This window comes from Myotis nattereri (assembly GCF_964212035.1).
Source record: "Myotis nattereri genome assembly, chromosome: 16".
NCBI classification, from domain to species: Eukaryota; Metazoa; Chordata; class Mammalia; order Chiroptera; family Vespertilionidae; genus Myotis; species Myotis nattereri.
Window position 1 is genome coordinate 51,942,934 of NC_138091.1, and position 565,619 is coordinate 52,508,552.

Consider the following 565,619-nt stretch of genomic DNA (forward strand, 5'->3'; position numbering starts at 1 on the left):
CCCAGTCACTCACAATGATGATGGCACCACATTCATATGCTGCATCCGGATGATGGCGTGGTGACCGTCAGACCTGGGAGAGAGCCAGACCGGCTGTGCTGGTCAGCTGTGGCTGCCGTGAGAAAGTTCTGTTGTGTATAGGCTACCCAGTCTGCAGATTTTGGTACTGCCGGCCCCGGGAGGGACACAGCAGACACCTGCTGGGGGAGCCTACGATTTGGGAAGGAGGAATCCCAATTCCTAGTGGGAAGGGGCGACTAGGCATGAAGAAAGCAGGGCCCCCTCAGGAATCAGAAACCAGCCGGCCAGTACCTGAGGTTTCCGGTTTTCCAGGGGGCCTACGAAATTGATTAAAACAATAAAAAATATTGTATCTTGGACTAAAAAAAAAAGCTGTAGCAATTTAAATTAATAAATGTTTAACTCAATGCCTATTAAACCTTGTTAATTGTTGACTTTGGTATTCATAAAAATTTAATTATGTTCGGAAAACAATCTGAGGCTTAGCTTTTCTCACTTCCAGAGAACTCCTTACTATGCATAATAATGGCCAGGAAACCCAGCCAATCTTAAATTAAACAAGCTTAGAGCCAAATCATTTCAAAAGCGAAATTATTAAAATCTGATTATTTTTATGGGAGGAGGGAAGGACTGGATGTGGTACCAGAGAGTGTTTTAACATGCTCGGTGCACTCTGGGGTGAGATCTCCAAAAAGCACGGGTTCTTTAGGGGCCTTCAACGATCCTAAGAGGCCCCAGGGAACACGGAAGGAGGCAGGCTTCCTCTCACCGGGAACCCACGGAGGGCAGGATGGTGGGGAGGGGCGCCCCCTCAGGCACAGAAGAGAAGGCAGGGAGGTGGTCCCTCAACTGTCTATGGTCAAAAAGAGGAGTAGACCTCAAGGCTCTCCAGACCCCCCTCAGACCGAGCTGGGTGACAAGACCAGGACTGGGAATGTGGCTGCTGTAATGAGGTCATCTGAGAAGCCCTGTGTAGTGGACTGAATGGTGGCCCCAAAAAAGATCCCAACCCCTGACACCTATGGATGTGTCCTTACTTGGGGAAAGGGTCTTTACGGTGTAATTAAAGATCTCGAAATGAGATCATCCTGGATTAACCGCTGCGTCCCTCCCTGGGCTGGCAGTACCTAAGTCCTATGGCACATGGACCTTGTTAAAAACAGAAGGGGAGAAGGCAGGACACAGCACAGGAGGCCATGTGAAGACAGAGGCAGAGATGGAAGTGATGGGGCCACAAGGCAAGGAATGATTGGAGCTGGAAAGACAGGGAAGGATTCTCCCTTAGAGGAGAGAGAGAGCGAGAGCAAGAGAGAGAGAGAAAGAGAGAGAGAGAGAAGGAAGGCAAGAGGGAGGGAGGAAGCCATCTCTCTGTGCTAACGGGAACTATCTCAACCTAACAGGCAATTCAGCTCATGAAACCCGACAACCATGGGTCCGTGCTGCCTGTCACTACTTGAGCCAACTAAGCAGAGACAAGGTTGAATCCTATATGAGCATTTATTCCAGTCCTGCCGGCAGTATGGGAGAGCGGCAGGTCACCCACAGAAATCTTCTCCCCTCCCCATAATCCAGCTGCTTACATTGGGTAGAAGGACACAGATTACATGGGAAAGTAAGAATTACAGGCACGGAGAAGTACGCCAGGTATAATGATTACGGGTTACAGGCAATGTCGGCTTGGGGTGGGCGGGGGCAGGGGTTTGCAAAGGGTGGGCGCCTCCAGGACCAGACTGTTTCAGCAACAAGGTTGCTAATCTTTCATGATGATAGGCAGTTCTCAGAAAAGGAGAAAGGAGGATGGACTGACCGTGTCCCGAGGTTAACTCCTGTGTCCTGGGGCGCACAGCTCTCAGCCAGCTTAGAATGTGCTATCTCTAATCAGAACAGAACAGTCACGGTTCTGGGCTCATGATTCATATTTCTTATAATTATAGCTAGTCCCCTATTCTATTTCTGCCCCTAATACTTCCATAGGTTGAACTGTGTCCCCCACGAAATTCACATGCTAGAGTGTCCTAACCCCCAGTACCGCAGTGTGACCTGCTTGGAGAGGGGTCTTTACAGAGGTGAACAAGTTACAGTGAGGTTATTAGGGTGGTCCCTAATCCAGCACAACCGTTGTCCTTATAAAGGGGAGAGGTGGACAGAGACATGCATAGACAGAAAGTGATAAGAAGGGGCACAGGGAGAAGACAGCCGCCTCCAAGCCAAGGAGCGGGGCCTGGACAGATCACAGCCTCAGGAGGAACCCACCCTGCCGGTACCTGGAATTCGAGCTTCCTGCCTCCGGGACTGTGAGCTGGTAAATTTCTGTTGCTGAAGCCACTCAGTCTGTGGTATTTTGTTCGGCAACCCTAACAACGCAATAGAGAGCCGAAGGTCACTGTGGCTTACATATAAAATGTGGTGCTGGGAACAACCTCCAAACCCTTCCGGTCCAAGGAACTCACTTCACGGGTGATGCAGAGCTTGGCTGGTGCCCGAGTGGGACTGGAACCCACACCTCCCACTGGCCCCACTGCTCCCACATGTCACACATTAGTGAGTCCCTAATCATCCCAAACTGTCGGACGAAGGGCATAGTTTTCCATCTCAACCGTGAAAATGATTGCTGTAAGCAAGGCTATCGGGAATGGGTCAGAGCACCAACGCTTGCATAAATGTTTTAAGTGCTTTCTAGGCACACCCATAACAGACAACCAAGGTTCCCATTCCACGTCTTAACACATCTTTTTTTTTTAATATGTATATTTTTATTGATTTCAGAGAGGAAGGGAGAGAAAGAGAGATGGAAACATCAGTGATGAGAGAGACTCACTGATCGGCTGCCTCCTGCACGCCCCACACTGGGGATCGAGCCTGCAACCTGGGCATGTGCCCTTGACCGAAAATCAGACTGGTTCATAGGTCAACACTTAACCACTGAGCCACGCTAGCCAGGCAACATCTTGAATACAAGAAGCAGGAATTCCACAGTGATTTTCATGATGAATCTACAACTCCTGTAAAATAATTTGTCATTGAGACTTGGCACAGGTTCACACTGACCTTTCACCTAACGTCATCGTAATTGGCAAGTGTTCATAGTCTTTCCACGTGACCAGGAAGCCTCAATGGGGGACCTGCAAGAGAGAATAATACGGAAAGCCTCACACGCAAATAATCATTTATCTAATTTAATATAATGATGGAGTCTCCAAATCGCACAGTGTTCTCTGAGCTTGCTGATGGGGTTGGCCCGTCAGGGTGATTTCCCAGGGACATGCCTAATACAACGACTTAAAAGATGGGGGGGAAAATATTGATCACTCTAACCCTGCACAAAAGGATAATTCAACAAATTACAGAACATAAATGCAGTGGGCTTCACGCAGGGCATCAAAATGATAAATACCCTCACAGCATAGGAAATACCAGTATTAATGATACCGTATTTTGTGGAAAAAGCAATAAACAAAATGTCGTTTGTTATTACAATGGTAAAAAATGTATGTTATAGAAGATTGAAAGGGAATTCTAGAAGTTAAAGCAGTTGAGACATGGGGTGATAAGAGTGTAGAGGTTTTCCCCTTTCTATAATATTATGTCCCTTTCATAATTTTTAAGTATGCTAATGAGGTGTAAAAGAAGGTGAATATAGAAAACAAGGCTCATTGGGCTGAAGTAAAAAGACCTCCAGTCAGTATTGGAACTCCTGACTCTCAGCCCAAGACTCTCAGTTAATAAAAGAAATGCCCACCCTCGCCAGTTTGGCTCAGTGAATAGAGCATCAGCCTGCAAACCAAAGGTCCCAGATTCAATTCCGGTCAGGGGCATGTACCTTGGTTGTAGGCTCATGCCTGGCCTAGGCCCTGGTTAGGTCTTGTGCAGGAGGCAACCAATCAATGTGTTTCTCTCATATTGATATTTCTCTGTCTTTCCCTCTCTCTTCCACTCTCCCTAAAAATCAATGGGAAAATATCCTAGGATGAGGATTAACAAAAAAAAGTAAAAAATAAAAATAAAAGAGATGCTGTGCTTATATCCAGAGCCACTTGGATGTTTCAAACCCCCGGCTCTTTAGAAAGCCAGGTTCCCTTAAAAATTTCCACGATTTGTTTTAATCAATCACTTCCCCAGCATTTGCTTCACCTCATTAGCTCTTCCACAGACCAGCTGCAGAATGAGGTACACAGTCTCCATATCACAGGAACCAAAGCCCTAAGGAAGGGCCCTGGCGCCCCCACCCCCTACCCCCGCCCTCAGGAGCCGCAGGGCCTGCCTGTCACGTCGCTTGCCTCCCAGTTTCATAGACAGATGGTTGGCGGGGCTTTGGTTCAGACAGAACATCTGAGCCCTGAGATGCTCACAGATGTGTAGGCCCCCATCACCTACCAGAGCGTCTCAAATGCTCCCCAGATACGGCCCGGGAACCACAGGTCCTCCTCGTCCTGTCAGCCCCAGGAAAATACAAAATACAGGGCCCTGGACACCGACCCAGCTGCCGTCACAGGGACACCTGACAGGTGGACTTCGGAATGTTGTCTCCCGAGGTGCCTGCTGGGGTTGAGAGGACTGTGCCTCATTCTTCCAGAACCTTCTATAGCTGTGGGGAAGCACTATGACTTGTTAATACTAAAATCTGCTTTATATTCATTTTAACAAGCATCAGTTATCTAATAAGTAATCATCTCTCTGCTCACTATAAGTCACCTATTATTATTTCTCTAATAATGATAATATTTCTCCAAAAAAATCATTTGCGTGTTTTCAAATAAACTATGTTAAGTGTGAATTAATTCTTGGCCCTGGTCAGGTAGCCCAGTTGGTTAGAGCGTCGTCCCCCTATGTCAAGGTTGTGGGTTCGATCCCCAGTCAGGGCGCACACAAGAATCAACCAATGAATGAATAAATAAGTGAAACAACAGATCAGCGTTTCTCTCTCTCCCCCTTTACTCTCCCTCTCCCTCCCTCTCTCTCTCTCTCTCAAAACCAATCAATAAATAAAAGAATTAATTGTTTTCCCCATTTTTAATCATCAAAGACACACGCATGTAAGTGCCAACCAGAGCTCCCGATCAACACGAGCCGCCAGCCACCGACCCAAGAGGCTGGCGCTCCCACTCCGGCCCAGAGCGAAGACGCTGGACTGAATCTGCCTTTGCCTCGTTTGTTCTTGGGAACATTAGGAAATGATGAACACAATACCAGGCAGACCCTCCAGCTTGGGAACCCCAAGCTGGGACTCCGGCTACAGGGGGTGGAGCATCAGAGACACACACAGTCCTTGGCTCGGAGAAACCAGGAAAGCAATAATGTCAATACGTCACGCAAACCAGGCAGCTGTGTGAGTAGCTCCCAACCCTGCCCGACGCTGTTCTCACAGGGACGCACATCAGGTTTTCCAACCTAAAGGGAATTGTAACAAATGTGTGCGCTCACTCTGGTGAGTAGAAGAGACAAATATTTGTCAAACAAATGAGCGGTGACCTAGGTGTTTTTGAGACTTACTTTTTGCAGGGCGCATTCCCAGACGACTTCTGGCACCGTAATCTCACAAAAACCCCTAAACGCAGAAGTGACCGATGAAGTACGTGCAGCTGCTGCCCCGGGAGGCTGCTGAGCCTGGGGTGACAGGGCTGGAGGGGGATCTGGGGAGGAGCTCGCTCCAAGATGGTCTCCCTTCTAAAGTGCTTATTCATTCTCTTCTCTGCAAGTGGCTTCCCCGTGTTTGAGCCTTTGTCGGGCCAGATGGGTGACTACACAATTGGAAACCAGGGCCACTCGGATTCAATGCAGAAGTCCGAGAGCGGAGAGCGTTGAGGGCTGGAGGAGTGGAGGGGTTGGGAAGGCAGGGAGGAAAGGAGAGGGCTTTCTTGATCGAGAGACCGTTCAAGCAAAGGCCCAGGGGCAGAAATTAACCAGGAGTGTTCAGCCAAGCACAGGGGACCGGGCCAAGCCATGTTGGGGAAGGTTAGACAGCGAGCTCTACCCTGACTCCCAGAGAACCCCATCTACACAGACCTTCCGTCTAGCACGCGGTCCTTTACTGTATAAAATCTGGGGCCTTTTAAAGAAAAGATCCGTGTATATTCGTCACCCACTGAGAATACAAGCTCCTTAGGAGGGGTCAATGGGGGCAAATGGAGACATATGTAATACTTGCAACAATAAAGAATTTTTTTGAAAATGAGTGTAGAAATACCTCAGGCTTTTTGTCTATCAATTACAAAACGTATCTCCTCGAGGGCAAAAACCTGGAGAACTCTACCAGCCAGGAGTCCCTGAAAGCTGCAGAGCGCAGGGCCTGCTCAGAGGAGGGGTGCCCCTGGGGCCGGTGGCTACAGGGAGGGGAGGAGGAAAGTGGGGAGGTGGAGGGACCTCTGGCAGGGATATAGGTCCCAGCCAAGGATGAGACACACACACAATGTGCCCCGCTATCAGGCCGCGAGGTTTCCTGGCTTCATATCTGCCTCTCTCCCCAGAACAGGAGAGAAACAAAAGCACGAAATAAAAAGTCTTCTTTCAGTCCTCCCCTCCCCCTGGGTGACCAACCATCCTGGTTTCAAAAGCCCCCGAGGGGTTCCCTGAGGTGGAGAGGGCTATGCCTGGTTCTTCTAGAACCTTCCACAGCCATGGGGGGGAGCACCACGTGGGGAGGCATGAGACCAGAGCAGGGCTGTTTTGGGATTTCACTGGAACAGTCTGGACAAACCAGAATGAGTTGGTCGCTCTCCATCCCATGACACGTGGGAAGGAGAGCTGACCATGCCTGCCCAGAGCTTTGCAAAGGGTTCTCCCATCATCCAAGTGTAAAAGAATCGAAGGAGCCATAATCCCAGTCCCTCCACAGGCTCAGGAACCCCCCGGCCGGGGCAGCACCTTGCGACCCGCTCTGCGACCTATGCACTCACAGCACACGCATTCCCAGGAACTCCCAGGTGCTGAGTCTGGTAGAGAAGCAAAATCTCCCCCCGACCTGATGTACCAGAGCCTGCACTGTACCCACATCCCCGGGCTAGTCCTACCTACAGTCGAGCGAGTGAGCATGTGCTGTTTCTTGTATTGTTTCAAGATCAGGGAAACCACCCAGAAGTGCCCAGTGGGTGACAGCTTTTCATTAGCAAGGACAGCATGGCACTGCAGGAAGGCTGGGGTGGGCGCTGCCGAGACTGTATTGGATTTCCTCTCTTCCTTCTCATCTCCAGACCGCCAAATGTTTTAAGTGCTTTCCAGGAACACTCACTAACAGACAACCCAGGTTCCCATTCCACGTCTTAACACATCTTTTTTAAACATATTTTTATTGATTTCAGAGAGGAAGGGAGAGAAAGAGAGATGGAAACATCAGTGATGAGAGAGACTCACTGATCGGCTGCCTCCTGCACGCCCCACACTGGGGATCAAGCCCGCAACCTGGGCATGTGCCCTGACCGGGAATCTAACCAGGGCCTCCTGGTTCCGAGGTCAACACTCAACCACTGAGCCACGCCAGCCAGGCAACATCTTGAAAACAAGAAGCAGGAATCCCACAGTGATTCTCATGATGAATCTACAACTCCTGTAAATTAATTTGTCATTGAGACTTTGCACAGGTTCACACTGACCTTTCACCCAACGTCGTCGTAATCAACAAGTGTTCATAGTCTTTCCAGGAAGCCTCAATGGGGGACCTGCAAGAGAGGATAATATGGAAAGCCTCACACGCAAACAATCATTTACCTAATTTAACGGGACGATGGAGTCTCCAAATCGCACGGTGCCCTCTGAGCTTGCTGATGGGGTTGGCCCATCAGGGTGATTTCCCAGGGACATGCCTAATACAACGACTTAAAAGATGGGGGGGGGCGGTGAGGGGGGCTGTCCTTGCTGACAGGACACCTAGTTAGCAGCACCCGGCGTCCTCCCACCTCCCCCTGTGGTGACAACCATCAGCGTCTCCAGACGCTGCCCAGGGTCTCCCAAGGGGCAAACAGCCCCCAGTTGAGAACCACCATCTCAGCCGAAGAAGAGATGCTCTTAAGGCAACAGGGACCGAGGGAGGCATGCAGGCGCTGCTTCCGCCAGGGCAGGGCGCACATTAAAGTTTCGAAAACTAGGCCAAGCTGATGCCTGCAGGCTCCTGGAGAGAACCATCCGGTGACCTCGGGCCCACCCGGATGAGGGGACGCTTTCTGTGGGTGACATTCATGAGGACAAACAGCCCTCGGCCTCCAGCTCCACCGCCTGTCCCTCTGCGTTCAGCCGCTCGGTATCATTAACCCACAGCGCCCAGGGAAGACCTAGTCCCTTTGTATCAGAGAGCCAGGCTGAAGGGAGCCGCGGGCTTCTAGCAGCATTAAGGGGGGGGGGGAAGACGCCCTGACCGGTTTGGCTCAGTGGCTAGAGTGTCGGCCTGTGGACTAAAGGGTCCCAGGTTCGATTCCGGTCAAGGGCATGTACCTTGGTTGCGGGCACATCCCCAGTAGAAGGTGTGCAGGAGGCAGCTGATTGATGTTTCTCTCTCATCGATGTTTCTAACTCTCTATCCCTCTCCCTTCCTCACTGTAAAAAAAACAATAAAATATATTTTTTTTAAAAAACTGGGTCATTTCTGTAAGAACCACAGAAAGAAACCGTCTGGCTCACTCCTGAGTCTGGGTAACATGAGACATAAGACCAAAGCAGCCGGGGCTGTGGCTGCTCCGTCCCCTACTGTCCCCATAGCCCCAGAAGGCTTGGGGACTGGGGGGGAGGGGGCCCCACTCTTTCCCCCCACCCCCACCCCCCGCCCAGGCATGTAGAGAAGATGAACTACTGTATTTTGTCGGTGCGAAGATGCAGGAGCCCGCCCCCAACCCCACATCGGCATCTCGGGAGTCTGATGCATCTTGCAAGGTTACAGTTGCCACCAGCGAGGTGGCGGGTGGGAAGCAGCCATCGCACGAGGCGGGACCATGCTCCCCCGTGAGAAAAGCAGGGGCATGAAACTCACAGCGGGCCCTGGGAGGTGGGGAAGGCGCAGAGAGTCACGGAGACATGACAGTATAAGCCATAGAGCTTGGGGCGGTCTGTCTTTTTTTCATTCTTGAAAGTTTCCAGAATAATGGTGCATCCTCCCTCGGGTTGATGGAGTCAATGGAAGGCCGCCGGCTGCTGTCCAGCGTGGCTTGGCTCACCGATCTCTCTCGTGACACAGTGTAAACCCTCTCTTCAGCGGCGAGGAGAGACCACAGTTAGTCACTCTCTTCCACGCAGCACTGCCAACGATGATTAATGGGCCTTCTCTCAGCTGTTTTCCTCCTCCAGGCTCTTCCTCACAACCCACCAGCAGCTCCATTCCCCAGGCCTCTCAATGTCCCTGTGGCTTTCTCCACATTCCCTCCAACCAGCTGGGGCTTTTCCTGAATGAAAGAGCATCCATGATAGGAATGGGATGAGATGCCAGGCCAAGGCGGGCACCTGGAGCCCAGCCGCACGCTGCGGGCAGAGGCTGGCTCTGGGCCCTGAAAACGAGCTGAATCAGGGAGGGCCTGCGAACCCCGGTGGCAGCCGGGACCCCAGAGTTCTCCAGGGAACCCTGAAACCAGAGAGGGCAGTCAGAAGATCAGCATGCCCCGCCTCCCACGGTGATATCTGTGCTGCCAGCCACCAGCCCTCAGACCTTTCACCCAGATTTCTCCTTCAGGGCCTGAGCGCCGAGGTCCCTGGCGATCCAGCAGGAATTGACTGGATGCTAAAATAATCGCTTTATAGCCAGATAAAGACAACCTGGAGGGCTCGGCCAGCGTGGCTCAGTGGTTGAGCATTGACCTATGAACCAGGAGGTCAAGGTTCGATTCCCCATCAGGGCACATGTCTGGGACGCGGGCTCAATCGCCCGTGTGGGGTGTGCAGGAGGCACCAATCAATGACTCTCTCTCATCATTGATGTTTTTATCTCTCTTTCTCCCTCTCCCTTCCTCTCTCAATACATAGTTTAAAAAAAAAAACATACACACAAAGGTGGACACCCCTGGTCTGTTGCCATAATCTCCCTTCTGTATGTTCTTCCAAAATCCTGCTCAGCAAATGCACACTTTCATCAACACGTCCAGGCATCCGGTTCACCTGGGCCGGAAGCACCGACGTCCAGCGGTGTGGCCGGAACTTGTACTGCTCCCCGATGACCTCTGGAGGTGACTGCAACCCCATCTCCTGCCCCACCCCCACCCCCACCTTAGCCTGCACTTCCATAGGTAAGGACTGGCAATGAGAGTCTCACCTGTTGTCACCCAACTGCTACCCCCACCCCCAAATCCAGAGCCGAGAAGCAAAAGGCTGCGCAGTTAGCCCCCCAAAGAGCAGGCTCCGCCGGGGAGGAGGCTGGTGCTGGAATGGACAGCACCAACGGGCTTCAGGATGATTTTCCCACTGGGCGTGGCGACCTTTCGTGCCGCGTTTATTTGGTAATGACCTTTAGAGAGCAACCAACAAAAAACGAAATGCTTCAAAGGAATAAATTAGATCATGCAGATGTTCCCCAGTGGGAAGGGACACCCAAGGAATACGGGGGACCCATAAAAGCAGCCTGGTCCCGGGAAGCCACCGTCGAGTGTGCTCATTAGACTGATACTATGTGGATGCGGAGTTCTCGAAAGCCTTTTCAATCCAACCGCTGAGGACCCGGAGCCAGGCCGACCTGGGCAGAACAGATGATTATTTCTGAAATTGAACCCAAATTACCAGTTGACATTTCATTTTGGTTCCCATTAGAGCAGAGTAACTTGCATTAGTTGGATGCCCAACAAGTGATTTACAGTTTGGGGGAAGGGGAGGTCCCAAAGGTTTGGGTCAAGAGGCAGCTTGGTGAGATCAGCATTCCAATGAAAGACACATACATGCAAATCTGCCATTTTCAACACGTGTGCCCCAAGGATTGCTAAAACATGCAACACCTCCATCTCCAGCCTCACCCCCCACCCCCATCTCTGAAGAAGGGGCAGGGGGAGTGAAATTCCAAGCTTCCAATTAGGGCTTGGTCTTTCTGGAGACCACCCCTGCCCAGGAGTCACCCAGAGTCATCCCATTAGAACAAGAGATGTGCTTGTCACACAAGTCACAAGGTAAGAGCTCTGTGCCAGGAATTGGGGTGGGGGTCGGGGTGGGGGCAGAAGCCAATCTGGGTATTTTCTATTACCCCGCAGATGGTAAGTTGGTAAATTTTGCGTTATACTTTTTACCACGATTTTTAAACCACGCGCAGATGAATGTGTAATTACGTGTCTGTAATTTTTCTTCATTAATGGCTCTGGGCGAGGGCGGCCGCACCCACGGGAGCCCTGCTGCCCGGTTTTGAGTGGGGGCCGCCCTGCTGGGCGAGGCCTTGGGCGGCACTGCCCCTGAGGAGCCGTCCGGGGCTCCATCTCCTGTCCCCAGGAACCCATCGACACAGATTGGAAAGCGTTACAAAGCTGGGTGGAGATGCAGGGGGACCATCCACAGTGGCTTATGAAACAGGAGTCGTTAACAAGACAAGTCAACTGAAGCGCTCTTTGCCAAGAACTGGGCTGCACAAAACGTGGCCAAGAAACTATCCAGATGGATGACAATCAAGGTGGGTCTCTCCTGGAAGGCCCGGGGCCCCCGGGGGACTGTGTGGGGCACGGGGCTGGCTCCCCTGCACAGTGAAACTTTCAGAGGAAGGGAGGAAGCAGGAGAGCGCTGGGCTCCTGAACTGTAATCCAAGGGGGACACACCAGAGCTCATGGGCCGAACCTGTTCACCGCCTGCTCTCTGGAAATAAAGTATTTTTGGAACACAGCCGCAGACACTCTCTTATGAGCTGCCTGTGGCCACTTCGCTACAATGGGAGAGGCGAGTGGTTACAACGAGGCCCACAAGCCGAAAACGTTTTCTCTCCGGCCACGGACAGAGGAAGTTGCCGAAGTCCAAGTGGCTGTAGAGAAAGGAAAGGGCGTCCGACTGCAGGGGAGGGCAGAGGGCTTTGCTCCCTCCTCCAGGGCCCAGCCCCCTGCTTCCTTCGTGTTCTTTCTGCTTTTCTACCTCCTGGTGCAGCCAGCTCCCGGCTGTGCGTGCCGGGGCACAGAAATCCCAAGCTGCGGATAACGAGAAAGCTCTTCTAATTGGTTTTCGGTGCTAACAGGAGGCATCCCTCTCCCTCTGCCTCCCCGAGCAGATTTCCCTTCCTAGTCATGCGTGACTCAGGCTGACGCTAGGATGCACCCACACTCCCGGAGCACCCCCACCGCCCACGGCGTGCATGGTGGCCAGGCCAAGGGGAACGCGGAAACGATCTAAAGCAGGGGCTCCCAACCTTTTTTGGCCGTGCCCCACCTAATCATCTCTAAAATCCTGACGCGCCAGCCCCCCCCTCCCCCACCCTGCCATGACATATAATTCTTATTATTCAAACAGGGAACTCCTAGCCACGTGGAGGAAGCCTAAAAGGCCACTAGCTTGGTCTAAACAAGCTTCCGAAGAACATGGCATCCATGAAAGAGAAAAATAAAAGAATGACAGGACAGCTGAAGTCCTGAGGGAGAAATCACTAAGAAATTGTTAACATATACTAATATGAAGTGATACGAAAAATTAGCAAATAAACATATAGTAGAGAACTGAAATGCATAAATATGTCACAATATACATTTATATACATTTATATACTGTATGTGAGGCCCCTAGAGCCATAAGAAATGCAAAATATTCACTGTTAATAACTCATTCTCAAATTGCCCCCCTTAAAAATCAAATTGCACCCCTGGAGGTTGTGTGCCCCACGTTGGGAACCACTGATCTAAAGGGAGCTGAACTCCAAGAAGACAGGGGTGGTCTCCACTGTGAGGGGACAGAGGGCGTCACTAGCATCCAAAGGCAGGTAAGAGAGAGGAGTTGTCCCTGGAATAACACTTGTCAATTTACTTAGTTAGAGACTCCTTTGAAAGCTGACAAAAATTATGGAGGAGTTCCCTCCAGAAAAATGCAAGCACATATACATATCCCAACTTTGCATATAAATTCATGGGGTTTGCAATGCCTTGAAACATGGATAGACACCACGTTGTTAACCCTACATCTAAACCAGAGGCTTTAACTGTTCTTTTTTTTTTTTTTAATATATATTCTTTTTATTTCAGAGAGGAAGGGAGAGGGAGAGAGAGATAGAAACATCAGTGATGAGAGAGAATCATTGATCTACTGTCTCCTGTACGCCCCCCAATGGGGATTGAACCCGAAACCCGAGCATTGAACCGTGGAATTGAACCGTGGCCTCCTGGTTCCTAGGTCGACGCTCGACCACTGAGCCAAACCGGTCAGGGCTAACTATTCTTTTGATGCAGTCAAATAAGATCTCACAGAGAGGCCCAATATCAAAGTATCTTAAAGGAGGGCTGCTGTCGCTGGCACCCCTCCCTCTGTCACCGGCGCAGCTCCGAGGGCCATCCTTGCAGAGCCCTGCAGTGGCTGCTTTGTGGCTGGTGGTCTGACTCTACACCAGGTTCGATGGGCCTTTGCCTCCCAATAGCCCTCTGACTATGTCACTAGCAACGCATTTAATACACTGCCTGCTATTTAACAGCCATGCATGTTGACTTCCTCCCTCAGAAAATAAACTCATCCTATTCCTCGTAACTACTTGGGTTGACACAGCTAGTTGTCTTCAGGAATTCTTTCTCCTCTTCATCCCCAATTAAAGAAACCCCATTCTTAGCTGGAAACAAGGCCACCTGGGATAAAGACTACATTTCCCAGGCTCCCTTGCAGCTATGTAAGGTCATGTGACTATGCTCTAACTAACCTGAAAGTGTCCTAAAAGGAGAAAGCAGGCCCTTCTTCTCTGCTTCCTCTCCTTCTGGCAAGAATGCTATGCAATGGCTGTCCCTGTAGCAACCCTCTTGGACCACAAGGGGCCTCGGGGATGAAAGCAACAAGACAAGGGACCTCGGAGCTGAAGAGCAACAAGACAGGAGGAACCTGGGTCACTAACACTATGGAACACAATACCAGATCTGGACTTCTTATAGGCTTTTTCGACCTAATTTAAGCCACTGTTCTTTTGGGTTTTCTGTTGGAGTTTAAATTAATTGTAAGTAATTCATGGCCTCAGCACCTAGAGCAGCGAGGCTGCACTTCACAAGGATTCGGGGAAAGTTTGCTGAAAGAATCCTTGCTGCATAGGTGAACAAGTCCCTGCATTCTAGATTATAACCTCTAACCTCCCTCACTAACCTCATGCAAAACCCCAATAACATACATGGCCAAAAAAAATCACAAAATCTTTGACCTAAGTGCATCTATATGTCATTTGATACTTTTGTGGCAAAGGGAAAGATGGCTGGAAAAAGAGTATTTTCTTTTTCTTTGGATAGTCCCCAAACACTGAGATTTCAATAGTGTGCAAGGATAAGTTATTAATAAAGTAATATTGGACTAAATGGGTTAGAATTGCAGCGACATAGAAAATCAAAAGACTTCAGCACAAAACTCCTACAATTATGTAAATGAGCCACCACTTGGGAAAATGACTAAGTATGAAATTCATTATAAGTAATGTTTTCATCCCAACCTTCAAGGCCCTTGAAAACTTTAGATATATGACCCAATTTATTAGCTCAAAAAGTAAAAAAATAAAAAAGATCCCTCTAGAATATTGTTCAGTGAGTTCCATAAAATTTAATCTTAAATCACTCATAAATTATAAATCATGCAAATATCTTGTATTAATTTTTAAAGCCCCGAAACTCTGAAAATCTCTTTTGATCTTTAATGCATTTCCTGGCCTTGTTATCCTCTTATTGTTTAAAGAAATTATTGGGTTAAAGATATACACGGTAAATATATGGAAATAAATGGTACCGCATGTGCATCCATCAGGTTTTAGTTGCATGTAATAGAAGCTAACTCTGATTTATTTAAATAGAAATACAATTTCTTAAACGGTTATTGAGTCACTCGCAGAACACTCAGGAGGCACAGAGGGAAAACAGCCAGGTACCACCCTATCATTACACCACAGAACCAGCCCAGTGAGGACAGGGGTGCTGCCGTAAGCTGCCTCACCAGCACCCCAGGCTCCTGGACTTCATTTCCATAACCACAGCCACAGAACCTTCTGGAGCCTGGACCTAATCATCGCTGTAGCTGTCACCCTCATAAGAATGGACTCAGCATGCTCCCTGCTTCTGTCTGTCACTGGCTTCTCACCCAAAGCCATGTGTGGGCGCAGAGTAGGAGTATGGCTCCCACGCCCAGTTTTAATGGAGGCTAGGAAGCCCCATACCTGGTTATTCCAGTCATGAGCTTTGTCTCATAAGGGGAAATCCCCCGCACAGAAGCTGGTTCCCAGGTGGGCAACCACAGCGAGGAGCATCCAACGCAGGGCGATTTGTTTGAATATCATTCTCTCGGGATGACAATCTGATCCCGACGACTGTCCCAGCGCTTTCCCCGGGCATTAGTCGTTCTGGAACAACCTGGGTGGTTGTATAACACTTGATTCTGTCTATTGATTTCATTCTGTTCTAATTTGTGGTTTTTACTTCTGATTTTTGTCAATCAACTATTTCCAGCTCTGTGCAAGTTAGAAGCAGCCGTGAGGTCCATCGACTCATTAAAATGAAGTAGGGCGCATTACAGAGTAACAGATACCAACATAAGACATGAATACATACTTGGCGATGGTAACGACTTGGCAAATGTTTTACATTGGCAAAGCACGGCCCAACTGTGAAGCAGGAATAATGAGATGAAAGTGGGTTGGAAATTTTTAAAACTCTCTGCATTCTAAAAAAAAACTTCAGACTTTGATCTGATTTTTTTTCTCTATCTTTATATAGTTTGGGGTGTCCCCCACCCCATTGCAAAAGCATTGTGTACATGTTAAAAGTAAGAAAATACAGACAATAAGATGAATATAAAAACACAGGCAACCTCACTGTTAGTGCCAGACCAGGACAGTGGCTGTAAGCTCCGACTCTGGGTTTAAACTGTCCGAGCTCCAACCCCCAGGACCCTCCTCAAAGTCCTTGGCCTCTCTAGCCTCCGCTCTCGCATTTATAAAGAGAGGATGTTAAGGTCCTTTCCCTCCTAGGGCTATGCATGGGTTACATGAAACAAGCCTTGAGCAGGCGCCTGGTATAACTGAGTGCTGAAACACTGGCTGTTATTTAGATTTTTGTCCGTGCATGGGTCTAGTTATTTTTAGAAAAATGGTACATCAAACCCAGGGGGTCTCCAAGTGTAACGACTGCCAGGAGTACACAGCGGGAATTATTTGAAAAACAAACAAACAAACAAAAAAAAACACAGAAATTTTTAAATAGGGAGGAAGTCATCAAAAGAAAAAAAAAACTGAAAAACAAAAATCCTTTTTCAAAATGTTTGTAAAATATTGTGAAACTAGAGGCCCGATGCACAAAATTCGGGCAAGAGTAGGCCTTCCTTCCCCCGGCTGCCGGCACCAGCCTCCCTCTGGCACCCAGGACTCAGGCTTCCCTCCGGCTACCGGCACTCAGGACTGGGACTTCCCTTGCAGGCTTGGCTTCATCCGGAAGGCCGTCCAGAAGGACATCCGGTCTAATTAGCATATTATGCCTTTATTATTATAGATGGTCCATAAGAACTTTCAATTCAAACAGGTACCATGTATATCACAAACACAATGGTTGGACCAGCTGGTATGGCTCAGTGGTTGAGTATTGACCTATGAACCAGGAGGTTAGGGTTCGATTCCCTGTCAGGGCACATTCCCCAGTTGCAGGCTCGAGCCCCAGTAGGGGGCATGCCGGAGGCAGCCAATCAATGATTCTTTCTCATCATTGATGTTTCTATCTCTCCCTCTCCCTTCCCCTCTGAAATCAATAAAAATATATATTTTTTAAAACCACAAAAATAACTGTCCTCTACACCCAAGGGTTTTGACCGTCTCTCCCGCTCAAATTGTGGAGGTCCTGACATTGACCTGACATAGAAAATGCTCAAAGCGCGCTGGGCACAGCCTGGCTGTGCGAGGAGCTTAAGGCTGACATCAGATCTGTGGGAAACTCCTCCAGCATTGCCCAGCAATGCGGCCATCAAGCAGGCTGCCCCAGTGGGTCCTGCCAGCTGGCCACCTGCCCAGCAGGAGCTCTGCAAACACGGGCCTGGCACAGATGGATGGGGATGACCGATGGGTGGGGCAGCGATGATGCAGACGAATCACCTACGGGAGATGCGCACCCCAGAGCCCAGCGAGCTGACACATGGGTGGCTTGGAAGGCTCTTTGCTGTCTGTGCTCCAGGAAGACCACCCTTGTCTGGAAATGGGGGGGCGGGGGGGAGAAGGGGGGAAGAAGAATGAAAACTTAAACAAAACTCTGGCCCCAGCCGGGTGGCTCAGTTGGTTGGAGCGCCATCCCATACACCAAAAAGGCTGCAGGTTCGATCCCCAGTCAGGGCACATACCTAGGATAAGGGTTTGATCCCTGGTTGGGGTGCATTGGGGAGGCTAATCAATGTTCCTGTCTCGCATTAATGTTTCTCTCCATCCCTCTCTCTCTAAAATCAATACATATCCTCAAGTAGGATTTAAAAAATACTAATAAAAATAAATTCAAAGCTCTGGATGCCTGATTTTTCTCCCCTCCGTTCTTTGGCTCCTTTCCAGCCTGGGGCACATGTTCCTGGTGACAGCTGGGCAGGAAGACTGAAATGGCTCCTGGACCATCTGTTACAGCCACCCCCCCTCCCCCAGAGCACCGCCCTCCTCTTCCCGGGACCCCTCCTCCAAACCACCTCTGGACTGTCCGAGGCCCTGGGGGTGGCGCCGGCGGGGAGGTCAGGTCCTCTTTGTCTGCTTCCAGGCCCTATGTCTGTCTGGGGGTCTGTCCATTAGCTTCGCGACAACCACCATCGCCCTGGGCTTCTGGGAGAACCAGAGTCTCTCCACGTGGGCTCCCTCCGCGACTGGGGAAAGGGATGCGGCTGGAGCCCAGAACCAGACTCGGGTCTCCGAGTCCAAGTGGCTCCAGCGCCGCGTTAACTCGCTGAGAGGCCTGAAGGAAGCCACCGGCCGCTGAGTGGGGCTGGGGGTTGTTTCCCGGGAAGGTCACTGCGTCCTGGGCTGTTGAGGGCCGGGCGGGATGCTGCAGGGAAAGCAGCATCGCTGGGCGAGGTGCAGAGAGACCACAGAGCACGCATTTGTGTCCTTGCCGCACCCACCTGCCGGCTCTGGCAGGACTCTGAAACGTGGGACTTCAAAATGCGGCTTTGCCCACTACGTGGAGAAAGCAAGGAGGCTGTAATCCTGCCTCGCATTCTGTATGTAAGCCACGCTGCCCAGCTTCCTGGGCCCCTGTCACTCCTTTTTTAAATTATTTAAAGTTCCCTTTTAGAGAGAGTGGGAGGGAGAGGGATAGAGAAATCTTCCCATCCTTTCAGACTCGCTCAGGTGGGTGCCAGGCCCCCAGTAAAGGCCCCTGACCAGCCACTCCGGCGAAGGCAGAATCCCGATAACATTTCACACGTTTGCCTATGACTGTCTGGCTGCCCCACTGGAGAGGGAGCTGGCAAAGGCCCGGTGTGTTTTTCATCTCCTTGTCCCCGGCCAGAAATCTGGTGTCTAGAACTGAGTCAATAGTCAAAAGTGTTGGTTATATGGATGACTTTTGGACCAAAAAAATTCTCTGAAATTCCTGCTTCTTCCATATGCACCCACACCCGCACCCGCACCCGCGCTAAAGGCTGCCATGACTTCCAACCTAAAAGCCTCTCCACCCACCATGCGAATGAAGCCCTAACGCGTCCCAGTCCATCTTCCTTCCCATCTCTTCCATCTCCTGCTCCCTCTCTCTCCTGTTACATGTATGTGACGTGTACCAGCGTTTTAGAGAAACCTCTTTGCAGCCACCTGCTTTCCTCTTACCCACGGCTTCCTCCTCTCCTCACTCGGCTGCTGGAAGAGCTGCCTGCCCTTGCCACCTCCACCCCCTCTCCCTCCTCACTGCCTCCCTCCAACGCCCTGCCTTCTGCCCACACCACATCCTGTCCCGTCCCGGGCACCATGACTTCCTGGATGTGAAATCCAACACTCACCTTCCAGTCCCCTCTTCCCTGACCCTCCTTCCCAGCCCTCCCTCCCGGGGAGACTAGCTCTAGCCACCCAAGACAGCAATCAGCCACAATCCCCGCGGGTTCTTACAGCCCGAGGTTATGGGGACTTCTCTCCCCGGCACTGGAACCCTGGGCTGGGGGCCTGGTGTGGGGCTGGGACCCCTTCTCCTCTCGGGAGGCCTCCTCAGCCAAGATATCCTCCCGGTTAAAACCCCCCCTCGCCTCCGCCCCTGCGCCCAGTCTCAGCGTGCTTTCTTCTTTCTCCTTTAGTCCTCTAGCTGTAGGACTTCCGTCCAGGCGGCTCTGAATGATGTTGTTCTACTGTTGTTGTTTCTTTTTATTATTTTTTTGTTCTGTATTTTAGTTGTAACGTTGATGTGCTTGTGGGAGGATGTGAGTACCGCATTTTCCTATGCCCCAACCTTGGTTCCTCCCCTAGAGATCTTCAACTCCATCAGAATTTGGGAATGGATTTTTGATAGTCACATAGAAAAGTAAGCAAGTTAGTGTTTTTTTAAGACATAATCCTTGACCTTCGTCAGGTAGCTCAGTTGGTTAGAGTGTTGTCCAGATAGGCCAAGGTTTTGGGGTTTTTTTGTTTGTTCTGTTTTTTAAATATTTGTATTGATTTAAGAGAGGAAGGGAGAGGGAGAGACAGAAACATCAATGATGAGAAAGAATCATTGATCGGCTGCCTCCTGCATGCCCCACACTGGGATTGAGCCCGCAACCTGGGCATATATATGCCCTGACCGGAAATTGAACCATAACCTCCAGGTTCATAGGTCGATGCTCAACCACTGAGCCACGCCAGCCAAGGCAAGGTTTCGGGTTTGATCCCCAGTCAGGGCACATACAAGAATCAAGCCATGAATGCATAAATAAGTAGAATAACAAATCAATGTCCCTCTCACCCTCTCTCTCAAATCATTTTTTTAAAAAAGAGGTAATCATTAACTCCAGTGAAAACAAAAGGCTCTACCAGAAGAAGAGGCCAGCAGAGAATAGTGCTGGGCTCAGCTCTACGTGCTATTTACACAGTTATAATGATGCAGCACTGGCCACCGACCTGACCAAAGAGGATGGTAACTACATGGAGAGGGAACGGGGCAGGGAGGGTCACTGTGCAAATGGTGAGTTGGGAATTTGTTCTAGTAGGAAGTACAAAGAACCTAAACAGAAAAATCAAGAACTAGAATAAGTGTGTCATTATAAACATGGGAGGTTAAATAAGTAGAAAAAACGGCAACAGGAACGGGAGTGTTTGCCCTTAGGGAATGTACCAGAAATGGAGAAGGGTGCGCCCTCGCTGGTTTGGCTCAGTGGATAGAGCATCAGCCCACGGACTGATGGGCCACAGGTTCGATTCCGGTCAAGAGCACTTATCTCCATTGCAGGTTCAATCCCCCAGCCCTGGTTGGGGCGCATGCCGAAGGCAACCAATAGATGTGTTTCTCTCACATCGATGTTTCTCTCCTTCTGTCATTCCACTTCCCTTCCACTAGCTCTAAAAATCAACAGAAAAATATCCTTGAGGCTAACAAAAAAAAAAAAAGAAAGAAAGAAAGAAAGAAATGGAGAAGGGTGTATTTTGCTATTTTTCATTAGAAGTTTAGTCCTACTATTTGGCTATATATATATATATATATATATATATATATATATATATATATCACAGGACAAAAATTAAATTAAAAATGAAAAGATTTCACTGGCCAAACATCCTCCTAGCAGCTTGTACTAAATAAAGATCAGCATGTATTATCGGCACCTAGTTTACTATCTGAACTTCAAATGACAGAGAATAGTACCAAGTTGGAGGGCATTTACCAGGCTGAGTGACTGGAGCCCACCAGGCAGCTTCTGTCTGCCCAGGGCTGCCCCCTTTCCCACTAAAGAAACGCACCAAGTGCCTGGAAAGTCAGGCACCACTCATTGCTTTTTGATGGGGCGCCAGCTTTGTGGCAAGACACCAAAAACAGGGACACAGACCGTTTTAAAGCTGACAACCCTTCGGAGCCTCTTTGCTGTGTGGGACATGAGAGGCTATGAAAGAAACATCTGACATCCGCCAGGTCCACAGAGGCAATGGGTGCAAGTCCTGCCCTGCACGCTTTCGGAGCCCTTGCTAAGGATTTAGGACCGGAGGTGGGCAATCTGAGGTCCCGCCCCCTGAGAGGACACGGTCAGAAGTTTTCTCTGACACCTTCTTTTTGTTTACTGGATGGCTGGGTGGATGGACGGACGGATGAATGAATGAAGGTTGTATCAGGTACACACAAAATCTTCAGAAGCACGGGCCCATTGCCAGGTGCCTGTTGTCCATTTCTGGCTTGTTTCTTTGTGCCAATAACATCAGAACTTTACATCAAAGTGAGTTTGGGCTGTTTCTAAATAGCCTCACAGATTTCTCACAGCGCTCGAACGTGCTCATCTTGGAAGCCTAAATATGCTCTCCATATCGCCGGTGCCAGCTCATTTTTAGAACGCCTCTTTGAAAATTTCACTTTGGAGTCCAAAGCAGAATGTTTAGAATAGACTCGTCGGTGCCAAATCATCGTTTTTCAGGGATGAGTCTGTTTTTCAGAACAAGCCATATTCTAGTGAGTAGTTTAAAATGTGTATATGCATGAAAAGTTGCATGAAAAAAAAATTAAGTTCTGCTTAAATGAGTTTATCCTTAAAAGAACCTAAAGTGAGTTTTCCTGCAATGTCCAGACCCACCTCCCATCCCGGCTCCGTCTGGTCTTCCCCAGTTCTACTAGGAGCAAACATACCTCCTAAGCCCCGAGTCCAATTATTCAAAAGGGTTCTACGTTCCAGCAGGCTGGAAACCAAGCCCAGGGTCGTGCCAGGGAGAGAGACTGGATGATCTGAAGTGGCAGAGAGAACAGCCGTGGGGCCAATGTGTCAGAGAAGAGGTCAGGCTGCAGGAGAGAGGGGTGGGCGGGAGGGAGGAGGAGGAGGAGGAGGAGGAGGAGGAGGAGGAGGAGGAGGAGGAGGAGGAGCAGCAGCAGCACTGGGGGCTGTGAGAACAAGGGGAGACACATGAATGTCTGTGGGACCTGGAGGCCTCCGCTCCCCCTCCCCCGTCCAGCCGCCTGCTCTGGGGCAGGTGGGCAGGCATTGCGAAACTTGGGGACTGGCAGCCGAACCAGCAAACAAAGCCAACAGGCTGGCTCCCCCACAAGAGAGAAGGCAGAAGGCCCCCCTCTGCTCCCAGGGTTGGAAAGTGGCCATTCTCATCGCTGGGGCCTCGCCTGGCTCCATGAAGCCCCTCCTGGCGCTGCGGTGAAACCTGTATCAACGGCCACGGGTCTCCTCTGACAGGAAAGAGAACTCTGTCCTCTTTTCCTTCCAGACACTCTGTCCTGCTCAGCGACAGCCTCGCTAGGACCCAGCACGCAGCCCAAGACCAGGCACAAGCTCCCTGAGACAGCTCTTCAAGGCCCCCAAACAGCAATATTAGTAATAATAACGGGACGCGCGGCAAAGGTTGAGAGGACTCAATGAGATAAGGGATGCGGAACAACCAGCTCTCCACGCACAGACGGATACTGAACACTTTCACAGTCCATCTGGCTGAAAAAACCCTTTGCAGAATTCGCATCTGCCCTCAGCGCCCCCTTCATCTCAGCCCAGGAAAGGCTGCGGGAAGCTGCTGCTGCCTCGTTCCCAGTAAGACCACCCTGATCTCCCCGAGGGCCCCAGGAAAAAGTGATGCCAGAAGGGACACACCTACGGAAGGGAGGACAGGCTGACTGCCTCTTCCTGAAGACTTCTGAGTCAGCTGCAAATGACAGGGTCCCAGGCGCTGTGATCAAGTTGATTCTATCGGGGCTGCATCCCACCCCCAGATTGGCGGGAGGATGGGGAGGGAAGAAAAAGGAGAAAAGAAAGGCCCAACCATGGGCTGCTGGGCCCCGTCCTGCTAGGCCTGGTGCCCCAGGCGGCAGAGGCCTGACTGGGTGGTGAGTTCTGTGCGCTCACCCCACCCTGGGGCCAGCAAAGGAACTGCAGCCTCTTTGGAACCCTGAAAATCAGCTGGAGCTTCTGGATGAACCCCGGCTTTAGTTTCTTGGGGGACAGAGGCCCTTGAGCAGCGGAAATTCCTGACCCTCTGTGCCAACATCAGGCCGGCATCGCCACTAGAGATCCTCTCCTACGGCGCATGCCTCCCCAGGTCCTTTCACAATGTAACTATTCTATGTCTGGTTAAAGATGAGCCATCGCTGCGGCCACTAGGGCGGGAAGAGGCCGAGGAGGATGTCCTGAGCCAGGAGGAGTTGTCGGTAGAGAAAGGACGGGTGGGACTCCTCACCAAGGTCCCAGGCGGCTGGGATACACTGGAAAGAGATCGAGGAAAGAGCTTAAAACAATTAAAAGGCTGTTCATGGGGAAGAGTCCAGATAAATCAGTTTCTTCACTGTAAGGCTTCCCAAAATAACAATATTAGTAATAATAACGGTATGCATGGCAAAGGCTGAGAGGACTCCGCAAGGTAAGGGATGTACAAAACAACCAGCGCCCCGCGCCCAGAGCGGATACGTACATGCCACCTGCCAGTGTTATTAGTAAGCCTGGGGGACCTCCAGGGGCAGGAGGGAGCGGGCCAAGTCCCCACACTCCTCTACAGAGCGGCTGTGGTCAGTGCTCCAGGAAGCACACCCTGGAAAAAATCGAGGGGTGGCCACGAGTTTTCCGATTCCTTGTCAAGGGCTGAGAAACAGGACGAAGGCCAGGATGAGAGCCATTGGCCACCAGGCTTCGCACTCCCGGGGGGCTGTCCCTGCGAAGGGGCAGGTGTCTGCGGCCCAGGAGAGCTGATTCAGCCTCGAGGCTTTCCCTCCCTCCAGCGGGGTGACCCTGGGCAGCTTACCAGGCCTCTCTGCGTCTGGTGTCTTTGCCTGTAAACTGATGGGATGGGGCCACCAACCTGAGAATTCCCGGCTCCCGGATTCCTTGTTTATGGGCATTTCTGCAAAAATGGGGAAGGGAAGAGAAAAGGGAATAACATCTAAGCCCTGGTGTCTTCTGACCATGAGACCTGATGCTAGACTTGTTTGGGGCGGTTTCCGGAGAGAGTCTAAGGCTGCTCACTCTCTTAGCCAGTGTGTTCCCCGGGACCAAGGATGCTAACAGGAAAATGGTGAAGTGTTCAGCCAGACTCCTACCTGCCGGGGCGGGGGAGAGAGAAGCAAAGGAAGGTCCCACATTAACCCCTTCTGCCTCTGAAGAGACCATCAAATTCACTACGCCTAATGGCCAAATTTTTTTAAAAATGTCAAATGACCACATTCCATATTTTCCAAACTCAACACCAGGACCCACGATGACAGAAAGGATTCTGCATGCCACCAGCTTCTAGACCCAGTCTCGGAGACAGCACGTGGGAGCTGACCTCTCCGTGTTGGTAAAATGCAGGTGGTTTGTGGGTGGGCACAGGAGTGTCCCAGGAAGGCCAGGGGACGTATCCGTGATGCCAGGGACCTTATCTTCCTCTGCACATCTGTACACTCTTCCCACTGCAATGGCCAACGCCATCCCTGGCATCCCCCAGGAGACGACGTGCCAGCAAGCCACACTGGCTGCTGGGATTGGTGCTCGCAGTCCCAGCCCGGTCCAACCCACGCCTGGCTCTCCGGTTTCCTCCAGGCGTCATGGCCAGGCTCACTCCCAGAAAACTGATGGCAGCGTCACTTCCCCCATCTACCCGATTACCCACTGACCCACTGGGACTGGGCACCGCCTCGGCGCTCCCTGGCCGTGAACTCCTCACCCCGACGACCTGGGAGCAGCGTCTCCCACGCTCTGGGCTGAGCACCAGCCTGGCCCTTTGTCCTGCTCCTGTTCTTAATTTCCTGCTGTCTATTGCCTCTCTGATAACCGCTGGAAGAGGGAAGGGTGCTATTTAATTGCTTCAAAGATAGCGAACAAGCCAGTGCGGAGGTTATCTGCTCCGCAACCCCTCCATTTTTCTGGCTCAAGGTTTGGTTACTTAGTTACTAGCTGAGCGGAAGGGAAGGAGAGGCCGTGGCCGTGCTGGTGTGACCGCGCAGACTTCATTCAGCAGGTGGAGGGCAAGCCACAAGAAGAGCCATTCAGAGTCGAATGGGAACTGGACCGAGGGTGGCTGCTGGGTGCAGGGGGTGGCAAAGTCGGGCCTTTAAGGCATTCGGGGGAAGGGGAGGCCTATATTATCTGTACAAAATCAACAGTTGTTCTCATTACCCCCTTTCTGCCATCAAGGTCAAGGCTGTTCAGACCCCATTCATCCAGCCCTGCAGCAGGGATGGTGAGTGTGAGGTGGCTCGGGCCAGCACTTTTTCCAGGGTGGGCCACTCACCCTGACTCCTGGGGGCAGGGGGTAAAGGGACGACATCGCAGAGAAAGGCTTCGAAGGGGGCTTCACTGTATGGGTTCATCCAAGGTAAAGAGCTTTGCTGGTCACTGAGAAGACGTGACCACCTGGTGACCTGAGAGCTGCACCCAGAGGTCAGAGCCCCCCCCCACCCCCCGCTCTCTTGTCCTCGGAATGTACGTTCCACACACTGTTCCCACACTCGCAGCTGCTTCAAGGACTCAGCCTCGAGAGAGCATATCCTTCCCCCTCACCCTGGATGGTCTACATCACAGGGCCCCGTGAAGGACTCTATATAAAGTTTTAAGATGCCGACCGGTAGGGGTAGAGATCTACTGGTCTTCTGGCCGCCCAGCACAAGCTTCCTGTGAAGGCTCCCCTGCTCATGGGAACTGCCACCCACCAATCAGAGCCGTCTGCCCTTCCTTCGGTCTCTCCTTGTCCTTCAAGTATGGTGGGCGGGGGTTGGGGGAGGGGTTTCCAATTTCACCAGGGGACTCCTGAGGTTGCAAACCAACACCTCAGAGATTCCGCCCATGAAAACCCCTGATGTCCACCCTCGCATGGGGACCCCAGGACGCAGTCTGGCCCAGCTGACTGCTCCCTTCCCCAGAGGTCCCCTCCCTCAGTCTCTTGCCCATCTGTAGGGCTCACCCGACCTGCTGAAAAGCCTGGGACCGGGACTTTTCACTGGCGAATTGGAAATCAGGGAATAGGATGGGCAGGCAAAGGCCACTCAGCCCACAGAGAAAACTAGCTGGTGTTTGCTTTCTCTCCAAGTGTGTGTGTGTGTGTGTGTGTGTGTGTGTGTGTGTGTCCGTGGAGGACGGTGAGAACGGAGAGGCTGCGGGATTGATTATGACTTATTAAACTATTGGAACAGAGGCTGAATCATCACAGTCAAAAAAATAAACAGCTGCAATTGGATGCGCCATAACTCCCACTTCTTGCTGGTTTCCCTTTGCTCCCTCGCAGCGGGAAGGAGCAGGGGCCTTGCTGGCTGGGACCAGCCGGTGCCTGCTGAGGGGACTCGCCGCGCAGCCACCGCCTCCAGGCTGTGTGAAGCCTGAAGCCGGGACAGTCTGTGCGAAGGCGGGACAGTCGGATGAGCCTAAGCCTCTGCCTGCAACTTGGGAGCCCGAGGGCCTCGCACACCGCCCGCCCGCCCGTTGCAGGGAGAAGAGCTTCCCCCTGGACCCATCGCCTCGCTGCCCTTCCCGGGCCTGGCGCCCAGGGCCCAGGGATGGCCCACAGTAGACACAGCTCTGCAAACTTGTCCCACTGAGAGGTGCCCAGGCGCCCCTGGGTTACCCAGGCGCCACCCCAGCTGCCTGGAACACGTTGGGTGACACAGCACAGATTCCGTGAAATCGGAGGGTAGGCAGTGCGTGTCCTGAGCCGTGGGGAGGCAGACTGAAGTCGCTTGACCTTCCCCTCTCACCTGCATGAAGCCCACCCTGCCCCCCTCCCCAGCCCGTGCCCCACGCCTATGAGCTGTGCCCGCCGCCACCGCCACCGGCAGGATCCTCCACTCGGCTCACCCCCGTCCTCCCACAGGACCCGGGCGGAGCGAAGCTGCCATGACGTCAGGAGGGGGGCGTGGGGAAATGTGCCGAGGGGCTCGGGCTCCGCAGGGCCAGTCCCGGCGACACAGCCACCAGCGCCCAGAGCGGATCGGCTCGCGGATCAGCACTCCCGCCTGCGCCCGCCAGCTCTCCGCGGAGCCAGGCGGAGCGAGGCGGGAGCTGGAGCCCAGCGCGGGGCGCCGGGGCCGAGCTGGGGACAGCCGCTAGGTGCCAGCAAGCCGAGCTGGCGGATTGCAGGATTGCAGCGGGAAAGCAAAGGTGAGGTGTTTTCCTGTGTGTGTGTGTGTGTGTGTGTGTGTGTGTGTGTGTGTGTGTGAGAGAGAGAGAGAGAGAGAGAGAGAGAGAGAGAGAGAGAGACGCTAGCACTGGGGCAGCAGGGCGCATCTGCGCTGCACGGTAGTGCGCACCTGGATGGGCTGGAGTGCGGGTCCCAGGGCATAGCTCCCCGTCCTGGTGCCACTTCGGGGCGGTCGGGTGGGAGTGAGCGACTGCGAGTGTCCCCGGCATGAGTGCGGGACTGTGGACCGAGTGCTGGGACCGACGTGCTGCACAGCGCATGCCGTGAGGGTGGCGTGCGCCCTTGTCCAGTCTCCGTCCCCCAGCCGAGCGTCCAGGTGGTGGGTGCGACCGGGACAACTTCCCTACCGGCCGCCTTTAAAAGGGTCGGAAGGGAGGCGGGCAAGCTAGCGGCGGGGGTGGGGGCACTGCCGGGGCTCCTGTGGGCGTGCACCCAAGATCTGAGCCCGTGAGGACAGTAGCAGAGCAAAGAGGGGCTTCTCTCTGTGGCTCCTCTCCCGGCCTGGCCGACGCGTCCCTGATGGTCGAGGGCCCCTTCCCTGGCGCTCAGGCCGACAGGGCAGCCTTCTCGCCGCCTCTTCGCAGACAGACCCTGGGGGCTCTAGCATGACCGTCTTCGGTCTCCCCCCTCCCTCCCTCCTTGTCCCCCTGGAAACAGCAGGGGGTCCTTTAGGAACCCCGTGGGTCCGAGGGTCAGCGCGGGGAGGGGGGGAGGGATGGGTAGGCGGATGATTTTCTGAGCGCCGGAACCAACCGGGCTGTCCCTAGACGCGCCTCTCCCCCAGCCCTTCGGCCAGCGCCGCCCGCTCTTCCTGGGCGCCCTAGCGGCAGGGCAGCACGCACTTGGCACTTGGTGAGTCCCTCCTCCTGTGAGGCTCAGGCCCCAGCCGACCGGGGATCCACTGGGTTTAACAGGCCCGAGGGAACTGGGGTGGGGCTGAGTGAAGAAACGATATTGGTGAGAAAGGAAAAACTGAAGCACAGTAGAATTGGGGGTCTCTCTCTCTCTCTCTCTCTCTCTCACACACACACACACACACACACACACACACACACACACACACACACACGCTGGGCTCCCTCCCACTGGCCAGTTCCTAGGCTGGTAACCACAGCCCCCCCCTGGGAAGGGGAGGAGAGGCCGGAGGCCAATCTAACCTCCTCCCCAGGAGAGCCAGGACTCGTGTGAGAGGAAACCAACAGCCAGCCATTTCCAGTGCCTCACGACTCAGGCTGGAGACATCCAAAAGCACAAAATCAAACTTCCTGTGCATTTCAGTGAAGCACAGTGCCCGCACGGCCTGCCTGGCCCTGGACTCCACCTTCAGTGACGCAGACGCCACTCGGAGGCCGCAGGCAGTGCCTTTACTGTCGGTGAAGTGAGAGTCACTGTGATTTAAACCCATGTCTTCTTTGAAGGAGCCCTCCCGCTCCGGGCTGGCTCCCAGCTCACCATCTCTGCCACCTCTCCAAGCTCTGAACCCTGCCCATTGCGCTCTCTCACAGGTGGAGAAAGGCTACTTCTCAGCCTATTTCAGAAAAAACAAAAACAAAAAAACTTCCCCATACTGAGTGAGACTCCACCAAAAAGGCAGCCAAGGCTGGAGAGCAGCACCCCCCTCCCTCGCATGTCTGCACCATCAGCACCCCTGTCCCAAAGCACCAGGCAGTTTCTGCAACCCAGAGGCCTTCAGTGTGACCCAGACATCCAAGTGTGACCTGGCACATTACACAGACGGGACCCTGGAATGCTAGTGATTAATTACGCTCCAATGCCGGCAGCATACGCAGGTGTTTGGGTCTGTAGAATTAAAATACCTGACAAGTAGAAATGACAGTGGAAATAACCCACGTTTATCTAGGGATAGAAAAATGGGTTCTTCACAGCTTCTGTTTTTAATAGCTGCCAACTGATGCTTTGGACCCAATGCAGACACTAAATCCAAGGTTGTCCCCCCAAGTACTTTGCAGAACGGTCAGCCACGAAGCCCAGACCACAGTGTACAGAGAGCTGGGTGGTAGGGAAGTCAGCACAGAACAGAGAAGCAAGGCGCCTGGATTGCACAGCGAGTCAGAGGCGGAAGTGGACAAGGGCCCCCAACTACTTGTGGCTGGCTAAGCCCCCTTTAACTCATCAGGAGTCTCTCCAAGCATAAAGGAGTAAGCTTTTTCTTAAGTATATATTTTTTTTATTTCAGCGAGGAAGGGAGAGGAGAGATAGAAACATCAATGATGAGAGAGAATCACTGATCAGCTGCCTCCTGCACGTCCCACAACCCAGGCATGTGTCCTGACCAGGAATGGCACAGTAACCTCCTGGTTCATAGGTCAACGCTCAGCCACTGAGTCACGCCAGCAGGGCAAAGGAGAAATCTTCAATCTTCACTCAGGCAGGAAATTGCCCTGCTCAGTGGAAATGTGTCCACCAAGTGAACTATTCCCCTTAGTTGCTAAACAATACCATCCTTTTACCACCTCCCCTCCCTCTTCATATACTCAAGACCCAAATCAAGCATTCCCCTTACAAAGCCCCCTCGGAACCCCCAAGGAGCAGAAGGCATTCTTCAATCCCCTGTTCCTATCTCAATTCAGGTCTCAGCCTGTATGAGTTGGCTTCTTTCCCTGTCTCCCCTCCTAAATTATCACCTCCTATCTAGAGGCACCAGCCATGTCTTGTTCAACCCTGGTGTCCAGAATAAAGAAGCCCCCAGTGATGGTTTTTGAATGCCTGCGGGTAGATCGTTTAATTATGTGATGAGCTATTGTTTTATACCTTAGGCCAAGCCAATGGTTACATTTTCTCAGCTTGGAGAGGGAAAAGAGGAGTAAAAGTGCAGAAGATGTGGGTATCCTGTGTTCAAATCCCAGCCCCAACCGATTATGGGAGCAAGTCACTTACACTCTCTAAGTCTCAGTTTCCTCATCTGTAAAATGGAACAAACAGCCCCACCTCCAAGGGTGGCTGGGAAGATCAAGAGGGTGTGAACGAGCTACATCAGTGTTTGGAACCTTCTCTTCAAGTCTGAGAATGAACCTGGCTCCTGTTTTTTGGCAAATTCTCTGGGGTAAGAGAAGACAAGCATTCTGGAACATTCCATGGAGGGATTTTAGAAAAGAGTTCTCCTAGGCATACGGAGCTCAAGTATAGGATATTGGAGAAACAAAAATAAACTAAAGCATACATTCTTAAAATAAAAGCAAGCCAGATATTTATTTTAACACTTAAGACTATACATCGGTTCATGATGGAGGCAGATTTCAATACATTAGAGATAAATGAGATGATAGAGGGAAAATGGGGGGGGGGGGGAGATAACAGTTACAGAGCTCTGATTATAAGCCCAGCACAATGCTAGGCGTTTTCACATACATTTCATCATTTAACCTTCATGGCACCCCCATTTTAACAAATGAGAGTCCGAGCAGTAAAGTGCAGGGCAGGGGTCATGTGGGCTCCGTGGTGGAACCCTGGTTTGTTTCACCTCCAAAGTCTGGGATTTTTCCACCCTGGGTTTTCAGAATGGAAAAACTCCAAATAAGTCGGCAGGTCCGTGTAGATTTCCTCGTAGGAAAAGGCCAAGAGCTCCAGTGTCTGACCTCTCTGCCTTCTCCCACTTTGGACCAGTTAACTTTTCTTAGGGATCAAAGTACATTTTTTTGCAGCCACAGCCATCCCCCACATGTGCGTCACCAAAGATGACAAGATAAACTATGATGGCTCAACTCGAACTCTTCGTCACTATTGGAAAAACTCAAACATTCTGCACATCGATGAGACTGCGCTGGTAGCTCTGCGTTGATGTGGAAAGATAATGCGCCGTGCAGCTGAAGGGTGTGTCTGCGAGGGTAACCCAGAACTTGGGAAGCTGGTGAGAGTTTATGTGGCCTCTGACTGATGAGCCCATCTTCCTTTCTCCCCTGCAGATGTCACAGTGGACCCTTTGCCTCCGGGACCCATTAAGGTGAGAATAAGATCTCTGGCTGGTTGGGACGAGCCAAAGACTGCAAGGCAGCCATGGATGTGGCCTATGACCTACTCAACGGCAGCCAACCACTGCTTTCCTCTCAATTCGACCTCAACGGCTCCGTGGCGGCAGCCAACAGCTCGAACCAGACAGAGCCGTACTACGACCTGACCAGCAATGCAGTCCTCACGTTCATCTATTTCGTGGTCTGCATCGTTGGCTTGTGTGGCAACACGCTGGTCATTTATGTCATCCTCCGCTATGCCAAGATGAAGACCATCACCAACATTTACATCCTCAACCTGGCCATCGCAGATGAGCTCTTCATGCTGGGTCTGCCCTTCCTGGCCATGCAGGTGGCTCTGGTCCACTGGCCCTTTGGCAAGGCCATCTGCCGGGTGGTCATGACTGTGGATGGCATCAATCAGTTCACCAGCATCTTCTGCTTGACGGTCATGAGCATCGACCGGTACCTGGCTGTCGTCCACCCCATCAAGTCGGCCAAGTGGAGGAGACCCCGGACGGCCAAGATGATCAATGTGGCCGTCTGGGGGCTCTCTTTGCTGGTCATCTTGCCCATCATGATCTATGCGGGGCTTCGGAGCAACCAGTGGGGAAAGAGCAGCTGCACCATTAACTGGCCGGGTGAATCTGGGGCGTGGTACACAGGGTTCATTATCTACGCCTTCATCCTGGGGTTCCTGGTGCCCCTCACCATCATTTGTCTTTGCTACCTGTTCATCATCATCAAGGTGAAGTCCTCGGGAATCCGCGTGGGCTCCTCCAAGAGGAAAAAGTCGGAGAAGAAGGTCACCCGGATGGTGTCCATCGTGGTGGCCGTCTTCATTTTCTGCTGGCTCCCTTTCTACATATTCAACGTCTCCTCCGTCTCCGTGGCCATCGATCCCACGCCGGCCCTCAAAGGCATGTTTGACTTCGTTGTGATCCTCACCTATGCCAACAGCTGTGCCAATCCCATCCTGTACGCCTTCCTGTCTGACAACTTCAAGAAGAGCTTCCAGAATGTCCTCTGCTTGGTCAAGGTGAGCGGCACAGACGATGGGGAACGGAGTGACAGTAAGCAGGACAAATCCCGACTGAATGAGACCACGGAGACCCAGAGAACCCTCCTCAATGGAGACCTCCAGACCAGTATCTGAACCGCCAGAAAAATAAATGTATGGCCAAGCTCTGCCCACTGGTGCTGGGCTCCCTCCCCTCACCCACTTCCTTTCTGCCGCCCATCACACCTGGCTTCTAGAATAGGGAATTGTTCAGCATGAGTCCAATTCAGAGAGCAGTGCTTGAGTCAGCTTGTCTGAATGAATGATTTGTATTAAATTGATTGACTCCCTCTTAAAGGGAACATTTCAATGCAAACAGACAATTCAAAGTCTAGAAAAGATACGAGCAGGCCTTTGAGATGTGGAAGCTCAAAAAAGATAGAAAACTGTATCTGTGTGTTTGTGTGTTTGAGACCCAAAATGTAATCGTGTGTTCTCACATTTATACCTGTATATTCCCATCTGGTTCCTGTACAATCGTGACCTGTATTTCCTGTGTTCATATACGCGAGTAGCAAATCCACACGTATACAGTACAGATGGACACTTACTACAACCTGGAACCCGCAGCCATGGACTATCTATGAAGCCAATAAAGTTTAAGCGTCAGGGATCTCGCTGGCTTGGGTGGTATGTTCACATGACCATATGTTTTTATTAAAAGTTATAAAGGAAGATATTTTTGTATTCTTGTTCTTTTTTTTTTTTTTGTATTCTTGTTCTTAAATGGCTCCTTAAGCCTCCAGCCTCACAAAACTTGCCCTGCCCGTGGGCAATTGCTTCATTAATTTCCTCTGTATTAGATCCAAGTAAGAAGGGAAAGGGAGAAGGTATCTGAGGACCCAAAACATAAAGTCAAATGTTTCTTCCTCTTAAATATAATCAAAGAATTATTCATTGACCCAAAAGGACTTCAGTGATTATGGTCATCAGGCACTGCATTTATAGACAAGGCCTGCTTTGTTATAAGATTGCATTTTTTTCTTGTCAAATCGCTTATAGTTTTCCTTTTTTTAAAAAATATGCTTTTATTGCTTTTTAGAGAGGAAGGAAAGGGATAGAGAGATAGAAACATGGATAAGAGAGGAACATCATTAACCGGCTGCCTCCTGCACGCCCTCTTCTGGTGATCAAGCTGCAATTCAGGCATGTGCTCTGACAGGGAACTGAACCCGCAACCTCTTGGTTCCTGGGTCAATGCTCAACCACTGAGCCGCATTGGCTGGCGCTGACGTTCTTCTTAGGGAGCCAAGGAAAAGGAGGGGTGGGGATCACTAACATGAAAGGCAACAAATAGACTATAATTCTTATGAGAAAATGAAAATGATTTTAGTCTCTCCACCATGAAAACAAATGAGTAAGAATGAAACAAGACCACATCTTTATGAGAAACCAAGAAATTGTGGGGTTTGTTTGTTGCTGTTTTTATGCCTGACGTGGCTTCCTAATAAAAGAAAATAGAAATGCAATTCACCATCTCCGCCAAGCAGTTTTTTTAGGAACGCGATACGAAGCTGGGCACAGGAAATCCCAGTGCCGGCGAAAGGCCTGAGGACACTGTTTCCCAGACAGGAACCCAGGCGCCAGCCAACTAACAGGCAGCATTGCAGGTGTGAGGGCTGGAGGGAGCCCATCCTCACAGTATGGCCATGCCCCCTCCTCACCCACTGCCCCCACAAAAAGCACCTGGCCTTCACTGTCACAGACTCAGCTAGTCCTCAAAGCACTGCATAGGCACTTCGCACCATCAGTGGCTTTTTGGGGGGGGTGGGGAGGGGAGGTTGAAATTGTCGCTGGGCTCATGTACCAGTGACAAGAAATGAAACAATGCCCACTTCATGGGCTGGTCCCAATTGCCAGGGTGTGAAGAAACATACAGTTGGGTGTTTGTCACGACTCCATCATCTCGGGGCTTCTATGAACCCCTCCCTCGTGGAGCCGCACGCCCAGATGGCACCCCAGGTAAAAAGGAGCCGTCCTCTCCCCGCCAGGGCTGCTTGGCTGTGAGGGTGACGGAGAACCCCTCTGTGGCCACAGCTGCTCACGCGCTGCCTCCGTTCCAGCTTCCACATTACTCACACCACCTCCTTCCCAGAAGTGCTCGCTGTGGCCTGGAAAAACATGTTCACTAAGACTGATGAGAGATAAATCCATGTAAAAATAAAAAGAGATCATTATGAGATGAGACTACAGGGGGAACTTGTTACATAAATTTCATGCAGTAAAATCCCACACCGTTGCTGAAGGAAAGCCAGCGACAAGTTCAGCTCAGGATCCCCAGTCCGAAGCCTGTTCCAGGGCGGGGGCGGGAGAGCTGCGCTGCTTAAAGATCGAGTGCCCTGTCCTTCGAGAAAAGCCTGTTGAGTGAGCATCAGGCCCACTTAGAAGAAATCTGCAATGGCTTCCCACCCTGGCCACTCCCGTTACTCGATGCCCGGGGCCTCCAGTGGCTAAGCAGTGAGAAGGTCTCTGTGCAGTGACGGTCCCTGCACAGAGAAAGGGGGCGCACTATGGACCCCCGGGTAAGACTGGGTCAGACCTGGAACAGAAGGAGACACAGGTGCCCCAGGTCCTGACAAAGAAGAGATTACAAAGTGGCCAGTAGGGGGCGGCCTGAGGGGAAACTGCCCGTCTCAAAAGGGGAAGACCAGTGCTCAGCTCCACAGGACTCCCTGTGACGTCACCAGGTACCGCCTCGGAGCAGCGGGCCACTCCTGGGCCATGCCCCCTGCCTGGCAGGTGGTGGCCGGACCTGGGAGGGTTCCTGTCCCCAGGCGAGGGCATATGGTCAGTACTGACTGAGCTGGCATTTTTTCTCATGGGTATTATTTTCTAACAAGAAACCCAAATGGTTCTCGTAGGACATAACACAGGCCTGGTTGCTTTTTTAACATTAATCAGCATCCCATTCAGGAGAATGGGCGGGATGTCTGAATCTCTCTAGTTATCCTTCATCTGCACCGCAGCTGGTGCCCTCAAACACACGCACACATGATCCAAGGCACACGTGTGAGGCAACAGAGCCCATGTTTGATTTCAGAGAAGGGAGAGGGAAGGAGGGAGGGAGGGAGGGAGAGGGAAGGAGGGAGGGAGGGAGGGAGGGGGAGAGAGAGGGAGAGAGAGGGAGAGAGGGGGAGAGAGAGAGAGAGAGAGAGAGAAATATCAATGATGAGAGAGCATCATTGATTGGCTGCCTCTTGCACGCCCCACACCGGGAATGGAGCCTGAAACCGGGCATGTGCCCTGACCGGGAATGGAGCCGTGACCTCCTGGTTCATAGGTTGATGCTCAACCACTGAGCCTTGCTAGCTGGATTCGATCTATCTTTCAAAACAGGTTCTCTCATATCTACAGTTAACATCTGCAATTTAAAACAATGCCTTCCCTTTGTGAGAAGTCCACCATGAAAAGGACACGTGGTTTTCGTAAAGTCTGGATGGGAACTGATGGTGAAGGACACGGCCGGCCAGCAGAGGCCCGGGGTCCTGTGGGGGTGACCCCGAGCCAGGCCTCCCTCTCTCCCTCCGCCCCTCCCCCCTGGGGGTCCCTGCTTGGCTCCGGGAGAGGCTCCCAGCTGGAACAGGCCGCTCAGGAAGCCTGGCTCCCGGGGCTGCAGGAGGAAATCAGCGGCCAGCCACACAGAGAGGCGCCCCAGAGCCGCCCCGCTCGCCTGCTCCTGGTGAACCAGGTGCCAGCGGACAAGTCACCCCCAGAGGCGTTCAGAAGCCTCTTCCCCAGGAAAGTCTCCAGCGAGTGTCCAGGGATCTGAGACCTGGCCCGGCTGGAAAGGTCAGATGCGCGTGTGCACAGGTGTCTTTTGGAACCCTGTTTAGAGACAGTTTAATGTGCACGGTGCATTTTTGCTAAAGAACACTCACTCCTGATTTCATAGCCTCCCCATCACTCTCCGGCTGTCAGTCACCAATAAACAACAGCGGGTTTTTACAAACAGTACATCAATCATTATCCAAGGAGACTGGAAACTCCCTTCTCCCTCCCATGGCATTTCACCCGACCCCCCACGCCCACCCCCGCCCCTTTCTGAAGGTGGTGGGGGTCACGGTATGGGCACCTTAGAGCGCTCTGCGCCCCCCCCCCCCCCCGAAGGCTTGGCCGAGTCGTCTTTCTCCTCCCACCCCCCGTGGACACCAGGACGCCTGGGACATCCAGTAAAAGCCGTCAGCAGCCACAGCTGCAAAAACAGTGTCAATGACGTGACGTGATGGATGGCTTTGATATGTCAGGAATAGGTGTGCACATAACTCGATGTTCCTGTTACCCTCACGGTACTTGTTAACACGGCATTCCTGCGTGTCCCGCGCTTAGGGAACAATCGCTAAAACTGCCTTTGCTTTCAAATAAGCTGCAACTGACTTCTCTGTCAGCCATTGTACCTTTGCTGTTCTGACTGTATGTACTTGGAAGCAAAAAGCAAACATTTCTTTTCAGCGACTTTTTCCTTGTTTTATAAGCCACCTTCACACGAAACCCTACACGCCACGGGAGGGACTCCGACTACGGCCTGCTCCTTAGGCCCGCCCCGCGAACTCACCTGTGAAAAGACCCCTCGTGTTCGGGAAAATGGGAGAGTCTGAGGTGACATAGCCCACCCTTTCCAGGTTTCCTCAAACACTGGCCTGGAAACTTAAGAATTTTACAATTTGTTTTAAAATCTAAGCCCTAGGAAATGTCTTCTAGATGTCTTAGCAATCACTGGTTTGGTAGCAAAAATAATAATAATAATAAGCTTAAGAACTGACAACCACTGGTGAGCTCCATTTTGTCCACAGACCGATTTTTTAAAATTTATCTCCTTATTAAAAATATTTTTTTTATTGAGTTCAGAGAAAAAGAGACAGGGAGAGAGAGAGAGAAACATCAATGATGAGAGTCATTGATCGGCCGTCTCCTGCACACCCCCTACTGGGGACTGAGCCCACACATGCCCTGACCTGGAATCAAACCGTGACCTTCTGGTTCCTAGGTCAACACTCAACCATGACCAAACCGGCTAGGGTCGCAGCCCAATTTTTAACGGCCCTGTCTGATTTCTTCCCGCTTTTGTAACCTTGAACAAATAGCACGGCTAAGTCACTGTAAAGCAGACAACGAAACAGGTGCTCTGAAAATGCCACAGAGACCTGCCAGGTCTGGCTGACAGCAAAACCGGTCGGAGAAAAATGTCAAGAGTTTTAAAATTAGGTCAAAGAAAACAGCTATTTTTTAAAAATCATCTTCTCATTTTCCTTTCACTCAAAATCAAAACATAACAGAAATGTCCAACTGCTTAAAATGGAATCTTAACCACAAACTCGACTGCTAAAATCCAAAAAGAGAATTAGCACACTGTTTGAGTGCTCAGGGTGTACCAAGCTGCTGGAAGCACTTTATACACGCATCCTCTCATTTCAATTCCCACAGGGCCTCTATGAAGGAGGTACCGTTGTGATTCCCATTCTACAGGTGAGGAAACTGCGGCTGATGGATCATATGTGTGTCTCTTGCCAAGAACCCACACCTTTGCTACATAGCACTTCTTTTTTTTTTAAAAAAAAAATGTTTTTATTGATTTTAGAGAGAGAAAGGGAAAGGGTTAGAGAGATAGAAACATTGATGAGAGAGAAACATCATCCATCAGTTGCCTCCAGCACACGCCCCACAGGGGATCGAGCCCGCAACCCGGGCATGTGCCCTGACCTGTAAATGAACTGGCAGCCTTTTGGTTCCTGGGTTGATGCTCAACCGCTGAGCTACACTGGCTGGGCCAGAACCATTGGCTTTCAATCGAATGTCTTTCGTATCCTCCTGAGCATCCAACACAGGACTGGTTAACATATTAAGGACTTAGTCACATGCCAGTCAAGGACATGAAGTTTGGAGTGTGAGCTTCGTGATCGCCTCTGTCAGTCAAGGTGTTGACTGACGCCCAGGTCCCCTCCATCAGCTGGGATGCCTGCCTGGCTATTTGTTGAAGGCAGAGGCTCAGGGTATCTGCAAACAGGTAAGTAAAATAGCCACCACCTCTTTCTGCAAATGTCACCTCCAGTGGACACAGGCTGATAAACACGGCCATAAAGATAAGCAGTCAAGACGACTGCGTCAGCCTCTCTATCCCATCGGCATCTCGGCCAAGAGCAAACACCCAATGTCTGAATCCCACCAGGCAGCAATGTGGCATTCAACCTTCTGTCCAGCCCCTCTGTCCACTCCTTTAGGGACACAGCCTGCCCTTTGCCAGATCGAATCTCCCTTCCTTTTCTTCACTCTCTGTTCACTTGCTGTCTGATTCCTCTCCTTTTCTTGTTTTCTTCCTTTCTGCTTTCTCCCTTGCCATTTCTCCAGCTCAGGAGAGTTCCATTTCCTCTTTCCCTGTCCCTGGGTCATTCTGCCTTTCCCCGTGTTAGCGATGCCCCATCCTCATTCCATCCTCACACTATGAGAACACAGGCCTCCCTCCGGCATCATCGGGGCACAGGGATAAGATTCAGCAGGTTCACGGTGCAGCGTGAACAGTGAGGCGCCGTGAGCGCAGCCACCTGATCGGAAACCAGGCATTGCAACGAGTGTGGTGGGACAGGGAACCGTCCTCCTGCGGTCAGTATTTCAACGGTTAGGCAACTGCTGGCCAAAGACCCCTTGGCCCTTCCTGTACGCATGACACCATTCACTCACTTTGCAAATATTTGTGGAATCACGGAGTTTGGGAACCAAGGTCTGTGGGGCTCTTTCCCAGATGCTAGACTGCATTTCGCATAAAGGAAAGAGAGCAGGTGGTGTCTGCAAAAAAAAAAAATCTGTGAAAAATCCTTCTAATTTCAGGCATCATGCTGGTGTGGTTTTTCTATTTCTATTAAAAAGTAAGAAGCCCAGCCCCTCAACGTTCAGAATGAGAGAAGAGTTCCAATGGGCCCAGAAAAAAAATAGTAAGAATGTCAGAATATATCCCCCTGTTTGAAAGACAGCCCTCCAATATGCAGACACTCACCTACCAGGCATGGCCACCCCATGTGCCCTCCACCCCCAAGCCCCTGGAGAGCCACGCCAGCTTGAGTCCCTAAATTGCCAGACCTTTATTTTTAAATATATTTTTATTTATTTCAGAGAGGGAAAGATAGAAACATCAATGATGACAATCACTGATCAGCTGCTTCCTGCATACCCCCTACTGGGGATCAAGCCCACAACCCGGGCATGTGCTCTGACCGGGAATCGAACCATAACCTCCTGGTTCATAGGTCGATGCTCAACTACTGAGCCACGCCAGCTGGGCAGCAGAGACCCACCTTCAGGCAAAGGGTAGGAAGCAGTGTGGGAACCATCTCAATGTTGCTCAGAATTGTTTGGCCCATACGATGGTTTTCTTCAAAGCTAAGAAGGTGACAAGGCAGAAAGATCAAGGACTTTAGAGTCAGACTGACCAGGGCCTAAGGACAGACTCAGCCGTGACTACCTGCATAATCTCAGACAGGTTCCTTGGTCCTCCTGAACCTGTTTTACTGATCAAGTGAGTGTAAGACCACCTCGGCTGCAGGATTATTGTGAGAATTAAAGATGATATATGCAAAGTGCCTAGATGGAGCCCCAAATTACAGTTGTTATAATTGGTGGAATGACTAGGTTGGATTTCAGGGGCCCAGAAGGATCTAAATATAATCTCTTGAATTCATACATTGGATGTTTAAAATTCTGCCCTTAAAGATTTAAGGTGAAAAGAAGAAAACATGATATTAAGAGTCACTGCACAATACACACACACACACACACACACACACACACTCATCCTTAAAGCAAAACAATCGATGGCAATAAAATAGGGGGGGGGGGGGAGCTTTACTCATATATCTCCAAGAGGGAAAAAAAGACTTTAGTTCTCATCTCTGCCTGCCTGTCCCTAGCACAGCACCCATTCCGGCCGCTGAAGCTGAGCTCTCTGCCCAATCCTGGCTCTGACAGGGCGAGAAGGCAGAAGGCAGAGGACAGGGAGTATAAAGTCAAAGCCCGTTCCTTCGAGGCTGTTAGATGCTGGGTCCTGCAGGCAGAAGAGCAACAGTGGCATCTACAGGGCAGCAGATGCACTTGGCTGGGGAAGCAGAGAGGAAGGTTAGGGAAAGCACTGCCTTCAGAACACGCCCCCACAGCGGAGGCATCAGCTGCCGAGCTTGCCTCTTCTCTATACACCTGTAAAGACAGGTGTGTGCACAAGTGCAAGCCACCGTAAACAAGCCCGTAGGTCCCCACGCCCTAGCTGATATGTTGACATTCCTTGCTCTGGCTGTTAGAAACACATCAGGCAGCCCGGCCAGTGTGGCTCAGTGGTTGAGCATCAACCTATGAACCAAGAGGTCACTGGTTCCATTCCCAGTCTCTCATCAATATTTCTATTTCTCTATCCCTCTCCCTTCCTCTGTCTCTAAAAAACAAAACATCAAAACATTTTTTTTAAAAAAGACATCAGACAAACACATGGAGCTGGAAACTTGGGGAGCGTGTCAGCATAGTCTCTAGGGCTGGCAACCAAAACTGATTTTTCAAAGAAATGAAATCTGTCATTAAAATATTAGACAACTCATAGAATCTCTGGGGAAGGTAGGGAACTGGGCTCAGGGAGCAGAGAGGAACAAAGGGAGCTAAACATTCAGAACCCAGGAGGATATCACTGCGGTCACCCACCGCTGCCACCGGCACTGGGGGCTGGGCCCTGCAGCTGGATGTCTCAGAGAATGGCTGCTACCAGTGCTTCCTCTGCCAACAATGAGATCTCCATTGTCCCTGCTTCGTGGCACCACTAGCTCTCCATTTAAAGTCCTAGGGCAGTGATGGCGAAACTTTTGAGCTCGGCGTGTCAGCATTTTGAAAAACCCTAACTTAACTCTGGTGCCGTGTCACATATAGAAATTTTTTGACATTTGCAACCATAGTAAAACAAAGACTTATATTTTTGATATTTATTTTATATATTTAAATGCCATTTAACAAAGAAAAATCAACCAAAAAAATGAGTTCGCATGTCACCTCTGACACGTGTGTCATAGGTTCGCCATCTCTGTCCTAGGTGGTTGTGTCTGATTGGCCGATAACAGAGTAGCTCTAAGGGGAAAAGATCTTGCCATAGAGAAACGACTTCCCCAGACACAGAAGAGATTTTCTGCAGATGCTGGGCAGCCAAGCACAGACAAGGGTCCCTACAGAATGGGATGCAGTGACAGCAAATTGCAGATCCATCACCGGGGAGTGCTTTTTGAGTTTGTGAGAAGTTGTGTGACAAAGTGGGAAAGGAAGGAGCCAGGAATTCAAAAGCCTAGGTCCAAGGGCTGATTCTGTCACTTATTAGCTACGTAACCTGGGCAGGTATAAATGAGCTTTCTGGGTTTTTGTCATGCATAGAATAATTATTCCTACTAACCTGGTACATCAGATCATTTTGTTGAACAGGCTTTGAAAATTATACTATTACTGAGTAAATCCATTTGCCTCTGAGGGTCCCAGGTTATCCATTTGTAACATGAGAATGTTCCCTACATTGTAGGGCTACTGTGAGCTAAAGTTGAATATTATAAATGAACTAGGGGCCCGGTGCACAAAATTCGTGCACATTAAAAGGGAATTAATTAGAGGAAATATTTTAATATTGCTATTTGCCCTTTCTCTATAATAGAAGTGTCAGAGATGAAAGAAAATTAGTAAAATGTATATGAAAATCTTCCTCCTGTCAGAGTCTGGGGCACTCTGTGGGACCCAGAGTCAAGTCCCTGCCCACCTGCGTGCACCTTGAAATCGTGCAAGATCCAGACCTGGCCAGCCCCACCCCCATTGGATGAGATCCAGACCCAGCCGGCCCCACCCCTCTCAAGCCCCGAGGGGTGCGGGGGCGCAGCCTCAGGTCCCCCATCAAGCCCTGCTGGGCCAGGGGTGCGGCCTGAGGTCCCTCATCAAGCCCCACCAGGCGGGGAGCACAGCCTCAGGTCCCCAGATCCGGCCTAGTGTCATGCAGCCTCAGGTCCCTGATCGCTCATTATGGGAACCCCGCCTCTGCTGTGGGCACAGCCATCTTGTGACAGTGTAAGGGTTAATTTGCATGTTACCTCTTTATTATATAGGATGGCTTGTTTACAGATTGAAATTATTTTATGTTTGGGGTTTGCATCAAGATAATGGAGGTGGTGGGTGAGAGAGGAAGTGGGCAGCAAAATAAGACTGACCTTGAGTTATTCCTAAGTAGACCTAGCTGGTAGGCACATTATAGCATTCTCTATATGTGTGTGTGTGTGTTTTTAATGAAGTGCCACAGAAATACCTAGAAGAAACAGGCCACACTCTCCAAATTTTATTATTGAGTTGGTGTCAGGTGACGCCTCCACCATCACCACCCTCCTGGGCACTGTTTTCTCAGGACTGTGGCCTTCCCTCTCTCCCAGCCCCTCCTCCCGGACTGGCGGTGCCAAGGGAAGCCTGTATCAGGGAAACACCTTCAGTGGCAAAACACTAGTTTGAAACGAAAACCCCCAAAGAACTAACCAACGTATTCATCAACAATAGAAAAACAAGCAAAACCAGTGCGCACACAGCCCCTGGAGGAGGGCAGCCGGTCCCTGCGCTCCGTCCCGGTTCAGAGCACCCGTGAGGTCACTCTTTCCAAAGAACAAACGCGGACTCACACGTCTCTTCCTACCACCCATTAGGCCCAGGACCGCGGGAAATGAGCCGCAAAGACGCCGCAGCAGGGAGCAGTGTTCGAGCTGCACGCCAGCCGCAGTCCAGCACCAGCGGCCGGCTCTGGGCGTCCGCCCGGCTCCGGATGGCCCAGGACGCCGGGAGCCTGTGGGGTTCCGAGGGAAAAGGACCGACCGAGAGCGCCAGCCCCTCGCCCCCGGGGAACGACCACTGACCGGGGTCCTGACAGGCCCGGGGAGGGACGGGAGCATCCTGAGACTTCACAACCGGACGCCGGGTGTTTGATTACGATCATGAACTCCGACGAGGAAAGGCTCCCCCTTGCGCTGGGAAGGGCTTCAGATCCCCGTGAGGCTGGGCCCACACACAGCCTGTCAGCCTTGGCGATCTAACCTAACCACGTGGTCTCCATTTTTAAAAACGCCGCGCAGGGCCTGCGCCGTTCAGCGCCCGCCGGAAACAGACCTTGCTGCCTGCGGGGCGGAAGTACTTCCGCCCCCAACCAAGATGGCGACCGCGGCGGGGCCGCCGGACGGAAGTGACCTGCGGGGCGGCTGACGGGTCCATCATGGCGGCCACGGCCACCTCCGCCGCGTTCAAGCGGCTGGATCTGCGTGACCCCGCGGCGCTTTTCGAGACCCACGGAGCGGAGGAGATCCGAGGGCTGGAGCGCCAGGTTCGGGCCGAGATCGAGCACAAGAAAGAGGAGCTACGGCAGATGGTGGGCGAGCGGTACCGCGACCTGATCGAGGCGGCCGACACCATCGGCCAGATGCGCCGCTGCGCCGAGGGGCTGGTGGACGCCGTGAAGGCCACCGACCAGTACTGCGCGCGTCTCCGCCAGGCGGGCTCGGCCGCGCCCCGGCCGCCGCGGGACCCGCAGGTCAGTCCCGAGCCCCGCCACCCCCGCGCGCGGACTCCCGCGGACCCGCCCGCGCGCAGCCTCACCTGCTCTCGCGGGGAACGTGCGCCACTTCGGGGGGGCTCCTCTGCTGGGGGCGCGGCCGGCAGGCCTCCCACTGGCTGCTGACCCACCCGCCAGGCCATGTGGCTCCTGCGGGAGCCTCCCCGACTTCCGACCGGGAAGCCCTCGCCCCCTCGTGGGTTCCACGGGCTCCCAGCCCGACGTTAGCGGGAAACGCCAGGGGTCTCCCTCGCCTGACAGCGCGGGTTTCTCCCTGACGTTTCCTGACGTTCTTCTTAGCACAGGTTTCTCACGTTGACATCGTCCCGCCGGCCGTTCATTGCTGTTCATTGCTCATACCTGCCTTCCCCACCCCGTCCCCAAGTAGCGAGGCCACCCGCTGCTGGAGGGCCGCCCCGGACTCCAGCATCAGGCCCCCCCTGTAACGGCGGCGGCACACTCCCGTCGGTGCGCTCGGGTCATTCCCACCCGCTGAGCCCCAGCGCTCCTTCCTCCGACCGCCAGTTAGACCCGCGGTGGAAGGACCAGCCCGAGCACACCCTCCGGCTGGAGCAGCGTGTTGTGGTCTGTGTTCGGAGGACAGTGCGGACTTAGGGACAGCGACAGCTGGAAAAGAATAGGGCGCGAGGGCGAGAAAGGTAAACGAGGAATTTGCCCTTAAAAACCCGGGAGGAGAACCTTACAGCGACATGCAAGGAGAAACTGCCAAAGTACCATGGAGCTCCATGTTGGAAGTTTTTAATATAACCGGGGTTTTAGAGGAAGTCAGGTCAGTAGGCTGGGCTCGCACAACAGAAGGCTGGGGCGGGCCGGTGTAGCTCAGTGGTTGAGCGCCGGCCCGTGAACCAGGAGGTCACCATTGGATTCTGTTTAATTCTGGGTCAGGGCACATGCCTGGGTTGCAGGCTCAACCCGCAGTAGAGGCGTGCAGGAGGCTGCTGATCAATGATTCTTTCTCATCATTGATGTTTCTATCCCTCTCTCCCTTCCTCTCTCTGAAATCAATAATAATAAAAAAATGTTAAGAAAATAGCTGATTTTTGAAATGAGTGACCTCATTCCTCTGTAAGCTGTACACGGAGTACATGTCCCTCCCTATGTGGCCAGCCTTTGTTACCACTGAGTCATGCTTCAAGGTTTATTAGTAAATTAATGTACTCTTGCTTGCTTTTAGAAATGTATTTATTTTTATAGTTGCTATATCTGACTTAAACCCACCAAACGTTGCCTTTCTTTAAGGCACAAAGAAATGGAAGTCCCCCAGTTCCTGCTCTGACAGAGCTTACAATCTATAAGAAAAATGTAAACAATGTACAGTCGCAATGTACAGAAAACATTTCAGCATTATGGTGATCTGTCCCCAAAATAATGGTGCACATTTACCTTAAGACTTCCGAAGAAAGTCGTTTCAAACTCGGTCCTTCCTCCTCAGCAAAGAGGGGCCTTAAGGACAGAGGAGGCTTGGACTGTGGGTCTGAAATGTATCAAGACAATCAAAGCTGCTAATGAATTGAGTGAAAGCAGGGTTCCTCCCCTTGGTGCTGTGGACATTTGGGGCCGGGTCATTCTTTGTGGGAGTGGCTGTCCTGTGGATGTGTGGAAGCATTCCTGGCCTCCATCTGTTCGATGCCGGTAGCACCCTCCCTCTCCCCCACTGTGATCATCACAGATGTCTCCAGATACTGCCAGATGTTCCCTGGGAGATGAAATCGCCCCTCTGCCCCACACGTGCAAACCAACGGACTCCAGGGCCCCTGGAAGAAAGTAGTGGAGAATGGGAACCCTTGACCACCAGGCTGATACGAAGCAGTGAGGAGCCTTTAGAACAAAGCAAAGATAATATCTAAGTAGCTGCTGAAGAAGGTAAACTTGACAGCAAAGGAAAAAGGTAGATTGGAGGAGTAGTGAATGAACACAGCACAGGCTAAATGTTTTGGGGTTAATCTGCGTGTGAGGTGACACGATGATGACCTGCATTAGAGTCGTGGAAGTGTAACAGAAACTTCCATGGTCAAGATATCAAGAGAGCCCATCAGAAGGACATGAACTTCCTGGGAAGTTAGCAGTAGAGTGTGATGTGTGCTAAGATAGATAAGGAGGAGATGGCCAAGATGGTTGTTAGGGAGATGAATTTAGTTTTAAGGATACTGGTAATGGAAGGGTGGTGACACCTACCAGGCAGCAGCACAAAAGGCTGGACTGGGCTTCAGAGGAGTGAGAGGACTAAAGATAAAGATGTGGCAGTCGTGGTCTGCTTAGAGGTGATGCTTGAGGGAAGAGTCTGCTGAAGGAAAAGGACAGGACTGACAGGAGGGGAGGCATGAGGACCGAGACAAGTGAAGATTTGGTGGAGGGCTGGTGCATAGAACAGCCAGCAAGGAAGTCCATGATGCACTTGAAGCAGCAGGAGGTGTAGGAAGGCTGAACACCTGAAAAGGGAAGGAGAAGTGCACTCCAGAGGGGTCCATAGGGCTCCGTGCTATTGAGACATCACGGGAGCAGTGGTAACCAGACTGTGAGATGACCAGTCAGTGTGCCTCTCCCTGGGCCTGAGCAAAGTGGCACGCCACAGGCAGGAGAAACCGGTGGGGTTGCATAGCACTCCCCACTCCAGGATTCCTCTGCACTGCGCTTTGATGCCTTGCTGAAGGGCGCTGCATCAGGCTCATTGAAAGCTGTGAACCCTAAAGTGTCCCCACACTGCAGCCTGCCGAACACCGCCCTGCTTTCATTTGTTCCTCTGACCCTGTGCCTTTCCCTGTAGCCACAGCCGGCCCGGGAGAAGTTCTACAGCATGGCTGCCCAGATCAAGCTCCTCTTAGAAATCCCTGAGAAGATCTGGAGCTCAATGGAAGCCTCCCAGTACCTCCACGCCACACAGCTGTACCTGCTCTGCTGCCACCTGCACAGCCTGCTCCAGCTGGATTCTTCCGGCTCCCGATACAGCCCTGTCCTCTCCCGCTTCCCCATACTCATCCGGCAGGTGGCAGCGGCCAGCCACTTCCGGTAGGTGGGTCCAGCATGAAGCTCTCTGGTGAGGGCTGCGCTTCACCGCCACAGCTTTGTGGAGGACGTCTTCTTTCCTGGGGCACCGAGGCTCTTGTCTCAAGATGTGAAAAGTCCGCTGGTGACCTTTGCCATCTTTCTAGGTCAACCATTCTGCATGAAAGCAAGATGCTGCTCAAATGCCAGGCTGGGTCGGACCAAGCAGTGGCAGAGGCCCTGTGCTCTATAATGCTCCTAGAAGAGAGTTCTCCTCGCCAAGCCCTGGCCGACTTCCTGTTGGCCAGAAAGGCAGCTATTCAGAAACTTCTCAACCAGCCGCACCACGGTGGGTACCACGGGAATGGGGAAGGATGAGCTGAGGGAGACTGAAGCATCCAGAGCATTTTCTGTTACTCAACTAAAGGAGAGTGTTGAGGATGGTTTCTTCTCATAGGTGCTGGTGTCAAGGCTCAGATTTGCTCGTTAGTGGAGTTGCTGGCCACCACTTTGAACCAAGCGCATGCTCTTTTCTACACTTTACCGGAAGGGCTGCTGCCAGACCCATCCCTGCCATGTGGCTTGCTCTTCTCAACTCTGGAGACCATCACAGGCCAGCATCCTACTGGTAAGCTCGAAGCCAACCTTTTTTTATCTTCTGGTTCATTCAAATGATGTTTATTGAGCATCTGCCATCTACTATGCTAGGCTCTGGGGATACAGCAGTGAACTGGACAAATATGGAACCCACCTTTGTAGAGGTAACAGTCTAGTGGTAGAGGCAGAGTTTGAACCCAAATACACACATACCTGTTTCATATCAGTATTGGTCTTTGCTCTGAAGGTGAAGGTGAAGTACAAGTTAGCTTGGGAGCACTGACATGAGGGACCTCACCAATGTTACTTGCACTGGAGAAGTGATATTTAAACTGAAACCTAAAAGCTGAGTAAGACATAGTCAGGTGAAGAAGGCAAGGAAAAGAGTGCCAGGCAAAGGGAAGAGGATGTGCAAAGGCCCTGAGGCATGAGTGGGCCTCTGCCCTGCTGGAGGGAGCGGTCACCTCTGAAGAGCTGCAACTCACTGATCAGGATGAGTGGCCATCAGTTCTTCCCTCAGATCTTCAAGGGAGGTTGGAGGACGGTGAGAAAGAGGAAACATACCTTTCTGACAACTTAAGTTCTACTTTGCAAATGTCGAGGGCTGCACAGCACCCAGTACTTCTCTCTTCCCCATTCCATTCCTCGCTTTCCTTGCCTTCTCAGCCAATAGGATGACCGGAGTTGGAGGGAAGCTGCCAGCTCCCTGATGACGGAAGCCCTGGACATATTCTGTACTTCCCTTTCCCCGCCTTTTCCAGGGCTCCAGTCTGCCCTGCCCAGAGGAAGACTAGATGGTCTGTGGAAATTCCTTCTAGGTCCATTTTTTAATATGCTGTTCAGAGGATGGCCCGGTTCCTTCTCACTTGGGTTTCTCTTTAGAAAAGGGCATCGGCGTTCTCCAAGAAGAAATGAAGCTCTGCAGCTGGTTCAAGCACCTGCCAGCATCCATTGTCGAGTTCCGGCCGGCTCTGCGGACCCTCGCACATCCCATCAGCCAGGAGTACCTAACTGACACGCTGCAGAAATGGATCCACATGTGAGTAGCCAGAGCTTTCCCGAGGCCGGCAGGCACCACCCTGGCAGCCTCGTGTGTGGCCATAGGGCCAGTGATGAGTGAGGGACAAGCCTGACCTGGATGATGCTCTGCACACCGCTCACTAGGTCATGTCGGCGCCTCACTCAGCCACCTGTCGCCAGCTTCATGGAAGGATACCCCCTACTGTGGGGAACCAAGAAGGAATCTGTCTTTTAAAATACTACGTAGGGGATTTTAAATTCTCTTTATGTAAGAGTCCTGTCACCCTAAACTTCTATTTAGTTTTTGAAGACACTCTGTAGGGCTCTGGACTTCCTTCCAGATGCCTCAGAGAAGCAAGGGTAGGCCTGGTGAAAGGGCCACAGGCTCTCCCCCCCATCCAGCCCGAAACGCTGTGTTCATGTGTATTTGTAACTGCTCTGAGAGAAGTACATTTATGTAATTGGAGGTTTTCAAATGGAGGCCTGCTCTTGCTCTTAATAAAGGTGTGGAATCACGAATCCAATGAGGCCTAAGGAAAATGATTGTGTTGCAGGTGCAAGGAAGACATTAAAAACGGGATCACCAGCCTGCTCATGTTCGTGAAGAGCATGAAAGGCCTGGCGGGGATCCGGGATGCCGTGTGGGAACTACTGACCAACGAGTCCACCAGTCGCAGCTGGGACGTGGTGTGCCGGCGGCTTCTGGAGAAGCCCCTCTCGTTGTGGGAGGATTTGATGCAGCAGCTGTTCCTTGACCGATTACAGGTACCGTGGGCAGTCCTGTGGCAGTCCCGTGGGCAGTCGGTTTTCAGCCAGTCCTAGTGTGATCTGTGCCTGTCTGGGTTGAGTCCTGACGTGTCCTCAGTGTGTTCTTTCCCTGCGGACTTACTCCAGGGAGTCCCAGCATGCCTTCCGGGGTGGGGAGGGGGTTCTCTTCCGGATCTGCACAGAGATCCCACCTCGGTGCTGGAAGAGCCCAGGCCTCTGTCAGGCGGTCGGGAACGTGTCTGTGTCCATCAGCGATGACTTTGTCCTCTGCCAGTGTCATGTCATCTGAGCCTGGTGGAGAACATTCGGAATGCTGGATGGACTGCCACGTGGTCCTCTTGTTTTGAGATTTCTGAAAGGAATTGCTTTTCTCATTCTGTTTTAGACGCTGACAAAAGAGGGCTTTGACTCCATCTCCATGAGCTCCAGGCAGCTCCTCACCTCCGCCTTGCAGGAGCTCGAGAGCAGCACCAACAAGTCCGCTTCCAACAAGCACATCCACTTTGAGCACAACATGTCTCTCTTCCTGTGGTCCGAGAGTCCCAGTGACCTGCCTCCCGATGCCGCCTGGGTCAGCGTGGCGAGCCGGGGCCCGTTTGGCAGCAGTGGGCTCTCCATGAAAGCTCAAGCTGTCAGCCCTTGTGTACAAAACTTCTGCGCTGCTCTAGATGCTAAACTGAAGGTGAAACTGGATGACCTCCTGGCTTACCTTCCCTCTGACGACTCGTCACTGCCCAAGGAGGTCACCCCCGTGCCAGCCAAGAACTGTGCCTTTGACAGGTACGCAGACGCCGGGACTGTGCAGGAGATGCTGCGGACGCACTCGGTGGCCTGCATCAAGCACATCACGGACTGCGTCCGGGCCGAGCTGCGGAGCATCGAGGAAGCTGTGCACGGCCCGCAGAAGGCCCTGGGCCGTGACAAGCTGCATGCGGTCCTTTTCATGGCCAGGCTTTGCCAGTCCCTGGGAGAACTGTGTCCTCACCTGAAGCAGTGCATCCTGGGAAAGTCTGGGAGCTCTGAGAAACCAGCAAGGGATTCCAGGGCTCTGAAAAAACAAGGAAAGGGGAAAACGGAGAAAGTCCTACCTACGCAGGCCCAGTGGCAGGAAGTTAAGGAGCTCCTCCTGCAGCAGAGTGTGATGAGCTACCGGGTCTGGAGCTCGGCGGTGGTGCAAGTGAGTAGCGCGGCCACGTACTTGTCTCACTCCCCACTCATCCTCATCGTCTCCCTTTCACTATAGTCCAGTCTTGCCAACCTTGATCTTTTAACAGAAAGGGAATAACAATTCGTATTCCATACAGTTACTTACTTTCACTTTTCTCTGCCACACAGAGCAAATGTCAAACCTCTTCCATTCATTTTTAATCTGGACTTAGAAACCCTGGTGATTTTCCCTTCCATCTAATGAGAAAGACCCTCTCTCTGGATATGGATCAGTACTTCCTGCTCTGCACCCTAAATATGTTCCCTATAGTCTCTGCTGCTGTCTTAAGAGCTGACACTCTCAGAGTAGTTAGCAACAACATTCCCTTTGCCGATACCAGTAATTAGCCAAGAGAAGAGTGACGTTTGCCACTTGCCACCCCACGTGACCTAAGCAGCAGAAGCTCTAGAATCTGAAACAAACTCTGCAGGATCTGAGTGGCCTCTCTGGGCATCTGCCTTTTATTACCAGGTTTTAGCTCATGGATTTGCCCAGTCATTACTTTTAGATGATGCTGGCTCAGTCCTGGCCACGGCCACCAGCTGGGATGAACTAGAAATTCAGGAGGAAGCGGAGTCTGGCAGCAGCATCACATCCAAGATCCGACTCCCTATCCAGGTAAGCCAGGGCCCCTGTCAGAGCCGGACTGAGACCTGCTCTGAGGAAAGGAAAGAGCTTAGAAAGTCACTAATGGTCAGCTGCTGAGGGTGAGCTGCAAGTAATAGTTACAACTTTCTGCTGGGGGTGGGGGAGGCCAAGGGGCCATGGGGCCAAGTAGACAGACTGCTCCAGAGTCCGTTACGATTCTTCCCTTTTGTAGCACAGGCCCTGCTAATTAGAGAACCACTTACCCTTTAGTGGAAACAGCAGCGTAAAAAGGTGCCACCGAGGGAATGACAGCCAGTGTCGCTCGGATCTGTTAGCTGGGCTGTGAGAGGGGCTGATTGGAGAGGTCAAGGTCTTGGTGTGAAGCCAGGGTAGACGGACCCGTGTTTACTGCGTCCCATTTAGTCGGCGCCGGTTGGCGACTCGGTGCTCCGTTCTTTCAGCCGTCCTGGTATGTGCAGTCCTTCCTGTTCAGCTTGTGCCAGGAAATTCATCGGGTTGGAGGCCATGCCTTGCCCAAGGTGACGCTGCAGGAGATGCTGAAAAGCTGTGTGGCTCAAGTAGTAGCTGCCTATGAGAGACTCCCAGAAGGAAAAGAGATGAAGGTAGGTGTTTGAAGTTTTCTTCATTAAACACTGAAATAAACCTGAGCTTTCTCTGGGCTCTAGGCAGCGCACAGCAAGGACTCTGGGTGCTGAGGGTCGCTGAGCCCAGGCTGTCGAGTTCGTAGTGGCTGCGAGTTTAATTACACCGTCCTCAGGGGTCAGGCAGGTCTTCCTAAAAAGGCAGTCAGTACAGTGGGAGGAGGAAGGCCTCAGAGTAACAAAGACCCCTCCTGACCAGGCACAGTCACACACCGGGGTTTGGGGCGAATCATTTACATCTCGGGATCAAATGTGGCCTCTTAAACTAAACTTCTCTGGGGCTGGGAGGAAGTTGGAAGGATTACAAAGCACAGCCTTGGCACACGAGGTGTTTGAGTCCCTGCCCCCCCCTCCCCTCTCACCCATGGTCTGGGAAGCATTCTGCCCTCGTGGCGTATGCCCACTTCTGTAGTAACACTTTTAAGACAGGCCCACCTCCCAATTTGGGAAGAATTCAGGTAAGCCTTCTCTCCTGGGCTTGCTCACAAGGCCTCTCCTTCATGCAAGGGGCGTTTTCCCTTTAAAATGACCATCTCCAGCACCTGAGACCTTTCTTAAGGGCTGGGTCCTCCCTGCGGTTGGGTTTTAAGACCAAGTTTCTAACCTGTTTTGTTGTGAGATTAAAGTGGTATGAATGGAAAAAACATCTGCTTCTGAAATAAGCTGGGACTCAACCAACCCATGATGCTGTTTATTATGTGCATAGAAGTCATCTCCTTTAATGGGCGGGGCATTCGTTTGCAGAGAGAAGGTGCATTTCCAATGACCCAGAACCGGGCGCTGCAGCTGCTTTACGACCTGCGGTACCTCAGCACTGTGCTCACAGCCAAGGGTGAAGAGGTGAAAAGTGGCCGCAGCAAACATGACTCCAGGTAGCCTCACCCCAGCTCTCACAATACAGCCTCTGCCCAGTGCAAGAAGCCCCTTTCCCAGGGAGCCACCAGCCAGCCGCGCTGCACAGGAGCTGTGCTTGTTTTAGACAGGAAGCTCCTGTTGCCAGCAAGATAAATACTGACCAGCTGCTGGATACATTCCACGGCCAGGCGGAGTAAGTGGGATCTCATTCCTCTTCTCCAGACAGCCTACCAACTGCTGGGTATAATTGGAGCCTCCAGTGCCCTCCCTAAACACAGCATGGGAAAAATGGACTTGACTTAGACATCCCATCAGCTCAAAACTCTTGAGGATTATTAAGCACAACAATTAGTAACAAGTGGTGCTGAGCCAGCAATTAAGAATAAATCCAGCTCCAGGATTTCCATAGCATTCAAGTACCAGAAAATGGGTTTTTGTCCTAAAAACTGGGGACTCATCATCCTAATCCTTATCCTTCTTTTCAGAATTGAGAAAGTGACTGACTACTTGGAAGCACTCATTGATCCCTTTGACCTGGATGTGTTCACACCACACCTCAACAGTAACCTCACACGCCTGGTGCAGCGAACTTCTGTAAGCCAGTCCCTGTGAAAGATAAACCCGCTCTAGTGCTATCGCTCCTGGAGGCAGTGCTGGGGAGGAGGGGGTGGGGGGCGGGGCAGGACGCAAGCTGAGGTTAGTTATAAAGACTGAAAAGAGGATTAGGTAAGATCTCACTGCTGAGATCTGACCCCATTCATGGTAGATAAGGATTATTCAGGTTTTATCCAGGCCTCAGAAAGGAATAAAAGAGCCATGTGACTGAGATTCTGACAGGTGGTAATTTTTAAGCATTCACACACTGAAAAGAACGTTCCCCAAAATGATGGTGATCACAAAGTGACTGACTACTGACAGCAGCAGCAGCTTAAACTGGCCAGTAAACCCACCGTGTTTTTGTACCCCCTTCTTGTCTGTCAGGTTCTATTTGGACTGGTTACTGGTACAGAGAATCAGTTCGCCCCCAGGAGCAGCACATTCAACTCGCAAGAAGCCCATAACATACTGCCGCTGGCATCGAGTCAGATCAGGTAACGATCCCACCAGGCTTCTGCTGGCCCCCAGCTTCCTGTTCATGCCACTGAAATGCCTTCATCTTGTCTTGGAGGTTTGGACTTCTTCCACTCAGCATGACAAGCACTCGAAAGGCCAAATCAACCAGCAGAAGCATCGAATCCAAAGCCCAGGTTAGTGCAGAAATCAAAAGCTTCATCCCTATGGATCCTGTCCCATTTCCCACCAACCACCCAATCGGCTCCCCTTAAAGAATCGATAAAGAACTGGATGACAAAATGCACTAATGCTGCTTTTAATGGCGGCGCAGTATAGAAGTACAGGCTTTACTAGCTTGAGCTGCGAGGTTTAAAAGGTGCTCATTTACACTATCAAGTAGCATCATAGAAACAGACCTCAGGCTGCCGAGGCTGGAGATCTGCAGGACAGGAAGGAGGTTGTTCTTGGGTTTTGTAGGATATGAGAGTGAACTGCTAACCCAGCACTATCGTTATACTTGTTTGGGAAAAAAAGGTTGGTTTTGGTGATGGTTTCATCTTCCATTTCTTTTACTTGGGTGGTAAATAAAAGGAAATTTGCCTTCTTGAGTTTTACATTTTCTTGTTAATACACGTTTTGTTTCAGGAGGTTGCCATCCATTAGCCTGCAGGAGGAGTCCTGGGTATTTCTGCATTGTGTTGTATACATGTGTGTTTGAGAGCTCAAATGCTGGCTTCTTATAGCATTTAGTTGTTTACTTTATTGCTAGACAAAACAATAGCAATGAATCCTTTCCACATTCCCTGCCACAAATCCATTAAGATCCAAAATCCTTGTCAAACATCTGGTTGTAAAACTTGAGAGATGGTAGTAAAAAAAAATTCTTGCACAAACCATTTACTCCTTAAGCAGTGGCCTGTACAGTAACTTCCCTCCCCAATTCTAAATTCCTGCTTCAAGTAACTGACCTTTACATTCTGTCCATAGTAGAGGAACCACCACGGAAAGGCGTAGATTTACCCTTTCCTACAGTAGTTCCATCTGCAAACTTTAGTCGTCCCCATGTCCTCTTCAATCCCCTGAACTAGAGCTGCCCGTGCTTCTCAGGTCTGTGTGCTGTGTGCACTCGGAGTGGGGTGGGGGCGTGGCGGAGGGTGAGCAGGCAGGAGGATCTGGGTGGACTCTAAGGCACTTCCTCTCCATGCCATGGCAGGTTGTCCCCCCGGCACTCTCCCGAGCAGATGACCCGACGCATCCCGGCTCCTTATTCAGACAGTTTGTCAGTGAGGACGAAGACTCTACACCTTCCTTATTCAAACTTGGTTGGCTCTCTAGTATGACTAAGTAACATGGGACATGGCCATCACTCTCTAAATAAATACTACTGCATCATTTCTACTAACGGTGCCTCTGCTCATCTGTTTCTAAGCCACACTAGTCTGTCCAGTCTCAGTGGTGGAATGCGGCCCCTAGCTACTGTTAACGGGGTCACTTCAATTCTAAAGGGAATCCTTGGCCAACAGTCTCACAGCACTGTGACTTCAGACATCAGTTCCGATAGCTTACACTGTCAGCATTCAACAACGCTGCCATTCTCGACGCTACAGGGTAGAATTATCAGTGAGATCACATAAGCTGCCGAGAGAACAAGTATGTAAGACAAAAAATCATTACATATTTCTTGACTGTCGGAGCTGCAATGTTTTCTACCCAATCGGAGATGTAGGCTTTGAGCAATAAGGTGACAATTATCTGCATATACAAGAACCTGAAAGCCATTCTCTTGGAAACACAAATACACAACAGAGAGGAGACAGTCACTGGGGAGGGTGCTTCGCATACACAGCTCCACCTGGACCTGACTCTCTGTTACAAAGGAGAGCATTTCCAACCGCACAGCTACATACTAAGAGGTAGTATGGCAATTTCAGTGCAAGACTGAATCAAGGTCTATATTTTGGAAAAAATGTATGTTTCTTCATGGAAACTACATACTCTTTACTAGTTTATTGAATTTAAAAAATTGAAGATCCCGCATTTTTAAAAGGCCTTTTTACATAAAGTAGAATTTCTAATTGACAGATTTGGAAATCAATCTGAATTGGACAAACTATGGACTCAACACGCAGATGAGATTTCCTCATACCATTACCTTGACATGGATCTGATACCCACCCTCAAAAGAATCCTATAAAAAATTGCTTCAAAGCCCCTTTAAAATTGCAATAGTGCAGCAAAACCACAAGTAAACAACTGCCTGTTAACCTGTTATTTCAAATATAGAGTGGAAAGCCAACAGGCATTTTTTTGTGCAATTTTTTAAAACATCGTAAGATGAAATATCAAATCTGCACAGCGCTGTCCCTTCACAGAAGGCAAGAAACCACCAGCCCATCATGTCGGAGGCCGGCCTCGGTGCTGTAGGCTATGAAAGTGGGCCTCCTTCAGGGTCTGGTTGATGTGGAAGTAAAGGCCTTGGCATAGTGCAGACGGCTCAGGTGCGGGCTGAGGGGTGTTGGGGCTGGACCCGGTGACGATGTGGTTCAAGCTACTTTCTGGCCCACTGGCCCTGTCCGGGCTGTTGATGCTGCTGCTGCTGCTGCTGCTGCTGCTCCCGCCACTGTCACTGCTTGAAGACTGGAAAGAAAAAGGAACAGTTTCACAACTAGGCTACTTGTTTCTTAAGACCTTTACTGTGGTTTAACTTAAGAATATTCTTCCTACCTCGTCTGAGAAGTACTAGCATCAAAACATATACTGAGGGGGGGGGGGGGAGGTTGGGGTTATTGCGGGGGATGAGGACACATTTGTAATACCTTAATAATAAAATTTTTTAAAAAAACCAAACAAACAAAAAAAACAAACATATACTGAGCTAGCCTGGTTGGTGTGGCTCAGTAGTTGAGTGTCAACCTATGGACCAGGAGGTCACAGTTCGATTCCCAGTCAGAGCACGTGCCTGGGTCGCAGGCTCAATCCCCAGTAGGGTGCATGCAGGAGGCAAATAACCATGATTCATCATTGATGTTTCTCACTCTCCCTCTCTCTTTCCCTCTGAAATCAATAAAAATATATTTTAAAATAAATATTTTAAAAAAATATATACTGGGCTTGCCCTAGCCAGTTTGGCTGTGGTCAGAGCATTGGCCCACAGACTGAAAGGTCACAGGTTTGATTCTGTTCAAGGACACATACCTTGGTTGCAGGCTTGCACCCAGGCCCCAGTCGGGGTGCATAGGGGAGACAACCAATCAATGTGTGTGTGTCAATGTGTGTGTGTGTGTGTGTGTGTCTCTCTGTCTCTCCCTCCCTTCCACTCTCTCTAAAAAAATTAATAGAAAAAAATATCCTTGGGTGAGGATTAATCGTAACAATAACATATACTGGGCTTTACAGTTTAGAAGTTACATTCACCTAAGACAGTGGTCGGCAAACTCATTAGTCAACAGAGCCAAATATCAACAGTACAATTGGAATTTCTTTTGAGAGCCAAATTTTTTAAAGTTAAACTATATAGGCAGGTACATTATTATTAACTTAATTAGGGTACTCCTCAGGCTTAGGAAGAGCCATACTCAAGGGGCCAAAAAGCCACATGTGGCTCACGAGCTGCAGTTTGCCAACCACAGACCTAAGATATTTCATTCTATCCTCACAGCTACCCTGTAATGTCAAGTGGGATTACTGTCCCCATTACACATCCCTAAGTGGCAGGGTCCAGACTGAAGCACAGGCCTTCTACCACAAATCCCTTCAACTACATCTTAACTCCTTTACGTGTCTTCTCTATCTTGTCATTCATCCCAATAATTTCTAATAGTCAAGGGAACAAGGTCTCAGCCTGTAAGGCAGGGGTGGGGAATGCCCAGCCCGGAGGCCAAATAAGGCCTGGGAAGTCATTCGGTCTTGGCCCTGCCATGGCATTAGAGGTGAGTTAATTAAATGTTTGAACAAATGTAGCAGGCGAATTCTGTATGGCCCTCAAATGATGTTATAAAAATCCAAACGTCAGTTGGCAGAAAAAAGGTTCCCCACCCCTACTCTAAGGGTAAGTATCACTCATTGGTACAGAGTGTAAAAAAGGTATCCTCATAACAGATAAAATGGCTTCTGGGAACAAGAATAAAAAATAAAAACCTGTGACAATCTGTGGTTATCTCAAGGACACGAATGGTGTTCTCTGAATGCAGAACACACCCTGAGATTTTAATATACTTCTTGTAAAGTGACATTAGCATTTTTGCAGTTCGATGTGTGTATATGTGCATGTGCACAAACCTGTCTAATATTTTAATGTAACTAACATGACTGGGTGTCTTAGTCATCCTGAAGAAGCTACTCAGAGATCCCTAACAAAAGTCACTCAGAAATCTCCTTTCTTCCACTAGTAGGGGTCTCAAAAGAGAAGGCAATGGTAAGGATCCTTCAGAACTACGGTATTACACAATTTAAATACTGCATTTCTAATAAATGACAACGGCAATCATTTAATTAGCAATCTCCTCTATTTACAACTCAATACAATATTGTAATAGAAGGAATAATACATGAAAAAGTTAGAATTTTAGTAATTAATGATTTGGTATACAATTTTTTCTCATTAGCTTTTTGATACATCTAAATTTATATTCCCTTAAAGATATTGGTTTTGAAATGTCTGCTTACAACAATGTAAAATCTACACACAAGAAAAAAGCCTGGAAAGAAATAGTCCATAGTACTAAATTAGAGGGGTTACAGATCTTATTTTTTCAACCCTTTACTATGAATTTTTTGCAATGTGGTAATTACATATTTTACATTACCAAAATAAATGTATAAATAAAATGTTGTTTCAAGATAGATACTTTAAAAGTGATTTTTAAAATACCAGAAGTTACACCTAACAATACATCTATAATAATAAAAGTGTAATATGCTAATTAGACTGGACGTCCTTCCGGACATCATTCGGAGGATCTTCTGGATGAAGCTGAGGCTGCGAGGAAAGCCCGGGTCCCAGATGCCTGCCTGTGACCGGAGGGAAGCCCAGCTCCTGGGTGCCAGAGGGAAGCTGGTGCTGGCAGCCAGGAAAAGGAAGGCCTACTGTTGCACGAATTTCGTGCATAGGGCCTCTAGTATATTATAATCCACATGGGTATATAGGAATCACATGTGTCCTTTTAGAGAAATTATAACTGATGAAGGGACATTGGGTTGAGGTCTAAGTAACTTTGATTCTATTACAGTGGGGCCTTGACTTACGAGTTTAATTTGTTCTGAGACCAAGCTCATTAAGGAGCTCATTAACTCAAATTAGTCTGTCAACTCAAAGCAAAAAATCGGCTGAGAGACAGCTGGTATCTCAAAAAACTCGTTAGTCGAGACACTCGTAAGTCAAGGCCCCACTGTACTTAAAAATATACCCATATAAAAACATGCCTGAAACAGCAAAGAAAGCATGTTCACCAAATGCACCCATCATTAATAAGGCTTAAACCAAGAGCTGTCATGGTCCATGGGTCACCTGGAGCTACTGAGCATTGGTCACATATCCTATTGCCTACAGGTAGTAGGAGACAACCTAGCTTTCTTTCCACAATTAAAAAAAATTCATGAAAACATAAATGTGCTTTCCATAGCAGCCTCTCCTGACCTAGAGTGTAACAACCTAGAATTGGCGCTGGTACGCCTCACAAGGCATGAATATTTAACAAGCAGGTAAGGTACTACACTAGTAAGAAACCCACCGCGCAGAAAACTTTGTTTCCTCTTAGTCTGTTTTCTTTGTTTTTCGTTACAGGTAGTGTCTGAAAATTAAGGCAAGAACTAGAATCAGTTTCTAGTAAGTCAAGTTTCTGTTTCAAATTATATTTATTTCACAACTTAACAGCAAAGGTGACACTATTCTGAGAAAAGGTAAAAGTTCTTTAAACAGGTTAGAAATGACCATTAAAAGGGGGGAGGGGGACACAAATACACCAGCAATTCCTAGTCCATTTAAAAATTTTTGTAACGTAACTTTATAAAGGCACATATAAAAATGTCTTTAGTGTGCCTGGCCTGCATGGCTCAGTGGTTGAGCATCGACCCATGAACCAGGAGGTCACAGCTCAATTCCAGGTCAGAGCACATGCCCAGATTGCGGGTTCGATCCCCGGTGTAAGGCATGCAGGCGGCAGCCAATCAATAATTCTCTCTCATCATTGATGTTTCTATCAGTCTCTCCCTCTCCCTTCCTCTCTGAAATTAATAAAAATATATTTTTTTAAAAATGTTTAGTGTGGCCTTGTTTAAACAGCTAAAGTCTACAAACAACCAAAATGGATAATAGAGAAATTGATTAATTTATAATATCCTATATAATAAAAGCCTAATATGCTAAGTGTCCGACTGTTAGTTTGACCGTTTGACCAGTCACTATGACGTGCACTGACCACCAGGGGGCAGACACTCCGACCGGTAGGTTAGCTTGCTGCTGGGGTCCAGCTGATCAGGACTGGGCAAGATGGGCCGGACATGCCTTGGAGCCCTCCCACGGCCCCTCCCTGGCCCCACCAATCAGGACTGAGACGGGCCGGACACGTCCTGAACGGATCCATTCACTGGGCCTCTGGTATGTATATAAAGTACAATACATGAATTATAATTCATAACAATGAAATTGTATTCAGCTATTAAAAATTACACACACAAACACACCAAGATAGAAACCTTCAACATCTTTTTTACAGGTTACAAAACAGTATATATAGTATGTCAGCTGGTTTTAAAATGATTTTCTTTAATGTAAATATACATATATCCTAAAAATAGTCTGAAAGGATATATATGCCAAAATATTTAGAATCTGGACCTTCTATTTTTTTTTTTTTTTTACTATATATTCTATAGCTTCTACAAAAAGAGATTTCTTTTGTGGGAAAAATGATCATGAGTGAGAATATTGCTACAAAATAGAGGTCTTTAGTTAATTCTAAGACTTAAATATATAGATCAGTAGTTCCCAACCTTTTTTTGGCCATGCCCCACCTGAACATCTCTAAAATCCTGATGGCGCCCCCCTGCCCGTGACACATAATTCTTATTCAAAAAGTGAACTCCTGGTCATGTGGAGGAAACCTAAAAGATTATTAGCTTGGTCTAAACAAGCTTCCAAAGAACATGGCATCCATGAAAGAGAAAAATAAAACAACGAAAGGACAGCTGAAGTACTGAGGAAGAAATTACTAAGAAATTGTTAAAAAATAATAATATGAAATGATACAAAAAATTAGCAAATAAAGTTTCAAAACATATAATAGAGAACTGTAATGCATAAATGTCACTATATATTTATATACTGTATATGAAGTCCCTAAAACCATAAGAAATGCAAAAACCATAAGAAATGCAAAAAATTCACTAATAACTCATCTCAAATTGCCCCCTGTGGGGCACCTGCCCCACGCTGGGAACCACTGAGATTGATGGATAGATGGATAGATAGATTCTGTTCATAGGATTTCAGAAAGACTGCTGGCCTCCCTGAGCTACTTAAGAACCTTGACAAAAGCCTCATTTGTACTCACTAGCATTGAGGAGGGCAATGATACCTTCAAACTAATAAGAGATGGCCCACACAGAACCAGGATGGAGTCCTGAAGTATCAGATACAGACTCCTGTCATCCAAGGTAAAAATAATGCGTCTCTTTCAAGATCCTTTGGCTCTACTGTCTGCCAATTCAAGTCTTCTCGCTCTCCAAGAGGCTCTCACGAGTACCTCACAGACTGACGAGTGTTTTTCAAATGGATGGTGAAACCCATTGGTGGGGAGCAAGCAGCACAGAAAAGAAAACAGTGCAACAGGGTGAGGGCAGCTGTGACACTTTTTTCAATTATTCACAAATATATGTGGTATGTACTGGGCCATAAAATAAAACATTCCTATGGGACAGGGTCAAAAATGTTTGAAAGTCATTGTAAGCGGTCTTATTAACACTCAGCCAGCAAAGTGTTCTACTTGATGGGATCAAGACCATTTACTTTTAACCCTAAAGGCATAACATCAAATTTTAACTCTATCAGTGTTTTAAGATATACAGAGATAAATCGGCTTATAAAAAAACCCACGCCTTAACCCGTTTGGCTCAGTGGATAGAGAGCATCGGCCTGCGGACTGAAGGGTCCCAGGTTCGATTCTGGTCAAGGGCATGTACCTTGGTTGCGGGCACATCCCCAGTAGGGGGTGTGCAGGAGGCAGCTGATCAATGTTTCTCTCTCATCCATGTTTCTAGCTCTATCCTTCTCCCTTTCTCTCTGTAAAAAATCAATAAAATATATTAAAAAAACAAAAAGATACACACACACTTGAAATAGGAAAAAAAAAATTGTATTTCCCCCACCGAGTGGCACCTTTTCATATCAAATCCTTGGGGTAGGAGGGCGGGGGGCACTACTCAAGACCTGGTCCAGTCTTTACCTGGTTACTATTCCTGCTCTGAAAGACTTGAACACGCTCTGTACTGAGAGTCCAGAAACTCTGGGACTGAGAAAGATTCATCAACTAGGATCCCTGTCCCCAGGCTCCCGACTCCTTACAAACCGTTTATCCAAATCCGAGGTTACAAAGCGCATTTCTTTCCTCTGACTTTTCAATTTGGGCTGAGTGCTGACTCTGACCAGGTTATTTTCAATGACAACTTTGTATTACAAATCAAAAGAGAGTAAGGTCATGATCTGTGAAATAAAAACCCTTGCAAATCCAGGTATACAAGCACAAAGTTAAGTTTATGAAGATTCTGATCGAGAGCCTCTTTCTAAATACACAAAGGCAGCTCACAAGAACCCTGTGGCGAAGCACTGTGTGAAAGGGAGGATTCTGTTAGCGCAGGCAGTAATGAAACCTACTTGTGCACCCTGGTAACTGCAGATAAGGCCCGGAAGAATGCAGTCCACTTTAGAATCACCTGTAGGCTTTTGAAAACATGCCAGGGCCCCAGCTCGGGAAGCAGTGCACTGGGCTCCCTGGTCATTTATTTACTGAACTTCATCAACAATGTGGTGACAATACAGCCACTGATAAGGACAGTACACAGCCACTGAGGTGACAGGAATCTAGCATAGGTGTGGACGAGGGAGCGAGGAGAGAGGCTCCTTAAAATGGATGGTGTCTGAATGGGCCTAGAGGAGGAGGAAGAATCTTTTTACAAGGAGGGTGTGACAAAATGGGAGAATAAGCAAAATCGGGAGTGTTCTGGGGAGGAAAGGCTAAAGATGGTGTTGGCTGCACCACTCCAGGAAGCGTTAGTGAGACAAAATATACATGAAAGGTCATGGCTAGGTTATAGGTGCCCCAAGTCTGCAGGAACAGTTTCCAAGCATGTAAGATGTTTTCAGATCTGCACTTAGGAGTGAGGAAGCTAGGGACCAATTAAGACGAACGAGGTCATGGAGATCGAGCAGGGGCCAACTGGGAAGTTTTCTAGAACATCAAGCAGGAGAGCAGGCCAGCATGAGGACCGTGGCAATGTCAATGAAGGGATGTGTGTCGTACCCCAGAGGGAGATGGGACACAGGAAGGAAATGGAGACATCCAAGTTGACACCAACTACTCGGGACAATGCTTGCCAAATACAGTTGATCCTTGAACATGAGGGTTAGGGGTGCTGACCCCCTGAACAGTTAAAAATCTGCATATAAATTCTGACTCCCCCAAAACTACTTAACCATTAATAGCCCACTGTTTACCTGAAGACAAATAACATAAATAGCCAATTAACATATATATTGTATATTAAATTATACTAGAGGCCTCGTGCATGAAATTAGTGCACTGGGGGGGGGGGGCGCCCATCCCTCAGGCTGGCCTGTGCCCTCTCGTATTCCGGGAGCCCTCAGGGGATGTCCGACTGACAGCTAAGCCAGCCATGAGCCCAGCTTCTGGCTGAGCTGCGCGCCTCCTGTGGGAGCGCATTGACCACCAGGGGGCAGCTCCTGCATTGAGCGTCTGCCCCTGGTGGTCAGTGCGCATTATAGTGACTGGTCGTTCCACCTTTTGATCAATTTGCATATTAGCCTTTTATTATATAGGATTATTTTATATTATACAGGCAGTCCTCGGGTTACATCGGACTCAGGTTACGTCAGACTCGACATGCGTCATTTCGTGGTTACATTGCCATCTCCCATTTACAGTATTTATTTTTAAAAAGTGCCATCATTTCGACGTATGTACATGTGCTTTATGTTTTTTATTATTTATTTACCACAAGTAAAGGTTAGAAATTGTTATCTTTCTTTTAAACTTTTTTTTACTGTTTCACTTCATTACTGCTGTGTATGTGCTCCATGTGAGTGACGTAGGTGCTTATGTAGGTGGGTTCCGACTTATAGTGAAAATCGCGTTACATCGCGCCGTAGGAACGGATTTCCGACGTAAGCCAAGGACCTACTGTATTATATTCTGTAATCCTATAGGGGAAGCTAAAGAAAGGATATTTAAAAAATTATAAGGAAAACACATTTACAGTACTGTACATATTTACTTTAAAAAAAGAACGCATAAATGGACCCATATATTTCAAACCCGTGTTGTTCAAGGGAATGTTGCTACCATTGTATAGGACTCAAGAGGAAGACACAAAGTGATAAATATTTCACTTCTTGCTCATCAAGAAAAAACAAGCCTAACTTAGCCACTGCTAACATGATTCATACATGATGGCTTTAAAGAAAAATGTTTATTCCCATAGTAATAATATATATCTCAATTTTACAAAGAGCATCCTAAGGCTCACATGTCATTAAATCTAAGTCACTGGAGTTCAAATTCAAGGTCTTCAACACCAATTACATTTTGAAAAAACAAACAACAACTACAAAAAAATACTAGACCCCAAAGTCTTCTTTGTATTTATTCTACATAGATAGAAATCAAAAGTGGTTTCTTGCTAATACCATGTTATAGCATTGACTTGGGGACACTTTCCAGCTATTCTTCTGTTTCTATGATGTCTGCCAAGTCAAGGACCTTGCTGCCCCTGGATAGTTAGCACAGCTTCCCAGAACCCCACTGGCTCTTCCAGGAGATGGCACACGCCATGGCGAGGAGCAAGCTGCTCAACAGTCAAGCCCTGAGGCTCACTGATCCTGCCTCTTGCTAGCTGTGTATCTCTGGGCAAGTGACTTTACATTTTTCTGTGCCCCAACATTTCCATCCGACAAGTAGAAATGATAATACCTGCCGGAATGGCAGGAAGAAATGCACAAGCAGAGTGGAAGTTTCTTTCTACTTCACTCATCTGGCGAGTCAGTGCACATTCCTTAGCTCCATGGTGTGTAGGAAGAAAGAGGCCCGAACTGGCTCCAATTTCCAGGCAATTACCATTTACTTGTGGCATAGTTTAATAGTTTAACAGAAATCAAACACCTCAAAAACAAAAAAAACAAAAACGACCTCACATCTTACTTCACAGTGCTTGCCAATATTATTACATTTAGGAGAAAAAGATAACTTTTGGGAATTTTAAATCTTAGAATTAAATTTTCCTTCCAAATGAAAGTTCTTCAAGTCACGAAAAAAGGAATTCTAGCCCTAACCGGTTTGGCTCAGTGGATAGAGCGTTGGCCTGCAGACTTGAAGGGTCCCAGGTTCGATTCCGGTCAAGGGCATGTACCTTGGTTGCAGGCAGGTCCCCAGTAGGGGGTGGGCAGGAGGCAGCTGATCGATATTTCTCTCTCAGCAATGTTTCTAACTCTCTATCCCTCTCCCTTCCTCTCTGTAAAAAATCAATAAAACGTATTTTTTAAAAGGAATCCTAAAATTATTTAAGTATTTCAGGAACAACAAAGGAAACGGTTTCTCTTAACTGAGTTAGTCTTAAGGAAACTTACCTCTGCCCTACCTTAGAGTTAAAAAGTAACATTTTCATCAATAAGATAACTTGTCATGTAAATTAATTAAAAAAATCCATTTATAAGGAATCCTTTTACTGCTTTCCCTTTTATATATGTCAAAAAGCAGCCAAATAACCCCAAACTTGCTATTTATGGCTAAAAGCATAATGATCTATTCCAGGGGTGACGATTCAATTATTCAGGGCTTAACTTTCCACTTTGAAGACTTTCCCCTGCCTTTTGCTTCTCTAGCTCTCCCTGGGTTCGCAGGCCTCATTACTTGTTAATGCCACCGCTGGAGAAGCACAGCACCACAGGCCACTCGCTCAGACAGCTGGTAGATGTCCAGCCAGCACAACTGAGACAGAGGGTCCAAGTTACCACTGCCCGAGAGGGCTACTGGTGAGTGCAGATACCATGACAGATAAGAAGTACCTGCTCTGACTGTAAATTATAACAAAGACAACATAGTCCGTCCCCAGCCAAATCATTTACATAGCTGCTTAGCCACTGAATTTCTTTGGACAAGTAAGAACAAGACATAGTAACCTACAGGTTGAGTAACAACACACTGTTTTCTTCTGTCACACCAATACACGGGTTTTAGAAAGGGGGTGCAGGTCATTTTCTACCAACAGCAATGAAAACGAATCCTAAGGAGTGTGTCTAAAAATAAGAGATCAGAAATGTTTAATTTTTTTTAAACCTGACAATTTACATTCCTGTTCTCAGGCATCAAAAATGTTAGATATCAGGGGAAAAGACCAATACAAACAGTTAAACTTACTACTGTACCTTCCAACGACTGTGAATATCATATAGCGGAATTTACATACAGATACAAGTAAAGAAATATTCACGCCGACACCATGAAAGTAATCACTGCATCCTCTTTTAAGGAACAGTCTTATAATTCAAAAGAATAATGGGTTCTCTCCCTCCCGGGAGCACATCCCTACCTTCCCCCCTGCCCCCCCGGCCCTTACCATTAGTAAAAACAGAAAAAGAAAAATGGAGACTCAATTAGTGTTAGTATTTTATCATCAGATGCTCACGGTAGCCTCTAAAGTATGGTTTCTTTCATCTCTGAGATTCCCCAATTACCACTTTAAACAAAGGTCAAGAACTTTTCTATTCATCCTTTTTTAAAAAGGAAGAAAAAGTATAATAGGAAAAATTTCAAAAGAGGGATAAAAGCTATAGAAACTCACGTCTCCATGTAGAACAAGCATGTCAAACTCAAAGGCTAACATGGGCCAAATAAATGAGGCATGCGGCCTGTGAGCCGTGAGTTTGACATGCTTGATGTAGAAGGCTCGAGCTACACTTTTCATTAGTTGTTCCTGAATGAGTCTTCCCCCCATGACAGTTACAGACCCCCACCCTGGGGGGAGTTACTTTGGATTTCTGGCAAAGACTGGATATAAGTCAAGTCCTGTTATCAAGAACTAATTAAAATGCAAATTATCTGGTTGTGCAAGAATTGTGATATACAGAATTCTACTTGAAGTTCTGAAGCTTAGGAATGTTTGCCATTGAGGAGTTTCTGTTAGGTGGTACCTGTCAAGGGTCTAAATCAGTGGTTCTCAACCTTCCGAATGCCGCGATCCTTTAATACAGTTCCTCATGTTGTGGTGACCCCCAACCATTTTTCGTTGCTACTTCATCACTGTAATTTTGCTACATTATGAATCGTAATATAAATATCTGATATGCAGGATGTATTTTCATTGTGACAAATTGAACATAATGAAAGCATAGTGATTAATCACAAAAACAATATGTAATTATATGTGTTTTCCGATGGTCTTAGGCGACCCCTGTGAAAGGGTCTTTCGACCCCCAAAGGGGTCGCGACCCACAGGTTGAGAACCGCTGATCTAAATCGTTAGGCCCCTAATTTAATAGCAGCATCACTTCAATGTGAGCTTCCCTTCGGCACTGTGGCTCAGCCTCCCGAGGACTTCTCCCGGCATGCATACGTAGCACCCTCAGTAAGCCAGAACCCTGGGAGCTCTCTTTCCCTCTCACGCTACTCTGCCTCCGGAGCAGCTTTGTGACAGCACAATGAAAGGGTGAAAACATAGAAAAACAGGATTCTGCATACATATACATTATATATTCTTACAGATATGTGAACTGAAGCAACAAAATATGCTTACCTTAAAGACAATTATGGTTCATAAACTATTTGAAAATGGGTTGGTTTGTGAAATATAAATAGAGGGTTCAAAGAAGGGTTTGCAAAGGCTCATGAAACTTCTAACAAAACAGATTTTGGGGGGAGCATGCCTGACTAGGGCAGACATAGACTGTTTTGCTGGGGAAGGTGCAAAGCTTCCTCAAAGGGGCCATGGCTCAAGAAAAGGCTGAAATGCTGCAATTCCTACCTCTGTGTCCCAGGAATCGTGAAAGACAGGGTTTCTGCTACTCCTTTTGGTCTGCGGGGGGAGATGGTGGTCCTCTTCATTGCCATTCCTTCTCCTTTTCCTGAAATTAAATCACGAGGAAAAAAAAAAATCAACCGTTCACCTTTCAGACACTTAAAACTGTAAACCATGACAACATATAAATTTGCCCTCTTGCCTGAAAAAATATAATTCAGCCTATGATATCCCCATAGGTTAAAACTGGAAGCACACCATCACTAGGCACACTAAGAGCAAAAACATAAAATAGCAGCAGTAAGGTGGGGCTGAAATTGGTGTGACTGATTTTGCAAAAGAAGCTTTTTAAATGCCTACTGTGAATAAATAAGAGCAGGAAGACAGTAATGATTGAGCTTTTTAAACTCCACCTTATTAAGGTTATGGTCTTTCTACATTTCCTGAAATTCTAATTCCAAGTTACTTCATTTTGCTCCCTTCCATGTGACAATGCCTATTTTACCCTTAAAGTCCATATGAAAATGGTGCTACCCAGGAATATCCATAGAGATTCATGGTAGCCGCTAATCTTTAGTTTTTCTTCATCCCTGATTTTCTCCCAATTGCCACATTAAACAAAAGCTCTATGCCCTCCAAAGTATTAAATTACTTTTCTGGACAAACCCTGGAAAAGCTGTTCTTGAACACAGACTTGATTATTCTGGCGATAGCACCTAGTGTTATGGTATAAATTACTTGACCAGATTGTTTCTTTGAGACTATGGCATAAGCTGCTTAAAACGTACAAATTTAAAGAAAAATCAGACACCTTTCTCAGTTCCGTGTGTTCTAAGATGTGCAACAAAGACAAAATTCGTATGTTTTCTATGCAAGAACCAGGTGTTGTCAGAAGAACTTCCAAACCCCAGTTAGACAAGAGAAATAAATTATGGGAGGTATAATTTTAAGTCAAATTGCCTGGAACTGTGCTGTCCAATATGGTAGCCACTAACACATGTGGTTATTTAAATTTTAATTCATGACAATTAAATACAATTAAAAACCCAGTCCCTAAGTCACACTAGCCACATTTCAGCTAGCGGCAGCTGCACTGAACAGCACAGACAGAGCAGGTTCCCGTCGCTGCAGACAACGCCACCGGACAGTGCTGCCTGGAGGCCAAGTTACACGGGGCAGCAGCAGCTACTGTAGCACAAACTCTTAAAGGTCCAAATTTTTAGAGCTAGAGGAAAAAACAGCTTTTTGGAAAGTACTGAATTGGGCCATATAGTATCTTCTTATGTGAGAAGGGTGGCTTATTGGGACAGGCCCTTCATCCTAAAGTTCTGAGTTGAAGTCTGGACAGCGAAGAAACCTTACCATCCTGCACTCAGTTCCTGCACTCTGAGTCCCTCCAACGTCATGAATGAGTTTGGATTCAGTTTAGGGTAAATAGTGGGTGTGCGGTTCTGATAAAGCATGAACCAACCAACAGGAAGAGGGCTACGCCACTTACCTCATTCTAAGGCTCAGCTGTTTGCAAAATAAGATCATCACTTCTGCTTCCCTACCTTTCTCCCAGGAGTCTGGGTCAGATCTACACATTATTTTGAAGTAGTTAGAAGTTAAAAACTAGATGGATACCAGGTTTTAATAATCATTAAAGATGTTTTTAGCATCGATTTGAGCCAAGAAATTGCTACTTCCACCTCATCTGACCAGAGAATGTTCACAGGAATATGAAGAAGTTACAGAGCAATGTCCAATGGAAGCCAGTGGACACCCCAAGAAACTCATGAAACAGCAGTATGTTGGTCCCAAATTCTACTTTTATCAGTGTGGCAACAGCTGATTGTGCTTTGGGCTGAGTCACTCTTACCAAACTTAGGAGCCTGACCAAAACTTTCCGATTTCCTCATTTATAACGGGGACTGCATCTCCCAGTGACAAGAATGTGAATGTCAAGAGCCAACAGTGTAAGAACAGAGGATGGGCTGCTTTCGCCGACTTCACTGAACTCTGAACTCTGGGAAGGTCGCAGAGACAGCCCCGCCTCATTCATCTTCAGCCGATTTCTCAAGGTGCCAGAACTCTCTGTACCTGGTGGGGGCCCTCTCTTCTGGACGGAACTGGGTTAAGAATGAGCCCTACTTCTTCTTCAATTCACTTTTTTTCTAGACTCTGCAGATTCTGTCCCTGAAACATTCTTCTTTCAACATTATCGTTAATAACTGGAAAGATTACAGCTTCATGCCCACGCCTATCCACACAATCAGTCAGATTATAACTTTCCACATTAATGCCACAGACCAGGTTATAATTTTAGCAGCCGCCCTGTAATTGATCCTAGTCTCCCTAGCCAACTAGTTAACAGATTATTGTTTAGTATCTACTCCTTCTAAGGATGGCTGGTTCCATCACTTTCCATCATCTCATTTCTCCCCAATCTCACTGTCATCTAGAGACTGGGCACAGAAGTAACAGAACCCGTCCTTCCTACTGGGAAAAATAACTACACAAATAAATCCCTCAGTACGTGGGATCAAGGATCGGCACTGATTACAGAAAGGGCTGCCTTGCCACACACCCACTCCTCTACCGCCACCCCAGTACGTACACCACCATCTTTGACCAACGCTTCACCTGGAAGCTGAGGAAAGAGACCCAGGGGCGTGAACTAACCCGGAGATACCAAGAGAGCTGGGGCTGGTAGAACCGGTGCCTCGGGCACCGCGGGACTTGGGGTGAAGAGAAAAGTAGGCGGGAAACCCGTCCAGGCCTCTTTGACAGTAACAAGTGACCAGTACAAACATGTCGGCATCACTTGCGTCCCAGAGGAAAGGAAATCTGCCACCAGGGTAAACAGTCCTTTGTGCACGGGGTTGGATAAAAGGGAATCTTTCTGCAGGAAATATTTTGACTTTCTCAGACACGTGAGACATCCCGAGAGACGATCCAAAAACCATCAACTGGGTTTGAGAAGGAAAAGACAATGGCAGCCAGACCAAGCCGACGGCGCGGAAGGGCTCTGTTCCCCACCCCGCCAGGTCAGGGGTCACTGGGCCCCTAAAGTCAAATGTATTTAGTCTTATTCCCTACACAGAGGCGCTGTACGCCTCACTCCCTGCGTGGCTGGCCCAAGTCGGCAATCCCACGCACAAGTGGGAGGAACCACAGCTTCTCGCTCCGGGACCAGAGGACCTCAGGAAGCACTGACTATCCTCCAGGGCTGGGTCCTGGGGGAAAGGCAGTCGATTCCATCCAGAGCCCATTAAGACGTGGGACGAGAGAATAAACGGCATCAAGCGTCAGGGCGACCCCCGACGCAGCGATTCTCAACCTTTGGGTCGCGACCCCTTTGGGGGGTCGAACGACCCTTTCACAGGGGCCGTCTAAGGCCATCGGAAAACACATGTATAATTACATATTGCTTTTGTGACTAATCACCATGCTTTAATTATGTTCAATTTGTAACGATGAAATGGGGGGGGGGGAGTCACCACAACATGAGGGACTGTATTAAAGGGTCGCGGCATTAGGAAGGTTGAGAACCACTGCCCCAGAGGCTATTATGGAGCAAAGGGAAGCCCCGTGGACCTGGAAGGACGCAGGTCCATCCGCCGGCCTCCCTCCGTCTGTCTCCGCATCAGGAAGATGTCAGAATCGGCCTGGGTGGCCCCTAGGTTCTTCACTTCAAAGTCCACGGGGAAGGCTGTAAGCGGATCCCCTTCGTTCTGGGGTGCCCGGCCCCAGTTCCCTCCTCTCCACGCGGTCACAGGGGTCACTCGGCAGAAGAGGAAAGGATCGCAGCCGGGCCCGGACTCGACTCCAGCCCGTCCAGCGAGCCCAACCCCCTGCCCCAGGCCCGAGGCCGGGCTCCGGGGAACAGCAGTGCGTCGCCATACCATCCTCCCTCCCTCCGCCTCCGGAGTCAAACGGCTCCGCCTCCAAACAGTTTAGAACCCGGTCAGTTCCCTCCGTGCGGCGGCCTGAGGGACCGCACCAGCCCCTCCGGTCATCTGCCCGCCCGCGTTCACAGCCGCCCGGCGCCCAAATTCTTCCGTCAACATCACCCCTCCCGGCAGCAGGGTCAACCCCAGGCCTTCTTTCTGACCTTGGGGAGCCGGCAGCCCCGCACCCCGTTCTCCCCTCTCCCCCTAGCCCCAAAGATGCACTAGGAGCTCCCACTCGAAGATCAGACATTCCTCCCCTCCCCCCACCCTCCTAAATTTAGGACAGGGACGCTGGTGGGCCGGCGTCTCTCTTCCGGGACCGACCAGACTTCATTCCAAACAGAGAAAGATGGGGCGGGGGAGATGGGGGAGTGGGGAGACCTGGACCCTGGAGTCCCTCCACCAGCACCCGCAGGGGTCAGGTGCCGAGACACGCACAGCCCGCTCCCCTCCTCCCCCTGACAATAACACCCGCAGGCCCGCGCTGGCTCGGACCCCGCTTCGAGCGCCCCACCCTCCAAGAAGGCGGAGAGGGGCCGGGAAGGAACGGGGGTCCCTCCGGTCTCACCTGGGGCGGAGGCGCTCGCTCATGGCAGCCGGTGGAGGGGAGCGACGCGGAGGCGCTCCGCGAGAAGAGGGGGCCGAGGGTGTGGTGTTTTGGCGGCCGCCACGCCCACCCCGTCGGGCCTTGGCTCTCGTCGCGGCACGGGTGGACTCGGCCGGTGTTAAGTACCCCTCGGTGGGACCCGTACCACTGCTACTTCCGGCGTCTGCTCCGCGCCCCCCCATGTCGCAGCCGCCGTGGTACCGCCCTCTCGCGGCTGCGCAGTGACGCATCCCGGGCGCGCCGACCGGTAACCCCGCCCACGGGAAGAGGCGGGCTTGGAGGGGGAGGAGCTACTGAGAACCTCTGTGAGGAAAAGACCTCACTAGAGGTGTCTGGAGCTTTCGCCTGGTCGCAACCTAGCGGGGGGGCAGTGTAAAAGTCGAGCCAGAGTTAAATGAAATCAACTTATGTCATAATAATAAGAAATAAGTATTTGAGTTTAGGTCCCTGTGAGGTAATGATTTTTTTAAAAATAGCTGCGAAGCATCAGGCAGTTATGTAGACGCAACCGGGCGTTGGGAAGCTGCTTGTGGGATCCTCTGGGGGTCTTGTCGCGGGGGCTTCCAGGACTTTAAGGTCTTGGGAGGTGAGGACACTGGTCTAGGGGAGTCTCGACGGCTGGGTGCCTATGTCAGGGCGACTATCCTGAGCCGCGAGGGGTGTCGATCGGGTGGCGGAACAGATGGAGGGCTTTCCGGAGCCGCAGAATGAGCCCCCTTCGGCGTCCCAGCGGCTCCGGCGCCTCGGGCCAGGGCTGCGAGGAGGCCGGCCTCGGACCTGGAAGCTGCCTGGCAGTCCCCGCCCCCTCCGCTGGAAGCTGCCAGACAGCTTTCCGAACAGTAAGGGCGCCGGGAGGCGGGACGGGGAAGGAAAGGTCCGCTGGAGAGCGCAGGCGGTGAGGGCGAAGATTAGGGTAACCTTGAGATCGTCCCGGTGCCCGGGAGGCGGGGGAAGTCTTAACTCCCTGCTTCCCGAACACGGGAGGAGCACTGCCCCACTGGTAACCCGGGGGTTTGCCTGCGGCTCAGCCGACCGGCTTCTCTGATGGTGTCTTGCATAGGCTGACGTGGAAACCTCATTTGATTCTGCTAAACTCGGGATCGGCGAGCGGGAAGCATGGGGATCCGGGAGAGACCACCGCAGGATTAGCGCCCGCGTACGGAAAGCAGCTCGGGTAAGAAAGCAGTTGTAAACTCGCGGTAAGACGTCCCCATCTGTGGATAAAGAGATTGTTCTAACGACGTTAAGGGTGAGGGTGGAGTAAGGCGCAGGGACTGGCCTCACTTGGGTGTTTTTGTAAGTAAAGGGCCCGTAACTTTCATCGTCTTGTCAAAGGGGTTGCCTCCAACTGTAAGTCTGTCGACAGGAAACGGCTTTGCCTGACTTCACGTGGCATCTGGTGGGTTGGTTACTTGGATGATGCACGCAATGGCCAAGGTTATACTTCCTGATTTTGTAAGCGGTTTCGGAAGCTCGCGCTTTGACCCAGGGGTTAGAAGATATTCATACTTGCAGCACCTGATAATGACACTTGTGTGTTTATGTGCAGAGAAAGTTTTCACTGAGCGAGTATCACATCCAGGCTCAGTGCGAGGTTTTGAGAGCACAGCTGTGCGCAGACTACACATGTCCTTGCCCCCTGGAACTTACTGATATGTTAAATGTTGTTAGAGCTTCGATTCTCATGCTTAGACAATGGGAGTTATAATATTTTCTCCTTGCACCTGTGGTTCTTCCATAGATTTCACTTTAGAAACCACTGCTATAATCAGCCACCTTCAAATCCTGGCCTGAGTTTTTTATTCTTCACCATTATTTGCTTGAATGATGTGTTTAAGGGTTTTTGACAATTTTTTCTTTTTACACTCATGTGATACCCAGTGGACTGGCTACAACCTTCAGTAGCAGACCTTTAATTCTGACTGTTATTTGAACATCTTTTCCTTCCACTAACCATTAATTCATTCGTTGGAAGTCGGTCTTACCTCCTAGTCAGGGATGTGGATTTGATTGTCTTCTGCAAGGATTGCTTCCTAGAAGACTTCCTAATGTAAATTAAGTGGAACTGGGGATGCTTTTCTAAAAAGCAACCTGTGTCTTCTGTTTTCTACCTTCATAAGAAAAAGAATAGATCGAAACAAACTTTAAAAAATTATCTTTAACCTAGATAAATGATCTTTAACCAAATGAATTTAAAAGGTATGAAATAAATGAAATGTTGGCATTTACAAATTATGTGCTCCCCATAATCTCATATGTACCTTTTTCAGGTATAGGAGAGTGAGATTCCACCAGAATGGATGTGTGTCCTTACTGTAAGAAGCCCTTTAAACGATTAAAATCCCATTTGCCACATTGTAAGATGATAAAACTAACTATACCTGCCGATCAAAATGTTTGTCAGTCTGAGCAGGCTACACTCCCACATGCTAAGAAAAGGAAAAGTCCAATCAAAGACCTGACAAAAGCTAAAGAGAGAGAGTTGGGGACAAAGAGTGAGAAAAGAAATAGTAAGCTGATGAGGGACAAACCAGAACGGACTGCTGAGCCCCTTCCACTACCAGCTATTGGTCTGGAAAGAGCAGGTGATACAAAGGCAAGTGATGATGACACCAAAAATCAAACTCAACTCTCCCTCACAATGGCAAAAAATCCTGAACCAAAGATTACTTTCAAGGAAGAAGCTAAGGCTCAGTTTTATGCATTAAAGAACGCTACTCCTAAAAGGGAACTGGCAAAAGATTTGCCTCAATCAGGGGAGAGTAGAAGCTATCCGTCACAAACTAAAGCATCTTTACCTTTTGGCCCAATGGAACCTTCTTTGTCAAATCAAGATAGAAAACATTCTTCAGCCTTACCTAACGATGCACAAGCCACTTCTGCTACGTTAAACTTGGACACAACTGATCCCTCAAAACAGAAGCTTCTAGTAAAATTACTAGATATGCCGACTGGTGATTATCATAGTTCTCCCATGAAGCTCAATTATGGAGGTGAAAGAGAAAGAACGTCGTATTCAAGTGATGCGAGAGATCCCAAGGCCAGGGACCACCTCTCAGTAATGTATGTTGATGTTAAAGACCCTGAGAAGGAGAAAAAGAACACGGAATCACAAATTTTAGGTTTTCAAGTCAGCCCCTTAGGTAAAGTCCAAGTCCAGGACAACCCGCGAAAAGGACTTGACCTTGGAGTAGAGGCATGTGGGAGCAAAGGACACACAAAGGAAACTGTGTCTGTGACGGAAATGCAGGCGCGCCCTTCCAGGAACGGCAGCTCTGAGGACTTCAGTATGGATGCACCAGCCACAGAGAAGAAATCTCAAGGCGAAGGTCCCAGTTTAGATTTGTTCATGCCAAGGCAGACGATTTGCAATGAAGTTCTTTCTATATCACAGCCACATAATCAAAGTCTTGCGTCTCTGGCTATAAAATTTCTGCAAGAAGAGAAAGCAGCAGCCTGCGATCCTAATCAAGCCCTTGATGGAAAGGCATTGATGGAAAGGGGGGGGCAAGCCTTTCTGGAGCCCAGATCTGGCTGTGGGCCCCAAGCCTTACACCCTGAGTGCCCACCGTCTTTACCTTCAACCCAGCATTGTACTTCCAAAACCCTCTTCACCGGGCAGATGGAAATTGCCGACCGGAAGACCCTTCATGGCTCCCTGGGGCTGGAGTGGTTTCCAGAGCTCTATCCCGGTTACCTTGGACTAGGCGTGTTGCCAGGGAAGCCTCAGTATTGGAATTCAATGTCCCAGAAGCCTCAGCTCATCAGTCCCCAGGGGGAAAGACTGTCACAAGGTAAATATGCTCATTTTCCAGGGCCATCCCGCTCATACAAACTACTGTGTGCCTTTTGAAGTAATGAGATTCATAACACTAATATTTTCCCCCAGTTAGCTTATTTTTACCTGGGCATTTAAGTGCACTGGACTTAGGGTTGCTTTGAATATATATATATACTTCTTGCTCCAAGGGTAACAGTGGTTTATCCCTCTCCCTTCCCCTCCACCAGTAGTTGAAAGCCAGGCTGGCTGGTGATGTGGATAGTTGAATTTCTACACTGGGGAGGGACATGGCCAGTAGAAGAAATTGGGTGGGTATTCAAGCCGAACAGACTCAAGCATAAAGACTTTAGAGTCCACCTAAGAAGAAGCAGCACTGTTCAGATTTCAGTCACAAAATAGGTTCCAGGTTTATGGTTAGATGCAACATCTGAGAACCTAGAATAGCAAAGAAGGTACAAGCAGACACTATGTTTGGATTTGGAGGCAGGATGGGATTAAAACTAACTGTTCAGGGAGGCACGCCAGTCTAGGCAGATACCGGGGAAGTGTGGAGGGTTGGGAGAACAGTACCAGGAATAGAGGGTGTTGCCAAAAAGGTGTGGAGGTCCATGCACTAGAAAAAGTAGCCCACAGAGAATATAGGACCCAAGAAAGTCTCATTTTCCTCATCAGGCGGCTTTGGGGTTTTGCCCTTGTTTAGGTTTTCTACAGGCAGAGTTAACTGTAGCGTCCACTCTTTTTGGTATATTCTATAAATGACCACATATTCACTAAACACCAGTTTATCTGGTCTCAAAAGCATTTTCTTTTGTATTTTAAATTATCCCTTTCTAAAGATTTTAAAACGGAAGAACATTAGGTAAGGAGTGTTAGCTGAAGCTCCATTTTTTTCAACTGCCTCAGCAGTGACTGGGTTTCTACAAGCAGTCTAACATCTAGGTCTCTTCACCAAGTTGTAGTCTCAGCCCCGTCCTGGCGTGTAGGACTCGTTTCCTTCCGTTCTGCCTTTGCTAGCACTAAGGGGTTTCCTTGAAACATCCCCTTTTCACTTAAGAGAAAGGGAAGAACCAGTGTTTGTCCAGTGGTGACCATCTCAGTCATTGTGCTAGGTTAGCTACAGTGCATTATGATGTCACTTAATAACCTCATAAGAACTCTGAAGTGATGTCACTGCCCCGCCCGCTTCAGTAGGTGAAGAATCTGAGCCTCCGACATCTTCACATGGTAAATGGCAGTCAACTCAAATCCCGGTCCATCTCACTCGTACATCCATGGCCCTTAAACTGCCTCAGGCTACTCTTTGGGGCACTCAGTGGCTGATATAAGTTATTAGATGACACACTCACTTGAATGGGTCCCAAGAGTACAGTAATAATACGGTAAGAGATACAGTAACACGTCATCAAATCCCTAGGCTTGTGCGATTAACTATGGGGGAGAAATATAATCCTTCAACAAGGAGTTCCTCCACAATGTGGTTAGAACTGTTTTGTTCTCTTACTGGTGCCACTCTATAATAAGTGATTAGTTTGATTTCTATCAGACAATGTGTGTCTATCCCAGGGCCTCTAGTTCTAAATTGAGAAACTAGAATTTAATTTCACAACTAATGTTCAGAGTTTAATGCTGCCACTGAAAGAGACCCTAGGATCTCAGTCAGGACCGGATTCCTCAGTTGGCCAAGGACTTCAGCAAGGCCATCCAAATCAACAAGAAGTAAAAGGCAGTGTGGCTCCTCAGCTTTGTTATTTTACCAGACACTGGCTACCTCCAGTGACTGCAAGTTAAAATTGAATTTTCATGGAATCTTTGCAGCAGTGTGAACTGTATTCCCTTGCTCAGGCAAGACCTTTGGTAGACCATTTGGCCTTGATCTCAGGAAGCCAACTCATTTCTTTGCTACAGGCGGGGCCCGTGAGCTAACAATTACTGAGTTTACTCTATGTCAGCTATAATGCCTGCATGTCTACCAGTCCTGGGAGAGTGGTCTTAACCCCTTTTATAGACAGGAAACTGAGTTCCAGAGAGGAAATAACTTGCCCAGCATCAAGTTTCGGTTGATGGTCTTTGCCAAGCTTTTCCAGGCAGTGTTTCTTCTGTTGGACATTGGGCTTTGAAATGGTATCAGATCCGCTTTCCTGCATAGGGAAACCTGTACGCGCAGTTAGTCCTTCCACACAGGATACCTGCGTGAACCTAGGTAAAATGATTCCACCGGAGGAAAAGGTACCCAGGGCCTTGAGAGGCATAAGAGACTACCTTGTCATTTTGATGGCACAGGTGGAACCTAAAGCTCTCAGACCTGATGGAAAATGGGTATATTTTGGCGGCCGAGGCTAGGAGGTCCCAACGCAGAGTGGTAGTTCTGAGGATGCCACAGAGTTTTAGTAAGTCAGGAGTAAGAATTTGGCTTATGAATTCAACAACAGGAGCCATCTTTTGAGGTTCAGGAACGGGTTTTCATGGATTTACTACAAAAATTAGTTTTCCTGGCCTTGAAGAAAATAGAATTTGTAAGTTCCTTTTGCTCAGATGTTTTGGCAGAAGATAGAAAATAAGAGCAATTTGTTTCATTCAGCACATACACATAGGCCATCTGGGCAGAAGATGCATCAGGTCGAAGGGAGCCTTTTTCTGACTGAGGGGCTGCTGTGACTTGGAGCACTTAGTGTGGCTGCAGCCCCACGCACCTCTTTAGGACATGCTTTTCCGGAGGCCTACCCAGAAGCCTTGGGTACTGAGTGTTGGGGAAGAGGGTGAATTCAGATGAACTATCACTGTGACTTCTGTTTGGGACCGCAGTTCCTTTGTTGGAAAGAAGTTCGACTGCTCTGTGGAGTTGGGAACCCCCGGCCAGGCTTACCACCTCCAACGTGTCTCTAATGCGGCTCTTGGGAGCTGTTCACAAAGGTGAGGCGCAGTCGTCACGTGTTGGGTTCTGTTGCTGGTTCCAAGCTTTGGGAGAATTTCTACTTCAGCCGTGACTGTTACGTAACGCACGGCTAAAGAAAGAGAAATGTGCTGTCTTCCTGCTCCGCTGTTTGCTTTCATTCTGGAGTCTGACGTCATCAAAAGCACCAAAGTTAATAAAGTAGTAGCTGCCATTTATTGAACAGCTTTCGGTTTTTAATGCCTACCCCGCCTCTCTGCCACCTACACATGTCTCCCTTGCCCACATTGACTGTCCCAAAACCAGGAGGGCTCTAAACCTAGGTTAACCAATCAGAGGTATTAGTCTCCTCCTCAGTAAGGATTTTAACCAAAATCCCAGAAGCAAGAGTAACAATTTTTTAAAACTGAGGTCTTCTAGACTTCAGCCTTTTCATCTGTTTACATACATAAGGAGTGCTATGTAAATTCTTTGAGTCAGTTCCATCGCCCCAGCTAATGGAGAGCCCGCAGGTGAGCCTCAGGCACAGGTCCCGGCATCCCCGTTTCTGTCTTACAGGCTGGGTCAAGTGCAGCACCACCGTGAAGAGTGGAGTGGGTGGCGTCACGATGCTCTTCACTGGATACTTCATTCTTTGTTGTCGCTGGAGTTTCAAGCAGCTGAGTAAGCCTTTCGATATTTTTAGCCTCAATTACAGGTCACATCCCGTTACAGGGACCTCCCAGGGGTCCTCCACTGCTTTTTATAGCATTACAGCTTGGCACTGAGTGCCCTGCTGGATGAGCTAGTGCCTGAGGCGCTGGGTTCTTTCTAGTGAAAGGTTTGGGTTACAGTGGCCTTTGTGACTAGATTTATATAATTGCATTTGTGCTCGGTTAAGGTTGTTATGGAGATCTGTTTGCCCCTGGAAGATGGGGTTCTTCTCAGGGGTGCCTTTTTATTTCCTACCTAAGAACTTTTTTTTAGGATTGAAACCAGCTTTCTGCCCCCAAAGAAAGGAGAAACAGGATACAGCTGTCAGTCGCCAGCTTGTAGCTGTCACAGGCACTTCCCGCTGGGTCGGCACTTCCACTTGTGCCAAATGCTTGGTCCATTTCTCTTTCAGTTCAAGATGGCTTTTGCTTATTTTTTAATGTATTATTTTATAAAAACATGTTTATAGTTAAAAGTTTAAAAAAACATGGAAAGATATTAAAAGAGCCCAGTATTTTTCCCACAATTTAGAAAAAAAAGAGGCCCAACACTTTCAGATGAAAACTTTTGGTGTAAAAGTACAAGGTAACCATTAACATGAATAGCCAATAGAATTCCCAAACATCTCAGTTTAACAGCATGATCTGTAGAGAGGAGAGATAGAGTCGATTCAAGTGGCCTCCCAGACCCTTACGTTTATCTGTTTATCCAAAGAGCTTGGCTGGCGGAAGCAACGTTGACCCGAGCTCCACGGAGAGTGCACTGGAGAGGACTCTGGAGACGACTGCAGGCACGGTTCACAAGTTCAAGTTGTGTCGGGGCATAAGAGGGAGGGAAAGAATAAATTATTGAATGGAAAGCAGTCATTTAGGAGTATGTTTTTTTACACGTGGACAGATCTGGTTCTGTCTGGCTATTTCTTTGGCTTGCTCTCAAAAGTCACTGGAAGTTACCGGGAAAAATCAGTATGTTTGTTCATAAAGGCTGATGTTATTCAAGGAGACATGATGATGACAAAGTTTATCGTTAAATTTTTAGTGATTTCCCAATCTTCTGTGAAGACTAATATCTCCATTTTAAGTCTCTCTGCCTAAAATTCTCTACACTTTGACATATTACTGCTATTCATCTACACTAGATGCTGAGCTACATATATACTGATATAGAATAACTACTGGCCCAATGCACGAATTCGTGCACATTGAAAGGAAATTAATTGAAAGAAATATTTAATATCGCTATTCACCCTTTCTCTATAATAGAAGTGTCGACCAAACTCACGATCAATGACAGATGGAAATACACGTGCAATTGGCGCCAGCGAGAGCTTTATATGTATTGCTCATGCGTGAGTCAACTTAGCCTTTTATATATATAAAATCAACTTGCTTAACACATTGTTTGCGGGTAGTTTTTATCGCGCGCTAACAGGTGGCGCAGGCCATTTTTGCAGTTGAATAGATTGATTACTGTTATACCTGGAAGTACATACATAATTCACTATTGTATGTGTTAGAGACCCAAATTTTGTCCTTTGGAATTCGTATATCTTCATAATAGCATCCCTTTAGAGCAATAAAAAAGTATAAAAATAAACGTATTTATACATTACCCGCATTCTACCGCTAGTCTATAAAAAACGTATTAATACGTGTCCCGCGCTCTACTACCAGTCAACGTAAAACGTATAAATACGTTTCCCGCATACAATGTGTTAATTAGTCCTGCTTTCTGATATCTACCTACTCCAGGACCTCTGTGAGGATCAAATGAGATGAGGCATGGGAAAACGCTTCACAGACATTTGGTTAAAGTGTGAAATGTTTCCACCTGCCTATAAAGCAAGTCGTGTTTCTGGGCGGAAGAAACTGCAGGGAGGCTAGTCACTAGGGAGAGGAAGCTGGGCGTTGCTATGTGACATCATTACCCGGACGGTTGGACACTTAGCATATTAGCCTTTTATATATACAGTAGGTCCTCGGGTTACGTCGGAGATTCGTTCCTACAGCGCGACGTAACACAATTTTCGCCATAAGTCGGAACCCACCTACATAAGCACCGACATCACTCACATGGAGCACATACACAGCAGTAATGAAGTGAAACAGTGAAAAAAATTTAAAAGAAATCAGATAATGATTCCTGACTTGTACTTGTGGTAAATAAATAATAAAAAACATAAAGCACATATGTACATACATTGAAATGACAGAACTTTTTTTTTTATAAATAAATGGGAGATGGTGACGTAACCACGAAACGACGTAACCCGAGGACTGCCTGTATAGATAGCTGCATCGACAGAAAATCTGCATACATTGGCCCGTCCCCTCGGGAATGGTTTGGCCCTCAGATCTGGGCAGGTTTGAGAAACAAAAGCAGAGTAGGGTGGGTGCAGAGTTGCTGGCGAGCCTGTGAAAGGTTCTTAACGTATTTGTAAAGCTGCTGCAAATAGTGCACTGAGAAGAATGTTGACTCACCTCTTGTACATCTTAAGTGACTACAGCAGTGAGCAAATGGTTTCAGTTTATCCTCTTGTCCTGGAAGCATGAATCCTGCCCTGTCCCTGTTCAAGAACATTCCTTTCACTCTGTTAGGGTTGTTTGGGGCTGATGGGTTTTCCGTGACTCTTCCCCCATCAAAATATTCAGTTTTCTAATTTTATGACTTCTGTTTCGGCCCCTAGAGAGTAACTTGGATACTTACAGATAGAAAAATGTGTCTATAAATATCCAAAACAGATAACTTTCTCCAGCCCCTTTTCTAGCACAGGGGGTGATTATATATCTCATATAGATATGCCTGTACCTAAAAAGTATGTTTATATGTGTGTGTGTATTCTATATATATATACATGAAAGGCTAATATGCAAAGTGTCCCCTTGGGAGTTCCACTGGGAGACTGGGAGTTCGATTGCTTGCTATGGTGTGTGCTGACCACCAGGGGGCAGCACAGAACATGGCAGGCAACCAGCATTGGCGGGGCACTGAGGGAGCGAGGGAAGAAGGAAGCAGGGAACCTGAACGCTGGCCAGGCCTAGGGACCCTAACTGTGCATGCATGAATTTTGTACACCGGGCCTCTAGTGTGTGTGTGTGTGTGTGTGTGTGTGTGTGTGTGTTTATATTTATATATAAATATCTATCTATATATATATAATATATATATATCTCTAGATATATATCTAGAGATATATATATATATCTCCATCCCCTGGTCTGCCATTTCTTCCTGAATTATAGATTTTCCTACTTACTCTCCATACCTGCTTCCACCCTATGCTCCTCCTCTTCTGATTATTTGCCTCTTCCAGACCCTCACCTGTGTCCTTGGGCAAGTTACCTCCTTCTTGGAGCCTCCTTGGTCTAAACCAGCGGTTCTCAACCTGTGGGTCACGACACCTTTGGCGGTCGAACGACCCTTTCATAGGGGTCGCCTAAGACCATCCTGCATATCAGATATTTACATTAGAATTCATAACAGTAGCAACATGGCAATTACGAATTAGCAACGAGAATAATTTTATGGTTGGGTCACAACATGAGGAACTGTATTTAAAGTGCCAGAAGGTTGAGATCCACTGGTCGAGACTGAAAAGTCCTACTTTACAGAGATTAGAAGTCTGGCACCTGTTAATTCCAGCAAGGTTGGACAGTAGGAGTGAAAACAGCAGCTCTTCTAAAGCCTCTGCTGGTGTATTCTGTTCGGGTTCTAAACTTGAACCAAGCAAGAGAGACCCCACCATAACCCACACAAAAGTGCAGCTGCCATTGGGCGCTCGCCCTGTCAGAGCCAAGTGCTGTGCGGGCTCCTTAGTGCACGCTCTCCTTTTCTCCACTCCCGTGAGGCAGGTGCTGCTGTGCTCATTTTCCGAATGAGACTTGGGAGGGTAAGGTGCCTACATAACTGTGTGATACTTGTCACAGAGCAGCCCCGGAGGAGCTGGCCATTGGACCTCCCAGACCCGATTCCCAGGGCCAGCATTCTCTCAGGCTGCCTCACCCTTTCGCTCCAGCTCTGGCAGGTATGGAGCTGTCTCCACCTGCCAAGGGCAGGCCTAGTCCTGCCACACGCCCTACACTGTACTCCCTCCGTCCCATAATAATAGTAGCAAGTGAGTATTTAAACGGGAATGATTGGCGAATGCAGCTGTAAGTCATGTTGTAGCGCAAAATTGCAAAGCCTTCAATCAAAATCAATGTGTCATGACATCTGTCATTTGTTTTGACACATCTTTCAATTTTTGGGTTAATCTAATTATTACGAATTATAACTTTTTCTAATTTCATCTGCTGATCGAAATCAATTGTTTTATTTCAGTTGAATATCAACCCTTTATAAAAGTAAGATGAAAAAAAGAGAGTTTTCAAGCAAAGATCGAGTTGTGATTGTCCAGTTCTTGATGCATCAAAAAAAAGGGAAAAGTTGCAGAAAGGTGCAATTACGTTAGCTGCAAAACAATTTAAGTGCAACAGAATGACCGTATCAAGAATTTGGAAACGTGCTTCCGAAAATAATTGCCAAGGAGAATCTTATGCTAATGCTGATTCTTTGAAACAATAAAACTGGACGTAAATGCAAAGATTATGGAGAAAAACTTGGAAAACTTAGACATATTCCTCTCAGCAGAAGACGCACCATATTAGCCTTTGATAATATTTCTCCCCAAAATACTGGATAATACGTTTCTGTCACTTCAACGAGTTATGCTGGAAGCAATGAAGAACGATGGCTCCAATAATTTTAAGCTCACGCACGTAGGGAAAGCAAAGCTTCGCAGCCAAGGGATCCTACCTACAAGTTTAAAATGCAGTAACGAAATTATTGAAAAATCCAGAAACTGAACACTCAAAAATTAGGAGTACTATTTTTAATTTATTGTTTCATTTAATCTAGTTTTTTGATAATAAATGTTGCGTTCTATATTTATTTTCTTTTGCTACTATTATTATGGGACAAATTACATTCATCAACTGCTACTATTATTATGGGACAGAGGGAGTAGCTCTTTCCTCCATTTCCCCAAAAGGCACAGCTTAGCGCCCCCATTCCTCCCAGCAGATTCAGTGCCTTGGTGTCGGCATCTACAGCCTTAAACTTTAGTTCCATGTCACGTCCTGTCTTGTTCATGTATCTACCTCTCGGTACTTCCCCGCACAGGCAGGCATGAAGACAGCCTTAGACGTGAGCCAGCAGGGATGCAGCTGCGTGCTAAGGAGCCCGCTTGCGTGAATTGTCAGTTGGCAGCAGCAGTGGAGGCCCGTGCACAGAACCTGCCCGCGCAGCCCCGACTGGCTCCCGGGTACTTGAGCTTCCGCTCTTGCACACCTGTTTCCTGCCACAGCCCCTGCCTCCGGTCCTGTGGCACCTTCCGTAGCCCATTCACTGGCAGGATGGGCGGAAGTAAACCGACCTGAGCAGGCCCCTCGGCGCCGCACCCTGTTCAGGCCACGGCGGGCTCTCGGAACGCTGGGAACAGAAGCCCACAGAATGGGCACGGGGTCCTCGCCGGCAGGCCCCATGCTCCCCAGACAGCCCAGGGGCTGCGTTCGGAGAGCTCTCACCTGTTCAGTCTGTGCAGTTGATGGCAGAGTGGCCCATTTTTTCACACTGAAAGAGAAAAGGTTAGTGGCGTTGGTTTTTGTCAATTCAGACCCCAAAAGAAAAACCCTAGGCTGTCCAGGGAACCAGAGGAGAAAGCTGGCTCCATGGAACCTGGTGGCTTCTGCTCATCAGTGAAGCCCCACTTCAGGCCCTAAACAGGCCTGGAGATTCAGGCCAGGAAGTCGGATGTGGGAGGAGGGCGAGGGTCTGCCCTTACCTCTCACCCTGACGGGACTGACCGGCAGAACAGAGAGGTCAGAGTTCAGGACAGTTAGAGGCATCGCATGAAGGTGTGAGGAAGCATGATGTCCTGATAAACCAGAGGACAGCGAAAGAGAAACCCAGGTGCTGCCTGCCCACTCTGCCCCCCAAGTCCTACGGACACTGTACACAAATAACTCCAGAGGACTTGTAGGCAGCAAAGTAAGACATGGAAACTTACTAGCCTTTTTTTAATATATATTTTATTGATTTTTATAGAGAGGAGGAGAGAGGAATCCAGAGTTAGAAACATCGATGAGAGAGAAACTGATCAGCTGCCTCCTGCACGCCCCCTACTGGGGATCGAGCCTGCAACCAAGGTACATGCCCTTGGCCGGAATCGAACCCGGGACCCTTCAATCCACGGGCTGACGTTCTGTCCACTGAGACAAACCAGTCCTGGCCTTACTAGCCTTTTAAAGAAATATGTCTGGCAGCAAGAACAAGATTAGGTGGTTGCCACGTCCCTGTCATACCTTCGGGGTACCATTGTCCCCCTTCCTCCCCTCCCACTCCCAAGCCCTGGTGCGGCTTTCTTATCTGGCAGGAGAGGAGTCACACATGATGCAGCTAATCACCCGCCCTCAACCCTGGACAGAAAACAACCCCCCCCCCCCATCCTGCTGAAGGGCCCTGCTCCTGCGCCCTGGCCCCCAGGCAGTAGGAGAGCAGCTGCTCCTGAGGTGCCATGGAAGGGGGAGAAGCAGGCACCCCATTCGGAAAGGGGCCTTTCGAGGTGGCCGGATAGAAGCGGGAGGTGCTGAGCCCCACGGCCAGGTGAGCTGCAGATACAGGGGACGCAGGAGAGTACGGTACAAAGAGCTCCTGCAGACATTCCTCTGTGCAGACGCAGCCCCTTCTCACCAAGGGTGCGGCCCCGGCCAGGCGTTCAGGCAGAAGCCAGGCTTTGAAATGCCTTTATTTACCATTCTCACTGCTGAAAACACAACATTTGACCAAAATTAGAAATGGGCTTATGAATGCCCCACCTTCTAGGGGAGATGCCACTCAGAACCAGCAGGGGGCGCCCTCCCCCCGCCCATTGCCATCCCAGCCTGGCCAGCTAGTGAACAGGAGCTCAGCAGCAATCATTCCTCCGTCCAGGCTGCCCGAAAACCAGGAAGGGGAGGGGGAGCAGACTTGGCCCGCGGGCCATGGTTTACTGACCCTCCTGGAGGCCGTCAACCGCACCTGGCGTCCATAGGAAGCGCTGTTCCCACAGGGACCCCACGCCACCAGGCCCTGAAGCACAGTGACTGGCCCCTGCCCTTTAACACCACGCCCGCCCGTGTGAGGAGCGGAGGGGACGGGGGAGGGGAGGCCTCAGGGCTGAGAGCTGACCAGTCCCACCTGAAGCAGAGGTTACAGAGCTGGAGGGGCCTGGGAGGAACCGCCACACGTATGTGCCACCCATGCAGAGGTGTGTGCCTTCCCCAGGACGGGGACGGCGGACGGCGTGAGCGAGGGCAGTGGGGACAGGCAGTCTGGGGACTCAAGGTCCCCGGGCCCAGTGAGGAACCGGCGTGAGACACAGCCCTTCCTGCCCGCACTCACCTCGGGGCGTTGGGTTGAATAAAGGGACCATCTTGGGGCTGAGGAAGCAGAGAGAGGCATTACAGCCGGGCCGCTCACCATCGCCTGCTCTAACGTGAGGCACCGTCCATGTGAGGACCCAGGAAGGAGCCCAGACCCTCCCGGGGACGGAGGGAGGGCTGCAGAGAGTTCAGGCCCTCCCAGCATCATTCCTACCCTTGTTTCTAGAACAGTCTGTGAAGAGCCACATGCCCGTCCCCGGCATGCACATACATGAACAGCCCGGGGCAGGGTTCAGTGTGGCCGAGGGAGGGGTGGGTGTCCAGGGAGCAATGCAGGGAAAACACTGGGCAGATGCTGCCGGGCACTTCATTCCCCACCTGGGTCGGGAGCTACGGAAGGATCCAGGTCGGAAGCCAGAGGGCGGGCCCAGCACCGGGGATCACACTCACTGTGCGTACTGGCACTCGGGTCCCAGCGGGCAGAAGCCAACGAAGTAGTTCGTGCACATGACCCTCTTGACGTGGCGGGATTTACACAGGGGACCTGCCGGGCAGAGACACGGCCGGAAGCATCTGTGTTAGCAAAGGAGGAACGCAGGCCAGGGATGGTCACCGCAGTCACGCCATGGGTGTACGACTGCCTGCCCTGTCCGTACCGCCCTGAGCACCTGCTCCTCGCCCCGCGACAGATGGGAAGGGGACCCCGGAAGGTGGAGGGTCGGAAGTGTCCCCAACACGCTGTCTTGAAGGATGCAGACGGTCATTTGCCGTCTCGTATTCCTTTAGCCATGGGAGGCGCAGCTGAGGCAAGGCTCACCCGCCATCGGCGCCCCTTCTCTGCAATGCACCGCCCCCCCAAAGCAACCCTGCCCAGAACTCAGCAACATACCTGAAGGCATAGGATGCTCAGCAGGGACCCTGCTGCAGTCCCTGTCCCCTCAGTGGCTGACTGTAATGGGGCAGGTGGAACGTGCTTAAGTGACAGGATACCCCCAGGTAGGTGAACCGAGTGCCCTACAGGCCCGACCCTATGCCAAGGGCTCCCCGTGGGGTCCCCATTGGGAGCGGCCCGGCGACCCTAGGATGGAGCCGTCTCCTGTTTCCACAAGTGAGGAAGCAAGCAGTTCAAGGTTGTGCAGCCGACACACCCCAAAGCCATTGGGATTGCACCCACACCTGCTCCAAGAAGCCCGCCAGCCCACACCAGCCCACGCGTCACAGTGTGACGGTTCTCCTGGGAGCGAGCTGAGAACCATGGAAACGACATCTGCTGTGATTCCAACGCAGGGGTGGACCTCACCCCAACATGCCACCTCCCTGCCGGACGACCGCCCACCTGGCCCCCCACATCCCCGTTGCTCCCTCTGTCGGGGCCTCACCGTCTTTGCAGAAACCCTGGTCGTACGAAGGACAGGCCTGGGCCTCGGAAGCTGTCTTCATGTGAAGAAAGTAGCATTCCTTGTTGCTGCACTCACCTGAAAACCCCAGCGATCTCTAGACAAGCGGGCTCATGGTCACGGTTACCTCTGCCCCCCCTGCCCTCCCACACACACACAACATTGACTTTGCCCCTCGAATAGAAGCCCTTTGCCTTCCCTCCGGTCGTCAGCAGCTTTGAAGACAGGGAGGTGTTTCTAATCCTCCCTGCACTCTACCAAGGGCGGACCCCAACAGCATTTGCTAAGCAGGGTTTGGGGTGGTGGCACACACTTGGAGTGGTTGGGTGGGGCAGGCCCGGTACCCAGGAGGGGGGGACAGGACTGAAGGCAGTTAGACGCCATCAGGGAGGCAGGAAGCAGGCAAGGTGGAACCCGGGGCTGGCAGCTAAAGACCCAAGACGACATAAGATATTGAAGGAGACACGGCCACGCACTGTGACCAAGGCCACTGTTCCTCTCCGCAGTGAGATGACACGCCCTGAGTCGGGTGCAGCTCTTTGTGGTGAAATTGCCAAGAACACAGCCTGCCTCAGAGTTGGCCCAGGGATGGAGATTGTGGGTGAGACCAAGGCCCCCCACACACACACCTGGCTCCCCGGAGTGGGACACACTACTCAAGAGTCACCGGTGAGGACACTCTTAGATGTCTCTTAGTGACCCGGGGGCTCTGAAGGCACCACGGGGGGAGGGGGAAGGGAACAGGGGCAGGGGATTCCCAGTTCATCCCCCTTAAAGGCCTACAACTCTGCCTTTCGGCGCTGAAAGGTGCTCCGAGGTGCCTATTTCATTGGTTTTCAAACTGCTCAGAGAGACCTGTTTCGTACCCTGGGCTTCTGCAGGGCAAGGGCTCACCTGAAGGAGAACCCACTGGCCCCTCAGAGGCCGGAGCCTCTGTTCTTGCCCAGCCCTCTCCTTTCACAAGCGAAGATGCCAGTGACCAGACAGGGCAGATGGGATGTCCATTTTCACAGGCTCCTCACATCATAAGGGGGTTAGCTGTCTCATCGCCAGCGTGCATCTGACTCGGGCTGGGCCTTCTAAGGCATCCAAGTGACATCTTCCCCCGCCCCCAACCCCCTGCAGGGGCTGGTGAACACCGGATAGATGGAGACAGCGGGAAGTCACCCTCTGCACTGGGGTTGCCTTTCTGCCCTGGATGCACGACGCTGCATTCCTCTCATGGCCAGCAGGTGGCGCCCGCACCTCACTCTCCAGAGACACCCGGGTACCTTTTTGATGGGCACAGCCAGGAACAGGGTCAGAAGACCACGGATTTCCTCACCCCTCCCCACTCCCACACGCCCCAACAATCTCTTTAAAAACAAAACGACTTACTTCCAACAAGAATGAAAATTACTTGGGCATGCGATTAGAAAGAGACATTCATTCATTTACTCCAAGAGCAAAAACATACATTACGTGGTATTGCAATCCTGGGTTTACACGCGCAGAAGGGGACCTGGTCCCATTCCTGCATCCATGTCCAGCACAGTATCCCCAAAAGAAAACCAGGGTTACTGAAGGAGTCAGTAGTGGTACTTCAAAAGGAAAGAGGTTTACACAATGACTGAGGGGAGCCAGACCCCAGATCCACTTTGTCCTGAAGGGACATGTGCGGGCAGCCCTCGTCAACTGCCACAGCTCTCAGCTCCGAGGACCAGGCAGGAAACGGATTGGGCCTGGGAGGAGCTCTTGCAGGACCTCCCCACCTGCCCCCAGTGCTGGCTCAGTTTCAAAGCCACAGCCACCGTCAGAGGCACCCCCGGAGGCTGTCACAGCTCTCCCTCCTCCAGGTCACTCTTCAGAACACACTTCCAACACCACTGGACTAGACCATCCTTAAGGCTCCTGTTCTGGAAAGCACGGAGCTGTAGAACTCTCGGGAGAAGGAAATATTCAGAGTCCACGCCTACATGAGGCAGGAAGTGGTGTGGGTCCTGCCCCTGCAGCCCCTTGGATGACAACAGGAGGACTTGAGGCCCAGACCTGACCCCACAAGATAATTTCAGGGGCTCCGCTTCTGAGCCCCAGGGTTGTTTGTGTCCAGTTACCTTTTATTGCCAACGAGTGATGCTAGCTTTCCATTTATGGAAGAATATACAGTTTTCTTCTAAAGTGCGAGTTTAAAATAGCGAAGCAGTTGGAAAATTATACGCTGGTGCAGGTCAAGGGACAAGTGCTTGGTGGGAGTGGCGAGCATGGGAACGGGGCCCCCACGTGCCTGCTGCTGGGGAACCACTGGCCTGGTCCCCCCTTCCCAAACCCCGGACCGAGAGATGGCCCATTCGAGCCGTTTCCGGACAGTGAGTCTGGGAGTGACTTAGCCAGGGCTGCGGAGGGAAACGGCTCGGCCTTTGATCCAGCCACGCCCTCTTCTTCCCTTGGAGGGGAGTGCGTGCCCCAGCCTGGCAGGGGCAGATAACCCAGGACCAGAGTTCAGTTCCACTTTCTCGAGGGCGTCGGCGGAGAGGCAGGCGTCTGAGGCTCAGACAGGCCTGACCTGCCCCCTGAGACACGCGAGGCCTCCTTTGGGGTCCCTCCCAAGCATCCCATCCCGCAGCCGCCGCCGCCGCCATCGCCGGGGACCGGGCAGGAGCCAGGGGGCCTCACCGAACTTGGAGAAGAAGTAGCACTCGGGCATCCGGGAGAGGTCGTACTGGTGCAGGAACCGGCACTGGTCGCCCTTCTTGCACAGCCCGCGGAGCCAGTGCTTGCACACCACCGTCTTCTCCCCGTGGTCGTGCCGGAACGGGCACAGCCTCCCTGGGGACCAGAGCGCCCAGCTGGGAGCCCCCGCCACCCCCAGCCGAGGCCCTCTCACCCCTGGGCGTAGACCCAGCTGCCCCCTCTAATCCCCTCCCCTGGACCCTGGCGGTGGCTAGAAATGGGGGCCAGAGGCAACAGGGGGGGACCTGCTATGGTCCGAAGAGATGGCTGTGCCCACGGCCACACCTTTGCCCGGACTTTCCTCTCTGCCTGGTGTGGTGCCCGTCAAACCCAGGAAGCCCCCAGCTGTCGGGACACCCCCTCTCCTCCAGGCTCACAGTGGGGCTCCCACCAGAGAGCAGAGGCATGGTCCCCAGGCCTGCCCCCCGCCCCCCACAGCACAGTCCCTGTCACATAGTCCGGGCTCATTAAGGGCCTATTGGGTTCATGTGTTAAAAAAAATTATGCCTCCTGATTCTAGAGACCTAGCGTGAGGATGACGTCGGAGCCAGCTCCGCGAGGAAGGAAGGAAGCGGGAACGTGAGATTCAGCTCTGTCGCCGTCATCAGCCGCTGTTCCATCAGCAGGAGGGACACCCCAGGCCCCACATTTCTACGGGGCCTGGTCTCCTGCATCTGGAACAGCTGGGCGGCCCCACACGGCTTCAGAGGACCAGCGTGGTCAGGCCCATGCAGGAGGCAACCAATCGATGTGTCTCTCATCTCTCTCTCTCTCTCTCCTCCCCCTTTCTCTCTCCCTTCCACTCTCAAAGAAAAAAAAAAAGTCGCCCTAACCGATTTGGCTCAGTGGATAGAGCGTCAGCCTTCGGACTCAAGGGTCCCAGGTTCGATTCTGGTCAAGGGCATGTACCTTGGTTGCGGGCACATCCCCAGTAGGGAGTGTGCAGGAGGCAGCTGATTGATGTTTCTCTCTCATCCATGTTTCTAACTCTCTATCCCTCTCCCTTCCTCTCTGTAAAAAAAAAAAAAAAAATCAATAAAATATATAAATATTTTTAAAAGTCAATGGTAAAAATAACATCGTGTGAGGATTAAAAACAAAAATATTCTACCCCATCCCGACTTCCCCTCCCCAGGTGCGAATTCAACACCCTCTTCGAGGCTACGCTGAGCCCAGAGTGGCCTGGACGCGGCCCACCTGCCGACCCACCTTTCTCACACAGCCCCTTCGCGTAGAAGTTGCACACAGCTGAGCTCGACTCTAGAAGGGGGGAAGGAAACAGAGGCGGCAGCTTCCCCAGAGGGCCCTTCCTCCGTCAGCAACCTCCCCAAAGACCCTCCTCCCCCAGTCCTGCCTTTGGATGCTGGCCCCTAGAACCAGCCTCCGAACCTCAACACCTGAGCCCCCGAGTCTGCAACGGAGGGGCCTGAGGCCAGCCTGGGAGCCGGGAAGCCAGCCCTATTTTCCAGGGAACCCCACGCAGGATGTAGGAGGGGAGGCCCCAGACCCTGGGAAGAGAGGGGCTACGCTGGCAATCCCAGGCTGTGGGCCCCAGCTCAGCCCCCCGGGGAGCAGCAGAGCAGGAGCTGCCCAGCAGATGCTGAGCAGAGAGGCCTGCGGAGCAGCAGGGCGGAGGAGGGGGAGAGGGAGGGACGGCTGGCGCCCTCCTCACTCACTGTCCATGCCCTGGAAAGGCAGGGGTTCGATGCCCTTTTGCATCTCTACGTCCTTCTCCAAGGTGAAGGTGAACCGCTCCAGCCCCGCAATGACCTCTTCCATCTTCCATCTCCTGCTGGGGCTGCTAGCAACTGCCGGAGCCCCTGCAGGTGCACCCTATAAAGCTCTGGGGCCCTTAAAGGGCCAGGGTCTGATCAGGGGCCAGGTGGCTGCCAGGCTACAGGCTGGCCCAGCTGTGCGTCTCCCCCTCCCGCCCCCCTGCAGGTGCAGCCGCCCCAGGGCCCCTCACCCCACACTGTGTGAGCTGGGGGAGGGATCGCAGAGCCCCACGCACTCATCTCTGCTTGTTCCCAAACCCACACACAGCATATGCACCCACCTTCCCAAACCTGAGCTCATACTTCCAACATGAAGACGTGGCCCAGGTTGGCCAGAGGAGCTGCGCGAGCCAACCACAGCCAGGCTGCTCGGATTGGCAGGCGCTGGGGAGCCAGAGGGTGTGGGGGCGGGGCGGGGCGGGGGGCGCAGAGGGACGGGGCCCCCCTGCCTCCCCCTCCCTCCCCTCGGGCCCCAGCCAAGCCCTGCCTCCGGGACTCCTGACACCCCCTTTCTGCCCTGAGTGACAGGCCCCGGTGAGCTCTTCCTGGGAGAGCGGGAAGCGACGCTGAAACTCGGAGGAATCGGAAAAAGTTGGATGAATGGTGCTTTGTTAGCCTCGCTGCCTCGCGCACAACCGCACGCTGGGCGGGGGATGGGGCCCATCCAGGCTCCCTTGGCCTCCCCGCCAGCACTCGGCAGGGCCACCCCGGCGCCTCCCCGCCCCTGAGAAAGTGCTTTGTACCCGAAATCTCTATGCAAATGTTGTTTTATTATTATTAACCACCCCCCTCCCCTGCCCCCTGGCCTGGGGACATCTGAACTTGCTTTCAAAGGAGCTTTGTGGGGCTCTAACTGGGACAGGCCTCCCCGCCCCTCCCCCGGCGCAGGCCCCCTCATTGGCTTCCCTCTAACTGGAGCTGGTGTTTGAGTCTATGGGAGCCCATGCCCACAGAACCCGATGCCCTCCTTCGAGCCCCTGCAGGCCCGCAGCTGGGCCAACAAGAAGGAGCCTGCTGGCTCCTGGCTCCCGGGCCTGTGCTCCTGGTTTGTTGTTCTTGGGAACTCTGATCCGAAAGGAAAATAGCTGGAGAGGTACACCCGAGGCCAGGGAGCCGGGAGGGCAGGGAGGGGAGCCAGAGTTTCCGGAAGCGTGGGCCTCCCTCCAGCCACATTCCCAGGACAGCCGAGGGCAGAGCTGGGGGCCGCGGGCGGGGGTCCCTGGAGAGATGCCCTATTTGTGGGCCCTGATTAGTCCAGGAAGACGCTCATCAGCCAACACGGGCTCCTCTAAGGCCCGCGCCCACCTGGCAGGCAGGCAGGCAGGCAGGCAGGCAGGCAGGGGAGGAAAGGGAGACCCAGCAAAGCCAAGGGCACCTGGATGGGGGGTGGCAATAATGGAATTCAAATCACATCTCTTTTTAAAAATATATATTCTTATTGATTTCAGAGAGGAAGGGAGAGGGGGAGAGAGAAATAGAAACATCAATGATGAGAGAGCATCACTGGTGGGCTGCCTCCTGCACGGCCCCTCACTGGGATCGAGCCCACAGCCTGGGCATGCGCCCTGACCGGGAACTGAACTGTGACCTCCTGGTTCATAGGTTGATGCTCAACCACCAAGCCACGCCAGCCGGGCAAAACCCACGTCTCTTGATGATTTCCTTCTGTGAACACCCGGGGAGCCTCTCTCTGTACCAGGGACCGGGGACCCCCAAACAAAGGACTGTGTCCCTGCCTCTCGGGGGCCACCCAGTCAAGGGGGCACACTCAGCAGCAGTTATACAAGGGGGTGGTTGGCGACAGTGTGATCTTGGTAAGGGGGGCCACCAAGCAGGGGCAGAGAGGGGTGGCAGGGAGGGCTCTCGGGGGAGAGTCTGATGACAATGGGAGAGAACATTTCAGACCAGGGGCCCGCTCTACCAGGCACTGGGCCATGCAGCAACACGCAGGCTGAGGGGACAGTCAAGGGTTTAGAGAAAGGCCATGATGGGGAAGAGACTGGAGAAGTGAGCAGGACCGGGGCCGGGAGTGCCTTGGAGGACTCGGTTTTTATCAAGAGGGAAGCCAGTGGAGGGACTGGAAAAAGCTGGGAGAGCACCACTCAGCCCCCTGGGGAAGATCTGTGGACAGAGGCAGGGGCAGCGGGTACTTAGGGGGTGACAGCTAGTCATCCAGCCCTGGCGAGGTAGCTGAGGTCCTCCCAGCCTGCTGGCCAGAGCCTTCACCGTGAGGGCTGAGGGGCACTCTCCGCAGCATCCTCCCTCCTCTGGTCAAGGTCTCGCCTCCGCCCGACCCCCGTCCCCCCTCTGTGCCTGGCCAGGTGTGGGGAGGAAGCCTCACGATGGATGCCCTCCTCCCGAGGGTGCGTCCTGAGAATGACATTCCTGGGTTTTGCTTCTGCAAAATGAATGCCTTCTGTCGTGGGTTGAATTGTTCTCACCACCCCCATCCCCCCCCCCCAAAAGAGAGAGTCCAATCCCCACCCCGGTCTGAACGTGACCTTATTTGGCAGTTGGGTCTTTGCAGATGTAGTTAAGGATCTCCAGGTGAGATCACCCTGGAATTAGGGCGAGTCCTAGACAGAGGACAGAGGGAGAGGTGAGACACCCAGCAGAGGCCGAGAGAAAAAGCCCACGGTTCCAGGAGGAGGCGGGTCAGCCGCTGACCGCGGGAGGCCAAGGAAGGCCGGCCAGCGCGGAAGCCAGGAGGGCGGCCTGGGCCGGCTTCTCTCTCAGAGGTTCCAGAAGGAACGAACCCTGCCCACACCCTGATCCCGGACCTCGGGCCTGCAGAACTGTGAGACAATCAATGTCTGTGGTTTTGAGCCACCACCGTTGTGGGCAGCCCCGGGAAACGACTCAGTTCCAGAGGACCTGGCCCCTTTTACAGATCAGCAAATAGAGACACAGAGAAGCTGGGTGACTGCCAGGGTCCCTCAGCTGATTGGTGTCCACTGGGAGGTGCCCTGGTCTCCCACCCCACAGACCTGGGGGGCTGTACCCCCTTCCCCTGTTTACTAGTATATGACCACCTCAGGCTCCCAGGTGAGCCGGCGCCCACTGTCTGGCAATGCCTTGGAGGAGGGCTCCAGGGCGTCCCCTCTGGACCCTCACAATCTGCTCTTCTGTGCCGAGCTCATCCCAGCCCGGAGCTCATCCCAGCCCGATGTCTTCGCTGATTAATGACCTGGTGGCTGCCGAGTGCAGGTGTGGATCGCTATGCACACGGTGGTGTCAGTTTTAATCACCATCATCATGAGCCTGGCATCCACCTCCAGCTGCAGGTTTCCTGAGTCATCACCGGCCCCCTTCCCTTCATACACGAGCTGCTCTGGAAAGCAGGGGTGCGGGAGCCCTAGACTCCTCCGGCCACCGGGAACTGGCAGAGGCCACTGTGCCCAGCCTCCCGGCCTTCATCAACCCCGGCCAGTGCTTTGCTGGGCAGAATGGGGCCTCACCCTCCTTTCCAGTCTCTGTGCATCCACCTCACTCCCCACTCGGGCACCCTGAAAGGGTGGCATCGGCCAGGCCCGGTTCAAATCCTGTTGCTAAGTGGCGGTAGGACACCAGGGAGCAGTCCTTCCTCCCAGGAGGACTGTGCTGTGAGGCACCCAGACCGGGTGTGGCCTGTGCTCAAGGCCCCAGGTGTCCTGCCCCAGGTCCCTGACGCCTCCCCTCCTTCAAGTTGGTTGTTCCTCAGGAGCTGTGGACAGGGGTTCCAGGCTGTTGGGATGCTATTGAGGGGGCTGCCCTACGTCCACTAGGGATGGGCCTGGCAGCTGGGTACCATGGTGTTGGGAGGGGGTGGGGGGCAGGAGGAGCCCCAGTGGCCCACAGCTGCTGCCGCTCAGCCCCAGGAGCAATGAGCCAGTGTGTCCTGCCCTCTCCATTGCTCTTGGTGCCCCAGAGGGAGAGAGAGAGAGGGAAAAAATCTGAAGATTCCAATATGCTACCCTCCTGGCTTTGAAGATGGAGGGTGGGACCATGAGCCAAGGAAAGCGAGTGGCCTCTAAAAGCTGGAGGGGTAAGGGCGTGAGCTCTGCCCTAGAACCGGGAGGGCAGACCCGCTGACACCCCGATCTGGGTCCGTGAGAGCCATTCCGGCCTTCTGACCCCCAGAACCGGGAGATAAGAAATGCCTGCTGCTCGAAGCTAGTAGCTTCGTAGCAACAATAGGAAACTAAGAGCAGAAAGTAACCGTTCGGTGGGCAGTTACACCACACAGTGTGGGAGATGGAGGTGTGTGCAGAGCTGCCACCAGACCACTCCGCTCCCTCCCGCCGGCCTGGGTGACAAGGAAAGGTCCCTGGGAGGACGGAGTGAGACAGAGCGGCGGACAGGCAGAGCGTTGCCACGGCGGTAGGGGACCCTGTTCCCAGCAGAAGCAGCCCGGTCCCCGGGGGAGGCCACTCCTGGTTCTCGGGCAAGCCTGCTGCTGAGAGAGGCGCATGGGGCTGGGAGCTGGCTAGGGAAGGGCCTTGAACCTGAGGCCTTGGGAGTCACTGAAGAAGCAGCCTTTCAGCTTTGGGTCTGATTTGCATTTTAGAAAGAGCCGTCTAGCCCGGCTGGTGTGGCTCAGTGGTTGAGCATTGACCTATGAACTAGGAGGTCACAGGTCGATTCCGGGTCAGGGCACATGCTTGGGTTGCGGCTTGATCCCCCATAGGGGGTGTGCAAGAGCAGCCAATGAATGATTCTCTCTCATCATTGATGTTTCTATCTCTCCCTCTCCCTTCCTCTCTGAAATCAATAGAAAACAAAACAAAAAACAGCCCTCTGGCTGCAAACCTGGGGCCACTCTCCACGGAATGGCCAGAGAAGGGGCTCCAGCAGCGAACAAAAGTGCGGAATCCACACGTGGCTGAAAAACAGCCGCAGGAAAGAGGATCCCACTCCATTCCCCAAGGCCTTGAAGGAGTCTGTGCCGGTAAAATAGAAAAATGTGGAAGGTCCAGATAAGCCACAATCATTAGCAAAGCTCTCATGTCCGTCCCTAGGTCCGGAGGGACGGGCTGTGTCCCTCCTGGAGCGGCGGACCCTGGAGGAGAGGGAGGAGGGTTGCTATGGAACCGGGACCCACCCCCTGGCCAGGGGACAGTCACGGATGAATTCTTCCAGCCTCAGCCTGGGCGCTCACTTTGATGGATCGAGGGCCGAGGTCACACGTTTGATCTGCCTTTAGGTCAATGGAGTCTGCAGGAAAAGCTCATTCCATCACCGCAGACTGCCCTCCAGCCTGTTATCGCTAAATGATGCTGGGTCACCGGGCGGAGGGAGCGCAGACGGAAAAACCCTCCAGGCCTTGGCGGTCCGCAGGGAGTCAGTCAATCGCAGGGAGTCAGTCGATGGGGCCCATTTTGTGTTCCAAGCCCAGGGGCTGTGGCGGGCAAGCAGAGGGCAGCCCCTCCCGGGTCCCAGCCTGGATGAGCCACCCCCAGCTTGGGGCCGAGGGCGGGGGGGGGGGGGGAGAGTCAGGGGGGTGCAGGGGGAAGCTCCCAGTCCTGACTTTCTCTCCTGTGTTCGTCAAAACCATAGAGCTGCCCTGGGCCTCGCTTCCGGGCTTGTCTTTGCACTCCTCTCGGCCAGATTCCGACCTAGTTGTGCGGCTGCAGACACAGGGGGAGGTGCCCGCTGTCTCAGTCAACAGGGGGCGGGGCGGGGGGGTGGGGTGGCGCGGACAGTAGCAAACAGCACAGTCCAAGGGGTTTCAAACCACGGACGTTCATGGCTCACAGCTCCGGGGCCCTGAGTCACTGGCAGATTCCGTTCCTTGGGAGGGGGTGTGGGGGAGGCACCCAATCGATGTGTCTCTCTCACATCGAGGCTTCTCTCTCTGTCTCTCCCCCTCCCTTCCACTCTCTCTAAAAACCAATGGAAAAAATATGCCCGGGGGAGGATTAACAACACAAATATCTGAAGAAAACACATGAACTTTAGGTCAAAGGAAAAGTTGTAAAATGTGACATGATTGCACTCACCTTTCTTACTAACGTGGTTGTAAAATGTCATCTTAATAACTTTCATGGGGGATGGGGCCCACGAAGGCACAGTGCCCCCTGGGGCCCTGTCTGTCTCATCTGCCGCCTGTGTACTCCCCCCGCCCCACGCCCCCCCCCCCCGCGCCCCCACCCCCAGCCTCTCAGAGTGCTTGGCGCAGAGTAGGTGCGCAGTGACTATCTGATGAATCTGTGCCGTCAATTTCTGTTTTCAGAGAATATAGCCTCAAGCTCTCTGTCCTCAGCCCCGGTTTGGCTGGGGGAGGTGGGGGGGCGGGAGGGGGGCGAGGAATCTTGGTTGTAGGAAGTGACATAGAGGCTACGGCATCTTCCAAGACAGCCAGGGGATGACACGGGGCACTCGCCGCCCTCCATCCACAGAGAGCAGACCAGGCCCTGGCCACCCGCCCTGTCCGCACTTCCCTCGCTCTGACTCAGCACGAGACATAGAAGGCGCCTCCGTGTGGCTATTTCCGAAGAGCACCCTCAGGTAACAATGTCATTGCCTAAAGAGAAGTGCCAGTTTTCTCGATGAAGCAGGTTATTTGAGATGCGCGAATATACATCTTCCCCACGATGCACCAATACACATCTTCCCCAAGTATATATGTTTCATAAGCCCCTCCCCCCTTTTTTTGGGCTTAGAACCCAAAACCCGTGACCTGGAAACATTTTTGTCTTAAATTGGCCCTTATGGTAAAAAATAAAAATAAAAATAGGCAGCTCCTCATTCCTGTAAGAGCAGCGGTTTTCAGCAGCCGACGGGACTCTTGGGAAGGTCCCGGGACATGCTGCATTGACATGACGGGTTGCTAGGAAGCAGCTGGCATCGAGTGGGAAGCAGCCCGGGATGCTGCTCACCATCCCACAGGGCACAGGCCAGTTCCCGACAACGGAGAGACGGGGCTCCCAGGGCCGGCAGCGCGGAGGCTGGGGAACCCTGCTCCGGGAGCGTCCACACTGTGTGTCTCGGGCGAGTGACTGGGGGGAGGGCTGGGGGCTGGCCCTCCGGAGAGTTGGTTTTATTGATCTGTGTCTTGGCCTCAAGCCTTTGCGTCATGCCGAGCAGAAAGGCAGCCTCTGGGGTTTGGGTGACTGTCTCTTCGACGTCACTGGTGTCCAGGACGTTGCCTGGAGCCCCCGCCCTGCCCCCTCCAAGGGTCTCCCAGGAGCCCGGCTCTCGCAGACCCAGGGTCAGAAAACGCTGAGCTGCCTCTGGGGCCATCGCCAGTCTCACAAGAGGCGGGTTTCCCTTTTCGCTTTGACTGACAGGAAGCTCCGAGCCCAAGTTCCAGCCCGCCTCGGAGAATCGTCAAGGCCCACCCCGCACCAGTTCTCTTCGTCCTCTGCTTGTTGGCTGCAGCCTCATTCTCCCTCTGATCTATTTTTATTCTATTGTGACTTACCCCGTTTTGTAAGCGCCTCTAATCCTTTCTGGAACAAAGCGGGGCATCAAATCAAAACAAGCTTCAGCGGGGCCCTGTGGCCTTGAGGGTACGTCTGAAGCTGCCAAAGTCATTTCAGGGTTGGAGCCCTGCCGGAAGGGAAGGCCACTCTCCGGGCCCCTCCTGGACCCTCCTGGCCCCTCCCGGGAGTCTCATCTCGCACAACAACAGCTCAGTGAGTTAGAGCAACAGGTTTCAGAGGCAGCACCACCAACACCCATCTGCCTGCAAATACCTTCCCTCTCCCCAAAATGTTCCTTCCAGCCTCCCATCTGGCTGCTGGCAGGCGGCCCCGGGGCCCAGAGGAGACTGCAAAGGGGAAGCAGACAGACAAGGCCCTGTTTTCATTCCTCACTGTCCGCTCCTGCACCTTCTGTGGGAGCCGGGCCCTGTGGGAAGCTGTGTGTGAAGGCTGAGTGAGCCAGGGAGGGGTGGGGAGAGCAGCAAACACCTGAAAAGGTCACCCCACCCACCCCGCCCCCCTGGCCACCCCCACGACTACCACACGCCCGGCCCTGTGAGCAGCTGCGCCCCATACTATCCGCCGGCTCAAAGCCAGCCCAGTCCCTTTCGCAATCTCCGCTCAGCTCACTCATGGGACTTTGGCCGGCGCCTTCTTCTCCCGGTCTCCATAAAACGGAGACGGGGCCGGCCTGGCGAGCGAGATTCAGTGGCTGAGCTGAGCATCGACCTATGAACCAGGAGGTCACGGTTCGATTCCCCGTTCGATTCCCGGTCGGGGCATGTGCCTGGGTTGCAGGCTTGATCCTAGTGTGAAGCGTGCTGGAGGCAGCTGATCAAAGATTCTCTCTCATCATTGATGTTTCTCTCTCTCTCTCTCTCTCTCTCTCTCTCTCTCTCTCGCCTTCTTCTTTCCTCTCTGAGATCAATAAAAAATATTTTCAAAAAAACGGAGGTTTTGAACCTGACCCTGAGGTTTGAAGATGCTGAGAACCCCCAGCCTTCGTGTGCTGACGCCTCCATTCATTTTTGTCCACGTTCTCCTGGGGACATGGCCACCCTGGTGAAGAGGAGGGGGTGGCTGGGTGTGTGCTGCTGAAGGTGTGGGTCTAGTGAGGTCTCTCCCCAGGCCCCTGGGGCGTCCTGAGTGGCTGGCATTTCTCCATCAAGTCAGTAAGCAGGCCTGGGGCTCGGGGCGACTGGCTTGCTTCTCCCAGACCCTCGGGAGCCCTGCGCCAGTGGCTGCCGGTGGAACGGGCGTTTACACTGTCTGGGAGCACAGCCCCCGCTCAGGTGTCCTCCCCTCACCTGCCTGGGCCCCCTCAGCCCTGCATTCGCCTCTGCAAGGGCCTAGAGCTAGGCTGCAGCGCCCAGGGGATGTGCTGGGCTGGGGATGTGCCCAGTACCCCCGCCCCCAGGGCCACCACACGTCCGCTCTTGACTCCTGCCTCCGTCTCAGCCGCGTCCCTCATTAGCTCTAATGAGCCAGACTAGGGACACAGGAACATTTTAATTGTGCTTCTCACTGCTTCCCAGGACGAAGATGAGTGCCGCCCAAGTTTCTCTGTGGACGCCAGTGAGAGGGACAGGTTTTCCAGGGACTCAGCCACATGGGCCCCCACATGGAGGGGCGTGCGAGGGCATCAGCTGGCAGAGCCAGCCCTGCCCAGGCTGACTCCTCCTCTCAGAGGTGCCATGGCGGAGGGGAAGGTGGGTGCCAGTGCCAGGAAGGGAAGGTGGTGAGGCAGGTGGGTGGGGGAGTCGCCGGGTCCCCACCCAGGGCAGACACACCCCTGACCTCACTTTCCCGAGTGATGGAGCTTCCAGGCGCCTGAGTGATGAGGCCAATGTGTTTATTGAATATATTTTTATTGATTTCAGGGAAGAAGGGAGAGGGCAGAGAGAAAGAAACATCAATGATGAGAGAGAAGCATTGATGGCTGCCTCCTGCACGCCCCCGACTGGGGATAGAGAGCCTGCAACCTGGGCATGGGCCTGACCGGGAATCGAACCGTGACCTCCTGGTTCATAGGTCGGCGCTCAACCACTGAGCCATACCTGCCGGGCGCACACGCGCGTTTTGAACCAGCCACATCCTGACTCCATGACTTGGTGATCGGAGAACGTGGCCGCCCGGGCTCTCAGCACATAGAATGGGGGCACCAGCGTCTACCTCCTGGGCCCAGAGGCCTCTAGGTTGATTCTCCAGGTCAAAGGGTAAAGGGCACCCGCTGTGTCCTGGTGGCGACACATCCCATGTGTGTGGACACCTGGGGCTTGGGAAAACATAGCCTCCCTCGGGTTAGGAACAACTGTGCCAACACCAGGCCAGGGACCATGTCTGCAGCCTCGCCCTGTGGGAGCAGCAGGATCCCCCATAACAGGCGAGGACACTGGGGCACAAAGCAGCAAAGTGCCCAAGGGCCCCCGGGGCCCTCAAAGGCCCAGAGCCCCTGAGGCCTGCCCAGGCCCCAAAGGCACTGCGAGAAGCCACCCCAGGCCCCCGAGGACCCCTCCCTCACCCCTACCCACCCACAACCTGAAATAAGCCCTCCCAGAAACAGAGATGAGCACCAGACATGCTATAGGGCTTTTTTATTGTTGCCTTGCTGTTTTAACAATTTCATGAAAAAAATATACAGTTCAGAATCTGGGACGGACCGCCATCTGGATGGGGCTCAGGGGCAGCCGGGGGAGTGGAGGGGGGGGTGCACTACTGGAAACCAAGCACCCACAGGGCACTGGGACCAGGAACAAGTTAGTGTCTGAGTCAGGACCTGGCAGAAAATGGGAGGCTGGAGCGGCCACGCCCACCCACCCCGGCTGGATCCTGTGGCAGCCAGCCCCGCCCCCACTGGCTGCCAGGGGACAGAGGCGGTGGGTCAGCCTGTTCCCAGGACAGAAAAGCCATCATCAGTTAACCCTGGGACTCACACCCGGGCTCCTACGCAATCCCCTTGAGCAGGGTTAGAGGACATCGGCTGACATCTGCAATTCAGAGGAACAACAAATAACTTTTTAATATAAGCATGTTCCGTATGGCAAGGGGGCATGCTTATACCGAAAAACTATCCTTTTGTTTTGTTGCTAAATCTGGCCACCCTGCTACCTCTACCCGCAGGGCCCTTGCCCCAGCAGCTGGCAAGAGGCCTGGGAAAGGAAGAAGTCGTCAGGGGGGAGCGGGGAGAAGAGGGAATAACTCAGTCCAAAAAAAAGAAGCATTTATCTCCCCCCCGCCAGGAATGATATATTACTTTAAAAAAGTCATTTTTCAGAAATATTCTAATACACTGGATGCCTTCCGCTGTTAACAGCTATGGGTGGAGGGGGACTTGCACGCAGACACGCACCCCATACCATTCTAGGTAAAGTTCGGAAGCACCGAGTAAAGTGTCTGAAAGGATGTTCCCTCTGATGGCAGATCTGTCGCTGCTCCTGATGCTGCTCCAGGGAGACGGCAACCCACCAAGGAAGAGCGAACAAGAAACCCACGGAGCTGCGCGGCCGCGACAGTCTGCTAGTGTCCTCGGGCAAGGCCCCGTCCCCCAAATTCAAGAAGCCCAGGGCTTCGGCTCCCCGCCCTGTCCTCCTCCCTGGGAAGGGGCCGCGGTTAGTGTTCAGGGCTGTCAGTCCGGCTTTACTCCAAGGATCCAGGCTTCCTGTGCTGGGGCAGGCGGGGGAGGGCGGGGCCGGGACGCGTGCCCACCCCATGCCTCCCGTGACACACATTTACCGGGGGAAGTCACTGTCAGGCCACAGCAGAGCTCGGGGAGGGGGGGGGGGTGTAGAGGGGAGGGGGTGGTAGGAGAGCCGTGTCCTTAGTCCTGGCCAAAGGTCGCAGCTGAGCCGACCTGCCCCGGTGCAGGCGGCAGGCGGGAACTCAGGTGGACATCTGGCAGCCATCTGAGGCCAACGTGGAGGAAAGGAAAAGGATTCCTGCTGTAAGAACACAGCCCCGTCCCATCCTACAGAGCTCAGGGAGGCCGGGCTGTGGGGCAATGTGAGGCACCAGGGCCAGCTCCCCAAGTCCTCCCCGGGCCCCAGGCTCGGCCAGCACCCCTCATCCGTGAGGCCCAGGGTCCGTGGCAGAAGCCAGGCTCTTGGCTGCCCCTGAACGGGAAGGGGGTGGGCTGGAGGCAGGGAGACAGGGCCAAGAGCAGGGAGCCACCTCAGCCGGCCTCACACTCGGATCTCATCCTCCTCCTCCTCATCCATGAAGGAGAACTCCTTGTCGGGCTGCCTGGGGAGAGCGGCCCGGGCCCCCTCCGGCCCCTGGAAGGCGGGGCTGCGCTCCTCCAGGACGCTCGAGGTGCAGCTGGACAGGGAGCTGCTGTCCCGCGTGGTGTGGCTGCCCATGCTGCGGGCGGAGCCGGGGCTGGGGGCGGCCGCCGCCCACCCCTCGTCCTGCAGAGCCTGGGGCTGCGGGGGCGAGTCCTGGCTGGCCTTGCCTTCCTGCCTGGCCGGGAGAGGGGCCCCCGACCCAGAAAGGGGAACCTTGGGGAGACTGCTCGGCTCCTCGTCGCCGTGGTAACCGCCATCCTCTTCCTCTGGATCCCACTCCTCCTTGTTCATGATGCTCAGGACGTCGCCCAGCATGGAGGGCCCCAGGTCAATGTGGAAGGACATGATGGACTCCGCGTGCTTCAGCCCGAAGCCGGCCTTGGGCATGACGGGCAGATCCGTCAGGTCCCCGAAGGCCCGCTCGTCCAGGAGGGGGTCGAGGGAGTGGGGGGAGGTGGCCCCGTTCCGCCGCCGGGGCCCCTCCTCCACCCCGGCGGCCTCGGGGTCACCCTCCCCGCCGCTGGCCTTCTTCACGGGGCTGGACGACAGGCTCTTGGGCAGCTTGGCGGCGCCCCTCTCCGCGGCCTCCTTCTCGTTCAGCTGGGGCAGGGACATGGCGTTCTTGACAAACAGGGCCGAGTCCCGCAGCGAGCCCAGCATGTCCCTCTGCTCCCGGTCCCCCCGGGTCACCGACTGCGACCGCTTGCTGCCCCGGAACTTCCGGGACAGGAGGCCGCGTTTGGAGGACGAGGTGGACGCCTGCTCGTCCAGGGACTCGCCCTCCAGCTCCCCAGCCTTGCTGTTGAGGAAGGAGGTGTCCCCGAAGGCGTCCCCCGCCCGGCCCACGTGCATGGTGTGGCGGAAGTCGCCCAGCGGCGCGCTGATCATCTCGGCCGTGAGGTCCGCGCGGGAACGGCGCTTGGAGTGCACGGAGCTGGACACCAGCTGCTTGAGGATGGGCATCGTGCCCGAGGGGGGGAGGCAGGGCCTCCGAGGCTGCAGGTGAGGCTGGCGTCAGATGTGAGGTCCGGCGGGTGGAGGGGGCGATGAGGAAGGGCTCATAGAGCTGCAAGAAGACAACAGCAGGAGAGGGTTAACCTGGGCTGGCCTCCTGCACAAAAGCCCATCTGCCAGCCCCGGGGCTGTTATTCAAACCCCAGCTCCCACCCAAAAGAAACAACAGGACAGGAGCCAGCAATCAAAGCTATAACCCCACCCTCTTTCTTCACCCACAGGTTCTCAGGGGCGGGGACTGCTGTTTGCAAAGCTGTTTGGAGTTCAAGGAGCCGCAGACACACATTCCCTGAAACCTGAGAGAGAGAGAGAGAGAGAGAGAGAGAGAGAGAGAGAGAGAGAGAGAGCTTTCTTCCAAAGGACTATACCGGCCCCGCCTTCCACACCTCCGCCCAGGCCCAGCCAGGATCCTGCCAGAGCCAACAGGACCGCATTTAAGGAGGTGGAGGTGCAGTCCCGAGGCCACAAAGCAGTGAAGGAAAGAGTCAGACTGGAGCCTAGGACTCGGCTCCTCTGAGCAGCACGTCTGGAGACACGCGGGAAGTTCTTCCTGCTGTCTGACCTCGATCTCTGTGAAGTCAGTGGACACCTCAACCTGAGTCACCGTCCTCAGAGGAGGGAGAGGACAGGACAGGCCCCAGGGCGCTGCTGCCTGGCACCTCAACCCACGTGGGCGGCCCGGCTCACTTTCTGAATCAGAATTGGGGTGGGGTTGGCTGCAGGATTCACTGAACCAGCTCCCCAGCCTTGCAGTCCTTGCTGGGTGTCCCTCAGAGGAGGATCCCGCCTGCGATGTCTCCATCGTGGGGCCCAAGCTCTTTGTCAAGGATCCACCCTCTGCCCCTGGGGGAGATCAAGACTGGGAGACTCTCTCCCAATTTCTTTAATCACTAGGGGTGCAAGGAGGTGGGGACCTCAGATGACCCAGCTCCCTGGGATTTGTGGAATGGCAAAGGGCCGCCTGAAAGCATGAGGCACCACCCAGGCAGCTCCTGGCAAGGGTCAAGTTCAAGTTCACTGTTGGAGCCAACCGGGCCCCTTTCCCTCAGGAGGGACCTGCCCCAAATGCTAAACCCAACAGCATAGGACCGAGCAGGGTGGGGAGAGATGGGCGCAGGGACTTAGCAAAATATATGGGTGAGGGGCGGTTCTGGGTCACCAGTCCTGCTAAGAGCACCGTTCTCAACAGCACCCTCATTGCAGGCCCATCCTTCCCCCGTGCCAAGTTCAACCCGTGGGTGTCCCACCCGAAATTCTCCCTCCCTCCCAGCCCCCGCTACTTCCCCCAAGCCAGGCCACCGCATCCCACCTGCCCCGACATCAGCCCAGCAGGCCTCCCTGCTGCTCGTGTCCCTTTCTAGTCCATTAGCTAAAACAAAGCCCTACCGGACTCCCCAGGGCAGATGCCCTGGTCCAGCATCGGTCGCTGCATCCCTACTCGATGTCACCGCTCGCTGCTCCCCTATGCCCGCACTCTGCCCCGGCCCTCTCCTGGGCTCCAGGACTGGACACACGCAGTCCCCGCTGGGATACCATCACCGGGCTCACCCAGCATCCTTCAGGGCTCCACCGAGATGCCCCTTCTTCTGGGAGATCGTTCTTAGCCAGGTAGAGAGAGTCCTGCCAGCCTCCTCCCCTTCCACCCCCCCTTCCCCCGCAGCAGGCACATTACACTGTCCCACCCCTGCCGGCCGGACTGCAATCCCCCCCTGGGATGGGAGCTTCCAGAGGGTTCCGACAGGCCTGCTCACCGCCGGATCCCACCTTCCAGTGCAGCGGTCGCCAACCGGTGGTCCACGGGCCACTGGTGGTCCTTGAGGTCCGAAAGGCTGGTGCCCGCTGTTCTAGTGCATGACACAGCTGGCCTCAAACACCTCCCCTCCCCTCCCCAGCCCGAGTGTCTCCCTTTCGCCTTCTCGAGGCCAGGGACAGTGCTGGCTTCGCTTCCGCCGACAGCCCGGCTCCAGGCTCCCGGCCTGACCTCTCTGTGTCCTCTAACCCCATCCCACGCTCTCCTCCGGGCCCAGCTGCTGAGGCCAGGCTCAGGGCTCCCCCCTCCAGCAAGTGCCCCTCCTCCCCGAAGGCGGTCACGCTGCTCCTCACTCCAGCAAAGTTCTCCAGGCCCCAGGGCAGCCCTGCCGCCAGCACAGGGGACCTGGCCGGCTCAGAGCCAGGTGAGGGCCGTGCCGGAAGGCCTTGGCATGACCCACCATGCCGGGCAGCTCTCCCTCCTCGCTCTCTTCTTCCTCCCACCCAACCCCAGGAAAAGCAGCTTCTCCTACCCTACCCTGCACCCTCCTGCCGCCCACGCCCTGGGACCTGGCCTCTCAACAATGAGCCGGGAGCAGCCAGACCAGGGACTGGCAGACACTTTCTTTCTTTTTTTTAGAAACCACCCCAAAACGGGGTCTCTTTTTTTTTTCTTTAATGTATTTTTATTGATTCCAGAGAGGAAGGGTGAGGGAGAGAGAGATAGAAACATCAATGATGAGAGAGAGTGATTGATGGGCTGCCTCCTGCAAGCCCCCCACTGGGGATCGAGCCCATAACCCTTGACCGGAATCGGACCTGGGACCTTCCAGGTCCCAGGTCAACGCTCTATCCACTGAGCCAAACCGGCGGGGCTGGCAGGCATTTTCTACGGAGGGCCCGACAGTCGAGATTTCCGCTCTGCGCCTGACAGCGTCTTCGCCGTAGCTATGCACCGCCTCTGCAGTAGGAAAGCAGCACCGGACTCCATGTGAACGAACGGGTGTGGCTGCGTCCCAATAAAACTTCATTTCCCAAGACAAGCGGCGGGCCGGATTTGGCCTGTGGGCCATAGGTGGCTGAGCCCCTAGATCAGACACATGAAGGGCACTGGCCGTGGGGTCCTCCCCTCACCACTGCTCCGGGCCCAGAGCTCTTTCCCCGTGCTCCAGGCCTCCGGGAGGTAGCGTCCCTGGTCAGCTGCCAATACCCAAGGAGCAGCCCTCCCCACTTCCGGCTGGGGAGGGCGGAGTCCGGAGAAGGGAGGGGCCCGGCTGCTCCCTGGAGAAAGTTCTAGTCTAACCCTGGAGCAGATCTGGCCAGTGGAGCCCCATCATTCCTCCGGCGGGGCTGTCCTGTACGCGGTAGGATGTTAAGCAACATCCCAGGCCTCGACCCATCCGATGCCAATTGCATTGCTTCCCCAGCCGTGACAACCAAAATGTCCCCAGAAATGCCAGGTGTCGCCTGGGGGACAGCATCACCCCTGGTCTAAGAACTGCTGCCTGGAAGTGAGGACGCGCAGGTGAAAAAAAAAGCCGGTGAACAAACAGGAAGAGAAAAAGGGGGAGGGGCGGGAGGGGACATAAAGAGTCAGACTGGTGCGAACAGGGGCATGACGCCCAGAGTCCCTCGAGGGTTTCGACATATGGGCAGGAATCCCCAGGCCCAGAAAGCAACTTGCAGCCTGTGGTTTCCGATCTCAAGTGCTTGTTAGAGAACAAAAGGGAAACCGCAGGCCCAGCTGCCCAGGGCTCAGCGGGATGACGTGGACCCTGCGGCCACCCACAGGGATCGGGTACCCCGGCCACACGGCCACAGGACAGGGGGTCTCCTCGGAGCACACCCTCCCGGCAGGGCTATGCAGCGGAGTGACGGGTCCGCAGGGAAACCCCTAGACCAGCCGCGGGCACCCAGGGCCCTGCAGGGCCCGACACCCCAAGAAGGCAGAGACAGGTCTGGCCTCTCTGTGGCTTGTGCAAAACCAACCATCTTCCGTATCCAGCACGAAAAGGTCCCGAGAGGTGGGGCCCAGCTGGTCCCACAGCCCAGTAAGGAGGGGCTGCAGGACCTACTAGTCCCAGGGAGGGGCTGGGGCCCTGTGACCCTAGAGCTGGAGAGCAGACTGGACAGGCCAGGCTTGAGGGCGGGTGGGAACGCATGGGGCTGTTTTAGGCCCCCGAGTGACGACTTCATCCTAAGCTTCTAACACAGCGGTTCTCAACCTGTGGGTCACGACCCCTTTGGCGGTCGAACGACCCTTTCACAGGGGCCGCCTAAGACCACCCTGCTTATCAGATATTTACATGACGATTCATAACAGTAGCGACATGACAGTTATGAAGTAGCAACGAAAATAATTTTATGGTTGGGTCACACCATGCGGAACTGTATTTAAAGGGCCAGAAGGTTGAGAACCACTGGTCTAACAGAAGGATGTGGGGGTGAGATGAACACAGGTTCAAATACAAGCAGGTGACCCGGGCCAGGCGTGGGGCCAAGTTCAGGAGGCCGGGCACCCTCCCTCCCCCACAAGGGGAGCTGCCAAGGGAGCCGTGGCTCCGGGAGGGGGTGTGGCTCAGTGCCGTGACTCAGCTCTGGGGAAGTGGCTGAAATGGGCCTCAGAGGCCAGGGCGGCCACTCCCCAGAGCCGGTCCTGGGCAGGACACCGCCACCCACCCCGGAAGCCACATCCCACTCTCCTGGCAGTGACCACAGCTCTCCGCCTCTCCCGGCCTCTGGTGGAACCAGATTCCTCTACCCTCGGCCCCACTGACCACAGAACATTCCTTCAAGGCAGAAGCAACTGAAGGCCAGGCCCCCTGGTTGGTCCACTCAGCCCACACCCTGGGCTCAGCTCCGCTCCAATCCCATCCTGGGACCAGAGACACCCCCTCCCCCCCACACTGGCTCTTCCCATCAGCTTGTCCTACAGCCACTAGGCACACAGCAGGCCAAGTCCCGGGCAGGGGCCTGTCCCTGGCAGCCTGGCCCACGCAGGAGGTAGTCCTGGGGCAGCCAAGCAGGCCTCCCACTCTCCAGCTGACCCGCAGCTCACCCCAGAACACACAGGACACATGCTGCACACCCACTGCTGCCCAGCCCCCTCCACAGGTTCCCGGCTGTTCCAACCCTCCACCCGATACCAGCACCAGGCAGCGTGGCTGGACAGAAGGGGCCTCGGGCATGGCGTCATTTGTGGCTCAGAATGACCACAAGAGGCTTCATTCATTACTCTCTCTCTTTTTTTAAAAGATGTTTGTATTGATTTCAGAGAGGAAGGGAGAGGAACATCAATTGGCTGCATCCTGCACGCCCCCTACTGGGTATTGAGCCCACAACCCTCGAATGTGCCCTGATGGGGAATCGAACCATGACCTCCCGGTTCATAGGTTGAGCCACACCGGCTGGGCCATTCATTACTCCGTCTCTGCCTCACTCTTTCCCACTCTCTCTCATTCACTGCATACCCATCCATTTTCCCACACTCCTCTGGGCCCTACAGACACAGCAGTGAAACAGGGTTGGCCACACCCCTGCCTTCCCCAAACAGAGTGTGTGTGTGTGTGGGGGGGTGGGGTGGGGGTGGGGGGTAGAGAGCCAGGCTGTAAACAGGCAAACAGAACGGCACCTCGCAGTCCTCACTGTCCAGACGGAAACAAGGAGATGAAGCGTGGGTGAGAGTCGGGGGGCTGGGGGCCCCTCTGATGAAGGGGCACCTGTGAGCTGAGAACAGAAGGATGAGAGGAACCGAGGCTCGTCCAGAACATTCGGTGGGAGGAACAGCAGAGGCAAAGGCTCCGGAGTGGGAGCAAGCTGGTGACGTTTGAGGAACAGAGTGAAAACCCAGGGCCCAGGGACCCAGGGCCTGCCCTTCCGTAAGCCAGGTAGGCGTCTGGATGGAGGGCCCGGCCACACGGCAACCAGCAGCAGTTTCTAAGCGGGCAGGTCATCCAGGCTGCTTCTGCTTCTTTATACATATATTTTATTGGCTTCGGAGAGCAAGGGAGAGGGAGAGGGAAACAGAAACATCAGTGACGAGAGAGAATCACTGACTGGCTGCCTCCTGCACACCCCACACTGGGGACCGAGCCTGCAACCCGGGCATGCGCCCTGACCGGGGAATCGAACCACGACCTCCTGGTTCAGAGGTCGACGCTCAACCACTGAGCCACGGCGGCCGGGCCAGGGCACTTTTTGAAGGCAGAGACACCGGGAGCTGCGAGGGCCCAGATGGAGGAGGAGAGAAAGGACAGAATCAAAGGGGACTCCGGCGCCCTTTTCCAGGGGTGGGTCTCGCCTGGTGGGCCATGGACCTTTCTCTCTGGGACAACCAACACGCCACAACCAGGTGGAACTTAACTCTGCCAGAACGGGGAGGCATTCTGCTACCAGGTCTGTCAGCTGGAACAAAAGGGGGTTGTGCAAGGCACTGGGTAACACCCGCCACGGCTCTAAGAGGCTAGGGACTCGGCTCTTGTCGCCAGGGGAAGAGCCGGTGCTTCCTGGAAAGCTCAGCAGCCTTATCCTGCGAAGATAAGAAGTCCCCAGCAGGCGGAAGAGTGTTTTATTCCACCAGCGACAGGCCCGATGGCCGACGGGAACGGCAGGCGGTGTGACGCCCTGGCCCACAGAACCACCTCTCGCCCTCGCGGGGACCCCCCGTGGGGCTGTGCTGTGCTGCTGGCGGACTTTAGTGCTCTGCAGAATGTTTAGCTCCTCCACCTGCTCCACCCGAAACCCTCGAGTTTGAAAGTGTCTGTTTGCATCTGAGCCCAAACAGCCACAATTAAAAAAAAAAAAAGCTCAGGACGGGAAATGATCACCACTATTACTGAGCCTGTGCCACCGTGCGTCTACCCGTGTCAGTGTCTCCTTAAAACACGGGGTGTGGAGCGACCACACGCTCAGAGACGGAGAGACTAAACTAAGGGAATTGCCCTAGGCCAGTGATGGCGAACCTATGACACGCGTGTCAGAGGTGACACGCGAACTCATTTTTTTGGTTGATTTTTCTTTGTTAAATGGCATTTAAATAGATAAAATAAATATCAAAAATATAAGTCTTTGTTTTACTATGGTTACAAATATCAAAAAATTTCTCTATGTGACACGGCACCAGAGTTAAGTTAGGGTTTTTCAAAATGCTGACACGCCGAGCTCAAAAGGTTCGCCATCACTGCCCTAGGCCATGGACTGATGCCAGGACTGTGTTCCCACACCAGGGCGCTAGCCAGGCTAATAGCCACAGCACATAAACAACCTGGAACACGTAATTCACGTGTGAATAAACATACGTCTACAAGTACACATGCATACGTTTGTTTTTACAGGTTATTTGTGTCTACTGTCACGCCACGCATCGGTGAATGCGGCTTAGTCTCCCCCTTTTCAGGACCACCCCATGCGAGGCGACGTCTTTTGAGTTCTGGGGTTTCCTGCCCGCATCCCAGTGGATTTTCGTGCACACCCCTAAGGCGGTTCATTACAGCATGCACCGTGTCAGGGGAAAACAGGGGGCCGAGGACACCCCCGAAAGAACTCACTCCCCAACAACTGCTTCCTGATGCCCGAGCCGCCTCAACGGAGCAGGAGATGAGATGACTACCCACCCCCACCCCGGAGACTGGCCCATTTCCAGTGACACTGAAGCTCTAAGCTGGAGGCCAGCCTCCCCCACGGGCAACCCGAGGTGGGATGCTATCCCAGAGACTGTGGGTGGGTGAAGGCTCTACTTCTGCGGCTTCTACAGCCTCAGCTCAGGCGTCCTGACGGCTGCAGGGAGCAGAGGAAAGGAGAAAGGGCGGGGGTCACACAGGACAGCCAGCGCCCCCATGCTGCAGACCACCTGGCCGAGCGCAGAAGCAGCTGCCCACCAGGCAGTGCTGGGACATCGTAAATGCATGCCCCCATTTTACAGGAAGGGAAACTGAGGCTCAGACAGGGCGATTTCCTTCACTCGTTCCCACAGCTACGAAACAATAATCTGGACCCATTTCTGTGGGCCCTTGAAACACATCATTTTCTGTAGGAGGTCACCCCGCGCCGGCCTATTCAATGGCCACAGCTGAGAACGTGCACACAGAGGGAGGGGGTGCTCCAGGCTCCGATGGGCCCTGCCTGACCTGGATCTCATTCCAGCTTCCTGCTCCGAGGAGCCGCTCCGCCCTGAGGCAGCAGCCTGGGCTTCCCCACATGGTTAGGAGCGGGCTTGGCCCGAGGCCACGCTGCCAATGTTTTCCATGCCTGTCCCACTCCAGCTGCCAGCCTTGGTACTTCCACCTGCCAAGAAGACCAAAACCCTAACCCAAACGCTCTCCCGAAAATCTCCCAACCCCGGGGCCCCATGCGTGCTCCACCCTCCCCGCCTGCCTGCCAACCCAGACCTGGCCCATTGGCCCAGGGGTGCCACTGGCGAGTCACACGCTCTGGCACATCCCACTTCCTGGAGATAAATAAACATTCTCTGCTCCGTCCGTCCCTCTTCCTGGAAGAAAAGGAAAGTGAACAGGCCCTGGTTTCACTACCTGCTTCCCACTGCAGCTCGCACTCATTCCCCGGCAGGGCTGCTGGGAGGCAGGAGACAGGCGTGTGACTGGGGAGGGGTGTGGCCTGTCCCAGGTAAGCACGGCACCAGGCTCTTGTCCGGCAGGGCTCCGAGGGTGCACTGCACAGGGAAGAAAGAAACAGTCCAGGCCAGACCTTCTCAGCGACTTCCACTCTCTGCTGGTCTCTAGAGGTTATTAAATAATTTATTCCTTCTGTCCGATATGGCAGCCCCAGCCTCACGTGGCTAAAGAGCATCCGAAAGGTGGCCGGTCCAAATTGACACGTGCCGAAGGGTACACACCGACTTATACTAAAAGGAGAATGTGAAACAGCTCATTCACATTTTTATATTGATTACACGTTAAGATGATAATATCTATAACAATAAAAGTATAATATGCTAATTAGACCAGGTGGCCGACCATCTGGACGAAGCCGGGGCTGCGAGGGCCGAGCCCCCTTGCACGAATTTCATGCGTCGCGCCTCTAGTTTGGAATATAATGGGTTACATAAAATGTTAGTCACCTAATTTGTTTTACTTTTTATGTAGCTATTAAGAATGTCAGCTCCCCAGGGGGCTTACACGATCCTTCTATTGCAGAGTGGCGATTTAGACATTTCCCCCTTTTATGGGACAAGCAGTGCTTCCCCCTGTAGGTGAATAAATAAAGCCAACCATTGTTTACATTTGGGTGAAAATATGAACATGTTAGTAAATCATGTTACAGTATTTGAGATTAAATCCTAATAGCCTAAATTTTACATCCAGTGGGCCCCAGGTGAATGCCAGGCTCTTTCGTTTTTGTTTGAACTCTGTAACAAAAATCCTTCCAGCTACGTCTGCTCGAGTCCTTAACGATTTCCGGAGGGTGCACCCTTCCAAGTGAGTAGAATTACTTTGGCTTCTTCTTGCTGACTTGTTCTCCAGAAGGTTTTACCAAGCTACAGTCTCACTAACACGGGATGGACACAATCACCACCACCCTCACTTGTAATCTGCATGTCTTTGTTTACTAATGAGGGTAATGAGAACTTTAAAAATTGATTTTAGAGAGAGAGAAAGGGAGAAAAAAACATCTATGCGCGCGCGAGAGAGATACGTTGCCTCCCTACGTGCCCTGACCGGGGATCAAACCTGCAACCTTTTGGTGTACCGGATGATGCTCCAACCATCTGAGCCACACCGGCCAGAGCAAGCTACTTCCATTTTGACCGTCATATTTTGCAAAGATGTTGCAAATTTATCACCCACCCACTCACAGATGGTGATGTGGCTGTTTTCGTTCCCAGAGAGCGCTTATTAATGTTTGCATAGTCAAATCTGTTTTATGGTCTCTGGCTTTAATATCTTGAAGCAAAGACACGCCCACTCCCAACTTTATGAAAATATTCATTTCGAAAACTGTCAGGCAATTTAAAACTACTCAGAAAAACAAATCTAGAATGTAGTACACCAAACTAGAGAGGCCTGTGGCTTGTAAGATTGTGGGTGGTTTTAAAATAAAAAAAATTAAAATGTAACAAAAAGTAATGTTACCGATTCTTTACTGAATTGTTACGTGAGTTAAGTATCGGATGTGAAATTCTTTTATTAGTAGGGTAATATCCCACCTTTAACGTTTTCCTAAAATTTTCTGGGCTTTGCTATTCCAGATGGACTTTAGAAACATGTTAAGTTCCAAAAGAAATCCTGATGGGATTACATTGGAATTGAAAGGAAACAATAAATTAACTTGGGAAGAACAGGCCTTAGCACAACATCAAGTCCTCATATCCATCTATTCAGACATTCTCCATTAAACTTTGTGGGCTTTCCTCCTCCGAGTCTTACACATTTCTTGTCATGTTTATTCTGGGTTATTTTATGGTCTCTTGTTGTGAATGGGTTTTGCATCCTCCCCTTAGCTTTCAACCTTTCTTTTTAATCCTCCCCCGAGGAGGGAGGTTGAGGGAGAGAGAAAGGGAAACATTGATCGGCTGCCTCCCAGACGCACCCTGACCGGGAATCGAACCTGTGACCTTTCCGAGTACCAAACAGGACGACACTCCAACCGAGCCACCCCAGCCAGGGCCCTAATCAACTTGATGATTAGATGGCTTTGCATCCTCTGCAACTAATAGTAACTCTGCCCCCTCCACTCCTCATCCTTAAATTGTTCTATTTGCCAAAATTGCGAATACAATGTTGAATAATACCACTGACTCGGGACATCTCCAGAGGTTCAGGCATTTGCCGTGATAATCTAACCTTATTCTTCAGGACAGCAGCCACGAGCCACACGGGGCTGTTGGGTACCTGAAGTGTAGCTAGTGAGACTACGGAACTCAATCGTTTATATTATTTAATTCTACTTATTTTAAATGTAAAAATTGATGCTTGATTTAGTAAATGGAAATCCCAAGTATGTCTAAAACAGCTCGAGTATGTGAATCTACTTTTTCAACGGTACATTTTAGGAACTCCAAGTTCTGATTGCCTACGAAATTGAGCATCCAAATTGAGACGCGCTATGGGTATAAAATGCACACTGGATGTGGAAGCCTTTGTATGAAGACATAATGTAAACTATCTCATTAATATTTTTCTGATTACATGGTGCAATGACAATACTTGGGATGCGCGCGGCTAAGTACCACATTCAAGTTAATCTCCCCTGTCGGTAGTTCTTAACGTGAGAAATGAGAGCTGTGGAGTAACACCTCCCGGAGGGGCTCTGATAGCTACCCAGACGGGGTGCGGAGGAACCCCCTCTGGGAAATGGCATCCTGGACCCTTCCCGTGGACCCCAGGCGGACACGTGCTCCCCGCGCCCCCCACGGGTCCGGGAGGAAGTATGAGAAAGGGAACGAAGTCATTGAGCTTTGACTCTGCGCCTTATGATGATTGGACTGCCTTAAAAAAGTTTACAAGGGATACACTGTCTTCGCATTTGAAAGGCTTCAGCTCATACAGTCTTCCAAACAATCCCCCGGAGTTCTTACCATCACTCCCATCCTGCACACAAGGAAACTGAGGCTTAGGGTTCAGTGATCTGCCCGAGTCACAGGACTGCTGAGGGCAGAGCAGGAGGAGTCCAGGTTGCCTGATTCAGGAGGGTCACAGCATTGGGCCCAGGCCTCTGAGGTCCGATGGAGGTTACGGATGCATGAACACCCACAGGACGCATAGTTTTGCATTGAATTTCAGATTAAAATCTCTCTGGTCTGGTCACCCCATCCCACACCATTCCAGGGAACGTACAGATTAAGTCCTGGGGAATACAGATCGCCCCTCCCCCTTCAGGGAACCCCTCCAGGGCTGGGAATGGGCCTCTCCCCCCACTGTTCCTTCACTTGTCCCTGCATCCACCTCCCTCCTCACCCCAGAGCCCTGGCTCGGAAGGGAAGGGAAGGGAAGGGAAAGGAGTGAGCAGGGACCTGGGAGTGACAGGAAGCGACAAATCAGAAGTCAAGCCAATGAAGAGCCAGTGACTCAAGGATATTTGCAACTTCGCTTGTTTACAGGCTCTTCCTGGAGAGGCATTCTCCCCGCCTTCCTTCCCTCCCACCCCCAGCACAGGCCACCAGAGGGACAGCCAGGAAAGGGGAAGGCCTACGGCCTCCCGGTCCCCTCGCAGCTGGGGCTCCCTCCTCCGGGCGTGGCCGGGCTCCCCCTCCTGCCCAGGGCCTCAGGAGGAAGCGGCTGGGCTTGAAATCGGATCTGCCAGGCCCGGTCGGTTTCACTTCGCTTCTCAGGGCTCAGCTGAGGAGTCGGGACTAGAAGGACACTCTGGGGACTCCAGGGGGGCTGGGCGACCTGCACCCTCTCCAGAGAGGGCAGCAAATCTGGCAGGTCTTGGTCCAGCCAGAGCATACAAGGGGGCAGGGGTTGGGGGTTGAAGAGCAGGGACCCCTGGAGCCAGACTCCCCGGGTTACTGGAGCTGGCTCAGCCCCTTTGGGCAAGGTGCCTCCGTTTCCTCACCAGCTTTCAAAGTGACTGGTGACATTATGAATGCCGGAGCCTTAGCGTAAGGATTAAATAAGCTAATGCATGCCAAGCCCTCAGCACCCCAGCGCATAAGGCTATGATGCTGGACGGCACTTTCTCCGCCGCCGCTGCCCTGTGTCTACCCCTTGAAAAGTAGGAGAAAAATTCCAGCATCTCCAGGGACGCTCTGGCCATTGTCACTCCCCTAAGGACACACTATTGACCTGGGTCACACTTTCACTGCTGCCTGAGGACACTAAGCCAAAGTCTCCAGGGCTGACCCTTTCCACGTCCATGGGGGTCCCCAGGATGCACGGCGGGGGAGAGGGGTGCTCCAAGCTTCTGGAGCCCAGGTGCAGACTGCAGCCCCCTCTGGCTTCCCTCCCCGTCTCTTCACCTGTCACCTGCCAGGACGCAGGGCAATGCAGGGGCCCATTCTCAAAGGCAGGACTGAAACTCTGACTTCAGTTTGACCCGGATAAATGAGGTGGAGGTGAGAAGAAGAGTTCTCCTCCACAGCTCAGGATTTTGGGGGGCCCATGGGTGCTACTACCAGCAACAAATAATACACAAAACCTCAGCACGCTCAACGCCCCAAAAATACAGCCTTGTCCTCTGGACCTAACCAGGTTCTCATACAGGTGCCCGTAAGTTGTACTGCCAGCCCCCGGGTTCTCTGTGCTCTCAGCCTCCCTACCCCCGTCATTTGAGCATGAACCCCATGGGGAAGGGGGGCACCAGTCCCCTTTGGATGCTGCAGGACCTAGGCAACATTTTTTTTTATTTTTAAAATATATTTTTATTGATTTCAGAGAGGAAGGGAGACGGAGAGATAGAAACATCAATGATGAGAATCATTGAGGGGCTGCCTCCTGCACGCCCCCTACTGGGGATCGAGCGCGCCACCTGGGCATGTGCCCTTGACCATAATTGAACCCAGGACCTTCCAGTCCGCAGGCCGATGCTCTATCCACTGAGCCAAACCAGCTAGGGCCCTGGGCAACATTTTAGGGAACGGCTGGTGGAAACCACCAGGGCCCTATTCCCAGCAAAGGAGGGCTCGGATGCCAGGGCTGCTACCGGGCCTGGAGCCCCGAGTGCAAGCTGGCCGGGCCTGGGGGAGCCTCCGGTGCTACTCACCGGAAGGAGGCCCAGGGCTCCCCAAGACGCGTTTTTCAAGCTGTGGCTCGGGGAACGTGGGAGACCAATGGCTAAGCTTCCTTCCGAAGGCGCTGCAAGCGGAGAAGGGCCACGTCTAACCACACACTCAAGTCCCTGTGCAGAGCGGGCCTGGGGGGAGTCCTGGCTGGGGCTGGCCTTCAGGGTCTGGTTCCTCGTCCCAAGGTCAGAGAAGAGCCTTCCGGTACACAGGTCAGGAGACCTGAGTGGGGTCAGCGTTCTCGGCTTCCAGGGCACAGTTGCTCAACCCTGTCCCTCCCTCCCTCCGCCCAAGCCTTATCTCTGGCATCAGCCCAGATCCTGTTCTTCCAAGGGACAGACTCCTCCCTCCCCCACCGGGGACAAGCTCCTCGGAGCCTGTGGGAAGTCCGGCCAAGGAGCTGGAGTCACTGCCCAGCAGCAGTCCTGGGTGCTCTGGCCTGGGAGCCTCCACTCCCAACCAACCCAAGGGGGAGGGGGGGCGGGAGAGAGAGAGAGAGAGAGAGAGAGAGAGAGAGAGAGAGAGAGAGAGAGGCTGCTAACACCTTGCCTGCCACACCTAGGCACAGCCTGTCCCGGCCACAGAAATCAGCCAACCACTCAAAAGTGGAGGGAGGAGGTAGGACTCCGAGCCAGAGCCAAGCCCAGGCCCTTCTGGGAAAGCTCCCGACACGTGTCCAGAGGGTCTCAGATCCTCTCCTCCCAGATCAACTTCTGCCTGTGCTCCCTGCGCCGCCGTTTTGTAGATAAGACTCATCTGCGTGGGCCTCCTGGCTGGGTCTGGACATCAGCGCCAGTCAATGAGTGTGGGAGAGAATGAGGGGAAAAGGGCGGAAATCCCAGAAAAGGGAGGAAATCCCAGAAAACGAAGGGCACGCTCCAAGGGGAGGCCGCAGCTAGCAAAGAGGACAGGAGCACTCGGCGGTCAGTGGCCAGGGCCGTCAGTGGCCAGGGCCCGTACATTCAGATGTATCAGAGGGGCTGGGACTCCCCCAAACCGCCACCTCCTGGGAGCAGGCTCATTTTTTCATACTGACACCCGCCCCCAACCCTGGAAAGACAGGAGAAGGAGCTTGGGTACCTCCCAAGATGCCCTGAACCCCTGTTGTGGGAAGGAGCAGCTGCCCTCAAGGAGGAGGGCAGGGGTGAAGTCCAAGTTGGGAGGAGATAAACCACTCTAATCTGCTGGTCACATGCTGTTCACAGGGCAGCGGATGAAAGCTGGAACCCCAGGGCACCCCCGCACTCGGGGCACACTCACAGCGGGGGTCCTGGCTACCCCACGAGGACAGAGCCTCACCAGGGGCCTGCAGATGCCTCGTTTATTGTTTCGGGAACCCTGAGACCAGGGAGAGGTCTGGCTGGGCCCTGCCCTGGCCCCACAAACTCCCCTTTTGGGGGGATCCACAGCGCAGCTCCCCCTTCCTTTGTGCCCTGTTCTTTGTTCTCTTAAAATCCAGTCCACCCTGGCGGTGGTCCCCTCCTCCACCCCAGCCTCAGAAAGGGGCGGAGGGAGGCGCGGGGAGTTATTAGAAACCCAGGCTGTGCAAAGTTGCTTTGCGGGAGGCCCTCCTGCAACGGCCGCTCATTGTTTACGGGGCTGAATGGGGAGGGCTCGCTCTGGTCCAGATGGCTGCGGGGGGGGGCGAGGATGAGGGGCGGTCTCCCCTAGCACCCCAAACCCCCTAGAGAGGAGAGGGGCTTCACAGCTCAGGGACCCTGTCTCCATTCAAAAGCGCAGACACAAGGGCGAAGAATGGGCACCGTGGCCGCCAGCGGAGGCCGTGGGAGCCGGTCAGATTGCAAGCGGTGACAACCAGAAAAGAAAAAGCATTGTGTTCCCCCTCCATTCTCCCAGGGAGAGAAAGAAAAGTTCCAGGGCCCGCGCTGCCGTCTCTCACCGGGAAACACAGGGAATCTGGTTTGAGTTAGCGGAGGGCACCCCTCCCCCCGGCCCGGCCGGGTCTCACGCACACCCCAGGCTCCGGCTGCTCCGGCTGGGTCCTCTCCCAGGAAGCCCGCCCAGCCTCGGCCCCCCGCCCCCGGCTCCCACCCGGCACGCTGGGCCTGGGGTAGTCACGGGCGGCGGCCCAGCACCCAGGGCAGCCGGTGGGGGGCGCCCCCAGGGCAGGGGACCGTTTTTGTCCCCCCGGCGGGGGGCGCTCCAGGGAGGGGGCGGAGCCAGAGACGCCCCCTCGCAGCTCCTGCGCCCCCAGCCGGAGATAAAGTCCTTAGCCACCCGCCCCGGGCCCGCGGCCTCGCCAGGAGCGCCCTCCCAGGCTCCCGAGGGCCGCCCGCGCGGCCCGGCCCCACCCCGCCGGCCTCTCCCGCCTCGGCTTCCCGGCCTTCCCGAGGAGGCTGGCGGGGCGCATCGGGCGGGGAAGGAAGGGCTCGTCGGGGGCGGGGGCAGGCGGGAGAGTGTCTCGGCCATTCCCTTCCAGACGGCTCCTTCCCCCCTTGCCCAGGCCGGCGGCACAGGCCGGCGTGCGCTGCAGTGTGTGTACGGTCAGAGCGCGCGCACGCCTCCGCCACGGCCGGCGGATGATCCGGCTTTTTATTCATGGAGAACTCGGCGCACACACACGCCCCCCTCGGGGAGACCGCGGGCTGCGCGCGGCGACGCTGCTGCCAACACACACCCCGCGCCCGGGCAGAGGGTGCCCTTAACGCGCGGGCCCCCGTCCCACCGCACCCCTATCCCCGCCCCACCCCACCCCAGCAGCGCTCCGGCCGGGCCGGGGAGCCCCAATCTGGGGAGAGGAAATCGCCCGGCTCTCCGCCACCCCGCCTTCCCCCCCAAACCCCGCTCTCCTCGGACACAGGGTGCCAGACTCCCGCCCCGGCCTCGGCCCCGGCCCAGCCACCCACGGACGGGCGCGGTGAGAAGCAGCGGCGCGGAGGAGGGGGTCTCGGCGCCCTGGTCCCCGCCCCACACCCCCTATCGCGGCTTTCTCGATCCTTTCTGTCCCCCAGGAGGTGCGCGCCCCCCACGCCGAGCGCACCGGGACCCCGCAGGGCGCAGGTGTCGGCCACAGTCGCCTACCTGAGTCCCCGGAGAAGCGAGCGCGGGGCGGGCTCCGCCGGGCCGTCCGCTGGGTGGGCTCCGCGAGGCGCGGGGACAGCCAGCCCATGTCCGCGCCCGCGTCGGTTTCGCTCCCTCCCCGGCTCCCAGGGCCGTAGCCGCGGGGACACGCCCCTTCCAGGCTCCTCCCGCCTCCGCCCCGCACCCTCCGCGCGGGCGCCGCCGCAGCCAATGGCCTTCGGGAACCTCAGCGCAGCCGCTCGGCCTCCGCGGTTCAAATCTGCGAGCCTGAGACTTTCCGAGCTCGAGTGGGGCGGCCCGGGCGGGGACCTGGGCCGTGGGGGAGAGGGGTTCGGGGCCCCGCCTCGCTGCGTTCCCGGACCCAGTACCACCTGGGGCGCGACTCTCCCCGGGGGGCTCAACGTGGAACTCCCGAGGCTCATCCCTTTCGGAGCAGCGACCAGACACCCCCAACCCCGCCTGCTCGCCCCTGGGCCCAGGACAGACCGGAGATGGGAGCCCGAGGCGCCGTCTGGGTCCTGGATTCCATCCCAGATCCTGGAAACGGGAGGGGCCGGGGGTGAGGAGGCTGTCGGCAGGTGGCCGGTCTTTGATCTTCCCGCCTCTCCGACTGCCCTTTGCCTGATTGTCTGCGGAGGCCAAGTTCTCCCAATGAAACTTTCTTAAATAGATTTATTATTGATTTCAGAGAGGCAGGGAGAGGACAGAGAAGCATGGATCGGCTGCCTCCTGCACGCCCCCTACTGGGGATCGAGCCTGCACCCCGGGCATGTGCCCTTGACCGGGGATCCTTCCGTGGCCTCCTGGTTCATAGGTCCGTGCTCAACCACTGAGCCACGCCTCCGGGCCTCCAAGTGACACTAAGGCGATGAATTCCTGAGCCCCAGGGTCCGCCTCCTATGAAAAGCAGGCCTTGGGTTTGGTTCTTTTTACAGAAATAGTCTCCATTTGTAAAGGACACCCACCACCCGAGGCCCGCGGTGGACTATTGCCCAGGAGAGAGGGCACAGCACGTCAAGGCTCCCTTGCAGTTAGCCGCTCCCAACTGGGGTTTCAAGGGGGGGGGGGGTGGAGGTAGTGCACGCTTCGGGCTCCCTCCTACCCTCAGTGGGCCCCTCTTCGCTGGTGCCTTCCCCTCTTCGCTGCTAGTTGTCAACCCTCCCCCACTCCGCCCCACCGTCCCCCTCCCCCATTCGCTGGTCCCAGGTCCCTTAGAAACTCAAGTCTTATCTGTCCCAAGAAAACTCCCAGGTCCCGGTTCGGAGGCACTTCCGCCCTTCTCTTTCCCCACATTTAAAACCAAGTGTTTTGTCTTTAGGGCTCGCTGATGGTAATCTGTTCTTTCCACAGGTGTCTGGGTTGGCCCTCGCGGTTAGATTACCTGTCAATTGAGCAGATTCCCCAGAACCAAGCCCTGCGCGCTCCCTGGGATCCTTCCGCTCTTCCTGGATCTGAGCTTCTGCCTCTGAGGCCCCTTCCGCCAACATTGAGCGTTCGTTGCGGTTTGCCTGTGGTTGTAGGAAGCCGGATCCAGACCTCAGGAGGCCCACAGTGGGCACAGGCTGCCCAGGGAAGGAGCTCGGATGCTTCTAGAATCTAGAAGCTGCTCTTCCCTGCGCTGCTAGGACGCCGGTGGGAGGCTTGACTGGAAGAAAAGTGCTCATTCTCTCTGGGATTTGGGACCCCAGGCCTGTGAATTTTGGGAACCTCCTAGGCATCCACTGAGGCGAAGTTGTAGACTAGAGCTCTATCGGTAAGCAGGGCAAATTAACAGCAGCAACAACAAAGCCTGCCGCTTGCATAAGTAACACCCACCTTGAACTTTCAGGCAAGCTCTAAGCCCCTGACTCCGGACAGGGATTTCAGTTCTCAGCTGCAGCTTTGGTGTCATTTGACCTCTAAAGCCCTTAGGCCTGGGCACACGTCTCTGCCTGCCCCAGGTGCCCGGCCAGCCCTTGAACTTGGGCACACGTGATCCTTACAACCCCAGGGGCCTCCTACCTCCCAGCGTGTGTTAGCGCGGGGTTCTGGGCCCTGGAGCTCGAATGGTTCTGCCCCAGCCCCACCAGGATCCGTTCCAGGGGGTCATCCTATTTCCTTATAGAAATGCGGGAGGCCATAACGCCTGGCTCTTGGCAGGACATTTCATTGTCTGGAATGAGCTAATCTCTAAGGCCCCTCCCACACAAATGCTCTGCGACTTCCCATCTCTATCCGAGTCCCCCACCCCCAACCTTCCCCCCACCAAGGTCGTCAGACATGGTCCCTCCTGGATGGACACCTCAGGGTGTCCCCAGGGCCTGCTGTTGGCAGAGTTTGGAGTGGAGCCCCCGTGAGCTTACGCCCTGCCCACCCCGGACCTTTCACTGCCACCCGCTGGGCAGAGGCTTTCACTCCTCAGTTCCCTGTTCCTGGGAAGCCCCTGGAGCCCCTCGTGGGCAGGGCCACGTCTGCCCAGCAGCCTGGGAAAACCCCCAGGATCCCTGACCTGGGGGTCAGGACAAGGCCCCCCACCACCCAGGCTCCCAGCCATGAGCCCTCCTGTGAGGGGGTTAACGTGCATCAGGGCTCTGGGGCGGCCAGTCCACCCCGAGAGTAAAACAGCAGGTCACCCACGGCTCCTTGGAGTCAGGATGGTGTGGTGTCCGATTGCTTTTTTTTAAAAAAATATATATTTTTATTGATTTTAGAGAGAGAGGAAGGGAGAGGGGGAGAGAGAGACAGAGGGAGAGAGAAACATCAGTTGGCTGCCTCCTGCTCGCCCCCTGCTGGGGATCGAACCCACAACCCAGGCATGTTCGATCTCTAGGTGCATGGGATGATGCTCAACCCAGTCACACAGGCCAGGGCTGGTTGGTGTTTGAATCTCCATGTGGACTGGAGTCTCCATGTAGAATGTCGGCTGGATGGATGAATGAGCCGTGTCCTGAGCCCCAGAGTCCCTCCTTCTCCCGCCTAACCCCAGCCCCAAACTGAGCTACATTTGGTAACTCCCCCCTCCTCCACCTCTCCAAATGAGCTTGCCGGGCCATCTACAGGGTCACACATATTCCCAGGATGGCGTTCCCAGGCTTGGGGTGAGGGAGGCACTGTGTCAGTGGGCCCCTGACTGGAGAGAGAGAGGCCGCTCAGCAGGCTGGGACTGTGGGCAGAAGGCATCAGCAGGCTGAGTTAGGGCTGAGAAGGTGATGATGTGGGTCAAGGGGCAGCAGCAGAGCAGAGAGCCATGAGTTACTAGAAAGGGGTTCAGGCGTGGGGTCAGAACACCTGGGTGGGGTGACCCTGAGCATGCACTTGTCTCTCTGAGTCCTGTCTGTGGGGGGGATGGGATGGTAACAGTCCGGACCCACAGGAGGTCACCTGAGGATCGCGGGAGACGAAGCACATGGCCTTGCTCTGTGAACTGCCAAGTCCAATGCCAGGGACCAGGTACTGGTTTGTTGTTGCTAAGTCCTACTGAGGCTTCTGGGTCCTGTGGTGTCACCTCCATCCTCTGCCAGGGGAAGGGCAGGTGGCACAGGCCCCCCGCACCCCACCTGTCTGTCATGTGCATCGTCGTGTTATTAACACGCGGCCCCTGAACACTGAGCGGGGACATATCCCGAAGGTGGGAGATGACACCCAGTGTCCTGTTTATCCGGGAGGGAGAACAGGATGGGGGAGAACCATGTAACCGGAGCTCTGGGCTCCGCAGCCAAATAGCGTGAACTTCAGCAAAGGCAGGGAGTCTCGGAAGTGGGGACCCCGGAAGGAATGTTGTGTGTGGTCCCCAGACGTCTCCAGCCCAGAGCTTCACCCACCAGTGTCCCCACGACAGGTGGAAGAGCCGAACCTGGCCCCTCAGCGGACATCTCCTCTTGGTGCTCCGAGGGCCAGAAGATCGGGACAAGGACACAGGCCCTGGGTCAGACGGTCCTGGGCTCGAATCCCGGCCTCCCTCTAGGACCTGAGAGCAGTCACCTGAGCTCCATGGGGCTGGGTTTTCTCATCTGTAGACGGGGACCATGTGGGTACCCACCTCATGTAGTTGGCGTGAGGTTGTTAGATAATGCAGGTCAGAGGTCAGCATAAAGCTGGGACCCCATGGGGGCTCCCCACATGGCCGCCAGCCTGTCTCCAAATTAAAGGCCCAAGGTGACCTTCTGGAACCATGTTTTTGCTGCGCATCTTCGGGCACAGAGTGGGCCCGCCCTGCAGTGTTTCTTAGAATTGAGCTAAAAGGAAAAACTGAGCCCGTTATCTGCAGGCGCAGTCCCGGTCCTGATACAGGAGTCTGCCAGGCCCCCCGGGCTTTCCAGGACTTTCTGTCATCCTCTCCGCTGGAGGGCAGCCTCCTGGGCCCCGAGGAGAAGGTGAGACCAGAGACTGGGAGTGAGGGGAGGGTGAGGGAAGGGGGTCTGTCTGTGCCCAGAGAAGGCTCCTCTTCTCCCCGAGAGGCCAGCTTGCAGGCACGTGTGGCCTCAGTAAGAGCCCGGAGGAGGCCGGTCACTGTGGCTCGTTGAGTACTTCACCCTAGGCTCCGATTCCGCATCTCACTCCCATTTTTCAGATTAAACACAGGAAAGGCTAAATAACTTGCCCGAGATGGCACAGCTAAATCCGGTTCCTAGACTGAAAAATGCTAAGCAGGCAGGCCCGGAGCCTGCAGTTTTAGCCACAAAACCACGAGACGGCAGGAAAGGAAGCAGATTCTGGCTGCAGTGGGAGTGGTCTCGCTACATGAGTGATCAGGCCAACTACATGAGGTGGGTACCCACGTGGTCCCCATGTTCAGATGAGAAAACCCCAGGGCGGGCAAGGGGAGGTCGCTAGAGGAGATGGGCACCGTCTTACCGAGCAGACGATGCCCACCTGCCTGGGAAGGTCCTACCTTGCGTCCCCGAGACCCCACGCACCCGCTTACAAGGCCACAGCTGTGTCCCCCCCTGTTTTCATCCCCCACCTCCCCAGCCCACATCCACACCAAAGACCCCAATGACATTCCTTCCTGGAGCTCAGCACATGGCCCGGGGGGGAGAGGATGGTGACCGGAGCTGAAGGCATCACTCAGCATCCTGTCCGTCCCAATGTGATGTGACACGTCGCCCAGACGTTCCCAGCGCTTCAAGGAACAGTGCCTCCCGTCAGTGGGTTCTTGTGCCTGTGCGTTTTGTTGAGGTGTTCCCAAGGCCTTCCCTCCCTTTGCACGGGGTCCCCCCAAATCCCAGACCCCTGGGTTGAGCATCTGATGTTGTGGACTTCTGCCTGACTCGGGGGTCTCCCTACAGTTTCCCGGCCCCCTGGGCGCACCGTGGGAGCCTCCTCGCAAGGAAGGGCTTTGCAAGGTAGCCGCCTTGCCCCCCGACCGGACACTTCTGCTCCCACATTCAAGCCTACAGGATGGTGTCTTGAGTCAATGGCTGCCACGAATGGAGAAGGGCCTGGCATCTCTGTGTCCCTTCTGACTGTGGCGAGAATGGAGAAGAGGTGCAGATACACGTGTTTGGGGGCGGGGTGTCATTGTCAAAGCTCATCACGGCGGCCACAGAGTTTTCTCGTCTCCGGAGTGGTCAGTATCCTGTTGGCTTGCGTGTGTATGCACGTTATATGTGTGTATGTGCGTGTGTGCGCGTGTGTATGTGTGTGCCCTTCCTCTGCCCCTGCGGAAGCCTTTGAGTCATAACAATAACTCATCTAGCCCATTGTCAAGGCTAATTTACACTTCCCCAGCTTGATGCTTGATGCCTCCCGGACTGACGCTCGCTTTCTCCTCTCCCCAAGCCCTCTGTCCCCTCCCCGAGCTGGATGCCCTCCAGGAAGCAGTTGTGGTTGAAGGCAAAGACATGTCAGGTCAGCTAACAATGACGAGTCTGTGTCAGGCAGCACGCTGCCCCGGGCCCAGGCCCCTGCTCCAGGTCAGAGGCGTTTCTGAGAAGTGAAGTCCAGGCTCCATGATGTAAGCGGTCGCAGCTGAGAAGACTTAAAGGCGGGCTGTGGGGTGGGTGTGACTCAGTGGCCGGGGGCTGGAGTCACCTGGGCAACCTCCACTCCCGTCAGCGGGACGCTCAGCTGGGCGGCAGCCAGCACACCTGTGTGTGGCTTCTCCACGTGGAACAGCGTGGATTTCTGCTCGAGGCGGCAGCCATGTGCCAAGATCAAATGCCCAGGAGAACCGGCCGAAAGGCTAGGGCTGCCACGATGAAGTACCACCAGCTGGGGGAGTTAACAGTTACAGTTCAGGAGCTAGACCAGGGGTGGGCAAACTTTTTGACTCGAGGGCCACAATGGGTTCTTAAACTGGACCGGAGGGCCGGAACAAAAGCATGGATGGAGTGTTTGTGTGAACTAATATAAATTCAAAGTAAACATCATTACATAAAAGGGTACGGTCTTTTTTTGTTTTTAGTTTTATTCATTTCAAACGGGCCGGATCTGGCCCGCGGGCCGTAGTTTGCCCACGGCTGAGCTAGAAGGTCCAAATCAAGCCCTAGCCTGTTTGGCTCAGTGGATAGAGCATCGTCCTGTGCGAACTGAAAGGTCCCAGGTTTGATTCCGGTCAAGGGCACATGCCTGGGTTGTGGGCTTGATCCCCAGTGGGGGACTTGCAGGAGGCAGCCGATTCATGATTCTCTCTCATGGATGTTTCTATCTCTCTCTCCCTTTTCCTTCCTCTCTGAAATCAATAAAAATATATATATTTTAAAAAAAGGTCCAAATCAAGCTGACGGCAGGTTGGACCCTGCTGGGGGTTGTGAGGGAGCCTCTTTTCCATGCCGCCCTCTCGCTCCCGGTGGCGCGCCCTGATGCTCTGTCTTTACGCGGCCTTCTCCCTGCCTTCAGCCCTCTTTCCCCTGCGTATCTGTTTCTGTGTCCAAATTTCCCCTTTTGTAAGGATCAGAGCCAAATGACCTCATCTTGACTCAATCACCAGCAAGACTATTTTTAAATAAGGTCCCATTCACAGATGCTGGGAGTTAGGAAGTCATCTGGGTTTGTTTTTTATTTTAATCCTCACGCAGACATTTTTCCAATGGTTTTTAGAGAGAGTGGAACGGAGGGGGAGAGACAGAGAGAAACATCCATGTGAGAGAGACACATCGACTGGTTGCCTGCAACCGAGGCACATGCCTTTGACCGGAATCAAACCCGCGGCCCTTCAGTCTGCGGGCTGACGCTCTATTCACTGAGCCAAATGGGCCAGGGCAGGACGTCCACATCTTTTGTGAGGACGCCATTCAACCCATAACCATGACACAGCCTAGAAAGTCCCGTAGCATCACTGTGCTGTGGTCACAGGCCCCACCCCACCGGTTCAAGGGGGAGGGAGCATGGCCCCTCTTTCGATGGGAGAACACATGAGAGGGAGGGGCTGCTGCAATCGCTGTTGCAAGATACAATCTGCCGCAACAGTGCTTTATACATGTGTGTGTACATATGTGTGTGTACATGTGTGTGTACACACAGACACACATGCACACGGGGTGGCCAAAAGTAGGTCCACAGTTGCACTGTGACATTCTTTTGGGTTAAGAAAGCTATTGTAATGATCATAACTGCGTGTCTACTTCCATATGAACCACTGTAGGCCTACTTGTGCCCACCCCCATATATATGTATATATATACATATATATAATATAAAATATAAAAATATATATTTTAGTTGCTAATACGTAAGCATAAGGGGGTTTACATAAAATTTGGGATTCTGGCTCCCGAAGAATCCGAGGAGCCGGGCAGTGTGGTTCTGGGTTCCGGGTGCGGCCGTCAGTGAGAGCCGCCCCTTTCGGGAGCCGTGGGTTCGGTGACCCATTTCCTGCGTCTCCTCTTCTGGGGTCCAGCGTCAGCTGCCACCTGGTCACCTGTGGTTTCCCTTCCCTCACCCGCTTCTCTCCTGTCTGTCCTCGTTGCGGTCGCCGGGGGTGGGGGTGGGGGGCTGAGGGTGCCCCCCAGCCCTGTCCGGGCAGGACCCCAGGAACTCCCCTGAGGGTAGTCCTGGTGTCAGGACTGGAACAACCCCGCCCCCACCCAGGGGCCCACAGAAGGCACCTCTGATTCACCGGCCTGCGTGTGCAGGGCTGGTCGGGGCAGGAGGCCGGACAAGCACAGGCAGCTGATTGCAGAGGGAGGGCGAGGCGGGGGTGGAGGTGAGCTGGAAACTGCAAACAGATGTGCGCAGATCCGCCCTTGGCGGGGGGTGGGGGCGGTGGGGGGTGGGGGGGGCATCCCCCCTGCTCCCCGCCCAGTCTGCACCGCCCCCACGGATCTCCTTCCAAGAAATGACATGGGGACTCCCTCTGAGGTGGCTTCCCTGACTCCCCGCCATTCCCGTCCGTCCGACTCTCCCAGAGCCTTCCTGGACCTTCCCAGCTACTGGCCAAATCCCTTCACAGCACAGCCTCGCGTAAACGATGCCGGGTGTCAATCACTGTCCCGTCACCCAGGGGCCTTGATCTTCTCAGAAGAGACAGTGGAACACACAGGGGCCAGGACAAGAGTCAGGGAGGGCGTTCCAGGTCCCTCCACCCCGAGGAGTGCCGGGCTCTCTCCAGGCTGGGACACACGGCGTTTGGGTGGGTCCCGGGCACTGTCACCACCACAGGTTCCTCTGGCCTGTGTGCCCCCTCCCGCCTTCGGAAGAGCGAGTGAGTTCATTTATGAGCCTTGGTGCACACACACAGGTGTCCTGGGTGGTGTGTGGGTGTCCTCCATCCAGCGCTGGGCTGCGGGGCCCTAGTAGGTGAGGGGGGACGTGGAGAAGCCTGTCGGGCCTCCCCACGGACCGGGCACGATGCCAGGCCCAGAACACAGGCAGGTCTGGCCTCCACCCACATGCGGGCTGCCTGCACCCCCTGCTCCCAGCCACTCTCCAGACCCCGTGCTTACCCAGTGTCAGCCGGAGAGGGTGAGGTCTGGGGGCCCATCCCCGGCACCTGCGATGAATACTTCGCAGGTGGCTGGTGGGTGGGGGTTTTCTGACCTTGGGGAAGGATTGTTTGGCTCCTAGTGAGAGGTGGAAACCATTTAGGAAGGGGGAGGTGGGGGAGGAGCAGGAAAACAAGCATCCCGTGGTGGCCAACTTCATCCAGGGCTGGCTGGCACTTCTCTACAGAATCGAAGACTGCTGGGAAGCAGCGGGCGGGAGGCCCGAGGTCCGGGAGGGCCAGGGCCTGGGATCCCGCCAGCCTCTGCCAGTCTATGAACCCCCAGAGAGAAGAGATGCACAGCGGAGCTCCAAGCAGAACTGAGCCCTCTTTCCCCAGAGCTGCCGCACACATCACTGTGCACGGGCTGGCTGAGCCCAGCAAACGCGTTCTCTCCCAGTCTGGCGGCTGGAAGGCCACACTCACGGTGTTGGCAGGGCCGGTTCCCTCAGGAGGCTCTGGGGGAGGGTCCTTGTCCCCCCAGCTTCCTGCAGCTCGGCAGTCCTGCCAGCCCCTGGCGGGGAGCTGCATGGAGCCAGTCTGTCTTCCTTTTCACACGGTCTTGTTCGCTCTGTGTGCCTCTCTGCGTCCTCGCCTCTTCTCATAAAGACAGATCATCGGACTGGGGCCCACCCTAATCTAGTGTGATCGCTCGTTAACTAGTTACACCCGCAAAGGCCCTACTTCCAAATAAGGCCCCGTTCCGAGGTTCCAGGTGCATGAGAATTGGGGGGGGGGGGCGGGTGAGGGACGGGCAGGGAGACACAACACTTCGACAGTACCCTCGACTACCTTATCTGGGGGTCCCCCCGGAACCCCATAGAGGTCCCAGCAAGTATCAGCTTGACCGGAAGCCACTTTAGACCAGGGGTCCTCAAACTCTGCTCATGTTCGGGTGGCCCACGCACTCAGAACGATTTTCACATTTTAAAACGACGCGGACAGAGAAGACCAGAATGAAATGTCCTTGCAGGTGAAAGTTATAGAACACTCTCATCCTAGGGTCTTAGTTAAGTACGACAGTCACGTGCTTTCACTGCCTCGCGCTTTCACTGCTGGGTCTTTCTTTGGCTGCTTCCTGGAAGCCTGAATTGTTTACTCCCTGGCCCTTCAGGGAGAACGTTTGCCCAACCGAGAGGACATCATTGTCCTAAAACAATGTTTCCTGCTTGGCCGCCCAGAGCACGCAGGCTTCCCCCCAGGCCGGGTCCCCTCCTCGGGTGAGCAGCGTCTGACCTCTGGGGGAGGCTGCCAGCCAAGCCGGGGGCCAATCCTGGCTCTGGCACTTACCTGGCGGTCGCTGGCAGGTGTCCTTATCTGTGACACGGGGGAGAGGGGAGAGTCCTGCTTGTGGGCCTGTGTGGGGATCGCCTCAGCGGCAGAGAGGCCTTCAGCAGGACACAGGCCGGCCTTGTCCTGCTGCCCCGTGGCTCTGTCTGCGGCAGGGGTTGCAGGCCACAGAAAGTCAGACATTTGGAATTCTCTCCTACGCCCGAGTCTAATGCCATTCTTTATCCACACGGAGAAAAGAGAGTCAGAGACGTGCCCTTTGCCTGCCTGGGGGTCGGAAGGGTAGGAACTTTCCATAGGGGTAGGAAAAACTACACCCGAAGGCATAGGACAGCGCCACTGTGGGCCCGCTGGTGCCCATGTGACCCTCCCGTCCACGCCCCACCTTGCTCTGCGGCCTGTGGGGACCGTGTTCCGGTGACCTCTGGCTTCTGGACGAGCCTGGACCACAAGGAGCCCAGGGAGGAGGCTGGAGGACGGAAGGAGAGGCAGGTCTAGGTGGGGACCTGGGGGTTCTCCAGCTCCCACCTGGGTCTGTGTCTCCGTCCAGCCTTTTCTGTTGGCAGGTTCCAGTCACCTGCCCCTCCGCCAGCCGCGTCAGGCCCCAGGGGCACTGGCACCCGGGTTTCTGACCCTGGGTCCTGCCTTCCTCTGGTATGAAGCTCTCCGCAGTGATGTGCATGTGAGCAGGGTTGCTCCTAGAGTGACTGACACGATCTGGAAGGCCAGTCACTCCCACCACCCCCTCTGAGGCCCCCACATTTCTAAGATTCAGACGTTTTCTTTGGAGACATTTCCAGAGGCAGGCGGAGCCCGTGGGGTAAGGACTGGGAGTCCGGACTCATTGAGCCAGAGCCGCGCCCACAGCCAGAATCTCCTGGATGAGCCGTGTTCTTTTATCCACGAACAATAGCGATAACCCCTTACACATGCAGCGTGTGTACGGCTTACACATGACGTTCACACGTAATCGCCCTGCTCATGCCCATTTTCTGGAGGAGGAAACTGAGGTCTGAAAGTTTTGCATGAACCCCCCCACCTCTTGGTGTAGAGCTGGGATTTGAGCCAGGTGACGGATTTAACAAATGAAAATAGAGGCTGCTTGGTTCGTTTTCGGGTAAACACATTCCATGCAAAATTTGGTTTTATCCGGCAACCCTACCAGGAACCCAGGTTCCAAACCCTTCAAGACCATGTTGCTGCAGGCAGGTGGAGCCAAGGGGGGCTGCAGCCAGCCCAGCCCCCCACCACCCTGCAGCCCATCTACCTGAGACGCGTGTTCAGAGCCTGGAGGTCCTGTGCCCGAGGGGTCATTTCCCTGGCTTCATTCCATGAGTCTGATCTTGAAAAAGGCAGAAATTGTACCCATTCCACAGATGAAGTAGCGGAGGATGAACTCAAGTTCAAGTTCAAGCTGGGATTTGTAGGAACCCATGTCTGCTAACTCCATGCTCTCTTATACCCAAAGTGCTTTTCCCATTGAGTGACACTGGGAGCTTGTGGAGGATTGGGTTCCAAATTATGTGCAATGTAAATGTTATGTGCAGTCAAAATTACCCTGGAAAACCTGTTAATTGCCTTGAAAATTGGTCATACAGTGCAGAATGCACTGCGTGTACTGTAATAGATACAGGAAGAGGTCTCTCCTCTGACCTGCCTTAACCAACTAGCTGTAGGAAACGATGCCCTATGTTCGTTTGCAAACAATGAAGATGCCCACAGTCCGCAAAAGCTGAGACCCCCGAGAATCTGCTCCCGGGACTCAAGCTGGATGTTTACAGATTCAGTTACCACTGTTCTCAACCTTGTTTATGCCGCCGTCCATGCTCTAGTAATTACGTAACTTAATTAAGTCTGATGTCAGCGGCTAAGATCAGCGAGCACAAGGAGAATGAGGACTTCTTTGAAAACGACATTGGATGGTTTGGGAAAGGAATGAGCTGCAAAAATACAAGAGTGTGCTGAGTTGGAAATGGACAGGAACTGTAAGATTTTAGGGCAAGAGAATAAGAGCTGGACTCTGCTCTGACATCGGCCGTGCTTTCTACTTCGTTAAATGCGGATACTCCGAGTTCCCGCCCGTCTCCCCCGTCTCACGGCAGGAGTCCGCCCTGTGACCTCACTTCCCTCGCGGAGCCGAGGAGAGTTGTTGAGTTTTCAGTGGGTTCAGCTTTTCACTTGTTGGGACCGAGCAGCCACTGCCAAGCTCCGTCTACGCAGAACTGGAAACTGCAGTCTTCCATTCATCATTTCTATACTTTTTTTGCTTTACTTTAAAGAGATAGAAACTGAATTCACTGTTGATGCCTTAGAGAGGTGGTTTATGTAAGAAAGGTACTAAAGAATTCCACATATTGAGCCCATTCTCAAACAGGAAAAAAGAAAAATGCTATGGCCCCACATGAACAGATTGGTGAATTAATCTACATTTGTGAATCTAAGTAAAAGTAAAGTGTGCCTATGTATATGTTTAAAACTCCCTGCTTTAGCTATGTTTTGATTATACAGAGGCCTTATGAATGTGCATTATACAGTAATGTAGACTATCCTATATAATAAAAGGCTAATATGCAAATCAGCCAAATGGCAGAACGATTGGTTGCTATGATGCACACTTACCACCAGGGGGCAGATGCTCAACTCAGAAGGTCAGTGTGCCAGAAGCTGGGCTCACAGTTGGCGAAGGTGGCGGGAGCCTCTCCTGCCTCCGCAACAGCACTAAGGATGTCCGACTGCTGGCTTAGGCCCGCTCCCTTGCCCCCCCCCCCCCCCGGGGAGTGGGTCGAAGCTATCAGTTGGACATCCCCCAAGGGCTCCCAGACTGCGAGAGGGCGCAGGCCGGGCTGAGGGACACACCCCCCACCCCCACCCCAGTGCATGAATTTCGTGCACTGGGCCTCTAGTGTAAAATAAGTGGCACTACATGTACTGTTAACACGTTAAGCGCCCAGCCTGTTTTGTCTTCCAGATGGAAAGTATAGTGTCAGTCACCGGTGACTGGGCGCTTAACATGTTAAAATCACGTTTCCTTCACTCTCTTTTATTGGGATCCATCTGACTTAAGGTATGGGAGGTAAGTGTGGTATAATGTAGCACCACTGCACTCATGAAGCCAGTGAGTCAAGCCTTAACTCTAAACCTGGGTGGATTAGGTAGGTTAGAGCCACCAAACAGTTCTCACTGCCTCAAGACCCCGAGGGCCTGGGGAGCTGGCTTTGTAGAAATTACAATGAAGATGGGCAAGGAAGTCGCCTTCATGCATCAGAGAGGCAGCAGGGATGTCTGAGAGCCGGCTGCTGTGGCACAAACCCTGGCTTTTCCCAGTTCTCCGGGGCAAGCCATGTAAGGTCTCCCCGCCCCCACCTCCCTCCGAGGGGGGTGCCACGAGGGTTCTGAGTGACTCAGTGGGCAGTCATTAGAACAGCGCCTGGCACAGGGCGAACGCCACACACGGGCTAGCGATTGCCTTTACAGTTCTTAGTCATCATTACCATTTCTTTCTGCCTCTAATTTGGCATAATCTGAGCGGCCCTTATGCTAAAAGTGTAAAATAAATAAAATAGTACATTCCACTTAAAGTCACGGATGCCCACTCCCGTATGAATTAAGGAAGTAAGTTGGACTCTTGATTCTTTCCATAAAAGCCCAGAGGTGGGTGTTTGGGGAGCAGATTGCTTGAGTATCATATGGGGGGGGGGGTAGGTGTCCCCATTTGCCTTCCAGGGAGGAGAAAAAGGAACGTTCAAAACTCCAAAAAAAAAAGTTTATTTATAAAATACTGACAAGTTTGACAGGACATGGGACTTCTCATGGTAGATATCTCAAATCAATTGCTTCCTTACCTTTCCTTTAAAAAATAAACCTAACAAGCTATATGACATATAGATATATATATTTTTTTCTTACACATAGACACCTGCCATAATGAGTACTCTCCCCATAATTTGTCATTATATCTTTGAAATAAAAAAAATAAAGATTTGTGTTGGTTTTTGGAGTCTGTGTGAAGAAAGGTAACACGTTGAAATGCTTTTGGTTATTCTCACGGAAACCAATCGGGGGCGGGGGGGGGGGTGGTCTCAAGAGGGCACCTGTGCTCAGGGTGGTGTCAGGGTTGCACTGGGCAGGACCACACAGAGGCACTGGGGAGCCGGCGGCTGCTGCCCAGGTGGTGCCCCACCCCGCCCTTCCCCCAGGGTGGGCACCTTTCGACGTGCATGGTGGGAAGGTGAGGGAGGCCCCTGCCCAGGGTGGGCTATGAGGCGGCTCTGGCACCTTTAAAAGCCCTGCCCAGGGAGGTGTGGGCAGACGGAAGGCCTCCGGGCAGCGTTCCCTCTGGATCTGGCAGTGTTGGGGGCAGGACAGGCAGCCTGCGTTTGCAAACGCCCTGGAGCCCGGGAGGAACTCGGAGCAGCTTTTTGGTTTGTCTTGGCAGTCGGGGTGCAGAGCTGATGTGAACACGGAGGCATGCCAGCAGGGGGACGGGCAGGGCGGCTCTGTGTGCCATGTGTGGGCTGCTGGGTGCCACACCGGGTTTCCTGGGGTGACGGCCAGGCAGAGACACAGGTGCCAGGTGTCCTGGTGTGAACCTGCCGCAGGTGGAGTCACACAGACAAGGGCCCTGGCATCCCCGGCCGGCGAACCACAGGCCGGGAGGCTCCCTGTTCCCCATGGCAGTGCAGCCAGGTGTCGGGACGGGACGGGGGCGGGGGGCGGGGGTGGGAGCCTCCTCTGCCCCAGCAGATATGTAAACAAGGGCAAAGAGATGTCTGCTCAGGAGCCTAGAGTCCCAGGTTTGGCCAGGGTGGTGGAGGCCACATTTCTGATGGGCCGGGGGCGGGGGTGAGAGAAGAAGGGTGGGCTTTCACCCTGGGCCCAGCCTGCCTTCATGGGGTCACCTAGGGGCCCTGGTCTGCACCAAGCGTGTCAAATTCGCGGTCAAGGCCCGAGGCCCGCCGGCTTTGAGTTTGACATGCCTGGCTCTGCACAGTGTCCTGTCCTCGCAGACGACGGGTCCCGAGTGGGGGTGACTCAGGCTGCCTGTGCCTCACAGCGGAGACAACTTAAGAGGCTCTTGCAAGACCTCCTTGCTAACACACAGGCGGTGTGTGTTCTGTGCATGCCTGTGCGTGCATGTGTGTGAGCCCCCGCACGTGTCAGCATGGGTGTGAATGAGCGTGTGGGGGGGAGGGAGGGCAGACATCTAAGTGCACCAGGTGATTCATGAAAGGCCAGGGACATCTGGCCTCACGTGCAACACACACACAGACACACACATGACACACAGACACACGTGCGCACACCATGTTCTCACTCGTCCCTGCTTCCGCTCCCCAAAGCCCCTCAGTGGGCCGAGCTAGAATGATTCCCTAACGCAAGCTGGGAACTTCCTTAAATGGTTACACACAGCAGACAGGGAGGAAGATGCAGCTGTTTTACAAAAAAGAGGAGAGGAGCGGAAAGGAAAGCAGCAGCAGCGGGTCACAGGCGGGCGGCCGCAGATGTGTTGCTATGGAGACGCCAGATGTGCATGGAAGCCAGACCTCCGGCCTGTGTCCTCCTTGGGGGGAAAGGCTGTGCTTCCTTTCCCAGACCTGCTCCGTGTTTGTGCACATTTCCCGGGGGGCCTAGTGAGTAGGGAGGAGCCCGTGGCTGGGTGGGCCCTCTCCCCAGCCCCTGGCCCTGCTTTGGGCCGGTGGGCAGGGCATACAGGCCCTCTCTCCCCTTGGCCTGCTTCCCAAATCCTCCACTCAGGCCTCCCCTAACTGTTCCCTTCACCCCCTCCAGTAGGTCACCATCAGCCCCTGGACAGAGCCTGTGCTCAGCACCCCAGGGAGCCCCACCCACGAAGGCGCCCCCTGCTGCACTGACCGCGCTGGCCCGGCAGTCTCCTTGCCCCAACTGTGGGGTGCCAGGGGCCCCCAGGACTTAGATAGGCTCCCCCTGGCCCCCTCATCCGGAAGTCCGGAGCTGATGGAACTCCAGGCCACCGGAGCGGCTTTTAAAGAACATTTCTCGGGCAGGTTGTGTGTGTGCAGAAGCTCTGCCTCCGTCAGCTATTCCCGTCCCCTGGTCCCATCTGACCTGCCCTCCCGGCCGGCCTGGCTCTGCTGCTCAGGAACTGCACCCAGTTCGGATGGACGGGCCCCTCCTGGCTCCAGGCCCTGGCGCGGAGGAGCTGAGCCTCGAGGCCATCCCTGTGCTCAGGAGGTGGGTGTTTTAGACAAACGTGGAGAGCTATGGGCTGAGCGATAGGAGCGCAGATCTGAGAGGGAGCCTCTGGTTTGGCTAGAAGAACCAAGGGGTTTCTCTTGGAGAGGCTCCCTGGGCTCAGCTCCTTGCTGGTGGCTGGGGCATGTGTGTGTGCGCGCGCGTGCACATGCATGTGTGACAGGAGGAAGGTGTCTGTCTAGGGAGAGAGCTGTCTGCATGGCTTCCCTCACCCCAACCTCGCTCCCCAGCCCCTGGCAGGCAGAATTTCTTCATCCAAGTGGTTTCCTTTGCCCTCTTCCTCTAGGGTTGGGGTGGAGGCGGGAGGTGGGGAAGGGGTGGGTAGATGGTACCTGAATTGGAAGAAAGAGTGAAGTCAAAGCGGCTGTCTTACATTCCCGACTCCCTGCATTTCGCCCGCTTACCCCGGTGATGCCCGGCCCGCGCCCCTACTCTGTCCCCGAGTCCCTCTCCGCTCCCCTGTGCTCAGGAAAGTGAATTCAAGTAAAGGGGTGGCTGGGCGGGGGAGGGGGAGGTGAGGGGCTCTCCTGTGCCCTGAGGAACCCTCTCCGAGATTTGCAAGAAAAAAGCATGTTAGGAGCAAGGAGCTAGGGAGGCAAATTCTCACCTTTCAAATGTTTGATGGGGAAGCTGAGTAAGGGAAGAGGGCAGTGAGGGTGAGGAGGGGGCATTGAGGGTGAGGAGGGGGCCGTGAGGGTGAGGAGGGGGCCGTGAGGGTGAGGAGGGGGCCGTGAGGGTGAGGAGGGGGCCGTGAGGATGAGGAGCAGGACAGGGGGCAGCAGGGAGTGGCAGGGACCACCAATGCCCACTAGTAACAGGGACACACATGGCAGTGGTTGGGTGAAGAGAGAGGAGAGCTGTGCCCAGTGACACCCATCCTTGCATAGCACCAGCCAGCCGCGGGCCCAGCGCTCCAGCACATGTTGGAAGGGGGGCAGCCGCTCAGGCTTCCAGAAGCTTCTCCCCTCAGCCAGGCCTGCCTTGCAGCCCTCTGGCCCTGTGCCTCTTCTCCTCCTCTCTCCAGGGCCCAACCCAGTCCTGTGCACCCCGGCGGCTCCCGCGCTCTGCGCCCACCCGCAGTCACGAAGCTGACCGACCGCTGGCCACACGGGGGCTCCCGGTTTTCTCCTCCCTCCTTCCCCCTCCGGCTCTGCTGGCCCTGGAATCTCCGGAAAAATAAACTCAGGAGGTTGAACAGTTGACTCGGTTTCCTGGTGTTTTGTTTTCTGGCAGGCGGTGCGGGGACGGTGGAGGGGAGTCCGGTGCCATCTTTCTTGTTCCTCTTCGGACGTCAAACGAACGATGAAAATCCTGCTATAGGAGCCCGGGAGCCGGGGGCCAGGCTGCTGGGGGGGCGGTAGAGGGTGCTCTGCTGGCTCGGGGGGTTCGGGGGGTTCTGGGGCGTGGGGGTCCGACTGGCCTTGGGCCGGAAGAGGCTGCCCTGCTGGATGCCGCTGTTGGCCGCGGCGGCGTGGTCCGGCTCCCCCGAGTCGCTCTCCGTGTAGCTGTAGGCCTGGGCCCGCGAGATGCCCTTCTGCTGCCGCCGCCAGGAGTTGTAGTAGGTGGGGTCGCTGATGTAGTGGTTGACGAAGGAGTGGGCCTTCTGGTGGTTCTGGTCGACCTCGTACTCGCTGTCGCTTCCCTGGGGGGACAGAGATCGGGTGTCGGGCGCGGTGGGGACAGGCGGGGTGCTCAGCGCTGGGAGGCGCGGAGGGCTCTGGTCTGAATGTCTGCCCCGCCTCTTCCAGCCCTGGGACCAGGGCCCTTCAGCTCCCCGCACGGCCCCGAGGGTATGGTGCCCCCTTTGGCCTGCCTTGTGCGTCCTTCGGAGCAGGTCCTGGCACAGAGCCTGCGGATTTTGTATTTTTTGTGTGAATCCTCACCCAAGGATATTTCTCCATTGATTTTTAGGGAGAGAGGAAGAGAGAGGGAGAGACAGAGAGAAATATCGATGTGCGAGAAACACACTGATTGGTTGACTCCTGCATGTGCCCCGACCAGGGCCTGGGCCTTGGAGGAACCTGAGTGACAGGCCCTTGATAGGAACTGAACCCGGGACCCTTCGGTCAGCAGGGCGACGCTCTACCCACTGAGCCAAACAGGCCAGGGCTCAATGTGTGCCTTTTGTGTCTGGCTTCCTTCCCTGTGCGGAGTGTTTCTGAGGGTGAATGAACCCTGCCTTTTTATTTGTGGTATTTCTCATGCTTTGACACCTGGGGCCCTGCTGCCCCTGGAGGGACTGCCCCTCCCAGGGCGGGTCCATCCTCAGACGATGAGCTGATTTCAGAGCCCACAGCCCATCGAATGGGCTCCCACACGCTCACCCACTGTTCCCTGTTCCTAACCACACCAGGGCCAGCCCCTACCCCCCAGAGCCCCTGAATTCACTGGCCTCCCCTAAGCCTGCTTCCCCGGCTTTGACTTTCCCATGGGCACCACCGTCAAGGCTCCTGCCCACGTCTTCTTCCTGCTCCCCTGCCTGCTGGCGGCCCCGGGGCTTCCCCAGGGGGCCTTGATGGCACCGAGTGTGCCTTCTTCTTGGGATCTGTGAGGCGCAAACTGTCTTTCAGAGGCCACTGTCTCCCGACCTGTTGGCCTCGCCAGACCTGAAGGATAACAAAACCTACGTTTCAAAGCAGAGGTTCACTCTGGGTTAACTGAGCGGCGGCCTAGGTCCAGCCCCTGACTTACTGCGTGATGGGGGCCAGGGCCAGGGCCAGGAGGGGAGACCTGTAGAGTCTCCTGGCACTGCCCACCCACGTGGGATCCGGAATGAAAGCCACACTCAATCATTCAACCAGCATGAGAACAAGAGCCACAAGCGGTCCGATGGTCACCGAGGACCATCCCGAAGCTTTTGAAAAGCAATAGAAGGCATTACATTCGCTCTTAACACTGCTGGGACGGGGTGTCCTTGGCTTGCACTCCATCTGCCTATCGGGGGACCATCACGAGGCAAGAGTCAATCTGGGATGCGAAGTAAAACGGCTTCGGGAGCTGAACTGTGCAGCTAAAAATAGCATCGCCCTCCCCCACCCCAAGCTCCCGGCAGTGTTTGGAGAAGAAGAAGGCAGCAGATGGGTCGCCCTGACAGCTAACTCCCTGGAAGAGAGGCTCTCGGATGTTAGCGAACAGTACACGCCAAACAGAGCACAGCGCAGGGCCCTGGCCCGGTGGCTCAGCTGGTTAGAGCATCGTCCCGATACGCCAAGGCTGTGGGTTCAATCTCTTGGTCGGGACACCTACAAGGAGCAGCCAATGAATGCGTCCCTAAGTGGGGCAACACATGGATGCCCCTCTCTCCTCCCTCTCTCTCTCTCTCTCCCTCTCTCTCTCTCTCTCTCTCTCTCTCTCTCTCTCTCTCTCTCTTCCTTCCTTTGTTTCTCCCCCACCTCCTCCATCCCTCTGTCTCTGCAAAACAACAACAACAAAACAAAAAACGCAGTTCAGAAGACTGTACTCAGGTTGCCTCGTCTCTGCCCAGCAAATGCGCGCTTGGAGCAGCAAGTGAATGTCCTCAACCTCAAGAAAACACACTCCAGCCAGGAGCCCAGCGAGCCCAACGCAAACGAGCCTGGGGCCATCAGCGCGTCCTGCCAGGAGAGCTGGCCTTGCCCACTCGGTCCGAGCCTGGGATCTGTAATGTGCACGTGCTCTCGGGAACCGGAAGTCCCTATGGCCTCTAGGCCCTCAAGAGCAGTATCTACAGTGCACAGAACCATCGTGACACCATCTACGGGAAACCGACCTGAGTTCCCTGTTGAATTGTCACACCTCTGCCTGCAGCCAGTGAATTGTCACACCTCTGCCTGCAGCCAGTGAATTGTCACACCTCTGCCTGCAGCCAGTGAACTGTCACACCTCTGCCTGCAGCCAGTGAACTGTCACACCTCTGCCTGCAGCCAGTGAACTGTCACACCTCTGCCTGCAGCCAGTGAACTGTCACACCTCTGCCTGCAGCCAGTGAACTGTCACACCTCTGCCTGCAGCCAGTGAATTGTCACACCTCTGCCTGCAGCCAGTGAATTGTCACACCTCTGCCTGCAGCCAGTGAATTGTCACACCTCTGCCTGCAGCCAGTGAATTGTCACACCTCTGCCTGCAGCCAGTGAACTGTCACACCTCTGCCTGCAGTCAGTGAACTGTCACACCTCTGCCTTTCTCCCAAGGAAATGGAAGAGCTGGGCTGGAACTCAGAGCTGCCCGATTTTTCCGAAGCCCACACATGCCCAGAGGTCACAAGAGGGGGAAAGAGAGCCCTGTCCCTCCCGGGAGATAAATGCTCCCTAGTCAGTCTGCTAATTTGTGTCCCCTGGCCCCTCTCCTCCTCCGCACCCTCACCCTCCTCACCCCTCTTCCCAGCAGGAAACCCCAAGACCAAGACAATGGGAAGTCCCTCGCTGGTCTCCGCGGGACGAGGTGCAGCACAATACGAGCCCCTTTCTCTGCCTCCTGCCCAGCTGCCGGGCCAGGAGGGAACAAAGGGGCCGCACAGACAGGGCTCCATATGCCAAGAGTGGGAGGGGTGGGGGGGGCACCTGATGCTGGGCTGTGGCGAGGTTGGCCCGGAAGCAGAGAGGTCTGGGCAGGCAGTAGTGAGGCCAGGAGGCAGGAGGCTGGGGGTCCCTCTGGTCCAGGGGCAGCGAGGGTTGGTGAGGGGTGGGGGGCTGAAGGGAGAGCCACAGTCTGTCTAGCAGGGCACCCACTGACTGGCTGGGATAGTTGCTAGAGGTTTGAGAACTGTGGCCGGCCCTGGGCCTCAGTCTTGGGGAGGAATCGCCAGACCACTTCGGGCCCATCCCAGAGGGGATGGTGTCTGGGGTAGGCGGTGACTGTGGGAGCTTCTCTGGGCCTCAGATCCCTGTCTGGAAGATGGGTGGGTCCCTGCAGGCCGGAGGGTGAAATGAGCTCCATCAGCGAGAAGGCTGTGAAAGGTATTGTTAGGGAGAGAGCGAGGGTGGGTCTGGGTGGGAGGGGCCTGGAAGCCCCACCAGGAGGGATCAGAAGAGGCCAGGGGGTGGGGGAGGCTGACTCTGCTGGGGCAGCTCCCACCCTCTCCCCTCCCCCACACCCCACCCCTTGTCGAAGGGGGAGGCCTGTCTGGGAGGCTGGGGAACTGGTCTCTCAGCCTGGCCCGTTGCGGGGCTCAGATCCCAGAGCTCATTCATCCGATCACCTCCCTGGTGCCTGCTACCATCTGTTGAGCACCTACTGTGTGCCAGACACTCTGTGGGGCAGCATTCCTGATGGGGGAGGGGAAAGGGAGAGAAGGAAGAGCTGGGAGCCAAATGGGCTGGGGGTTAGCTTCCCGCCTGCCGCCTCCCCCCAGCTCTCCCAGGCCAAAGGAAGGGGTTCTTGCATCAGCGCCTGCTCTCGGCCTCCTTCTCCGGGAACATCTGTTTCTTTTCTGGGTGGGGGTGGGGTGAGAAGAGAAGAAAGCGAGGGGGGACCAGGGGCTCCCATTCGGGCTTTCAACTCTCGAGCGCGGCCCTCGGTAATTGAATGCAGCTTCCCAGTGACGGCCCAGCACAAAGGGGGTCTTTCATGGGCAGCCCCGCCAGGCGGCCAGGCAATCAGGCAACTGTCTCAGCTCTGGGCCTCTTAACAGCAACTCAAAGCTACTCAATCAGCAATTACCAGGGCCTGAGGGGGGGCGGGGGGTAGGGGGAAACTCAGACTCCAGCCCTGGTGATGCGAGCCAGGAGTGGGCCAGCAGGAGGAAGGACCCCAAGAAAAGACAGGAACAAAAGAGAGGGAGCAAAGGAAGGAAAGCCTTTCGTTTTTCTGCTCGTTTCTAGAGGCGGGAATTCGGCACCAACTCGGCAGGAGGTGGGAGGGTTCCATACAGGCTTGCGGGCATATGGAGACCCTGGTGCCAGACAGGGTGCCATCGTCCTGCTGGGTCTCACCATGTCATGTGGGAACGTCTTGCCCAGATGACAGGAGGTCACCCCGTGCAGCCCCTTTAGGGACTGCTCCCAGGGCTGTGGTCTCAGGCGCTGCCTGCACCCAGTCCAGCCTGAAGCTGGCGTGAGTCTGTCCCCTCCGATGCCTTTACCCTGGAGCCAGCCCCTCCTGCACAGGCTGTAGCCTGGGGCTCAGCGGTGGGGCAGGGTGGGGGGACATGCTCAGGGTCTCCCTCTCTGCTCGCCCTCTGGAGGCACAATTTTGTCAGGGTTCGGGGCCCCTGGTACTAAAATAGCTGGGAATCTCCCACAAACGTCCTCGGAAACGTTCATCTCAGACACAACATCACGCAGGCTACCTGTGTCCTTACAGATCAGGGGATAGCCAGTGTGTGCCCGCCCTCAGCTGTCAGAGGCCGCCCTGTGGCCAGGGGAGTGTGGGGTGTGGGGTGGGGTCAGGGTCAATCTCCCCTCTATGCCGGGCAGCTGGGCGGGGAGGCCAGGCTGCAGGGGACCCGGCCTCAGAGCCAGCCGGACCTAGACTTAAATCTCCACCGGCTGCGTTTCTGAGCTCTGTGACCAAAGGCATGCTGCTTGACTTCAGAGCCTCAGTTTCCCCAACTGTTACGTGGGGATCTTCCCATCTGCACAGCAGGGCGGCAAGATGTTGAATGAGAATATAGAAAGCGTAGGGCTCGGCACAGCAGGTGCCCAACAAGTGCCATCTCCTCCTCCCCAGTCTCCCTTGGTCCTGCCTGCAGCGTGTTTACAGTTTGGCACAATCTGGGCTCCTCCCGGCTAAGGAGAAAGCGGGAGACGGGCCTCGCGGAACCTATGAGACTCATGGTCCAATCTGATGGACAAAAGCGAGCACCGAGAAAGGGTGGAGCATACTCAGCAGAGGGAGGGCGGTGGCAGAACTCAGATGGAACTTCTGAAAATGAAGTGTGGCTTCATTCACCACCACGGCAGCCAGACACGAGCCCACACTCCTCCCTTCTCTGCATGAGCCAGTCCTGTCACACTTCCGGCCAAAATGCCACCTCCTCCAGGCAGCCCTCCGGGGGCTTCCAGGAGAACCCGATCTTCCCCCAGGATTTCTCACAGTGCTTTCTCTGCGCCGCAGGAAACAGGAAGCCCTTGGCTCACCACTTCCCTCCCGAAGTTAGTTACTGGGGTGACCATACTTTAATGAGACATGAAAACGTGACTATTTACACATGTGGGGTCTTCCCTCATAGTTCACAATACAACATTCATAAGAGCCTGTCTTGCTCATTACTGGAGCTGCCACCTGTCCACGGTGCCTGGTACTGTTTAGCGGGTGCAGAACAAATATCTGCTGAACAAATGCACCAAGGACGGAATGAACGGGCTCCACGGAGGACAAACACAGCGCTTACCCCTCCCAGCTGCCACAGGGAGCCCAACCTGTGCGTGGTGGCGCACAGTAGGTGTGCAGGAGGCCTAGAGGCAGAGTCTGGCTTCCTTTAGGGGGCTCCCCCACCCACTCTTCTCCTTGTCTTTACCTGAAAATAGCGATAAACCCACCAGGCTTCCTAGAGCAGCGGTCGCCAACCTTTCGGACCTCACGGACCGCCAGTGGTCCGCGGACCACCGGTTGGCGGCCGCTGTTCTAGAGGGTTAGGTGGTGCCATTCTGGAATAATCCTTGGCGTCACTCCTGGAGTGGACTCCATAAACGTTCACTATTTTGATGGGGTGCTCAATAAAAACGGCATAAAATCTGATTAGTCCTGTACGTTTCTGTACTTCTCCACATTGGCTTAATTCCATCGTAATGAGCTTAGCCGGGCGCCAGGATCACACAGAGAACGGAGCAGCGATCAGGAGCGGGTGCCCGGCTTGGAACTTCCTTTCCACGGAGCTCTGCTTGTGTGCTAACCAGGAAACTTTTATTCCAAGCTTGGGCTCTTACTTTGAAAACCAAGTTGGAATGAAGCCACACTTGGTTTTTAGAAGTTCCATCAAACAAGCCACAGGCCCTTTAAGCCTCAGCCTTGGTCCCCCACCCCCACCCCCAGGCCTGGAACCCTTTTCCCCCAGTCCTGGAGGCCCAGCCCCCACCCCCACCCCCACCCCGTGCCCACTGGGGACAGCCAGCCCCCTAGCCTTCACCACAGCCTGTTACGGCCTTTCTCACATCCTATCATGTGTGTCTGTTTATAAGAAACCGGGACATTTTGTTTATGGCCGACCGTATCACAGGGATCCGGCTGGCTAATTTCCACCCGTGCCGGACAGGGAGTGTTGGGTGGTCTGACTTAGAACATAAACCAGGCGGCACATGCACGGCTCACCCTCAGAGGACCTGGGGGAGCGGGCTTCAAAGGACAGGGCCTCCAGAGCAGCCCACGGAGGGGCGCCCGCTGTCCCTGACGCTGAGGGCCATGCCCTTGAGGAACCATCCCAGCAGGATTCACACAGTGGTGTACCCACCATGAGCCCCAGATTGAAAGTCGCAACAGGGGACGCCCCACAATCCACACACTGTCTGCAGTCGGGCTGGTCCTCGCGGGGGCGAGAGACCAGTCACAGGATTTCCTTATGCTGGTGACAGGACCTCAGAGGGAGGCTGGCGCCTGTCTCTTCTGTCCCCGCCAGCCCTCAGGGAGCTCCCGGAAGCCAGGGCTGCGCCCCCATCACCTCCATGGTCTCAGGGTACAGGCTCAAGAATGAGTCCTGCACCCGTCACCCTCACCACCCCAGACAGACACTGACATCCGTCCTCCTTAGCTGTCATGGCAAATTCCCATCTGACCCGGAGGCACAGGAGCCAGGCTGAAGCTGAGGGACCATTCCAGAGCAAGCAGACCCAAATGGTCCCGCCTGGCACTGCCTGGGCCCGACTCTCGCTTAACACATCCCTGGGACAGCCCTTGGACAGGTCGGAGCTGAACTCCTTATGTTTTTGAACTTTACCTTGAGTGCCTAGAACCCAACTGCTCATCACCGTGTTTGGGGGTGGAAAAGAGAAAAACCACGCTTCAGGGAAGCATGGCCTTGTGAGTGCCCATATGCACATGGCTGCAAGGGGTTAAATTCTCAGAACAGGATGCCAGGGTCTGAGTCACATGAGTCCCTGGGCGCCAGGCTGAGCTGGGGTCTCTGTCCCTGCCACTGAGCGGGGGCGTGAGCTCCCGCCTCCCTGGCTCCGCCGAGCCCATTGGAAACCCTGGAGCCGAACAAGGCAGCCGTGGGCGAGGGGCCCTGGTCCACGAGGCCCACAGCCTGATCCAGGCTGGCTGGCACCTCCCACACGGCCCACAGCCCTGCTCCCTGCTGGCATCTCTTCCTTCTCGTCCTCTCCCAGGACCGGGCAGAAAGGTCCAGGGCGTGGGACACAGTAGCCTTTCTCGGTCCTTCCCGGGCAGCCACCGGCATGGCCAAGGGCACGAGAGGGCTGGGGTGGGAGGCTGTGACATCACCTCATCGGAACGCACTCAGCCCCCTCTCCCCTCAGCCTGGGACAGAGTGTCCCCGCGTGGCCCACCTAACAGCAGCCGCTCTGAGGCTCTGTCTCCCAGAGGCACCGTCCCCTCCTTAATATGTGAGCTGACACTTAATGAACGGCTGCCGCATGCCAGGCCCTGTGCTAAGCTTCTCTCTGCCTAATCTCAGCGAATGCTCCCCACAGCCCCCCCGAGCCTGCTGCTATCCTGCCCATTCTACAGATGGAGGCACTGAGGCTCAGAGAGCTTCCCTACCGCACCCAGGACGCCCCAGCTCACCGGCAGCAGAGCCAGGATCCAAACTCAGGTCTGAACCTCCAAAGCTTTGATGCCGTCCCAGTCCCTGCTGCCTCCCAGCCGTGGGGCTCCAGGGCACCCAGCCTTCCATTTCTGGGGTGCACTCTGACCCCGACTAGCTCAGTGAATCGGTTCTTCGGGCTCTGGCAAGACAGGCTGCTGTGTCAACCTCCCTCTCCTCGCCTTCACGGGCCTTGACAGGCGGGAGCCACTGAGTGACTGAGCATATGGTGCCTCCTGAGTGTGTGAGGACCACAGTCTCGGGGTGTCTCACAGGATCACGGTTCCAGGGACCCCATGAGCCCTGGATGCAAACTCTGAGCAGAGCCTGGGAGGGGGCAGCTGGCCTGTATCCGACTTCCACATCGCTTGCTGGGGCCCCTGAGTCGCTATGGCCCACGAAGGGGAGGAGCTGGGCCCGCACGGGTCGCCATGCAGGCCAGCTCTCCGGAGGGCCTGCTCCCCCCCCTGCCCCCCCCCGCCCCCCCCGCAGCACCCCTCACCTGAGAGTCGGAGACTTCCGAGGGCTTCTCCGTCAGGCTGCTGCTCTCTGCCTGGATGAGGTCGTTGTACTTGGTGACGTCCTCATCGGAGTAGTGCAGGCTGCCAGGGCTAGGCCGGGGCGGAGACCTAGAGAGAAGGGAGGGGAGGGGGCTGAGAGGTGGCCTCACTCAGAGCAGCCTCCTCTGGTCCCCGGTCCGGGGAGGCCCTGAGAGGCCTGGAGGCAGGAAGGCCCTCAGATCCCTCGTGCTCCTGTGCTGCTCTTTGCAGGCCTGTGCCCTGGAAGGTGGCACTTGGGCTGGGGGCCCCGCCTGGGGTAGGGGAGGCCCAGGTGCTGAGGGTGCTGGGCTGAGCTCTTGAATGAGCTCCAGGGAAGTACATGTGTGTGTGGGGGGTGGGGTGGGGGTGGGGGGGTGGCGGTGGGGTGCACCTTGATCCTCCACCTGTGCTTCTAGGACCGCAGGCTTCAGCATCACCTGGCAGTGAATGTGACACAGCCCCGAGGCCCCCCGAGACCTCCCGAATCGGACGCTCAGGGGAGGTCTGAGACCTGCACTGTAACAAACTCTCCACGTACTTCCTAAACCAGTAATGGCGAACCTATGACACGCGTGTCAGAGGTGACACGCGAACTCATTTTTTGGTTGATTTTTCTTTGTTAAATGGCATTTAAATATATAAAATAAACATCAAAAATATAAGTCTTTGTTTTACTATGGTTGCAAATATCCAAAAATTTCTATATGTGACACGGCGCCAGAGTTAAGTTAGGGTTTTTCAAAATGCTGACACGCCAAGCTCAAAAGGTTCGCCATCATTAACGCACAGGTGAGCTTCAGAGTCAGCACTGGGGTCAGAGAGCCAGGAAAGCACCGCCTCCCTCCCTCAGATCGGCTCAGAGATTGCTGTGGCTCCCGGCTACGGCTACATACGGCCCCACCTTTGAGGACTCAGCCCTGGGGAGAGTCGTGCATTTCCGGGTGAGGGAGAGGCCTGGCTGCGAGTCACCAGAGGACACACGCCTGGCACGCCTCCTGCCACGGATGCCTGCGGGCTGGAGGCCGGGGCTGCGGGCTCCTGGGCCACGTGGGCTGAGGGTGAGGAGTGGGCGGGCCTGGGGTCCTCCACCACTCTGCCCTCAGGACGGGTGCGAGGGGGTACTGCCCAGGGCCTGACACCCCATCCTCTGCCCAGCCTGCTCTGGCACTGTGGCTCTGAGCCCCAGCTGTCCGCACAGGGGCCGGATGCTGCACGCTGCAGAAACGCTGCTCTGAGAACAGTCCCGCGACCCGGGAACATGTCATAGGCAACCCCCTGCCCCTCCGACCTCTGGTGCCGTCTCTGCGCTGATTTTGTTCCGATCGACAGAGCGCGTCTTTATATTAAAAATAAAGCAGGAACAGCACTAGCCGAGGCCTCATGTAGGCAAGACAGGCAGGCACACGGCACGGAGGAGGGAGAAGACGGGGTGCCGCGCTAAGCTGCCCTCGTGACTTGCAGGTGAGTGGGGGCTGGCATGTCCCCAGGGCTGGGTCGGGCTGGAGCCTAGGGCTCCTTCGGTGCAGATGGGAATTCTGTGCAGGCCCAGCGGTGCAGGGGCAGTCAGGGCTGCGGTGTGTGTGCACTGTGGGTGCGAGAGGCAGGGCAGGCCAGGCCAGGCCGGCAGTGAAATGCCCCTTGTTCCGTGCGGCAGGGCCCTGGAGCCGGCCTGGCGAGACGGTGGTGGCCATGCTGGGCCTGCCACCAAGGCCTCAAACGTCCCTTTCTTTGGAAAGCTGGCTTTCTCAGAGGGTGAGAGTGGGCCTCGTTGGCCAGCACCCCGACCACCCCCCGCCACCGTCACCCCCCCCCCCACCCCCCTGAGGAACACACACATCGCCTCTTCCCTCCGGGACCAGACAGAGACGTTTTGTGAGCTGCCCCTGCCCTTGGCCACGGGCAGCCCCGCGGCCGCAGGAGTCGGTAGGAGGGCCTGGGGTTGGAGGGACGTGGGTGAGAGAGCTGGCGTGCTACTTAGATGCTGCCCTTGGGGGGCGATGCTGAGAGTGCGGACTAGGGGGGCGGGGGTGGGAGAAAGTGTTCTGCAATGACAGTGGCATCGGGAGGACCAGGGGAGACGTAGCTACACTCGGGGTGTCTTTCCTTTCCTGGGAGGGGGCAGGTGGGGCGTCCACGATCATGGGGAGCTCCTGGGGCCTCTCACTCAGGTGGGTCTGCCCAGCCTTGGCCGGGCCCGTCTCCCCTTGGGGGCAAGTGGGTACCTGGCTTCGGGCTGTGCCAGGAACGGCTGGCTGCAGATGGCAGTTATTGGCCTTCTGCTGTGATTGGCGGAAACCCTTGTCCCCACCTCCTTTGTCACCAGTGTGCCCTCGTCCGGGCTGTGGGCCCTGGGCCCTGCCTGTGCTGACCGTTCCACTCACCGGGGTGGAAGCCGTTTCTGGGACAGGGTGAGGCCGAGTGGGCACTGCCTGCTCTGTGGCCCTCCCCAGCCGGGCACTGCTGGCCCTCCACCCCCGTCCTCCCGTCCCCCACGCAGAGGGCCGCTACCTGGTGTACAGGCCGTTCTTCCGGCAGAAGGAGTTCTTGACGGAGAGGCGCCGGTTGTTGAGTTCCAGGGCAGGGAAACTGCTCTCATCCAAGCTCATCATCTCCCCATGGCCCAGGGCACCAGCCTTGCCACTGTTCCCTGGGGGGCAGGTTGGCATGGCTCGGTCACACCATCCCTTCACGCTGGGCAGCGTCCCCGCCCCCGCCTCCCTTCTCCCCACCTGGCCGGCTGCCCCCTCCGTCTCTTGCTAGAGCTGAAACCAGACTAGGAGATGGAGACTGGGTGGGAAGCCCAGGCTGCCCCACCTGTGGGAGCAGATGCACTTCCGGGAGAGACCTCCACCCACCGCTGCGAAAGGGAGGCGGACACGGGAAGGCCCAGCCCCGCCGGCAGGCTGGGTGCTGGCTCACCTGAGTCCGTCTTCTTGGCGTACTTCTTGCTCTGGCCCCGGATGATGAGCACGAAGACCAGGAGCAGGATGAAGATGAGGCCGACCAGGGCGACGACCACCAGGAACCACCACTCCTCGTAGAACGGGTTGGTTTTCTGGGCTGGAACACGGGTGGGGCATCAGGGCCAGGGTGCTCGGCCCCTCTTGCCTCCAAACCTCCCCTGTAGTGGGGTCCCTACGTCCTGCTCTCAGTCTATGGGTGGGGGGGCCTGTGCCCTCTGAAGGAGGTCAAGCCTACAAGGCTGGGAGGGGCAATCATCTCAAGTGCCAGCTCTGATCAGCTGGGTCCCTGGAGGCTGTTTTGAGACGAGTGCTGAGGTTGCTTCTGGACTCACGAGGAAACAGTGCCGGGATTGATTAGTGATGTCTGCTGGAGACACGGGCTGCAGTGGAGGAGGGATGGTGTGTTTGCTATTTTTCTTTTTTTATATAAAAATATTTTTTTTATTGATTTCAGAGAGGAAGGGAGAGGGAGAGAGAGATAGAAACATCAATGATGAGAGAGAATCATTGATCGGCTGCCTCCTGCACGCCTCACACTGGGGATCGAGCCTGCAACCCAGGCATGTGCCTCAACCGGGAATCAAACCATGACCTCCTGGTTCATAGGTCGAAGCTCAACCCCTGAGCCATGCCGGCCGGGCTCCTTTTGCTTTTCCATTGCCACCCATGGCCTACCGGGACAGGCAGGGCCAACCGTGCGTTGGAAAGGTGCTTGTCTGGCCTGTGCTGGGCCTGGGAGGGTCTGTCCCCAGGGTCAGTTGGGACGGAATCTTTTTCTGGTAGCAGAAAGCAGGGTGGTTGGGAGAGGACATGGGTGGATCTTTCAAATGCCTCTCCAGGGAGGGCTCCCCTTCTTTGAAGCCCCCAGTACTTGCTTTCTGTACCCGGCCCGTCTAATCCACGCTGCTGCCCGAGGCGGGGCTGGCTCCTATTTCAGCCCTCAAGCATTTATTTATTTCCCACGATCGGTGCTGTCAATATGGCAAGGGTGGGAGTAGGTGGGAGGAGGGAGGCAGCGGGGGTTGGAAACTCCCCCGGTGAGTAGAAACTCTGAGTGACATGTCTGCCCTGGGGGAAGCGGCCTTGGTATTAAGTGGTCAGTGCTTAGCTTTGGGGTCATGGGTTTTGGTCGTAGAGGCCCTTGTGAGCTGAGACACGCCGGACGGGAAGAACGGGGAGAGAAGGGATGATGGCAGGCCACCCCACCGGGGCCCTGCTCCATCAGGTGGTCCAGGCCTGTCTGTGTGTACTCTGTGGGCTGCTGACTGTCTGTTTGGGGCTCCGTTTCTATGGAGACACACAGTTTATGGCCTGGTGCCCTTGAATCTCCTGGCTGATGAGCTCAGGAAGCTCCCACGTTGGGCCCACTGATTCGTCCACAAGCCGGCTGGGCCCCCTGCCCAGGGCTTCGAAGTCCTTGAAAAGGAACCCACAGGAGCCATTGTCCGTCCCCAGTTTCTTCCGAAGCTGAACCCTGACTTGGGCCCTGGCCCAGGGCTCACTGCTTCGGGACACTGTGGGGACAGGGCATTTTGGGCCCCATCCCCGCGCTCCCAGGGCTCTGCTGCCTCCCCTCCTTCCCCACTGCCCAGCCCCTGCACCCCTCACCCACAGGCTGGTTGGTACCTGGCACCGACTGGGAGGGGCTGCTGGGGGTGCCGAAGCCGTAGTCGTTGACTGCAATGACCCGGAAGTCGTAGCTCACGCCTGGCTTCAGGATGTCCATGCTGAACGTGTAGGAGGTCACCTCCTTGGGGATGTCTTTGATGAGGATGTCCCATAGCCCCTCATCTGCAAGAGCGCAGAAGGGAGGCCCCCCGTGAGGGGAGGCCCCAGCCTACCTGTCGCTCCCTGAGAGCGGCCTGTCAGGTCACCTGTCAACTCCACTCCCCAGTGTGGGGGTGGGGGTGGGGGTGGGGTGGGGCGCGCACCCAGGAGGTCCTCAGGAGATGACAGATACTTGTGCAGTATCTGACACTTTTAGTCTATTTGTTAAGACGTCTATAAAACATTAAACATGTATAATATGCAGAACAGATTGCAACAAGCAACCTGATATCACCATCTTCTAGACCAGAGGTGGGCAAACTTTTTGACTCGAGGGCCACAATGGGTTCTTAAACTGGACCTGAGGGCCGGAACAAAAGCATGGATGGAGTGTTTGTGTGAACTAATATAAATTCAAAGGAAACATCATTACGTAAAAGGGTACGGTCTTTTTTTTTTTTTTTTTAGTTTTATTCATTTCAAATGGTCGGATCCGGCCCACGGGCTGTAGTTTGCCCACGGCTGTTCTAGACAAAGAGATGAGCCTTTTCAGCCCTTATAGGCAGAATTTTGCATATTACTCTTTTAAAAAATATATATTCTTATTGATTTCAGAGAGGAAGGGAGAGGGAGAGAGATACAGAAACATCAAGGATGAGAGAGAATTGATCGGCTGCCTCCTACCTGTCCTGCACTGGGATCCAGCCCACATCCTGGGCATGTGCCCTTGACCGGGATCAAACAGTGACCTCCTGTTCATGCTGACTGGGCCTGCATACACTTTTTCCATTGCATTGCAAAGTGCTCCTCAACACTGGCTGCCTCAGATGTCGTCATCTGGTGCCCCCTCCTGTACTTAACCAGGCCCCCATGTTCCTGGTCCCCACCCCTTTCAAAGCACACACAGCAGGGGCATCAGACAAGAAGAGGACTGTGTGTGAACAGCTGCAGAAGGGACTGGGGTGACCGTGAGGGTTTGGTCAAGTTGCCTGGATTTGATGGGACCCATCCTCAGGTCCCTCCATGCTGAGGAGCAGGGCTCAGAGGAGTATCAGGGACCAGAGAGGGCGGAAGGGATCCCCGTCTGTACTCCACCCATGCTGTCTCCAACTTTTGAGCTCTTGACTTCCCTCTCAGACCCCCAACCCCCACCTTCCGTCTTAACTATTAGCCCAAGATGAAGGCAATGGCTCTTCACCCTTTCCCACAGCCTGCCGTCCCCAGCACCAGCCCTCCGCCACGGCTCTGAGTCCTGACCCTTCTGGGGATCCTGGCTCGGTCCCTCCTCTTACCCTAGTCCTTGATCCCACCTGTGTGGACCAACTCACGGCCCCCCAACCCGGAACACCAGGCCCCACGCCAGGCCTCCCAGGAAACAGCGGAAAATCAACAGGCCGGAGTCCATTCTGGAGCCAACATTCCACAGCCTGGCACCCTGGCCGGCCAACTCGGGTGGAAAAATCAGGCTCGGGCCCTGGTTGGGAGAAGCACACGGCCGTCTCCAGGCCAACTCAGCAGCGGGCACTGGAGGGGTGGGGCGGGACCATCTGGAGTGGGGAGAGAGCCAGCCGTACGCACACCTTCCGGCTACAGGCTGGCTCTGAGCTGCTGTGTGTGTTAGCTGTTGGTGACTGTAATCATGCACCTAAGATTAGGGCAACGACGGGGTGGGAGCTGCCTCCTGGAACCCCTGAAATGAACTGCTGGTATTGAGATGACTAGGGCTCGCCTGCCCCAAGGAGCTAACATGTCCCCGGGATGCTCTGATGCCCCCTTAGAAGTGCCACCTCCTGCCATGCCCGGCTACTTTCCATTGTGCCTGCCACTTGCTGCTCCTGCAGGAGCAGCAGAGACTGCGTTTAGTGTCTCAGCTTCAGTGGCCTAATCACGGGTCCACGGAAGACCAGGAACACGCCTCCTGCTCTGCCGACTCTGGCTTCTCTGATGAACTCGGGAGCCTAGCAACGGGGGAGCTGGCAGTGGCTCCGCGGGTAAGGGGAGCCGGGAGGCGCAGGTGTCGCGGCGACTGTGAAACGGGAGCGTGCAGAGCAGCCCCTGCAGCGGCTCATCGGCCGCTCATCTGCTGATGGCTTGGGAAGTTCTTGTGATTCGATTTCAGGCTTGACAGGACAGGTTGGGGTGGTTACGGGAGCTGCCAAGCCAGTCCTGAGGGCCTTAAAGAGGCAGCTGGGTCTCGGGGGGACAGCCGACCTCCTTGGGGGGCGCTGGTCAGTGGGGCTGCCTGGAGGACATGGGTGTTTAACCTCTGTGAGCTCAACTCTTTGCTCCCCTGGGTTCTTTTATTTTTTTTTTAAATCTTCACCCGAGGATATTTTCCCATTGATTTTTAGAGAGAGTGGAAGAGAGAGGGAAACATCAGTGTGAGAGAAACACGAGCCCTGACCAGGGCCCAGCCTGGGGAGGAGCCTGCGACTGCAGTACGTGACCTTGACCGGAATCGAACCCGGGACCCTTTGTTCCGCAGGCTGACGCTCTATTCACCGAGCTAATCGGCTAGGGCTCCCCTGGCTTCTTGGACGACCCTCCACCTGAGTGGGTCCTCACTGGGCACTAGGTGCAGCTCTCTGGGGACTTCTGGGGTGTTCCTTAACTAAGGGTGCACCTCCCTGCTCCCCACTCCCACAGCTACCGATAGCTTCGCCTGGAGAAGCACAGGCGCCATCGCAGGTGCCGATGACAGGAGTGCACCAGGTGGAGGGACTCGGGAAGGAGGCAGGAAGTGAGACGGGGGCTCCACGGGGACAGCGGCTCAGCCAGGGCGGGCGTACCTGACGGCCTGGCCTCTAGGACGTAGCGGGTGACGGGCCCTTTGCCGGGGTCTCCGCTGGACCAGTGGATGGCGATGGCGGAGCTGTACCGCACGATGATGGGCACTCCAGGCGGTCCCGGGGCACCTGCAAACGGCACACGTGGGCCAGGGATGCAGGGCACCGACGGGCACCCTGCCTGCCTCCCGGTGCCCCAGCTGGAGGGGCTGGCCCGCAAAACCAGCCCTACCCGAGTCCCGGGAAACCCTGCAGGGTGAGGCCGGGGAGTGTGTCTAAGGCTTGCCCTGCTGATTCTTCTCTGTGTCTTACTCCCTCTTTCCCCCCAACTCCAAGTTTCAGGGCAGGAGAGGGACCTTGGGGTGATGCCAGAAAGGTCCCTGGAGCAGATTCAGGAGACCCGGGTGCCTAGCCCAACCCAGAACCATTAGATGGGTGGCTGATCAGTTTACATAGCCCTCCGGTGCCTCAGTTTCCCCACCTGTACAGCCTTTTGGAATGCAAGGCCTGAAGGGATGTGTCATGGGGCAGTGGAGGCGGGTAGGACAATGGCAGAGCGGGCCCATGATAGGGGGAGGTTGCTTTTGGGGGGCTGAGTGGGCCCCTGACATCCTCCCTCCTGGCGTATGAGAGCACTGTCTCCCACCGCCTGTCTGAAATCCTCCAGCGCAGCCGCACTGGCTGTAAGGCAGGGGGAGAGGAGGCGGGGCCGCAGGAGGACCTGGGCCCTGCTGCTTGGAGAGGGAGGAAAGCCGGGCTCCAGGGCCAGTTCTCCTGGTGAGGCAGGTGGTCAGGTAGAAGCCAGCCCGGGAGCCGGAGCAGCAGGCAGCTACCTCGGTAGTAAGAGGAGGGAGCCGGTTTTCTCCGCCATGGGTCCCGGGCCCCTTCTGTCTGGGGTGTCCTGCAGCACAGGCCAGTGCCTGTCCTCTGGCTCCCACTGTCCCCCTGGGCCCGACCCTGAGTGCTGTCACTCATTCGACGTGCAGCCCTGCCTGCTCAGAGCCGGGCACACAGTAGGTGCTTCCTATGTGCTGGTGGGGCCAGGGAGCCAGTGATGGGTGACGGGCTGCTGAGCGAGGGCAGGTGGCCCTGGTGGATGCGAGTCCAGCTTCGGATGGAAGATCCCTGGGCCCAGGAGCTGGCGGGCTGGACCGGAGGCCAGGGACTCAGTGACAGAGCTGGGCAGCCCAATGCCCGCCCGCGCCCAGTCCCCACCCATGACCTTGAGGACCGCGTTTCCTTCCTTCCCTCATGCGTGTCCTGCCCGCAGAGTGACAGCCCCAGGGAGGTGTGCAGGGTGGGGCGGGGCTTTTAGGACCCTGAGTTCTCGCTCAGGGCTGAGAGACGGAGCTGTCAGTCATCTCTTGGACCACTGTCTGGCTTGGGGGAAGGGGAGGGAGGAGCATGGGAGCTGCTTTTCCTCCCTGCAGACCCTCTTCACTCACACCTGCAGGAGGCATCTTGGCTCTTCCTTAACCCCCCTCACCCCCCGCCCTGTACTTCCTGTCCCCTGGCCTGCCCCCAGGCCTCAGGTTAGAACAGTCTGTCCAGATGGGCATCTCCTGTCCCCATGCCACTGCTCGGCTGACAGCTCTCTTCCTGCTTTTGTTTCCCAGGAAAGCGGGCTCAGGTGAGAGGCCCACAGGGAGGGGCAGAGGCAGGGCAGAGGGGGGCCGGTGGCTCCAGGCGGCTCTCCCTGCAGCCCTGCGGCCTTGTTCCCATGGAGCCTGAGCCACACAGCTTCTCTGCAGAGCCAGGGGCAGGAAGGGAAGGTGTCCAGAAAGAGAAAGCGAAGGGCAGCCGGAAGCAGCTGGGAGGGCAAACCCATCCCGCAGGTGAGCGGAGGGGCAGGCGGCCTCTTGGGGCCCAGCTCACCTTCCAGAGGCCGGGCTAAGCCAGGCGCTGGTGCAAGGAGGCCTGATCCATGGGGCAGGGGGGTGGGAGGAGGGGAGGGCAGGGGGAGGGATTTCAGGAAAAGTGTGGGATGGGCTGTGCTCTCTCTCAGGAAGGGAGGGAAGAGAGTGGCCTGGGAGGCAGGTGGCTTTTGTGTTCAGGAGGGGACATTCTGCAGGGGTGACAGGGACTTTGGAGAGCTAAGCCCCAACCACCGTGGGTCCTAAGACATCCCCGCAGCCCAAGGACGACCTCAAGAGGTGTCACAAGACCCAAACCAAGCCACGCTTTCCTCTCTGGCCCCTGGCGCTCCCCTCCCTGCCCCTCCCGTCCTGCCTCAGGTGGGTGCACTGCTGTGCCGCTCCTTTCTTCCCCTCCCCCCAACCTTGCCAGCCTGTCACCTCTGTCCAGGAAGGAGGCAGCCGGCAGGTGCTCCCGCCTTTAGCTCAGTCAGAGTCGCCTTCCTGCCTCCCCCACCCCCACAATCAGTGGTTCTCACAGCGGGTGCCGAAGAGACCCCCTCGGTCTTGCTCAAATGCACATTCCCAAGCAGATGCTCAGAGATGCCGATTTCCTGGGGCCCAGGAACCTGCACTTATCAAAAGGACCCCAGGGGTTCTGACCTCAGCGGCACCCTGAGACACTTCTGATGTTATGGGTGACCCGACAGCCCAGCCACCTTCTCCCTCACCTCCATCAACGCACTGCACAGGCCCACGCTGTGCTCTCGAGGTGCGGTGTGTCTGCCTGTGTCTGCTGTCCCCTGGCCCGGGAGCTCCGCCGGGGACCCCATCTTGCTCTGCCCGGTGTCTGGACACCCCTTCCCGTGTGGGGGGCCGAATGCCGTGTGTGGAGGGCGGCAGGTTCCAGGCCCGCCGACGCTCCCCTACCTTCGCCCGGGCCCGTGGTGACGTTGGCCTCGATCTCGGGCCCGTAGGTGAAGGTCTTGGCTCTGATGCGGAACCGGTAGGTCATGCCCTCCGCCAGGTCCTTCACCTTCAGCCACAGGGGGCTGTTCCCCTTCACGTCCACCGTCACGATCTTGCTGACTCCTGGGGGGAAAGCGGAGGATGTGGGCACTGCGGGGCCGGCGGGGGACTGGGGGCGGGGGCAGCAGGCACTGCCAGGGCTAAAGCCCCTTGGCACGAGGCCAGGCTGGCACCCTCGGGCACACAGCAGTGTCTCCCAGACTGATTCTCAGGCCACAGTCCTCCAGGCTGTGCTTAGGAGAAAGGGCCCCACGGCTGAACCGGCTTCAGAAAGGCTACACACTGCCTGCCTCCGAAATGCCCACAGGTCCTTTTGCATCTGGAGGGAAAAGCAACGCGCCATCCTGTTTAACTCAACGCTTGTGCCCCAATACATTTTCTAGCCCATTTTTGTTCCCCTCGTCACATCCTGGCAAACTCCAACTCCAAGGACCATCTTTCAGGAAGTGCTTCTGTGAAGACAGCGTAGCCCAGAGTTGGAGGGAACACACCTGCAGCCAGCTGAGGACAACCTGAGCCCCAACAGCCAGGAAAACCTGAGCCCCTACAGCCAGGACAACCTGAGCCCCTACAGCCAGGACAACCTGAGCCCCAACAGCCAGGACAACCTGAGCCCCTACAGCCAGGACAACCTGAGCCCCTACAGCCAGGACAACCTGAGCCCCTACAGCCAGGACAACCTGAGCCCCTACAGCCAGGACAACCTGAGCCCCTACAGCCAGGACAACCTGAGCCCCTAGAGCCAGGACAGCCTGAGCCCCTACAGCCTGGACAACCTGAGCCCCTACAGCCAGGATAACCTGAGCCCCTACAGCCAGGACAACTTCAGCATAGCCTGGGCTTCTAATGACAGAGAGAGCTGGGAGCTCACACCAGGGTCCCCCTGTCACTGCACCCCAAACTGTGGCAATTAGAGGGGAGGCATGGATGGTTTTCAGGAGGTGAGAGTTGGCGCTCTGTGTTGCACAGATCCAAACCACCCCCCACCCTCCACCCTGCCAGTTGAGCTGGCAAAGGTTAAACATCCATGTCCTCCAGGCAACCCCACTGGCCAGCACCCCGTCAGGAGACCACTGTCCCCCAAGAGCCAGGACTGGCTTTCAGCTCCCATGTCCACTGAGCACACGGTCACTGCTGGGAGACTGGCTCTGCAGCCTGCGGGCTGCGCTCAGACCCCAGCACTGGCCCCAGGGGCCTTGTGCATGTCCCCTAGCGTCCGTGTGTCCTTCTGCTGAGTGAGGGCATCGGTCGCATCTAAGGCTGGATGTTATGAGGCTAAAGAAAAACAGCAGCGCACCTGCTAGGTCACATGGTAGGTTCCCGATCTACGCATTGAATAAATAAAGTGCTGAGTGACAGACGGGGGGCGCTCAAGAGGTGCTTCCTGCAGGAATGAGGAGATCTGGGGGTGACGTGGGGATACGCCCAGGATTGGAGCAGCAGCTCTGGGTACCTGCTCCTTGGCCTTTCTGAGCAAACCCCTCATCGGCATGGACCTGGGTTTTCCCCGAGGAAAGGGGTCCTGGGTGCTCAGGCGGCCTGCTGACCTGAGCCCAGGGCCGAGGCACCCAATAGGGGTGCAGACGCCGCGCCGGCCAGACTGGGTGTCGCCTAGCCGCACGCAGGGCTGCAGGATCCTATCAGCTGGGCCATCACGGGGCAGACGGGAATATGGGAGGGCGCGGGGACGTGGGGTCCAGACCCTGCTGGACAGAGGGACCAAAGGCAAAGCCCTCACGCCTCTCAAGGGCAGGCCGGGTGGAGGCCACCGTGACGAGCGCGCGCCTGTCCCATCCCCCTGCGTCCCCTCCCCGTGACCTCTGTCCTCTCCTTCCTGCCCTTGGGAGAGATGGCCCCTTTCCCGGGCCTGCACCTGACCAGGCCTCCCGGGGCTGGCTCCCCTGCTGGCCCAGCACACAGTGCCACTCTGCAGACAGGAGGCTGCTGGCACGCAGGCAGTGGCGGCGCAGACTGAGGGCCATTGTTCCCCGGCTGACCCAGAACTGCTGGCCAGGTTCAGTTGTCGGGGAGGGGTGGGAGGGAGGGGTAAGCCCAAGGTGGTCACCTCTGGCCACCAGGGTGCCAGCTGGTAGGCCAGCCACATCCCCAAGGTCTGGCTGGGCTCCGGAACTGGACGCAGGCCGCTGGGAGCCCAGTTTCCTTCCCGCCTCTCTAAGCCACTAGCTGTGCTTCTGGGCTAACCCCCCCGGGGGGCCCGGGAATGGGCCAGGGTCCCAGCCGGGGCCTGGAGGGTGGGGCAGGGGCTACAGAGAGGCTCTGAAGACAGCCCAGGGTCAGAGGGAGAACTCTGAGGTCAGGGTTCATGATCAGAGGCTCACAGAGGGAGCGGGGTGCAATGCCCCCCAAACTTGTGCATCCTTCTGGGGAGAGGCTCTCGTCTTTCATCAGATTCTCCAAGCGGCTCCTGACTCCACGGAAGGCAGAGAAAGCTGAACCCAGAGAAAGGCTGGATCTAAATTCTGGGGGGCATGCCTGGGCCAGGACCATGAGGCACCCCCACCCCCGCCATCTTCACGGGCGGACAGAGGCCTGTCTAGCTTGGGATGCTGTGTCTCTCCCAGGTGTCCCTTCTCCCCCCTGCCTCCCTCCATGCCCCCCCTCCCCCCCGCCCCCCCCGCCGACTGCCATCGACTTTCAGACAAGAAGAGATTGAAAACTTTGACCTGGGAGTAAGGAGACCTGGGCCGCTCCTCAGCCTCACCCCAACTTGTTTCACCTCAGAATTCCCCTTCCCTTGTCCCAGCCTGTTTTCTATTTAGAAGCTGGGAGGTGCTGGCCACATGGACTGCAGTGACGGCGAGGGGACCCCGGCTGGGAGAGAGTCGCCTCGAGGTGGGTGTAAGGCACGCGCTGGGGGCCCACTCACCGTCCACGGGGGTGCAGGGCTCGTACACCAGCCGGTAGCCCTCCAGGACGCCGTTGGGGAACTGCGGGGCCTCCCAGGACACGTTCACCGAGGTGGTGGTCAGCTCGCTGAACTTGACCGAGCTGGGGGCACTGGGGGCTGCGGGGGAGACAGCATAGGGATGTTTCCCTCCTCCCCCCGACTTTCAAAGCCCCATTCAGCTCCCAGGCGCCAGCAGGGGTGGGGGCCGGGAGGCAGAAGAGAGCAGGGCTCTGACAGGACGGGGCAGGAGGGGTCGCCAGGGGTCACGGGACCCCCCTCCTCTCCCTGCATCTCAACACTCGCTCTCCAACCTCAGACTCCAAGAATTCTTTGCCTAAAGTTAGAGAACTCGGGTTCCTCCTGCTAAGGGGCCCCTAGCCCTGGCTCAGAGCCCAGGCCCAGCCTGGGTCCTGCCCCAGGGTCTCTGCGGGGCCAGGCCGTGTCCTGGTTTTGTGGGGGCATCTCTCTCAGCTTCCCCGGGAGAGGGCAGGGGGTGCCTGGGCCTCAGAGCATCGGGCGGGCACTGAACCAGATGGCAGAGCCGCCGTTTCTCTCGTCCCCAGGGCCGGGGCTTGACGCCCAGAGACCACGCTGTCACTCGCAGCCAGAGCCAGGGACAGCCAAGCCCCTTGGAAGAGCCGCCTTTCTGGCCTGAGGGCCCAGGAGCAACCCAACACCATGGGGGTGGGTGCTCCGGGGGCGGACGGGAAGGAAGCCTCCATGGGTAGCATCCCGTGCTGGCTCCAGCGGGATGGCCCGGCTATTATTGTCAGGGCCACCCCCACGGAGCCGGAGCTGACCCCGACCCCGCTTCCGCCCGGCTCCGTCCAGCCCGGGACAGGCCGCGCCAGCGAGCAGCCTTTGAAGGAGGCAGGCGAGCTCAGGGGCCCTTCCGGCCTCCGCTCGGCTGGGGGGACGAGGGACAGAACACGGCGTCCTGCTGTGTCTGTGACACGGCTTCCAGGCTCCCGGGGGCTCACACCCGGCTGACGACACCGACAGAGAATGGTCAGGACAGGCGGGCAGACAGACACACAGATTCTCAGAGCCCGAGGAGGGACGGGGTTTTCCCGGAGCCAGGCTCATCCCCAAAGAAGAGAAAAGGCCGCTTACAGAATGGGAGGCAGCCGGTCGGGAGACACTCAGGGAGTCAGGACGAAAGGCGGGGTGCAAACCCGCAAGGACAGAACTCCGTGACAGGCCAAGGCGGGGGCCTGGCGATGGCTCGGGACAGCTCAGACACCCCGTCTCCAGCCTCTAATGCCCCTCATCCGGCGGGGGACCCTGGGAGGCATCCTGACCAGGCCACCCTTGTTCACCATAGCGTAGGGGCACCCCTGCCCTGCCCATCCCCAGGGCTTCCGAAGGCTCAGGTGCAATCTGCCTGAGAAGTGACTGGACAGTGTGCAGAGGGCGGATCTGCCCCTGTGGCAGCAGGACCCCTACCTCGTCCTCCCCCCGGCCTCCCTGCCTCCATCCTCTCCCCACAGCAGTCTGTCTTTTGAACAGCGGTCAGAGGGATCTTTCAAAAACACCATCTATCCCGGCCTGCGTGGCTCAGTGGTTGAGCGTCAACCTACGAACCAGGAAGTCACGGTTCGGTTCCCAGTCAGGGTACATGCCCAAGTTGCAACTCGATCCGCAGTGTGGGGTGTGCAGGAGGCAGCAGATCAATGATTCTCTCTCATCATTGACGTTTTTCTCTCTAACTCCCTCTCCCTTCCTCTCTGAAATCAATACAAATATACAAAAAATAAAAATAAAAACACAAACCAGGTCCTGTTGCGCAGCCGCTTAAACCTGCCAGCGGCTTTCGTCACACTCAGATCATGCCGACTTCCTCCCCCGGCCGCCGGACCCTCCAGAACAGGCCCCGTGTTCTCGCCAGCCACCTGGCTTCCTCTCGGTCCCTCTGATCCCCTCCAGCCTCCAGACCTCGGCACCGCTATCCCCTCCGGCCGGAACCCCCTCCTCCGGCACCTCCCCCGGCCTCTTCTCCCTCCTGTCAGCTCAGATGTCACCCCTCAGGGACGCCTCTGCAGGCAAACCTGCCCACAGCCACCTGTCCGTCCCCTGCCTCTGTCCTCCGTCCCGGCACAGCCACCAGAGGTTAATGCACCTCTGTGCGGTGTGTGATCTGTCTCCGTCCGCGGGGTGGGGGGCTGTGGTCCCAGCACCTGGCACGTGTAGGTGGGAACAGGCAGGGAGAAGTGGGCTGGCTGGGCCTGGACTGGCCATGGGCAAGGCGGGCTACAAGGGCAAGTGGGGGGGGGCAGGGGCGGGGATGGGGCGGTCTGGGGGCTCTCCCCAAAGCTGTTTGGAGAAAACTTCTCTTCTGAGCATCCCATGTTGGCCACTTTGGGGGCTGTGGAGGGCATCCCAGGGGCCTGGGTACCCAGCCCAGATGTCTCAGGGGGTGGCAGCAGATGGCTGCCTCCACTCCTCATGAGCCCAGCGGCCACGGCCAGAAGGTCCCTCCTCCACCCCCCAGGGCGACTCCTCCCCCTCGGAGGTCTCCCCACCTGCTTGCTGGGTCTGGCCCCGGGTGGGGGTGCTCCGAGGCCCTTCCCCCGCGGCGTTGAAGGCCGCCACGCTGACCATGTAGGTGGTGAAGCCGGTCAGGTTCTTGAGCTTCACGCCGTTCTCAGCCAGGAAGAGCGTCTTCACCCGCTCGGTGAGGTTCTGGCGCTGGGCCTCCCAGAAATAAATCTGCGGACACAGACGATGGGGCGGGAAGGGGATGGACAACCCGGGTCTCAGGACACCCGGTCTCAGGACACCTGCACTCGAGCCGTCCACACACCTGGACGGGAGGTGTGAGTGACCCAGGAAATAGTGTGGAGGCATGTAAGAGCATAGCAACCCTTCCAGAACCTTCCTTTTCTAACGCTACAGTTTCTTCTTGTCTGGGAACCCCACGAGGGTACAGGCCTGCTGTGTGTTTACGGTGGTGCCGGCAGGACCTGCCATGGAAGGTAAGCGCAGCGGAGGGTGCACCCCAACCAAGAATGGGGTGCAAGGACCAGGAGGTCGTATCACCTGGGTGCTGGGTAGGATGCAGGGTGTGTTGACACGTCCCACGGGCACCCTGCAGTTTGCAATGCCAGCTGCAGAAGCTGGCGGGGCTGGAGCTGCCTGACCCTCAGTGCACCATTTACTAAGGCGCTGACTGCTGGTGAGGCGCCCCCGAGAGCTCCCAGCGCCGCTCCGAGTGGAGGATTAGCGGGCCTTTGTCGCCACCTCCTGGCAGAAGCGGTTTCTGAGGCTACGGGCCTAATTTCTCCGCTGGCCGGGAGGAAGCTAATCAAAGTGGGCAAGAGCTCACCAAAGCGCCCCCGCCTGGCGTGTGTGAATGCCCGCGCCAGCTGGAAGCTCCATCATCCAACTGCTCGCTAACGCATGTCGCTCCTCCTGCCCTCACACCCCACATTCACTGCGTCAGCACGGTTTGCCGGCTCTACCCTTCACCTGGGACCGGGGAGCAAACCTTGCCGCCACGCTACCGCCCCATCTTAGCTCAGCCGCCACGAGGTCTCACACGTGATGTGCCTGCTCCCTTCAGACAACTCTTCGCACTGCAGCCAGCACAGCCCTTTACAGACCCAAGTCACCCAGCCCCTCCTTTTGCCCCAAACCTTCCCTGCCTGTCACCTCGTTCAGAGTGAGGGCTGTGCGCCCCGGTCCCTGCCCAGGCCCACGTCCCGTCATGCCGCTCCCCACGCCCTCTGCGACACACAGGGCTGTGTGCTGGCCCACACGCCAAGCAGCCTCTGACCCCAGGACCCTTGCTCTTCCCTGTTCTCTTCCTGGAATGCTCCTCTTCCAGGTCCATGTGATTCATGCCCTGCTATCCTTCGTTTTTCCTCAAGGGTCAGCTTCCCGCTAAGTCCCCCCCTAACAAACCTACTCACACGTTCGCACCCCCCCTCGGCCTCTCTCCCCTTAACCTGCTTGTTTTACTGCCACCTGGAGCTGCCACTTGTTTTGAACGTTGCCCGTCTCCTTCCCCTACGGTTTACCTTCACGTGGACCGAGAACACGGCTGGGCACAAAGTAACTGCTCAGTAAGCAGGCGTCACCGAAGGACAGTCGCTGCAGGGACGGGCCTGTCTGTGCACACGGCACAGCTCGGCCTGACCCTGATGCAGTCCGTCTCAGCTGTGCTCACAGCGTGTGACCCCGGCACACGGTTCATGGCAGTGGATGTGGCTGCTCATCCACGTCTGGGAGGTGGAAATTCCATTTCCCCGGTTAACATCCGTGGCTATGAGGTTTCCCCGAGCACGCAGATGTCTGCGGGGGGGGGGGGGGGGTGGGGGGGGGCATACGGAGTCTGCGCACCCACGCGCTTCCTGGTGTGCACATTAACCGGAGACTTCACACCTCGACCGCCTGGTGGCTGCCACACTTCGCAGGCCCCGCCCGGCTCCTTCCTCCTCCCCGGGAGGCATATGCTCAGGCGGGCGCGATAGTGAGTGTTCCCAGCTGGCACTCCCCGGCAAGGACTCCAGGGGTGTCATCGTCCTTAGCGCTTCCTTGGCAAGATGTCTTTCCTCCTCTCTCCCACCTCCTTCGCCCCAGATGGAAAGAGACGCCTACTCCGGATTCTGTCTTAAACCAGGGCCCCCGGCACTAACCAGCCCCGTGATGGGGTGAGCCCTGCGCCTTTTCGGAGACTCGATTTCTGCCTGTGCCGTGAGGGCTGAGCCAGGTGACCACGGGGCCCCTCGTGGCCCTCACACGCCACACCTGTCATTGCCTGGGCCATTCTCTGGAATGGCTCCAGCTCCTCTGGTGGCTGTGTGCTCAGCCCCTGGTGGAGTGGCGGCCAGCACACCTGGGGTCTGATTCCCTGCCACCTGCTGTTTTTGTGACCTGGCCGGGCCCCCGGAACTGGGCCTCAGTGTCTCATCTATACAATGGGCACACACATGGATCATCTCCCAGCTTCCCAGGGCTTTCAAGAGGATGAAGGAGTCCTCAAGGGCTCCGTGACTTGTGGGGACTAATGGACTCCTGCCCTAACAGTGACATCAGTACACATTTAGAAATAGTTTTTAAATAGAGATTTGGACAGTGGCCAGCCAATCAAGCATCAGTGTAATGAGGGTTGGCCAAATAGCCGCTTTGCATGGATCTGATGTTGGCGCTGGGGGGCTGGGAGGCGAGGCCTGAGTTCCTGTGTCCCAGGACGTGCACAGGCGGGGGTACTTTTGTCCCAGCTGCACGATAATCCTGTGGGCTGTGTACGAACAGCAGGTGTAGGCCTGGGGGCCTCTTCCACCACCGACTGTGGGTCACCCCCAACCCCCAGCCTGGCCTTTGGAGCGCCCGTACCTTGTAGCCCTGGATGTCTCCGTTCTGGCTCTCCAGCGGGGGAGGCTCCCACGTCACGTCCAGCTGTGTGGCCGTGGGGCCGTGGACGGCCACGTTGCGGGGCGCCATCGTGGGCACTGGAGGGCATGAGGGGAGGTGAGTGTGCGGAGCCGGTGACTCCCGGGAGGAGAAGGAGGCGGGCTGGGCCTCATGGGGGCAGGAAAGGCGGGCGGGGGCCCCGGGGCAGCGGCACTCACCTGCCTCCCCGACGAAGACCTCCTGCGGGGCACTCAGGGGCCCCTCGCCCACGGCGTTGTACACGGTCATGCGGATCTCGTAGCGCCGGTGCCTGTTCAGGTCTGTGGTGGGCGAGAGGGGGGAGGGAGGGACACTCAGAGGTCACGGTCCTGCAGGGGACGGAGCCATGGAGGGTGGGGCTGTGGGGGAGGCTGGATGGTGCGCCCTGTGATGCTAGTCCCTGAGTGGAGACTCAGGAAAGAGCAGGGAAGAGGAGGCCTGGGACCTGGACCCAGGGGATGCTGGCTGGCTTCCTGGCCCAGGGGGACCCTAGGGCACATGGTTGAGACTGAAAGGGGCACTGGTCATGGTTGTGTCGAGACACTGGTGAGAACCAAGGCTGCCCCGGGCACACTGGGTCAGGGGTCACTCCTTCCCTGCCTGTCCTGGGTCAGAGGTCACTCCCCTGCCTGTCCTGGGTCAGAGGTCACTCCCCTGCCTGTCCTGGCCACACCGGGTCACCGGTCAATCCTGCTCCACATGGCAGATGCTAGAAGTTTCCAGCACCAGCTCCTGACAGGGGCTCAGCCCTAAGGGAAGGGGCTTATTGGACGTGAACTCTGGGCTAAGAAAGCCTGCGTTTTTCCCCGGGTTTGGGGCACCTGGACAGTGGCTGGGAGAGAAGCAGGAAATGGGCTCTGACATCCTGGTTGGGGACGCTGTCCCTGCCGGGGGGGCGGCTGACTCCCCATCTCCCTTTCTGGGTGCACATTCTCCTTTCTGGAATGGGAGTGGGGAGCGGGCCGTGCAGCCACCGGTTGAGGAAGGAAGGAGAGGGACAGTTCAGTCCTACAGAGTGGGGGTCCCTTGTCCAAGGCCCCGGGACTTCGGGGAACCACAGCTGGGACTTGAGAAACAGGCCATGCGCAGGCAGCAAGGTTTCCTGGTCCCTGGAGGGGGGCGGGGGGCCCTGCTCCCTCCACAGCTGGGTCTGGGCCGGAAGACAGAGCCCAGCTACAGGTGCCTTTGCTGGGCCAGCTGGGGCGGCGGTGACATGGACACCGGTGTGGCCAACCAGCCGAGCCAACAGCTCCCATGGTGGCCCCACCGTCCCCCAGCCCAGCACACAGACCAGAGCTGGCTGCTTTTCCGTGCCGCACCCCACGGACAGAGGCCTGGGGGCCCTGCGTCTCGGTGTGTTGTGGGAAATTTGCACGTGCGAAGGGTGGTCCCGTTCTTGCAGTAGCCCGAGGTGGGCGCCCCACTCGCCTGCGGCCAGGCGTCCTCAGAGGCCCCGCTCCCCATCCCTGCGGAGGGCGCGGGCCCCAGACGGAGCGGCCATGCAAGACTTACTGTCCAGCTCGTACTGCGTGAGGCTGGGCCGGCTCAGGTTCCGCATGGAGAACAAAGCTACCGGGTGGGAGGCGGAGGGAGGGGCCGGAGGGAGACAGCAGACAGGAGGTTAGTACACACACCCCTCCACGAAGACCCCAATGAGGGCGGCCGGACGGAGAGAGGGGAGGGGTTCCTGAGGCTGAGCTAGGCGCCAGTGCCGCCCTGCCCGGTGTGCGCTGGTCTGAGGCCACGGGGTACCCTGAGCCCCCGGGGCCCAGCATCCCTGGGGACATGCTGGGGGAACCCTCTCGCCCCAGCTCATTCCCTGGCCTCCGCTCCTGCAAACCACCATCAAGCAGTGGTTGTGAATTTCCTCACATGAACCGGGAACTATTTCCTACCAGGAAACATGACTATGAATCACGGGCAATAGAAAAACCGCAAGCAAAATAGACAAACAACGCAGGCCCGGGGTCTGCCCCTCCCGAGGTTTTCTATTAAGACGCCGGAGCTGCGCGGTCCATCACTGCGCTGTCTGCGAATCCTCGCTTGGAGACAAGGCCGGAAAGGCTCAGGGGAATTACGGGAGGAAAATTCATAGCGGAGAGGATCTTAAACGGCTCTGCCCGTCCTGCTAGCCTCTGGTTTGGTGAATGGTCCCACCTCCCACCTGGGCACCCAAATCCTCTGGACTCCTCCCTCTCCCACCTGTCCCTGTCCCTGTCCCTGACCTGAGTCCGTCATGGAGCCCACGGCACGTCATCTCCGATACCGGCCCTCAGTCCCATCCTGAGCCCGCCACCCTGGTCCCAACCGCACGCTCTTGCCCAGGTTCCTGCATTAGCCTCCTACTGGCCGCCCTGCCTCTGGACCCCATCGCCAGCCATCATGCCACCAACGCCACCCTCCTCACCCCCAAATGCAACAGGCCATTCCCCCGTGACTCTCCCTGGGATGTCCCTCTTCCCTAGAGGCAGGCTGGGTTCTGAGGACCCCAGAGCAGAACAGTGACCTCCCTGAACCCGGAGGGGGCCAGGCTGCTACCCTTGGGCGGTGACCAGGCTCGGCTTTTGGTCCTCCTCCCCCACCTCAGGCCCTTTGCACATGCTGGGCTCTCCCTGTCCCGTTGGACTGGTTGCCATGGAATCCTCCATCAGTGTCCGTCCCCCTGGGAAGCCTTTTCCAACACTGGCCTAGACTCTCCGGGGCTACGTCCTCCCCAGCCTTGGAGCTCTGAGAGGGCAGGGAACCTGTCTGTTTTGTCCACGGTGTCCAGGGCACAGAGAAGGTGCTCAATAAAGACTTGCTCAGTGACCGAAGGGGACAGGGGTGAGAGGCACACACGGGGGTGGATGGCAGCGTTTCGGGTTAGAGAGATTCCAGGAAGCTGAGAGCTTTAGGCAGATGAGCCTGTGCCCCCCTGCCCCCCGCCCCCCCAGTCCCGCAACGTCACTCACAGGTCAGCTCTGTCCACCTGGCCCCCGGGTTGTTGATGCCACGAAGCGTGAAGCCCCTCAGACCCTCGTACAGCAGCTCGCGGTACCGGATCCGGAAGCCCAGGAGGATGCCATTGATCTTGTCCTCGGCTGGTGGCTGCAGGGAAGGGAGTGGGGAATGGAGAGGGGCCGGGACCATGCAGCTCACCCTCCTCCACTCTGCTCTGCCCTCCCTCCCCGGCTCAGAGCAGATACTGAGTCTCAACCAGGAAAAGGAGTCAAAATGACCGAGCCTTTTTAATTCACAAGGCATTTCCAAAACGGCTATTTCATCCTCGCAGCAGGCCCTACGAGGAAAGGAAGGGCAGGGATCACCGTGCCATCCCATCTAACGGAGCAGAAAGGCAGGCTCAGAGAGGTTCAGGAACTTGCCCACGGTCACACAGCATCACTGGGGCCCAGCCTGACCTGGATCTTCTCAGAGAGCTGGACCTTGCCTAGGAGCTGCCTGACATGGTCACTAGCTACCCTCAGCCTCTGGTCCCTCTGCCTGGAGTTTCCCGAGCGCCCAGTCCTCTCCAGCTCTGAGGCCAGAACAAGGGCAGATGTACCCCCACCCCCTTTTCGCCTCCCTCCCTGCACCTCAATTGTGTCTCCTTTGCTTTCTGCTCTCGTCCACAGCTGAGTAGCACAAGCTTCGGGAGACGGTGAAAGCTACTTTTTATGACACCTCTCTTAAAAATCCTGCTGAAACCACTCAGCCCTTTATTTGATCCTTAATTGCATCCCTAGCGGCTGCTGGTACCTCCCTGCCCCTTCACCACCATGGCCCCATCTGCTCGTTTCTCCGTTTCTCCGGGCTCCCAGCTGCTTAGGTCACGGTCATTTGAGGAATGTAGCCCTGGGCTGGGGGAGGGCTCGGGGTCCTGCCCTGTTTTCTCTTTAAGAACTTTCCCTTCAGGGGGGCAGCAGGTGGGCTGAGGTTGGTGCCTGGCCCCTCCCTGCTGCTGGGCCTCACCTGCCATCGGATCAGCACGGAGGTGGTGGTGTGGGGTGTCACCGAGACGATGCTGGGCGCTTCGTCGGGGGCTGGGGAGAGAGGCAGAGAGGCGAGCTTTGGGGGCTGGCACTGAGGCCCCCTGGGAGGACAGTGAACTGTGGGCAGCTCCGCCTCAGGTCACCCACCACCCCAACTTCTGCAGAGCAAAGGGCCAGGGTGAAGGGAGAGGGGGCGGGGACCGTGACCACCGCCCCAGAGCCCAGTGCCCCTCCCTCTCTGTGCAGAAAGCCACAGGCCTGCCCTGCCCCTGAGGCCCCCACTCCCATTCACCGGTTTACGGGGTTGGCCACCAGCTTGAGAGATATCAGAGAAGACATGCACTAGGAGCCAGGCTGGCTGTGGGTGCTGAGCCCAAGGCCGAGGCCCCCTCTGGCCCAGCAGGTCCCCCCCGCCCTCCAAGAGGTCACCTAGTGCTCAGGAGGTACCCAGTGGACCAAGAGAAAGACACCCAAGGGTGGGGGCACTGACCGGCCTGCAGGGTGGTCAGTGGTTCCGACTCCTCACTGAACTCACTGTCCCCGATGTCATTGGTCGCCTTCACTCGGAACTTGTAGGACGTGAAGGGCTTGAGCCTGTAGGGGAATCGGGCTCAGTGAACGGAGGTTCCCTAATTGCCTTGCTTCGTCATCTCTGCTTGGGGCAAGGGGCAGGGTTGTCGATCCATTGCACAGATGGGAACATTGAGGCTCAGAAAGCAGGTCTGTTACATGGGACAAACAGGGGCCTGGCCCTGAGCTCTCAGGCTGGTCCCTAGACCATGCCAGCTTGGGGTGCGTCCACACCTTCAGCTCCATTATAAGCCATAGGTCCCCAGGAGGGATGGTCCCCAGGGGGGATGGCCCCCAGGAGGAACCATCTGCATATTTCTTGCCTCGAAGGAGGAACACAGCAACTCCCCCTCCAGGAACTGCCACCCCTTTCCCGAATTCAGTAAATTTAGGAAGGGCCGCAGCTCTCAAGAGTTAACCACACTTCATCTCTATCAGCCTCACTTCCTCTCCAGGCAAACGGCTTCCTTTTTGATTTACTGGGAGGAAAGTATCGCTCAAAACTCCCGGTCACGACAACTGGAGCATAAAAAATACGACCCACTAGGAATGCTATTGAAGCCAGAGTGGCGGAGAGGAGTGAAGCTCCCTATTAAAGATGAGGCTGGAGGAGCTGCCTGGCTGGGAGAAACCGCTAATGAAGGATGGAGCGCGCTTCGCTGCGGGGCTTCTAGGCTCCAGAAACGGATAATGAAGAGGCCGCTGTAACAGGCCCCAGAGAGAGGAGGGCGGTCGGGCCAGAGCTGCGGGGCTGAGTGTGCTGGAGAGAGGTCCGGGGGCGGAGGGAGCCCCTCGGGGCTCTGCACGGTCGTCCAGGCCGGAGGCGCGGGGCGGAGATGCTGGAGACTCACCTGTCCACCACGCAGGCCGAGGCGTTGTGGCTCACGGAGGCCGAGTGCAGCGCCCACCTGCCGCTGGGCAGCTCGCGGGTCTGGACGGAGTAGTAGCGCACAGGGGACAGCCCGTCGCTGCCTGGCTCCCAGGACAGCAGCACGCTGCGCGCCTTCACGTCCTCCTGCCGCACCACGGGCTTGCTGGGGGGCTGCGGGCGGTCTGCGGGCCGGAGGATCAACTTCTCAAGTGGGGAAAGGTGGTGCTCTGGGCTCAGGCCTGCCCTCCTGCCCCACCCGACAGCCAGCACCTGTGCGGCTCCTGGCCAGTGGCAGCTGGGGCAGAGCAGGCCCCTTGCAGGGGAACTCCCAGCCCAGCCCTGGATTCTGAGAGAGCTATTCAGAGTCATCCCTGACGGCCTTGCCTCGCCATCTCTGCTCGGGGCAGGGGTGCTGATCCATTGCACAGATGGGAACATCAAGGCTCAGAAAGAAGGTCTGTTACATGGGACCAACAGGGGCCAGGCCTTGGGGGTCCTGAGCTCTCTTAGGCAGTCAGGCACGTGAGCCCACTTTCCATCCCAGGCCAGGGCAAGGTGACCCTCGCCAGCTGAGCCCAGCCGCCCATGGGGAGAGGGTCTGAACACCTGGGTGGGTGGGGGTGGGCCCTCAGCTGCCCTTCAGGCCTCCCCAGCCCCAGTGGGCAGTCACCTCTCTTCTCGGTGGTCACCACCAGGGCCTCGGCGGCCTCGCCCCAGCCCTTGCGGGTCTGGGCGGTGATGCGGAACAGGTAGACCGACTCGGGCTTGAGGCCGGTGGCCGTGTACTGGCGGGCGCTGGGTGCCAGCACTTCCACGGAGGCTGTGTTGGCGGTGGTGGCGTTGAGCCGGTGTGTGATCTGGTAAGCTGGGGGGGAGGTGGGGGGGAGGGGGAGAAGGAAGGACATGGGCTGAGCTAAGAAGCAGGACACACGGCCCCCCAGATCCCTGAGAAAGGGTCATTCCTTCCTCGGCCACCCCAGCGTCTGCAGGGGGACCACCTTGGCTGTGGTCCGTCTGTGTGAAGCCCCCTTGGTCACTCTTGTGTCCTCAGCTGCCTGTGGGGAGTGTGCCAGCAGGGGAGGGGCATGGACAGGGGCTCTGTCCACAGTGTCTGTACCCACTTAACAGCCTCAGGTGAGGAAAGGGAGGCTCAGAGAGGCCAGGCCACCGGCTAGGAAGTGACTGAGCTGCAATTCCAACCCAGGTCATTCCAAGTCCAGTGCACCTGCCTTTCCCTGTCTCCAGTCTGCCTTCTGAGGCCCTGATGAATCTGATCTGCACGCCCCCCCACCCCGCTGGGGGCGGGGGTTAGCTCCTGTGAGCATGGCTTTGCTGAGCCAGCCAGGGCACCCCAACCTGGTCATACATGGGAACAGTGGCTGAGGTTTACCAGATGGCCCTTCACTGGGGCCCTGGGACTCTTGGGGGAACAAAGTTAACCGGTGAGTGAGCCCTGACCTTGACCTTGCCCTCCAGCTGCTACTCTTTTTTAAAAAAATATATTTTATTGATTTTTTTACAGAGAGGAAGGGAGAAGGATAGAGAGTCAGAAACATCGGCGAGAGAGAAACATCAATCAGCTGTCTCTTGAACGCCCCCTACTGGGGATGTGCCCGCAACCCAGGTACATGCCCTTGACCGGAATCAAACCCGGGACCCTTCAGTCCGCAGGCCGACGCTCTATCCACTGAGCCACACCAGCCAGGGCTCCAGCTGCTAATCTTACAGACAGCTTTCTGGTGGGAGAAACATGATCCAGACCTGTTCTTGAGGGGATGAGATGGGGGCACCTCCTGGCTGGTTTTCCTCCCGCCAACACCGGATGTGCCTCCGTTACGCCTTATGCCTCCTCCTTCCTGTGGCCGGGGCACGGGATGGGGAAAGGCTTACCGAGGATGATGCCGTTGGGGGCCGCGGGGGGCTGCCAGATCAGCCGCACGGACGTGGTCCTCACCTCCGGGAAGAGGATGCCCATGGGGGGCCCCGGGACTGGGGGGACGAAGAAGAAGCGGTGACAGTGAGCGAAGCTGCTGCTCAGCCCTGAGCCGGGTCAGCTCTGGCAGAGCAGCGTGGTGGGGGGCACCCCGCTGGACAAACTCCACGGGGCGCTGCTCTGTGCCTGGCACCGTGTCCTAACACAGTGTCCGCACACGAAGATGCTATCGGAGGTCTCTACCCTCAACATGGGCATGACTGGCAGGAATGAGGAGAGACCTTTAGCTTGGTCTGTGCACATGTGCACACATTAGGTCCATGCCCTCAGCGCCGGGCAAGGAGGTCTGTGCTTTATTATTATTATTTTTAAAAATATATTTTTATTGATTTCAGAGGGGAAGGGAGAGGGAGAGAGAGAGAAACATCAATTATGAGAATCATCCATCGGCTGCCTCCTGCATGCCCCCTACTAGGGATCAAGCCAGCAATCTGGGCATGAGCCCTGATCGGGAATTGAGCTGTGGCCTCCTGGTTCATAGGTCAATGCTGAGCCACGCTGGTCAGGCAGGTCTGTGCTTTAGAAGGTACCACTCTGACTTCCTGCCCCCATGGGGTGAGGCAGCTGGGGGGAGGCGGAAGGGGGCATGGCCACCCTGAGCCCACACCACTCCTCTTTCTAGACCTGGAATCCTCTGCCCAGACAGGCCCAAGCCTGCTCCCAGGGTCTGCACAGGCCTGTCTCCCAGGCCCACCCCTGCAGACGTGCACCTCTGGATGGAGGGGTGGCTCTTTGGTGCGTGCGGATGGGGCACTGAATGGCACGGGCTGGAGGAGAGGAAGGGAGAAGCCCGGGGGTGGGGGGTGGCACTCCTCATGTGATGCCGCAGTACGCCCAGAAGGCTGAGGTTTCTAAACTTGAACTTGGCCTTCCAGGTCATATGAGGATATATTTGTCAAGGTAGGAGGACAGGACGTATTCAATTTAACAGCTCATTCGCTCGATTTATAACTTCAGACTCTATGGACATAGGGTGTATGGGCTTCCTCTTGCATTCCTGTCTGGGCCCCACAGATGTCTGTGGGGGGTGGTCTGTGAGTACGTGTGTGGGGAGAGGGAGGGGCAGGGGACCTGTCCGCCTTTGCCACAGGGATGAATGCCCGGAGCCCCGTTGGCATCTCTCTTTTGCACACAGGACCAGGGGGCTTGTGCCCAGGGAAAATCAAGCCCTTCCCTCCCACAGGCCTCAACTCAAAGGTGAACCTGCCCCAGGTGAACAGGACATCAAAACAGGTGCAAAGTGTCTATTCTGGACATTTGTCCCAGAGAGAGAGAGAGAGAGAGAGAGAGAGAGAGAGAGAGAGAGAGAGAGATCAGATGTCAAAATGTCAAAATGTCAAACTGCCCCTGTGTGGTCCTTCCGTCCTTACAGAGGCGCAGTCTGTAATCAGCCTCCCCCCGAGGGGGGTGGTGACCCCCAGCGACCGACTTCTCCCAGGAACAGCGGGTGACCCCAGAGGGGTGGGGGCAGGGACGGGACTCACCGTCATCCAGCGTCCGCTCCAGGACCGGGGGGCGGCTGGGGCTGCCGTCCCCGATGCGCGTGAAGGCCAGCACCTGGACCTCGTAGAGCACGTACTTGCCCAGGCCCGTGAGCTGGACGCTGAGGGACGCGTTGCCTTCCACCAGCCAGACCCGGGGCTGGGGGTCCGAGTCCTTCTCCCTGTACAGCACCTGCCGGAGCCCAGCGCCGGGTGAGGACCTCGCCTCGGCCTGCCTCTGCCCTGCCAGCCCGTCTCCTAAGTCCCCTGCCCAGGGGCCGAGGGGCGGATGGAACAGGTAGACTTGGGCTCCTTGCAGTGGCTTGGCCCCAGGGAGGCATGGGGAACGGGGAGGTGGCGGGGGGGGGGGGGGACCCAAAGACGCACTCAGCCAGGGAGCTGGGAGTTTCCTTAGAGAGCACCCAGGTAGGAAAACAGGCCCTGAGAGGGCGTGTGACTTGCTCAAGGTCACACAGCCAGTAGTGGCAGAGCCGGGACCTGAAGGCACATCTCCCGACTTCCAGGCCAGGGCTGGACTAGGCAGGTAGGTTTGGCTTTGGGGAGGGATTCTAGAAGGTGATAGAAAATGACGCTGAGCCCATCGGAGCTGAGAGTGAGGCTTGGGGCTCCCAGCGTGACCTCCTGGGGGAGGCAGAGCAGCCCCAAGGACCCCATGCCTTCCCTGGAAACCGGGCCCCCCCCAACCCCTAAGGGAGGACTCTGGTTGCCATGGCGACTGGTGGATGAGAAGCCAGATCCCTTGTGCCCACTCTGGAGGCAGAGGCTGAGCCCCAGGGGGCAGGGCACGCTGGATGGGGAAGCTGGTAGAGAGCCTGGGCCTCCCCCCGACCCCGGAGCGGGACTCACCTTGTAGCCCAGCAGGAGCCCATTGCGCTCGGCCTCGGGGACCGGGCTCCAGCGCACCAGCATGCTGCTGGAGGTGGTGGCCAGCGCAGACACGTTGGTGGGGCCCGAGGACGGGACTGAGGGAGAAAGCGGGCGAGGAGGATGGCGTCGGGACCTAAACAGGACCCTACGGTGGACAGGAGGGGAGTGGGGCCCGGGGAGAAAACGGGGCTCAGTCCCCAAGGGGAGAATTTCCCTCCATGATTCCTTCTGGCTGTGGCCCGTCACAGATGCTGTTCCTTCAGGTCAGCTGCCCCCTCCTCTGCTCAGGCTAACCGTGGGATGAGCCTGCATCTCCTTCCAGCACAGCAGGGAGGGCGGGCAGGGCCGGGGCGGGAGGGACCTGTCATTTCCAAGGTGCCAGGACAAAGCCACAGGGAGGAAACCACACGTGGACAAACGAGGCGGCCTACAGGCTGGGGGCTCAGATTCTCTGGGTGACCCCCTGCCAGGCCCCTGTGAGCTGCTGGTTGTGTTTCTGGAATGTTCTGGGATATAAGCCACCCCCTATTCTATTTGGGGTCTGTGCCCCATTTTCTTCCCCAGACCCCACTCCACCCCTAAGGCTCTTTCAGGCACCCTGGTGCCAGAGTTCAAGGTGAGGGCGTAGATGGGGGGACAGTGGGCACAGCGTGAGCAGCGGGAATAGCCATGAGACAGGAGATATGCAGGGCTCTGCTGGGACGTGAACACAAATAGAACCACTGCGCCAGGTTTGTGCCCTTGGGCAGACCTGAGGGCAGAGAGACAAAGGTGGGGGTGTCCCAGCCACAGACGCTGGGAAGCCATGGGGTGGCTGGCTCGAGGGGGCGGTACCTGACTCCCGCGTCCTGCCCATCACCATCTGGCTCCAGGGCCCGTTCCCGATGGCGTTGAAGGCCTGGACCTGGACGCGGTACTCCGTCCACTCCTCCAGGTCCTCGATGGTGTACTCCCGCTCCACACGGTCCAGGACCACGTGGCTCAGCACCCTGCCGTGGCCGTCTGCCCGGCTGTATTTAATCTTATAGCCCACCGACTCGGGGTTCCCGTTGTATTCCATCTCCGGGAGAGGCTGCAGGAGAGCAGGGGTGGGGCAGGACAGCTGTGAGGCCAGGCTCACCCTGGGTACAAAGAACTGCCTGTGCCTCCTCTTCCAGGGAGCTCCAGGATTACTCCACCCACCGTCCTGAGAAGGTGAAACTGTGCTTCTGATGGGCCCCGTCTCCCTCTCTCTCCGCGCCAGGCTCCAAGGAGAGGCAGCACCCATTCCTTATTGTACACGTGACAAGTGCACCCCCCGCTAAGGGAGGCAGACCGGGAGGCAGGCCCACCAAGGCTGTCTGCCCAACACACAGATGAGCAAGGCCCTGTTGGCTCTGGCTGCCTCTACCGCTTGGCTCCCTCACCCAGGCTGCCCACGTGCACTTACTTATTGCCTACAACATGCCTGGTCTCACTCATGCCTGCCCTGGAGACCGCATCCCGCGTGTGGACAGGCACCAGTCACTGTCAGGAAGTCCCTCTGCCCAGCAACCCTCAGTCTCTCCTGCTGTATTTCAGACCCTTCTTCTTATTTGTGTCTCAGTGAAGGGGAGAGATGTATTCCTTTCCTGGGCCTACGCCCTGGCTGGTGGGACTGTGGTCTCTGGCTCCAGGTCGTTTGGATAAACTTGGGCAATGCTGACACGCAGTAGAGGTGTATGCACGTTGGGGTAGCCGGGGATCAGAAGCAGGTGTCCGCCCGGGGCCGCCCTTCAGATTCTCCTCTGAGGCTGGCAGAGATGAGCTGGGGAGCCCTCAGTTCTCACCCCCACCCCTCCTTCTGCATTCCCACGGGCTCCCCACAACCTAAGCCACCTTCTCCCATTCCCCGGCCTCACTCCCCACATCTTCCCTCCTGCCAGGCCCGCTCCTGGACACCCAGTGGAACAGACCAGAGACCACTGTACAGCCATTGGGGGCGGCCGTGTGCGCATGTCCCTTCCCTGCTGGGATGTGAGCTCAAACGGAACCACAGCTCCAGCTTTTGTGCCCTTGGAAGGTCCTGAGGGCTCTGAGTTTTGGGGCCCAGACTCCCCTACCAGGCTGTGGACAGGGCTCAAAGCCTGACTTTGAATAAAGCATCCAGAAGAGTTCCTGGCGGGAGGGAATGCCCTCAGCACACCAGCATGATTTCCTCCTGCAGGGTCGCCTGGGGTAGGCATAACCCTGATCTGTGGGGACAGCCTGAGAGCTGCGCCCTCCCCCTCAAACTCAGAAGCAGCCCTTACCTGACATCTGAACCCCAGACCCACCCCTGGGAGCTGTGTGGCTGTGGGTGAACTCCTAACCTCTCTGAGCCTCTGTTTTTTTTTAACTGCAAATTGGACTGATCATGTGTCCTTTGCGGGATTTCTGGGAGGATTAAATGGAATTAAAAATGCAAAAATGCTTGGCACAGGGCAATGCCCAATACACAGCGTTTCCTAGCCCCCTCTCCTCACGCGGCACTTGCTAAGATCGCTGATCAGGCACCCTTCCAGGCTGGAGGTGGGAGAGAGAAAAGGGAGCTGTAGGTGCTTTGGGGGACACCCCCTTTGCTGTGGCCCCTTGGAGGCAATGGCACCTCTGCAGGTGATAAGGATGGAGGAGTCGTCCCGCCCACTGCCCTCGGGGAGCCTCACCGTCCAGCGGAGCCACAGGCTGGTCTCACTGGCCGTGCGCAGGGTCACGTTGGCTGGGGCCATGTCGGGGGGCGCCTGGAGGGTCTGGATCTTTCTAGAAGGCTGGCTGGGAGGGCTGGTGCCCACGATGTTCACCTGGCGCATGCGGAAGCTGGGGTGGGGGTGGGGATGAGCAGGATGGTGAGGGCAGGCCCCCGGGCCAAAGCCCGTCCCCCTCTGGGCAGCCCTCCCACTGCCGGCCCCATTACCTGTAGTGGGTGAAGGGGTTGAGGTCGGGCACCTCCATGGAGCGGGCGTCGGGCTCGTTGGCGAGCTGGTGAACCAGCAGCCACTCCTCTCCCTCCCCGACCACGCCCACCTGGCGAGGGAGATACCCTTAGACCTTCCCATCTGGGGGCCCACGGCAGGCGCTCTGAGCCCCGGCTTCTAAGAGGTACCAGCCCTGCCCAGGGAAGGTCCTGACTCAAACCCCAGGGCTCACCTGGAGGGCACCGAGATGGGGCCACCATCTGTCCAGGCTCTTAAACGTGACTTCATGTGTGACCCCCAGCCTGCCTGCATCTGAGTCTCATGTTATAAACCCACTCCTGTGCCCCGCCCTCGAGAGAGCCGATCCCTGAGGCTGGTACCCAGGAAGCTGCATTCAACAAGCCCCCTAGGTCCGTGGTCGGCAAACTGCGGCTCGCGAGCCACATGCGGCTCTTTGGCCCCTTGAGTGTGGCTCTTCCTAAGCCTTAGGAGTACCCTAATTAAGTTAATAACAATGTACCTACCTATATAGTTTAAGTTTAAAAAATGTGGCTCTGAAAATAAATTTCAATCGTTGTACTGTTGATATTTGGCTCTGTTGACTAATGAGTTTGCCGACCACTGCCCTAGGTGATTCCCAGAACACCCTCCAAGCTTCTAAAACCCCAGCTAGTCTGACCGGGTGTCGCTCAGTGGTTGAGCATTGACCTATGAACCAGGAGATCATGGTTCAGTTTCTGGTCAGGACACATGCCCGGGTGGTGGGCTCAATTCCCAGTGTGGGGCGTACAGGAGGCTGCTGATCAATGATTCTCATCATTGATGTTTCTCTCTCTCCCTTCCTCTCTGAAATCAATAAGAATATGTATATTAAAAATGAAAAAATCCTATATAATAAAAGCATAGTATGAAAATTGTCCCCTCGACCGGGAATTCATCCAGGAGTTCAACCAGGGGGCAGGGCCAACTGAGGGAAGGGAGGGAGTGCCCAGCTGGCAGCCAGCAGCTGCTAGGGACCCTCCCAGTGCACTAATTTCATGCACTGGGCCTCTAGTAATAAAATAAAACCCCAGCTAAATCAGAACTGGAATTCCTGGGGGTATGACTGGGCACTGGGACTCCTGAGTGCTCTCCTGCAGGTTTCAAGGGCTGCAGGCCGCTCATCAATAAGTCAGCCAACAACAAATGCTGGCGAGAATGTGGGGAAAGGGACCCTGGTGCACTGTTGGTGGGAATGCAGACTGGTGCCGCCATCATGGAAATCGGTATGGCAATTCCTCAAAAAATTATGCCTGGAACTACACACGACCCACCCATCCCACTTCTGGGCATCCACCTGGAAAAATCCAAAACAAGAATTCGAAGAGAAAGGTGCGCCCCTATGCCACTGCAGCGTTATTAGCAATAGCCAAGACACGAAAGCCCCCCGGGTGTCCACCCACAGATGAATGGATACAGATGTGGGGCATGTAGTTAATGGAATATTACTCAGCCAAAAAAAAAAAAAAAAAAAAAGAAATCTTGCCACTTGCGAGAACATGGATGGACCTAGAGCAGCCGTGGGCAAACTACGGCCCGCGGGCTGTTCTACCGGGCCCGCGGAGCCGAAAGAGCAGAGGGTTCTCTTGCTCTCTCCTCTGCTCCTTCACCAGCAGCAGCGTTAACATGTATTAGTTCACACAAACACTCCATCCATGCTTTTGTTTGGGCCCTCCGGTCCAGTTTAAGAACCCATGGTGGCGCTCGAGTCACAAAGTTTGCCCACCCCTGACCTAGAGGGTGTTATGCTAAATGAAATACATCAGACAGAGAGAGACAAATACCACATGATCTCACTTACATGTGGAATCTAAGAAACAACAAAACAAAACAGAAAGGGGCCCACAGAGAGACAGAGAACAAGCTGCCAAAGGGGAGGGGCTGGGGGCTGGGGATTTACTAATAATAACAGTAATAGTAATAATAATAATAATAAAGTTAAAAATAAAGAGCTGCAGGTGATAGCTGGTTACTTTTCTCGGCCAGCCAGTCACTGCCCAGGCCTGAGGGGTCCATGGGGATCTGGTGTGCATTTGTGTGCCCAGGTGGACAGGGGGAGGGGAGACAGAGTTGGGACCATTTTTGGCGTGTTTGCCCATCTGATGGCTGCATGTGACAGTGCACACAGACGTGGGGACATAGGATTTTGCGCCCAGGAGCATGGGCACGCCCGAGGCTGGGAGCGGGCTTCCCGGGCGCCAGGGCTCCCCTGCACAGGCCTTACCTGGGCCTCCACCAGCCAGCGGGAGATGGAGGTTTTCCCGTCGTAGCCAGGCTTGAACTGCAAGGTCACGGAGCGGGGGCCGATGTTGGAAATGCCCAGGTTGGTGGGGGCGCCTGGGAGTTCTGAAAAAAAAAAAGAAAAAAAAAAAAAAAAAAGGCAGGACTGAAGCGATTTGGGGGATTTGGGGCGAGAGGGATGTCACTCCACGCGGGACAAGACTCTCTGGGCACAGAGGGCACTGTGCCACCCTTTTCCTAGGACCCTCTGAGCAGGAAGGAGCATGGTGTGGACTCATCCTGACAACACAGTCCTTGTCCCGTGTCCGTGGCTCAGCACATCGGGTCCTGAGACAGGCATAGGGGCTGACGGGTCCCCCCAAGGGCTTCCTCTCCGGGGGTCTGCATGTGAGCAAGAGGCTCACAGGGGAGCTGGGGGCTGCTTTTCTGAGAGCCACGGGCGGAGGCCTGGACGCAGGAGGGGACCTGCTCTGGGAAGACGGGGGACAGGGACCCAGGGAGGGGAGCTCTGTGGGGAGACAGACCACATTCCTGAAGGACGAGGGACCTCCTGAGTGGGAGCCCTCTGGGCACCTACCTGGAGGCACCCCGGAGGAGATGGTAGAGGCAGACACCTGGCCCTGGCCCTTGGCGGTCATGGCGGCCACCTCGATGGTATAGGTGGTGAGCGCGGTGAGGCCCGTCACGCGGTATTCCAGGGTCACGTTGGGCAGGTAGTGTGTCACGCGTGTGTTGGTGCGGTTATACTCCTCCCAGGAGATCCGGTACCCTGGGGACCCCGGGCCGCGTGAGCTTGGCCATGGCCGTGAGCTGGCCTGGACCCGCTGCCCTGCCCCTCATGCCTTCACTTGTCCACAGAGGGCTCCGCACAGGAAGCCCTGGGACCGAGGCAGGCGGAGGCACCTGGCCCAGGGCCCCACGTGCTGCTTGTGGGGGTGGGGGGCACCCCCATGGGCAGGGCGGGGATGAGCAAGTCCTCATGGTGGCCATGTGAGGGCTGGGGCTGAACATGGGGATGCATCACAGAGTGGAGGGGCCGTGAGCATTATTATTATTATTTTTAATCTGAGAGGCCCCTTATGAAGCTGGGGACACTGGAACAAGGAAGGGCTGGGGAAATGAGCCTAGGCTGGTCGGCTTGGCTCACTAAGAAGTCAAACTAGGGGCCTCGGGGACAGTTTCAGGGGGTTTGCCCGGGACAAACTGCCACTGCTCTTTGCTCCCCTGGTTGCAAGCCTCATGGGGTCCCTTAGAATCTAGGAGATGCATGCCTGTGGGGGAAGAAAGGGGTGGGGGAGTGTGGGCGTGCTCCTGGGAGGGAGGGCCAGTTCCTCCCCGGAGGGTGTTCTAAGCAGGAGTGGCTGCTGGGAGCTGGGGATGGGCACCAGGTCGGAGGCAGAGGGATGGGCTAGGGGACCTTCTCCTCCCCCAGGCCCGTGACAGCGCGGTGCCCACCTGTGAGGATGCCGTTCTTCTCCCCCGGCTCTTGCCAGCTGACCTTCAGCGAGGTGTCCAGGATGTCACTGAAGCTCAGGTGCCCCACAGGCCCAGGCACTGTACCCCAAGAGGACCCCCACCCCACCCAAGGCCAGTTAGAGCCAGAGAGAGACCACCGTCTGCAAGACAGCCCGGGGTGTCCCGGGGCGCCCAGGATGGGAGAGAAGACCAGGCCGCCCTGTGCCTGGCCCCCTGGTGGGTGGGCAGGGCAGAGGCTGCAGGGGCCGGGGGTGCCTACCATCCTCCAGGGTGCGCACCAGCTGCGGGCTGCTGCGGGGCCCGTCCCCAGGGGTGGTGAAGCACAGCACGGATGTGAAGTACTCCGTGAACTTCTTCAGGCCCGACACGAAGCCCACGTGGACGCTGTCTTGAAAGTTGGGTCGGGCAGTCACCATGGTAACCTCCTCTTCCTGCTCCGGCTCCCAGGCGATCAGCTGGGGAGAGGCCGGCAAGGAAGGCAGGGGAGTCAGAAGGTTCCAGAAGAGGCTGGGCGTTCTCCTGCAGGCTGGGCTGATGGACAGACAGTGTCCAGGAGCCCAGATCCCTGCGGTCGCTCCTCTCAGGGAACGGGTGGCCGTGCCGATACCCACAGGCCACCGGAGCCCGTGTCCCGGGAGCGCGCTCCGGCCGGCTGTTCCACTCCGCTCACCAGGTGATGGCGCGGCACCGCGAGTCACGATGGCTTTGCAGATCCCACAGCGACCCCACCAGGGAGAGGGCTGATATTTTACCACGATGAGCTACATGGTCTGTAGGTCCGGTGCACAAGGAAGATGGAGGGCCCCCTCGAGCAAAAATCATTAAGAATTTCAAGATGACGGCAGCGGAGCACTGAGCCGGGCCTGGGGTCCTTCTGAGCGTGGAGCCCGGAGCCACCCAGGAAGCTGGCCCTGCTTTTTACAGACGAGGAAACTGGGGCCCAGAGAGGCTCCGTGACTGACTCGGTATCACACAGCAAAGTGGAGAGATGAGGTCTCTAACTCCAACACCTGGCCTGCCACACATCTCCCTCTGGGCTGGGCGGCTGCCCCCTTGGGGTTCTCCTGAATTTGGAGCCTGAACGCTGGCTCGAGGTTAACTCTTATTCTTTAAACTTGTCCCAAGTTGGGATTTTAGTCTTAACCATTCCCCAGAGATGGGCACCAGCAGGAAATCCCGTGGAAATTCAGCATCTCTTTTTGTCTCATCTCCCCCCTGCAAGCACCACCCATGGCTGCGTAAGCTTCCTGCCTCCCTTTCCTCCTCTTCTTGTCCCTTTATAAAAAGATTAAAAAAAAAATTCCTCATCCGAGGATATGTTTACTGGTTTGAGAGAGAGAGAGAGAGAGAGAGAGAGAGAGAGACATCGATGTGAGAGAAACATGGATTGGTTGCCCCCTATATATGCCCTGACCGGGGATTGAACCGTAACCTTTTAGTGAGCGGGATGATGCTCCAAGCAACTGAGCCGCCCAGTCTGGACTCTTCCTGCTTCTCTCTCTCTCTCTCTTCTTAAAAAGTTTTTATTGATTTCAGAGAAAAAGGGAGAGAAGCATCAATGATGAGAATCATCGATAGGCTGCCTCCTGCACACCCCCTACTGGGGGTTGAGCCTGCAACCTGGGCATGTGCCTTGACCGGGAATCGAACTGTGACCTCCTGGTTCACAGGGCCTCCTGGCTCCTAGGTCGACACTCCACCTCTGAGCCACACCACCCAGGCTCTTCCTGTCTCCCGATCCCTCACCTCACACTCCCGTTTTCCGGGTCCTTCAACTGTCTCCAGCCTGACAGCTGGTCTCGGAGATTCCCTCATTTATTTGAAGTTGATTAAACAGCAATTAATGGTGAAAAGCAACACTCGATGGGTTTTAATAAGCGCGGGTATTTATAGATCTAAAACAATACCCAGCCGACGCCTCCTGATTAACGCCCGCCATCACATGCTTCATCTTCTCCTTTCAGGGACACGTGTTTATTCAGGACGTTTGGAAATCTAATCGCTATTGTGAAAAGATAGCCTATGGCAAGCTAATTAGACACTAATTAGACCCTAAAAATACTAATCAGAAACCCTAAGTGGCATTTAATAAGTATGTTAAATATCCTCTTTATTTCAGTTATCTTGTTTCATAGCAATTAAATCGCCGAACTTCTGCGGAGTAGATTAAGAAACAAGTTTAATGTTTTAATTTAATTAATGTAAATTTGGATTAATCACGCCATCGGAATGAATTGTGTGGCGTGTGCCCCAGCGGGTGCAGAATCTGGGTAAATATCATTGCATTGGGTTTAGGCCAGTTACACTTACTACCATTAAAGAAACCAAGGACAGTCCTGGCGGGTTTGGCTCAGCGGAAAGAGCATCGGCCTGGGGATTGAAGGGTCCCGGGTTCGACTCAGGTCAAGGGCACGTACCTTGGTTGCAGGCAGGATCCCAGGCCCTGGGCGGGGCGTGTGCAAAGGAAACCAATCAATGTGTCTCTCTCACATCAATATTTCTGTCTCTCTCTCTCCCTTCCACTCTCTCTAAACATCAATGGGAAAATACCCTCACGTGAGGATTAACAAAATAATAAAAAATGAAGACTGACAACAGCAAAGACACAAAGGACAAAGGGTGTCTTCCCAGGCGCCTTGAAACAGTGCCCCGCGGGACTGTCCAGAAGGAGCCCAGAAGGAGGGCGGAGGGTCCCGGCAGCGTGGTTTGAGGTCACGGCAACAACCCCAGGCCAAAGCCCACGATGGTGGCAAGACCGCGGTTGTGTCAAACTGATTACGCTGGGACTCGAGCCACGCGTCCTTCTCCAGCTGCATCTGAAGACCAGGAGGGTCAGGTGGAGTGGCCTCAAGGTCCTCAAGGCCAGGAAACACTGCCACTGCCCCGAGCACCTTCTCTTGGGCTCCGGGCAGCGGTGGATGGGACCGCGGGCCCAGCACACACAACAGGCTACAGCCTGCTGGGCAGTCAGCCTCTCTGGGCCTGGCCCTGGGCCAAGGCCATCACTGACCAGCCCCATTTCATCAGCACAGTGAGGCCTCGATGGGAACCACTGTCGCGTGCCGTGACCGAAAGGGACACGGAGGCTCAGGGTGGTTGGGGAACCTGCATGGGAACCCACTGGGGTCTGGCCTCAGATCTGTGGACCCGAGACCTTGGGTGAAGACCACTGAGGGGCACACGGCGGCCGGCTGAGTGTTAGGGGCCTCTTGGCACCTCTGTGCCGCTCCCGCCAGCTCGGGCTCACAGCGGATTCACTCCAGTAGGCCTTGGTCTTGGACTCTAAGCAGACCTGGCTGCCCCGAGCATGGCTGGGGCGAGTGTGTGTTGGGGGAGGAACATCACACCTAGATTCTGGGACAGGCAAGTCCCCCTTAGGGAGCAGGGGTCCAGGGAGGTCACCCTCTAACCAAAGAGTATGTATGTGTGTGTGTGTGTGTGTGGAGGGCAGCATGTGCAGCCAAAGCAGAGAGAAAGCCGGAGAGAGCCCCGTTCTGTCACTTACTGTGTGACCCTGGGAGAGTCACTCAACCTCTCTGGGCCTCAGGCTACTATTGGGGACAGTAATAGCTAGCTGGTGGAAGCAGTGCATGATGGGGTTGAGAGTTAGGATAGTAAGGATGGCCCGACGGCTTCTGGAGTTACAAAAAGAGAAAAAGTCAGGGACATTCTCTCTTTCCCTTCCTTTGCCATTCCCTCTCTCCGTCTGACTCGGCATTTGATGGATTCCCACGAAACATTCTGGGACGTAAGAAATGAACAACAGTTCCCTGGAGTGGGGAGAGCTCTGGGGTGGGCGGCCTAGAGCCAGGCAGACGAGGGGCTGGAGTGGGATGTAGGGCGGCTGCTACAGGGTCATCCCTTTACATCTGTTGGTGTCTGAATCATATACATTTATTTCTTGTTAAAAATTAGTGTAAAAAGTTAAAAACTATAATGGGGAATTTGGCAATAGTAGCAAAATTATCTACATATTTATCCTCTGACCAAGCTATCTTATTTCTTAGAATCCACTCCTACGTTAGATGTAAAAACATGAAATGATATTTGCACAAAGCTACTCACTGCAAGAAGGTTTGTTAAGCCAAAGATTGGAAACCCCAGAAATGTCTGCAGTGGGGAGCCGGTGGACTAGACTATGGGATCCTATATAATAAAGAGCTCATATGCTAATTAGACTGGACGAAGCCGGGGCTGCGAGGGCCGAATTTCATGCCTCGGGCCTCTAGTATTTACACATGGAGTTGGATACAGCTGTATAGGAAGGAAGAAGGAATAGCTCCATATACTCCTATGGGGTGGTCTCAGGACGTCACGCACACAAAAAAGCAAGATTGAGAAAGTGTGTGGAGTTCGCTGTCATTTATCCAGAAGGGAGAGGATATACTTTTACCCATATGTGTATGCCCTTGCTTATGTTAAAAAAAACCCTCACAAAACGTAAGGAAAAAACAAAAAGAAATCAAACCTCCGACGGAGGGAGAGGCCGGAATTCAGGCTGATTTCCCCTGAACTGACTACTTTGCTCTGTAGATTTAACTGTGGAGGCCTATACACAGGCTACATAATTACAAAATGAAATGAAATTAAAAATAATCAATCCCTAAACATCGAAAACCACAGTGAACCCGACGAGCCTGACCGAGCGCGTACGGAGTCGCACCATGTCACACGGTGAGAGCCTGTACCAGGGGAACCAGCCGCTCGCGGGGGGAAGTCCCCCCTCGGATGCCCTCTGAGCTCGGAGAGCACCGTGAGCGACAGAAACCGTGCTCAGTAACGAAAGTGCTGCGGTGCCCATTCCGAGGCCGTGGCGGGCGTTTGGGGGGCAGCATGCGGGGACTGGACGAGAGACCCATGAGAGTATGAAGATGTCCTGCAATTGAACTGGAAGTGTCAGTCTGTGTTTTATCCTAAAATCAATAACACACACCACAGTATTTCCTCGCTGTCTATGCACAGGGCCTCGGAACAGCACCCAGGGCTGGAGCAAGGACACCCCGGTGCCCAGACTGTGGCATCTAACTCTCACTTCTGCTAAGGGAACAAGACTCCTGGAAGACATGGCTGCCCCCGGGCACGGCGTAGGAAATGTAGATAGCATGGGACGTCTTGTCATAGGGACAGCAAGGAAGCTATCGAAGACTAGCGGGCGCCATGTCAAAAGGATTCATGAGGGCCCTAGCTGGTGTGGCTCAGTGGATAGAGCACCAGCCTGCGGAAAGAAGAGTCCTGGGTTCGATTCCGGTTAAGGGCACATGCAGGGTTGCCGGCTCGATCCCCAGTAGGGGGCGTGTAGGAGGCAGCCGATCAATAATTCTCTTTCATCATTGATGTTTCTCTCCCTCCCTCTCTCCCTCTCTCTCTCTCCCTTCCTCTCTGATGTCAATAACAAAATATATATTAAAAAAAAAGAAAAGAAAAAGGATTCATGAGTCAACCTGAAGAGGCCAATGACGGGTTAATTTGGCATCACTAAGAATTATTATGGCACCTGGCTGGCGTGGCTCAGCGGTTGAGAGTTGACCTATGAACCAAGAGGTCATGGTTTGGTTCCCGATCAGGGCACATGCCCTGGTTTCCGGGCTTGATCCCCAGTGTGGGGTGTGCGGGAGGCAGCCGATCAATGATTCTCTCTCATCATTGATGTTTCTCTCTCTCTTCCTTTCTTTCTGAAATCAATAAAAAATATATTAAAAAAAAGAATTATAATGGCAATGGATTGAGACATATCAGAGGTGTTTTTAAGAATTCTTAAGTATATAATACTACTACCCAAATCAAAGCAAAACAAAAAGATGCCTTCCTACCCCAATCCAAAGTCACCTGTCCCCTTACCAGTTACTAGGGAACCAGTTCATTATTCTGAAAATTGCTCGGTAATGGGAGAGAGCGGAGTGTTTACCATGCTTTTCCTGGATGAACGCTGCCTTTGGATAAACAACAAGTGGGTAAGGAGAAAATTCTTTAAAAGAAAAGATTTCAGCTAATCAATCAAGACAAAACCCTAACATTGGACTGTCCCAATTTGGCAAGTCCTATTGAAATGACAGATCACGGCAGGCCCGTCAGTGGGCGCCACGCCACAGTGAGAGCGGCCGCACGTCCTGCCTTCTAATAAAAATACACGCCACCGTCCAGGGAGCAATCCTGGGAAAATAAAACCCGCAGACCCGAATCTGATCAAGCCTCTCATTCCAAGTCCAATTTACGGCAAAGATAGTTTTCGGAGGCCTGTGTTAAATGACCCCCCAGGGGTACAATCAGTAAGATCCAGACTGTGGGAAAGTCTATGGTACAAAGGACGGAGATTCTTAACTCAATAAATTGCTAGGGAAAAAAAAGGAAAGAAAAGAAAAGAGAGAGGGGATCTGCAGATCAACGGAGACCTACGCGCCCCCGCCCCCGCCCGCCCATAACAACAAAGAGACGCCAAGCCAAACCAAAGCAAATGCAATTGTGTGGCTCTCATCTGGATGCCAAAGCAAACAGACCAACTCGTAAGAGAAACCGTGTAGCAACGAGGGAAATTTAAATCCCAGTGGGTGCCTGATCGTATTAAAGGGGCTGTTGATCTTTTTAGGCACGAGACTGATAATGGCTTAAACAGAGACTTTATACTGTTTCTTGACAGAAATATGTATGGGTGACATGAGACTCCGGGGGTGTGGCTGAGGGTTCGAGAGCAGACGGAGCGCGTTTGGCTGTGAAAGGGTAGCTTCTGAAACCGGGGATGTGTGTATGGCTCACGACAAGCCCCTCTCTCCTTTTGTGGATGTTTGACATGTTTCACAATTAAAAGGGGGAAAAGGCCATTCCCACTGAGGTCTGCAGGGGACAAACACTGCTTTTTTCTCTCTGCGATACTGAGGGCCACAGAAGCAAGAAACAGAAACCCCGCTTGGATCCGTTTGTACTTAGAAAAAAAGTATCATTATTTTATAATAAACTCAAAGGACACTTTCTTTTCAATGTAAGAAAAGGTGCAGGCTCTGGAGCGTGAATCTGAGCTCTGTAGGCCCTCGGACTTGGAACAACTGACTTGCCTCTCGTGCCTCAGTTTCTTCTTCTGTAAAATGGGGTGATGCCGATAATGCTTCTCAGGGCTCTCCTGCAGCTTGCATGAGAGAGGAGTGAGCGTAGCTCCGGCGTCCCCCTCGGCACGTGGAAAGTGCCCTGTACACGTGAGCTCCTCTTACTCTTCCGCTGGCTCCTGTATTCCAGTATCTGGGCATCCCTTCCCTGACTCGTATCGAGCAGCTCCTGGGTGCTGGGCACGGGCTGGGCTCGGGTGGGCTCTGCAGCCTCCTTTAGTTCTGGGCTCTAATTGTCCTGGCCACTTGGCTGGCCTTCTCGGCGCCCCGGGAGCCATCTGCTTTAGAAGTTTGCAGCTGAGCCCTCCCATATGGGGAAGAAAACTTAGAATCAGCAGCACAAACCTAACTGTTCGCTGCTCGGATCCTCACATGAGTCGGGCCTTCTCCGTCCCTCCCCTGCCTCCCCCAGAGTCCCAATTAGCAGGCTTTCCAGCCAGTCAGGGCTGCCAGCCCTCAGCTGCAGCTCCTGGCCCCCCCCCCCCACCTGCCCCCCCCCCCCCCTGCCCAGGCCGTGGTGCCCTCTGGGGGAGAGTGAGAGGGCTGTGGCTGGGCGTGGTCAGCTCTGGCCCATCCCCACTTTGCTTAGAATCCAAGACTCAGGCCCTGGGTTGGGAGTCAGCACCGACCCGAGGAGAGGAATGAGAGAGGCCCAGAGACGGCCGAGGGCACCTCACCCTCAGCTGGCAGACCGTCCTCAGTCCCTCCCGCCCAGCCACGCCCGACGGCAGGGGGAACGGCCAAGGCTGCTAGTCCTAGAGCGATCTCGGTTGTTGGACACGTGCAGACCCGGCACGGAGGGCGTGCGGGAACCTTCCGGAGGGAGGTGTCTGCCATCACCGGATCCTGGGCTCAGAGCCACAGCCTGCAGTTCTCTCCCGGCCCTGGTCCCGGTCCCGGTCATAGCTGGCTCCCGACACTGCCCCTCAGACGCTGCCTCCCTCCCACATCTGGAGGGGCCGACCGCCTCCTCCCACCTGCCCAAGCCGCTGGGGCCAGGCTGCAAATGGGGCCCAGGGTGCGCTCCGGGCTCCTCGGGGAGAGAGGAGAGGCCAGGTGTGGGATCCAGGGTCTGGGTTCTAGGAGGGTGAAGTCCTGGCTTTTAGCGCAGTTACAGTTACAGCAAATTTACTGCCACTGCCATCACTGGTGCCATCACCGGTACTACCACCGTTACTGCCATGCTGTTACCACCGTTACTGCCACGCTTACCGCTACCAACGTTACAGTCTCTCTTACTGCTATTATTGCTATTGGTTGTGGGCTGAACTGTTTCTCCCTAAATATATACACCGAAGGCCCAAGACCCAGGACCTCAGAAGGTGACTGCATCTGGAGGCAGCCTTTAAAGGGGCAATGAGGTTAAAACGAGTCTTTAGGGTGGGCCCTCCTCCCATCTGACGTGTGCTTGTGAGAAGCGGGGATTTGGACACGGACACACACAGAGGGAAGACCATGTGAGGACACAGGGAGAAGACGGTCGTCTGCAAGCCAAGGACTGAGGCCGCAGAAGAAGCCCGCCCTGCCGACACCTGGATCTCGGACTGCCCGCCTCCAGAACGGTGAGAAAACGAAGCTCCAAGTCCCGCAGCCCGGGGGCACTTGGTTACGCATCCCGAAGCCGGAGCCACCGGATGCATTCCTGCTGCTACGGCTCCCACATCGTCCTCAGAGCAGTTTGCCGCGTGTTTGTCGTTGTGCTCAACACGTACAAACACTATCTCGCCTGGTCCTCGCACAGCCCTAAGGAACAGGCACTGGGATCTTCGCTGCTGGCAAATGAGGGAACAGAGGGTACTGTGGTTCCCAGCAGCTGGCACAGGGCACGGCGTGGGGCTCAGTAAAGACGAACTGAGGGAAGCTCAGCGAGATGGCAGAACCTGTTCAGGGAGCCAGCGACAGGCAGCGCTGGGACACAACCCAAGTCCCCGAGAGTCCTAGTCCTGAGCCCTTCACGGGGCGTGGGGTCAAGTCCAGCCCAAGGACACGGGACCCAGCAGGATGCCCGCGAGAAGTGGGTTCTGGATTCCTATGCCCCGTATGCCTCAGTCTGAAACAAACCCGGCTTTGTTCACAAGCCTGTCTCCCGGATCACGTGTCCCCTGCACTGGGTCACACCTGGGTGGCGGCCATCCTCCCCACGGCCGGTACCTGGCCTGGGAGAGAGTCCTCGGGCCCTTTCCCTTGACCACCTGTCCTCTGCTTGGTCTGAACCAATGGTTTTGAAAACAGACGGGGACTCCCTCCTGCCCGCCCTCTCACCTGTGCCTCCCTCCTGCCCGCCCTCTCACCTGTGCCTCCCTCCTGCCCGTTCCCTTGCCTGTGCCTCCCTCCTGCCCGCCCCCTCGCCTGTGCCTCCCTCCTGCCCGCCCTCTCACCTGTGCCTCCCTCCTGCCCGCCCTCTCACCTGTGCCTCCCTCCTGCCCGCCCTCTCACCTGTGCCTCCCTCCTGCCCACCCTCTCGCCTGTGCCTCCCGCCAGGCACCTCCCAGCTTCCTCTGGGACGAGGACGGGCCTCACGTACCTTGTAGCCCTGGTTGATGCCGTTGATGAACTGGGGGCTGGGGGCGTTCCAGGTGAAGCGGATGGTCGTGGAATTGGTGGCTTCTGCGTGCACGTTGCCTGGAGGGACCGTGGGGACTGGAGGAGAGCGGAGAGGGGGTGGGGGTGGAGGGGCACACACAGTTAAGTAGAGAAAACACAGGGATGGGGTCTGTGGGCTCTGCTTGCCGCCCCCCCCCCCCACTTCCCTCCCCGTGTAGACCAAACTGCCTTCTTTCTCTTGATTAGTTTGCATTAATAAAGCTTGTCTGGCCCAAAGAGAGAGAGAGAAACATTGACAGCTTGTGTGGCTCAGTGTCGACCTTGAACCAGGAGGTCATGGTTCAATTCCTGGCCAGGGCACATGCCTGGATTGCAGGCTTGATCCCCAGTTGGGGGTGTGCAGAAAGCAGCGGATAGATAATTTCCTCTCACCATTGATGTTTCTCTCTCCCTCTCCCTTCCTCTCTGAAATCAATAAGAATATGTAAAAAAAAAAAAAAATAAAGCTTGTCTGATCCATTTCACAGGGCATTGAGAAAGGAAAGTACTGGATATGAAAATGCCCAGGGTGGTGTTAGGCCCAACGCTAAGACGTAAGCTGGTTCGTGATCCAGTTAATGTGAGCCTTCGCAGAAGGTCCCTGAACCCCTGCAACCTCCGCCTGCATCGCGCTCGCCCCGACCTCTCCCTCTCCTCCACAGGCCCCTCCCCACGGGGCCACTGGCACACCCACCTCCCTGCAGCGTCCACTCGGTGACTTTGCCACTGTAGACGCCCAGCCCGGCGCTGTTATAGGCAGCCACCTCGATCTCGTAGTTGGTCCAGATGATGAGGTCCTCCAGCAGCAGGTTGTTGACGTCCGCATCCGTGATGTTCTTGAACTGGTACCCGACAGGCAGCCCGGCCAGGCAGTACCTGAGGGGAGGGAGTCAGGACGCACTGGGTTGGTGGTGGCTCGTGTGCCTCATCCAGTGGCTACCTGACTGGTTAACACACGTCTTGGGGACCATTCTGGCTTTTTAAAAAATATTTTTTAATTTTATTTTAAAAATATATTTTTATTGATTTCCGAGAGGAAGGGGCAACGAGAGAGATAGAAACATCAATGATGAGAGAGTATCATTGATCGGCTGCCCACAATGGGGATGGAGCCCGCAACCTGGGCCTGTGTCCTGACGGGGATTTGAACCGTGACTTCCTGGTTCATAGGTTGACCCTCAACCCTGGGGCCACACCACCGGGGCTGGGCTCATTTCCTTTCTCCCTCCAGGACAGTGGCTCTCTCTCTGGCTGGCCACTCACATGGGCAGAGAGAAAAAAGCCTGAGGCTGCCTATGCCAGCATTCCTACCTGCCACCAGAACAAAGAACACAGGGGAACAAGGAAGTGACACCTCTACAGGCAAATTCCCGAGGCTGGGAGCTCAGAGAACCAGGATGTGCACTTACCTTAGCTCTAACCTTGGGAGATTAGGGGCCCCCGGTGATCTGGGTGTTATTATACCCATAGCAGGGGTTCTCAAAGCCTTTGGGCGTGGAAAACACCTGGAGGGCTTGTTAAAACAGATTGCTGGGGACCCCCCGCCCCCCATGCTTCCCATTCAGGTCGGGGTGGGGCCTGAGAGTGGTTTCCAAGGCTCTCACTGCTGCAAGTTCTTCCCAGTGGTCGGCAAACCGCGGCTCACGAGCCACATGCGGCTCTTTGGCCCCTTGAGTGTGGCTCTTCCACAAAATACCGGCTCTTCCACAAAATACTGGCTCTTCCACAAAATACCGACTTCTGCGCATGGGCCACAAAGTTTCAATCGCACTGTACGTGCGCGCCCGCATGTGACATCTTGTAGAAGAGCCACACTCAAGGGGCCAAAGAGCCGCATGTGGCTCGCGAGCCGCAGTTTGCCGACCACGGTTCTAGACCAGTGGTTCTCAACCTTCTGGCCCTTTCAATACAGTTCCTCATGTGGTGACCCAACCATAACATTATTTTCGTTGCTACTTCATAACTGTCATGTCGCTACTGTTATGAATCATAATGTAAATATCTGATATGCAGGATGGTCTTAGGCGACCCCTGTGAAAGGGTTGTTCAACCCCCAAAGGGGTCGCGACCCCCAGGTTGAGAACCCCTGTTCTAGACGCCTAACCGCCATCCTTTCTACCAAAGGGTGGGCTTTTCTTACTGCCTGATCCTTGCTAGATGGCGAAGGGCCCGTGTGAATTGGCTCTGTCCTCCCATTCACTCCTGATGCTCCCCATGCACAGGCCCTTCCCCGGTCCCTCCAGCGGACGCCTACCTGATGATGTAGCCCTTGAGGAGGCCGTTCTGGTGGTTCTCCGGGGGCGGCTGCCACTGGATCATGATGGACTGGTTGGTCCGGCCGCTGGCGATGACGTTCTGCGGAGGGGCGGTGGGGGGCTCCTCGGGGAGCGAGACCCTGGAGAGGAAAACATCGGGAGTGGGTGGGGTTTTCCCGCTCTTAGTTGCGAGGGCAAACGCCGGAGTTTCATGGGATCGGAGGAGGCTGAACCCTGCCCTGCTCTGTTCCCAGACAATGCACCAGTGCTGTGTGCTTTTGGGCAAGTCACTCAACCTCTCTGAGCTTGTTTCTTCATCTGTAAAAGAAACAGAACGAAGCTCCACTTGCCTGTTTATAAGACTGGCGGGGGCTCAAACGACACAATGTATGTACAAGTCTTTTGAAAACACGGGAAAGCACCGGATGCATGTTTTCTGTGCAGCCCAGGGACGTGGGCCTGTTTCCCATGTGTCAGAGCAGCCGCTGTGAAGCTGATGACGTCCGTCATGAGATGCCTGTGTTTCAGAAGCAGGAGTGCTCCATCCTCCCCTGGCAGCTGCCAGCTGGTGGTGCATTTTACTTATTTATTTTTAAAAATATTTTCATTGATTTCAGAGAGGAAGGGAGAGAGAGAATCATCAATGATGAGAGAGAATCATTGATCAGCTGCCTCCTGCATGTGCCCTGACCTGGAACTGAACCATGACCTCCTGGTTCATAGGTCGATGCTCAACCCCTGAGCCACGCCGGCCGGGCTGGCGGTGCACCATAACTGGGCCTCCTTTACCCACAGGCGGCGCCCAGGCTGAGGCGGCAGGCAGGTGGGGTGACATGGCGTGTGGGTGACAGCCGGGCGCCTGCGTTTCTCTCCGGCGTCGCCAGGGGACACGGCGCTCCCTCTCGGCGCGTTTCTCACATGACTGACACGCATCCATTAAAAACACAAGTTCATTATTTTCGACGGATGCCGTTCCTTCTGGAAACTAGTTGCTGATTGGGTTTCGGACGGGTCGCCCTCCGCGCGGGCTGCACTGCCGTCTCTGCAGAGCTGGGGGGGGGGGGGGGGAGCTCACCTCCTCCCGGGGACTCCGGGCCGCTCACAAGGACGCGGACGCGTTAGGAAGATGCATGCGTGGGAGCTGAAGGACCGGGGACGTTGGGGGAGGGTCCGCCCTGCACTTTGAGGCCTCTTCTTTTTCTGTTTAGCATTTTATTCTGTTTGTCGAGGCGGATGGTCTACACGGCTGCCTCTCCAGGTCGGAAGAGGAAGTGGAGACCTGCTCTATTAACGTTGATCCCTATTTGATGCTTTGCATATAGGGCTGCTTTGTTCTGTATTGAAGTCACTGGGGTGACACTGGTCAATAAATCACAGAGGTGTCAGGTGTACAGTTCCATCACACCTCACCTGCATACTGACCTGGATTGTGTGTTCACCACCCCAGGTCAGGTCTCCTTCCCTCACCACCGATAGCCCCTATACCTTCTTCTACCTACCCCCCCCCCCCCCCGGTAATCACCATACTGTTGTCTCTGTCTGTGAGGTTGTTTGTTGTTGTTGTTTGGCTTAATCCCTTCACCTTTTTCACCCAGCCCCCTTTCTGAGTGGGATCTTGTAGCTCTGAGCCACTGGGGCCATGCCCACTTTATTCCCTGCACCAGCACCACCTCTGGTGGCCCACACACGGCCTGGAGCATAGTAGGTGCTCAATAAACAGAGAGTGAACAGTTCTCCTATAACCGCTCTCCATGCTAGGCTTTTATAGCCCCCCCCCCCCACCTCCCCCCGCCGTGAAATCCAGAGACAGCTTGCTAGCACTGTGGCGAAACCACACATCTGCCAGAGGTCTGTGGACACACCTAAGAGCATCTTTTAAAAATAAAACCCTAATCTCGGCTCCCTTGTCAATTATTAGCTGGCGTATATGCGAGGGTTTATTTCTGGGCTCCCCGTTCCGTTCCCTGGGCCGCGTGTCTATGCCAGCACCACGCTGTCCTGGTTACTACGGTTGGTAGTGGAGTTCAACATCAGGAAGCACGGTGCCTCTGGCTGTGTTCTTTCCCAGGATTGCTTTGGCTACTGGGGATTTTTTGTGGCTCCTTACCCATTTTAGGATGGTTTTCCCCTATTTCTGTGAATATAGGGATGGCACTGACTTTATAGGAGGCTTTGGTGATGTGGGCATCTTTAACAATATTAATTCTTCTCCATGGGAGGAGCAGTGTTGGGAAGACTGGATAACCACAGGCAGAAGCATGAAAGCGGACCCCTTCCTTACACCACTCCCCAAAGTGAACCTGAAATGGACGAAAGACGTAAATACAGCGCCCGACGCCATAAAAATCCCGGAGGAAAACCCAGGGGAGCTCCTTGACCTGGCCTCGGCAGTGACTGCCTGGATAAGACAGCGAAGGCACAGGCAACAGGAGCAACGATAACCGTGTGGGACTACATCTCACTAAAAAGCTCTGCACGGCAACGGGAACCCCCACCAAGATGAGAGGCCGCCTATGGAATGAGAGAAAACATCTGCACATCATTTGATTAGGGGTTAGTATCCAAAATAGATAAAGAACTTAACACAGCTCCATAGCAAATAAAAAGAAAGCAAAACGCAAGAACAAACCACCATTAACAAATGGGCAGAGAACCTGAATAGACATCTATCGAAAAAAGACACACACATGGCCAACAGGGACATGAAAAGGACCAATTATCAGGGAAACGCAAATCAAAACCACCAGGAGACGTCACCTCACGTGCGTTAAAATGACTATCATCAACAAGACAGGAAGTGACACGTGTCGGTGAGGGTGTGGCGGGAAGGGAGCCCTTGGGCGCTGCTGGTGGGAATGTAAATTGCGACAGTGACTATGAAAACCAGTGTGGAGTTTCTTCAAAACGTTCAAAGCAGAACTACCAGAAGATCCCGCCGGCTCGCTTCTGGGGACGTGTCCAGCCACAAGAAATGCAAACAGGATCTTGAAGAGATAGCTGCACCCTCCGCCGCACCCCGCCCCCCCCCACCCCCCCCCCCCACCCCACCGCGCTCATTGAAGCGGTATTCACAACAGCCAAGATATGGAAGCAACGTAAGCGCCCGTCAAAGGATGAATGGATAAAGATGTGGCTTGCGTGCGCTCATGTACACACACACACACACACACACACACGTATCACTCAGCTACGAGCAAGGAGGAAGTCCTGCCGTCTGAGACAACGTGGGTGAACCCCGAGGGCACTGTGCTCAGTGAGAGAAGTCAGACCGAGAGGCAGGTCGTTTATGACCTCACTCAGATGTGGCCTCTAAAGAAGCCGAACTCAGAGAAACAGAGAGTGGGCTGGTGGCTAAGCAAGGGCTGGGGAGGGGGGTGCATGGGGAGGTATCAGTCAAAGGCCACAACTCTCATTGTGAGGTTAGCAGGCTCGGGGGATCTAATGGACAGCAGGGTGACTAGAGCTGCTGATCCTGTATGTTATGCCTGAAAGTTGCTCAGAGAGGAGAGACCGCAAAAAGGAGAACATGGCCCTGGCCGGTTTGGCTCAGTGGATAGAACAGGGGTGGGCAAACTTTTTGACTCGAGGGCCACAATGGGTTCTTAACCTGGGCCGGAGGGCCGGAACAAAAGCATGGATGGAGTGTTTGTGTGAACTAATATAAATTCAAAGTAAACATCATTACATAAAAGGGTACGGTCTTTTTTTTTTTTTTTTTTTTTTTTTAGTTTTATTCATTTCAAACGGGCCCACGGCTGGGCTAGAGTGTCGGCCGGCAGACCAGAGGGTCCTGGGTTCATGTAGGAGGCAACCGATGGATGTGTTTCTCTCACATCGCTGTTTCTGTCTGTCTTTCCTCTCTCTTCCACTTTCCCTAAAAATCAATGGGAAAATATCCTCTGGGGAGGATTCACAACAACAGAAAAAGGGTAACATGTCAGGGGATGGAGGTGTCCGCTAACTACGGTATCGGCAATATCACTTTGCAGGATATGCGTGCAGCAAATCAACAGGTTGCACACCTTAAGCGTACACAGTGCTGTGTGTCAATCATGCCTCCGTAAAGCTGGAAAAATAAAAGTGAACGTAAAAAAAACAAAGAGCAAAGCCCGGGCTTGGGCGCAGGCGGTCTGCGTCGCTGCCATTCTGACCTCCCCATGCTCCTTCTCACCCGCGGGGCCGCTGCCGCAGGGGGAGGTGCCTGGCCTTCGCCTCCTACACAGGCGGGTCCTACCGTGATGCTTTCAGACGGATGGCCTGCTGTTTTCATTCCGTTTCCATCATTTTTAAGAATGCTCTGTGGAAAGCCTGGCGGGGCCGGCGTCCTGCCAGGCGCTGGCTGTGGGGATGGGAGCAGGTCTGCGTCCCTCTGGAAGTGCCGCCTACTGAACAGGGCGGCAGCCCGCGGTGTGCAGGGCAGGAGGGGAGATCCCTGAACTTGCAGAGCTCACAGTCAGAGGGATGACTAAGTTTGGTGGATGCCTCGCCTGCGCCGGGCGCTGCTCACAGCGCTTCACGCGTGTGGTTTCACGCCGTCATGACCATCTCCCTGGGAGGCAGGAGTGAGTACTGTGACCCCATCCTACAGATGCGGAGACTGAGGCTGGAGGGTCCAGGGAGAACCAGCCAGGACCTGCCGGCAGCCTGGCCACAGTGGTTTTGGCAGCCCCTTGGGCCCCCCCAGCCCCCCGCAGCCCATCCCTGAGACCTGCTCTCACCTCTCCGTGTCCTTGCTGAACTGGCCTTTCCCCACATCGTTGACGGCGCAGAGGCGGAACTGGTAGGAGCGTGCGGGGACCAAGCCCTTGACCACCACCGAGGTAGCCTCGGGGTCCACACTGGCCAGGAGCACGGCCCAGGGGGCATCTGCAGGGACAGAGGGCGGAGGAGAGGTGGGCATCTTGGGGGGCCATGCCTCTTCCCCCTGTTCCCAGCAGGGCCCAGCCTCTTTTGGGCTAGCAGAGGCGTGCCACCCCCTTGGTCCAGTAGAGGCCGGTCAGGTCCCTTTTTGGTCCCTTGGCTGGGAGGGGGGAGGTGGGAGGGATTTTTTGGTCCCTTGGCTGGGAGGGGGGAGGGGGGAGGGATTTTTGGTCCCTTGGCTGGGTAGGGGGAGGAGTGAGGGAGGGAGTTGGAGGCCACTGGGAGGAAGCAGCGCTCACAGGAACTGAGTTGCATCCGTCTTTTCCATCTTTTTCCCCCTCAGATCGATGAGCTCTGGGCACACTTATTTAAAAGGCATTTAAATTATGCATGCTAATTCTGGAGTCCACAGCGAGGAGGAGAAAAAGAGAAAGAATCGCCACCGTTTTGGAGGCTCCTGGTGCGGCAGGCCCTACGTCCTGTGCCTTGTGAGTATCTTGTTCAATTGTCACAATGACCCCAGGGAGCCGACTTGGCCATGTGACAGCCGAGGTGGCCAAGGCTCCAGAGGGAAAGGTTTGCCCCGAGGCAGAGGCCTGGGAAGTGGGCGCTGGAACCCGAAGGCTGAGCCCCGCCCGCCCTGGCTGCGGTGCGGAGGGGGACTTACTATTCTCCGACATCTCCAGGACGTAGCGGATCAGGGGGCTGTTGCCGTCGAAGGGCTTGGCCCAGGTCAGGTTGATGGCCCGCCTCTCAGAGGCGCTCAGCGTGGCCACTGGGTGCTCGGGCGCGTGAGGCAGCTGCCTGGAGGAGAGAGATGTGGCGGGGCCACCGGTGAGGTCTACAGTCAGGTGACACGTGGGCGGCCGGGACTCGGATAGAACTCCCGATACCTCGTGCTCGGCCACAAAACGTGGCCTTTGGGCCATCGACCTGAAGAGTCTCCTCTGGGGCCCGGAGCCCACCTGTCCAAAGCCAGACCCACACTCCCCTGCTCTTGCAGGGGGCCCAGCCTGCAAGGATGCTGGGGCATGTCCTGCGAGAAGGGCTGTGGTCCCAGGCCACCTGGGGGCCTGCCAAAAGGAGCCTTCTCGGTGCTGCTGACACCTCTGGGCTCGGGGCTGGGCGGGTGGCCCTACCTGACCCGCAGGTGGGCGCTGCGTGAGTCGTTGCCTCCGGCGGAGAGCACCCGGCAGGTGTAGGTGCCGATGTCCCCCGACCACGTCTGGGTGATGTGCAGGGAGCCATTCTTGTCCAGGCGAACACGGGGGTTGTTCTCCACGCCCAGGGCGGCCCCGTCCTTCTCCCAGACGTACCTAAGAGAGAGAAGAACCAATAGGTACGGAGAAGTAGAGAAGGGCCGGCCGGCGTGGCTCAGTGGTTGAGCGTTGACCTAGGAACCAGGAGGTCACGGTTCGATTCCCGGTCAGGGCACATGCCCTAGTTGTGGGCTCGATCCCCATGTGGGGCGTGCAGGAGGCAGCCCACCAATGATTCTCTCTCATCACTGATGCTTCTCTCTCTCTCCCTCTCCCTTCCTCTCTGAAATCAAATATATTTGATTTAATATAAAACATAAACACATATTTAAAAAAAGAGATAGAGAAGTGGGGGTGCTCTTAAGGGTGTGCTCAGCCCAGGCTGGTCTGCAGGAGAGCAAGTGGGTCAGGGACAGGCCCCGGGCCGCCACCGGTCTCTGGGGCTGGTCTCCGGGAAGAGTGCAGCGGCAGCCAGAGCAGCCTGCTGTCCATCCCTGCGGGAGGGTGCGCGTCCGTCCAGGAGGGTCAGCACAGTAAGTCATTATCGGTCATTCACCTTCGGTTCAGGTCCAGGGCCAAGCCTGGCTGCTTTTAGCCGGAAGTCATGCCCAGGAGCCGGCACCAAAGAGCCGGCAGAAAGGTCTTCGAGGTGACGAGGTCACCACTGGACAGAGCATGGACTCTCCACCCAGGCTACACTGTGCAATTAGTTGGATGAGAATCCCGAGAGCCATGCGTCACTGGGACAAAATGACCTCAGTGCCCAAAACATCACGTTCGCTTCGGCCGGTCGGCACGAAGGGGGACTTGAGAAATGGCCCACATGCCCGTGTCTGACAGTAAGACGTCTCTCCTCTGGAATGGTTCTTGGGGACAGACGACCGTCGCTGCCATGAGCACGCGTGGGCGGCCAGCTCCGGGAAGGCGCGCCGTGTGGAGGGTTCGGGATCGTCTGTGGACGACGTTCCCACCACATCTGTGTGTTTCCAGGCTCCCTTTGGCAATGGCGCTCGCACCACACGATGACGGTCCCCAAGGGTTGATGTTGGAAGTTAAAGGAGCTGTTTCTCAGACTGGGGCCCGAGATGGATCCTCGGAGAGTAGGTTTTGGTCTCATAGAGTCTAGTAGCCCTTATGCCAACCTTGGCTTCCAGGGTCCCTACCGTGTGGCCGGACAGACTGTCGTATGCGGAGTGGCCACCAGATGGCGCCCCAGGATGCAGTTGCCTCTGGAGTGTCGGGGCTGTTACTCCAGGAGGCATCAGTGCCGGGCCCTCCACGCCCAGTGGTATTGCCCATACAATGCAGAAGCCACACGGAGGGAACAGTTACTTCCAAGGAAGCAGTTAACATTTTTTACTTAGCATCCCAAAGGGACAGTTTCTCCTGGTTTTAGTTCCCAAAGCCTTCCCATGGTTGGCCCCCAGGGGTCTTCACCCCAAGCTTGGTGGGGGGTGGGGGGTGGGGGTGTCCCAGATTTTCAGCTTTTCTTGGCTGCTTCTGTCCCGAGCTGCCTCTCCAGAGGGTTCCACAGGGGGTGCTAGTTGCCTCCAGTCCGCATAGGTCGTGGCCCGGGCGAATGGTGGGGGTGACTCAGTTTGGGCACTTGCCTCTCCCGTGTGTGTCCCAAGACCTCTCCTGGCCCGGCCCTATCCCTTCTCCCACACCTGCTCATCCAGACCCTCTGCTGTCCACCTAGCGGGCAGAGGGTCTGGGAGAGCCAGCAGCCCAATGCCCCTTTCTCCCCACTTCTTCCCTCCTCCTTCCTCCATTTCCCCACACCCCTTCCTCTCTCCCTCTCCCTCTGACATGGCCCAGTTCAGTTCCAGCTCACTCTGCTCCCCAAGCATTTATGCAGCGCCCCCTACACCCCAGCCCTGCACCAGGTCTGTAAATGCCCCCCTCTCCCCCCGAAGGATGCTCTGTGGCCCCACGGGCAATCCTCACCTCCTTGGTGCAGACACTCGCCCAGCTACCAGCCACCCTCAAAGCCCCCCCCCCCCCCCCCTTGGCCTCCCTGGGGCCACAGCAGAGGGAGTACCTGATGGTCACCCGGGGGTCGTGGGCCACGCCACACACCATGGAGGCCTGGGTGCCCTTGATGACACTCTGGTCCTGGGGCGGCCTGGTGATGCGGGTCCGGGCTGAAAGACAGCAGGGGGGCGCCGGTGAGGGGAGGGGCGGGCGCCAGTCACAGGCGAGAGGCAGGGGTTGGGAAGGTGTCGGCAGGTGACCCAGACTGTGTGGCTGGACTCTGGGCGGGGGGGGGTGGGGGCGGGGAATGAAGGCAGACCAACAGGTGGACAGGAAGACCACAGCGAGTGTCCCCGGACGTTAAAAAGGGCACCGTGCTTCCCTGGGACCTGGAATCTCGGGAGCCACGTGCATAGCGGGGGCTCGTTTAGCGGTGCTCCCCCACACCGTGCGCGGGATAAAACACCAGAAATCTGGGGATGGTCAGTGTCCTCTTCCCAGCACACGAGTGGCCCAGGCAAAGCAAACGTAGGATCAACTGCTTCCTGCTCTAGTGCGCTGCTCACTGGGCCACCGCCACGCAGCCCGCCCAGGAACCCCACAGCTGTGTCTGGCTCGGGTGCGGACCCCCAGTGTGGGGGTGCAGGCAGAGCGTTGGAAAGGACTCGGGAAGTTTCCTTAGAGCAGGGGTCAGCTAATGACAGTCTGGGGTCACGTCCAGGGGCTGTCTGGGTGAGCACACGTGGGAGGGACCCCAGGCACGGCCATGGATTAAGTAGCGTCCATGGTACTTTCCCGATGAAACCGAAGCGTTAGTTGAGGAGTTGCGACCGCCTGGCCCACAAGCCTGAAGTATTTACACTCTGGCCGGTCACAGCAAACGCTGGCTGGCTTCTGCCTAAAGCGCATGCAGACAGCTGCCCGGCACCGCCACGTCCTCTCTACTCGGCCAAGCTCGGCGCAGCCCTCGATCCCGCGGCATCGTCCACGGCGCCTGGCTTCCGGGTCCCTCTCCTCGGAATGAATGAGTGTGAGTCCCTCTTGTAAGAAGCGCCCTGGCCGGACAGACGCGGGCACGTGGAGGGGCCGGCGGTGTGAGCGTGCGCTCTGCGGGGCTGGCGGGCTGGGCGCACAGACGTGTATCGCCCCGCACACTCACCCCACACGACCAGGTCTGCAGAGGCTTCGTCCACCCCCCGAGAGTTGGTGGCCAGGCAGGTGTAGGTCCCGGCGTCGGAGATGCGCGCGGGGCTGACGAGCAGGCTGCCCGACTCCAGGAGCGTGAAGCGCGGCAGCTGGACGGAGCCGCTGGCCAGGATGCGCTCCCCTGCGGGCAGCATGGGGAGGGCTCAGGGGGCAGCCCAGACCGCACCCCCCACTCCTCCCTCCTGGACTGCCCTGGGGGTGGGGGAGGGGGTCAGGCAGGCCCCAGCTTTAGAAAGGCCGGGACTGGGGTGGTGGCCAGGCTGCAGGGCGGTGAGGCTCCTGACTGGTGACAGCCCAGGGCACAGGGTCACAGAGCCGGCCGGCAGCCGGGAGCCCAGGTCTCCTGACGCCTCTCGCCCACCACACTGTCTGCCCTTCACCAGGGCAGGCCGGGGACTGTCTCGAGGCAGCTGGCACCTGGGCGGGGGTGGGGGAGGGGCAGAGAGCTCTGACGAGGTGGTGACAGGCATCCTGCGGAGGATGCTGCTGGAGAGTCACCTTCAGGGAGCGGAGGAACCTGGTGGGTGGGTGGGAGCAGCCAGGAGTGGGGGTGGGGGATGGAGAGGGATGGGGACAGCCCTCCCTGAGCAGGGGGACCTAGGGAGGCCTGGCGCCTGGAGTCAGAGAGAGAGAGAGAGAGAGAGAGAGAGAGAGAGAGAGAGGATGTGCTGTGTGTGAGCGAGCCTGGGAGGGCAGGTTTTCGTGGCTGTCTCTATTTAAAAAAAAAACCCCACCTGTCCGTATAGGGGGAGATTCTCCAGGCAGACCTGCGGGTAGGTGTGTCTGTTTGCACACGTGTGCAGACACACTGAACTAGCGAGTGTGTTAGGTGTGTGTGTCTAGTTCCGTGTCCAGGCACATGTCTGGGTGCGGTGACTTTCATTCCACACATACTGACTGAGCACCTGCTATGTGCCAGATTCTGCTCTAGGCTCCACGTAGACAGCAGTGGACACAGCTGACAGCCCTGCCTTCGCAGGGAGGTGGCAATAAGCAAAGTAAGCTATCGTGTGTATTGGACGCCAGGGAATATGGCGGGCAGGCCGTGAGGAGCGCCTGGGGCACGGGGGCTGGGGGTGTCCCATGGGGAAGGTGCCTCTGAGCTGACGCTTGGAGGTATGTGTGTGCACATGTGTGCACATGTGTGTACATGGGAGAGCTGTGAAGGTGAGTGTGAGACACAGAGGGGACAGGAGGCACACAGAGTGGGTGGAATTAGGTGGGCAGCTGGGATTTGCTGGCTCAGGCGTCCGGAGCCCGCCTACCTGCACGAACACCCACAGAACACTAGCCAGGGAGCATGCCACCCCGAAGCACACTGTCCCCATTACAGAGGGGACCTGAGGCTCAGGGGGCTGAACAGCTCGCCCAAGGCCACAGGTCTCGGAGACGCCGAGCTGTGCCCTGAGCCTGGCGGGCGGCGGGCGGGGGGCACTCACCGGGGTGTGACAGGCGCCCCCTTGAGTTGTGCCGCGGGACCTTCACAACTGTACCTGGGACACCCCCCGCCCCCAACCCGGCTGGCTCCAGAGTGGCACGGAGGACTGCCCATGCCCGCTCCCGGCCCCCCCAAAGCAGACCAGTCTCATCTACCTTTCTGCCAGGTGATGGCCGGCCTCGGGGCCCCCGACGTCTCGCAGGCCAGCACCACGGACATGCCGTCAATCACCGTGCTGTCCAGGGGACCTCTGGTGATGTTGGGGGCGATGCCTGCGAAGGGAGACAGCGGGGCCGCTCAGCTGCAGCTGGGAGGGACCCCCCCCCGTGTGGGCCTCTCTCCCCCCGTAGGGGAAGGCTGCAGGGGCCTCACGGGGTGGCAGCAACGGGAAGGAGCCGGGAGGACCCTCAAGGGTTCCCCACGTCACCCACCCTGCGGAACGACCAAGGTGACGCCAGTTCCCACCCTGCCTTGCTTCTCACGCCTCCCTGTGGGGGAAACTGAGGACTCCCAAGAGCAGCTCACACCCCCATGACCAGGTAAATGGATTCACCATCATTAAACATGACATTGAGGCTCTGGTTTCTTAAAACAGTTATGGCCGATCGGACATGCCCACTGTCTGAGAGGCCGGCCACCGAGCCCAGCCGCCTGGGTGGGCCCTGCCTCCTCAACGCCAGAGCAGACGCTTTCTGTCCCCTTCCCTGACCTTGGCCCCCGCGGAACCCCCTGCCCAGGCGGGTGTGGGTGCAGGGCTCCAACGCGGACCAGCCCCGGCCGGGCTCATAGAAGCGGCAGGCTCGGTGGCAGCCCTCCTGCCCCTCCCGCCTTGGGGGCGACCCAGCTCCTCTCTGCCCGTGGCCTCTGTGGCCTGGTGACCAGCCCTGGTGTGGAGATGAGGGCCCGGCAGACGTGGCATCTGCAGAGCTTCTGTGTGGCCACTCTCAGTGCCACCCGAGGGCCAAGGCAGCTCCACTCAGGGGGCAGGGCCACTACTATCACCCCAAAGCGACTCCTGGGGGACGGGATTGGCGAGTCGGGGAGCTGAGGTTAAAGTGCTGGCTCTTGCCCGGCCGGCGTGGCTCAGTGGTTGAGCATCGACCTATGAGCCAGGAGGTCAGGGTTCCATTCCCGGTCAGGGCACAGGCCCGGGTTGCGGGCTCGATCCCCAGTGTGGGGCGTGCAGGAGGCAGCCGATCAATGATTCTCTCTCATCATTGATGTTTCTCTCTCTCCCTCTCCCTTTATCTCTGAACAAATATATATATAAATAAAGTGCTGGTTCTCCTCTTTGGAGAAGCGGACAGGTCGGCTGGGCGGGGACGGGCCGCGTCAGCCTGCAGGCAGGGAACCGGGGCAGCTGGGATGCCCGAGCCTCTCAGAGCCCGTCCTCGGCCAGGACACTGGGAGGGCGCGTGGGGACCGAGGCCTCCTCCGGGCACTGGACGCGGGGATGCGGGAGTAGTGGGTGTGAGTGGCTTGTGGCCCCCCCCCCCCCCGCCCCCGGCTACTGCCTGGGATGTGCTCTGGGGCCCTGTCTCTGTCCCCAGGAGCCCTGGCTCGGAGCAGAGCTGGTCCTGGCTGGGAGGGGCTCCGGGCAGGACGGGAGGGACTTACTGGTGACGGCCAGGTAGGTGGATGTCTGCACCTCGCCGGCGGAGTTGCGGGCAAAGCACTGGAACATGCCCGTGTCGTCGGGCACCAGCCCGCTGATCTGCAGGCCCCCGTCCCCGCGCTGCCGGAAGCGGCTCAGCCTCGCCACCTCCACCACGGCCGCGTCCTTGTACCAGGTGATGGAGGGCGGGGGCACACCTGGGGAGAGGGGGACCCAGTCAGCCGCCAGCCTCCCTCCCTCACTCCCACCTGAGGGGTGCACAGTGGAGGCCAGGAGTCTGTGAGCGGGTCCCTGGGTGACTTGGTTTCTAGAATCTTCTCAGACGGGTACGATTCGCCCTGGGAGAGGGGGAGGATGTTCTCAAATTCTTAGAGAGCAGGTGCTCCAAGACAATTTTAAATGTCCTGGATTCGTTCAGCTTGGGGATGCTGGATTGGCCAAACGAGACATTTTTTCCTGCAACATTTAGCAGAGATTCTTGTGCGTCAGGGAACCTCCTGCTGGGAGTGGGTCCCCCAACCCCACGCGACCACAGAGCCCACACCAAGGAGCACGCGGAGGGGACCAGGACTCCTCGGGGACCCCCAGAAGTCCCCGTACATGGTTTGCACAACAGAGTAAAGGGGGGCTCCCCTTGTCTCTCAGCCTTCCCACAGGTACCGTCAACCACCCCCCTACTCTCCCTCTGGACCTCTCTGCGCAGATGTAACTTCCCTAGAGAGCCCCCCACATCTGTTCAAAAGTGCACCCTGGCTCCGTGCCCCCAAAGCCCGCCTGCGTTTCCTCGCTAGCACTTTGCACCCCGACATTCCATGGCCCCGTATTGCATCCACTCAACGATGCACGTTCCTTCACGTTGTAACGTCTGCGAGAGCAGGCCGCCTCCCCGTCGACAGCACGTCATAATTTAATTGGCGGTCTTTTTCGTTTCTCAGTGGTACATAAAATAATGGGGCGTCTTACGACCCCTGGCATTTTAGATGAGAGGAAATGAGGCATCTTTATTTGTTTATTGGATTGTCTGTCCGCCTCACAGGAACATCAGTTTCCTACAGCAGGGCCCTGGCTGTTCGGTTCCTCCTGTATCTTCCCCAGCCCCAGAACAGTGTTCAGCACAGGGCGAGCCGTCGGAAAAAATGGTTGTTGATTGAATGCATGAATCTCGCCTCCCCCAGGTGGGTCCCCCTCTCCCCGTCACTCCCTGCCTGCCTGAGCTACATTCTGCCTCTCTGCTCATTATGAGGTCACGTCCCACCGCCCGCCCCTGAGTTCATCCTGGTTTCGGGCTGTGTTTTGGCTCAGCTGTCCCAGAAGGAGGGAGGGTGGCGACGGGAAAAGCAGAAATTCCCTGGGAGCTCTGACCGGGGGTATCAAGTAGAAATGGTGGGGGTAGGGGGGGGGAAGAGGGAACAACACAACCCAGAAACCAGGCGGACCTTCCGAGGCACATGTAGGGCGAGATGCACCCACGTCCCCCTAGTTCTGACATGCCGGTAATTGGGCAGTGTCGACAACTCTCAGATTATGGGCAATTGGGGCCTGTCACCTATGCTGAAATCACAGTAATTTGGGTTCGTTTGTAACCCTCAAATTATGATAACCTAGGTTGATTCCCAGGCCCGAGATTACGGTAATTTGGCCTGTTTGTTTCCCGGGGTGTCTGCTCACAGCCAGACTGACTCTCTGCTCAATGATGGTGCCTGGAGAAGGAGGTGGAGCTGAGAAAAGTCCGTGACAGAGACAGGAGGGGCTGAAGGTTCGGGGGTCCTTGTCCCCCTTCATCCACGCCCCCTGCCGCGTTACCTTTGGCTCGACAGGGAATGTCCACCACTTTCTCCATCTCTGCTGTGATGTGTCTCTCCGGCTCCTTGACAAACTGAGGTGGTTCTGCAGGAAGAAAGACAGCGGAGGGGATCAGAGCCATGCTCCTTATGATATAACCATGCTGCCCCCTACCCTTTTGGGATCCCCCCCGTGGCCCCGCCCCGTCTCACCCAGCACAGACAGGTAGGCTCCACGGACGACAGAGGGGACGCTGCTGCTGCGCAGCACGGCCTCGCACTCGTAGAAGCCGGCGTCGCTGCCCGTGGGGTTGGGGATGGTGAGCCGGCGGTTGTAGTCGCTGATACCGCCTGACAGCAGCACCCCGTCCTTCTTCCAAAGGATGTGCAGCTTAATCAGGGGCCTGGAGCGGGGGAGGGAGCAGGCACTCAGCCACAGGGACTTCCGGAGGCCGGAGGGCAGGCATGGATGAGGAGTGAGGCCCGGGGCCAGGCCGCCTGGGTTTGCCCAGCCTCCCGGCATTTTCTAAGCCCTTAGGCACGTTCCTTCAGTGCTCTGGGCTTCCGTTTCCCCATCTGTAGAACGGGGCAGCCGTGCTCAGCGGGGCTGGGGTGAAGGTGGATGCATGAACGCAGCGGCAGCCCTCAGAACAACTCAGTGCCTGGGGCTCCGAGAGCTGGAAGCTTCCTTCACGGGGAACCTTTCTCCTCTGCCCTCCCCGGGCGCCAGGCCCTGAATGTAACTCAGCGGACGGACAGGAGATGGTTATAGGCGAGGGAACGTGATGAGAAGGAACACAAGGGAAGCACCCAAAGTGTGGAGATGGGGAGACACAGGCAGGTGGATGGATGTACTCATCCCCCAACTTCAATGGGGTGAGGATGGGAGCAGAGCCCTTTCCCACCACACCCCACCCCCTGGCACTCCCAAGGCTCCCTGAGACTGGGTTTGCCTGGCTCTCCTGTTTGGCACCTGGTGGATCCCCGAAGGCCAATCTACCGGGGGAGGGGGGTGTCTGTGTTAGTTCCACAGGGTGTTTAGAGGGTCCATGAAAGGGGGTTCCGGGGCCGAGCAGGTTTGGGCAACAGTGGCGTGCGTGCCGTGAGGCAGGCTCCTCACCGCGCGTCTCCTGCATCATTGTTACTGCATAGCCTTCAGGCGCTCGGCTGCCCCTGGTGGCCGTGCCCACGCCCATGGGACACCTGGGCCCCGAGGGGCGGACTCGCAGAAACGCTGCTCCCTGCAGGGTCGCGCTCTCCGGGAGCCTCCGCCGGGGTGACCTCAGGGTCACTGGTCTCCCCCACCCATCACGCCCCTCGTCCCTTGGGAGCAGGACCCAGGAGTCAGGGCAGGCTGGGCCAGCACCCGGCCTCCAGGCCTGACCACCGAGGCAGGTGCTCGGACCTTCCCGTGTCACAGCCCAGGAGGCCGAGGCCCAGCGCACGGCTGTGAGCACGGCCTCAGGCTGGCCTGTTCTCTCGCGCATTCTGCTCTTGGCAGCGGGGTGACCTCGGGCGCGTGGCCTGCTCTCTCTGAGCCCTGGAGTAGAGCCGTCTCTGCTGGGGAGTGGTTGTTGGGGAGAAAAAGGCTGTGTGGGAAGGCAGGCACCACACGCAGTCAACACGGCACCACACACAGGATGGAAGTGTTTAATCCCTGTGTGGCGAACATGAGGGTCCTGGCCCTAGCTGGTTGGCTCAGTCACCGATTCTGGTCAAGGGCACATACCGGGGTTGCAGGCTTGATCCCACGCCCCAGTTGGGGCACCTGTGGGAGGCAACCAATCCACGCGTCTCTCTCATGACGATGTTTCTCTCTGTCTCTCCCCCTCCCTTCCACTCTCTCTAAAAATCAATGGGAAAATATCCTTGGGTGACGATTAACAACAAGAAAAACGGTGAGGGTTGTGCACGCCTAGGAAGGGGCCTGAATTGCCCCTGAGCGCAGGTCTGCCTTCCACAAAGTCCATCACGTGAGCTGTCTCCTGGCACATGCCGGCCTGCAGGGAGGGCGTCGTGGGCAGAGGCCCCTGCCCGTCTCTAGGCTGCTCTGAGGGTTGGACGTGAGAGGACCCCCCCCTCCCACCATCCCCAGTAACCTGGGCTGAGACCAGCAGCCCTCTAGCTTCCACCAGAGCCCGACCTCTCCTCTCAGCCCGCAGAGAACGAGCCGGCCTGCTTGTATCCAACAGCCTGCGGCAGCAGCTGGCACGGCCACCCTCTGTCCTTCCTTCGGACTGCATACCCTTTCTCCTTTCACGGGTTCTCATATGACACCCCAGGGCCTTCCTGAATTCCAACAGGTCTCCTTGGAGCAGCCCCTGGGTGGGGAGTGAAGGGGGAGGGGGAGGGGAGGCACTGCCCACCTGGCGTTGGCCACGCACTCCATGGTCACCTCCGAGGTCCCGGCCACCACGCTGGTGTTCTTGGGAGGAATGATGATGGTTGGGGCGATGGGGTCTGCAGGCCCCCCTACATCTGGGGAGAGGTCAGGTGTTAGCCGGGAAGAGCCCAAATCCCATCTCTGCCCAGTGCCAGCTAGAGGCTGGCGCCAGGCAGACACCCATCCTTTTCCAGTGGGCGGGTGGCCGCAGGGCAGCCACCCGAGCAGCCCAAGCTGAACCTCCGGACACTGACCCCAGGGACCCCTCACCTCTCCTCCTCCTCTGCTGAGGGGTCTCCACAGAGACCCACTGGAGACCTCCAGGGCTCCCCCTGCAGTCACGCATCCCCTCGTCCCCCGGTCCTGTGTGAGGCCTCCACATCCTTCCCCACCTGCGTTTATCTCGTTGGCTTCCTTCCTCTAGTTCAGCCTCTTCCACCAGAACGCAACCCCCCTGTACTGGTTTGAACAGTGTTTCCCCAAATTCACGTCCACAGCAGCTACGCGTGGAAAAGGGGTCTTTGCAGAAGTGAGCAGGCTACGACGGGGCCCTTTTGCATCGGGCTGGGCCCTCTGCCCGATAGGACACGTCCCATAAGAAGAGGGTGACTCAGACACAGCCACCCGGGGGAGGGGGGGGGGTGAGGGCAGGTGCGGACAGAGGCCGAGATGGGAGTGATGCATCTACAAGCCAAGGAAACCAAGGATCGCCGGGGCCAGCGGAAGGGAGGGGAGGCGCGGAAGGCTCCTGGGCCTGCAGACCCCTTGCTTTCAGACATCTGGCCTCCAGAATTGCGAGAGAATGAAATTCTGGGATTGGCCTCAGGCGGGGGCACCTTGTAACGGCAGCCCCAGAAACTCATACCTTGCTTGTGGCTGGAACCTCACGGATCTTCGCTTGCGGCTGAATTGTGCCTCCCCTTAAATCCACATGTTGAAGCCCTAACCCCCAGAGACTGTATTTGGAGATGGACGACTTAGGAGGAAACTGGGTTCAATGAGGTCACTAGGAAGGGGCTCTCTCTCTCTCTCTCTCTCTCTCTCTCTCTCCCTCGCTCTCTCTCTCTCTGTCTCTGCCATGTGAGGACACAGTGAGAAGGCGGCTGTCTGCAAGCCAGGAAGAGAGCCCTCCCTGGGAACTGACTATGCTGGCGCCCTGATCTTGGCCTTCCAGACGGTGAGGCATACATGTCTGTGGTTGTTACAGGAGCCTGGGCTGACCCGGACAGCCTTGCTCTCCTCCCCCCTCCCACCTCTCCAGCAGGAGGAGTGCTGTCTGGCACACGGTAGGTGCTCAAATACATTTGTCAGGTGAACAAGTGAATGGACTATCGACGTACTAACCCAGGGTTGATGGTGAGAACCGAGCAGGAGTGGGCTTCATTAAAACGAAACAGCCCGGCCGGTGTGGCTCAGTGGTTGAGCATCGACCTATGCACCAAGAGGTCACCGGTTTGATTCCCAGCCAGGGCACGTGCCTGGGTTGCAGGCTCGATCCCCAGTGCAGGGGGCAGCTGATGGATGTGGATGTTCCTCTCTCATCAATGTTTCTATCTCTCTCTTTCTATCCTTCTCCCTTCCCCTCTCTAAAATCAATAAAAACAAAACAAAACCAAAATAACCAAAGCCTCCTCAGAGAGGCAGTGCCCTTTCCTTTAAGAAGTGGCTGAGTCTTAATCTTTGTGGGGCAGGGTAGCCCCGATATTGGTGGAAACTCCAAAATCCCCTGCACGTCTGCTCGGGCTCCTGAAAATACAACCGAGGAATTTTCTCCCACAGAAAATGACCCGTCTCCCTGGCCCCCATCCAGGAGGCCGGGAGGTGGCAGGCCCCATGACACACACAGCCCGGGCGACAGCGATAGATCGGTCATCCTTGATGGGGAGGGCTCGCGGGGCTCCACCGCCATCCCGGCCACCCCGGTCAGCCCTGGGCAGGTCTTCCCGCCTGCGCTCAAGGCCTGGCTGGGAAAGGTCCAAGTCGAATGGGAATAAAATGTCAAAAATAAAGTAAAATGAAGGGGGGAAGAAAAGAAGCGTATAAAATAAAATAATTGCAACAATATAAAAGCCTATGTAGGGGCCATAAAATGCGATCCGATTGAAGGCTGCTGATATAGCTGAATCCATAAAAGCATACTCTACGGTGTTTATTATATCTGGGTGCGCAGGTACCCAGATTGATGGGGCCCAAGGAGGAGACAGGCGGGGCCCGAGCGGTGCCCCACAGTGTAGCCAGGGGAGTAGAACCCTTGGAGTTTAAAAATTCAAGACTGCCCCCGGGCCTCGGGCCAGCTTGGTGGCTTTGGGAGAGGAGAGGAGAGATATTGACCCTCCATCCCACCCCAGGGACCCTGAAGCTCATGCCCAGGCCCAGGCGGCAGCCTACAGGGCTCAAAGGGAGGGACAGGCAGTGGCTGGGGACCCTGGACCAGAGAAGGGGGGCCTGGGGTTCAGGGAGACCTGGTTCAACACCCCTAACTGCTCCCGAGCTGAGCTGGTCTGGTGAGTGCAGACTATCGACACATAGTAGGTGCTTACTAAACGACAGACAGTCCTTCCTCCTGGGGATGTGCCTGGGACACTGGGGCGAACCGGAGTAAAGGAGGGGCGTCTTTCACGCGAGCTCCTGATGTGACAGCCTCGGGGCAGGAGGAAGCAGGGGGGCTCCCCCGACTCCGGCCAAGCTGGATCCTGCCGCCCCAGGACGATTTTGGTCACAGGCACCACGAGAGGCACCCACTGAGATCCAGTCTCCCAGAGTCACCTCCTTTGATCCTCCCAACTCCACGGGGCCACAGGCATCCATTACAGCCGAGGAAACAGGCTCAGGGACCACGTGACTCACCGGGGCCACAGTCACCTGAGGGCTGGCGGGTGGGTGGGTAGCTGCTTCCCTCTGGCGCAGGTGCCAGCTGCCCACGAGCGAGGGCCTGACCTCCCAACCCAGCCCGGGGCCACGGACCGCAGGTGGCTGTGAGCTCTGGCAATGTGTGCCCGATGCCCCTTTGATTTAATGGAATTTAATTTAAAATAATTTGCATTTAATTAAAAACAGGCCCCCAAATCAGTTACCAGAACCCTTTAAGTAAGCCTGGAGCAAGCTGGTACACGGCCCCACCTCCCCAGATGTAAATTTTCTGAACTCTAAACCCAGGCCGTGTAGGTCAGGTGAAAATTTTGCGTCCAGATTGAGATGCGTGGCAAGGGTAAAACACACGTATTTTGAAGACACCGTATGAAAAAAAAAACAACCAATGTAAAGTATCGCATGGCTATGTTCCAGTATGGATTGTCTGTTACCATGGTACTACTTTAGATACGTTGGGCTAAGTAAAATATAATAAAATATTAATTTCTCATCCCTTTTTGAAAAAAGTTCGGCTACTGTCAAATATTAAGTAGCGTATATAGCTCACATTGTATTTCTATTGGGCAGCGCAGGTCTGATCCTTCGGGGTGGGGCCACCCCCCAGGGATGGACGTTTTCAGAAGTGTGACAATGTGACAGGCCGTGTGAGGTCACCGGGGTTACACCTGGGCAGGGACAACGCCCGGGGCCACTGGCCTGGCTCTGTCCTTCGTTTCCGAAGAGCGTGGGCATCCCTGGGAGGGCTGCTGAGAAGCTGAGCTGCCGGAGCAGAGGAGGGAAGAGGATGGTGGGGGAGGAGCGGAGGGAGGGGTGGCCCTGGGGGGAGGGCTGGCCCTGGAGGGAGGGGTGGCCCTGGGGGGATAAACCTGAGGAGCTGGAGCTGGTGGCGGTGGCGGCTATGAGGCATTTGCTGGGAGTACAGGCTGACAGCAGGCACGCAGGGATGTGTGTCAGTGACAGGCACAGGGTTTTGAGGCACAGTCGCCCGTGGGAGGAGAAATTAACTGAAAACTAGCTGATTCCGCTCCCCTCCGGTACCAGGCACACATCACTGCGTGAGAGCAGGAGGCGAGGGGCACCGGGGTGGGAGAGACAGACAGCTGGGGAGGCTCGGTGGACGCGTGGTCCAGAGGGGCCCGGCCTGCCTCCCGTGGGGCGTTAACATGGAGCAAAGAGGGGACAGCCCGCAGTCGGCCAGGAGACTGGGCGCAGGGGGAGGAACACGGATGGAACGGGAGGCTCCGACCTCTGGTCTCAGGGGAGCGTGTGTCACCCAGGACGACGGCTGGCCTTGACCTGGACCATGAGCCTTGCTTCCTACCAATCTCTGGATGCCCCTGGACCCTAGGTGTCCTGACCACTGAAAAACATCTGGGGATAAACACCTCCCTCTGGCGGTTAAAGTCCTTTCCCCACAGGAACAGTTGCCTCAGGTCATGGGCTAGAGAGTCTAGACGCCCCAGGTCAACGTCAGAGGTGACACCAGGACCCAGATAGGCCAGCCCTCAGAATGCAACCTCCTCCCTGCATCCAGGTCTCTCTTTAGGCAGACTGGAACCTGGGGTGCAGGAGAGAGAACTGCAGAATTGGGGGAGCGGGTTGCAGGCGCTCAGAAGGCCCAGGAACAGACAGACAGAGGCCGGGGTCAGAGGAAGGACACGGGAAGGCTCATGCTGCCTGCACCCTCTTCTTGCTGCTGGCGGGTGCGTCCCAGAGGCACCGCGATGATAAATGAGACTTGGGTTTGGAGCAGGGGTGGGACAGATGTGCAGAGGCGGGAACATCTGGCTCCCCAGCTTGCGTGGTTGCTCAGCTGCTGCGGGAAGCTCTGGCCTCATCCCGCACACGCTGTGGTTCCTGGCCCTGGGCGGGCTGCAGGGTGGCTCCCACCTCCTCGATCCCAGGGATGGGGCCGGGAGGGAGGGGGCCAGCCGGGCTGGGAGCACATCCCAGCATCTCCATCTCGGAGTACACGCCTCTTTGCCAAAGGAAGCTCAAGGAGACACCCTTTTAATTGCTACCCTCTGCTGCCCCGGGGAGGGCTGGGCCCCTCTGTTCCGGGGCACCGGGTGGTCTCTGGGGACAGATGACGAGGTGCTTCCAGACAGGAGTGCGGCCGGCAGCTGTGTCCCCGCAGCGAGGACGGCCTGGCTCCGGGTATAAGCTGCACCTGTACGTGCCAGCTGAGCACAGGCGGTTAGTGTGTTTAAAGAGGAGCTCCCCACCTCCTGGCCGCTCTCCCTGTCTGCACCTGAGCTCAGGGTGGCACAGTCCACGAATGTCACCCTCCCCTCTACCCCGCGGCCTCCCGGCCTCCAGGGCCCTGCTGACCGCCAAACCCGGCGTCCCCTCTCCTGAGGCAGCGTCTCAGACTTGTCATGGGAATGGGGTCCCCAACGCAGCCCCCTCCTTGCCTGCTTCTGACACTCCACCCCGGCTGAGTCTCCCCCTCCAGCACCATCCATTCCATCTTTCCCATGACCCCCCAAGCGCCACTCCCAGACTTCATGTCAGCTCTGCACCCGCCCCAGGCCTGCTGTGTACTTACTCTCCACGGCGAGAGTGGTGGGCTGGCTGGTCTTGTTGTCCCCGTTCTTGTCGTTCACAGCCTGCGCGTAGTAGCGGCCGGCGTCCGGAGCCACCGTGGACAGGATGACCAGGGTGTTCTCCATGGTGATGGCTCTGGGGAAGGGAACAGGTCTCGGCTGACAGGGCCGAGGGGCTCTCGGCACCGGGGATGGAGCGAGGGCAGGAGCTGGTGGTTCCAGGGCCCCTCTCTAGCCCACCTCCCCGAACCACGTCCGCCTGCAACCCACCCACACTTAGTGTGTAGAGAACACGCTGCCAGTGCTGGGGACCAGACCCCAATACAGCACGTGTCCAGAGTCCCAGACCGCCGTCCACAGGAGGCTCCCTGTCCCCACCCCACGCCTGGGCTGCGGGCTGTGCCCACAAGGTCCCTGGGACGTCTGCCCTTTCCTGTCACAGCATCGATGGCTATGTGGGTGGGTGGTTAGTGCTGTGGATGCACCAGGGGCACCCAGACACCTGAAGAAGTGTCCTAGAATGAATGAATGAATGAAGAATGAATGAATGATGAATGAACGGATGATGAATGAATGTTGAATGAATAATGAATGAATGAATGGATGAACGATGAGCAATGATGTTAAATTTAGAAATGAACAGGACCATTCCAGAATCAGTGCCTTATCCTCATCCTAAATTTGTCTAGGTTGACCCAAAGGCCACAGGTCGCCAGGAGCATGGACTTCTGGGGTTCACATTCCCACCAGCCCCCCCTCATGGGACCAGTGTCCACCTCCCCAAAGCTGGCCAAAGGAGTAGATGGGCTGGGCTGGTGGAGAGGGAAAAAGGAGGTGGCCGGGCAGTGGGGTGCAGATGTGGGCTGTGGGCTCCCAGTCCGGCTCCCTCTGCGGGGACCCCCTCACACAGCCCCTCAGCACCCGGGTCTGCAGGCAGGACAAGGGGCTTGTCCGGGCAGGCAGCTGGGGAGCCCATTGGATGTGGGTGAAGCCGTGCCGGGGGCACTGCCCACGCTGCTCCACTGTCATCTCCGCTCACCCACTCTCCCCGTGACAGACAGAGCCATTAGTTTGTCAAGTCGATCTCGGATTTTAATGCGATGTGCCCGAGACAGCTGTTAAATATCCTTAATGTTAGTTTAACAAGGACACATCCAGTTGAATTCTTTTCAAATTTTCCCATTAGGTGAATGTTACAGAGTTTTAAACAAGCTCTCAAACAAACAGCCCCGTGAATGCCCTCCAGCCGCTCTCCCAGCCAGGCTGGCTGGGGACCCCTCGCTCCCATGTATTTGGGGGTTCATGTGCAGTCTGGGGGAGTTCCCAGCAGGGCGCTGGGAAGTAGGAAGGCAATGCCCTCCTGCCCCAATTCTTGAGCGCCCGAAGGCTGCCCCTGTCTTTTTTTCTGCGAGCGCTTGTAACCTCCAGCTAATGCGGTGATGGAGGTGGGACAGAGTGAGGCTAAAAATCTTAAAAAGCAACAAAAACGGGCCAGGATGGCGACCATTTCCCCACCTGGGACTCCCTTCAGTGGAGCCTGTGGGTGGGCGAGGGTTGGGGGAGGGAGGCTGGGCTCTGGCCGGGGCAAGGGGTGAGCTCAGGAACGTAGCTCTGGCCCAGCCTCTAAGGAGCACGCAACCCCCTCCTTGCTGGGCCTCAGTCTCCCCATCTGAGCAAGGGGTGGCAGCACCTGTTCCTGAGGGTTCCTTCCAGCCCCGAGGGCGGGGGTTCTGGTTCCGGTCCCTGCTTCTGCTCTGTGTCCATTTGGTCCGAGGCATCCCCCTCCCTCTCACACAGCCCTCACCTGGCACACGGTCCAGGCTCAGGACTGACCCGATGAGCAGCTATGCGCTTGGACCACATGGGTTGCAGCCTCCCAGCCACTCCCACTGCCACGGGAGCGGGTGGAAGGAAGCCTGGGGCGGGGGGCGGGAGGGCGCACCGGGCGCTGGTCCCACGGTCCCATTCACCTGCCTGTCGGGAGCCCCCTGTTGGCGTCCAGGGAAGGAAGTTCTGCCTCCAGTTCCTTCTCTCCTTGACCAGGAAGCCCCCACCCCCAGCCCCTTCCTCTCTCTTTAGCTACATGTTGCCTATGTCATGACCCATCCTTCTAGGCCCGTGGTTCTCCACCAGGGGCGGCTCTGCCCTCCAGGCGACCCCGGGCAGCGTCGGAACAACATCTGGCTGCCACAGCCTTGGGGCTGTGACCAGCACCTGTGGCGGGGGTCAGGGTGCTGCTAGGCCACGGTGCACCGCACAGCGGGAATTTGTTGGGCCCCAAATGTCCCTTGTGTCGTGGCTGAGATGCCCTGTCCTAGGTGGGGTGGCATCCGTGGTGGCAGATACGGTCGCTGCCCACTTCAATTTCAGGTGCCCCCTCCACAGGGTCGGGTAGACGCTGAGAAGTCAGGGGCCGCCCTTCCCAACCCCTCACCCCCTGGAATCTGGGGGCGGGGGGCAATGTGGCTGAGCTAGTGGGGTGTCTCAGCTTGGACCACAGAATCCCCTGCGTGATCCCCATGTTCTTGCTGCCCCCCTGTCAGAGCAGAACAACTGGGAAGCCCAGTGTCGATGACGACACAACTCCCACCAACCAGGGTCCCCCAGTGACTGGAGAGGAGCACCCGTCCCGCCCCTCGCCCGTGGTGGGCCTTTACTAAATAAACATCTATGGTTCGGTGCCTGGACCAGCACCCACAGGCCTGGGTTTGAGTTCTGGCTGTGGAGTGGAACAGGAGGCACAGAGGCTGGGAAGTGATAATGACCTTTACCCTGACCTCTCTCTGCCCTCAGTATGGCTGGCGGGGGGTGGGGGGGGGCACTAAAAAAGGGTCCCTGGGCTCACAGCCCCCTTCGGCATGACCGGCCGCTTCACAGATGGTTCTGGAACCACCCTGGACCTCACTTCCCAAGTGCACAAAGCTGTTCTGGCACTCGGCCCTCGCCCCACCCCCCACCCCCCACCCCCATGCCCCCACGCTGAAAGAAGCCCGGAGTTTTCTGGGGCTTGGCCGGCAGGGCTCAGCTCTCCGGTGGGGGCTGGGGGGGGGGGCTGAGTTCTATTTTTAGGCATCCTCCTCCGGTTTCAATTTGCCAGGTCCCCCCACCCCACCCTGCATCTGCTACTTCTCTTAAGTCAGCTTATTTCCCCGGCTCCAGGGGGCCCAATAGATCATTTAATTAAGAATAAAATAAATCATCCCAGAACCTGCCCAAAGCCCCCAGCACCGGCTGTTAGGAACCTGGTCTGCGGAGCATGGGGGATGGGCGAGGTGCTGCTGATCACCGGCTGTGCCGGGCAGAGAGCAGCCCTGGCCTGCACACCCCTCCGGCCAGCGGCATTCATCAGATAGGTATCTCTGGCAAACAGACACCAGAGAATTTCCTACCAGGAACCTTTCCTCCCGGTTATGAGTATTAATCCGCTGTAATTGCCGAGATAACATCACCCCAGTGCGCTATCGTGCTCGGAAAGCGTGCGGAGAAGGTGGGAGCCTGCACGTGCTCCCTAAGGCCTTCTGCCCTGGTGCCCGGGCTGCTGGGGATGAAAGGCGGGTGAGGACAGAGGCAGGAATGAGAAGAGGAGGTGGGAAGGTGCCGGGCAAAGGATGATGGGAGTGAGGATGCAGACAGGGTTCCACCTATCACAGCACCTGTGGTAGGTAAGGGCCCACAGCCACAGCACCTGCTGTCAATCTCTCATGGTCTGGACAGGCACCCATGGGACCTGAGTTTCCCACTGAGTCTGAACGAGGCCTCAGGCTCCTTCTCCACAGGGCATTCCAGGGAGCCACGACTAAGCGATGGGCTTGCAGGATGCCACCCCTGATACGCCTCGGACACGTGAGATAACGTCAGAAAGGGGTTAGGGCGGGACGAGGACTCACCACCTGCCGCAGCACCCATGTGATGCAGCATTCTACAGTTCAACCTCACTGTCTGCGTTAACGGTTGACCGTGCTCTGTTGGCTTACTGAACCGTGACTAGGTTTAAGGGAGCATCTGGCTCACACAGCCTGAGGCCTCCTGCTACCCTGCGATGGGTTTGGCTCTAATTCTCCCCCCAGTTCTGCATCCACAGCCTCTGCCATGTGACGTCCCGGGTCCTCTCAACCAAAGGCAGAGTCAGTTCCCCTGCTTCGTGAGTCTGAGTTCTGCCATGTGACTTTCTTTGACCAATGGGAGGTGAGCAGAGGCTTGAAAACAATCTGATTCTGCTTCTCTCCTGCTCCTTCGCAGTTGCCAGGAGAGGAGGATGCTAGGATAGGCTGGCTGGAGGGGGAGCCACGTGGGGCACAGATGAGTCACCCGGCCATGCTGATCCGTCAATAGCCAGCCAAACCGGCCAAGGGACAGAGCCCAGCCACCATCACCAATCTGCAGATTCATTATGACAAATAAATGCTTCTTGTTTCAGGCCCCTGGGACCATTTGTTACGCAGCATTATCATGTCTGTAGGTAACTGATACATTCTAGGACAGCGGTTCTCAACTGCATATTGGAATCACTGGGGAGCACTTAAAAATCCTGATGCCAGGGTACATCCCATTTAATGAGGTCAAAATGGGGGGGGGGCGGTTAGGATCTAAAGATCAGTATATGTTAAAGTGTCCCAAATGACTTCAAGAGGTCACCAGGTTGAGAATCACTCTACGAGGACCAATTCTTTCCAAGGGCAATCACTTGTTCCGCTTTGTCCCCATGTCTCTGACCCTCTTCTCACACAATGTCTACGTAAGACAGAATTAAGGACCTGAGTCTGGAGTCGGCAAGCCTGGAACCCGCTGTGCTGAGATCTGGCAAAGTCGTTAAACTTTGGGGGCTTGACTTTGCCATCTGTGAAATGGGGATAAAACTAGCCCCCTCATAGGCTGGTCCTGAGCGTCATTCATTCCACACATGTTTCTGGAGTGTGCACTCCTCTGGGGAGTGAGAAGGGAAGGAGAGAGAGGTGTCTTCCTTGGAGGTGCTCCCCTGTCCCAGAGGGGAGGGTGAGGTATGGAGTGTGCTTAACCAGTCAACTGCCACGCGTCCAAAACGGAGACCATCCCCACACGCCACGATATTTTGAATTTAATTTAAAAAACAAACTTGCGATGAATGCTATAAAAATAAATATATTACTCACAATTTGGGCGTTCTTGAATGTTTTTCAGTTGGAAATGCTCACAAAAAGTGACTTTTTAAAAAGCGTCTCTAGATGCTCATGGCATACAGAGGGTTAACTCAGGCCTGGGAGCACAGCGGACGCCCCTGAATGACAGCCACCGTGATGACCCTGACGCTTCTCTCATTACACGTCCTGGTCCCCAAAGAGGCAAGAACCGTCCTTCTCAGCTCCTGCTTCCTACAGAGGCAGGGCGGCTCCACCTACCGCTCCTGCCCCAGGAGGCCCGGACAAGGTGTCCCTCTCCTTTCCCGGGAGAGGGGCGAGGGGGAGCCCGGAAGGGAGAGCCTGGCTGGCTCCAGGCCCCGAGGGGGTCGGGAGGGCCAGGCGTGTCCCAGGAGGAAATGCTTGCCCCGCGCCCTCTGTGGAGGTGCTGGCTCCTTCGCTCCTGCCCACAAGCCAGGCCGCCACCACCGACGCCCAGGGCCACACAGAGGGGTTTTGTTAGGGCTGAAAGAGCTGTGTGTTCTCTCCCTGCCGGGCCCCTGGCCTCACCTCCTCCCAGCAGCCAAAACACACGGAGCCCGGGCACGCCATGGACCCCCAGGCACCCCGCACACCGGAAACACCCAGGGTCCGGCGCCCGTCGGGGCCATGCCAGCCTGTGGCCGGAGTCCTGGGCCTGGACCGCAGCGAGGGCGCCTCTGCCTATGCCTGCCTGTTTGGGTTTGGTGAGCGCTCTGGGAGGCAGGATTACGCTCCAGCCAAGAAGGGGGCCAGCGCCCGGGATTCCCCAGGAAGGCGACCTTGCTTCCTGCTCCCCGTCTTCGCACGCACATTCCCAGAAAGGCCCTCATAAGCCACACGCTGTCCTGTGGGAGGTCCCCAGGCTGCTGTGCCCCAGGAGGGCTGTGAGCAGCTGCCGCTGTGAAAGGGCCCCGCTCAGCGTTTGGGTTTTTTTTTTTCTGGCCCCAAACCTCCCTCCCAGGGAAAGGCACCCCCTTTTCCGTGGCTCCCCAAGCCGGGTGCTCACATGCGGCTGCTGGGCGGGATCTTGCGGCCGTCCCGGAACCAGGTCACCTGCGGCCTCGGGAAGCTGGCGATGCGGGGGGCGCGGATGACGGCGGCTTCTCCGTGGGAGACGCTCTGGCGCTTCTCGCCCTCCTCAAAGCTCCCCATGTCTGCGGAGGGAAGAGCACATGTGGGGCCAGGGGTCGGGGAGGTGGCAGAGACTGGCCACTCCTGGGGAGGGAGTGGTGACCGTGGAGGGGAGATGCCGGCAGGATGACCAGGGCGCAGGGTGACACCACGCTCAGACCAACCCTCATGACCTCACTGCCCCATCTATCACGTGCCCTGCCTTGGACTTTTGGGGCTTACATCCATTTCTACCCATATGTATCCACGAAGCAACGGACTGGTCCCACAGTCATGAGAGTCTGGTCGTTATTCCACACACTTTACAACTGAAATACTGCCCACATGGGCTCAGGGAGCCCGGGCACACCACGGAAGGGGCAGAGGCAGGGTTTGACACTGTCCCAGGTCATGTGGCCATGGAAGGGGCAGTGGCAGGATTTGAACTTGGATCCTCAGAGTCTGGAGTCAGGCCAGGCTGTCCCTCAGCCCTGCCCTCCAGATGCTCCTGCTTGAAGTCCAGCCGCCATGTTGGAAGGAAGCTCAATCTAGCCCCCACAGACATGGGAACAGCTCACGTGGGAAGGAACCGAGGGCCCCAGGTGAGAGCCAGCGTCAACACAAACATGTGAGTGAGCGTGTGGGCCCTCAGATGACCTTTGCCCCTGGTTTTTGAAACCTCAGTCATCACAGAGCACAGACAAGCTGCCCCTACTCTGCTCTGTCCAGAGTCAAGGCTCCCAGAGTCTTGAGCGTAAGAAATGATCGCGCTACACCATCACGTTTTGGCCTATGTGGTCATGCAGCCATAGAAACCGGAAGAGTACGTTAAAGTGCTAAACACGATACCCTGTATTTGTAGTGTTAAAATAATAGAATCCTATATGTTTTTTCAAAGTTTCGTGTCAGCATCAACCTCTTCAACAAAGATGACCCCACACGACCCAACCAGAATCAGAGAACAAGGACGCGTTGAACACGGACCCACTTTCAGGTGGGCGTGGCCGGCACCGTCTCACTGAATCGTCACGACAACACGAGAAGCTCCACGTTGGTAAACAAACATTTTTAGCTGTTGATTAATTGCTATTACTCGGCTCTGCCTGTAAAGAACTGCGTCAGTAAATCACCTTGATTCCAGTTCTTACAATAATTTTATCTATTTAAAAAACTTTTCACAGGACTCTGAAGATATATTTGAACAATTTGAAGCAATTTCATGGTAATAGTGTTTCTTTTTCCTCTCTGCAGTTTTATTAGCTCCATTTCGTCAGCGAGGAAATTAAAGCTCATGGAGATGGAGTGGCTCATCCGGTGCTAAGCGGTGAGGGCTGGGCAGGGCCCGCGTGCCAACCTGGCCCCCCTGCCCACTCCCTCGCCGCCTCTCTCATGACTCATACGCGGCATTAACATTCTTCATGCACATTCTTTATCTCTTCCTACTACAGTGTCAGCTGTAAGAGGCTGTTATATTCCGTGGTACGCATGAGCGAACCCCTACAAGACACCTGGCCCCGCGCTCTCTCTAAGCTCACCCAGTACCAGCATGCATGACTCTTCCTGAGCCCCTCCGCGGGCCAGGCAGGCACTGTGGCACCGAAGGGCCCTGGCCCTGGCCTCCGGGAGCTTCGAGTCTGGCCAGGGAGACAGGATGAGCAAGCCAACTCACAGACAAACGTTCAGGGACATAGAGGACGGCTGTGAGGAAGAAGAAACAGGGTCCTTGCCTGAGAGGCAGCAGAGGGAACCTCCTGTAGATGGAGGTGGGAGAGGCTCCCTTCACGGAGAGACATGCATAAAGGGCAGGAGTTAGGTGTGTGTGTGTGTGTGTGTGTGTGTGTGTGTGTGTGAGTTGTTGGGGTGGGGGCTGATGGTCCGGGGGGAAGGGAGGATGTGAAGGCTAGGAGGTCGGAGAGAAGGGCCCGTGAGAGGAAATGAAAGAAGGGCAGTAGGGCAGGGGCATGGGTCTGTTCAGTGGATGGATAAATGATGGATAGATGGATGGATGGATGGATGGAGGAAGGGTGGGTGGATGGAAGGGAAGAGGAATGAGGGATGGAGGCATGGAAAATTGTCTGCATGTATGTACATCTGAATGTATGTGGAAGTTTGTATGGTAGGATGCGTGTATATGCATGTGCATGCATGTGTGTTTGTATGTATGCATGTATAGATGTATGGTGGATGGATGAAGGAAGGGCACAGCTGGCCTAGGTCCAAGTTCTGCAGTTGACACTGCCCTGCACCTTTCCGTCCCACAGTCCCCCTGCCTCCCCGTGGCTCTCAGGCCCGTACCCTCCCATCCTCCCCACTTCACTCTGTCAGATGGGCTTCCTGGTCTGTCAGGAGCCTGTGCCCCAGCGCTTGGTCCTGGGCACAGCCAGGCACGGACTGACCAGCAGCAGCAGGGCTGCCAGGAGGGAGTCACTCAGGCAGCCGTGCAGGAGAAAGGAGAGGAGAGAGGGCCACAGCTCCAGGGCTGGGCCCGGGTCCCCTGGGAGAGCTCCTGGCACTGAGGTAGACACAGGGGCTGCTGCACCTCCCCTCCTGCACTCGCGGCTAATTCACCTGCGTGCCCTGCAGCGCTGATCCAACTGCCCCCACCAATCCCCGGAGCCAGGAGCGTGGGCCTGGGCGCAGCTGGAGGCGGCCTCCCAATGCTCCCTGATGTCTTGGTTGCAGCTGAAAAGGCCTGGGAAGGAGGCATTCTGCTTCAGAATCTACTCATCGCTTTTATTTATTCTTAAAGCCGTTCTTACCATGAAATATGTCATTACACACAAAAGAGCGAGTATAATTATAGGCATCATTTAAAGGAGAATAGAACAAACACTCGTGTACCCAGCACCCAGCTCCGGACCGGAACTCTGACAAACCTCGTCCCGCCCCGCTGCGCCCCTCCCAGGCACATTCTCTCCCTCTCCAGAGGGAGGGAATGCCATGTCAATCATGCATCGCCCTCCACCCCCCAGGTTTCACCACCTTTAGACACCTCTGTAAACAATTATGGCTAATTGAGTCGGTTGCTAAGCCCTTTGTACCTGAGAGCATGCTGTGTCGTCTACTGTGACTCGTTTTGTTGTGCAACATATTTTTGGAGCCCCATCGACGTCCCTGCACCTAGCTTAGTCATTTTCACGGCTGCATGGACGCCGTGGATGGAGGCAGCACAGCGCCGCTGCAGGTTGGGCTGGTGTCCGTGGCTGCCTGGCCTGCTAAGAACCATCTCCTGCAGCTAAGAGAGTCCCCAGAGTATGAGCCTAAAGGTGCACTGCTGGCTTGCAGTCTGTGCACATGGTAATTTTACAAGATAATGCCAAACTGCTTTCCAAATCGGCACCAATTTTCCTATTCACGCTGCCACCAGCGCAGATGGAAGCTACTGCCAATGCTCGGTCTTCTAGACTCCTTGGGTTTGGCCAATCTGGTGGGCATGAGGTGGCATTTCATAGTGGTTTTATTTGTTTATTATAAAACAATGCTGCTTCGTCTAATCAGATGGTATCATGCCACTGCCCCCAACCACTACTCTGAGTAACAGCCAAAGTACCAACCACATGTTAGCATGCCACCGTCTGTCCCCAGCACCTCACTTCCTCAGCCACATCTTTGACTCTCCACGTCCCACACTCTGCTCCAGCCACCCTGGCCGCAGACACTCAAATCTACCCCAGGGCCTTTGCACTTGCTGTTCCTGGCCTGGAAAGACCCATCTCTCGGTCTGTGTGGCTCATCTCCTTCCTTCCTTCCTTCCTTCCAGGCTGTGCTCAATGTCACCTCCTCAGACACCATTTCAAATAGGACTCCTGTCCCAGCCTCCACCGATCTCACCTGGCTTCCTTTTTCCTTATAACATTTTATTTTTCTTCATGGGCCGTCTATAGTCTATTCTATATTGTCCTTCTATGTTGCCCCTACTACTTTCCTTGAGGGCAGGGATGAATGTCTTGTGTGTGTGTGTGTGTGTGTGTGTGTGTGTTTAATCCTCACTGGAGGATATTTTTCCATTGATTTTTAGAGAGAGTGGAAGAGAGAGGGAAAGACAGATAGAAATATCAATATGAGAGAAACACATCGATTGATTGTCTACTGCACACACCCTTACCAGGGCCCAGGTAGGGAGGAGCCTGCAGCCAAGGTATGTGCCCTTGACTGGAATCGAGCCCGGGACCCTTTGGTCTGCAGGCTGATGCTCTACCCACGGAGCCAAACCGGCTAGGGCATGAGTGTTTTGTTTTTGTTCCTATGTCATCCCTGCCTAGAGCAGGGCTCGGTGCGCAGTAGGCGGGCAGCCACCGTTGTTTCATTAAACGTTCCGGTAAAATGGGGGCTCCGGAAGCACACAATGATGCTATCCTGCACCACGGCATGGCCCCTATGTCTCCACATTCACACACTCAGGCTGAGGATTAGAAGCAGCGAGCCCATGGGTGACATTCTGGGCATCAACCCCAGGCCACGTGACAACAGGCTCAATGCCCTCAAGTCCCGTTTTGTAGAGGAGACTGAGCCCCCAGGGTAATGGGGAGCAGGCCGGCTCCCCACATGGCAGGGTCCCCGGGCTCTGCAGAGGGAGGGCAGGTCGGTGCTGGGGCTCCAAGTCTGAGCCCAAAGCCAGCCAACCGGGGCAGGGAAGCTGCACAGGTGAGGAGAACATAGGTGCCCACAGGGTCTGGACGGGGAGACTGGTGGCCTGAGGGCAGCTATAGGCTCAGGACGCTCCCCACCGTCTCAGCCCGCTAGTCACCTGCCAGAAACTTACGGTGACTTTAAAAAAACCAAGGAGAGACTCCCCATGGGGACAGGAAGGGAGCTGGGGAGGGGTGGGTGTTTTATTGACTTCCCCTTAATTGCTGTAATTAAAAACATGTAAAGAACCCTTCTGTAATGACTTTGCTATTATCATTAGTTGTTAGCACAGCTGCCTTATTAATTTCTCAATTAGAACCCAATTCACAGTCTCTCTTTGGGAAGGGGGTGGAGCCAGGGGTGGGGCCTGCCTGGCTGATCCCTGGAAGGAAGGCGTCCCCAAGGACAGGGGTCATCTGGCATCCCAGGACAGAGCCCTCCCACCCCGGGAGGTGGACGCTGCTGAGGGGAGATGCAGGGACTTGGAGAAACAGCCATCCCCACCCATCCCCAGAGCCATGTGACCGGGCAAGAAAGACAGACGGAAGGACTCTCAGACAGACAGATGCAGGACGACTGACTGTAGGGCCCAGGATTGGGATAGGGTGAATGAGGTGAAAGATTTAATGAGGCACCCGCTCTTTGGGGTCCTGCAAGTGCACGTTGAGGACCTGAGAGGGAGCGCCTCCTTAAATTTTGCATCCTCCAAGCCTCACTTGTCTCGCCCTCACCCCAGCCCGGAGGGCAGAGGGGTGGCTAGGAATGTACCCAGGATGGTAGACAGATGAGGGACGGTGGGCCCTGCAGAGAGGAGAAAGCTGCGGTGCCCTGAGTCTCCAGGCTGGGAGCCCAGGGTGGTCCGAGCCTCCTTACAGCACCTGGTCCTCTCCGAAGGCCTCTGCCGCCATCAGTGCACTGTGCTGGCTCTGCCCCTGGGCCTGGTCACAAGCCACCCCTCGGCTTGGGGGCCGGGCCGGAGGACCCCTGTGGGTCTGGGGCAGGGCCCATGAGGTGTGTGGCCTGGTGTCGAGGGAGCACCTCATGCTGGGTGCATGTGTGTGAGGAGTATGTGTATTGTGGGCGCGGGGGGAGGGAGAGGGAGGAGAGGGTGTCAGTGGGTGAGTCCTGGGCTCTGGGTCCCTATCACGGCCGAGGAGGAAGTGTCTCAGTCACGGGGATGCTGGGTTCCCTTCCTTTCTCTCTCACTCTTTTTAAGTGTGTTTTTAAAAGATTGATTTTAGAGAGAGAGGAAGGGAGAGAGAGAGAGAGAGAGAGAGACATCAATCGGTTGCCTCCCGTGCGCACCCGACGACCAGGAATGAGACCTGCAACCTTTTGGTGCACGGATGATGCTCCAACCAACTGAGCCGCCCGGCCAGGGCCCCTCCTTCTCGTTTTGACCAGCGGAGCCTGCCCAGGGGAGACTGTCATCCGAGGGCTCGCAACTCCAGAAAGTTCCTACTGTCTCTATGCGCCATGGGCTCGGAACGGACACGCCCCACGACAGCTGGACCACTCGCGTCCTGGATGGCATTTCCAACTCCACGCGTGCGCGCGCACGCACACACGCGTTCTCACCAACACGTAGGTGAGCAAAGAGGCAGCCGTATCCAGCCATGCACATTTTCACATGCACATGCACACATGCAAGGACATGCATATGTGCATACACTGACACGCATGTTCTCTCCCACACACAGGGGGACAAAGAGGCAGACGAATTCAGACACACAGATCTGCACACACACGTGCACAAACCCACACTGGTGCACCTACACTTGCACACACGTGTGCACACACACGCACGTGCAATCTCCCTGGAGGCTGCCCCACAGCTGCCCCTGCCCTGCTGGATTGGGCACCGCGACATGAAGCTCCAGGGAGTCCGCCAGCCACCTGACGGCGGCCCTGTCCATCATTTGAATCCAGGGCTTTCCTGCTCCTGGGAGAGTCGAGTTGCCTTTAGTGGTGGTTTATGGGGACAGGCTGTCCTCCACTCCTGGTTACGGCTGTTTTCCATAATTATTATAAACATCTTTGCCTCACTCGAGGTTTCCTATTAGCTTCTCTCCCACTTCTCTCCAAGCGGGAAGCTCTCTCCTGTGCTAGGTCGGAGGCAAGCCCGTGGGCTCTGGATGAGGGGTTACTTTTTTAATTTTTATTTTGTTCATCCTCACCCAAGGATATTTTTTCCACTGATTTCTAGAGAGAGTGGGAGGGAGGGAGGAAGGGGGGAGAGAGGGTGTGGCTCAGTGGTTGAGCATTGACCTATGAACCAGGAGGTCACGGTTTGATTCCCAGGCAGGGCAGATGCTCGATCCCCAGCGGGGGACGTGCAGGAGGCAGCCGATCAATGATTCTCTCTCATCACCGAGGTTTCTAATTCTGCCTCTCCTTTCCTCTCTGAAATCAATAAAAATATATTAAAAAAAGAAACGAAAAAAAAACAAAGCAGCGGGTCCCCTTTGAAGAGCGCTGAGCTCAGAGCCAGCAGACGTGTGTGTCTTTATCAGCCGCGTGCCGTTTCTCAGCCCCAGGCCCCGTGCCATCAGCTGCAGAACCAGAGCACTGGCCGGTGAGCGCCGATGGGCACAGACGGAGTGTGGCTGGCGGGTGGGGACCCCTCTCCCGCTGCGCGCCCGCCCTGCCCGCGGCACCCCGGTACTCACAGGCCACCTGCACCTCGGTCTGCCTCTGCAGCAGGGCCCCCAGCCGGTTGCGCACGATGCAGCGGTAGAAGCCAGCGTGGGTGCGGTCCAGGCTGGTGATCATGTACCTGGGGGCAGACGAGACAGCCAGTGAGCACGCAGGCAGCTGCGGGGGTGCACAGGTCAGACTGGGGTCAGAGGGCAGAGGGCACCGCCTCACCCTCTTCCAGCATGAAGAGGACCCGAGAGCTCTGCTCCCTGGCCAGGTCATGGGGTCACGGAAAGGCCCTCAGCTAGCGGACAGTCCCACCCACAGGCAATTGACTCAGGTGTCCGGGAAGCAGTCTGCACTTTCCCAAGGACGGAGGGGCTGTGCCCAGCCCTTGACCCTGGCCGCGACCAGACCTCCCAGCACTGTCGGGTCTGCTGGAGGCTCCTATCCCCTTTCCCGTGACTCTCATGACGGAGAAAGTGGTGGCGTTTTATTTTGACCAGGCACGGGACTGCGCTGTAATATCAACTGAAATGGGTGGAGGTGACAGACACAGGGAAATTTACATGCTTCCCCAAATGCTTTGCATTGCTCCATCCTTAAAGTTACAGACACCCCACAGCAGCCCTGTGGTGGGAAAAGTCTTCTGAGCAGGTGGGTTCTGCACATAGGGCCCTGGGGCTGGGATGCACGAATCCGAGGAGGCCCCCGGGGAGCCTGCTCCAGCAGCACATGCCTGGACCGAAGAGCAGCAGAGGCTGGTTTGGAGGAAAAGCCGCTGAGAGCAGGAGCACGAGGAGCTCACCCGGCTGAGAGGCCGGGAGGAGGCCAGGCCAGGCCAGTGAGAGCACCAAGATGCTCGCTGGTATGGAGGGGTTAGTTCCCCTGGCACCCCCCTCTGGGACCCCCTTTCCTCTTCCCAGGGAATGAATGACCCAGCACAGAGCTCATGAGTCAAGGGGCTTGTGCCTAGGACATCTCCCTTGTAACGGCAGAGATAAACAAACAACCTGAAACAACCTATAAATGACCATCAAAAATAGGTCGGATCAATATCCTAGGGCTTGTCCAGCTGACTTGGTGGATAAGCTCATTGCCACCTGCCCCCAGGCTGTGCTAACCCTGGGACAGAGTGATCTTACTCCCAGGAGTTGCCAAGTTTAGTTTTACATGAATTCCAGTGTGGGCCCATCATCATGATTACCACCATCATCACCACCACCATCATCACCACCACCATCATCACCACCACCACCACCATCACCATCACCATCACCATCATCACCACCACCATCATCACCATCATCACCACCATCACCACCACCATCATCACCATCACCACCACCATCATCACCATCACCACCATCATCACCATCACCATCGCCATCACCACCACCATCACCATCATTACCATCATCACCATCACCATCACCATCACCATCATTACCATCATTACCATCATCACCATCACCATCACCATCATCACCACCATCATCATCACCATCACCACCACCATCATCACCATCACCACCACTACCATCACCACCATCATCAGCATCACCACCATCACCACCATCACCACCATCACCACCATCATCACCATCACCATCGCCATCACTACCATCACCACCACCATCACCATCATCACCACCACCATCATCACCATCATCACCACCATCACCACCACCATCATCACCATCACCACCATCACCACCACCATCATCACCATCACCACCATCGCCATCACCACCACCATCACCATCATTACCATCTTTACCATCACCACCACCACCACCATCATCATCACCATCACCACCATCACCATCACCATCACTACCATCACCACCATCATCAGCATCACCACCATCACCATCACCACCATCATCACCATCACCATTGCCATCACTACCATCACCACCACCATCACCATCACCATCATCACCATCACCACCACCACCATCATCACCACCACCATCACCACCACCATCACCACCACCATCACTATCTCACAATGATGATGCTGTAATAAGTACTTTTCATACATTTCCTCACTTCACACAGCAGTTTCCAGATTATTACATATCATAGACCAGTAACACTTAAAATATGGGGGACTGCCATAAGATTGTCCATTTTTCATTTATCCAGGTAAGATCATTAAAACTAGCCAACCGGAAAGCAAACAGACAAAAAAATTGAACAGTGAAACAGAGAGAGAGAGAGAGAGAGAGAGAGAGAGAGAGAGAGAGAGAGAGAGAGAGAGAAAATTAAAAAGTGCCAAGCAGGGAGAGAAAAATAAATAGAGATGGTTAGCATTTTATTTATAAAGGACGTTTTTGAGGTAAAAAAGAGAGAAAAGAAATGTAATCTCAGCATGAAAACCATTTGTGTAAGCTTTAAACAAATTTTATGCAAAGCCCACTACACTAGCTTCACTTTTCTCATTTTATGCGGACAGGTGCAAACGGTCATGGGTCTGCATTTGAGAGCCTTTCACTCCATCTCCATGCTCATCCCCTGAGCGGCTTACCCCCACGTCAGAGCGGAGGGATCTGAGGTTCAGAAACAGCCCGTCACTGACCCGTGGTCTTACAGGTACGAGGAGGCAGGGCCAGGGTCCCACGGAGCCTTTCGGGCTCCAAGCCCAGCAGCCAACCAGCTCAGCACTGACGTCGTACCCCATGGGCCCCACCTTCTGTCCCAGGACTGCAGAAGCCCCCCTCACTCTGGCTCTGCAGCATTATCTAGAACATTCTGGCTGTCCAAGCCTCTTATCTCTGCCACCAGCTGCAGCTCTTATCTGTCCGTCCTCACTGTGTACAGCGTGATGATGGGGAGATAGCGGGCGCCCCGCTCTGGCAAACTTCCCGTTCTCCTCAGACCCATCCTCCAGCCCATCACAGGCTCTCTCATCTCTCCCCATCTCTCCCGCAGGGAAGGGGAACAGCTTTGGGGAAACGGTTTGGGTCTTGAAGGCGATGGGGTGACCTGAGAGGGGAGATGGAGGGAGAGATTGGCTAGAAAAGCTCTCTATCTTTGGAAATGGAATCGGATATTATTAAATCACACAGGCGAGAGGAAAATGAACAGAAATGGCCCGCACACCGACAAAAAGGATGCTCAACTCCTGTCATGGCGAGACACAGCCCAATCAAAACCGCGATGACATATCAGACAGCCGAAGATCGTCGTGCCTGATCATGCCCAGTGCTGGCAAGAGCGAGGGGAAGATGGGCGAACGAGCAGATGGGCCGGTGAAAGTGTAAACTGATCGAGCCTTTGGGACAAAACCTGTCAAAATAAGCATATGCGAGTCTTTGACCCAGAGCTTGCACTCCCGGGAGCTGGCCTTTTAGATCCACGTGCAAAAATGTGGCAAAGAACGGGTACAAGGATGCTCCCTGCAGCATTGCTTGTAACGGCAGAAGTCAACAAACAACCCCCCGAAACAACCTATCAATGACCATCAAAAATAGGCGGGATCAATGAATGAGTCCGCGGTCACAGACGGCACTGGGACGCCTGGTGGAACGAGATGGGAGGGTCCCCGAGGCACAGAGCGTGGAAAGGCAGCTGGAGAAGGCGGATGTTTATGGAAACAGGAACACGAGGAAGTAATAAGCTAAACAGTACCGCCGCTGAGCGTCAGGGGCAAGGGCCATGGTGTATTTATTCTCAGCACCCTGGCTAAGCTGCTGTGTATTGCAACAGGCGACCGAACCCTAGCTTAATGTTTAGGGTCATGCAAATTGACCCAATAAAAGTCATTTGAGTTTGTGGACAAAACACACACACACACACACACACACACACACACAACCAAAGTCAAAGAAGAGTGTAAACGGTATGACACCACGTGGGTACACGGAAATAGCATGTATCTCTACACATTAATCACGCGTACGCTCGGGCAAGTACATGTGATGTTTCGGAGACAGATCCTCCGGTACCTGTTATCTCCCTTTTGGGAGGGGTGTCGGGTGGGGAGGGAGGGGGACTTCTACTTTTTGATTTTCCGTCTTTCTATGCCGCCGGAGTTTTGTTTATCGCACGCCATATACCGGTTTTATTTTAAAAATACAGTTAAAAAATGCTCTTGGAGCATGTAATTTAAGTCTACATTATAAAAAAGACACCGGGGACTCGTTGGGTCTGGGTTTGTTTGCCAGTGTCAGTGATGTGTGCTGAATTTTAAACTTTAGTTGAAGTAGATTTCTGCAGACGGCTCTGCGGCCATGTGCGTCCACCAGAACTCCCAGGCCGCACCTGGAGCTCGAGGAGGGCCAGCTGGCTGCAGGCTGGCCCTCCCCTGAGGCTGGGCCAGCTCTGGGCTTCCCCCCCCCCCCCCGCCCCCCCCTCCTGCCCTGTAGTCGGGGGCAGGTTCTCCATGGCCTGGCCTAGCAGATGCAGCCCTGCTCTGCTCCTCCCGCCTCCCTCTCCCTGGGCCGCCTCTGGGAGGCCTATTTCTGGCTTGCAGGCAGCATTATTTAAAGTAACAGTTCCACCACCGCCTTCCCTAGCAGGGAAACCCGCTTCGCTCCACCCAAATTGCAGCTCTCGTCCCCCTGCCTCCCAGGCGGGCGTCAGAGGCAGTTGGCCAGCATCTCCGTTTGCTGGGAGCATCCCTGACAATGACCATAACAGTGCTCATTATCCCAGCCTGGTTTCCTCCTCTCCCCACCTCCCCCCCCCCCCCCCCCACACTCAGCCTGCAGTCTATCTGCCCCACCCACCGGTGGCTGCCAGCCCCGCAGGGGCCTGGAAAAGCCCTGCCTCTCTGGGCCCAGGGGGATGGACGCCATGCCCTGCAGCAGGGCTCACCCATGGTCGGACCACGAGGGGGCTTTGGAGAAAGTCCCGGGGTTTCTGACCCAGAGACATGTAGGCATTGATTGGAAGTCTGCTCTTTCTTAGGAGTGTGGCCTGGGTGCATTATGGATCCTTGCAAGCCTCAGTTTTTCCATCTGCGAAATGGGGACAATGATGTGAGCATTGCAAGAGGATGTAAGTGCCTGGCACACCGCAGGTGCTGCACCAATACCCGTCAAATGGGGGAGCAAGTGTATGAGTCACTGGTGGGGAGTGGAAGGAATGGGGGTGACGTAGGGAGGTTCAGCGAGAAAGACAAGGAAGGTGTGGCAGGATACCCCGCGCCCCCTGGGGGCCCATTCAGGGCTCTGTGCCAAGCATCAGGGGGCACAGATTCCCTTGCCTGGCTAATTCTTTGGCTTCCCCATGGACGTGGACCCCAAGTGTCCCCAGCCACCAACAAAGGATCTGCTATGGCCCCTTGGTTACCTAATGCTTCTTATTGAGAGGGAGGTCTTGCCTCGCCCCTCAGCTGCTGGCGGAGCGTGTGATCTGCTTCCCCAGGGGCAGCAAAGAAATGGCAGGCCCCCTTCAGAGGCCACCCCTTTCAGCCTCTTGCCTCCAGTGAAGCTCTCTCACCAGCCTGACCCCAGGCCCAGTCACTTCTGTCTGTGTCTCTGGGTGGAGGGACCTGAGCCTGGACCCTCTGGGATGACCAGCAGTGAAGGTGGGCAAGAGGCACCTCTTCCCGGCTGACCTGCTGCCTCACTCTCCATCCCATGAGGACCAGTCAGGGCGTGGCCCCGGGGGCTGGTGGGCCCCTGCACTCACCCACCTCTCGGATCGCTTGTGTGTTGATTGATTACAGAAAAGATACGCACAGGAGTCAACGTTCAAAGAGTAAGTGAGATGGTGCACAGTGAACGTGCCTCCCATCCCTGACCCCTGCTGGCCCATCCCGGCTCCAACACCGCGAGGAAACCACGGAGATCAGCTTCTTGAGTCTCTTCTCAGAATTTCTTTATGCAAGCGCAGCACCTCCCCGCCCCCCACTTTTAAGCAGGAGACAGGCCTCATCTCAGGCTGTTCTGCTCCCCGCTTTGTGCGTGTGACGAGATGTCTTGGAACGGTTTCCAAAACGGCACTGAGAGCATCCCTGGCTCTCTGGCGGCGGCGGGAGCCAGGAGGCTCTGGCGCGGAGGCAGCAGGTAGAGGAGGGACCTGGGCCCAGGCTCGGCCGGGCTGGGAGACGGACCCACACAGAGAATCTGCTGTCCTGGCCCATCACAGGGTGTCCTGATTCCACCCCCGCCGCTCGGTCGACTCCGTTCAGAGACGGAGAGATGGGCTCGGGGTGCCGGGCACGCGATGGCAGCACAGGGAAGAGGCAGGACGGATAATTGGGATTTTAGACATGAGACGGGCAGGGGAGAAATCACTGCCTAACAGCGATTTCTTCTCCAGCCGGGGAAACACACACTGCCCTTTTGGGCTCGAGTCCTCGAGCGTCAAGAGTTGATATTTAAGATGACTCTTAGCCGCATTAAGTAAGACTTCAACTCCACGAAGCTGTCAGGGGCTGCTGCCGACACCAGAAACAACGGGCCCCCTCCTTGCAGTGTCCTTGTTCATAAAGCGGGTGCCCGGGGCGCGCTGAGCTCACACGGAGGGAGGGCATGTGTGTGCCAGTGCACACGGACACGCACACGCACACGTGCACTAACACACTCATGCACACTCACAGGCTCCCACCCACGTGTGCACTCAGCAGAGTCAGCGTGAGGAGATGTGAGGAGAGAAGCAGAGGAGGGAGGGGGTGGGGCACGAGCTGAGGGACGCAGGAGGCCGCTGGACGCGGGGCCAGGCCAGGCCAGGAGATGCCTTCTCCCCTGGCGCCTCCAGAAGGGCCTCTACCGGCCGACACCGGACTTCCAGACTCCTGGCCTCCAGAACTGTACGGGCAACACTTGCCTTGTTTGAAGTCGCTAATCTGGTGGTCAGTTGGGACAATAGCTGTGAGAAACTCATCCTGCCAGTTCCCTCCAGGTCGGGAGGACGCCAGGGCCAGGAAAAGCCTCCATGACGATGTGGGAGGGGCGAGTAGGATGAGGGATGAGGATGGATGCTGCCGTTGTCCATCCGCAGCCCCTTCAGCAGCAGGTGGCTGAGGGCTGAGCTGGACTGGATGCAGAATCGCCTGAAGGCAGCTGCTCAGCCAGGGCTCAGGCTGGGGCTGGTACCACCCCCTGCTGATGGATGTTGGGTTCAGAAGCGGAGGAGATCCGCCCCTCCCTCCCGCTGCCCCGAGCCTCCCTGCTGCCCTGGGAGAACCCAGAGACTCTGATTGATCCTGGGCCCGTGGTCAATGAGAGGGACATCGGTGTTAACGCGCTGGGGGCCGATAACACTGACAACCCGGCTAGTTGGCTGGGGGAGGGCGTCTGTCTCCCCTGCGATCTCTGGACCAATTAACTGCTCTCGGGGAGCAAGGAAAAGAGCTTCATTAGGATTCCCATCAGCAGGGTGGCTCCCTGACTCTGGGGGAGCAGACAGACGGGGGAGGCGGGAGGCCTGGGAGGAAGCCCAGGGGCCAGAGATGCACTCAGCGTGGGTGGGCGGGATGTCCTGCTGGGCCCTCGCTCTGACAACAATGACGCCAGCCTCGGGTTCAGAGCAAACACATGGCACACAATACCCAGTTCATCCCCACATTTACCGTGGGGCGAAGCGACTCCCACCCGTTTTATAGCCGGGGGACCTGGGCTCAGAAAGGTTAAGCAAGTTGCCTGTGGTCACCCAGCAAAGTGAGATTGGATTTCAGGCCCATCTGACCCCAAGTGTGTCCCCCCTTCCCCCACCCCCCCGACCTGTCCTGGGTCCTCGGTCTGCTCAGTGGGCAGTGGGCAGGTCCCCTCTCACATCCCAGGGAGAGACACCCCAGGGAGATGCCCAGTCTTTGCCCTGACCCAGGACCCCCCCTCCGAGTTGACAGTCATGAGCTCTGGGGAGCATTTAGAAAATGGAAGAGGGGCACGGGACATGCACGTTATTACGAGGAGCAGAAAGGAAGGAAGAGGCGAGAAGGCAAACTCTGTCCAGGGTGCGAGGTGTTAAAACTTGAAGCCAGTTCTGTTTGGATTTTTTGAAAAAAAGTGACTGAGAAGGAAGAAATCCTGAGGGGAGTGTGGTTATTTTTAAAAAAAAAAAGAAAGAAAGAAAGAAAAAGAAAGAACTAAAAGGCAAGGAAGCGATGTTCTGGCTCCCCCGTGGCTCCCTGCTTCCTCCCGCTGTGGGGAGCACCTCCCTGCAATGCCGCAGGGCCCTCCGCACGCCCAGGTGGATGGGGGAGAGCAAATTAGAACAAGCCCCTCAGGAGGCTGCGTGGGGATCGGCCTCGAGGAGCCCAGCTGCTTGTGCTTTGTAGTCTAATCTTGGTGGTGGGGGTGGGGGTGCAGCCTCATGGATTGCTTTCTCCACCTCCCCCCCCCCACCATGTCTGCCAGGTGTGCCCAGGTGTGCCCGGGAGGCTGGGGGAGGCTGCCTTTAAAGGCCTCTCAGCCCCCTGACCTGAGAGCAGACTCCAAGGCAGCTCCGAGGCGAATCGGGGTGCCAGGCATGAAGAGTAGATATCAGAGAACCATTTCTGAGGCGGGAAGTCACTAAATGCGCCACCTGCCAGGGGAGAAGCTGGCCTCACGGTTGGCACCAGTTCCCACAGGGCCTGTGGCGGGGGGAGGGTGTGGGGGGGGGGCAGCAGCAGAGTTTGTCCTGTTTCTTTTTATTTCTTTTTTTATAAAAACTGATTTCAGAGAGGAAGGGAGAGGGAGAGAGATAGAAAAAGCTTCAATGATGAGAGAGCATCATTGATAGCTGCCTCCTGTGCGACCCACGCTGGGGATCAAGCCCGCAACCCAGGCATGTGCCCTGACCGGAACTGAACTATAACCTCTTGGTTCATAGGTCGATGCTCAACCACTGAGCCACACCGGCCAGGCTGGGCTGTAGGATAACCGGACCACAGGAGCACGTGGAGGGTACGAAGCAGGGGCGTGAAACAGGCGCTGGCCAACGACAGCCCAAACCACGTTCGCATCTCCGTCCCACCCCCTGTTGAACGGCAAGATAGACCACAAATAGTTTTTAGATTTTTAAACTGTTGCACAAAATGGAAAGAAGAGCAATGTTTCATGACAGGCGGGAATCATATGCAATTCAAATCTCCGCGTCCATAAATAAAGTCTTATGGGAACCCAGCCAGCTCGCTCGCCGACGCTGACGTACGGACTTGGCCGCTCTCGAACCGCTGGCTGAATGAAATGTTTCAAAAGGCCGTGCGGTGCGCAAAGCCTGATCGTCCCTCCCTGCCAGCCCTCAGCGTAAGATAAGCAGATGCCCATTGTCACAGAGCCGGCTCTGATGACAGGGTGGACAGGAAGTGGAGTCGGTCAAGGACAGGGGGGCGCAGGCCAGGCTGGTCTTTGCCAGGAACCAGGGGAGAGAGGATGGGGCAGAGCAAGTCAAGTGCCGCCACGTCTGAGACTGAGCCTGACCCTGACCCGGCTCCCACAGAGCGGTCCTCGCGGAGAACCCCGCTCCGGCCTCAGACCGACTTCAATCCCAGCCGCCCACTCACTCCGCACGTGACCTGAGAAAGGGCTGGGCCTCGCTGAGCCTCGGGCACTCCACCTGTGTAATGGGCACAGGAAGGGCAGCGCCTTGCAGAAAATACAAGTTCAGGCGGTTCTGTGCTCATGCTTTGGTTGCAATGCACGGAATATATCTGGAGGGCAACTTGAGCCCAACTTCAGTTTTGCGTTGGCTTGTGCGTGGCTTTGTCTGCAAGAAACAGGAGGCAAGTGTGGAGAGCCACACTCAGCTGGACGGAGCCGCAGCTCCACACAACCCCCCCTCCCCTAAGTACCCTCCGCGTCCTGAGTGTGCTGTGAGCTCACCTGGGCACACCTGGCCTGGCATTTGTCCTTCCGATTTCCGACTTCCCTCCTTCCACCATCACGACTCACAAGCTGCCACCCTCCGCGCCCACTTCCTCAAGCAAATTCCAGGCCTTCCCCAAGGCAAAGCGCCCCACTTCCCGTGTATTTCTGCACTCCCGGACCACTGGCGACGTGCAGAGCCGCGCGATCATCTTTAGTAAGTGTCTCTGATGAAGTTTCTGACTGCTGCTCGCTCACCCCATTTCCCCCATCAGCCTCTGGTTTTTATTACCCGATTTGCACGGTGGGATGATTTTTACAAACGCTTATACCGCACATTATAGCAGGAAGGGCTATGAAGTGCTTAGCACGGTGTCTGACACCCGGTTCGCCCTCGAGAAAGGCGACCTCACGCGATTACTGTTATTACTGATCATTCGGTTCAGACTGGGCCGCCCCCAACGCATCAGGCGGTGTGTTCGTCTCTGGGCACCAGCAGCGCTAATAATGCCCACAGTGACGGCACACCCGTGGGCCCCTGGTACCGTGTACCATCAGGTGGAAATGTCACTGCCGCCGCCACGCCCCGCTGGCAAACGCACCGTCCCCCGTTCCACTCCCGCCCACTGGCTTCCTGCTGCTCCCCCACACAACACGCAGCGGCGAAGAGTTCAAACCCGGCCCCTCGGCATCTCCGGGTCGCAGGGAACAGAAGGGAACGAAGACTTGCTCATCTGGGAGCAGGGACGACTTTGTCACGGCCCCTTTAAGGACCACAAAGGATAATGGCTAATTCATACTAAGGAGGGGGCGTGTGGATATGAATAGGAAGCATCTATTGGGGGGAGGGGTGCACAGGTGGCAGTGTGGGTGGCGGTGTGAACCCCGCCAAGCTCTGTCCAGCCAGCCCGAGCGTTCTGCCCGGCTGAGTCCTGCTCTCTGGTCTCCACCAGGCTCTTCATCTCCCCAGGCCAGATGTGGGGGGATTACTGAATGTTCATAAGGCAGAGGATGCAGGCGTCTCCCTGGGGCTCCCCCAGCTTGCCGGGGCAGGTCAGGCCAAGGGAAGCTGGTAAGAGGCCTCCCTGGCCGTCTCGCAGCACCTGCTGTTGGCAGCTGGGGCAGAGTGGGGGTGCGTGGTCAGGCGCCATGCCCTTCCCTGGGCAGACCTGACTCAAGGTCAGGGCTGATGCTCTTTCTTGCTCCCTGAGGCAAGGCTTTCGGTGCCACTGCATCCCTCCTGTCCGAGTCCCAGTCCCCGCTGCCCAGGCCGGGGGTGTGTGTGCCCCTGAGCCCTCCCCTAGATCCCAGCTCTGGGTTGTATCTCCCTTTGGGAGAGTCTTGGCCATCCTTCCACCAGGGCCAGAGACACCCACCAACAACGACTGATGTCCAGCACTGTGCTGGGGGCTTGAGGGCAAATGTGACATGACCCCACTCCCCCCTCGAGAAACATACAAACTGTATAGCAAAACCGTAGCAATTCCAGCCCGGCCGGCAGGGCTCAGTGCTTGAGCATCGACCTATGAACCAGGAGGTCACGGTTAGATTCCCGGTCAGGGCACATGCCGGGTTGTGGGCTCGATCCCCAGTGTGGGGCGTGCAGGAGGCAGCCAATCCATGATTCTCTCTCATCATTGATGTTTCGATCTCTCTCTCCATCTCTCTTCCTCTCTGAAATATATATTAAACACACACACACACATTAGCAATTTCACGAGCTGTAAAACTGTCCCCTCACCCTGAAATCTATGTCCATTTCCATATACATATCCAGGGCCAAGGAGGAGTGGCTAACTTTAATTTGACCCAAAAGGATATGAAGGCAAAAAGAACAAAATGTCTCTTACACAGATTTCATTGAAAAGACTGTAACACCAAAGAGTAAAAGGGATGGTGAGTTTTGCACAGAGTGAACCCAGCTTTATGAACACCCGTCACGCTGCCCTGGCTTTTGTCACGTCACAGCCGAGCTGGCAGAACCGCCCCCTGGAGTGCCCCCACTACCAGGGGCCAGGGCCTGAGGTCCCCACGCGGGCACAGAACGTCCCTGCCGGGTTCATGGCTGTCTTCCTTTCCCAGTGTCTGCACCTGTCTCAGTGCTGACGCCTGCCTCACACCCCGCGGGGCTCAGCAGGCCCGGGCAGGCGGACCGCCTGCAGAGCTGGTAAGCACCCCACTAAGCACAGTGCCAAGGGCCCCCGAGTCACATCACCCTGCTGCCCTCTGCCTAAGTAGCTCTGAGCTAAGAGCAGGGGCGGGGTGGGGGTGGGGGAGGGTGCAGGTGGAGAAGGTGGGTTAATGACTGTCCGTGTATTTTACTTGCTGTGTGACCTTCAGCAAGTTGCCTACACTCTCTGTGCCTCTATTTCCTCATCTATAAAATAGGGCTAATAATAATAGTAATAATAATAATAATAATAATACTACATCGGTCAGGCATTGATTTAAGCACTTTACACGTAATAATGCAGTTATTCCTCATTAACTACTCTGTGAGGTCAGAATCAATTTTATCCGAATTTGGCAGGTGAAAAAGATGAGGATGCTAAGGCACAGAGGGTCCAGTAACTTGCCCACGATCACACAGCCAGCAGGTGGCAGAGCCGCAAGAGCCTGCCTCCAGGTTTGGCGCTGTTGGCCACCACACTGTAGTCCCTCCCTGCAGGCACACTGGAGGATGGAATGAGATTATCCCTGTAAAGGGCGTGGGCCCGGGCCGGGTATGAGGCGCAAGGTCAGCACTCCTGAGAGCCAGCTGCCACGGGGTGACTGGTGTTATTATTGCTCACTCTGTCATCTGTCCTGGGAGGACGGACCGCTGCCCTCAGCCCCTCGATCAGCCCCTGATGCCAGGCCCAGTGCCCACTCAGGTAGGACAGGCCTTGCCCAGCAGGCCAGCCCCAGAGCAGAGCCCGAGCTGCGGCTGCCATGGCATCCGGGGTCCAGAGCTGTGACAGCGGCTGCCCTGAGTGCCTGGGCCTGGAACCAACTCCCCGCTCTGCCTTCTGCACATCTGCTGCCCCGGGCAGCTGGCCCCAGACACGACTCCACCTGCCCGACCTTCCTGGCCTTCATCCAGCGAGACTCAGCTCCAGCCTCTGCCCATTCTCTTCGCGTTTCAAAGTCACCCTCGGAGTTGACTTCGGAGGAGGCCCTTGGTGGGGGACCCACCACAGAACTGTGTTAACGAGGCCCCGGGGACCCACCGCGAACCGCCATCTGGCAAAGGTGATCTGGGCGGCTGCCAGGCCGGGATGCGAGGAGCGTGCCCCTAATATTTTATAGCGACTCCAATCAGGATGCGGAGTCTACTGCCCCCTAAATCTGGGCTGGCCTCGGGACGTGCTTTCACTGATAGAAGAGGGTGGAACATTCCGAAAGCTTCTACCTTTACCCTCTCAGATCTCTGCCCTGAACATCATCCACAGACTACAAGCAGGAGGGGAGAGGCCCGCCATCCTGGCTGTCCCAGCCCAGCCCAGCCCCAGCCCCAGCCCAGCCCAGCCCCAGCCCCAGCCCCAGCCCAGCCCCAGCCCCAGCCCAGCCCAGCCCAGCCCCAGCCCCAGCCCCAGCCCAGCCCCAGCCCCAGCCCAGCCCAGCCCCAGCCCCAGCCCCAGCCCAGCCCCAGCCTAGCCCTAGCCCCAGCCCAGCCCAGCCCCGGCCCCAGCCCCAGCCCAGCCCTGGCCCCGGCCCAGCCCAGCCCCAGCCCCAGCCCAGCCCCAGCCCCAGCCCCAGCCCAGCCCAGCCCCAGCCCAGCCCCAGCCCCAGCCCCAGCCCAGCCCCAGCCCCAGCCCCAGCCCCAGCCCCAGCCCAGCCCAGCCCCAGCCCCAGCCCAGCCCAGCCCAGCCCTAGCCCCAGCCCAGCCCTAGCCCCAGCCCAGCCCAGCCCCAGCCCCAGCCCCAGCCCAGCCCCAGTTGACTGCCAGCCCCAGCCCCAGCCCAGGCCCAGTTGACTGCCAGCCCCAGCCCCAGCCCAGCCCCAGTTGACTGCCAGCCCCAGCCCCAGCCCAGCCCCAGTTGACTGCCAGCCCCAGCCCCAGCCCAGCCCAGCCCCAGCCCAGCCCAGCCCCAGCCCAGCCCCAGCCCCAGCCAAGCCCCAGTTGACTGCCAGCCCAGCCCTAGCCCCAGCCCAGCCCCAGTTGACTGCCAGCCCCATGCAACCTGGTGAGAGGCCCAGGAGAGACCCGTGGAGCAATAAGAAATCATTGTTTTATAAGCCACTACGGTTTGGGTGGGTTCCTGGGCAGCAATAGCTCACTGAGCAGAGGCTGTGGCAGGGGCCAGGTTGGGCCGGCTCCTTGGGGCGGGGCCCCACTCTGTACGTGCCTAGGGGTTCAGGGTCAAGGCCGGCTGCAGTGGCTGGAGCGTCTGGATGCGCTGCGGGCTGACTTCCGGGGTTGGTGCCCCGTCTCTTTGGGGGGGATTGTCTTTCTCGGTTACCATTCCTCGTTCTGCAAGACCAATGGCCTCTCCCTTCCCCAAGCCCTCTGTGAGCCCCCACCTGTGAGCCCCCACCTGCCCCACAGGCACTGAGCTGAGAACCCCCAGCCCCCAGGGGCTAACAGTGGGAGCTGCAACCTCTGCTCCCAGCCCCACACCCTCCTCCAAGCCCACTGCAGGGGGCTCTGTGCCCCAGGGCCTTGGGCAGCCGGCGGGGAGCCAGCCTCTCCTTGTCTGTGAATTTAGTCACAGACGCCCTGGCGCACAGTGAGTCAGGCCTTGGCAGAGACTCCTCTGAGGGGCAAAGACACAGGGAGAGGCCCCTGAACCTCCCGCATTGAGAAGTCCCATGAATGGGCCAGAGAGGGGCTCTGAGGAGTGGGGGACATGGGGGAGAGGAGTCAGCACTAAAGCAGCACTCCCGGAAGCAGGGGTCATGACCAACTCCCCAGGCGGCTCTCTATCTAAACCATTTGCCTGCCTGGGCACATCACTGAGTCAAGGTCTAATTAGTTTCTGTGTCCTGGCTGGGAGCCAAGAGGGGGCGGGGGCGCAGGAAGATCTGGGAGGGAGGGGGGAGGAAAGATGGGGGTCCCCAGGCCGCATTTCCATATATTGGATTAACGCAGATAATAAACATATGTGCCTCCGATGGGGACCACCTCTCCCTGCCTCCCCAAGGACCTGGGCCCCGCCTGGCCCACCGCCCTACATCCCTCCCTGTGCGCTGGTTTCCAGGGATCAACGCCAAATGCAAACCTGTCAATTCCAGGTGATGGATGATCAAACCCTTGCTAATTTGCATGTGAAGTTTCTTGCGGTGGAAATGAACGCCTCAGTTCATCCGAGAAGGGCTTTCCCCGAGAGCCTTCCTTTCTTTTTTTTAATTTATTTTTACTGATTTTAGAGAGGAAGGGAGAGGGAGAGGGAGAGAGAGAAACATCAAGAATGAGAGGGGCCTGGGTTTCAGTTTCAATTCTGACACTAAACGCAGGCCCCACCTGGGAGGAAAGTCATTTTCTCTCAGGGCCACAGTGTCCCCAGGCGCCAGCGGAGCCCACCTGTGGCTGGGTGTGTGCTCCCCAGACCTCGCTGCCCTTAGCGCGGGCCCTGACCGGGGGCACCGCCACGCCATCCATCTCCGGCTTCCCCGGGGGGAGGGGGCCCTCTCCTTCCCCAAGCCAGGACCCATGGATGAGAGTGTGAGGAAACAGGTTGCCATGGAAACGAAGGCGGCCAATGTGTCAGCGATGTTTGCTTCTCTTCCCCCTGCTGTCCCCGTACATTTTGAGCGTATTTGTCTTCATTGACATAATTATTGCAGCGCCAACCGGAGGCCCAGGGAGCCATCTGTCCCCTTGCTGCTCACCACCTGCCCTTGGGTCTAGGAGGAACCTGTCCTAAGTCCGGGGAGGCCGCCACCGCAGGGCCGGGGGCTAGGCCAGGCCCAAGGGCCTCAAGGCCGTGTTAGGAGGCGTCCTCGGGCACCGGTGGGGACCAGGTCGGAGCTGCCGCAGGAACCGGGGTCCGTGTTCTCCCCCAGTGGCCTCGCCCTCTGGCTGCTTTTGGCAGAACTGCCCGGAGGAGGCGGTGCCTTATTTCACCCCAGGAGCTGGAGCCTTCCTTCCGCTCACGCTTGGGGGTGCAGGGACCAGGCCCCAGTCCCTCCAGCCTCCGTCTTCCTTTGTGCAATGATGGTGTCACACTGCGTGCTCATCCTCCACCCAGGACCCCCTGAAGCAGCGGGGAAGCCACTCCGGGCAAGTCAGTGAACTCTGTGCAACCGTCGACTGGATTGTCACGAAAAGTCAAAGGGGGCAGGAGAGACCCCCAAGAGGGGCCTTGACCCAGCCAGACCCCTGACCCCACACGGCAGGCCGCCTGCACGCAGAGGGCCAGCTCTGGCTCCCACTGGGCGAGTCTAGCGTGGGAGCCCTGGTGCCTCGCTCTAGGAAACTGGCTTTCAGTGGGGCGATGGGGGCCCCCCAGGGCACATCTGGCAAGGCCTGGAGACATTTTTGGTTGTCACATCTGGGGGAAGGGGCGACTGGCATGTAGTGGGTGGAGGGCAGGATGAGGCTCAGCAGCCTGCAGGGCACAGGGCGGTCCCTGCACCAGAGCATGGTCCTGCCCCAATGTGCCTGGCGGCCAGGTTTCAAAACCCTGCTCTCGTCACTGTGCTCCCCACGGCAGCCCAGGGCGTGGTCCGAGGGTCCCTCAGGCTCCGCCATCCCCTCCTGCAGACACGGCGCGGGGCGCGGGGCGGGCAGGTCAGCCCTCCTCCTTCGGATCCTCCGGCTGCCTGGGGGCCCCTCTCCTCCCCGCCCAGCTCCCCCATCTCTCCCGGAGGATTCGCACATTTCTAGACTCGTTAACTTTTAATTACTACCTTCCCTTTGCCTGCGTATGCTGGCTCCACGCCACGTACATCTCTATTAAAATTCAATTTATGCCCATCACAACCAATTCCGGTACCTCAGCTCTCACCCGCAGCCTTCCACTTCCACACAAGACGTCCAAGCCCGCGGCCGGACTGGAGCGAACCTCCGGAGAGGCTGGGGGCCAGGCAGGTGGGCCCTGGCTTCGTGGAGGAAGAGGAGCCCGGACCTGCCTGGAGGGTGGGAACGAGCCCGTGGCCAGAGAGACCGCGGTGGGCACAGCCTGCCCCCTGGGAGGAGGAGGGGGGCTCCCACCCACCTTCCGAGTTATAGAGGCTCCGACAACCAGACACCCTGCTGCACACTTGGTGTCATGTGACACTCGACCCCTGGAGGGTGGGGCGGGGGGAGGTCTGCCTAGCTGATCGGTTTTCCTAGTTAGTTTTAAGTGCGAGGATAATTCTATTATTCCCATTTAATAGACTTGCCAACGGTGGCGAAGGTTCAGTCATTTGCCTGAAGGCTTACAGTGATTCAGGGCAGGCCTGGGATTCATTTTGGGGGGATCTTGGTGCTGAATCTTGGGGGATCAGGCAGCAAAGGGGTGTAAGGACAGTGAGGGTAGAGGCAGAGGTGAGCATGATGGTACCCAATAGCTAAGAGCATCGCTCAGCCCACAAGCGAAGGGGGTTGGTGAGAGGAGGCTGGAACGAGGGGTGATGGGACCAGGTTATGGGGATCTTGAGCTCCCTTGACCGAGATCCTCTAAGGACTGCCCACCACCTGCGGCTGCAGCCCAGAATGTTCTCCCTGGCATTCGCCGTCCTCCCTGTCGTCTTGTGCCATCTCCCCGGCTTCCTGGGCACCAGCTGGCCCCTCGCGTCTGCTCGTCCCTGCCTCCACTTCTTCACTCTTACCCCACCTGCGAGGGGCCCATAAGCTCACTGCTTGTGCGCAAATGCTGGCATCTCCTTCGCTGGGTTCTGCGGCTTCAGGCCTTGGGTAGGGACAGACACGCAGCCGCGCATTCCTCGCCACCCCGCTGCCGCCCCTGCGGGCTGTTGGTGTGCAGGGATGGAGAATGAGAGCCTAGCCCTTGCCGGTTTGGCTCAGTGGATAGAGCGTCGGCCTGCGACTAAAGGGTCCTGGGTTCGACTCCAGTCAAGGGCACATGCTGGGGTGGCGGGCTCCATGCCCAGTAGGGGGTGTGCAGGAGGCAGCCGATCAATGATTCTCATCTTTGATGTTCCTATCTCTCTCTCCCTCTCCCTTCCTCCCTGAAATCAATAAAAATACATTTTTTAAAATTAGTAAAAAAGAGAATGAGAGTAAGTGGAAGTGGCCGGCAGGGGAGTGTCCGTGACCATGAGTTCACGTACGTGAAGCATGCAGAGCAGGGCAGGGCCCGTGGTAAGTCTCGTGTGTTAGCTGCGGATCGCTCCCCTCTGCAGCTCTTCAGAAGGCTGGCTGGGCCGTCCCCAGAAGGCCGAGCCCCGGCAGTGCCACGGACCCGGGACAGGACAAGCACAGCAAGAATTCAGAGGAGGGGATGGTCCCAGGCTTGGGGTCTGAAAGATCCGGGCTGAACCTGACTCCTGGTATGGCTGTGTGACCTTGTGCAAGTTGCTGGACCTCTCTGATCCCGGCCTCCCAGCTCGGAGGCAGAGATAATAATAGCACCAGCCTCCCAGGACGGCTGCCGGGAAGAGCTTGGCGGGGTTCCTGGCACTCACGTGGCATGTGCTCCGGTGCTCACTGGGAAGCCAGCCACCTCTGCCTCTGCAGCCTCTGCCGCCCACTCTCACTTCTCCCCGCTTGTGAGGGGAGGCCAGGGGATAAGCGAGAGACCAAGCCGCTGGCCCGGGAGTCTCCCTTCATCCTCGCCTCTGAAGAATTTCAAAGGCTGCACCGTCTTTGTCTGTGCCCCCTGCTCTGTGCTGCGCACCAGGCTGTCACACGCCTGGGGCTTTCTTCTCCCATCACTGAGCCTGTGCAGTTCCCCGAGAGACCTGGGCACCCAGCCTGGGGCCAGCCACACGCCCGGCCTGGCTCACCTGGTCTTCCCCTCCACATACCGGCTCTTTTCCACGCCAGCCAGGGGCCGCCTGGGGCCCCGGGAGCAGGACTCAGCCTCAGCTGGTCTCACACCCTCACGTGGGCCCCTCAGAAGTGCCCCAGGCCCCTGGTTTCTGGACTCTTGGGCCAGGAGAGTGACACAGAGTGACAGGGGTGGAGAGAGGACAGAACACACTCGGGTCAGGCAGTCTCTCTGGGACCTGCCAGGCGCCCTAATTGATGACCCCAGGCAGGTCCTGGAACTTCTCTGAGCTTCCGGGCCCTCGTTTGCCAAGTGAGAGTAATAAACGCTCACCTCCTGGTGCTGCTGTGAGATGATGTATGAAGATACCTGGCGGCCGGCGACACTCCATAAACCTCCTTTGGGGGTGCGCCCTGATTATGAGGGGGAGTGTGTGTGTGTGTGTGTGTGTGTGTGTGAGAGAGAGAGAGAGAGAGAGAGAGAGAGAGAGAGTGTGAGTGGGGGGGGGGGGAGGTCTGCCTAGCTGATCGGTTTTCCTAGTTAGTTTTAAGTGTGAGGATAACTGTGGGAGAAGACATTATCAGGGCGGGACAAAATGACCTGGTTGATGACTTTGCCGTGATGTGGTCACAAGGGCAGGTGGTCACGATCCATCGCCCCTCCCTCCTCCATGGCCACGGCCTGACCTGCCCACTCGTGAGCAGGTGGGGTTGTCCCCAGCCTCACAGCCCTGACTGGTGGTGACATGGATGCATTGAGGCTGAGTCGGTTCAACGTGGGGTGATGGCCCCTGGAGGGGTGGGGAGGGGGTGGGGGGCCGAGGAGGGAGTGTGGGGTGGCAGTTCTGACGCTAGAGTCTCCAGCAGCCACCCAGAGGGCCTGACCCTTACGTGAGTGACGGTCTCACAGAGTCAGGAAGTTACACAAACACACCTACAGGCTTTGCACGGACACATGCTCACAACCATTAAATGCATGCAAGACTGTGAAGGAACTGAGCGTACACCCACACAACCCGCCCCCCCCCGCCCCCACACACACACTCTCTAACAAACACATCAGACCAAATATCTCTGACTGAGTATTGTGTCCAACCTCCCCCTACACCCAGCACACATCATTGGTCCCGGGAGGCCGTGTGCCTGTCCCACCTGGCACGGAGGGCAGTGAGGACGAGGCCCACAGCTTTGGGAGGGTTTCCCCAGGCACCATCCCACCCACCTGGGAAAATAAATCTCTCTCTCTTTTTAGAATGAAATGTTTTGTACCCAAGTGGTACCCCCAGCAGTGACAGCCCCAAACTGGAATTTCAAGGCCGGTTTCCAAATGGATAAAGCACGTCACCAACAAGGGGCAAGAGGAGTTCTATGAAGGGTCCTGGGCTGCAGTCACTGGCACAGGTGTGCAGAGCTCCCGTGACCACCTGGGAGCGGATCCGCTCACCTGCACGTGAGAGCTGGTGGGTCTGTTACCGGATTAGTCCCCACCCTCCTCTAAGCCCAGCATCTTACCTAATCCCAACAGGGACCAGCTATTGCATGTCTGCTGCGCCGGGGACGGGGCTCTCTCATAGACCATTTAATCCGCCAGCTAAGCCTCTAAAGCAGGCCTGACTGTGCCTGATTCCCAGGCGAGGAAGCAAAGGCAGGTGGCTAAGTGATCCTGCCAGAGCCACAGACGGGTGAGGGGTGGCAGCGTGACCGCGCTCAGAGTCCATCTACTCCCACCTGCCCCCACGGGTGGCTGTGGACCCACAAGCTCACCGCAGCCACTGGTGCTCGGGCGGATGCACAGGATTTCCTTTGTGCAGACGTGTCACACACATACACACACACACACGTGTGCACACACACAGCCCTATCTGGTACAGACCCCACTGCGGATAAAGACCTTTGGCGATGGACATGCAGGACAACTTCTTCCTTTGGCGACCGGCTGGGAAACACAGCTAAACTTACGGCAGCCCTTCCTATCTGAGTGCGTTCAGCCATCTTTCTGCCTGAACATTGGATAGGGTCACCTGACCTGACGCCAGGGATGTTCGAGAGACGAGGAAGTCCTCAGCAGCGAGCAGGATGAGGAGCTGGCCGACCTCCTACGCAAGGGCTTTTCAGGATGAATTTATTTAAAAGCTGAATGGGCAACACGTTGTCGAGCCAAAAAGGCAAGGAAGAGCAAGAAGTCCAATGTGGACACGTCCAAAGGAGCCAGCACCCAGCGGGAGGAAGCCCGCTGGCCAAGTTTGGGTGACGGTGTGAGCCCAAGTGAATAAGGACAGGGCTGGACTAGAACACACCAAGGAGGAACAACGATCCGTGAGCTGATACTGATGCTAAATTGTGAGAAAGCACAGATCTTTCCTTACAAAAGGATGCCAGCTCCGAGGAGGAAAAGCAATGATGGAAATAGAAAATCTGCTTATCTCAACCGCAGGAAGCGGCGGTAAGAACGGACCCAGGTAAGACGCATCAGTGGCTACGGGACCCGGATGGGAGATTCCTGGAGAGGAGACGATTCGCACAGTCTTAAGCTGCCCGCCAGAGGGGGGAACACGCCTTAGTACTTTCACGATGGAGACATCCGGTGGACGCCACCTTGACCAGCTGAGGCAAATCTACCGTCGCCAATAATGGGGCAAAATGACCTGGGTGCCTTCAAGTATGAACCATGCGAGGACGCATTCTGGCCCAAAAGGTTGGACATCACAAATCCACACTGAAGGACAAAACCACCTGAACGCTCAATGTCAACGCTGTGAAAGAGGATAAAGGAGGAGGAACAGTTCCGGATTTAAGGAGTCTAAAGTCTAAGAGACACGGCAGCTAAGTGCCACGCGGGTTAGATTCTGTAGCAAACAACAACACTAAAAATAACCACTTAGGACGTAAGTGGGACAAATGGAGAAATCTGGGCTGTGTGTGAGCTAGTAGCACGGTATCAACGTGAAGTCTCTCTGGGGTGAAAATTGTATGGTGGTTCTTCAAAAGAATGGCTTATACCTAGCAATCCTACTCAGGATTAAAGGGACAGCATGTCTGCAACTCATTACTTTTTAAAAAAGGTTTTTATTGATTTCACAGAGGAAGGGAGAGGGAGAGATAGAAACATCTCTCTATATAAAAGGCTAATATGCAAAGTGCCCCCTCAGGAGTTGAACTGGGAGACCAGGAGTTCGATTATTCGCTATGATGTGCACTGACCACCAGGGGGCGGCGCGGAACATGGCGGGCGACCAGTGGCGGCGGCAGGGCGCTGAGGGAGTGAGGGAAGGAGGAGGCAGGGAGGCGGGGAACCTGATTGGTCCTGATTGCAGGCCAGGCCTAGGGACCCTACCCGTGCACGAATTTCGTGCACCAGGCCTCTAGTCAATGATAGGAGAGAATTATCTATCGGCTGCCTCCTGCACATCCTCTACTAGGGATCGAGCCCACAACCCAGGCATGAGCCCTGGCAGGGAATCAAACCCTGGTTTATGGGTCAAAGCTCAATCACTGAGCCACACCCGCCGGGAGCGACTCATTCTTAAACAACTCAGCAAAAAAGTACATTCATATGTGTGTGTGTGTGTGTGTGTGTGGAGGGAGACGAGAGAGCACAGGTGTAAGTTCTAACAGTTGGTGAACGGTAAAATGGATACAGGTATTTATGGTGCTACACTTACAGTTTTTCTAAGATTAGAAAATTTGCAAAATTAAAAGAAGAGAAAGAAAGGAAATGCACCTGCTGTGAGCCAGGCCCTCCCTGGGGGCAGAGGAGGTGAAGGGGACACAAGTGGCTTCTGTCCCCCCCTCTGCTAACTGCTCTCACCCTCCTTTCCCACCATGGGCTCCAGTGTGGGGCTGCCCACAGTGTCCCATGGCCTGGAGTAGACCCCCGCGGGAGGCCTGGCCATCAGCACGCCTCAGCCAGCCCTCTTGGGGTGAGGAGGCTGGGGATGAGCCCCCCTAGTGTAGGGGTGGGGAACGTCCGGCCCACAGACTGTATAAGGGCCTGTGAAATTATTTGGTCTGGCCCTGAAAGGCATCAGGGTAATTTTACAGCAGGCTCATTTTTAAGTTGATAATTCTGTACGGCCCACAAATGATGTGATAAATATCTAAATGGCCTTGTCAGGAAAAAGGGTCCCACCCTGCCCTAGTGGAAGCTCATTTGTGTCCCCTGAGCAACTTCTACCCAACCAAGCTCCTATTTGCCTTCTCCCCCTGCTGAGCTTTCTAGAACTTGGAGAGAGATGGCTGAGGGTGCACCTTAAGGAAGCGATCCTTCTTCAACGAGAGGCAGTGCTGGGTGGTAAAGAGCTCCAGCTCAGGGGTTCAGACGACTGCTAGTCAAAGCCCAGCTCAACAGTCTGACCTTGGGGACATTGCTTAAGCTCTCGAAGCCTCGGTGTGCTCATCTGTAGAATGGGGAACCCGGGACTGCTTGCAGGAGTAAAGGACATGATCACAGAGTGCACATCATAACCTCTGCCATGTAAGCTCTGCTTCGCTGCCAATGATCAGGATTATCATCGTGACCATCCTACTGTTTCCAAAGGAAGCCCATTCCGTGGCTGGGACGTCTGACCCGTACACTGAGCTGGAACGGGCTTCCGTGTAGTGCCCGCCCTCGGGTCCTTACAGTTCCCAGGCACCAAAAGAGTAGCTGGGAACCAGGTAAAGAACCACTTCCCTCCTAGATCCTGCCTCCAGCTCTCGGCCGGTGGCAGTCAAGGGTGGGCTGGGAGGCTCCAGGCACCACTGACACCCATGGTGTGCCACCTGTGTGCCATTCAGGTATGCCCAACACGCGAGAGGGGGCAGGGGCTCCTCACAGGGGCTGCTACACTGCCCCGTGCTGCCAGGCTGTGGGTCCCCAACCAAAAACCCTGGCAGGGGCTGCTCAGAGGGGGTCCCCAAGTCTCCTCTTGGGCACCCGGGAGACCGGAGGCCCCCAGCGGCCAGCAATGGGGGCCTCCTGCTTCCTGGTCCCCCTCTCACCACCCAGAGGGGAAGGTGGCCCTCCTGCTCCCTCCTTTCCCAAAGTGGCCACACCCAGGGGCCATGCAGGCCAGGGTGGGGGCAGAGGACCCTGGAAGTCACCCCGGGCCCTGGGCTACCTCTGTGTGAAGAAAAGGGGAGTTCTCCGGAAAGGACAGCTCCTCAAGCAATTAACCCCTCCTCGCATTTGCATTCCTGTCCCCTGCGGCAGATTTGTATCAACATCCCCAGGGCAAGGCAATCTTGTTTCCTCAACAAAACCAATTATACACATCAGGCCAGGGATTAATCGAAAAGCCCCAGCGATGGGAGCCAACAGGAGGGGAGGAGAGGAAGACGGAGAGAGCGCCCGGGAAGGGCTGCAGGCCAGCTGGGCTGGGGGTAGCTGCCTCCAGGACCCCTTCTACTGGTAGCCACAAACCCTCCTTGAGACCCTGCTCTCTCTCCATCCTCTCCTTCGTCCCCACTTGGCAGCGTCCTGGCAGGGGAGGGCCAGCCCAGCCCAGGGCTCAGGGTGAGGCCACAAGAAGGGAGTGGAGACAACCTGAAGACCCTGGGCGAGCCACCTCCCTGCCCCCCCTCAACAGGTCCCCCAAATAGCTGTGCTCTTATTAACCCAGGTTGCCTCAGGCCGCACCCCTCTATGGAACCCAGGCCCCACCTCTGGTACCCCAGACAGGTTCTTCTCCGTGGGGAGGAGAGAGAGGGCTCAGCTCACAGCCAGGGCAATAGTTTGCTGCTGGTAGAGAGCACTCCTACCCCCACCACCCCCATCACCGCCTCTGCCCACCCACTGCTGCATGGGCCACCCGTCCGGGCAGCACCCTGGCCCACCTCCCAGCCACCCTCTGTGGGCTCAGAAGGGCACGGTTTTCTCACCCCTGGGCAGGGCCATCTTTGGCCCCCAATTCTGACAGCCCAGCCTCCCAGTTGCACTGGATCAGGAGTCCCCACCCCCAAACTGCCCAGGCCCCCAACCTGGCACCCTTTCGGGGCGTGGCAAGCCCCTGGCAGCGGGAGGAAGGGAAGGGAGGTAGGGGCGGGCGCTTGCCTGTATTCCAGGGAGAACTTGGTCAGCTCCCGGCTGTTGTGCAGCCACTTGAACTCCAGCGGCCAGCTGCCCTCGGCCATGCAGGTGAGCACCAGGCGGTTCCCCTCCAGGTGCACCTGCGTCCGCACCGGCTCCGTCTTGAAATAGGGGGCCACGTCATCTGCGGGGGACAGAGAACAAAGCCACGTGATCGCTTGCTCACCTTGATTTTGTGGCGCGTTTAGAGCCCTAACACCCCTCAGCGAGAGGAGCAGGTGCAGCCAGGGAACTTGCCCGGCGGATTGTGGCTGGGAAGGACTTGAACTTGGGCCAGTCTGACTTCAGGGGAATCCAGGGTTGGGCCCACCCGGGAGACCCCCTCCACTGCCAGGCTGCTTGATCCTCCCATCCCTGACCCTGCGCCCGCCTGCCCCGACCTCCGCGTTCCTATGCCAGGTCAGCTCCCTGGACAGAGGAAGCGCCGCCGCCCGGGCTGCGGGTGTGGGCCTGGGGATTGCTACGCCTCTCTGCAGTCACGCTCAGCTCCCGACCTGACTCGGTCAGCCCGGCCACGCATGCGCCCCCCACGGCTCCCCTCAGAGAACACAGTGCACTCCACGTCCCGACCGCCAGGGGGCCACTGAGGCCTTCCTGCCCTCCTGGCCAGTGGGATGGAGGGGCAATGACATAGGCAAGGGGTTGACAAAAGGACAGGGAGAGATGGGGGCGGGGGAGGGCTTCCATGCCCATCACGGAGCCCGCCTGCCCTTTGGGGATGGGGAGGGGTCGAGGGAGAAGCCAACATCTGGACCAACAAGGACGAAAGCGCCCGCTAGGTTCTGGGCTGTTCGAGATGCTTTAACGACGCTCATGTACTCTGCACGCAACCCCACGACCAGGCAGGATCATAACCCTCCTCTCAGACCCGGGTTAGAAACCTGCGCAGGTGCAGGCGAGCCAGACCGAGCCCAGCACCTTCCCCGTCACTCAGAGCCAGACAGGAAGCTGCTGGCAGGGTGGGCCTTGGGCGTCCGGTCCTCCAGGTCAATGGCGGATGGTCCCAGCACCCACACCCTGCCTGCGCCCACCCTCCCATCATCTGCCTGGGCGTGGACAAGTACGTATTCACTATTCTGAGTCTCAGTTTCGCCGTCACGAGGCACCAGGAGAGAAACAGGCACCTGGAGGTCGTAAGGATGAAAGGAAGTAATATCTGTGAAAATGCTGGAGTAGATGCTCTGCAAATGTTCACTTCTTTCCTCAAACAAACGTGTGAGGTCCCTGCCAGGGAGGGGCTGCCATGCAGTGCCGGCTGGTGCCCCAGGCATGCCCTGGCCTGGAACTGACTCTTCTCGGTGAGCTCAGAGGGTAGAAACCATAAGACGCTTTTTTTTTGCCTAAGAAATGGACTCAAGCAAAGGAAGACAGTGGCAGGGAGCAGGTGACTCAAAGGCTGGAGGGAGTAAAGCGACGTGCCGCTGGGAGAGGCTGGTCAGCCCGCTGGGCGTGGAGAAGCTGGGCCCCTCCGCATGGCAGGCTGACCCCTGGGAGCATCAGTGAAGCCCGGAGCCCTGGACCCCAAGTCCATCCTCCCACCCTCAGAGTCAACCAGCATTGGCGTCGATGGTCAGCAAGCCCAGGATTTGTGTCAAGGCCTCACTCTGGACTCAAGTGAAACCATCAAGCATGTTTGGGGCCCAGGCTGCTTAGCACCCCCACCCCAAGCCCAAGGCCTCAAGCTTGTGAGTGTGTAGCTTGCGAGAGTTTGGGGGAGTCTCCCTTGAGCCCCATCCGTGCTGCGGACCCTCACTGTGGGGGCCACGGGAGGCAGACCGGGAGGACCGAAGGCGGCCCGAGGAGAAAGTGCAGACCCGCCAGAAGGCCACCTGGACCACGGTCTCCGCGTGACCGCTGATGCTTCAGCCTCGGATTGCTTCGACGCTGCTTATGCGCACATCTCTCCGTCACTCTAACAACGGTCATGTCAGCACATTGCTTTGCAAGCCATTGGAAAGGTGCGTGTACTCAGGGCAGTGGCAGCATCCCCTGGTCCCTGGCTTCTGGGGTCCCAGCCCACCTCTGTGGAGAGGCAGACAGGCATGCCTTTGCCCAGAAAACACACACACACACACGCACGCGCGCACATACACGCACACGATTCTCTGCCCGCCTGCCTGCTGTGGAAGCCTCCAGCTCTGCTCTGCTCTCCGTTTAACAAATGGGCACATTCTCACTTCAAAGACTCATTCATATTCTCCAGCAGCTTTCAAGAGCCCTTGGAATCGCGTTTTTAAAAACCCTCTGTTAGTTCCTGTCATCACTCGTTTGTTTTAAAACAATAACATTCCCAGCCCCAGAGTGATTCAGACCCTTGGATGTGGGGCTGACTCAGACCCAGCACAGCCAGGGTGTGTGTGTGTGTGGGGGGGGGGGGGGTATGTGCTTGCACGCACACAAGCACACCCGCGCTCGGCACCCAGACCCCCTGGCCTCTGTCAACCGCTTGCTGAGCAATTTGCTCCCAGCTCTGCATTTGCCAGTTCGCTCCTCTGGCTCTCCCAGGGGTGCCAGCCTGCAGCCGAATGGATTTTGCCTGGACAGGTTGATTCCAGTGGCTGCAGAGACGATGAGGCGGGGGAAGAGGGAGAGGAGTGTGGCTAGGCCTTCCTGAGACCCTGCGGGGCGCGCAGCATCCCTCATCCCGCGTTATCCTCACAGGGTGGCCTGGGAGAGGCGGAGGCTCCTCTCCCCACCCCCCGCCTCCCTGCAGGGCCCCCTGCCATCAGGGTGCAGGGACGGGAGAGAGGCCCTACACAGGAATGAGAGCCCTGGTGGGGAGTCAGGCAGCTGGTTTCCCTTGAGGGGCCCCCTTGCCCCAAAGCAGGAGACGGCAGGGGGACTGGGAGGGTGTGTGTGGCAGGGGAGACACTGATGGTAAGAGCACACGGATAGGCATAGCGGTGTGTGTACGTGTGTGTCCACGTGCGTGTCTGTGTGCATCTGTGTATGCATGTGGGCGTGTCTGCATCTGTGTGCACCGGTGTGTGCCATCTAGCATTTATTTTGAGGTAAAGTGTGAGGAAGAGATTCAACTTCTCTTCTGCATCTGTGACTGCTGTATAGCTACGTCTGTGTGCCTGTATATGCATGTCTGTGTGTATGTTTGGGCATGTGCGTGCGTGTGTGTTTACGGCAGGAACAGATTTCTGTGCCAGGAATGTGCAGGTGGGTAGCACAGATCGTTGACCTTGGACACGTTTCTTAACCTTTTTGCGCCTCAGTTCCCTTCATTGTAAACGGCTGTGAGGAGTAAGCAATTGACAAAGTGCACAGAGAAGTGCCTGGCACCGGTGGCCACTATTACTATCGGTCGGATATGCCATCGGACAGACTGCCCCTGAGAGGGGCTCAGACCCTGTCGGCGGGTCCAGCTCCTCTCGGCCTGAGTCCTGGGTTGTGCAGTGTAGACCTGTGCAGGGGCTCACAGCCGCCCTACTTGCCGCCACCACGGTGGGTAGGGGACCCCGAGGATGGAGGAGGACCGTGGGTGGAAAGAATCAACGCGCCACAGCTGCCATTCTCTTCCACGTGTCCTCACTCTGGAGACGCACACAGGATGGACTTTCTTTCAACTAGACAAAGCGATTCTGAAGTTCACGTTGGCAAAGAAAAACAAAAAGCAAACCGAAAGGAACAGCCAAGAAAACTCTGAAAAGGAATGGTAAGCAGCGGGCCCCAGTACAGATACGGAACCATATTCTAAAGCTGCAATAATTAAAACAGTGTGTTCGTGTACAAGTAGACGGAGGAAGCAAAGGACTGAAAAGTCTAGAAACAGACTCCCGTCCATATGGTGTGATCTCCTAGATGAGTGTAGGATTTCAAGTCTGCGGGGGAAAGTTCGATCATTCAACAAATGGCCCCGGAACAGCTAAAGAGCCATTTGGGAGGGAAAAAAAACCATTGCATCTCTTCCTCACACTTCACCTCAAAATAAATGCTAGATGGATCAATGTTTTAAACATGAAAAATAAATTCTAAAAGAACTAGAAAAAAAATCACAGGGGCTTAAAAATACATAATCTTGGCAAAGCGAAGGATTCGCCAAGCACTTTCTAAGTACTATACAAACTCCAGAAAGTCGTAAAACAGATTGATGCCTTCAACTACATAAAAATTGTGCGTGGGGTGGGGGGGAGGGGGGGAAAGAAGACCCATAAACAAAAAGAAGCGACACAATGACAAACTGGGGGGAAATATTTGCAACTTTTATCATGGACAAAGAGCTCGTTTTCCTGGCATAAAAAAATAGGCCCATAAATCAATAAGAAAGAGATAAACACACCAACAGAAAAATGGGCAAAGGATATGAACAGTTCCCAGAAAGGAATTACAAATAACTCCGAAACGTACAGGGAGGCTGAGCCTCCCGATAAGCCAAAGGCAGACGGAAATCCACCGAAGACACCTGCTTTTCCCGCCGCTTTTGCCAGGACCCGAAAGCGTGATAACACCCCGGCTGGCCCGCCCCTGGAGGCCCGGGCGGGCTCCCACACAGCTCGGGGCGGGGACGCTCACTGGGTACCACATCCATAGGGACAATTTGGCAACTGCACCCCTCCCCCAACACGCCCAGCCTGCAAGGAATTCACCTTCCTCAGAGGCACCCGTGCAAGCGTTTCACAGGCGCTCTCCGCTCTGCAGCAGCAGGACTGAGAAGCCACCCGCATGCCCGTCAGGGCGGCGCCGGTTAGAGAAATGGCTGCACCTCCCGACGACAGAATCCTCCCGCGTGGACTCAGGAACCCTTTTTGAGAACCACTGTTACGCGAACAAAAGCGAGGTGCAGGACGGGGTGCGTGATCGGCTGCCGCTTGTGCACAAGTGCTTTTTGCTTCAAGCACAGAAATATATTTGCTTGTAGAGCATCGACTTTTTTTCTGGGGGGTTTACGTTATGCTTTAAGGAGAACGGGGTGGCTCAGGGCTGGGGGTGGGGACGGGGCTGGGAGTGGGGACTCACCTTCACTCTACACCTTTTGTAACTTTCATGCTGTGCCCCACAGGCATAAAGGGAACGCTTATGCATCGTCAGAGCGATGCATACATGTGCATACATGTGCATACACGTATGTGAGTGTGCAGGGTGAGCAGTCAGTCACGGGGCAGCCCTGCTGGCGACAGGAAGGGCAGGCCTTCTGGGTGTGTGGGGCACAGGGGTGTGGCGTGGCGGGGCTGGGGGTCTCTGACCACTGGAGCCTGAGCCCCTCTGAAGGAAGAGCGGCTTTGGAGGCAGACGAGAGGCCTCAGTCGGGGCCTCCTTCTCATTTCCCACAGCGGTTCAGGGGGCCCCTGCCTGCCTTTCCCTTGATATTCCCAATAAATACCCCACTGTCACCCTTCCCTCTGGCTCTAGGCTAAGTGGCCCCATAGAGCAGCTTATCTCAACATCCACCCTCCCCTCCCTGAGGCCCCAGCACAACAATGCCGCCTTTCTCTGGAGCCCACCCCCCCAACTCTCCCAGCCAGCCCAGGCCTGGGACTCCTCCCCGCCACCACCCTAGAGTGCCAGCCAGGGTGAAGACCTCCTGCCGCCACCTAATTGCCCTAAAGATGTCCGCTGCCCTCCAGGGCCGGCTTCCAGGGGCACTAGGCCCGGACAACAGCCCTTCCCAGCTCTGAAGCTCCTCAAAGCCTCTCTGTTAGCAGCTTCCTCCTGGCTCACTGTGACTGCTCAGTCACTGGGACTTGCCTGGATGCGTGGGATTTTCCCTTCTCCCCCCACCCCCCACCCCAGGGACTACCACGACCTATCTGGTCACTGCTGGGAAGCCTGGGCTCCTGGAGCTGCCCCCTGCCCTGGTCACTCCTGGAGCTGACCTCCTCCTACCCCGGTCCCTCCTGGAGCTGCCCCCTACCCTGGTCCCCCCTGGAGCTGACCTCCTCCTACCCTGGTCCCTCCTGAAGCTGCCTCCAACCCGGTCCCCCCGGAGCTGGCTGGCCTCAGACCTGAGCAGGTGGGGCCCAGGTCAGAGGGAACAGGTCTCAGGGCAGCTTCCAATGCCAGGGCCCCAGAACAGATCGGGGGGTGAGGGTGACGGGTGGGCTGGCTGGGGACGAGTCCTGACCATCAGCTGAACATCCCGGGAGAGACCAGTCCACCTGGGGTGGGGGTTTCCGAGGGATGGGCTCGTGGGCGCAGGACGAGAAGCGCAGGAGTGGAGGAGGACGGGCGGTGTGGAGGTGAGCAGCTGCGGGGTGAGGGGCCAGCAAAGGGGAGGCCGAGCTGGGCCCCGCCCCACAGCCCTGCTCTCCACGGAAGCTTCCAGGAGCCACCCTTTCCCAGGGGTCTGGCTCGAAGGTCCCAGTGGTAGAGAGAAGCAGGGTTTAAATCCCAGTTCCTATGCCCACTCACGTTTGACCTTGAGCAGAGTAACCAATAGCTTCCACCCCCCGCCCCAGAGGCCGCTGGGAGGACCAAGTGAGCTAAGGGATGTCAAGTCCAGAGCTCCGTGCTTGGCACCCACTGGGTGCTGGTCCCGCCATGAGACCTTTGGAGGTGATCGCGGGGGGAAGAGGCGGGGAGACGGGGCAGGGTGTGTGATGACTGGTTTCCTGCATCTCAGAGCCACCCCGTGAGGAGCTCAGTGTCCTGCGTGTCCCAACACTAAGCCTTCAAGCTCAGCTCCCTCACGGCCACTCCACTCCACTCCACTCCATGCTGGCTCAGGAACAAGTCCTGCCAACGACGGCTTGTCAGGACTTCAGCGAAGGCTCAGGGCCGGGGTAGAGACAGCAGGAGGCTTTGTACAGCGTCAGCATTCCTGCCCGTCTCTCTTCTACCTCAGTCCAGCTCGCGGAGGCCTATGCATGGCAGGGGCTTGGGGAGAGAGCCCTGTGGGCCCTGTCCCAGCCCCCACCCTCCAGAGGAAATGTGCTGGGAGCACGCACAGAGCGGATGCCAGCAGGCACCCTTGGGTCTGATAAGGACCACAGGGCCCAGGGCTGGTCCCCTCTCCCTTCCAGCCCCCCGACCTGGCCAAGCCCCACAGAGCCAGGGCATGGCAGCCCCTCGCCCTTCAGTTCTCAGCGCCTGCTTCCCGCCTCCTCTCTGCGCCCACAAATGAGATGCTAATTTATGCTCCTTCCCTGTCTCCCGGCAGATGCCTGGCCCTGCTCAGCCCGGGTGCTGCCTGCATGCCAAGTGCTTCATTAGCCAAGAAGGAAGGCTCTCGCCCTCCTTAATCTGATCATCGCCAGTGACCTTCAGGAGCTGGGCACCTCTGACGTCGGGGGGCCTGGGAGGGGGCGGCAATCAATTATGCTGCGGCCTCCGCAGCTGCTGCCGAATGGATTTCTCACTCAGAAAAGCGTGTTCAAAGAGCATCTAAATGGAACGGATCATCAATTTGTTTGAATACACATCTAATCTGATTAGGGGGGCTCAGCCAGCAGGGCAGCCAGCACAACCGAGCCCCGACAAGGGCCTGGGGAATGGTGAGTGGGTAGGAGGGGCCCAGCCTAAGGAAAGTGGGGTGGGGGACCCAAGCCCACCACCCAGGCTACTCAGCCCATTGTACGTCCAGCCAAAGAGTCACAGAACAGAACGAAGCTGGCAGAGACCACGGGTCTAGGATGATGCCTCCTGGGTTTCTCCTGCCTCAGCTCTGGACGCAGAGTCTGAGGCAAAGAAGATGCTCAGAAATGAACAAACGAGCGAATGAATGAATGGATGACGGTGAGGTCCAATGTGAAAGCTACGGGGTGACAATAAGTCCACTCCCGGGCGAGACTGTGGATGCCTGGACTGGGTGGAATGCATCCCTGTTACCCCGTTTCCTATTACGCATCCGAGGGAGCTGAGCTGGACAGCGGGCGTGTGCGGGGGTCCGCGCTCGGCCTCATCACGCCCCCCACAAGGGGACCTCCCCCCCACTGCAGTGGCTTCCCCCGAATCCTGCCCCCCACCCCCTTCCCAGGCACCAGGGCGGGCTGCTCACTCAGCCTGGGAGAAGGGAAGAGAAAGCTGTCTGTGAAGGCACAGTGCCTTCCAAGCCCCCAGCGTACTCTCATTTCATGCTCCCAGCCACCTTGGGGGAGAGTCACTGTGATGACTGCCCTTCGTTTCTCTCTCCTGAAGCTCAGAGGGCAGAGGCGCGGGGTCGCCCTGGAGGCAGAGCTGGGTTTCGAACCCGGGGCTGCCTGCCTCCCCACGGGGCCTCTGATCCCCTCTTGGGTCTGCTGTGTTTGGATCACAGGGGAGGCATCCGGGTGGGCCTGGGTGGGAGGGAAAGCCAAGGCCCCACCTGCCCCTGGAGGCTGAGAGATGGAGCCGCCACGAAGAGGAACACGCGTTCATGGGCGGGTGGCCCGCGCGCGGGCGCTTTGCGGCGGGTAACAAACACTGCGGAGCAGAAAATTGGAGTTCAATTTGCTGTCCAGCCGCACAGCGCTCAGCCCATTCCGTCCCCGGCAGGCACCTCTGCGTTTCATCATAAATAATAACACCACGCGGCCGACGGCCCTTCGGCGGCGACAGGCCCCGAGCCATTTACAAGCTGGTTATACACGGAGGCCCGCACATGCACACGCCCGCTGGCTGCACGCGCGGCCCCTCCCCAGCCACTCGCAGGGGAACATGTGCCACCCTCTTTTCCGGTGTCACCCCCCACCCCGGGGGCCGTGCCCAACCTGAAGGGAAACAGGCCCTGGTCCCCGCAGACACCGTGCTCAGCCTGTGCCCGGGCCGCTGTCCTGGCCTTTCCTGGCATTCGTCCTCTGTCAGAGAAGGCCCACCAGGGACTAGCCCTTTGCCCGTTTCTGACCAAGTGCAGGCGCCCGGTCTCTGGCTCCTCCTGTTAGAAAGGCTTCCGGGTCTCTCTCATTGGCAGGTGCCCGTCTCCATAGGAACCCGCTTCTCTTCTCCCCGGAGGATGTGGGCACAGTAGTAACCGGGACCCCTTACGTCAACCCCCACTTCACAGGTGACGGGCAGCCACTCGCCTAGGGGCTCCACGTTGGCTGCCGGGCCTGGCAGCGGATACTGGGGGGCCTGAGAGAGGCCAAGACCCAGGGAAATTCACAGCAGGAGCGCTCACCACACGGGTCTCCGTGCCAGGCCTGCGCTCGCCTCTCATTCTGGCCCCACAGGAATGCCGCGGGTGGGGTGGGAACTATTAACGGCCCCCCTGGTACAGAGCGGGGGAGGCTGGCGAGACTGAGTCATTGCCAAGGTCCCAAAACCGGGACGTGCTCGGTGGACTTGTGGGTGAGAAGCGAGAGTTCGTTTTCTGGCTCTTCCTGCACACTCCACTGTCATCAAAGGCCAACTGGAGTGTGAGCTCTGAGGATGCGAGAGGGAGGAGGCAGCACGGGTTGTTCCCGGTGCAAAGGCGGGGGGAGGTGTGTGAGGGTGAGCTGCAGGCTGTCCTGACCTCCCCATCCCAGGCTGCGGCTGCCCCGCTGCCCTCCTGGCCCTGGCCCGGCTGCCCTGCTCACGGGGCCGGGTGGCAGGTGGCTTTTCCGACGGCAGCCTGGCGGGCTGCTGTGGAAGCGGAGGGAGCCCGTTGAAGGGGCTGCGTTTGTTCGTTATCCTTGCACGGGACCAGCAGGGTCTCCCGCCCGCCTCTGCCTTCTGTCGCTTTGCAGACCCGGAGCCCATCTGTTGGGCGTGAGAGGGCCGCCGGGAAGGCGATGGTTTCTGTGCTCCGCTGCTGAGCCCTGATCTTGTCCTCCAGGTCAGCGGCCTCCTTTCCAGTCCGTGGCTCCCCCTTGTTTTCTCACTCGATGCCATATCCCCCAGATGTAAGTGGGGCTCCCAGCCTCTCCGGAGGAGCCCGGGCCTGGAGGCCACCGAGAGAAACCGAGACCCAGGGAAATTCATAGCAATGAGTGACGGGCCAGGTTTCCCGAGAGCATCTCCACGGGGCTGCAGTTCCCACCGTGACGGGTTCATGCTCCTGGTCCCCAGCCCGCCTGTGTGTGGAGTGAGGGGGAAACAGCTGCTCAGACAAAGCCCCGGGCTGCAGGCCGGCCCCGCCCAGCTCTGCCCCTGACACATGAACGCCCTTAGCCTCTCACAGGCTCCAAGCACCTTGAGGCATCACCCAATCCACCCGTTTGGTTGACAGATGAGGAAACTAAGGCTGAGGAGTTTAAGGGAGGACTGGAGCCCAGCTTTCCTGATACCAAGGCACCCTGTCCCACTTGATAGCTCTTGGCCTCATTTTGCCCATCCATAAAATGGGCACAAGGCTTAACAGGTGTCCACCACCCTCTTCCAAGTCTAGCTTCCACCCAGGCCCTTCCTGGGGTTGCCCAGCTTATGCTACAAAAGCCTCTTCCCCCAAGAAAGCCCCCGCTGCCCTGCTCGAAGGGGTGATGTTGGGGTGCCTCAGGGTGTTCTCCCTGGATTCCTGCTACACCCCCTGCTATGGGTTGAAATGGGTCCCCCCAGGAGATCAGAGTCTGAACCGTGGGAAATGTGAGACTACGACACATTGTTGGGAGCCAGGTCTCTGCAGATGTGATCACGTTAAGATGAGGCCACGAGAGCCGGCCCTCACCTAGTGTGATGGACACAAGGAGAACACGGCCGTGTGACGACAGAGGCAGAGGCTGGAGTGGTGCGTCTGCGGGCCAGGGGCACCCAGGACTGCGGACCACGCCAGGAACGGGGGAGGGAAGCAAGGGCTCCCCCCAGGCCTCCCGAGAGAGCCCGGCTCTGCTGATGCCTCGATTTCGGACTCCTGGACTCCAGGACCGAGACAGGACATTTCTGGTGTTTTCTGGTTTGGTTTGCTTTTTGGCAAATCGTGGTGTTTTTTAGAAAAATCCTCATCTGAGGGTATGTTTATTGGTTTTAGAGAGAGGAAAAGAGAGAGAGAGAGAGAGAGAGAGAGAGAGAGAGAGAGAGAGACATCAATTGGTTGCCTCCCATATGCACCCAACCAGGGGACTGAACCCATAACCTAGGTATGTGCCCTGACTGGAACTGAACCCTCAACTGTTTGGCGTACATGATGATGCTCCAACCAACCGAACCACCCAATCAGGGCTCAGCTTTAGTCCCCAGTTGGTGGTACGTGGCTCCACAGCCCTGGGAAGCGCGCCGAGCCCCTCACCAAAGCCCGCACTGAGCAAAGACCGTTCCTCCTCCACAAAGGGTTCACAGCCGCCCCCCAAGGAGAAGCTAGAACCCCCCCCTCTGGGCTCCCCGAGCCACACACACATCTACTATCGCACCAGTAGCCCCTGAAGCTCCCCCCCCCCCAGAGAAGCTAGAACCCCCCCTCTGGGCTCCCCGAGCCACACACACATCTACTGTCGCACCAGTAGCCCCTGTGCGACCCCCCGACTTCTAATGCCCCACGGACTCTAAGCTGTCGGAGGACTCGGGTCCCTCCTGGGCACAGCCCTCCCGTCTCCCGCACGGAGCAGGAGCAAGTGCTGAACGAAGGCCCCAGTTAAAGGATGTCCTTGTTTCCATCCAGGAGGCTCTGTGACAATCCCTAACCTGTCCCCGGCCGATCACTTCCCATTTCCCTGTCACTTCCTCACCGCGCCCTCCCTGGCCCCAGGGCGACATGTGCCAGCCTCTATGCAGCCAGCGGGGTCCCAGGCAGCTAATGGGGACTGACAACATCCCCAAGGCTGGGAGCACAGGGCGGCAGGATTGGCAGGTTGGCAGGAGGCACCGGTGTGACGGATGGCCCTGCAAGGCCATTTCCAATTCATTCCCCAGAAGCCAAGCCTTTCTGGGAAGCAGAGCAGCGTGGCTCCTCCGCCACCCACTCCTGCACGTGTGCACACCCCCTTCTCTCTCTGTGGTCTCCTCCTTCCCAGAACCCAGGTCCCTGCCCCTCCCGGTGCCCGGGGCATGGCGGTGGACAGGATGCGTAACTTCCACAGGCTCGAGAAGTGGGTGACACGTTCCCGGTGCTCCCCATTTGCCTACACGGGCACCCCCATCCAGAGGCAGTGATCTGGGAGTCGCACACTTACCGTCCCCTCCTCCCTGGCCCACTCCCCTGGACCCCCAACCAGGATCCCACAACCCCAGGGCACGGCCTCTGTCCATGGTTCTAGGGCCAGGCGTCTCGGTGTGAATCCCCGAGCCCAGGTAGGTACGACTGTCCCACTGTACAGATAGAAAAACTGGGGCTCCAAGTCCTGAAGTGACTGAGCCCAGAGTAGACACTGAGATTTGATTACAGAGCTGTCTGTCTCCAAAGTCCACATGTAACGTGTGAAGTGACTTGGAACGACCAAGAGCCATCTCTGCCACTCTGTCCTCAACCCAGAGCCCACTTCCTAGACCTAGAGTGACCTCACTATTCCCAGGGAGGTGGGCTGGCCCGGGGCCGCAGGGGAAAGGTCAGGCCCAGGTCCTCAGCAGAGGCCAAACCATCACACACAGCACATGGCTGAGCTGACAAGAGACCCAACCATTCCACACACCAGGTCCCCCAGGACCTGGTGACCTTGGGCAGCCAGGCTAATTCTCCAAAGCCTCTGTTTCCCTGTAGGTCATAGTCAGGCTCATCTCTGCCCATCCTCCCCCAGGGCACCGGGGGCTAAGGAGGAGATGGCATTTGAGGTGAGGAGCCCAGGGAGTTAAGGGTCTCGTCACCCGTAGTGAAACCCAGGAGGGCTCCCCTGGGGAACTCCTACAAGGGCCACCCTCACAGGGCTAAGGCCAGGAGGGTCCCGGGAGACCTCTGCTCCCTGGGCGGCCACAGCCATGCCTGGGCAGCCGTGGTCTGGGAGCCGTGGCCTGGCAGTAGCATGCCCGGCGTGGGAAATGGGAGTTTACAGGAAGGCTACCAGTTACTGGAAAGGACAATAAATTAATATAATAGGGCTGTTTGGCTGGTGACAAGGGATGAAACATGTGGCCCCAAAACGACCCCATGCGAGTTCGTCAAAAGGATGGATGAGAAGGCAAGAGGGAGTGAGGGAAAGGGCGTGCAAGGGGCTCACGGGGATGGGTAGTGGAGGGGCAGCTGGCCCTCCTGACCTCCCGCCATCCCCGCCGCCTCTCCTCAACTCTCTGGGGGCCCCTTCCCCTCAAACCAGCACACGGCATCGGCCCTGCACGAACCCCCCTCCTGTCCTCAAACCTGCCCCTTCTCCGCTTTCACTGGCTCCCCCATCCCCGTCTGCCACAGAGGCCTCCACTTCCCCCGAGAGCTCTGGTGCCCTGGACTCCCATCTCCCACACACGCTCTTGCATCTCACGCCTCCTTCACTCATTCAAAGCTCAACCCACTATTCCGCAAAGGCCTTTCAAGCACCTAGTATGTGCCCCCTGGTTGCTCACAGGCTCGCAGGGGCATGGATGAGCCCCATCGACAGTGGGGTGAACACACAACACAGCGAATCCCACGACACATCAGGCCTACGGCGCAGGTGAAGTTCTCAGCCCGCAGCGACCGTTGGGGAAGGGGCCCCGGCAGGGTTCTGAAGGGGGAGGAGGACCTGCATCAGGAGAACTCTCGGGCAGCAGGTGCCGTCGGTGCAAGAGCCAGGAATCCTGAGAACAGTGGCTTCTGGGAATGTCGGGCACGTCAGCTGGATGGGGACAGAGGGTGCGAGGGGGGTGGGCGGCGAGGCGGGAGACGGGGGTGGGGGCACAGTGGCCATGGGAGCACGGGATGAACGTGGACTCGAGCCCTGGCTTCCTCCATTAGGAGCGGCACGACCTTGGGCAAACCCCTTTGAGCTGGTCTCCTCATTTGAGGAGAAAGAGACTGGAACTGCAGCAAAGAATAAAGGAGAAAAGGCAGAGTCCTCTCCGAGGGCAGTTTCTGGTCTTTGAATGAATGAGTGGTGAGTGTCAGGGGTCCCAGAGAATAAAGGGCTGATCATTTGTGTGAGGGAGCTTGGATGTCATTCTGAGGGTAGAGGAGAGTCACTGGATGTCATTGAGAGAGAGAGAGAGAGAGAGAGAGAGAGAGAGAGAGAGAGAGAGGCTGGACTGGGTCTTGTTTGAGAGCTAGGATCAGCCCAAGCTCCCTCTCCAGGCCTCCCCCCTCCCCCAGATCTAGTCTATTTTGTTCCCTTGGAAGAGAGTCAAACACAGACAACTCCGAGATGGTCCTGAATGACTCTTGAGGAGGAAGGAATGAAGGACCCCAGCCCAGTCTCAAGGCCATGACTCACCAGGTCAACCTTTCCCGGCCAGTGAACGCCAATTGTGGGCCAGGGCTGGCACATACAGAGGCAATGGCACGGCCCTACCCCAGGCCCTGCAAGATGGCAGGAGAGATAGCATTCACCTGGGAAGGGATGACTAATGGTGCGAGGCGTCCCAGAGTGCAGCGAATGGCAAGCGTGGGAGCCGGGTGCCATGGGCCTGGGGGACAGAGCAGGGCGGCCGAGGGTGGGGCGGGCAGTCAGGGACCCTCATGGGGGAGGGGGCACGGTGTGAGAGTCACCCGCTGTTGATGAATCCGATGGCACCAAACTGTCGGCCTCACACCGGCCATCGGCCGCCGGCTGTGTCCTCCCGTCCTCCATCCCTCTCCCACCCTCTGCTGACTCCTGGACACTGCAGAGCCGGCACCTGCAAGGCGGATGCAGACCCATCCCTCCATAGCTCATCCACTCGCACTCCGTCACCCCTCAAGGTCTAAGCTTGGATTGCAGGTGAGAAGGAGGCTGACAGGAGTCATCCGTTCACCTTTGCCCCGAGGCGCAGGTGCAGGTGAGGGGGCTGGAGGAGCAGGCCACGCCCCTGCACCTTCCTCGGGCCCCTGAACGCTCCCTGACTTCCGCTCCCCAGGGCGGCTCCAGGGGCCTCGCTTATTATTTCCCTCCGTTTGTTTTCTCTTTCCTGCGTCCTCTTAGACAAGTGTGGCCGCTTGAGCTTCTTGTAAATGTCTGCTTAGCTTTCCGTTCAGTCACAGGGAGGAAACAGCTCCCTATCCAAGAGAGAGCCGATTCTGGAGAGACAGGAGCGGGTTTAGCTTGTAGCAGAAGCTCCTACGAGCAGCCCCCAGGGCGCCCTGCAATGAGTGGCAAGGAGGGAGGAGCCGAGGTGTCACCGAGGGAAGATGGGGCTGGGACGCGCATGGAGAGACTCCACTGGGGCCGTCTCCACCGCTGCGCGCTGGGAAACTTGGATAATCCATTCCATCCCCAGCCTCAATGTTCTCATCTGGAAATGGAGGTCAAGCAACGTCAAGATGGAGAGGGGTGTGACAATTCCACGAGACGGCCTGGGGGAGGCCTAGCGTGGGGGAGAGCCAAGCTGGGTTGGCATTCCGTTGAACAGTGTCCCCCTGCCCGCACCCCCTCCCCCCACATTCATGTCCACCTGGAACCTCAGCATCTGACCTTAATTTGGAGACAAGGTCTTTGCAGATTCAATTAGTTAAGATGAGGTCATAGTGGACCAGGGTGGGCCCTCAATCCAATGACAGCTGTCCTTATAAGACCACGTGACACAGAGAGACACAGGGAAGGGCTCCACGTGAAGACGGAGGCAGAGGCTGGAGGACTGGAAGCCACCAGAGCCACGGTCCCGGGCTTGGAGCAGACTCTCGCTCAGAGCCTCCAGAAGGAACCAGCCCTGCTGACACCTTGCTTTTGGACTTTGGCTGCAGAACTGTGAGAGAACACATTTCCGTTGTTTTAAGGCAGCAAATTTATGGGAATCTGTTCTGGCAGCCACAGGACACCAAGACAGCGGGAATAACGTAGCAGGGGGCGTGCTTCCTGAAGACGGGCCCCATCCCGGCTGCCCTGTGCAGGTGGGTGAACTGCTGGGGGACAGAGGGAGGGCACAGCACTGCGCCCCACTGTCTCACAGTCTAGAGCGGGGAGGGGCACGTCTCTTTACGCTCTGCTCCAGCTTTTGGTTTCATCCCTGGCGTCCCTTCTCTCTGGGGTCCGTGGAAGAGCAACAACCCTACAAACAGGGGCGGGACTGTAAGCCTGGGCGGGGGCGGGGCTTACAACCCTTGGTTGGATGGGAGCGGGAAGGTAAAAATGGCATCACCATTTGCCCAGCCTTCACCCTGTCTCACGTGTTACTTTCATCTGCCTTCCTCTAATCTCTTCCCCAACTAGAACCTTTTTGTAAAAAATATATATATATATTTATTGATTTCAGAGAGGAAGGGAGCGGGAGAGAGAGAGAGAGAAACATCAGTGATGAAAGAGAATCATTGACTGGCTGCCTCCTGCCTCCCACTGGGGATGGAACCGTGACCTTCTGGTTCAAAGGCTGAAGCTCCACCACTGAGCCCCTATGGCTGGGCTAGAATCTTAATACACGTCACGGCACCAGATTACGTTTCCAAAGGGAACCATATGGGTAAATACTTGTAGGAACAGCATACCTCTTGGGGAAAACCCCATCTGTCTTCTCTGATGAGGGGCGTCCAGTTCCTAACCACCAACCCCACGAAGGCTTGTCGGACCTCCAGGGGTGCCCATCCCTCCTTCCGGTCCCCTCGCCCTGCCTCCTGGCTTGCTCTGCTTCCTCTCGGCCCTGAAATGCTGGCGTTTCCAGGTTTCTGTCTGATCCTTCCTACGGCCCCGTTTCCCCTGGCGAGACGGTCCACGTCCCTTCCCGATGTCAGCAACGGCTTGGACGCTGAAGCCGCCCAGGTCTCCAGCCCTGACCGGGGCCTGGACGAATCCGCTGAATGTTGCGGGCCTCGGGCTCCAGTTTAAAACATCGAAGCTGATCTCAGGCCCCTGCGAGCTTGTGGAGTTCCCCCAGTTCTCTAGTTCCGCTAGCAGTGCTGTTCGCCCAGGCACCCACGCCGGAAACAACGGGGGATCATCTCCTCCTCCCGGCCCCCCACATCCCATCAGCCACCTGAACGTCCCTCAACCCGGCGAGCCAGCAAGCCACCCCGGCCCCATCTCCTTTCATCTCTGATCTAGGTTTCATCTCCAGCCCTCCCTGACCTCCGGGCCATCGGGCACTGGTTTGATCTTTAATGAAAGGGGTCTCTAACCTCATGCTTCCTGTCTCAATTCTCTCAGGGCGCCCCATTGCATACAGGATAAAATATTCCTCAGCACGGACGACAAAGCCCTTTTTGTCTCTGAACCAGACACAGGGTGGGTGTTCTGGAAATATTGGTTAAGTGGAGGAACTCAACAACGTGTGATTTCCTACCAAACCACACAGCCTCACCCCTGGGTCTTTGCTCGGCCTGACTCCCGCCGCCCAGCCTCCCGGGCACAGCGGCCCCTGCCCCAGAGCGGGGGAGCGGCACGGCCCATCCCTGCATCACCACCTCCACCCTGTTGCCTTGTAATGTTCGTTACCCATTCTCCTCTCTCTCTAGACCCCTGGTTCTCAACCAGGAATTACTGTGCCCCTCACCTCCACCCCAGGCCATGCCTAGAGGTATCTTTGGTTGTGGGGTAAAGTGAACTATTAGCATCTAGTGCAGCGGTTCTCAACCTGTGGGTCGCGACCCCTTTGGGGGTCGAACGACCCTTTCACAGGGGTCACCTAAGACCATCGGAAAACACATATATAATTACATATTGTTTTTGTGACTAACCACTATGCTTTAATTATGTTCAATTTGTAACAATGAAATTGGGGGTCACCACAACATGAGGAACTGTATTAAAGGGTCGCGGCATTAGGAAGGTTGAGAAACACTGATCTAGTGGGTAGAGGGGGGCTGTGATACCTCCTACAACGCACGGGGCGGCCGCCCACCACGAAGGATGCTCCAGCTTCAAATGCCAGTGGGGCCTAAGTTCAGAAACCCTGGCCCAGCCCTGAGCAGGGACCACATCTATCTGCTCCCACGCTCCCGGGCCTGGCCCTGCGCCTCCACACCCCACTGACGCCCGGGAGTGACACGCAGCCGCTGCTCCCCACGGAGGCCGGGCGCTGAGGGAGGCTGCTGGCTGTCTCCCGGCTCCGCGAATCAGGTGATGGGGAAGGAGGCAGCCAGAGCCCTGTCCTTCGGAGAGAAGCGCCTCGGCCAGGAGCCAGGCCGGATGAGACCGCTTTAGCTAACACGCTGCCAGGACTGCGATAACGTTGCCAGACAATGCAATTGCCCTTCTTACCAACGCTGCCAGGCGGGTGAGACAAGCCTGTTAATTAGGCCTGTAACGGCGGCCGCGGAGGGGCACTTTTCCCCCTGGAAAGAGAGACTGGGACTCTCTTGTCCCATCAGAGACGGAGCCTGAGGCTGGACCTGGTCAGGCTCCAGGGAGGCAGGGAAGCAGGGAGGCAGGGAGGCAGGGAGGCAGGGAGGCTGCCTCTCCACAGCGCAGCTCCCAGGGTCCGATGGTCTGTCTCCGGTCCCAGGCCTCTGGAGCACAGGGGACAGACCAGGCAATGCTCCAAGGGCCTCAGCCCACAGTTTGCTCAGACGGCACTTGGTAAAGGCGCTTAATACAGAGCCGTGTAACACCCCGGGCCTCCCCGCTTTCAGGTTCTGCCTCCGTTCCTCTGGCTACCTCCCCGGGTGCCCGGTCCTCCGGCCACTTACCCACGTGCCCAGTCTTGCTGGTACCTCTCTGGGAGCCGCTCCCTCCACCTGCCAGGGAGCTCTGCCAGGCAAGGCGCAGAGAAGCCCTCCCTCCGTGTCCCCTTCAGTTGGCAATGCTGAGGGGATGTGCCCACCAGCTCATCCCAACCTGGCCCTGTAGACCCCGGGGCCGGAGGCATGGAGCCAGGATGTACTTGGGCTCCCCAAGGCCGACTGTGCCACGGGCACGTGGCTCGGCCTGGCTTCAGAGACCAGCTGCCGAGCCTGGAAGGATGGCATCCGCGGAGCGGCTGGGCACTTCACCTGGCAGCCTGCCTGTCAACGTGCAGTGGCCAGTGACAGGTTTGTGACCCCAGAAAGTGTGTCAACAGTCTGGAAACCCCAAGTTCCCGGGCCCAGGTCCCAAGGCACTCTAGGGGACACGCCTCGCTCTGGATTGACACTAGCGCCCAGGTCACATCCACGGGACCTCCCAGTATTTATCAAACTCTCTCTCCAAGGAGCTGTGCTCTGCCACGTGGGCTCCCCTGGCTACTGATGCGACGGTGCCCACAATCGCCCTCCCACCCGGGGAACCACACGACATCTCTTCCACCGGCCCCGCCGGCCACCTGTCACCAGCGGCCCGTGGTGCCCACCCCCAGCCTGCCCCCCAGCTCCCCCAGGAAGTGCCTCTCTGAGGCTCGCCCCTGAAGAAGGGTCATTTTGCTAATGCCTCTTCTCCCCCATCTGTTGTGATTGTTTACACTCCACTTGCTAATTAGAGACAAATTAGCTGGTGCCTAAACCCATCACTTTCCGAAGACAACAGGCAGCGGCAGAGCATGGATGCAGGGATGCCTGCGCGGGCAACATCTGTACCTCCGCTCCGAGCCAAGGCGTCTTCTGCTCCTCCCTCCCCGCTCCCCCTCCATCTCCTCCTCCTCTCCCCTCCTCCTTCAGGGAGCCCCCCAAGGCCTAGGGGTGTCTGCTCTTTCATTCAGCATCCCCAGCACGTGCTCATGGTGACGATACATTCTCACTGATTGAGTGAATGCGTGCGGGAATGAATGAAGAGGGAGGACCAATGAGCAGATTCCACCAGGTGTGCTGTTGGGGGGAGGGGCGTGGCACCGACTCATGGCGCAAGACAAGAAGTGTCGTGATTCAGGGGGACCCCAGGGTCCAGGCCCAGAGCGCACCTCTGGAAGGCCTTTGGGGTACTGGGGGAGGGGTGCAGGGCAGAGTGGGGGGAGGGAGGAAGGTAGACAGGTAGCATGTCCATCTCTGACAAGTTCCCAGGCGATGCTGCTGCCAGGGGCCCAGGGAGCACATCTTGGGAACCGCTGGCCTAGAGGGACAGCCAGACGAGCAAGCAGACAGCTGCCATCCCTCGGAGGTGAGCAGGGCGGGGCTGGAGGGGACTCAGGGGTTAGAGTTCAGGGCTCTTCCTCCCCCCTCCGCCCCCGCCCCCGGGGAAGACTGTGACTCGGTTCCTCACGTGCCTCTCACCTCACGCCCTCCCCGCCCAGTTAAGACAACACCCAGCTCTGGATGGCACAATGCCTTTCAGGTAACGGGCAGGGGACAGGCAAGCCCCAGAGACAGCCGGGCTCCCTGGACACAGCACGACTCCCTGCACCCCTCAAGCTAATGAGGGGCCACAGAGTCACCCCCCCCCCCAGTTTCCTCTGCTTTCTCCCTCTCCAGGCCCACAGGGAGCCCCTCCCCTGGGCAAACAGGCGGAGAATTGGGCAGCACACAGTCAGCTTCCATCTCCCACCCCTGCCCAGGTAGGGGCAGGTGACGAGGGACCAAAGGAGCCTCTTTTTTTTTTTTTAATCCTCACTCGAGGATATTTTCCCCCCATTGATTTTTAGAGTGAAAGGGAGGGAGGAAGGGGGAGAGGTAGAGAGAGAGAGAGAGAGAGAGAGAGAGAGAGAGAGAAACACTGACATGAGAGAGACATATTGATTGGTTGCCTCCTGTACGCACCCCGACTGGGGCTGGGGATTGAGCCTGAAACCCAGGTATGTGCCCTTGACCGGGAATCGAACCTGTGACCCTATGGTTGATGCTCTAACCACTGAGCAGCCGGCCAGGGCTGAAGGCTTTTTGGCGTTGGGAGGTTGGGAACAGGGTGCAGACACCAGCCCTCTTCTCTGAGGCCCCCACCTCCCCTTCCTGCTGACATTCTAATCTCCCAACCTCCTGAGTCACTAATCCCCCCAAGTGGCATCAAGGCTCTGTCCCTGCACTTGACTTACATGATGGGGCCAGGGGCCAGGAACGCCTTCCTCTCACCAGCCTGGAGGCAGCTTGGGGGAGGGGGGGCGGTCTGGGGTGCAGGAGCACTGGCCCCCCCTGAGGCTTTGGGGACAGTGAGGCTGGGTCTGAGCACAGTGGCAACTCGAGTCAGCAGCTTGGGATAACAACACGTGTGCATGCGTGTGTGCATGCGTGTGTGCATGCGTGTGCGCAGGCACGCACGTGTCTGGGTGCTCAGTGAATACTCAGCCACAGATCTAATCCCTTTTTATGCGAAGAGATGACGGATGATGGTAAGCCCCGAGAAATCAGACTGAACCTTGGCCAGCCCCGCCCTGCTGCCCTCACCCCTGCCAAATGGCCATGTCTGTTAACGAGGGAGATAAACGCAGAGGCCATCAGAGCAGATTTTCAATCTGTCGATTTTGCTGTGAGGCCATCAGAACTCCATATCCCCCTCTCCTCCCCCCCCCTCCCCTCTCCTGCGCGGTCCACCTGTCACTCCCACTCTGGTCCCACCCCCACGCTTTTATCTCCCGAAGTTGGATCTATTGACCCGACTGACGAGGGCTTCTTTGATCAGCTCCAGGCCTCGGGTTAACGCACACAACACTGACAGGCCTGATGAACTGAGGCTCAGAACGGTCAGCCAGGCCCCTTGATAGGCAGCAGCCGCGATGGGGTTCAGCCCTGGTCTGTGGAATCCAGGGTCCAGGCCCCTAACCACTAGGCAACCCTGCCTCTTCCCCTCTGGACAGCCTCCGGGACTCAGCTAGACATGACAGACGCACAGAGCAAGGTTTGGGGCAACCGTGTGTCTGTTAAGGTTGGATACAAGACTACAAGAGAGTTTCCACACACCCCACACCCAGCTCCTCCTGTGAACACCTCCAGTGTTATGATACACGGTTACAAGAAAGAAGCCAATATTGATACATTCTTACTAAGCAGGCCACCCTCATCTTTTTAGCTTTTCCCTGACCCCTTTTCTGGGCTAGGACGCCATCCAGGCCACTGCACACGCGCAGTCATCGCGGCTCCCTAGGCTCCTCCGACAGCTGTTCTGACTTCCTTGTCTGTGATGCTCCTATAGTTTTGATGATCTCGGGGGGTATTTTGTAGAATGTCACTCAACCAGGGTTGTTGGTTTCTTTTAATCTGTAAAGACCAGTGGGAAGGGGCACGTCTCACACACACACACACACACACACACACACCCCACGCTGAATTCCTTTGTATCTACCTTCAGTTCCTCCTGCTGTAACAGGGCCACCATTACAGCTTCCGCAGGCTTCACCTTTCATCACCTCCCTGATGTCCCTAAGAGAATGCGGTACCGGGTGTGCCCTATGTTATAACACCCATTTTACAAACGAGGGCATGGAGGCGAGCTGGGAGGGAGGCTAGGCTTGAGGACACCCATTAGCTGGTTGCAGAGTCCCAGACCTGGGTCCCCCTCCACCCCCCATGAGCTCCTTCCTGCTGCCTCTGCTCCATGCAGGTCAGGATACTCCTCAAGTCAAGCTCTGCTGGGAGGGAGAGGCTCTGCTACAGTGTGCCCGCCCCCCCCCCCCGCCCCCACCCCGTGCCCCTCTCCCCCAGTGGAACCTTCTGTCAGGCCACATCAGACCCGGCTCCCTGCTCCTCTCCCGGCCCCTCCCTGCAGCCCCGGAACACAGGCCATGGCTCCTCGGGGGGCGGGCAGACACGTGATCCCCGTCCTGTTTGGGGGGTTTCTGAAACTGATGCCCAAGGCCCGTCTGGCACAGAAGCGAGGGGCACGGGGCTCTCTCTGGGACGGGCCTCCCCTCCATCCTCCACAGCCCAACTGTCCGGGGCTCCCAACAGCTGGTCACTCATGTGTCACCGCTCAGTGTCCAGAGGCCAGTGTGCCTGCTCCCAGGGAGGCCCGGGCAGCCCGGCCTCTCCCTGGGGAGGACACGGCTGTGGACACTGCCCGGTGCCTGGCCAACCGGCATGGGAAGGAATCCAGGCTTTCCTCTCACCAAGCAGAGGGTTAGCCGCCCGGGACCAGGCCTCTGACCTGCACAATGAGGCCTGCCCCGTCCCAAGGAGGGACACGCAGTGAAGGTGGCCGCCCCGAGCCCTGCCAGCCTCCTCGGGCCCCGGTGACTGGCTCAGACACCCCCCGGCGTGCCGTCCACACGGCAGCGGCCGCCGCCTGCTTGCTCCTCCCCAGCACTCAGAGGCCCAATGCCGACGCCAGCGGCCTCCTGAAGAGACACGCCAAGGACTCCTGTCACCGCGACGCCATCGGCCTTGTCATGTCTGCGGAGACCCTGGGTGCCCGCAGCCCCGCCCGGCCCTGCGGCTGGCTGATAAAGGGGTGATTTTCCTGCCAACGGCAAAGAGCAGCAGGCAGTGGTTTCTTCACTCACCATCCAGGTAGGAGGAGGAAGGAGGCGAAGGAGAGAGGGCTGAGAGGAGAGGGGTGGCCCCCTCCTCTAGGCAGCCTTCCGTGATTGCTGTGGGGCAGCTGGCCGTGTCCTGGGGCTGCTGGCTGTTGAAGACAGTGCCCCATAACCCATCACAGAGGGCTCTGCAGGTGCTCTTTGCCCTTTAGCAAGTACTTGATTAACTCAGTTGTAGTTAAGTAATTTGATCCCTCACCCATTCACCCCAAAACTGCCTGAGAGCCCCCATGCCTGGGGCCCTGGGAACAAAGATGCGGGCCCTGACCAAGGGGAGAGGGTGAACTTAAGCAGGATAAGGCACCAGGAAGCTAGGGGAGGACCTCCAAGGGCTATCCAGCCTGGAGGCTTCAGGGAGGGCTGCCTGGAGGAGGGGCTGCCTCAGTCAAGCTCCAAAGGACAGGTGGGAGTCAGCCAAGCAGGGATGGGAGGCATGCTCCGTGGGAAAGGGATTGCCCCTGGCCTCCCAGCCGTGCTGCCCAGGGTTAATGGCCCCGAGGTCTATTGTGCTGGATGCAAAGACCCCAGGAAAGGGCCCCTATCCTGCCAACCCTTTGCCACTGGGAAAATAGCTCAATCACTTCAAGATGAGGGGCTGTCCCCTGTGGATGGATCAGCATAATTTGATCAGTGGAGTGGGCTAGCCACGAGTGGCCCCTTGTTTGAAGAGAGAGGCACTGCGTGGAGACAGGCCGGACACAGCAACCTCCCCAGGTAGTGGCACAGCTGGGAGGGGCTGAGGGACCCTCTCGGACCCCACCCCTGCAGACAGCCCCTCTATCACTCCTCCCGGGATGTTCAGGGGAGTCCAACCGGGACCAGAAACGCCCTGGTGTGGTAACACAGAAGGAATTTGCTACAGGGACTGGTTACAAGTGATTGGAGAGCAGAGAAGGGAAATGGGGGGCAGTGAGCAACCCCGAGATTAGCCACATAGGAAAGCTTTACCATCCTGAGGCCGGGAAGGGGGTGCCTGGGAGGAAGTGGGGCGATCCGAGGCCAAGGCGGGTCATGTGGGCAACCAGAACAGGGCACCCTGCCCCCGGAGCTGGAGCAATGCCAGTGGTGGCATACAGAGATGGGGGGAAGCACCCCGACTTCTCTCGGCCTCCCACCTCCCATCTCTTGTCAGTGCCTCTCAATGGCCAAACCCAGCCACCTGGATGCCTAGGAAACCAGAAGTCAGCTGCCTGGGAACCTGGACAGAGCAGAGCAGGACAAGGAAAGGACCTGAGAGGGAACCGCCCAGGATGGCAGAGCGGGTCTGGACGGGAGCCTTCAAGCCGCAGAGCATGCAAAGCAGGGCCTTGGAGATACCCGCCCGCTTCCCTCCCTGCCCGAGGCCCAGGGCTCATCTGATGCCGCTGGACAATGGCATTGGGCTCCTGCCCAGCTCAGGGCCTTCGTGATAAATGCCCAGCAGCTCCCCGGCCCACCCCGATTCATCAAGCTCCCAGTGGCAGGTGGCAGGGCCGGAGACCTTGCCCACCGGGAGCTTCATCTCCCAGACAAAAGACAGAAACGCGGCCGGAGCCAGGGAGATGCGCACCCCATCAAGGGCAGTTACCAACGCGCTAAGTCAGCCCAGGAGCCGTGCAGCCCTGCCAGGAACCGCGCGGGAGCTGGCTTCGGTTTCTCCTCCTCCTGCCACAGAGGGCGGGGGAGGGGTCCTCAAGGAAACCCAGGGCTTTGCCAGGCTGTTCTCACTCTCCTGTCTCGTTCCTCCCACCTTAACCCATCCCGGACCACACTGGCTCTAGTGCAGCTTTTCCTGTCTCCTGCTTGCCCTCCCTCGGCAGGAATTAACAGCTGGGCCTGGCCTCGGTGGCTCAGTGGTTGAGCGTCGATCTATGAACCAGGAGGTCACGGCTTGATTCCCAGACAGGGCACACGTCTGGGTTGTGGGCTTGGTCCCCAGTGTGGAGCGTGCAGGAGGCAGCCAATCAATGATTCTTTCTCATCACTGATGTTTCCATCTCTCTCTCCCTCTCCCTTCCTCTCTGAAATATATATAATATATGTGTGTGTGTATGTATGTGTGTGTGTGTATATATATATGCGCCAAGGGCGTGGAGCGAGGGAAGCAGGGGCTCGGATCCTCCCCAAATGCATCCTGGTGCACCTAACACAGCCCAGCCCAGAGCCACCGGAGGGAGAAGGAAGGTGCGCCAAGGTAATAACCTGCCAAGAAACTCGCCTGCGGCTGGAGAATTGAGAGCAGGCTGCATGGAGGACCCCGGGCCTCTGTCCCCGCCTCCCGTCATCCACTCAGATCATTATAATGACCGACAGTCACGGGGCACCTGCCCTCCGTCACCTGGAGTACCTTCCCAGCACTAAAATTATATGAATTAAAAGCCAGCAATGCACCACTTATTATTCTGGGAGCTATGAATGCAACGGTGAGCAAGACAGGCAGGGTCCCTGCCCTCAAGGTGCTTGAGCTTCCACGCCTTCTTTAACTGACCCCACAAGGGCAGGAAGAACCTCAGAAGGTCTGGCCCACCCCACCCCACTCTGCTGCTTCCCAAACACACTTTCCAAGAAGGAGCAGAGACCCAGACATCCACAGACCCAACTGCAGGCTTCCCCTTCTCCCCTCAACCTCTACCAAGTAAAGATGTCAGAGAGGAGGTGGTGGGGAGGGCACTGGATTCGGAGGGGTGTGATTGGCTGCCGCCAGGCTGACAGAGAGCTGAAGAGACCAACCAAGACTGCTGGGCAGCCAGAGTGACAGCCAACCTCGTGTCAGAGGCGGATGCCTGTGCAGTGCCCCGCTGCGGCCCCCCACCCCGGCCCCCCTCCCTCCCGCCCTCTGGAGCACAGCTCTAAATCTCTTTGACATAAAATATCATCGGAGAGCCGCAGCACACAGAGATTAAAAAACAATAAAGAGAAAGCGAAACTCTCTACTATAATTACCAGCCTCTAGCCAGCAGCAGCCAAAACGCACTAAAATTTTAATAGGAACCACTGCATTTAATTTAACGACACATTTTTTCAATTACCAGAATAATTGTTTTATTCATAAAACGAGTTTCAATAAAGAGGGCAATTTTCCTTTGTTTTTTATTATTCATTTGCGCAACATATTTGAGATTGAGTTCCCTCCCGCGAAAGCAGCTTGGAGAGGACTCCTGACATCTGGAGGGAGCAGGGGACCGAGAAGGTGCACCCCACACGCCCAAGAGATGGGGACCGGCGGGCAGGCACACAGGCCTGGAGCTCCCAGCCAGGACACCCACCTCCGCCTCCTGGAGAATCTCCCAGAATGCACTTCAGTTCACGGTGCCAGGCTCATCCCTGCCACATCCCCCCTAGCCCTGTGCTGAGCTCCCCGTGGCCACCGAGAAGGAGAAACCAGAAACGCGGCTCCTTGGGCGTGGAGGGAGGGAAGCAGGGGCTCAGATCCTCCCCAAACGCATCCTGCTGCACCTCACACAGCCCAGCCCAGAGCCGCCGGAGGGAGAAGGAAGGTGCGCCAAGGTAATAACCTGCCAAGAAACTCGCCTGCGGCTGGAGAATTGAGAGCAGGCTGCTCGGAGGACCCCGGGCCTCTGTCCCCGCCTCCCGTCATCCACTCAGATCATTATAATGACCGACAGTCATGGGGCACCTGCCCTCCGTCACTGGAGTACCTTCCCAGCACAGATTCTCACCGCCACGTGCCACTTAACCACGGGGCTACGTTCCGCGAAAGGCGTCATTAGGCGATTTCGTCATCGTGGGAACACCATGGAGTGCACTTCCGCACACCTGGGCTACGGGCGAGCCTAGTGCACCCCGAGGCTACTGCATGGTATAGCCTCGTGCTCCTACCCTACCGGCCTGCGAAGCACGCGACGGCACAAAACAACACGGGATTAAGTCACGCACCAGAGAAAAGGATGCACTCGGGAGATGCGGTAAACATGGAATAGCGTTTCCCAGCAAACTTTATTTTTAATAAGTAACAAAGCAGACTCTAAAACAGCCATTTTCAGCCTTGCTCATCTCATAGCACACATGAAATAGATGTCTTTTTGGCGATCTGACAAAAAAAAAAAAGCTATCAGTTGATTCACTCACACCAGGCGGCGATTGCTGTGTTGGCTGTTGTCATTTTTTTGGTTTGTTTGACAATCTAAGGCAGCGGTTCTCAACCTTCTGGCCCTTTCAATACAGTTCCTCATGTTGTGACCCGACCATAAAATTTTTTTGGTTGCTACTTCATAACTGTCATGTTGCTACTGTTATGCAGCGTCATGTAAATATCTGATAGGCAGGATGGTCTTAGGCAACCCCTGTGAAAGGGTCATTCGACCGCCAAAGGGGTCGCGACCCACAGGTTGAGAACCGCTGCTCGAAGGGACAAGAGGTCAGTGCCCCTGAGTAAATCGTCAGGTATTGCATGTTTTTAGAATTCTTGCGGTCTACCAGTTGAAAACCGCCGCTCAAAGACGATGGCAAAAAGTATAGATAGCAAATACGTAAACCAGTAACGCAATTGATTTTTACCATTATCAGGGATTACACGTACCACATGTAATTGTATGTGCTATGCTTTCACATACCTGCCTGAGCAGTAGGTGTGTTTTACACCCGCATCACCACAAACATGTACGAAATCGGTTGTGCTATGACTTTAAGACAGCAATGATGTCACTAGACAAGAGGAAGTTTTCAGCTTCATCATAATAATCCTATGGGGCCACGGTCACAAACGCGGTCCGTCATTGACCGGACGCCTGCTATGCGGCACACGTGACTGTATTTAGACACGAGGAATGGTGGCTCAAACAGATTGAGCAACTTGCCCCAGAGATGTCTCCACGAGAGGATGTGGGGACCGGACCCGACCCGGCCAGGCTGACCGCAGAGCCCGCAGAGGATGCTGTGACCAGCAGCGTCCCCGTGCCGGGTGGCCTCGGGGTGGGATGCTTCTCAGCCTGCCCTTAGCGACTGCGTCTTTAAATCAACTCATTTGCACGCTTGCTCTGGCTTCCTTGACAGTGCACTCTAAGCTCGCTCCCTGGCAAGCTCTCAAATCAAGAGCCCTCACCCTGAGCCCTGGCTGGCACTCAGAGGTATCTGGGATGCCTGCGGAGTGCCTCTATAGGAGGACCTCTGGGGTGGGTCCCTCTGGGTCTTGGGGAGTATCCCAACCCCAGCCCTCAGGGGTTGGCGCCAGCAACCAGGCCGGGGCTGAGGGTCCCAGAGCCACGCTGCTCTGGGGATGGACAAGGCGGACCAGGGTGGGGCTGGTGTGAGGGAAGGGCCAGAGGGAGAGCCGTGGTACCCCATTCTGGGCCTGCAGGTGATAGGGGAAGGCCCATTGTGTATAGGTGAGCCAGGGGGCCACCTGGGGACATGAGTGTTGACCTAGCACTTACATTGGCTGAGGGCAGGAGGGAGTACAGCCAGGTGAGGACAACAGGTGTGCAAAGGTGTGGCCTGTGAATGGAGGCCTGGTCAGCCCGGGCAGGTGCTGGTATGTTTGGCCTTGGCCTCTGTGCAGCCCACTCCTCCACTATCTACTGAGGGCCCTGGTGCCCATGACAGGAAAGGGCTGGCCCAAGGTCACTTGTCCTGGCTGGACCACTGCCCCGGGGCCTGAGAGGAGACTTGGAGGTCACTGTTCCAGCCCCTGCCATCGGGCAAGTGTGGCTGGGCTAGCCCGAACTCCCACTGAACCTGCCTTGGGCTCCCTCTGCACCTTGAAGCTGTAGGGCTGAACTGAGGGGTGGGGGATGAGGAAGAGCTCAGGTAGGGGGAGGGTGGAAAGGGGAGAGGGGAGAGGGGAGAGGGGAGAGGGGAGAGGGGAGAGGGGAGCCGGCGCCAAGATCACAGAAGCAGCAGATGTTGGCAGATTAGCAGCTCTGCTTCCCCACACCGCCCGAGCCACTTAATATTCTGCAGGCAGGATCGCTTCCCTCTCATAAAAGGCAAACATGCCATTGAAATCCACCGACTCCAAGCACCTGGGCAGGGTTGGAGCCTCAGAGCCTCGCACCTTGGGAAGAGGTTCCCGGGCAGGAGACACAGGGGTGAGAGGGACAGGCCATTGGCCCTCCTTACTGGCCGGAAGCAGGGGGAGACAGGGGGGAGGCTGGGGGGGGGGGTGCAGGGGCCTGGGCTTCGAGGCTCCAGGGCAACGCCCAGGGCTTGGGGAGACACGAGGGCACTGCCTGTGGGCTGGGGCCTGGGGTGGACAGTTGGCAAAGCAATGCCACTCAGTGGAAGTCACCATTCCTGTCCCGAGAATGACCCCAGATGGCGAGGATGGAGGCACAGCCACTGAGGGGGAACATCGCGATGGGGAGAGGCGGATTCTTCTCAAATAAACAGATCAACAGAGCAAAACGGTAAACAGCTTTAGCTAAATATGAATAATTCCAGGAGCTCACCGAGCTTTCGCCTTCGGAGCTTTTTCTGTCTTTTTCTTTTTTAAATAAAGGCAGATGCCTTTCTCGGATACGATCAAGCTCACCTCATCCAGCCAGGAAAGAGGCAGAGAGCTCCCCCACCTCCCCTCCAAAGAGCCAGGTGTGGCGGGCCCAGCCTGCACAGGTGCCGTTCGCTCGGGGGCGGGTTGGATGAAAGGCCCAGTGTGGCCGCTGTTTACAGACCGTGAGTCAGTTTCGGTCAGGGCGTTCCTGCTTGACCCACACAGGACTGTTCTGTTAAGCACACATTTTGTGAAAAATATTTGCTAATTCTTGTGCAGCTGTTTTTGCTGCTAACAGTAGTGGTTCCATTTCTGTCCCTTTGGAAAGCTGTTCCCAGTTTTAAAGGGATCCGGCAGCGGGTCAGGACCCAGCTTGCCCGGGTAGAAGTATGGCACGGAGGCCGCAGGCACCAATTCAGGGCCAGGCTGCCTGGTGCACGTCTGAGCTCTGCTACCCGCTGCCTTTGAGAATCTGGGGGCATTTTCTGAGCCTCAGTTTGCTCATCAGTAGAATGGGGATGGGGTGGGATTTATAATGGACACATGAGTTAAAACACAAGGGATTCAGCACAGGATCAAGGCCGCTCTCAGGCCGGGAACAAACCCTCAGTGCATGTTCTGCTTCTAAGCTAAGAGGAGGCCAGGCAGGGGTTAGAAAGCGCAGACACCAGAGTCAGCCTGCATGTGTTTGACGTCTCTAGAATATTCCAGCTGTGTGAAACTGAGCAAGCCACCGAGCTTCTCTGAGCCTCAGCTTCCTTATCTGTAAAATGGGAACTATACTTATACACTGTTCCGAAGAGGTTAGTCTTTAAAAAATATATATATATATATATATATATATATATATATATATGTATATATATTATTGATATCAGAGAGGAAGGGAGAGGGAGAGAGAGATAGAAACATCCATCATGAGAGAATCATTGATCGGCTGCCTCCTACACACCTCACACTGGGGATCGAGCCCATAACCCGGGCGCGATGTGAATCAAACCGTGACCTCCTGGTTCATAGGTCGATGCTCAACCACTGAGCCACGCCTGCTGGGCCTAAGAGGGTCGTCTTAATTGACTGCTGGAGTCAGGGAGGGTGTGAGGTGTTCCCATCCACCCCAGCCCCAGGCCAGCCACTTCCTGCCTCTTCCAGCTGGAGGCCTGGCTCCTGGGACAAGACAAAGTCTCATTTCAAAGAATGAGCAGTTGGCCAGGAAACGCAGGAGGCAGGCAAACACAGGTGAGGAGGCAGGGGAGCGCTCCCCCCTACTCCCCCCCCCCGCCCCGGGAGAAAGAGCAAATCCAGCTGCTTTTGTTCCCTGCGCACCTGGAACCCCGCTGCACCAGGGCCCTGCAAGCAAGGCCAGGCCTGAGAGTCCTCTGCCCCAGGCCAAGGGCCCTCCACGGAGCAGCTGGGTGTTTAGTCTGTGAGCATCTGACCCTCTAAAGCAGCGGTTCTCAACCTGTGGGTCGCGACCCCTTTGGGGGTCGAATGACCCTTTCACAGGGGTCGCCTAAGACCATCGGAAAACACATATTGAATATATAATTACATATTGCTTTTGTGATTAATCACTAGGCTTTAATTATGTTCAATCTGTAACAATGAAAATACATCCTGCATATCAGATACTTACATTACAATTCATAACAGTAGCAACACTACAGTGATGAAGTAGCAACGAAAATAAATTTGTGGTTGGGGGTTACCACAACATGAGGAACTGTATTAAAGGGTCTCGGCATTAGGAAGGTTGAGACCGCTGCTCTAGAGTGACGTCGGAGGTGCAGCCAAGGGGCAAAGGCCCAGAGAGGAGGCCCACGGAGGCAGAGGGACCCCAGCGAGAGGATAGCACGCCCCGGATCCACACACCGGCTGTGGGACTCTGGGGAAATCACTCACCGTCTGAGCCTCTGGTTTCTCACTGGCGGCACGGAGATGACAGTGATACCGCAGCCCAGAGCGGCTCGGGGTTCGGTGGGAGAGCGCACGGCAAACGGTTGGCCCGGGGCAAGGAGCCGACAAGTGAGAGACAATATAATGTAATAACGTAATATAACAAATATAATATAATATTATAATGCGCATTGCCATTCTTTGTGTGGCTCCTGAGATTGAGAACGTCCTGCTGACAGGCAAGACCAGTGACCGAGGACACGCAGGTAAGAGCACCAGGCACTCAGCTCTGAGCAAGAAGGCAGGGAGGGTGGGAGCAGGTGCCCTGCTCGGCACCGCACCTTCGCCCCCTCCCTTCCCCTTCCTCTCCCACCCACTGCACGTGGGTGTGGCTGCTCCCCCACAGCCAGGTGGGCAGGATGGGCAGGTAAGGTCAGCCCCGCCCCTTTCTTTCTGTTCACACCTTCCTGCCCTGAGAGGGACATGTCCCTAAATGTCCGTGTGCCACAAAGGCCTTGCCAAGAGGGGGTGAGGAGAGAGAGAGAGAGAGAGAGAGAGAGAGAGAGAGAGAGAGAGAGAGAGAGAACGTAAAGCCCCTGAGCCGGGGGCCTGAGCTCCCCACAGGCCGGACCACTGAGCGCCACGGCCCCTTCGCCAGCAGGTCCCCTTGGGCTGTGGTCAGCATGGAGGGTGGTGTCCTCTGGGGTGTCACACAGGGGAGGTGGGTCTATGCCCCGCCTGGAAAGGCGTGTGATAGGGAGAAGGGCTCTGGACCCACGGAGCCCGGTTCCAATCCCCTTAGAGCCTCAGTTTCCTCATCCGTAGGATGCCATCACTGCCAGTACCACTGCCCCATACTGTCCGCATACACTACAGGCAGGTGTCACTAAGCTATTTAATAAGCAGAAACCCTGGGCGCTGCCGGAATGGAATGACACCAGGCTGTGGGCTGCGTGCCCTGCGGTGGCCTGTGCGCCAGGCCTTCACCCTTCAGTTGTTGGCACACAGAGTGTCCAGGACATGTGAGGGCCGTGGTTACGTGCTGGCTGTGTGAGCACAGAAGAGCTCCCATAGCCAAACATGCAGCGTGCTGATGGAGGGGGCCTGGGGGCCATGCCCCCCGCTTACAGGTGACGGGGAAGGTTGGCTAAGATCGCGAGTGGACACTCGGCTGCTGCTCTGGAAGGCTGGCTCCCACCACTTCCCTGCACCCCTTCCCCCCCCTTCCCCCCCCCCCCCCCCAGGGAACAGCATCTAGGCCCAAGCTCCCGCTTGCCAGCAAGGACTGTGGCAGGAGCCAGGCCAGCCTTGGGGTCAGGAAGCTTCAGGCTGGGCTGGTGTCCTGCTGTCCCACCTTGGCTGGTGCCCATTCCTCCCCCACTGCCCACAGGTGCCGGAGCGCGTGGGGACCCCGCCTTGCTCTGCCCGCTCCGCCCAGGCTTTGGGGGATCTGCTGAGCACTTGCCTGACCCCACAGTTTGGGTAGTTCTAGCCGAGCTCCAGGGTGCTGGGGTGAAGGGAGGGGCTGGGGAGCTATTTTGGGCTGGGAAGAGGGCTGTGGTGGGTGTGAGAGGGCGGCAATGACAGGGTTGGCAGGGCTGGGCCTCTCTGTCTGGCCCCTTCCACCCACCACACCCGGCCCTGGGCTCGCTGGGCCCGCCGTCTGACCTCAGCAGAGACGATGCAGAGGCCGAGGGGAAGTGGGAGGTGGAGCAGGGACAACACCAGGCGCTGGGGTGGGAAGAGGAGACGCCAGCACAGGCCTGGGAGGCCCCCAATGCTGAGGTGGCTGAGAAGTGGCCCAGGAGACCTGGTTCTTGGGGTCGCCACGGAGAAGGAGCGGGACACACTGTGTGGCTGTCGTTGTGGGCCTCAGAGGTGCCTGTCGCCAGGGCCATTCAGGGCACTCGGACCGCTATGTCACAGGGACCTCCTTCCTGCAGGGGCCTGTGCCTCAGCCTCCAAAGGCCATGAGGCTCAGCAAGGAGCAGGCGGCCAGAGCGGCGGGAGCCGGGGCCACCCGGGATGGTCACGTCCCGCCGGCCTCCCTGGCAGGAGTGTCTGCGCCCAAGGACTCTCTGGCCCGGGGCTGGGGCCAGGGCGAGGAGAGGGAGGCATCAGGTGCACAATTTCAGCAAGAGATGCCCCAAATCAGAACAGGTATTTTAATACAACATTTCGAAAACTACAAGTTAGTATAAGACGTTCCATGCTGAACAAAATGTCAAGCTGTTCAATCACGTCAGGCTCAGGGCCGGGATCAGGGAGGAGCGCAAGAGAGAGCTGCGCAAGGCCGGGCCTGTTTGTACTGAGCATTTGGAGATCCTGCCCGTGGTGGGGTTTTCGTATGACCCGGGGTTTTTTAAAGCACTGCTGGAAAACGTTATTTACTGTGACTGCCGAGTTTCTCGGGGAACTGGGGTCTCGCCCGCCCCACCCAACTTTGCCGGGTCTTGCTTGGTTCTCTTTTCACATCCAGTTCGCGCACCAGCTCCTCCCGCCTCCCCTCCAAGAATCAGCAGGTGAACAGCAGCTACATGTCATCTGAAAGGGCCATGAGGTCGGATGCTTCTCGGAGAAAGAGCAGCCAGGGCCTGGGAGAAGCAGGCAGGCGCGGGGAGGGCCCTGAGCCACTAAAATGTGGGTTGTGGTGTTTCACCCCGAGGGCGGTGTTAGGGAGCAGTTAGGAGGCTCAGCCGTGGCCCCCAGCCCTGGTCCAGGACCCTGGGCGGACGCTGAACTGCAGCCTTGAAAATACCAGACGAAGGAAGAAACCTGGCCAACCCCACTCACCATGGTGGGTGGGCCGCTCGAACCCTCAGTTAAGACCCTTGGAACAAAGCTCCAAGCCCAGATCTGAAAGTTAGTAACTCTCCACCCTGTTCCCCCCCCCCCCTCCCCAGGTTTCCAAGAGGTGCACAGCTATCCCTGTTCTTAGCTCCAGGAGATATGGGGGTGATAAAAGTGTTCCCCAAGCCTCTCTGCAGCAGGTCCTGAGTTACAGGAGGCAGCTGCAGGGCGCAGGACACTCACTCTGCATGAGGGACGATCAGTAAGACCTCAGAGCCCTAACTCTTCCCAGCTTTGGCTGGGGGAAGGCGGGCAGTCAGACAGCCCCCATTACTCTCCCAGAGCCCCTTGGGACTGCCCCACCGTCCTGGGGAGAAAGCAAGTCTGCTCTGAGCAAGGAAGACATGGGGCAACTGCCCAACATCCACCTCCCCTCCCTGCCACTCTCACACCTCTGCCCCCTAAACCCAGCCCCACCTCAGGTCACTGCTCCCAGCCCTGCCCCCAGCCCTGAGACCACACAACCCACCTGCTCTGTTTCCCCAAAGCCCAGCACAGAGCAGCTGCTCAGTAAGCAGTCTGTGATGTATGTAGGGGTGAATGTGGCAGCTCCCGGGCATCTGGGAGGCGGGGTCAGTAGGTGGCTCAACTTTTCCATCTGATACTAGATTAGCCAAACAAACAAACAAACAAACAAAACATCCAAGAGAGTAAGACCCAGTGAGCACCCCTCTTATGATGGTGGTGGTGGTAATTATGATGAAAATGATGATGATGACTGTGGTGATGGTGATGATAATGGTGGTGATGGTGATAATAATGGTGGTAGTGATGATAATGGTGGTGGTGATGATAATGGTGGTGGTGATAATGATAATGGTGGTGAGGATGATGATAATGGTGGTGATGATGATGATAATGGTGGTGATGATGATGATAATGGTGGTGTTGATGATAATGGTGGTGGTGATGATAATGGTGGTGATGGTGATGATAATGGTGGTGTTGATGATAATGGTGGTGATGGTGATGATAATGGTGGTGGTGATGGTGATGGTGATGGTGATGATGGTGGTGGTGATGATAATGGTGGTGGTGATGATGATAATGGTGGTGGTGATGATAATGGTGGTGATGATGATAATGGTGGTGATGGTGATGATAATGGTGATGGTGATGATGGTGGTGGTGATGATAATGGTGGTGGTGATGATGATAATGGTGGTGGTGATGATAATGGTGGTGGTGATGATAATGGTGGTGGTGATAATGATAATGGTGGTGATGATGATAATGGTGGTGGTGATGATAATGGTGGTGGTGATGATAATGGTGGTGGTGATAATGATAATGGTGGTGGTGATGATAATGGTGGTGGTGATGATAATGGTGGTGGTGATAATGATAATGGTGGTGATGATGATAATGGTGGTGGTGATGATAATGGTGGTGGTGATAATGATAATGGTGGTGGTGATGATAATAGTGGTGATGATGATAATGGTGGTGGTGATGATAATGGTGGTGGTGATGATAATGGTGGTGGTGATGATAATGGTGGTGGTGATAACGATAATGGTGGTGATGATGATAATGGTGGTGATGATGATAATGGTGGTGATGGTGATGATAATGGTGGTGGTGATGATAATGGTGGTGGTGATAATAATGGTGGTGGTGATGATAATGGTGGTGATGATGATGATGATGATGATGATGCTGGTGATGCTGATGATGGAGATGATGACACTAGTGATAATGATGACGTATCAGCCACCCTCCACTGAGCACTCACTGCATGCTGGACACTTCACACACATTACCTCACTGCCTCCTCACAACCATCCCACCCAGCTCCACTGTATAGATGAGGAGACTGAGGCTCAGAGAGGTAACGCCGCTTGCCTGTGGCATAACTGGGATTGAAGCCAGGTCTGTCTCTAACGCGGGAGCCCTTAGGAGCGGCCTAGGTCTCCCATTCCTCCCAGTCCTCGCTGGACTGAACCACATTTAATCCTAAGCAGTTCCTGAGCCAGGCCCAGGCCTCAGCACCACGGCTCTGTGCCCTTGGAGCTCTCATTCCCAGGAGCTCCCCCACTTTGCCCCAGCTCATGGCCTGGGGTCAAGGGTGGCCTCCTGTGAGCCCCAGTGTGGTCCCCAGCAGCCACCATGCTCAGGAAGCTCAGTGCCCACCCCCCAGCTTATTGATCTGGGTCCCAGGAGGGCGGTCCCGGTGCTCCCAGCCGCCTGTGCCGAATGACCGCAGAAAGCCATTCCAGCCCACTTAGCGGCGAACAGCTCTCCACAGCACTCAGCGGGCTGCGAGGAGCAGAGAGCTCTCTCCTCCCGGGGAGGGGGTGTGAGCAGCCAGGGGGCTGCGCCTCCTTCCTGGAACGGCTGCTTCCCGCTGGCCCATCTTCCAGGAAAGGTGAGCCTGGCGGGGGCCTGGCCAGCGCCCTGCCCTCCCCCCCCCGCCGCCCAGGGCCCCCCACTGCAGTGCCCCTCTCCTCCATGGGAACGGTGGGACGGGGCACCGCCAGGTACCACCAACGCCACCCCCTGAGCATCCTGGTCTTCTGTGCAGTTCAGGGCTTGAGAGTGAAGTGGTGGCCCTTGTCCCCTCTCCCTGGTCCCCTCCCAAGCCCTGCCTACGATCCCGGCTCCTTTCCCAGGGCGCAGCGTCCTGGCGGCGATGCAGGAGGAAGTGAGAGCGCCGTGCCCTCCCTGCCCTGCCTTCTGGGAGCGTGTCCCCGCAGAGCGTGTCCTTAGGAGGCAGGGCAGCCTGGGGAGTGCGGACCCTAAAGGGCTGTGGAATGACTTCCCTGAGCGTGGTTCCTGGGAGCTGGAAGCCAGCCCGGAGGTGGACCGAGGGGAGGGAGGGAATCGCCCCCACGGGGGCCGCTAGCTGTGGTTTAGGGCTGATCGGAGACCTATAAAGTCTTCAGCCGAGTTTGCCCAGAAGACTCTTAAACGTGATCCGTCGGCACCAGAGTCCCAGGACTACACCCCATCATTCGTATTTTTATTTACCCGACAAACAAGTACCAGGTACTTCCCACACCCCAGGCAGTGGGCTGGTGCCAGGGACATGAAGGCCGCCAGCCAGCAGCCCCTCCCCTCACCAAGCTGGCCGTTAGTGGGGAAGAGAGGGGCCCCCACGGCTGGTGGGGAGACCGGAGGGTGGTGGTCCCCACCTGTCAGGACTAGTTACCCCTAGGAGAGTGAGACCCTGGCTTCTCTCCTCCCACGGGGGCGACGCTGGGCAACTCCTTGATCTTCTTATACCTCAGCTTCCTCGTTTGTAAAATAGGGAACGGTCAGTAGATTATCGCCCCCCACAATGCCCACGCCCCAATCCCCGGAACCTGTGAACGTGATACTTTACAGCCGAGAGAGAGACGGAATTCAGATCGCTAGCCAGCTGGTTTGCAAATTGGGAAGTTATCCTGGTTCATCGGGGTGGGCCAGTGTGACCACAAGGGCCCTCAATTACAGAGGTGGAGTCCGAGGGCTGTTAATGCCAGAGAGGTGCACACCGGGTGGCCAGTGGAACAGAGAAGGCGGGTAAGGATCCCCCCTCCCGCCCCCCGGCCTCGCGCCCTATCGACATCTCGATTGTAGCCCAGTGAGACCCCTTCTGCACTTCTGGCCTCCAAAACGGTTCGATAATAAACGTGTGCTGCTCTGAGCCGCCGCGCCTGTGATGATTTGTTACAGCAGCTACGGGAAACTCATACATCACCGTACACCTACCTCCCAGGTGGCTGTGGTGATTGACAGCTCAACGGCACAAACGCAGACCAACGCGGGGTATTAGCATTTGGGGAACCGTGAGGCAGGGTTCTGTGGGCCGGGCCTGGCGGGGGCTCCTGCTGGAGACAGCGGAGGTCCAGGACCCCCTGGGAAAGTGGGGCCCCCAGGACAAAGGGCCGGGAGCAGGGAGTGGGGCTGGGCCAGCAGGATGAGGAGCTGAGCAAGCCCGAGCCAGTCAGACAGACAAGAGGGGGCTCCCCCGCCCCCGCCCGGCCATTAGTGCTGGCCTGTCCCAGGGCATAGCCAAGGCCACTCCCCCTCCCATTCTGTGCCTTGTCCCTGGGTCATTGCCGTCTGCGCAGGCCTTGTCCCTTCAATCACCACCTCCACTCGGTGTCTCCAGCCACCTCAGACCAACCAAGCGCCCCCCTCTCTTCCCAGCTTCCTGCCACGTGTGCACCTCAGGCTTCCTCTCCAGTGGGGCTCCCTGAGGGGCGGCACCCCCAGTCGGCCCGCTTGGCAAACAAGGGCCCGCGTTTCCATTTTGCTCTGCATCTTATATTTAAATTACACAGGCGGGCCCCCCCCAAACTGAGAGAAAACTCAAGCCCCTGCTATCCCCCCAGATGGCTAGTAAGGTTCGTTTCTCGCTCGGAATGGTGTCCGGAGCCTCCCAGAGGGGCCTCTGCAGGCCTTCCTGCACCTCCCACCGCCTCCCCCCGGCCCGTGGAGAATCCTGCTCTGTGACCCGCTGTGCCCGCCTGCCACGCCCGGCTCAGCGCGGATCATACATCCTTTCCGGGGTCCTGGCCGCCGCTGAAGATGACAAATGGGCAGGGCCCAGGGCAGCGGCCGTCACCTTGCTGAGACCTCCCTCCATCCATTTACGAGCAGGTGCTCCCTGGGCCGGCAGCCGCCCGCACACAGTCCCGGATGCCGCCCCTGGGGCCTCAGGGAGCTGCCCTCTCGGCTCCGGCTCCGGGGAGAACGTGCCTCCCAGCCTGTCCGGCCTGACCCGGGCCTCGCAGGCTGGCTGGGCTTCCCTCACGCGCGGTGGCGTGGGGAAGGGGCCGGGAGCGGGAGACTGTTATTTGGGGGCACAGCACGGCCCACACGAAGGAGGGCTCAGCACGGGAACCCTGGCTGGAGCTCTGTCCGGAGCCTGGGCTCTCTTGATTCTCTTGAGAATTCTGCCCTGGGGTTCTACCGGCCTGGGGCTGCTCCTCTCTATGACCGGGCACCCACTTCCGGCTGAGCCCGGGGAGCAAGCGATCTACGGGAGGAAGAAGAAACAGGGCAGAGAGTGGGGGTGCGGGCACGGGCGCTGGCCTTTTTCCCACGCTGGCAGCCGCTGGTGCCGCATCCCAGAGCCTGTGGCTGTGACAACGATCAGGATGTAACTGTGTCACTGTGAATAACGCAGAAGCCCACCAGCCGCCTATTCAGAGAAACACAGCGTCACGGCCGAGGGGCCGGGCTCCGGGGAAGGGTCTGCGCGACCCCTGGGCGGCCGAGGCCCTGCTCCCTGCCCCTTCACCTCTGACCCTGCCAGCTGGCCTCCGGGAGGGACTGGCTCCGCCCACCCCCCTGACGGGTGTTCATCCTCTCCTCTCACTTAGCCGGCCCTTGAGACCAGAACGGAGTTCCCTTCCCTCCTGGGTATCTCCCTCAGCCTTCAGATATACGACTTAGGGCTGTCCACCCAGGAAGCCTTCCAGAAGATTCCATCCGCCTAGCACTACACTCTCGCCTCTGTGTGTAAAAGTGTGTGGAGGGGGCTCCGTGTCCCATCAGCCTGCTCCCACCCCACCCAGTCCCACTCTGTAAACTTCCACACCAGCCTCCTTCCAGCCCCTCAAACATGGCAAAATCGCTCCACCTGCCCCAGGACCTTTACACATGCTGCCTCCTTACTCAGGACACCCATCCTTTACCTCTTTGCCTACTAACTCCTACATGTCCTTTAGGGACTGAGAAGCCCTCCCAGACCCCCTGTTCTAGGCCATAGTTCCCCTTTTGAATATTTTTATAGAATCTGTAACTTGCCTTATGGGACCGATCACTATAGTAATTAAATAATGTTAATCGAACACCTGTCTCTCTGCAGACAATCTGCTCCCTGAGAGCAAATGGTGCTTTCTTGCCCACTGCTACATCCTCAGCACACAGCAGTCACCTCACACAGGGGTCCACTCATCCAGCCCCGATTCCAGCGGACTGTATAACGGCAGCAGGGGCACTGCTGTCTTCTCTCCTTCTCAGGTGGGCACGCAGCTGCTGGTGCGTGTTGGGGGTGTGACAGGCGGTGGAGTTACCCACTTCTTCTGGAACAGTCCCTGCACCTCTGTAATGCACCCCTCCCCCCCCCACCCTCCTACCCCCAAGTCCAGGACATGGCCAGCTTCTCAAAGCAAAGAGGTGGGTGGGCTCTGAACAACCAGTAAGTCACTGTCCCCCCAAGGCCTCAAATGCTGGGGCGGTGGGGGGGCGGGGGGGAGGGGGAGACAGCAGCGCCACCTGTGCAGTGTGTCCTGGCTATAGTGACGTGCCTGGCCCTCACACCTGCCCACAAGCAAGTGAATTCCTGGGCTTGTGTGACCACTGCCCCATGGAAGAGCAGAGGGTGGGAGCTGCCCATTCACTTCCCTCTGGAACTTGCACCCTCAGGCTCAGGAATCCTGGCCCATGAGTGAGCATGTGGAGGGCAGAGTGAGTGCCAGGCATATTCAAAAGGGGAATGATGACCTGGAACAGGGGGTCTGGGAGAGCTTCTCAAATGGTCCCTAAAGGACGTGTAGGAGTTAGTAGGCAAAGAGCTAAAGGATGGGTGTCCTGAGTGAGGAGGCAGCATGTGTAAAGGTTCTGGGGTAGGTGGAGGGATCTGGGCACGTTTGAGGGGGCCTGCCACCAGGGATCTGCCCCCACCTAAATGCAGTTTTTGATTTCTAATGCAAGATGCTGGCTGTGGAGTCCCCCTGAAGCTCAGGAAGGCTAAAGTACATTGCCCAAGGCCACAGAGCTCGAGGCGGAGCTGGATGGGGACCTAGCACTGCCTCATTTAGGATGTAATCTCTCCCCCATGCCATGCACGTCCTGCCATGCGTGCCACCTGATTCTCTACCTGCGTATGGGGCTGTCGTCAGGTGACCCACACAAAGGGCGTAGCTTAAGGCCTGGCATACAGTAAGCACTCCATACGTTGTTTCGGCTTCTCCTTGTCCTGCTCCTTCTCACCCTTCTCCTGCTGGCCAGCCCTCCCAGCCCACCTGCCCGCCTCCTGGACCGGAACGCCTCTCTCCTTCCCGCTGGGCTTTTATTTATTTATATTCTCCTCAAAAGGAAGGTGTGTGTGTGGTGGAATCAATTCATCCACATCACTCAGCTGGCCCGACTGCCCCCTCTCCTCCCACCCCGCTCCCCCTCGCCGAGACCAGGAGCGTAAATTCCTTCTGGCTATTAATTAAAGGCGGCCTCTCTCTTAGCGAGAGTGTACTTGCCATAAATTAATAGCGGTCTTCTTAATCAAATCTTATCTCCTCCTCGAGCCATAAACACATGGAGCTCGAGTTGGTATCTCCGGGCACCCAGCCGTGAAATTTAATTTCTGATGCTTCAGCGGAGTGCTTGGGGTGGGTGGGCACCATTTTGGGGGACCGCCCGCATCTGGAGTCCCAGCACCACAGCTCTGGTCGGCCAACTGGATTCACTAAAACCTCCTTCCCTGATGTTTGGAGGTGGAGCAGGCCTGGCTCTTGGCACGTGAAGGTTCAGCAGCTTAACTGTCATGATGATCATTTCTGGCTTCGCAATGCCCTCCACACATTTTATCCCGCGTGCTTCTCATGACAGCTCTAGGAGGCACTCAGCTCATGAGGGAACGGGTGGGGAGGTAGACCTCATGTAGAGCTGGAAAAACGAAGCCTCACACGTCCTTTCGAGACAGAGATGGGCGGAATTCTTGCTCTGTCACTTTCCGGCTGCCACTCTGACCCTCAGGCTCTTCATCTGTCCAAAGGGGAAGGTAACACCTGCTGTAGCCTTGACGTGAGGATGGGATAAAATATACAGTGCCCGGGAGCTACTGCGCAGGGTGGAGGTCTTCCACTAAGTGGAGCCCTCCCTCCCCAAAACCCAAGAGCACCCATTTAGCTACAAATGGAGGAGCCTGAACACAGGCCGCGATCCAAACGCCACACCCTTAGAATTTCATCTTGAGGCTAAGCAGGGTGGGGTTACTGAGCTGGAATGACTCCACTGGGGTCACCTGAGCAAGCTCTACTCAGCCTGCTCCCTGCTCCTGGCCTGCCAATGCCCACCCCAGTGTGCGTGCCCACAAGCCCCAGGACAGAGGCGGAGCCGGGAGCTGCAGGTACCCAAGGACAGGCCGAGGCAGAGCCTGGATGGAAGATACTTCTGCCAGCCTCACTGCAGCTGCTAAGCTACTCTGAGCTGCCACCACCCTGGGCATCCCCTGGGCATCCCTCTCTCCTTGGGTTGCCCTGGCATCACCACCCTACTTAGCAGCTGAGAGTTCCCAGCAATTTCCCTTTGGCTGTGGGAAGCCTGGGGACCTATCTCTGTTACTCTCACGGGGGCTCCTGCCATCCTGGCCTGGGCTCACTCCTAGATGAGAAGGAGCCGTGTTTCCCCTTCAGAGCTGAGCATCACTGTGATCCACTGTAGTGTGTAGAGGCCAGGGATGCTACTAAACACCCTACGACGCCCAGGCCACACACCTTCCCCATAACACAGAACCATCCGGTCAAAGTGCCCAGAGGCTGAGAAATCTCGCTCTCGACTCATCCAGGTGACGATTATTCTGCAGTGAACACTTGAGAAGGGTGAGGGGATGTGGCAGTGCCCCTTAGGGTTGCTACGAGCCGGGGTGGCACAATTCCGGGGCAGACTCCCCAACACACGAGCTGCGAGCACTGGGCAGGGACGCTGCTGTCATCAGCACGTAGCATTAGTACCTGATTGTGCCTTCGTCCGTGCCAAGACCAGGTGAACAGAAAAAGGCTGGAGGAGGGGAGGGCATCACAGAGAAAGCAGGCAGCTGGGGGCCCGGAATGTCTGCCGACATGTCCATTCCTGTCCAAACGTGGTCTCTTTCACATGCCAGAGGCCGGGGGGGGGGGGGGAGCCACGGGGACAGAAAGGATGCAGCTGATTTCACAAACCCTTAAAAGCAGGGCAATCGAAGGCTCGGCTCAATAGGAAACAGAGCCGGTGGGGCCCTTGGAGGAGGGGGAGGCGGCTGATGAAAGAGGACATTTAGCGAGATGCATTGGGCAGCTGTCTGCGGGATGGACGTGAGAGGCGGGATCAGAGGGCCCGGGCGGGCGCTGTTACCGTAATCCAGGCGTAATGCAGCCTGGTACCAGGAACACGTGAGAACAGGGGCGGGGAACGGGGGGGGGGGGGAGGCGGCAGGTGATACCTCCTTCCCAGGTGTTTGCTTCCCCAGTCAGAGGGGATGCGCTGAGGGTCCCACAGGGAACACACCAATGACTCAAAGCCAACCTCACCTATCGCCGAGAACGTGTGCCGAAACCCAGCGCCGCCATGGTCCAGGCTGGCTCCCTCTGCCTCTTCAGACCCTGGCCTGTCAGACTTGGGATTTCAACAGTCCAAACCCAGAGAAAGGACGGACCAGAGGCTAAATTTCAGGGCGTGGCCACCCAAACACTCCCCCCACACACACCTTGCTTGAGCAGGTAGGCTCTATCCAAGGGAACCTACGGTGGGCCGGGATCAGCGGTGGCTCCCTGCCCCCCCACCCGCCCCACGCGTCCACGGATCTAGCAGTAAGCTGGACAGCACTGGCTTTCGGGGGACTGGCGAGGACAGCAGTGGCACGGGACTCTGCCCAGGGACCTGCCAGAGGTCTCAGAGGAGGAGCAGACCGCACCCAAAGTTGAACCCCTTCTCTACATGGCCCCCTCCAACCCGTGCCATTCACATGACGCCTTCTGATCAGAGCTGGGGTTCCTTCCACGGGGTAATCGGATTACAGCAGGCGCTAACTGGCTTAGGCAGGAGGCTTCCCAGAGACACCAGCTGGAGGTGGCTAGTAACTAGCAGGGGGGCCTGGGCGGGTGGCAGGGGCTGGTTTCCAAGAGCCCTGGCCCCTCTCCTCCCTCCAGGGCGAGGCAGGGCGAAGGGGCGCCTGGGGCGTGGAGCAGACCCTGGCTCCTCAGCCCTCTTCTCACTGCGTCCCTGCCCCTCACCCTGCCACCGGCCCCACCTCAGCGTGCTGTCTTCTCGGGGCGCAGATTGCGTGCGGCCCGTTCCCGCTGGTCCCTTCATTTCCTCCCCATCTCCACAGGGAATTTATAAAGTTTTCACAGAAGGAAAACAGGCTCAGAGGCCACGGAAACTGCCTTTCACGGTGGTAAAGGTAAGCTTGGGATTCCAGTCTAGGTCTGCTGGATATTATTTCCATCTCGAAATCTGTCTCCCCCAACCCCCAGTCATGGCCAGTCTCCCCAGCTTCTGGGGCCCACCGTGGACTGTCCACCCGCGCCAACCGGAGGATGAAGGTTGGGCAGGGCGGGGCAGCCCTGTGCAGGTTCCAGGAAGAGGTGACACCCTGGTCAGACAACTTCCCGGACCCCCAACCACCTCAGGCTGCCGAGCTGCCGTCCCCACGGGGCACCAGCGGGCCTGAGCCACAGTCCTAAAGGCTGGTCTAGACCGGACGCCTGGAGGCACAGCCACACACTCACACACCCCCACCCCAAAGGCCTGCTTTTCCTTCCTGCTTCATTCTACCCCCCAGCACTTATCCGAATCAGCATCTACATGTCTACATCTCACTTGTCCATTCTGTGGCTTATCTCCCGAGCCAGGATGTCAGTGCCACAGGAACAGAAATATCTGCCTGTTTCTCCCCCAACAACTGTATCCTCGGCTCCTACGACGGTGCCTGAGAGAGTGGGGGCTCAAGTAGCATTCGCTGAATGAACGAATTCATGAGAGCGTGGGTGTGAGGGAGGACGGTGAAGAGAAAAGGTTGTGTGGGAAAGGGGGGAGGTTGTGCGAAGGGGGACAGGCATGTGCGATTAACACGCAGGAAGCAGGCTCGGGGCTAGAGGAAGGGCTATGTGAACAGGGGACCACGTGCGGGGGGCGGGGTGGGAACAGTGTGAGAGAGAGAGACAGAAGTGAAAACCCGCGTGGGAGAGAGCAGTGAGAGTGGTGGGTGGGCTGGCGGGGCCCCAGGGGGCACCCTCAGCTCCTGACTGAAGGTGGGCCCAGAGGGCACCAGGCATGGGATCAAGTGTCACCTCGAAGCTCCCAGGATCATGGGACAGGCTCGGAAAAGAGGGGCTCCCCCGTCTGGCCAGAGACCCTGCCCCCCATCAGTAGCCACACGTGTGCCTCTAGGTTGTGCCAGTGACCAGTCCGGCCGCTGCTGCCACAGGGAGGGCTCCAGACAGCCTCTGGAGGGTCAGCAGAACGGCTAGTTCGACAGGCTGCCTCCTAACGAGGTGTGGAGTCATGGGAAGGCCGCCTGGGGCCCAGGCCAGGCCCAGATGGCCCCAGCTGCTCACCACAGGCCAGGACGGCCAGGAAGCTGCGTGCAGGGAGCTGGCGCGGATGGAGCCCAGAGGCAGCGCGAAGAAGGGCCTGGCGGGGGCAGCATCGGTGCAGGCCTGGCAAGGACCCCACCTCCGGGGAATGAATGGAGGCAGCCAGGAGGGCAGGTAGGAGGGGGCCAGGCCCATCCTGCCTGTCTCCCTGCTCCCCAGGACCAGCCCCTGAGCAGCAGCCTGAGGGCGTGGTGAGATCAACCCTGGAGGCTCATCAGCAAGCCCTGGAGACACGACATTGCACAAGTCGGAGGGTCCCGACCCTTGAGGCCCTGCTGGCTTCACGTCTAGCCTGTCCCCACCCGACCTGCTCTGGGCACAGACACACAGGTCAGGCGGCCTGGCCGGAGGCAGTGAGAGGCCTGCAAGATGGGGACCTGGGCAGCTTCGGAGCAAAACCACTGGACAGTGTGGACGCCAGGGGGACTGGAGCAGGGGCCAAGGCGGGGGGTGGGGAGGGGGGAGGGTGTGTGCAGGCAAGGGGCCTCTGTGACAGCAGGCAGCCTGGCGGAGTGACCAGCACACCTGGGTCCCACCCCCACGCTGACTGTCCTGAGCTGGTGACCTGCAGAGGGTGCACGGCACAGCATGAAGCCCACTGAGTCCCCACCTGGCCCGAGGCCTGGGCAGGCCGCCTCTCTCAACCCCCATGAGCCGCAGTGCCCCTCCCCGGAGAGTGGGGGTGATGGGGGGGCAGGAATATGAAGGAAGTCGCCCGCACGTGTGAGTACCTACCCTGACACGGCACTTGTTTGTACTGTGTGCATGTGTATGTTTATGCATCTCCCTGGCCTCGCCACCCCAGGGACCTGGCCTTTGAGGGGAGGGTGCTGACTGATGCGGATCTGGTTCCTGCAGGGCAGTGTCCAGAGCCCACAATGACCCCCTGGGATCATTGCACTGCCTGGGATGCTCCCCCTACCCCCTGGGAGATGAGGAGGGCCAGGGCCAGGGGACACAGGACAGGGCGGCTACTGCCAGCCCCACAGGCCTTCCTGCCACCACTCTGGTGGCCCTTTCAGCTCCCGCCCTCCCTCCACGGTCTCTGATGACAGGTCCTTGGTGACAGCTCTTCGTCACAGCCCAGCAGCATCTGAGCAAAGGAGCGCGATGAGCTGGCCTGGAGCGAGAGGGGGTGACCTTGTCATCTGAGGCTGGTGCCTGCCTCCTCCACCCCCAGCCCAGGAAGGCGGGGCAGGACCCTGACCACTTGCTTCCTGGAAACCCTGCTGGGCAGCTGAGGGCCCTGGGGGCATCTCCTACCTTCACTGGGTAGCGGTGCTGTGCCCGGGGCCTGGCCGGTGCACCTGCACTCGGCATACCTGCACACACCTGTGCTCACCCTGCCACCAGCCGGGCTGCTCCTCAGCTCCTCTGAGCTTCCTTTTCCCTAAACCCTCAAGCTCCTGATGTTGAGTACATACTGCTCCCCCATCCCCAGGGGCTTGCAGGACGGACACTGTCCCCTCGTTCTGGCTACCTGCTATGCCCTGGCCTGGGCCTCTGGCCCCTCCCACTGCTGACACAGGAGACAAAGCTGGCCCAGGTGGAAGATGAGACCTGAAGCAATAAGATTTCTGGATCCAGGACCCAGGAGACCCATGATCGAATCTCAGCGCAGCCATTTACAGCTGTCTGACTGTGAGCAAACGTCTCTGATCTCAGTTTTATAAAGCAGGAAGCCATACTATGCTGCTTATAAGACTTCCTGGGATTATGCATGTACCTGGCTGGCACAGTTCCTGGCACACAGAAGGCATGGGATTCGTGGAACCATGATGTCACCGGCCAGGCCTTTCATCCTGGCTCCGGGTCTCAGGCAACGACAGCCGTCCCCTAACCCCTCCTGACCTCGTCCTCACAGACATACGCTCAGGAATGGTCCGTGGTGCGCTGTGTGGCTCATCTCACTTGGTTTTATGATGTCCCCGCCAGGCTAAATGTCCTTCCAGTTTGACACACGAGGGCACTGAGGCCAGGGGGGCTGGGCCACTGCTCTGTGGTCACAGGCAGCTGGTGGCCCAGCAAATGGCCCTAAATCTTGGGATTTTCTCATGACATCTTCCCAGAGGGAGGGAGTCAGGGGACCCCCCCCGCCCCAGCCCGCCGACCATTGCTACCCATCATTGTTTGGAACCATCTAAGCATATGCAGAGGCAAAGGGTCTGCCGGAGCTCAGAGACGTCCGCTGGGGTTGGGGGGTGGGGTGGAGGGGTGAGCCCTGAGACCTAACCCCTACCCTCCTGGGTCAGGCTGCTCAGCCAGTGCCCGGGCCCCATGGCAGTGGAGCCGGGCCCTTCGGGGCCACTGGCTGGCACAGGCCCCCCTGACAGCCCACTGGCAGAGGCAGCCCGGGCCTTTGGCAATTTTAATGGTTTGTTCTCCAGCCTTGTTATGACTCGATAAAATCCATAACACGGATCGTGCCTGGTCCCCGCCGGCTGCCCCCGCCCGGGTCTCGCTCCCTGGGGACACCGCTCTGCTCTTTATAGAAACTGCTTGCTAAACTGGACCCACTTAACACCTGAGATTGTCCATAAATGACCCTCGCAGAGAGCACGCTGCATGTTAAGCGTGAAGCTTTGGGCGTAACAGGGATCGCTGGCCCAGGCCTTTATCAGGGACTCAGTCCATCCCACTGGGAGCAGCAGCCCCTCCGGGGCAGCCCCAAGCCTGCAGGCGTGCTGCCCCCTGGGAAGGTGGGCCCGGGCGGGGCAGTGAGCAGACCTGGCTCCTGGCCTGGGCCGGCACCCACTGAGCCATGAGACCCTGGGTTGGTCATGGCGCCTCCCGGACCTCCCATCTCCGCTGATGCATCTGTGCCTTCCGCTTCCATTTTTATACACTTTCAGTGGTGGAATCCCTTCTTCCAGTGAAATTTTAGACAGGTCCCCAACAGGGAAGAAAACAGCTAAACAGACACTTTTCCGGTTAAAGAACAAGTGGGAAATGCAGCAGCCACCTTGAAGGAACCACCCTTTTCTCATTTTTCCAACGGAACTTTAGAAGCTTCTGGAAGGCTAAGACCGAGCCTTTCGCACTGTTGAGTCCCACACAGTGGGCCTGTCCTGGTGGTGGGTCCCTTGCTGTGCTTAATACATATTACATGTCTGCAGAAGGAGGGAGGGAAGGGAGGAGGGAGAAGTTAATCTACACTCTTTTGTCCCTCACTTCGAGCACAGCTCAAATGGGTTCCTCCACCCCAAGCCCCCTCTACCTCTCGGGGCTCAGGATAAATCAGAGGCCTTCCCTCAATCCCAGGAACCCAGCCTATTTCCGGCATCCAGAGGGCTAAGCCGGTGGTCCCCAACCTGGGGCCAGGGGCCCCCGAGTTGTGACAGGGGTTCCTCCAGGGCACATGCGCGCCAAACCCTGTCTGCTGACGGAATCGACGTGTCTCACACCCCTACGGCCACTGGTCACAGTGCGAGGCTGCTGATGTGATCAATAAGGTAAGAATCCATGTAAAAGTGATACTGAATTTACAGCAGCCCGTGGTCACGCGTCTCCTCAAACAGCGGCTGCTACATGAGCAGCCCCAGCACGGGGAGGTCCTACGGAAGAGGGGTCCTTGTGCTGGAAAAGGAGGGGCCCCGGCCCCGCGGGGCCTGAGCCTTGGGCAGCCTGACGCCCTCGTGCCACCCATGCCCTCACCTCGGCCTCGGCCTCGTCCAGGAGCTCCGGGACGGCCCCAGGAGCCCAAGGCCGGCAGCTGTCTGCTGGGCCACAGGCCACATCTGGATCGCATCCCCTCCACTCAATTAATGGCTGCTTCCCAAACTCGGGCTCCCTTGATCCCCCAGCCCTGTGCGTGCTGTTAACAAGGACAGTAATTTGTTCATTAAAAATGGGCCGCCTTCCCAAGAGGCCTCTGGGCTGCTGCCTGCCCTGGGGCCCAAGGGGGAGGGGAGGCAGAAGGCCAGGGACTGGGGGGGGGGGAAGGGCGGGGCTCTCCAGAGCAGAGCCCCCCACTTTGGCCACCTCCTCCCTAACTCCCCAGGTGACTCGAGGGGGATGCCTGCGGACCCCTGGGGACAGGCCACCAGGAGCGCCTGCCAGCTCCCTCCTGTGCTGTGACAGGGCTCTGTGGCCGTCCAATCGATGCGGACAACTCGCTCTGGCATCGAGTCCCTGAGCAAACCGCGGCCCATCAGAGGCATTTATTGTCCTGTAAACAAGGAGGTATCCCTCCCCCCAGTGCCCGCCGCTCCCACCTCCGCTCCCCCTCTGGGCATCCTTCGCCTGTCCTTGGAGCGGCTCAGACCCACTGCCCCAGGCTGCTCACCCCCATGCCTTCCCATCTCTGTCCCAGCAGGGCGGGGTCCAGGGGGACAGGAGCCAGGGTCTGGGGGGCAGGCCCCCACGCATGGTAACCCACCAGAGAGAGGCCTGCCGGTCTTCAGGGGCCCACGACCTTATGAATGAGCTGAGTATAGCCACGACCACCCCCCGAGGGGGTGCACTGGGTCCACCGGTGAACCCCCTAATTCTCATTCACCCAGAACCCCAGAATGTGACCTTCCTCGGAGACAAGGTGGTTGCACTTGTAACCAAGTTACGATGAGGCCATTCATCCTGGATTGGTTGGGCCCTAATCCAATGGCGGTGGCCTAAGCACCGGGAAACCTGGACACCGGTGCGCACAGAGGGAAGGTGACGGGAGACACAGGGACGCGGGGGAGAAGGCCACGGGACCCCGGAGGCAGAGGCCGCCGTGGAGTACCTACGAGCCAAGTGACCACGGGCTGCCGCAGCTCCCGGAGCCGAGGGCAGGGACGGGACGGGCGCTAGAGGAACCCCCCCGGCCACACCTTGCCGTGGGACGTCTGGCCTCCCGCCCTGTGCTCTCAGCCACCCAGCCTGTGGGAAACTGGCAGCCGCAGGAAACGGTCCAGGTGGGTACCTCGGACGGAAGGGCAGATACTGTCACATGTCCCGGGAGGAAGCCACCCGCACTGAGACCACCGGGCCAGCCCCAGGGGGTGCAGGGGTGAAGAGCCCGGCCCTGCCCGCGAAGGCCTCCTTTCTTTTTTCTTTTTTAAATTTCTTTATTGATGAAGGTATTACATCTGTGTCCCCATTTTTAAAAAAATGTTTTTTTATTGACTACAGAGAAGAAGGGAGAGGGAGAAAGAGAGAGAGAGAAGCATCAGTGATGAGGGAGAATCATTGATGGGTTGCCTGCTGCACGCCCCTATGAGGGATCGAGCCCATAACCTGGGTATGTACCCTGACCGGGAATCGAACCGCGACCTCTTGGTTCATAGGTCGATGCTCAACCACTGAGCCACGCCAGCCAGGCTCAGGACTCCCGAATGGGGGTGGGGGTGGAGGTAGGGATGACGGGATGGGGATGCGTATCCTGGAGGAGGGGAGACCTGGCTGCCCAGTGAGCCAGGGGCCTGACTTGTAAAGGAGCAGCCTCCCTTCCGAGGAGAGAACAAGTGGAGGCGGCCACCTGGGCTGCAGAGAATCCCTGCTCTGGAGGGAGGAGGGTTCACCTTCCTCTGGAACAGCGGTTCTCAACCTGTGGGTCGCGACCCCTTCGGGGGTTGAACGACCCTTTCACAGGTGTCCCCTAAAACCATCGGAAAACATATATAATTACATATTGTTTTATGATTAATCACTATGCTTTAATGATGTTCAATTTGTAACAATGAAATTGGGGGTCACCACAACATGAGGAGCTGTATTAAAGGGTCGCGACATTAGGAAGGTTGAGAACCACTGCTCTAGAAGATTCTAAATCTCCCCGAGCTCCTATACACCGCCCAGAGAGCAGAATGAGCCCTTTCTCCTCTCAACGCAGCCACCACAGGGCCCCAGGGGGACCATCTCGCTGGGATGCTCGCGGTGCCACACCAGACAGGACGGCTTTCCAAGAGTGCCAGGAGGTTGGCCCCTGCCGCTCCCCCTGCCAACCCTGAATCTATAAACAGGGCCGCACCCACTTGTGTGTCATGGTTCTGTGCTGGGTACTTACTTTTCCAACCTCATCTTGTTATCCCTGCTCCTTACAACGACCCTAAGAGAAGCGTTACTATTAGCCCCACGTAAAGAAGCGGAAACCAGGGCTCAGAGAGGTTGAGAAAGTTGCCAGAGGTCACACAGACTATGAGAGGCAGAGCCGGGTTCCAGCCCAGGTCGTCCGGCTCCCACGGCACAGGCCCTGGCACGCCCAGGGTCCTCGGACGAAGTCCCCCACCTGGGCCACTTCTTGGGGCACCAGAAGCCCAGGGTCACAAGAGTTTCCTTTCAACAGGAGCGCAGGGAAGGAGGTGTCAAAGGGAAGAGGATGGGGGGCAAGGAGGGAGGCCCGGAACCTACCAACGGCGTCACTTGGCAGGGAAACACAATGGCCGTCTCAGACCCTGAGCCAAATGGGCAGCAGGTCCCTGGGAGACCGCCCCACGCAGGCAGCGCCCGCCCCGGCCAGGCCCTGGCCACCAGCGCCAACATGTCACCTCCCCGGCCAGGGAGTGTTTATTTCCAGGGCGAGGCCGGGAGCGGTTTCCAGGTGGGGGTCCGTGGAAATAAAGTGCTCACACACCCTCCCTCCCCGTCTCCCTCACCGAGTCAGGAACAGAGCCCCATTCAGCCATCGGGGCGCCCGCCTGCGTGGCTGCCGGCCCGCATTCCGGGAAGGGTGGAAAAGTCAACTCAGAGACGCACGCCCCGTCGGGGGAGGCCCCTCTCCGCCTCTGCCACATCCTCACGTTGCCCCCCGGGAGGACAGGCACGCCCGGGCACGGGAAAGGACCAGTGGCTGTGACACCCCAGCTTGCCAGGGGGGAGCTACTGCCCAACACAGCCTCACAGCCACACACAGCATCCCGAGAGCCCGTGGGCAGCGAGCCTGGGGGAGCGAGCACTGGCTTTGAGATTCCTGTGGACACCCCTTTTCCTGGCCCTTCGGAGTCCGGGGCTGAGTGCGGGGGACAGAGGACGCTGTTGCAGGAGTCCAGGAGAGGGGGTAGGGCTTAGTGAGCTATCAAAGGGCAGGGCGAGGGGCCCGGCTGCGGTGGCTCAGTGGTTGAGGATCGACCTATGAACCAGGAGGTCACGGTTTGATTCCCAGTCGGGGCACATGCCCGGGTTGTGAGCTCGATTCCCAGTGTGGGGCGTGCAGGAGGCTGCCAATCAGTGATTCTCTCTCATTATTGATGTTTCTATCTCTCTCTCCCTCTGCTTTCCTCTCTGAAATCAAGAAAAAAATATTTGTTTTTAAAAAGGGCGGGGCGAGGGGAGGGGAGAAGGAGGGATAAGACCCAGGCCACTGTGACAGGCAGGTCTCCTTCTGGGACAGCAGGCACATAGTTAGAGATCTCGGGGTGTAGAAATCCCGGGGTGTAGAAATCTGTCTGGGGTGGTGCTATGGGAAAGGCCGGGGCTGGAGAAATGGTGACCCAGGTGGTCTGAGGCTCATCCCAATGTTTTGAGAAAAGCCGTGGTGAGGATACCACGGGCACAGCGATGGCAGCCGAAGCTGGTAGTTGCGGGGAGGGGGGGAGGAGCACGGGCAAGCGCCCACATTTAGTGGCCTGCCGCAGGAGGAGGAGGCCCCCACATGGGCCCGGGAAGAAGAGCTCCAGAGGCAGGAGGACCCCTCAGGAGAGGGGGGTGCTCTGGAAGCCAGGAAGGGAGAGGTCGCCCCTGGCTAGGTCCTCTCTGGGCAAGCGGGCCAGGGGGGCCAAGGCGATGGCCCTTCGAGAAGGCGTGGCGAGAAGGGAAGACACAGGGAAGCGCCCGGAGCGTGGAGAGAAACTGCTGAATGCAAGCTACCTAGCAGGTGCGCACTGGTGGGAAGGACTCAGCAGACGCAGAGAGGGAGGGAGGGTGAAGTGACAGGAGGGAGGGGCATCCGAGCAGGGGAGCAGGGGCACAGGGCAGGGTCCAGGCTTGGCTTGACCACAGGCAATGGAGTGGAGGACATGCAAGGAGTGGAAGGAGGTTAGCTGGAAGCCTGCGATGGAGGGGCTCTCTTCCTCTCGGAAGGCAGTGGGGCCGTCCGCCTAGGGGTGCGGAGGGTGGCAAAAGTAGGAAGAGGGGCTCCTAGCTCCTGTCCCAGATCCCCACCCTCCGGTCCCGAATCTGACCAGCACCACCTCCCCCAGGAGGACTTCCTTGCTACTTCCTCCTGGATGGGTCCCCTGTCACCCCTCTAAGCTCTGGCGAGACCCCACACAGGAACCCAATTCCTTCCGGGGATGTGGGTCCCTCACTAACTGAGCACGTGGAGACAGGTCACAGTCACGTGGATCCCACTCGCCCTCTGCATGCCTGGCACATGGCAGCGTCTCAACATGCTGCTTGAGTGACTTACAGACCCAGTCTCTCCCCTCCACCTATAGACTCAGCCTCGCGGGTTCACCAAGTCGGAGAGCACGGACACCCCATGTTCCAGCCAACCCAGAGAGGCCACTGAAAAGACTGGCATTTGCTTTTTTCCTGTGTTTTAAGGAAAATAAGGGGAAAAAATCCACTCACACCAAAGGAAATGAGGTGGCCTTGAGGACATGCTGACGAGACCTAATGAGCAGAGATGGGCTGCGTTGGTTTTCCTTGGCAAACATCCTATTTATTTGTGGGGTGCTGCGGGGGGCACCATGCTTGTTTCTTGTTAGGACTTTGCTTCATGCCTGGACGGCCACGGACGAACTTGTGATGCAGATGGTGGCTCCCCAAGGCCGCTCTCATGGGTTCCCCGGGGAGGAGGGATGTGGCGGGAGGGGGGTGGCCCGCTGAGCCCCTTGTCTGAGCTGCGGCAGGTAGGGGGCTGGGAGGGGCCCTCAGGGGGATGGTGAATGTAAGCGCCCCTGTCTCTCTGGGGCCTGCTTGTTCCCGCTCTCCCACACACGCCCCATCAGACCCTCTCAACCACGGCGAGGACGGGTTTGCAGGGGAGGCGCCACTGGCCAGCGCGCTGCGGTTCATCAATGGCGGGCTCACTCTGGGGCCCATTTCCCTTGGGAAAGCCACTCTCCCGCCCTCCCTGGGGAATCCAGGTTTTCAGTCCGTTGAACGGGGAAGAGAAGGGAAAATCGAAGACACTGGAAATAGATGCGATGAGTCACGGAAACTGGCACTCTCTCTTCTGAAAGGGCCGAGGCTGACGGTCCAGGAAGGAGCTGGGGAAGGCCACGCTCGCGGGAAGGTTCCCAAGGCCAAGTCTAACGGAGGGGCCGCTGGTCAGAGATCGAGAGTAAGGACCACTCTCCTAGCTGCCGAGGTGGAGAGCAGCGGAAAGGCCCATCGCCAAGGGTTGGGAGGGTCTCCGATATGCAGGGCCCTGAGCTGCGGCGTGGGGCGAGGCAGTGAGCGGAACAGCCCCTTCCTCCCTGGCACATTCGACAACCTTCCCGTGAGCAGCATCTTGTCCCACAGGCTCAGGAGACAAGAGGTGTCCCTAAGAGGCAATTACTGGCTCAAGTGCCAAATAAGAGGGTGGACAACGAGAGATCAAAAGTGCTTCCCAGAATCCTCCAGGTCTCCCAAGAAAGGAGATGGACTGTCTTTCCCACCAAGACGAGCTTAACATGGACAAGTCCAAGACGGAAGGCAGGGCCATGAGTGAGCCCAGGTGAGCCCAGGTGAGCCCAGGTGAGGTGCTAACGATACAGACGCCCAATTCCCCACAGCCCGCAATTCTCAGACACCACCTGGTGGCCTACAAGTCAGCTCGGCTCTGACACTCTCTACCGGAGACGGCACCGGACCCCACAGGCTAACACTCGGTCCCACAGGACTGTCCCCCTCCCCCACGTCAGGTATCCATGGCAAGTCCAGGTTGTCCCCGTGCTTCTGACCTGCCAGCTCTAGACTGGAGGTTCCAACAAGCCCCTCCTTGGGTTTAATTTGCTGGAGTGGCTCATAGCACTCACAGAAGCATTTACTCACTGGCTACCGGTTTGTTATAAAAGGTTACAGCCGAGGAACAGTCAGATGGGAGAGATGCATGGGGCAGACACAGGGAAAGGGCTCAGAGCTTCCACTTCCTCCCAGGGCACCACTGTCCCCAACTCTCCATGTGCTCCCCAGCCCGGAAGCTCTGAAAAGGCCGAAAATCCCAGGTCCTTTTGGGTTTAATGGAAGCTCCATCACACAGGCGTCGAGGATTAAATCATGGGCCACTGGCGACTGATTCGACCTCCAGCCCCTCTCCCCTCCCTGTGGGCTGGCAGCGAGAAAGTGCCAGTCCCACGACCGCACAGTTTGTCCCCGGCCATCAGCCCCCATCCTTAGTTACAGGGTCCAAAAGTCACCTCATCGCCAGAACAAAAGACGCCTTTATCACTCATCTCAGAAAATTCTACAAGTTTCAGGGGCTCTGAGCAGGAACCAGGATGAAGAACAAATATATTTTCCTTCTAAATCCCAGTATCCCCGATGCCCACTCTGATGGGCTGGTCTGACTGTGAAGTATCTGAACTAGAACCTGGCCTGAAAGCAGGTCCCCATCTAAATGTCCGTCCGTCCGTCCATCCATCCATCCTTCCATCCGTCCAACAGGCATTTGTCCAGTGCCGAGTGTACCAGGCACTGTTCTAGGCATTTGGGTGAACTGTGGACACGACCCCTGCCTTTGGGAGCTGCTAGTCTCCTGAGGGCATGACCGTAAACACAAAACCTGACGTGGAAAAGGGAAGGTGCCGAGTGTGTGAGGGCCGGGGGGTGTGGATGGCAGGTGGTGGGGGGAGTGCAGTCAGGCTAGACCCCACTAAGAAGGTGTTAGAGCCCTGAGGGCACAGGCAACAGAGCCCCTGCTGGCTGGGCAAGTGCTCCATTGCTGCCATCACCAGGCAGCTGTCTGAAGGCCTACAGCAGCGCCCGCTGGTGTGCCGAGCTCAGCCAGCAGCTGCCCTGGCAACAACCGTCACGGGCACGAGGAGAAAGGGTGCCGCACTTCTCTGTGCACCCCCACCAGCCACAGAAGATGGGCGGGCTGGGGGAGACAGCCTGTGTCCCTCTCCCAAGTCCCCGGGGCCACAGGGACTGGAGGCACTGAAAGCTTAGGACGGCTGGGAGCGCTTCCCCGCAGGGGTCCCCAGACAGGCATCAACCCCCTGAAACTATCCCCTGCATGCTGGGTGTTCAGGCACAGGCGTGTGTTTTCTGGGGAGAGTATGGGACACCCCAAAATGCACCTGCCCCCACTCCGAGCCCAGCAGTTGCTTGCCTCACGGCAGAGACGACAGAAAGAGAAACAGAATCAGTTAGCGATCAGCCCGGATTTCGCCCCATCGCCCGCGTCTGAAAAGGCTGCAAATCCCAGGGACAGCGCCTGTCTATCTGGGTCGCCTCGGGGCCTGTGACTCACAGGCTCTCTGGAGCAATTAGGACGCTGCCAGCCAGCGCCGGAGGCCTCCCGACTCTCCCCGCGCAGCCGAGAGGGGCGGGCACGTGTACATGGGTGTGCTTATGCACAAGGTGTGTTTGTGTGCAACCGCTGTGTGCGTGTTTGTGTGTGTGCAATGTGTCTGGGTGTGCAAGGCCATCTGTGTAAACAGCATGTGTCATGTGTGTCCAGGAAGGACGGGGAGGATGTGTGAGCAGGTGAGTGTGTGTGTGAGCAGGTGGGTGAGTGTGTGTGTGTGTGTGTGTGAGAGCAGGTGGGTGGGTGTGTGTATGTATGTGTGTGTGTGTGTGTGTGAGCAGGTAGGTGGCTGGGTGGGTGGGTGAGTGTGTGTGTGTGTGTGAGCAGGTGGGTGGGTGGGTGAGTGTGTGTGTGTGTGTGTGAGCAGGTGGGTGGGTGGGTGAGTGTGTGAGTGGGTGTATGTGTGTGGGTGTGTGAGCAGGTGGGTGAGTGTGAGTGTGTGGGTGAGTGTGTGTGTGTCAGGGGTGAAGGAGGCAGCGTGTGGAGGTCCGTGCAGCACGGAGAGGGATGTGCCCCACCTTCTCGGGATGAACAAGAACATCTGTCAGAAATGGGGTGAAAGTCTCCAAAGGATGTGAAATGGCGGCGGGTCTCCATTCCCTCTCTTCTCACGGAGGGAACTGTCATTTACTAGAAATCCCCTCTCTCTCTCTCTGCCCCCTGATTTCGCTGAAGACAAAAGACCCTTCACCTTGGCTCAGGCTTCTGGGCTCTCCCTCCCTTTACTGGGCCCGGCCCAGCCCCCCACACTTTCTGAGGCCTGCGGTAAAGCCGGCAGACCCTTTCTGGCCCGGCTCAGCACCCCACCCTTTCTGAGGCCTGCGGTAAAGCCGGCACCCCCTCTCTGGCCCGGCTCAGCACCCCACCCTTTCTGAGGCCCGCGGTAAAGCTGGCACCCCCTCTCTGGCCCGGCTCAGCACCCCACACTTTCTGAGGCCCGTGGTGAAGCTGGCACCCCCTCTCTGGCCCAGTCCAGCACCCCACACTTTCCGACGCCTGTGGTGAAGCCGGCACCCCCTCTCTGGCCCAGCCCAGCACCCCACACTTTCCGACGCCTGCGGTGAAGCCGGCACCCCCTCTCTGGCCCAGCCCAGCCCCCCACCCTTTCCGACGCCTGTGGTGAAGCCGGCACCCCCTCTCTGGCCCGGCCCAGCCCCCCACCCTTTCTGAGGCCCGCGGTGAAGCCGGCACCCCCTCTCTGGCCCAGCCCAGCACCCCACACTTTCCAAGGCCTGCGGTGAAGCTGGCACCCCCTCTCTGGCCCAGCCCAGCACCCCACACTTTCCAAGGCCTGCGGTGAAGCCGGCACCCCCTCTCTGGCCCAGCCCAGCACCCCACACTTTCCGAGGCCGCGGTGAAGCCGGCACCCCCTCTCTGGCCCAGCCCAGCACCCCACACTTTCCGACGCCTGCGGTGAAGCCGGCACCCCCTCTCTGGCCCAGCACGGCCGCTCTGACCAGCACGAGCGTCCTCAGAGCCACCGGGACCGAGGTCCAGGCCGCCAGAGGCAGCACAGGCCCTGGGGCAGGTTCCCTCAGGAGACCCAGGGCCAGTCCATCCGCAGCCACTGTCACATGGTCAGTGGAACGAGCATGGAGTTCGGGAGGCCTGGGTCGGAGATCAGGCTGTGCCGTGTACTAACCAGCAGCGAGAGCTCCCTGAGCCTCAGTTTCCCCATCTGTAAACCAGTGGTCCCACACCTTCCCTCCATGGACTTCATGCTGCTTCCCCTGGGGGTGCAGTGTGGAAAGGACCCCAGCCAGGGTCTGCACGTCGTCAGGCTGAGAAAAGGGGTCCTCTGTCCCCACGTCAGCTGTGGGATCCGCCCACTCCAGTCCCCTCCTCTCATGTTAGGATCCACGTCCCTGCCAGCTCTAAGGGGGCAAGGCCATCCAGCCTCCCCCCTTCTTCAGCCTCTCCCCATCTCCAGCCTCCCCCTTCTCCAGCCTCTCCCCTTCTCCAGCTTCTCCCCTTCTCCAGCCTCCCCCCTTTTCCAGCCTCTCCCCATCTCCAGCCTCCCCCTTCTCCAGCCTCCCCCCTTCTCCAGCCTCTCCCCTTCTCCTGCCTCTCCCCATCTCCAACCTCTCCCCATCTCCAGCTTCTCCCCATCTCCAGCCTCCCCCCTTCTCCAGCCTCTCCCCATCTCCAGCCTCCCCCCTTCTCCAGCCTCCCCCCTTCTCCAGCTTCTCCCCTTCTCCAGCCCCCTGAATTCATGCAGAAGGAGGTCCCCCAGAGTCCCCGGTGTAGATCAAAGTGTCCCCAGGCAGGACAGGGCGGGGATTGAAAGGGGGGGGGGCTGAGTGGAGGAGGGGAGGACCCCGGACAAGCACTGCAGGTCACTGAGAGTTTAAGCACCGAGGCCACTTTCCCCATCACAGGAGGGAGCCCGCATTACCCATCAGCCACCAGGGGTGTCTCCCACAGTACAGTTGTGAATTAAATATGCAGCCTAATGAGTTGATTTTATTAGTTTGCAAACGCATTGAGAACTCGTTATCAAAATAAACATCGATTCCTTTCACCCCTTGCTGCAGCCTCTTCAAGCGGGAAAAGATAAACACCACAGTCCAATGGCTGCGGCCCAGCAGCACTGTGGCTGCAGGCTGGCCCAGGGGGGCCCTCCACTCCCACGGGGACCCCGTGGCCCTGGGGGCGCTGGGGATGGGGAAGGGGGTGCTGGTGCTGACGACAAGACCAGGGTGGCCACCTGAAGGTTCTGTTTCCTGGTCAGGCCCCGCCCTCCTGGCGCCGGGCTGCAGGGGTGTGGGCAAGCAAAGGGGCCCAGAGGACCAGGCCAGCCGAACAGTGATGATGATAATAATAGCGGCAGCAAACCGCATGCTGATTAAGTACCAGGTTCTATGCCACGTGTCCTCTGACCATCCACGAACCCGGCAGGGAAGGAAATATGATCCCATTTTACAGATGAAAACACTGAGGCTCAAGGTCATGCTGGGGAGCCGGGTGCAAGCCTAGGCCGACTGTACCCGTTCTGGCTCCCGGGCTCGGCCTCCACGCAGTTACTCAGGGGCCGTTCTCCTGCAGAGTTGCTGGGTTCAAGACAGCAAGACGAGTTTGCCCTGCAAAAGATCTCCCATAATCCTGTGGCTGGGCAGGGGGCCGGGGGCCGGCCAAGCTGACCTTTGCAGGAACCCATCCTCCCAGCCCGTGGCCCTCTCTGGCTCCGAGCCTCGTCTCCCTGGAGACACCAATGAGTGGCCTGCTCACCCCGCCCCTCCCGCAGGCCCCAGGTCCCTGGAGAGAGATGGTTGGCAGATTTAGCCACAAAGCCAGCAGGACAGGGATGGCACTGTCACGCTCCGCAGGCCGTGGTCTCTTTGGAGAGCATGTTCTAATCCCATTTCACCCGCTCGCCATGGCTGTCAGCTGTTCGCAGGCATCTGGGAGGCAGGTTTTTGAAATCGGAGCCAGGGCGGCCCCACCCCCACCCGCCCCTCCCCCGCTGGCATGTGCTCATCCATCCATCTCGCTGTCCTGGGCCCCTTTGTTAGCCAGCCCACCCCCAGCCAATGGCATCCTGGGCCTCGCCCCCTGCCAGCTGCCCCACCTTCCCTTCTATTTGGGGCCCACACCAGGGCAGGGCTGGGCTCCATCAGCCTCGCCCCCTGCAGCCCCCCTGCAGCCGAGGAGGAGGGGCGCCCTGGGGAGGGGTCTCTGGGATCCCAGGGGAAGGAAGTGACTAGGTCCCAGCGACTTCTGTAAGTGAGGGTACGTGAGGGGCCTCGTGCACGCAGTAGGGCAGCGATTTCCAACCCTGTGCCGCAAGAATTTTTTAAAACACGCAGTACCTGACTATGTAGTCGGGGCCCTGACCTCTTTTCCCTTGGATTGTCAAATAAAGAAATGACAACAGCCAACACAGTAGCCGTAAGCAGTGAATGAATCAAAATCATACCTATTTTTTTTTTTTTTGGTCAGACCGGCATCTTGTGTTCATTTCAGCAGCTCCTGTACACAAAGAGCACGCGCGAGACAAACCCTAAAACTGCCCACTCCACAGAAAGAATTCTATTTAGAGTCCTGGAAAGATACCAAGAAGATAACCTTAATCCACGACTTTAACACTGTCTGTCGTCGATGGGAACTTGTGGTCCCAGAAATAAGGTGACTTGTCCGAGGCCCCTGAGCTGGCCTCTGGCGGAGCTGAGCCTAAAACCAGACCCCCTGACACCCGCCCCGCCGATGCTCGGCCCCTGCGGCGATGCCCTCCTCACCGAGGCCGAGGCCCCGCCAGACTGCTGCCCCGGGGAGTGTGTCCTACAGCTTTCTCTGTAGAACCCAGTTCTCCTTGCAACTCTTTGAGGATGAGGATGAGGACGAGGCAGATCCACCGGGTCTGCTCCTCTCCCAGGAGGGGAAAGAGACATTCCTCCCAAACTCAGCGCCTTCCTCTGACCACAGGTGCCTCCAGGGTCTGGCCCATCACCATGGGGACTGGTCTGGAACAAAGCTCCCAGCACGGTGATGCCCAGGATGGGGTGTGGGCAGATAGGGTCCTGGGGCAGGGTGGTCAGGCAGGCCTTCTGAGTACACGTTTCTGAAACGCGTACACAGCCACAGGAAATTAGCAACACACACATACACACACATGCATGCATGCACATGCAGACAGACAGATGTACACACATCTATAGATACAGGTACACCTACATATGCACATACACATGGCACAGCTACATGCACATACATGCATACACACACACATGTACACAAATACATGCATACACATGTATATACATCCATACAATACACACATGCCCTCCCAACCACACACACACACACTTCTCCCTGCACCCTAGTGTGCCAGTCTGCACAGAGCAGGCACAGGGTCCAATCTGTGGGGTCCGTACCGCCTCTTTCCAAGATCGCCATGAACAGACCAGCGGACCAGAAACGCAAGCCACTTGGATATCCCCTTGCAAACTGGCCTGGGACACTGCGGGGCCCTCACCGGCTGCCGGGGGCTTCCCAGGGCTCCTTCCCTTCCCCACCCCCTCCTCCTGGAGCTGGGCAAACCCTCCTGGACCGTCCCCAGCCTCCCAGCCCAGCACAGAGTCACAGGCTGCGTGCCAGCTCGGAAGGACGACACGGGAGGCAGGCGCGGGCCCCTTCCCCAGTGGGGACGGCTGAGAGTGGAGGGGGCGGATGAAACGGGCAGAGACCCCTGCTCTCCTGGGAGGAGTGGAGAGAAAGGACAACGCTGGGGCTGGGGCTGGGACTGGGGGTTTCGCAGGCCCACCGGGCACATGGGACGCAGTCCACAAACAGTTACTAAGTGAAGGAGGAGGGGAGGGGCCCTGAGCACCCTGTGGGCAGGTGGGCAAGAAGCCTGGCACCTGGCGAAGGAGGCGGAGGCTGCAGAGGCTGGGGCGGGGGAGGGAGGGCATTTCAGCAGCAGCAGGAAGGCCCTGGGGGCTGCTGGCGGGCTTTTCCCAGGCCGCCCCTGGCCACACACGCTCCCTCTCCCTCTCGGATGGAGAGTTTTCAGGGGAAATGTCCACCCTTCGCTTTCCAGGACGGTCTGAACGCTGTCTTGCTCTAAGGCAACGGAGGAACCCGAGGCCCAGGGGTCCCTTCTGGCTCCTGGCTCTGACATGAACTCCAGGCCCGAGGGGGAAAGGTCCCAGGTGGTGCTGACCCGAGACCTCGCTCCCCAGGCTGCAGAGAGCCTTCGCCCCCAATCGGCCTCCTCAGCCGTCTCCAGGGGACACGGAGCTTATGGGGGGAGTCCCTGCTATCTGCGTTTGCTGATCTACTGTCCCTGCCAAGATGACTCCCTCTCCTGGCGAATTAGCTCGCTCCTCTGAAATCATAAATAATTAGTGAGCCCATTCCTGACGCCACTTAGCAGTCTGTGTTTTCAAAGCACTTTGTGCCCATTAACGAAAGAATTCTTGATGCGCCTCCCGAGGAAAGGACAAGAATGAGAGGAAACCTACAAAGATCTCTGGAAGTCATCCCATCCATCCCCCGCCAGGAGTCCATCTGCGCCCCCCCATCCCCGCCTGGAGTCCATCCCTCCCCTGCCCGGAGTCCACAGCCCCCCCCCCCCACCTGGAGTCCATCACCCCCCCCCCCCCGGAGTCCATCCCCCCCGCCTGGAGTCCATCTGCCCCCCTGCCTGGTCCATTCCACGCCCCCCCCAACACCCTCCCCCCGTCCATCCCCCCGCCTGGAGTCCATCCCCTCCTGCCTGGTCCAGCCCCGCCCTCGAGTCCATCCCCCCACCCCCAGGCAGGACCTTGTCTGGGAAGAACAGGGTACAACAGCAAACAAACCAACAGCCCTATTTTGAGAAAACATTCAGACTAAGATGCCTAAGACAAAACAGAACAAAGAGAAACAAGTCATAACCCAGACAGGCTGCTTGATGTGTTAACCACCAGACGAGCCCAGCAGGCCAAGGAGCCGGGGAGGCCCCTGGAATGCGGGGGTCCGCGAGGGAGGCCCAGGGAAGGACAGAGAGGTGGTTAAGGTAATCCCAGGCAGACCGGGGAGACCTTGATCCCATAAGCAGGTTCCCTCACCTGTGAGTACGGAAAATGGTAATTTGCTAAGGGAGACCCATTCATTAGCCTGCAAATGACACAGCTCTGCTTCTTAGGAATGCCCCTCTTAATTAGCCCCCCCTCCCCACTACCCCTGCGCGGCCACATTTAAAGTCTTGCTTCTGGCTTGGGGCAGAAATGGCCACTTGGTGCCAACGTGTGCCTCCCTGCCTATGGGTTCATTTACAATTCGCCAAAAAACGAGATCCTCCCGGGCCAGGGCCTGGCCAGCCCCTTAGGGCTGGGGCCAGAAGGAATCACAGAGGCATCGCTCCTTTTCCTCGCTAGCGTCACAATCACTAAATTGTTCGCCCAGGAGCCACTGAAACCGACCTCATGCCTGGCACAGTGTGAGACCTGAAAGGAAAAGGGGGAGGTCCATCTCTCTCTCTCCCTTTCTTTCTTTCTCTCTCTCTCTCTCTCACACACACACACACACACACACACACACACACACACACAGGGAATTTCTCTCTGGACTCCATCTCGAGTCCACTTACTGCTGGAACGGCGCAGGGGGAGTCAGGGGTCAGGAAACCAGCCCGGCCAGTGTAGCTCAGTGGTTGAGTCTCAATCTAAGAACCAGGAGGTCGCGGTTTGATTCCCTGTCAGCGCGTACACCCGGGTTGTGGGCTTGATCCCCACTGTGGGGCCTGCAGGTGGCAGCTGATCAATGATTCTTTCTCATCAGTGATGTTTCTAACTCTCCCTCCTCTCACTTCCTTTCTGAAATCAATAAAAATATATATTTTTTTAAAAAAAAGAAAATCAACTCCCCTTGCCCTTGTATTCATGGGATGGAACATGCGCCCGGCAAGGAACCTTCTACAGGGACAGTACCTGGGCAGGTAACACGCCATTCCCCTCACTCTGCCATCTCGCTAAAAGGCGAGGAAAGCAACGGGAGGAAAAGCGAGCAGAGTGGAGACCCTGCTGCGGGCACAGCCGACGAAGCCGCCCCACAGCTACCCACTCCAGCTCCGGACAGAGCAGCCTCCTGAAGGCCCCAGCGACGGAGCCAAGCCGGCGGGTGATGCTGGAGGAAGCACGCGGCAGGAAGCGAGTTTCCCGCGTTTGATGGCTTCTGGCTTGAGGGCGGGCTGCACGCAGTCAGCAGGCACAGACAGGGAAACCTCCCACAGAACACGGTCACGGGACAGACGCGGGGACCGACGGACTAGCGCCCGGAGCCCAGGACCAAACCCGTGCATCCATGGCCCATCGGTTTTGCCAAAGGGGCACGGAACACTCAAGAGGGAAAGACTAGCCCTGACCGGTTTGGCTCAGTGGATAGAGCATCAGCCTGCGGACTCAGGGGTCCCAGGTTCGAGTCTGGTCAAGGGCATGTACCTTGGCTGCGGGCACATCCCCAGTGGGGGGTGTGCAGGAGGCAGCTGATCGATGTTTCTCTCTCATGGATGTTTCTAGCTCTCTAGCCCTCTCCCTTCCTCTCTGTAAAAAATCAATAAAATATATATATTTTTTTTAAAAAAAAAAAAAGGGAAAGGCTGTGTCTCCAGCCAATGGTGCTGGGCTGACGGGATGTGCACGCAGAAGAAGGAGGCGGAGCCCCTCCACCACACCGTACACAAGAACCAACACCAAACGGACCAGTGACCTACGTCTCAGAGCTAAACCGTAACATTCTTAAAAAAAAAAAAAGCATAGGGTTAACTCTCCATGACCTTGGACTTAGCAGTGGATTCTTGGATAAGACAACAAAAGAAAAATGGTCAAGTTGGCCCTAACCTAACTTCAGTCTCAGCCTCTCTCAGGAGGGGAATTTTAAACCCATCAGTCTGGAATTCCTCGTCAGCCCTAGAGAAGCGATCTGCCCGATAAGACCCCCTGCTTTCCTCTCCCTCCGCCGCCCCCCCCCCCGCCCCCCCCCCCCGCCCCATCCTGGAGGAAAGGTGACCTGGCCAGAAAGAATCCATTCTTTCGACTTCCTTGTCCTGCCCCATTTCTGCCTGTAAAAGCCTCCGTTCTGTTCACCAAAGAACCCTTCTGTTTACTCCATGGGCTACTGCCTGACTTATGAATCACTCAATAAAGCCAATTAGAGCCTGCATTTACTTGGTCCAGCTTTTGGTAACACTGGTGAGAATATAAAATGGTCCAGTAACTGTGGGAAGCAGTCAGTTCCTTAAAAAGTTAAGCGTAGAATTACCATAGGACCTAGCAATTCCACTCCTACTCCACAGAGCTGGAATCCACGTGCCCACAGGTTCATAGCAGCACTATTCACAACAGCCCAAAAGTGGGGAAAATGCAAATGTCCATCAACAAATGAATGGATAAAAAAATTATTTTTACGTAGGGTGGAATATTTTTCAGACATAAAGAGGAATGAAGTACTGATACATGCCACAACATGTTTGAACCTCAAAAACATTCTGCCCAGTGAAAGAAGCCAGACACAAAAGGTCACAGATTGTATGACCCCATTTATATGAAATATCCCAGGATAATGAAATGCCGGTTGGTGGTTGACAGGAGCTGGAAGGAGGGAAAATGGGGAGCAACTGCTTATGGGTATGGGGTTTTGTTTGGGGGTGATGAAAATGTCGATGTACTACATGCCACTAAAATGTTCACTTTTAATGATTAATTTTATGTCTTATGAACTTCATATAAAAAATAAAATCCAATAGAAAACCCACAGTCTTTCTTGCTCAAAGAACGACAGGATATAGGACAACCAGAGCCAATGGAAAGTGAGGGGTGAATCTTGGAAAGGAGAGAGCCACAGCGGGGATACCCAATTTCTGTATATAGACTCTGCCCAAATCTCTGGCCGACCTTTAACCACACATGCTCAGAGCAGACTGCGAGTAACCCAGCTGAGGGTAAAAGAACTGAACCGAGATTTGAGCTTCTGCCCCAAGGGAGTTTGTAGTTTAAATCAAAACTAAGTTAACTTCCACTAAAACAACAATAAAATCAACACTCTTCGAAGAAATAGGACAGAATCCAGTCCTCCAGAAGATAACCACCACAATGCTCAGGACACATTCCAAAATTACTCCACATGCCAAGCCCCAGAAAAACATGACCCATTAGGAAGATAAAAGACAATGAATGGAGACCCAGAAATGATTAGAAGTTGCAACCAGCTGGCACTGATTTTAAAGTAGCTCTTATAACCATACTCAATGAGATAAATGACAGCATGCTTATAATGAATGAAAAGATAGTAAAACCTTAGAGAGCTAAACAATATATATTAATATATAAAACCACATGGAAATTTTAGTATTGAAAAATAAAATATAACAACTTTTAAAATTCATTGGATGGGTTTCACAGCAGAGTACAGACAATAGAAGGAGAAATCGTATATGTGAAGATATACCTATAGAAACGATTCAACCTGAAGAACAGAGAGGGGAAAAAAAAAAAAGATTGGAAAAAAAGTGAACAGAGCCTCAGGGACCTGTATCAACACATCTAACAAACGTGTTGGAGAAGTCCCCGAAGGAGAGGAAAGAGAGAACGGGGCTGAGAAAAACACTTGAAGAAATAATGGCTTGACATTTCCCCCAATTTGGTGAAAGACATTGATGTACAGATTCTAAAGGGTCAGTGAACCCGAAGCAGGATAAACACAAATGCCTGGAGAACAGCAGAGCCAAACTTCGGACCAAAGAAAAAGGAATGGGGACAAAGGATTTGTGTCCCATTCTCAGCTGCCCCTGCTCTCTGTGTCCCAGCAATGGAACAATGACGCCGGGCACAGCCCTGGAGATCAAGCCTCGTGTCCTCGTCCTATGCCGCACAGGGAAATTGGATCCAAATCCCCAAACTTTGGAAGGCTTTCCCCCGTCTCCTTCCTGCTCAGCCGTGGGCTGTAAGGACGTCCGTCGCTGTTGAACAGAGAGGTCAGCTCTAGGAGGAAAATAGCCTTTTATCCAACGGGGTTGCCAGAAAGTCAGCAACACATTGGAAAGGGGACCCAGGACCATCCCTGATGCCCCGAGGTCCATATTGAGGCTGATTCCTCGAGCCAGACGGCTGAGGTCTCTACTCCCTCTGGGAGTCCCTCTTGACCTGCAACACCACCTTTGGATTATAGAAATCGGGGCTGTTTTTATGGCTGGGACAAGTCTTCTCGGGTCAGGGAGGGAGGTCACCGTTCTCAATCTTTTCCCTCCTCTTCCCTGAGTGGAGTGAGGCAGGGAGCGCGGTCACGGGTGCTGAGAGACAAACCTTCCCATCGCATCGCCTGGGGTGAAGGGACTTGCAAGGACACGTGGACAAGGTAAGGTGCAATGACCCTTTCTCCCAAGCGTCACCCCCTCCTCCCATGGGACAGGGGCCCCAGAAGGACCACGGGGGGGTGGGGGCAGCTTCTTCAGGGGATCTTCCAGATCCAGGGTGGCCCAAGAGCAATGATGTACGGGCACCACCCTGGCAGGGTTGGGGCTGGTTCTGGTTTTCAGCATTCCAGGACCTGAACTCCAGTCGCAGCTTGGAAGTCAAGGGCACTGACCACTTGATTTCTTCCTTATTATCCCCAGGAGAGGTAGCAGGGACCCAACCCTCTACCTCTTCCGTCCAGCACTTGACTAATGGTCCCCCCATCAGGCCTTTGCCCTGGCCGTGCCCTCTGCCAGGACTTTTCCTGACCTTGCATCTCCACTTTCAACTACCCAGCACCTTTACATTCCCAGTTCAGATGTCCCATCTTCCCCAAATCCTTCCTGATCTTCCCAGGGGAACGGCATCTCTTCCCCCACCTTTAATGGGGGGGTGGAGGGGGGTGGAGAGAGAGAGAGAGCGAGAGAGAGAGAGAGAGAGAGAGAGAGAGAGAGAGAGATCAATGATGAGAGAGAAGCATTGACTGGCTGCCTCCTACACGCCCCACACCGGGGATCGAGCCCGCAATGCCTTAACCTGGTTCATAGGTCGATGCTCAACCACTGAGTCATGCGGATTGGGATTGCTTCCTATTTCATTTACTTAACAAGTAAATGATTTAGTTGTTAACAGATCATGATAAAATATGATTTACTGAACAAACACCTACGTAGCACTAACTATATGCCAGGAGCTCTTCTAAGACCTTTACAAATAAGAACTTGTTTAATCTTCACAACAGCCTCACGAAGCAAGCAGTACCGTCCCCAGTTTACAGGTAGGGAACTGAGACTCGGGAGGTTAGGGTGCTCAGCCACAGCCACAGAGGCCGTCTGGCCCCAGGATCCTGGCTCCTATCTACGCGCTCAGTTCTCCATGGCTCTGCCGAGTGCTGGAGGCCCCATCACTTGGTTCGAGTGAAGGTACAGGGATCCCAGAACTCTGCCCAGGTCCCTAAGCAGTGGTGGGTGGTGGCAGGGGCGGGCAGGGAGAGAGTCACAGATCTAGCCTAATGTGGTGGGACTGACCCCACTACAAAGTCAACTCCACGGCACCCCACCTCCACCAGGACCCCGACTCACTCTGCTACCCCCAACCTGCCTGTGAGTCTGTGGGCTGCTCCGCCTTCCCGGTGTTTAGTGGTTCCATGCGGTGGAGAGAATTGCCCTTAAATAATCAATCTGTTCCCCCAAAAGCTCCCCTGTACTTGTCCCTGGAGAATTTTCAGTTTTGTTTACTTAACAGGCGATTCCCTTTCATGTTCTCCTTCCCATATCAAAGACGGCACCGACAGACCATGAACAAAGCAGGGCCTCCTCCCCTTCCTCCTCCCCCTCCCCCTCTCCCTCCCCCTCCCCCTCTTCTGGTTGCTTTTCCAGGAGGACTGGGTGGGTCAGTTCCCAGCCCCTTGCTCCCTCCCAGTCCGCTCTGCTGGGGCAGGAATAGGGGCAGGACTGCCCTCTGAGCAGAGGGAACTGGAACCAGAAGAGACCTGTTTTAGACACAATTTCAGGAGCGCCTCTGCCCTCTCAGATTTTATCTCAGGAAAACCACAGCAGCCAATAAGCTCCGGTGCTTCCCAAACCTTACGGTGCCTATACATCACCTGGGGATCTTAAAACACAGATGCTGACCCATCAGCTCTGGGGCGAGGCCTGAGATTCTGCGTTTGTAGCCAATTCCCAGTGATGCTGATGTTGGGGGCGGGGGCGGGGGAGGGGGGTGGTCCAAAGCACGGATGCAGCCAAAAGCTTGAATTAGCCTGGTTGAACCTGGGGAAGACACAACCCTCATAACAGTATCCAGTACTTAGTGAGCACCTACTATGTGCCAGAGGCCCCGCGCCACTGCAGACGGTGGTAGGAGACTCCACCCACTGTGGCAGAAGGATGTTCCTGATCTCCCTCAGTGTCAGCCAGTCCACAGAGAGGAGGGAACGGGAGGATTAACGTTTTCTGAGCAATATGGATTGCTGCCCCATTTTACAGATGGGGTCACCGAGGCTGGGAGCGCTTGAGGATCCGGCCGAGGTCCTGCCGCTAAACAGGCAGCCGGGCCAGGATTCTGGCTGCGGTGTGCTCGGGCTGTGAAGACCGGCTTTTGTTCACAGCTGCTCACGGGATAAGGAGATAGAGGCAGCGCATACCAGACAGGACCAGACAAGCAGGCACCCGAGTCACGGGGCTGAATTCCAGATCCCTCAGCCCCATTGTCCTGCCCGCGATGATCGAGACGATTTGGACAAAATCGGCGGGCTCCCTGGAAAAGCTGCCAACCTCGCTCACCCTGACTCGCCTCGTCTTACCCCGCGGCCTGAGACCAGACAGCCCCTTGCCTTTCAGCCCGGGGAGAGGTCGTGGGGGCCCCGGGGAGACAGAAGCAGGAACAGAGGACCCTGGAGGCCGAGGCCAGGAGAGGGGGCGGGAATCCCTGGAGGGGCTCACCAGTGGGCAGCACCGGCCGCCTGGGCAAGTGGCCTGAGCAGTCCCAGGGACCCTGTGCTTAGAAGAGCCCACCCACCCTCAGGTTAATACTCTGCCGCCACCACCTTAGAATTCTTCTTTTGTGTGTTTTTTAATGTATTTTTATTGATTTCGGAGAGGAAAAGAAAGGGAGAGATAGAAACATCAACGATGAGAGAAAATCATTGGTTAGCTGCCTCCTGCACGCCCCACACTGGGGGTCGAGCCCGCAATGCAGGCATGTGCCCTGACGGGGAATTAAACCCTAACTTCCTGGTTCCTAGGTCAACGCTCAACCACTGAGCTATGCCGGCTGGGCCACCTTGGAATTCTTCATGTTTTGTTAACGAGAGGCCCGCCTTTTCATTCTGCACCGGGCCCTGCAAATGATGTCAGTGGTCCAGCCAGTGGTTAGAGATGGTGCCGGGCCGTTCCTGTGCGGTAACCGGGCAGTGCTGAGCCAGGCAGAGCTGTGACTGACGGGCAGGCCAGTGCAAGCCCGCACCTCCCTGCAGCCCGAGCCCAGGACTGGAATGCGAATGGAAACTGCGGGGAGGGGAGGCCGAGCAAGGACCTTCGGAGGTGCCTTGTCCTCCTGGGCTTGTGGTGACAGACTCACAGCGGGTTTGCCAGGGCTGGGGAGCGGACCCGAGGGGCCAGCTGTCTTCAGGGCCTTGGCCTCTCCAAGGAAACCACCACCCAACACCATCCAAACCCCGAGGGCTGGGCAGATGCAGGGCGCTCAGCTGTGCCAGCCGGTCCCAGGGTCCCCGTGTAATTGGAGCCGAGCCCCGGGCTTGGCTTCTGGAATTGGCCAAAGAAGGAGAGGAGAGCCCAGTGCAGTTGGTTCAGAAGCCCTGGCCTGGCTGGGAGTCCCAGCTCCGAGGGGAGGAAGCCAAGCCAAGCATTCATTCCTCGGGGGGCCACTGTCCCTGGAGGACAGGTGCTGGCATCAGGCAGGGCCAAGGAAGGAATGCGGGGCCTGGGGCAGGATAGAGACTTCACCAGGCCCAGTGCATTCCGGGAGGACATACGAGGGAGGGGAGAGTGTTCTGGAGCCTTGGGGAGAACCCAGGGGGTCTCAGCCCCAGGGGCCCGGTTCATGGTGGGTCCCCCAGGGTTTCAGGATTCAGCATCCAGTCTACCTTAAGGGGTGGCCTCGTAAGCCTACAGCCCTCTCCCCATCTGGGCCTTGCTGGGGCCCGCATGAGCATCTTAAATTTTTTGAGCCAACTCTATTGGCTGATCTGTGGTCAAGACGATGGGGATATTCCCAGAGACCCCACCTCTAGGAATATATCCTAAGAAACCTGAAACACCAATCAGAACGAATGTATGCACCTCTATGTTTATCGCAGCACAATTCACAATAGCTAAGATCCGGAAACAGCCCGTGTCCATCAGGGGATGAGTGGATAAAAAAGCTGTGGCACATTTATCCCGTGGAATACCATGCAGCTGTAAAAAAGAAGGATCTCTTACCCTTTGAGACAGCACGGAGGGACCTGGAGAGGATCATGCTAAGTGAAGTCAGCCACTCAGACAAAGACAAGCATCACATGATCTCACTCATATGTGGAATCTAATGAACAAAATAAACCGATGAACAGAGAGGACCCGGAGACATGGAAGCACAGAACACAGTACAGAATCTCAGAGGGAAGGTGGGGGTGGGGCCTGGGGGGGGGGGAGATAGTCAACCAAAGACCTTGTATATGCATATATGCATAACCCATGGACATAGACAATAGGGTGGTGAAGGCCTGGGGGGGGGGGGCAGGGAGGCTGGGAGGGGTTAATGGGGGGAAAAGGGGACATGTGTAATACTTTCAACAATAATAAAAGAAAAAGATGGTCCTATCCAAACTCCCGGGGCTGCTGTGGGGGTTAAACGTGCTAATGCACTCGGGGCCCTCAGAAGGGAGCCCGGGAGGGTTCACATTATATAAATAGCGGCCATTACCCAGGCTCGGGGATTCCGAGTGCATTTCACAGCTCCAGAGCCAGAACGCACCTCATTGCCGGTGAAATAGCAGCCTCTTTTCCTTTCGTAGGGGCACCTACAGTAATGGCATGTCTTACAATGGAGCCCGGGCTCAGTGGAATAGGGATGATGAAGATGGTGATAGTACCCATCAGTCTGCATCCCTTTCAGCGACAGCTCCTTAGCTGTGAGTTGAGTTCTGGGGTGCTCTTGAGCGCCCTGATCCGTGTGGAAACAGGCATGGAGACCCCAGGGTGCTGGAGAGGGCAGGAGCCTGGGGCCCCCAGGGGGCTGGTCACTGAGTCACGGGCAGAGGCTGTGACAGGCTGGCAGAGGCCTGGGGAGATGGGTCAGGGCCACGGGCAGGGGGTGGACAGGGCTCCTGACTCCCACGGCAACGTCCACGTGCGGGGTTCCGTGTGCGGTCTGCTCTCTAACATCCCGTCAGGCAATCCTCCCAGCAGCCCCAGGAGCGTGAGGGAGTTTTGTTTGTTTTAAGTCCACGCTTAGCAAGAGAGGAAACGGAGACTCAGAAAAGCTGAGGGACTTGGCCAAGGTCATGCAGCCTATCAGCAGCAGAGCAAGGCCGGGTTCTGGGCGGCTGTGGAAACTGGGCCGCGCTATTTTGCTCCTCGGCAGTTCAGAGGGAAGCGGAGGGCGGAGCAGGCTCGTGGGTGGGACCCCGGCTTCCAGCACAGTCCGGTGGTTGGGAATTCGGCCTCCCACCGAGTTCACCATCTACAAGCTACGGGACTGTCGGTAAGTGGCTCCCTCTCTCTGGGCCTCCGTTTCCAAATCCATACAATGGGGGCATGTGGAGAGGACCTACAACCCATGTACAGCATTTAGAACAACGTCTGGCTTGTGGCAAAGGCTCCCTCCCTCCTGAGAAACCGCGGTCCTGCCAGGGGCCAGCTTTGCAGCTAAGGTGAGAGCCGGAATGCCAGCATCTGCATGCGGCGGAGCCTGCGGAGGGGCAGGAAGTCCCCAGCTCCCAAGCTCTGTGGCTTGGGGCACCTCCCTTGGTCCCCTTGCACCCCCACCCCCCGCCGTCCTCCTTTATAAAACGAGGGGCCCTTTGTAATCTGACCTCAGTAGTTGTCTGAGTTCCCCTATAGTTTTAGGTCATCTACTGCCTCCTAGGGAGGCTCCAGGATCTAGGGCCAGAGGAGGGGTACAGGGAAGAGGGCCCCAAACCCCAAACACATGTGCTCATCACACAGGTGAGCAGACCGGAGCCTCTGTGCTTGCGTGTGCTGCTCGCCACCGGGCGCTGGCCGATGCCCAGCAGAGCACGTGTCCCTGAGTGTTCGCATCCCGAGGGAGGGGCCACATCGCAGCAAGCCACTCGAGAAGGTGGCTAAGCACAGTCTGACCAGAGTGGTTCGCGGCCACTGAGGTGCGAGTCTGCCGCCCATGACTGCTGCTGGCAACGGAGAGGGCGAAAACCGTCCTCCCAGAGGTGCTCGTCTGTGTACCAGGTCGAGAAAGAGAGATGGATGGGATCCAGGTTGGGAGAGAAGTTACAGCGCCTGCACTCGGAGATAACCTGATCATGCGCGTAGGAAATCCGATGAAGTCGACAAAAAAGTTACCAGAACTAATCACCGAGCCGGGCCGAGTCCAGGGTGCGAGACCAACGTGTCAAAATCAACTATTTCTGAGTCGTGGCGACGAACCACCGGGAGTCGCAATAAAAAAAATAACATTTACAATTGCATCAAAAACATGAAATATTTAGGCCTAAATCTGACAGGCGATGTTACAGGAACCTGTACTTTGAAACCCACAACGCGTTGCTAAGCGAAACCAAAGAACTAAAGAACGGGCCGGGAAGACTCAATGCCGTCATAACCAATGCAATCCCAACCAGAAATCCCAGCAGGAGTTTTTGGAAAAAAAAAAAAAAAAAGCGATTCTAAAATTCATGCCGAACTGTAAACTGATTCTGAAGACAGATAAACTGATTCTTACACCGACCTGGAAATGTACAGGCCCAGCACAGCCCAAGCAACGCCGAGAAAGAAGTCAGAGAGCTATCACTGTGCGGTTTCAAGTCTTCCCGGAAAGCAACGGTAACCAAGGCAATGTGCCACCGCTGTAAAGACAGACAGACAGACAAATGAAGCCGCTGAGAGTGTCCAGAAATAGACCCACACGTATACGGACAACTGATTTCCAAGACAGGTGCAGAGGTAATTCAGCGGTGAACGGACGATTTTCTTAAAAACGAAGCTGGAACAATTGGACATCCATTTACAAAGAGAAGAGGAAAGAGAAGAAAAAAGCCGGGAAGGGCGAGGAAGGACACAGGAAGCTTTGGGTGGCAATGGATATGTCATCCTGATTCTGGTGATAATTTCAGGTATTACGCACAGATAATTTCAGGTATGCCACAACAAAACCAAAGCCCCTAGTGTTCCCCAAGGAAGTTAGGGCTCCACCATCCTAAGTGACCCCAGCTTCAAGGTCACCTTCTCTGGGAAGTCTCCTCCGACAGCTTCTCAGGTCACCCCTTCGGACCCCCATCACTGGTTCCCACCGTCTCTTAGCTTCTTTTACACTGTCCTGTCAATATGCTTTTACTAGAGGCCAGGTGCACGAATTCGTGCATGGGTGAGGTCCAGCCGGCCCCGCCCCCTGGTCGAACTCCCGGTCGAGGGGACAATTTGCATGTTAGCCTTTTATTATATAGGATTGATTTTTAGAGACAGAGGAAGGGAGAGGGGTAGAGAATAGAACATCAGTGAGGAACATCATCGATTAGCTGCTTCCTGCATGGCCCCTACTAGGGATCCAGCCCGCAACCCAGGCATGTGCCCTGACCAGGAATTGAACTGTCGACCTCTTGGTTCCTGGGTCGATGCTCAACCGCTGAGCCACACCGGCCAGGCTCAATGTCATTTCTCACAAGCAAGCAGAATCCCAGCCCAGAGGCCTCCTTCTTGGGCGATGAGGGGCCGGAATGAAGTTACCACTGGCTGAAGCAGCTTTTGCTAGGAGCTCCAAAGTCACCCTACTGTGTGGATGGATAACAAAGGCCACAAATGTGCCCCCGGGGCCCCAGCTGCAAACGCACCCCTCAATCATTCAGCCTTCCTCCACTCCCCAGGAGGCCAATCCCTGGGACCAGGATGGGGCCACTCCCCGCCCCCCCATCCGCATCTCGGAGGCACGTCTCTGCTTCTTGCACGCTTAGCTTGGCTCAGGATCTAGGGCCCCTTGAGCTCTTCCCCAGCCGTGGCGCAAGACAAGCTGGAGTTCAAGGCCTGGTCCCCGCACCCTGGGCTGGACATTCCAAGTTCCTGGACAGACAATACGTCCTAACATTGCTGGCGAGGTGGCGCGAGGTGCTGGCAGGGGCTGCAGACAATGAGCCTGTGTCTCTCCCCACGCCTCCCTCAGGCGGCTCAACACCAGGGCCCCGAGAGGCAGCTGAGCCATCAAAAGCACAGCAGCCCACCCGACCGGTCCACATCTCTGCCCAAGGCCCAGGCTGCCCCGGGTCACGTATCACAGCCTCCCTCCCCACTGCGGCCAAACAATGGTCCTTTTTCCTAGAGGTTTCCAGCACCTTCTAGGTTCTCCATCCACCAAGGCCTTAGGACAGGGCTATGCGCCAACACCTCTCTTCTTCTCCTGACACCCAGACTTCTGTCCTCCTGGGGCAGGGAGAAGGGGCCCTGGACAGGTCTCTCCAGCCACCGGGGGCCAGAGCCGGGAGCGGCCGCCCTCGCCGGAGCTGACTTCTCTTCATTAGTGCAATCACATCAGCACTGACAGCCGCGTGTTTATCACCGTCCTGACAACAACTGTCTTTCATCCGGTGATGCACAGCCGGATAATGAGCTGGGGGCACAGCTACCTCGAACTCCCCTCCGCCCTCCTCCGCAGCTCCGGCCCCCGATGGGCTGCCCGCCAGCTCCCCTCCCCGCCTACACTCACTCTGCCTGGGCTGGGAGAAGGGGCTCCAACGGGGGAGGTCAAGGGCCACTTGGCTGAGCGGCCGGAGCTGGGCAAAGCCCCCGTGCAGGCTGCCCACGGGGAGGAGTCTTCAAGGTTGGCTGAGCAGGGAGGCGTGAGTGCCGGGCACAGTCAGCAGCATTCCCTCCAACCAAGTGCCGAGTCCTTGAGTCAGGCAGCGAGAGGCGTGAACAGTGCTGGCGAAGGCTGCCGCCGATGGGGCCTGGGAGGGCATGGAGTCGGCTTCTGGAAGCTCAAGAGCCTCAAGAGGCATCGGGAGGGGCGAAACCGATGACCTGGAACATGTGGCTAGTGCTGCATGGGCCGGGCACGGAGCTCCGAGCTGCTGGGGCTGCTGCAGGGAAGCAAAGGCCCTGCTTGGCCAGAGGATGGCCTTCCGGTCACCTGGGCTCTCCTGGAAGGCACCCATGTGCTCATGCAAAAGGCCCCTTGCAGGGGACATAGTTATCACGGGGCCAGACACCTCCTACCAGGAGAGTCTTCAGGCCTCACTCAGGGCCCTGCCCCCAACTCCTTCAATCACGATACAATGGTGTGGTCCAGGGACAAGTTCCCTGATGGTACTGAGCAGACTGGCTGAGCGAAGACAGGACCCAGAAAATGCCAACCACCCCAGCAGCAGGGTCCCCTAGGGAGGGGCAGACAGCCTCACCAGCACACCCTCACCCTTGAAGGCACTGCCATAGACCAGTCAAGGTGGATGGCTATGGTGGCCTGGGGTCAATTATGTTGGAGACACAACTGCTTTAAGGGGTAGGTATGTGTACAAAAGGTTATAGAAAATCCTAAGTACAAATGCTTGAAATTATCCTATATAATAAAAGGCTAATATGCAAATCGACCGAACAGGGGAACAACCGGTCGCATGACATGCACTGACCACCAGGGGGCAGACGCTCAACACAGGAGCAGCCCCCTGGTGGTCAGTGCGCTCCCACAGGGGGAGCGCTGCTCAGCCAGAAGCCCTGAGCTGGGCTCAGGGCTGGTGAGTGCAACAGTGGTGGTGGGAGTCCCACCCGCCTTCACTGCAGCACTAAGGATGTCTGAATGATGGCTTAGGCCCATGAGGAGGCCTAAGTTGTCAGTTGGACATCCCCTGAGGGCTCCCAGACTGCAAGAGGGTGCAGGCCAGGCTGAAAGACCCCCTCCCCGCCCCCCCCCCGCCTCCCTCCCCCCCGTGAGTGCACAAATTTTGTGTACTGGGCCTCTAGTATATATATATATATATATATATATATATATATATATATATGTTTGTGTGTGTAAAGTATCTTAGACTCTTACATGTGATGTGACTCAAGAGATCATCTCATTCAAGTCTTTCAAAAGTGAGTTTTGACATATATCCCTGGAGGTCCAGGAAGCCATGGGGCACAAATACCACATCTTCTTGCAGCACTAATTGGCTTTAAAATATCCTCTGTGTGGCCCTGGCGGGTGTGGCTCAGTTCGTTAGGCGTTGTCCTGTGCACCGAAAGGTTGCCGGTTCAGTCCTCAGTCAGGGCACATGCCCGGGTTGTGGGCTCGATCCCCAGTTGGGGATGTGCAGGAGGCAGCAGATGGATGTTTCAATCTATGTTTCACTCTCACATTGATGTTTCTCTCCCCTCCTCTCTAAAAATCAATACAAATGTTAAAAATAACATATCTTTTGTGTGTTAAAATAGATTTCAGGTAGACTAAAGGACGGAATGCAAAATTTCATGTATTTAAAAATTAAAATATTAAAAAGGAAAAGGTCGTGTGGGTAGCGGACAGCTTCAGGGTGTGTGGCCAGATCCCCCAGGACACCTGTCTACTTCCTCCATCACTGAAGTCCATCAGGAAGAGCTTGGAAATGCTATAATTATGCCTCACATTTCCTGGTGAAGACACGGGGGGCGGGGGGGGGGGGGGAGGGGCAAAGGGGCCCAAGGAGAATCGGTCTTGGTCTCGATGAGTCCCACACAGCGTCACAAGCCTGTTACCTTCTCTCCGACGTCACTACTATTCCTGCAGGACCCTTCTTTAAAGGGTGAAGTTCGTTAATTGGGAACAATAATTTATGTCTAATACCTCCATCCCTGTTGATGAAGGGTTATTATCTAAACTCGAGGAGTTTCTAATTAAAGAAATCCGTCACACAGACATTCCAAGATAATTCAGCACCAACAAGGCCAAAGTGCCAAATGAGATGTGCAGACCATCGGCACCCTGAGCGCTCCAGGCACCCGGGAGGAAGTGCTGCAGCCCTGGTCCTTGGGGGGGGGGGCGGGGGCGGGGGGGGTGGGAGACAGGAGGGAAGGGTGCCGATGGCTAAGGCAGTGGGAGTGGAGGGGGGACTGCAGCCTTGCACAGGGCCCGGGGGTCCGGGGGTGCAGGGCTTGGTGCGGATACCACAGCAGTCGGGGAGCAAGCAGGTGAAGCCGGCCAGTAGAGGGCTGACATGAGAGGTCTCCGCATTCAGACTTGGTGGGACAGCAGATGGGGCCCCAAGAGAGGGCTCTGAGGGCCCTTAGACAGAGAGAGGCCCTCACGCTGCACCCCGGGCCACCCAAGCTGGGGAGAAGCCTGTGGTCACACGAGACAGTTCCCAAGTCCCAGGGCAGCTCGGTGGCGAGCCCTTCATTTCAGAAGGTGGGCGTCTTGATGGAAAGCAACAGCCTCAGAGCAGCTGACCTGCGCTCACTCCCTCTGACATGGAAAGTGACCTCGGCAAGTGGCTTAATCTTTCCGAACTTCGCTGCTAATGAGGTTAATAATGCTCATGCTTGCTGGCCCGGCTGCTTCATAGGTGGGGGTGCAGGGAGAAGGAGATGTCTGTGAGAGGTACCCACAGACATGTGAGCTTTGATGACAGGACCCAGCAGAAACATTCCCCCTAAGGCCGTCCGAGCTGGTAACAGCTTCCCATGTGGGTGCTCTGTGGCATAGTTGCATGTTAAGCTAGAGGCAGAGACCATCGCAGCCAAACAAATAAATCAATCCTGAAGAGTGGAAGTGTGGGTGCAGGTCTAGGAGAGAGAAAGGGAGCAGAGGCGTCTGCAGCCAGGGCACGGGTCAAACTGCAAAGCTGGCCTTGCTTCCAGGCCCCGAGAGGACAATGCTGACCGTGACAAACACTCACCCCGTGCTCACTGTACAGGGAATGCCGTCCTAACTGCTTAGCATAGCTTACTAAACCCCGTCACAACCCAGTGAGGTAAGGGCCACTGTTATCCCCATTTCACAGATGAAGAAACCGAGACACAGGTCGGCTCAAGGTCACCCACACGGTAAATGGCAAGCAGGACTGGAACCCGGGGAGTCGTCCCTGTTTCAGGCTCCTCGGAGGCCTGAGCCGACCCCCGCCCCCCCCCCCCCCCCCGCCCCGGGCCCTCTGCGGGCACATTCTGGATTGGCTCTCTCAGTCCGAAGCAGGTGCATCACTGACTCAGACTCACTCATGCCCACCGCTTGAGGCCATATGTCTGACCGTCACTCAGACTCTGAGCAGGACAGCTGCCTCCCTCATTTGCACATCTGCCCGTCCACAGAGGTGCCCTGAGCAGGGGGAGGGTCCAGGTTCTGGCTCCAACAGGCCCTTGAGAGTCACCTGTGTCCACCCCAGAAGCCGAGTCCCCTAAATAGGCCAAGTGATGGCAAATAATATTTCCTCCCCTTAGGATTATCACCTCATCAAATTCTCATCACCGCTCTGGGTCACTGAGGGCTTCCTCTATGGCATCAGACTCTTAGCGCCTTTCCATCCTGTCCCAGTCAGTCTAGAAGACGTGTGTGGTTCAGACACTAGCAAGTCAGCCACGAATGCCCAGGTGACTGTAAGGAAACTCCCAAACATCTCTAGGTCACCCCGACCCCGGGGAGGGCACAGGGAAAGGAGAGGAGCAGAGGGAAGAGGGGTTCCAGTCCTGACCTCTTGAACTCTGCCAACCTAAGGCCCAGTGAGGACACCAACCAGGGGGAGGCAAGAGCCAGGAGGATCTGGAATTCCGGGTTCTTTTCAAACTCTACTGCCTCCCCTGCACCAGCCCGGCTGTCCCAGCGTCCCTCCCGGGGAAGACACCAGTGAAGGATGCGTGGAGGCCGAGGGCATCCTGGACCAGCGGAAGGATGACAGGTGTTGGGGCCATGGAGCCCTGGGTTCACATCCAACCGTTTGACGCTCTGGCTGAGGGGTCTTGGGTGGTTAATCACGCTGAGCCTCATGTTGGAGTGCGGGGAGGGAGGGGGTGTGGATGATGGCACCCCCATACCTTGTGGCCAACACATTATAAACACTTCTCATTAAGAGTATTTAAAAGGGGATTGGGATAATCTTAAAGTAAAAAAAAAAAAATGATAATAATACCCAACTCTTAGAAGGTAGATACACTTATTTTTAACTGTTTCCTCATCTTATGGATGGAAAACAGCCTCGGCTCAGGGAGGCTCAGTGGTGGAAGCAGGATTCAAGCCGGAACCCAGACGGGGAGCCACCTGGCACCCCAAGCACCTAAAGGAGCCGGCCTCGCAGGACGCCCAGGCCCGAGGGGCTTCGTGGCCCAGACTCCTGGCTTGGGGAGTGATGGGCCGAGTGGGGCAGCCCTCCCCTGCCCCTCCCCCAGGCCTGTCCCTGCCCAGCACCACTCAGGGCACTGCCTTCCCCCAGCGGGGGTGGATGACAAGGAGCAACCAGGATGTCTGGGCAACGCGGCTTGTTTTCCTCTCCACTGGAGGCCGTGGGGCGCTGCCTGCAGTCACTGCTGGCCCCTTTGTTGCTATTGGCATCCCAAGGCCCCACATTATGATGACTAATTCCCACCGCTTTAGGCCGCTGTGGCAACGTGCTGGGGGGTGGGGGGGAGGGCAGGGTGGAAATCCCACAGGCAGCACCCTAACACCCAATATCGATTCCACCTCAGTCTCCTGACTCCCCCAGGTCCTGGGAGTCAGAGGGATGGGGAGGGAGGTTCCTACCCATCAGAGGGCTCCTCCGACTGCAGCCACATCCTGGGGTGACCCGCCCCAGGGAGGGCAATTTCCTCAGCGGCACAGAGTACAGCCGTCTAACAGCCAGTTTGTCTCATCAGGTAGTGAGGCCCCCGTCACCAGGGGCATCCAAGCAGACAGCAGACGGTGGACTGCTTGTGCCACGCTGGTGGGCAGAGGATGGCACTGGGGGACGTTTCATGTTTCTTTCGAGTCAGACGCACGGATTCACGTTCGTCCTGAGGACGGAGAAGGCTCATTCTCCTGCACCGGTTAGCTCACCGCCCGACTGCATCCTGCGGTCCAAAGTCAAACGCACACCAATCCCGTTTAACACGTCGTTTTAAAGTCGGCCGTTCAGGCCCTGTTTAAACAGAGGACTGCTGTAAAGGACTTGGCCCCCTTCCCAGCCTCCCTTCCCTGATGGAACAAGGTTCCTGGCCCCGCTCTAGCCTTCCAGGAGAGGACATAGGGGAGAGGCGGTCGATAAATATTTGCCGAGCAAATGCATGAAAGAGAGGGTTTCTGAGGCAGGTGTCAGGCTGCCAGCGTGCCTCGGGCTCTGGGTGGGGGTCCTGAGTCTGGTTAGCCCGGGCAGGGGAGGTGCGCAGCCAACAGCAGCTCCAAACTGGGTCGCTCATCTAACCACAGCCAGCATGTGCCAGAATCCCCCCAGCTGCAGCCAAGGGCGCACAGGGCGAGGGAGGGAGGGGTGCGGGGTGGAGAGCCACCTCTCCGGTCCTGGAGGAAGGGGACATGGGGAACAGGGACACCCCTGGCCCACCCTTGTGTGGGGCTTTTGACACAAACCAGCTGGGCCCCAGGCAAGCATGACACTCGGCCTCGTGGTAATTAGCAAGAGGCCCTGATCAATAAGTTATTTTTTGCTGTCAGTAATTAATAATTACAGCCTCGCCACACCATGTAATTAAACTTTCATCCTGCTCCCTCGCGGGCTGTTTGGCTTTCATTGTCATTAGCTCCCCGCACTAAACTTGCTCCCTTTGGAGCCTCCAGAGCTGGGGCTTCCCGACCCTCCACCCAGGGTCCCCCCTGCCGGGCTCGCTCAGCTCACACTCCCTCCCGGCCCTCGCCCAGGCACTGTTCTCCTGAAAGAACCTTCGAGCCCAGCTGGCTGGGCGGCTACCGCCCTCTTTCCAGCCCCCTCAGGATGCCCACCGGCAGGCACCAAGCTTCGAAGGCCATGAACGCTCCTGTGGGCACCTGTTAGAATCCAGGTGAGATGCCCAGGCTCCCCCTGCCACCTCCCCTCGGAGCACCTGGGAGTGGAGCCCAGGACTGGACGGCCACGTGAGACCCAGCGAGGCAGCCACTGACGCAAGTCAAGGAAGGGCCTCGAGGGAGAAAAAGGCATCCGAGGCCTAGCTGGGGGTGGCCGGACCCCCACCCCGTGGACCTGGGCTCAGAGTGTCAAAACACTGATGATAACAACACCGACGACGACCCTTCCGTAAGCACCGTCTGTGTGTCAGCCACAACCTCAAACCCTCAGATGGTCTCTGCTCTTTCCACCACGTCAGTCACTGGGGCTGGGAAGTACGTGTGAATGGTGTGACATCCGCTTGGAGGGAAAATGGTCAAGCGGTGGCTTCGGGATAAGGAGGTGATGTCACCCGGGTCCGGCACCTGAGAAACACGAGGCGGGGGCGAGCGAAGGTCTGGCAGTGACCCAGGTGAGGTCGGGCCCAGCGAGGACCACTGTTTGGCCCCTCAGTCTGTGTCATGATTGGAGAATGCGGCTCACGGGCTCAGAGTGACACACAGTCTGTGGCCTCAGCCACCCTGAGGGTTAAGGACACGGCACGACTCACACTTACGGAGAAACTCCACGCTCTAACCCCAAAGCAGATAAGAAAGCCCCCGCACCCCCCCCCCCCCCAGTCCTTGGCTTGCCCCTGCCCCTACCGCCCCCCACTCAAAGGCAACATTGCCCCCAAACCTGGGCTGGGACCAAGTTCCCACAATCCCCTGCTTGGTTTGCTGCCGGGATACAAAAGGATGGAGAGTACTCATGGGGGCAGGAAACCTCTCTCAGACCAGAGAGCACAAATGGAGCAGCAGGGGACCTGGGCGGCAGCTCTCCAACAGGCAGCAAACAAGAGGAGCCGGGAGGGAGTGAATCAATCAAAGAGACCTTCACTGCTCTGACCGGCGAGCCCTCCCCAAGGAGGCACAGCGCGGGAAGGCAGCGCGGGAGGCGGCCGGGCCTTCAGCAGGACGCTGGAATCGTGACCTCAGGTGGGGGGGGGGGGGGGCGGGGGAGGAGTCTACGGGCCTGGGACTGGACGGGACCAGAACAAGGGGGCCACCGGGCCAGGGACATCATGCCATTGCTGGAGTCTGTGCAGTGATGAAGTTAAAGTGTCCAGGCAGAAGCTGACACGCCCCTCTGAGCCCTTCCTGGCTTTTGGCCGGGAACCCCACTGGCATCTCAGAGCAGATCTGGGAGGTGCCCCCTCCTCTTCCAGCCGCCTCACAGCCCTCCCGGGACCCCACGAACCCACCCCGGCTGCGCATGGTCCTGGTCCCAGGGCCAGAGGGGCTTGGAACCCTTGCCCTGACTCTGCCCGCCCCCCCCATCTCCCCGCAGCCTCGGCCAAGTCACTTAATGGCCCTGGACTCAGTTTTCCCATCTGTTAAATGGCCCCCAGAACACGCCGACCTCTGGGGACCTGCTTGCCGGAAGATTTTATGAAGATCATAAAAATAATCATAACTTTTATTACCTTACATTTACAGGGCCCGTTAACAACATTTCTAAGTGCTTTAACGTAAATTACCTTGTAAAACCCTCCCCTCAATCCCGTGAGAGCTGATTACTTTCATCTCTTTGATCTTGGCTCTCTGGCTGGGTTGACTCTGGGTGCCCTGGGGTTCCCCCCACCCCCCACCCCTGCTCAGCAACCCCAGAGGTAGGTGGGGCCCCTTTCGAGGTCGCAGCACTGGCAGGTGAGCAGCCTTGGAGGGGAGGGAGGGGCAGGCGCCCTCAAGCCCGGAGATGGGAAAACCAAGCCCCGAGCCCCAGCGCTCAGTCCAGGCTTGTCTCCCTCCGCCCCCAGCAGGCGCCGCTCGGACACCGCTGGCACCACTGTCTGGGTCTGGGAACCCCAGAAGCAAAGAAGCCCGATGCAGCCCCCTCTTCTGGGACCTGCCGGCGGGAGGACATTTGGGCATCCGCCCTCTTGAGGGGGGCGGTGCGGGTCACACCTCCTCATCCTAATACTCCCACCCCAAACCCACCAGCCCTTCTCCACCGAGGCTGCTCCAGGTCAGAGCAGCAGCAGCGGCTGCAGAGACGATTGAGCAGCCAGTGGAGCTGAAGGCAAAGGCAGGAGCCCTGTGCCTGGCGGGGGTGGGGGGTGGGCAGGGGGCCTCAGACACCCCCTGGGCACCTTCCCCTTGTGGGTCGGGGTTGCACCAGGACCTGGGCTCCCAGCCCGAACCGAAGCGCCCCCAGCCCCAGCCCCAGCAGCCGGACAGGCAGCCAGGCGCGGGCTCCATACGTGGCCAGGCCCGTCCATCTCCCGCCCCGGGCTGCCACCCGGCACCCAGCACCCGCCTTGGGCTCCTTCCCGCCGCCTTCCCAGTCCACTCCCTGGCCCGGGGCGGCCAGCGCCCGCCAGGCAGGGTCTTGCCCTCCGCTGACACCGAGCAGGGAACCGGGAGCCCGGCCAGAGGATCTGGGTAGAGCCGGGCGCTGAGCCCCGCGCGGAATGGCGCGCCCCTCCCTCGTTGGCCCAATGGGGTACCCATAGCGGGCGTGGGGAGTAACGGGCCCACCCCAACTCATCTAAGGTTCTTCTCAGCCTTCCCGGCTACCTCCCAGCACCGACCGTACCTTCCCTCATTCCGAAGCCACAAGTCTCAGAAACACGCCCCCCCCCTACCCCCCTACCCCCCCGGAGAGCCCCAAACCTCGAGGAGGGGGGCCCGAAACTCCCTTGAGAGAGCTCTGCCCGGGTTATGCCGGTGTCCAGGAGGCCGCCGCGAGGCCAGCAGGCTCCCGCCCCTTCCTCGTACCCCTCCCCATCCCCGCGTGGGGGTGGCCCTCCTACCTTGCGCTCTGGCCTGGGGGATCCCGTGCAGGGCCAGCAGAGTCCAGATCAGCAGCCCCCACATGGTGTGGGGGGTGGGGTCCTCCGCGCCGTTATAATCCTGGGGGTCCGGTACCCTGCCGTCGTCCCGGGGGACAGTCTTGGTGGCTGTGGCCCGGGGCGGTCTATGCCCGGGAGGGGCAGCCCTGGGGACCCCAAAGCTTCCCAGTCCTCTTCTGTCCAAGTTCGATCCTCGCGGCGCGCCCGGAAGGCGACGGACGAGCAGAGAGAAAGAGAAAAGCCGCGCTCTCGGACTCGGGGCGCCTTCCTCCCCGAGAACCCCAACTCCGACTTCGCCTCCCCGGCAGGGAGGCCTCCGCGACGCTGCCGGGTCGCTGGCCGGGCTCCGCAATGAAAGGACAACTTCAGGAAACTTCCTCCCGTGGCCACGTTGCCCGCCCCCCGCCCGCTCCCCGCCCCCTGGTTGGGTCGTCCAGGCGGACGCAGTCACCGCAGCTCCCGGCGCTGGGCCCCGGGGGCCGGTCTGGAGCCGAGCGCGGCGGCAGGCGTGGCCGCGGGGGTTCTTTCAGGGCCGCGGGGTTCGGGGGGCGCGGTGTGCATCGCGGTCCGAATCTGCCCGGAGCTGAAGTTTTCTTCTCTCCAACTTTGCAGGCGGCATCTGCCGGGGCCGAGCCACCCCGGCCGGCTCCGCTGCCCCGGCGCCCAATCCGGGGACGCTCGGTGCCCCCCGGGGGCGCTGGGCCCGCGCGCGCCCTCGGCCCGGCACCCGGGCGGCGGGCAAACTTTGCGGGTCCCGCGGCCCGGCGCGCAGCCCCCCGCGCCCCCGTCCGCGCCGGCAGCGGGGCGGCGGGGACGTCTGCTGGGCTCGGTGGCCCGGGCGGGAGCCGCCGGCGCCCGGGCACGGAGCCTCGGGCCGCCGGGAGGACGGAGACCGGCGCCTCTGCCCTCCGCCGCGCCCTGGCCGGGGCTCTCGGCGAGACGCGCGGAGAACACGGCGGGCAGCCCTGGCTCCGGGGGCGCGGCGCCTCCTCTGCCGCCCGGCGCTCGCCCACCGCCCCGGCTTGGGGAGCAGCGGCCACGGCGCCCGCCCCAGCGCCTCGGCCGCCCCGCCGCCTCCCGCCTCGGCAGCCGCCGCCGCTCGCCGCGCCCGCCGCCTCCGTTTCCCGGGCTCGGGGTCCGGAGAACGGCTCCTGCCTGCGCCGAGCCGGAGCTGCCGGAGCCGCCGGAGCCGCCGGAGCCGCCGGAGCCGCGGGGGCAGCGTGAGCCGGGGACGAGCGCGGCGGAGGCGGAGGCGGCGACGCGAAGAGGAGGGCCGAGCGCTACCCTGTGGCCGCGACTGGAGAGCAGCCGGCGCGCGGGGAGGAGGGGCGGCGGCCCCGAGCCAGGCCCGGGAGCGAGCCCCGCGAACACATTTCGTCTGCGCGGCCGCGGGCGCCCGGCGCCTCCGGGCCCCGCCGGGGGGCAGCACTGCCAACCTCTTACCAGAAGGAGGACGGGTGCGCACGGAGCCCCTCGGCTCTCCGTCCACCCCCACCCTCCTGCACGCCTCTCGGAAAGGCCTCTTCTGGTCCCCACTCCCTCCCTCGCGTAGCCAAGAACCCCAGCACCCTTTTCCGACGGAGTGTCAGAGGTGGAGAGTCTGTGGGGAAGAGAGGGTTCCCCAACTGGTGGATTCGAGTTTCTTCTTCCCGGGTCAGGCTTTCAAAAGTCTGGGACCGCTCAGGGCAGAGAGCTAGACAAAAGGGAGGCTGGGGACTTACAGATGGCCGAGGAGTGAAGTCGGTGCCAAGAGCTATGCATTCTTTGTCTCTTCTGAGCGCTGTTTGCGAAGGGTAGAAGGGAAACTGGGGAGGCAGCCACCGGGGAGCCTGGGAGTTTCCTGCCTTGTGCCCCAGAGGGATGAGCGGCCGGCACCCCCAGGGCAAGGAGCCCAGCTCTGGGTTGCAGGACCCCGTTAAACTTTGCTGGGCACCAGACTGCTTCCCTTCCCTGAATCCCTTCATATATATATAATATTGTATGAATGTTGGCATAAAGACAAATATATTAATATTACATGCTGAAATATTTTCTTCAACTAAAACTTCATTTATGTCTTCTGATTTTAAAAGAAATTAAATATTTTCACGGGCTCTCTGCTGGCTGAGTCACTGGGAGGAGTGGGCCCTGCCCGCTTGGGAAGCAAAGAGCCGCTGAGACTGGCTGCCTTTTGCCACAGCCCTGCCTCCTCGCTCCCCCCCCCCCCCCCCCCCCGCGGCCCTCTCCACCCCAGAGGGTACCCCGTCTGATCGCCGCGGAATGGACACGGCCTCCGAAAACATTTCATTACTTTTATATTCTCATCTCGCCTGCCTCGGAAAAACAACTGTGGGCATTTTCTGAAAATGGCCGAGAAGCTAGCCTGCCTTCCCGGCGGTTCTTCAATCACCTCATTCAAACAACGTTTTGCGATTTTCCCCCTGAGACAACCTGTGCTCCATCCCAGGCCGAGCCCTTCTGGCTGGCTGACGGGTAATGAAAGGGCTTTCCTGGGGGTAGCTGGCCTCGGTGTGGCCAGCCCTCCGGCCTCTGGATGGCTACACACCATTGCCAGGTGCTTAGGGATGCCCAGCTATGACCTCAACCCGCCCCCCCCCCCCAGGTGCTCTAACCGCCCCCCTGAGAGCTCAGGTCCTCCCAGACCATGCAGAGCAGCTGTGGTCCACAGGGTGCTGTTTCACTCTTTGCTCACAGAGGGGGCCTGAGAGCCTGTTTCCCGGGAAGCTCTCCTCCTCCTCAGCCAGCAGAGCAGCAGGAAGGCTGAGTGTCTGGCCTCAGAGGGTGGGAGCCACATCACAGGACTGCAGGGAAGCTCGGCGGGTTCCATCCTCCCCCTGTCCGATCCCAGACCTCCAGGGGCCAGGAGTCTGAGCAGAGTGCTCCTGGGGCTCCAAACGGCGTTTTTCTCTCTTGAGAGGTTGAGACACGGTTGCACAACCAGGTGTAGGCCCGGCACCTTCTTCTGGGAGTTTAATCCCCAAAGGCCGGGCCAGGGCCCCAACCAGGGGCTTGGGGGGAGGGAGGAGGTAGCCTTTTGTGCTGGAAGTTGCCAGGGGTGCCAGCATGTTAGCAGAGCAGACAGCGCCGCCACCTGCAACTCCGAAGGCAGATCTGTCTGCATCCCTGTGGGTTGGAGAAGAGGGCGCCTGGGTCCTCTCTGGGCTCAGCCTGGATGTGCACACGCTGAGGAAGGGAACTCGCTGGTGTTGCTCCTTATCCGAGTTTCACTGGCCCAGGAGGCGGCTGGGCAGGGAGCCTGGCACTGGGGGAGAGGGGCTCCTTCCTGGCAAAGTTACTCACAGACACCATGACCTCATCCCTGCCACCAGCGGCTTAATTAGAGGCTGCGGACGGTGCAGTTAGCATGGGTGCCACATCGGGGGCGGCTGCGCGGCTTTCCCAGGCTCCGCTCTGCCTCCCTGTTGCCATCCTGCCCCTTCTGCTTTGAGTCTGTGCCTACAGCCCCAGTGGGAAGCTGAGGACCGGGTCCGTGTCTCTCCCTCATTTCTATCCCATTTCCCTTTACCCCCTGAGCCGGCACTTTGTAGAAGGCTCTTCATCCTAGAGATGCTCTGTCCATACATTTCACCCTGAAAATTCTAGGTTGGGGTGTGTGTAGCGGGGAGGGGTTTGGGGGAGGGAAGGGGTGTGCAGTGGCAGAGAGTCACACGACTCATTTCAAAAAAGAAGGTAAGGCCTGAGTCAGCCTGCTTCCCCTCCCCCTTCTCCTTTTCCAGGCAGACGACGTGGGTTCAAAATCCCTCCTCTTAGAAAACCCTTCCCTGAACTTCAACAGGACCCTTTTCCCGCCTCATCCTGCACACGGAGTCCCTGAGAGAGCAAGGCTGCAGGGCTTTGCCGGGGTGTTCAGAGCAGGAGGTGCATCACACCACGTGCCAGGCAAGAGCAAGAAGACAAAACCCAGGACAGGGATCTCGTGCACACAGGACGCTGGACAGATGTGCACAGACTCTTAGGTCCCTCCACCCCTCAGGGAGTGGGAGTAAATGTCACAGAAGGTGCTGCTCCTCCTTACCTCGCGGTCCTGGCAGCATACCCGTCCTCTGCCCCGTTTCACACACAGAAACTAAACGGTACGCCGGGCAGAGGCGGCTCCTCAATGTGATTATTGTGTATCTTTTTCTACTTTTCATCTCACATGTAACAGCAGCTTGAACAGAGCGTCCCACCTCAGGGCCAGGCACAAGAGTCCCCAGCAGGGACCAGGCAGGCGGCAGTGGCAAAGACACGTGTGTCCACTCCCTGTGCCCATCCTGTCCCCATGCCCTCGTCCCCTGTCCCCTGCTTCCCAACTTGTGCCAGCAGCTGCCCTCAGCCCAGAGGCCCACTCCCCGGTTCCTTTGCTGAGGATCAGGAGGCAGAAAGTGTGATCGTCAAGAAGAAGGGGAAAGGATTGGATGTGACTCCATCTACAAGGAAAATGAAAGAGAGGCTAGAAAAAGAGGCAGGCCCAGCTGGTGTGGCTCAGTGGTTGAGCATTGACCTAAGAACCAGGAGGTCACGGCACAGGGCACATTCCCGGTCAGGGCACATACCTGGGTTGCGGGCTCTATACCCAGTGTGGGGCGTGCAGGAAGCAGCTGATCAATGGTTCTCATCATTGATGTTTCTCTCTCCCCCTCTCCCTTCCTCTCTGAAATCAATAATATATATATATATATATGGATTGAAGTGGCCTTTAAACGATGGGGTTTTAAGGAAAAATGCTCCCCACACCCTGCCCAGCAACTCATTCCTCCCAGGCTGCTCTCGGGGTTCCCAAAGGGAGTGGGGCTTGGCAAGGACCCTCCCCCGCTGAGCAGGGACTTTCAGCAGGGCCATCTCTGCTCCCCTGAAGGGAACGCAGACACCTAATTGCCTTGAAACAAGGCTCCCAGTAAATGATTAATGGCATTCTTCTTTCATTTTGTTCTGTTTTAAAGATGGAAAAAGGGGAGCTGTAGACTAGATAGAAGTGGTTTATTAATCTCCATTGGAAAATAGAGAGGCCCCAGGTCCCTGGCCAGTCGGCTCAGCCTGCCATAACAAAATACCACAGAAATTTATTCTCACCGTTCCGGAGGCTGGGAAGTCCCAGATGGAGGTGTTGGCCTTTTCAGCTCTTGGGGAAGGCTCTCCCCCTTGCTATGTCTTCATAAGGCAGAGAAAGTGGGAGAGCTCTGGTCTCTCTTCTTCTTCTTAAAAAGGGCACTAATCTCATCATGGGGCCCCACCCTTATGACCTCATCTAAACCCAATTACCTCTCAAAGACCCCGTCTCCAAATATTGTCTTATTGGAATGGAGGTAGGGAAGGTTAGGGCTTAATATACACATTTTGGAAGGACATAGTTTAGCTCACAGCAGTCCCCTAATCCAGGTTCCACCCCATCCTCAATTACTATGATAATTTACTTTCACTCCCTGAGCGGGGGCGGGGGGGGGGGGGGCTAAGAGTCTGTGCACATCTGTCCATGTATTTCGTTCTTTTGGCTCCTGGCTTCCAAGCCCTGGATCTGATTGGCTGGGGAGAGACCTACATGAACTGAGGTTCCATCTTCTGTGTCCTTTCGGCTTTTGCTCACCACTTCTCCAGGAATAAAGGAAAACAGACCCGGATAAATGGAGCAGGAACCAGCCAATACTCATGCAGAAATGTGCAACGGCTTGTTGGCCGGGAGCCAGATGCAAGCCGGAGAGAAGAGAGGTTAACAGACCACAGGAGGCTGTGTTTTTAAACAACAAAACTGCTAAATGTAGGCTAGCCTGGGGAAGGAAGTGAAAGCATGAGGGAATGTAGACATCTTCTGTATCTGGGCCAGGTTCAGCCACTCTGAACCCTGGGCTCATCACATCAGGGGTACAGCCAACTCCAGTGGAGAAGCGTAGCGTTAAAGACGGACAGGAGAGGGCGCTATTAACACACACTGCTAGAAGGTCCAGGAAGGAGGAAGTTGGTTGGGACAGAATGTGTACTTTGTGGTAGTTTCAGAAAACAAACAAACACCAGCACACATTTTATTCATGAATGTCCTTGTGTCTACAATAAAGCATATAAGCACCATGGAGAAGCCTGCCTCTAGGTGGCCAAGACATTGATCTTTAAATTGGACAAGGGCTGAGAATCCTTTAGGGCCATTCAAAATCGCAGAGCCATGAACTCTAACTTGAGCAGAGTTGGTGGAATCTGTTTAGTGTAAGAGGAAGCGGTGGGTCTGTCTTTTAGAGCCATCAAAGGCAGCCTCTCCCACCTACAAGCGCGAATGCCTTTGATTGGGCACCGACGGCTTCAGCCACACTCACCTCCTGGCTGGTTTGTGGCCATGCCACACGCAGGCCTGCCTCCGGGCTTGGCTCTTGCTGATCCCTGGCTCTGCAATGCCCTTCCTCCAGGTGTCCACGTGGCTCCTTCCTTCACCTTCACTGTGTTTCTGTCTAAATGGTACCTGACCAGTGAAGCCACCCTGTCAATCACTTTGAAAAAGCAATCCCACTCCAGCAGCTCATACAGTTGACTCACCATCCCGCATGCACATATGTGCATGTACACACACACACACACACACACACACAGAGTTCGCCCCACCCCCCTTTCGGCTTTCTTTAGCACGGTCACCGCTATCTAATATACTACAGGTTCTCCTTGTTAATTGATTGCCCCTCTTCTCCCACCAGAATGTAAGCAACTTGAAGGCAGTGATTTTTGCCTGTTTTTCTCTATGCGTATAAACTAACCCAAATCAGACCAAGCAGTGGCATATGGTCAATAAAATCAAAACAGCAGGAAAGTATAGATGAAGTGTGAACAGCCTTTCAATTTCATTACTGTGTCTTTCCTGCCACTGACCTTGCAAATTAAGCTATTTACACCTCACATGTGTGTTTTCCGATATTTGTATTTACAACAAACATTCAAGGCTCCCTGAAAATTAACCCAATCTTTGACTAATGTCTGCAACATATGCAACCACACACATTCATCTAATTTCTAAAATGCAAGGCCTTTGCAGAGCTACATAAATTGACAAGTGGCACGAGTTTCAGGCAGGAGGACACTTCTCGTCAATTATGCAATTAACATCCTAAGTTGCGCCATGGCAGAGTTAGGCGGGCTTAGGGACGCTTGCCTTTATAAAAGTTTACACTCCATAATTCTGGAAGGCCACTGCATATCCAATATGATTCAACTGACATCCAAAGACCAAAGTCTAGCCGTGCTTAGAATGAGATGGAGGCATTTTTTAGAAGGCGAAATATGCAAGGGTAGACAAGAGCTAGGTGGCGTCGGAGACATTTTAAATATTAGCTATCCGTCCTTTACAGAAAAAGCATGCCAACTCTTGCTCTAGAAGAAAATGAAAGCAAGTAGTCCCATGCCTGAACGGGGATTCTGAGAGCACACGGCCGGCCTGACCATTATCCCGAAGGCACGATGATCAACTGCCCTTCTATACTTACCTGAACCCCTCTGGAATGAAAGGTCTCCCTAAGCAGGATGGATGAAAAAAATACCAACCGAGAGGCATCCCGGGAAGTTTTCAGAACAAGGACAAGAGGTTCTCTCCAGAGATGAGCAGCAGATTATCTGCAAAGCTCGGAGGATAAAATGGGGATCATAGGTTTTATCTGAAACACAGGGGCTCAAACACCTGCAATGTTCTGAGGGAAGATGATCTTGAACCTGGAATTTTATATACCCAGCCAAACTGTCCCTCCAGTGAGGGACCACAGGCAGTTTAGTGATTCAAGATGATCCTAGCCGCCCTGCAACTGACTTTTGTCTGGTGGACAGTCACACCCAGCAGGATTTATACATTTTGAAGAGCAGTCCAGGGAACAAATACTCCTGTCTTGGGTACAGGAGACCAACCTGGTTCGCTGGTACCACTTTCTTTGCCCAGGCCTCTGTCCATGTCAGGTCTACTCTGTCTACCTGAACAGACCTCTGTGGACAGGCTCCTTCCAGGATCCCGATCCACACCACCCCCTCCCCATCTTTGGCCTTTGCTGGCTTGGGCTCATGGCCTTGTCAAGTTTCTCCCTCCCTATTTTAACCGAACTCTGAACTCCACCTAAAGAAGACTCCAAAAAAACAGGACCACCTCTCCTTCTCCGGTCGGGATGGGACAGGCCTCTTGTTACCGAGAACCCACTGTTCCAAGTCTCTGCCATTGGCCCCTCCTTTTCTCTCATGGATGACGTCACCTATCCCCTCATTCCTAAACCCATTCCCCCCGCCTCATTTCCTTCAACTCTTGACTTCCTCTTGATAAAATCATTAAGTCAGGTCTTCATTAATTTTACTGCTTTGCTTTTACTGGACTTCAGGTTGCCATGATGCCAGTAGACCCATGGAGAGAGACGATATGAGAAACAGCCCCACCGTTCTTGTTAAACAAGCTGTGCTTCCCACTGGAGTCTCTTCTCTTTGGAGGGACAGTTTGGCTGGGTATATAAAATCCCAGGTTCAAAATCATCTTCCCTCAGAGCATGGCAGGTGTTTGAGCCCCTGTGTTTCTGATAAATCCTATGACCCCAGTTTTATCCTCTGAGCTTTGCAGACAATCTGCTGCTCATCTCTGGAGAGAACCTCTGGTCCTTGTTCTGAAATTTTCCCGGGATGCCTCTTGGTTGATATTTTTTTTTTTTTCATTCATCCTGCTTAGGGAGCCCTTGCATTTCAGAGACTTGGATCTTTGTTCTCCTCAAGGAAACTCCCCTGATGATGCTTTTGATCACTTCCTCTCCTCCGGGTTCTCTGTTACCACTTCCCAAGACTCTCGGTAGCTGTGTATTGTGCAGGAAGGCCAGCAGCATGGGCATTGCCCGGAACTTGTTGGAAACAAATGCAGGTTCCCAGGCCTTGCCCCAAAACTACTGAATCGGAATCACAGGGATGTGTATGTACATGGTGCTTTAAGACATGCACTTTAATTCACTCTCACCACATATGTGCTTTACACAATTAAGGCTGCACGTGGAGGAGTTGTCCCTTACCACAGCATCTATCCCAGAGCCATCCTCTCATCTTGCCAGGCTTAGAAATCAGGTGTTTCTCTCCTCCAAGGTAATAAACTCTCTGGGTCCCCAGGGATCCTCCTCCTTTGTGCCCTGTTCCTCTCTGGGATGTTCAGTCTTTTCCTTCTCACGCACTCTTTTCGTAACACCTTTAAATAGAAGCAGGTGTTCCCGACTTGTAAAAGCTTCCACTTGACCCTTTTGCCTCCTCCAGCTACCATCCTCCTTTCTCACTGGGCTCTTCCTGCCAAATTTCTTGAATTCATGCAAAACAGGCTGTACCCTCTGCTGCTTCACAGACCTCCCTACCTTCGCCTCTTGCAATCTCACTGCTCTGGGGAAAAGAAGTTCTCTAAAAGGCCCTCTCTCAGCCTTTATCCTCTGGTCCCTTCAGCAGCCCTGGCTGTGGCTGGTCACCGTGGCCTTTCTGGATCGTGCTCTGTCCTTAACGTTCATGTCCCCTGTGTGCTGCCTTACCCACTGAAGAAGGGCGCGAGGATACCCTCATCAGGAATGACCTCCCTCTCCCATCCTTCCCTAAATGCTCAGCTCAAACCAGGCCACTGCCAAGACTATTCTGTTTCATGTTGATCTGCTGAAGCCATCCAGTTCCTGCCCAAGTCCCTCCTCCTGGGGCCCACATACACACAGCCCAGACAGAGCACCAAATGATATGACCACTGCAACGTGCTCCTCAACTCACCAACGAGGTTAACAGCGACTACAGGCAAGGACAAGTGCAGCGCCCCTGCGAATGGTGGCTTTGTTGCCACGGCCAGAGGACAGTGGACAAGGGGTGGCACCACTGAAGAGAGGGAAGACCTTTCTTTCATTTCGAAAAGATACTGTCTACCTCCAAAGTCATGTGCCCAGAGGCTGCTTCTGCCCATGGAGCAATAGAATGGAGCAGAAATCTCCCGTTTCACCCACAGGCACTGCATGGGTGGCCGTGTCCCTGACACAGTCGTATGCCTCCTCCATGTCCTTTTCAGTATTTAGGCCAGCTTGGGGCATCTTGTCACTGCAATTGTCTTAATGTCTGAAAAACCCACCGTTCTCCTTTCATCCTCATGGCATGACACTACTTCAGAGGAGACTGTTCAGGGCCAGGACGTGGAGGCATCCCAGGGGCTTAAGAGGGCAAAGCTCACTCTTCAGCCCTAGCCAGTTTGGCTCAGTGGATAGAGCATCAGCCTGTGAACCGGAAGGTTCTGGGTTTGATTCCGGTCATGGGCACAGGCCCGGGTTGCAGGCTCACTCCCCAGTAGGGGGCGTGCAGGAGGCAGCCGATCAATGATTCTCTCTCATTGTTGATATTTCTATCTTTCTCTCCCTCTCCCTTGTTTTCTGAAATTGATAAAAATATATTTTAAAAAAACCAAAAACAACTATTCAAATGCGAATGAATCCCCTGGCTGTCCACAGACAGTGAGTGGCCCTTCTGGGAACCCGAATGGCTTCTTTGCTTCCCTTGTCTAATGACTCCGCTTGCGTAGCATGTACACGAGGCCTCCGGCTCCCAGGACGGGTTGTAAGTGGTATAAAGGTGGAGGAGGAGCAGGAAGGGCAGGAGGGGATGGTGGTTCGAGGGAAGAGGCGCAATGGAGGCAGGGAGTATGGCAGGCACCTCTGTCATCACCCCTCTGGGCAAACTCATAAGCGTGGAGAGTCCTTCCCACCGAACTCTCCCTCTCCCTTCTCCTGCCCACACCCCACCATGGCTCACCCAGGGTCCACATCTCAGTAAGTGGCACCTCCGCCCTCCCGATCCTCAGAATGGAGCCTAAGGACCATCCTTGGCATCTCCCCGATCTCCTCTTTCGTATTCCGTCCATCACCAAGTCTCCCTCCCACACAGACCCACCGTCTGCCCTTCCCTCCATGTCTTCTGCCACTGCCCTAGTCCGGCCTCTGCCAAGTCTTGCCTGGACCTCGACCAGGGCCTCCTGCCTCTCTGCCTCCACTTCTCCAGCCTGCACGTCCATGCTGCACCGGGCAGTCGGCCAGGGTGGCTCATTACCAGCATGTCCTCGGGTGGGGATTAAAAACAAAGAGGTAAGTCACATGATGTGGTTCTCCTGCTTAAAACTCTTCAAATATGTGATGTTATTCAGAAAGTACTATTCAGTTTTTAGGTGTGATATTGTATTCTGGTTATTTTCCCGAGAGACTCTTCCTCCTTTTTAGAAAAAATATTTTTTTATTGATTTCAGAGAGGAAAGGAGAGGGAGAGAGAGAGAGAGAGAAACAACACACATTAATGATGAGGGAGAATCATTGTTTGGCTGCCACCTGCACACCCCACACTGGGGATCGAGCCCCCAAACCGGGCATGTGCCCTGACCGAGAATTGAACCGTGACCTCCTGGTTCATAGGTCAACGCTCAACCACTGAGCCACACCGGCTGGGCAAGACTCTTCCTCTTTTAAAGGTTCATGCTGTAATATTTCTATGTGAAATGATGGGATGCATTGAATTCTCTCCCACATCTTACCCGATGGGCGGGGGCAGTGAGAGATTGGCCTGCGGAAGCTGGGCGCACAGGGTTTCAGCATGCTATTCTACTTGTGCATGTGTTGGAAAATTTTGTCATGAACAAGTTAAAAAAAAATACACAAATTGCCGGGATATTTCCTTACACATAAGATTGAAGAACAACTTGCAAAGATACTCCATTACTCATAAAACAAAAACAAACAAACAAATAAAAAATGCCCTGACCGTGGCCGGCACCTCCCGGCCTGAACCCGCGGCCCAGTGCTTCCAGCCTCACCTCTTGCCCCCGACAGGGCCTTCCTCGGGCTCCGCTGTGCAACCCGCCTGCCCTGGCCGTTTCTCCTTCATTCTCCTCCGGAGCTCACGCTCTGAGCTGCCTGGGGGTTCCTCCCACACTGTTCCCCAGGCTCAGAATCCAGCCCCTTCCTCCCACTCCCCACTGGCTACTTCCCCCTCACCCTCAGGCCTCCATTTAAAACTGGCCTTGGAGAAATGCCCTTCCCAATGCCGCCATTTAAATCGAACCTCCCTCATTTACTGGATGTCGGCACCCTGTAATTTCCCATCTCTGCACTTACCACAATCTGGGCCTCTCTGTCCCGTGAGGCCAGACATTCCGCGAGGGCCAAGATCAGGGCTATTTTGCTCACTCGTGTGGACACCACCGCCCAGCACAGGGTTGCAACGTGACATGAGGTGGCGGCCACACCCTCAATCCCCTTCTGAAGAATCGTGCCCTTGGCAATTGAAACGACAATGAAAATGAAAAGTAAAGGCCGAAGGATGTGAGACCCGTGTATCCGTTACACCATGTCTACAAATGTTAAGCGTTTTTTTCATATTTTTTAAAATGGTTGTTTTATTAAGGATGACAACTCTATAAAGATTCAAGTGTCCCCTGCTCCCTGCCCTCAGGCCCACGCCCTTCCTTCCCCATAAGTCACTTCTACTGTGCGCTTGGTGTGTGCTCAGTGCATATGGTTAATGTTTTTGTTACAAATGTGTGTGTCCACAAACAATGCATACTACTGTTTTATGTGTTTTTAAAATGTATGTTGCCCTAGTTGGTTTGGCTCAGTGGATAGAGCATCGGCCTGTGGACAGAAGGCTCCCGGGTTGGATTCCATACCTCGGTGGTGGGCTCGATCCCTGGCCCAGGTCAGGGCATGTGCCGGAAGCAACCAACTGATGGTCTCTCTCACGTCAATGTTTCTCTCCTTCTGTCTCTGCCTCTCCTTTCCATTTTCTCTAAAAACCAATGGAAAAAATATCCTCAGGTGAGGATTAAAATGTATGTTAATGGCACAATGGGCTAGAGAATGTCCTACGACCTACGTTTTCCACTCAACATTGATCTCTCCATGTGTGGGTGTCCGTGTTTTATATGAGTCCCTCTGTTGTAATGTAATACAGCAATCCGCTGTGTGAATACATCACACTTGATTTATTCCATGTTCTTAATGAGGTGTGTCAGGTGTATCTCCAGTTTTATCTCCGACAGAAACACTAGAAAGAATGTACTTGAACTTGGGTCTCCCTGCGCGCGTGCCCCTCATCCCCATTAGAAAGGCCTACACAAATGAGAGAACTGGCCAGGCTGTAAGGAAATGGGAATTCTCCTATGCTGTGGGAGCGGAAATTGATATAGACGTTTGAGAGAGCAATTTGATAATACCTTGTTAGGATGAAAACGCTCAACCTCAAGGCCCAGCAAATCGCCCTTGTAAGAAATACTTAGCAGCAAAAGTAAACCATGCACTTCTTCTCTGTCCAACAGGAAGCATACCATGTGCAGTGTTCCTTGATGCCGTGAAGTGGACGGTGCCTTCCCCGTGTTATCTACGCTCGCTCACAACCTCGGGAGAGTGGGTTAGTCCCAGGTCATGAGTGGGGCAGCGAGGTCACAGGGCGGGACACGCAGCTGTAGCCTGGTGCCAGGGCTCAAATCCCCCTCGTCTCACCTTTTTGCCCAGTGCGTTTTCTGTTTTTAATATAGTTTCATTGATTTCAGAGAGCAAGGGAGAGGGAGAGAGAGAGATAGAAACATCCATGATGAGAGAGAATCATTGATCGGCTGCCTCCTGCACGCCCCACACCGGGGATCAAGCCTGTAACCGAGGCGTGTGCCCTGACCGGGAATCGAACCATGACCTCCTGGTTCACAGGTCAGCGCCCAACCCCTGAGCCACGCCGGCTGGACCCCCAGTGCATTTCCTGTTGCCCAGCGGCCGCCCTGGGTGTTTATGCGGGAAGGAAGCTACCAGGCTCTGAGCACGTTTTAGTCGATGCTGTTGGTGCCCGAACCAGGTGCCCCGGCCACACCTTCTGGAGCAGCCGGGACATTTTTCTCAACGGCCTTGGTGGCGGTCGCTTAGCCCAGTGGCCGGCAAACTGCGGCTCGTGAGCCACATGCGGCTCTTTGGCCCCTTGAGTGTGGCTCTTCCACAAAATACCACGTGCAGGCGCGCACGTACAGTGCGATTGAAACTTCGTGGCCCATGTGCACAAGTCAGTATTTTGTGCAAGAGCCACACTCAAGGGGCAAAAGAGCCACATGTGGCTCGCGAGCCGCAGTTTGCCGACCACTGGTAGCCAATGGCTAAGGATGCAGTGGTACAAGGATGGCCTTAAGGTGGGACAGCTCTACGGTACCATTTATGCTCCGGAGCCCCCCTGGGGGTCAGGCCGAGGCTGAGCTTCAGCTGAGCCCCCACCTTGGCCTGGCTCCTTCCTCTGCCTCGTCCTGCTCTCCTCACTTCCTCCTCCCGCCCCGCAGGCGCATTCCTCTGAGAAATCACTTGCACGGGAATCCTACCTCAGGCTCTGCTTCTTGGGCGCCGGCTCCCGACCTTCAGCATCATCAGAATCCCCTGCAGGGCCTCCCCTGCAGGCCTTGCCGAAGCCGCTCGCTGGGCCTCCCCCAGCCTTCAGCCGATGCCGGGAGGGGCCCAAGAACACGCATCTCTGACAAGCTCCCAGGTGATGCTGGTGCTGCCCAGCCGAGGACCCCGCTTCGAGAACCGCTGTTCTGGGGCCCTGGCCGAAGACAGCTGGTGCCACGGGAAGCAGTTCCAAGGGTGGGATTCCGGATTTGACGACCTGCTGGCAGCGAGGACCCCGACACTGGTGCTAAGGGGTGGCCTGACCGTTCCTGGCACGTGGGTCAATGCTATTTCCGCGAGAGCTTACAGCTGGAAGGGGATGGGCTGGCTTTTGCGATGCTTCTGGCAGCTGAGCAGTACGGCAGAGGCAGTAATGAGGACTGTGGAATTGAGAGGCGGCTTCTAAGAGCCATCGGCACATCAAAGAAAGAAAAGGATAGGCCCCGTGTGAGAGTCACAGAATGTCTTTGTCCTTGAGGCCCTGCTCTCTGGTGGCTGGGAGTCTGCTCACACTGAAGTCCAGGCTCAGTGGCTGATCTGAAGAGATGCAGAACGTCAGGGAAGTTCGGATCCCCAGCCTGGGCAGGTCTCCGATGCCACCGCCAGGGCCCTAATGGGAAGGCCCATCACACTGAGGAGTTGTCAGTCCATGCAAGTGGTTAGGAGCCTGGAGGATTCCTCCGAACCCCTGGGGCCTTCACAAGTGCGCCCTCCCCCACCCCCCACCCCTTGTTAGAAGATAGTTCAGGAAGTCCGGCAACTGTCCACCAGGAAAAGGGAATATCCAGATCTTTCAAGGTTGGAGACAAGGTCCAAGTTCACAGCGACATTCGGACCCAAAGTACTACCATGGCTCCCCTGTTAGAAGCATATGGAGGGGGAAGTGGGCCAATGAATGGAGTCCTGGCCCAGGGTCCCCTCACAGTGACGCCCCCAGGCCCACAGACCGAATTGCTGGTCATTTTCCCGGTTCGTGAAGGTATAGTCAAAATTGACCTGCGTGGGAGCTGGCACAGTCCCCACCTTGGTCCTTGGCCGGCAGCGTACGTGCTGTTGTCGTAGGAAAGAGCTACTATGGTGACACAGACCAAGTGGAAGTCCTTGAACCTGACAAATCCACTTTGGCACCTTTCTGTGCATTTTAATGTATATGCAGGGTGTTCCCCAAAATGTATACACACTTTGCATAATTATTAAGGCACGATGGGTTAAACCTGAAAAGACAGGAACATCCATTGAGCTATCAGCTGTTAAAAGTGTGTATACATTTTTGGGGGGACACCCTGCATATGTGTGTGTGTGTGTGTGTGTTTAAAGTAAGTTGAATAACTATACATTTTTTTCCTATGGCTTGTTTCATTTAACAATGTTTCAGAAATCTTTTCAGGACAATACTTATAGGCCTATGGCCGTATGGCTTTGCGTGCCACAGATGTATCGTAATTCACGGAGTTCCTTCCCCGGTGGGAAAACAGCAACATCAAAGCCTTCACGTTGAAGGGATTCAGTGGAGGAGTCGGTCACACAGGTGTCAAGGCTAACGGAGCAGCAGGGGCCACTGAGCTAAGTCAGACACACCTGCGTGCCCCTGGCTGAGGCCGCTGCGGGACTGGGGGAGCAAAGGGAAGCCATGGGATGACCCTGACCTCGGACTCGCCAGAGGTGAGTGGGGTCCACAGGGATGTACAATTTTCATTTAGTGAACCGGATGAATGAAGAAACATCTTCCCATCCGTATTTGCATGTTTTCTGACTCCCGGTTAATAGCAAGTAGCCTGGCAAATGCCTACTAGCCATTGCTGTTTTATCACTTAAGACTGTGAACTACTTGTATCTTTTCTCCCACTTTTAAGTCAAGTAGTTTGGCTTTGCTTATTGACCTGTCCATGCCATGAGTTATTCCTCCATCAGTAAACCCTGTTGTAAATATTCTCTCCCAGGCTGTCATCCTGGTTCTGGCTATTTCTTTAAAAAACAGCACTCGTTGGATTATATCTTTATGACGACTGGGTGCTCTGTTTTTTCTTAGAAAAATTTTCCCGACAGTGTTTTTTCTTTTTTTAAAATATATTTTTATTGATTTCAGAGAGAAAGGGAGAGGAAGAGAGAGAGAGAGAGAGAGAAACATCACTGATGAGAGAGAATCATTGATCAGCTGCCTCCTGCACGCCCCACACTGGGGATCGAGCCCACAACCCACGCACGTACCCTGACGGGGAATTGAACTGTGACCTCCTGGTTCGTAGGTTGATGCTCAAGCACTGAGCCACGCCCCTGGGCCCTCTGCTTTTGTTTTTCAGATAGTGGTCTTAACCTAATATTTCAATAAGATGTTGGGTTTTGCTTCTGTTTAGCTCTGTAATTTATTTCGAGTTCACTTTTGTGATTCAGGGCCTCACTCCTCTGCCCTAAGGGCGAGGACATAATTTACTGCCTCTGCTGGCCTCCCTCTGCTGAATCTTAAAGCAGAGGACCTGCGTCCTCCACCTGCCCACTGCGTCTGCTTTTCCATCCTCGCCTCCTTCCTAAGTCATCTTAACAAGCGCCTCGATGGCTCGCTTTCCTGCCTGATATGGCAAGAGCCTCGCCAAATGCCTCTTTTCCAAAAGGTCTCAGCTGGTTTCGGGCGTTGTTTGTTCCAGATGAATTTTAGAATCAGCTCATCAAGTGACACATCTCCCGCCTGCTGTTTAACTGAGACAACCTCACATGCACGTACTCGTATAACGGAAATGCATGCGTTTTCAAGGTCGAGTCTTTCCGCAGCGGAATGCTGCCCCAGCCTTCTTTTTTTGTGTCCTTCTGTGAAGTCTTCTCATTTCCTTCGTGGGTGCTTTATTAGGGGGGCCTGGGAATTTTATAGTTCCGGGTGTAATTATGAATGGCATCCATTTCTATGAGATTTTCGAACTGCTTATTGCCAGTGAATAGAAAAGCTATTGGACTTTAAATTCAATTTGATTTTATTTGGGCTAATGGCCCTTCCCTTGATTCACCTGCATGATGGAGGCGGATAATCATTCTGTGTGCAAATAGCAACAGTTTGGCCCCTTCTGCGGCAATATTTATGGCTGATTTTACTCAATCTCCTTACTGTGCTGCAGTGCCTGTCACGCGCTGCAATGTTAAATGGTAGGAATGGTCACATTTAAACTTTATTAAAAGTTGTGTATAGTGAAAATAATTGTCATTGGTAACTGTTTAATTATGCTACATGTGGTTTGCCATAGTGTGGAGGGAAGTCGACCAGGTGGGAAAACATTTCATCTAGTCCGTCAGTCTTTTGTCACGGAGATGGGTTGTGTTAGTTAGAAACTCAATGGAGATGGAAGACATTTGCCCAATAAACCGGCAGATAAACTCAAACTTCCATTGAATGAGGCTGGAGACCAAGTGGATTCAGTTTTCCCCTTGAGAATGAGGAGAAAAACCACCCCCAATCACAGACTTGAATTCTGCCAAATTAAACTTTGTCATAACTGCCAACACTTTCCGTTTTTAATGAGAAAAGGTGTTGGACTTCATCAAATCTCTCTTTGGTATCCACTGAGATGATCGGAACACTTTTTCCTTTAATTTTTTCATGTAAAAAAAATCACATTAATATATTCCCTAATATCAAAACATCTTTTCATTCCTAAAACAAATTAAACTTGAGGATAATACATTATTTTTTAATATAGTGATAAAGTTGATTTATTCATAATTTGTTTGCCTCTGGTTTTTAATCATGAAACTGGTGGTAGGCATTTGCTCACTTTTTGAGCGATTGTGGGGTTGGTGTCCATGTCATAGTATTTCGTTGAATTAATTGGAAACAGTTCCATGTCTTCCAATGTTCCTGAGGAGTTTCTATATGTTAGGAACCAATCATTTCTTGAGGGTTTAGAACTCATCTATCAACTATTTGGGACTATGTATGACCTTGAACCACACCTGCCCTGTTTGCCACCAGATCCATTCCCCCCCTCGGCCCCTGCTATGCTCTGTATCTCAGAGAAATATGTTTCCAGGCTCATTGCCCTCTGGCTTCCAGGTATGTTGGCCCATGGGAGGCACTAGTTGAAAATAGAAGAAGGGAAATGGGGAGCATGTTACTCTTTTTTGGGGAGCATCTCTGACAGCAGCTGCAACCCTGGGTAGCTTAAGTCATTGTTCTCAGTCCCTTCCTCAGTGGGACCAGCTTCCAGGAGACTGGCTTCTGCTGGAGGTACCCCCTCTTCTTACCTTTCCAACTTCCTACAGTTGCTAGGCAACCTATGAGGTTTCATCACCTACGTAGCCAATTCCCTGTATTAAATCCTCTTGGTTTGAAAGACCTAGCATGGTTTCTGTTTTCTGACTGATTCCTAACTCAAACTCATACAAACTTTGATTTGATATCTCTTCCTTATTCAATTCTGATCATTTATTTATTTTTTTAAAGCAAGCCATCTATTTCATGTTAATTTTCAAGTTTGTTAAAATAAAGTTATATGCAGTATTCCCTGATAATTTTTAAAATCATCTTCGCTCTAGTAGGTATGTTCCTATTGCAGTTTCTAAAGTCATTTGGTTGCAGGTGTGTGTGTGTGTGTGTGTGTGTGTGATCAAACTTGTCATACATTTGTCTGTATTATATTGGTACTTCACACAAATCCTGATTTAATCATCAGATCAACTTCACAGGAGAGGCTTACATATCAGGAAATTGGGGCAGAATAGCCTTCCTGTCCTTGCCCGAGACCACACAACCACACCCACTAAAGATGCAAAACGGAGACTCACACTCAGATCTCGTCCATCTGAATTCAAAACCCAGACTTTGTTCCTGGCATCAAAGAGCCTGAAGACTCTGGGCAAGATGAAAAGGATCATCGCAAATAGGTTTGACATTTTCTACAAAGAACATGAGTTTCTTTTGTAATTGGGAAAAAAAGTTAATTAAGCTTAAACAAATAATGATCATAAAAATAGCCGTGAAAGGAGAGGAAATGTCACAGCACAGCAACTTACGGCTTTGGAATGCTGATGGAAGGGAGGCGCATCCTCGCCAGGTAGCCAGCTCCATCCTGCTCTGGGCGGGGTCTAGCCATGGATGGAGGGGGTCTGGCCTCCTCTTCCCCACCAGGCTAGAGCCGGAAGTTTCCACAAAAGGTGAAGGTCATGCTCGTCACCCCAACTGCTGCCTCTGTTGGCAATGTTCAATGAAATGTGCTTTGGCGGGGAGACGACCGCCAGGCCACACCCATCATAGCTCATGTGGTTGGAAATGGCTCTCTGTTCTTTTTCCAAAGGATGTGGCCAGAGTGGTTCGAATCACAGAGGCGGAGGTTCTCTGCGGTGACCGGGCTGATCCCCACCTGTGGTGTAGGGTGCCCGTTCTCCTTGGTCAGGGCAAGCAGAGAAGGAATCGTTTTCCATTCCTACTTCCTCTCCCGTCCTGAACTGAGCTTCTGATGGCAGACAAGCTCCCGAAACCTCCAAAAATAGCCTCCCGCTGGAGAGAAGTGCTGCCATGCACACCGCATACGCATATTGATTTCTATTTTTGGTTTTTATCAAGATTTATTTTTCCTCCCTTCAGGTAAATAGTGACCTTGGACTCTCTGCCTTCCGCATTTGCAGCCTGGGTCAATGCATCTTGGTATAGACCTCAGGGGCCATCAATAGCTGCTTATTGTTGAGATATTTCAATGTCAATAGTGGGCCCAGCAAACCCAGCAGCTGAGAAAACCAACCCCTGTCCTCCCGGCTGTCATCTCGATACAGAAGAGGCTGCTTCAGAAACGGATGAGCTTTTCTGCAGGGAGCGGGAACACAGCTCCTCCATGTAGCCCAAGTCCTGCCCAGGCAATGCTCTCGGAATGACTATCCATGATGATGAAAGGAGAGGGGCACCCGTGTGTGTTTCCTGCTCTCTCTGCTCTCTGTTACACACAGTGTCACACGCAATCCTATCAGGGGACCCAAAACGCCTTGGTTAGAGGTGCCTGGTTGCTGAAACAGCGGCTAGGAGCCCATCGCATCCTGGACTTACGGAGCCAGTTTGCTGGAAGAGTGAAAAGATGCCTCTCCGTGGGCATCTGAGGCTCTACAAGTACATCCCCGATGTATTTCTGCCGAGGCACAGTTTCCTCATCTGCACAAGGGAACTGCCTGCCTTTTGTGTGAAGATGGGAGATGCTCTCCCTCTGTGCCTGGCACCTGGAGGGTGTGCCACAGGCCCCAGTTCTTCCTGTGTTGCTATGATCCTACTTGCTATCAGGCGAGGATCAGGACTCTGTACCTAGAGGACCAGCTCTCATGCCCCGACATTCTTCACTCTATGCACTCATTTTTGTTCGGCATTTATAAAAAGATTAAAAAATTAGTATGTAGCTGGAATGTAAATCCTCTCTGATCATTGAATCTTGTGTTTGTCTCTCTTTATTGACCAGGCTTTTCGCTGTAATGAATATTTGTCCACCTTGGTGTGCCTGGCCCGGCTTAGAGACTCCATGGGGGGCAGGGCTGAGCCTGGGTAGAATTCTCTGGGCCCAGGGCAGGGGCAGGGCTGTCTGTGCCCTTGTCCTGGGCAGCACTGGTTCTACCCCTTTGAGCGTGCACGGTGTGGCTCACCCTACCTCCCTACTTTCTGTTTCTTCCTTCCTTCCTCTCTGGTCACCTCAGAGCTCTCAGCATCCAGGTGATGCAGTTCCCCAGCTCCTTTCTCCCCAGGTCATGCCCTGCCCTGTGGCCTTGGGCTGGGAGTACAGCCTTGATAATGACAAAAAAGAGAGAGCATGAAGGTGACCGTTCTGCTGAGCCTGCTAGACAGTCCGGTGACGTATCTCAGCAGGGCTTCTCCTGGTGGTAACAGAGGGATGCGGAGGCTGAGGTGGTGGAAGATGCTGGCAAAGAGAAGAAACCCAGCGTAGGAAGGCACTTTGCAAGTAGGACCTCACTGAGCGCCCAAGACAACTCTGAGTGGTGGGCATCGATATCCCCATTTTACAGACGAGGAAACAGCGGCTCAGAGTGGAAGAGCTCTAAGTGAACGCAGGTCTCTCTGACTCCAAATCCCACACATAAGCGAGCAGCTGTGTTGGAAGGAAGAATTCCGGGGCAGAGGAGAGCGAGGGAAGAGACATTCAAGCATCCGAGTTGGTTAAAGGGTTAGAACGAGATGCCCTTGGTGCCTCCCTCCTTCCCTGGATCTGAAATGCTAAGAATAGACACAGGAAGTGCCGGGCTGGCTGAAGACCCTTCCTGGCAGAGCATCGTGGTGCTCAAAACCCAGTTTCCCTTCCAGAGTCGATGTTACTGACCGCGAGCCTGTTTTGGGCAGATTCCAAAATCCTTTGCCTATCGCCATCTCTGGACACTGGCTCCTGCTGCCAAAAATCCAATCTTTAGAGCAAACATCCCCGACTTAGAATGCTCAGATGGAATCAGAGATTTGCATATGGAAATCAATACTTGCCCACCCACACACCCCTCCCAAGCCAGCAGAAAGTAAAACATCACATGTTAGCAGGTGGCAACCCTCTCTGATGTTTATGTAGCTTCAGAACAGAGAGCAGGGGGTTTGTTCATGCATTTATTTATTCGTCATCTCCATAAATCTGTATTGCGTTCTACCATGTGGCAGACAGGGCACTAGGACCTGGACCTGGGGACAAAAAATGATAATTTATGCGCTAGTGGTTACAATAAGCACATATTGATTTAGTAATTAGTGTATCTCTCTGTGTGTGTGTGTGTGTGTGTGTGTGTGTGTGTGTAATTTATTATTAACCACAGGGGTTCTTGTCTGCAAGGAACTCCAAGTTCAGCAGAGAAGATAGATCTGCAAACAATTATGATATAATGAGAAAAATGGGATTAATGTGCACAGGATCAAAGAACAGAGGAGACTGGAATAGGAAGCACCCAAGCTACCAGAGAAGCTGGGAAAGACTTCAAGAAGGGAGAGGGGACGGCTAAATGAGCATCTTTCTGACAGACAGTGAGCACAGGTGCCGCCCAGGCAGCAGGAACATGCATTCCTTTAATAATTATTTATTAGGACATTCGCTTCTGGTTAGAGTGGAGTTTTGCTATCAATTAGGATGTAGAAAGTTGCAAGAGCTCCCCCCCCCCACACACACACACACTCTCTACCTTTTTATTCTAAACATGAGAACAAGCTGGATAAATGACATAGGTCCATTTCCAAAAACTACAAGAGAGCCGAAGACACAAATTCCAGGAATTCATAAGTCCTTTCTAGGATAGAAGAGACCCCAGGCTGTGAGCATGGCAGGAGGAAGGCTAAACTCACCACAGGTGGAAGTAAAAATAAACAAGCCTAACTTTAATAATTTTTAATAGGCACATGGAGGCTGACACAACAGATTTATAATCTACAGAGCCCAGTTATACCTTCTAATTATTTCTTAAAAGTATAGAGGTGGCTGAAGGCAAATCAGGAGAGCTGAGAGATGCCCTCAGGGGCACAGGCCTTTACCAAGTGCAAGGCCGCATCTAGCGGAAGGACATGGGAAGGACATGGGCAGGGAAGCAGGGTGGAGGGAGATTTCCCAAGGAAGAAAGCCAGGAGTGGAGCTGGGGAGCAAAAGAACTCCCCAGTGCACCCCAAACTCGGACACCTGGGCTCTGAAACAGAGCGATCGCTGTGGTTCAGAAGATTTGCAGGTGTTCAGATCCCAAGCCACAGAGCAAGTCCTGATCCAACCTTCAAAACATTTGGAGTCAGTGGTGGACTGGCTGTAACGAAAGGTGCAATAAGCCCTGGCCAGTGCGGCTCAGTTGGCTGGAGCATTGTCCCATGCACCACAAGGTGATGGTTTGATTCCTGGCCAGGGACACATGCCCAGGTTGTGGGTTCAATCCCCAGTTGGGGCACACGAGGGAGGCAACTGAATGATGTTTCTCTCTCATGTCAATGTCTCTCTCTCTCTCTCTCTCTCTCGAAAAATATCAACACAATTAAAAAAATAAGTAAATACAGGTGCAATAAATCTCAGACTATGAACTCATCTCAACCACAGATTAATTTGAATCAGCCTCTTGCATTAGTATTATTATTTACTTGGGTCTCTACTGTTCTTTTATATACAACTAGAGGCCCAGTGCATGGATTCATGCACCGGTGGGGTCCCTTGCCCTGGCCTGCACCCTCTTGCAATCCGGGACCTCTCAGGGTATGTCGGAGGTCCAGTGCATGGATTTGACCCGATCCCCGCAGGCCAGGCTGAGGGACCCCACCGGTGCACGAATCTGTGCACCAGGCCTCTAGTATGCATATAAGATCTTTGGTTAATCTCTTTCCACCCTTCCCCCCTGCCTCCTTCCCTCTGAGATTCATTAGTCTGTTCCATGTTTCCATGCTTGTGCATCGAGCATCTGCCCCCTGATGGTCAATGCACATCATAGCTACCGGTTGAATGGTCGAAAGGTTGGATGGTCGGACAGTCGCTTAGGCTTTTATATATATAGATGTCTGAAATATAATTAAATATTACAAAACACTTGATGAAGCAGGAAAATGTGGCCTATAATCAAAAGGGGGACAATTACTGAAACAGAACCACAGATATTCCAGATATTGCTATGAACAAGCAAAGGCTTTAGTGTGAAAAGTGAGTGATGTATGGACACAGACAATAGGGTGAGGAAAGCTTGTGGTGGGGGGTGGGGGTGGGCTGGAGGGGGTCAATGGGGGAAAAAAGGGAACATATGTAATACTTTCAATAATAAAGAATTATTTTTTAAAAAGTAAATGATGTATGCTAATAGATGGTGAATTTCCAGCATCACATTATAACAAAGAACCAAACTATTCTAAAACTGAAAACTACTGAATCAGAGCAAAGGGCTTAATAGCAGACTAGACATAAGAGAAGAAAGAATCAGTGAACTTGAAGACAGGTCAGTAGAAATCATCTGATTAAACAGAAAGAGAAAACAACAACAAACTGAACAGATCATGAGTCCTATGGGACAATATCAATATGATCTAATATATGTGTAATTAGGGTCCCAGAAGGAAAGGAGATAAAATGCAGTAGAAGAAATATTTGGACAGATATAGTCAAGAATATTCCAAAGTTGATCAAGGATACCTATAGATCTTAGAAGTTTAGCAATCGCCAATCAGAATAAATATATTTTTTAAAAACACCATACTTAGCCATGTCATAGTCAAACTGTTGAAAACCAAAGATAAAGAGAAAAATTTTTAAATCACCAACTAAAAAATACATAAAGCAGAATAATTAGGATAATGAGTGACCTCTCATAAAGAAATGGAGGACAATAGACAATGGAACAATATCTTTAACATGGTAAAAAGAAAAACATCAAACTATCAATATAGAATTTTACATCCAGTGAAAATACTCTTCACATATCAAAATAAAAACACAAACAGTTTCAGGTGAAAATGGTGAGCAAATATTTTCCAGTGGGTCGGCACCACAAGAAATGCTAAAAGAAATGTCAGACTGTTGAAAAACACTGCCAGATGGGAGCCCATACACATGGGAAGAAATGAAGAGCACAAAATGTGTAAACCTGAGGACCATTACAAATTATCATTCTATTTTATAAAAATACTAGAGGTCCGGTGCACAAATTTGTGCACCAGTGGCGTCCCTCGGCCTGGCCTGCAGGATCGGGCTGAAACGGATTATCCTAAGGGGTCCCGGATTGTGAGAGGTCACAGGCCAGACTGAGGGACCCCACCGTTGCACAACTGGGGCCAGGGAGGGATGCGGGAGGGACCATGGAAGGGCTCCAGGGTATGTCCAGCCCATCTCACTCAATCCCAATTGGCCAGACCCTAGCAGCAAGCTAATCTACCAGTCGGAGCATCTGCCCCCTGGTGGTCAGCGCATGTCATAGTGAGCAGTTGAGTGGCCTTAGCATATCATTAGCATATTATGCTTCAATTGGTTGAATGGCAGACGGGACATATTAGGCTTTTATTATATAGGATTTTTAAACTCCTACAGAAGACTACTGACTATAGTAAAAATTATGACCATGTAGTGTGGGTTTATACCTTAAGTAAAAGTAAAATATATAATAGCAAGAGCACATTATGCAGTGGCAAGATTTTTACATTGTTTGTAAAGCATACAAAATTATCTGAAGGTAAACTATGTTGATATATTGTAACCTTGAGTGACCACTAAAAATTAACACAAAGAGGTATTACTTTAAAAATCAATAGAAAAGATAAAATGGAACATGAAAAATGATTAATCTAAGAAGAAAACAGGGGACAAAGAATAGGAGAACAAATATAGGCCAAATACAAGGCTAATATAGAAAGTAGACTTTAATTCAACCACATCAATAATCTTTAAAAGTATAAAATGGACCCAACACACTCAAATTTCATGACAGCGATAGTCAGGAGAGATAAAAGCAAATTTGCACTACACGCTGTTTATGAAAAGCACAATTTAATATAAAGTCATGGACAAGTTGAGAATAGTCAAAGATATCCCAATGCAAATATAAAAAAGCTCATGTGTCTAGAGATGATCAGACAAAGTAGACTTGAAAATGAAGAGTGCTAGCAGCATTTTATCATATTCAGATTTCATATTGATAAAAAGATGAATTTGTGCCCTAACCTCAATGGATAGAGCATCAGCTTGCGGACTGAAGGGTCCCAGGTTCGATTCCGGTCAAGGGCATGTACCTTGGTTGCGGGCACATCCCCAGTTGGGGGGTGTACAAGAGGCAGCTGATCAATGTTTCTCTTTCATCAATGTTTCTGACTCTCTATCCCTCTTCCTTCCTCTCTGTAAAAAATCAATAAAATATATATTTTTAAAAAGATGAATTTGTTAAGACTTAACAGCCTCACATTTGTACGTATCTAGGAATATAATTTAAAATAAATAAGGCAAAAATGGACGGGACTAAAGAGGGAATAGACATATATACAATCATAGTTGAAGTTGTTAATGCTCCTTGCTCATTAATTGGAATAACGAACAGGCAAAATTTCAATAATGGACATACAGGGTTTGAATAATACCACCAAACAACTTATAGTTGAACAATAATTATAACCAATGTGTAGTTGATCTTTATAGATCATAGCTACACTCAACAATTGCCAAATACAACAATTGCTTTTCAAATGTACATGAATAGTCACCAGGATTGACCTTGTGCTGAATCAAAAAGTAAGTGTCAAAGGTTAATAAAAGGAAATATCACTGAGCATGTTCTCTAAACATCACATAATTAAATTGGAAATAATAACAATAAGATTCTAGATCATCTGAAAACTATTTGGAAATTAAGCAACATACTTCAAAATAATCCACTGGTCAAAGAAAAAAAATTACAAAATCAATTACAAAATATTTTAAATTGAACGTAAAGTACAAGGTACCAACAATTGTGAAATGAAGCTAATTCAGGGAAGTTTATAGTTTTAAATGATCAGACTAGAAAAGAAAAAAGATTTAAAATTCACTTTAAAAAGCTCGGGGGGGGGGGGAAGCAAATTAAAACTCAAAATGGAAAGATGGAAATATTGAAGATAAAAGCAGAAATCCATAACCCAGATAAATGGAAAAACAACAGATAAAATCAATAAGGGGTGACAATAAGCAAAATGTTGGTGGCAGGTGGAGTGGAGAAGACACCCTCTGAAAACAGCATGAAAATGGAAATCTACTAATCAATAGTAAAAAGACAAAGAATGCAATTAAAAATGGATAAAACCCCCAGACATACACTTCACGCCAGGACATATTTGAAACAGACTCTTTATGCCATGGCCTCTAAAAGCAAATGAAAAGGTGCTTAATATCGTTCCCCAATAGGCTAATTCACATGGAAACCAGAGTGGGCCGTGGAGGGAGAAGAGTGTCTGATTCACTGATTCAGGATGCTTTTGAAAGTAAAGCCATGGTTAGTGAAATGTGCACGGCAACAAGATAGAGAAACGAGAGATTCTTTGTGGGCCAGGGGATCACACACAGTACGCGAAGGAGGGACATAACTGGTGATGTGGCTGGAAAGATTGCTCAAAGAAACCTAGTTGGATTAGTCACCTATTGCTGTGTAACAAACAATCCCAGAATTTGGTGACTTAAAGGAATAACCATTTTACTAGCTCGTGATTGTACCATCCGGACTGGGCTCAGCAGGGCGATTCTTCTGCTGGCCTCCTGGGGGTTCTTCAGTGGCAGGTCAGCTGGGACACTGGCTGGGCAGGGCCGTTCTCTTTCTCTGCATGAACCCTCAGAACCTCTCCTCCTCCATGTGGTCGGTCCCATGTGGTCTCTCCAGCAGGCTCAGGAGCTTTCAGGCTTTCTTAAGCATAGGCGGGGTGCTGCCACCCTGTATCTGTTAAAGCATGTCCCAAGGCCAGCCTGGATTTAAGGGGAGGGCACCACACACAGGTGACGAAGGTACAGACTACGGCAGCCACTCACTAGCCAGGGGTCTCTGGGCAAGCCTCAATTTTCTCATCTTTAAAATGGGGCAATGCTATCATTTATCTCAGTGTCCTTGTCTGGACCGAATCGAGTGATACGTGGACCGTGCCTGGCACAGGATAATGTGAATCATCATCAGTGCCATTGCCATGGCTGCTGCCCTCGTGACTGCGGAGATGCGTTTACTGACCTCTGCTCCGCCCGTGCGCTGCCCAGGGCCTTGCCTGGCCTTTTCGTCTGAAGGAAGCTCTGCTCCCGCCTGAGAGGGAGGGGCTCCCTGAGATGAGCTTTCACACGTCAAGTGTCCTGTTTTGCACCAGCGTCCACTGTCCAGGCAGCGGCCCCGCGGTCCTCGCTACGCCAGGCAAGGAGCCAGCTCTGCTGTCCCTCTCCCTCTTCTTCCCATCTCCTTGTTTTCTTTCTGTTAATTAAATATGGGTCAGCTATTTACATAAATGATAACTGTTGCCATGACAACCCAGAGAGCATCTTGAAGTGACAGCATCCTTTGCCCTGCTCCAGGGGAAGCTCTCCTCCACTTCTCTCTCCACACCCTGCCGCCCTGCCCTGCGCCCCTCCTTTCCCCCGCCCCAGTCTCTCTCTCTCTCTCTCTCTTCCCTGTCTCCTCAGGGTCTTCTTCTTTGTAACACCTGTTTCCTGCTAGCCTGTTTCCTGCTAACCAGACTCTGAAAAGAGAAGGACACAGGCCACGGAATCTTCCAGACAGGTGTTAAAAACGTTTTTCTAAAAAAAAGTTAGAAGATCCCTTAGAGCTCTTTTGCACCATCCCCCATATGTTCAGCGTCTATCAGTTGGGAAAACGCATAACAATGAACAGTTACCAGGAATTCGGCCGTGCTTTTAAATAATGTATTTTATCCATCCTGGCCAGCACGAGGAATACTGATCCGTGTATCCTCGAGACATGTAATTGATTCTGATTTCCGGCAGTATGTGGCACCTGGTGGGTTCAGAGCCCACTGCCCTCCCCCTACTCCTCGCTGCAGTTCTGGGGACACCCTGGGCCCTCAGTTGATGGATCAGACCCCTGCACCAGCCCCGTCTCCTCAAAGTGGGGCGCAGGGACCTGGATCCCCCGCACCCCCTGGGAGCTTGTTAGAAATGCAGACTCGCAGGCCCCGCTCCAGACCTGCTGGTCAGAATCTCTATTTTAACAAGACCTCCAGGTGGTTCTTGTGCACGCGGGCATTGCTGCAGGCTGGCTCCGTATGGACCGCTAGGGTCGCCGGCAGACAGCCCACCAGCAGTGTCCATCCCTGGTGTCTCATGGACCCCAGAGCCCCGCATACAGACCTTCAATGGTGGTAACTCACCAGGCGGACAGAGGCGCCTCTGCTCTCCTGGAGGCCTCCACTCACCAGAGCTACCAAATACCGTCAGTAACGATGAGGGGCCCATGTTGTTAGATCCCATTAAAATCCGATCAGATTCTAAATTACTTAATTAAAAATCGCAATACCCATTAAGATCATTAGGAACTCCTCCACTCGATTTGGTCTCCCAGCTGTAAACGTCCCATAGTTTTCCTCGAGATCATCGAACTCAGGTCAGTAAGGCCGGATGTCGCAGCCTGATTGGTAAAGCTGGGTTTGCAAAGGCCTTTGTTTAACAGCATTTATTGAGCACCTACTAGATGCCACACCCTAAGCGGGGCCTGGGGATGGAAAGAGGAACTAGACAGGGCCCTGTCCTTGAGGGGCTTGTCTTTTTTCGCATTGACGGCCGTAGGAGGAGGCAGTGATGGCTCAGGGTGGGAGCCCAGTGCAGGCCACTCAGAGGAGGAAGGGACAGCTGGGTGGGTACAGGGCCAGGGAGCCTGAAGCCGGAGAGGCTGACCGAAACCACAGCTGACATTCCTCGGCATTGCCTGGAATGCTGATTGTGGAAACACGGCTAAGGTGACCTTGAGATCTAAGATGACCTTGAGATCTAAGATGACCTTGAGATCTAAGATGACCTTGAGATCCAAGCTTGTCCACGTGTGCGTTTGTCACAAGGCAGAGAAATCAGAGGTACACATGTTGGTTGGGATGGGGAGCCACAGTTCTGGCCTTTTCTGTCTGATTACACTCTCTGTCCCCAAAACACCAAAAGTCAGTTCAGAGCCCGAACCTTCCCCTTGCTGAATAAAGGCCAGGAGGACCCCCAAGTGGGCCCCGTCTCTAGAGGGAGTGGTGGGTGGGCATGTGAGGCTCCTCCTTGCCGGGGTCTGGTGAAATATACTTGCTCCTGGGCCTGTTTTCCAGCTGTGCACCCGCCTCTCCGTGCCAGGCCTGAGAAGTAAGTGAAGAGGGCTCTAGGTCAGGGCACGGCCAGTGCAAAGGCCCTGGGGTTGTAAATGGGTTGCATATTCTGGACCTGTCGGAGGTCTGTGTTGCTGAACGCTGACAAGCAGAGATGGCCCCCATGCGAGGCCAGAGAGGAGAATAGTTTGGACCCTATTGTAAGGACAGGGTAGGCCTGCGCTCGCTTTGTCTGACAGGCAGCCGCTCCCCACGTGTGCCCACTGCGCCGCCGAACTGCGGCGACCGAGTAAACTCACATGTACCGCATGTGGCTCAAGGAGAGCCCCCTGGACAGCACAGCTCCAGCCCCCACTCTGTGGGTGGGGAGGACTGGGAGACTTTTGTCCCCAAGTCCCCGTGGACACATCTATCTTTGTCCTTGTCCTCAGTTTCACTGGGGTGCATTTTGAGAAGCAGAACTGCTGGGTCAAAGGGGATGCAAGGTCTTTTGATTCCCACTTGTGCAGGTCTGTGAGTCGGCCGCCGCAGTGAGCGTGAGAGAGAGAGCCATGGCCGTATCCCTTCCGCATATTGTCTTGTTTTGCTCATTAGCCTTTTACAGTCTTGGGGGTAGAGGCGGCTGATCAGGGAGCTGACTTCAAAGATAGTCTCTGCCCCCTTCTGAACTCCCCAGCTTCGCCTCCTCCACCCTCCACCTCCCCGACTAGTCCGTTGCAGCCCACAGATACCATCAAACCCATTTGCATCACCCAGAATTAAAAACAAAAACAAAATCCGGGATGTTCTCTTGGATCCCAGGGCACGGGTCAACAGGTCAGCCCTCTCTGCTGGGCAAGGAGGCCTTGGTGCGCCCTCACCCTGCCCCGTGGGAGGGGGTGAGCTCGCACCCCTCCTCCTTGGGCAGCCCTATCCACATGTTGTATGTTTTCCCATGTTATTTTTCAATTAACAAACCAAATCCTCTGGATTACAGTTTCTCATTAGCCAGGATTATTAGTAGTGAAAATAATCACAATAATGATAAATGTTTGCCGCAGCTCTCCGCTCTGCCCGGAGCCCCTGCTCAGCCCGCTCCGTGCAATTAAAAAGCACCACACAGGCAAATAAAAAGCCTGCCTGTCCCCTCCGGCCTCAGAGAGGACACGGGGAGGGGGTGGGATCGTGGGCCCCAGATAGGCCACCAGTGCCATGCCAGCCCCACCAGCTACACGGAGCAAAGCCAATGAAACTGTCGCAACAAGAGGAGCCCAGTAAATTCTTTCCCAAAGTGGCTTCCCTGGGGACCCTGAGCTGTAATCAGGGGGAGGGGACCGCAAGGAGCCAGGCTGTGGGAGAGGCTCGCTCTGCCTTTGCTCTGAGTGGTGCGTCCTGAGTGCCCCCAGGAGGGCGGGCACCTCGGCTGCCTGGCACTTCCTTCTGGGCCCGCCCTGCCCTGCCCCTGGGGCTCCTGGGACAGCCTCTGCGCATGGCTCATTCCAAGCTCACAAACCACACTCTTCGCTCCCTCCTCAGACCTTCCTCCGCCGCCAGCCCGACCTGCTGCCTTCCCTCCCACCTGCTGGTGCATTGCCTTTGTCCCCACCCGTCCCTTGCTCGAAACTTCTATGTCCTTCCCTTTTGCAAAGAAGGTCTCCAACATCACCTTCTGCCAGCAGCCTTCCTCCTCGGCCCACCCTTTGCAGACTGCACGTTCCTTCATGGGGAGGAGCTCTGCCCTCAGGTAACTTGTGTGACCTGGGGCAAGTCCCTCCCTCTCTCTGGTCCTCTGGGTCCCCACCCACAGAATGGCCTCCCTCCTCCCACATCCAAGGATTAAATGAGATACTAGATGCAGACGGTCCTCGCCCAGCCTCAGGCACGTGGCAGATACTCAACTAGAGTTCATGGGACCACCTTCTTGTCCTGCACCTTTTCAACGTAGACACACAGCTCGCATGGAACATTCTCGCTCTCATATTGCAGTGGGTAAGTCCTTTGTCCCTTAAGTGCGTCTTCCCCTCAGACAGGGGGGATCTCTGCTTCTGTTTGTCCCCTGCCAGCGTGGATGCAGGGCTGCCAAGTTCCTGACCTGAGAGGGGATGGGTGAGTTATTAGACGTGTCTCCTTTTCTCTGTTCCCCGGAAGCTGCCTGACCTCACTCCTCCTGGCTGAACTCCTGGACAGTCATTTGCCAGGGTGGCGAGAAGGGCCCCAGGCTACTTGCTTCTGGTGTTCTGGCCCAATTAGGGGGCAGTTCCCACCCCCGGAGCCCCCAAAAGAGTAACAGTAATTCTATCTCCACAGCCCTATGGTCCGAGCTTCTTCTGTGAACCCCAGGCCCAGCCACACACACCACGTGCTGAATGGCGGGGCTCCCCTAAATCTGGTCATGCTCAGCCTGCCTCCTGCAGCTGAGTCACGGGGCCCCTTAACCTCGGCTGAGAAATCTGAGCACAGACTCACTTCCAACAATAGGGAACTGGTTAAAGAAATTATAGCGCCACGAGCACATTTATGATATATTTTCAATGCAAAGAGGCAGGTTGCAAAACAGTATGTAAAGTAAGGACCTATTTTGGTTAGGGGAAAAAAAACCCTCAACTATATATAAATATCTAGGCGGAAACTTGTCTGGAAGATTATATACCCGAATGTTGCATGTTTTATTTTTTCCTGGGTGGTGGGCTACCAAGGGATTGTGGTTTTCTTCCTTGTGCATCGCTGTCTTTTCTGATTCGGTCACAATGAGCATATATTTCTTGTCTCAACCAAATAAACAAATAAAGAAAGGCACCACAGGGTCCTCGGAGCCCTCATTTGCATACATTTGCATGCCACCCCGTCAACACCATCCATCAAAGCCCTGAGCCACCAGCTTGAAGAGTCCAAGAGGCCCACCTGCCACCACCCTTAGGAGCTCACCCCCCCTTAGGAGGACCCTGGCACCCCAGCTGAGATCCTAAGCCCAGCGGTCTCCCCCACTGAGCCCTCTACCCAGCAGCCCAGGCTTCAGCGAGACCAGGATGGTGACACCAGCCCGGAGGCAGCAACAGCTCCATTGTCACATTTCCCACCTCAAAGGTGTCTCCCTTCCTCTCCCTCAGCAGCGCCCTCTTGTTCTCACTGCTCTGACCTCACCTGGCGGATTCTCCTCTCTTCCTCCTCCTTGGGTTGAGCCTCTCCCCCCTCCCCTTCCTCCTCTTGACTGCGATCCTCCCAGCCAGGCATCTGAGCCGCCTGGGGCTTGCTTCCTATTTTCGTGCTTTGCCGAATGGGGTGACACCAAGGGCTGTGAGCGCAGCGTGGCTCCCAGTCACGCGACAGTGTCCTGCACCCTGCCTCGTTGGGGCCAGATCGCATCTCGCGCACAGTTGGGGAGCGTGAGCTGCGGCGGGATCACACACACCCTGGTTGGTTCACGTTTTATCGGACTCTTCAATGGCTCCCAAACTAGAGACACACACACACACACACACACACACACACACACACACACACACACGGAGGTCGGCTCAGAGACATGGCTGGCCTATCAGAGATGCCCACTCTAAGGTCAGCTGGACAAGGTGTGTCCCTTGCACCTGAAGACATCAGGTGGGTGGAGACCCGAGTGCCAGGAGGTCCCTTGATCCCAGAATCCCAGAACCCATCTCTTCTGAGGTTCCATGACAGCCACCACCAGCAGATCGCAGTGTGTGTGTTGGGGGGTGTGGGGGGGGAGGGGCTGGCTGTGTCCTCAGTAGAGATGGCCGCATCCAGCCCCAACACCATGGTCCTAGGTGTGCCCGAGCTCGCAGCCTCCACGCCGATGCTCATCCGCCATGAGTTCTGCCAACTCCATTGAGCTACTCAGCATGGCTATGATCCCATCTCCTCGCCTGGCCCCCAGGACAGCAGCACCCCTGCTCCCGGGCTCCTCACGAGAATCAGGTGAGCCATCGTGCACACGGATGCAGAGCCGTGTCGCCACGGAGGGAGGGAGCGCTCGGGCGAGTTATTTTCCGATTTAATCTTTGTGACAAGCCCGGGCAGCGGGCAGCACAGGGGGGCCATGGTGTCTGCAAACAGGTTCTTGTTCAATCAATCATGGCCATATCAATAGTCCACTTACTGCGTACTCGCCTGTCTCCAGGCATGGCCACCCCTGTGTATTTTACCCCCATCCCACCCCGAGAAAAGGACCGAGTCCACCCCCCACGCTGCTGTGAGCAGGGGGCGGGGGCTCCCAGGCCTCTCTGGGCGGGCCCCGTCCACCGGCAGTCCTGGCTGGGCCTGGCCTGAGCCCCTCCTCTGCAGCTTAAGCAGGCGGTGCTCCCAGCTGCGGCAGCGGTGCGACATACGGCCCGCACCGGGCCCTCCCAGAGGCTACTTCTCCCCAAGACCCCCTTCGTGGGGGGGGCATGGCCGCGACCCACTGGTGCCAGGTGCAGTGGCCCAGGCCCCTTGGCCCTGGGGTAGGGGACACCTGTGGTGTAATTGACACTGCGGAGCTCCCAGGATCCAACTGAGGCTGGACCCCCTCCAGCGGTTCTCAACCTGTGGGTCGCGACCCCTGAAAATACATCCTGCATATCAGATATTTACATGACGATTCATAACTGTAGCAACATTACAGTTATGAAGTAGCAACGAAAATAATTTTATGGTTGGGGGTCACCACAACATGAGGAACTGTATGAAAGGGTCGCGGCATTAGGAAGGTTGAGAACCACTGCAGCTGTTCTCGCCTGCCTCCCCTCTTCTCTCGAGTCCCTCTTGGTCTAACGTGCTTCTCCCGAGATCATGGTCTTCAGAACTCACAGGCACAAGACCCCTCACAGGCTCTGCCTCGAGGCCTGTCCCGACACCCTGTCCCACCACCGTGGGGCGCAAACCATAGGGCACTGTGCTCAGTTAGTGCAAAGGGGCCCGGGGCCCTGCCCTCCACTCTCTGGGGAGCTGCAAATCTCAGGGTTCACACACACACACACACACACAGAGTCACATATATGTGCACACACAGCCATACATACATAACCACACACGTGCATGCAAACCACACATGCACGCATACACAATCGCACATACACACACACCACATCCTAGGTTTGGGGGTCTCTGCCTCCCTCTGTGAGTCCTGAGGCTCTCAGCATGTGAGGGGGAGAGCGTATGGCTGTGGCCCAGCGACACCCCCCCCCCCCGCGCCCCGCCACCAACCCGTCCCACCTGCAGCTTCCCCTCAAGGCCACGGTCTGGCTGAGTCCGGTGCTCCCCCCGCCCTTTCATGTCCACTTTCCAGGGAGAAGGATGATCTCCTGGCAAGTCCCCGAGGCTGGAAATTGATTTCTCGATTTCCACACGCATTTTGCTGCCAATCCGAGGCATGGAAAACGCGACTCTCCTCCCATTGATCCCCTGGCCAGGCGGCGCGGTGGCCGGGCCCGAAGGGCAGGGCTGGCGGAGGCCCAGCGCCCGGCGGCCCTGGGAGAATCCCCTTCGGAGCAGGTGACCGCGGCCGCGCGTTTAAGGTGCGGAGTTGGTTCGGGGTGTTTCTCGTTCGGTTTCCCCTTCGCGGAGCACTGTGTTCGCAGGAGGGCTCCCCGCTGGCTGCTGTCTTCCACTGGGGTTCCCCGTGCGGGCGGCTCTAGGTTCCCATTTTTGTGAATAACTCGCTTACTATGATACCCCTGCCCGGAACCTGAGAAACAGACCCCACTAGACAGTCGGGGCCCCCCACTTGCCAGCATCCCCCGCACAAATGAGAAGAAGGTGTAATTACCTGGACGCCCCGCATGCCAGGGCTGCTGGGTAAGAGCACCAGCCGAGGCCCCACCTCCTGCCCCCGAGGCCCCGAGGGGCTGTCCTCGGTCCAGTCGCCCTCCCAGGTCCCCCAGCGCCATCCTGACTCTTTCCTCCTGAGCCTCGTCCCTGTTCTTCCCAGCTGGTGGGTGCTCTTTGCTTCCCTGTCCCAGCCAACCTGTCCCCGGCGCCACCCCACGGGGGGGCCCACGCCTTGCCCTTCTTCCTCACATGACCCGTGTTCCCCCGCCCTCCTCTGTTCAGGGAAGAAACCTCTCCAGCTCCTGGAAACACAAGAAGGCAGCCCCACACGTGTGAAAGCGTCCCCTCTTGTTTCTGTCCCCAGTCCTGGCCACCCCCCAGGCTCTAGGTGGTATGGGCGGAGTTGTACACCGCAGGTCCCTGCACCGGGCCCACTCACACCAGGAAGCACACGGCCGACCTCTGCACTGCAGGAGGCCACACCTGGCCCCCCGAGGAGGGGCAAGCCCTCTGGGCAGGAAGCCACCATGCAAACAGGGAGGAGATCCAGCTTTTGCATCACAGTCTCCTTCCTGCCATTCACCAGCTGTGGTACCTGCAACCCGCCATTGGACCTCTCAGACCCTCAGTATCTTCTTCTGTACGTGAAAGCTGCTGCCGTGCGCCTTACACGGTTATAGGAGGAATGACATGATAATGTGAGCACCCAAGACAAAGAGGAAGCAGGTCAGAGCTATTTATTAAAAAGGTCAGACGTGTGCCAGAGAGGAGCATGTGCCATTTGGAGCCTCCCTTTTCCAGACGGGGGGCCTTTTAAAGATTAACCCCTGACTATCGACTGGGCATAATCCTGGACGTGGGGAGCCCACGGAATCACAGCTGAGTTCCACTCTGGTTAATGGATTCAGGATGGCTCCTGCCGGGCACTTATATTCAAGAAGGGTCTGATTTCCTCAATTGACAACCTCATTTCCTGTCAATTGCCACTTTGTAAATGGGAGGGAAAATGGACTCAGGAGCATGGTGTTTGCTGCTGGTGAAGGTGTTCGAATGTGTGTGGGGTCTGTCTGTGCAAGCGCCAAGGGCTCCTGACTGTGTGATGAGCTGGCTCCGCGGGCTCCTGTCCTCCCCCCCAGAGAAGTCTTGGCCGGGGCGAGGTGGCTGTGCCAGGGAACTGGTAGGACGTGCCCCCAGCTAGCCACCCAAGGGCTGCCAGCACCCAGGAGCCCAGGAGGCACTGGGACCAGGAGGCGGGCCTGGGAGAGGCTGTGGGCGCAGCAGATTGCATCAGGATTTCCGCGTCGGCCCCGCCCTGGCAGGACGGCTGGACGGGCGATGGACCAAGCTGCCTGAAGTTTATTAACTGCCACCCACCCAGGGGAGTAAATGAAAAGAGCCCACGTTATTGAACCGCTGGCCTGGGAACACAGACGTTGTCTCAGCTCGCGTCCCCCGCGGTGTGACGCGGCGTAAAGCACAGCCAGTCACCTCTCAACTGTGACAGGTGCAAAATCAGGACACTTAGATCATTAAATTATATTTCTCCGGGGCCCTGGAAGGCACTCGGCGCCTGTCTGCTTTCTTCCTCTGTGGTGTTACATGTTTGGGGTGTGTGTGTGTGTGTGTGTGTGTGTTACAGTGGATTTGTTTTCCTCATGTTCTTTTTCTCTGGATGATATGGAAATGAGTTTACCTTTCTGAGTTCAGACTGACAAGTCGACAAGGAATTGTCCCTGAATGTGTGGGTGGGGGCAGCAGAAGAGCCACCTGAGGGACAGGAACGTGGAGAGTCGGTTGCCAAAGAGGGTTGGCGCTCCTGCAGGTCTGAGTGTGTCTGCTACTCGGTGCTTAACTCCACCCCTTCCCTTGACCATCCTTCCTTCCTCTCTTCCTTCCTCCTCCTCCCTCCTTCCCTTCCTTCTTTCCCTCCTTCCCTCCTTCTTTCCTTCCTTCCTTCTCCCCTCCTTCCCTTCCCTCTGTCATCCCTTCTTCCCTCCCTTCCTTTTTTACTTCCCTCCTTCCCTCCTTCCTCATTTCATGCATCTACATGTCTCAGTCCACTCCGGCTGCTATAACAGAACGCCACAGGCTAAGTGACTTCTAAGCAATAGACGTTTGTTCCTCACAGTTCTGGAGGCTGGACACCCAAGATCAGGATGCCAGAGGATCAGGTCAGGGACCTCTTTTTTTAAAATTTAAGTGTTTGGGGTTTTTTAAAATTGATTTTTAGAGAGAGAGGAAGACAGAGAGAGAGAAACATCAATGTGAGAGTGAAATATCAATCGGCTGCCTCTTGCACACCCCCTGCCAGGGATGGAGCCCACAACCTGGACATGTGCCCTGACTGGGAACAGAACCCTCCGCCTCTTGGTGCACGGGAGGACGCCCAAGCAGCCAAGCCGCACCGACCAGGGCAGGTCAGGCCCTCTCGCCGGTTGCAGACTTCTTGTCTTTTCTCCACATGACCGAAGAAGCTGGGAATCTCTGGGGCCTCCTTTCTAAGGGCACTAAGCCATTCATTCATGAGGGGTTGGCCCTACGACCTAATCATATCCCCTAGGCCCACCTCTGATACCACCGTCATGGGCTTCATTTATTCCTCCATTTGTCTGTCCACTTATTTGTCCAATAAGTTTTGAGTCCTTGTGCTGGGCACTAGGGACTCAATGAAAGGAGGAAAAATAGCCTTGTTCTCGCTGTGTGCTGTGTGGCGGATGGCATTTGTCAACAGTGGCTGTAAAAACGTCTCCCATCCCAGACGCTCCTCTGCCACGTGGTCTTGCCACTCCCCCATCCAGAGGTGGAGGCCAGGCCCCTGCCCTGGAGGCCCAGCTGGCCTCAGTGACTCCCGCTTCTAACGTATCCAATGCAGCTGCAGTCACATCACACCCAGTGACTTCTAAGGCTGGACCAGAAAAAGCCACGCAGCTCACCTCGGGAGCCGTGAGAGCCCGGGTCCCCTGAGGCCACACGTCGATGCCCTGGCGACAGTCCAGCTGAACTTCCAGCCAGTCACGGCAAGGTGTGCGAGGGTGCCACCTCGGATGTCGGGCCCAGTCGAGCCTTCAGATGACCACAGCCCCGACCAGCTGACATCTGGCTACAACTGCATGAGAGATCCAAGTGAGAGCTGCCTGGCCGAGCCATCTCCATGTGCCTGACCCACAAAAGCAGGAACCAAATGCAGTGGTTGTTTAAAACCACCAAGTCTGAGGGTTGTTTGTGACACAGCAATAGATCATTAAATGCAGTCTGCAGTCCAGTAGGAGACATAGGTATTCAAGTCTCTTTGAATAGTATCACGGAATGATGTGGGTCTTTTAAAAAATGTTTTTTAATTATTATTTGTATTGATTTCAGAGAGGAAGGGAGAGGGAGAGAGAGAAAGAAACATCAGTGATGAGAGAGAATCATTGATTGGCTGCCTCCTGCACGCCACCCACTGGGGATCAAGCCCACAACCCAAGGATATGCCCTTGACTGGAATCGAACCCAGGATCCTTCAGTCCGCAGGCCGACGCTCTATCCACTGAGCCAAACCAGCCAGGGCCGAAATGATGTTTGAGGTCAGTGCTTCCTTGAAAAGCTACGAGAGCACATTGGCCAGGAGCCACCAGGGAAGCAGCCCTGAGGAAGGGGTGATGGCCTGAGGTCTGAAGGGAAAGGGCCTTCCCAGGGGCGAGAGGAGGTGTGGCTGGGATGAGCAAAGATTTGTGGGAGAGGGAGGTACTGAAGGAAAGCCCCAGAAGCTGCCGGATGGGAAGCAAGGGGAGGCTGGGGGAGGAGCACTGGCCCCAGGCCCTGCGGGGCTACCCTTGCAAGCGGTGCTAAGGATCTGCAAGGAGGGTGACAGGAAGCTGGCCACGGCAGGCAGAGGCGCCGCAGCTGTGGGTGGCTGTGGCGAGCCGGCATGGCCATGGCACACTCAGCCCACACTAGGTTCCTTATGTGCCGAGCCAGCTCAGCCAGGTTCGGTGACCCTGAGAGGGGGCGGTGAAGGATGGAGAAAAGACAGGCAAGAGAGGAAAGCTGGGTCTGGGTGGGACGCTGTCCTCTCTGATGGAGAGCTAGCGACAGCGCCACGGACTACAGGCCGTGTCTTTATTTTATAGCAGGTTCCACGAGGCAAAGTAAGGATGTTTACAACGTTCTTGTGGGTTTCGATCCTACTCAATTACATGCACCTGAGCTCTATCAAGCCCACATCACTCAGGCACGTGGGCCACGTGTTCGGACCATAGGCTCACACTCACAACCATAGCTGTTGGCTATAATTGTGCTGGGAGGGCTCTGCCCTCCAAGCTGGGACTTGCACGTGGCCATGAGAGGACTGTGCCCTCTCATTAGTCCGAGGCTTGAACCTGTCCAAACACTGCAGCCGCTCTCCACAGGTGGCGGGTGGGTGGTTAATGAGCACGGTGGTGGGAACGCCCTGGAAGTGGTGCTCCCAGTTGAAACCATGCGTGCAAAGCCCAATTATCCAGTAGGGCCCAGGTTCTTGTGGGCTTGCACACCTGCTGGGGGTCCGATGCCCCCTTTCTTAGAAAAGGCCGCAACTTGCAATGTAAATTGCACGACCTTGGGCAGGTCACGTCACCCCTCTGGGGACAGGACTTGGATGGGTGACGTATAGGTTCCTTCAGATTCTGTGAATCTGAGAATCAACTCTCACGGACTTTCCCATCGTGCAGAGAAGTGCTCCCTAAAACTTTCATAGGTAGATGAAACAGGCCAACGGCACGGCATTGGAGGCAATGTGACTGGCTACCAATGTGCCATATACAGAGCTGCCTCTGTTCTCCCTGACGCCGGCCTTATTTTTATGGCAGCACTTGCCTGTGGCTCCCCAGGAAAGTCTGGCCATGCCCGGCTGCTGCAGAGAGACAAAGGGTACGTGTATGGCCGTGGCCTGGACGTACCCACCATCCACTCACCTGCCCCCAGGTGCATGCTGCCTGGTCAGCGAGGGTCGCTCACCAGGAGAGGGACACACTCTGGACACCAGTTTACGGCACTTGGTGACGACTGGAACTCAGCGCCACGGAACAGGCGGGCGCAGTGGGTCTCAGCTCGGAGGCAGTTCCTCTCTGTGACCTTGGCCCCCGCACCTTCCCTCCGCAAGCAGCAATTTCCTCCAAGATGGAGAGAGAAACACCCGCCTGCCTGCCTGCCTTACAGGCTGATGTGGCGGCTGCCTCAGACAGCCCTGTGACTGGCCCTGGGCTGTGGGCCTGGCACATGGTATGTGCTGAATAAATGACGGCGATTGCCGTTCCAGCCCATTCTTCGGCGCTCTTCTCCGGTAATTGTGGCTGCACACCGTCGAGATTACAAACATCAAAGCCACAAATACCGAAGGGTCTGCTGGCTGTCTTTCTGCTGAAACGGGCTGCTCAGAAAACACAGAGAAAAGTTCGGCTCATCTCCACCGTCCCTTTTGCTATTTTTAAACAGCCCCCGGTTACGAGTAAAAGCCAAATGGTAAGTAACGTTAAAGAGAGGGGCCCTCCACCCGTGGGCCCACATGACATTTGAAGGTGCTCTCTGCGTAACCGGCAGGGCCCCAGCTCTAGGGCTTGAACTTGAGTGGGTGCACACACACACACGTGCACGCACACACATGCACACGTGCACACACACAAATAAGTCGTGGCCAAGTGTGTACCTGGAAAGTTAACTCCCGCTTCCTTGACACCGTCTTGCTCTGCTTTCCAAGATGAGAAACACACCGCCTCCCCCAGCAGCGGCCGCCCTCCCTCTGATGGGGCAGCAGGTGAGGCTGGGAGCCGCTGCGACAGGGACGGGGCGGGGTCGCCAATGAGGAGGTTCTGTATTCCCGCCGCCGCTGCCGCCAGCCCCTCCCGGGCCGGAGCTGCGGGCGATGTGTCTTCAGGGCAGGCAAGATGAAACGGTGGCGTCTTGATCTATCTAGACAGTAAATTTTTTTGAGTCCCTATAAGCTAAAATCAATATTGGCACAACTGTGTGTCATTAAAAACTAAATGAACATGACAAAGCCAAACTGCTGCCTATTAAACAAATGAGTTTTTTCTCCGCGCAGGCACAGCGGGTTATTAAATTCTTTATTACAGGAGCATCACCATTGGAAGGGGGTGAAAATACGTCTTTATGAGTCATCTGTATGTGTGCAGCGGCCCGGCCTTCCCGCGCTCCCCCGAAGACGGGCGGGCAGCCCTCGACCTTCTCCTCCCGCGGGCAGACCCAGTGCCTCTGAGCGGTCGGAGGGACGGAGAGAAAAGGCCGAGGGGGCTCCTGGCCTCATACACACCCATCCGCTCACCACTTTACTGATTCATTCAACAAATGTGGACTGAACACCTACTGTGCGGGAAGCGTTCGGCCGGGGCCTGGGACACAGTGAACAAAATAAGTCAATAGTCCCCTTGCCCACGCCAGTCCCCCCACGTTAACATATCAGCCGAGATGCTGGCAATTGCATCTGGGAAGAGAAGATGCCAGGGGCCTAAAAACCAAGGATATTTATTCGCTCACCTAACAGAAAGCCTGGAGGCAAAGTGCAGCCAGAGTCGTGGCACGGTTCTGTGACAACAGGCCCAGGTTCTTGCCAGCTCTAGGCTCCTTCCTTCTCAGTGTGACACTTGTTCCCTCGTGATTGCAACATGGCTGCCATAGCTCCAAACACCCTGACGGCACACAGCCGTATCCAACAGCAGGTTCTATTCCCACGTCTCCTTGTATCAGGGAGTGAAGCCTTTGCCAGAAGCCCTAGAAGGTTCTGTTCAGGTCCCACCGGCCACAGGTGGAGCATGTCCTCAAGCCCTGGCCTACAGGCGAGGCTGGAATGTGATCTGGGCCACAAGCAAGTGTGAATGGTGGTTCGCAGGCTCCCTCTACTCCTCTGAAAGTGGTTTTCCTTTCTCTTTTCCAGGCCCCTCTGTGACTCTCTTGGCTCCTCAGCCTCCCAGCTACCCCAGGGCCGGCTTGCTTTGTCTCAGTTCCTGGCTGCGGTAGGTGTTTTCTGTCCCCCTTCTGGATGTCCTCTTACCTTCTTCACCTGCAAGGAGCTGACTGTCCCTGAGACCATCCAGGGGCAACTTGGCCTTGTAGCCTCAGTCGGGATCGGCCAGTGGGAAGCACGCCGGCGATCAGGGGATGGGAGGAGAGGGGGTGGAGTATTTGTTTCCCCAGCTCCCTCCAGGCAGTGGCTGGGGATGTCCATGTCCCTCCACCCAAGGCTACAGCTCCCAGGGGGCTGCTCTCTACTATAGCTGCTCTTGCCAAGATTCTGGTACCTGCTCCCACACCTTGCTGTTCAGCCCTGGAACACTGGGATGCTATACCATCCCTCTAGGTCCCCCTTAAGTCTACCCTTTACCAAAGACTCCCAACCACCCTGTCTGAACATGCTACCTGTTTCCTGCCAGCCCTGGCTGAAATCCAGGCCCATGGACCATGGCCTCCATCTCTATCCTGGACCCCACTTTGCCCAGATGAGTTTACAGACACATTGACACGGCATTGCCGGGAGCTTCTGCTGCCCTTAGGAGACGGAAGAGGGGGCCGCAGAGGTAGAGGAGGGAGAAGAAAGAAGATGTGCAGGGATGGACAAGTTAAGAAGGTGGATGAGACCCTTCTGAATAGACCCAACAGCTTCCACCGAGTGAGGGTGGACAAGAGCCGTGGCACATGCCCGCTGGGACTGCTCATTCTCACTGGGAGGTGACCCGTCTTCCCAGCTTCCGCTCAGGGTCCTGTCCCCATCACCACCAGGTCCCAGAAGCAGCGATTCAGGGCTCAGCACTTCTGCATACGTGGTTGCTCTTAATTTGCTCAGTAGTCAAGCAAAGTAGACACTATTGTCTCCATTGTCCAGATGAGGAAACTGAGGCACGTTATTCTTAGCAGGACTTGGACCGGAGTCCTCTCCCCTGACTTCGAATTCCGTGCTCTTTCCTCAAAGCTCTGGGTCCTGAACAACCTCGGGTTTGCCGCGCTGAACGGAGGCGCTTTTCTACGGGTGAAATGGGATAATGACTCTCTTTTTCCATTTGCAGATAGAATGTGTTAGTACATATAATTTCCTCAATTGTTCGGCTTTCCCCCAAATTTCCTCAGTCTCCTGACACTTAGTCTGTCATCAATACCAGAATCTCATATACAATGCTACATGATTTAGTGGAACGTTACGGAGTTACATCCAATATCGCCACAGTTCTGTCTTCTGCACAGATTATTATGTACCCCCTTGTGCTTTATGCCCAGATTAGTGGTTTGAAAGTCATTGTCCCACAATTGTTTTCAGACTCTGAAAGGTTACTCGAGCCCCGAGACAGCAAATTAGTTTCATCTCAAATTTCTAGCAGGAATAAACTGGGGGTGACCCCTGGGCAGGCTGTGTTGAAAGGATGTGAGGCTGCATCTGGACTCGGGGGGAATGAGATTGGGGCTCCGTTAGTTATGCCTGCCACAGGCACAGGAGCGGGAATTATGAACATGCGTGCCGTATTTAGACACCCTCACCCAGGCCTGTCCTTCTGGCAGAAGTATAGAAGCTGCTGGCTTTGACCATCGTGGTTGGGGTGTCCCTTAGAATGACAAAGGCGGGGGAGAGAGATCTACTTGGCTTCCTTGCTCCCACCTATGTTAAGTGGTGATGACGATGGCAATAAAGATGATCATTGAATAGCATTTAAACAATTTGTAATAGTTGTGACAATCGCCAAGCCCCCTCTGCAGACCCTGACCACTACCTAGCAAAAGGCAAATGTTTGGCTTATCAGATGAGACCCTTGTTGGCACGGAGCCCCTGCAGCCACCTGTGCTCACGGAGGCGAGCCTCTCGAAGGTGACGCTGTAGTCGGTGGGGGTGGAGGACTGGGTTCTCTGCTGCTCCCCTGGGAGATGGAGGATGGAGGTGAGCTGGGGAGAGAAGCGGGGTTATCCAGGAGGTTTAGGGGCACATGGAAGTACTGACCCCTTCTGGCGAACGGAGGAATGACGTGGGCTTGCTAAGGAGGGATGACTTCCTGGGAGTTTGAGAGGCAGAGAGAATAGGTTATGGGGGGTGCAGGGTTGGGGGGTGGGGGAGAACAGACTGATGAGAGAATCTCTATCATGATTTGTCCCATCAGTCATCCTCCAAGTCTCTGCATCCACACATCCTAGCCCATAGAGCAGCGGTTCTCAACCTGTGGGTCGCGACCCCTTTGGCGGTCGAACGACCCTTTCACAGGGGTCGCCTAAGACCATCCTGCATATCGGTTATTTACATGACGATTCATAACAGTAGCAACATGACAGTTATGAAGTAGCAACGAAAATAATTTTATGGTTGGGTCACAACATGAGGAACTGTATTGAAAGGGCCAGAAGGTTGAGAACCACTGCCATAGCGCGAGGGAGAAGAGATGTGTGTATAAGGAGGGTATGGATGTGACAGCAAACCTTGGCTCTCCCATCTCAAAAGGCCTGGGAGGGAATGGGGGGGGGGGTGAAGGCCAGCATTGGAGAATCTTGGGGAGTCACCGATGCTCCTGCTTTGGAGAATTGGTGCTGGGGGTCGGCAGCGATATTTCCTGGTGCTCCACCTGCCAGTGACCCTTGGGGACGCTCCTGCCAACCTCTGGACAGAGTGGGTCATCCTGGAGGCTGGTGCAGGACAAGCCGCCAGGTGCCCTGTCTCCAGCCTTGCCCCTGCCGGCCCCAGGCGCCGCCCGCAGGCCCTTCTGCCCGCCCCTCCACGCTCCCTGCCCTGCTTTGGGGAGGCCTCGCCTTCCCTGGTCCACCTGCCCCACCTCCACCTCCACCTCCGAGCTACCCTTTCGAGCCTTCCTGGCGGCGGTCCTGCCCCCCAGCCCAGTGAGGCGCTTCCCTGCCTGTGTTCAGTGACACAGTCACAGGCTGAGCGCACCGTGTCAGTGTCACCTCTTTGTAGACGGATCTCCTTACATTTGCAAAAGAGCAGCTCTGAATTGTAGGGCACTTACTGTGGATTAGCTCATTTCATCCTCGCGGCGGATGCGGCGGATGCAATTACAATCCTATTTAAGATGCAAACGCGGGGGCTCGGAGGAGAGATACCGTGCGCATCCGCACACGCTGCTGGGTTCTCCCAGAAAAAGCCTGATTTGTGGCCTTTGCCCATTGGCTTGATGTAAATAGTCCGAAAATGGCAATTTCATGCTCCTGGTGCTTTCATAATGGGCTCGCATTGTTCCCGAAAATTTAGCAATTGGTTCTTGCGAGGTGGTAGGAGCCGGGGCGGGCCTGTACGTGCCGGTACGGGCAGGTTCCGAGGTGTCCGCGGGACAGCTGTCCCCATCTCCAGGAACGGGACTGTGGGCTGCTCGAGATCAGGGGCTGGGTTTTAATAACCTGCTCCCCCAAAGCCCTGCACCGCAGCCAAGTGCCCTGCCCTGGAGCTCAGCAGATGCTCAATTAATGTGTGTTGAAATGAGACGAATTTCTGAGCATAGCGGGCAGGGCCAGAGGGTCACCTGGATGCTGCCTCCTCCTTCTCCCCTGAGTTGGATCCAGTTCGATAGGCTCAGATCCCTGTCCGAGGCCGCCGAGCGGGAAGAGAAGGGAGGGACAGGGAGGGTGAGGAAGGAGCTGGGCTCAGACCTGGACGGGGGCCCTGAGGCTGTGGGCTGCCGGGGGGAGTGGAGGCCTCTGGGCTGGGAACAGATGTCACGTCTGGGCATCTGACAGGGTGAAGCTTCTGGAGTTCAGGGAGTCACAGCCTCGGTGCCTGTCGCCGTCAACCTGCCAGGATGAGCTCTCCCAGGACAAGCCAGGGGCTGTGCACACTGGGCAGCTGCCAATGTGGCTGTCACCCTGGTCAGGCAAGATCCACCTCCAACGAGAGAGAGAGAGAGAATGAGAGAGAGAGAGAGAGAGGCCTTTATCCCAGTAAATAATGTGGATCTGAGATTTTCTCTAATCCGGCTGAGGCTGGAACAAGATACCCAGAGTTGGCAGTAGAAATGCAAACTAGGGTTTAACACGTGTCTGCAGGGCCAGGGTGGAGGGGGACCTGGAGAAGAGTCTCCCAGAGTGGGGGTGGGGTAGGGGGGGAGTGGGAGGGGGCCCCCAGGATGGGGACCCTGAGAGGATGCACCTGGACCCGGTCCCGAGCAAGTGAGAAATGCATGGAACGGTGTTCTCATTGTGCGCCGGCCCCTGCAAATGATGGAGCTGGGCCCCCCTGAGGGCTTGCCAGCACCCTCCCTGCGGAGCTCCACCCCCAGAGTCCTGATTCAGAGGCTGCGTGGGACCCGAGAGTTCTCGTCCCTGACAAGCTCGCAGGTGTGATTTTAGAAAGTTCTCTGAGCTGGCGGGCTGGAGCAGGACCAGGGTGAGACAGGAGGACAGGCAGTCGGACAAGCTCTGTGACGAGGTCAGAGCAGCCGCTGAGTCGGGGCAAGGGGTGCGCCACGGGCAGCTGAGCTCAGACCTTCCTTCTCAGGGGCCAAAGACGAGCTGCGGCTTGAGGGGTGGAAAAGCAAGGGTGGGTGTGAGAAAGGACCCTGAAGAGCAGGCGTCTGGGGGAGTGGGCAGATGTAGGGAAAAGAGGGTCTGAAGTGGCCTGAGCCTGTAAGTCCAGGGAAACGGAGTCAGGGGAAGCGCTGCACCTGGGCTCAGGAGGAGCTGTGAGACAAGAGCGCCATGCACCTGAGAAAAAGGCGGATCGGCGTGGACCTCAGGTGGTCAGTTAGGAGCTCAGGCCGGAAGAATGCCAAGTGACGTGTTTTGAATTCCAAGATCATGGTGGTGGGGTCCTGGGGTATCCCACAGCCCTGGGGATAGGCCGGAGGGCCTGCTCTGAGGAGGGCCTGGGGCTGTTCTCCGGGACATCGCCCACCCCAAAATCCCTCCCGCCGACCTGTGCTGGAGCCCCGAGCCCCGAACCCCACCGTGTGAGCACTGTTTCTTTCATCTAAAGTCGTGGGTTTCAGCTGGAGATGGCAGACCCCTTGGGAATCAATGAATGGGCTTGGCAAGGTCCACGGCTCTGCTGAAATTGTTTGTGAAATTTAGTGTGAATTACATGTACGTTTCCTTTCCCTGGGGAGAGGGTCCGTACTGCCCCTGGTGAAAGGATTTGGCTGAAAGGGGGATTATCCGATAAATGGTATTGGGATAACTGGCTAACCTCCTGGGGGAGAAATAAAGCTGGGTCCTCGCTTAACTCCTTACACCAAACTATGTTCCAGATGGATCAAGGATGTCAGTGTTAAAAAAGTGAAGCAATAAAAGATAAGCTGTATTATCTACACTAATAAAAGAGAAAAATGGTAATTGGCGTACGACGATACCCTTTTCATTGGCTAATCAGGGCTATATGCAAATTAACTGCCAACTATGATTGGCAGTTAACTGCCAACTAAGATTGGCAGTTAATGCCAACTAAGATTGGCAGTTAACTGCCAACAAGATGGCGGCTAATTTGCATATGTAGGCACAATGCAGGGAGGCGAAAGGGAAAGCAGGAAGAAGCCCCCTGCCACTGACAGTGATCGGAAACCCAGGGGGGAGCTAAGAGCTGGGGGGCAGGGCAAAGGTGGCCCTGGGGCCGCCTTTGCCCTGCCCCCCAGCCATGATCGGAGAATCAGGCACCTTTGCCGCCCTGGCCAGTGATAGCAGGAAGTAGGGGTGGAGCCAGTGATGGGAGCTGGACACAGTCGAAGCTGGCAGTCCCAGGAGCTAGGGGTCCCTTGCCTGGGCCTAAAGCGGAGCCCACGATCGCGGGGCCGCTGCAGCTGCGGGTCCCCGCTGCCCGAGCCGGACGCCTCAGCCAGAGGCGTTAGCCCTGGGCAGGGGCAGAGCCTGCAACCGCGGGGAGCTGGGGGTCCCCTGCCCAGGCCTGACACCTCTGCCGGAGGCCTCAGGCCTGGTCAAGGGGCCGATCCGGTGATTGGTGATCGGAGGGTGATGAGGGTCAACTCCTCTGGCCGAGGCATCAGGCCTGGGCGGGGGGCTGAGCCGGGGATTGGGGGGATATGATGGTCCCCTTGCCCAGGCCTGAAGCCTGGGTCAGAGGCATCAGGCTTGGGTGGGGGGTGGAGCAAGCGATCAGAGGGAGATGGGGGTCGCCTGTCCAAGCCTGACACCTCTGGCGGAGGCGTCAGGCCTGGGCAAGGGGCCGATCAGGTGATCAGAGGGTGATGGGGGTCTATGCCTCTGGCCGAGGCATCAGGCCTGGGCAAGGGGCAGAGCCAGCAATCGGAGGGGTCTGGGGGTCCCCTGCCCAGGCCTGATGCCTGGGCCAGAGGCATCAGGCCTGGGCTGGGGGCAGAACCAGTGATGGGGAAAAATGAGGGTCCCCTGCCCAGGCCTGACACCTCTGTCAGAGGCGTCAGGCCTGGGCAAGGGGCCGATCCTGCGATTGGAGGGTGATGGGCGTCAACACCTGAGGGCTCCCAGTATGTGAGAGGGGGCAGGCTGGGCTGAGGGACACCCCCCACACACACACCCAGTGCACGAATTTCGTGCACCGGGCCCCTAGTTATTAATAAAATAATTAGCATAGAGGGCAGGGGCAGAGGGATAGGATTTGGGTGAGTATGTTTATAATCTTGGAGAGGGAAACCAGTTTTCAGAGTGGGACATACTATCCAGAAGCCGAAGAGGAAAAGATGGGTTAATCTAACACGAGAAAGTTTTCCCCACTGGGACTTTAGTGGAGAAAATAAAGACAAAAGACAAACTAAGGTCAAGAGACAAGAGAAAGACAGGGGATAACATTTACAGCACAAAACAGAGAGCCAATTTATAAACGTACAAAATGCTCAGATAACCCATAAGGAAAAAATATTAAAATAACCCAACATCATATGCACATTTGACATGGGTACGTAATGCGCACGCAGAGAAACGCAATAAATCAATAAACAAACAAAAAGATGCTCACCAATTCATTAAACAATTAAAGAAATGGAAGTGGACGCCAGGAGTGGGATGGCCATTTTTTACTTCAAGGACTGAATGAAATTTATATTGAATAGAGTTTCAGAGTATGGATGTTTTATATTGCATTTGGTCTACTCTCTCTTGATAGTTAGATTGCATCCGGTCCTCAGGTCTTATAAACAATGTTGTCAAGAACAATTGGGTAGCATATCCATGATTATTTACTCAAGATGAATTTCTGGAAGGATCACCAACATTTAGCATCATGTAGCTGATCTGATCGTTTCCAAAGTGATTAGAGCAAGCAGACTGGAGCCAGGGCCCCAGTACAGGGCTCTGAGCCCTCTGGGAACGGCAGCCCTGGACTCGGAGAAAGAAAGAAAGAAAGAAAGAAAGAAAGAAAGAAAGAAAGAAAGAAAGAAAGAAAGAAAGAAAGAAAGAAAGAAAGAAAGGGAGAGAGAGAGAGAGAGAGAGAGAGAGAGGAAGGAAGGAAGGAAGGAAGGAAGGAAGGAAGAGAGAGAGAGAGAGAGAGAGAGAGAGAGAGAGAGAGAGTAGGAGGGAGGGAGGGAGGAAGGAAGAAAGGAAGGAAGGAAGAAAGGAAGAAAGATAAATAAATAAAGCCCAGTGAGCATTTCTTATGTGCCAAGCAGTGCATCGGACACTGTCGCATTCAGGAGCGTGTCATCGAACCCTGCTACAGGAGCAAGAAGTGGGACGAGAGAACCGAGGATCAGAAAGGTTTAGTAACTCCCCCAAGGCTGCACAGTGAAGCGAGAGCTGGGATTCGGGGCACAGACCCCTCTGGCCTGAAGCCCGTCTTCTTTCCTCACCAGCTGTCTGTCACAGGCAGCAGCAGGGGGTTTGGCGGGAGGAACCCCGATTGTGTCCCCATGTGCAATTTTTCAGAAGGTTGGTACTTCCCCCGGGCACCATGCTCCGTAGCCCTCCAGGGAAAGGGGAGCACACATAGGAAGGAATGAATGGCTATCACGCAGCAGAGGGCCAGGGGCAGTTACCAAGCCTGCCTGCTCCCCAAGCCCTGCCTCTGTAGGTGCATTTAAACTGGCCACCCAGGAAGACCACAAGCTGCCAACCACTGCAAGCTGTCAATCACTGCAAGCTGCCAATCACTGCAAGCTGTCAATTCCTGCAAGCTGCCAATCCCTGCAAGCTGTCAATCACTGCAAGCTGTCAATCACTGCAAGGTGCCAATCACTGCAAGCTGCCAATCCCTGCAAGCTGTCAATCACTGCAAGCTGTCAATCCCTGCAAGCTGCCAATCCCTGCAAGCTGTCAATCACTGCAAGCTGTCAATCACTGCAAGCTGCCAACCCCTGCAAGCTGCCAATCACTGCAAGCTGTCAATCCCTGCAAGCTGCCAATCCCTGCAAGCTGTCAATCACTGCAAGCTGCCAATCACTGCAAGCTGTCAATCACTGCAAGCTGCCAATCCCTGCAAGCTGTCAATCACTGCAAGCTGCCAATCACTGCAAGCTGTCAATCACTGCAAGCTGCCAATCACTGCAAGCTGTCAATCCCTGCAAGCTGTCAATCACTGCAAGCTGCCAATCACTGCAAGCTGTCAATCCCTGCAAGCTGCCAATCACTGCAAGCTGTCAATCACTGCAAGCTGCCAATCACTGCAAGCTGTCAATCACTGCAAGCTGCCAATCACTGCAAGCTGCCAATCACTGCAAGCTGTCAATCCCTGCAAGCTGTCAATCACTGCAAGCTGCCAATCACTGCAAGCTGTCAATCCCTGCAAGCTGTACACACAGCTTGCACACAGCCCAGCAACAGGAAAGAGGCTTCTGTGTTCTCCCTGGTCCCAGGAAAGTCAAGACCCTTTCTCATGGAATTGCTCCTCCCAGCCCTGCTATGGGTCTTCCCCAGCCAGGCCCATTCATCACCAACCTTCACTCTTGATCAGACCGGCCCCTCCCAGTTCATTCAATTAAGTCACCATGCTCGGGTCAGTGTTAAAGAGCAAAGAGCCCGTGCTACCTTTTGAATAAATCTACAGAGCCAAGAGTTAGAAGGAGCTTGGAAGCTCAGCGTTAACTTCCTGAGAGGACTCGCTCCTCCCAACCACCACGGTGTCTGCAGGGCCGCTGCAGCCACAGGAAATAAATTGTGATTCTGGGAGCAGCCGGTGTGAGCTGGGAGATGGCCCATTCTGCCCCTCTGTGATGGGCAGGGGGTCCCTTTCCTGGCCAGGCTCCTCCTCCAGAGTGGTGACTGGTTAAAAGCGTTCCACGAAGGTTTGGCTATTCCTAAAGGCATGGAGCGCAGCGAGAGATAACTTAGAAAGTTACCCTGGCCCTCTGCTGTGTGATAGGCTTGTGAAAAATGTATGTATCCTCTGCCCTGGCCTAATTCCACTACTACGAATTTGTCCTAAGGAAACAATCGGATTCCCACAGAGATCTATGCACAATCGTGCTTCACGGCATCTGTTATACCATCGGAGAAGGGGAAACAAACGGGTGGTCAATAAACGGGCCGGGCCAAGGCAATTAACGTGGCTGTGAAAAACCACGCCATCAGAAGGACAGCGGTGGGCGAAATCGTCACAATATCCGGTTAGTGAAGCCGGGGAAGCAAGTTTGGAAACCATGTATACAATTTTAAATATTTTTATAAAGAAAAAATACGGGGGGAGGGGGGGCCGTGGGGGGGGGGGCGGGGGGAGATGTAGGGGAGAAAAAAAGAAGTCTGGAAATTTATGCTCCAAAAAATGGTACAGAGTTTTCCTCCAGGAAATGGAGTTACAGGCAATTTTCCTTAGCCTGGTGCATTTCGGGTTTCTACGTTTGCTGTGTGGAGCATCCTTTGGAATACAGAAAACCTTTTTTCTTTTCTTTTCGGGATGGTTCCGTGGCGGATCCCTTGATGGGTGCCTGGAGGGGCCTGTCGCAGAGCTAAGGCAGCTGCCCGGCGGGTCCAGGATGCCGGCGGCCGGCCATGCGAGCCCGTCTGCCGAGGCGAAGGCCAGCCTGGCTCCTGGCTGCATCTCCCGTGATCGCTCTCACCTCCCGAATCCACTGGGGACAGTCAGTGTCTCAAATACCCAGCCGGTTAGACACCGTGTTTGATGGAAGATCCAGTTCCTGGGATTAGTGCTGGGGTGAAAAATGACCCACGAGTCGCTGGAGACACCGTGGAGCTGGAGCGGAGCTCAATGTTTATCACCCAGGCTCCCAGCGCAGGGGCCGGACACCACACAAGGCTGACAGATGATTCTCGTGAGAAACCTCCCGCTTCCATCTGATTACGGGCCCATAAACACAGATTGCCATTGAGCGGAGTTAGGGATCTGCCTGCATTGGGCCTGCCAGGGCTCAGAAGCCATCCGGCGTCTGCATGCCTGTCACCCCTGGGGTCCCGGGCTGCTCGGAGGGACTCTGAGCAGCTGCCGCAATTGTGCCTGTGTTATGATAGGGTTGCTGGGAGTGTCCGCATGTACCCTTCATGCGGGTGTCTGCCTCTCCTGTTACTGGGCAGGATGTGTCTTCCCCTGGATTGTCCAGTCCTACCCAGCTTTGGGTGGTAGAGTATGCCCAGCTGGTGCTAGGAGGCTCTGGCCAACTTTGGTCTGGGGTCCACCATCCTGCTTTTTCTCTTCTTCTCTCACTCACTCATTCACTCATGCAGTCATTTATTCGTGCATTCATTCATGCATTCGCTCATTCATTCATTTGTACATTCGTTTATGCATTCATTCATTATTCATCCATTCATGCATTTATCATTTGGCAAGATTGGACAGCTGCCAGGAGTCAAACCCATGGTCCTAGATATTCCCTACTAAGATGGTCACATCCATCGGCTTAGAAGCCCCAGGAGCTGGGAGAGCGCAGAGGAGGGGGGCCAGCCTGGGCCGTGAGGAGGGAATGCCAGCCACTCAGCTCACCAACGGTGTCCGGACACCCTCGCAACACCTCACCCCCTGGAGACCGGACAGAAGCGAAACCACAGTGTCTGCACCTCATGTGGCTGATCACCATCGGGCATTTCTTCTGTTGAGATCGCTCCTTTCTCCCCCCACCTGTGCGGGGAGGGTCAGGGGTGCTTTGGGGCCTTGAGTGAGGGGACAAGCTGAACCCGGAGCAGAGTGCCCTGTGGGGTCTTGAGTCTTTGGCTGCAATGAACTCAACTAATATTTACCGGCTCTGCCGGCACCGCTCAGGCACCGGGGAGCATAAGAGGCCAAATGAGACCAAGTCCGAGGACTCTGGGAGCTTCCATTCTACTGGGAAGAGAGCGGCCACAGCCAAAGAAACCCCTGGATGTGCGTGTGCCCAGCGCAGAGAAGGGGGAGAGAGGGTGGGCACGGGCACGTAGTTCACGTACAGGCGGGGCTGATGGCCGCTTGGACCGTGGTGACAACAGAGGGAGTGGCTGGCCTCCAGGCTCACAGAGTGTTCAGGGTGGGGCCGGAGAGAGAGAGGCTGGAGGAGGGCGCTCGGGTGTTTTGCTTGAGAATCAGGACAGGAATGCCATCCGCTGAGTGGAGGGAGCTGAGGGCCAACATTTGGGGAAATGTCATTTCTAACCCACACTCACGTCCCCAAGTGCCGCCCCAGCCTCAGGGTCCCGGACCGGCGGCGCGAGGACGCGGCACTGTGGCACTGTTTTCCGTCACCCGTGCGTCTGCCCGCCTGCTTTTGTCGCTGTCCCCGGGCATGCATGCAGCGAACAGGGAGGTGCCTGGGCCCCCCATACTGTGCGAACCCCAGCACAGTGTGCAGCAGCTCTGAGCCCGAGCCTCCCCCCGCCCCTTCCTGGGTCCAGACATCAGGGGTCCAGCACCACCGCGGGGCCCAGGCGTCTGGTGCAGCTGCCTCCAGGCCGTGACCCGCTGTTCTGGCTCCTTCTCCATAGTAACGCCCCGGCCGCCTTGGCGTGCGCAAGGCCCCGGCCCCCGGCCGGCCCAGCTCGCACCCGCCTCCGTGGCGGACCAGCTGTGGGGCTCCGCTCTTCCATCCCTGTTCCTGGGAGGCCCCGGATCCCGATTCTGTGCAAACACATCTGGGCTTCTTCAGCCCACATGACAGGAACATCTGCTGCCCCGAAGGAGAGGACACAGGGGCCTTATTGTAATCAGTCCTAATTGTCTCGAGCCCCAGGGGCACTTGCATTGGAGCCAGGGAGCCAATGACTTCCAAGATGTTTCTAGAAGCACGTATGGCCTTCTGCGGTCCAGGTGGCAGCGGAAAAGGGGCGTGGAAGAGGGTGCCTGGGCTCCCACGACCCCGTTGCCGCCTATACCTCACCCACCTCCCGAAGCTCACCCTACCAACAAGCGTGGCAAACGTTCCTAATGTATTCCCACCACGACAGCCCGTCGCGTGCGTCCTTTAAGGAGTTAATCGGGAATGGCCAGCGTGGAGGAGCGTCCCATTCCCCATCAACCGAAAGGGCAGCATGACACACAGAAGGGCTGACCATGGAATAAACAAGCACACGCCCATTTGCAGGTGGTGGAAAGGACAAATAATAACCCGTCGCCTGGAGCTTCAGATGCCTTAGGCTTTGTGGCCTCGCAGGCAAGGAAGAGGGCCCTGTTCTCCTGGGGACAGATGGGCCTGTTTGCAAAGACTTCCTCCGACGCCCCCGGACGCACAACATCCTGTCCTGGGTGGGTGGCTGAGACCCCAGAGACTGAACAGACCTCAAAGAAACATGGGCCCCAGAAGTAGCAACATCTGTCTGTCTGTCGAGCCAGGATACCATTGTCACTGCCTCTTTGTCCGAGGGCACGACGCTTTCCATTCGCAGCTGGGTGCAGGGCCCGAGAGCGGGAGGGAGGGGCCCTGCTGACCTGCCTGCCGTGGAAGCTGTGGGCCAGGGCCTGGAGGGAGAGAGAAGGCGTGGGGATGGGCAGGCTGTGAGAGCATCAGCCCTGGGTGGGCCATGGCCATGCCTGGCACTGGGGCTCGGGCAGAAATTTCCCCAAGAACCGAGGCTGACCTGAGTAGGCGTCTTGCCCAACCAGGCTACCTCTTGGTCCCAGGCGTGTCTGGTTTTCTTCTGGAGGAGAGCCGGCCGACACCGTGGCCTCTTTGAAGTGAGGCTTCTGCAGGGGGAGAGACCACAGGGTAGAGGGCCCCCTGCAGGCACTGCGGGGGATCCCCAATGTCAGTCACCAGCAGTCATGCAAGCATACTGCTAGGCCAGGGCTGTACACAGACAGCCCGGGACTCCTGGCACCCCCGGGACAGGACTAACCGAGAGCAGACTGGATGCCAACCCTCCATTTCCCACGCAGACGCAGACGTAGCTTCTGGGATTCGGATGTTGGTCTGGGACGAAGCCTCAGACTCCTTCCGAATGCTATTCCCAGGCAGCAACGAGCACTAAGACCCAGAGAGCGCATTCAAGGTGAAACTTATTTTCCATGTCTGTCCTGGGACCTTACAGTTTAGAATTGATTCACAGACACAGGCAAACTTGTACTAGCTCTGCAGATACTTAACCAAAAAAAAAAAAAGAAGAAGCTTAATGATCATCATAGCAAAGATGACCACTCACCTTGCCTAAAGGTTGAGGTGCTTGCCGCACTGGGAGACCTCGCCTCGGAGCATCACGCGATCCACGCCCTGCATTTCCCGTGAGGACCGTCCTCGCTGAGGATACAGCGATCTTTGATCACCTATTCCGGAAGGCCCCTGGGGTCCCCGGCCAGGTTACAGGTTCTGGGGAGAGGGCGAGGCAGCCAAGACGGAGGTCTGTACTCTCTGGGGCACCCCTCCAATCTGCTCCTTCTCCCTCCCTCTCTCGCCTAAGCTCCCCTCAGGTGAGCGACCATCTCAACTACCGGGAGCTCTGTTAGTAATTACACAGAACGGGCTCCGGCTCCTCCCGCCAGCTCCTCTCAGGGTGAGAGCACGGATCGATGGAGCTCTTGGCTGAGCGACAAGGCTCCAGGGGCTGGAGCGATTCATTAGGCCTTGCCCGCCTCGCGCACATGCCTAGCGCCTGCAAAGGGCCTTTTAATTGACACTTGAATGGGTAGCTCCCTTCCTTCTCTGGACATCAAGAATCTGCTCAGAAGTGGCAGAGAGGGAAGCTGGGAGCTGGTGGAGCAGGTCTGCCCAGCAGTCCAAGGCCCCCGTCTGGGCAGGCCTCAGGGAGGCTCCCCTCGGCTGCCGCCCTGAGATGGGCACACTGCCCGAGTACCCTTTGGGGAGCCAGCATCCTGCCTCCCACCCCCTCCAGCTCCTCAGGTTACCGAGTTCTTCTCCACCCAAGGCCCCTGGATGAGGTGTGGGGCTGGCACCCTCCCTCCCCTACGCCCTGTGCTCAGCAACACTGGAAGCAGATCTGCCCCCCTTCCCCTCCTCCCTCCTCTTCCCCCCCATGTTGGTGTCCACGGTGCCCCTTGAGTTTGGAAACCCCGCTCCATGTCCCTGGACAAGCCAGAGTGAAACCTGGGTCCATCGATCACTCCGCCAGAGGGCTTCCCACTGGGGCAGCTGGAGTGGTTTCAGGTGGCTGAGCTGCCGTGTCCTGGAGTGCAGGCTCTCCCGGTGGGAGGTGATGGCTGCTGCATACTGGGGAGGGGGCAGGGCAGGGGCCAGTTCCATCCCCTTCGTCTCCCTGCACACACACATCAGAGGGAACGTGTTGGCCTGGGCTCCTGGATCTACCAGATCCAACACAGAAACCGCATCACTCGCTCAGCGGAGCGAGGGCAGCCGGCTGCAGAGCAGGGCCCTCCTGCAGGCCACCAAGGGCAGCGCTCCCTGCTCAGGGACTAGGTTTGGCAGGACAGACAGCAATCGAAGGGCCCGAAGGAGGGTTGGAGAGAGGAAGAGTCCGGGGAGGACAGAACAGCGGCAACACCAAGGGTGGAAAGAGCGCGTGACTTGAAATCAAAATACCTTCAAGCCCCCACTTTCCCCAGCTCTCCGTGTGACCTTGGACAAGTCATTTGACCTCTCCGAGCCTCAGTGGGCTCGTCTGTCCGGGGGGGATTTGCAATACCTCCCTAACAGGGTGGCCGTAAAGATTGAGTGAATCCTATAAATGCGTTCTCCATGCAAAGAATTTCTCTGACCTCAGTCTTTGTATCCCACCTGCTGAGCTATAAACCCACACGATACTGAGAGCCTTCTAGAGCTGATGTGGGTTGGTGACTCTTGACTCTCCAGGCTCTCAGAAAATGGCAGGGGGGCTGGAGGGACACCACGGGGAAATCCTAAACCCATTGGCCTCTAATGAAGGGACAGGAGCCGAGACCCACCCCCCTCACCTGCCTTTGCTGCTGTTTGTCATTCTTGGGAGGAGACCCCCAACCTGATTCTGCTCAAAGAGGCTGTCCAGAGTGATGCCTGGACAGGGGGATGGATGGCCACCAGGCACAGTTTCTGACACCGGAGCACAGGCGGGCACTCTTTATCTGGAGCTACGGGCAGCGGGAGGCTGCAGATAAGCTCTCTGGTTACTGGATCCCCCAAAAAAGTCCATCCTGGGCCCCCGAGGCAATCACGCAGGATTCAATAGGCGAGCCGGCATGTCGGGAGCGGAGCGCGGCCGCTGGGGAAATTTCCCCCGAGCCGGGGGGCTGTCGCACCAGAATTCCATAAAAGTCACAGGCCTGAGCAGAGACTCAGACCTCCTCTGACATCCAATTGTCTTTGCCATTTGCAATTCCGGGGAAATTACATGGGCCGTGCGGGGCCCCGGAGGCCAGGACCTCGGTGCCTGAGTCTATTTCGATTCATTGAGTTGTTAGGTTGCAGCCTCGGGGACGTGGGAGACGGGATGGGCAGTGGGCTCCGCAGGGCTCACTCTTTTGGCCTCCAGCCGACTCATCAGGGCCGGCTGGTGCCCGGCGGTGTGTGATATATAACCGCCAGCCCCCGGAGATCTAGGAAAACCGGGCTGTAACCCTCTGTGCCTGCACCCCAGGGTCCTCCCGCTCCAGCTGGGCCCTAACGGGCGCTGTGAGCTTGGCGAGGACAGGGGGCTGGCTGGTCAGACCACCTGGGCTAAAATTCTTTGGCCTCCTCGCCCAGCCTGGTGCGGCTCGGTGGTTGAGCGTTGACTCAGGAACCAAGAGGTCACTGGTTCAATTCCCAGTCAGGGCACATGCCCGGGTTGCAGGCTCGATCCCCAGTAGGGGCCGTGCAAGAGGCAGCCGATGGATGATTCTCTCTCAGCACTGATGCTTCTCTCTCTCCTGCTCCCTCTCCTTTCCTGTCTGAAATCAATAAGAATATATTTTTTAAAAAAATTCCTTGGCCTCCACCGGCAAATTGTGGAGCTGGAAAGGCACCTGACTCTCTGCCTCTGTTTGCTCATCTGCGAATGGGGCCGAAGATGAGACGGCCTCGTAGGGTTGCTGTGGGTCTGAATGGATATTCTGCCACCCCACAGCCTGGCATGGGGCAGAGTACCAATCCTATGCCCTCCTCTGGGGTGACAAGCGGCACCAACGCCCCCCCCCATTGCCCCTCCCTTTCCTCTCCATCAGCAGTGGCCCAGGCTCCGTCTCCTCAGCACATTTTCACTCAAGCTGATGGAGACCCCCTGCCCTCCAGCCTCCTCCGAGCCCTGCGGGTGGGAGAAGGCAGAACGGGGGTGGCGATGACAAGAGCCTGGTCCCCCCTTCCGGGGCCTCTGTCCCACTTGCTACCTTAGACTTGGGGTGACCGACACCGCAGCCCTGCCCAAGCAGAGACCTGGAAGTGGCACGAGGCGGAAGCCGGGGCTCGCTCAGATGAGGGGTGCCTGCTTTCTGCCAGGGGGCCGGCCGGGCCACCGCTGGGGGACTAAGGGAAGGAGCCCTGCCCTTTAAACCCTGCCATGGGCCACCTCTGCTGTGAGTGGCTGAGTGTACCCCGACATTCATATTGAAGGGGACTTGAGGTCCTAACCCCCAGTACCTCAGAATGTGTCAATATTTGCTGATAGGCGGGGCCTGCTCTGCCCACCGCACGGTACCCTCGGCCCCCACCCAAACCCTCCCGAGGAAGGAGGAAGCGGGGGCCTTTTCTTCACGCTCCTGATCGCCTCCACTTGGCCTCTTCCCTAGAGGCACCCCCTGCAGCCACCCATCCTTCTCTGGCGCCCTGGGCCTCATGGACCCCATTTTGGTTCCTCCTGCCCTTGGTTCCTCCCCAAGCCTTGGGCCTCTCCCCTCGCCTCATCCACACGGTCAAGCCGCCGGCCCCCCCACATCACCTGGGGCCCAGCCCCCCTGCCCACCTCGCTTCTGTTTCCCGTCAGCTCGTCGCTGGCTCAGGAGCGACTCCAACGTACGAATTCCGTGTCCATATGTGGGAATGTTTCTCTGCTCTTCCCAACAGGGCGCATTCCAAGGGCCGCGCTGTATCTGGGGCCGGGAGGGCTCCCATGGGGCGCCCTCCGCCTCCCCCTCGAGCCTCTGTCCCTTAGGACCAGCCGACCGCTGGTGAGCCTTGAAAGGTGAGCTGTTGGGCACAGGGACCCGACTTCACAGTCTGTTTTTCACTAAAACACACACCACAGCCCAGCCGCCGCCGCCCTGCTCCGTTCTGCGAAGGACTCCGAAGAAATCAAACGTTTCTTATTTCCTCTCCCACATAAATCTCGGTGTAAATTGTTCCTGCTGCCTCCTCCTCGCCCTTTCCCCTCCCCCTTTCCCTCCTCTCTCCTTTTTTTTTTTCTTCTTCTGTGTGATGTGCACCTTGAGTCGAATAAATTGCAGAGGGTCCGTGGCCTTCTAGGGAAGAAGGCTCTCTGCTCAGCAAAACGCACAGCACGCTCCCACCTGGGGGAGGGACCCCCCTCGATTCTCCAACACGGGCAGCAGCAGTTCTGACGTCTCACTTGGGGGGAGGCTGGCAGGGGGACAGGCGGCTGGACCTGCTGGGCCTGAGGCAGCCTCGCCCTGCGCAGCCCCTGGGTGTCACCACCTGTCCCTCCAGCGGGAGGCAGCCGCCCGAGTGGGAACCTCTCCTTCCGTCCATCCCTCACGGCCCTGCCCAACCCGCCTTGGGTGGGCTCTCCTCGTTCACCCCGATTCTGCCCCCTGGGCAAGCAAGTCACCGGTCCTGGGGCTCTCGGGCCCTGTCCAGCCCCGGCATGTTCTCTTCCCTGGAGGTGCCAGGCACTGGGATCTTCCTCGGGGGAAAGTTTCTCTTGGGGCTGTCAGGGGTTCTCCCTGGAGCCCCGAGAGGAGGAGGCGGAGGAGGGCAGCACGGGGGCAGGCCTGCTGGGCTTCGGGCTTCGGGCTTTGGGCTTCGGGCACGGCTCAGTGAGGACAGATGGGGGAGCTGCAGGAAGAGACCCCCAGATCAGCCCAGAAGACGGGTTGCAGGACCCCAATCCCACCCACCCCCCAGAAGAGCACACTCCCCTCCTCCCTATTCTCAGGGCCCTGCCCGGCCCCCCAGAGCCTGCCCTGCCGCCCCCCGCCCCCCCAGCCCGCCGCCATCAGCTCTGCACAGCACAGGCGATGACCTCACACCAGCTCTGAGTGGGGTTCAATCCGACCCTCAGCTCTTCGCGCCCGAGTAGTAATTGAAATGGTCTGATTGGGCCTCTCTGTTAGGCAGGCCCGGGAGCTGCGGGAGAGGCTCCCAGAACACTCCTCCGCCCGCTAATCTGTCTGTCTGTCTGTCTGTCTGGCATTTTATCTGGAGCCCCAGCCTGCGCTGGAGCACGGCAGTGTTTTAGGGTGTTATTATCACTCAGCACTTACAGCGCACTTCATCGGCGAGAGGGCCGGCGGCCGTGGCCGGACGGTAAAGCTGGTGCTGCGGGTGGAGACGCGGCCTCGCGGGCCGGGTGGCATTTGATCCTGTGTCTCCCGTCCCCTGTGATCTGGTTATGAGCTACGTCTCTTCAAGGCAAATACCTGCTGCCTCACTCCTGGTAAATGCAAGTTGGGGGGACGGGAGGCTCGGCGAGAGCGGAGGCTGGAGGAAGGGCACACGGGAGGCCTTAGGGTGGCGCCCCCCGAAAGCGGACCTGAGATGGGGTGTGAGCACAGGCAGTGTATTTGGGAGGAGATGCCAGGATGCAACACAATAGGTGGGGAAGTGAGACGGGTGGGGAGGAAGCCACTAAGGAATGGGGGTCGATGCCATGGGCAACCATGCTCAGCTCTGTTGGGGAACCCGGGGAGACGGTGAGGAGCCCCCCAACGTTATTCCACCCATGGGATGGAAGCTAGAGCTTTGGTCCTCTGATTGCAATCTCATATTGGCCAGGCAGCTCCTGGGGCGATAGCTCCCCAGTTCTGAGCTGGGCCCCAGCTGGAGAGATACAGGTGCTGGCCCACGAGTGCCCAGGAGGTGGCAGGGCGCTGGCACTGGCTGATGGGGGGGCGCTGTCGGGTCTGGAAATGTGTGTTTTGATGAGAGGAGGAGGCCTTCTCCCTCCCCTCACCCCCTGCCAGCCCTGGCTGTCCTGAAATTCCGGGGATTGACCCAATTCCATGCAGGCCAGTGTGCAGAGAAGTGGGGACTCTGTCCAGCGCCTCCCCCCGCCCCCCTCCCCAACCCCCAGTCCTGCCCCGAGTGCTTTCACGGGAAGGTCCCTGTGGTTTGGGCTCCGATGCCAGCTCTGGTTGTGTAACCTTGGGCAAGTGACCTGATCTCTCCGGCCTCAGTTTCCTCACCTGTGAAATGGGAGCAATACTACCTTGCAGGGTTGTTTGGGGGCATTGAATGGGGTCCTGTGCATACATCGCCCAGTCCCGTGCCTGCCGCAGAGCAAGATCTAGTGTGTATTCATTTCCCTTCCCTTCCCTTCCGTCCTCTGCCCGACCTTCACCCCCACCCAGGACCCACTTCCTGTTTGACTTACAAGGATTTCCTCGGAGGCTCACAGTGGCGGGGCGAGAGGGACTCCCTGCTGCTCGGACACGGCACTGCCTTCCCCTGCCGAGGGCATCTCCCCACACCCCTTACCCAGCCCCTCCAGCAGCCTCCTGCCAGGCGTCCCCTGAGGGGCCAATTTATGCAGCAGCTTAAGTTCCTTCAAAACTCCTTCCTCCTCCTGGAGACGTGGGTGGGAGTCAGCGCTGCTGCTCTTCAAAGGGCACCCCCCCGGGCAGATGGGAAAGCTCTTTTCTCTTTTTCCTACATAGTTTTTCTCCTTCACAAAATTCTGCTCCTGCCTCAGCCCCTCACTTCCACAGAGCAATTGGGGGCCCATGGGAATCAGAGATCCCTACCCCCTGGGCACCACCTGCGGGGAGGCCTCCCTGATTGCCCCCAGGGCCTCCAGCGGCCTCCTTTCCTCCTCAGGTGCTGGACTTCCTGGTGGCCGCGGGCTTGCCTCCAGGAGCTTGTCTTTAAGGTCTGATAAGTGTGTGTGTCTGGGAAGCTTGAAGTCTATCTCTCCAGAGAGAGGACAGGAATTGTGCTCAATCCTTTCTCTGAGCCGCCTGCAAGGTCTGGTTCAAGGCCTGGGCCCAGGGGCAGCTGCTGCCGACTGCTCGGGGGTCAGAGCCTGACCTGAGCCCAGCACGAGCCTGCTGCCGGGCCCAGGCAGGCTCTAGGCAGGTGCCGGTGTCTCCGGGCAAGACGGATCCATCAGCGCTGCAAGGCCCGGGCCCCCCCACCGTGTCAAAGATCGATTCGGTGCAGATTAAGAGGACACGGCATCTACTCGCCAGGGCTTTGGGGGACCGTCCACCTCCTGGAGCTGCTCCGCGTAGGCCAGGAGCTCCGGGCCGGGAAGGGAAGGGACCGGAGCCCGTGGAGAGGGTCACCTCCTGCGCTTTGAAATGAGGCCCCAGGTGGGTGTGGCGTGCGCTCTGGAGGCTCTGGCTCCCTCCCCGGTGCTGAGCCGTCTGCTTCCTGCATGAAGCCGCCTTTTCCTCCAGGGCCCCCCAAATACTCAGCGTCACTTGTTCTTTCTTAACATGAATACCTCCGGCTTCCTCCAAGGCCAGGTGTCTGCCGCTGTCAGGGGCCCTGCTGGCTGCGTGTACTTGCCGGCATCACCGCCAGGCCCACCAGGCGCCGGCCACCCCCGGGGAAGGGCCTCCTCTCCGGGGCAGGCTGGCCAGCGAGCACAGCCCAGGGGCCAGGAGGGCAGGATTGCCCTATTTAGGCTGTGCTGGGGGCAGGCACGTTGGCAGCCTGCATGCTGCACACACAGCAGCCTGAGTGGGGGCAGGGGCGGGCCACGCTCACCAAAGGCAGGGCAGAGAGAAGGGAGTGGGCGTTCATTGGGTTCCTCTGTGCTCCCGGCGCCACGACAGGCCCGCGGTTGCATGGTCTCACGCTGCAAAGACAGCGCGGTGGTCAAGAGCTTGGGTTCCGGAGCAAACGAGCTGGAGAGTTTCAGCTCTGCCTGGGTGGGCGGCGGCAGACAGGAGCGTGAATCCTCCTCGGCCTCACTGTGTTCATCTGTAAAGTGGGCCTAACCCAAGCGCCCGCCTAGAGCTGTGACAAGGATTAAATGACAGCCTCTGTCCACAGCAGCCGGCCGTGGGCCGGACATCAGGATGCACCCGTAAATGCCGCCTCCTTCTGGCATAAGGACCACGGGAGGCAGAAGGCACCGCCCTTATTTCTGCTAGACGCGGCCGCCGAGGGTCTGAGATATTAAACTCGCCCAAGGCCGTGGAGTTAGAGAGCGGCGGGCTGCGGTCCAAGCCCAGGCCCTCCTCAGGGGGAAGAGACAAATGAGCCGGGGCCTTGAGAGGGCCCACCTGCTCGGCCACGTTGGCAAGGTGGAGAGGCATGGCTGCCAAGCTCCCGGCAGCTCACACAGCCGGGCGGGGACCTGCCCTCGGAGCCGGCGGAGAAGCAGAGTGCGGCCCCCGACTCCCTCACCTTGTGCCGGGCTCTGTCCTTCAGCCGCCTGGGGACGGCCGGCAGCTGGAGTGACGCGGGGGAGCCAGGGACGGCGGCCCCACAGCCCCTCCCCGCCTCGCGGCGGAATTGACTTTGGATAAACAATTACAGGCTATTTACCTCGGACCATATGGTGCTGGGGAACAGGTGTGCGGTAATGACGAGCCCGGCTCCAATTAAGTGTCTGGGAGCCCGGCCGGATTCCTGCTGAGGCTTTAGCTTGGGCTGAAGCCCACGTACAAATGAGAGCTAAAAGGACCAAGGCAGAAGTGGGGGCCGCGTGGGCACCCGAGATGGGTGTGGGGCGGGGCTGGTCAGCAGCTCCCACCCATCGTCCCGGTCCTCGGCAGCCCCGGTGACCTGGGGCCTTCTCCCTGGCAGCCCTGGTGACCCGGGAGTCATCAAGAAAACTGTCAGGGCCACTGACCTCTTGCCAAGGCCTCCCCCCCCCCCCCCCCCGCCCCCGGCACTGCCCGGGTAGGAAGTCTGGAGGAGATTCCTGTGAGGCCATGAGCAAAGCAGGAACTTGTCCCTCATGGCCAAAGACATTTCACCCTGACCCTCCCCTATGCCTTCATTTCCCTCCCCTCTGCCTTAATTCCCAACCATTTGATACACTTATTTATTTATTTTTTGAGGACCTACCGGTGTGCCAGGCACTGGTCTAGGTATTGGGGACACATGGACAAACAAAATCGACACAGGCTTCATTGAGTCTATTTGATGAGGCTGGAGATGGCAGAGATTTTAGGAGGTTGGAAAGACAACCGATGAGTCACGTATACAAATAAGGTCATTTCTGAGAGCAGTGAATACGACAAGCAAAGCACAGCATTTCACCTGCTCAAGGGACTACCTCCTCACCATCCTCGCGGGCCCGGGTCACTTCCCAGGGACCTCCAGCGGCCAGCCACCGCCTCCTCCGGGCTCCTGGTCACTCCTGCCCGCCCCATCCTCGCACTCGAGTTTGTACACACAGCTGCTCTGTGCCCAGGACATGGACCTTCTCCAGGGCAGGGAGGGTGGCTGGCTCCTTGCTTTCTCCAGCACACGGTGCAGGGCGAGGATTTGCTGAGTGATGGAGGAGACCGGCCCCGACCTGGGCAGCCCCAGCTCCTGGGAGGTGTGTCTGGCCAGCTGAGAAGACATTGTCCCCGCCGGCCTGGCCTGGCCTGAGCAGGCGGACAGACTGCGGCCTCAGAGAATGCCAGCCTGCGGGAGGGCCCCCACGCCCACGTGACCACGGAGCCGGGCAAGGTGCCCTCGCCAGTGTTCTGGGGGCTGCAAGCCCAGCCGCAGGAAGATGAACAGCTCCTGTCCCCGCGGTGGGCTGATGAGCGGCGAAGGAGGGCATGCGTGCGATGAATCTCCGTGTCAGTTTTCACGGCAGAGTGATGAGGCCGCACGGCGTGGGGGAGGCGGGGACGTGCCCCAGCTCCAGAGGCTGGGGAGGAGACGGACAGAAATGGAGATTTTTCCACACCCTTTTGCCTCCCTTTCGTATTTTTGTTTGCTTTTCATCTCGGGTTTGTACATTATTTTCGATTTGCCAAATCAAAATGAGCACCTTCCCACATTTCCCTACGGGGGAGCCCTTCGGTGTCTCCCCGTGGTCCCCCTCACGTCCCTCTGAGACGGGCCCACCCTCCTTGGGGATGCTGACCCCCTCCCGCTCTGTCCCACTCTAACGAGGTGCCTTCCCATAGGCAGACACGCTGTGCGACAGGGAGTGGGTAACAGATAATCCCAGGGGTGGGACGCTTCCAGGGCCAGGATTCTGGAAGCCTCCAGCCTCCAGCCCCCCTTTCCTACCGCGGCGGGGTGGGGGGAAAGCAAAGTAAATGGGTTTCGAGGTGGGCAACAAATTGGATTTTTAAAAAATGCTCCACTTCTAATGATCGGAGGGGTTATTCATAATCTCGGAGTAGAAAGTGTCTTGAAATCTATGTTTTGCGTTGACAGCCTCTCCCTAATGGGCAAGATCTCACACATGATAGGGCCATAAAACACCCGTGTGGCTGCCCTGCTGCCCGCCTGATAAGGGAGATGGACGGACCCTCCAGAGCAGGCAGGGGGCGCGGGGCCAGAGGAACCCACCTGCCTACCCGGCCTCCCTGGGCCGGGCCCCTAGCCCTCTCCCCCCCCGCCCCCAGGTCCCTGCGGGTGGGAGGGAGGGAGGCCGGGGGGAGGAGGGAGCCCAGGCAGAGACCTTGATACAGAGCGATGGTTGGAATTGGAGATTTCCAGAATGTCGGAAGGTATGCTCTACAGAATACAAATCTCATGCCTGCTCTGCAAGGAAAGGGTTCCATGTTCAAGGAACTCTGGGAAATGCCACGGAGTCTGTCCCCTCCCAGAGATTCAAGGCACGTGCTCGCATGGGCACAGCTGAGTCTGGCATTAAAGAAAGGAAATCCAGCCCTAGCCGGTTTGGCTCAGTGGATAGAGCATCGGCCTGCAGACGAAAGAGTCCTGGGGTCGATTCCGGTCAAGGGCATGTACCTTGGTTTGTACCTTGGTTGCAGGCTCGATCCCAGCAGGGTGTGTGTGGAGGCAGCCAATCAATGTGTATTTCTCAAATGGATGTTTATCTCCCTCTGTGTCTCCCCCTCCCTTTCACTGTCTTTAAAAATCAACAGGGGGAAAAATATCCTCTGGTGAGGATTAACTAAAAAAACGAGTAAATCCATGTAGCTTTGCTTAACCCAGTGGTTCCCAAACTTGTGTGACGACGGAACCCTGTTTTTGCACAACCGCAGCTGACAGCCTACAGAATCGACGTTCCCCCAAACCTTCGTCATAACAGCTGTGTGGGTTGCTGGGGCTGCCACCCCCAGTCCCACAGGCGGGGAGGCCTACGCACCAGAGACTGACTTCCGCCCCTTAGAGCTGGACGTCAACCAGGGGAGTGAGTTGCAGAATTCTTGGCTGTCTGTGCACCGGACCGGGTAGAGAGGGCAGAATATGGAGCACAGAGCAATGCCAGGCCCCTGTTGGTGCCGGTGGAGGAACAGAGGGGCCGTTGGTGAGCGTTCTCCAGGAATGAGCGACTCAGGTGGGAGCTGATGCAAGTGAAGCGGAGAAATTGCTGTAGGAGGGGCTGATGGCTGGAAACCAGGCCTCCTCCTGGCCCTTCCTGGTCGGGGCACCTGCTGTCTGTCTCCTTGGGGCTCCTTGGCAACTTGCCACAGCCAGATAACTCCCCTTCCAGCCAGGCCCACAGGCCTGTTTATCACCGATTCTTCTCGGTCAGGAGAGGTGACCAGAGGCCCCTGGGCAGAGGGCCCCTGGTCCTGCTGCCCCATCCGGACCCACTGGGCACACCTGCTGGACGTTTAGCCGGAGATGCTGGGTGCACCGGAACAGAAGTCATTTGGAGGAACTGAGGGCATTCCAGGCCCCACCCCTGGTCTGAGCTGTGGAGCCTGGGGCCGCCCCCGCCTCCCTGAGCCTCAGGTGCGTCATTGGTAAGTAGGGCTAAGGTGAAGGTCATCCTGAAGGTCCAATTAAAGGGGCTGTAAAACCTGCTTTGCAAACTCTGAAAGGGCTGTGCAAGCGATAGTAGTTAGTAGAGTCGGGGCGATGGGGAGCCTGCCAGTGACCTGCCACCAGGTGTGGCAGGGACCACCTGCATGAAGCCTGGGGCCCACACTGGGAGGACAGCCTCAGCCTCGGAGGGCACGGGACTGGGAGACCATGAAGAGACGTGGTGGCTCACGGGCTCTGGGAATACCTCCCGCGCCCTCGGAACCGACCACCGCTGACCCCAGAGCACCGTCCCGAGAGCCATAGCACCTTGTGAGTCAGTCGTGGTGGCTCAGACCCTCAGGGAAAGGAATTCTCTGCCACCTGCCATTTCCTTTTCCCAGAATCTGCCTGACTGCACAACCAGGGACAGGGACTGTGGTCCCGTGAACCCTGAGGGGAAGCTGTGGAGGCCTTGCAGCAGCTGATTGGGGGGCCTCCCCCTCCCACACCCCCTCCCAGGCAGCTCCCCCGGGGCTGCACCTCAGCTGGAACACGCATGAAGAAGGGGAGCATAGCAATCACCCCAGCCAGCTGGCTTCTCTAGGCCAGGGCAGGATGAGGGCAGGGACAGGGAGGTACCCAGCGTGCAAATTTAAGGTAGTGCTCACTGAATGGTGCCCACCGGCCACTGCAGGAGCCTGGGAGGGAGGCCGCCTTACATTTTCCCTCCTGGGTGCCTCCCTTGCCTCACCCTAGTCCTGGCCCTGCTTTGGGGAACCTCCTTTTTTAAGTGCTCTCTGCCCACTGTATGCTACCTCCGGTGACAGGTTAAAGTAGGTCAGCCCAGGAGACTGGCCTCTGCCCACGTCCGGTGGGGCTCAGCCAGGCCTCAGGCAGGTCGCGTGGAAGGCCTGTTAGAGGATGCTGGCTGGGGCTTGGTTTTACCTGGGGACGGGGAGACACATGGAGAACCCACCTTTAAATACTTCAGGGGATGTTTTAGTGGGTTGAAGGCTGGTCCTCAAAAGATGGGTCCATGTCCTTCACTACGTACCAGAATCGAGGAATGGGACCTTTTTTGGACAAGGTTTGAAGATGCCCCTAAGCTAAGGATCTTAAAATGAGATTGTGCTGGACTCAGGCTCAGGGCCCTAAATCCAGTGACATGTGTCATAAGAGAACGTGAGAGGGAGAGCTGAGACTCAGACACAAGAGGAGGAGGCACGTGACGATGGAGGTGGAAACTGGAGGGATGCAGCCATAAGCCAAGGGATGCTGGAGCCTCCAGAAACTGGAAGAGATAAGGAAGGTGTTTTGCACTGACTGTGAATGTCCCCCCCCCAAATCCATATGTTGAAGTCCTACCGCCCAATGGGATGGCATCAGGAGGTAGGAGTCTTTGTGGGGTGATTAGGTCATGAGGGTGGAGCCCTCAGCAACAGGACAGGAGAGCTAGCTCCCTGGATCCCTGCTCTCGCCACGTGAGGACACAAGAAAACAGCCATCTGCAATCCAGGAATATGGCCCTCACCTGGCCTGCCAGGGCCTTGATCTTGGACTTCTGACTCCCACGCCAGCAAGAGAATAAATTTCTGTTGTTGTAAGTCCCCCTACCCCACCCCCAATTCCCCCACCCCCATCCCTGAGCTGATGGCAGCCCCGGGAAACAAATGCAGACATCACATGAGCAAGCAGTTAAGCTGATTCTGTGTGATGCCAAAGACCGAGTGAGGGTCCATGGGTGGGAGTCCAGGGGGGTCTTATTTCAGAGGAAGAACTTCCTGAGGATGGGGCTGTCAATCAGTGACACGGCCGCCTCGGCACAGCTCTGACTGACCGCGTGCTGGGACCTGTGGGACGGGGATCCTGCTTCAGGGAGGGAGGCAGGTGGGACCCATGGTTTATCCGTCTCCTCTCCCGTTCAAAGGACGCCTGATGAACGGGTCCCCCAACTGGGGGACACATTCCCACGAGCGTCTCAGGGACGGTGTGGGGCACGACTGTGATTCACTCACTGGAGAAAGCCAATCGGAAGGCACATCTGTGAGGTGGCACCAGGGTGAGAATTACTATGAATCAGCTCTGATTTTCTTTCTTTAAAAAATGACACTGTTTGCAGATGTTGGTACTGTGACTGTTATTAATGATTTACTTGCAGTCGCTCACACTTCCTCCTGACGCATCGCTGGGACGCACCCCTGTGGTGAGAGCCACCCCGTCTCCGAAATGATGCGGAGCAGCGGTTTCCAGCCCGTGGGCCGCAAGAGTGTTTAAAACACGCACTAGCTGACCATTTAGTCAGGGGCACTGACCCCTTTCCCGAGATTGTCCAATAAATAAACGACAACAGCCAACACAACAATAGCGGTCCGGTGTGAATGAATCAAAATGATCCCAATTTTTTGTCAGATCGGCAAAAAACGTAGTATATTTTTTGGTGTGCTGTAGGCCTTCGGGAATGAGTTTGTGTGCGCCAGGAGATGAGGGAGGTAGGAAATGGCTGGTGTAGAGCAGCGGTTCTCAGAGTTGATGTGCAGGTACCTGGAGCCTGGTCCACGTGCAGGCTCTCACCTGCGGGTCTAGGTGGGGCCCCAGATCCCTCTCCTCCTCTCTGCAAACATTCACCTTCCTCAGACCTTGCCTCCCTCCTCAGGTCCCCCTGCCTCCTGCTGCAAACCCTTGGCCAGCCCAGCATGGGAACAGGAGGTTCTGGCCGCCCCACGGAGCAGTAACATGTCACGCCTGGTGCTGGGGCGGTGGGCGGGGATGTCTCCAGAGTTGGCTCACAGATACACATACATGTATTTTGTTATTATATATGTATATGTCTCCAGAGTTGGCTCATATATATTATTTATATATGCATTTTGTTAATTTCTCTATAAATATATTTTACATACACCTAAATAAAACAGCAAGTGGTGGGGACCCGGGGTCAGGGTTCAGAGCTGTGAGCGGCCAGGCCTGTGGTCAGGGATGACGCATCTAAGGAGCAGGTGGGCATCTCAGGCGGCCGGCTTGTGGACAGCTTTCCAGCTGCGGACCAGCCCCCCCCCCCCCCCCCACTGCCTCAAATCACTTGCCCCACTGGCTGCTGAGCGAGGCCGTCCTCATCTCCTCATCCCTAGAATCACAGGACAGACTCCAAGGGAAGCAAATAAGCCAATTAGGAGCCTGGCCGAGGCCGAGGCAACACCGCTCTGGTCTTTTAAGGCAGGAGCTGCCCAGGCTGCTGGGAGGCGCAGGGCGCCCTAATTACACACTCCTCTGTGACAGGCGGTGTCAGAAGATTAAAGGAATCCAACCAAGTGGCTCTCGGGCAGCCCCTCCCCCAAGAGCCAGAGCTGCGGTGTGCAGGCAATTACGGGACCAAGGTAGCGGTTAGAAAGATAATTTCTCCGGGCTCCCCGCCTGCCCCGGCCGCCCGGACCGAGCTGCTTGTCAGCACTGCGACTCCCTCCGCAGCTCTGTCTGGGCTCCTCCGGTTCGTTCATACGCTTTTCTGGTTGGCACAGCTGGGCAGGAGGAGACAAATTAAACCCCTCTGCCTCGCCACCTCCCCGCGGAGCCACCTTCCTTGTGCAGACATCTTTGCCTTCTCCCCCCCACCTCTCTCTAACATTTGCTGCCTATCCTGGCTCCATTCTGTCCTTTCTCACCTGCTCTTTGGTCTCTGCCTTTTCTTTCTTCTCCCCCTCAGATCTCCAGCAAAAGGAAGCCACGCAGCCCTTTTCTCTCTTTGTTTCCCCCCCCCCTCCCCGCCCCCATCCTCTTGTGATGATCTGTGAAATAATCGCAGCAATGAGGACCCCTCTAGAGCGCTCCCATCTTACCAGCCCCACGTGGCTGCTTCCCTTGCGTTATCTTGTTAACCCCCTTCAGATGTTGTCAGATGAGGAAACAGCCTGGTGGCCCTGTGGCTTCTGGTCACAGGGCTGGAAAGGGCTGGGACCAGGATTGTGAGCTCAGCGGTTGATGGCACAGGCGGCTGTCGACCGGCTGCCCACGGCCCAGCCGAGGTGAGGAAGAGGGAGAGATGGCTGGACAGGGATGTTTATTATTGTTGTTATTTCAGAGAGAAAGGAAGAGAGAGAGAGAAACATCAATGATGAGAGAGAATCATTGATAGGCTGCCTCCTGCACGCCCCCTGCTGGGGATTGAGCCCGAAACCGGGGCGTGTGCCCTGACCCAGAATTGAACCGTGACCTGGTTCATAGGTTGACACTCAACCACGGAGCCACTGTGGCCGGACCAGACAGGAATGTTGGGAAGCGAGACCAGGACAGCATCTCCTCCAGACAGAGAGGCCTGAGCGTGGGCCGGGGAGGGAGGACCAGGCTGCCGGGACGCTCTCCGGGCCTGACGTAGGGCTGCCTGACGTGAGACTGTCTGCTGCAGTGGACTCTGGCTTAGTCAGCCTGGGCTGCTGTGACAACAGACTTCAGTGATGGACATTTATTTCCCAGGTTCTGGAGGCTGGAAGTCCAAGATCAAGGTAGGTTTCATACGGAGGCCTCTTCTCGTTGTTTGTGGGCAGCCACCACCTTGTTGTGTGCTCACATGACCTCTGTGTACAGTGCTGGGGCAGAGGCGGGCAACCCCCATAAGGGCACGGATGCCATCAAGGGGGCCCACCCTCATGACCTCATCTAACCTACTGGCCTTCCAAGGCTCCACCTCCAAATACTATCACACTGGGGGTTAGAACTTCAACGTGAACTTGGGCGGACACAATTGGGTCCACAGCAGACCATCACTGCTGAGCAGGGAACGCCAAGTCCTTCGGGCAGCCTGGGGCAGGGCAAAGGTCAGAAGCCCCTGACTCAGCCTTCCATGACACAGGGAGGGACTGGGGCTGTGAGAGGTCATGTGACTTGCCCGAGGTCACCTGGAAGGGTGAGACCAGAGCCCGGCTGCCCCGCCCTCCAGCCTCAGGGTCTCTGACTCGCCTCTGCACCCTCAGCATCTGCAGGGCCATTGCCCAAACCCCAACCCCAAACCCTGCAGAAGGCATCCTGCACGCTGCTCTCTGAGATGACAGCTCGCCCATTGCCAGTAGGACAGATGCTGGGGGGCTTTGGTGGGGTGGGCACTGGCTTTGGGGTGGCTTCTGCTTCTAGGGTGTGAAGATGTGACCTGTGGTTTCAGGTGGAGGGTTTGTTAATGTCTCTACAGCATGTCACCTCCTGGCGATGGTGTCTGTGGGGAGCAGGGAGTGGGGCGAGGCAGGGAGGAGGGGCGCAGCACCGCCCTGTCTGGCGCCCTCCCTCCCATTTCTGTCTTGCTGTACTTGCCACTGAGCATCAGGAGGGATTAGGGGTTTAAAATGTGGCCATTAGAGGCGGCAAGAGCGGCCGCTCCAGCTAATACGGAGTGTCTCCATTACCATAATAACCACCTGCTTAATAACTGACTTCCCCGCTAATCCTAATTGAAACGCGGGAGGGTATTTCCGGGCGGAGAGTGGCAGGCCCGCGTCCGGGCAGACATCTCCAGGGGCCTCCGGCTTCACGCGGCGAGAACCGGGGGCCTCCTCGGGGCGTTCTGCTGGAATGGACCGGGCGGCAGACAGCAGCTCTTGTCCGCCTGCCAGGAACCACAGCTGATGATAAAAGCCACTAAAGGTCATCTGGGAATAGAAAACTATTTATGTTAAATGTCACCGATGAAGCCGCAGAATGGGCCTCGGGTGGGGGGCAGAGTGTGAGGTGAGAAGCTTTGGTCACCGTGCCTGCCTCTTCAGGGACCTCGAAGGGGTGGGTGGCATTGAGGGGTGGCAGGGGTGGGGGTGGGGGAGCTTGGTTTCCAGGCTCCCTCCAGCCTCGGGAAGCAGGTGGATGTCGGCAGCCACAGGTGATTGGCCAGGCTGGCTGCCTGTCAAGGTTGCTAGGAGACCTGAGCACCAGGTTTTGGGGGGGGGGGAGAGAGAGAGAACCAGGAAGGGGGCCTGGGGTGTCTCCCCAGGGCAAGTGAGGTGGGAGCTGGGGAGGGTACACTGCTCTCACTTCAGAGGGGGCCCAGGCTGGCTCTGGTTTCCTGGGCACCGTCGTGGGTTTGGCGTGGGTGCGCGTAATCACAACAGAGACTTCATGTGTCACAGCTGAGCTGTGGGAGGTGCAGAGAGAGGACAGCACAGTCTCTGCAGAGAGGGTCTCCAACACGCGAGTTGGGGAGACACAGGAGGGCCCTGGGTGGGAGGGGCTGCCAGGGCTCAGGGAGGGGGGCCTGGGCCAAGTCCTAAGGGGCAGACCACGGAGGGGACGGAAGTTCGCTGCTGCTCCTCAGTCTGGCCCGAGCAGCCGGCAGGAGCCCTACTGTGCGGCGTCTTGGCTTTCTCCGTTTGCCAAACACCTAAAGATCAATCGAGTTTGATGACGGGTCGAAAATATCCCCTGAAGGTAATTAGGTCACTGAGGCCCCATTGAACCAATTACAACTCGTGATGACATACCTGGGAGTTGTGCGCTTTGCGGGTTGAGGCAGAGGTTTAATTTCCATGATTTTCATCCACCAGCCCACCCTGGACCACCCTGCCTCCCTCCGCCTGGCCTTCATTATATCAGTTGCTGTGTGCACGGGGAATACAAACACTCTAATACCGCTGTAAGCAGACGTAATTAGGAAGGTAAATCTAGTGGAAAAAGAAAACCACAGAGGCAAAATAAATTAATGCCCCGCCCCCAGCCCTATCCTGGCGCCTTAAGTACCAGGAGGGTGGGCTGCTGGTTTGAAGTATCCATGTACCAGCCTTCCTCCATATGTTGAGACTCACATTGTCAATTGGAGGGACCTCAGGAGCCAGCCCCAGCCCACCCCGTGATGGGGAACAGACTCACAGGAGCCCAAGATGCCAGGGGACCCCTCCCGCCCTCTTCCTACATCTCCTGGCCGTGCAGTGACCGCCTGGAAGTGACTTGGCTCAGATGGACTACGGGAGTATAGGAGGGATCGACAGAGGCCTCCACAGGCCCTGAGTCTAGGCAGGTGGGCGATGGATGGAGATGGTGGGGTGGGTAGGATTGGAGGATGGCTGGGGACGAGGGTGGGGCCCTAATAGATCAGGAATTCGATTGGTTCCTGTCATCAACAAACATTCCACCCCAGCCCAGGGCTTGGCCCGGGGGATGTGCCGCTGCAGCAGACGGTGATTGCTGCTCCGGCAGCTGGCGGTGGTGGGCAAGGCCGATGTGTCCCCAGGTGTTCATCGTCTGTTAGAACGATCGCTCGGAGAGCGGCTCAGAGCGCGGAGGGGCGTGGTTACACCCCCAGAAGGACGAGGAAGGTGGGCAATGTTTCGCAGAGGCAACATTTAAACCTGACCTTCAGTCGTCAGAGGGAATAGCTGGACGCTTTAGGGGCTGGGCCGGGCGGGGAAGGGAAGTGTGAGCCAGATGGTGAAGGGCCTCGAACACTGTGCTTAAGAAGTTAATTAAAAATTAATTCTGGGGCACGAGAGAGTTACCCACCGCTGCTGAGCAGGAGTGGGCGAGGACTTGGCTTGGGTGGTAGGAAGAACACTATGGAAGCTGCAGGGCTGTGCTAGACGCAGCACTTCCCAGCCTCGCGCATCAGCGTCACCTGTGGGCTTGTTGAGACCCGGTTCGGCCCCGCCCCGGAGGCTCTCACGCAGCAGGACTGGCGTCTGCATCTCTGACGAGCCCCCGTGATGCCCATGCCCCTGGCCCCGGGACCCCGCTTTGAAAAGCATGTGTTAGAGAGAAGGGGGTGGGGGGGCTGGAAGCAAGGAGACCAGTTGGGAAAAAGTGGTCATAAAAAGAAAGACGAATAAGGGATGGGTTTAAGAGACCCCTGGGGCGGGCGGGCAGACCCACGTGGTGGCGGGGGCGGGGGGGGCGGGGGGAGTAGATGCAGGGCCCAGATGTGGGGGTGGGAGCAGCACCATGATACGACCTTGGGCTTGCTGAAGCAGCAGGTGATGGACGGGGCGAAGGGCAAAGAGCAGGGAGCCGGGACTGGGACTGGGATACGGGCAGGCCTTGGGCCCCGGGCACAAGGCCAAGAGGCGGACGTGGGGCTGAGGTCAGAGTTCCTGTTAGCTTCTAGACCAGTGGTTCTCAACCTTCCTAATGCCACGACCCTTTAATACAGTTCCTCATGTTGTGGTGACCCCCAATTTCATTGTTACAAATTGAACATCATTAAAGCATAGTGATTAATCACAAAAACAATATGTCATTATATATGTGTTTTCTGAAGGTCTTAGGCGACCCCTGTGAAAGGGTCGTTTGACCCCCAAAGGGGTCGCGACCCACAGGTTGAGAACCGCTGTTCTAGAGTCTGGGGCTCCTTCCACTTCCCGGCCTCCATCAGGCTCCGGCCTGGGAGGCAGCTGCAGTGCAGATGGGGCTGGATGGGGAGGCAGGGCCAATGCGAGGGCAGGGGAGCAGGCAGATCAGGCCCAGAATCAGCAGGTGGGAGGAAGCCTGCTTCACCATGTCACGCCCACCAGCCCCGTTAACATGCCCTGTTGCTGGCGCCTAATTTGCTGCCCAGGCGCCTCAAAGCGGACAGCCCGGATCCACGGCCTCTCCCCTGTGACGGGACCCCTGCCAGCCCAGCCCCAAAGCCCAGCCCCCAGCCTGACCTCCTGCACGTCCCCTGGGAGGAGTGCAGATGGTCAGGGCAGAGTAGCAGGCGCTGCTTTCATTTGCTTCGCAGCAGCCTGGGAGCAGGCCAGGGGACTGTGCGTGAAAGTGGGGAGCAAACAGACCCCAGGAAGGAGTTGTCAGCTAAGGGAGCCCAAACAGCTCTCTCCCCACCACCCTGTGTCTCCCAGGCCAATTGTGGCCCAGGATTGAGTCCTGTCCTTCCTCCTCCACGGTGTCCTTGCAGTCAGACCCATTCAGCAGTCTATTTTTAATTTTTTTTTTTAAATTTTTAAATTGATTTCAGAGAGGAAGGGAGAGGGAGAGAGAGAGAGAAACATCAATGATGAGAGAATCATTGATTGGCTGCCTCCTGCACGCCGCCTTCTGGGGATCGAGCCCGCTACCCGGGTATGTGCCCTTGACAGGAATCAAACCTGGGGCTCTTCACTGAGCCAAACCAGCGAGGGCTCAGCAGTCTGTTCTACATACACAAACTATTTTACTGCGATTTAAGGGAAGCTGGTGTCTGGACTCGACACCGCGTAGTGACCGTGTAAGCACACGGGCCTCCGCTCACACAGGCCGGACGTGCCAGCGGACTGGTGTCTGTGTATATGTTGGCCAGACGATAATATGCCCGAACCCCACTCTATGCCAGGGTCCTGCCCGCTTCCATCCTAGCACTGCCATTCCTGGCTAAGACGGTTCTCCCAGAAGCATCCGGGGCGCAGCAGCCTCTTTGGGGTCACTTGCAAGGCCTCGGTGCCCAGAACCCACTCATTCCCGCGCACTGGCCTCACACCCAGGGTCTCAGCCCTGAATTGCTCTTGCTGCATCCGTCCGGACCCCATGGCCCCAAGTCCCGTCACACTCTGTCCTGTTACACTCTGTCCATTACAACATCGTCACTGCTCATTGTCACTGTTGGGGCTTCTGTTCCCTCCCCCCGCCCCAGATTGCCCCACATTTAACAACCAACCCTGATGCAGGCAGGCAGTGTCTTCTGGTACCAACATTAGGGAGACATCTGGGTCCCAAAGCCCAATGACACCCACTGGCTGCTCCTTCCAGATGGAGGCCTCTCCCCAGCCCAGGACACCTGAGGAGGCGGCTGCTCGTGTTCTCAGGGGCGGAGGCTGGGGGCCCTGTCTAGAGGGGACTTGAGGGCAGGGAGCGGTCTAGAAAGAGGGGAGAGAATCAGAGTGAAGAATGGGTGCTGGGAGGAGCAGGGGCCGGGAGCTTGCTCGCCAGCGCCCCCGTGGACAGCCTGGCAAACTGCTTTCCCTGCCAGGACAACACCCCTGCTGGGTGAGGGCAGCCCTTATGGGCGGGCAGTCAGCTCACGCAGGCCAGCTTCTGCCTCTGTCGGGGCAGCAGGGTGGCCAGAGAAGCTGCCGAAGCACAGAGCCCACCCAGTCGCTTCCCACCTGCTTTGCACTAGCTCAGTGGTCCCCCGGAAGCACAATCAGAAGAAATGACAGGATTATGGCACGTTTAGAGAAGGAGGAGACAGAAATCCTACATCCTCCCAGCACGGACTCTCCTGAGAGCCAAGCTCGAAGACCCAAGCACACTCTCTTCCCACCCCTAGAAGGGGGCCCCACCACGCGTCCACAGATCCAATAGCTGCACCCGCACCGTCCTCCTTAGGGACCCCGTGACCCTGGGAGGAAGGGGCGATTGCTACTCTCAATCTGGAGAAGAGAAGCGGGAACTCCGAGATTTTAGCCCCTAGCCCAAGCTCACGCAGCAAGGACGGGAGACCAGGCCTGCCCCTCGCCAAGCCCGTCTTTATCACCACGCCCGGCAGCAGCTGAGCGTGGTCATCCCTCGGCTCCCTGGGCCCGTGGTGCGTGGGCGGCGCGTGGCGTTCCTCGCCTCGTTGCACCAAGAACCACCTGAGCCGGTCCCAGCAGCTGCATCCCCAGCGCTTAGGCTGGGATGGGGGTCAGCAACTGGCCGGAGGCGCCGAACCCGCCCTCCTGCCCGGGATGAAGTTGCACCGGGACGCAGCCATGCCCGTACAGGCGCATCTGTCTGCCTGCTTCCCTGCTCCGAGGGCCACCTGCGGCCGAGACCGCGTGGCCCGGAACGGCTGCAACATGTGCTCCCTGCCCCTGGCCGCGCAGCGGGGGCCCTGGCCCTGGGCAAAAGCGCAGGCTCGCCGGGGTCTCACAGAGCCCAGCTGAGCCGGTGCCGAAGGTCATGCACGCGTAGGTGTGTGCATGTGTGCGTGTGCGTGTGCGCGTGCGCTAAAGGGCCAGGACTCGGCAGACACCCACGCCAGGCTCTCCCTCCCCTTCTCCCGGAGGAGGGGGCGTGGGTGCTGAGTGGGCGGTGCTCTCCTTTCTCCGAGCTGCGTCTTAGAGCCTTTTATAGGCAGGACGGCCCACTGGCTGCTGCCGCTGCTGCTGAAATTTAAGTAATTTTCCCCTAATTAAGCAATTATCTCAGATATAGCGGCCTCCATCACCAGGAACATTTTCAGGGCGGGCGGGGAGGCGCGGGACGGGGGTGTCGGTTGGGGAAGGCCCAGATAGGCCAGAGAAACTCCCTCACCGTGAGCGCCTCTGCCAAGCCGCGCTGAGGGCGGCCGCCGCCGCGGAGCCAGCCCCGGGCTTCAAAGGCGTGCTTGCGAGTGGCCAGCAGCCCGAGAGCCATGTCCCTGGAGCCAAACACACACCGCAACTGACTCACAACAGGAGATCGGGGCCCACAAAGGCTTCACACAGACCTGCCTTCCGGCGGGAGCGCAGGGCCGGAACCCCCTGAGCCGCCCATCCCGGAGCCCGAGGCTCACCTGTCTCCCTGGGAGGACTTCACTCAGTCACAGGTGGGGTGGTCATGAGCTCCACCCTCCTCCACACACACACACACACACACACCAACCACTCCTCCAAGCCACAGCCTGCCGCTGGTTGGCGGGTGCAGACCCAGGGAGCCTGGAGCAGAGAGCCTCAGGCTGGGGCGCACAGGGGGGCCGATCCCGCACCTCCCGACCGCCGACGGAGGCTGAGGTTCTAGGCAGCTCCAGACGGAGGCTGAGGCCCAGCATTCAAGCTGATCAAAGTTACTCCGTATTTATTTATTCCCTGGAAGTGCGGAGGGGCCTGCGTGAAAAGAAAGGGCACGCGTGGAGAGACCGTAAAGAGGGAGCTTCGCTTTTATGCAGTGGTAACCGGGGAATTAATTCCCGCTGGCAGAGGTCGCAGGATAGTAACTGAGTTTTAAACAGGCGCCGAGAGGACCCTGGGGAGGCAGGGAGGGGCAGAGTGGAGGAGCGAGAGGCCGGGGCGGGTGCAGGGCGGGTTGGGAGGCAGCCTCGGGAGGTGTGGGCATCGGAGTCGGTTTCAAAGCGCAGCCAGGAGAGGGCTTTGAGGAGCCAGTGCTCAGGGCGGATCTCAGGCAGGTCACACGTACTGGGTACCTGCTGTGGCCCCGGACCTGGCCCGGGCCTGAGGGCAGGGAGAGGCTAGCGATGGACACACCGCGGTGCTGGTTCTCACGCTCTTGTGCGTCGGAGGCACATGACTCTCCCTCGTGCGATGGGCATCAGGCCGGGCCGGGAGAGCATGGAACTGAACCCCAGGGCTGGAACTCTACTTCCTCTCTACACACCGCCGTCCTGGCGAGATGCTTCATCCCCCTGTGCCTCCGCGTCCTCACATAGCAACGAGGCGTCATCGGAGTAGCTGCCTTCTGAGACTGTCCTGGCGATTGGCATGAGTAGAAATGGCTGTTGCATGGTGCTTTCTCTGGGGGCAAATTCCTCATAAAAAGTTTGAGTTTGGGGCACAGTTCTCTGGTGGCCTCGAGTGATTTGTCTACTGAAGAGGTCTGGGAAGGCTTCATGGAGGAGGTGGCCTCTGGCCCAGATTTTTAAAGAATGGATAAGACCCATATCCGTGAAGAAGAGGGGCAACATTTCTAGGCAGGGGCCCCAGGATGAGCAAAATCATGGGGTGACCCCAAACGTAGAGGGGCCACTGGCACTGGAGGTTGGGGGCCTGGCCAACCTTGGGAAGCCTCCCCTTAAGTAGGTAAGGGCGAGCTCAGGGTGCTGGGCGGTGGGTAGGCAGAAACCACTCACGGGGAGAAAGCCAGAAGGAATCTCTCTCATCTGGGAACTCTGAATGAGGGCCGGTGGGTGGGTATTGTAGCTGAAGGTACCAGCCCTTGGTTTCTGAAGGCACAACGCCAACCAGGTCAGAACCCCTGGGAGGGGGAGGACAATGGGTGTTTTCCAGAACGCAGCAAGACAGTAGCCCAGCGCTGTCCAACAGGAATCGCATGCAAGCCACATCTGTAGTTTCAAATGTTCTAGTAACCACATTGAAAAAGTAAAAAAAATAAAAAAAATTTAAAAAATATATATATATCTCCACAACCCAAACACATCAAAACAAAACAACAGACAGGTGAGATTAACAGTATATTTTATTTAACGCAACATGCGCTAAGGACTATCCTTTCAAAATGTAATAACCATAAAGGAGTTAGTTGTTCCTGAGCTTCTTTGTATTTTTTTTGATACTAAAGGGCTGAAATCTGGTGCATAATCTATGCTTGGAGGACGTCACTAGCCCTGCGTCACTGCTCAGCGGCCACATGTGACCTACGGCGACCTTTGGGGCAGGGCTGGACTAGAAACCACCGAGTAAAACTTCACTCCTGCTCCACAGACAGCCCGTCTCCCACGGCCACCTCGGTGCACGCTACACGCTATACACACACACACACACACGGGCTCCTCGGCTGGTCGGCTTGTGTCTTAGGATGTTGGTCTGTGTTGATGACTTCAGGGCCAACCAGGAACAGAGCCAGGCTCCTTCTGTTGGGAGTGATCGCAGGGTGGGGGCCGGTGGGGGCTCAGAGCGCCCCCTGCAGGAGCTGCTTCCAAAGTGTGTCTAAGGGCACTTCCAGCTCCGAGGCGGTGGGTAATTCCCCGGATGAGCTGGGGACGCTCCCGCTGGGGTGACTGTGGGGAAGTGAGAGCCATGGAGAGGACACCGCCCATGCTTCTGCCCATCACATATTTGAAAACAGAAAAATCTAGAGTCCCCCCACTTTTCCCCAACACACAGAGGCTCACCCTGTCGTCTCTGCACATGGAACTGTGGTCCCAGAATCAGCAGTCATCGCCCACGGATGTGCTGCTTTCTAGGCTCGAGCCCCCGTGAGCCTCAGGACAGCCCTGGAGACAGACAGGTCCTGTCATGACCTCCGACCTGAAGCTTGTAAAGCACAGAGAGGTGAGGCAGCCTGTCGGAAGTCACACAGCGTGTGGGTGGAGCGGCGGGGATTTGGGGCTGGTTGGGCTCCACGGAGGTGCCAGCCGTTCACGGAAACTCTCGGAGCGCATGAGTCCGCTGTCACCTGGAAACGCCATCCAGGCGAGGGGAGAAGCCAGGGGGAGACGGAAAGTTGGGAGGCTGCTCCGTAACTGCGACAAGGAGGGGGAAGGCGCTGTCTGGCACCGCCACGCAGCCGGGCGCAGATGGCGGCGAACCTGCATCCCTGCCTGGCTGGTGGAGCAGGATGGGGTGCAGACAGGCTCGCGAGAGCCTCTGGCGCTCCCCCCGGGCGGCAGCGCAGAGGAAGGGGAAGCCTGTGACCTCACCCGGTGGGCCAGTGGCCAATGACATCACCACCGGGGGGGCCAGGAGCCAGGCCCAGCAAGTTATTTCTGGAAACGGCTGGCGGCCAGGCCCAGCAGCTCCTGAGCTGTTTCAGATGTGGCTGTGATGGAGCCTCCAGCTGGCGGGGGGGGGGGGGGGGGGGCCGCGGGGCTGGGCGGGCGGAGGAGGAAGGAGGAAGGCTGGGGGCGGCAGCCGGGGATGGGGCGGGAGGGCTCCTCCCACTGGGCACTCGGGCAGGAATCACCTTTTGGAGTGTGCCCAGCCAGCCCCACCCTGGCTCTGGGGAGCCTGGCCCTGCACTGTCCCTCCGCATCATTCACTCGGAGCTCAGGGACCAGATGGGTGCAGAACGGGCAGTCTGAAGGTTTCACCGCACCTGCATTTGTGCACGTGAGGGAGCGTGCATGTGAGGGCGCGTGCACGTGAGGGTGGGGGCACGTGAGGGTGCGTGCACATGAGTGTGTGGGCACGTGAGGGAGCGTGCACGTGAGGGTGGGGGCACGTGAGGGAGCGTGCACGTGAGGGTGGGGGGCACGTGAGGGTGGGGGCACGTGAGGGTGCAGGCACGTGAGGGAGCATGCACGTGAAGGTGCGTGCTGCATGCAGGTGCACTTCCTTATCAGTGGATAGCTTCCCTCTCTGGTGTCTTGTCCATTGGTGCCCCGTGTGCAGGTGAGTGTGTGAGTGCATGCACACGTGTATCTTTGTGTACCACGTGCACGCGCATGGCGGGGGAGGAGGAGAGAGAGTGCACGGGAGCTGGCAGATAGGGAGAGAGGAGTCACTGGGGAGAGAAATCGCGACAGGAAGTTGGGCAATATAATTTCAGTGGAAGATAGGAGGCACTTACAGAAGCTTCAGCAGAACTAGACAAACCTTTCAATCCATTTATCAAAAGCGCCTGCAGCCTGCTGCCTGAGCAGGTGCAACAGGAATAAAATATTGAGCAGAGCCAGCCACTACGGGGCTGGAGGAGCCCAATAAATAAGGGGTTACTGCAACGCTCACCCTGACTCTGCTGGGGTTGCGCTCACCAGTCCCTCCACCCATCACACCAACGGCCCTACAGGCGCTGCCTGGGCCCTGATGTCCCCATCTGAGGGGGTTTGACTGTCGGCCTTGTGGGCAGATAATGGGGGTTGCAGAGCAGGAGAGACCCATGCAGACGCATTCAGTGTGGAGGCAGCATGAGTGTCCTCAGAAAGCAACGGCCCGATGCCCGAGCCACAGGTTGCTCTCCCACCGCCTGAGTCACCTGCTCATCTCAGCCTCTGTTCTTGCTTTCTGTCCCCAGAGAGCTTGGCTTTTCTGTAGTTCTTGTGGGTCCAGCCAACAGGCTCTCGGTCCCTCTGAACCGAACCCCACCCCTCCCTCCCTCCATCTGCCTCCTCAGGCAGCCCTGGACCGTAGGGGGTCCATCTTAGGACTCCAGCAAGAAGTGATGAATGACCCTCCTGTGACCCGGGAAAGGCATTCCTCCGCAGGGCCAGCGGCTGACGGAGACCTCCACATCCTGCTCCAAACGCACCCTCTGCTTTGAAAGGACGGAGGTGAAAGGGCAGAAAGGACCCCCCAGGGGTCATCGCTCTGGAACTTCAGGGGGATGGCTTCAGGGACAGCGATGGAAGGAAGTGAGCAGGCACTGGGGCGAGGGGACCAGGGCTCTGGCCTCTGAGTGTTGCTGCTCTGTCACACCGCTCACAATCCTGCAAATGCCATTGCAGCCTGCTGGCCCTGAGCCTGCCTCTCTCCGTTTCTCTCCAGCTCTGAGCAGGGCCTAAGTGTAGGGAAGGGGGAGAAAAGTTGCCAGGGCAACCATCCCAACTCCTTTCTCTGCCTGTAGAAATCTTTAAGGGGAGGAAGCAGTCAGTTTCCTGGGGTGCTGGGGTGCAGCCCCAGAGATCAGAACTACACAAGGCACAGAGCCAAGCAGAGGGCCCTGGTCCCCAGCCCGTCATCTGCTTCCCAGCTGCTCAATGCAGCGGCTCCTTTAAAGACTCACATCTGGGCTCCAGCCAGGGCTCCAGTTGCAGGGGTGAGGGGCTGCGTTGGCTGTGAGTTGCTGAGGGAAGGATATCATTTCTCTTACTTCCAGGAGGGCCTTTCACCATCCTCGTCCTCCGTTTCACAGCCTTCCCCAAGGAGGTGTGTTCCGATGACGATGACAGCAATATCGCTTCGCTTGCATCATCTCTCTAATTTGCACAGTGATCCTGTGAGGTACAGATTTCTACCACCATTTTCCAGATGGAAAAACTGAGGCTGAGAAAGGCTATGCAACTTGCCAGTGAGCACAGGTGGCAGGTGACAGGTCCAGGACCCCAGCGCTGCAAGGGGAGTGGTGCAAGGCCGAGCAAGCGAAAAGCTTCTCATGGTGCAGACAGATCAGAGCTAATCGGCAGACGAGGCAGAGAAGTTTGCCAGGGATTTCCCCGGTTTCTAAGTCCTGTCTCTGGGAACGCACTCAATCCCCGGCAAATCCCTGCTGGTTCCCTCGCTGGAGCGCAACAGAGGAGAGTGTGGGATGATACACACGATGGACCTTGGAGACACCCTGCTGTGGGGTTTACGATAGTTCAAGGCTCAAGTTCACGGGCAGGAGGAGATCTGCTTGCAAAGGCACTTCCAGCCAGCCATCTGTGGCTCTGAGGATCACCAGCTTGATCCCCCCTCTCCGCACAGGAAAGGAGGTACAGCTCCCCAACGCCACAGCCCTTCCCCATGTGGAAACCAGGCAGCCAGGGTGCCCCAAGCCCTGACGCCGGCCACACCCGAGTTCCGGTAGACGGTATACAAAGAGAGACTCATGGTTTTCTCAGCCTCTTGTACCCCCAACAATCCCCATCCTCCCTCCACAAGTCAAGTCAGAGTGGGGTCACGGGAGGAGGCTGAGCATACCCCACTGCCCATCACAGGGTCCCCGGCTGCCGGAAGAGGTGGGAAAAGGTAAGAGGAGAAAGAAGAGAAAGGCAAAACTCCCGACGAAAAAAAAGAAAAGTTCAATCAGATTTGTAAAGGGCACAATTTACAAATCCGTCACATATTTTACTAGGCTGGGATTTACGGATTAGCCTGTAATACTTAGGCGGCTTTTTTGTAATAAAACCCTGAGCCCGGGAAGCCTTGGGGGAGCGAGGAGGAGGAAGGGGCCTTCTCTCTCGATCTCGCTTTCATGTGCCCAGCACTTTTTTGATCTAGGCAGCCCCATTAATCTGTGCTTTATCTGCCTACGGAGAAGGATTGAGCTCTTTATTGGATTTTTGTCAAGAATAAATGATTTAGTTTGGGATATTGTGGAAACGATTTTTGTGGTATTACACCATCTAATAAATGAAACAGCAGGGATCAATTCCTTTCTTGCAATGTGTTCAACAGGCAGGGTGAAATATGCCCCACAATTATTTGGTATTGCACTCTATAGATATCTATAACGGGGAGTGACTGCACGTCCGCAGCTCTGCCCTGGCTGGGAACCTGTCCGGAAGCTGTGATCCATCAACTCTAGATCGTGAGACTTGGGACGCATGTGACAGGCGGGTCAGCAATGCAGATCAAGTTCACGCTCGCCCACAGGCCTGAGTGGTGGAGAGAAGGAACCGGGCCTGGACTGGGAGCTGGGGCCTGGGAGAGTGTACTCACCAAGGCCTTTGGCTGGCGTGCTTTTTCCTGCACGGGTGGGAGACGAACAGGGTGGGAGGGACGTCCCGGCCACAGCAGGTCGGGCAAGCTCCAGGTGTGTGTGGACGCCACGCAGAGACCCTCCCTATGCTGGTGCCCCAGTCCGTGCCCGCTGCCCTCTCCCCCGGACATCACTTTGAGGGAAGAGGTCTGGAAACACTTGGGTTTGAGAGCTGGCTTCTTGCCCAGGTGTGCTCAGAAGGTTTATGTCCCTGGAGGCCCACAAATATTTATTGAGAGCCTATTATACGACAGTGCCTAGCACCGGTCTGGCACAAAGTAAACCTTGTATAGATATATGTTCACAGAGTGACTGATCAACAGAAAACTATCCAGATGCCCTGCCCTCCCGACACACTGTCCTCCCGACACAGTGTCCTCCCGACACACTGTCCTCCCGACACACTGTCCTCCCGACACACTGTCCTCCCGACACAGTGTCCTCCCGACACACTGTCCTCCCGACACAGTGTCCTCCCGACACACTGTCCTCCCGACACACTGTCCTCCCGACACAGTGTCCTCCCGACACACTGTCCTCCCGACACAGTGTCCTCCCGACACACTGTCCTCCCGACACACTGTCCTCCCGACACAGTGTCCTCCCGACACACTGTCCTCCCGACACACTGTCCTCCCGACACAGTGTCCTCCCGACACACTGTCCTCCCGACACACTGTCCTCCCGACACAGTGTCCTCCCGACACACTGTCCTCCCGACACACTGTCCTCCCGACACAGTGTCCTCCCGACACACTGTCCTCCCGACACAGTGTCCTCCCGACACACTGTCCTCCCGACACACTGTCCTCCCGACACAGTGTCCTCCCGACACACTGTCCTCCCGACACAGTGTCCTCCCGACACACTGTCCTCCCGACACACTGTCCTCCCGACACAGTGTCCTCCCGACACACTGTCCTCCCGACACACTGTCCTCCCGACACACTGTCCTCCCAACACAGTGTCCTCCCCAGTGGCAATGGGGACGAGGAAGGAGAGGAAGAGGTTACCGCCAGGACGCAGCCCCCGGGTGGGAAAAGCACCCTTCACCCATGTTTCACTCCAGAGGAAAGACTGGAATCACTCCGGAAGGGGGATGTGTGTGTGGGGGGGGGGGAGGGAAGGTCCTGGACACCCCGCAGTGTGGGAGGGGGTAGCCTGCCCAGGTTGTGCTCTCTGGACACTAGCACCTCTACTCAAATGGTCAAGGTGGTCCCTTCCGTCCGCTCGATGGAAAGCGCCATCAGAGAAAGGACCAGGCCTGGCATCTCACCACTGCGTTTTGTACCTGGATGGAGGAAGTGGTTAGTGAACGTTCATCAAAGGACCTTGGGCTTCATGGGGTTGCCAGAGCAACGGATGAGGACCACTGTTCACAACCATTGGGGCTGCTATCACCGAACACCCAAGGAGGGGCCTTATCAACAGCCTGGGATCATTAGTTACGTCAATCGTAATTTACATTACGATTCATTTGTATCCCCATCCCAGAAGCCAGGAGCACAAGCTCAAGGCTCCCACGTGCTCAGGTGAGGACCCCCTTCTGGGCCTCAGACTTCTCCTCTATCCTCACATGCCAGAGGGGGTGGGAGAGCTCCAGGTCCCCCTTCATCAGGGCACCTCCCTTTCAGAGGGGCTCCCCACTCGTGACCTACTCACCTCCCATCACCTGCCTGAGGCCCCACCTCTTAACCCCATCACCTGGGGAGTTAGGACGTCAGCTTATGGATTTGAGGGCACATTCACACTAGAGCAATCAAGGATCTACACTCTGCCCGGAGAGCTGACTCTATGACCTCATTGGGTTTAAGGAACCGGGGGGCTGTCATCAGTTCTGCTACCAGGACCCCACCTTCCTCACTCAGGCACGGGGATGACCACAGCCAAGGGGCCGTGCGGGCGGCCCGCCGAGGTCGCCTGAGCCCCACGTTACCCCATGGCACGCGGCGCGAGGGGGGCCTCCTGCGCCTGCTCTGAGGCCGCTGTCACTCGGGCTGTGTCCCTGTGGGTGGCTCCGGGGCCTGTGCTCTGTGAGCACCGAGTTCCTCAGGGGACTCACTTCCTTGACAGGCTCTGGGCCCGCCATATGCTCCGTAGATGTTGGCAGCGACAGGCAGACCCTGCAGCTCTCGGTCTCTCCACCCGGAGTGTTTTATTTCTGTCCTGTTTTGGCTGTGTTTCCTCTGCCACAGTCGGGATCCTCGGAGCTCGGTGGGGATGGGCGGGGAGTTGTTAGTGTCCTTGGCATGAAGAGTGTCTCCTGCTTGGAGCTCAACTTGGGGAAGGCTCCGCATTCCTGGCCCTCTGCAGAGGGAGACGGGTGCTCTGAGGGGTCCTGCGCAACCAGTTTAGGCATCACTGACGACTCCCACCTCCCGGCCCTGACAAGGCGGCTCAGAGGCGGGGCTGCGGCAGCCGTGGACCGACAGTCGCGTGGACGTGCCGTGGGCAGAAGCACAGTGTGGCCCAGGAGCGGGTGCGGGGGTTGAGGTTGGGGTCGCCCAACCAGGGGCAGCTAGGAGATGCTTCATTCAGGCTGACTTAGGATGTCACCTTGGGTCTTGGCCTTGGGCCCTCTGGGTTCTCTGCTGCACCTCTCCACCTGCCCGGTGGGCCGCTGACCAGTGGCGTCTGGAAAGCATCAAGCAACCTTCTTATCTCCACGCGGACTCCGGGGGCAGCCTTTCCTTCCATCCGACACCCATCGCAGGGCAGTCGTTGCCATTCCAAGGGGTCGTGCTGAGATTTCACCCTCAGCGGGAAATCTGCCTCACTTGTTGGCAGACAAACGTCCCTGCATCTGGGCAGAGAGCAAGGCCCGCCTTCTGGTTAGTGTCTCAGAGCCATCCAGATGCTTCTCCTTCTCCCACATCCACATCCCACGAGGCAGGAAATCCTGTTGGCTCAACGTCAAGTTTTCCAGAATTCTATCTGGGTCCTTTCTGTCGAGCCACCACCACCATCCCTGACCCTGACAGCCCCTCTCAACACAGGAGCCAGAGCAGGCCACCCACTGCTCAAAACGCCCAGAGCCCCCTCTTTGCCCAGAGCCCACAACCAAGTCCTCACGGCGGCCTGGGGGTGGCTCCTCCAGAAGCCGGCCATGCGTAAGGTGTCTGAATCCCGTATGGCTGACGCAACAAATGATCCCAGGCTGTCTTTCATCTTACAGCAGCGGTTCTCAACCTGTGGGTCGCGACCCCTTTGGCGGTCAAACGACCCTTTCATAGGAGCCTCCTAAGACCATCCTGCATATCAGATATTTACATGACGATTCATAACAGTAGCAACATGACAGTTATGAAGTAGCCACGAAAATAACTTTATGGTTGGGTCACAACATGAGGAACTGCATTTAAAGGGCCAGAAGGTTGAGAACCGCTGGCTTACAGTCTGGGAGATCAGAAGTCCGAAATGGGTCCGACGGGCTAACATCAAGGTGCCAGCAGAGCTGTGTGCCTTTCGGGAGCCCCGGGAAGACTCTGCCCCTTGCCTGGCTGGTCCAGCTCCGGGACAGCCTGCATTCCGTGGCTTGTGGCCCCTCCTGCCAAGCAGTAGTTAGATCTCTAGCCTTCATCACGCCTACTTCTCCATCCCTCCAGCCTCCCTCTTATAAGGACCCCGGGCTCACAGGGCACCCACCCGGATAACCTGTTTCAAGACCCTAGATTTAATCATCACATGTGCAAAGCCCCTGTCCCCATGAAGATAAGCAGTCACCGGTTCCAGGACTTAGCACGTGGTGGTCTTTGGGGAGCCGTTGTTCTGCCAGCCGCAGGAGGGTTCACGAGGAAGTCGTTTTTTGGTAGGTGAGTCCAGAAGATATGATTTCCTTAAACCTGAACAGCCTCCCTAAATGCCTTATCTCCAAACGCAGTCACGTGGGGGACTGGAAATTCAACATCTGGATTTGGGGGGATGCAATTCAGTCCAAGGCAGGGATGCCCCTGGGGACCCTGGGAAAAATACACAGGCCCAGGTTTTTACTTACTTCCAGGAGCCCAGGCCACCACACGGGAGGAGACTGCATGTAGTTGTCCCCGGAAAGTGACATTGGTGGAAGGCGTCCAAGGTCATTTACTCTCTTGCTCCCTCCAGCGGAGTCAAGCCCTGGAGAGGGCGGTCACAGGCGTTTGCATGAGCCTGGCACGGGGAGCTGCCAGCCAGGGGGACGGGTGGCTGAGTGTTCTACACGAATCGCCAACTGAGCGTGGGCACAGAACATTTTTTTTTAAATTTTAATAAGAAAAAGAATTTTAATCAGAAAAGTAATCTGATATCCTCAACATAAAATAATCTGAATAATTACATGCACATGTATAATTTTATCTCATCATTTTCCTTTTAGTGTTAAAACCCACATTTATATATACATGTATCTTATGTTTATAACATGCGTAGCATCATACCTATGTGTGTCCATGCATATATGCGCATGTATACGCATATGTGCACAGGTGCAGGGATATTATACACATATATATTACATTGCTCCAGAGACTATATACCAAATGATTAACGGTGGTTACGGCAGGGAACAACTTTCATTTCTATGCAATTTGAGTTTATTTTTTTGTGTAATTGGAATTTATTTCTACATGGAGAGTGTCCTATTTTGTGCTTTAAGAGGTTCCTAAGATAAGGAAACATGTAAAAGAAGATGGGATGAGGGCGCGCTGCAGGGAATGAGAATCCAGACACGTGTCGAGCAGGACCCCTGGGCCGTATTTCTTTCGACCTGTGTATGTGGCTTACCCTGAACATGCAGTTCCGAGGCCTACTTCTCTGGGCTTGATGTTATATTGTGAGCATTTCCGGCGTCATTAAATATTCTTGGCTCATATATATTTTTAATGGCCGCATAATATTCCTTCATGGCTATTCATCATTTATTCATCCACCCCTGCATCCACTCTCCTCCCAGCCGCCCATTAATACCTTAACTACTTGGATGAGAAACAGTGGCTCTCAGGGTCCCCAGTCAGTGAACGTATATCTGGGACATTTCGGAGAATATCAAAGTGGCTACTTCATTAATATAAAGAGGGCACGGACCAAGCAAATCAATATCTCTGTGAGGCATTGTTGGAGGAACAGAAGCCCTGGGCATCTCACTTGGGACTGCACGCCTTCCCACTCCCCCCCACCTCGCCCCCCCCCCGCCCCCCCGGCCCTCTGCCCTTGTTTCCTGGCAGGTGCCCTGAGCAGAGCCAACTGGCCTATTAGCTCATGAAAAAAAAGTTTGGGATAAAAATAAGGTTGGTATATGAGCTTAATAATTTTCCAAAAATAGACCTCCCTAGGCCTTGCCGTCTGTCCCCATCTGTGAGAATGCACCATTTGCCTGCCTGCCGAAGACGGGCTCCGGGTCCGGCTGGAGATACCGGGAGACGATGGAAGAGAAGAGGGGACTCGTCATTTTAATGGAATCTCTAAACAAAATGCCGATGCCTCCCTGCAGCTGCCCCGTGGACCAGGGAGGGAGGGGCGGGGGGGCTGGGAGGGGCACGACAGGGACAGTCCTCCCCCTGGGGCATGGCTTTTTACAGCCAGTCGGTGACCAGTAACTGTGACAAGCAGTTTCTGGTGGCACAGGAAGAGCTGACCTATTCTGGTTTGGTATCAATACAATAACATAGGTAATTCTGAAACAGCTTTCCCGCCTTCGGAACAAAACCTTTTGCATCTAGCGGGATCTGGGAGGAAAGGTTAATTGAGGGTTGACTCACAGTCTTAGGTTTGCAAAAAAGAGGGTTAAGTGGAGCCTTTTTGTAGAAGCGTCGGCTCTTCAGCGGGTGGGTTAAGCTGCCTGTTGCCCCGGCTCAGTTCTGGCGCCCAGGAAGCGAGGTGCTGGGTCCCTCCCTCAGGGAGTGGTAATCTGTGGGTACACCATGAAGAAGGACACTTGTGGAAACCCAGTCCCGTGTTTTGGAGACCCCTGACCCAGCGGAACCTCTGCCCCACGCAGCAATGCTGGTCCATTGGACTTCAGACACTGATTGGGCTCAACTTAGGAAGCACATAAAAGCCCGGCCCGTGTGGCCCAGTGGTTGAGCATCAACCTATAAACCAGGAGGACACAGTTTGATTCCCGGTCAGGGCACATGCCCGGGTTGCAAGCTGGATTCCTGGTAGGGGGTGTGTAGGAGGCAGCCAATCAATGATTCTTTCTCACCATTGATGTTTCTGTCTCTCCCTCCCTCTCCCTTCCTCTCTGACATATTTTTAAAAGCACATAAGAAGCCAACCCTTGTTCTGGGGTCTATATGCACAGAGCTAAGACAGTCTGTGTGGTCGGGGGGGGTCTCAGTCTGGAAGGAAAACAGACGTGAATGAATAATTACTGTGCAGGGGAAGGGCAGGCATACTCAACGTGGGTTCATTCATTCATTCAGCCACCGCTGTCTGCTGTGCCGGGAGCCATGCATGTCGGGGACTCCACGTGTCATAGCAGACATGGCCCTTGTCCTCGAAAAACTCAGCCCAGTGGGGAGCATAGCCATTGAACAAATAATAATGACACAGGACGTCTTTGCGTCCCCTTAGTGATAAACGCATTGAAAGACACAGGGAGCTCTGAGTATAACACGGGAGAACCTGTGAGTGGTTGTGTGCGCACACACCCTCCTCCACCAGCTTCTGACCTTCGACCCCTCTGGTCCCCTGGGTCCTGGCTGCTGGGTGCACCTCTGCCTCTGTGTATCTGGGACATCTGGACCGGCCAGAGTACGATGACAGGGGGCAAGGAGGAAAGCGCCAGACGGGAAGTCGAAAGACACTGGCCCTAGATCCAGCTCCGTCACAAAGTAGCCGGTGGTCTGGGTTCCCCAAACCCAGCCTGCCCCACCCTGCTCCGGCTCCTGACTCCTGCCCCCCATGGTCTGCTTCCCCCACATCCTCCAAAGCATCCTAAGGAAGCCCCGCCCACAGCCTCTGGAGCCAGAACACTTGGGTTCAGATCCCACCAACTTGCCTCTGTGTGCCTCAGTGGGGATCACAGCCGTGCCGGACACTCAGGGCCCGCCTCCTGCATGGCCCGCGCCCTAGATGCACACAGCAACCCGTGGCTCAGGAGCGGCCCCGGGGCCTGAGACCCACCTGAGCTGACCGCACTGGGCTGCTGGTCCGCCTCTCCTCCAGCCCCGCCTCTCTGCCCAGCAGCAGAGCACAGGTGTTGCCCATTAACAGGAGAGCAGCGCTCATCTGGAGAAAATGCTCAGCCATTAAGGCCCTGACATTGAGCTATGATTTTGACAAATAAGACACAAATGCACGAGGTGCCAAGAGCCCCTCAGTTCCGTCACAGCGGCTGGCTCTGGGAGGGAACAGCAGGGGATGGGGGCCTTGACTGGGAAGAGGGGCCCCCCCAGACGCCCCTCTGCCAGCCTTTCATCCGGGGGTGTTTCCCGAGCCAGGCTGGGGCCCCGGGAGCGCTTCGCCTGGAGGTGGGGATTTGGAGCGCTGGCGGCCCCCACCTTACCACGAGTTGTTTTTTAATATATTTGTATTGATTTCAGAGAGGAAGGGAGAGATAGAAACGTCAATGATGAGAGAATCATAGACCGGCTGCCTCCTGCATGCCCCCTACTGGGGATCCAGCCCAGAAACTCGGGCAGGTGCCCTGACCTGGAATCGAACTGTGACCTCCTGGTTCATAGGTGGACACTCAACCACTGAGCCACACCGGCCGGCCGGGCGACCACCAGTTCTGAATCTCCCTTGCAGGGTTGCAGGACCCTCCCAGCCCTGATTCAAAAAGCCTCCGGGTGCTGATTGGCGTGTGATTGGCAGGCTGGCCTGGAGGTCCCTCCCCCTTTTTCTCCAGCCCCTTTGCTGGTAGGTTGAGTTGGCTCAAGTTGATGACAACCAGGAGTCAGGTGTCATCTCTCCTATCCTGGGGCCTTGTGACCCCGCATACAGCACAGCAGGGCTGGCAGCAGGAGCAGGTGGCAACTCATGTGTTCCCCCTGGGGTCATGTTAAAATGCAGATTCTGATTCGCCAGGCCTGGTGGGGGGCCAGAGACAGGGTTTTAAAGAAGCTCCTCAGTGATGTTGAGGTCCCAGACTGCACCGGGGCAGCAAGGCTGTAGGGCAGTGTTTCTCAAACATGGCCCTGTGGAACCCCCCCGGGCACCTCCACAGCCTTGATACCCTAGAGCTTCTGGGTTCATTGGTCTGGGCTTGGGGATCACGTTCTACCAGGCAGCAATGGAGTCTGGCTGTGCAGACAGACAGACAGACAGACAGACCTGGACTCACGCTACTGATCCAGACAGCCTGCATGTGGAGGAGGGAGCCGTCATAGGAGGCGGGAGACAGGTGACACATTGCAGAGTAAGCGCCAGGCCAGTGGGACTAACGCTGAAAACTGGAAGACCACGGGAGAAGCCCTCCTCGTCATTCAGGAAGGGGCGCTGGCTCCTGAGGGGAGCCCCGTGCTCACTTCCAGCCGGATACATGGGGTGCTAGGCCGGGGCCCCCCTGGGGTGTGAGGAGAGAAGGGGTTTGGGAAAAGCCTTTCTCCTGGTGAGAAAGCATCGCCACTCTCCTTGGAAATCGAGCCTTTTTCCTTGGCAGAGAGGGCGGGAGGAAGAGGAAACGCATTGCGCAGACGGGCACCTGCCAGTCTCCTGCGAGGAGATGGCCCTGAAATTGCTTTTCGGATCCTCCGGCCCCTCCGCCCCGCCACGGGGTTTCGGAGCCCTGCCCGCACTGGCTCGCTGTCTCCCCTCCACAACCAGGAGGCACAGGCCCAGAGAGCCCTGGTGCCGACCGCGGCAGAAAAACAGGTCCCTGAGACATCCACAGGCGCCTGGGGATGCAGGGCCCATGGGGTGAGGGCTGAGGGCGATCTGAGGATGACGCGGCTGAAAAATCTTCCCGGGAAGGTGTGGAAGGTAAATGCCACGTCCGGGCGCTGCTCCCTGGGCTGGGAATGCGATGAGTTATTACCCAAGGAAATGAAACTGCTAATCCATTCAAAGCGAAGCTAAGGGAGATTAAACTCTATTTTTAAAAGGGAGCCGGTGATTTATAAAGTGGCCTCTCCTCGCCTCCCGGGCCCCATCAGCCCTCCCCGTCCTCCCTCCTCACACCCAGGCCCTCTGGACCTATTACTCCGCCCCCCCCCCCCCCCAATTTCCTCTGGCTGTTCTTTTCTCCCCCTTGGGGGTGGGAGTGGCTTACGGGGTGGGGGGGCATAAAGCTCAAATTGGGCTGAACTTTGGGAAATGGTTGCTAGTTGTCGAGATCCCCACGGAAGGGCCAGGAGGAAATTTGTTTTCCTAAGAAGTCTGTTCCGACGGTTGAGCCAACACATTACAACAGAATGAGCTCTAAATGGGCGATCAGACTCCGGAGCTGGGCACTGGGCAGGGGGCGGCTCCTGCAGTGAGTGACAGCCAACTCAGCCAATCAGTGGTGGCCAGGCCTCCCCAGGCTGCCCTGTTGGGAAAGCTGTCTGGCTGCTTTCTCATTTTCCCTCCTCATCCCCCTTGAGCCTCATTGCCCAAACCCTGCCCGCCCCTCCATCTCCACTCCCCACTTTCCCTGCCTGAAGCCATCAAAACCCCCCCATCCCCCCCTCCCCCGCTGCCTGACCTCATTGCCTGTTTCCAGGGCGCCAGGCCTGTGATGTCCCTCATGGAGGCCCGTGAGCCTTCAGGTGGGCTGATGGGAGCAGCAGGTGCCCAGGAAGAGGAGAGAACAAGGCTCTTGATTCTGTGCCATGATCCCTAGATAATGGGCATGGGGGAGGGGAGAGGAATGGGGGGGGGCAACTGTGGGCTGCAAACACCCAACCCTCAGGGCTCAGCTAGAGAAGGTGGGGAGATGTCCTCAACCCCCTTCCCCAAACTCCTACTGAGGCCCCACACTCCAGCCTGAATGGTTATGGTCGAAAGCCTGGCGGGTCACAGAGGGACCCGGGTTCCCCCGTGGGCCATGTTCTGTAGCCCGTCCCCACCTTCTGCTCCTTCCGATGGTGAGACCTGAAGGAAGGCCCACCCCGGTCAGCTTGTGAGCTCACCCGCAGCGAAATCCGGCTCCCGGGCTCCCTTGCAGTCGGGGGTCTGTGGGAGGTCCTGAGCCCAGTGGCCTTCAGAGCAGCCTGGGGGCCGAGGCTGCTATTTCAGCGACAGAGGGAAAGCTGCCCTCCAGGTCCCCGGTGTTTCTGATTTCTTGCAGTCCAGCAGGGCACCCGAGGGAAATGCAGAATTTGCTTAGAAACAAAGGCTCCGCCCAGCAGGCTCTCCCGCCCACTTTTACCCGAGTTTCAGGTGATTGGTCGTGAAGCCTGAAGGCTTACCTACACCCAGGTGTCGCCATTACCTGAGTGATTAGCATGCTTACGAGCAAGGGGGGATGGGGGGGTCGAAAATGAGCTCAAAGCAAATTCCGAATTCTGACTTTGGCGCCCTGAAGCCCACATGTATAGCTTTGCTTCCCACCTATAGAATGGGGGGGGGGGGGACTGTGATGGGGGGAGGCAGAGGGTGAGCAGCATCACAGGTCACCTCAGAACGGGGGACAGAGGAGGCCCTCCCCTCCCCGGTGATGGGTCCTGCCTTTGTTTCTCTCTCAGGATCTGCCAGCAAAACAAAAGTAACAACCTAAGGACAATTTCCAAAGAAAGATGGGAGAAGACAGTGAGAGAATCTTTAGCACGGACTGTTTATGTCCAAGGAAAGAGAGGAGAGCGGATTCCCCAGAGCCCAGCCCGGAGGTGAAAATGTAATCCTATAATCCAGTCGGCCGGGGAGCCAGGCGAGGCCTGGAGTTCCTTTCAAAGTCAAGTGTGCGTGCGGAATGCTTGATGCCGGGCGGTGGAGGAGCCGAGGAGCTGAGACCATCGGCCACATTCGGTGAGCACCGGGCGCACAGAGCCCTGTTCGCAAGGCCGGGGGGCACCCCAAAGCTCACAGGGTGCTCCTCCATCTTCTAGTGGAGAAGGGAACGCCTCCCCCTTTAATTTCCTCTGTGTGCCCCTCCCCTGGCCCAGGCCACAGCTCCCGTTGCCTTCGGTGCAGTACCTGCAATTGTCTACTGACCTTTTCAAAGTGAGAGCAATTACACTCGGTGAAACCTCCTCAGCATTGCAAAGCAGCTCATGCAAACCCTGCCTGTCCTGGTCTGAGAGAGAGCCACGGCGAGCAGCCCTGTGGCCCCGGCTGCCCTGGAGGGAATCGCCTGGAGACTTTCTGAAGTTATTGGGGCCTTAGTCCCGCCCCCTCAGAGCATGCGCTCCTGGGTGCTGGAGGCAGGGGCGTTTTTAAAGCTCCCCAGGTGACCTAACCATCCAACAAAGTCTGAGGCCCGCTGGGCTGGAGGATGGAGGGTTTTTTAAATTGTTTAATGGTGAGTCTGCGGGCTGACATTGATCACGTTTGATGCCCTGCTAATGGGATCAAGACACACTTAGATTCCACTTGCCGGGAAGGCTGCCATCTTGCAACAAAAACCAGGAGGGCAAGGTCCTCAGATGGATATTATTTTAGTGGATTCTAATGAGAGTCGGTGTGCAAGGGGGTGGAATTTGCACAGAATAGTCTTTGCTGCGCTGTCTTTTAGCCGCAGGGGGAGGCGGCAGGAGGAAGGAATGGCTATTTCTTGAGAGTCTGTTGTGTTCCGGAGACTGTACAGGGAAGGTGTTATGCAGAGCGCAGAGGTCCCGGAAAACTTCAGTGTCTGCTTCTTGGACTCCAAAGAAATAACCCAGAGGCCTGGCTGTGAAGGATGGGGGTTTATCGGGACCTACTACGCGCACACCGTGGTGGCCCAGGGGTGACGCTGACCGCTGCCCAGGCTGCCACCTGTGAGTTGAACCGCTAAGTCTTATCCGGCCTTCGGACAGGCCACACCTGGGTCGGCGGCCAGTGCTATTGTTTCGCTGCCACCCAGGCTGTCGCAGCACAAGGTTTTACAGAACAACAGGGCACGCAGGGGAGGGGCGATGGGCCCCTGCATGAGACCAAAACAGTAGCTGTTTACAGTCCAGGCTCACGAACATCTAGAAGCAGTTTCTCTTTGGCCTTAGACGAGTTGATGGCCAGGTCCCCGAGGCCTCACAGTCAGTCCGCTAACAAACGGCCTTTATATATTTCCCACGGAATGGGAGGGGTGGTTGGAGCATGGGAAGGAAGGGGTCCCTGTTCCCATGTACCGTCCAGAAGACTATACTGATCTCTTAACTTATTCCCCCTAACTCTGTGCCAGATGGGTATTATCCCATTTTACAAATGCAGAAACTGAGGCGTAAGATCACCCAGCTATTGGGCGTTGCGACACCACTTTCCTCGGGTCTCTCACATTTCTGTATACCCCGCAAGCAGAGATGCTGACTGCCTTTGTAAGGAGGCCCGCACCGTCAGCGGCTTTGGAAGACTTCACGTCAAAGGGTAGGCATGCTGACTGTCCTTTATAACAGATTCGGGTTCCCTCCGCTCAGGGCTCCTGTCTTGTAACACACCCGACTGTGTGCGCACAGGTACCGACTGTATTGCCTTATAGGACCTGTGCTTTGGGGAGCCGTTGCAAAAACCAAGCGACGCTGCCTGCCACTGTTGCTGGGATACACGATCCGCGTCTCTGACCCGAGAGTCTCAAGTCTCCCGCTAGCATCGGGCAGCTGGGGCAGGCCAGGCGGACTGTGAACACGCGGACTGGGCATCTTACTCTAAATCTGTTTCCCTTGAAAACGTTTGCACTAAGAAGGTGGATAAACAAGAGGTGATACTAAAACAAAACAACATGCCTACTGTCAATCCTGGCTTATTTTTCTTCTGGATACAAAATAGTAGCACAAATGAGTTCTCTTCCTCCTTTCTATGAGATGAATAAACCAATGCAGTCTGTATCAAGACTTGGAAAAATACAAAACATGGGCTGGAGACGGCACGGACCCTGGTGGTTCCAAATTTCACTTGATTTTAAGGTCTGCTGAGCTCAATCTCCTTTCCCCCCCACGAGCACCAAAACGGCCTCCAGGCCTTGATCATTGAACCTGGGTCCCATGTTTGCCTCAGCCCCCGGAACCCATGTCCCTTACTGTTATCAGAAGCCTCTCGCCCACTTTTACCTACGCATTTTCCAAATTGGAGAGAAATTGCTTTCCTTCCGGTGGTCACGCCCATGGCATGCAGGCCCCTTCATTTGTGGCCGTTCCTCCTTGAGGTCAGAATCTTTAAGACAGATTATAACCACCCCGAGTCTCTTTCCCAGCCCCTTTCTCACCCAGCTCTTCACTTCAACCAGGTTACTAGGTAAACATCATTTTGAAAGGATTGCTTCCGTTGGGTACTAATTACCTTCTCTTCCAATAGATGAGAATTTAATATGCAAGGGTGATTTATAGTCGCAGGTTCTGTATAATTTTCAGGTGTTAATTATAATTATTAAAATTATTAAAACTGAGTGCCATTTACGTGCCAAGAACTCTAAAAGTGCTTTTATAAAGCATCTTCAATCTACTCAACAACCATAATGGTATTTTAACTCGAAGACGCTGAGGTTTCGAGGAGGTTGAACATCTTGTACGTGGACCTGGGAAGGCGGCAGAGTTGGAACCCAAAGCCAGGTCTGTCCAGCCCCAACGTTACATTTTTCCTTCTGCACCCAACCGTCCCTTCTAAAGACAGCTTCACTGAGATCGAGCTCACATTGCATGCATGTCACCTACTGAAAGTATATCATGTAATGGTGTTGGCATATTCTCACACACACACACTCACACTCACACTCACACACTGAGCAGATGGGAATCTGGCCTCAGTCGCGTTTCCTCCATCCCTGGGCTCCACTCTTGCTGCCAATCCTCGGAGCTCCCCTTCCCATTGCCAGGAGGGCAGCAAGGAGTTCGTTAACCCAGGTTTACCAGGAACTGGCTTTTGGTGTTTTTGTTTTACCGCCAAAGCTGGGGAGCTCCCCGCCAGGCTTTGAAAAGAGTTTGGAACCCAAACAAGCTCCCCTGGGGGTGGGGGTGGCTCCAGGTCAGGAGGAGATAGAAGCGCCACCCCTTTGGGGACGGGAGGGCCTCGGATGTGCAAAGCTCATGGGAGAGTCTGGCTTTCCAGGTGCAGCGTGCCCGGCCCTGCCCCGCGGGCACTCACCTGCCCGGGAGGCTCAGGGCTGCAGACAGCCTGGCTGAGCCGGAAAGGCTGACCACCTCACGCAGTTGACCCTTCCCAAGCTGAAAGCCTTGAGGAGCCTCTCCTCCGGGAGCGGAATAGGACTTTGAAGGGCTGGGGGCCCACGGCCATGGCCACCTTGTTGCTAGTTGGCAGGCCATTCACTCACTCACTCACTCACTCACTCACTCACTCACCCACTCACCCAGCTACTCACTCATTCACTCACTCACTCATTCATTCATTCACTCACTCAGTCATTCACTCGCTCAGTCACTCAGTCATCCATCTTCTATGGGTCAGGGATAGAGGGCGCCACCGTGATGAGACACAGTGGCCCTGTTTCCCAATGGCCAGCATTGTCCCTGGCACACAGGAGGCCCGCAATAGACTGTGTGAATGAGTGGATGGATGTGCACCTTTGAGCAAAAGGCAGAGGCTTGTTCATATGTGAATGTGTTTCTATGTCTGTATCTTTGGGTATCAAGGCACATGTTTCTCTGTCTCCGTGTCATTGTTTTCATGCTCACACAACTGAGCGTGCACCTGTGTGTGTGCGCCTCTGTGTGTGACATTTCTTAACAGACATGGTCTTCCTTTGACTGTATTTCAAGAGAAGGAAAAATTTGCTTCCTGGTACCTGACTTTGTAAACCCTCTCGGCATTTTCCACCTGTCCGACCTTCCAGCTTTTCAAGGATTTCTACTCCTATATTTAAAACCTGAGATTTTCTCCCTCCCGGCCATCGCCCGCCCCCACCTTATTTCCTCTTTCCCAGATACAGGTACATGTTGATGAAGTAACTCCCAGACCCAGCCACCCTTTCACTTCCATGTTGGGGTCGCTGGGGACACATGAGCCACTGCAGGGACCCGAGGACAAATGCTGAGTGAGGAGCCTGGCCACGGAGGCTGCAGCTTTCCTTCTGCAAACCCGGGGGTGGGGGGAGCTGCCTAGAGGGCCTGCCCTCCAGGAGAAGCTTCCACTGGGAGGAAGTACTCGGTGTTTGCCCAGGTCTTTGGAGAGAGGCGCTGGCTAAACACGGCATCCCTGGGTTTCGGCGGCTCAGGGGCTTCGCCCTGGGAGGTCATGATGTCTATGATTCACAGCTGGAGGCGGAGGGAGCCCCCAGCATCCACCCCGCTAAGATCGCCCTCGGCCCATCTCCACCAGCACCTGTCGCCCAGCCGGACCAGGAAGGAGCGGAGACAGCACCGATCCCTGGGGCCGACCCACCAGGGCCCCGAGGAGCCCTGCGGGAAGTGAGGGCCCTTTGACCTCCTCTGTGAAGCTCTGGCGCTGGGGTCATTGAAGGTACCGTTGTGAGGGCCTCCGGTGTGCGGCCTCTGCTGTCGCTTCCTAGCAGTGAATCGATGTCCAGGAAAGGCGATGGCACCAATCCCACATGTGGGTGCCTCTGGGTCTTGCCAGTCCACAGTCAGATTTAGCTCAACGAAGCCGCACAGGTGCACGCACACAGCTACGCACACAGCATCCCGGACAGTGGAAAACGGGAGGGACTAAGAGAGGGAGGCCACCAGGGCTTGTCCCGAGGTCTTCACTTTGTGCTCCCCACCCACTCCCTGCCCTTCTGCACCCCGGGGCCCAGGGAGCGGGACTATATGGATCCGGGGGCCCTCGTGCTCTGTGGCTCCCACTGGGGTCGGCCAATGGCGATATGGCCACAGACCAAGGTGGGGAGGCGAGTGAGGCCAGGTCTCCATCCCTCTGGCTGCCACCCTGCAGGGGTCCCCCTGGCTGGCGGGGTCCTGCCACCAAAGGCCACTGCTGCGCTGTGGCAGCCTCTTGCATAGGATGTCCTCCAGGGGGGTGGACCGTTCCCTCCCCTCCTCCTCTCAGTTTGGGGTGGAAACAGCTCCATTGCTGTCAGCCCCGAGTTACTGGGTCACACCCACTCTGCTCCCACCTTGGAGAATAGTCCCTTTGCAAACAAACGCTCCCCAAAGCATCGCATTCCCATTGTTTCCCATTGGAGCCCTGGCTACGGAGCCACAGGGCCGGGCAGCGAACTTGGGGAGTTGGGAGGGGACTTGGTGCCAACCTGTTCGGGTTCATTATGGCTCATGTATAGGTGAGCATAGGAGGTCTGTCTTTGCTGTTTTACAGTCCATCCGCCTCTCTCCCCGAAACGACAGATCTCGCAGCAGCTAAATCTCACACAGTGAGGGCCCCGCGGGGGCAGGAGGGGTGTCCACAGGCCCCGCCACCCGCCACCCGTTTTCATCTTGGAGAGAAATCTGACAAGAGGAACCTCAGGTTGTGTGCAGCTTTTACTGAGCCACCCTGACTGTTAGGAGTTGGTTACTGGCCAACGGTTAGGAGCTTAGTGTAGGCGGCGTGGCAGTATTCTAAGTGTCAGGTGTGACAGGAGTAGGTGGTCACCAGCGGATCTGGCGCTGGCTCTGAGCGCTGCCGCATAAGATGTGCTCCGGCCTCTTTCCTGTGAATACGTGTCCTGAGGATGTGCAATCCCCTTTGGATGCTCTGGACGCATGCATGCCCTCTTGTTAGAGAAAATAGGGAAAATAATCAGTAGCTTCCTTTTTGTTCCGTTATCACTTCGCTGTCACAGGGCGGAGGTGGATGGCACTGACCGCAGCTTCGTTACTTAGTTGCTGGCAGGATGGCTCAAGAAAAACTCGCCTAAGACGAAGCAACTGGTTTTGGGTACATGCACCCACCACCCGTCCGACACAATGGGTTTATTTTCAGCAGTTCTATGCCTCACGTTCATTTATTTTGTTGCATTAAATAGGTGCGTTATAACTGCCCTGTAGGATTGATAAGTAGCTCCGCCCCTGAAAGTCAAACATGCCAGGATCTTCATTGGAGATTTATCTACGACCAGGTTGAGCCCCTGGCAACTCCTGCTTTGCCCAAAGCATCCTGTACAACCTTGAGAGCCTTTGAACGCTCACCTGCCGGAGCAAAGCAGATTATTTAGCCTGGACAGGGTAGGTTATGCTGCTGTAACAAACAACCCCCAGACCTCAGGGGATTAAAAACACAGGGATGTACATCTCCCTCGGTGCACACGCCCATGTAGCCAAGCCGGGGCTCAGATTGCCACCACCCCAACCCGGAGGGAAAGAGAACCCCTAGCTCTGAAGGCGTCTGTCCCCAAGGGACAGAGGGTCATGTGACGAGACCTAACAGTGTGGTGTGTGATCCCACTGAGTCCCTAGAAGGAAATGTTTGTAATCGGCCCCAGTGACTAGTGCACTGCCGGTTGCTCAGGAAACACGGACGCTGCCTGTGGAGCACCTGCTCCTGCAGACCCTCCTGCTCCTGCGGGATCCTGTCTGTTCAGAAGCCTCGCTTTTCACAAAAGGCACTGTGTTTGTGGCCGAGGGCGGTCACAGGAAAGAGCCACAAACTAGGTGGCTTAAGACAACAGAGACTATTGCCTCGCAGCCCCGGGGGCTAGGAACCCCAGATCAAGGTGGAGGGCGTGCTCCCTTAGAAGCTTCTAGGGGGGGAAAGGGGTCTCCTCCCCGCCTCTCCCAGCTTCTGGTGACGCCAGGGGTTCCTCAGCACCATCTTCACACGGCCGGTCGTGTGTGTGTGTGTGTGTGTGTGTGTGTGTGTGTGTGTGTCCGTGTCCAACTGTCCTTCTCCTCGGACACTAGTAATTGGGTTAGCCCCCCCCCCCCCAAATCCAGCATGATCTGATTTTAACCAATTACATCAGCCAAGATCCTATTTCCAAATAAGGTCGCCTTCACAGGACCCTGGGGTTAGGACTTCAACATATCTTTGCGGGGGACACAATTTAACCCATCTGAAATTCCAGACCTGGCATCTAGTTTATTGATTTTCTCAAAATAAGTTGGCACGTGGTTTTGTTTTGTTTTGTTTTGTTTTGTTTTGTTTTGTTGTTGCCCAGCGGGCTTTTCAAAGCCTCAGCATCGCTGTCGTCAGCAACGGAAAATCCACATCCCTGAGAAGAGAGGCCGGCCTGCCTGCTGCTCGACTCTCATCGAAGGCTGGGCCGGCGAGACGACCTTCACAGGGATTCGTGTGCGCAGCCTTCGGGCTTCGGGAGGGTTTTGTTTTCAATTAGCGTGTTAGCTGTTGTTTCAGCTGAGGAAACCCTTTTCCAAGCGAGATCTTAAGGAACTCTCTAGCAACCCGGGTGTGAGGCCCGATGAAAGCCGAGCCGCCCTGTTGGAAGTGGCCGCCGCCATGTCTGCAAAGAGGAATTCAGAGCCTCTTCTCTGATCTTCCTCTCCTGCTCCTGCTGGAGTCCCTGTGGGGGGAGGGGAGGGTGTGCCTGCGGGTGTGGCCCACCTGCCATCCTCCCTCTGCCCTGGCTGCACCAGGAGGGGAGGGACAGCGTGGGATCCCTCCTGGGACAGGCCTCCCTGCCTCCTGCCTCCTCCTCCCCTGCAGCCCTGGGTGCTGGGTGTGAGGCCCCCACTCCTCCCCCTGCTCCCCCTGCTCCCCCTGGTGCTGCTGAGCGTGTGCAGAGCCCACCACTCCTTCTTCCCCGGGGAGCAGTCTGACCCTCCTGCCCAGGACAAGGAGCGACGCAGAGCTGACCAGGAGGCCTGCGCTCGCCAGGTGCTGTGGTTGGCAGCACCTCTCTCCCTGGGAATGAAGGCTCCCATGATCACCTGCCTCCTTCTCCAGCCATCGCCTCCCCTGCACATCTCCTTCCTGGGGGCCTCCTGGATTGGGCGACAGGTTAAAGGGAGCATCCAGGCATCCACGGCTTGTCCAGGCCCCAGATGCCATCCACTTGCACCCACAGCATCCCACCTCTGCTGATAGCCAAGCGGGGGGGGGGGGGGAGCCTGAGGCTACCCAACAGCCCCCCAGGGTGCCATGGCTTCATGGGACAACCTGAGAACCCTGTTGAGATCAGTGTTTCTCGACACTGACCGTGAATCAGAAACTGCTGGGAGTGCTGAGGTGGACCGAGATCCCGCCAGAATCCCCAGGCAGGAGCCGGGCACCTGTGTCTCAGGTGCTTCTGACGTCAGCGGATGGAGAGCTGAGGGCCCGGCCTTCAGGGTTCGCCCTAGATTGGACCAGGTTATTCCCAGGTCTCTGAGTCGCCTGGCTGCCCCTTGGCGGACATGGAGAGACCCTTTCAGAAGCACCCACCCCACCTGTTACTGAGTTTATCCTGGAAGCGATGAGTTGCCGACGTCATGCACCGTCTCACCCAGCGTCCGCCATGGGAACAGCCACCCATAGACGCTTTCATTTCCTGGAGCAGGAGGTCTGAAGGACAATGAGGATTTCGCCACTGATTGTGTGTCCTTGCACATCAGCTGCTCGGGTGCAGAAGGAAGCTGTGGTTCCGTTGCGTGACATGCCGGCCCCTGTGGCCCCGGCAGCTGCCTGTGGCCCCTGCCCTCAGGGTCCTCTCTGTTCCTGGGCCTCCATTTTTTTATTACACTTTTCTCCTTGGAGGAATGAGTATAAAGTACCAGGAATCCTTTGGGGATGAAGTGATACGTGGATATAGAACCAAATCAGCAGAGCCCAGCTGGTGTGGCTCAGTGGTTGAGCATCGACCCATGAACCCAGAGCCCAAACCTGCCTCTTTTTTTTTGGACCCAACAAGGATCTTGTGAGCCAGAGACCTGAGAAGCCTCAGAGGGAGAGGAAGGGACAAAACCTTGGGGACACCGGGGGGGGGGGGGGGGGGGGCGGGGCGGGGCTCGGAGGCAGGAGGCACAAACCACAAGTGCAATTAGTCAGAAGAGAACCTGGAATTAAAAAATGACTCCGAGCGGAGGAGGGGGGTGCATACGTTCCTGCAGCCCCGAGACAGTTATGAATAATACGCGTGCCCCGAGGTGGCGGCGCGGGCGCAGTTCATTAATATGTACCGGCAGCGAGATGCGCTTGAAAAACAACGGTGCTATTTCCCCCTCGCTGGAAGTAAAAATATTTCCAGAAAGACTGACACGTTTATTAGTTTCTAACATAATTACCTTATTGTGGCGCGTTGGTAATGGAACACATTAGAGACGCTAAGCACCTGCCTGGCTTCTCCGACTGCAGTCCGTGCGGAGGTGCTGGCGGGGGCAGGCAGGGGAGGCGGGCTGGCGGGGCGGGCGTTAGGGGTGAATGGTTAGGAGGTGGGGCGGTTAGAGGGTGGGGGGCGGCTGCAGGGGTGTCCTGGGAGAGCATTGCAGCTTCCCTCACCGGACGCCCCATGCTTTCCCCAAATCAACCCAACCTCCTCCATCCTCCTCCTTCCTTCCTTTTCCTGCCTTCCCGAGCCCACGCCACCCCCTCCCGGTGCCTCTGTGAGCTGGTGACAGGTGGAGGGGTCAGGGTGGTGGACTTGGACCCCCCCCCTCCCCCAGTCTAAGAAGGCTGAGAGGAAGTGGGTGCAGCAGAAGCAGAAGCAGAAGCAATGGCCGCTGGAGGAAGAGGGGTGATGGCTGGAGAGAGGTTCAGGGGTGAAAGCAGTCAGCCCAGGGGAGAAACATCAGGCTTGGCGGGACACTCGCCTCTTTTGGAGCCGAGACCAAAAGCCCCTTTGCCTCTCTGCTGCCCAACACGCTACCCACCAGTCACTCTGATAAGAGGTGAGTCTGGGCCTCACCTCAGCCCTTTCCTCCAGTTAGGACCGCCCGTGCCATAGATGGGGGTCCCATCTACTCTTTCCCAGAGAGAATGCCGTCCCCTCCCTTCCGTGGCCCCACCCCATCTCACACACAATGGAAACCAGAGGCCATGGTGCCGCCATAGGCATGGCGTGGCGCGCCCACCCCCCTCCTGCAGGCTCTCCACCTGCAGGTTCTCCTCCTGGCCGCACTCCTGGCCGCCCATCCCTCCCGCTGCTTCTCCTTGTCTCCTCTTCCTCCCTCTGCCCTCAGACACTGACTCCCTCCAGGAGTTTGCTCCTAACCCTCCTCTCCCCCCTTTTACAGACCCTTCCATGGCCTCATGCGACAGGTGCATCTCACGTCTGTGCCTAAAGCCCAGCCGCTTCCTCTGAGGCCCAGCAGCTGTCAAACCAGACACCTGTGCAATATCTTCATCCCCTTAAAACGTCACCGTGCCCCTTTCTCTTCCTCCCGGGCACGCCCTGTCCTCCTGTTTGCTATGTCTGACATGCCCCTCTGCTCACAAGTCGGAAACCAGAGTCCCCCTTCTCGCTCATCGCTCAGGTTTATTTGGCCATAAAATTGATCTTCGCCCCTAAAGATCCCAGGAGTCTCTTTCCATCGTCACCACCACTGCCTTCCTTTCTTGAACAAACTCGTGGAGTAGAGGCTGGTGCTTGCACGAATGGCGATGGAGATTTTCTGAATGAATGAGCCTCCCCTCCCCTCAACCCATTATCTGCATGGCTGCTGGTCCACTTCCTGGCACCCAGAGATGATTGTCCTTCTCCTTGAAAACCTCACTAACTCCCCACGACATACAGGAGAGAGTCCCACCCCTGCGCGGTGGTCCACACTGGCCTGCCCTTCCCTCCCGCCAGCCCCCTCCCCCCAGGCACCCCTGGTGGTACCACCTCCCTAATTGTACACATCGACCTCCTGCTTTTGTGCCTCGGGTAAGTTGCTCCTTTTGCCTGGAAGACCATCGTCTACCACGTGGTCAGCCTCCGTTGCAACCCCAGAGTCAGTATTCTGCTTTTCTATTGCTATGGAATGAGTCACCCCAGACTTAGTGGCTGAAAACCACGATCATTTTATGACGGTGCCTCACAGGTCTAGCTTGACCTGGCCCAGGTAGGCAGGCAGTCAGACGGTGGCCGGGGCAGGGGCCTCCTTGAGCGCTCGCTCACTCACAGGCCTGAGGGTTGATGCTGGCTGTCAGCTGGGACCTTAGCTGGGGCTGTCGGCCTCCCCGTGGCGCCTAGGCTTCCTCCCAACATGGCAGCCGCCTTCGTATGCGAACATCCCCAGAGAGAAATTAGCAGAAGCTCGGCTGGTGTTTTCTAACCAACCTTGGGGGTCAGGCAGCCTCATTTCTGCCACAGTCTCTCTATGGAGGTTGTCACAAGATCCTGCCCAGTTTCGAGGGAAGAGGGCAGACAGAGATGCCACCTCTTATCTTAATGAAGGAGTGGCAAGGTTCTTTTTTAAAAATATATATTTTATTGAATTTTTTACAGAGAGGAAGGGAGAGGGATAGAGAGTTAGAAACATCATCGATAAGCTGCCTCCTGCACACACCCTACTGGAGATGTGCCCACAAGCAAGGTACATGCCCTTGACTGGAATTGAACCTGGGACCCTGGGGTCCGCAGGCCGACGCTCTATCCACTGAGCCAAACCGGGCAGGGCAGGAGTGGCAAGGTTCCGAGAGAGCATGTTGAACAAAAATGTGGTGTGGCCACCTTGGAATACACAGTCTGTCGCATATGACAACTCCTCCCCCGGGAAGCCCTCAGATGCCCCTCCCCCTCCTCTGGGCTACTCCGTGCTGCCTCTAGTAGCTCCGCCTTACATAGCACAATTGCTTTTTATTTTCCATCTGGTCTGTATTTCTCTTATCTCTGGGCTTGGCACCTTGGGCTCATGAAATGCCTGCAGGTTAATGACTGAGGGAGAGACTGATGAGGACCCTCCCACCCCGTAGGGAAGATGTTCTTCCTAGAGCTGGCCAGGCGCCTCCCAGATGGGCCCCCGCTCAGGCGCGAGGGGTCAGGGGCTCCAGCTGCAGCTGTGCCCCACTTCAGCACGGCCAGCATTCAGGGACGGTCTCCCCCCACCCGCCCCAGGTCTGTGACCGGCCCCAGCAGTGTGCACAGGTGCAGGCGTTCCATCCAGAATCTTCCATTTAGCCCCAATAGCCTCTCCACCTTCTTGCTTCTCTATGGCATTTCCGATAATGGACTAAAGGTGGCTCTGGGTAAAGTTCATTGTGGGAGGGTTGGAGGACTGGCGGGAGGCTGACCCCTCCTTCTCCCTCCTGCCCCCACCCCCACTGGCCCTCGAGCCCTGGAGGCAGAAATATCCCTTCTCATTTCCCAGCACCTTCCCCAGCTGCCTGGCCCCGACTGCTGGGCCTTTGGTGCAATCGCTTTCCCGGGCATTCAGTGGGCCAGCTCCCTCGTGGGCACCCGGCCCGCTGCCTGACAGGCTGTGTGCACAGGGACAGGCTGGATGCCTGTAATATGAACCATGAAAGTGGGTATTAAAGGCTTTATTACAGGGTGAGGACTGCTAATTGCAACGTTCCTTTCAGGAAGCGGGAGCTGATGAGTTGAAGCAGCGGCACCCAATTATTATAACGCTGTCAGCGAGGAGCTGGGTAGAGGCGGGCGGGGGAGGGGCGGGAAGCAGAAGGCACAATCACCTGAACTTGATCCAAGGCACACACCGAGCCTGGGATTTTAAAGGGAGATTGCACGGAGCTTGCTCCCTGCGCAGCCGTACTGTTGTTGATTACTGATTGATTACTGATCCCCAGCCCTTCCTCCCTCTCCCCAGACTTTCTGTGGAAGAGGTGGCTTTTGTGAACACCTGATACCCCAGCTCTCCCTGGTCCCCGCCGGCGACATATCCCCATGTTGAGATGAGAGGTTGTCCAGTGTGCCCCGGGACCAAGCTGCCCAGCCTCTCCTGTTGCCAATGAGAAAGCCAGCGAGAGGATGGGGACCTGCCCAGGTTACCCAGCGGGTGAGTGGCAGAGCAGGCAGGACCCTTCTGTTCTCCTGGTTCCGGCCTAGAGCTCTGGCTGCATGGCCCAGGAGACCCACCAAGGACACGTGAAGGCCGCCAGAGTCTCCTTAGAATTCACTGGTAGATGTGTATGGGCATTGCCCGCCAGATACACAGGCAGCTAGCAATGAGCTCGTGGAAGAGGAAAATGCAGTCCTTGCTAGCTTGTAAAGAGCGCCATCAAAACTCATCGTCGCCGTTCTGCAAGAGCATTTAGTGCTTGACAGTTTACAATGTGCTCCCAGGGACGGAGGCATTCGAAGGCTGTCGCGCACCCACTGGGTGGGCACTGGGCACTGGAGATATGGGATGACAGACGACGTTCCCGTGCAAGGAGCTCACAGCTGAGGACCATTAGGATATTGTGTGGAAGGCGCTAGATAAAGATGTGCACACATGGATCACGTCCTTTAATTTAATCCCATAAATTTAAGTGATTGCACATAAAAAGCTAATATTACAAGCTGCAACCTGCCCAATTCCAATTGAGCAATGCAGACGGCAGATAGAACCTTCCGAGGCGGGCAAGCTCACTATTGCATAGGTTGGTCAATGGTGGGTTCCCCAACCAGGCCGACTCTGATGGATGGGTGGGAATGCGAAGGGCAGTGAGGAGGGTGGGAGTTGGGAGGGGGCAAAGGAGAGGTGGGTTTCTTCCCCGCATCCAACTAGAAGAGTCTTTACCTAGAATGCTGCCTCTAACCACTGAAAAGGAGTCAGTTTGTGCATAGGATGGGCTGACGTACCCAGACCATGGGGCAGGCAGACCAGCATAATCAGTATAATGCATTATAGACCTGAGCGTAAAATAAAAAATTTTGAAACTTCTGGATTAAAGCGTAGAAAAAAGTTTTGCAACCTTAGGATAAGTATCAGCTTCTTAGGACACACATAAAAAAAATTCTAAGTTGTACTTCACAAAAATTCTAAAATTCTGCTCTTCAAAAACACCATCAAGAAAATGAAAAGGTAAGCCACAGACTGGAGAAAATAGTCACAACATATATATCGACAAAAGAGTTGTATCCAGAATGTATAAAGAATTCTTACAACCCAATAATAAAACAATTCAATGGGGGGAACAAGCGGGAAGATTTAAATAAGCACTTCACTAAAATAAAGAAGCACACGAAAACATGCTCAACATTATTAGTCACTAGAGGCCCAGTGCATGAAATTCATGCACGGGGCGGGGGGGGGGGGGGGGGGCGTGCAGTCCCCTCAGCCTGGCCTGTGCCCTCTCGCAGTTTGGGACCCCCGCGGGGAAGTCTGGCTGCCAGTTTAGGCCCAATCCCCGGATTAGGAAAATGCAAACTGAAACCACATGAGATACCACCTTAGACACCTATTAGAATGGCTCAAATTACAAGGGCACCATTCCAAGTGTTGGCAAGGATGTGGAGCAACTGGAACTCTCATGCTTTGCTGGTGGGAGAATAAAATAAACCAACCATTTTGGGAAACAATCTGGCAGTTTCTTACAAAGGCAACCATACACTTCGCATATGACCCAACAATTCTACTTTTACGTATTTATTTACCCAAGAGAGGTGAAATCATATGCCCATACAAAGACTCGTCTGCTAAGGTCCATAGTGGCTTCATTTATAAAAATCCCAAACTAGAAGTGACTCCGATGCCCGCTGGCAGACTGAATCAATAAATTGTGGCCTATGCATACAATGGAACTCTGCTCAACAATACTGAGGATGAACTGCTGATATGTGCAACATTTATATGAACCAAGAAAACATTGTGAGTAAAAGACGCCAGAGAATAACTGCTGTATGATTCGCTTTCTGTGAAATTCTAGAAAAGACAAAAGTATCCATGGTGACAGAGACCAGATCCGAGGTTGCCTGGGGCTGAGGAGTGGTGGGAGAGAGGGATTGACTATAAAAAATCAAGAGGACATTTTGTATTATTCTCTGGTGTTTGGAGTTGTGGTTGCCTGGATGTATATTTTTGTCACAACTGATCAAACTGAGTACATTTTGTTTTATGTAAGTTATACCTCAATGAAGTTAACTTTTAAAAAGTGAATGGGGAAGCCCAATAGTATACCATATGCTTTTCACATACGTGCAAATATACACCTTTCCACATCCTATATAATAAAAGGCTAATATGCAAATCGACTGAACAGCAGAAGGACCAGTCGCTATGATGCACACTGACCACAAGGGGGCAGGCGCTCAATGCAAGAGCTGCCTCCTGGTGGTCAGTCAGTGTGCTCCCATAGGGAGAGAGCCGCTCAGCCAGAAGCCGGGCTGACGGCTGGCGAGGGCAGCAGTGGTTGTGGGAGCCTCTCCTGCCTCCGCGGTAGCACTAAGGATGTCTGATTGGCAGGCCTAAGCCATTAGTTGGACATCCCCCAAGGGCTCCTGCACTGCGAGAGGGTGCAGGCCGAGCTGAGGGATCCCCCAAGTGCACGAATTTCATGCACCAGGCCTTTAGTAGGTATATAAAGGCCTAGAAACACCCAGAAGGCGGCTGTGTTGTTGACCTCTGGCTGGAGGTAGGGGAGAGGACTGTCAATCGCTAAGTGGTCAAAGGGACGTTAACCTTAACAGCATCTTGCTTTTTCAAAAGGAGGGTGTGGCCATGTATTGCCTTGTCCTTAGCTTTTCAGAAAGTGTGAGCGGCCGGGGTGGGGGACCCACGTTTGCTCCACCATCAGAAATCAATCGGGTGCCTTTTACCTCTTTGGACCAGCCATTCCCTTCAATTATTTATTTATTAGTTATGTGTCTATGTTTCTGGCGACATGCGGCCAGACCGGTTTCTTCCTTTCTTGGCTCCGACCTTCCCTCCATCTCACCCCAAAGGAAGCCCAAGATGCAACACCGCCGTTTACTGACCGGGGGACCAATTTACTCAAATTCTGAAGCCTCGCTTTTGCTGAATCACAGTAGCACCTGCCGCATGGAGCTCCTGGGGGTTCAATGAGAGAACAGAGGCCGCGGGCTTGGCCTGGGCCTTCATCAACAAGCGCCCAATAATAATAATTTTTTTTTTATTATTATTATTATTACCACGTATTGATTCCAAGACACAGTCTTTTCATGTTGTTTTTAAAATATATTTTATTGATTTTTTACAGAGAAGAAGAGAGATAGTTAGAAACATCGATGAGAGAGAAACATCGATTCAGCTGCCTCTTGCACGCCCCCTACTGGGGATGTGCCCGCAACCCGGGTACATGCCCTTGACTGGAATCCAACCTGGGACCCTTCAGTCCCCAGGCCGACGCTCTATCCGCTGAGCCAAACCGGTTAGTGCAGTCTTTTCATGTTTTAATATTTCCAGAATTAGACGCATTTTACAATCAATGTCATAATTTATTTGGCAGGGTTTTTTCTTTCTTTCCTGGTACATAAAGTGACGCACCTTACGACCAGTGGCGCCTTAAATTCTATGAAATGTGGTGGACGCTCAGAGCTCTCCTCAGAGGCCCTGTCGATATTTAACCCACATTAGAAACGGAGAAAAGCGAGCCCTCCTACTAGCCTAGGGAGAAAGAGAAAAAGGCAGGACGATTTAATTAAACCGTCGCCGCCACCACCCCAACGACAGAATGCTCCATCTGGCACAGCTGGCACGTGGGGGAGGCCCAGCTGCCCAGGCGCCTCGTAGGTACCACTTTCTGGCTCCTTGCTACCTCCTCCCTGTGTGGTCAACGCGGGTCCCTCGCTCTTTGGCCAAGCGATGTCCATCAGCCCCTGAGCTCCCCCTCCTGCAGGCTTTCTTCGCAATCACAAAGCCCGAGCGTCCTTGGGGTCGCCCTTTACCCGTTGCCTCCGTCTCCCCATGCCAGGGCACCTGAAGATGCGATGGCACTAACAGTGTCCCCCCACCAGCGACCTTTTTGGTGCATCAGCTGGTTCTCAGTAACAAGCCCCAGAAGCCAAGCCTGGCTACCTTCTGCAGAAGGAGGTTGCTTTAGACAAAAAGCAGGGTTGATGGGAAGGGCGAGAAGCAGGCTGGGAAAATGAGGAGCCCGAGGCAGGCAGGCAGACCGCATGGCCAGGGCGCTGCCACACGGCCGCCACGTTCCACGCCAGCCCAGGACCCTCTGTCACCGCTGCTGCCGTGACTGCCCACCTTCCCCCGTGAGCAAGGGTGTGCCTCCCCACCGCAGCCTCAAAGCCTGCAGAGTCCATAGCAATGTGTCTTCCTAACCCCCGGGGATCAGAGCGCACCCATGATGCTTCACTTCCAAACATGGAAGGAGCCACACAGAATGGCTCAGCCTCCCATCACAGAATGACTTGAAAGGCTGCCGTCTGATGAGGCCGCAGTCGTCTCTCTGCCTGGGATCCCCGCGCTTGGCCTCCTTAGGCCCTCGAGTCCCCGTCTTCTAAGGGGTGACGAACATTAAATTCACTCTATGGAGCTCTAGCCGGTTTGGCCCAGCCAGGTCTCCTTAAAGAACACGCCCAATGCAATGTCAGCATCCCCTGTCCCGGCTGCGGCTTTCACTCTCTGAGTTTCCAGGAAGGAGTTGCAGGGCGAGGGCGGAACCAAGGACAGTTCTAAACTCCCGGGGGCCACAGCCTACGCAGAGGGAGGCTGGACCTCATCGGGGCAGGCACCTGGACAGCCCGCTCAGCAGGCTGTTCACAGAGTCAGCGCTGTCAGGCCCAGGGGACGGAGCTCCCGGAGCCGCCCTCACTCCTCCTCTTAGGTGCCACGTGAGTCCTCACATCCGCCTGAACCAGTGGCAGCGGTCCTGGGCGGAGTGCCCGTGGGCCCGGCAATCTGGGGGCCACTCCAGTGAAAGCCCACGAGGGGTGGCACCCGCTGCCAGGACACAGGCTGTTCCCATGGCCCCCCTCAAGGCCAGGGTGGTGCCCTCATGGCGCACGGCCACTTTCAATGCCCAGCCCGCAGGTGGCAGCCATACAATTTCCTTTTTTTTTTTTAATTGATTTTTCAGAAAGAGTAAGGGAGGGGGAGAGAGAGAGAGAAACATCGGTGATGAGAGAGAATCATTGATCGGCTGCCTCCTGCAGGCCCCCCACTGGGGAGCAAGCCTGAAACCTGGGCATGTGCCCTGACGGGGAATTGAACTGTGACCTCCTGGTTCATAGGTTGATCCTCAGCCACGGAGCCACGCCGGCCGGGCCAATTTCCATTTCCTTCAGAGGCTGTCCCCTAACAGAGGCTTTGCTAAATGAGCCCGGCCGGGTTCAAAGGAAGCACTGCAGAGGGATCCCACTCAGAGTAATGTGCAAAATTTAATGACGGAGGCCTGGGCGACCGCGGTGTCTCAGGCCATCTGCGAAGCCTGCCAGCCCGTGCCCTCTGAGGTCTGTGCCTAGAGAGGCCCGGCAGCCCTCTGAGAAAAATCTCAGTTTGCATGTGAAGGTCAGCAAATTAGCCTTGCGGTTTCCTCGCAGAATGGCCAAGTATTCATCTCACGGAGAAAGAACAGCTCTGAACCTCCAGGAGGATGCAGGGACCTCCAGAAGCCATGGGGCCAGGTTTCCGTCTTGCTAAGTGGCTCCAGAGCTAAATCCAATCGCCAGATAAAGGCCAAAGGGGCAAGCAAGGCATAAATCCTTGAGGAACCCAAATGAATGGGGAAGCAGATATAAGCAGCACCAAATAAATGCAGTCCAGAGGGGGAGAGTAACTCCTGCCTTGGGGGTACTCCCGGAAGGCCTCCGAGAGGAGGTGGCCAGCCCTTTGCGGGGGGTTTTGACGACTGAAGAGGAGTTATTCTTGCAACTGAAGGAGTGGGCGGGTATGGAGAAGGACATTTCAGGCAGCGCTCTGCTGGCTCAAATATTTGTAGGAACAAAGTTTCTTAGGCCTGACTCGCCTCTCCCTGGAAGAGTCCCTTCTGTGTTGTTCTGTGTGGAGTTGGAGAACTGGTCAGCATTCATTCCCTAAAAACGTCAGACCCTAAGCTGCTCGAGGGCAGAACTGGGCTTCTTTTGGATTTTCAGCGGCATCCGGAGTTGGTGAGCCTTGAAGAGAACTTCAAAGTGGAGCCCGACCCTAACACACACAACCTCCAGACTCCCCCTCGCAGGAGTCCCAGTGGCTTTACCTGGATCCAGACAAGTGATATTTTCCCGTCACTTTAATCCTCATAGAATTACGAGGGTGAGGAAAAAGAGTGGATTTACAACCTCAGATAAATTTCAAAAGATGAATAAGAACAGTCACAATTAAAATCAAGTTTCCGAGGGAGGATTTGATCTCTTTCAAGGAGATTTAGGCCCTCCCACAGCAGCTCCTTCATGGGGACGTGACTGCTGCCAAGCAGTCGGAGCAAACATCTGGGGAGCGGCGGCCGCCCCCTGCCTTTCCCCCTGTCGCCGAGGTGTCACGGGAGACCAAACACCACTTTTAATTACTCCCCAAAGCATGAAGGTCCTCTTCTCAGACGCGCCTCTGCTACCCGCCTCGCTCTTCACTCACAGTCTCCTCTCCGAGCTCCCTCTGTCCCCTTAGCTTAGTCACCACGGTTCCGGTGGGCCTGGTGGGGACACAGGAGGGTTCTGGGGGCGAGGGATTTGCTCACAGTTGGTTAGAATAAAGCAGAATGGCTGCTGGATACTGAGTGCTGAGCCAGGGGCCTCACCCACATTTGCTTTGACCTAGGAACTCCCCAAGTGTTATTAGCTTTCTTTCGTAGATGAGGAACTAGGCTCAGAGAGGTTATGAAACTGGTTCAAGGTCACACAGCTAGAGGGTGGAATTACAACGGCGACTTCTGGCCCCAAAGCCTTTTGTGGTTTCCTGTCTGCCACCTTGAGGCAGGAGACCAAGGCACCCAGGGCAGCCGGGACCATCCCCATGGCTCATTGCATGCGCTCCCTCCCCACCCCCCCCCACCCCCCACCACCTCCAGCTTCCTTTTGCTGCTCCAACAGGCCAAGACCCATGTCCCAAGGCATCTCTGTCATGTCTCCATTCTCTGCCTGGAATGCTCCTCCCCTTTGCATGAGTGCCCCGCAGCTGCTGCAACAAAATACCCACAGCGGGGTGCCTTCCTGCATTCATGCCATGGGAATGCATCCTCTCACAGTTCTGGGGGCTGCAAGTCTGAAGTCAGGGTGTCATCAGGGCCACACTGTCTCTGAAGGCTCTGGGGAGGACCCTTCCTCGCCTTTTCCGTCTTCGGGTAGTTGCTGGACTCCTTGGCAGTCCTTGGCTTGTGGCCACATCACCCCAGTCTCTGCCTCTGGTATCCTACGGCTGTTTTCCCTCTCTGCGTGGCTGTGTCTCTTCTCATAATGACAACACTCACATTGGGTTAAAGGTCCACCCAGCTCCAGTGTGACCTCATCTTAACTAGTTACATCTGCCAAGATCCTACCAAATAAGTCGTATTCGGAGGGTCCGAGAAGAATGTGAATTTCGGAGGAAACATTATTTAATCCTAGCTCAAATCCACGCCTTCTCTCCCCGCATCCCCCAACCTCTCCGGCTGGACTTTCTTTATTTCTCTTTGGCACCTTCACCAGCGGTGATTAGGTTGTGTTCTTGTTTACTTATCCCCTTCCCCTGCTGGTGAACGCTCCGGGAGGCAGGCTTCTGGTCGACCTTGCTCATCACTCTAACACTGAACCCCAACCCCGGACCCAGAACAACTCTGCGGGACCTTGGAAGGAGGCAGGGAAGACTAGAGTCCTGCGGGCAGCAGCCAGGACGCGGGGCCGCAAAGGGGCCCTCGAGTGATCGGTCAGGGCCTGGGGGGAGACCACAGGGGCACCAGCCCATCTCAGCATCCTCGATGACAGCGCTAGCTCTCCGGGCAGGCTTCGGCCGTCCAGTCCCATGCACCACGCTGAGCATGGCCGCCAGAGGGGCGCTGAGAAAGAAACACATGGGATAGTGCCACGGGAACAGCCTCAGGCGTCTCTCAGGGTGTCTGTGGCACAGAATACCAGCCTCTGCCCACACTCCTTCCCAGCAGCCAGCCCCTCCCAGGCTGCTCCTGCCTGGGCCTGGGACCAACGGGTCTGGGGCAGGGTGGGGGTGGGGGTGGGAGGGGGGTCTGGTCTGCTCATCCCAGGCCACCTGTGCCGAGGGAGGCATTGAAGATGCTGGAAGACGCCCCGGAGGCACGGGGCTGACCGCTCAGTGTCCTGGCCGCTGCCTCCTCGGTGCCTTCTGAGATGGAGCCGGATGCGAGGAGGAGCGTCAGCATCCGGAGACGCTCTCCCACGGGAGCCTGGAGCAGAAGAGCGCCCACTCGGTGTCACGGCTGTCTGGCGCCTGGCGTCCTGCGGCTGCTCTTCGGATGTAAGGTGCCCGCCAAGAACAGAGTGCGGATCGGTAAGGCGAGGTGCAAGATCGCAAGCGTGGCTCCTCTCTCCTCCTTCCTGGCTCCTCACCCTGGGCAACGTGACTTTGCAGCTTCTCCCGGCAAGAGATGTCTACCTTCTCCCTCCCCCCGCCCCCCTACACCCCATGCACCCCGCACCCTGCATTTGTTTCTTGGGGCTGCTGTGGCAAATGGCCATAACCTGGGGGGTTTAAGAACACATTTATGCCCTCACAGGTCGGGGGCTAGAAGCCCAAAGTCAAGGTGTCAGCAGGGCCAGGCTCTGTCCGCAGGCTCAGGGGCAGAATCCGTTCCAGGCCTCTCTCCCGGCTCCAGGGAGCTGCCGGGAAGCCATGGTGTTTCTTGGCTTGGAGGTGCATCCCTCCCATTTCGGCCTCTGACTTCCCATCTTTCTCACTGTTTCTCTGTCCCTGTGACCTCTCCTCTTGCAAGGACACTAGTCATTGGACTTAGGGCTCATCCTAAATCCAGAATGAGCGTGTTTGGAGAACCTTAACTTAGTCACGTCTGCAGAGACCTATTTCCAAATAAGATCACCTTTTCAAGGCCCAGGTGGACATGAACTTTGGAGGGACACCAGTCAACCTACTCCCCCTCCCTGTGACTCTGAACCGGCCTTGTGTCCAGCTTTGACCAAGAGAATGCGGTAGAAGTGACGAGGTTCGGTTCTCAGGCCACGGAGCTCCGGCTCTTGCTGTCTGAACCCCCAGACCCGCGGTGGACAAGCGTGAACTAGCCTGGGGAGGATGAGACACAACACGGAGTGGGGCCCCAGCCATTCAGCTGACCTCGCTGCGCCATCCTGGGCCGGCCAGCCCCCCTCGCCTCGCCAGCGGAGCTCCTGAGCTCAGCAGGGGCCCCAGACCAGCTGAGCCCGGCCTACAGCAGCAACCTGCCGAAGCAGGACTGAACGGAGAGCCGCCACGTTTGGGGTTAGTTGTTACACTGCAATAGACGACGGATTCATAAGACGTGACTGGTTTCAGTCAGATGCGGGGAGGTGGTGCCATTCTGGGGGGCTGCTGGGAGTAACATCAGCCCCCTAAAATGGTATTAAACCGAAGCACTTATGAATCTTTGTGGGCTGCCTGGAGGAAGCATTTGGAGCCAATTCTTAAACTAATTTTTTGATGTTTCTGTCAATTGTTCCCTACCATCCCCTAGTTACCCCCACCTTACTGGACAGACTACTAGTGTCCTGCCACTCCAACCTCAGAAACTAAAACACGCGGCTGCTGAACCCACCAGTGCACGCCGCCCAAGCACCTCCCAGCGTCCTTCTGTGGTCCCCTTAACGTGGAGCCATGCACACAGTAGTGCCTAATAAAGGCACGGAGGAGGAGGAAGAGGAGCAGGAGGAGATCCTGACAGAAGCCCCGGTCAGAGCCACCAAGATTCAGAAAAAAACATGAGTCATTGCGCCCCAGCCTCTCCATCTTCCGGAGCGTGAGAGGAAGTACATTCCTCCTGTGCCTCAAAGTCATGCGCCAGCCGAGACATTGCCTGTTTGAAATCCCAGAGATGGGCCCCCCTACCTGGCCAGGGCCACCGATTAAGAGCCCAAAAGCCAGCCATCAGCAGGCACCTGGGACATGCTGGCGGAAATTAATCACTTGCCTTGCAAGGGTATTTATTTTCTCCTTTATACCTGGAGTGAAATGGGCCGTGAGCTGGAAATTTCCAGAGCAGTAGGCTGAACTTTTGGCCTGCATGGGGACAACTTTCTTTTAAAGTGCCACATTTGCTCGGTTCAATGCCACCATTAAAGGACAATGGCCAATTTTCTGCAGACCTGGGATGTCGTTTTTGTCTAAAGAGTGAGCGTGTGGGGAATTTACTAACCTGGCTGCGATTGCCCATGGAAACAGGTTATTTAACAGGATTTAAATACTAAGCCGCAGCTCTCGACAGCAGCGAGGAGGCAGCGGGAGCTTTGGACAGCGCATTTCCCTTCTAGCTCTTAACGAGAGAAGGCAGGGAAAGCGAGGGCGAAAGATAAGAGACAGGGAGAAATGGACAAAGAGCTAGGGCCAAAGAGGGGGGCGGGATGACCCCAATTCAGAGGGAGCGCCTGCTCTTTTCAAGGTGATATTAAAGTAGGTGTGTATTCATGCAGCCACTTTTTCATTCAACAAGTGCTTGTTAAAGAATCTGCTAGGCTTAAAGCTCCCAGACCAAAGCAGGTGCCAAATCTTGGTGGGCTTCCTGGAGGAGGCATTTAAAGGAGCTAATTCTTAACCTAATTTTTTTATGTTTCTGCCAATTGTTCCCGACCATCCTCCTAACTTCCCCCACCGTGCTGTCTTGCTCCACGGAGGGATGAATAGAATATGTGGATTCATGTTAGGAGGCTGGTCCTTCCATCACGGACTATAATCTTAGGTTATTGTAGAGCTTCAGTTTTCTCATCTCTAAAATGGGAATCATCAGACCTAACTCAAGCAATTGAACTGAGCATTTAATAAAAGTGTAGGTGAAGCTTCTGGCTTCACACCAGGCACGTGTGAAAGATGCACAGTGCCCATGTCTGTTCTCTTCCCTCTCAGCCTTTGCCACGCTACATACATGACTCTCTTTCTAAAAGTCTGCTCAGAAAGGCACCTCTTCCAGGTAGCCTTCCCCTGCCTAGGTGTTACTGACCTTTGGGATGGCCCTGCCCTTAACAGCATAGTGTGTGTCTAAGACTGAGGGCTGGGATCAGACTCCGAGATTCAAGTCTTAGCTCCGCAACTCACCTGCTATGTAATATTGAATGAGATGTTAACTCCCTGATTCTCCATTTAAAAACACAGTCCGGCCCTGGCTGGTGTCCTCAGTGGTTAGCGCTTTGGCCCGAGAACCAAAGGGTCGCAGGTTCAATTCCAGTCAACAGCATGTGCGGGAGGCAACCAATAGATGTGGCTCTCTCACATCGATGTTTCTCTCTCTCTCCCCCTCCCCCCTCCCTCCCACCCTCTCTAAAATCAACGAAAAAAAAATATCCTCCAGTGAGGACTAACCAAAAAACAAACAAACAAAAAAACAGTCCCTGCGCCGTACGGCTGCTAGGATACAAGAGGTCACCCCGATAAAAATGCTTTCCTAGGGCCCGGCACATAGTACGTGCTCAATAAATGACAGCCAGCTGTTCCTCACGCTCCTGCTGGACCACGGCTGCCAATGAGGGGGTTTCCGGGAGGCCTGGAAGTCCACGCTCCAGCTGCTTGTGGTAAAACAGTCCTTGTTCTTACTCAAAAAACAAAAGCAAAGCACCTTTGCCCAAGCCCAGCCCTGCGAAGGCGCGGCCGCCTCCTCCTCGAGCCCTACACCTTCCAAGCAGTTTTGCCTCCAGACTTAATTTTCCCAATTACGCTGTCTGCTCACCAGTCCCTCCATCCTCTCCAACGCGCATGGAGAGTCTTTGGAGACAGGCTGTGCTGGGTGACGGAACAGAAAATGCTCAGTTACCTACACAAATGGCCGGCAAGAACCACGCTCTTCCCGTTTGGCCCGAGAATTACATGACCTCCTTCTGCAGCGCCTCCCCGGCTCCTTCGGTTTGGTTTACTCTAATTTCAAAATGACTTTTCATTTCCTGCAGTAGCACCAGCGGGGTGGGTGGAGATAGATGGAGGGTTGAGCTGGGGAAGAAGGAGGGAGGTAGGAGGAGGGAGCAGGAGGGGACGAGCAGTAGGACACCCCAGTGAGACCCTTTCCACGCCCCAAAACAGGACCCACAGCCGGAGAGAATTTGCGCATGAACATATTTGGGAGAGGGCCATCTGGGACAGTGTTTGGTTGCTGAAATATTGGCATTTCAGTGGTCTATGGGCACAAAGGAATAGAATTCTTAAAATCAAAGTTGTTCCAAAAAATCTGGGGTGTGTGGTAACCATTGTAGGTCCGGGGAATCTAATCTTGACATTTTCCACAAAACAGAAAATCAGAAGCAAGTAACACATCACAGTGGCAGTCTGTGGGCGCCCACTGGGAGCTGGGCTTGCATAGGACGCGGAGTTCTCTATTAGGGTCGCTCGCTGCCCTGAGCACCAATTACCTGTCACTATTATTTATTCATTAACTGTCATTAATTATGGGCAAACTATGTGCCTAATGGGTGTCTCCCCAGCTCTATCCTGCGCTCATGAGAGCAAGGGCTAGATGCAGTGTCACGCCCTCGGCAGGTTCTCAGTATATTTGTTAAATGAATGGATAAAAGCTTTCAAAACAAAAAAGAGCAAAAATATTCCTAGAACACGGCTCTTTGTCAAGGAAGGAAGTGGGCAGGAGAGATAGCACCAAGAAATCTTACTGTCCAATTGGCTCCCTGAGTGGCACTCTCTGCAATCCTGGCCACCAATCTCTACCCATAGCCCTTCTCTATCATAGCCCCTACCCCGTCTAACGTTGGGAATGGATACGGGGATGGGGAGGGAAGAAGGGTGGATTTGAGGGCGGGATTGGAAGGGAAGACCAAAATACATAGAATTATAAAAGAAAGCAATTCTATTGAAACATGGCTATCAAAATATTTAAATAAACAAATGGTAGCAATTTGTCGTTTACAAACCTGATCTATGGTAATTCCCGCGCTCTTTAATAACACGTTCAAAACACAAGATCTAGCTCAGGTCTAATAACCACCATAACTGCAAAGTAGTGATGAGCGTAAACAGTATTTTGAGATGTCTGCCACCACTGGCACACGATGTGAAAACACGTGTTTCCTCTGGATGCGGAAGTCCCTGTGCTGCTCATATTATCGCCTATATCCATAAGAGAGGAAATGACGCATTTTACCTAAGGTTAATGAAAATAAAGAACTTGTTTCCCCCACTCAGGTTCACAGACCCCCTGAATCGGCCGCGGACCCCAGGCTACGAGCCCGCATCAGCTGAGGGTACCTTTTGTGGTCTGTGCACAGACCTAGGTCCTTACTAAGTCCCTGGGGAGGCTCCAGGAGGCGTGGATGTGGGCAGGGGGGAACCATTCCCACCACGGAAAGATGAATGAACTCTCCGGGTTGTGCTTCACCTGTTTGATTCAAAATAGATGCCGAGCAACTGCAGGTAAAGACGTGGGCTGCTCAGAGATCTGGTCTACCCCCAAGCAGTATACATATCTGCCCTCCCGAGTCCAGGGCCACAAACCAACAGGGACGGAGGGGCCTCCGTCAGCTCTCTCCTGGGCTCCTGGGACCTTCCCTTCCTGTGAGACCCCCTCCCCCCACAAGGCTGCTGGAGGTTTCGTCACTGCAGGGGGCGGGCTCCATGCTGGTGGCTCTTTGCACGCCCATGTCAACCCCTAGGGCAGCGATTTTCAATCCGCGTGTGGCAAGAATGTTTAGAACATGCATTCCCTGACTCTGTAGTCAGGGGCACTGACCTCTTTTCCCTGAGATTGTCCAACAAAAAAATGACAACTGTCAACACAACAATAGCTGCCCGGTGAGAATGAGTCCAAATTATACCTGTGGGTTGTGTTGTGTTTTGAGGGTTTTTTTGGAGGGGTTTTTTGGTCAGATCAGTAAAAAATATATTTTTTAGTGTGTGTGCCGCAGAATTGTAGTGATTCATTTATGTGCCGTGAGATGGAAAGGGTTGGAAACCGCTGCCCTGAGGCTCAGCACTGGAGGAGACCTTGGTCCCTAGCACAGCCCTGTCACTTTGCACCCAGGCCAACCTGGGCCCCCAGATGTCACTCAGCCAGGTGACAGTGGACGTAGGTTCTAAACCATGGCCTGGCGGTGGTGCTGGGCACCTGGGGTCCAGAGGCGGAGGTGACGGGAAGTGGGGACAGTGCCAGGGAAGCTTGGCATCACCCTGGAGCAGAGGGACTGAAGGGGGAGAGGAGTTCCAGGCAGTCGGGCATGTCACATAATTACAGGAGAAAAATTAGGCCCGAGCCTGGCTCTCTCTGCCTTCGTCTGAATGATCATCGCCCTTATTATAAAGCAACTAATTATTAGCCTGGCTCATTAGCAATTATAAATCTCTAACTCCAGAACTTCATTAAAAAAATGACAAGTTAGCACTTAATTATTTTCCCAACTGCCTGGATCGTGCGCAGTGTTAACGCACTCGGTGCCCGTGGCTCTCGAGGGGCCCTGCTCTGCTCCCATCCACCCCGCGTGGCTGGCATCAAACAGCCTACCATGTGAGAAGTCGAGGAATGGTGGTGAGCTGTCTTCTCCTGCTCTGCGGGGAAAGAGGAACAGCACGTTTAGTGAGCACATCTGAGTGCCAGCTGCGTGGCGTGCCTCGTCACGTGGAAATTTCTCCACAACCCTGTGGATGTGATACTGTTGATCCCCATCTTCCCGAGGTAGAACCCGAGGTTACGACACTCGTCACGTAAGACACTTGTCAGCTGGGATGTCACCCAGGTTAGCCTGAGCCAAAGGCCATGCCCTTAAGCGCCACGGCATGTTCAGCCACAGATCTCCCTGGTGGAGAGGCTGACTCTGGGGAGGGAACAGCCCCGGGTAGGTGACAGCCAGGACCCTCAACAGCCAAGTGCTCCCTAAGACTTGCCTGCCAAGGGAAAGGGGGCCCGTTGCACCTGTGTGTCTTATCCGCACATGGTGGTGGGTGGTGGTGGATGGAAGAACCTTCCAATCTCTAGTGTAACCCCCCCAGCCCCTCCCCCGCCCCCCAGCCTCCTCTCTCCCCAGTTTAAAATAAGGAGAATGCGTTAGACAGTTTTTTCAGCTCGGATGCTGCATCGGATGTTCCAGTAAAGACACTCTGGTCATCACAGACAGCCATCCACACTGTACCCACAGTCCGGGGTTGACAGCCCTAGTGGGAAGCTGGCATATAGCATGCCCAGGCCACACCATTTAAAGAAATGAGTGTTTTTCATAACGTTGTGTATTTGAACCCGTGCAATTATGGGGCAGGGGTGGGAGAAGGGAACAGAGTGATAGGATGGGAAAGCAGGTGTTAGTCACTCAGGCAGTCGGTCATGGGTTCAAATCCCAGCTCCGTAAGTTACAAGGACTCAGAAAAGAGAAAACAGATCTGAGGAAGGCCCATCGGGAAGTGACATGGAGCCCAGAGGACGGGACGTGCTGTGGACATGCCAGTTCCTGTCGTCCTGCAGGCCCAGGAAGGCTTCCTGAAGGTGACCCTTCCGAGCCAGGGCCAGGTGAGCAGCAGGTCAGCCAGCCAGGGCACGGTGTCCAAATGCCAGGGCACCGGGCTCAATAAAAGCTACCGATGTTGCCGAGGGAGGAACCCCAGGGAGGGAGGGCGGGACCCTGTTGGAAAGAAGCTGGGGGAGGGTGGACAGTGTTGAGCAGCGACAGCCACGAGACTTCTCTCTATGGAAGGTGGTGGGTTACCTGCCAGACGGTGCACCCCTGATGGGCATGGCAGCCTGCGGTCAGAGCCCATATCAGGCCGTAAACAGTCATATGGGGTCCAGTCAGGATCTGCCGAGGGGGCCAGAGTGGGAAGGGGCCACCTCTCCACCTAGTGAGCTCTCCGTCCCCCAAGGCATTCAAGGAGGTGACTCTCCGACAGGAACCAAGCACTAGACAGGGGCAGGACTGCCTCATGATAACGGACGACCTGCTGAGGCGGCTCCCACCTGAACCCGCTTCCCCCTGAGGCACAGAGAGTAAGTACCTGCCTAAGCTTCTGCCAGGTTCCCTTTGGGCTGACCCCAACGACGGAGCCCCTGTGTCTCAGCCCACGCCCTCTGCATGGCAACCACATACTGGGCTCAAAGACCCCCTCCTGCCCAGAGACCCCCAATCCCATCAGAAGACTGCCTACAGCCTAGAGACCATCATCCCTGCCCCCCTGTCCCCCAGCACTCACCCAGGCCTCCTGCCAGGCTGGTCTCACTGGGAAGGGACCGGACCGCGGCATTCCCTGCCTCAGGGCTGGCCTCCTGGGCTCCTCGGGTTGGAGACAGCAAGATGCTCATGGCGCTTGGTAGGAACAACCCCTGGCAGCAAAATGACAGGTAATTGGCCCCTAAATCCCTGGGGAGACACAGGGAGGATGAGGAAAAATTACGGCCGTGGAACTCAGTCTTAAAAATTATATCACCTTTGCTGACAGCGTAATTACTCCTTTTCCCGAGATTTAGTGCAGATCTCCAATCCTTAAACAGCTGAGGGGTGTTTTAAGGCCTCTTCCTTCTCCACTCTCTCCTTCCCCGGGGCCTTCGGAGGCTGGATTCCCGGCACGTGCCAGCTCCCCGCGTCTCCATAGGAGCAAACGGTGCCTGGACTGGCCCTGGGAGAGGTCACCCAAGATGGGGGGACAGTGCCGAGCGACCAGGAGGAAGGGGCCTTGACCCAGGACCTACTGCTTGGGTCCCGCCCCAGGACAGGAAGCCATATCTTCCTAAATGACTCCTGGCCACCTCTTTGAATGCCCCTCAGCTTCTGGGGGCCTCACCTAAGCGGACACAGTGGTGCCCACCCACTGGGTGAAAGGCTGCTCGATGCCTGACCATCATCCTTGGACATCCCCGTGGCATCTGATGCTCTACTTTGATGCAGAGACACGTTCATGCTGGGCGGGGGGGGGGGCGGGGGGGGGCAGGGGGGGCGGGTTGGGAGCACGCCCCACATCCACAGCTGGGGGCATGTGGCCACATCCATACATTGTGGTGCCTCAGTGGCTGGTGACGTGAATTAATGAGTCGGCCCTGAGCTATAGGATGCACAGCCCAAGAAAAGACAGAATTTAAGGGGTTAAAGGCACTCAGCCCGCACTCCGTCTCCCTGTCTCCCTTCTTGAGGCCAAGGTGGGAGAGTCCAAAGCCTCTTTCCTGGCGGGGGTGGGGATGGTGTGGAGCCGGTCATGTTTCTGGCACTGATCCCTGGGTGTTTCATCTGCCTGGCACTTTGCAGGGAGTGAGCGGCCGGGGTGAGGAGTATGCAAGATGAAGCTGGAGGGCCTTCTGCTGGCCCTGCCCAGGGGGGAGCCCAGTGAGCGAGTCTGCAGAAGGGAGAAGGGCAGGGCATGGACACAGAAGGTTCGGGGGAGCGCCTGTGTGGCCAAGGAAGGTTTGTTAGCTGTACAGATCCCTGGCGCCGCGGGAGGGGCCGGAACAGGAAGGAAGCTGCAGCTGTGTCTGGACCCACATGGCTAGAGCCACCGCTAAAGGGCAGGATCGATCTAGTTGTGACACCTCTACCACCATGGTCACTGGACATGGTCACTGCCCCCAAAGACCACAGCAAACAAATTCTAACGTCCCGATGTCTTTTTACTAAACCCTCCAAAGTCAAAGCCTGACTGTGTGACCGGCCAAGCTGGGCCACCCGACGGGGACCTGGGTTGGGATTGGCCAAGCTGGGCCACCTGACTGGATCCTGGCTGTCAGGATTGGCTAAGCCTAGTCACCTGGCTGGGTGCTGGCTGTTGGGACTGGCCACACTGAGTCACTTGATTGGCCTTGGCTATCAGTGGGGAGGAGAAGAGTGTCCCCCCCTTTGGATTGAAGAGTGAATGGAGCCAAGCCGTATCTTGCAACTCTCCCCTCAGTGGGGGTCTACCCAGACACACCAAGCCCACTGCCCGTCCTTAAAGCTTTCCCCTTACCTCCTCCCCGTTCACCTGCTGGCCTGGGCAAGGTCAACGCCAAATTCACAACTTCCTGATCCTTCACTTTAGGGCAGACAAGGTGGAAACCTCGCTGGGTGTGAGGATGGCGCGGAGGGGCTCTACTCCAGAGCACATTCTGAAGGAGAAGAGAGCCGCCGGGACGTGAAGACGGAGCCAGTGAATTTGGCTTGTCTCCGTGGATCGGGGGCAAGATTGATTTCGTTCATAAATGCTCCCCGTGATCTTGAGCTCCAAAGCGGGCTGCCCCTGGCTGCTCATGAGTCCCTTTGACCTTCCCCTACACATCACCAGCCACACCCGGACTCTGCCCCTTCCTTTCCTACTTCATCAACTTGGAGTATTTAGCGGAGGAAAGCCTAGGGACAGTGACCTTGAGGGCCACGGCCAAAGTCCTGAACGTGCGGGGGCCTCAGCATCCCCAGCCCTTTTAAACGACTTTCTGCTTCTCCTTCAACCCCACGTTGGGGCCCCTCCCTGCAGCCGTGAGCAGTGTCCCTGTGCTCGGAGGACCGAGCCGTCCCGGGCGGCCTCAGGCCTCTCATTCCCGCTCCCACCGCAGCCCAGACCCGTCCCAGCCTGTCCTGTCCCCACCGACTGATGAGAATAACCGGTGCCCGTTCTCTGAGAATCCTCTCCGTGTGGACTGTAGACAAGGGCTTTCAAATTGATTTAAAGCCTGTGTCACGCTGGCTTAGAGAAAAATCCCCACAGAAATTAACCAGTTTAACATCTGGGGGATGCTCGGCAGAACATGTGCTGCGTAATCATGGAGGATGCGCCTTTTCCCGGGAGCGGAGAGGGGACAGAGGTGAGCCGGGAGTCCTGACGCCCCGCCCAGGGAAGCCCGAGCCAATGCTGCCCGTGTAAATTGCCCAAGGGCACCGGGGTGCCGCCGGGACTGGCCACAGGGCCACCTCTTCCGGGAGAAGCTGGCTCACACTCTTTCGCTCACTCACCTCCATCCATCAAGTGAGACGTGCACCTGGCGTGTGCTTGGGCCCAGGCCCTTGTCATCTGTTGCCGGAATTGTCTCACCAGCTGCCTAAATCGGTGATGGCGAACCTATGACACGCGTGTCAGAGGTGACACGTGAGCTCATTTTTTTGGTTGATTTTTCTTTGTTAAATAGCATCTAAATATATAAAATAAATATCAAAAATGTAAGTCTTTGTTTTACTATGGTTGCAAATATCAAAACATTTCTATATGCGACACCTCTTCCCTGGGGGCCTCCGTCAGAGGGGGAGCATCATTCCCTGCTCCGTCTGGTTTCTACACCGTCCTGTACATTTGGTCCACTGACATCTGGTCCCTGTTAACATACATGTAAGCTCTACATGGGAAACCCCTTGATCAGCAAGGGCTGGCAGAGGCGAGGCCCAGCCCAGCACCGTGCCTGGCTCCTCCCCATGACCGTGGGGGAGTCCACTCCGCTGTGGACCGAGATGCACAGACAGCCCTGCCCTCGGGGACGCATCTCTACCAGAAGCCCCGCCCCTCGGCTGCACTGCCTTCCCATTGGCCTAGCAGCCAGGGTGGGTGCCTGGGTGTTGTTTTCTGTTGGTTGTGCACCCACATTGATCTGTGCGGTACTTATTTCGGGGGAGGACTTTTTTAGCCACCTCAGATGCATCACTCTATCTAATCCAGTGGTTCTCAGCATTGCCTTGGAACTTGCTAGAAATGAAAACTCTTAATGCCCTCCCCAGACCTACTGAATGGCAGACTCCCGGGGCGGGCCCAGCCCCTGGGCTGAACGAGACCTGCTTTCCGGATCACGCAGACGCACTCAGGCACACAGCCGCCCTGCGGGGATCACCGTGCCAGTTTACAGGGGAGGAAACGGAGGCTCAGCCATATTGGGTGACTCACCCAGGATCCCACAAGGAGGCCACATCTTGATTGGAGCACGTGATGGGCCGAAAAGTGGTCCCCAAAAGATAGCCGTGTCTAAGGCAGACCTGCGAACATGACCTTATTGGGAAAAGAATCTTTGCAGGTGCAATTAAACTCAGGATTTTGAGAGGAGATGATCCTGGATTATCCGGGTGGGTCCTAAATGCCATCATACGTGTCCTAAGAAGACAGAGGGAGGAGCTTTGACACCTCAGAGAAATGGAGGAGGCAGACAGGGCAGCGATGCGACCACAGCGGGGCAAGGCCGTGGCCCGCAGACATGGGGAGAGGCAGGGAGCCCTCAGGGAGCCTGGCCCCGCCAGCACCAGACTGAAGGCCGGGGCTCCCAGAGCGGGAGACAATCCACTTTTGTCATTTTTAGCCACTGAGTTTCTGGGAACTGATTCCAGCAGCCCTGGAAAACAGACTCGGAGAGGCAGAGGGACTGGTGCTGCCCAGGAATGCGGGTCGGCCCCCAGGAGGAGAGAGGAAGGTGCTTGGTGATAACCACACAGGCCGTCTCTCTCTCTCTCTCTCTCTCTCTCTCTCTCTCTCTCTCTCCATTGCTTCAGCCCAGAGGGTGGGCTCAGCTGGTTCCTGCTGGAGGGGAGGCTGCCTGTCTTTTATCCCTAGGCCTTTATTGAGGGTGAGGGCGTGAATACTGCCACCTGTATTGGCTCCATCCACAGGACCTGGCTGGGGGTTCAGAGCTGGTTTCTTTTCAAGGTGAAGGTTCTCGTGCAAGAAAAAAAAATCTCTATGAAGTGTCCTGAGGCTGGAGAACGTTGTGGTGACTCATTCCCTTTGACAGATTTCTTATACATGTTCATCTCCATAGTAACCAAACGATGGAGCCCCGCCCGTGCAGCCTGGGGGTCCTGTTCACAGGCGGCTCTGGCCCAGCGGCGGGGGCTGGCCTGAGAGCCTGCCTTCCCAGCACGCTCCCGGGAATGCGGTGGCTGGCCTGTGCACCAGGCTTAGCGTGGCAACACCGTGGACTGCGGACTCGGGGAGAGACTCTAACACAGTGGTTCTCAGCCTGGCTGCACATTAGAATCACCTGGGAATCTTTTTAAAATCCTGATTTCTGGGCCTCATCCACCGGAAATTCTGTTTCTTTGCTATGGGGTGGGGCCGCAACATTAGTAACAGAGAAACAGAATTTCCGGAGGATGTGCAGCCCAGGGTGAGAGCCACTCCTCTAAAATCACTGCTTCCACAGGCCCTTGACCAGGAGATGGAAAACCAGGCCCAGAAGGGGCGGTGGCGCCCGAGGCCACGCAGCTGGAATCCATATTTGACGCCACCCTAAGCCACGGGCCCTGCCATGTCGAAGTGGGGAAGAGGATGGCCGGCCTACCCTTGGGGGTGAGAGGTCCCCTGCAGACCCAGCTCTGCCCCTGCTCTGCACCCCGGCCCAGATGATGAAGCAGGCGTCAGGCTGATGGACAGGCCTGCCCATCTGTGAGGTGCGAGGCGCTCTCCACAGATGTAATCAGGGCTCCGGAGACGTCCCGGCAGCCGGCGCGTGGGGAGGCGGCGCAGTAATTCATTTAATCAAGGAACAGATGGGGAGCTGATAGAGTGTGTGGAAAAATCAGGTCTCTGTGATAACATTCTCTTCCCCACTCGGCCCCCGCAGCCCGCGGCTTCTCCAGCAAGAGCTCCCAGCGCCAGCGCCAGCCCTGCCCAGGCCGGAGATGTTTCTCCAGGAACCTTGGGCCCCAGGGATGTGGGTGGTGGGCGTGGGTGAGGCTGCTGCCTGCTGGGCCGGACCCCAGGCTCCCTCCCTCGCTCCCCAGCTTCCTGCACACGCTCGGAGCCAGCTGCCCCTCCCACCGGAGCCAGAGGGGGCTGAGCACCAAGGCTCCATACAGAAGGCTCTGAGATGCTGTCAGCCACACACTCCTGGTCGCGTGCAGACAGGAAATTGAGCTCATCTCTCTGTTTATCATCCCCTTGCCCACTGCCAAGTTCACAGACCCTTGGCCCCAGCTTCCTCCAGCTGTATCTGGGGATAAGGAGAGGATGTATCAAGATTTCAGCAATGGTTTCTGCATGGGGAAGGGGAGGGTTTGGGGGGGGCGGGGGTTGGCTATCCCCAGAGGGCATGTGGCAGCGACTAGAGACATTTCACGACTCAGGGAGGGAGCTCCTGGCACCCAGTGGGTGGAGGCCAGGGCGCTGCTGCACAGCTTACAATGCACAGGACAGCCGGCCCCCCAAGGGGACCCCACCCACATTGTCAGCAGAGCCTGGGAAACCGGCTCCGCCCCGCGCCAGGTGCCAGCCGGCTGCCCTGCCTCCAGGCGGACTCCTCTGGCTTTTCCAGGTCACTCAGCCCTCAGATTAGCACCTGGACTGTCTCCCCAGGTCCTCCCACCACAACGTGCACACGCACACACGTGCACATGCACATGCACGCGTGCACAACATTCCAACCGCTGTGGCTTTAAGTGGGCCCTGGCGGAGTCTCACGCACTCACCGCGCCAACGCCACTCACCTGTCAGGCGGTTCAGCAACTGTGCCATTTAAATAGCAGGTCGGCAGGGAGTCAGTGAACACCTGGGATCACTTCCACTCCCCCATGCAGGCCTGATCTCTTAGTTCAGTGGTTCTCAACCTTGGCTGCACATTAGACTCACCAGGAATCATTTTAAAATCCTGATCTCTGGGCCTCATCCTCTGGAAATTCTGTTTCTTTGTTACTAATGTTGTGGCCCCACCCCATAAGCCTCACCCCACGTTCGCCCACCAAGCCGGTCGCCACGCTCCCCAGGTCCTGCCTCCGCTCCTGCCCAGCAGTGAAGCTGGCAGCCTGGGCTCCTCGCAGGCCCCCCATGGCCAGGCCGTCCCCCCGCCGCCAGGCTGCTGTGGCTGCCATGACACGGGCACAGCACCCGCCCTGCCTTACCTGAGCTCAATCCCCGATGGCCGTGACGCCGTTGCCCCATTTTGCTTCCATTAAAAATGTCTGTGTATTTCCAACCCTCAGCCACCGGCTTCCGCCAGGGGAGGCAGCCTGCGCCCTGGGCGAGGTCACCCCAAGGAGACCAGGGGCCTGTGGCTGCCACAAAGGTGGTTGTGAGCACAGGGGCTGAGGTTGGGGCCACAGGAAGGCTCCAGGGTCCTCACGGCCTGGCAGGCCGCCCACGGGACCCCACTCAGAGGAGAGGGACGCCGGCCTGGGCGGGGAGGGGCCCGGGTGCTGAGAAGGCGCCCCTAGGATCGCCCTGGCTGAGCCTGACTGGCTCACGCTGGCATCGGCCAAGCCCCCTGGGCCACCGCTCAGCCACCAAACAGGAGCAGAGAAGCCGGCATCAGTGGGTCTCCCCGTGCTGTGCGCTTCCTCCTCCAGAGGCAGCCACCGGGGCGGAGGGGAGGGCGGTGCGCGATGCGGTCTCACTAGGTGCCTCCCAAAGCCGGTGCTGGGTGTTCGGGTGGATGTTGGACGAGAGGTCCGGCTCGTTCTTCCAAGAACACACAGTCCCGTGGCTCTTCGCGTTCCCAACAACAGGAAGGCCACTGAAACTGACACTCTGTTTCTTACCCCACAGATGGGCACACCGTCCGCAGGCCGGAGGCACTGGGCTGGGCTGGGAGCAGGGGCTGCACCCCGAGGTGGGTGTGGAAGCCGCAGCATCGGGAAGGGATCTGTCCCCACAGGTGGGGAGACACAGGGACCTGGCCCGCAGCCCCAGCTCGGCAACTCGGTCACACCGGCCACCGGCACAGCGACCTACATGTACCATGGCTCCCGGGGCAGAGCCCGCAGGGCAGAGGGCGGGAGGGCCTGGGTTATGGCGCCCGGGCTGCTGGGACACCAGGCAGCTCTGAGCGAGAGCGAGCTGCTGTCAAGGTCTTCAGAGCATGAGGCCAAGTGAGAAGCAAAATACGGACCTGCAGGGGTCGGGGGAGGAGTGTGCCAGCATGTGCTTCTATTTACATAAACAAACAAAAAATGATACAGCTGATGAGAGAACTGGGTGCGGCAGCCATCTTTAAGATCATGCAAAGAAACAGAATTTTCGGAGGATGAGGCCCAGAAATCAGGATTTTAAAAAGATTCCCAGGTGATTCTAATGTGCAGCCAAGGTTGAGAACCGCTGTCTTAGTCCTGGGAAACCCGCCCTCAATTCTTTCCTTTCCCCCTGCCTGCTGGCTTCCCCCTGCATCTTCCTGTGACGGGCCCGGGGCCAGCAGACCGGGGAGGAGAGAGGTGGCCTGGGTAGTCCCCTCGGGCCTGTAGCCAGGCTCTGTCCTTCCTAACACCACAGGGACAGGAGAGCAGGCTCCCTGCATGTGGTCACCACCCAGAGCCTGGGTGACCTTCTGCGGCAGGAGCCGTGAGACCAGTTCCTCCCCTCTGACCCCGATCTTCCTGACAAGCCCTGACCCCATGCAACTGTTATTAGTAAAACTCAAACCCTCTTCTGGACTGAGCGCTAGCGTGTCCCAGATGCTGAGCTCAACGTGCATAACATCCGTCACTCAACCGCCTCGGCCACCCTAGGACGCTGTGATCCCCACCTGACAAAGGGATTGCGTCTCAGAGAGGCTGAGTTACTTGCTCAAGGCCACACAGCCAGCAAGTAAGCAGCGCACCGAGCACTTGAACCCTTGACTCCTAGTAGCCCTGTTCCCACTGCCCCTCGATCCTGAGTGGTCCTCACACCCACAGCACCGAGTTACCTGGAAGCGTGTTAGAGGGGCTGTTTCACCTGTCCCTCTAGGGCTGGGCGTCACCTGTGTCTGGCCGTGTCCAGCCATCTCTCCGGATAATCACGAAAACTGGCATCCCGCTGGAGAAACCCCCGCTTCCAGCTCCCTGGGCCCCTCCCCTTCCCCTGACCCCACGGAGGCAGCTGTTTCTCTCTGCTCTCCAGGCCCGGGAGGCCCCGTCGGCTGTCTCCCAGAACAAATGTTTCCCTGGTCCCCACTTTCTGAGAATTCTCCCAACTGGCTCCTGCCTTTTTTCTTCCCCCTGTAACAATCTTTCCCTCGCATTGGAAACCCTTTCATCTCCCGTCTGAGCGGGGACTCGGGCCTTCCTCTGGGCCTCGGAGGTGTTGTTCTGGTTACCAATTAAAGTATAAACGTACAGCTATTTATCAAAGGGACACACCGAGCCACGCGCGTGGCACTGGAACGCAGGCCTGCCAGCCCCCAGGCCGCACGGCCACCTGCACCGTCTCCAGCGCTGTGGTCCGAGGCCGAGTGTTTTCCGCCGGGTCCCTGTCATCCCCCGGGTCCCTGCCACCCCACAGGTGTGTGTGGGGTTATCTCCATGGCACGGGGAAGGCATGCGAAGGTAAGGCTCCCTTAAATCCCCTGGGTTAGCGAGGGCAGAGTTAACCCTCAGATGCCCTGTTGAATCGGCTTCTTACCTGGTCCCGTGAGGACCAGCTGAGCGCTCACACCCTCTGGGTGCCTTCTTTTCCATGTGCCAGAAAGTTCTGTGAACAGGCTGTCCTCTTGAGGGACTGCGGCTCCCGGGAAGGCTCCGCCCACTGCGGTTTCTTTATGCTCCCGGCCGCGTGTACCTCCATTCTGAGTGCAAGGCAGAGCCTGGACCAGGTGCCTCCACCTGCTGGGCACGGACAGACATCGGGCGGTGGAGTTCCCCACCTTCCCTGTTGGTGCCTGGAGGCCAAGATTTCTGCATACTTTAAAAGTCATCCTATTGGAAAAGGAGTAGGCACATCCTGAACTGTTAGCAGGCAGTTGGGGGACAGCAGGTAGACACCGCAGGGAGGCGTGGGGGTGTGGGGCTATGGGTGCTCAGCTAACAGCAGAGCCGCCTTCTCCATCACCTGCACTGTTCGAGGCACCTGGGGCCCCTCTCCTCCTACCCAGGGCTTCCGTCTGCTCCGTCTGCTCCTCGGTCTACAGATGAGAACCCTCCAGGACCTCCTGAGGGGAGTGTGTTGGGGGAAAGTCTTTGCTTCCCCCGAGGAGAAGCAGGGCAGATGGAAAGGAAGCTGGCATCAGGGCCGTGTCCCCATTCAGGGCACTCGCTCCCCCTCTGGTGGGATCCCTTCCCCCGCAGCAGCAGGAGGGGGAGGGCTGCCCGCTCCCTTCTCCGGCCCTCGGCCTGGGCCACGGGCTCTGCCTAAGGACCAGCCCCCAGGCTCTCACGCGCAGCTTTCTCTCCTGTGCTCTCTCTCCAGCTTCATTCTTTGAGGCTGAGGACTCCTGGGTCTGTACCCACGCCCAGCCCCGCAGGAGGCCTGGCGGGTCCCGTGGAAAGGCCCACATGGGTTTGCTACCGTTAAGAGCTCCCCGAACCTTGGGACAATCTGAGAGCCTCAAGGTGGGCAGCCTCGGTGCCGGGCAGGGAGCCCGAATCCCAGGGATGGAGACAGTGAGGAAGTTTGTTTTGTTAAAAAGAGGAACATGCAAATCGGCTGTCTGACTCCAGTACTCCCAGCAGGAGATCCCACACAACCTGCCAGCGCCGACAGCGAGGAGAGGTGACAAATGCCGCTGTGGCGACGGACACCGCGCAGCGTCTGCAGGCAGGAGTGGGGACCTGGGCTCCACGGGCCACCTGGGCTGTCGCCGCAGGTTACAGACCTGACACCGAGGCTCTGTCAATGTCGATGGTGCAGGCGTCCGTCCGCACCGAACCCTGGCCCGCTCAGCGAGACTATAACTCCACGGTGAGCTTTAGAATGACGTGAGGGGCAGGGGTCCCGTCTGGCTCACTCACAGCTACATCCAGAGGGCATCGTACGGTGTCTGGCACGCAGTAGGTGCTCAGGAAGCTTGCATGGAATGAATGGGTGGTGCCTGGGGTCTGGTGACCCAGCACTCAGTTCCTCCCCCCCGCCCCACCAGCCGGGTCCAGAGTTACATCCGCTCCGCAGGCAGACGCTGGGGATGTGTGCTCCCTGAGTAAGTGGCCCCCTCCTACAAGACAATGCAAAGATCGAATGCATTTAAAGCCCACAAAAGGCCCCAGCGAGGTGAGCGCTGCTTGTTTAGAAGCCTGTGTTTGTCCAGAATTTTCCCAGGGGAACACGAGCCACCCCCGTGGTAACTTCCAAGGGTCCAGACCCACTCTGGGCGGCCACCTGCCAGGCAGTGGCCAGCTCCAATGCAGGGCTCCCTGTGAGGGGCCATTTGGCAGAGCATCGCAGGGCAGCCTGAGAGCAGCCCAGGCCCCAGGCACCAGCCTGTCCCGGCGGCTTCTGCCTCCCGGTCCCCAGCCAATGGCATCCTCGGCTGAGCCTGGCACTTCCTCTGCAGGTCAGGGCTGGCATCTCACAGAGGCCTGTGGCCTCTGCAAACAGGTCCAGGGCGGCCAAAGCCGCACTCACTGACCCTGAGCACTTGACGTGGGTTCCATTTGGCTTCTGGGGAACAGGGAGGTGGACTTAGCATGGCCACCGCTTACCCACTGTCCCTGGGCACGTTACTCAGCCTCCAAGGGGCAGTTTCCTCGTCTACGAAACAGACAATACATGTCAAGCCCTTAGCCCAGTGATGGCGAACCTTTTGAGCTCGGCGTGTCAGCATTTCGAAAAACCCTAACTTAACTCTGGTGCCGTTTCACATACAGAAATTTTTGGATATTTGCAACCATAGTAAAACAAAGACTTATATTTTTGATATTTATTTTATATATTTAAATGCCATTTAACAAAGAAAAATCAACCAAAAAAGTGAGTTCGCGTGTCACCTCGGACACGCGTGTCACAGGTCCGCCATCGCTGCCGTAGACTGCTGCCAGGCAAAAACCAATCAGGCCAGAAACATGGCCTGCTGATGTGGTCGCCCATTAACTCTCCAATCGCGGTGCCATCGACAAGGGGACAAACCAAGAGGGAGGCCCCGGTCATTTCTCGGGGACCGGGGAGCTCGGCCAGGTCCCTTTCCTTTCTCCCTGTCTGCTCCCTTTGACCTCTGACCCGCTGACACCGGTAGCTGGGCACCAGCTAGAGGCTCGGGGAGGAAGAGTCAATCTGTCGAGAGAGATGTCCACACACATTTCCCTTCTTCTCAAGGTCCTGGTTCCAGGCTGGATTTCAGGACACATCCTGCTGGCTGTGGCCATGGGGGCCCTGCAAAGGCACCCCCACCTCCCCCGGGGAAGCATGGAGCAGGAAGCACAGGCAGCAGACAGCCAGGGCTGCAGAGAGCCACCCAGCCCGAGGCCACAGCCTCCAGGGCAGCCCAGCACCCAGCGACCCAGCAGGCGGGCTCTGAGGGCCTGGCCCGGTGGCCCGACTTCTACCTCTGTCCAGTCCTACTTCCTGCTCCCCCCTGCACAGGGTTGCTCCCTAATAAACATCGCGCACCTCACCCGCAGGGTTTATTGCTGGAGAATCCAGCCTCCACAGCCACCCTCCTCCTGGGCACAGGCCTGAGTGCTGTCCTCCCAGGGGCCCCCTGGCAGTCCCTGCGTCCTCCTTTCTGTGCCCCCTCATACCCCCCAGCTCAGCCCCACCTCACCTGAAGGCATCTCTCTCTCTCCTTTGCCTTCTCCCCTCTGAAGCTCTTAATTCCTTGCTGCTGGCTGTCTGAGGAATTGTTTACCACCATAAACCACAATACAATTCCATAAATATGTTATTTATCCTTCCTCTTATTATTCCCCATTATTTATTTCCGAAACTCTATTATTAAATCTGTAAAGTGTTCGGTGATACACTGGCAATGAAAGACACTATATAAAGGCGAGTGTGTTATTATTATTACTCTGTGATTAAAACAAAGAAGAAAAATGAACCCTATTAAATCAAACCGGGTTCCCTTTCGCCGGCAGGGCCCCTGCCTTTAGGTGAAGGACGGGCCCCCGGGGCCTGGGCCGGGCGAAGGCGCGCTCCTCCCCGTTGGCCGTCCTCCCGGCTCCCCTCGCAGTTGCTGGCTGTCGGGGACACTTGGGAGAACCACAGATTTGCAGGAGGCGCCCTGGCGGGGCGGAGTTTGTTCCGGGGAAAGCAAAAGCGATTCCGTTTGCAATCTTACTTTTCGCCATCACTCACTGCTGGTGACATGAAGAGGTAATAGAAGTGCCCAGGAATCCTGCATTTTATTTCCACTCGGCAGCATTTCTCTTGCAGGGGGACATAAATTTGCCTGGTTTTTGTGCAGATTTTGCAAAATTAGTCTCTCTCCGTCTAGCTCTGTGTATGTGTTCAGTGCGGGGAGGGCGGGACGGTCTGCCCTGCCATGCGAGGTGGTCGCACAGGGAAGCCTCATCCCGGGAGAGATGCGGGAACCGGATGGCCGACGGAGAGGCACCGGTCAGCGCGCAGGTGCGCCACGTTGGGGAACTGGGAGGAGAGGCTTTCGCATCACCTGGCCACACCCAGCCTTCAGGGCAGCGGGTCTCCAAGTCTGGTCCCTGGACCAGCAGATCAGCCGTCGCCTGGGAACTTGTTGGACATGCAAATATTCTGCCCTGGCCGGTGTGGCTCAGCTGGTTCGAGCGTCGTCCTGTACACCGAAAGGTTGTGGGTTCGATTCTGGGTCAGGGTGCCTGTGGAAGGCAACCGATTGATATTTCTCTCTCTCTCTCTCTCTCCACAATCTGGCCAAAATAAAAATAAAAAGCAGCCCGGCTGGCGTGGCTCAGTGGTTGAGCATTGACCTATGAACTAGGAGGTTTCGGTTCGATTCCTGGTCAGGGCACATGCCCGGGTTGCAGGCTCGATCTCCAGTAGGGGGCGTGCAGGTGCCAGCCGATCCATGATTCTCTCTCATCATGGATGTTTCTATCTCTCTCTCCCTCTCCCTTCCTCTCTGAAATCAATAAAACTATATTTTAAAAAAAATAAAAGAAAAAGCAAATTCTGAGGCCCCACTCCAGAGCAACTGAATCAGAGATTCTGGAGGTGGGGCCCAGGGACCTGTCTGAATGTCTTGCAGGTGATCCCGGAGCAGGCAGAGTGGGGGATCCCTGCTTCAGTGCACGGACACCAGGGCCCGTCTGCAGCAGCCTCAGGAGCATCCCCGAGACGCACGCACGGACTCAGAATCGGCATTTCCCCCGGCGTCCCGGGTGATCCTCGTACCCACTCAGGTTTAAGGAGCACCGCCTTAGTGTTGCTGCCTCTCCGTTGGGGTCTGGTGCGTGGGGTGGGAGCAGGAGAGAGTTTTGGAGGGTGGATGTGATGGGCTGAGCTTTGGAGTGATGGAGCAACAAGGAGGACCTGTACGGATAAAGGATCTGGGGCAACTCAAGTTGGGCCTCTGGGGGTTAATTAGATCAATGGAACCCGACTCGCACTTTGCCCATGTCGGCGTTAGAGGCAAAATCATCTCAAGACGCTGAACCTGGGATGTCTGGCTCCCTACGCTCCAAACTGACATCTTGTCATCATTGCCAACTCTCTGACATCCCCACCAGGGGAAGGCACAGTAGAGCAGCCGCCGGATGGTTTTGTGATGGCCCTCAGATAATTAGACATACTCCGGGATGTCACAAAATCAAGCGTTACTCATCACCAGGTTGGAATCTGTTGCTATGGAAACCATTGGCATGAGAGATGAGACTGGGATTTCGGACCTCACCCCTGACTCCGACCCAGCGTGTGACTTAAAGCAAGTCCCCCCGCCCCCGAATTTTCTGTAACTGACTCCCCCTTCTTACGAGGAGGATCCTCTGTGAATGGTTGCTGAGTCGGGGTGTTTGTGGTGGGAAGAAGGGCCCGGGACGTCCTGTTCGACATCTTGCTGGTGCCACTGGGCTCCATTTTTAGTGTTGGTCCATCCCAGCCACAAGGGTCCTCGTTTTGATCATCTAATGCCCGGGTTGGGAGGTAGCATCGGCCCGAGGGTAGAGAGTGAAAATAGAGGCACAGAGAGATTGGGAAACTTGCATAAGGTCACACAGCTCGTAAGTGACAGAGCCTGAGAGCTTTTAAAACCCGTCGTCCCTCATGACAGTCGATGAGATGACCATTATTCTCTCCTGCCTCAGCTCGCCAAGGTAAGACTGGGGAGAAGGATGCCCACTATAGCTTATCTGCCCAGGCTTGTCGTAAAAAGGCGAATTCGTGGTTCTTAAAGACCTCCAGCCGTGGGGGGAGGGAGAGTCCTGGAGGGAGGGCCCCTCGCAGCCTCCCCACCGCCCCGAGGGGCGTTTGACCGGGCTGACAGCAGTTACTGGTGGCCTTTCTGATGGTCAGTCCCGGGCCTCCCTGGCAGAGCACCCCTGCCTCTACCCAGAGATGCCAGAGCTGGTGCGTGGACGTGAGGACGGGACTCGGCGTTCGCTGGCATCTTGCTGCCTTCACGCAAGAACCATTAGCAGCCGCGACACAGGAAGATGAAGGAGCCGAGAGGAAGGGGGCCTCTGCATTGCCTCGGGGATGACCCTGCCTGAGTAGCTGAGTGCTCCCGGGGGCACCCCAGCGGCCAGCGCTCATTTACAGTGTTTACCTTCAGAGACCTTTTCTTTGATCCGAGGCATCTCTTTGTCAACACCAGATGCCTCCCAGCTCAGCCGGCCTGGAGTGGCCACACAGGGACATGACCTTTTATTACCTGACTCGGCTCACTCCCCTCTGCCGGGGACCACGTGTGACTCGGTCACCCTCCCGCTTCCACACAAACACGCCCACTCCCAGTGTGAGACCCCGGGAGCGCGGGGCTGGGGTCGGGGGGTCACTGCCGAGGTAGCTCAGAGGACTGGGCTCCCCGCCTTCAGGTGCTTGGAGCCCGCCACGGAGGTTCCGGGGACAAGGCCAGGTGGGCCCTCCCTCTGGCTGGGGGGTGCGGTGACATGGGGCCAGGAAAGGGCAGTTCTGGGCCCACTGCTAGCGGAAGCCGGACCAGAATCCAGCCTGGGGGAGACCACAGCTGCCCCATCAGTGGTGGTCATTTTCTCGCCTGGATCCCGAGGAACAGAAACAGCCGCACCATCACTGAGGACCGACCGCGCCAGTGCATCCCCTGAAAGCCCTTTAGCTGCACCCGCACCCAACCCTGAAGGGGAGGGCAAACCTCTCACCACTGGGCTCAGCTTGTCCTCATCTCAGCGGGAATCACCGGGTCCAACAGCTAGAAGGTCTCTTACGGGTCACGTGGCCTGGCTTCCCAGACCAGGGAAGGGGCTGGCGGGTGCTCACGGCTGGCTCATGCCACACCTGGGCTAAAACTCAGGCTGTAGCATGCGCCTGTTGAGTTGTGTCCAAGCCAACCCCAGTGAGAGGTAGGATCCCCCTGCCCCAGCGGGGAGGCCCTGCTGAGGCACCACCATCAGGGACCAGCGCCTGAGGAGCAGATGCATTCATTCATTCACTCATTCATTCATTCATCCATCCATTTATGTGTTTATTCACTTGTTCAACAACTTGCCCTACTATGTGCCAGACATTGGTAGGCATGAGGCACATAGTTTGTGCCCTGGAAGGGTTAACAAGCTAACTAACCTGCCCTGCATCATAAAAGGGAGACCCAGAGAGGGCCAGGATCTCCTGAGCAAAGACCTGATAAGTCCACGAGGGTTTGTTGAATGAATGAATGAATGAATGAATGAATGAATGAATGATGAACGAGCAAATGAATGACAAAGGGAAGCAGCTGGAAGCACACACACCAGTCAAGTCTGGAGGGGACTTCCCTGGTAACTAGGTGCCTGAGGTCTGTGCCCCAAGTGGCCAGTAGAATTGTCCTTCCCTTTGCACTCCCATCCTGTCTGCACTGGACTTGAGTCCAGGCACTTGGCTTTCTCATCCCCTGAGGGGTGGGGTCCCTCCCTTCAACCGCCCCCTGGGGAGCCTGGCCTGCCCCGTCGCCACCCCTCCTGGCCCCGTCAGCACACTCAGGTCCGCCGAGGGGGTCATTCATTTCCTGCCTGCCGACCTCCGAGCTGTCGGAGTTCGTGGTGACTTATGAGGCTGGGGACCCTCGGTTTCTCTCTGGCCATATTTCAAGCCGGGCAGCTCCAAAGCAGGAGCCGCACAGCTGCTAGGACACCCCGCCTCCGCGGGCCACCCCTGCCAGGTGCACAGGGAGCTGGGAAGAAATCCCAGGAAAGGGGGTCCCTCCTCGGTCCAGCCCCAGGGGCCGATCTTTCCTGAGGGCCTGGGAAGTGTGGGCAAAGGGGCAGCAGAGCCGCCAGCCTTGGGATGCATGTTTCTGGCCTGGCCGGACCCTCTCCTCTGAGGCCTTGCTGAGAACCGGGCTCTGAGTGGGAACGGTCTCTCCCACCTTGGCCTCTCGGGGGAAGAAGCTTCTGGAAAGGGCAAGTCTGCCCCCTGAGGATGGTTTCAAGTCTCCTCGCCTTTGCCGCCAAGTTTGCATTCCGTGACCCACCTCAGGGCCACTGCTGCCGCCTGTGTCCCCACGCCTTCCCCGCCCTCCTCGGACCCCCTCGCTCCACCTGCACAAACAGCCCGTGCCTTCCCGTCCCTGCAAGAGGCAGACCCATAATGACAGAGCAACTTGGTGCAATGGTAACAAATCGTCCATATTACAGCACTTTATATCTAGATATCCATTCTCTTCAACCGGCTTATCTGTAAACCGGCTGAATTCACACCGGGACGCTAAGAAAATAGCTGTCATATAATAGATGGGGTCTCGCGGAAAATGAACATTTACAAATGGCTGTAGCATTTACTTAAAATGTCATGCCAATTGCTTGCTGTTGTCTTTATGCAATGAGATTGATTTTACTGCTCCTTCGAGTCCTCAGCCTTGATGGGTAGTTTTTAATGCGGGGAGATGCTTTCTGCGTTTAATCTATAAACACAGCATGCGAAGGCGCGGGCCCTCTCAGGTGCGGCCGAGCAGCTTTTCCCAGCGTCCCCCTCCTTCCGGGAGAAGCTGGACCTGGGCTGGCTCTGAGCTGATCTGACTCATGTATTCAAATGTATGCAAATGTATGCATGTTGTTTAACAAGTTCATTCATTTGCCAGGCCAAGCAGTTAGGGGTTTTCACAGTGCGGTGCCCACACTTGATTCTCCCTCCCACACTGATGATGCCCTGGGGTGTTGCCTGGAGAGTTTTAGAGCTGGAGCCCAGCATGGGTAGCTAGCCTCTTGCGGAAATGGCCCGAGGTCTCGGTTCTGCCCTGCCTCCCCGTGTCCTAGAAGCCGCGGGGAGCCAGCTCTTGCTGGACATGGCTCAGGAGGTGCCTCTGCTCACCCACGCCCGCCCCCCACCCCCAGCACGGCCATCTTTTCCGCCCTTATCTCCTGATAGGCTACTTGGTTGGCAGCCCCAGATGGGGAAGCAGAGCCCTCGGCCTTCCCCACACCCCATGTCCTGTGACCCCACCTTGAGGAAGTGGAAAAGGGGAGCGTGGGGTGGGGAGCGGTTGGGGGTGGAGGGACAGACGAGCTGCCAAGTCCCGACGGAATAACCCACTTTGATTCTCCATCCCATCCTCCCCGGGAGAGTTCCCGCGGTGTGTAGGAGCCTCGGTATCGCCCTCTCCATCTCTAGAACCCTGGCTGCACCTGGGGGAAGGTGGCCTCATCCAAGTTATCCAGGGCTCACAGAGATCCCACTCGTCCTTCCCTGCGGGCTCCTCCTCCCCGCCTGCCCGGGCGCGGGAGGCATCTGGCCGCTTATCATCATTAATGGTGATGATAAGTCTTGCCTGGCGTCCCGTTCTGCAGCACAGCCCGCTCATACATCATGCTGCCGGATCCCGGGCAGCGGACGGGGCGTTGGCACCGTCTCTACTCATTTGTTCCGCGGATATTTACTGAGCACCTACGTTGGGCCAGGGGCTGTGCCAGGGGCTCGGAACAGACCAAGAAGCACAACAGACTTGGCCTCTATTCCTGAGGGCAGCTCTTGGCGAGTGGGGATGGGGGCACGTGGATTGCAGCTCTGATAGGCCTGGTACCTGCCACACAAGAGCCGGTAGGTGGGCTGCTTTACCAGCCTGGGGAGCAGCGGGTGGGAGGCAGACTTCCTGGAGGCAGTGCTATGGATGCTGAGGCCAGAGGGGTGAGTAGGAGCTGGCCAGGCTGAGACCGAGGCAGGTGGAAGTACACTGGCAGGATGTTCTCCCGCAGAGGGGCCAGTCTTCTCCAAAATACTGAAGCTCAGAGAGAGACTTCCCACATCACCTCATTAGGAAGCAAGTGTGAACTCTGCGTCTTTACCCAACCTACCTTCGGGGTCCCCTGGTGGGAAATTTTGCAGGTAGTGACACTGAGGCCACAGGCAGCCTGGCTCTGGGGTCACCCTTCTTCCCTTTAGGAGGTTGAACATCCGTGAGCCAGCCCCTGGCGTGGGAAAGGATCGCCTCGCAGACAAAGGAGACGGCCGCGGCTTTCCACGCCGGGCTGAAAACATGATTAGACGAGTCTACGTAATGATTTAGATTAATTGTCTACAAATGACTCTCAGATGAGACAAGGAAATAACAGGGAAAGCCAGTGTGCTCGGATGTTATTCCTTACATGGATCCAGAACCTGGCACGTTAATGTGCAATGAGTGGCCGGAGGAAGGAGGGACTCCCTCCCCCCACGGACTCGCCAGCCGCTCCCCGGATTCCTGGACCAAGTGCCGAAACCCTTACCGTCAGCGTCAGAGGCTACCTGCAAAGTGGGGCCCACAAATCGCCTCGTAGATGCCCAGAGCCAAGAGGAAGCTCAGAACTCACCCTGTCCCACCTGCTCCTCGTGCAGAGGGGGGACTGAGACATGGAGACAGGGATGATGTTGTCATTGATGGTTCCGGCTGCAAAATATCACAGACTGGAGTGCTTAGACACAAACATCTATTCCTCATGGTTCTGGAGGCTGCAAGTCCAAGAACAAGGTGCCGGCAGACCCAGTGTCTGGCGAGAGACCGTTTCCTGGTTCATAGGCAGCATCTTCTTATTGGTCCTCACCTGGTGGGAGGGGCAAGGGAGCGCTCGGTGGTCACTTTTAATCAGGGCACTAACCCCATTCATGGGGGCTCCACCCTCATGACCTAGTCACCCCCCAATGGCCTCACTTCTAAGTGCCATCAACATCGGTGATTAGGGTTTCAACATAGGAATTCGGGGGAATACGAACATTCCGTCCATAGCAGATGTGTGTAAGCTCTCTAGACTGTTTCTGCACGGGTCAAGCTTGAAAATGCGAGTGTTCTCATTTAAGGAAAGCAGTTATGGGCACTACCTTGAAAAGGTCCACTCCCATACCTGGTGTTGGGGACCTGTTGCCCTGGCAACCACTGACTGGCAGGGGAGACTGCACTCTAGCAAGAGGCAGGTACGGGTAAGCCGGCCAGACAGAGGGAGGCCAGCGAGGGTGCTCCATGCTGGATGCTGATTGCATCGGTGGTCTATGATTGGGTAACAAGTCAACCTCAAAACGTAGCAGATGAAAACAATCATCACTCTATTATCACTCACGGTTTCTGTGGGTCAGGAATGTAGGCAGGTCACCAAGGGGACGTGTCTGCTCCCTAACGTCTGGGGCCTCGGCTGGGCAGACTAGAAGGCTGGGGACCACTTTAACAGTTGGAGGCTGGAGTCGTCTGCCACCTCCTTCTGAACAACACTAAACCCACCTCTAGGTCCTACTGTGACAATGGTGCCTCCCTCCCTTCACCCACCCTCCGCGCAACAAAATAAGTGGATTAAGGGGTCACCAGGCAGGGCCAGCATGCATGTTTATATATAAAGAGGAAGAGCCTTGGAAAAAGTTAATTGTGGTGGTGGATAGTGATGGGTCCTTCCCAGGGGGGGATGGGGACTGTTTGCATGAAACAACCGTGTGCTGTGGCCCCCTGAAGAGGAGGGGGGCCTGCAGGAAGAGGGTGAGTCTAGCCCATGGGCGGGCCAGCGAGGGGGAGGGAGGATTGGCGAGACCCAGGAGGAGCTGTTTAGGAACCGGTGATTTCAGACGGAAAACGGAGGTGATGCGAGGCTGGGTAATTATTTCAGAGCAGGTTTGACGAGGGGAAAGGCGAGGAGAAAGGGCAAGAGAAAGTTAATATCGAGTCATCAACATTCCTCAGGGTGGATGGAGGCCAGGGGGGCTCCAGGGTGGTTCGTGCGGAGGATGGCGCTGGGGTGGCTGTTTCCCGCAAAAGCCAACATGGGGCGACCTGGGGTCAGAGCAGAAAAGGTCCTGCTTCCCCAGAAGCTGAGGCGTAAAGGGGTGGACTCAGAGGTGCAGGTGGCGTGGCAATAAATGCTGTGATTCTCCCTCCCTCCCTCCCTCCCTTCCTTCCTCCCTTCCTTCCTTCCTTCCTTCCTTCCTTCCTCTCAGGGGGGCTGGGGAGAAACGAGACCACAGTCATGCCTCCAATGGTGAGCTGAGGAATAGACAACAGCCAACAGTCACTCCTGCTCTCTGACGCCTGGGACACCTGTGTCCAACTCTGAACTGGTTTCAAACTCAGAGAGAGGACCGAGATTGTGACCATTCATTCCTGCTCACAGCCCAGCAGAGCTCCTGCGGAGGGCGGTGCATCTGGGCCCAGAGCCTGTGCACCCCGCCACAGCTCCCACCCGGCCACAGCACCCACCCAGCCACAGCTCCCACCCAACCACAGCTCCCACCCAGCCACAGCACCCACCCAGCCACAGCTCCCACCCGGCCACAGCTCCCACCCGGCCATAGCACCCACCCGGCCACAGCTCCCACCCGGCCACAGCTCCCACCCAACCATAGCACCCACCCAACCACTGCTCCCACCCAGCCACAGCTCCCACCCAACCACAGCTCCCACCCGGCCACAGCACCCACCCGGCCACAGCTCCCACCCGGCCACAGCTCCCACCCGGCCACAGTTCCCACCCGGCTATAGCTCCCACCCAACCATAGCACCCACCCGGCCACAGCTCCCACCCGGCCATAGCACCCACCCGACCACAGCTCCCACCCGGCCACAGCTCCCACCTAATCACTGCACCCACCCAGCCACAGCTCCCACCCAGCCACAGCACCCACCCAGCCACAGCTCCCACCCAACCACAGCACCCACCCAGCCACAGCACCCACCCAGCCACAGCTCCCACCCGGCCACAGCTCCCACCCGACCACTGCACCCCCTGATCTCCAGGCCTGGCTGCTCCCTGCCTCCCGCCACACACCTCCCTTCCCCGTGCACGGGAAGTCAGGTTTCCGTGGAGACCAAGGGTCACTCGAGGGCAGCTTTGAAGCCGCGGTGCAGGGGACGGACAGAGGCTCCTTCTCCGTGTGTCTAGGGCGGGAGTGGAGAGAGGAGCTAAAAACACGCCTTTGAGACCCCTGATCCAGGTCAGAAAGTGTGCTTTCATTTTCAGATTGCTCCTGGCCGTGAGGACGCCTGTACCCGCGGACCCTTTGCTGCTGTTCTGCGTCTGGCTCTGAGCCAGAGGGGGACCCATGTGTGCACAGGCCACAGCTGCCTGCTCTGACCTCCTCTCCCCCGCAGCCCTTCCTGCCCCTTCCTGGGCAGCAGCAGGAGCGGGCCAGCCAAGGGCACCTCCTCGCTGCCCCAGGAGGAGCGAGTTGCCGGTCCACCACAGCTGCTGGTGCGGGGGTCACTGTTTAAAAGTGGCCTTCCTCACCTCCTGTCCAGGGGAGCCCCAGCTCAGGCCCCCAGCTTGGGGGGGTGGGGGGGGCGGGGGTGCTAATCCAGCCCCGCTCCAATGCAGCCTCTGAAGCACGAGTGTCCACCGTGCGTGTTAAGTGGGGCCGAGGACAAAGTCCGGCCTCGCCTGCTCTCCGTGTGCTCGCTCCAGCCGGCTTGCCGTGGACGCCATCCCCCGGCAGGCAGGCAGGAAGACCCAAGGCGGTAGATTATGTCAGATCCAGAACCCGGGCCAGGCTGCTGGGATGTGGGGTGCTCCTCAGGATCTGCTGCGCCCCAGGCAAGCCCCTGGGGGTGGGGGGAAGACTTGCTTCTCCTCTCTGCCCCCCACTCCCCCAGTGCCTGGTGCACAGCAGGGCTGCCTGCCCCTCTGCCCTGATGGAGGAGAGTGACGTTCTGGAGGTGAAGGGCAGATAGAGAGCCAGCCTTCCAGAGGGGCCCCCGATCCCCACAAACAGACAAGCCGTCCCTGGGCCGGAGCTGTCCCTGGCCTCCAGGACTCAGCCGTCGGCCAGGGTGTGGACAGCCTGGGTCTGTGTGTGGTTGCCAAGGCAGCAGGCCGCCCCGCTGGCCAGCCCCAGACAGCCGCCCTTTCCGAAGCCGAAGGGCCCAGCGGCGGCTGCTGTCCTGTGAGGTCCCCCTGGGCGCAGTTCTCCCCACCCCAGCCGGTGTCAGCTTGCTGCCGTGTCCCAGGATGGGGGGTGGTGCTGGCGGCTCCCACAGAGCTCCAGGGACGCAGGTCTCCCTGCCATCTCTCTCCCACGCTGCTCCCATCGCCACTTCCGCTCGAGGGGGTTGTGGACCAGAGGGAGGGGGTGAGAGATGAAGCATTTCACGGGGTGGGGAAGCCTCTGACTAAGAAGATGCAACTTGGAACGGGTTGAAAAGGAGAGGGTCGGGCTAGAGGCTCCTCCGAGCTGTTTCCCATTGGGGGGTGCGGCATTGGCAGAAATCAGATCGGACAGGAGGTCCCCGGGACCGAGCAGGAGAGGGGATGGATCTTTGGCAGGGTCACGGTAACAGAACAGACTTCACCTCCAGGCTGCGAGGAAAGAGGGGCCCAGGGTGGGAGAGTCGGGGGGCGGGGGTCATAGGATGCCCTTCCCTGAATAGTGTGCAGGCTGCAGGGGACTCACTCCTTCCCTTTGAACTCGAGGGTGGAGGGCTGTCAGACTCGGAGTCTCGAGGGACCCAGCGGGACCCACCTGGCCCGGCCTCGTCACGGGACTCAGGAATCCGGGCCTGCAGCCAGCGCCCTGCAGCCTGCAGCTCACCGGGGTCTGGCAAGCGGGAGGGCCAGCGTGGCTCTGGGCATCGGGATGAGGTTGATCCACGAGCTGGCACGGTGGACGGGAGCAGATCTAGCTGGAAAGTCTCCGAAGATGATCTTACTCAGCAGCCTCGCGCTCTTCGTCTGGAACTTATTGGAAAAATCTTGCTCAGGGGCTGAGCTGCCTCCTGGCTCCTACTCCCAGCTCCCAGCCAGTTGGCGCTCAGACCCTTTTAAATATTACTTCTCGACACCACGAGCATCGCATGTTCCTGGCGGGATGAGCCCGACCCAAATTAATACCTGGGGCAGATCCCGAACCACCACTCCTGCCGCTGCAGTGGCTCCAGCCGGCCCTCTGCCTGCGCTGACAGGTGCGGCAAATGGCTCATCATTGCAATCCAGACGTTTTCCCTCCAGTACCCAAACCGGCCCAGACAGTCACCTTTACCTGCTCTTATGATCATCAGTGAGCTTACGGGGTGCCCTGCATCGCCAGCGACAAGCCAAGGGCCCCCTAGTCTCCATAGGGGAGCCCTCCCACAGGTCGTAAGCATCCCTTGGACCCCAAGTCGGGGCTGGAGTCGGTGAGCTGGTGTCTGGGAGACAGAGATGAGTATGGGCCCCCATCTCAGGGCAACTGAGGGTGGCGTTGAGGGAGGAGGCAGGGGGCTCAGCCCGTCATGCAGGAGAGATGAGGGTATTACCAGGGGGGCAATGAAAACAAGGGGGTCCTCTGGACATAAATGCCATCTGTCTGTCCTGGTGAGGGCCAAGATGAGGCAGGTAAGCGAGCATGTCAAACTCGCGGCCCGCGGGCAAATGAGGCATGCGGCCCACCAGCCGCGAGTTTGACATGCTTGCAGAGCCACCAATCTGTTGAGGTGCTGGGCCTGAGGGACTCTGGGTATCACCAGCACCCCGCCTTATTCCACCTTCTGCTCGTTGCCGAGCCCCTCCCCACGTGGTCACCTGCTCTTAAAGAACTCGCGCCCCCTGTTCCTCCAGGGCCCGCTTACCCACGGGCCAGGCTCGGGGGTCGCCCTGTGGGAGCCCATTCCCAAAGGGCACAGTTTAAATTATACATTAGCCTTTTCAGCAGCACTTTCCGCTGGCAGGGAGACAGGCTTTATCCCTGGTAAAGGCCCACCTCGGCTGCTAAATTTCATCTGGGTTCAGGTGACAGGTGATAACTCTCACTCCCTCCCTTATTAAGAGGCACCGCGTGGGGAGGGTGTGGGAGCGCGCAGAGCTCCAGGGGCCACCTTCTCCCCGGGCCTCCAGCCCACCGGCCACCCGCTGACACGCCTCTGCCGTGGCAACCACGGGCGGCACCAGAAGGACCCCCACGAAGACCCACCCCGTCCATGATGCCCAGGTCATTCTGCCCACGGACACGGGACGTTCGCCCCCACCACCAGCTCTGCTGTTTAACTGCTGGAGAGAGACGCTCCCGCCACCCGCCCAGGAAGTAAACAGTCTGGACATTTTTAGCAACAGGCTCTTCTCCAACGGGCGGCTGGTCTCCCCAGGGCCGGTCTTCTGGAGGCGGGAGGTCAGGCCGTCCGGCAGAACTGTCCGGTCAAAGGTACCTCTCCGCCCTTGTCCTTGCAGCGTCCTGGCACACCGCCCCCTGGAGGGTCTTTGTTTCCCTAAGCCTCCTCGGAATCGCCACATCTCATGTCCTGCATGACTTTGCTTCCCTCCCGGCCGGAAGGAGGGCGAGGCCCCTGGGGAAACGCGCTTTGTCCAAAGCGAAGCAGACAGCCCAGTCCCGCCGCCTCTGAGGCTGGAGGCCCTGCCGCTGACCTTGGCAATGGGGAGGGGAGAGCGGTCTGGCAGCTCCTCGCGCGCAGACGCGGGCTCCCCCCGGCCGCCCACCCCGTGAAAAGGCCTCTGACAGACTCCTCTGTCCTAGATAAGTTGTTAAAAGCCCAGATCAATTTGCTTCTGAAAATAAGGTGATCAATATGGATAGTGCTGTCCGCGGAGGGACACGTGTCCCTGCTCGTCCGTGCTCGGGGGCGCCGGCCCCCCTTCCTCACTCGCCTCTCCCCCCGCACCCCCACCCTTATCTGCATCTGCTCTCCGCTCCCTGACTTTCCCCGTTTTGTCATTTCGGCAGGGACAAGACAGGAGACCTAATTCCGAGGGACGCGGGTCTGTGGTCAGGGCGGCTGTGGGGGACACTGGGATGCTCCCTGGAGGAGGGTCCCCTGCCCTGTGCCTCATCTTGGGGAGCGGCAGGGAGAGGGAACTGGGGCAGCCACCAGAGGCCTGCCTGTCTGCAGCCACCGCGCTGCGCTGCCCTCCACAGGCGTGTGTGACCTTGGGTGCAGGGGACTGACCCCGCCCGGCTTCAATGTCCTCTGCTCCGGGATGAGGAGACAAAGATGAGTCGTGCTTGACACGGAGTAAGCTCCCAATTAGTAATCAATCATAATCCCCAACAAACAAGCAAGCAGGCGCTTACCACGAGCCAGACACTGGTCTCAACACCTTCTCTATATTCACTCATTTCATGTCATCTTCCCCCGCCCACCCCCGCCCACCCCCGCCACCCCGCCCCCGCCACCCCGCATCCTAGAAATGAGGACACAGAGGCCCAGAGAGGTCGAGGAACTTGCTCAAGGTTGCACAGCTCATAGCTGCACAGCCAGGATTTGAAACCAGGCAGCCTGGGCCTAGTACCCACAAGCTTTACCCCTGCTAGTGTGTGTGGTGTGTGTGTGTGTGTGTGTATGTGTGTGTGGTGTGGTGTGTGGTGTGTGTGTGTGTGTGTGTGTGTGTGTGTGTGTGTGTGTACATGCTGGGTCAAGCCAGAGCCCAGAATGCAAAGCCCAAAGAACTCTGGCCCGGCCCTGCTCTTAAAAATCTTCCCCTTCCCCCAGGTGTCTCCAAGGTGAAGAGGGAAGACTTGGCCCTCCTTAGGGTCTCGTGTTGGCAGAGGCTCCACGCCGCTGAGGATGATTTAACCTCGTCAAGCCTGTTGTCTTTGCTGTGCTCAGCAGCTTTGCTTGGAAAATGACGTTGGACTAAGATTTAAAGGCCCGGAGAATGGACTATTATTCTTATCAGTGCTAATAAAGGTGAAAGCATTTTATTTCCTGGTGCGAGTGCCGTTCAGACAACAAGAAGTGCCTCATTCTCCTCCCCACGAACTCCCCCTCTCCCTGCTTCTTCTGAGGCCCCCCGAGGTCTGTGTTCCTGAGAGCCTCCCGTCACCACAAGGTCCAGCTCTCCATGGATGTCTCCAAAGGCCAGTGGGGCGGAGGAGTGACAGGGGCTGGAGGGTCATGGGCTCCCACTGGTGACTCACTCAGCTCGTGCAGGCTCTATACTGGGCTCCAGGGACTCCACAGGGAACAAATCAGAACTCCCATCTTCATGTGGCCTGTGTTTCAGTGGGAAACAGACTATAGAAATAGACCGATTACTATTTCATGCAATGGAAGGCAATGAGCTGTGCTTTGAAGCAAAGTCAAGCCGGGTAGGAGATAAAGGCTATGGGGAGGAGAAGGTATGGGTCAGGGGGAGGCAGGAAGCAGATGGGTCCTCACCTGGCGGAATAGGGGGGATTTCATAAAGGGACAAAGGTGTGGGCAGGGTCGAGGGGACGCAAACGGGGGGTCTGTCACCTTGGACCAGCCAGAGTGGGAAGCCAGCTGGCAGCCCCCTGAGCCTGAATGAGCCAGGAAAGTGGCCAACACCGGAGCAAGCTGCAGCTGTTAAAGGAATGGGACCTCAGAGGCCCTCCATCGGCTAAGGAGAGGCCCTCTCCTCCCCGTTCAGTCTCCTGCCAGAGACTTCCATGGGCCACGCCCCAGGGGAAGGTGGAGGACAAGGGGGCCGGTTGATGTGGTCGCCTCCATCACCTCCTGTGACACAGAGCAGGGTGGAAGGATGGGTGAAGAGGCCGCTCCCTCGGGGCAGCTGCTATTTTGTCTGAGGCGGTGAGGAAAGGCCCTCTGATAAGGTGACATGGGAGCAGAGGCCTGACATGCCCAGTCCCCACCGCCCGCTGACACCCACCCGGAATTGTTCTACCGCCTCGGGACCAGCCCTGGGAGTGTCCTGCCAGATAAGAGTGTCTTTATTTACCTGGGGCCTTGGACCAGCCAGATGGACGATGCTCCTGTGTGATTTACGGGGGGAGCTTGAGCCACATGGTATCAGTGTGACGAAGGTCCAAGGGGCAGGATTTCTTTGGATGACAAGGACCTGAGGGCAACCTCTGGCCAACAACCATCTGGGAACCAGACTCCAACAATCATGAAGGAACCGAATCCTGCCACAGCCACAGAGGGGAACTTGGAAGTGAAGCCTTCCCCAGTCGAGCCTTCACATCGAAACTCGGCCCTGGCCGACTCCTTGATTGCAACCTGTAAGACACCCCAAAGCAGAGGATCCAGCCAGGAATCTGGGCCACACCCAGATTCCTGATCCCAGAAACTGTGAGATAATAAATGGGAGCTGACATAAGCTACTATGTTTGGGTGACCTGTTACACAACACCAAGTAACTAATACATCCTCCCAATAGCTGATCAACACCAGGTCATATCCAACTCGAAGGTTAGCAGTATATATATAGTAGTTAAGTCATGACCCCTGGAGGCAAATGGCCTGGATTTAAATCCTAGACCTTCTACTCTGTATGACCTTGGGCAAATGACTCAGCATTAACTTCCTCATCAGGGGAATAACAGCATGACCTAGCTCACAGGACTATTGGGAGGATTAGATCATACATGTAAATGCTCTCAGCAATGGCAGTATTTATAATATTTATTACAATCCATTCTATCACATAAATATTGATGATATTATTCTAAACCATCATGACTTAAGTTCCCACCTATGTGAGCACATACAATTGATCACATGCCACCCACACTACCCAGCCTGACCACAAGCCTGGGGAGGGCAGGCCCTGGGGTGGAGAGGAGCCTTCTGCACCCACCCACCCACCCACCCACCACCTAGAAGGCCAGGTCTGGTCCCACCTCCTCAAAACCCACCCCCTCCCCTCAGCTTAGCATCCTGGCCTCCCCTCGCTCTGGGCGCTCCCGGGAGCAGAGTTGCACACACAGGTGTAATCATCCCACTTTTTGCAAACACATTTACAAACAGTCAGGATCCATTCCCCCTGATTGTTAAAGGGAATTCGATACCAAATCATTACCATTAAATCCCATTATGGACAGTCAGAACATAAAACAGTCCTCAGCAGGAATACCCCAAGGCAGCTGAAAGCCATCGCTCTGGCTGCCATCAGAGCTCACAGCAGCAGGTCCTTCCAGCCTGGGGGGCTCCACAAGGTCTCATGGCAGCAGAGCCACCATGGGCAGGCGGGAAATCTTTTAGGAATCATCTCTGTGCTGGTTTAGGACAGACTAGGTCACAGGAGTTTGCTCTGAAGTTGCAATGGTCCCACCTATTGCTGCCACCATTGTCCTGGGCGCAGCTTGGCAACCTCAAAGGCCTGCGGTTCTCCAGGCACAGATGCCTTTGTGGGTGGCAGTGAATTATGAGGGGCTGGGAACTGGGGGAGGGACCAGACAAGCTTCCGTCCTTCTGCCAGAATCTGAGCCTCTCTACCTCAGCCTCTGCACCGCGGGCCTTCCCCCGTTTGCATTGGGAAGTCTGTTCCACCGAGAGCCCCTCCACCTGCAAAGTGAATGCAACTGGTGGGACTGTCTGCAGGTCCCACGTGGGTGCTGGGGTTTGGGGTTTGGCTGGAGAGAAGACGGCAATCCCGCCTGAAGGGCTGAGAGGGAAGACAGCATTTTTAGAAGCGAGCGCCTGAGCACAGCTTCCGTCCTGGGCCGTGGAGATCCTGTCACCGGCTTCCCCTGATAGAGTTTGACCCCATTTACTTTCTTAAATTGCTTGCAGGGGCGCGGATGCCTGGGAGGATTGGTATCGGCGGTGTTCCCGCCGGGCTTCCCCTGGGATACGAGCCTATGGTCTTTGTTCCGCCCCTCTCGGTGATGGTGCAGAGATGCCGGGAAATGGATGAGGCTGCCGAGGCCTGTTGCCACACGAGACCGTGTGTGTGTGTGTGTGTGTGTGTGTGTGTGTGTGTGTGTGTGCCCGCGTGCACGCACATGAGTGTGCATGCGTGAGTGTTGCCTTGTGGCTAACGAGCGCCGGTGATATCCTAGGCAGACAGGACCAAATCATGGCTGTCAGAGCTGTGCTTGTGATTAGCTTCCTGTCCCCAAAGCCGATTGTCATATTTCATAGGCATCTGCTATTTTTCATCAGTGTTTGAACTTCACAAGTCCAGTGATGGATTTCAGCAGATAGTCAAAGCCCTATCTGATCCAATATCCCCTCCCAGCCCAACGACAACGTTATGGAGAGGACGACGGAACACAGGTGTGGTGGACGCCCTTACCAGTCAGCCCCTCACACGGGAGCCGGGAATTGTCCTGGCCACGAACGCGCTGATCCCAGAGTGGTGAGCACAGCACGCGTGTGGGTACAGAATTTCCTCCCGAAAAGGCGGGGCGTGCTGGAGGAGAGCCAGCGTGCCCAGCCGAGGCCACCTCACACCCGCGTGGGGCCCGAGTCAGGCGTGAGCGCACGGTCTCTGTAGTGAGGATCTCGTTCGGCTTCCTGCCTCGTTCGGTGGGAAGTGGGTTACGCAGGGCTGCAGCTTGTTACCTCTGTCTCCCCACAGCCTCCTCGCTGTGCACCTGCAGCCGAGATCTGCAGATGGAGCAAACGTCTGCGATAGGCAAGCAAACATCCCAGCTTCCCCGGGGTGTACTCAACTTGCCCTCGATGGCCAGGGCTGCTAGCCGGAAGGGAGGTACTGAAGACTGGGTGTCTGAGTTAGGATAGGATAGGCGAGGCTCCAATCACAAGCATTCAAAGTCTATTGCTAATTCCTCCCATAATTCCTCAGGGGTCCTGCCCCTGGAGGTCACCCTCCTTGCCCTGGAGCCCAGGCCGGCGGAGCAGCCACCACTGGGCACTCTGCTGGTTGCCACTAAGTTGTGTAGCATTTGTTATGCAGCAACAGGTCACCAGTGCAAGGACGTTAACTAGAAGAGAGGTGGCGGGCATCCCAGAGTTTGCGATTTGGGCTGGATGTAAGTCAGAGAGGAGACGCGGGGGAGCTCAAATACTAAGCTTAGAGAAAGAGCAGCAAATCGGAGCCTGCGCAAGGGGTCGGTCGGACTGTCTGCTGAGCCAGGCAAGAGGTCCCTTCTACCTTCCCAAGATGCCAGCAAGGCAGAGTTCTGCGGTTGGATGCAGCCGTAACCCTGCCTCTCAGAGGCCAGCGGAGGGCCTCACTCTGCCCTCCTCACAGCGGCCAGTGACGTCATCGCCAACTAGCCATCCAGGACCTTGTAGGAAGGGCTAATGCTAGCTGCCATGGCTTGGGCAGCTGCTGTGGCCCCGGGCCCAGTTCTTCTGCCGACATGACCTCCATTGATTCTCGTGAGGGCCTGAGAAGTCAACTCCATGATCTGGGTTTGAGGGGTAGGGAACCGAAATTCAGACAACCAGGTAATGCGATGATGGTCTTCTGACCTATGAGAGACAGAGCTGGGTTCAAGCCCTCATTGTCCCCAGGCCAATCCTCTTCCTTCTACAACCCCTCCCCTCCCTCCAGGCAGGCAGAGGGGCCTGGAGAAAGTTCCACTCTCTGCGCCTCCCTTTCATATGTCCCGAGCCTGGAAAAGGACTCCAGGCCAACCAGTTCCCCAACGAGAGACAGCGGCCCCTCCCGCCACCTGTCATAGCCAACGTGGATCATCCCTTAGCCGGCATCTCACTCATAAATGCCCATCCCCACTAAAAAGTGTTCCCCCGCCCACCGGCGCCCCGATTTCGAAAGAGAGCAAAAATGCCGTCTTTGGCTTAATTTACAGATCTGCACGTCGGCCTTTGAAATGTCAAACGTTTTCATTAACACCCTCTCACACTCTGGGCTGACAAAGGGATCCAGGATCTTTGGAAGACACTTTAATCTCAATCAATTAGGGAGAAAGTAGTCCGAGCGGTGTGGCAATAAAAGAGCGCTTTAATTTTAAAGCTAATTAAATATCAACAATTGGAATGCGGCAACAGACACTTAACCTGCAGTAACCCATTATTTATTAGGAATATAATGCGTTGACTCTGGATGTGATGTGAGTTGTAGTCATTTTAATATCAGCTGTCACAGTCTAGCGGTTCCCTTTTGTTTCGCTCCCGCGCAATCATCTCCCAGGCCCTGCCGGGTCGCTCTGGCGCTGTGCTGGGCCCCGGGATTAATTAAGCTGGAGTCCCCCACAGGACTGACTGGCTCCAGGGTGCCCTGGCCCTGGGCAACACCACCTGTGACCAAGGGAGGGCAGCAGTGGCCGGTAACACTCACCAGGGCCGAGGGCATAAATCGGAGCCTTGAAATGAACCAGTGAGAATGCTCTTGGCGGCAAGTAACTTAGAAATTCCACCCCCAAGTGCTTTAACAACACGGATTTAGCATCTCACGTAAAGAGAAGCCTGGGGGTAGGAGGTGGGGTCGCGAAATTGGATGATTCAGGGGCTGACAATATTGTCAGACACGCAGGGCAGTTGCTCTCTTCACCTGCCCTTTCCAGGTGACCGATGTCACCCTCCGTCACCCTCCGGGGTGTCACATGGCCTGCGGTTCCATCACACACGCGGAATAAAGTCCTGCAGAGACAGGATCCTTCCTTCTGGGCATCTTCACCCCCAGGACTTTTTAAAATAACCTTTGCAGCTGAGCATGCATTTAGGTTTGCGGGAAAGGGGCGAAGGCAGCGCAGACAGCCCCTGTACTCGCTCCAGTCCCTGTTGTTAACTAAACTGCGATCGGCACGCGTTGCCTGATCCAGGGTCCCACGCGGGACGCCCCACTGCATTTCGTCATCACGTGTCCTCACTCTCCCGGGACCGCGGCAACCTCTCTGTCGTTCCTTGCCTGGGCGCTGGGTAGTTCTGAGAAGGGCCGGTCGGGCGCTTTGCAGAAGGAACTGGAGTGTGGAGCAGTCTGGGGTGTTTTGCATGGTTAGACCGGAGTTTGGGGTTTGGGGGGAAAGACCACAGAGTTACACTCCCTTGCTCTCTCCCAGCCGCCCGGACCCTTCTTATTCACGAGGAGGACCTTCCCCAGGGCCCCCAGCTCATCCTCTTGGTCCCACGTCCATGCCTTAGCCAAGCGCTGGGGAAGGGAATGGGAAGGGCTCCACCCACACCCGGGGGCTTTGGGGAGTGCGCAGGGGTCACCATCCCTGAACACACTTGCTCAGAAGAGGTCTCTGCTGGCCCAAGGCTCCCAGACCCGCTCCAGGCGACAGGGGTCGGTGTGGCGGAAGCTGAGATCTGGGTGGGTCTCTCTCCAGCCCGGAGAGTCTGGGTCCTGGCAGCCGGCTTGTATCTTCATACCTTGCTGAGCAGGGTAGGAAGACCCCCACTTCCCTGGAGACCCCCAGTTGCCTGGTCCTCCGCCCAGCCCCCCTCACCATCCATCCAGTGGAACAGCCTGACTGCTTCGGCCTCCCCATCACACTGGCACCCCCCCCCCTCCTCTCCCATTCGGGGCCTTTTAAGCCCCGCTTTGCTGTGGAGCTTCGGGAGCCAGGCTGGATTGAAACGCCAGCGCTGTCTCTTTCCGGTTCCGTAACTTCGAACAGGCCATTTAACCCAGGGGTCGGCAAGCGTTTTCTGTAAGGGCCGGAGAGTAAATAGCTTAGCCCTTGTGGGATCTCCGGGCTGCTCCCCTGCTGCTCGAAAAGCAGCCCTAGACGCTACGTAAATGAGTGGGTGCGGCTGCGTTCCAATAAAACTTTATTTACACAAACAGGAAGTGGGCCAGATTTATCCATGAATCCCTCGTTAACCTTTCTGAGACTCAGTGTACTCATCTGTAAAATAGGGATAATAAGACCTTCATAGGATCGCTGAGAGAGGATACAGACAGAAGTACTTAAAACTGCACAGTGGATGTTGTTTTTGTTTGTTTCACTTGTTTTTTTACAGCAACCCCTGCCCCACCCTGCACCCCAGCCCCTGCCTCCGCCCCGGGGCCCCTGACAGGCCCCAGCTGTGTCTCCCTGGGCACCGAAGCCCAGCACATCACTTTGCCCTCTTGTCTGGGAGCCTGCAAAGGCGGATTGCTGTGTTATTATTTACTTCAACGCGGCTGTACTCCCCCTTCCTCCCGCGCGGTGAGGCCTGAATGGCGGCGGCCTTTCAAATGAGGCGGATTGTATTAGTTCCTGATGAAGTCTGCAGGGAGCACAATAGAGGCGCCCCGGCAGGACGCAGCCCCTGCCTCCGCCTCATCTGGGCTGCTTTGTGCTTGAGTTCGTTCTCTGCGGCCCCATTTTTGCTTTTCCTCTTTTCTTTATTTTTCTCACTCTCCTCCCTCCTAATCTGCTTAACAACGCGCCTCGCTCCGGCGCGCTCCCCCTGCCATCCCCGCGGTTCGGAGCTTCTCTCCGGCCCCTAATAGCGCGGCTGCTCCTGCATTTAATAAAAGCTGCTGACAGGGAAATCCGGGCTAACTGAATTACCTCCTCATTAAAGAGGCCGGCAGATTCCCAGCCCAGCTCGGCCCTCCCCGACGGCCCCTCCCGCTGCCCACCCTGCAAATCCCAGGCAGCTGCTTTGTGCCTGGGGTTTGGCCTGGGTCCTGCGGGCAGCTGGGAGGGGCTGTGGCTTCTCTCCAGGTGGCTCCCAGCTCTGCTTCTTTTCCCACCTTCCAGAGGCTCAGATCCGCAGCCCGGGAGCACCAGGCCAGCTGGGCGGGCAGGAGAAGGGAGGTGACCGGCCTGAGGTGCTCCTCCTAGTTCCTTATTGCAAAGGGGCTACACGCTTTGGCCTGGTCAGGTGAACTTGGTCCCCAAGATCTGCCTTTGACTTCAGAGAAGTCTGTTTCCTGGCCAGGCTGCGAGGACACTCTCTCAAGGCAGCTGGACTCCCCCAGGAGGAGGGGAGAGGAGCCTGGCTGGCCCCGGGGGTCTTCCCTGGCTGTGGCAGGGCCTGCTCACCTGCAGTACCCCAGCCACCACCGCCCTCCCTGCAGCGAGCCAGCCTCCCACCTGCGCCAACCCCACCTGCTTGTCCAACGGAGCGCCCCTCTGCGCAGGGCAGCCTGTAAGTGCTCTGCAGGTGCAGCCAGCAAGGCCAGAAGCAGCGAATTTAAAAGCTGGCTACATTAGGAGCCTTTCCTCGCAGGCAGGGAAGATTTACTCCCTTTTGTCTGGGAAAACACCTTAATGGGCCTGCTGGCCCGTGGGCACAGCTAGATGGCAGAAGATTGAGACAAGGAAATATTGACTCGCTCTGCATCGTAAAGCAAAAGCAGGTTTACGTTCCCGAGCAGCCCAGGAATGGGGGTGGGAGGGGGGCTGGAAAGGAGGCTTGGGGGTGGGGGTGGGGTGGGGATGAGGGGGAAGAAAGCAGACTGGTTACAGCCTAGGGGGCCTGGAAGGAAGACCTTAGACCACAAGACTCTCAGCATCCGGTGAAGTCACGGGAGATGCTGGTGGGGGCAGCGTATCCTACATAACTGCAACCCACGGTGGGTGTCTGGGAACGAAAGTCCACAAGAGCCCGACCTGGTTAGGCTCAGTGGATAGAGCGTTGGCCTGCGGACTGAAGGGTCATGGGTTCACTTCCGGTCAAGGTCACATGCCTGGGTTGCAGGCTCGATCCCCAGTAGGGGGCGTGCAGGAGGCAGCTGATCAGTGATTCCCTCTCATCACTGATGTTTCTAACTCTCTCTCCCTCCCTCTCCCTTCCTCTCTGAAACATATATATATATATATATATATATATTCCATGAGAAACCCAGCAGGGGCTTCTTAAGCAAATGCCATACTTGTGTGTGTGTGTGCATTGAAAAATATCTGAAAGGAAGTACATCAAATTGTTAACAATGGGTCCCTCTAGGGAAGGAAATCAGCGGGAACCAGCAAGGGGGGGTGGGGGGGCGGGGAGAGGCCGGTGGTAGGGGAGAGCAGAGGTTTTAACCTTATAGATGCTTATTTTGTTGGTTGCCTTTCTAATGAGCAAGTGTTGCTTACGCAATGCGATGAAAATTAATACAATCTACCACATTGCAATAAGTAGAATTGAAGAGGATCCTAGCAACTCTCAGTGCCTACTTTTGGTTTCTTGGTTCATCATGCAACAGCTCACAAGCGGAAACTTGGGCCTCAGAGATTCCGTCTGAGCTTCCCGGGGTTTCTGCGAGGCCCCAGCCTCATCTCTGGAATGGCTTTAATGTATGGATGAAGGAGACATATCGGTTAGCTGTAGCTGTGTGTCAAGCATCCCAAATCCTAGCGCAGTGGTTCTCAACCTTCAGGCCCTTTAAATACAGTTCCTCCTGTTGTGACCCAACCATAAAATTATTTTCGTTGCTACTTCATAGCTGTCATGTTGCTACTGTTATGAATCGTCATGTAAATATCTGATATGCAGGATGGTCTTAGGCGACCCCTGTGAAAGGGTCCTTCGACCGCCAAAGGGGTCGCGACCCACAGGTTGAGAACCGCTGTCTAGTGGCTTCAAACAATCACGATTAAGGTTTCTCGTGAGTCTCCAGGTCGACTGGACGGGGCTCTGCTAGTCGTGTCTGGGCATGCGTGCTCACGCATCACCATCTAGGTTGGCTGGTGGCTACCTGGTCCAGAATGACCTGGGCTGTGACCCCTTGGCTGTCCTTCCTGCCTCGCTCACACGCTCCCAGCGAGTCAGCCCAGGTGTGTCCTGGTGGAAGCACAGGAACCTGGTGAAAACGCCCAGGCACTGTTCCCAGCTCTGCTTGAGTCAAAGTCGCTTCTGTCCCCGTTGGCCAAAGCAAGTCACACGTCGGCATTGAGCTGCTGGGGGACTGGGGGACGTCCCTACCAAAGGCCCGGAGGCCGGCTCAGGCCCTCAGCAGTCGGAGGTACTGGAGGCATCTGGTCCACCGGCCCTGGGGAGCCTGCGGTGGGGAGTCCGGCTCTGAGCAGGTTCCTTGGCCCCGAGACAAAGAAGCCGTCTTGTTGCTGCAGGAGTGGCGCCCCCGGGAGGAAGCAGCAGAGGCAGCAGCTCCAGGTGTCCTGAGTTGGAGAGTAGCCATTGGCGATTAGCAGCCTGCCAACCTCACCTGGGTCCCCACGTGAGCCTGAGGGTGCAAGGCCTGGGGAGGAGGTGGGGAGGAGGGAGGAGTTAAAATACCTGGAAGAACCCAGAACTGTTTGCACATCCCGCTGCCTGGCCTACCCTGCGTCCTTCTTTCTGCCTTCAGCATCCCCACCGCTGCCTGGACGTCAGCATCCCCACCGCTGCCTGGACGTCAGCATCCCCACCGCTGCCTGGACGTCAGCATCCCCACTGCTGCCTGGTAAGTGTGTTGAGCTGGGAATTAACTGTGCAGAAATTTCCATTTTATATTTTCATTCTGGGGGGCTGCAAGGCTACCTCCTGCTCCGAGAAAGGGAACTGAGTTTGTGCCCTGGAGTCCCGGTCCCCTTGCGCCCGCCCCCTCTGGCCCCTGGCCGCCAGCCCCACCCAGAGACCCTGCTTCGCACCCTGTGGCCGGACAGCTCCTTCCTTGGCGTCTGTGGGGACTCCGGGCGGGCGGGCCGAGTGATAGATTCTGCTGGCTCCTGCGTTCAGGAAATATTGCCGCTCGCTTAGCATTTGTCCTGCCCCTCATCACCGCAGAGACGGAGGCTGGGCGGGCTCCTGGCTATCTGTTACCTGCCTCCGCGGGAGGACAGGCCCGCACCTGGACTGCCAGGGGGTGGGCTGGGGCCGGAGACGGAGCTCTCATGGACTGAGCCACAGTGTTTATTGGGAGTCGGCTGTGTGCACAGGAAGAAGCGCGAGCAATGGCGCCATGGTGGGTGTGGGTGTGGGGATGGGGGTGGGGGTGGGGGTGAGGGTGGGAGTGGGGGGAGGGGAGGAATACTCCCACGGGACTCAGAACTGGTGCTACTGGGGCGAGAGGCGCAACTCGCTTTTACGAGCTGGGGCCTGGTACAGCACTGGTGGCAGTAGCAGTGCTGGAGTGCGGTCTGAAATCGGGGGTAGAGGCTTACATGAGCATGCCCTTTGACCCAGGAGTCCCGCCTCCAGAAGTTTTCCCGAGGGAATACGCATGTGCAGAGATGAGCTGCAACATTATTTACAGCAGAGGAATCCCTAGAAAGCAATCTAGTAAGAGGCTAGTTTTGTAACGAATGGCACATCCGTATAAGGAAATTCCGTGTGAACATTAAAACGCGAGTGGTAGGAAAATATCGACTGTCATACTGAAAGCCCGTGAATTATCCAGAAGTAATTTCCAATATGTTGGTGTACGTAGTTCTGGCTGTTTTTATATACATACTTTCCCCCCAAATGAAATCATAATCAGCTTCTGTCTTGTTGCCATGCTTGCCTCCTTCCCCCAAAGCTCCAGGGAAGTTAGACTTCGGGGAGCCACGTGGGGCCATTGAGAGAGCTGGGGACGCCAATGGCCCTGCGAGGCGCCACCTCGTCCCAGAGAGCTCCCATGAATGACGTTTATCACGAGGACCCTTAGAGCCCAGTGTCATGTAAGAAGGCAGCTGGATATCAAAAATTATTTTTTGGAAAAAAGGTTTGATAGTGGAGAATGGGGATGCTTGTGATTGAAAACTAGAGGCCCGGTGCATGAAATTTGCACACGGGTAGGGTCCCTAGGCCTGGCTGGCGACCAGGGCCAATCTGTGGGGCAACTGGTGGGATGATCAGGGGCCTCCCCCACCTTGGCTGGCCTGGGGCCAGTGGGCTGGGGGCAGCTCCTGCATTGAGCGTCTGCCCCCTGGTGTTCAGTGTGCATCTTAGCGACTGGTCATTCCACCATTTGGTTGATTTGCATATTAGGCTTTTATTATATGGAATGTAAGTACGTGGAAAAGCTCATTGTTCCTGGACAAGCTCATTGTTCCTGGACGGATACCTGTGCCACCTGAGCGTAGTCCAGGTGTCCCACCTTCCTGTAAGAAGCTTTTTTTCCCTCCCTATCTCCATCCCTGGCTGCAGCACTGATGGGAAAACTCCCAAGTGTGATCACCTGCTGGGAATCCCAGCGCTTTGAAGGGAAGGGATAGTTGCAACTGGAACCCAGAGATCTTCCAGGCAGGGTCTGTTTTGGCAGCTGTGGGTTTAGTGCTCAGAGCTGAGTCCAGGATGAGTGAATGAATGAATGAATGAATGAATGAATGAATGAGGATATGAACTCTAAGGTCAGGGGTCGGGGAGGTGGGTGGAAGGTTGAGGTAGGTTGCAACAGGCAGGTGGGGAAGATCAACAGGATCAAGATCAGCAGGGCTGCATGGCTGGTGTTGCTCAGTGGTTGAGCCTCGACCTATGAACCAGAAGGTCACAGTTTGGTTCCCAATCAGGGCACATGCCCTGGGTTGCAGGCTGGATCCCCATTGTGGGACCTGCACGAGGCAGCCAATCAATGATTTCCTCTCATCATTGATGTTTCTCTCTCTCTCTCTCCCTCCCTCTCCCTTCCTCTCTGAAATCAATAAGAATATATATATTCTTAAGATCAGCAGGGCCAGCACCTGGCAAGGAGGGTGGGAGGTCGCCTCTCGGCTCCACTGGATGGAAGGTCTGGGACGTCGTTATCATGGGCGGGAGGCTGTGGAGGGAAGGCTTGTGCTCCGTCCTTCTCATTTGCATGTGTAAATGCATGTGTATATATATTGCTTATTAGTGTCAGTGGAATTTGCATTTTAAGTGGATTGGTGTGTTGGGCAGGATTTTTTTAGAGGCCCCGGACTTGAAAGGAATTTTCCAACTTCAGTGTTGTTGCTCTTTGTGCAGTAAACAAAGGGGTCTCGCTGGAGGTCTGGGGACGGGGGATAGATGTGGTGCGAAGGGCGAAGACATGACGTGGTTGGGGAACAGGGGAAAGGAACGCGCCCTGGCGCTGGGAGAGGTGCTGGTAACCGTCTTAGGCTCCAGACTCCATACTGAGACCCGGGGAGAGGGCAGGACATTCCTGATCCAAACCAACCTCAGAAACAAGGCAGTTTGGATGCCAAGAAAAGAGGGCAAGGGGGGCAATCATGCTGAAAAGCTTCACCCCGAAAGTGCAGGGCCCCCTAACACTGAAGCTGGGCCTGACAACAGAAAGCCTCCCTGCTCCCCATCACAAGCCTCATGAGGAGCACCCCCAACCAGCAGCCCGCCACTAAGGCGGGTCAGGGCATGGAGAGAGACCCACTGGGCACAGGCATCCGAGGACTGAAGGGCGCTGAGGGTGGGCCACCAGCACTGAGGAAAACACCAACCCAGCACTCACCCCACGTATAGGCAACAATCGGCCGACCACGGCCAGGAAGCCGGGGGTCCACTGAAGGTTACCATAGCAACAGCAACGCTGAAACCCAGCTCCGGCCCAACCAGCGTGGCTCAGTGGTTGAGAGTCAACCCATGAACCAAGAGGTCACGGTTTGATTCCTGGTCAGGGCACATGCCTGGGGTTGTGGGCTCAATCCCCAGTAGGGGGCGTGCAGGAGGCAGCTCATCTTGTAACTAGACTGACAACCTTCCATCTTGATTGATGGCCTAGAACAGTCGTCGGCAAACTGCGGCTCGCGAGCCACATGCGGCTCTTTGGCCCCTTGAGTGTGGCTCTTCCACAAAATACCACGTGCGGGCGCGCACGGACAGTGCGATTGAAGCTTCGTGGCTCATGCGCAGAAGTCGGTATTTTGTGCAAGAGCCACACTCAAGGGGCCAAAGAGCCGCACGTGGCTCGCGAGCCACAGTTTGCCGACCACTGGCCTAGAAGAAGCAGCATGCTTGTTTCTAGTTATAAATACTATTTGCTTCATACTACCCTGTTCTACACATGTCTGTCATGCGGCAAAAAATTATGGACACTGGCATGTGGGAGGCAGCCGACCCATGATTCTCTCCCTTCATGGATGTTTCTATCTCTCCCTCTCCCTTCCTCTCTGAAATCAATTTAAAAAATATTTTTAAAAAAAGTATGGGCACATGCAAAAAAGCAAGAAAATACAAATTATTGAAAAGGGATAAAACAGCCAAGAGAATAAGACTCAGATATGACCGAGTTAGAACTATCAGGCACTTGATAGCAACTGATTAAAACAGGGATCCTCAAACTTTTTAAACAGGGGGCCAGTTCACTGTCCCTCAGACCGTTGGAGGGCCGGACTATAGTTTAAAAAAAAACTATGAACAAATTCCTATGCACACTGCACATATTTTGAAGTAAAAAAACAAAACGGGAACAAATACAATATTTGTATTTGCTTGTGGCCCGCGGGCCGTAGTTTGAGGACCCCTGGATTAAAATGTTAGACTCGGATTCGGTGGGGCTGGGATAGGACGCCAAAATTCTGCACTTTTAACAGGTTCCCGGACGATGTCAATGCTACCAGCCTGAGAACCACACCGCGCGTAGCAAACAGGAGTCACGTGAATCGATATTTACAGCAACATTCGTCACAGCCCAAATCCCACATTTCCACCCGCCGTAGGCAGATAAGTTGCAGCATATTCATAGGCGGGAATTCTATTTGGAAGTGAGAATGAATAAACTGCAACTACTCACATTAAAAATGGATGAACCCAACAAATGTATCGTTGAGCAAAAGAAGCAAGGCGCCGGAGGAGAACTGCAGCGCGGTTCCATTATTTAAAGTTCAGAACTCGGGCAGAGCTAAATAATACATTGCTTAGCAGCGCACACACACCTGGTAAACTTCCCCAAAAAGGCCAGTCAGGAAATGAGCACACGGCGCAGGCGCAGGCGAGCAGTTGCCTCTGGCAGGGGGGTGGGGGGCGGCATGCGATGGGGGCGAATCCTCGGGGGACGGGCAGCGCTCTGTTTCTCAGCTCAGATGGTGAATGTGTGGGTGCTTATTGCATGATTCTTCTGTAAGCTGCATATATACATTTTATGAATCCTTTTGGAATAAAAAAGCAGCAGGAAGGCTTTTTGTATTTAAATCCCAAGTGACTGGTACAATAAACCGCGTGACTTATAAAAAGTTGCAATTTTGAGAATCGAGGTTACTTGCACCTCTGAAACACACACACACACACACACACACACACACACACTCACACCCCAATTTGCAAGTCAGGCAGTGGTGGCCACCGACAGCAGGGCCTCAGGGACATGCTCCCTCATTCTCTCTAAGACTCGCAGCTACTGTGGAGGGACAACGGGAGCCAAGCACTAAAGAAGTGCAGAGAAGTGTCCGCCCAGTACAGCATCCCCATCAAGGCGTTGACAGGGGCTGGTGTAGTTGACCTTGGAGGGTGGGATCGGTGACCTTTTGGAGCAGCCTGTGAACGGAGAAAGAGCAGGGGAGATCGAGGGCCTGGGGAAGGGGCTCAAGACTCACCATCACCCACTTCAGCATTTTGGGAACTCCTCTAGGGACACCCACCTTCCCTCTCCGAAAACCCCAGCACCCCTTCCTCCTCCCACCTTCAGAGGAGCACCGGCCAGCTGGCTGTGGGAGCCACACAGCAGGACGGTGTTAACTCTTGAGCCTCCATTTCTCTGGTTTGGGGTCCTGAGCCTCTGCCCCAAGCCCTCCAGCTCCTAGACAGGTGCGGTCCCCGGGCCCGGCTTCTCCCACCTCCGTGCCAAGGACTCCCCCTCCGTGGGCAGCCCCGCTGGCCTCTGACCACTGCTGCAAGAATGATGATGAGATGGAATTTTAGCTCAGGGAGAAACCAGATATAAATACTTCCTGGTGTGCTATTAATATCAATAATATTAGTGCAATTACTTCCAGACCAGTCAGATTCAATAAACGCGACAGGAAACCAGCCTGGAGCAGCGGCCAGGTGGGCGCCGTGGGGCCCGCACAGCCGCTGTCTGCTGAGCAGGCGACAGTGTGTGGCTGCAGCTCCTCCCTGTGCGCCTGACCCACCTCCCCTGGCTTCAAGAGCCTGAGCGGGGCGGCCGTCTCCATGCACAGCGACAACTGACAACTGTGCCGTAGACCGAACAGAGAGGGAGAGAGCATTCCTGTTGTTGACGGTGAGACACCTGCAAACTCCGAGTGGAAACTGTCGCCCAGCTCCCCAGACCTCTCCCTGAACCCCCAGCTGTCCCTCTGGCACAGCTCTCTGCTCTGCAGTTATCCGTTTCACGTCTAACATCCCATGGACGCTGGATGCTCTGAGGACGCGGACCAGGAACGCCTCGTGTCCGGGACTGGGACCGTGTGCGGGGCTGCGGGCCTGGCTGTTTGGGACGTGGGATCCTTTAGTGGCCACGAACCTGCGAGGGAGGAAGCCGTCCCTCCCCCGCTCTTGGCTTCTGCGGCTGGCCTGCACGTGAACGTGGCAGGAGACAGATTAGCAGGAGAAAAGCATACAGACCTACTTAATATTTTTACATGGACCCGGCGCCTTCCGAGGAGAATAAAGACCTGAAGAAGCTGTTAGAGCAAAAGCTTTTATCTTTTTAAACAAAGACAGAGAGGCCTGGGCGAGGGGCAGTAAATTGTGAGACGGTGACCGGGAAATATATGGGGGAAGCTAATGGAAAATAAGGGTTATTTCCGCGGGTCGGTTTGCACAGGTCCCTGTTAGCGCCGACTGCTAGTCTCTGGCGATAAGAGCGTTTTTCTCTTCCTGATGCGAGGAGGGCACCTCTCTCCTGGGGGATGTTAGGACCTGCTTTGGGGCAGAAGGAAGGAGTCCGGGGGCCCGTCCTGCGAGTGCACTTTCTCAAGTGTCTTCTGCCCCCAAAGAATCAATAGGACAAAGTGCCATGTTGGGGCTGGCATGTCCTAAACCCCTTTGACTGCAAATCTGGAGTCGGGTGGGCGCCGGCCGAGTCAAAGGCCTTTCCTTCCACTTGCGGGCTGTGTGACTTCGGGTGAGTTACTCAGCCATTCTGTGCCTCACTTTATTCATCCGTAAAATGGAGATAAGCATACCACCTGCCCTATAGGGTGGTTGTGAGGATATTGACCACCAGAGAGGCTATTGCTGGGCATATATAGGTGTTTCACAAGCCACTTGCCTGTGTGTGCCATGTGGAAGTGATAAGTCGATGCCAGCGGCCCTTCGCCATGCAGACGCCCCTGGAGCAGTGTCTGAGGAGCAGGCTGCTCAATGCTGTGCAGAAGGAATAACCCTGCATCCCTCCGTGAACCCAGAGGGAGGAAGCAGTGACCATCGTCCACTGATGAAGAAGCAGAGGTGAGCAAAACAGGCTTCCTTGGAGCGCCTCTATGTTTTCAGCCAAGACGTGATTTCCTGGCTTTCGCTGGGGTGGGACCTCACGTCGAAGAGGCCGCGGAGGCCTCGTTACGAAGTTTGGTCTTGATTCTCTCTGGCTCCTTCATTTCTGAGACCGTCGGCGGTTCCACTTAGGGAGTGTTGGCCAGGAAGTCTGTCCCTTTCGTACCTGCGGCCAGGAAGTCTGTCCCCTTCCTTTCCAGCCAGGAGCAGAAGGAGAAGGAGGAAGAGCCACGGGGGGGGGGGGGGGGGGGGGGGGCGCGGGTGTCCCTATGCGGGGAACGGGGAATGTAAAGCGTTCAGTGGCTGGCTCCTCTCCAGGCGGAAAGAGATAGAGTCCACTTGATTCTTAAAAAGGTTAAAGCATTTTTCTTCCCAGCAGCTACCGGCCTGGGACTTTAAACAAATTTGCATGGAGCACTCCCTTCGGCGGCGTCCAGGCAAGTGTCTGCGGCTCGCCGGCTCTCTACAAATGTCGGTATATCTTTCCCCCGGACCTTTCCGGCGGAATTTTACAGAGGGTTTTAGAGCGTGCCATAACAAGGGTTCTTCAGAGTCGTCTAAATCACGGCACAGGGCGCCGAAAGAGGCTGTTTCTTTTCTTGACAACGATCTGCCCCACCCCCACTCCCCGATCCTTGGCGCCCCGGCCACAAGCTAAAAATGTGTAACTTCCCATCCTCAATGCTCCCTCCCTAAGAAATCCCTCTCAGCCTCCTTCTCTCCCCTTGCGCTCCCCTCCCTCTTCCCTCTCCCCTCCTCTTCATCATAAAATAATAAGGCAGCCTGGGTGCCTCTAAATCCTTCCCAGGCGCTGGAGAGGGGGCCAGCCAGACATATTTACTACTAAGTGGATGCAAATTCACTTACTGCTGATTTTCAAAGAAATGAGACGTCCCCGGCGCAATATTGCTTTTCTCATCACCAAAAGGGGCCTTTGCTTAGTCATTTGGCGAAGCTGTCAGAGCAATCGGATCTGGGAGGCCGATGGTGCCTGCGTCCTGCCATCGCCATCGGAGAGATGGATCTCCGTGGCAGCCGCAGGCGCCTCCACGCGGGGAGGTGAGACGTGGTGACAGAGGCGTGGAAAGGCGTGAAGTACGGGGCAGAGGCACGGCCAGGACCCGTTGGCCTCCGGGTTCCTCAGCACAGACAGCCCCAGGGGGACAGCTCTGGGCCACCCACGGCGCTGACCACGAGAGAGACACCTCTAGGCATCCTCAGGGGGTCCTGGGCCTTCTCTGCTGTCACAGGCCGTGGGCCCCTCTGCAGCCTGTCCGTGGACTCTAGGTCCAGACCCCCGTGGAGGGGAGAAAACTCATCGACTGCCCCAGGCATCATTCGATCTGTCTGGGCCCCGCCAGGGCTCTCCGTGGGCAGAAGGAGGAGGCTGGAAGGCGCACACACACTCACGCACGTGCCTTCCAAATCTCTAGTGTTGGGTCTTTAGCGGCAGCGAATGTGAAAACTAGTTCTGAGCGTTTTGTAACGGGCTATGCCGAAGAGGAGTGCCAGGCCTTGGGGCTGGGGTCCGGCACAGGGTTCTTTGGTGACAAAGGACAGAAAATAAGTCCGACACAAGCTCCTTTGGCCAGAGCCACCAGGAAGTGGGACGGGTTTGTTTTCTCCTCCTGCTGCTGTAACCACCGATGTGGTGCCTTAACACAGCACAGGTATGCCGTCTCACGGTTCCAGAAGCAGGTCAGAAGTCTGAAAGGAGTGCTCTGACAGAGGTCAGGTTGTCAGCAAGGCAGTGGCAGCTCCGGGAAAGAATCCATGCTTTGTCTTCTGTAGCTTCTGGACCACGCCTCCATTCCTTGGCTCACGGCCGCTTCCCGCAAAGGCACAGCTTGGACCTGGGCTTCGGTCGCGAGATCTCCTTCTTTGGGGATACAGACCCCTTGGGGTTCCATTGAGCCCCCCTGGGTAAACCAGGAGACATCTCAAGATCCTCAGTGTAATCATCGCTGTCCTGTCCCTTTTACCGTGTCAGGTGGCATGGTCACAGCCACGTGGAGAATGATTACTCTGCCTGCCGACCTGTGGAGTGGACGTCAGGCATGGATGGATCTAGGGCAGCTGTGGGCAAACTACGGCCTGCGGGCCGAATCCGGCCCGTTTGAAATGAATAAAACTAAAAAAAAAAAAAAAAAAGACCGTACCCTTTTATGTAATGATGTTTACTTTGAATTTATATTAGTTCACACAAACACTCCATCCATGCTTTTGTTCCGGCCCTCTGGTCCAGTTTAAGAACCCATTGTGGCCCTCGAGTCAAAAAGTTTGCCCACCCCTGGCCTAGGGGCTCAGGCAGAATCCGCAGGGTCGTGGCCTCATCTCCACCTCCATATCCCGCTTCCTTTTGTGTCCGTCTTATGCTCAGTGCCGTGTCAGCTGGCCTTCCTCTTGTGACCAAGGACAATGCTGCCCGTCGCCCCAAATCATGGCGTCGCAGGTTAGTAGGCGGCTCGGACAGGTGTCCTGTCTCCCTTTCCTCTCTCGCTCCCTCGTCTCAATCATCAGCTTCTGGGTAGACTCGTTCAATTAAATAAGACTCCCTGGGGAGCTCGGGAAGAAGGGCCCTGGGAAGGGGATAGGGCAGGGTGGGGGCGAGTCACTTCATCTGTATATCAGGCGGGTACTATTTCGTTACATACGTGGGTGATGCCAGACACAGGGCTACAAAGGGCCCTCGCAGCACAATCTGGTCATTATTTCAGCCTTTTAGAGGCCACAGCGACCGCTCAGAGGCCCTGGGAAGACATCCCAGACCCGCTCGGCCCGGGGCGTTGGCATCCGCGGTTAAGCAAGGCTACGGGAGCCGTAAGTCCCCCCGGGCCTCACCACGTGTCTCTCTGACCTCGAGGCCAAGAGCCCCTCCCGGAGCGGCACTAGAATTAACGTCATTTCAGCCTTGCTGAGCTGCAGTAACGGTTACGAGCTCCAGCTCTGTTAATACTCCCATGTGCATGGAGGAGAGAATGGAATTTAGCATGGACACCCGCCCCCCCATTTGGGGGCTAGGGCTGGGGTGACCCTCCCTCCAGGTCCGCCAGGGACAGTCCTGATTGGTACCTGATGTCCTGGTATAATTGTCACCGGCTCTCCCTTCACTCTCAAAGGGTTAGTAACAGGGTCAGCCTAGTGGTAACAAAAGTATGAAGAATTTAGTGTCCCCTCCAGCTGTTCAGCTCAGCCCTGAGCCAGGTGGGGCCTCGGGAAGACCCCCAGATCCCACAAGTCCTTCCTGGTAAAATGGGGGGGGTGGGAGCCTGCGACCGGGGCCCCTCTCTCAGTTCCGCGGCCTCTCCAGCTGCCCCACAGCCCCTGCACCGTGGGTGGCGGGTGGCGTCGGAGTCTGCGAGTGCCGGCTTCTCTCTCCTTTCTTTACCCCGATCTGTGGGGTGGCAACTCCATTGCTCTGGGGGTCAAACAAATAAACAAACAAAAAAAAACATTAAAAATTTTTCCTTGCGTCTTTTTATATGAATGCCTATCCCTTTATGTTGATGCATAACTATGAGCAAACGCATGGTATGGGGGCATATGAGGGTGCATTATTTTTTCTTTCTCTTTCGTTTGCGTTTTTACGTCCCCTTTAGCCACCAAACCACTGGAGATCCCCGCTAATGCCCCAACTGAGGTCTTTCCATATTTTTCTCCTCCAACTTATATATTAACCTGCACAGGCATGCATGTTTATGTAAATTTCCATACACCCACTTACCTACACAGATTTATTATGCACATACGATAGCCTTAGGTAATTGTTTTATTGAATTATATGATATTCCGTTTCGTGCGTCTTGCTTTTCTTACTCAACAATACCTTGGGGAGCTCTCCCCGCCTCCCCTGGCACCGCTCTAATGAATTGTTTTCAGCAACGCGTACCCGGGCCCGGAGTCTAATGTATTCACCGGCCTCTCCATGGGGAAATTTCCCATAGTAACCAGCGTAGGACTGCGTTGCACTTTGGCCCTAATGCCCCTGACTCATAGGTCATTCAAAAGGTTCTAAAAGTGTGTCCATTTGAAGAATATACCCAGCCGCCATTTTTCTCAAGACGTCGGACTGGCCCGTCCATCAAACTTTAGGCCAGCGGTTCCCAGCGTGGGGCACCCGCCCCACAGGGGGGCACTTTGATTTCTAAGGGGGGCAATTTGAGAATGAGTGATTTACAGTGAGTTGCATTTCTAGCGTTTCATATGGCTCTAGGGGCCTCATATACAGTATATAAATATGTATTGTGACATATTTATGCATGTCAGCTCTCTAGTATATGTTTTGAAACGTTATTTGCTAGTTTTTTCCTATCACTTCATATTATTATTAATTGTTTAACAATTTCTTAGTGATTTCTTCCTCAGGACTTCAGCTCTCCTTTCTTTTATTTTTCTCTTTCATGGATGCCATGTTCTTCGGAAGCTTGTTTAGACCAAGCTAGTGGCCTTTCAGGCTTCCTCCACATGACCAGGAGTTCACTTTCTGAATAATAAGAATTCTATGTCACGGGGAGGTGGGCGTGGCCAAGACAAGGTTGGAACCCCTGCTTCAGACGTAGCCCGATGCCCTTAGTTCCCTGCAGCTGTGGTCACGTCCGCCTTTGCTGTCCCCTCCTGGTTTCTGTTTGAGTGCAAGTTTGAAGTGGGGTGACAGTCCCCGCTGAGTCCCAACCGGGAGTCACTTCTATGTGTTGGAAAGGGCTCGGGCTTGTGAGCAGATGAATCGGGCCTCAGATTATTCAGAGAGATACCTTCCCCAACCCTAGCTTCTCGCCTTTAGAGCAGGCGCCCTGGTACCACCCACAGGGAGAGTTAAACGCAGCACAGGTCCTGGCACGCAGAGGCCCCGGCCCCGTGGCCCTTCCCAAAGCACAAATCAGGAATCCGGCTGAGGCCCCGAGGGGACCGGCTCGATCGATCAAGCCCAGGGCCCGCGGTGGAGGCCTGATAAGCAAACAGGCCAGGCTGTTTTCAGAATAATTGGATGTCTCGTCTTTGTTTACCGAGCGTGTGTGCACTGCGGCTGTGGAGGGCGCTTGTTGCTGGCCACGGACAGGGCCTGGAGGCACCCCACCTCCTCCACATGGGGAGGAAGGCTTAGGGTGCCATGAGCCCATGGGTGGCCTTACTGGGAGGGGCCTGGACAGGAGGAAGCCCTGGCTGGTCTGGCTCAGTGGATAGAGCATCGGCCTGCAGAGTGAAGGGTCCTGGGCTCGATTCTGATCAAGGGCACATGCCCAGGTTGCTGGCTCCATCCCCAGTGGGGGATGTGCCGGAGGCAGCTGATCAATAATTCTCTCCCATCATTGATGTTTCTATCTCTCTCTCCCCTTCCCTCCCCTTCTGAGATCAATAAGAATATTTTTTTTTAAAGAAAGGAGGGGAGAAGATGGAAATTTGAGGGCTTGGGGAAGGCTTCCTGGGGTGCAGGTGCAGGGGTAGCAATGACTCTGGTCACAGGTGTGTGTGGCAGGAGCAGGGGTGGGCATTCCCCACCTGGCAGCAGAGGTCACTGTCTGTCCTCTGCCCCCAACACACCCCAAACTTTTCAGAAGAAAGAAACTGGGGCTGGACAGCATGGCTTCTACACGGACTGAATGTGTGTGTGTTCCCCGCCCCCGCAACACACACACACCCCAAATTCATATGTCGAAGCCCTACCCCCATGTGATGGTATTTGGATGTGATGGTATTTGGATGTGGGCCTTCTGGGAGGTCATTTGGTTAGATGGGGTCATGAGGGTGGAGCCCTCATGATGGGATTAGTGTCCTCGTGAGAAGAGGAAGCGGACACGGTGAGAAGGCGGCTGTCTGCAAGCCAGGAAGAGAGCAAGCTCTTACCAGAACCTGAATGTGCCAGCGCCTTGATCTTGGACTTCAGTCTCCAGCACCATGAGAAAGAAATGCCGACTGGTTAAGCCCCCCAGGATTTTGCTATGGCAGCCTGAGCTAAGAGACAGCACCTCGGCCTTTCCCTTGTCAGATACTAGTGCAAAGACCCTAAATGAGCATTCTTACCCGGCCGGCGTGGCTCAGTGGTTGAGCGTCGACCTCTATGAACCAGGAGGTCACAGTTTGATTCCCAGCCAGGGGCACACACCCGGATTTCAGGCTCCCTCCCCAGTGTGGGGCGTGCAGGAGGCAGCCAATCAATGATTCCCTCTCATCATTGATGTTTCTCTCTCTCTCTCCCACTTCGTTCCTCTCTGAAGTCATTAAAAATATACTTTAAAATAAATAAATAAGCAAGCGAGCATTCTCAACGTGTCACAGGCCCCAAATTGATTCCCATAGCCAACCCCAGGACACGTGCCCCACCCACCGCCATGCTCCGAGGGCACAGGCCTGGTGGTGGAGGGGCACCCAGGGTGCTGATGGCGGAGAGAGCTCTCTTAATGGAAAATTCTTAATGTCCATGGAGAATGTGGGAGCAGGTGATGCTGAAGGCCAGAAGGAGAGAGAGACCTTTCCATACGCCGCACCCCCCCCCCCAATATCCATTACTGAGGGTCAGATTTGGCTTCAAAACCAGCCCACAAGGAACTACCCAAAGGCCCTGAGAATTTATAAGACTTCTGAGTCCCTTCCTCCAGGCAGCCTCCTCCGAGTCACTCTCCAAAGGCCCGTCCCCCAGCATCTGGATAACTCAGCACCTCTCCCCCGCCCTCAGCATCACCCCAAGCCCGGATGGGAAGCCTTTCCTAGGAACAGCTTGCCCGAGACTCTGAGACATTCATTTGCATCCCCCTTGGTGCTGAGCATGGTGTCTTGCACACAGTGTGCACTTTATATGTGTTTGGTGAGTCCTTGCTTAGACACCACGGAGGGCCAATCGCAGCAGAGGGAGACGGAACTAGCAGGTGCCTGGGTCGGAAAACATGGGAAGGTCCACCGCCAGCCACACCCTGAGCCGGGAACCCGGAGACCCACCAGGAAGGCGGGAGTCGTGGCTCTCGGGGACTCAGACCCGGGCTCGACTCATTAAAATCTCCGGAACAGGAGTCGTGCTAATGTCCAGGCCCATCATTCTTTCCCCTCCAGGTAAGAAGATCTATTGCCCAAACGGACATTTTATGGCGCACAACCGAATAAAAATGATCAATGTTCCTGCCCGCCTTACAGCATCCTTCCGCCGTTATTAAAGTCTCTAAAAATGTTTTCTTTAAGAAAAGTTAAAAGAAAGAGAGGTGGAGAGAGAGGAGGCTGGGAAATGCCGGCGTGCAGAAAGTTATCCATCTTGTCAGCCCCGGACCACGGAACCTTGATGCCACCATATTTCCTGCTCACAGCCAGAGTTACAATTTGCCAGCCAAGGCGTCGGAAATGCCAGACCTCTTCCTTGGAGGTGAATGCTGGGGGGAGGCGAGGCGAGAGCGGGGAGGACGCCGGCTCTGAAAACTGTTGAAAGACATTGAGCCCGTCTCTGAGCTCTGAGCAAGGTGCCCCCGTTGGGAAAACTCAGCCCCCAGGGGCAAGGAGAAGGTTGAAACGCCAGGGCCCCAGACTCATTCGGCCAAGAGCACCTTCGAGCTCTGTTCATTGACGGGGAGGGAGCAGGTTTCCAGCCAGGCTTCCTGCACAGGTGAGGAGGTGGGATGGCAGCAAAGCCAGGTGTAAGTCAGGGGCTGGGAGGTGTTGAACCCGCAGGAAAGAGCAAAGAAGAGAGCAAAGGCTCCCAGCACCACCCAAACCTGTTGATGGGCAATCACACATCACTCATCCCTTCAAGAGCCCCTGTTTCGCCGTTTTGGTAACTTAATTTTCCTGAATGACAAGTAATACAACGTGCGTCACCCATTTCCCGGGCATATTGTGAATTCCTCCAGGACGGGGATGAGGTCTCCCTCCCTCTCCCCCGCCCTGTCATCCCCCCAAAACCCCCTTTCTCTGACACACATTGGGTGCTTTCTGTAGGGGCCTATGAAAGCAGCCTGTGCCCTTGAGAGTGCTAAAACTGTGTTTTCAAAATGCTGCAATTTGGAGTTTGTTTCTAGGTCAGTCTGGCCTCTTTCCCAATCAGTGCTGACGAGCTGGTCTGCGGGCTTGCTTCTCCGTCCTCGGGCAAATCCAATCTGACTGCAGAGGAGGCCTGGGCTCTGAGGCGGCAGCGTGGGGTGCTGTTGGCCCCCCACCAGAAGGCTCCCTCCTCGCCCCAGGTTTTCCGAGCCGAGCCCCTGAGAGAGGTTCTGTGGGCGCGCCCCTGCCTGGGCCTGGAAGGCAGCCATAAATCTGTCTTGGGCCATTTGACTCGGGCCAATCTTAGCAGACACTTCCGTGGAGCCCGATGCGCCAACGATCTATAAGCCATTAACCAGGTAGGAGCCCTCCCAACTGGGCCTCCTCCGTGGGAACTCACGCGGAAGAGAAGGGGCAGGAGGGAAAGAGGGGAGTGTCTAGGGGGGTCTGGGGAGGGGGCTGGCCTGGAGGCAACTGCTAAACCTTCCCTTGGCCCATCGGGACCCGGAATCACGGGGCATCTCCCCAGCCGGGTCCCGTCCTGGCGCCGGTGGAGGGCAGGAAGCCACCTGTGCAGCCCCGTGCGGCCCACCTGCCATCGCCGGCCACGCCTTTCCCTCCCGGACTCCCGGCTCCATTTAGAATTCGCCACCCAATTTGCCACTTGCTTCTGCTCAGTCCCGCATCGATCTTTAATCTCGCCATCCAGTTACAGGCGTACGGCCTCTCTGTTTTTGCCTGTGGCAACCCGGCATTAATTTAATTTCTCAGTGATTAAGAAACAGACTCGCCTAGACTCACAGAGCATGAACCCGCGTTTGACACAGCTGAACGGCGGCTCCGGGAAATTAGGGGACCCGCGTGGTGTCGCGTGGAACGGATCGAGCTTGGCTACAACACGGGGAGCTGGTGTCTGAGGTTTTCTCCTGGACACAGACCTTTGGGCAAGGATTTGAGTGGAAGTAGTTTGGGAGGTGGTCCCAGGAGGGAACAGGGGAGAGAGAAAGGGAGGAGAGGAACGCTAACGAAGGGGCGTTAATGAGCAGGTTACCGCTGTGGGCAACCGGCTGGGGGTCCGCTGAGAGGCTGCAGACACACAGGGAGCTGGCATCTCTCAGCTCCTGTCCCTCAGGGTCGGGGTCGAGAGCCACCTTAGGCATGCCACTCCCTGCTCCTGCCCACCCCGTGGGGCCGAGTCCCGCCACAGCCAAAGCACAGGGAGAGAGGCAGCTGTTGGGGGGCGGGGGGGGGGCGGGGGGAGAGCCTGTTGCATGCCTGTGAACCACCTCCTCGGTCTCTGTGACCTTGTGGGGGGGGAAGGGAGGCACAGGCCACTGGAAGGGTCTGCACGGTCAGTCACACTTGCCAATCGGGGGGAATCAAACTGGTACCCCGACTCCCTTCCGTGTCTGTGTCCTGGTCCCTGTGTGCTGGGAGCCATCTCATGCTTCCAGAATGAGATGAAAAGGCATGAGTCCAGCCCGCCCCACCCCCTGGGATATGGCTTGTCACAGGAGACTTAGTACCTTGTCCAGTGACATCTGGGGGACGCCTGGCCTCTTAGCTGCCCCGCCCACCAGGCTGACTGACAGGCCCCACGCACGGGGCTCTCGCAGGAGCCCATGCGCGCCCCGCACAGACGGCCGTGAAGAGGAAATACGACCTACGGCCTCGTCTGTATTTCACAAAACTCCCCGCACTCCTCTCCCAGGCAGGTCATGCTTTACGTTTACGAGGCAAACATACTTGTCATTTTTGCCTCTTGTCCCAGGAGCCACGCTCTCACCTTTACTCTCACCGGTTAGCACTCCCCAGCATCGCGGCCAAGTGACTGATCATCAGTGCACCCGGGTGGGGAGACCGAGGCTCAGGGAGTGGAAGAGGCTGAGTCAAGGTCAGGCAGCGAGTCATCAGCTGCCCGGAGCCTCCCCTGGGCCTGCGGGTCAGGGAGGGAACTGGGGGGCGGTGGAGCTGCGCCCCCTCGGGGCCTGGGCATCCCGTGCCTTCTGTCAGGGTGGAGTGTGGCCAGCAGGTCACTGGGAAGGGAAGACCAGATTTTCACAAAATACAGTAAAAAGGAAAAGGAAAGGATAAAGTGCGGGGGAGACCACGTGACTCAACCCACCCGCTCCAGCAATCTCTCCGTGGCGCCGTGGGGCCGGTCACATCCTCCTCGCACCTTCCCCTTTTACATCAACATTCAATCAGCTTTGCCCATTCACTCGCCTCTCCCAGTTTTATCTTAACGCCGCCTATGGAAATTGGTGTGAAATAAAAAGGCAGCCCTGCCTACAGATGTAATCAACTGATTTGACAGGTAGCCCGTGCACACCTGGGGGGGAGAGCCCCTCTCTGGCATGGACGCCCCCAACGCCCCCCCCCCCCCCCCAGCCTGCGCTTTCTTCCTCGCCCTCCTCCTCCCTCTGGCCTCCCAGCCCCTCCTTCTATTTTTCAGTCTCCTTCTCGACCTTGCCTGAGTCCTGTTAGCTTCTGTTTCACACTTAATGGGAATAAACCGGCCTAGGGGACCCCCTACCCTTTTTATTGCTGTTTTGTTATACGGGAGGCGATGAAGGAGAAGGCTTCTCTCTCTCTCTCTCTCTCTCTCTCTCTCTCTCTCTCTCTCTCCCTCCCTCTCCCCCTCCCTCCCTCCCTCTCCTGCTGCCTCTGCACTTCGGGGCCCCTGCCCTGCCCTGGCTCTAGCACAGCTTGCTGTGGGACCTCCGACGAAATATCCTCCCTTCCTCTCTTGGGCAGCACCAAGGCCTGTAATGACACCCTGGTCACATTAATAGCCTTTCCCTCCACCAGCCTATTTTCTTCTTTTGTTTGTTCATTTATTTTTTTCACCCCAGCCTGTGTTCTGTGCAGCGCGGTCTGGGTCTGGTCTGAGGGGGGCCGGGGGGGTGTCTAAAGGCCTTCGCTCTGCTCTGCTCCTCCCTGTGCGGATGTGGCAAGGCGTTCCTGGCTCTGTCTCAGGCCCCAGGGGGCTCCTCTGGCTCTAACGCTGGCATGGCGGGTCCAGGGCGGCACAGCGGCATCCCTGCTCGAGTCCCCCGCTGTCGGGGGTTGGCTGGTGACCTCCAGAGTGACCCTGAAGTCCACAGGGGACCTGATTTGGCAAAGAGCCTCTGCAGGTGTGATTAAAGGTGTGGAGAGGAGCTGAGCCTGGATTCAAGGTGGGCCTGTCCGTACGAGGGACAGAAAAGGAGCACAGACAGGGACACAGGGAGGAGGCGGCCACGTGGACGCGCGGCAGAGGCGGGAGTGGCGGGCCCCTCTATAAACCCAGGGAAACCAAGGCTCACTGGAGGCACTAGGAGCCAGGAGAGGGGCCTGGCTTCTCCCCGGGGCCTCCAGGAGGAACCAACTCCGCCACCTTTTGACTGTAGGGATCTGGCCTCCAGAACAGTGACAGGACCGATTCGTGTTGTTTTGAGGCATCCCGATTGTGGTCCTTGGTTACGGCGGCCCTAGGAAACGCGTGCACCCCTCCCCCACTTCCTCCCTGCCACCTCCATCCCTGTCCCCATGAGAGAACCAGAGAATGCCACCTCGCCCTCCCCCTTCCCTCCTCCCTCTCCGTACATCCATCCCCCTGAACCCATCATCCAAGTGCAGAATCGGGGAGGTCCCCATAGCAACGGCTCTGATGCCAGAACCCAGGATGACGACACTGGGTCAGCCAAGGAGACAGCTTCGAGGTGGGGGCCCGGAGGCGCCTGCTGAGAACACAGACAGCAGAGGGGAGGAACAGGGGGTGACAGGCCCACTGGGGTTTACATCAGCTGCTCTTTACGAAAACAACGTGCTGTGAAGTCTCCCTTAAACATCTGACTAATCTGCCGGTATAAAAGCAAAGGGCCGGAAGCAATGTGCCCGCCAGCAATGGCTGCGCCCTGGGTCCCTGGGCCTGCCCTAGTGTGGGGAACAGACAACGCCACCTCCCGGCTTCCTCAGATGCACCCTCATCAAGGGGCACCCTGTCCTGCCTGCTTGGGGACCCCACAGGTGCCAGGCTCCCAGGTACAGCCTCACGGCCTCCTGGTCGTGGCCTAAATGGTGCTCTTCCCTCTCCTTGTCCCCCATGCTCTGCGCTGGGTGGACACGGCCACTGTCCCCAACACGAGCCCTTCATTTCCATGATGAGCAGGTCCGTGGGGCTGACCCCCAGGGCTGGGTCCCATCTCCTCTCACATCTCCTGAGGCCTCCTGGACCAGCCAGTGGAGCCTGGGGCTTCTGCTAGCGACAGCGCCCCCTGCTGGCCGCCTGTGTCCTCCTCACCCAGGCTGGGGACCTGCCCCTCAGCTCGGCTCCTCTCCTCCAGCCTGACATTCAATCGGGCGGCATTCACTTTGCACCCCAATGTCCCTCTGCATTCTTGTCCTGCCCATCCCCACGGACACGTCTCCAGCCCCACCCGGAGTCACTCACGATGTGGATTTCAAGCCATTGGTCCCATCAGCCCAGCCACCTGCTTCCAAAGTCCCTTCCCACCTACGTGCACTCACACACGGACATGCTCACACAGACATACACAACGCTCTATCTATCTTTCACATGCACACACATGCACACGCTTGCGCACATGCACACACACATGCGCACACGCACACAGACACACACACACTCCGGCACTGAGGCTCCGGCGGTGCCCCCGGCCACGCAGGTGCTGCAGACTCAAAGCAGGCACCTGACCGAGGAGAGATGTGCAGGTCAGGCAGGTGGGACCTGGGCTGGGTCGCCAATAAGCTGCAGCTCCACGGTGGTAGGGACTGACACGTCTCCCTGTCCATCTCTTCCCCTCTCTCCCTCCCCAAATCACTGAGCCAGTGCAAGGCACACAGTAGGTTCTTCATAAATGTTTCTTAAAGGAGCAGCCGGGCGCCCCACAAGCCGAAACCTCCATAGGAATGCACAGCGGCTGCCATTTTGCAACCCAGAACTTCAGATCAGCCTCGTTAAAGCCATCGATCTTTCTCCAAAAAAGAGAGAGAGGGGAAGGCCTGCCCCTAACAGCCCACCCACGGCCAGGTGCCTCCTAGCTCCGAGCCTTTACTGGCAAAGGCCCCCACCCTGCAAACCCCCCCTCCGCCCCCACCCCATGTGCCACTGCAGGCTCTGGGGATGTCTGGCACAAGCAGACCCTTGCCGTTGGTTGCGGTGTGAACAAATAAATGAATGACTCAATTAGTGTCACTGTTCCCTGGGCCTCACTTAGCACAGGTCCGGGTACGGTGACGGCATCAGCCAAGATGGATGAGTGGGCGAGCGGCTGGATGAATGCGACTGACCTTTAAAATCTGGCTTCAAACTCGTTTCTAAAACACTTTCTGGACTATTTCCACTCCATTCTGCTCTCTCGCCTTCCTGAGAATTCAGCTTGAGTAATATTCCTGGACAGCGTTAGCCATTTCCTCTCGCGGATGCGTGAGTGCGTGTGACCCTGTCACCCACTCCCTTCCACAAGGCCACAGTCCCTCCTGAGCCAGGACCCGGCTGACTGTTTGCATCATGCCTTCTTTGAGGCGGCTGCAGGGCTGGGTCACCCCTGGTGGGGGCGGGGGAGTCCTGGCCAGGGCAGCTCCATTGCTGGCATCTCTTGAAGCCTGTGCTCTGGCTGGGGTCCTCTGGGGGTGGGGGCAGGTGATGGGACTTCCCTAGAACCAGGAGGACACACTAGCCTCAATGTCTTCCCTTTGTGGGTGTGGCCAAGCGCTGTTCCTTTTGGGGGGCGGCCCAGGGAATTGTCTGATTGCCTTCCTGGGGCCCCACTTGCAGGGAAGATGATGTGGCTGCTGGAGGGGGCCCCACCCCAGGCTTCGCAGGAAGAACAGGGGCCGGGGGAGGGGCCCTCAGCTGGTGCAGAACGGGCACCACACTGGCAGGCCGGGCCTGTCCTTGCCCCACGGCCTTGGCTGCTGTACCCTGGTTCCTCTTACCCCTGTGTCCAGAAGCAAAGGGAAGAGGGAAAATGCAGACATGTTCAGAAAGACCTGGAAGCTCCCAGAAATTGCCAGAAATCTCCAGCCTCGTCTATCAATACGTGTGCAGCAGGCTACGTCCCTCTAACTACCTGGCTGTGCCCTTGAAGGGCCAGGCACAACCTGTGTCCTCACACTCTGGCCGAATGAACCAGATGACAGAGCAGCACAGAGTGGGCCAGCGCCGGGGCCGGGGGAGACCCGACAGGGTGCGCCATCCCCGAGCCATCTCCCAATCTGTGAAATGGGTGGTGTGAGCACCCAAGGGCAGGATCCACGGAAAATGCTCAGCATCGTGTCTTCTTCCATGTACCACGTGCTCAGAATGGTTGGTTAGGATGAGGAGGACTATGATGAGGGCCTTCCTCGCCCAAGGACTAGTGGCCGAGCTAGAGTTGGAATACAGGTCACCCCGACATAGGCCGCTCTGATGGCCTCCCTGCCATTGTCTCTGCTGTGGAGCTTCCGGCCTCTACCCAGGCCCTGCTCACACCACCAAAGCATCAACAAAACCAACAGCGCCCCCTGCAGGCCCGGGCCTCCAGGGACTGTCCAACAATGGCAGGCTGCCTCCCAGCAGAGGGTTCAGATGCATGGGGAGCCTCCCCCTACACGGAGAAGGTTCCTGGGCCTCATCCCCAAAATGGCATCCCTGCAATGTACAGCTGCCCCTCTCCTCTCCTCCTCCTCCTGCAAGCTTCTCTCACACACGGGGTTCATCACAAACACTGGTTAGCGGGACAGGAGGCCGGGTTCAAGGGCAGCTCAACCTCCGGCCGGCTCTATAACCTCAGACGAGTCCTTTGAGCTTGCCGATGTCTTTCTTAGAGGACATCCCAAGTCCCAGACACCTGCCAAACTCAGGGACTCCCTGAGCCTCTAGCCAGAGCGGCAACGAGGGGCGATCTGGGACCCCAACAGCTTGTCCAGACAGGTAGCTGTCAAGTGCATCACCTCCTGGCTCCCTCCCACCAGCCCAGCCCAGGCCACTGCGCTCTGCACTGGGCCCCTCCGCCGGCCCTCCCAGCGCCGCGGTCCCGCCATTCGCCATCCGTCTGGGCTCCTCTGGAGCGCGGGCTGAGGGCCCGAGCAGAAGGCCCATCCTTCTCTCTGGCACTTGGCGGGTGACTGTGTGTGTAGAGTTTATGACGGAGCCCTGCACGGATGCATGCCGACTCCAGCCAATCTGGCTCCTGTAACGGCCTGAGAAAAGGTCGCAGCCTGGGCGCCGGGACGGCTCTGTCACAGACATTAGAGGAGCAGTTTGCCACCGTAAAGGACTGCCTGCCCTGTGGCCTGCTCACACCGCCGGCTTCATCCCGCCGTCTCGGGTGATGCTGTTGATAAGCTCCCGCTACCACAGCCGGCAGGAGCTGCTCACCCTTCTGCACACGGCTCCCCTCCAGCCCCTCCAGGCGGAACTCGGGGATTGAAATGGGGGCTGGAGAGGAAGACACAAACTGCATGGCTATGGCCACCAGCCAACCTCCGGGGGTAGCTCTTTGTTTGCCCCAGGATGACCCCCAACGTGTGCCAGTAGGAAAAAAGCCTTAGGGCGCAAACATACTAAATTGTTTCCAGGGGTTATTTGCTGGGAGGCGGTTTAAGGGGGAGTTGGGTGGGGCAGGAGAGGTGAGCTTTCCATTCTTACTTTGTACATGTATTTTTACATCGTTTTTTCCTTCTTTTTTCAATTTAACAAAACACTAGCACCCTCCCCAGGCAGGGGGAGAGGGCATCTGGATGTTGAAATGCCTTCATTTCATCTGCAGTCTGGGCTCCCGGCGGCTGTGGGTTTGGCCGGGGCGAGGGGCTGGGAGTGGAAGGAGGACCAGCCGGGGAAAGGAGGAGACGCCCCTCGGGCAGGCTCCCAGCAGCACCGAGCACTGGGCGTTTGATGGGCTTGGTGGGGTTGTATCTAGAACGTCTCACCAGCACCCTAAGGCTTCCTTTGTTCCGCTGTTTATTTGTGACCCTGTGTTGCTCCTGCGGGGTTTGCAGCGCCCTCACCCTCCGTCACTCCTCGTGGATTAGAATCTCACAATTGGCACCTGTAGCCCGGGAAGGCATCGCTCACTCACGCTGCGAGCCGGAGCTGAGCCGTCTCCTTCCCGGGTGGGAAGTGTGGGGTGTCTGAGATGGCTTCTTGGGGGGAGAGGGGGGGTGGCTCCAAGAGCAGGGGCGAGGGGGGAGGAGTGAACCAAAACCGACATCTGCGACGAATGGTGCAAAGTGAAGATCCCAGTTGAGAAAACAGTGTGAGCCCACGTCCCAGAGATGGCAGAAGCTGCTTCTCACAGAATCGGCTCCTGACAGTCAAGGGCTCCCGAGGGCCGGGCCACGGAGCAGAGACGGGCCGGAGGCCTCAGCATCGCGCCCAGCCCGCCAGGGCCACCCGCTCCGCCCGGCTGTTCAGCTGAGGATGGAGGACGGGCCCTGCTGAAGGCCGTCACCTTGAGGGCGGCTCACCAGCACTGTCGGGCGGGGCTCAGCTCACACAGTCAGGGACTCTCGCACACATCCCAGTGCTGGCGGTCCGTCCTCACATGACAGCAGGGCGGGGGCGGGGGTGGGGGTGGGGGAGGGGGGTGTTCAGACAGTCCTTGGCAAGATGCCTGCGGACAGCGCAGACCTTGCTGGAGTCTACGGCGGCTGAAGGGGCCGGACAAAGCCAAGGCTGGGGCACTGTGTCCTCACTCAGGGACGACGCTTTGCTGGCCGTTTCCAGAGAGGCCCTGAGCCAGAGGATGTGACCCCCACTCATTTTTTCCCTCCACTTTTTAAAAAAAACATATTTTTTATTGACTTCAGAGCGGAAGGGAGAGGGAGAACGAGATAGGAACATCCATGATGAGAGAGAATCATTGATCGGCTGCCTCCTGCAGGGCCCCTACTGGAGATGGAGCCTGCCACCAGGCATGTGCCCTTGACCAGAATCAAACCAGGGACCCTTCGGTCTGCAGGCTGACACTCTATCCACTGAGCCAAGCCAGCTAGGGCTCTTTCGCTTTATTATTATTATTATTATTATTATAAACTGTGACAACTACATACACATAAACAGGATGGGGAATGAGCCCCCCCTGTTCCCATCATGCAGCTTCAACCATGATCAGCACCCTGCCTGCCTGTGTCATCTTCTCCTCCTCCCGCTCCTCAGCCCTCCTCCTCATTATTGTTTTGCAGTTCTTTAGATGAAATTGATATGCAATTGAAATGCACAAATCGTCACTCTTCGGTTTTGACAAATGGATACGTTAATATAACCTGTAGGGGAGGAAAAAGTTTTCCTCGACCTTCCTAGGTTCCCTGGCTGGGTCTGAAAATGAGGCTGACAAAGACAGATTGACAGGGGGAAGCCACACAGGTTTGATTGAATTTGACCATGGACGTGGGAGCCTTCACGCGAGAATGAAGACCGGACGAAGTGGCCAGAGCAGGAAGCTTTTTTACCTTTGAGACAAAACCCGCCAAATTTGTGGAGAATTGACAAGACAAAGGGCTTTGGGCCAGGGGTGACACTCGGGGAAGAAGTAACCAGGAAGATGGGGTTGGTTTAACGAGGTTTGTTTGTACAGATTTCTGGGCCCCAGAGTGCTGGTGTCTGGTGACAGGAATGCCTTCTCTCCTCCTGGTGCAGGGAGGGGACCTTACTTACATGGGGAGTTTTATTACGTGTTTCAGGGGGAAGGAGTGAGGCGGGTGAGGTCGGAGTGACCTTCCTGCTTCTGCCTTTTGTTGTTGTTTTAACTCCTTAAGCTCACAATATCTATTATGTTGCCCTGCTGGTGTGACTCTGTGGTTGAGCGTTGACCCCATGCACCAGGAGGTCACTGGTTCGATTCCCCGCCAGAGCACATGCCCAGGTTTTGGGCTCGATCCCCATCAGGGGGCGTGCAAGAGGCAGCTGATTGATGTTGAGGTTGCTGTTTCTCTCTCATTCATAAATCTTCCTTTGTAAAGTGTCTGTTAAACTCTTTTGAGCATTTTGTATTGAGTTGTTTGTCTTTTCATTATTAAGTTGTAGACACTCATTGTGGGCCCTAAATACAAGTCCTTAGGCAGACGCGTGTCTTGCGAACATTTTCTCCCAGTTTGTGGCTTGCTTTTAATTTTATGAAACATTTATTTTTTTTTTCCTTTTATGGTTATTTTCTGTAAACTGTCTAAAAATTGTTTACCTGCCCTAGCTTGCAAAGATACTCCCCTTCCCCGCCCCCCAATGCTGTTTAATGTTAATTTTTATGTTTAGTTCTATCATTCATCTCATGGTAATTTTTAAATTAATTATGTATGTATTGTGTTGAAGTGTTCTTGTTTTTTTCCCCCGTGTGGATATCAAGTTGTTCGAAAGATTTTCCTTTCCTCATTGAAATATTTCAGTGCCCTTGTCAAAAATCAATTGTTCATGGAAGTGTAAGTCTATTTCTGGCTTCACTGTTCTATTATTATGGCAATACTACACTGTTTTGATTATCATATAGTGAGTCTTGAATTTAGGAAGTATAAGTTTTCTATCTTTGTTCTTCGTTTTCAAGATTGATTGGGGGTTTTTTGTTCCTTTTTATTTCCATATAAATTTTAGAAGCATATTATCAATGTCTACTTGTAAAAAAAAAGTCTGGGAAAATTTTTATTTGGATTGGATTTAAACTATAATTTGGGGAGAATTTACATTTTAATAATATTGACCGATCTAACCCTTGAACATGGTTTCTCTCTCCTTTTATTCATTACACAAGTTATTACTATCATTACAGAGACTACAAAAAACACGTTGCAGAAGTTATTATAATTACAGAACCTGTCATTTCTCTCAGTAGCATGTTGTCATGTTATGTGTAGAGGCCTTGCAGATCTTCTGGTACATTTAGATCTTGTGTAGACTTAATTGTGTGCCCCCAGGATGGATATGTTGAAGGTCTAACCCCCAAGGTGACTGCATTTTAGGAGGTAATTCAGGTGAAAAGAAGTCAAAAGGTTAGGTTCCTAATCTGATAGGTTTTGTGGCCTTATTATAAGAAAAGGAAGCTCGCTCGCTCTCTCTCTCTCTCTCTCTCTCTCTCTTCCACCCTCCCTTCCCCCTGTCCCCCCTCCCCCCACTTATATGCATCAAGGATAGGCCATGTAAGGACACATGAAGGAAGCAGCCATCTGCCAGCCAGGAAGGCAGCTCTCACCAGAACCCAACCTTGCTGGCATCCTGATCTGACTTCTGGCCTCCAGAACTATGAGAAAATAAACAAATGCTGTTTAAGCCACCCAGTCTATGGAATTTTGTCATGGCAGCTCGAGCGGACTAATAAAATTTCTGTGTTTTACATTTTCAAAGATATTGTAAATGGAATTTTTAGCTTGCATCTTCTAATTGTTTCTACTTAGTACTTGAAAACACAATGGACTTTTGTGTATTGACCTTGGAGCCTGTGATCTTGCTAAACTCCTTTAGTCATTCTAGTGGTTCTGCTGTTGATTCCTTAGGATTTTCTACAAACAGGGAGAGTTTTACTTCTTCCCTCCCAGCTATATGCCTTTTGCTTCTTTTCCTTGCCTATCGCACTGGCCATAACATCCGGAACAATGTAAAACATTGGTAAAAGCAAATGTCCTTATTTGGTTCCTGTACTAGGGGGAAAGTGTTCAGTCTTCCATCATTAAGTATAATACTAGCTGCGGTTTTTAATCAATGTCCTTTATTGTACTGAGGAAGTCCCCTTTTGGTCCTACTTGTTGAGAGTTTAAATTTCCCCCCAGTTTTATTGAGATATAACTGACATATAACCTTGTGTTAACATGTACAACGTAATGATTTGATATATGTGTATATTGTGAAATGATGACCACAATAGTTTAGTTAACATCACCATATCACATAGTTACACATTTTTTTCTTGTGCTGAGAACTTTTAATATCTACTTTCTTAGCTGCTTTCAAATATACTATATAGTGTAAAATGAAATTTTTGAATGGCATTAAACTTTTTCAAGTGCTTTTGCTTATCAAATGCTTTTTCTATATCTCCCATTCTGTTAATATGGTGAACTGCATTAATTTGAGTGTCAAACCAGCCTTGCATTCCTGTGATAAATTTCACTTGGTTATAATGTATTAGTCTTTTTATTTATTGCTAGATTCAATTGGCTAATATTTTGTGAAGGATTTCTGCATCTATTTTCATGAAGAATATTGGTCTATATTTTTCTTTTCGTTATTGTCTTTGTCAAGTTTTGGTATCAAGGGTATTCTGGCTTCATGAAGTGAGTTTGGAACATTTTTCTAGCTTCCTCTCTTACAAACAATAAATTTATCAATTTCCTCTCTTCATAAAGAAAATAGTGTAGTAAAATTGGTGTCAGTATTCGATAGAATTAGCCAGTGAAACTTCCTGGGCCTAGAATTCCTTTTATCAAGATTTTTTTTATAACAAACTCAATCTCTTGGAAATTCAGATGTCCTATTTTACCTTGAGACCATTTTCATTCAGTTGTGTTTTTCAAGGAGTTACTCCATTTCATCTAATTTGTCGAATATTTAAGAATAAAATTGCTTACAATAGCCCATACTATCCCTACATGTCTATGGACTCTATAGTGATAACCCCTTTTTCGTTCCTAATGTTGGTAATTTCCCCTCTCTTTTATTGATCAGTTTTTCTAGAGACTTATCAATTTTATTTATCTTTTCAAAGAACCAACTTTTGTCTTTTTTTTTTTTTTTTAGTCTGTTTTCTATGCTGTGGTTTCTCCTCCTCGTTATTGCTTCCTTTGTTCTTATTTTGAGGTTAATTTGCTTGTCTTCCTGTAGCTTCTTAATGTGGACACTTATTTTAAGCTTTTCTTCCTTGATAGTATAGCCACGTAAAGCTGTAAGTTTTTTGTAAGGATTGATTTAGCTGCATCCCACAAATTTTGATATGTTACACTTTCATTATCTTCCAGCTTGAAATGTTTTTCGACTTCCTTTGTGCTAATCTTGTTTTTGGTGACCCCTGGGTGATTTAGAAGTGTTGTTTAATTTCCAGACCTGCTGGCTCTTTCTTATTGTTCTTGATTTCTAATTTAATTTCATTGTGTCAGAGAATATATTCTGTAAGAGTTCAATCTTTTAAAATTACTGAGCGTTGTCTTACGGCCTACCACATGTCTTTCAACTGTTTTTTGTGCCTTTGGGGGAAAATGTATATTCCGCAGTTTTGGGTATGAACTTCTGTAAATATCATTAGGTTGAGATAATTTATATTTTTCCAATATTTTGGTTTTTTACTGGTTTATTTTTATTAATTGTTCTATCAAGTAGTGAGGCAAGAGTGCTAACATCCCCCTATCACCCCCGTGATTGGGGATTACCTAGCTCTCACTTTAGTCCTGACAGCTTTTGCTGTGTGATTTTGAAGCCCTGTTCCCAGGGTCACACACACTTTAAATGGTCCTATCTTCCTCATGCATGGGCCCTTTGGACCTCATGAAGTCCCCCTCTTATCTCTGGTGATATTCCTTTATCTTAAAGTCTAATTTGTCAGATATCAATACAGCCATTCTAACTTTCTTAGAATCTAGCACTTGCATTTATTATCATTTTCCATCCCTTTACTTTTAGCCTATTTTTATCTTTGTACTTAAAATCCACATCTTGTAAATATACTATAGCGAGTCATACTCCTTACCCAGTCAGACAATCTCTGCTTTTTAGAAGGAATGTTTCGTCTATTTACTTTTAATGAAGCTATCGATGAGATTGGATGTAATCCGTGTTTTTGCTATTTGTTTTCTATTGGTCTCGTCTGTCTTCTTTCTCGGACCCTCCTTTCCTGCCTTCTTTTGTGTTAATATATTTTAGTATTTAGTTTTTATTCCAATGCTGGAAACAGTGGGGCAGAAGGCCTTTAGAAGGCAAAGCTTCCATTCTTTGTTATATGCCAATAGCCTCACACTATTAGCCATCAGACTCCAAAGCCATCAATACCTCTGGGTTAGAGCTGTCCCTGTTCTCCCAGGAAATCAGCGCAATCCCATCTGGGCCCAATCTTTCCTTCAGTCCTCATGAAAACTAAAAGCAAACTTTACTTTTCCTCTCAGGAGAGACATGATAGAGCGTAAACATTTGCTCGGCATTCTTGTCATCATCCACTGAAGGAAAAAAGTCTCCTTAAACCACCCATACATGCCGATAGGTTACACTCACACTGGAGCCCAATGGTCCAGTGATCATTGGACAGGAGGTGCACGCGTGGGTGCGGAGGTCGTATTGCACAGTGGGCAAAGTGTGACCTCTGAGCCCGGTCCCACCGTTTTCGGCTGAGTGGCCCTGGGAAATTTTGTCAAACTCTCCAAGCCAGTTTCCTCCTCTGTAAAACTGGATAATAGTATCCACCTTGTAGGGCTGTTGAGAGTTAAATGCTAACGCAGGAGACGTGCCTACCATATGCTTCCAGAAAACTCTCCAGAATTCCGTGTCCCACCCCCTGCCTTTAGATCTATGTATAGTGAACTTGAGGTCTACCAGCCGCTTGAAATTCCAGTTGAAGGAAAGGTCTTGGCAGCAAGGAGCACTTGCCCAATTCATCCACAGTTGGTCACAGGCAATGCCTCGCTAACTGCGTGCAACTCACCCAGAGAGACCCTGAGCATGGCATTTCTGAGATGCCTCCAATTTCCTACAGTTTCATGGAAATTCTGTTCTCTGCGACTCCTGGTGTGGGAGATGTCGATGAAGTCCTCCAACGTAAGGGGTCATCTGAGGTCTAAGTCCCTTTGAACCACCTGGCATCTAAATGAGATAGGAAAAGGGTGACATCATCCTTTCCAATGTCACTTTCTCAAGCTGTAGTACGAGGCTGCTAATAGACACCCTTCCCAGGACGAAACTCATGCAAACCTGGGCAAAAGCATCCAGCTGTCCTGGGCCTTTTCTTCCCTTTCAGTGTACCTATATAATAAAAGCCTAATATGCAAATCGACCGAACGATGGACTGCTGGGCCAGCAGGGGGCAGGGCCAGTGAGTGGGCAGGGCCAGGCCAGCCAAGGAGGGTGCCAGCAGGCAGAAGGAGGGGACAGCGATGGCAGGGGGGTGACCAGCACTGGTGGCGGGGCGATGGGGGCCAGGGTCGGCCGCTGAGGTCGCCTCCCGCAGAGGGAGGCCAAACTGCGGCTTAGGCCTGCTCTCCCCCTGCCTCCCCAGAGGTAGCGGGCCTAAGCCATCAGTCAGACATCCCCCGAGGGCTCCTGGTCTCCCATAAAAGGCAACCTTTCCAACCGCTTGGTGGCAGGTCCATGGGTGAGCATCTGCCTCCAGGAATGTCTAGAAGTCATTGACTTCCTGGCTCGTGCGAGCGCATGGCAGCAATTTGCTTGTGATATGGCACTTCTCTTGAGTATCAGAGCCGTGCTTAGCCACAAAATTCGAGGTGGCCCCGAGGCGCCAATGACGTGCCACTCACTCAAGAACAATGTACTCCTGGGAAGGAACAAGGTACGAACCGACAGGGAGCCGTGGGACTGTCTTCGCAATAGTCGAGTTGCTCCACGCCTGTGTGTGCAGCGCTGTCTCTACAAACCGTACCCGCCACAAGCCTCCCCGGGGACGTGTTGCTAAAGATGAGCCTTGCTCCCCGCCCGCCCGTGGGGGAGACCGTGTTCAATGCTTAGAACTAAAAAGTCAAATGTTTGCCAGTGTGTGCAGGACGGCCGCCCTGAGTCATGCCTCCCACTCAGTGTTGATCAGTTTGAGCCTCCACCATGGTAGGTGGTCACCCTGGTTCATTCATTCATTCATTCATTCATTCGGTGCATGTTTGAGTGTCTGTCTCAGGGGAACAGCAGAGAACAAAATAGACACTAGCCCAGCCTCAAGCGACTTACATCCCAGAGGGATGAGACAAGATGAGCGAACGGCTAACTGTGATATCACGCAGCAACCAATGCTAAGGAAGGAAGGAATGAGGCAGAATCGAGGGGAGAGAATGGTGGGGTCAGGGTTTTCATTACTGCGGAGTGTTTAGGCAAGCCCTCTGGAGTAAGATGATGTTTGAGCAGAGACCTGATGGCCATGCAGACCCTCGAAGGCCATGCAGACACCTGAGGGAAGAGGGTCAGGTAGAGGTGGCAACCAGGGAGATCTGGAAGCAGGAGCATCCTTAGGGGTTGGAGGAGTATCGGGGAACGTGAGGCAGGAGAGGGTGAGCAGGAGGCAGAGGGAGGAGATGAGCCCAGGAGGTAGGAGGGGCCCCAGCAGCAGCCTCCTAACAGCCTTCTGGCCTCCAGTCTCCCTTCCCTCCAATCAGTCCCCACGCATTTACTACAGTGAGTCCCTGATGTGACGAGCTCCTTCCTATGTAACAGCCTCAGGGGCTTCCATCACCTGCAGGCTCAGTTCCTCCGTGAACTGGCCTGAGTCCCTCTTCAGTCCCCACTTTTTGCAACTTACCCCCCAGCAAAGCCAAGCGGCTTGCACTGACCCTGCCTACGCAGTGCTTCTTTTGCTTCAAGCCATGGCACATGGCGCCCCCCACTCCCCACCCCCCGCCTGGAAGGCAGGCAGCAAGTTGATTGCACCAATGACTCGAGAGTTCAACCTTGGTGTCCACTGGAGGTCAGCCACGGGGCTGCCTCAGATGAGCACGGAGAAACCTACCCAGGAGTGGATCAGAGGCCTAACCAACTATTGGTCCTAAGGATGCTCTGAGCCTCTGAGACCAGGGCAGGAGGGAGCGGATGGTCCGGCTCCAGGGACTGGTTAATTCCATCAGGTGACAGTATTTAGGACAGGAGCCAGCGTGGGCTCGGTGAAGGCTTTTCCCCCAAGAACCACTACATGTCACACGAAATATAAAATGCTCTACGTACACATATCCTCTGTGCCTTAGACTTGTACGGATTAAAAGAGCTAATCCGTAAAGCACTGCACGCCTTTCGTGCTCAGCTGGGGCTGCCACAGCCAAACTCAACAGTCGGGAGGGGGGCGCGAGCGGGAGGGGGGCTTAGACTACAGACATTTGTTTCTCACAGTTCCGGAGGCTGGACGTCTGGGACCAGGGTGGGCACGGGTTCCGGGAGAGCCCTCCTCCTGGCGTGCCGTTGGCAGCCTTCTCTGCTGTGTCCTCACTCAGTGATGGAGGAGGCTCTGGTCCTCTGTAAGGACACCAGCGGCATCACAAGGGCCCCACCCCCATGACCTCATCTCAACTTAACCATCCCCCTTCCCCGCCCTCCCAAGGCCCCACCACCAATTCCCCTCACTGCGGGAGCTAGAGCTTCAACATATGAACCGGGGAGGGACTGGAACATGCATCCCGTTAACGGGGACTGTCATACATCAAGAGCTCATGAACGTGAGTTGCACTGGGAGGCAGATCAAGGTCGCCCCAGGGTCCTCCTCTAGGCCCTTACTGTCCCGAGACCACGACACAGCAGGGCAGGAAGTGACCCGGTGCCAGAGAGCAGGCGGCTCGGCACTGATCAGGACCTGCCTTTCCCCCACATTTGCTTGGACGGGTCTTCCCTGCACCGTCTCCAGCCCTTCGGACCCTCTCGTTAAGAGGCTGCTCTTTGCTTCCTCTCCTGCCGCCGGTCTGAGCACGCAGCTCCTCAGCCGCCAAGGTTGTCTCTGGGGGTGCGTTTCCTCCTCACAGCGCAGCCCTGACCTGAGCACCCCGCCTGGCAAGCCGGTCGGCAGGCCTGGTTGATTTGATCGCAGCCATAACTCTCTGGAACAGCGGCCGTTACTAACGCTGGTACCGTGTGTCTACTGCCATGTCCTCAGGACGTCCTACAGCCACTGGCTGAGTCCCTACTGTGTGTGCCTCGCCACCATCGCAGCAAAGGCACCGCATTATCATCCTTGAATGGAAGCCAGCTCCTTTCCAACCTGCCTCCCGGTTCCAGGGGAGAGTACCGCTCCTTCCTAACCGCCCCTCGCCCCTCGGCCTGCTGGTAGCCACCTGCCCCCCCCCCCCGCGCCGTTCCCCCCACTAAGGGATAGGCGCCCTCCTCTCCCGCCACCCCACCGTGGTTGGCGACTGCCTCCAGCCTTCTCTCTCTGCCCTTGACGCCCGCGGCCACCATTCACACGACCTGCTTCATAATCTCCGTTTCCAGGACATTCCGTATTGCTGCTCCCATCCCGACCTGCCCCATCTTTCTGTATTCTGAGTTCTCTTCTCTCTTGAACACGCAGCTCTCTCCATAAACCTGTTCATAAATCTTGCCGCCCTCCTGCTGTTGTCAAGTCTATCGAACGACTCTAAGAACCAGCGTTTCTCTACCCCAACGCCACATCTCCATTCACGGCATGCCAGCTCCCAGACAGGCGGCCTTGAACCCCAGACTCCCAGGGGTGCCACTGGCAGGTGTCTGCTCCAACCTGAAGCTAGGGACTTGCAAAGGGAGAAGAAATTTCAAGTCTTGATTCTACTATTGATCAGCATCGCATTTCCGCTTTGAAAGAGACACCCGCTAGGGCCTGGGCCCCCAGATGGCGAGCTATCGTTCTCCGCTCCCGCCTGCAACCGCCATCGAGCCGGTTTCCAGGGGGTCTGAACATTGTCTCTGCTCTTGCCAAGATACCGCGGGGCTCCTGCGTGTACACAATAGGTGTGCAGGTGTGCGCCCGCCCGTGGGCGCCCGCCCCCTCCCCATCTCTTCCCCGGGCTGGTTTCCAGTGGCATTAAGGACCGCGGAGGATTTGTAAGTCGGGCGCGTTCTTTGTTGTTATGATGGGTTGTAGACATCGAAGGAGGCAAACAATGCCTCTTGTTCTTTTGCTTCTCCCGTCCCAGAGATTTATTTCTTAGAATTTTTTTTCTTTGTCATTGTGTGGAAAGAACTCCAGAAAGACTAATTGCTCTCCTTTCTCTGTGAGCTGAGCATAGAGGAGCGGAAGCCCGGCGCTCCCCTTCTAGATGGTGGCTCCGTGTCTGCGTGGAAGGGACTGAACCTCCCGGGTGTGTGCGGTATTCATGCCCAAGGTGGCAACGGAGACCCTCAGCCATGAAGGTCCTAGTATGTTGGGGTTCTGCCCTTCTGTGCTCCTGGTGCTGCGGAAATAGACACAGCTCAAAAGCGACATGAAGATTATTATTATCTTGCTGATGCGACATGTCAACTCAGGTCTGGTGGCTCAGGGTCATAGGTCATGGGAGGTGCCATCTCAGCCAGGGGAAGGGGACCGGGCGGCTCCCACTGGCTCGTGAAGTGGACATGGCCACGCCCATGTCTGGGGCTGGGGAGTGTCCCCCCCAACGTGCCCACAAGTAGGGGACCACAGTGAGAACTTGCGCCTTCCGCCTGCCCGTCCTCCGAACCTTTGCAGCGGCTCCTGTGTCTGGCCCTCTCGGTGTGGCCCGAACGCCACCCTTTATGCCCCTTGGGTCCACGGGCTCCATTTTGTTCCCATGGGCAGTTTAGAAAGCTTCCCAGCTATTTATTTCCTCAGGTCACACTCACGTAGGGGGGAACACGGGCTCACCACATTGGTTGGGATAGGAAGGGAAAGCAAGGGTGAGAAGGGAGGGAAGGGGAGGGGTGAGAAGGGAGGGAAGGGGAGGGGTGAGAAGGGAGGGAAGGGGAGGGGTGAGAAGGGAGGGAAGGGGAGGGGAAGGAAGGGGGTGGGAGGTAGGACTTGGTCCAGGGCCAGATCCTCTCCCCTGCATCTTTGAACGCAGATCAGACATTTTCTACTAAACAGGCCACTGGGCGGCATCCAGGGACCCAGGGACTCGGTCCCCTACTTGTGTTAGTGCCCCATGAAGGGGACGCAAGGGCAGTTTCCAGCCTGCCTTCCACTGCTCTCAGAGCAGAATGAATCTCACCCCAATCCGCCCTCCCTGAGGGGCAGGAAGAACCCCCACTGCCCGGTGCTGGTGGCGGAACAGGAGGGGAAGCGCCTGGATCTTTGGAAAGAATGAATAGATTAGAAACCGCAAGCTACACATCGGGGCCCAGAGGGCAAGTCCAGCCACAACATCAGTGCTGCGATGTGGGAAGGCCAGGAAATCAGGAAGCCACAGCCCCACCCACGGGCGCGCAGAGCCACGGCCAAGGTGACCGTCTCCGCTAACACGGCTTTTTCTAATGAATGTGGCCTGCAAATCCCTCGCTCTGGGCCCTGCAAAGGCCTGTTAACACCATCTGCCAGCGAAAGAGTTCAGGGAGGCGTCTTAAGTGATAAAACCAACTCTCCCGTGGCTTTCCTGCCCTGGGAGGCGTGGGAAATTGGCTGAGCCACTGCCCTCCTCCTCTCCACCTGGGCCCCCAGAGAGGGGTCACCTGGCGGTGAATTCGGAGGGACCTTTGAGAATGGAGGAGAGACCGCCGCCTCCTGTCTCCCTGCCGCTGCCAGGACCATCGTGGGAGCCCAGCGAGTGGCAGGTCGGCAGGTCAAAGTCCCAGCTAAAAACGATTAGCCGTTAAATGCTTTCTCTGCCTGACCTCATTCCGTCTTGGAGACCAATCCAATTCCTTTCTTTCACGGAGGGCAAATGGAGAGGTTTAGGAGCGAGGAGAGAGAGACCCAACGTCGCCTTGCAGAGAGAGTGAGAATGAGAAGCAGGAATGCGCGGACCGGAGCGCACACAGAGCTGAGCCCATCCCTGCACAGTCAGCAGGCCCTTAGGGATGTGGGGGTCGGCAGGGGGGGGGGGGGGGGGGACAGGGGGTCCTCTGCTAAGTGAAGAGGAAGACCTGGAAAAGCACTGGGACTAGAGGAGAGGAGGGTGAAGCCTGGTGGGCGTGGCTGCAGGGGAGAGCCAATCCTAAAAGGCGGTGGTCTCTATTTCCTCGTGGCATTGCCACCCTCCCGGCCTGGTGGTTGGTCTCTCAATGCTTCCAGCTGAGTGATGTGGCCCCAAAAGAGACTTGGACACACCCCCCTTTGTAAGACTTCTCCCGTGATGCTACCCAGGTTGCTTACACCCATGGGTTTAGCCCTAGCCAGGTTTGCTCAATGGATAGAGCGTCAGGCCCCAGACGGAAGGGTCCCGGGTTCAATTCGGGTAAAGGGCTGGTACCTCAGTTGCAGGCTAGATCCCCGGCCCTGGTGGGGGGCTCGTGCGGGAGGCAACCAATCAATGTGTCTCTCTCATATCGATGTTTTTCTCTCTCTCTCTGTCTCTCCCCCAACCTTCCACTCTGTCTAAAACAGTGGTTCTCAACCTTCCTAATGCCACGACCCTTTAACACAGTTCCTCATGTTGTGGTGACCCCCAACCATAAATTTATTTTCGTTGCTACTTCATAACTGTAATGTTGCTACTGTTATGAATCGTCATGTAAATATCTGATCTGCAGGATGTATTTTCATTGTTACAAATTGAACATAATTAAAGCATACTGATTAATCACAAAAACAATATGTAATTATATATGTGTTTTCCCATGGTCTTAGGCGACCCCTGTGAAAGGGTCGTTCGACCCCCAAAGGGGTCGCAATCCACAGGTTGAGAACCGCTGGTCTAAAAGGAAAATACCCTCGGGTGAGGATTAACAACAACAAAAAAGGTGAAAGTCACCGGATTTGGGGAACGTTATAATTTCAATATAAATACAGGCAATAGGCACACTAACTCGATCCCCTCTGCCTCTGAGCTGTGGGTGTGATAGAGTCTTGAAGATGAGAGACGAGAAACTTGATTTGTCAGCTAGGATTGGGGTCAGCTGTATCTAAAGCAAAATCCACGCTAACAGTGGCCTAACCAAGATGGCAGCTTCTCCTCCCTCCCATGAAAGCAGTGCAGGTCCAGGGCTGGGAAAGCAACTCCACGGAGCTCAGAACTCAGCCCCCTCTGCCTCCGGCCAGCCTAGTGCAGAGCTACCATCCCCACCTCCCCCTGGCGCACCACGGCTGCCGCAGCTCCAGCCATCGGCTTGCAGGCAGGAGGGAGGGAGACAGGGCGGACGGGCATGGAAGGCCGCACGCCCTCCCGGCTGCGCCAGCTGCCCTCGAGCCACCTGCCCCGGGTCCCGCTGAACATCGCCTCTGACCTCCGTGAACAGAATGCGGTCCCGTAGCCATGCCCAGCTGCTTGGAAATCCAGAAAACGGGGCTGTTAGTTGGTTCCATTGCCTCCCAAACGTAACAGGGAGCTCCTACTGAGAAGAAACGGGCTGCACCTGCTGGGTGGAGCGGCAGTTTGGGCTTCTCCTAGGACCTAGGTCCTGTTTGCTCTGGGATCTGGCTGTGCAGCTATAACAGTGATGGCGAACCTATGACACCTCTGTGTCTCCTCTGACACACGAACTCATTTTTTTGGTTGATTTTTCTTTGTTAAATGGCATTTAAATATAGAAAATAAATATCAAAATATAAGTCTTTGTTTTACTATGGTTGCAAAGATCAAAAAATTTCTCTATGTGACACGGCACCAGAGTTAAGTTAGGGTTTTTCAGAATGCTGACACGCCGAGCTCAAAAGGTTCGCCATCACTGAACTGTAACCTTGGTTTCCCACATCTGGGGAGTGAGGAGAATCAACCTCAAAGGGAAGGGACGAGAACAAAAAAGTTAATTAAAACCAAGGAAGAAGGAAGGATGGAAGGAAGGAAAGAAGGAAGGAAAGAGGGAGAAGGGAGGGAGGCAGGGGGGAGGGAGGGAGGGAGGGAGGAAGGAAGGAAGGAAAGAAGGAAGGAAAGAGGGAGAAGGGAGGGAGGCAGGGGGGAGGGAGGGAGGGAGGAAGGAAGGAAGGAAGGAAGGAAGGAAGGAAGGAAAGAAGGAAGGAAAGAGGGAGAAGGGAGGGAGGCAGGGGGGAGGGAGGGAGGGAGGGAGGGAGGAAGGAAGGAAGGAAGGAAGGAAAGAAGGAAGGAAAGAAGGAAGGAAAGAGGGAGAAGGGAGGGAGGCAGGGGGGAGGGAGGGAGGGAGGGAGGGAGGAAGGAAGGAAGGAAAGAAGGAAGGAAAGAAGGAAGGAAAGAGGGAGAAGGGAGGGAGGCAGGGGGGAGGGAGGGAGGGAGGGAGGAAGGAAGGAAGGAAAGAAGGAAGGAAAGAGGGAGAAGGGAGGGAGGCAGGGGGAGGGAGGATTAACTAGCAGGAAGGAACGTAAGCAGGGACACACACACACACAGGAATGCAGCTTGGCCTGGCTGTCCCTCTCTGACGTGAATACTCCAGGGGAGCCGGTTAATTCCGGGCTCCCTGCCGCAGAGCCTTTTGAAACATGAGAATTCTTTTGAAATGTGACTAATTACCCCTACCCGCCATGAAGACTAGGTTTCTAAATTTTTTTTTCCAAAACGAGCCTCCCCTGTGTTGTTGCCGGGCCTAGTGGACTAACGATGCCGCGGGCGGCTGGGGCGTGAGCGGGGGACAGGGGGCAAGCGGGCAAATGAGAAACAGGAAAGCTGCCCACCTCCCTGTGCCCAACAGGACCCGCTTCCTCCCCTTCAAACCTTTGGCCTGAATTGCTAATGAGAAGTAAAATCCAGGCCTCCCCCTGCCGCCCCCACCCCAGCGCAGGTGGAAGCCTTAATGAGCGCTGGAGGGACCAGGGGCCGGAGAACAGAAGCGGCCGGTGATGATGTGGGACTCGGAGCAGCTCTGGAATCTAGTGATGCTGTTTTCCGGGCACAGGCGTCTGCAGAGCATGGGGAGGAGAAGGAAATGTCACTGTTACTGTCACTGGAGAAGGGGGAGCAGGGGGAGAGGAAGCAGCGAGGAGGAAGGGACCGCATGAGACTCTGGTTTAGAAAGCCAACACCAGATTCCCAGGCCAGTGCCCACCAGGGCTCCCTTCTCCTAGGAAAACGCAATAAAGAGAAAGAAGGCAGGAGGGAAGGTGAGGGAGAACAGAGAGGGTAAGATGAAGACACGGACCTACCTTCAGGCACTTGGGCGATGTCTGCAAAGCCTGGAAGGGGGCTGGGGGTAGTGGCAGACTCGTGATTGAGACTAAAAACTATTATTGCTGCAGCTCAGGGACTGTGTTTCCTGAGCTCCTGTTTCCATAGAGCCTTAGTGTAGACAACACTGAGGTGGGGGGGGGGGGGGTCCGTAAAATAGGCAGGGATTCCACTGGGCATTGTGCAGACCCTCTCAGCTGCAATTGCTTCCTAGAAGAGGACATGCTGGGAGGGGTCTTGTAGGGTGATTAGGAGTTCGCTGGACAAACAAGGAGGGAGGAGCATTCCAATCCATCAGAGGCAGCCCCAGGTGTGAAGCCCAGAGGTGTGACATGGGCAGGGGTATTCAGGTAGTGCGGCTGGCTGGGCCTGGCTGAATGGGAGTTTGTAGAGGGGAGGGCGGGGCGGGGGGGAGGTTGGGATAAAGCTGAGCCCATAGGCAGGTACTGGTCTTGGGAAAATTTTAAGTCCTTGAAGGAAAGTGGGCTTTAGCCAAAGGTAGCCAAGGACCATCAAAGGTGTTAGCAAGGAAGCAGCCCAATCAGAGGAACATTCTAGAACAAGCATTCTGGATGCAGAAAGGAGATGAAGCTGTGTGGCTAGGGGACAAGAGGAGGGATGCTCAAATGCTCTGCGACTCTGAGTGACTGCAGGGGATGGGGGTGGAGGGCAGAAGGGCTGTCCGAGGGGAGTTGACCGGACGTGGAGCTGGGCGGCCTGTGTCTGGCGTCGGCCACAGTGCTGCTGGGACACGATGAAATTTTTAAAAAGGGAGTTAGACAATGAGGTGAGGAGCTTGCTTTCTGACATGTCGGTTTGAAGCAGCAGGACCTGCAGGTGGAGGCAGCTGGGAGGCAGTGGCATGCGTGAGGCAGGAGCTGCAGACGGTGGCCATCCGTGTTCATGTGACCCCGTGGCCTCTGGTCATGTACAGCGTGGGCCTGCGGTCTTTTCTCAGGCCTCCAGGAATGCGGCACATCTAGAGGAGATGGGTGGAGCCAGGTGGCGGGAAAGACGCCCCGAGATGGGAGGGAGGTGGAGCCAAAGTCCCCAGGGAGGAGCCCCCTCCTTCCTGATGAAGTTCTTCAGGGCCGAGCAGCGCCCCCCACACACAAGGCCAAGTCTCCATCACAGCCGCTCCCGGTCCGGGTCCCGGTGGCTCAGCAGCTGCTCAGATGGAGCCAAGTGCCGCCGAGAAGCCAGTCATCTCTGTGAGAGGCCCGCGGCTGAGAAGCCTGGGGCTCAGACCCACGATGAAGGGGGAGAGGGAGGGGGCCAAGATGGGACAGTGGAGAGGCGATCCGTGGTGAGGGCTCAGAGGCGGAGAGGGGCAGAGAGACATCAAGTCGTGGGGGCCACCGACAGGCTGGCCGATGGACAAAAGATGTGAACTTTGACCCGAGTCCTTCAGAAGCAACCCCACCTTGTGTCGGGGCAGCTCCCTCCCGTCAGTGTCAGGTACCCACTCCCACGCACAGCCTCCTGCGAGTGGCTGGACCTTGCGCCCGCCCCCTCCAGCAGGCCCATCTGTGGGCCATTCCTGAGACAAAGGCCTGCTGACGGGTGACCCTGGCCGGGCTCAAGGCCTCGCCTATGACCCTGGGCGCAAGGCTCAAGGACCAGGCAGAGCAGCGGTGGCTGAGGGTCAGTCTGGAATCACTGATGCAGGACAGGCGGGGACTTCCCACGTGAGACCAGAAGGAGCGGCGGTCACGTGGGCCCCTTCCGAGGAAGGGAGCAGGGCTCTGGGGGAGACACGGGGACAGAAACGAAGGACGTTTGCGACGAGAAGGAACAGACCGCCTCCCCCTGCGTGTGACAGCTCCTCGCCACGGCAGGGACCGCGGGCCCTTACTCCACGCGGCCCCACGCCGGAGACTCCACTCTCATTAGAGCTTCGAGGTGCATGAAATGCTAATGGTGGAGACCTTGATGTGCTGCAGGAGAGACTCGCTCTGGGAAGGGAAAAAACACACTTTCATTTTCCTTCGAGGTTAATGGAAGGCTAATTTGAAAGCGCTCCGCTAATGAGAAAGCTAAAAATACCTGCTGCGGGATCGCATGCCCCCGTCCGTCCAGAGCGCGGACGGCTGCCCATCCCGGCCCAGCTTCTCTCGCCAGCCCTGTCCCCTCCCGCTCAGGAGCGAGGGGCACCCCGAGAATCTGTTGGCTTAACTGAGCTCATGACCAACGGAGATGGGGCGGGGGGTGGGGGGGCGCTGGATGTGGGGACAGTGCCCTCCCTGCTCCTCTGGAAGGCCCGGAGCAGCCTTCCTTCGCGCTCTGCATGGCGTGCCGGGGAGGCCGGCTTCCCTGGGCGTGGGTCTGTCGTGGCCGGTGTACAGGGGTCATCTAACCACGGGCCAACTTTTGTCAAACGGCTCCTGTCTTCCTGGCTCCTGCACAGCTCACTGAATTCTCACAGCAGCCGCGGTGTGTCCCCCCGGGTGTCTTCTTTGGGAGGTACAGGACTGAGGCACAGGGAGGTGACCAGCTCGCCCAGGGTCACAGAGGAAAAGTGGGTTCGGGTCCTCCCGGGCCCGCGTGCAGCTCCCTGGAGCCCCGGCCACCTGGGGAATTCCTCTCGGACTGGAACATAGCCGTGTAACATGCGACTGACGTTCTGTGGAGAGTTACACAGCCGCACCACTGCCGACAGATCGCTGCCCTCCCCGGGGCTTCTCCCGCTGTGTTGGGGCCCCCCCGGGGAAATGAGAAAGGGGCCCAGGCCTGTCCTGGGACACCCTGGGGGAGGCAGTCCTCCCAGGAGCATGAGGGGCTCTCAGATGGGGACCGTGGGGGCAGGGGACCCATCCGCACAGGCTCTGGCGGCCCAGAGCCCTAGGATTAATTCGGATCCTGTCCCCGCTCCCCTAGGAGCTCCACTTAGCAACTGCCGGCACCCGGTCTAATCAGAGCAGCCCATGGGGAAGGCGCTTCCCACGATGAGACTGAGGAAACAGGCCCAACTGGCGCCCACGCCTCCGAAGTGGACTTCAAACTGCTCACGACCCCTCTGGACAGAGGACTAATCTTCGGGCTCCCTGCTCCCCCATTTTCTCCAACAGCTGTTCTCACTTCTCGGAGTGCTGAGGGCTGGCGGGGTTGACAGAGGGCCCGGCACAGGATTGCATTAGTTTGGGGCTTTCCCTAGAAACTGAACTGACACACACACACACACACACACACACACACACACACACTCTCTCTATATATATATATATGTGTGTATATATATATATATATATCCTGTGTGTATATATATACACACACATATATAGTATATATATACACACACATATATACACACATATATCCTGTATATATATATATATATATATATATATATATATATATACACACACACATACATATACTCTCTCTATATATATATATTCTCTCTCTCTATATATATATATATATATATATATATAGAGAGAGAGAGAGAGAGAGAGAGAGAGAGAGAGAGAGGTTTATTCTAAGGAACTGGCTCCATGACTGTGGAGGCTGAGGCTGGTGGGTGAGTCTAAACCCGGGGAGGTGGGGCTGCAGGCTGGAGGCGCAGGGACAGTTGCTGTTTGAGCCAAAGGCTGTCTGTCCGCCAGCAGGACTGCCTGTTGCTGTGGGAAGTCAGAAACCTCCAGGGGAGGGTCGACCATGCATCTGGGCTCTGTGGCCCAGCCAAGCCGACACATAAAAGTAACCAGCACAGCGGCCAGCATCCCAGTGTGGTGGCCGTTCTGGGCAGAGGCGATGCCCCTGCAGTCAGCATCCAGGCCCTTTGCTGCGGGGCGTGGTGTCCATGGCTGGGATAGGCATGGGGCACCCATGGGAACGTGGGGCTTCATGAGTGAACACACGGGCATGAAATAGGTATAAAGGCCAGGATACCCCTGAGGGGGTAAGCCAAACCGTGCCCAGACCCTTGGACCAGAGGGACCACTTCATTGACAAAGGAGAACCCAGTGTATATGTGTGTGGGGGGGGCAGGGGGGGGGCGGCAATAGCAGGAGGGAGCCGGAACAAGGTACAGATTTTGGCTCCTGGCTGCGGCCCTGACTCTAGGTGGAGCAGGAAGACTCCAGAGCCTCAGCGAAGCAGGAATAAGGATCCCAGCCGCGCGCTGTTCCAGGATGAAGTGCATATGATGGGAAGCGTCTGGCTGGGCCGGCCCAGCACTCAGCGAACATAAGCGCCCTCCCTCCCAGCCTTGCCGAAGACAAGAGCACGTCCAAAGCCAAGCAGAAACTTAATTAGGATTGAAAAAATGTGAATTCCGAGGCTTATTAAATTCATGATATTTTTACTTACCATGTACCCAGAAATATCTTTAGCAAAGCAATTTACACCATCAGAGGCTGATGGATTGTGGTTTTCTAGGTTGAGTTTTAACATGTAAATGGGCTCCAATCAAGGCTTTGCTGGGAGAAGGCGCTCCGCCACGAACCAACCTGGTCCTGTGGGCTCCAGCCTCACCTGGGCCGCCTCCCGGGGTGGACCGGTGGCTCTGAGCTCCCATTTGCACGGAGGCTGCGCTGAGGGTGGCTCTGCCTGGGGGGAGCCGGATTGGGGGCGGGCGGGGAGCAGAGAAGCAACATAAAAACAGTGATCACAACCATTTATCAAGCACGTCTCACGTGCCAGAGGCTGGGCGCTTGCCCCTTTCACTCACTCACCCCTCCCAGCAACCCCATGAGATAGGAGCACCCCCCGCCTCTTCTTACCGTCTGAGCCACCTGGGGCACATTGCTTAACCCCTCTCTCCCTCTCTCTGCCTCAGTTTCCTCATCTGCAAATGAACATAATAATAGCTACATGTGAGAAGCACTAATCCCAGTGCCTGGACTGAGTCAAGACTCACAATGAGATACTAGGGAGGGTAACTGTGCAGGGGTAAATCCCTTGCTCAAGGTCAAACAGCCAGTAAGGGGTTTGCCAGTAGCGGGTGTGGGGCTGTTCCTCTGAGTGGCTGGGGTTTGTCTGTACCGGGTGTGGGGCCGTTCCTCTGAGTGGCTGGGTTTCTCCACTGCGCTGGCCACAGGGCCTGGCAGAGCCCTGGGCAGGCCGGACAGCAGCTGCGCTGGGCTGACTACTCCAGCCGCAGGGCCCTGAGCTCTGGACCTGGAGGCCTGGCCTGTGAACCGCTCTAACCAGAGATGAGCAGAGGCTGTGGGGGCACATCGGAGGGCACCCCACATGCACCCGTTCGCTTCTGGGGTATCTCAGGAATGAGGATCCTAGACCATTAGGCTTGGCTTTGCCCCACCCCATCCAGGGTCAGCGGTCCCCATGTCGTCATTCTCTCCAGAAAGGACACGAAGCGGTCCTGTTAGCCTCTCCGGCGTTAAGCAGTAGCAATAATAATAATAATAATAATAATAATAATAATAATAATACAAAATAAAGAGCACTGAATAGGGGTGTTATTTTCAGGTTATAAAAGCAATACACACCGGCTATAGAAAACCTGAAACACGCAGAGAGGTATAAGGAACGAAACCAAAGTCACACGATAGAGGTGAAGAGCATTCGCCGTTCTGACACATGTATCCTGTTCCCAGGGTGTGATTGCATCCGTTCGTATCAGTCAGTGTCGTGAGGATGCACGCGCGGTGGCTCCCGGTAACTGTGTTTCCCCACGTGGCGGGCTGTGCGTCTAATAGCATCATGTATGTGGCCGCACAGGGCCCTCGGTTTATTGATTCCTCACGGCTCCCTGGGGCGTAGCGCAGTCTCCGCCGTGTAGGTGCAAGTAGACGCCTGTTGGTTGAACATCTCATGCCACACCTGTTACGAGAATCCTGTTGTCAGAACCAGAAACTGCCGCACGCCTGCCAAGGGCAGGGTGCCCGACCGAGCAGGGACGGAGGGAACACTGTCAACAAGCTCGGTCCTTGCAGGTCGGGCTCTTTGGGCCACAAGATGAGCCCCACCTCCCTGCCAGCTGGACTGGATCATCACTTCGCCGCAGCCCTGTTTTTCGGGGAGGAAGGGGGGTGGGGGTGATGGGGTCCAGAGAGGAAGTTAAGTGACTTGAGCCAGGTCACCAAAACATATTAGATTCCAGGAATGACTAGCTCCCAGATTCATCTTTCAGTACTTCTCTCTGCAACTTTGAAAGTACACGGAAGGAAGGAAAAAATCTACCCAGAAGCAGAAACACTGCCGGTGGCATTCAGGTTGCCCGGGGGACCCCCGGGAGCCAAGGGTGGGGGCGGAGGGGTGGTCTAGGCCACAGAGAAGAGCAGGGGCGCTCCCGGGTGGAGCCCACACAGCAGCCCTGTTGTGTGAAGGGCCACGTGGTCAGTCTGTTTGGCCCGGCAGGCCCTCCAGTCTTGGCTGCTGCAGGGGGACGCTGCCTCGCGCAGCACGGAGATGAATGAGTGTCCTGTGCTGCCAATAAAATTTTATTGCGGGCGCTGAAGTTTGAACTCGGTTTAACTGTTGCCTGCCACGGATCTTATTCTTTTGACTTTGCAGCCATTTGCAAAAGTGAAAACCATTCTTTATAAAAAGCCGATGGCAGGCCCAGCCGGCCTGACTCAGTGGTTGAGCGGGGACCTAGGAACCAGGAGGTCCCAGTTTGATTCCCAGTCAGGGCACATGCCCGGGACGCGGGCTCCATCCCTAGTTTGGCATGTGCAGGAGGCAGCCGATCAATGATTCTCTCTCATCATTGATGTTTCTATCTCTCTCTACCTCTCCCTTCCTTTCTGAAATCAATAAAAATATATTAAAACAAAAACAACAACAACAATGGTAGGCAGGCTGGTGAGGGCTGTGGTTTGCTGACCCCAGATTCTCTCACTCCGTACCCTCATCTTCCTCATCGGAAAAGGACCTGCGGGCCCAGGGACAGGCCTGTTTCCCTGGAGGCTCAGAGGTATGAACAATGCTGCCTTCGCCGAGCTGCTGCAGCGGCTTGCCGTCTGGGGGTGTGACTGCTGGCTTGCTTTGCTACTGAAAGGGGTGACGGGCCAGAGGTCAAACTGGAAACTTGTGTCCAACCCATCTGGCCCCCTGACTCCGGGCGCCAGCGTCTGGCTCTTTTAGCTTGAGTAAAACCTGTAAGAAATTGTGTGAGTGGGAGGGGTCACGCCATGGCCGTCTCCGCGCAGAGTCCAGGAGACCCGACGTGGAGGGCTCCTGCTGGACATCTCGGAGCTCCTGGACATCGCTTCCCGTGTGTCCTCTGTAAGCTGAGCCCAGAGCCCTGCAGCCTTAGCCTTCCTGTTGCGGCAGAAATGAATGAGGCGCAGGCCCTCCAGGAACTAAGACCAGAGAAGCCCGAGTCCCAGGTGGAGTGGGAAGGGATGAGGGGCACGCCTACAGCTCGTGAAAAGTAAAACTATCTGAGCCGCGTCGCGGGCAGCCTGGGGAGCATGGCAGTGGGCTCCCTGACTGACTTAATACGTATTTAAATGCTGCTTGCGGGAGGCTGGGGACCATCGGAGGCCTGGGGCTGCCGAAGTTTTGGCTGAACCTAAAAGAAGCCAGACGTTGGGGAAGGCCACTCTAGAATAACCTGCAAACGCACAGACACGTGTTCACAGATGGACACTCCCATTCGTTCGCCAAATACTGAACTCCTTACTCTGCTCCAAGCGCTCGGCCAGGGGCTGGGAGGGTGAAGTTGCATGTGGCCCAGTGCCTGCCCTGGAGGAGCCCGGGGTCAGGGTCAGGGTCAGGGTGGCAGGTGCAGGGTGGGAAGACATCAGGGCCCAGGTGCCCCCGGGGCCGCTCCCTTGTGGAACCCGGCTACCTGCCGCCTTCCTGAGTCCCCAGGGTCTGGCTGACACCTGGTGAGACTGAGGAAGGAAGCTCAGTGGGTGGAGTTGTCCCACCTCCACATCAAGGGTGCCCCCGGGAGACGGGCAGTCCCGAGCCAGGGAGGCCGAGATGGCTGAGCTCCATCAGCCCAACCTCTCTCTCTCTTCTGCGGAGGGACCTGCCGGAGGGGAGAAATCAAAGGAGCTGCCTTGCCGTTCTCCCTGCTCCCGCCGCCTGGTCAGCACCCTGTCTCGCCATTGACGCTTTCATTTTTCTGGGGAGCCCAAGAACAAACGCACTAGATAATTGTAGTGGAACGCAGATAAGTAACGTTTGGTCTCCTTTTTACAGCCATTCCCCAGGGCCCCATTATGGTAATTTTTCTTCTATAACTGGCAAATTGTATAACGAGTCAGAGGATAAAGCAGCCAGCAAGGCAGAAATTTGCATTTTAATACCAGGGCCTGGCTCGTTCCCCCTCCCCCAGCGCCGGAGGTCAGGGCCTCTCTGATCCTGGGTCCCCTGGCGCCCTGCCCTCCTGGCTTCCTTCTCTGACTCTTCAGGGGGTGAGTCTGGAGCGATCAATAATGGGAGAATTCTGCTTTTTCCAGATGGTGTGTAGCACAGAGGTGAGGACCTGGGCCCCAGAGGCAGCCAGTGGGCCCGAGCCCCGCTCCACCACTTATGGAAGGGGTGACCTTGTGCCTCAGTTTCCTTTTCTGTAAAGTGGAGATAATGATAGCACATCTTCTAAGGGTTTTTTTAATGCTAAGAAACATCATTAATGATATTGGGGGATGGTGCTGCTGGGTTCCAGGCAGCCCCTGGCTCTTAGACCATAATCCCCAAGTTGAGAGTGTAAGTTGTCCAATCAGATGCTGCTCCCTCTGCTCTCACGTGAGCTCGTCCACACCACCCTCGCCAGGCCGGTGTGGCTCGTGGTTGAGCGACGCCCTATGAACCAGGAGGTCACAGTTAGATTCCCGGTCAGGGCACACGTCCCGGTTAAGGACTCGATCCCCAGTGGGGCGTGCAGGAGGCAGCCCATCAGTGATTCTCTCTCATCATTGATGTTTCTATCTCTCTCCCTCTCCCTTCCTTTCTGAAATCAATACTAGTGTATTAAAAAAAAAAAATACCAGCTCATTGGCCATTGCTTTGCCTCTATAGCCACGTCCAGGAGTCCTTGAAAGGCTCTGCTGTGAGGCCACCGGACACCACCCCCACCAAGGCCTTAGCTCCACCACACTGACCACACCCTGGACACACCCAGCCTCAGGAATTCTGGAACCATCCACCTGTGTGGCGTGGTGAGCGAGCCCGGCCTCAGAGTCACAGGGGTGGCCTTGCAGCTCTGCTCCGTCCCTCCGGCCAGGCAACTTTGGAAAAGGGTGTCCCCTTCCCTGCCTGTCAAGTGGGGACAACATCCACCACTGTGAGGACGAAAGGGGTAGGAGGCGCCCTACGCTGGCACCCGACAAACCCGTCTGAATCCACCGATTAATTGGCTCCCAGAGGCACCAACACCCTCGGCCGCCGTGTTGGCCTGGTGGTTGCCTGTGGCCGGGATGGCCCGTCCTTTCACGCAAAAGAGAAGCCAGGGGTACCCAGAAAATCCTGCCAAAAACCGGGGCTTATTATTATTTTAGCTCCAGGACTGAGGCCTCTGGGGACTTGGCAGGTCCTATTGTTTGAATTCAGCAGCCAGAAGGCGGGGGGAAGGGTGGTTTTCACAGCAGTTTTTGAGGGATATTTTTAGAATTTCACGAGGCCCCTGGAGACCATTGGGGATTGAGCTGGGGATTGAGTCTATGTTTGCATTGCGATGAGGGTGTGTGGTTTTTTTCCACTTCAGTGGGGCAGGGGGGTTGGGGGAGCTGCTCTTCCTACACGAAATGAATCAGGGACCATGGTAAGGACTTTAGAGGTGGTGACACAGCTAAGATGATTCATTCATTCATGGGTTCATTCATTCATTTCGCACACTTGCATTAACCTATTCTGTCGCAGGTCTGATCTAAGTGCTTCAGATACATCAGGACACAAAACGGACATTGCCCACATTCATGCAGCTGATGTTCTAGTTGGGGAAACACGCATGTGCACACAATAAACACGGGAAGCCGGTGAGCTCAATTACATGTTGGAGGTGATGCGTGCTCTAGGTGGATCCGATTGAATGCTTAATAGGAAGTGTGTATAGAAGGGATTGCAGCCCCGGTTTCCACTCTCTGGGTCTAGCAGAAGCCGATATCCTGGCTCGGAGCAGGTGACGCGGTGCCCGCTCACCCACCGTAGGCGGAGTACATCTTTCCACCCCACGGAATCTGGGCCTGGTCATGGGACTTTTGGGGGCCGTTTGGGACGTCAGCGGCCATGATGCAGCAGAGGTTTCACAGGTGCTCCCAGCTTCCGTTTGGCCTGCCCTGTGAAGAACACGCCCGGGGAAAGGGAGATGCAAGAAGCAGACTTGAGGCTCCGCCTGGAAGCCGGGAGTGCGGCCTGGCTGAGCCCAATCCCGCCGACCTGCAGGTCGGGAACTGGAACACAGCACTGTGTGAGGCCCTCCGCGCTCGGCTTCCACGGCCGCCGCCGACAGACACAGACGCAGCAGCGTGAAGCACCGCGTGGTGTGATCTCACAGCTCTGCAGGTCAGAAATCCAGGCTGACGTCCGTTTCCGAAGATCCAAATCCAGGCGCCAGCCAGCCAGCTCCTCCCGGGAGGCTCTGGGGGGAATAGGCCTTTAAGCTCATTCGTGTTGTCGCTGCGGTGGTGACACGAGGCCCCCAGTCCTCGCAGGTGTCGGCTGGGAGGTGCTCCCGACTTCAGGGGCTTCTCCCGGGTCCTGCAATGCGGTGAGGAAGCCTCCAGCACTTGCCATCGCTCTGCCGTCACCCTCAGCCTCCTCGTCCTCCTCCGTCTTCTGCTGTGCGGTTCGCATGGCCTCCTCTGCCTTTCCTCTGGTTGTCAGGACCCGTGGGCTGATCGCGTTGGGTCCACCCAGATATTCCAGGAGAAGCTCCGTATCTTAAGGCCATCTGATTAGTGACCGTAATTCCACCTGCAAAGCCCCTTCACCGCAGTGCCTAGGCCAGGAGGCCTGCACTGAGTAACCAGGGGAGGGGAGTGTTGAGGGAACGTTTTAGAATGCTCTCCACGCCCCATGATGTGGGGGTGTCTGTTATGAAGCGCTTATCACAGCAGAAACCTGACCATTAGGGTGGTTGGGGTAGACCTCATTGAGAGGTGACCCCTGAGCCAAGACCTTCTCTGAGCTGTCTTTTCTCTTCAGCGCAGCCTGTGATGTGCTTGGTAACCTGGGCCCCACAACCTCAAGGAGCTGAAGTCGGAGGCACCTACTTCAACGGAGCCACTAAGAGGGGAACGGAACAGGTCCCACTAAAGGTACGCGAAGCAGAACGAAAGACGTAGGAGAGTCAGAGGGCGGAGCTGGTGGAGGTGCCCCGAGAACCACGGAGGCTCCCCAGCGGAGCCTTCACCATCTGTGGCTGGACTAAGGCGGATCGCGGAGTCCTTAGCTCCCAAGGGGAGGGAGGTGGAGAGTGACATCTCCCTGAGTCGGTCCATCTGTGGAGCCCCCGGCACCTGCACCATCACAGCCAAGCAACGCCCGCTCAGTGATTGACAGCCCAGAGGCATGGGTCTCACCCCACCACCTTCCCAGGACCAGGAGGGGCCCCCAACTCCAACAGCAAAGCCAAGATGAATGACCGTCTCATGATGACACGCACCCCCAGAATGCCACCGGGTTAGGGTTCATTCCATCAGCCTCCCCAGGGCTGGGCGCAGGGCGGCCGTGCAGGTGGATGGGGTAGGTCCCTGTCATTAGGAGGCTCTCCAGCTCGGGCAGGACATAGGTGAGCCTAGAGAGTGTGCGGGACTCCGAGGGGAGGCGCAGAGAGGAGGCAACATGGAGCGTGTGGCGTCTGAGCTCAGCCTTGAAAGCGCTCAGAGGAGAGTCCCCCTGGCGGAGGGGCTGGGTGAGCAAGCTGGGGAGGAGGTGGTGCACCCTGCAGACCCAGCTTCCCACCCACGCCCCTGCGCAGGGGGTGGCGCTCCCAGCACCAGGGTCTGAGGGATGGAGGTGGAGCACCTCCGCCATTTCCACACATCCATGCCCCTCCTGAGCCCCATGACTTCTGTGGTGGCCGGGGTCGCACACTCAGCACCCTCTGGGGACAGAGTGGAGGGAGGAGAAGATGGGAGGGGAAGCAACATCTTCCCACTCGCGGGGGAGGGGTCTCTCTTGGCCGATGTTGCCCCGCCCCCCTGCGCTCCCCTCATCGTTGAGTGAGCCCAGAACGGCCCCTTCCTGTTAGCCTCCCCTCTTCTCCCTGGCGCTCTGAGTGGGCAGAGAGGTGGTGGGAAGGTGAGAAAAATACCCCAAACCTTCCAGGACCAAACACTCAGGGTGGTTGTGGGGGAGGGGGAGGGGCTTGGTCCCAATGGGAGAGCCAGAGCTCCTCAAAGTTTGGGGGTGGGGAGGGGTGGGGCCGCAGGTCGCCCCATCAAGGGAAGAATCCAAGGCTGGGGGGCGAGGAGGGGCTGGAGCCCAGGCTGAGCCTGAGGGATCCTATTCCTGAGCTCCTCTCAACGCTCTTGTCCAGCTGAGACCAACAGTTCCTTCCGAATCCAACCGGGGACATGTTCATGCCGGGGCTACTGGCATGGGGCAGGTAGGGGCGGGGGGGGGGGGTCCACGCTAAATAACTGAGTTCCTTGAGAGCTCAGGGAGAGGCGCAGTGTCCTCTGCTGTGGGGGAGGGTGAGAGCTGAGGACCCGGAGCGCACACAGGGCCACCTCCCGGAGGCACCCTGTGCTCCAGTTCCCATCTTGCAGAAGGTCTTGTGGACTTGGTTCCTCCTGTTTCCCATCCTCCATCTGCCAGCCCCAGAGGACACGTGAAAGGTGCCCACAGGCACAGAGGGACAGCCACGACCCTCTCAACCAGAAGGCTGGGCAACGTTCCTCCAGCCTCTTGGCTTTTCTTTAAAGGGAAGAAAAGTAGATGCCTGGCCGGTGTGGCTCAGTGGTTGAGCATCGACCTATGAACCAGGAGATCGCGGTTTGATTCCAGTCAAGGGCACATGCCCGGGTTGCGGGCTCAGTCCCCAGTGTGGGGCGTGCAGGAGGCAGCCGATCCATGATTCTCTCTCATCACTGATGTTTCTCTCTCCCGCCCTCTCCCTTCCTCTCTGAAATCAGTAAAAATATATAAAAAGGGAAGCAGTGGAAAAAGGGGGTTATCTGATCTCCAAGGTGGACCCATGGAGATGGAACCTTCTAGAGATGCCTGCCTCATCTTGCGCGGCCCCTTCTCCCCTCACAATGGAAAACGTACAGACAGACAGCAGAGGGGACGGCACGATGAGAGCCAGCGTTGGAGCCGGGCAGCCCTGCGGCGAGCAGAGCCCTTCCGGGGGCGCTGTTGTCTGCCAGGCTCTGTATTCAGGCTGAGGCAGCCCCGCACTGGCCTCGGCCTGCCCCGCGCCCAGAGCCGCCAGCACTTGGCAGCCAGACCCAGGGTGTCTCTGGACACTGCGGAAGCTTTGCTCGCCCCGCGAGTGCCTGGCGGCGGTGGTCCCCTCTCTAAATGCCACGTCCGGAATCTGACAGGGAAACAAGCCCTTGGGTGACACCCAAATGCTGCATCAACACAGACACACCGACATTTCCATCTGCCCCTCTGTCCCGGGGGCCCCTCCAGGCAAGAGCCGCCACAGGCAAAAAAGTAGGTCACCCCGCTCCGGGGGGAACGGAGCAGATGTTCACCAGATGCTGGGCTCGCTGCTTTTGGGGGAGAAGGCCGTAGGGGCGGGATGAATGCGGGAGGGGGCCCGCCTTTGCCCACCTCCAGCTGGGCAAGCGGGAATATGCTTGGGGCTGAGCCAGTGGCTCTCAGCTCCGTCTGCCTATGAAAATCTCTGGAGGAGTTTTTATTTAAAAAACAAAAAAAAAAAACCCAATGCCTGGGCCCTACCCAAGACCAATGAACTCAGAATCTGGGGGAGAGACGGGAGCATTGACCGGATGTAAAAGCTGTGAGGTGTTCTCAGAAGGGGCAGCCCCAGTGAGCTGCTCCTGGTGGGGCAGACGGTGGGCACCCTTCTCGAGGTGGGAAGGGCTGGAGGAGAAGGTGGATCTCTAGGGAACAGAACACTCCTGCATTTTTCTACCCCTGCAGCCTTGCCCCAGAAGCCCCGCTCCCCTTCCTCTCTCACCTGGCCAAGGCCGGCTCTTCAACACCTGACGTCAGTGCCGCCTCCTCGGGGCCCCGCAGCCCGGGGTGCGCACCTGCTCACAGGGAGCCCGTGTCGGTGCCCACTGTGCCCCAGGGCCGTGACCCCGCCCTGCCGGACCCTGAGCTCCCAGGGTGGTGTGTCCCAGAGACAGTGCCTCTCACAGCGTCGGCTCCTGACCCCACGGTCACTACCTGGGCCCTAGTCATAAACGCTGACTCTCAGCTCTGCCCCGGCCCGGCCGGCGTGGCTCCGTGGTTGAGCGTCAGGCTATGAACCAGGAGGTCACAGTTCGATTCCCAGTCGGGGCACATGCCTGGTTACAAGCTGGTCCCCAGTGTGGGGTGTACAGGAGGCAGCTGATCGACGGTTCTCTCTCATCATTGATGTTTCTATCTCTCTCCCTTCGTATCTGAAATATATATTTAAAGCCCTCTGGGTGACACTGATGAGCCACCCTTCCCGGAAGCACCGTTCTGGGCTCTTGAACTTGGCTACCGTGAGTGTGATCCCTGGGCCAGCAGCTCTGCCTCCCGGGAGCTCTGCCTCCTAGAAAGGCAGAATCTGAGGCCCGTCCCAGACCCACTGCATCAGAACCTGCATTTTAACAAGGTGCACAGGGGGCGCGTGAGCCGGACATGGAGAGGCACGGGCAGGGTCCGGGAGTACCGCGGCTGGCTCACGGAGCAGGGGAGGGTTGGGGAGCCATGTCCCTGCCTTGTCGCCAGGGCCTTAGCCATCAACCCCGCTTCAGGGGGTCCCAGGTGTGTGTTTTTGTTGTTGTTGTTATATTTTTTTATTGGTTTCAGAGAAGAAAGGAGAAGGAGAGATAGAACCATGATGAGAGAGAATCATTGATCGGCTGCCTCCTGCACACCCTCCACTGGGGATCGAGCCTGCAACCTGGGCAAGAGCCCTGACCGGGAACCAAACCATGACCTCCTGGTTCATAGGTCGATGCTCAACCCCTGAGCCATACCGGCTGGGTGAGGGCTCAGGTTTATCAGGAGCTGTGGGTGCTGGGGGGCCCTGGGAAAGGCTCTCTAAAACCAGACGGCTGAGCCTCTTTCCCTGGGGAAGGCTCCGCGGTCGTGGCATCTGGTCGGTGCATCCTGGCCGTCCACGCTCCTGCGACTGGTCCCTGGCCCAGAGCCCCTGGACACCGACCAGGTGGCCGGCCTGCTTCCCAGGGGCTGCCTCTGTGGAGGGTCTGATGGCCCACAGGTTACCCAGGCCTCCTGCTCGCTCGCCCTCTCGCCTGCGGTCTGGTCCCTTCTCATGGCCCGCAGGCATGCTCTTCTTGGCACCAGACCAGTCCCAGGAGTGGGGCTCAGCTGGGGGAGGAAAGGGGGGGCGGCACCGATGGAGAGGAGGGGAGAGGCGTCAGGGCTCCCGCTGACTCGCTGCCCGCGTTCCCTTCGATCCATTTCCCATCCGTTTCCAGCGCCTTGCGTGCCCACTACGCGCACAGCACGGTGCGTCCCCTCTGACCCCGCGCGGCTGTCACATGAAAGGTCGTTGAAAATGTAGTCGATACGAGTGAAATGCCAGCTTCTCCAGACAGGTTATAAATAGCTGCTTGCAGTCCAGTCGGAGGTTTTGATTCTTTTTTTTTTTAATGTAAGCTACCCGGCATCCGTCTGTGAGTGAACGGGGGACTGTCCTCCCTCCTCTCCCGCGCTGTCCTCCGAGGCCGGTGCTCCCTTCCCTGCTCGGAGAAGACGGTGCACAGCATCCATGTCCCCCGGGGAAGGGAGATTATTATGGGGAAAAAAGACATATTTCCATCTCTGTTCCAATACGCACAACCTAATTAAGATTTGATAAACACGCACGCAAGCACGCGCACACCGGAAATTAGCAAGGCAAATATCGGCTTCACGGAGGGGTTTTCTCCCCATTCCTGTCCCACTTTAATCAGGTGTCAGTCACGGCGAGGGTGTCACACGGTGGAATTGTCTCGTTGCCGTTCTTCGGGCTGGCGTGTGGGTCCCGGGCCGGCGTGTGGGTCCCGGGCCGGCGTGTGGGTCCCGGGCTGGCGTGTGGGTCCCGGGCCGGCGTGTGGGTCCCAGGCTAGCTGGATCCCCACGTTTCCTCCTTTTCCTGATTCTCGCAGTCCTTTGATTCTCTCGCCTCCTGCCTGCCTCGTGGGCTCTGGGAGGAAGGAGAAGGGCCTCGTCCCCCCCGGGTGGCGTCATGTCAGTGGCCTCCCTGGGGCACCAGCTCACCGGGCAGTGCCCCACCCGTGGGACTGACCTTGCCAAGGCCACACCTGCGGGACTGCCCGGTGGCCTCAGGGCCCGGCCACCGCACTCCAGATGCCAGTTCCGGGGACAGGAAGCGAAGACTCCCTGTGCCACCTCCTTCATTCCCTAGAGTGCCAACAGGGCCGCCTCCCCCGGGGGGCCGTCCTGGGGCCGCTCTTGGTCCTGCTGATTTCCTGTCCCTACTGCTGAGCTATCCCCAGTGGAAGAAAACACAGGAAATAATTAGCTTGCGCCTTCTTTCCCTGTCCCTGGGGCCGTTTGGCAAAGTGCTTTTTTTTCAGGTAGAAAATTAAATCTGTGGTGTGTTTGAGGAGCGTGAGAGGGAGGAGTTGAGGTGTCACTCACTCTCAAGGAGCTGGGGGTGGGGAGCAGGGCAGGGGACACATGAGGATCCCAGAGGGGCAGGAGGTGCCACCCACCCAGCCTGCGACCTGGCCTCTTAGGCTGCCCCCTGACAACCCTGTTTCCTGGGACAAAGCAGCCGCCGCACCTACAGGTGACACCTAACCTGAAGTCCCCTCGAGGGGCCGCGGGGGAGCAGCCTGAGCTGCACAGGAGGCCGCAATGAGGGGACTGCGTGTGTGGCCATGGTCGGTGGCCGTCCCTCTTCATTGGACGCAGCACCTGCTCCACTGCTCCTCTGTCCCTCCCTCTGATCTTCACGCGGGGCCCGGGGCTCAGAGGCCTGCGAGTGTGTGTAAAGGTAAAGGTGTGGCCTGGCCGGCGTGACTCAGTGGTTGAGCATAGAACATGAACCAGGAGGTCACGGTTTGATTCCCGATCAGGGCACATGCCTGGGTTGCGGGCTCCATCCCCAGTGGGGGGCTGTGCAGGAGGCAGCCGATCAGTGATTCTCATTGATGTTTCTCTCCCTCTCTCTTCCTTTCTGAAATCAATAAAAATATTTATTTTTTTAAAAAGGTAAAAGTGTGGAGACAATGATCCCATTGGAAAGGTTGTAAGAGTGAGGCTGGGAAGATTATAGGGACTCTGAAGCCTCACTGCTCCTTGCTGGAGGGACACAGAGAACTCATTCACAGCTTCCTCCGTGCCAGAGGGATGGAGACTCGGCTCTCGCCCTGCCTGGCAAAGGCAGACACAGTGGGAATCCGTGCAAGGAAGCGCAGAAAGGCTGCGTGGACACGGAACGGCATTGCTGCTTGTGATTTGCTCTCATGCAGTGAGCACGTCCCAAGAGCAGGTCTCTTGAAATGGAGAAACAGGAGAGTAGGGTGGCCTGCCGATGGGGTATTTACAGCCCCAAAGGACAGCGATGAACTGCTGGGCAGTGATGGCCAGAGAGCCAGGTGAACAGCCGCCGTCCTCCCTAGGGACAAGTGGACACGTGTCTGCAGGCTCGCCGCCTCGCCTCCCCGTGGCTCGCGGTCCACAGACTCTGCAGAAAGCAAGGCCGCCCACGTGTGTCCCCCGCTGTCCTCCGGGGCCCCCCACGCGGCCCCGTACCCCGGGGGATAGCTGCAGCAACCAGCCAAGCAGCTGGGCCCTCGAGAATTAGCTGAAGTGACACTCACTTTGTATACACATGTTTACAATCAGGGCCAGATGGCGAAGGGTTGGACTCGATTCAACTCCACTCCAGTGCGTGGAGCCAGGCTCTGCACGTGGCGCAGGAACAGCGACAGCGTGGCGGGGGGAGAGAGAGGGCGACCCCTTCCTTAGACGCGGCCCCGAATGGGAATGCGAATGCGCTCTGGATCTGAGGGGGTATGTGTTAGTGCGCCCTTAAAAGCAGCCTCAGCGTGCCAGCTGTCAGGACTTTTTATCAAATCTCCCGAAATCCTACAGACAGAAGAAACGCAGCCCGCTCTGAGATCTTCCAGGGTCCTTTTCTTTTCCCCAAAAAATAAATAAATAAAACGCCCTGATGGAAAGGCGCTTGCAGACCGTCACCCACGACAGTGTTTATGTTGCCAGCAGGACGGGGGCGGATCTGAGCGCAGATCAAACGCTGGCTGTTTACCGCGCTGTGAAGACGCCCTTGAGGGGACACGATGGGGAAAGAGAGGATGGGTGGGTGTGGGCAATGTGCCAGACGGAGTCAGACACGTCCGCATGTTTCCATTCGCTTCCCCCCAAAAATGATGGTGGCAGGAGGGCCCTAGGACAGCTGCTCGTCCACCCGGCCCCTGGAGGAGATGGTGCGAGCCCTTACCCCTCCATAAGGGTTAAGAACATGCCTTCCCGACAGAACCCATGAAAACCAGGTGCAAGCCCCCGCCCCCCCCCCCCCCCGCAAAAAAAGAAAGAAAAAGTAGAGGTAGATTCCTGGAATCTCCAACAGTGAGAAGCATACAGTTTGAGTGGAACATTATTTGGAAAGGAAGGAGGCTGTGATTCAAAACATCTTGGGGTTTTTTTTGTTGTTGTTGTTTGTTTTTTAATATATTTTTATTGATTTCAGAGAGGAAGGGAGAGGGAGAGATAGAAACATCAATGATGAGAGAGAATCATGGATCGGCTGCCTCCTGCACACCCCACCACCCGCCCCACCACCACTGGGGATCGAGCCTGCAACCCGGGCATGTGCCCCAACGGGAATCCTTCCCTGATCTCCTGGTTCATAGGCTGATGCTCAACCACTGAGCCACGCCGGCGGGGCCGAAACATCTTGGTTTGAAATTCACATTTGGAAACTGCTTTTACAGTCAGTTCGTGAGAAATGTTTCATCGCCTAATCGCCATCAGTTTAGCTGAGAGTGTCTGTGTCTCTGTGTGTGTCTGTGTGTGTGTCTGTGTTTGTGTCTGTGTGTGTCTGTGTGGTGGAGTGTGGAGGTGGTGGTGCTTGCTGGCGGTAGAATCTAAATTAGTTTGCAACGGAGCAGGTTCCAAATGATGATTCACTGACCAACCCCGCTCACCCCCCAGAACACCTGGTGCCGTGGAGCCAGCTTGGTTACCTTTGAGAATGTTTGGGAGAGTCTTCCTGGGCTTCTTGTTCAAAGAAATTCCAAAAGGGAGCTCCCGAAATGCAGTGCTTCAGCTACCACAGTGCCTCTGAGCCTTTCAGAGGATGGGTAACTAGGAAAGGGGAAAGGAGACGACTATATTCTCTGGAAAGAGCGCGCACACACACACTCTCAGAGACGGGCCCCCACGCATCCCCTCCCGTTGAATTGGCCACGGGTTCAGCCTCACAGATAGTCACCGGCCCCGCCAGGTGTTTGGCTCTGTTTTGATCACTGATGAATCCCTAGAGGTGGCACAAAGCAGCACATAGCAGATGTTCAATGAATATTTATTGACTGTAGACCAAAGACACAACATGGGATGAGGCTTAAAGCAGGAAAAGGTGAGTGTGGCAGCCAGCCTCTAGGAGGACCCCAACGGCCCTCCTCCTGGTATTCACATCACGTACAGGGCACCCGAGCACGCGCGCGCGCGCGCGCACACACACACACACACACACACACACACACGCTGTGCCAGCCAGGGTGGGTCTCTGTGACCCAGAGCATATGGCAGAAGTGAAGGCGTGTCCCTCTGAGGTTAGGTTATGACGTCACAGGGGATCAGGAAAGCCAGCTGCCATGCCATGCGCAGCCCTAGGGAGAGGCCCACGCGGCGAGGAGCTGAGGCCCCTGCAAGCCCCCAGCGAGGAGTCAGGTCTCCAACAAGCACCACCGAGTGGCCCTTTTGAGGGGGAACCTCAGGCATCCTCCAGCGACTGCGGCCCCAGGCGATGTCTCGACATCTCCACCACCATCTCCTGCTCCCCACACACAGAACAGACTGAGACAACAAACGCTCACTGTCCGATGCCCCTGTATTCAGGGTAATTGGTTACCCAGCCTCAACTAACTGTTCCAGGGAGAGCGAGGGGGCATGCGCATGCTCGACCTGGGCCTTCGTGCTCATCTACAGGCTGTGCTTTACCCTAAGCCCTGCTTCTTTTTGTTTTCAAATCTGTTTGAACAAAAAGAGTGGTGGGACCAGTAATATGTATCTCATACTAGGGATCGAAGATTACATGGATTTTAGGGACCTAGCAGCTGCCCCTCGCACCCATCCGGCTCTCCTCGGGTATCTCCCCTTTGTATCAGGGGAGGTGGTTCCGTTTCTTTTATGACTTTTGTCTTATTTTGTCACTTGACTTTCCAAGGTACTGCTTGGCCTGTTCACTACTAGAACAGTTCCTGGCCTGTACTAAGCACTTAATAAATATTTGAGTGAATGAATCAATGAGTAAGTGAAAATGAATGAGTGAATGATTGAATGAGAATGAATGAATGAGTAGATGGATGGATGAATGAATGAATGAATGAATGAATGAATGAACAGCCTAAGCCCCTACTTATGCTACTTATAACCGAGCTGACTGGGGGGCATAGCCCACTCCGCCGACTCTTCCTCTCCCCTGAGATCAGGGCCTGGCAGTGTGGGAGGGAGAAGGGACGTAGAGATGGCTTGTTATTGTTCTCGTTATTGTTCTAATGAGCTGGGAGAAGTAAAAGGGGAGCACTGTGGGATGGAGAGGGAGACAGAGACTCTTCTGGCCGCTATTGTTTAGAAGATACAGGGGCAGATCGAGAACGAGCTGGCTTTCATTCCTGGGTAATGGCCCCAAGTGCTAGGAGAAAGGGATGGCTGGCTGGCAAGAGAGGAAGAGAACCTTCCCCACTCGCTTTCTCAGGCAAGAGCAGGACATCCCACGAGACAGGTGCCTGGCCAGGGTGAGGAGACGCACCCGATGGGCACCTCGTCCCATAGAGAATGGCCACATCTTCACCTGGGGGCTGGGGAGTTAACCTTTGGGCAGGGCCAGCTTCCTCCTCCGCTGGCAGCCTTCCGCTGGGCCCCCGCCAACAACTTCCTGAAAGGTCTCGGGAATCCTTGCTGACCTCCGACCCCATAGCCTGGGCTATGGGCATGGATGCCCTGGACACGGGCACAGACGGGAGCCCCTGCTGCCACCTCTGGAAGCAACACAACTTCCCCGAACTTCCTTGAAAAAAACTGTCTAGGGCCTTAGGCCCTTACTTTTTAGGGTTTACAGATTTTCCAAACAAAAATAAGGGCACCCCGTAAAATTTGGATTTTAGCTAAACAGTGAGTAGTTTGAGTATAAGTATGTCTCAACTACAGCGTGGGATATACTTATACTAAAACGAGTCCTTGTTTACCTGGGATTCCAATGGAACTCTACAGCACAGCATCCTGTGTTGTATCTGGCAGTCCTGCAGCAACCCCGCTCTGCAGCCCATCCTTTCCACCCTCTCCTGTTCCCTGCGACCTCGGGTGGAAATGACAGTCATTGGAGACAATGGCGTTCGTCTCGGTGTCAGCGCGGAGAGGTACAGGGATGGATGGGCGGTTCGGTAGAATGACGGTTATTGGCGTCCCGCTTACTATGGCTGCATGGCCAACCGCCCCAACACGCAGTGGCTTTAATCACCGCTGTGCTGTGTTGTGTTGGGAGAGTCTATGGCAGGGGTGGGCAAACTTTTTGACTCGAGGGCCACAATGGGTTCTTAAACTGGACCGGAGGGCCCAAACAAAAGCATGGATGGAGTGTTTGTGTGAACTAATATGAATTCAAAGTAAACATCATTACGTAAAAAGGTACGGTTTTTTTTTTTTTTTTAGTTTTATTCATTTCAAACGGGCCGGATCCGGCCCATGGGCCGTCGTTTGCCCACGGCTGGTCTATGGGAATCTGGACAGGGCACAGCCAGCAGGACTGTCCTGCTCCCTGCCCTCTGGGCTTCCGCCAGGAAGGCTCAGCGGCCGGGGAAACAGGCTGAGGGCCGGACTCACCGGAGGTGCCCACAGCCTGTCCGGGGGATGATGCTGTGCCTGGGAGCTCCACTGGGCTTGCCAGGAGCACCGGGCATGGCCCCTGCATGTGACCTGGCAGGGACTTCTCACCTGGTCACTCAGGGATCCGAAGGGGAGTGTCCCGGGGGCCCAAGCAGAAGGTGTCTGGCCTTTGCCGACCTAGCGTTACTTCTGCCCTGATCTACCAGGGAAACAGCCGGTGTCCCCCCAGGTTTCAGGAGAGGAGAACAGACCCGTCCTCGCAGGGGCTGGGGTGTCAGAGAATCCCTGGGCGTGTCTGTAAACCACGGCAGGTGGAAGGGAGAAGTCCGTGGGAGGGGAGCACAGTGGGAGGAGGTGGAGGTGGGGACGCTCTGGTGACAAGGGAGGACCTCCGAGGGGAGGCCTCGCCTGAGGAGGCGGCAGGAGTGGAGGGAAGCGTGGAGAGGCCAGACGGTCTGGGAACAGTGGGCCCTGGGTATGAGGCGGGCCACACAGGCGGGGCTGAAGTCAGGGGCTTGGCAGGGATTGGGTTCCAGAAGAAACCGTTGCTGAAGAGGCGGAGAGACAGCAGCGAGGGGTGGGAGGCAGGAGAACCACCAGTAACCTCTGAGTGCGCGGACGGTTTACCCGGCGCTTCATCAAAATCGTCTGCCACAGAAATCGCATTCGACTGACACCATCTGCACCGATCCTGCTCACGGCCCCCCAGGCTCCCTCTCCACTCCCACCCATCTGCACACTCCCAGGCTCGGTCCCTCATCTCCACTCGAGAACAAAACATCTGCCTGCAGCAAAGCACCTCCTCCCACCTCTGCCCAAGACAG

The 565,619-nt window shown here is 56.1% G+C and overlaps 7 protein-coding genes and 1 long non-coding RNA gene across 17 annotated transcripts; 4 read left to right on the forward strand and 4 right to left on the reverse strand.

Moving 5' to 3' along the window:
* The first annotated feature begins 27,098 nt into the window (after positions 1-27,098).
* SSTR2 (somatostatin receptor 2) lies at positions 27,099-33,023 on the forward strand. Of its 2 annotated transcripts, XM_081110205.1 has the most exons (4): positions 30,094-30,380; positions 30,979-31,147; positions 31,240-32,323; positions 32,860-33,023. In XM_081110205.1, exons 3-4 carry the CDS (start codon positions 31,331-31,333, stop codon positions 32,929-32,931), a joined length of 1,065 nt encoding a protein of 354 aa, XP_080966331.1. In that variant the 5' UTR covers positions 30,094-30,380; positions 30,979-31,147; positions 31,240-31,330; the 3' UTR covers positions 32,932-33,023. The 2 variants fall into 2 exon arrangements, with proteins under 2 accessions (XP_080966332.1, XP_080966331.1); XM_081110206.1 differs by lacking the exons at positions 30,094-30,380; positions 30,979-31,147 and adding an exon at positions 27,099-27,276.
* Positions 33,024-43,561: 10,538 nt separating this feature from the next.
* Positions 43,562-55,156, forward strand: COG1 (component of oligomeric golgi complex 1). 2 transcript variants are annotated; one of them, XM_081109264.1, is made up of 15 exons: positions 43,562-43,898; positions 46,705-46,946; positions 47,090-47,271; positions 47,380-47,550; positions 48,402-48,558; positions 49,094-49,304; positions 49,693-50,484; positions 50,986-51,132; positions 51,564-51,725; positions 52,509-52,636; positions 53,105-53,213; positions 53,601-53,710; positions 53,788-53,866; positions 54,318-54,354; positions 54,886-55,072. In XM_081109264.1, exons 1-14 carry the CDS (start codon positions 43,584-43,586, stop codon positions 54,333-54,335), a joined length of 2,823 nt encoding a protein of 940 aa, XP_080965390.1. In that variant the 5' UTR covers positions 43,562-43,583; the 3' UTR covers positions 54,336-54,354; positions 54,886-55,072. The 2 variants fall into 2 exon arrangements, with proteins under 2 accessions (XP_080965390.1, XP_080965389.1); XM_081109263.1 differs by lacking the exon at positions 54,318-54,354 and having other exon boundaries at positions 54,886-55,156.
* Positions 55,157-55,972: 816 nt separating this feature from the next.
* Positions 55,973-72,667, reverse strand: VCF1 (VCP nuclear cofactor family member 1). Of its 5 annotated transcripts, none has more exons than XM_081109266.1 (4): positions 72,417-72,667; positions 67,920-68,019; positions 59,402-59,461; positions 55,973-56,309 (listed from the first exon to the last, which is right to left on the reverse strand). In XM_081109266.1, the coding sequence occupies exons 1-4, from the start codon at positions 72,635-72,637 to the stop codon at positions 56,067-56,069; spliced, it is 624 nt and encodes a 207-aa protein (XP_080965392.1). In that variant the 5' UTR covers positions 72,638-72,667; the 3' UTR covers positions 55,973-56,066. The 5 variants fall into 5 exon arrangements, with proteins under 5 accessions (XP_080965392.1, XP_080965394.1, XP_080965393.1 ...); XM_081109268.1 differs by lacking the exon at positions 72,417-72,667 and adding an exon at positions 71,493-71,534; XM_081109267.1 differs by lacking the exon at positions 59,402-59,461.
* Positions 72,668-72,938: 271 nt separating this feature from the next.
* MTNAP1 (mitochondrial nucleoid associated protein 1) lies at positions 72,939-81,929 on the forward strand. 4 transcript variants are annotated; one of them, XM_081109272.1, is made up of 6 exons: positions 72,939-73,041; positions 73,516-73,629; positions 74,726-76,249; positions 79,039-79,146; positions 79,685-79,789; positions 80,534-80,684. In XM_081109272.1, exons 3-6 carry the CDS (start codon positions 74,752-74,754, stop codon positions 80,557-80,559), a joined length of 1,737 nt encoding a protein of 578 aa, XP_080965398.1. In that variant the 5' UTR covers positions 72,939-73,041; positions 73,516-73,629; positions 74,726-74,751; the 3' UTR covers positions 80,560-80,684. The 4 variants fall into 4 exon arrangements, with proteins under 4 accessions (XP_080965398.1, XP_080965401.1, XP_080965399.1 ...); XM_081109273.1 differs by having other exon boundaries at positions 73,006-73,294; XM_081109275.1 differs by lacking the exon at positions 79,039-79,146 and having other exon boundaries at positions 80,534-81,929.
* Positions 80,516-93,104, reverse strand: CPSF4L (cleavage and polyadenylation specific factor 4 like; the record flags this gene model as incomplete). The annotated part of the gene is given in 8 exon segments (XM_081109276.1): positions 80,516-80,572; positions 80,574-80,603; positions 85,384-85,429; positions 87,670-87,763; positions 88,599-88,694; positions 91,269-91,421; positions 92,535-92,585; positions 93,002-93,104. Coding segments are annotated over 8 exon segments (630 nt in total).
* A 9,978-nt stretch (positions 93,105-103,082) lies between these two features.
* On the reverse strand, positions 103,083-122,374 carry CDC42EP4 (CDC42 effector protein 4). The gene is made up of 2 exons (XM_081108840.1): positions 122,266-122,374; positions 103,083-105,849 (listed from the first exon to the last, which is right to left on the reverse strand). The coding sequence occupies exon 2, from the start codon at positions 105,744-105,746 to the stop codon at positions 104,682-104,684; it is 1,065 nt and encodes a 354-aa protein (XP_080964966.1). The 5' UTR covers positions 105,747-105,849; positions 122,266-122,374; the 3' UTR covers positions 103,083-104,681.
* Positions 122,375-136,206: 13,832 nt separating this feature from the next.
* SDK2 (sidekick cell adhesion molecule 2) lies at positions 136,207-341,639 on the reverse strand. The gene is made up of 45 exons (XM_081110258.1): positions 341,414-341,639; positions 256,053-256,212; positions 231,451-231,557; positions 224,049-224,196; positions 217,910-218,043; positions 212,474-212,585; positions 210,321-210,511; positions 210,130-210,213; positions 208,329-208,523; positions 206,867-206,983; positions 205,227-205,394; positions 204,135-204,237; positions 201,974-202,150; positions 201,502-201,638; positions 200,693-200,840; positions 195,974-196,114; positions 194,414-194,595; positions 193,661-193,776; positions 184,302-184,497; positions 184,022-184,120; positions 183,144-183,335; positions 182,550-182,671; positions 180,286-180,395; positions 180,038-180,188; positions 178,209-178,446; positions 177,354-177,469; positions 176,490-176,679; positions 174,903-175,001; positions 173,683-173,877; positions 172,993-173,194; positions 172,062-172,165; positions 171,552-171,622; positions 170,555-170,690; positions 169,116-169,172; positions 167,783-167,884; positions 167,547-167,662; positions 164,732-164,918; positions 162,189-162,326; positions 159,203-159,364; positions 156,423-156,548; positions 153,493-153,657; positions 151,823-151,963; positions 151,412-151,550; positions 148,867-148,993; positions 136,207-140,330 (listed from the first exon to the last, which is right to left on the reverse strand). Exons 1-45 carry the CDS (start codon positions 341,475-341,477, stop codon positions 139,980-139,982), a joined length of 6,516 nt encoding a protein of 2,171 aa, XP_080966384.1. The 5' UTR covers positions 341,478-341,639; the 3' UTR covers positions 136,207-139,979.
* Positions 341,640-423,944: 82,305 nt separating this feature from the next.
* LOC308532082 lies at positions 423,945-427,048 on the forward strand. The gene is made up of 3 exons (XR_013996958.1): positions 423,945-424,068; positions 425,098-425,254; positions 425,800-427,048. It is a non-coding gene; the product is annotated as an uncharacterized lncRNA (long non-coding RNA).
* The last annotated feature ends 138,571 nt before the right edge of the window (positions 427,049-565,619 follow it).

What these genes read in the sequence shown, in the direction of transcription:
- SSTR2 (XM_081110206.1), top strand. Translation starts at nt 31,331, where the DNA reads ATGGATGTGGCCTATGACCTACTCAACGGCAGCCAACCACTGCTTTCC. An exon ending in ATGTCCTCTGCTTGGTCAAG is followed by an intron (nt 32,324 to 32,859) that starts GTGAGCGGCACA and finishes ATACGCGAGTAG; the next exon opens with CAAATCCACACGTATACAGT.
- COG1 (XM_081109263.1), top strand. Translation starts at nt 43,584, where the DNA reads ATGGCGGCCACGGCCACCTCCGCCGCGTTCAAGCGGCTGGATCTGCGT. An exon ending in TCTCAACCAGCCGCACCACG is followed by an intron (nt 47,272 to 47,379) that starts GTGGGTACCACG and finishes TTCTTCTCATAG; the next exon opens with GTGCTGGTGTCAAGGCTCAG. An exon ending in AGATCCGACTCCCTATCCAG is followed by an intron (nt 51,133 to 51,563) that starts GTAAGCCAGGGC and finishes CCGTTCTTTCAG; the next exon opens with CCGTCCTGGTATGTGCAGTC.
- VCF1 (XM_081109265.1), bottom strand. Translation starts at nt 71,803, where the DNA reads ATGGTATGGCGACGCACTGCTGTTCCCCGGAGCCCGGCCTCGGGCCTG. An exon ending in ATGGACCTGCGTCCTTCCAG is followed by an intron (nt 68,020 to 71,492) that starts GTCCACGGGGCT and finishes ATTTAATTTCAG; the next exon opens with GAAAAGGAGAAGGAATGGCA. An exon ending in ACGATTCCTGGGACACAGAG is followed by an intron (nt 56,310 to 67,919) that starts GTAGGAATTGCA and finishes TTTTCTTTCCAG; the next exon opens with TCTTCAAGCAGTGACAGTGG.
- MTNAP1 (XM_081109272.1), top strand. Translation starts at nt 74,752, where the DNA reads ATGGATGTGTGTCCTTACTGTAAGAAGCCCTTTAAACGATTAAAATCC. An exon ending in GGGGGAAAGACTGTCACAAG is followed by an intron (nt 76,250 to 79,038) that starts GTAAATATGCTC and finishes TTGGGACCGCAG; the next exon opens with TTCCTTTGTTGGAAAGAAGT. An exon ending in CTTGGGAGCTGTTCACAAAG is followed by an intron (nt 79,147 to 79,684) that starts GTGAGGCGCAGT and finishes TCTGTCTTACAG; the next exon opens with GCTGGGTCAAGTGCAGCACC.
- CDC42EP4 (XM_081108840.1), bottom strand. Translation starts at nt 105,746, where the DNA reads ATGCCCATCCTCAAGCAGCTGGTGTCCAGCTCCGTGCACTCCAAGCGC.
- SDK2 (XM_081110258.1), bottom strand. Translation starts at nt 341,477, where the DNA reads ATGTGGGGGCTGCTGATCTGGACTCTGCTGGCCCTGCACGGGATCCCC. An exon ending in GACCGAGGTGCAGGTGGCCT is followed by an intron (nt 224,197 to 231,450) that starts GTGAGTACCGGG and finishes TTCCCTCCGCAG; the next exon opens with ACATGGGGAGCTTTGAGGAG. An exon ending in CTCAAGGGCTACATCATCAG is followed by an intron (nt 194,596 to 195,973) that starts GTAGGCGTCCGC and finishes CCCTCCCCTCAG; the next exon opens with GTACTGCCTGGCCGGGCTGC.